Source organism: Felis catus, chromosome F2 (genome assembly GCF_018350175.1).
Source record: "Felis catus isolate Fca126 chromosome F2, F.catus_Fca126_mat1.0, whole genome shotgun sequence".
Classification (NCBI taxonomy): domain Eukaryota; kingdom Metazoa; phylum Chordata; class Mammalia; order Carnivora; family Felidae; genus Felis; species Felis catus.
Window position 1 is genome coordinate 12,537,424 of NC_058385.1, and position 424,516 is coordinate 12,961,939.

The 424,516-nt window shown below is 41.3% G+C and overlaps 2 protein-coding genes across 11 annotated transcripts; one reads left to right on the forward strand and one right to left on the reverse strand.

Moving 5' to 3' along the window:
- Positions 1–22,656: 22,656 nt before the first annotated feature.
- CLVS1 (clavesin 1) lies at positions 22,657–196,224 on the forward strand. Its single transcript, XM_006943226.5, has 6 exons — positions 22,657–22,840; positions 34,619–35,246; positions 107,625–107,799; positions 160,588–160,698; positions 164,667–164,902; positions 194,087–196,224. Exons 2-6 carry the CDS (start codon positions 34,792–34,794, stop codon positions 194,172–194,174), a joined length of 1,065 nt encoding a protein of 354 aa, XP_006943288.1. The 5' UTR covers positions 22,657–22,840; positions 34,619–34,791; the 3' UTR covers positions 194,175–196,224.
- On the reverse strand, positions 195,824–419,946 carry ASPH (aspartate beta-hydroxylase). 10 transcript variants are annotated; one of them, XM_045049886.1, is made up of 26 exons: positions 419,069–419,946; positions 379,495–379,644; positions 377,726–377,770; positions 375,794–375,862; positions 348,794–348,886; positions 345,672–345,746; positions 341,395–341,520; positions 337,441–337,473; positions 336,341–336,397; positions 335,813–335,863; positions 335,326–335,358; positions 330,446–330,484; positions 329,787–329,822; positions 325,504–325,548; positions 312,237–312,278; positions 270,935–271,020; positions 263,455–263,541; positions 256,938–257,088; positions 254,398–254,534; positions 246,984–247,082; positions 244,771–244,860; positions 238,921–239,058; positions 216,149–216,284; positions 210,641–210,732; positions 210,120–210,253; positions 195,824–198,031 (listed from the first exon to the last, which is right to left on the reverse strand). In XM_045049886.1, exons 1-26 carry the CDS (start codon positions 419,208–419,210, stop codon positions 197,881–197,883), a joined length of 2,337 nt encoding a protein of 778 aa, XP_044905821.1. In that variant the 5' UTR covers positions 419,211–419,946; the 3' UTR covers positions 195,824–197,880. The 10 variants fall into 10 exon arrangements, with proteins under 10 accessions (XP_044905821.1, XP_044905826.1, XP_023103984.2 ...); XM_045049891.1 differs by lacking the exon at positions 419,069–419,946 and adding an exon at positions 385,492–385,655; XM_023248216.2 differs by lacking the exon at positions 377,726–377,770.
- Positions 419,947–424,516: the final 4,570 nt, after the last annotated feature.

The following is a 424,516-nucleotide window of genomic DNA, read 5'->3' on the forward strand; positions in this document are numbered from 1 at the left end:
CCTATTTCCTTATAACAAGGCCAGACTTAGACCCTCCAAATTCCCATCCTTTTCTTCCCAAGTGATTAGCTGCACTGCTTATTCTCCAGTCGGAATAAAATGCTTGTTAACCAAAATTTGGTTAATATCCTCTCTATCCCACATGCCACTGAACTTTGACCTACTCTCAGCATGAGCCAGCAGATGCATAAGAAGAGGTTGGCCACAGGGTGAAACATTCTCTGATCTGCTCCCTGATCAGGCCACTGCCCAACACCTACTCCTGTGTAGTTTTTTGGCTTCTTTCTATAAAAGAAAAACTCTTTTTGCCTAACCCTTGGGGTGCTTACAGAGCTTATGGACATAGTATTCTTCTTGTGGCAACAATTCCTTTCCCCCTTTGGAATAATTCTTAAAGTCTCCCTGATAAATCTGATAAATCTCCCCCTGATAAATCTCCCTGATAAATCTCCCTGATAAATCTAGTGTCTAAAATGTGCCTGGCACGTGATGAGGACCTAACAGATATCCATTATGGATTTAAAAATGCATTGCTATTTGGGAGTCTAGTCAAAATATTGTAGCATTAGTATGGGAACCCTATGCACAGTGAATCCCAATGCCCATTGCTGAAAATCCCCATGGCAGAGCCCACTTTGGGCTGATTTCTGGACACAGAGTTAGAAAGAATCTTAGGAGAGACTGAGCACTCAGGCCAGGAGTGAGTAGCCGATGGTAGGGACGGGATTGCCATTCACTCATCAACTCATCTCATTCTTTTTCACTTGCAGGAAAAAATTGCGTACTCTGGTCCTCTTGTGATTTTAGTTCCCTTGTTCCTCACCCAGTCGTTCACTGCATAGGACCTGGGTGGTACACTGAATAAAGACGAGAGTATTACGGTGTGTGTGTGTGTGTGTGTGTGTGTGTGTGTGTGTGTGTGTGTCTTGTTATCTGCAAGAGGCTAAATATCCATGTAATCAAGAGTATTATTAGAAATAAAATCTCCCATGTTTCAAGCAGATGCTTACCAACTTATAAACCTTGTATCTAAACTTGTGCTGTATTCCTGGCTGTGTTTAAAAATTAAAACCAACAGAAACAGAGTAGAATAAAATAAAATAAGCCGTAAATACTCTGCCCGAAGCAAACATACACATAACCTATTTTTAAGACATTTTCTTTGTTTTAGACCACCCCTGCCTAATGTCTCACCCTTTTGCCCAGAGTAGGTAGCTCACTATTATTATATAGAAAGAATTACCTTCAGCCTTGAAAGACAGACCAACTGCTACATTTTCCATATACTGCCTAAAGAGCTGTGATTAAAACAAACAACTTTCCATACCAGTTTAGTTTTTTCCTTTTCTTCTGACTAATCTAAGCATCCATCTTAATTGCAAATATATTAAATGATAATCACGACTGAGGTACATAGCTAATTTGGGTTTATTGCCTTTTTATATGTATAACAAATATGAGCTTTCCAAGTTAGTATAATTATATTTCAAGACCCATAAAATATGCTTCATTTTATTGTAACTATATTGCCATTTTGAGTTAATTTATTTATGAAAATTCTGCTCACTGCTATTAAGAAATCTATTTCAGGGCTGGGCATGAAAAAGGCCATTAATTAACTCTTTATTGATGGATTGATCGGGAAAGGAGACTCCCATTCACGGATCCTGATGGTTACTCAGCACAATATAAGTCCTGATGCCAGCTGTTTGGTGATGGGAGAATAATTTTGAACTTGGAAGAATTAGAAATGGCTAATTATTCCAGATAAAAATTTATAAGCACAACATACAGTTTACTATAAATGTTTCACATGATGTCAGGGAATTGACAGTAATTTGTGGGGTATTTTCCTTGTACCCAGGATTGTGCTAAGAGCCAATGGAAGATTAAAACGGTATAAGAGCTATTCTTTCAATGTTATTTTAGAGAATCTATTTTGCCGCCATTTGCTTAGATCAGATTAAACATTCTTTGACTTTATTTTCCCTGCATGACTGCCAGATGTACTCACTTATTCCAGCTGAAATTAGCTCTATTTCCGAGTTTAAATCTTCTGGACAGTTATTGATAATGCCATTTCTCTAGCCCAATGAATCACTTAACCAAGAACATACTTAATTCCTTCAAGTTTTTCTTTGTTGCTTTCTTCTCTTCCTTCATTTTAACCACATTCTGATTAGTGAGCTCATTACTGTTTGTATTTGGGTGTCTTTTAACATGTGGCGAATTTGAGATGTTTTCATCGAAGCAGGGAAATTGCTACTTCCCTCTTTCCTCATACTGCAATTGATTTTCAGGCCCCAAGAATTTATCTCCATTTTGAAGATACATTGTGGCAAAGGAGTACACAATCACTGGTTATTTTTAAGTTTGGGTGGCTTAAAATGGACTTAAAACACATCCTTTTTCTCCAGATGAAGTTGCTAAAAATTTGGTGCTACTTTCTTAAATTGATTAACACTTGTAGTCTCTGATGTCTTCATAATTCATATTAAAAGCTTTGTTCATTTCTCCAAGTACAAATAAGGTTGTCAGACAGCTTTAAAGGCTGCAATCATTGAGTAATACATAAAGAGTGCAACCAAATAAGTAATTTATGGAAGGGCTCTCTGGTGGTGCAAAGAATTAATGAAGTTTTCAAAGGTTCCCTATTTGCAGTCTGGGGATAGCTCAGATGCTGAGAGATTTTGACTTGAAGCCAAAGAAACAAAGACTACAGACTTAGGGGAGGGAGAGAAATATTGTCTAACCCAGAGATTGCAAACAGGGGAACTGCAGGATCCTTCTGGCTTGCAGATTGCTGTTATTTCTTCAACTTTGGTTTTGAATACCTTTAGGAGAGGGAAACTGATCTTCTCCCCACCATGTTGCCCATCATTATCACTGTCTGACCTGTGTGAGCCCAGTCACACACTTAACATTACCTGCCTGGCACCTAAATGCACTTCGATCTGTGACCCAGTCCTTACAGATGAGGAAACGAGAAAACTGCGAGCTGAGTGACATATTCCAGGTAACTGATGAGCAACAGGTCTCATGTGTGGATTACCTCACAAGTAAGTATCTGGAGTCCCATCCAGTGTTCTTTCTACTCCATGCATGGTCATACTTGTTTGAGAGATTAAAATCAGAACCAATGAAGAGTTGTGTTCATTAATATAACATTTCATACTTTTATGGAGTCACAAAAGTATTTTAGAAGAAAGAGTTATAAAAAGGACATTCAGGAAATTGAGTAATTTGGGGGCACCTGGGTGGCTCAATTGGTTGAGCGCCAGACTTTGGCTCAGGTCATGATCTCACGATTTGTGAGTTCGAGCCCTGCATCAGGCTCTGTGCTGACAAGTCAGAGCCTGGAGCCTGCTTCAGAATCTGTGTCTTCCTCTTTCTCCGCCCCTCCCCAACCACCTCTCAAAAGTAAACATTAAAAAAAAAAAAGAAGTTGAGTAATTTGGCCAAGTTGAGGGAGAAACCTGGGTTTGGAGTCTTGTATTCAAACCCCACCTCCCACACCCCATAGGTGGGATTTATTGCTTATTTTGCACAATGAAGGAAGTAACCAGTAAAAGGTGATTGAATTATGGCATTTCTATCAGCTTCAAGTCACAATTTCCAAATAACCCTCTCATAGTCCTTGCCTTTAAAATACCACTGACCCCTCAGAAGACCAAACCACTGGACTAAAAGAAATAAAGCAAAACCTATGGCATGTATGCTCAGAAATTATTTTCTCTTAACCATCATGTTACTCATGCAAGATTTCTGTAAGTCTGACTTCATTTCAAAAAGATCATTTGGGTTGCCATAAGAAGCCATAGTATTTCTTAATTTAAGGTGCCTTTAATGGGATAACCAACAATCACAACTGCATCATAGAAGCCTAAAAGGCAACAAAGAAAGGTTTAACTTGAGAAATGCTGGCTTCCTTGCACATTCTGACTCTGAACTAATCATTCACTAAAAGAACGATAATTCTTGCAGTTTTCTAAGATATTTGGAATAGGCCATTAACAATCATCAGGGAAGATGCCCACAGAACGAAGGACAAATTCCAGACTGGTAATTAGAAATCTACTCTTCCATCATTCTTGGTCCAAATGGTGCCTTCAACATGCACCTACATTTGTTTACAATATTTTCCGTTCCTCCCATTCTTATTTCGTAATCATCATGGGTTTGGAATACCCTCTCTTTTCTTGGTTTACTCTTGTTTTTCTTTCACAGGCTAATCCCAGACAGTTCCCTGCAGGAGATCTACCTGAGTTAGGAAGATTGCTTGAGAAGCCCTTGCATTTATGCATCAGAAAAGTTGTAGTTTGGCTATTGCCAAAACAAAATTGTGTTTGTTTTTAGACCTTCATGTAACTAGACTCTTAGTTTTTTAACCTCCTCTGTGCTCCACAGCAGTTCTTCATATCTGTACCTAGCACTTATCAGATTGCACTATAATTATTTGCTCTCATATGCAGCAACCTTATTTAACACTGTGCAACTCAAAGACAAGGGAGTATATATTAATCAGTTTTGTATTCCTGCCACCTAACATAGTACATGTGATATTATTCAAGGAAAAAAATGAATGAATAAAACCACACAGATAATAGGTCGGCTGTGAAGGGTTTGGCTTTAAAAGAAAATCCAGGTTTTATAGAGAACAGACAAGAGACAACGGTTGAATTGGAAAAATCAGGCAGGACAATTTATGTAGGGGATGGTGCCATCAAGTGAGGGGAAGCTGGCTTTAGTCCAATATCCCAAATGGATCATAGGACTGGCTGAATGGCTACCATTGACCTCAGATGTTCTCCCTGTCCCATGTCAAGTTCTGTCCTTCCTCCGATGTCTTCTTCCTTACCTCTGCCACCTCACTGATGCTTGGATGAGCTGTGCCAAACTTGTCTTTCAGATTCTGGTTTTTCTAAACCACCATCACATACTCAACTCCTCTTTATCCATATCTTTTTATTTCATGTCTTTCGATCTGTTCAATCCGATTGGAGTCAGGTCTTGTTGGCTCAGAAGCCTCTCTCTGTCTCTTTTCCTCCCACCACTGATACAGCACTTAGTAGGTACCAGGCAAGTCTTAGGTACCAGCACTTCCTGTAGAGCTGGGTAACGGAGCTTTTGTCCTGGCCATGTTCATATTATCACCATGCAATGAGGGGCTCGTGGCACCCAGAAACATGTCCAGCCAGAGTCTGCACCACCCTCCCATATTCCAAGTACCCAGAACGCAAGAATAGCCTGTCCAAATGGCCCCCAAACCTGCATCCGGGCCTCATACGGACCTCTTCCAAAGGTTCTGCTTTCTGAGAGCGCCTGTTGTCTTGTTTGGGAGCAAAGTTGGATGAGCTTTGCTGTGTGGAATGTCTGCACAAATATCCATGAGCCCCCCCCCCCCCCCCCCCCCCCCCCCCCCCCCCCCCCGCCATATAGTACAGGACAGAGACAAGGGTAATTGTAGGAGGGAGTGGTCTATGGGTTCGGGTGGGAAGGTATCTCCTTTTACTCGATTACTACTTTTAGCTCCCATAAATTTTAGAGCCTGCTAAACGCTTTACATTTTTCCCCTTATTTGTTCTTTATAGCAACTCCACGTAGGAGAAATCAAGGTCTTATGGGGAAAACAGAATTGAGGGAATTACTAACATCTCAGGTAAACTCATCCTCTCAACGAGTATTTATCGATAGATACAGTGGTGAGCAAAAACAGATGGTCTCTTCCCTCATGAAACTTTTTACATCCACTAAACATAGCAATAAAGGCAGTGCAGTAAGCAGAGGAAACACTCTGTCATTGTACACTGCTTTAAATAGCAATCACATGTACTGTAACACTAATTTCTGTTTACCAGTCTTGGATGACAAGGAAACATTTAGCTTCTACAGTTGCAAGAGGGTCCTTGTGAATGTTTCCTTTTTGTGAGCATTTTTTTCCTATGGCTTGTCTTCAAAGAAGATGTTAAAAATGTCTCTGATTTTATAACTTGGAGAGGTGGGACACAACCTCCCAAGTGCTCTGGCACTGCTAGTGACACAAACGAATTTGGTTATGTGTGTTGTTGGATGTCATCAGAGATTAAATGTATATATATATATAATATATATAATGTATATAAATATTTATTATTTATAAATATATAAATATTTATTTATTCATAAATAATAAATAAATATAAAAACAATAAATATTATTTATATAAATATATATTTTAATTATATTATATATTATTATATATTATTGATATATATTATTTATATATTATATAATCAAATATTATATTCATATATAATAATAAATAAATATAAAAACAATAAATATTATTTATATATAAATATATATTTATTTTATTTATATTTTATTATATATATTATTTATTTATTATATATTATATATTTACATATTATTTATATGTTATATAAATACAAATATTATATTTATATATAAACAATAAAATATAAACACAATAAATATATAATAATATACAAATATATATTTATAATGTATATAAATATTTATTATTTATAAATATATAAATATTTATTTATTCATAAAAATAAATATAAAAACAATAAATATTATTTATATATAAATATATTTTTAATTGCATTATATATTATTATATATTATTTATATAGTATATATTATTTATATGTTATATAAATAATACAAATATTAAATTCATATATAAATAATAAATAAATATAAATATAATAATATATAAATATATATTTATAATGTATATAAATATTATCGATAAATATATATTTATTTATAAATAATAAATAAATATAGAAACAATAAATATTATTTATATATAAATATATTTGTTTTAATTATATTTTATTATATATTATATATTTATATATTATATATTTATATATTATTTATGTTATATAAATAATACAAATATTATATTTATATATAAATAAATATAATAAATATATAATAATATATAAAATATATATATATGTTTCCCCTTGTCTTCTTCAGTGAAATAGGAGCCTTGATATCACTGAAGGCAACTTCTCTCCTCCAATAACCCCCTTCCCGCCAGTCCAGGACCAGAACCCTTGGAGTGACCAGGTGGGTCTCCTTCAAGAAAGGAAATCATCTTGGGATCACTAAGGGTGGCTTTTCCCTGCATCCCAAGGATAGTTGTCATCTTCCTAATCCCGTGCCCCTAGAGCCTCTGGGTCAGGCTTGAGAACCTTGACAGCCTGAGCTGGAGACAGAGGATGCAGTAATGAGTCAGGTATCCCTGATGGGACCGGCGCCCTGCGTGTAGGAATAGGTTGCTGGCCCGAGTGACCAATCAAACTGTCCTCTCGGTCCCGTGGGGAGGTGGGCAGCGCTCCCCTTCCGACTGAGTTAGCTTCTGGGGCTCCTGGACAATGCAGGAGAGATGGAGACTTCCTGCTGACAAGGCTTGGGGAGAGGTATTTTAGGAACTGTTTTTGCAACATAGGGGACTGGTGGTCCTGCTGCAGTGAGAATGTGCGATGCAAGTCATACAGGTTACACTTGGCATTGTAAACACTTGAGGCTTGAAAAACACAGTGATTACCTCTGGCTCCTGCCTCCGAACCACCCCGCCCTGCCTGCGGTGTCTTCATGCCAAGGTGCTTGCTCCGAGCCAGCTCTTCTTTGTGTCCCAGCTCCTGCTCCCCATTGGGCAGGGGCAACCGTGCCCACACGGGCCCAAGTCTCCAGGCAAAAATTCTGCTCCTTTCTACCTATTCTCAAGAATGAATTCTTTTTCTTTTTTTATTCTAGAAGTTTCCCAGAGGAATGGCTTATGAGCTGCAAATTCAGCAACTGAACTCTTGTGGTTGCTGAGGAGATGTACAGAAATAATTCCACGTGTGTTCCACTTTTGCAGAAAGAAGAACTGACCGTGGCGGAAATCCATTTAGAGCCTACTTACCGCACTGATTCTCCAAATCATGATTCTCCTCTGATCCCCTATTACAATACTCCCAGAAAGTTTTAGGGAATTGGGAGGATACAAACTTTAACTGTACAACAAGAATATAAATTTGAATTATTAGTCCAATAAGATATACAAGTAAGGTGGAGGTTTGATTATCTATTTATGAAATATTTGTATATAACATATATGTCAAACATACCGAATATAAGACCTAGTAGATATTTCACTTAGTTTTTGGGGTCTCAATAACATTTTTGGTAAGATTGGTGTGAATTTTGGAAGTAATACTAATAACTTTGAAATTGATTAATTTCATTAGAAGACATGAGACTTCACAAAACTTGCCGCCCATGAGAAACAGACCGACCTCAAACTCGTGCTCTTCTCCACTGAACTTTTGTTTAAAACTCCCTCCCAGGTTTCCTCCTAAAACTTAATATAAGCTGATCTTTCCTTTGTGTCTCCAGACTTGCCTCTGGTTCACCATAGCTTGCACGGCCAGTACTGCGATTCCTCTGCTATTTCCCAAATAAATTCATTTTGCTGGAAAAAAAAGAAAGAAATGAGGCTTCATTTAACATGATAGGGTTTGTCGTAAAGGCATAGAACTATATGAATAGAAGACAAAAGTAACTGTTAAACATCTTATTTTAAATAAGATAAAAAACCCAGTGCACTTTAATATTTTCTGAACACACTATTAATCATATTGTTCAAAGTATGGTACAAAAGGATTAATTTTTAAATTAAATGGATGTTTAAATATGTTAAATAAAGAACCTAATTAAATACACATTTGCTGAAGTATATCCCTTGTATTAGTCAGAATTTTTCCTTTGGAATTCAAAATGATGTCCAATTTCTAAGAAGTCCAATTCTTAAAATCATAGTGTTGACATTTGGTATTGAAGAGCTATTTTATCATGGCTTTTTTTAAATAAAATATTGTTTTAAATTGAAATGGAAACGAAAAATAAATGAACATAGTAAGACTATTAAATATCTACACTAATAAATATCACATATTTTATTTTCTTTCCAGTTCTTTTTTTTTTCCTTGTTTTATTTTTTATTTTTTTAACTTTACATCCAAATTAGTTAGCACATCGTGCAACAATGATTTCAGGAGTAGATTCCTTAGTGCCCCTTACCCATTTAGCCCATCCCCCCCTCCCACAACCCCTCCAGTAACCCTCAGTTTGTTCTTCATATTTATGAGTCTCTTCTGTTTTGTCCCCCTCCCTGTTTTTATATTATTTTTATTTCCCTTCCTTTATGTTCATCTGTTTTGTCTCTTAAAGTCCTCATATGAGTGAAGTCATATGATTTTTGTCTTTCTCTTACTAATTTCACTTAGCATAATACCCTCCAGTTCCATCCATGTAGTTGCAAATGGCAAGATTTCATTCTTTTCGATTGCCAAGTAATACTCCATTGCATATATATACCACATCTTCTTTATCCATTCATCCATTGATGGACATTCGGGCTCTTTCCATATTTTGGCTATTGTTGATAGTGCTGCTATAAACATGGGGGTGCATGTGTCCCTTCGAAACAGCACACCTGTATCCCTTGGATAAATGCCTAGTAGTGTAATTGCTGGGTCGTAGGGTAGTTCTATTTTTAGTTTTTTGAGGAACCTCCATACTGTTTTCCAGAGTGGCTGCACCAGCTTGCATTCCCACCAACAATGCAAAAGAGATCCTCTTTCTCCACATGCTTGCCAACATCTGTTGTGGCCTGAGTTGTTAATGTTAGCCATTCTGACAGGTGTAAGGTGGTATCTCACTGTGGTGAGATTTGTTTTGATTTGTATTTTCCTGATGATGAGTGATATTGAGCATTTTTTCATGTGTCGGTTGGCCATCTGGATGTCTTCTTTGGAGAAGTGTCTATTCATGTTTTTTTGCCCATTTCTTCACTGGATTATTTGTTTTTTTGGGTGTTGAGTTTGATAAGTTCTTTATAGATTTTGGATACTAACCCTTTATCTGATATGTCATTTGCAAATATCTTCTCCTATTCTGTTGGTTGCCTTTTAGTTTTGCTGATTGTTTTCTTTGCTGTGCAGAAGCTTTTTATTTTGATGAGGTCCCAGTAGTTCATTTTTGCTTTTGTTTCCCTTTGTGTTGCCGGATTACAGAGGCTAAGACTTCCAATACTATGTTGAATAACAGTGGTGAGAGTGGACATCCCTGTCTTGTTCCTGACCTTAGGGGGAAAGCTCTCAGCTTTTACCCATTGAGGATGATATTAGCATTGGGGTGTTCATATGTGGCTTTTATGATCCCGAGGTATGCTCCTTCTATCCCTACTTTCTTGAGGGTTTTTATCAAGAAAGGATGCTGTATTTTGTCAAATGCTTTCTCTGAATCTATTGAGAGGATCATATGGTTCTTGTCCTTTCTTTTATTGATGTGATGAATCATGTTAATTGATTTCTGGATACTGAACCAGCCCTGCATCCCAGGTATAAATCCCACTAGGTCATGGTGAATAATTTTTTTAATGTATTGTTGGATCCGGTTGGCTAATATCTTGTTGAGGATTTTTGCGTCCATGTTCATCAGGGAAATTGGTCTATAGTTTTCTTTTTTACTGGGGTCTCTGTCTGGTTTTGGAATCAAGGTAATGCTGGCTTCATAGAGTTTGGAAGTTTTCCTTCCATTCCTGTTTTTTGGAACACCTTCAAAAGAATAGGTGTTAAGTCTTCCTTAAATGTTTGGTAGAATTCCCCTGGAAAGCCATCTGGCCCTGGACTCTTGTTTTTTGGCAGATTTTTGATTACTAATTCGATTTCCTTACTGGTTATGGGTCTGTTCAAATTTTCTATTTCTTCCTGTTTCAGTTTTGGTAGTGTATATGTTACTAGGAATGTGTCCATTTCTTCCAGATTGCCCATTTTATTGGCATATAATTGCTCATAATATTCTCTTATTATTATTTTTATTTCTGCTGCGTTGGTTGTGATCTCTCCTCTTTCATTCTTGATTTTATTTATTTGGGTCGTTTCCTTTTTCTTTTTGATCAAACTGACTAGTGGTTTATCAATTTTGTTAATTCTTGCAAAGAACCAGCTTCTGGTTTCATTGATCTATTCTACTATTTTGTTTTTTTGGGTTTTTTTTTTTGTTTGTTTCGATAGCAGTAATTTCTACTCTAATCTTTATTATTTCCTGTCTTCTGCTGGTTTGGGGTTTTATTTGCTGTTCTTTTCCCAGCTCCTTAAGGCGTAAGATTAGGTTGTGTCTCTGAGATCTTTCTTCCTTCTTTAGGAAGGCCTGGATTGCTATATACTTTCCTCTTAGAACTGTCTTTGCTGTGTCCCAGAGGTTTTGGGTTGTGGTGTTATCATTTTCATTGACTTCCATATAGTTTTTAATTTCCTCTTTAACTGCTTGGTTAGCCCATTCATTCTTTAGTAGGATGTTCTTCAGTCTCCAAGTATTTGTTTTCTTTCCAAATTTTTTCTTGTGGTTGATTTCGAGTTTCATAGTGTTGTGGTCTGAAAATATGCACAGTATGATCTCAATCTTTTTGTATTTACTTAGGACTGATTTGTGTCCCAGTATATGGTCTATTCTGGAGAATGTTCCATGTGCACTGGAGAAGAATGTATGTCCTGCTGCTTTAGGATGAAATGTTCTGAATATGTCTGTTAAGTCCATCTGGTCCAGTATGTCATTCAAAGCCATTGTTTCCTTGCTGATTTTTTGATTAGATGATCTGTCCATTGCTGTGAGTGGGGAGGTGAAGTCTCCTACTATTATGGTATTACTGTCAATGAGTTTCTTTATGTTTGTGATTGATTTATATATTTGGGTTCTTCCACATTTGGCACATAAATGTTTATAATTATTAGGTCTTCTTGGTGGATAGACCCCTTGATTATGATATAATGCCCTTCTGCATCTCTTGATACAGTCTTTATTTTAAAGTCTAGATTGTCTGATATAAGTATGGCTACTCTGGCTTTCTTTTGTTGACCATTAGCATGATAGATGGTTCTCTATCCCTTACTTTCAATCTGAAGGTGTCTTTAGGTCTAAAGTGGGTTTCTTGTAAACAGCATATAGATGGATCTTGTTTTCTTATCCATTCTGTTACCCTATGTCTTTTGATTGGAGCATTGAGTCCATTGACGTATAGAGTGAATACTGAAAGATATGAATTTATTGCCATTATGATGCTTGTAGAGTTGGAGTTTCTGGTGGTGTTCTCTGGTCCTTTCTAATCTTTGTTGATTTTGGTATTTATATATATTTTTTCATCTTTTCTCCCCTCAGAGAGTCCACCTTAAAATTTCTTGCAGGGCTGGTTTAGTGGTCACAAACTAGTTTTGTTTCTCTGGGAAACTTTTTTTTATCTCTGCTTCTATTTTGAATGACAGCTTTGCTGGATAAAGAATTCTTGGCTGCATATTTTTCTGATTCAGCATATTGAATATATCCTGCCACTCCTTTCTGGCCTGCCAAGTTTCTGTGCATAAGTCTGCTGCAAACCTGATCTGTCTTCCCTTGTAGGTTAGGGACTTTTTTCCCTTGCTGTTTTCATGATTCTCTCCTTGCCTGAATGTTTTGTGAATTTGACTATGATATGCCTTGTTGATGGTTGATTTTTGTTGAATCTAATGGGGGGTCCTCTGTGCTTCCTAGATTTTGATGTCTGTGTCTTTTCCCGGGTTAGGAAAGTTTTCTGTTGTGATTTGCTCACATAACCCTTCTACCCTTATTTCTCTATCTTCCTCTTCTGGGACCCCTATGATTCTGATGTTGTTCCTTTTTAATGAGTCACTGATTTCTCTAATTCTTAAATCGTGCTCTTTTGCCTTAATCTCCCTCTTTTTTTCTGCTTCATTATTCTCTATAAGTTTGCCCTCTGTATTGCTGATTCTTTGTTCTGCCTCATCCATCCTTGCTGCCACGGCATCCATCCGTGATTCCAGCTCAGTTATAACATTTTCAATTTAATTCTGACTACTTTTTTACATCTTTTATCTCTGCAGAAAGGGATTCTAATCTATTTCAACTCCAGCTAGTATTCTTATTATCGTGATTCTAAATTCTGGTTCAGACATCTTGCTTGTATCTGTGTTGGTTAAATCCCTGGCTGTCGTTTCTTTGTGCTCCTTATTTTGAGGTGAATTCCTTCACTTCGTCATTTTGAAGGGAGAAAAGGAATTAATGAGGCAGAAAAATTGAAATTAAAAAAATTAAAATTAAAAAATTAAACACACACACAAAATCTAATAAAAGATGCTAGATCCCAGGTGTGTTTTGGTCTAGGTGTTGAAAATGGTGTGACAGATTAGAGAAAAAAGGGGGGGAAGGAAATCGTTTGAGAATTTGAAAAAAATGAATATACTGAGGTAGACTAAAATGAGATGATGGGAATAAAATACAATTTGAAAAAAATTACACAAAAGTAAAAAATATAGTAGAAAAAAATAAAGAAAAATATTTGTAATAAAAATTAAAAATAAAAATGAATTTTTTCTCTTTCTGTATTCAAGAAAAAGAAATGAAAAAGAAAAAAGAGGACAGAAAAGAAATTGTTTGAAAATTTGAAAAAGTGAATACACTGTAGTAGACTAAAATAAAATGATGGAAGTAAAATAGAATTTGAAGAAATTTACATAAAAGCAAAAAATATAGTAAAAAAGTAAAGAAAAATATTTTTAATAGAGATTTAAAGTAAAAATGAAGGTTTTTTTCTGCATTCAAGAAAAAGGAAAGAAATGAAGAGAGAAAAGAAAGAGGAAAAAAGGAAATCGTTTGAAAATTTGAAAAGGTGAATACACTGAAGTAGATTAAAATAAAATGATGGAAGTAAGATAGAATTTGAAAAAAATTTACACAAATGTAAAAAATATAGTAAAAAATTAAAGAAAAATATTTTTAATAAAAATTGAAAATAAAAATGAATTTTTTCTCTTTCTGTATTTAAGAAAAAGTAGTGTAAAAGAGAAAAAAGAAAGAAAATTAAACAGATGGACCTGCTAACAGATTGATATAGAACTGAAATTATTTCATTTTCCCCCAGAAGTCAGATCCTGAAGCGCTTTATAGTCCATAAACTAAGCAGGTGGTGAGACTTGTGTTCTTGAAAAGCGAGGTGGGTCCAGTTGGGCGGGGCTCTGTGTAACAGCTCCGCTGTCCATCAGAAGGCGCTGCTAGCCTCCTGGGGTGGATGGTTGCGGCGCTGGTAAGTATGCGCGTGCGTGGGAGCGTGAAAATGGCGTCCTCCAGCCACCCTGTCTGTTCTCCCCATCAGCAATCGCCCACCTGTCCTCTGTCTTCAGCTTCTGTCCACTCCCCGCTTCACTCTCCATGACCAGGCCCCAGGCAGTACCTCTCTCCCAAGTTTTGTCTCAGATGCGGCTGTTTTCCCCGCCCCTTACTTCCGAAGGACTGCGGCCTTGACCCGTTCCGCCCCTCTGCGGGAGGGTCTCTCCGAGCACTGGCCGATTGAGCAACGGCCGAATGTCGGCTGCAGCCAGGAACGCCCGCTGGACCCTGCTGCTGCCGGAGCTCTGAGACTGCGGCCAGGTGCCAGCCCGCCCCAGGAAAAGGTCGCGAGATGGTGTAGCAGCAGCATCTCAGGGATTATGGAAAATCACAACACACGCCTGGCAGCGGGCTTCACCCTCGAAGACCTTGTTCCAGCACCAGCGAGTGTGGCCGTTTTCCGGGGTCTGCCAGGACCAGGTGGCTTCAACCATCTCTACCAAATGTCCTTCCAGCAGTGGAACTGCTTCTTCCCGTGTGGCCGGAGCACCTCCCGGACCCCACTCTGCTCCTGGGGATTCGCCCTTCCCACCAGAGCACCGCCAGGTAGGGAGCTGCGGAGTTGCAGTCTCTGTGCCCCCCTTGTTTATAGTCTTAATGTAATTTAAACCGTCTCCTTTCTCCTTTCTCCCTTTTTAGTTCAGTCCCTGCGGCTGTTTCCAATTTTCCACTTTCTCTCCAGCTGCTTTTGGGGAGGGATGCTTTTCCCGTATTCTCCGCCCCCCCCAGGCTCTGTCCTCTCTCCGCCTGCAAAAGCGGCTCCCTGCCTGCCGCCGGCTTCGCTCTCCCCAAGTTCACCTCTCCGCGCCGCGTACCTGCTGAATTCTGTGGTTCAGGTTGTGCAGATTGTTGTGTTAATCCTCCAATCAGTTTTCTAGGTGTGGAGGATGGTTTAGTGTTGGTCTGGCTGAATTTCATGGACGCGAGACACATAAAAATCTTGCATGCTGTTCCGCCATCTTGGCTCCTCCCTAAATAGTACATATTTTAAAGTAAAATTATTTATTTATTTTTATTTTATTTTGGAGAGACAGAAAGAGCACACGCGCATGAGCAGGGGTGAGGGACAGAGGGAGAGAATCCCATGACCCTGGGATCATGATCTGAGCTGAAATCAAGAGTTGGAAGCTCAATCAACTGAGCCACTCAGGCGCCTCAGTAACATTATTTTTTAAAAGAAACTAGATATGAATTTCCCTGGGACTTTGCTTAATTAGTTGTAATAAAAACCCCATTTGTAAATAAAACAGCTCAAAAAATAAATGAAAGTTCTAGAGTATATTTTATCATATACTTTAAAATACATTAGCCCTTATAAGCAGTTATTTACTTATTAATATGCATATGCAGATTTTATAGTTTTCTCCTTTAAATGGCATTAACCCTCGCTTGAGAAATGCATGTGTTTTGCAGTCTCAGAGACAATGATAGAGATTTCCCAAAACTACCCAGAGACTTGTACTTGTGTATTGATTCTGCAGTTTCCTTCTCTTGAGCAGAATCAACAGCATCATTACAAAAATTTCCAGAAAGTACCAATGAAATGTGGATTTTCCTGTATGCTGAAAGTCAGCATTAATTTTTGAACTGTGTGACAATGAGAAGGATAATTACAGAGCTATTCGTGACCCAGAGGGCAAGAAAAGGAGTTTGGGGGTATTATAAACTGAATTGTGTCCCTGCCCCCCAAATACATTTGTTGAAGCTCTGCTCCCCAGTGTGACTGTCTTTGAAGATATAACCCTTAAGGAGATAATTAAAGCCAACTTAGATGGGTCCCTAGTCCAATATGACTGGTGTCCTTATAAGAGTCAAAGACACCAGGAGTGTGCAAGGACAGAGAGAAAGCCATGTGAGGACTCAGTGATAAGGCACTGTCTGGGAGCTAAGGAGAAAGATCTCATGAGAAACCAACCCTGCCAGCATCTTAATCTTGGGCTTCTAGCCTTCAGAATTGTGGGAAAATAAATTTCTGTTGTTTAAGCCATCCATTCTGTGATACTGTGTTATCAGCCCTAGCAGGCGAATATGGAGAATGCCTTTCCACTCACCAGTCCATTCCTTTCCATGTTTCTGCCATACTTTCTTTGTTATGTTAAAATTATGTCATCCTATCATCACCCCTGGACATAACCAGTTAGAACAGAGCTTGTCTTGAGCAAAAGGCAACTAGCAATGGGACAGCCATTTTACCTGAGAGGACACTCCTCACCTGATAATGACTAAGTGAGCCAATCATATTGTGGTCCTAAGACAGTTTGAATGCAATACTCAGAACCTCAGTAAGTCATGTGGGGTAAGACACAGAGAGAGGGGGTCGTAGACATAAGGCACAAGTAGCAGAAGTCATGAAGTAGAAAGAAGAAGAAAGAAGCATCTGTAGAAACAGCAGAAGTACAGGGAGAAATCAGTAGAGACACTGATTATAGGAGCACAGGAGCAACACTGAAATATATCTTTTAGTTCCCCCAGAGGCCTGATCATCCAACTCTTTTGGGATTCATACGGTACAGTAAAATGGTGGTTAAGAGCACTGACCTTGGGAACAGACATGGCTTATGCTCCCAGTCACCCAAATAATTCAGGCACTTAACCTCTTTATAATTCAGTTTCCCCGGTAAAATGGGGGCAATAAATGTGCTTCCCTCATGGGATTGCTGTAAGGAGTCAATGACATATTGCTTGTAAAGTTCTTACTGTATTGTGTACCTATACAAAAAGCTTTGTAAATTTTAGCTATTGCTTTTATTACTGTTATTATAAACTGTGTATACTCAAGCTCCCATCTGATAAAGTAAATGACATGTAGATCTGTTCTTTGCAATCTGAAAGATGCTAGAATGGTTATTATGATGTAATGAATAACCATCCCCAAAATGTACTTACATCTTAGAGAGGTTTGTTGGGAATGAAAGTATTTGGTTTTTAGTACTTAACTGTCTCTTTTTGCCCTAACAAAGGGGGAGATTCCTGTAGAAAAGATTAGAATTCTCCAAAGTCATCTGGCCACATGGTAAGAAGTCTCATAGGCAAATCCTACTATGGGTAATGCCAGTTAAACTCACTACTTCTCATTTCCTTCCCCCAAGATTGGGTATTCACCAAGGGCTCCTATTTTCTGGGAGGTAGACTTTCCTCATGGGACTAGGTCTCATAGGGAAATTATGGTCTGACGAGTAAGATCTCCTCAAACGATTTTAGAGAAGTCAGTAGAATTAAATAGAATCATTTAATAGTAATGATGTAAACCTACTTCAAATGAATTTGATGGACTGGTTCTTGTGGCTCAGATGATTGAAGGAAGAGATGTAGGAACCAAGACCCTGGGACAAGAAATGGGACCTGTAAGACTCAATCTCCATACGTGTCCAAACTCTCACTGGCTCCACCCCTTCCTCCTTTATCCACAGTGACGCTCTGCAGCAGTGATTGACCAGGGTCAAGTGCCTTCCCACGACCTGGTCTGGACAGAACTATTAGGTAGCAGTAAAGGGAGCTCCTACAAAGGAGTATTGGCCAGTCAGAAAACACGTGTTTACTATAGTAATTCGCCTGAGATCCCACAGCCAGTAAGAGGCAGAGACCGAAACCAAACTTCTATTTCCAGATCTCGTGCTCTTTCTTCAATCATGTGGATGTTGATTACTGAGCTCTTTTGTTTTCAAGTTATAGAAATAATAATCCTGATAGCAGTGGCTCTGCTTCCTTTTTAAAACATAGTAGACATTCATTACAGGTTGAATTACTTTACTCTTCCTTTCTGTCAAGAGCTCCTAACCTTGTGCACTGCCTGCTGTTTGGTCCCGCACAGTGATTCGCTGGGATGAGTATCAGTACATAATAATGCATCGTCAGTTCTTTGTGTTTAGTCTCTCAGGTATGGAAGTGAGATTGTTTGCATTTTCCTATTAAATTTTACTGCACATCAAATACTGCCCCTACTGTTCCCAGCTCTGTGCAGTCAATTAAGACCAAAGATGTATTCTGGTCAATGAGTTATGAGTAGAAATGATATATGTCACTTCCAGGTTCCAACAATAGGATTAAGTGTGAGTTCTCATGTATCTGTTCTCCCTATCGTGACAGATTTGCAAATGATGCATCTTTCCAAAGCCTAACTTTGTGTAGCAGAGCCCTTCTAGATCCCCTAAACCCTATCTCTCTGCCAACTAGCACTGAACCTCCAGTATGAGAAATCAAACTTTGTTGTATTAAACCTCTGAGATCTTTGGGTTTATTTATTATCACTATCACCTCCTGGAAGTGGAGTTCTGTATTAAAGAATGAATTGTGTAGTGTTGACTTAAGAGTTGGCAACACATGATTAGGAGGCTGACATTGAAGGTAGGAAAGATAACAATCCATGTTACGCAGTGGTAAACCATTTGGTAAAACTGTCACCTGTAGTAACTTAGGGGTAAGACTGTATTCTTAACAAATTCCCATCCTAGGAGAAAGTGTGTGAAAAACTAAGTGTTAGTAATATGTCCTGGTTATTATTTGCTGCACTTAGCAACATAGTAAAGTAAGAAGTGACTGATTTTATAAGTAGAAATTAAAAAAAAAAAAAAAAGGAGTGATGCCCAGAAATCCAAGAACTTGCCATGCTGGAAAAGCCAATTAATTTTTGCTCCCCAAGAAAAAGATAAGATTAATAAAGCATTTGGGAAAAGTCAATGAAAACCAAATATTTTTAGCAAGAACCTGATTCAGGATGTCACCTTCATGCTTACTTAAAACCTCAATGGTTTAGGACTTCTCAAGGAAAAGATCAGATACAGCATTTGGCTTTATCACTTACTACTCCAAAAGGGCTCAAATACATTAAGAGAGGTTTGGAGCTGAAAAAGCAAATAAATATAGCAGATCTGAGATATATGTCTCCAAAGAACCATGATGTGTATACTGGAACATAGCACTGATGAAATCAGACAGACAATATACCTCTAAAGTCTTCAGGGAATTATACTTCCATGGAAACTATGAACTTGCAGTGTGAGCCTTAGAGAATTGAAATAACCCTTTGGCCCCCAATCTCCAATGGGAAGGGAGTTGGTTGAAAAACTGTATCCTCTAAAGAAGTTGAGGTATGTATGTTTCAAAGCATGCCTCATCCCATTTGTAACCACCTTACACGTGAAATTGGCTAGATGTGAACTTAATTTGACCTTAAACTTTTTAAATGTCACCCCAAAGGAAACACTGCTTTGATAACCATATGGCCACAGTGCTCTGGACAGGTTAGAATATTGCAATATAGGAACATTCCAGTTTAATGATGTAACTCTGAATGTTGTCACTTTGGACCAGTTAGAATGTAAGCTCTATCAATGCCATACAGGTCCCGGCTGGAAGAAACCAGCGGCCTGCTTGTTTTGGAGCAACCCATGATTCTGGCTTCTTGAATGGCTCCAAGAAATATTGAAATGTCCATGAGCAGAAAACATCTGATAGTGGTCAAGCCCAAGAAAGGCTGACCAATTCAGAGATTTATCTTGTATATCGCTTTCCCACCTTTTAGAGCTTGCTTACGCATTTAGACTTGTAGGAAAGAAATACTGGAATTTATAAATGTTTCATTATGTGGTTGTGTGGGGTTCTTTTGAGTGCATATTGCTACTCAAGGAACTTGGTGTGTGCTGTAACCCAAATAAAACAGAAATTGAACCTAAATTAGAAACTCAATTTCAACTGAGGGCATATTCTGTAATTCCTATTTTGGATGTGGCCAAGGAGTATAATGGAAAAACACACACACACTCAAAAGCCTCTTAAACTTTGATGCCAGAGGTCATGGAGAACAAAGGAGTAGGAAGCTTTTCCAGAGACCAGTGTAAGGCCCTAATGAAAAACCTTTTCACGCCTGCTTAGGAGGTCTTTGCCACGTGTCCAGTGTGATTTCAGAATTGCTGGGCTCAGTGACTGCCAGGTATCACCCTTGTCTTTCTGACTGGGCATGTTTTTTGTGGTTATCCAGTCTCTCTTCTAACGTTGTCTCTTAGGGGTGTTGGGGGGAGGCACCACAAATAGTTTACATTTTTATTTATACATCTCCAGAACAAGAGAAGCACATCTGGATATGTAGTAGAGATAAAACAATGGCATAAAATTAAGAGGTCTGGAACTTGGAGCCAGATGAAGAGAGTAAAGGACTCTTTGTAGATGGGTTGAGTGTTAGGAAGGGAGCTAAGATATTTTTAGTAACCACAGGGGTAGACTGTTGGAGAAACATTGATATTCACCAAATAGTCCTGTGTTTGCCCACACTTCCCAGCTCCCTTGCCTTTCACAGAGCCCTGTGCCTTGTTCTGGCCAATGGGCTATGAGCAGAAAAGATGTGTGCTACTTCCAGCTGAAGCGTAAGAGCAGCCCCAAGTTCTCTGTGCATCCTACTTCTCTGCTGTGGCAATTCCTCACCTGGCCCCTGGGTAACTATTTCTGTAAGTGGTTATAGAAAGGAGAAAAGGAGGAAGAGGCACAGCATAATTAACATTAACATCTCAGGAGGAAAAAAGTTTACAAAGTTTTTAAAAGGATTGAGCTCAAGAAGAAAAGAATATTAGAGTGGGAATGAGAGAAAACTTTCTTTAAAAAAAAATTCACAGTTGATGCCACTTTGTAAGTCATGTCCATGATTAGATATATATTAGAAGATGCACCTTTAATTGAGCTCATTTATCTGTAATCAAAACTCAGCAGCAACCTCAGATCATTTTGGGGTGGTATACCTTTTTGAATAACTTTCTATATGAAATTCATAACTTTATAAAATATTTAAAAATACATCTATATGTGGGAGGGTTTATCATTCATTTATTCATTCAGTCATCATTTATTCATCTATTCAACAAATATTTATTGACTCCTCTGATGTTTCAGGCACACTTCTAGATGCTTGAGAAGCAGTAGTAGTAAACAAAACAAAAATTTCTAACACATGGTGTTAACATTCTATTGAAGAGAGATACAGTAAACAGATACATAAATAAATATATGATGCTACATCATAGTTGGAAGAATTCTGATAACTTCAAACCTTCCATGAGATATATAGTAAAAGATTGCTTTCGGATATTTCATAAGTTTTCTTCTTTTAGTAAATATAGAAACTTTAGATAACCACAAGGAAGAAAAGCAACTTGTCCAACTTGACAAAAAGCAAATTTACCTATAATCTCACTGTGCTATCCTATGAGCTCACCAACTTGATATTTGGGGCAGGAGGAGAGTACTGTATTTGGTATTTTGCTTTTCGTTATTTTCTGAGCATTTTTCTGTGTTGCTAATAGTTTTCAAAAATAAGTTTTTAGTAGCCACGAATATAACAGGCTATATACAAACAATGTTAATGTTTTTATTATTTTTGACAAACTTTATGATTATAAATTGAATTTATATGCATAAATCTTTATGTAAATTTATGTACATAAATTTTTATCTGCATATCTGATTATATCATTAGGAGAAGTTACATAAAGTGGAATTACTTGGTGTATATGTGTGTATATTTTATGATACTGGATGTATGTTGCAAAATAGGCCTATACAAATGTTACATTTTCTTACTATTATTATAGTATTGTTACTGTTGTAACAGTATGGGACATTAAGTAGACTTACAACCTCAGCCCAAACTGCACTTTGGTGTTATTTTAAATTACATATCTGTATACTGGTAAGGTCGATGTTTTAAAATAGGTTTAGTGTACACTTACCTTTCCTTAGTGAATTCTTTGTCATTTGCTCTTTCTCCTTGTTTCCTCTTAAGCCATAAGAACTTTTCTTTTGATATATGAGATATTTTCTGTATGAAACATGTATCTGTTGCAGTTTTTCCAAATGGTCATTTATACTTATGCTTTTATGATAATTTACATTTGAGTGTATTCTTATGCATTCAATCTTATTGATATTTTGGGGGTGGTGATTGCTTCTATTCCTCTTATTCTTAAAAAAACTTCTTCATCAGTAAAATATTTCTTATATTCTTCTAGTTTATTTTTTTAAATAATTTTATTTTTTATTTAGTTCTTTAATCTCTGTGTAGCTAATTCTGGTGCGGTGAGGGTTAATTTGAGCCTTTTCCAAGTTGTTTATTTTCTCACTACCATTTGTTAATAAAATAATCTGTGCTTTTCCATATAGGTTTGTGATACTTTTTCATTTGTTAAATTTACACACACACACACACACACACACACACACACACACACACACACGGGTCCGTTTCAGAGGTTGCATTAATCTGAAAGATTCTGTTCTTAAGATTGGTGGTAGTTGGGGTCGGGGGTGATGGTTCCTGTACTTTTTGTCCCAGGTGTTACAAAATTACAGTAATTCTTGGTATTATTGTCTTGATGGAACGGGGAAAGCGGCGGTGCGGAGGCACTTAGGACCCAGGGGAAAGCCAGGCTTGGTATAGAAGGACAGAGTCTCCGGCGCACACGCCTCCTACCAAAATCACAGCCCCGTGGAGCCGGGGCTCTCATTCACAGCTTTCTAGAGAAATCTGAGCCCGAACCTGCCAGAATAGGGGATCTCACCCACTCAGCTCAGCAGCGAGGACACCTGCAGAAACACATTCCTAAAGCAAGGCTGAGCGGCTGTGTGAAGGTATTTGTTGCCTTTTTTCTCCCTTCTGTATTTGCAGCGCCTCCCCGCCTTTCCCCCCAGCTCTTGCGATGCCATGGCTGCGGCGTTTCAGCACTTCGGTGCGTGGACAGCTCCCATCTGCAATCCCTCCGCACTCCATCCCTCCCGCACCCCACTTTCCACGCCTTCGCGGTCCATCCTCCTCCTCCCGGCGCCCGCTCAGCCTGCGCTCCCTTACACCATCAGCACCCCCATCTCTCCACCATCACCGTCATGATCTCCACCATCACCAGCGCCGTAACTACAGTCCACACAACTGTGTCTTGTCACTTAGACAAAGCCCGAGGTCCTCAGGGTAGAGCAAAAGAACCCAAGTTTTCAGGCGCAGGAAGGAAAGTTCAGGTGTACGACACCCTTGAAAACAAAGAGACGCCTGCTTGAGAGAAAGGGAAAGTGAAGCCAGGACAGAGAGAGACCCTGAACAGGGGGACAGATGGGGCACTTGCCAGACACCAGCAGTTAGCCAGCTGCCTTTCAGCAGATTAGGGGCTGTTTTAGTTAGTTCAGCAAATTAACATGGCCTGGGGTATAGTGTTATTCCAGCAAAACAGATATGTAAGCTCAATCTGTGTTTCTGGTTTTCCAATGGAGAATCACCAGGAAGCAGGGTGGGGGTGACTGATGACTCATATTCACCCACACGCCAATTTGCCTTCCTAAGCGTTTATTACAGAAACTCTGGAATTAAGTTTTTTACGGAAATGTTTTGTAAAATGGAGACCCCCAAAGATGAACTCTGTGGCCAGAGTAAAAATTAAAATGTTGATGATGATAACCTAACAAATGTGGCTCTCATTGGAAAGTGCTATTTGTTCCAGGGTCTCTTCCTGTCTAGTTATTTCATTTCGGTTTTCCAACCTTAAACCTCTCTTTGAGGCAGAGAAGATAGATCCCTTGGCCAAAAGGCCAAAGTAGTAATGATATTCAGAGCAGATGGCCTGTCTTTGTTCATCACTAGTCAAGGACTGACTCGGATTTGGAAGGCGAGATTTTTGTGTGCTTTCTCAGTAATCAGGCGATAACACCATTTTCCCATAATAGTAAAGGGTAATAGAGTGCAAAAATTGAAAAGGCATTTTATGTAACTATGTTCTGCTGGGCTCTGCTTTTAGAGTGCTATCATTTTCTATCTCAGCTGAAGGGAAGTTGGAACATCTTTCAAATATCCGGAAGGTCCAAACCCAAGTCATAGCACCTCTTTAATTTATCCAGGATCATCTCTTTTATAAGAGTTAACAAACATCAGAAAATAAGAACTTGAGCCTGTCAGAAATGAAAATCTTTCAATGAATACCCATTTAATCAATTATTACTGAAGAGCAAAGTATTGGGTGGGTTTTTTTGTTTGCAAATTATTTTTCATAAAAATAACAACATCTTAATTAAAAATGAAATGGATCGTGTTTTCATATGAAAATAATGTCTTAATTAAACAATTAAGTTTAAACCAGAGCACAGAGAAGGCTTATTTAAAAATCACTCTTGTACATTTATTCTGCTTTCCTTAAAAAAAAAAAAAAAGTGTCAATAAAGCAAGTTTTGTCTAAACTGGCTTGCTCATTTTGTCAAAAATAAAGCTAGTCAAAAACAAGTATCTTCTGGAAGAAGTTTTGAGGAAAAATTCACACCAAATACTCTTCTGGAATGAAGAAGAGTAGATTTTGTCAAAAGGTACTTGCCGCTATTAATTACATAAATACTGGCATAATTCTATTTGCCTCTAAAATTCACTCACTTTTGAACTCAAACTAAAAAAACTAGTGAAAATATTTGGTGAAATATTTGCTCATTTATATACTGTCTTTAGATTGGTAATATCCACAGTAAAAAAAGACCCCTCACATCCCAAAGAAACAAGATTCTTAATATACCCTTATCTGTTTGCAAAGAATGGTTCATCCCAGATAATTTTTTAAAGTGTACATATTGCCTGTTCTAGCTGCTTCAAAACAGAAACTCAGGCCAGGAATCCAGTGCCTCTAATGCTGCTGCCTTCCTGTGCTTAATACAATTTCCTGAGGTTGGGGAAAATTCAAAACAATGCTGCTTTGGTGAGATTTACAGGCATCTGTCTCAGAAGTGATGCCTTTCTCTGATGAAATATTATGCTAGGCTTATTAATTTTTATAGGGTGCTCCTATCCTGGCTGCTTCTTTTATTCTTTCTTCTATTAAGGGCTATTTCACTTTTTTCGTATTTTCAGTAACATAACATTCTCATTTTTATAATGGATTTAAAGGTGAACAGAAGACATATTTTCCATCACAGTGGCATCATACATTTTTGTAGACATGTTCACAAAGGGCACATCCTTTTGGAATCATGGAGTGCAAAGCTGGTAAATTTTTATTTCCCAAACGGGGCACTCAGGAACTCTTCAGAGCTAGTGGTGTCTTCTCACTTTTGCAAGCTTTACAAAAAGACACCTTATTAACCCTGAGAAGTCTATTCATGACTTTACACACACTTCCTCAAAGCAGAGTCATCCTTAGTAAATGGATTCAGACTTATTTGGATCTTCTCTCCTTTCCTGTTACATAGTTACTGAGACAGGAGGTAACATAGCAAAACGAATATAAAAACTACGAAGTTTGGTCCCATGTAGTCAGCCCAGAAATACCCCTCAACATTGCCAAGAGAGATCTTTTCCTACATTACACCCTTCTCCCAAATTTCGATAATTTTGATCATGGTTCATTTTATCCAGATTTCAGTGGAATAAATTTGTTTCAGGAGAAGATCCACAATGTGAATTGCTGCAAGTCCGTAACCCCCTAACATCAATCCCAAGTGTTGTATCTCTCTAGATAGAACCATGCTTACCTTTCTATCCAAGTTTGTCTTAGCTAAAGCGAAGTTTGTCTTTGGTTTGATTCTTCATGGATGTGGAAATCAACTGGACACTCACCTTCCCTCAAACACCTTTCATTTATTCAGTTAATAAGTTCATTATTGTTCACTACCTCTGCTCCCCTTCACAGCCCTTTATCATCTCTTCTCTGGCCAGGTGCTCTCCCTTTTCATGGACATGTTTCGGTATGAGAAAGTTTTCTGTGTAGGCAGCTAACTTTCTATGAGCCTTTCTTCTTCCTGATTTCTGAGCCAGCAGGAATTTTCCCCATATGCGTTTTAAGATGATTGCTCTTGTCTTCTGGACCCTTTTAACCACATCTCCAATTTATTGATATTATGTAAGCCAACTTTCTCCACCTCTTCTCCTTAAAATCACATCATGTCAATTCAGCTTCTGTTATTGGTCAAATGTCTTGCCTAAAGCTCCATACCTTTATATGTCTTAAGTTACATAGTGTATTCAGTGTTCATTATGTTGTAGTTTGGGAGGAAGGGAAGTCCTGGGCCTGGGAATGGCGGAAGGGCTCCCATCATAGGTTTTATGAGAAAGAGAACTCTAGTCTGATGTGTGATCAAAATAGCACAAAATAAAACGTGAGATTCTCCTCTTTTTCTCTCTCTTCCTTCTTTTTCTTCCTTCCTTTCTCTTAGCATTTCTTGCTTACCCCACTCCTTCCTTTCTTCATTGTTTTCTGTTTACATATAGAGCACACAAGCACATGTACAATTAATGGAGTGAGTGATCTGACAAACTTTTATGAGCATTGGTATTCCAAAAGGAGTGAGACACTGGATGTGCTTTTAGTCTCCTGTTGGACACAGTAGCACTGTTTTTCACAGACAGGGTGAGCTTGACCTCACAGGTAATTAACCTACCTTCTCAATCCTTTTGATTCACTGCAAATCCTCTTGAGCAGTGCTTCCCAAACAAGGTACATACAAATTGCCTGGGAATTCTGGTACCCGTTCAGCAGGTCTAGGTGGGTACTGACATCCTGTATTCCCAATAAGCTCCTGGGTCCTGCTGATGCTGCTGATCCATGGACCACACTTTGAGAAGTAAAGACAACAAACAATTTCCTTCTTTTTAAACATTTCCACCTTAATATCTGATTAACAAATAATGGCACTCATACTAAAACAAAACAAGAACCATCCTGGGATCTAAGACAATAACAGCTTAGAAATTATAACTGTAGTTGAGGAGAAAGTTATACAAATAACCCCTTTCTTCCCACCTCACCCTTATGCTCCTTGTTGTGTTCTATGTTGACCTCGAAGTTTTCTTAACTTTGATTCCTGTGGCCAACATCATCTGCCTAATCACATCTAGAAGGGTCCCAGTCACATAGAATGCTGGGGAAAACAGAGAGGAAAAGAAAGCAAGTGGCTTTAGTGGCCATCTTTGGGTGAACCCTGCCTTTCTTACATTTTTCCAGATCCTCTTCCTCTAAAGAGTCTATTCTTAGAGAAATACCCTCTTCCCTTGATGAGAGAAGAGTCACATGTTTGTTTGTTTTTTCCTTTCCCTCCTGCTGATACTCCTAAGAAGCACAACTAAAATTAAATTTTAAATTGGGGCATTGACTGCCAGTGACTTCTTATGGGGATAGTTTAATAGCATAGAAAAAGTTCTAGTCTAATTTTCTACATCTTAATACATTTTTCCCTGTAGATTGTCTTTATTTAACATACAGTGAGGTGTAAGGTAAACACTACTTCAACTAAATACCCTTCTACAGTGAAGAGGCAGAAAAACCCCATGCCTTCTTTACAAGTTGTCTTTTCCATCAACTCCTTGAATTATTTTTCCCAAAGCAAACTAAAAGAATAAAAGTCGTATAGCTTGTTCTAGAACAAAGGTCACAATCGTCTGTCAAAAGGTCCATCTTCAGCGTCCCAGACTACTCTAATTCTGACCTGGCATTTATTTTGGGTACAAGTTCCCAGTGTCTCTACTCTGATGGAACTCATTCCAATTTACTCTTAATCTTTCTTGTGGGCAAGAGCAAATGGGAGAAGATGACTGTGTGCTTAGTTGCTATTTTAAAGGTGCCAATGGAGTCAACACAATGAATATTTATATGGCAAGGGTAAGCCCTGGGCTAAGATTGAGCTAAAGGTGATGGACATTTGACCGTGAGCCAGGGGCTAAATTCTGGTCACACTGTACTTTCAGATGATTAAAGGTCTCCCTTTTATCCTTCTAGACTTCTCTCCCTGCCCCTGGTATAAGTAGTTCATAACTGCAAGTTGGGTAATGTTTGAGAGAACATTGATGGACTAGGAACCATTCTGTTACTCCCAGGATTTATGTTCTTTTGCCAGTACTTATGCAGAGAAGTCATACAAGCCCTAATGGTCAGTTTCAAATTCATCATTTGGAAAAAAGACTCTTTTCTATTTAGCACCAAAGAATATTATAATCAGCCAGCCTCTAAGATTAAATGTAGGTGCCACTGGCAGTAAGGGAGCTTATCATCTTTCGGAAAAGATTTCAAATACAGTTGTACTTAAAAAAAAAAGATTTTTGCTCACTGTGATTTTCAATTTTTGTCTAGATGTATCAGCAGCATCTATTTTTATTTCATTCAGTATAAAAATTCCTTTCAGCATTCCTAGGGGAAAAACATAGTTAAAAATTTTGAAGTGAGATTTTAGAAAGGTGAAGAGTCATTGGGGTTAACTTAATTCAATATTCATTTAAAATCTGGAAACATAATTTTCACACCTACTAATGAATGAGGTAGTTGATTAGATTTTCATGTGGAAAGTTTTATCTCTGAGATTCATTTTTCATTTTTTTCTCATAAAAACAAATGTGGGTATAGTTTCTCACTTATATTTATATTAATTTAAATTTATGTGTACTTAGAAGGATTCTTTGTATTACCAAGAACATCCCAATGCAATAAATATTTGAAGTATTTTCATTATTTATTGATGTTCTTATATTTCCAACAGTATCTAGGCTTCATAGATTTTATCTTTCTGGTCATGACAACAATATACTCTTTCCTCCCCAGATCTGGCCAACTTTACAACATCCTTTAAATGATCTTCCTTAGGACTGGTGGGGTGTGGGTGTGTGCCTGTTGTGTGAGTGAGTCATTGTGAGGGCACAAGTGGTGTAGAGAAATCACCTACACTGAGTGGCAGGGCAAGGTCATTGATAGAACATGGGCTTTATGTCAGGTGGACTGAGGTGTGAATCTTCATTCTTCTAGCTATAATTAATCTATCTAAACCTCAGATTTATCCTCTCATATAATAATTAACAAACCGGCTTTAAAAGTTGGTGTGGAGATGAGATCATAGAACATCAAAGCTGTAGGCACATAATAAGTACTCAACAAATATTTGTTTCCTCACGCCCCGAGTTTTTAACATTAGTTTATTATCTGACTTAAGACCAGTGCTTAGTTGTTCTAAGACTCAGTATCTTTTTATTTACCTGGAAACAACAAAATTATGGTATCAACAAGATTACAGTAAGTGTAAAATGGAGCTTTTTATTTCCAAAGCACTTTTACCTAACATCAGTTCACATGGTCCTCAGCATCTCCTAAAGAATTCTTTTTCTTCTACTTCTTGCAGTATCACTGTAACAATGAAGAAAGACAATTGGTGTAAAATGCTTTGAGATAATACATACACATGTACATAGTCTGTAGACAAGATCTGGTTATTGGCTTATATTTAATGTGTGTTTCTGAAGATAATGAAATAAATGAAAGTAATAAATTATAAAATAACCAAAATCAATTTTATTTGAATTATTTTGCTTTCTGAAATGACTTTTCCACCTGGATTCTTTAGTTCATAAATACTAGGATATATGTTTATAGGTGTGTGTGTGTGTGTGTGTGTGTGTGTGTGTGTGTGCGCGCGCGCGCGCGCTGAATTTGGCATAAGGGAATACACAAATAGATCTTTTCTAATGGAAACTTGAGAGGAAGTGAGAATCTTAAATCTATGGATGCCATGATTTCAAATATCACGATACAAAGATTCTTCTTTTCTCTCTCTCATACAAAATACTACTACTTAAATGTGTAGTTTATTAGAAAAAACATGTGTTAGAAGTGGAAGTTAGCTCCTATGTTGGGCTCCCTAGGGCACATGGTGAATTACTCTCCATGTATCTGTAACAGTGTCTAAAAAAAGAATCATTTGGGACCCAAACAGCAATGGGAAAGATGGTTTCTGAGGCCCACATGCATCTATCTCAAGTACCCTTTTTGATTATCAAGCACATTTCAGTCCCCGGATCATGTTTCGCACTCTGCTAGGCATGGCAAAATATCAACCCTTCAAATAGAATGGTAAGATCTTTGATCTGGCATTTTAGCCAAAGGAAAATACATAAAGGAAGAGCAAAAGTTTGCGACAGCTGGAAAAGGCATCGACAGCTAGATTTTTTAAACAGCTTTAGTCATCTTCTGGCGAAGAAACAAGGACAACACTAGACTTCTGTAAGGTATGGTAGTAGGCTACCAAAGAATGTCTGTCAACTCCTTCAGCACATTTAAGCTTATAGAGTGGTAAATCTAGAAGGAATTTTAGTAAAGGACAGTAGGGTTCTGAGAGGGAAGGTGACTCACTGAAGGTCACACAGCTCTTAAGTAGTAAATATTAGAACCTCTTTGCTACACATAAGAGGCAGAACAGCACAGTAGAAAAGAGCATGGGACTGGAGAAAGATTACTTGGTCTTGAATCCAATATCTGCCAGCTAGTAGCTGTGTAACCTTGGGAAACTCATTTTACCTCTCTATGCCTCAGTTCCCTCACCTGAAAAATGCAGACAATAATATACTCTTCTCATACAGTTCTAAAGATTAAAGAATGTAATATATAAATAGAGAGTATTAAGTGCCTGGGACATAATAACTACAGTTATAATAAATTGGAAATTAGGGGCGCCTGGGTGGCGCAGTTGGTTAAGCGTCCGACTTCAGCCAGGTCACGATCTTGCGGTCCGTGAGTTGGAGCCCCGCGTCGGGCTCTGGGCTGATGGCTCGGAGCCTGGAGCCTGTTTCCGATTCTGTGTCTCCCTCTCTCTCTGCCCCTCCCCCGTTCATGCTCTGTCTCTCTCTGTCCCAAAAATAAATAAAAACATTGAAAAAAAATTTAAAAAAATAAATAAATAAATAAATAAATTGGAAATTAAAGCTCTTGTTAGTATTCATACCCCTAGGACAGAAAACGACTCCTACTTCATGTGATACCAAGTCCAATGTATCCCTTTATACTTGTTTGACAAATTTAGAAAAGTTGAATGAGAACCAAGTCCTTCACGTGAACAGAAGATGACAGTCAAGTGAAATGCTATGTCCTGGAGAACGTTCTTGAACGGCATAGCATTTTTAACCTTAAATATTATCAATTGCAGTTGTTCTTTAAGTAGCAGTTTATTCAGAGATCTGAAGTGAAGGATTTGCCTTTAATGGAAAATATCTGTTTCATCCTGAGTATGAAACCCAGCGACCCTATCTTGGGTTCTCTCCCCAGAAGCTTCTACTGTATGCTGAGGACAGAATAAAGATGTAGATTGAAGCAAATTTATTTCAGTTATTATAGATTGGAGGCATAGCTATGTGTGGAAGCAGGCCATGAAAAATGCAACCTCTGCTCTCTCCTTGAACCCATAGTAATTTATTTCAGAAACATTGTAGAGTTCCCTGAACTATAAGGTGTTTAACTTGCTCCCAGAACCTTTAAATCTTCTGAAGGGGACAAGCTATTGCTATGACTTGTCTAAACGTCCTGTGCCATGGCTTGGAACAGGGACCATCACCAAGCGTGCTTCAAGGAGGCAGTAATCTGAAGTACAACGTGCCTAGGCTAAATTCTCCTAGGAAATTAAGTTAGCTGCAACACTGTCATTTAAGGAAAATGATTCCAGAGGCATCCAACAGAATGGGAAGCAACTCACTCATTGAAACAATGTTTTGACTACCTTCTTTATGCATTTACTCTCTATATTTTTCGGGCACCTATGCCCCAGTAGACACTGTGTTAGGTGCTGAGGACAGATGGTGAGCGTAACAAAGGCGCTCCACCCATGGAGCTGACACTCTTTGTGCCAGGCCCTGTACTGGGGATACACAGATGAGCGGGATCCAGCTCTTCTCCACAAAGAGTTCAGAGGAAAAAGGGAGGGAGGAAAATGGCAGTGAAATGATGCGGTCAGGGCTGTGAGGCTACCAGTGACCTGTGAAGGTCAGGGAGGCTTCCTGGAGAAAGTGACGTCCAAGATGACTCCTGAAGGGCAAAGAGGAGTTCGTCAGTGGTTATTCTTTGTCAAGGTCCTGAGAGGTGAGGAGAAATGTCAAGTGACTCGGTGTGGCTACTTGGCCAGATGGTGAATCTGGAGAGAGATAGGCACCACACGGCGAAGGGTCTTAAAAACCTTATTACATAGTTTTATACTTTATCCTAGGACAGTTGGACAATTCAAGGAATGACATGAGCAGATTTCAATTACAATACAGAGAATGGACGAGAGAAGGGCAAGTTTGGCAGCAAAGGTGCCATAGGGAGAATGTTGCAGGGCTAAATAGACAGTGTGAGATTGGATGGAAAAAATGGGCAGATTTAAGAAATATTATGGAAGTAATTGTCTGGAAGTGGGCAATAAGGGAGAGAGTGGAATGATAGTGGACTCCCAGGTTTTTAGAATGGAAGCTGCACAGAAGGTGACATTAGTCACTAAAGGATGGAGGTGGAAGGACAAATTCAAGATGAGGAACGATGGTTAGTTCAGGTTTAAGCATATGGTGTGGTGTGTAGAAGATGTGTCTGTGAGGTTGCTGAAAAGGCAGTTGGATATGTAGCCTGGAGACCGAGAAAGAGCTATAGACTGAAGTTATATTACACGTAGGCGGTCACATCTTGGGGCAAGATCCTGGAAACACCCAGTAAAGTGTTCACAGAAAGAGAAGAGGGAGCAGGGATCAACACGGCTAAAAGAAAAATCACGGTGTCTGGAGTTAGAGAAAGAGTGGGAGAATGGGGGAGAGAGTTTTAAGAAGGATGAAGTCAGCAATATAAAATATTGATAGGGGTCACCCATAAAGAGAACTGAAATTTGTCTATTGGATATAGGAACAAAAATATCATCACTAGTAGGGTGACCATCTTTCTGGGTTTGCTTAGAATTGTCCCAGTTTATAGCTATTGTGCTAGCATAATTATTATTATTATTATTAGCACGCCCTCATGTCTAAATTTGGATAATAAATTATATGATCTTCCTGGTCAGTTCGTTGGTGGGAATAGTAAGGACATATTGCTGTGACTGTAGGGATGAACTAGAAAAGGAGACATCAAACAAGGGAATTTTCTGAACGGCTTTTGTAAGGCTACTAGACAGGGAATTTTAACATCAGATGGGTGTTGAACGAGATGGGTTTGGCAGTTTCTTCCAATCCTGGGAATAGTTCGTAGCATTATTTTCCATTTACAATTCTAAGTCCTTAAAATTAGTGAAGCTCAAGACTTTATTCTATTTCTTGTTTTTGCATATTGCAGAGCTAAATGCCGTTTTCTTACAAACTATTTTACAAAGCCAACATTTTACACATCGAATTTCTATTATTCCCTCATCTTGACAATGAATACCAGTTACTTTAACTATTCTTCATCTCCCCTATACCACAATATAAAACAGAAATGTGTGAGTTGACTGTCTCCCTTAAGAGCTAACTGGTCATTCTAAATTAAGCAGAAGAATAATTTTGTCTTTTACATTATTTTGTATGATAAAGCATTACCAATAATAACTAAGTTGGGAATAAATATTCTTCCTCTGATTGCAGATACTGTCGACCTAGGAAAGCTAGGAAAAAATATGCCTTCAAGTTCATTTACACCTAGTATGTCTTCTGATTTTTAGAACTTCCAGATCATACCAAACAAATATCTGAAGGCATTAAAATATGAATTTATATTTAAAATGAGGAAGATGTAAATAATATAGATGTCCTTCTGTATACCGTTTAGGTGTAGACATCTTAAGAGATACGTATGAGGAGATTAAAACAATCATCATAAGTAAAATAACATCTCCGAACAACAGGAAAGTTATGTAAATGGGAGGATTTTTAAGCCTGTGTGGATATTGGGTCAGCAGGAAAGCAATCAGGAGTTTCAAATCCCTTTGCCTTTCCTGCAGAAGACTAACAAAGGCAAATAATAAAGCCGCTTGTAAGACACGTGAGCATCCTTTCTCATTGCTGTTGAATTTGATTATTGAAGGTCAGGCTTCCAGCCAGGAGGCTGCCCCCCTCCCCCTCCCCCCAGCTGTTGTCAGCTCAGTTTTGAGTAATTAGGTACCTGTGGGGTTGGGATAGAGTGACCTTTAACAGTCCCTTTTTATTGTTAAGATGCAAATAACTGCCTTTGAAAAAGGTGGGGGAGGGGGCATTTCTGTGAAAGGTACCTCTCTTTGACAAAAGAGGCTAATGGGGAGGCTAATAAATTGTACAGCAGCCCTAATTTCTCTGCCACATCTAGGCCTGTGAACAGCCCCATAAAGCATGCTGTAACAGAGAAGGATCTTTCTTCTTAGTGTTTCTTAAAGTACTTAATAAAAGAGCGATCTATTACTAATCGGACCATACACTATTATGGTAACTAGTCAGTGTGACTAGAAAGTTCCAAATATTTGCATATTATGCATTCAGGAGGTCGACAATAAAATTATCCCAATTACACCATTTTAACGATAATTTAGCCTTTATTCTTTGGATACCTAATCTAATCAAACCCACAGCACAATACTGCCTTTTTTTTTTTTTTTTTATCTAAGTTCCAATTAATTTGCCCAGATTTTCTTTGTATCATCACTGTTTTGTCTCTCTTGTGTGCATTTGTTTTGCAGTAAGAAATGGTCTCGTTTTTGCCTCCTTTCTGGATGGCCACCACCACATAGGACCTGAATGTCCTACTGCTTTCTAAGAACAGAAAGAAGGCCTTCGATTTGTCTGTTTCAGTGGCAGCTTGGTAGCAGAAAAACTGTTGAATGGGCCCCGATTTCAGCAGACCATCGGGTGAATGGGACCAGTCTCCCTTCTTCCAAAATATCAGCAATTAAGCACTTGGAAAGGAGATTTGGCCAAGATGACCCATTTACAGGCCGGACTCAGTCCAGAGACTATAGAGAAAGCTCGCCTGGAACTGAATGAAAACCCAGATGTTTTACATCAGGATATCCAGCAAGTCAGGGACATGATCATCACCAGGCCTGACATTGGATTTTTGCGTACAGATGATGCCTTCATCCTGAGATTTCTCCGAGCCAGGAAGTTTCACCAAGCAGATGCCTTTAGACTCCTGGCCCAGTACTTTCAGTACCGCCAGCTACACCTGGACATGTTCAAAAACTTCAAGGCTGATGATCCTGGCATTAAGAGGGCTCTCATCGATGGGTTCCCCGGAGTGCTGGAAAGCCGAGATCACTACGGCAGGAAGATTCTTCTGCTGTTTGCGGCCAATTGGGACCAGAGTAGGTAAATGTAGATAGTGTCTTTCCTTGGTTTTTCCTTTTTATAAGCATACGTACTGCATGTTTAGGGTCGTATGGCTTTCATTTAAAAAAAAATGAAAAAAAATGTGTGACTAACGAGCTTTTCTTTAAAAAAAAATATGTATATATAGTTTCCCCTCCCCGACCCCAAAGGAAGTTTTAAGGCCACAGGATTACTGTCATCAAATGCAATTCCAGATTCACAGCAGTGTTTTGGAACAATAGAATCTTAGTGTTAGAATGGCAAGACGCCTTAGAAATCAGTATAATGTTCATCAGAGTGGGTCATTTATTTTAATAAAATTGAAAGCTGGTCTTCTAGAAGAACCATATATTCTGCCTTTAGTGTTCTCATCTTTAACAGCAAAAACAACAAAAATGGATTCAGTAGATGGCTTTAAATCAAGTGTTTTCATCACGTAAATAATTTCTTGGATCCTCTCCATGACTTTAATATCCTGTATTTCTTTGGAGTGCCAGACCTCTCTACCCAAGTGCATCTCTCCCTGAAAATCCTGTAAAGAGCCGCAAACTCAGCATGGCTCAAATCGAACGCACCATCTTTCCCACTATACCTGCTCTTCCAGCCTTCCAGTCTCCCCACCCAGAAATCCGGGTGTCGTCCGTGACTGCTTCTTGCCTTTGCTCCTCACATCCGATTAATTGCCAAGGCCCACGCCTTTCTTCTCAAAAGTCTCAAATCTCGTCACTTCTCTTTGCTCCCCTTGTCACTGCCTTGGCTTAGGTTCGCTTCGTTTGTCCCTTGAATTTCTGCAACAGACTTGTCACGGGCACCCCTGCCTCAGATCTAATCTTTCTCGAGCCATTCTAGTCCATACTGTAGCTGGAGTGACCCTTCCAAAATTCTGTGATGTCGCTCTGCTGATGAAAATCCTTCCATGACCTGCGAAGACTTCAAGGTAAAGTCAGGTCCTTTGCAATCCATCTTGTACATCTCCTATCTCCTGCTGTACTTCATCCTCTGGCCTTCGCGTTCTCTGGTCCAGCTGGAAGGAAGTATAAGCCTTGCTTTGAATGGCTGAGGTTTTACCATGCCTCCAAGCCTTTGGACTTGCCTCCACAAGCACCTAAAGGAGAGAACCACCACTTCTTATCCCAGTTCCAACCACCCTGGACCCAATCTGCCCTACCATTTATACTCATCTTCCTGCTTCTTCACTCTATAGTCTTCATCTACTGCCAGCCCCAACCCTTTTTAGTTAAGTGCCCTTCTTTTGTTCATATTTCCATTAACCTATTTGCAAGAGGAGTGTAAGAACCACTGTTAGTACAGCTATTATTTTGGAATACTTACCTCATACTCTGTTAAGCATTTATGTATATTGTCTCATTTAACCCAATGAGAACTTTCCACAAAAGGTATTATTATTATCCCTAGTTCACATTTGGTGACACAAGACTTTGAGAAATTAAGTAGCTCGCTCAATGTCACAGAACTAGTGAAATATGGAGTGGGAGTGGACCCCCCAGCAGTCTGACTGGAGAACGAGTTGTCTCAACCCGGCGTTACTACAATCGTATGTTTACTTGTATACCCTTTCTTACCTCTCCACCCAAGTCTGCAAGTTCCACGAGGTCAGGAAACTGCCTGTTTCGTGTCTTTCATATCTTTTTGGCACAGGGCACACTATCCAACAAATGTTGAATGAGAAAGAATGCATGTATCACTCTCTAAAAATTCACCTGTGGCTTTAGTTTTCACAGAGGTATAATCGTTGAAATTTTTATGGTAGCTGGGGAGACGCAGGTTTGACTTTCAAAATAAACCAAATAATTCCTGCCCAGTATAATTAAAAGGAATTTGTAGGGTGGCCCTTTATTACTTCCTATCATTCCTCCTCCTCTTAAAAATGATAATATTGTAAACTAAGTAATCACTGGCTATTTTCTGGTTGATAAATTGTGATAGCACAACTTAATCCTGAAAAGGTATTTCAGTGTCTTAACTCTATGAGTCTAGAGTTTGGTCAGCTCTGCATCTGGGCGAGAATGCCTCTCCACGTTTCTGCTCTGTTAACACAAGGTCCCTGCCAGAAAAGAGTCCACTGTGCAATCCAGTGTCCTTCAGTGTGCAAGCATACGAACAGCTAACTCCCATCTGCCATCAGAGAATTCCTTCTGAGACACACAAACCATCAACACAGGGCATCCGTCTTATACCAGAGAAAACAGCCGTCCTTTTGAGAATGGCATGTTAACATGTTGAATTTTGGAACAGGACAATTTTGATGATTCTGGAGAATAATCGTGCTGACTTCATTTGTTCTTAGTTGTTGTAAGTATTCTAGAACTTCCATCTGTTTAGATGCTAAGTAGTGATTTACCCGTAAAAATACATCAGAGCAAAATATCTTATTTTGTATTAGCATTCGGCCCATGTATATCACAAAATGTGTTAAGAAATAATAACAAATAATAATAGTAAAAAGAAACGAGTCTCCAAGAGAATAATCCAAGTGTTTATGACTACAATAACCTTGAACAAGTTACTTCACTTCTCTGTTCCTCAGTTTCCTCAAGTGTAAAATAAGAAGCTCAAGTTAGGTAATCCCTGAGACACCTTCAGCTCTAATGGCTCATGAACGTGGAGTTCATTCAGCCTGATCCTGTGGATGGATGGATAGGGATTTTAAAATTCACTTTATAGCTTCCTAATTCACTAGGCTTTTTGAAGTAACCTCTCTCTCTTTTTTCCCCTCCCACCCTCGCCCCTAGCCTACAAAGGCGGAGTCTACTTGAGACGATTTTTTTTTCCAAACTCTACAATACCATTTGTTCCAAATATTTTGGTTTCAACAGGAAGGTAAATGATCAGGCTATCCCAGTGACAACCAAAGATCATTAGAAACAAACAAACCTCTGTTGGAACCCGGCAAGTGACGTGTGCTTTATTGGTTATATGACCTGGGACAAACAACCTCTCTGAGACTGTTTTCTCATCTGTAAGGTGGGGATGTCAGGCTAATAATATAGTTGGGACGACCAGATGAAAGATGCACTTAAGGAACACAGCTCGTTGTTTGGCACATGGTAAGCACTCAACAAATATGAGCTTCTGGTATTATTGTTAATATTATCAAACATCCCACTACAAAAAGAACGGAGCACAGAGAGTAGATAAATAAAGATAGAGACAGGAGTACAACACTCGAAAATGAAAGTGGGCCGGTGGGTGCGGTCTGCCTGTATGGCCATCCTAAGTACTTCTTTGTTTTCTCCCCGGACACATTCCCTGTCACACAGACCCAGATTAAATGAGGCCCAAAAGGCCCGGAAGGGTTGGCACAGCTTTGCAAAATGATTACTTCACTCTCATTGGGCCCCTAAGATGACTGGGAAGTGATTTGAATATCTCCTGTGAAAGGTTTGCTGAGATTAAGATGGTTATTAATATTTATTAAAACCGTGTAAATCTCATTCATCTAAACCCAGATGCCACGAACAAAAGCGCAGAAAGGTGACCGGTAGGAAGCGCTGTCCTCCAGAGGCGGGGCTCCCCGGGCCTGGGTGAGGGTGCCAGCTGGAGTGCGGGGGCGCTGGGCTCCTGGAACACACACTGGCCTCCTCCAAAAATCAGGCCTCAGCAGAGAGCTTTGTGGTTTCTGTATTTTCTGAGGCTACCAGGCTGAAGTGAGATGAATTAGATGAAATCAGCACTCACATATTTATTCATAAAATGAAGCTGGCCCTTTCTGGGTCATCAGAGGTCACCTTTCAGCCCACCTGCTTGGTAGTAATGGAGACCTGGGGGGGCACCACTGCTCAATGAGCTTTTTGGTCTGTCTCACCTAGAGTCCGTTTGCCCCTTAAGATCTGATAAAAAGGAAATCCATTTCTTGTTTCTTCCTGGGCTGCATACTCGTACCTGGTCATACAGCCTGCTTTGCCCGTGAATGCCCTTCCCACAGAGGGAAATGTGATCATAAAGGAGCATGTCTGGTTTTCTTGGATTTTACTCAGCTACAAAGGAGTTAAGTTTGGTCAAGTTATTTTACTTTCTGGAGTCTCCATTCATCAAGTGGAAATGGGTATAATATCTGGCATGTGGAGCTGTTGCAAGGATTAACCCCAATTGCCCTGCTTGATGGTGTCCAAGATGCGGAATAGAACAGTGATTAAATGCACTCAGAAACTCCGAAGCCAGACAGCTGGCTTCATATCCCAACTGTCTCCTAATCAGCCATGTGATTCTGAGCAAGTTGCTTAAATTCTTATTACACTGTTTCTCACCTATAAAGTGGGGCTGATGATGATCATAGATTAACATTAGTTGGTGTTCCACAAATGGCAGTTGTTTCTTAAGAAAAAAAGAAAAATTCCAGTCCAGCAAATATCTAGGCTACTGGGTCACAAGATGTACTTTCCAAATCCAAATAGCAGGATTTGAACCATTACCAACTTTCCTCCACCTGGAAAGGTATAAAGGATGCAGTTGAGTCCCCAAGCCACCATGCTCCAAAGTGCTTTAGGGAAGCTCAGTCATGACTGGGAGGCTCTGAGAAATGACCTGGTCTTAGTGCCCCCTCCCTACTGTTGTTTATTACATTCTCAGGCTATGAGAAAGAAATTTGGGAAGGAAGGTCCAGATAATAAAAGCCCCATGATAAACTACCATAATATCCATGTGTAAACCAGCTGGTCCCCAGGGAAAAACAATTGGAAATGCAAGGCCAATCATAATATATAAATGACACTTGACCTTCTTTTGTCAGTGTATTGTTTATTTCTCAAAATTAAGAACACTCAGAAATCCGCAAACAGGTTGAAAATTAGTTGGTCCTTTCAGGAAGCTGGGGCACCTGAAGGAAGAGCTAAGTTAGGGTAATTGAGTAGAGCAAAAAGGGGGCTAATGGACCATTTCATTACTACCTTCATGCTTATAGAGTTATTGTAAGAAGGCAATGAATCTTGTAGACTGTCTTTCCCCACCGTACATAACAAGGGCTGAAGGTTTGGATCAAAGCACAACCAACTGGATGGAAGATTAGGGAATCTGAGCTGAGACCTCAGACCCAGGGCCAGCATGAGGGTGAGGGATGGGGCCATTTGCCTGGGGTGTAAAATTTAAGGGGGGCACTAAAGCACTCAGTGATCAAAATAAATAATTTTGTCATAAAATATTTTTATAGTTCTAATTTCTAATTAATTAATTAATTAATTAATTTAGAGAAAAAGAGAGCATGAACTGGGGAGGGGCAGAAGGAGAGGGAGAGAAAATGTTAAGCAGGCTCCATTCCAGCACGGAGCCCAACGCAGGGCTTGATCTCACTGCTGTGAGATCATGACCTGAGCAGAAATCAACAGTTGGACGCTTAACTGACTGAGCCACCCAGGTGCCCCTGTCAGAAAATATTTTAAAATCAAAATTAATGCCAGAAAATCCATGATGAACAAAATGGCAAAATTTAAAAGAAGGCAGGATAAGATCATTAATTTTTCCTTGTGCCTCAGGCTCCCAATATGTCTTGGCAAAGCACTGCTCAGGCCAATCAGATTTCACAAGAGAAAAGCCTTAAGTTGGCTCCTAGTCAATTGTATTACAGCACATAATACTGAATATCTGTATACTATACAGCTGCACAGAACCTTATGATTCCCAAGCGTTTCTGTGTATGTTTTCTGATTTAATGCTCATTAACCATTTGGGGAGTTTTAGTACCACTAAGGGACAGATGACAAGAGATCGGAGGAGGAGAAGATCCTTTCTAACCAAGGAACTGAATGATTCATCAATGGAAAAACTTAGACTCAAAGCTTGTAATTCCAAGCTCCAGAGACATCTGGAGCCAATTGTTCAGCCCCTGAGTGACTAGTTATTCCAAAACATGCACGGAGCTTCTGAAAGTCTGTAAGTGGATTTCCTGGAGGTGGGTACGTGTGTAGATGTGTGCAGTGAGTCACAGTGGACAGGATCAGCAGGTTAGTGGCAGTGATTCTCAAAAGGAGCACAATGGCTATTCAGAGCTGCTCAGTTCTTAACGCATAGGGCTGTCGAGCATTGTGGAATGTTTTGTATCCCCTCTCCCAGGCACTGTGGCAACTGAAAAGGTCACCTTCATGTTTCTAAAGCCCTTAGGGGAGCTGGTGTCCACTTTGAGAACCCCTGATGGAGAGTGTCTAGAAATGTCCTAACACCAATGTCAATAACTACCATTTGTTAAGCACCTTTATGCCAAGTTATTATTTATACCAAGTTATACAGTAAGTATATGTGTGTATATATATATATATATATATATATATACTATGTGTCTGTATATATATATATATATATATATATATATACTTATGTGTATATATATATATATATATATATATACACTATGTGTCTGTATATATATATATATATATATATATATACTTATGTGTATATATATATATATATATATATACACATTTTTTCCCCTAATCCTTTCCACAGACCCACAAGGATCTATATGGTGTATAGATAATATATAACAGAGACAGAATTCTTCCCTGTTTTGTCTGAACATAAAGGCTATGCTTTTCTGCTAAGCCTTAGCTGTGGCCTCATTTCTACTCTGACCTCAAAAGTTTCCAGAGCCTCTTACAATCAAAATCTGAATCACTCGTATGTTATTAAGTGTTACTCGTATGTTACTACAGTGTGGCTCCAGGGCCCAAATTCAAGGTGTTTCACAACTTCTCCTCAGTTCCCTCTTCTAGCCAAGAGACACTGGGAGGTTCAGGGTAAACAATAAAGCCATTCCTTGTGCATGCGTTCTAATGGGGCTCCAAAGGTGAGGAACGTGCTTTAGAGGCTGGGAGCACCAGAAGTCGAGATGATTCTGGAGGCTCAATGTCAAGGGCCTGCCTAGTCCCTAATAGGGAAAGGAAGTGGAGAAGGACTTACCGCTTCAGACTGAGCAAATACAAAAGCAGTTGGGGTGCTGACCAATAGACAAGGGTTGTCATTCTTCCATGGGATGAATCCAAGGCTCGTTCATTCCTTCATGTACTCGGTAAACATCCTGAACTACTGCAGTGGTCCAGCCCTGTGCGGGTTCCTGAGGGCCCACAGGAAGCACTCCTGTTCTGAGCGTCCGCTCCCAGAATGGCTCCTCACACCAGTTTCCCCTGAGTCCCTCTAAGCATTAAATGACAGGAAGATGAATGTTAGTACGGTGCTTGACCTTCTCGCCTTCCCAAGTCTGAAAGCAAGGACGCTGTCATATTTCCTTTATCATGTAGAAAACAACCTGGCATCTGTCTGTTCTTAGGGACAGGTGCTTTTCCACTCACTGTTTTGTTCTGGGAAGGTGTTCAGCTGCTCCTCGTCCCCTCATGCCAGGCAGTAATTTATTTGATGGATATGCTGGAGATAGAAGCTCCTTCAAACGTCACTGCTTATTGCTGACCTGTGGCAACCTCCAAAGGGCTGACGTGGCAAATGTCCTACAGCTCTGTGGTGTGATTTGGCAGTGGGAGATGAACAGTAAGTAGGTTCTTTCTTCTGATTAAAACCCTGAGGCAGTAGGAGGGATATAACTCTTCAAACTATAAATAAGCCAGTTGATTGAGGTTCACCTTTAGCTTTTGGAAGAGCATAAAAGAGCTTTTTATAAGTAGCAGGGGGTCTACGCCTCTTTCAGTTTGACTGTGCTCAGTATAAGAACTTGTGGCACAAAAGGGGACAAATTTCTAATGTATCCATGCCGAGTATTGGTGAGGTGAGAGGAGATGGGGCAGGCCAAGTGGGTTTTATGTTTCTCACCAGGGCCAGGAAGTCACCCTCCTCCCCAGATCCCAAAGCCTCTTGAGAGCAGCTCAAGAAAAATATTCACTGTCTGTTCTTCCTACAGATACGTTCCTGGAATTGCTCTGGTTGTGATCAGCTTTTGAATTGCTATGAGCTTGGAAATGAGCAAAAATGAACAGAGGGGAGTTATTACAGCCACAAAATCAAACTTGCTTACCAAGTGTTTACCATGTGGCAGACAGTCGTGCTGTTACGTAGGCACTATTAATATCCATATTTCGCAGATGATGAAATTAAGGATCAGCGAGGTTAGGTAACCTATCCCAGGTCACACAGCTTAGGTGGTAAGTGGCGAAAACAAGCAGGATCTCAAACCTCATTCATTTGCCATACTTGGGGGCCACTAAGTCAGACATTCGGGGGGCGGTTCCCAGTGAGGTCTCAGTAGGCAAGCAAGCTAACACCAGTCACTTCAAGGTCTCAGACAACTTGAAAAGGATGGCATAGCTCAATAGGCAAATCCTGTTGCCACAGATTCCAATCTCACGAAATCTAGGCAAATTAAGTGTTGAAAATCCTATCCACTAATTATTTAGCCCTAATTATTTGACAATGGTAACAGTGATGACAACTTTGATTATCTTTTTTTTTTTAATTCCAGCTCCCCAAAGGAATCTGGTTATTCCTTGGAATATGTTACCAAAAGGGGTGTCAATATGAGCCTGACTTAAGATAGTGATTGGAGGCCCTCCCCATACCTTGCATTAAAACAAGTGTCCACATGGACTTTCAGTTGGCTCACAGAACCCCAGCTCTGCAGCCTGCTAGTGACCCTGGCGCCATATGTAATTCTTCTAACGCGTAGTTTCCTCTTTGTCTGGTAATGATCATATGTACTTTGCAGGGCTCTGAGGATTACGTAAGTTGCTAGAACAGTAAGGGGTCTGGCACATAGGGAGCCATTTATTTCCTTTCTTAATGTAATCCAAGTGGTTTTTCCACTTTTATCTCTCTATCTAATCCAGAGTCTAAAATGCCCAAGATATGATTCCTTATTCTGTTAAAAGCTGTTATAAAATAGACTGTATCTCTGTTATGTGCTCCTAAAAAGCTGGTGATTGATGAGAGGATGGAGTTGGGAGAGTTTATGTTGCTTCCTCGCCCTGCTGGACGAGTATATGGCTTGTCATGTGGGTCAGCCAAACGGTTCTTCAAATATTTCTTTTAAATCCCCTTCGTCCTCCACAAAACTCCTTATCAGACATTCTCCAGCATTTCCATGATCATTCCACTTGGTCCAGGGCTCAGCTGCTTTCTGCCCGCAGTCTCCATCCCCTTTCGATTGCGTTCAGGCCCTTGGAAGCTTGCCTGTTAGAAGCCATCTCCCACGGGGCTTGAACAGGGTCTTTGTTCTGAGATAACGTAGCAGCGTACGCCCCTGCCTAACTGGGTGGCTGGCCCTCCGAGACATGGCAGATGTCTTATGGCTCCTGCAACATGTTAGAAAAGCAGGCCAGCTTTGCAGTGAGAAGGGGCTACAGGGACCAGGAAAGCAAGCTTTTATTGACAGCATATCTTTCCAGGCCAGCCGTTCTTCCCAAACTCACACTTAAAAGCCCAGGAGTTTCAAAGACACGACCCTCATTACCTTGTGGATAAAAAACTGTCCTCCAATGGCTAGAAATCTAAGGGCCTAAGAATAACTTCCTGCTCCTCAGCGCATGGCCTGGATAAAGCAGCCAGCACCGTGAGCTTGCTCTCAATTACTTGACTTGAAATCATGCTGCTATGGGGGCATGCCCTGCGTCTGTTCTTGTAAAGGCCAGTGTCAGTAAAGGAGGGCACGGAGAAAGGGCAAGTTTTAAGCATGATGTTGCCTCTATGCTGTGTTCACTGTTGATTTTCTCATGAGCATAGCTGACTTCTTGAAAGAGTATATCGCAAGAGATGGGACCTTTCCTGTACAACGCGAAGCTCTTCTGGGTGACTAACTGCTTTCCCCAGTTCTCAATAAACCAGGAAGCATCTTCTGATCCCTTTTACAAGGAGGATACTGTAGAAGGAAGCCCCTTGGCATCTGCCCGGACTTCAACCCCCCAATCCCTGAGCCCCGAAACTCAGCTCTTTAGGAAGCCACCGGCTCTCCTGCCCTTTAAATATGGTTCCTAGATAATCGCTCCTGAGCGGTGATATACAGATCCTTAAGCAGCTGCTGGAATGATTAAATGCCTGCGCTTCCCTGAGGTTGTAAATCAGGCTCAGAAGCCATTTATTGTGAGTGTACTATAAAGCAGTAGAAGTTATTGCTACTATACTGCAAAATGTAACATTGGACAGGAAAATAAAGAGAGGGTAAATTTTGTTGTGAAGGCTTTAAAGTGATGTGTTGTTTTTTCTTTGCACATTCTCTTTCTGTTCCTCGTCATTTTTCTCTTCTCCTTGCCTCTAATTCTTCCCTATCTCCAGTTGTCCCTGCTGGATTAATTTCGAATATGGCACTCCCACAGATAGCACCCAGTGCCTTTCTGGAATAGACAATGTTCATATTAGTAACGCTCCCAGGCTTCGAGCACCTCCTTACGCTGCACTATTAATTTAATCCTCACAACAATTTATGAAGGAGATATTATTATTCTTATTTTAAAAATATTTTTTTATGTTTATTTGTGTGTGTGTGTGTGTGTGAGAGAGAGAGAGGGAGAGAGAGAGAGAGAGAGAGAGAGAGAGAGAGAATCTGAAGCAGGCTTCAGGCTCTGAGCTGTCATCACAGAGCCGAACGCAGGGCTTGAACTCTCAAACCATGAGATCACGACCTGAGCTGAAGTCGGGCGCGTAACCGACTGAGCCACCCAGGCACCCCAATTATTCTTATTTTAAACAGAAGGTATTTAATCTGGACAAAATCACAAGGCTGGCTAATGGTTCGATCCCAAATATTTCTCTTTCCCCTTCTTCATGATGCCTGATTATATTTGGGGTCTGCTCTTGGGGAATGTGTCACTGAATCTCTGCTCACAATTTGTTGTAAAATCCCTGCTTGGAGTCTTTAATGGCTCCTTAATAAAGTTGATTCGGTCCCTTTGCCACACATTGTGCCAAAGAAAACCTTAAGAATTTGGCATCACTTTCCATATCCAAAGAATATCCTCTGCTTGAGTCAAACGGATCTCCCTCCCCTCCCCTCCTCCTCTCTATTCCTCTAATGAGGGGAGCATGGGCCCTCCAGGAGCACAGAGAAGAGGCATTGCAGAGGCATTATCTGAGTCGAAGGAGAAGTAAGATTAAACAGGTCGAAGGAAGGGAACCTGAGGGAGGCTGTTTGAGACAAAAAGAACGCACTCTGCAGGGATCCAGGGTGAGAGAGCCTGCCCCACTGGGAGAGCTTCAGATGGTTGCATTGAGCATAGAATGTAAGGGTTCACATGAGGAGAAATGAGGCTGAGGAGGTAGGCTGAGGCCAGGAATTATCCTTGCTTGCCGTAAGGAACTTGGGCTTTAAGTTTAAGAACAAACCAAGTCCTACTCATCTTTCAAAGCTCATATTCATGCTAAGAAGCTTTGTCCCTGGCTGGGGCAGCACTGATCTTTCCTTTGTTCTTCCCTGAATGCCTGTCACACTAATCTTTGCTGCACACTTTTTCATGCTTTGGGGAAGCTCCTGGAGGCACAATGCTGGTTTTTTGTTTTTTGGTTTTTTTTTGTTTTTTGTTTTTTTTTTTTGGTTTTTTGGTTTTATTTTTTTCCTTTTTTGTAGCCATAGGTAGAGAGTAGGGCTCAATGGAGTCCCCTCAACTGACTTTTGGGGAGAAATTTGGAACAATGGAAAGCCCAGACACAGAGGCTCTTTCTAGACTCTTCCCAATGACAATAATCTTGGTGAGGGACTGGAGTTGGGTGCAGCTGAGCTTGAGAAGGAGGGAGGAAAAGACTCGGGTGCTCTGTCTACCCCTTGCCCAGGGATTCTCAGCATGACATAAGGGAGACTGTGTGTTTTAAAAGCATCAGGGGCAACCCAGGCCCAGAATCGGAGCCAATATTGTGGATTCCACAGTGGCTCCATCCACTGTGTGACTTGAGCTCAGGTACCAACTGTCTAATAATGACGTGGAGTACACGACGACCATCATTTTCTCTCATCTCTCAAATTCTATATTCTATCTGTGTCATCGTGCCTAAGACAAAATTAAGAAAATACTTTACATATGGAAACCTTCACTGTCCAGGGCGCTACCTTCGGTATAGAGGTCAGGGAGCGGAACCTGATTCCCTGCCTCCTTCTCAGTGAACGACTCTTTATTTCTACTCAGGGTCTCCTCATGCTAACGGGTTTGTGTGGAGTTTGTTCTTCACTCATTTTCTCCTGAGTTTCTGATGAGTTAATCCATCCGATAATTTTATAGCATGCATATTAATTAGTGAATTGCACCACCATGGGTGGAACATTTCAGTCTGCTATTACTCATCTCCCAGAATAATACTGCAATGCCTCATTTACCTTATATCTTTGCAAGGGAAGAGGGTATCCCAGTGACGTTAAGTCTTCAAATAGTTGAGGGCTGCTTTTTAAGGGCCAATTTTAAAGTTTTATTTTATTCAGTTCTGGCTAAAAAAACCAACCAACCAACCTTAGAATGCATTGTATACTCCCTATCTTGTTAAATATAACTTAACACTTCATGACAAATGGTAACTACGAGGCATATGGATTATTGTACCCTGGGCTAGGAAATAGCTAGCAGAATGGGGATTCTGGATGCATACGGGCTTTGCCTTCCTGCTCTGTGCCATGCTCTGTGCACTTCCTTTTTTTCTTTCTTTTTTTTTTTTTTTTGGTACTTCTTTCTCCTCTTAGCTCTTTGCTGATTACTATTAGTAGGCTTACTCTCCTACGTTTCCGTGGGCTTGGAAGCTAGAAAACTGAGCTTGTTGAATTATATGCTTTGGGTGAGGATCTATGGGGAGTCCCAAGGAATCAGGCAAATGAGCTGTAGCAGGGCATGAATTTTATAACATCTCATTTGTGTGCTCAGAAATACAGTTCTGCCTAATGCACCAGCAGGCAGGGCATGAAGCATCTTCCATTGCAGCATCTCTCTGGAACTGTGCAAAATTGAAAACCTGAGCAATTTTTCTTCCAAGGTTTCTCTAACCTTGGATTCACATACAACATGCCTCCCTGACTTATGTATCCTTCTTCTCTATAATACTTCCCTCAGCTTAGGCTGGAAAGGACCTATATCTTCATTTATTCTTGTACTAAGGCCCATTTTTACCAAAGTGGGCACTATCCTTTGTATTTGCTTTCTTCTTTAGCCTTTGTATTTTCATTTTTCGACTTTTCTCGCTATTAAATATAAGACTTTGTCTCTCATCAAGAAGATAGTGGGAAAAATAAAGTAGCTTATCTTTCTGCTTATATCTTGTTATATGCCTTGTCTTCTCTCCATACCTACTCTAAGCCGGTGGTGATCCACACAGCACTGTCATGGAGCCCATACCCTTCAGCCCCTCATCTGAGCTACTATTCCCTTCTTATACGTCATAAGACCCTGGCCCCATCACCATGGCCATAATTTTTAGATGGATATATTTGAATCTCTACTGTTTTTGTCCCTTAAGTACCCAGTCACCCAGGTGTAGGGACAGGGGTAGGGACATTGGCAATGATCATCAGGTCAAAAACACCTTAGTCAGGGATAGAAACGTGGGAGATCCTTTCTTTCTTGTTCTTTGCAGTGGGCTAGGTAGGTAAAGCTGCTGATAAGTGAAGCACCTTAACTCGGGTCACTTTTTTTTTTTTTCACTTAAGTTTATATCATGGTTACTTTATTAGTTTACTAAATCTGCATTGGGCACAAAATAATGACTGAATAGTTTAACACTCAATGAATGACTCAATTAATGCCATTTAGATCTTTCAATTTCAATTTTTGGCAAGTATAAATAACAGTATAATGAATATCTCTCTATATAAATATTTTTCCACATCTTTACTTTCTTTCCCTTAGGATAAATTCCAGGAAGTTGAATTAATAAACAATGAACACTTTTATGGCTCTTGGTACATACAGTTAAATTGCTTTCTAGAAACCATGTTCAAGTCTCCACCCATCAGCTGTCCATGAGAACCCCACATCCCCTTGCCTCACAGTGCAATGCCTTCTTAGCCCACTATCGCTGAGCAATGCTTTATGTTGGATCTAATCAAGTTTTAGTGTTTCATGCTTTTCCTCATTTTTGCCCTTTGGGTTTGGAAGTTATCTGTTTCTATTATGTTACACATTATTTTCTAAGTTTTACTATGGACGTTTTACTAGTAGATTTTGCTAAAAAGTCCAAAGTCAGTCAATCTCTCCGTTTCTCACTCAGAATAAGAGAAGAAAGAACAATTTCTTTCTGAACTTCTCCATTTTTAAAAACACTGCTGTTTATTGTTTCGGTCCTCCCATGTATTCAACCGCATTGTTATTGTCACTGTTATTACTTGTAATTAATACCTATTGAAATCTACCAAACGGTTTTAACAATTTCTTTATTCACTTTTGAATCTTACACCCTGTTTTTCTTTGTGAATTGTTTCCTTCTTGCTGAAGTGAGGGGACTGTGGCTAGTAAACTTTCTTAATAACCTTTGTATGTTTGAAATGTTATTTCTTCGTTATTCTCCAATAATAATTTAGCTGGACATATAGCTCTAGATTAAAAATTATTTTCCCTCAATACTTTGAAGGTATTAATTAATTGCATTCTGATTGTTTAAAAAAAAAGTGTGTTGTCAGTCTAATTGACATTCCTTCACAGGTAATCTGTTTTTCCTTTCTGATGGCTTTAACATTTCTCTTGGTCTATGATGTTCTACAGTTGTGTCTAGGTGTTTTTATCTGTATATTTTTTTAATGATTATTTATTTTTGAGAGAGAGAGAGAGAGAGAGAGAGAGATGCAAAGGGAGAGGGAGACAGAAATCCCGAGTGCGCTCTGCACTGATGGTGGGGCTTGAACCCACGAATGGTGAGACTATGACATGAGCCCAAACTGAGAGTCAGACATTTAATCGACTTAGCCACCCAGGCACCCCTTATCTGCATATTTTTAAATCCTGCTTGGGATTTGATATATATATTTTTTATTTCACTCATTTTATTCATTCTTTCAATAAATCTTTGTGGTTTTTTTTCAATTTTTTTTTAACGTTTATTTATTTTTGAGACAGAGAGAGACAGAGCATGAATGGGGGAGGGTCAGAGAGAGGGAGACACAGAATCTGAAACAGGCCCCAGGCTCTGAACTGTCAGCACAGAGCCCAACGCGGGGCTCGAACTCACGGACCGCGAGATCATGACCTGAGCGAAGTCGGACGCTTAACCGACTGAGCCACCCAGGCGCCCCCAATAAATCTTTGTTTTTGAGAGGGCTGATGTTTTCTAGATGCCAGGGACACAGAATTGAACAAAGTGCCTACTTTCAGGGAACTTACAGAGAAGCTTATAGTCTTACCTTCAGATTTTCAATCTTACAACTCATAAATTTATTTTTGTTTCTTTTTAAATTCTTTTTTTAATTTGCTTATGTATACATGGTGAAAAGGTTCCCACAAGCGAGTTTATTAACACATCCGTCACCTCAAGTATTTTCCCTTGTTTTGGTGAGAACACTTAAGTTCTGCTCTCTTAGCAAATTTCAGTTATGCAGCACAGTGTTATTAGCTATAGTCACCATGTTATATATCAGATTCTTAGATCTTAGTCATCTTGTAACTGAAAGTTTACACTCTTTACCTACCTTTCCCTATTTGCCCTAACTCCCAGCTCCTGGCAACCACCATTCTACTGTCTGTTTCTATGAGTTTGATTTTGTTTTTGTTTTTGTTTTTGTTTTTCAGATTGCACATAGAAGTGATACCATGCAGTATTTGTCTTTCTCTGACTGGCTTATTTCATTTAGCATAAAGCCCTCCTGGTTCATTCATGTTGTCACAAATGCCAGAATTTCCTTTTTTTAAAAAGCTGAATAATATCTAAATCTACCTATCTATATCTATCTATCATCTATCTATCTAATCTATATATCACATGATCTGTATCCATTCATCTGTTGATGGACACTTAGGTTGTTTCCAACCTTGGCTGTTGTGAATAATGATACAGTGAAATGGAAGCACAGATACCTCTTTAGGATAATGATTTCATTTCTTTTGGACATATACCCGGAAGTGGGCTGGAACATATGGTGGTCCTATTTTTAATCTGCTATGGAATCTCCATACTGTTTTCCATAGTGGCTGCACCCATTTACATTCCCAACAGTCCACAGGGTTCCCTTTTTTCCACGTTGTCAACAGCATTTGTTATATCGTTTCTTTTGATAATAGACATCTTAACAAGTCTGTTGAAATAGCTCATCATGATTTTTGTTTACATTTCCCTGCTGATTAGTGATATTGAGCGTCTTTGTGTACCTGTTGGTTATTTGCATATCTTCTTTGGAAAAATATCTATTCAAGTTCTTTGCCCATTTTAATTGGATTATTTGTTTTTATTTTCTTCTATTGAATTGTATGAGTTCCTTGTATATTTTTGGATAACAGTCCCTTGTTGTGTATGTGGTTTGCAAATATTTTCTTTCATTTTGTAGGTTGCCTTTACATTTTGTTGGTGGTTTCCTTTGCTATGCAGAAGCCTTTTAGATTTATGTCATCCCCCTGTTATGTTTGCTTTTTTGCCCTGCTTTGGTGTCAGATCCCCCAAACATTGTTGAAACCATTGTCAAGAAGCTCACCTATCCTTTCTTCTAGAGTTTTACGTCTTCAAGTCTTATGTTCAAGCTTTTAATCCATTTTGAGATGATTTTTGTCTGCAGCATAAGTAAGATAGGGGTCCATTTTCACCCTTTTGCATGTAGCTGTCCAATTTTCCCAGCACCATTTACTGAAAAGAAGTCCTTTCCCCATTGTAAATTTTTAGTATGTTGTCTAAGATTAATTTTTAGTAATATAAGCATGAGTGTGTTCCTGGGCTCTCTATTTTGCCCCACTGATGCAAGTATCTGTTTTTGATTGCCATACCTTTGTAATATAGTTTGAAATCAGGAATTATGATTCCTCCAGGTTTGTTCTTCTTTCTCAAGATCGCTTTGGCTATTCATAGTCTTTTGTAGTTTCATACAAATTTTAGGATTGTTTTCTCTATTTCTATAGAAAATGTCATTGGAATTTCATAGGGATTGCAATGAATCTGTATATTGCTTTGTGTAGTGTGGATGTTTTAACAATATTGATTACACTAATCCATGAATATAGACTATCTTTCCAATTATTCAAGTCTTCTTTAATTTTTTTCATCAGTGTTTCATAGTTTTCAGTTACAAATATTTTACCTCCATAGTTAAACTTATTCCTAAATATTTTATTCTTTTTGATACTATTATAAATGGGATTGTTTTCTTTTTTTTTTTTTTTTTTTAAATTTTTTTTTTCAACGTTTTTTTATTTATTTTTTTTGGGACAGAGAGCGACAGAGCATGAACGGGGGAGGGGCAGAGAAAGAGAGGGAGACACAGAATCGGAAACAGGCTCCAGGCTCTGAGCCATCAGCCCAGAGCCCGACACGGGGCTCGAACTCACGGACCGCGAGATCGTGACCTGGCTGAAGTCGGACGCTTAACCGACTGCGCCACCCAGGCGCCCCTGGGATTGTTTTCTTAATTTCTCTTTCTGATAGTTTGTTGGCGTGTAGAAATGCAACTGGGTTTTGTATTCTGCAAATTTACTGAATTTATTTATTAGTTCTAACATTTTTTTGGTGGAGTTTTCAATATATATAATATCATATCATCTGAAAACAGAGACTGCCCTCCCCCTGCCCACCCCCCATGAACTGATAAAGTCCCATTCTCTGTTATACTCAAAGATAAGCAGGTAGAATTTCCTTTATTCCTGTTACAGTTGAGATTCTCCACTTCCCAGCTGTTTGTTTTATGCAGGGAGACATTTCTAGTTTTAGTCTCAAGGCCTCATCATCATCATGGAAGCATTAAAACCCTAGGCCCTGAGAGACAGATCTGGTTAGTTGCTTCGTAAGGCTTCAACCACTCATCCCTTTGATGATTCCTGATTCATTTGGGACCCTTGGAGATTTCCCTTTCTTACTTTTGATTTCAGCTATGAGTTAACATTTTATTTATTTATTTATTTTTATTTATTTTTTTTAAACGTTTATTTATTTTTGGGACAGAGAGAGACAGAGCATGAACGGGGGAGGGTCAGAGAGAGAGGGAGACACAGAATCGGCGGCAGGCTCCAGGCTCTGAGCCATCAGCCCAGAGCCCGACGCGGGGCTCGAACTCACGGACCGCGAGATCGTGACCTGGCTGAAGTCGGACGCTTAACCGACTGCGCCACCCAGGCGCCCCATGAGTTAACATTTTAAAATTATACTTCTCCCACATTGCTGTCTGGTTAGGAGAGGTTTGCTGCTTTCTGGCAGCAACCTGTTCTACCACGTTAAGCAGAATTTTTAATGTATAATAATAATAAATATAATAAACAATAATATATTTGTATATTTATCTATTATTTATTAACCTTACTTAAGTTTTGAATCTCTTGGGTCTCAAGCATATTCTAAAAGGATTGATAAATTTATTCTCTATTTTATCAACCACTTTCATATCTTTATTTTTACTTAGGTATTCTGTCATAAATTGATAGCAGTGGGTCAAATTCTTCCAATGTATTTTTTTTTAATCAGTCTCTCTATAGATTTGCTTCCTATAAGTACTATGTTATTCACTGTATCTTCAGCATTGATTATAGCTTTTATCCATATAAAATAATGCTCTTTTTTAAAAAAATTATTTTTACTTATCAGATATTAAAATGCTTTTCTATAGCTCTTCCTTTGTGTGATCTGCTCTGCCTTTGGCTACCTCAGTTGTTTTTCTATGTTTCTTTGTTTCAGCCATGGTTCTTTTTTTTTTTAATGTTTATTTTTGAGAGAGAGAGAGAGAGAGAGAGAGCGAGCATGTCCGTGTGAGCCAGGGAGGGACAGAAAGATGGGGGGACAAAGGGCCTGAAGCTGGCTCCATGCTGATAGCAGACAGCCCTATGCTGGCTCAAACCCATGATATGAGATGGTGACTTGAGCCAAAGTCAGTGCTTAGCCGACTGAGCCACCCAGGTGCTCCTCAGCTGTGTTTCTTATAAGTTATTATTGTGGTGTTGTTACTATTATGGTGTTGCTACTGTTTAATGCTTTTTATTTTTGCTGTTTATTTGTGTTTGTTTCTGGTTTGTTCATTTTTGCTGTATAAAATTTATTTTTATTTGCATTTTGGGGCAATAATTTAGAAGATAAGCATTGTGCTTTTGATTTTAATAACGGTTAACGTAGAGTTTTTCAAAGATAATGCTAGCCCTGTGTTAAATTAACTCTTACAGTAAATAATGAATTTGTTATTTTAAAAAGTATCTGTTATGGAAGATAAGATACGGAATACTGTTTCCCTTTACTCTCCACCATTCTAATCCTAGTGTTTTGTTTTGTTTTTTTCATAACTCTGTAGTTATGGATGCCATCATTTGGCTTCTATTATCTTACAAATAAAAGTGATCGTTTAATTCACTTAAAGGTACCTTTTAGTAATCAATTTTATAACCATTTAAAACACATTTAAAACGAACATTTAAATTCATCTCTGCATCTTACGCATTTTTCTGCTCAATGCCTGTCCCACACCAAGATTGCTCCGTTATGGACTTGTTTTTATATTTGCTCCATTGTTCTGGCATAGATTTTTCAATGGCTTATTCAACAAGACTGCCTTGGATAGTAGACTTCTGCGTGCTCAAGTAGCCAAGGACATGCTTTTGTTGTTTTCACATGTGAGGGACAGCCCGACTGGGTATAGGCTCAGAGGCCTCATTCTGTTAGCTTGCCTTCTAGCACTTTGACTTAGGTAGTCTGATAACCTAATTTTGCTGTGGATTTTTTTTTTTTTTTCTGGGTGACTTAGTTTTTTTCTTTCAGATTTCTGGAAGAGTCTCTCCTATTCTCTCTTTTCCTCATTCTCCTTTCAGATACTGAAAAATTCCTCCATGTTATGCTTAGGAGCAGTTCTTATCATGACATTTTGTTTTCTTGGAACATTCCGTGTGCTATAAATTTTCTAACTAGCGTCTTTCTTTGTCTTATGAAACATTCCCCATATCGCTACGGTTGCTTATCCTGCTGCTGTTTCTTATTAAGCAGTCGTGTTGTGTCCATGCAATTCCTTTTACCAAAGTGACCGCTTTCATAGCAACTTCTATAGGTTTCATAGATGCAATATTCTCTGGGATTGTTTTTTAATGGATAAATGAGAAATTTAAAAATATTTTCTCTTGTTTTAGAGAGGGAAATATTTCTGACAGTTTCTCTCCTTTCCTATTCTCAGCAAAGGCTATCCTGACCAGCCAGTTCAGCACTGTTATCCCTCCCCAACCCTTGAGACCAGATTCCCCTGTTTCTGTTCAATTTTCCTTTGTCCGTACACTTATCACTTTCTATTTTCTAGTTTGTTTCATATACCTTTTAATTGTTGTCCTTCTTTCAATCCTCCTCCAGCTTCATTAGAATATAAACTCTTAGAGTGAGAATAGGGATCTTTTTATATTTTGTTCTCTGGTGTATCCCAAGCACCTAAAACAGTCCCTGGCACATACTAGGTCTTATTAAATATGTATTTAATGAATGATCAAATTCTTCAGTGTACCTAAATATCTGGTGATTCTTTTTTTCTGCTTGCTCATATTTCTAGAAACAGATATGTTCTTCTCTAATATTCATTTAAAGTCATGGCCAATTGAAATGCAGTAGATCCCTTTGGAGCCTCATGTGGATCCTTGAAAGATCTTTCAACAAAAACAAGAAATGCACATTTACTGTAAATTTGCGTCCGCATTTCAAGGACCGTCAGCCTGAAGTGGGGGGTGAGAGATGGAGTGATCAGTATCAGAGGGTCATATCTCTCTCCTGCAGAGCATCTCTGTGTGTCTGATGTCAGTGCCTAGGAGCAAGTCTGCTTAAGGAATACGTTTTAGGGACTCCCAATGCCACTGGTGGTACCAAATTCTGCCAGCCTGCCCAAAGAGGAATTTACTCACCTTGTCTTATCAAATAGCAAACATAAAGTAAACTAGTTATTGACTGAAATACAAAGTAGAGTAGCTCTTATTTTCTCCTGGAAACAGAGGAAAGGGCTATTGAGAAGTCAGAATAATTGTTCCCATCTTCCCTGGCCCACTCCTGTTCCTTTGGGAAGCACTACTCTTCTCAGCTCAATAAATCAGCAAAGGAAATTAGGGAGCCTCTTTTCCAAGAAAACCTCTAAGATTTCTGTTTATGCTTCTCCTAAACTAAAATATTCTTCAAGATTCAGTTCAAAAATTATCTTTTCAATAGATACCCATCCTTCCAAACAAAATTGAGTCTCCCATACTTTGAACTCCCAAATTTTATTTTTTCAAGTTTTTATTTTAATCACTCTGTGCTTGGGGCACCTGGGTGGCTCAGTCGGTTGGGCGTCCGACTTCGGCTCAGGTCATGATCTCACGGTTTGTGGGTTCGAGCACCGCATCGGGCTCTGTGCTGACATTTCAGAGCCTGGAGCCTGCTGCAGATTCTGTGTCTCCTCCTCTCTCTGCCCCTCCCATGCTCATGCCTTGTCTCTCTCTATCAAAAAATGAATAAACGTAAAAAAAAAAATTAATCGCCCTGTGCTCATCATGACACGTGCACTCCTTAATTTCCATCACCTATTTCACCATCCCCCTACCTACCTCCCCTCTGGTAACCATCAGTTTGTTCTCTATAGTTAAGAGTCTGTTTCTTCGTTTGTTTCTCTTTCTATTGTTCCCTTTGCTTGCTTGTTTTGTTTCTTTAAATTCCACATATGAGTGAAATCATACTTGTCTTTCTCTGACTGACTTACTCCACTTAGCATTATACTCTCTATCTCCATCCACGTCATTGCAAATGGCAAGATTCCATTCTTTTTTATGGCTGAATCGTATTCCAAAGTATGTATATACCGCATCTTCTTTATCCATTCATCAATTGATGGACATTCTGGCTGCTTCCGTAATTTGACCACTATAAATAATGCTGCTATAAACATAAGGGTGCGTATATCCCTTTGAATTAGTGTTTTTGTATTTTGGGGGTAAGTACCCAGGAGTGTGATTACTGGATCATAAGGTAGTTCTGTCTTTAACTTTTTGAGGAAACTCCATACTGTTTTCCAGAGTGGCTGTACCAGTCTGCATTCCCACCAACAATGCACGAGGGTCCTTTTTCACCACATCCTTGCCAACACCTGTTTGAACATTCAGATTTTAGTATTGCATCTCTTATAATACCTAGCACAATCATTCTTACATGCATCCTTAATTAAGTGTGCACATCTCCTCTTTTCTAATATTTTATAAGCACTGAAAGAACAGGAATGAATGTTCAGCTCTCTTTTGCCACATAAAATTTAGTGGCTTAAGAGACAATTTATTATTTTTTACAGTTCTGTGCACCAAATGGGTGCTTATTCCTGTTTTTTTCTGCCCACTCATAAGGTAGCATTTAATGGAGGGAGGATGGTGTCATTGGGCACTGGGCTCAGCTGGAGTAGGTGGGATGGTTAGGCTTCTCTTTCATCCTTGGTTTCTCCAAGACATGGTGTTCTCAGAGCAGTTCTTCCAGAGGGGAAGTGCAGAAGCTACAAAGTCCGTTGGAGCTGAGGCTTCCACAGTGTCACTTCCACCACATCCTACTGAAGTATCAAAGCAACTCATGGGCTAGTCCAAACCCAAGAGATGAGGAAGTTTCTTTTATTTTTTTGAAGTTTATTTATTTATCTTGAGAGAGAGAGTGAGTGAGGGCCGAGGAGGGGCAAAGAGGGAGGGAAAGAGAGAATCCCAAGCTGTCTCCATGCTTTCAGCCCGAGGCGGGGCCCCATGTCGGGAACTATGAGATCAAGACCTGAGCAGAAATCAAGAGTCAAACTGACTGAGCCACCCAGGGACCCCCCCCGCCCCAAGAGATGAGGAAGTTGACTCCACCTATTTATGGGAAGAAGGGTAAAGTGAGGTTGCACAGGAATATGCAGGCTGGAAGAAATTGTTGAGGCTTTGAACGTTTGCAAAGTTGTGTCATCTGGCCAAAATAATTTGCATCCCTTCCAAATGCAGATATACTCACACCCTCCCCTAAAAGTCCCACTTCAATTTTCAGCATCAAACTCTGAGGCCATGATCCCATGGTTTTCATCAAATCCAGACATGAGACAAGGCTTCTCTGGTGCCGTGCCTTGGGAGGAGCAGCTCTTGATCTGGACATCTATGAATTAAATGTCAAGTTATCTGCCCCAATACAACCCACATACCACGGCATGAATAATTGCAATACGCTCACCTATTCAAGAGCGGGAAGAACATGGGGAAGACAAGCACATAGCAGTCACTGGCACAGAGCAGTTTTGAAATCTGGCTGGGTCATCTTAACAGTTCCCTCTACTTCAGGTATAGAGAATGTTCCTTAATTAGAGCTTGTTTCTGCTCCTTTGAAGTGTTTTCCTGGTTTATTATTCTCCTAGACTCTTAGCTGTGCCCTGTGGGCTGTTGGTTCTCGCCTCTGAAGCATCTTTCCTTTTCCTTAAGAAATGACCAATGTTTGCTGCTGAGTAGTTTTCTGAGCCTACTTCTTTTGGCTGAGCATTGAAGACCAAGAATAGGAAATAGTTGTATTTTCCGTATGACACGTTCTGGGCCTTTTACCTCTCCCCTGAGTTTTGCTTGCTGAGTTGAGTTCATCTGTCCCTTGACGTAATTTATCATACATAGCCGAAGTGTGCCAATTGACACTCGGAACCTACTGCCCTAGCTACAAGTTCCTTAGGTACGTTTTCTGTGCTCTGCCTTACCTCAGAAAACGTCTTACGAATGTTCCATCCCTCCATAACACGAATTGCCATCCCCCAGCCTTTAATAGCAATTCCTTTCTGCGCTCCGAGCCTTTACTAACAGCCTTTTCACTGCCTTTCAGTCTTCACCTGCAACCTAGAACTAAAACCAGTGCCACATGGTGATATTGCGATTTATAAGAAGGAATATATATTTGGTCTTTGTCTGCGTGTCTGGCACAGAGCTTTCAAAACCCTTGGAATTTCCTAAATGATGAGCGCATAAGGGTGTCTTTGTTATGTTAATGAGGTGACTTTTGGACCATGCCTAAAGGTGGGGGCTGGTTGCCAGGAGCACCATCCCTGGGAGTAGAAAGTTAGAACTTCCAGTCCCACCCTCCTGACTTCAGGGAAGAAGTGTTAGTTTGAAACTTGGAGGGCTTCCTGGGTGAAATCTGAAACCAGCAGGATGTGCAGAGGGCAGAGAGAGACCACTACAGATTGGTAGGTGGCAAGTTTCAAAAACTAGGAAACTTACACAGGAGGCTTGTCCTGGGTGGCCACAGGATGAGTAGATCTCCGTACCTGCCTGCCACATCTTAAGAGTTTATAGAGAGGTTTTAACTCGATTTGATCATGTATACCATTTAGATGGTCTCAACACCGCATCAATATCTCAAGGCTGTGTCCTTGGGGCAGCTTCTGGGAGCCAAGACGGCAAGCAAAATGTACATTCCAAGGATGGGGAGGGGGTGAGGATCCTCTGATCACATGGGTCCAGCTCAAGGGTCATCTGGCAGTCATGTCCTCTGGATGATCTTTCCGAAGAGGGAGAGGGACTGGAGGTCAAATCAATCACCAAAGGTCAATGATTTAATCAACCGTGCCTATGTAATGAAGCTTCCATAAAAATCCAAAAGGAAGGGGTTTGGAGAGCTTCCTGGTTGGTGAACATGTGGACATTTGGGGAGAGGGACATCCTCCAAGAGAGCATGGAAGCTCCATGCCTTGCCCCCATACCTCACCCGGGGCATCTCTTCCATGCGGCTGTGCCTCTGTTGTATCTTCCTATACTAAACTAGTTATCCAGTAACTAAAGTGTTTCTCTGCATTCTGCGAGCTGCTGTAGCAAATTAATCCATTCCAAGGAGAGAGTCACTGGAACCCCCAACCTATAAAGCTGGTTACTCAAAAGCACAGATGCCACCTGGGCTTGGGACTGGCATCTGAAGGGCAAGGGCGGGCAGTCCTGGGAAACTGAGCTCTTCCCCCATGGGATCTGCCACCAGCTCCAGATAGACAGTGTTGAACTGAGTTGAATTCTAGGACACCGGGCTTGTGGTGGAGAATTGCTTGATGGTGAGGACCTCTCCAGCCCTTGTGACACGAGCTGGAACAGGATGCAGAAGCTTACATGTTTCCAGTGTTTGTTACAGCAGAGCTCCGCTTCCAGGTATCGATTTGGGTCTGCCATCTATTATCCGGTAGGAAACTGTACCGAAATTTAGTTCCTTAAACCAATAGTGATTTATTATTTCTCATGATTCTTTGGCCTGAGTGGATGATTCTTTGCTGGTTTTGCCTGAGTTCACTCATGTGGTTGCATTTGGTTGTAGGGTCAGCTGTGACTTAGGCTCTGCTGGAACAGTTGGGGAGCTGGGCCCCTGTCTCCAAGTAGTTAGCCTTTAACCTTGGGCTTCCCTACAGTATGGTGGTCACAGGATCCCAAGGCACAAAGCGCCAAAGCTGTAAGGTGTCCTCCTGGACACTGGAAGTCATGTTATTCATCAAAGTAAGTCACATGACCAGCCTGGTTTGAAGAGGGGCAGAAAGAAACTCCATCTCTGGATGAAGGGTCAGCATAGTCACGTTACAGAGAGAAACGTCTCCTAAAATGGGAGGAATTTGTGACCATTTAACAATGTACCACAGAAGCCAAGTCCTGTTAATTTTTATATTCCTTACAGCACCAAGCACATCATATAACATAAATAAATGCTATAATAGATATTTGTGGAAGTGAAGGAGGAAGAATTTAGGTCAGTAATTCCAAATCTGATGTTCTATTTAAAATAGACTTGGCATTCAGATACCTTCAAAGGCATTTTCTTCTGTTGATTTGGGAGGATTTCAGTCCACATAATAAATGGTGGCCAGGAAGATGCTGATTTTATCTTATAATCCTTGAAACCCTAAAAACATTGTTCAGTTAAAAGATTTTAGATTTGACAGCTCTCATGAATACAGTATTCAGGTTATTGTTAAAAGTGAGCTGAAATAGATCTCCATATATTAAAGGCAAGAAAAACTCACACACATAAGTATATCTCACTGTATTTGGCTGTATAAATGAAACTGTTAAGAAATGTAGAGAACATGAGAGAATTCAGAATGAGCATTTTAAGGAGTATAGCCAATTTTTTCTCTTTAGTTAAAAAAAAACAGGGGGGTGGGGAAAGCTTTGTTTTTATATATTGCAGGAAATTTTATCTTGAAATAATCTAAGTAGCTTTAAAATTTCAACAATTTGAAATATGGTCAGTATGAGTATAAACCTGTAGATATCAGTACAGTTAGCATTCTGGTTGTCCCAATAACATTCTATTATTTAAAATCCTGAAGTTCATTTTATATTTCTACTTATTAATGGATAGAACAGTGAACAGAGAATCACTAACTATTTTTAGCACTCTTATTTGTATGTAAATATTTTTTTTCCTCCTAAATAAGCTCTTTATAGTCAAAGACCATATATTATTCACTTTCTCATGTCTGGCTCCAAGCGTTTCATTCAGTCTGCCTACAATATTTGCTGAATTAAATCAAATTGGACTTGTAGTTCCAATTCCAACAATGACGTAATTGTTTCAACTTTTCTGCATGATTTTATAGCTATATGCACATTGGAAGTAAATATTTTTCAGGTACTTTCAAAGGCATTTTTCTCTTTCTCATCATTTAAAGTGGTGTCACAACACACTGGGACCATTGACTCATACCTGAGGATCCTCGCTCCTGTGTCTGGATACTATTCAGTGGTCTCCCCCCAGCTATTAGCACTTAGAACCACTTTAATTAGTGGCATGGGATTCTCCATCTTTAAGCAACACACTGTGCAGTAGCTAACCAGCCCTGTCTCGAGCCGTCTGCACGGATTCAGTCGTGTCCACCATGTGCCTGGCACTATGATCCTGAGGAGGGAAAAGGACAAAGTCGCTGAGGTCGAGATATGCATTGTTTAGCTGAGAAAAGAATATTTACGTAAACAACGATAATCTTGGTAATAATAATAGCAGCTACCGTGTCTTGCACACCTACTCTTTGACAAGTACTTCACATGCATTGTCTCTATTCTTCCAAGAACATTGCGAGTTGGACAATTATTATGCCCAATTTGTAGGGAAACAGGCTCAGGGAGTTTTGTAAACCTGCCCGATACCACAGCTGTGGTAAGTGGTAAAACAGAAATTCCAACTCAAATTCAACTCAAATTCAACGCTCTTGTGTTGCCTTGTGGTCCAGGGAAGACTGGATCAAGACACATGCAGAACAACCTGTAAGTGCCTCAAATGAGGGTGTGGGACCCCAGCTAAGGGCAAAGAAGAGAGAGACATTACTGTTGTCTTTCCTAATAGGGCACGTTTTGTGGCTGAGGCAGAGGTGAAGCTTGAATTGGAAGGTGAGGGTTCTCTTAGACACCCAGGATGGGCGGGATTAGCAGGCTAGATCTGGTCAAGGTGGGCAGGGGGGCTCTATCTCTTCAGCATTACTTGTTTGCTATCCTGTTTGACTTTGTCCTGGCCAATCTTAACTCTTTTTATCACCTCCCTTATCTTCATCCAAGAACTGTCTGTTCTTTCTTCATTCAATGCATCACACAAATCTGTTACTTCCATAAAGCCTCCTTCCCCTTCCGACTGCAAATTCCCTGAAAACTCAGAAGTTCTCCAGCATGTGTCATTTCTACTCTGCCCTGGATGGGATTTCTATGTGTTTCTCATTTGTGTATTCATGTTTTCCCACTTATGCTGGTTGTCTCTCAGCAGGAGGTAAATCTCCTGGAAACCAAGATTTATTTGTCTTTTGTTCTTAACTCCCTCCTTGGTCTGCAGTCTGCTTATGCTGGACATTTGTAAATGTTACAGACTGAATAACTCAGAGGCACATTGTGAGGAATAAATTAAGGCAATAAAATTAATGAATGACTATCCACGAAGGTTCTGCAGAATGGTGCACTGGGTCTAAAATGAAATTTTTAAATTTTTTTTTTCAACGTTTATTTATTTTTTTTTTGGGGGGGGGGGACAGAGAGAGACAGAGCATGAACGGGGGAGGGGCAGAGAGAGAGGGAGACACAGAATCGGAAACAGGCTCCAGGCTCTGAGCCATCAGCCCAGAGCCTGACGCGGGCTCGAACTCACAGACCGCGAGATCGTGACCTGGCTGAAGTCGGACGCTTAACCGACTCCACCACCCAGGTGCCCCTAAAATGAAATTTTTATTATTAAGTCTGCAAGTTGGACCTATGGATTCTTCGCCTTTTTATTTGTCTTTATTTTTATCAAAACAATTTTTGTCCCTTCCTTTTAATGTTTCTATACTCACATTTATTTTTCCCCAGTATTTCCTTTTAAGGATCTCCTTTGTTTTAATTCAATTTTTTATCAGACAATGCAAATAGTTTCAAAAGTCAAGTTATAGTAGCCTTTGGACAGTAGGTATCATCTTTCTACCTTTCTATCTCTCCCTCTAATTCCCACACGTAAATTTTAGTTTTGGCTACTATTTAGTAATTCTACTGTGGAACTTTAACCCCACCTCACACAGAAATTTCCCCTCTTCCAAACATCCCAAAATAGTTCAAACACAATTTGGGGCTAAATCAATATTTAATATCTATATTACTATAACTATATAAATATTATTCATAGCTGGACACATAAAAAGCTGATTAATATTTAAAATGTTTTTTTAGTAAAAATCTTTGATGACATTTCCTTCCTTATATAGCATTTCCTATCCCTTAGGTTAGTAATTGCTTTCAATCTTTTTTAACATTTCTTTATTTTTGAGAGAAAGAGAGAGACAGACAGACCACCAGTGGGGGAGGGGCAGAGAGAGACACACACACAGAATCCAAAGCAGGCTTCAGGCTCCATGTGGTCAGCACAGAGCCCGACGTGGGGCTCGATCCCACGAACTGTGAGATCATGACCTGAGCTGAAGTCGGCCACTCAACCTACCGAGCCAGCCAGGTGCTCCTAGTAATTGCTTTTATAAGAGTTTACTTGACATACTATGCATCTGGTACTACCCTTAGACCCAGGCCAAAGGGCCCTTTGCCCTGGGCCATGACCTTTAGACTCTGGCCTTCCCCCATCCTCACCCTTCCGTGGCAAGGGATCCACAGAAGCTGAGGGAATGGGGACATGCCCACCTAGAGCCTGGGCCACTCTGTCCTCCTAGACTTTGCTTCTGAGACTCAGACTCCAGGAGTTCCTGCCCAGATGGTCCCAGTGCCCTTTTCAGGTCCTTTTTGGTAAGGACAGGAAGTGCTGCTGTGTGCACACTCCAAGGCCAAGGACTGCTTCTAAGGGTCAGCTCTTATAAGCAATGTCCACAGGCTTGTGCAAAACCCCTCATGGTGGAGGAAGGAGCCAGGGCAGGAGGCAGCAGGTGGGCTGTGGGCGGGAGGCCTGCAAATGTGAGGGGCCAGTGCATGTGCACCCGTCAGTAGCTCACCCCCAGCAGGTGATGGGACTGAATCTCTCGGTTCCTCCCAACACAACCGCTAATATCTCTGTTCTGTTTTGTTAGAGGAGTCCCTCCCTTCACAGTTGTCCAAGCCCACCGGCCTGCTGGGCTGCAGCCGCCCATCCCCTCCCTTCTCCATCCTTTCTAAAACCCTTTTGCTTCTCCTTTGTCATGTCCCTGCTGTTTTCTGGACCCCATGTCTTTTTCTCTCTTGGATTTATTTCAAAGCTTTTTGAGGATGCACGGAAGATACACTGTCGATCGAAAAATATTTTACTTCATCCTTATGCTAAGCTTGGTATCGAATTTGTAGGCTGGATATTGTTTTCCTTCAGAATTTGGAAGGTATTGCTTTATTGTCTTCAAGCTTCCGGTATTGCTGTGAAATCCAATGATAATTAAATCCTGGGTCTTTCCATTGCTTGTCTCCTGGAGTCTATCTCAGGAAACTTGTCCTGGTGTTCCATGATTCTGTACTGATGCGTGTGGCCCGGTCTTTTTCATTTATGCAGCTGAATACTCTGTGAGCTCATTCAGGCTGAGAATTTGTGTGTTTCAATCCACGGAAAGTTTCTTACCCTATTATTGTTTTTTGTGGCTGAATCCCCTCCTTCATCTCCCCTGATTTTTATTTCTGTAATTCCTGTTCATTGAATATTTGCTTTGTAGGAGTTAACTTAGAATTATTTTTTTTTTTTTACTCTTTTCTTCCACTCTTTGAGTTTGTCTTTTTGTTCAATTTTCATTTTTATTTTTCGGGTTCCCTTGCTGTGACCTTCTCTTCCTTTTCTGCATTTTCCACGCAGGGGTGTCATACTTTCCTACGAGTACTTGGTTGTTGTTGTTAATGGCATCTTATGCTTTTTCTCCCCCCCAGAGATGTGATGTTTTTATTATCTCTCTGAGGATGTTAATTATAATTCTCCTTTTTGCATTTTCTCATTTTCTCCAAGTTAATCATTTCTTCATTTATCCTTGATTCTTGGCCAAGTTATCCTTCTAAGTGGGAGCGCTAAGGACCCATTTGGAAGTTCTGCACGCATGGGAGGGGCCTGCACCTTAGATGAGCTCCGCGGTGGCAGGACAGAGTGGCAAGCTGTCTTTTTCTGTGGAGGACCCCCAAATGTCAGTGTCTGTAGGTCTTTCTTCCTTAGCAGATCTGTCCTCTCAGTCTCCTGCCCAAGGCTGAGGGGGGCTGCCAGCTCTCAGGAAGCTGAGAGGGGAAGGAGAGCTGGTGGTTTTGCAGCCTCAGAAATAGACTTTTGCTTCCCCTCCTATTTGGCCCTTGACCTAGGCCTCTCTCTGTTCCAACCCCATGACAGTAAACGGTCCCTCTTACACTGAGTGGGCATCTAGGTATCTAACTGTGCCTTTAAATGCATTCTGCGGACTCCCCTGGTTTTAGCCACCTGTCCCTGCCTTTAGAGACTATATCTCCTGAGCACTTCAGGAGTTTGTGGTGCATGTTGACTTGCTTCTTACTGGCTTCCTTTCTCTGGTCTATTAGGTCAATAGCTACTTGTCCATCTTCTTTCCGACTTCCAAAATTTGACATTTCTCCATACGTTCTTTTTGTTCCCTAGGTTTATGCATTAAAAAAAAATTCCTTTACTTTTATGTAAATGGAGTTTTAAATGGAGAAGAAATAAACTATGTCCAATCTGCCATGTTTAACTGGAAGCTCTACAACATGTTGGCTTTGTTCATTTTTTTTATGCTCTCCCGTGAATCTATTATGAACGATGTGAGTTAGCATGTAAAAGACCTATGAATTGTCTTTAATGTCATTAAAGTTGTTGAGTGCTTTCTTTTCTTTTCTTTTCTTTCTTTCTTTCTTTCTTTCTTTCTTTCTTTCTTTCTTTTTAATATAATTTATTGCCATTGAGTGCTTTATTTTCATATGCATTTACTGATTATGGGGTTTTTTTTGTTACATTGCTTAGGAAGCAGGAAGAGTTTCAAAATACCCTTTAAATTAGGGCAGGAATAATGTATGGGAAAATTTGGAAGTTTAATAAAGAATCTACATATCCCATGATACGTAGGTAAACATCATAGTAAGAAGTAATTATAATCAGAAAATTTATTTAAAAATCGAAGCCCCATCATCTAATTGTGACACCTGACAGAATCCTGTAAAGATCTCAAGGGTAAGAGAGGATACTGACTTAAGGGTTCATGGCTAACTGAAGCCTGCCAGAAAAATAACATAGAAAGGAAACTTAGGGATCAATTATTAATTAGAAACGCTGAGTTTCAAAACTGACAAAACCAACAACAGTTGAAAATTTTTCCAAGACCCACTGCGCAAGAGCATATTGTCGAATAAAAAACAAATCTGGACTTAGGAAGGAGTGACTTTATTCAAAAAGATCGTTGCAAGGGGAGAAAAAAATTTTTTTTTTTTTACAATTCAAGATTTATATGAGTTTAAGCTACTTATCTGACATTGCCAAATGCTGAAGCCAGTCCAAAGGAATTCAAACACATGCCACTGCAAGGCGATTCAGTGAGTTGCTTTTTAAAAACAAATTTGTACAGCAAAAATAATCAATCACCCAATCAACTAATTAATTTTAAAATGCCAACTCACAATGTAGACCATGCAATCACCCCGTCCAGTATGCAGGAAGCCATGGGCACTCGGGGCAAGAGCTGGGATGGGTGGCTTTCCTCTGCAGGAGTACCCTTCCCTTACAGATGACATGGGGTGTGGAACAATCTTGAGTCTCCTGTTGCAGGAGGGGGAAGGGAACTAGCTCAATAAGAACACTCTGAACATAAATCTGCAAGCGTCTCAAGGGTTAGGCAAAAAGGGGTTTTCTTTCATAAGGAAGAGCATGCAAGGCCAGGAAGAACAAGGTGTGGGGAAGTAGGATTAAAGTCCGCCAGATCAATAATAGATCAGAGACGGTTTACCCTGAGACCAGGTGAGGATGCCCCAAAGTTCAAAGCCTAGGGGAAGGAAGGAATCATAACCAAATTAGGTTAGCAAGCATTTTGTTCCATTGATCACTGGGGACGAGTGGTTCAACTCATTTATGAGGCAAAGAATGGGAAGCTGGCGGGTCAGTGCCTGCCTTGTCACAGGTAAACAGGGGGTGAGCATCTGTGTGAATCCCACCTAAGTCTTAAGGGAAGGGTGGTTCTTTGCCGTCTGCCCGTGTTTCCTGGATCACAAAGGATGGGAAGATTCCATAACCTTTGCTGTTTCCCAGGATCACAGAAAGTGGGTAAATTTTAACGTTGTCAACATGAATAAGCAAGATGGCTACCCCTGAAAAACGAAGTGGCTACTGAAGGTGATATCTGAGCAAAGGATTTCCACACACAATGTAGTAAGTGCTGTGATAAATAAATATGCAGGTTGCCATGGCAACGCAGTGGCGCTGCACCTCACATCGGGGGAGGGGCAGGCGTTGAGAGCTACACAGGGTCTTAATGGATGGCCAGAATCTCTCCATGGGGACAGGTGAGCATCAGCCCTACACCAGGGCATATCGGCCAAGACCATGAAGGTGACTGCTTTGTAAACTCTATGCAGCAGAGCCTGTGTTCAAGTGGACCAGCGGAAAAGAGTCTTTTTCGGCTGAGAGATTTTTCTACTCCTTAGGGCTGTTATACCAATTTTCTTCAGAGTAGGAGTCTATTTGTAAATGTGTAATAGAAAGCTAGGCAATACATGTGAATTTATCTAGAGTTTATTTTCTAATTTGAGGCTTTTGTTGTGTTTTGGCATCAAACATCACATTCTAAAAAGTGTCAAACTCCGACTTTACTCCTTTTGAGAAACAGACTGCAGCAAAACAGATTCCTTCTCTTGCACTCCAGACACAGAGCAGAGCCTTTAGGGGGCAGGTAGCAAAGGGTCCAGGGACAGCATATCTCTCCCTTGACTTTGTATTTATGTCTGACTGACTCGCTGGAAGGAGATCCGTCTGGGTGTCAGAACTCAACCAGAAGGCACACCAAGTACGGAGGATGAGGGACTCTTCTGGGGGGCTAAGGGGTGAAGGACCAGGGTCAGAGCACAGATGGACACTCTCTGAGAGGAGAGGCACGGTGTCCCTCAGCGGGGTTCAATGAGCAGGATTCACTGAGGAAATCAAGAGGTGGGCTCGGGCTTGTGTACACCCGCTGGACCCTCCTTCCCACAGTGAGCTGCCAGCCTGGGCTGGGGACTTGCAGCAGACCCAGAGCTTCCCCCAGCAGTTGTTATGACATCTGTCAAGCTTCCCTTCAGAGCATAAAGTCTCGCCATACATCCATCCTGGAGAATTTCCAGGATTTACCCCAATTGGAGACTCACATTTCCCTCTAGGAGTGATAAAGATCTGTTTTGTTATTTTTTTATCTCTGTAGCCCCTTCTGTAAGTTCCAAAATGGTAGGGCATTTGTAACAAGAGGAAAACAAATAAGGTTTTACAAACACCAGGAGAGTAAAACACAACGTGTCCTAAATTTAGAGGCAGTGGCTAGGCATGAATGTTTCATTGGCTTCAGGTCTGGCATCATGACTTTCTGCAGGAGGGAGGGGTCCTCACCACTCTGGGTCAGGTGGCCTGGAAGTAACCACAATTCTTTTTTTTTTTTTCAACGTTTATTTATTTTTGGGACAGAGAGAGACAGAGCATGAACGGGGGAGGGGCAGAGAGAGAGAGGGAGACACAGAATCGGAAGCAGGCTCCAGGCTCCGAGCCATCAGCCCAGAGCCCGACGCGGGGCTCGAACTCACGGACCGCGAGATCGTGACCTGGCTGAAGTCGGACGCTTAACCAACTGCGCCACCCAGGCGCCCCTGAAGTAACCACAATTCTCACTGTCCTGGCACGTTGGTCTCCGTGGGAGGAAAGGTGTGTAGCAAAGGAGGGGGCGAACAAAACAGAAAAAGGAGATTTAGGGGAGTGAAAAGTTAATAATAATAGTGATAATCCTGATCCAATAGAATGAGAAAGGAGCTAAACACCTAAAAATCAATAACAGCGCCTAGAAAAAAATAAGGTGGGAAATAGGATGGCAGATCCATGAACCTGAAGTTCATAAAGACTGACAGACGTAGGTAGTGCAACATGCAGGCATCTAAGGAAGGGTAAAAATGCATGTGATCTACTGGTAATGAATAAAAAAGGAAATGTAAACCAAAAATGAAATAAACTTCTCTAACCAAAAATACAGAAGGATAGATCAATTGGCAGGAAGAACTAACCGGGAAACACAAGGTGGATTCAGCATTGGGCTTAGTTGGTAATTAATCCAATGTTCCAGGGTAAAGATCATGTGGCTTTCTTAGCTTCCATTTCTCGAACTGTGAACTCAGTTCGTAATTCAAATTTTTTTTTTCAACGTTTTATTTATTTTTGGGACAGAGAGACACAGAGCATGAACAGGGGAGGGGCAGAGAGAGAGGGAGACACAGAATCGGAAACAGGCTCCAGGCTCTGAGCCATCAGCCCAGAGCCTGACGCGGGGCTCGAACTCACGGACCGCGAGATCGTGACCTGGCTGAAGTCGGACGCTTAACCGACTGCGCCACCCAGGTGCCCCTCAGTTCGTAATTCAGATGTGGGTACCTGACTACAATAACTACTGAAGGTGATTATCTACGTCACCCAGATGTCCATGTTGACTACAAGGAAACCAGGGGATCAGAACTAGTGGCTCTTAATCCTTGTCTACTCCCCAAACTGTTTCCAGCCCAAGGCAGTGAGCACTTTTAAACAGCAGATTTGGCTTTACCTGTGTCCTAGGGCAATCCCAAGCAAGTCTGTGTATTTCAGGAATCTCACGCCACAAGTGGGTGAGTTATGGAATGTTTCCCCTTGTGATGGGACCCTTGCCCTACAACTAGTTATTTGCCCTACAACTGCTAGCTAGTCTTGGAGTCTGGGTCCTGGTTGGGGCTCTCATGCTGCCGAGTCCTGGCCAGCCCCTCCTCCTCTGACCGGAGCGATTGCCGGATGGCCTACTTCAAATGTGCTGCCCTCTTCACACTCCCTGCCATTCCAGAAACACAACCAAGACACCTGCCATAGTTTAGAGATTTCTGTCGCTGTGGCCTGCCTTGCAGATGGGCCCCCATCCATGTGACCAATTGTGATATTGTGATCTGCGATGTGGGCTGCTACCTAAGTGTTTTTACCTACAGCCATTTAATCTGCAAAACAGATGCGTGAAGTGGGCTGCCGTAGATTTTATTTTCAAGATGAAGCAACTCAAGTCCAGAGTCGTTATATAACTTGTCCAAGCTCATACAGCTAAGGACGGGGCAGGCTGGGATCTAGATCCTGGTCTGGGTGACATCGAGAGCTTGCATGTTCTTCTTTGTTTGTTTGTCTTTTAATGGATATTTATTTATTTTTGAGACAGAGAGTGTGAGAGTGTGAGAAGCAAAGAGTGAGCGAGACAGAGAATCCCAAGCAGGCTCCACACTGTCAGCACCGAGCCTGATGCGGGGCTTGAACTAACCAGTTGTGAGATCATGACCTGAGCGGAAACCAAGAGTGGGACGCTTAACTAACTGAGCCCCCCAGGCACCCTAGAGCTCACTTGTTCTGTCACCATACAGATGACTAGAGAATATTTACCCTAGCAGTCTCATTTTAAAAATGATGAGGAAAGCAAAGAACGTCAAAATTGATTTGCCTCGTGTTGCACAAGTGGTTAATGGCAGAAGTGGCTTTAAAAAAAGTCTCCCTTGGGGCACCTGGGTGGCTCAGTCAGTTGAGCATCCGACTTTGGCTCAGCTCATGATCTCACGGCTCTTGGATTTGAGCCCCGTGTCGGGCTCTGTGCTGACAGCTGGGAGCCTGGAGCCTGCTTCAGATTCTGTGTCTCCCTCTCTCTCTGCCCCTCCCCTGCTCACACTCTGTTTCTCTCTCTCTCTCAAGAATAAATGAACATTGAAAAAATTTAAAAGAAACAAAATCTCCTCCCTCCCAGACAGGTAACCAACCTACAGCAAGAGACCTTGAGACGTGGCACTATAAAATGGGCAGTTTCCATGATTTTCAGTCTCTCTGTGTTTCTTCAGGAAAAAGTCCAGACCACTAGTTAGCGTGAGCATGCAACTCACCTTCTGTCACTTCACTTTGTGTCCCTGCAACGCCAGGCACAGAGCCTCCACTGTGCAAATATTTCAATTGAATTGATTTGTTAGGACCGTATATGTCTTCATTTCTGGACGGGGAAATGGAAATTTAAGGTTATTATTTGCTAAGTATTTACCATTCCAGACACTGTAATAGGCACTTTAAAAATTTTTTTAAACGTTTATTTTTGTGAGAGACACAGAACATGAGCAGGGGAGGGGCAGAGAGAGGGAGACACAGAATCCCAAGCAGGTTCCAGGCCCTGAGCTATCAGCACAGAGCCTGACAAGGGCCCTGAACCCACAACTGTGAGATCATGACCTGAGCCGAAGTTGGATGCTTAACCGACTGAGCCACCCAGGCGTCCTGTAATAGGCACTTCTAAATCGATCAGTGGTTCTCAAACTTGGGGGTACATCAGGATCACCCGGATGGCTTGCAAAAAACAAAGATTGCTGGTCCCCCCCTCCCTTTCCCCCTTAGCGTTTCCGGCTCAGTAGGCCTAGGGTCCGGTGTGAAATTTTGCATTTCTTTTTTTAAAGTTTATTTATTTGAGAGAGAGAGAGAGAGAGAGAGAGAGAGAGAGAGGGAGAATGCAGGGGAGGGGCAGAGAGAGAGGGAGAGAGAGAATCCCAAGCAGGCTCCACACTGTCAGCAGAGACTGTTGTGGGGCTCAATCCCACGAACCATGAAAAACTGAGAGGAAATCAAGAGTTGGACACTTAACTGACTGAGCCCCCAGGCACCTGAAAATTTGCACTTCTAATAAATTTCTAGATGGTGCTGATTCTGCTGGTCCAGGGACAACACTTTGAGGATCACTGGTATAGTGTTATATGTATCTCAGTCCTCTCAACTCACTAGGATGCTATTATCTTATTCCTTTTATAAAAGAGGAAAGTGTGGCTCAGAAATGTTAGGTAAATTCCTAAGATTACCCAGCTAAATAAGGATGAAGCATCCTAGCACAGAACTTTCTGGTTCCCAAACTGGGTCTTCGTTCTTCCAAAAGTCATCTCCCTCCCTAACATGCAGCAGAATTTCCAAGAAGCAGCTGAATTGATGCCTCTCCTTCCTGGTGTAGGAGCTGTGCACGAATCTCCTGAGCTGAGCCCCGGGTGTGGGGAACTCGCACAGGGACCTCTGCTCTGGTTTGATGCTCAGCGGCAAAGCACAGATCAGTCAGGTGTAGTGTAGAGCCGGCTCACCCTTCCTGGTTTCCCAGGTCAGCGGGCATGGTAATAAAGGGGGTGTTTTGTTCATGTATGTGGATTTATTTTGAGGGCCTGAGGATGCTTTGAAGATGAGGGAAAAGAGAGGGATGGAGAGGCCCCCTCAGGCATGACCCTTAGAGGACCTCCTCTACTATCCCCTCGGGAGCCATGGTGATGCAGGGAAAATGCGCACCAGAGTTCTCTCCCCGGTAGCAATCTGAGCAGTTTGCAGAGTGAACACAGCCGAATAGACAGAACAGAAAGGACCCTAAGGCATTAGGAATTTTGCTTAGGATGCAAGAGATCTTTATTTTCGGGCAGTTAAGCAACAGGAGAGCGCCTGACCACCTATGGGCATTTATGAGCCCTGAGTGAGATATTGAAGGGTCCCAGTCAGAGCCAGACCTGTGACCTTGTCCTGTGTCCCAGGAAGGTCACTGTGCCTGTGAGAACAGGGTTTCAACTAAGAGACCCAGAACCCCCAGATATATGAGAGGTATCACACCAAACTGAAATATTTGACTTGTATCTAATCAGCAAACATGTATTCAGGGGAGTTATACCTCAGGCAAGCTGATGGACTATTTAAAAGGAAAAAAAAAGAAAGGGAAGAGGGGGGAGGAGAGGAGAGGAGAGGAGAATAGAGGAGAGGAGAGGAGAGGAGAGGAAGGGAAGGGAAGGGAAGGGAAGGGAAGGGAAGGGAAGGGAAGGGAAGGGAAGAGAAGGGAAGGGAAGGGAAGGGAAGTGTAGGGAAGGGAAGGGAGGAAGGAAGGAAGGGAGGAAAGGAGGCAAGAAGAAAAAAAGAGAAGGAAAGAAAGAACAAATGTCTTTTGCTGGGTACATTTCTAATTTGAATCAATTTCAATATCATATTGTTGAAAGAAGGCAGAAATCCTATTTATGAATCTCTTTTTAAAAAATGATTCAATAATTTTAAAATGCTGGGATAGAATTTCAGGTTGGAAGCTTGGAGAATGTGTATTTCCTGGTTTCTGCTTTGTTTTGTTTGGTAAACGAGGTGTCCACATGCCAACTCAGCTCAGGCAGGACATAGGCACTGATGATAACACTCCTCTCTTAAAAGTGTTGTTGATAAAAACATATACCTTTCAAATGCACTGAAAAGAATAAATTATGCCTAGTCGGTAAATGATAGAAAACATTTCCTTTTCAGCTTCTTGATGGTTTCAGTGTTTGTCGTTTCTACTCACCACAATGAATGAATTCTGTTCCACATGTTGATAAGTCCATCATTCTGTTTAGAGGGAATCGGGTCTGAAAATTGCACTGGGACTGAAATTGGATGGAAGCGCAAAGCTGTTAAAGATAATAGATCTGTGTTGAAACCCGAAAATGAAGGAGCAGTCCTCTGGCCCCGCACTCATTGTCCTCAGTGCGCCATTTTCCACACATACAATGTGTTCACAGCTGGCTGTCCATTTGGGGCATTCGTGAATATGCATGCCCCAAATCAGCGGCCTGGCTCCCAGGCTGGGAACTCACGTTCATGCCCATTTCCTCCCGCATCTATCTGGAGGACCCCTAGCCAATTGTGCACCCACCATCTGGGGTGATTGTTGGGGCCCGGCTCTTCCAGGGACCGCACGCCGGCACCAATGGCAATCCAGGCTCATCTGGTTTGAGCGTCACTAAGAGCGACTCTTCCCCAGGGTTCAGAATTTTGTCCCAGGGGGAAGAAAAATGTATCCACAGGAGATAGTCTGGCAGTATTTTCTACCTTTTAAGGCTGTAGTTGTGCTAGCACATTGGGATAGAGCTACCAGACTCTTACCCAGTGGCTTTGAAGGGGGTTTGCAGAAGCCTAGGGTGTGAACATCCCTGAGTGAAAACAGCTGCTGTCTCTTCTCTTTGAATGGATGCCGAACTCCCTGCCACTTCCTGGAGGGCTTTGAGGGCTTTTAGTGCTTGGTATCTTGAGTGGCAGAATCAAAAAGCCATGAGAAGCTGCCAGTTGGCTGTCCAATAGAAACCGGTAGAATTTCCAACCTTCAGTCTCTGAGCACCCCACATTCCTGAGAGGTGTTTGCAAGGAACACGCCAGCTAGGGGTGGTTTGCCCCAAATCTCCAGTAGCCCCAAGTGTGGTGAACCGGCTTTGCTTCCTCTCTCTCCATGGAGCATTCAGCCTAGGGTCCCATCTGCCCCTTGCCCAGGTCCCACCCTGCCTCCGTTCTGCCCCCTGCAGGAGGGAAAGAATTCTCTGCCCCAACCACAGGGGGCTTAGGGCCCTTCTGATTGCATCACTGGTCTGGTGGAAGGCGAGAGAAAAGAGAGCTGAGCCCTGCTAAGAACAAAGGGGTGATGGGTGGGGAGATCTCCTACCCCATGGGGAGGTCTTAGTAGCTCGGTGGCTTTGCCAGTGAAGTCGGATGTGAGCATTTATTGCCTATATCCATTCTGCATGTAACTCTCGGAGGAGAACTGCCTGGGCTGCCTTGTTGGTCGCTCTGTTCGCTGTTGCATTGATCCCATGGGCTGGACTGCTGGGTTTTCTTCGCCGTCTCCCCCTGAAGGGTAAGCTTGGGAACAGAAGCTGTGCTTCCTTTGCTTCTGTGTTGCCTGCATGTGGCGCAGCGCATGGCACAGAGCTCAGTTAACCCTTGCAGCAACGCTGAGTGATATTTATTACATCTTGTCAAAGTTCAATTATAACAAGTTCTATTTACGTGGTGGTTTAGGAAAGCAGTCCATGTATCAAATGGAGCCAGTTAGGAAGGTACTCTGGTGTCCCCGAGCAGCAGATACTGACAAGGGACTTCCTGAGGCTTCCAGGAGATCAGTGTGTATACCCAGCAGATTTTTCAAACCACTACCCCATTGTAATATGTTATTATTAACCTTTGAAAAGATAAAACAAAGTCCAAAAAAAGCAATGTGTTGGGCACAGAAATGATCAAAGGAAATCATGGTTGGGAGAAGAATGAAAAGTAGCGGGAAAATGTACAGGCACAATATTTTTAAAATCCCGTTTTTTTAAATGTCCATCTGCTTTCAGGTATTGACACCTTAGGTTCTCTATACTGGAGCAAGGCAGAGACCTCACTGTTCCACCCAATTTACTAATTGAAAGTATCTACTAATTGAAAGTATCTTTGGTTATATTTTATTTGGCATTACCTGGTACAACGCAATTCCCTCAAAATACATAAAGTGCTTTCTTCAGATTTGCTGATGATCTTTGGATTTACAGCAAAGCATGTTTTTCCCAAGAGATGAACATACATGGGGATGTTTTATTGGCTGCAGTTGCAACTAACTTTTAGAATGCAGATTTTACTGTAGCTCCTGGTGGCTAGTCTTAAGGTAGACCCATTTAAAAACCGTTTTTTTTTTTTTTTTTTACATTTATTTGTTTTTGAGAGACAGAGAGAAACAGAGCACAAGTGTGGGAGGGGCAGAGAGAGAGGGAGACACAGAATCGGAAGCAGGCTCCAGGCTCCGAGCTGTCAGCACAGAGCCCGACGCGGGGCTCAACCCCACTGACCGCAAGATCATGACCTGAGCCGAAGTCGGACGCTTAACCAACTGAGCCACCCCGGAGTCCCATGGTAGACCCATTTTTAGGATGAGTGTAAAATAGGGAGAGGAGATCATTGCACGTTGACAGGACAGCTATTTAAGACCTGATAGAGACACTGCTCTGTGTGCTGATACTGCCCGACTCTTAGCGTTGTGGTTGCCCAGCATTTTCAAAGCAGCGTTTCTATAATTAAAGACAACGCACCTGGAGTGCCTGGGTGGCTCAGTCACTTGAGCATCCGATTCTTGGTTTTGGCTCAGGTCACGATCTCGAAGTTTGTGCGTTCAAGCCCCACGTTAAGCTCTGCACTGGTGGCGTGGAACCTGCTTGGGATTCTCTTTCTCTCTGCTCCCCCGCTGCCTGTGCTCTCTCTCTGCCTCTTTGTCTCTCTCTCTCTCTCTCTCAAAAAATAAACAAGTAAACATTTAAAGACAATGCACCTGGACTAAATACTTCAGATCAGTATCAAGTTTTCGTTGTTTTTGTTTTAGTAAGTCTGAGTAATAATAAGTAGCATCCACAAATGAAGAGGAGGATTACAAACCTAAGACCCCGAAATGTGGACCTAAACAGTCTGAGCAAACTGTAAGCAAACTGGGGCAACACGGGGTCTCAGGGCCAGTTGCAAAATTTATGTCAAATAAAGAGTCTCTCAACTCCTTCTGAATTCAATTCCGCTCTGATTCTCCCAAGCAAAATCCTGGGGATATCTCTTACAGATACAATTTTTCAATTGGGTGATAGGTTTGAAAAATATGATATTGTCCTAGAAAGAAACTGCTGTATAAAATAAAATTAAGCTTTCTGTAATTATCAGCCTCAATTCACTTCAAACCTTAATGCTAGGAGCTGGGAAGTGTAAAGAAAGCTCGGACCCATTTCCTCTCTTGAGAGGGATTATTCAACATGATATATACACACGCACACACATACATATTAATATAAATCAATAAAATAATATGACAAGGGATCAGTATGTGCATAGTAGTTGCCAATGTTCATTGTTCACTTACTTCTAAGCCCTGTTTTCAGTTCTTTAAATGTATTAATTCTTTCATAAAAATCCTTTGGGTTTGGTACTATCATTTTGATTATACAGATGAGGAACTTTGATTGTACGGGGAAATTAAAAACAACAAGCTTGATCAAAAAGTGATAGATTCAGATGCAACATTCGACCTCGTTGTCTGGCTACAGCGTGTTCACCCTTAACCACTGTGCCACATGGCCCAAGGACTGTCAAGAGAACAGCACAAGGTTAATCTCTCCTTAATTCAGTAGGACAAGGCCAGGCTTGGTGCTCAGCACATTATTATAGGGTTAGATATCCCCAGGAAATGGAGCGATCTAGTTGGGCTGGATAACCTCCACCTCCTCCATGACCCCACAGCAATCTGCCCACCTCTCGATTTTGGCATCTTGCGGCATAAACTGGAATTTGTGCAGCTGTCCTTCTATCTGAGCTGTTCCAGCATGGAGCATATGGCTGGTACATCACGAGCACTTCATAAATAAATGAATGAATGAATATCCAACTAGGATCTGATCTGAGATACTTTTTCCCTTGTTGAAGGAACCAGCTCTGGGTTGTTATTGGTTTGTTTTTTGGTTTTTGGTTTTGTTTGCTTGTTTGTTTGTTTTTGTTCTTTCCCCATTGGTTCTAACACTTACCTTGACTTTTTAGCCATGAGATACGACTTTTGGTAAGCACTGGTTTTCCACCCTTCTTAAATCGAGGTTTTGCAAAAGGTATACTATTTGGGGACTGAGCTACCCAGGAAAAAAACACTATTTCAGAAAGAATAAAAAGTACCATATAGAATGGATGATATGAAAAATTGTATCCATGTGACCCACTGTGTTACCAAAAAGCAAAGGTATTTTGTTTGCTCAGATTGGCTTATCTGTTGTTTCTCCTCTCTCCTAGTGTCATTTTAGTGGTAGTTTTCTAAACTATCCTCATTTGCAAAGTTTTTAATAAAAATAAATCCTTGTGTTAACCTATTAAAGAGTGCATGGCTACTCTTTAATAGCAATGTCACCTAACAACATATGTGTGAGAGCCGAGATAAAGCAAGGTCAACTTTCTTTCTCATGGCTATGTGCCCCAAACACTTGCCAACCACATTTTCTTTATTATAATTCTTTTAATTATATTTTTCCATTATTGACCATAATCCTTATGACTATTAGTTTCAAAATCACATTTTCATTTAAAAATTTTTTATTTTCAGAACATAGTAGGCTGGTGTTTGAAATATTCCTTCATGTGAGTGCATCACATGGCACATCACATTAGCTGGGGGCGGGGGACAGATGGTGGCAACAGGTGTCTGAGCAGGTGAGAAATTGGGCCTGGAGGTTGGCAGTGTCACTTTGAGGGGGCCAGGGAGCCCCCCACCCCCAGCTTGGGTTGTAGGGCAGGCATTTCAGGAAACTCAGTCAAAATCAGCTCAAATGACTCCACTACTCTGAGGCCATATCCATTCTCGGTTATTTTAGACAATGAAGAGAGAGCACATTTAACTCCATGGTGAAATATTTTTTAAGGAAGTGTGTTGCTTCAATGGCCTAAGGTAAGATTGTGTCCATCACATCCTAAAGAAAATTTATTAAAAAATGAAGGAACTTCTAATTTCCCTACAATAAGGCATTACACTGAAGAGGTATTCACGTCTGGTATGGGGTCTCATCATATTTCTTATCCCAGGTTGCCGTGACTTGCCCCAAAATGATTACATCAGAATCTCTGAGAGTGGGGCAAGGCTGTCAGTATTTTGGAAGAACTCTTGGGATGTGAAGCCAGAGCTAAAACCCTGCCCTAAGCAGCCTTCACATAGAAAAGTAGAGGTCATGGATGAGGAAAGTAAAGAAAAATTGAAGGATGGGAGTTTTTCAGAGACCCTTAGCCTTTGTATATGTTTGTGCTCACTAAAAAGATAATAAGGACTCCTACCAAACACGAATGATAACTTCTTACGTGCCTCCAATGTAGTTAAAAGGCACCATGCAATTGATTTCCATCTGTCATCACTTTCTCACCAGCAGACCCTCAAGATTGTGCCCCCCTGAGGTTTCTTTGTGAACTGTTTCTGACTTCTTTTTCCCCCAGATAATTTATTCATCTGACAAAATCTTGAGCTCCTATAAGACGCAGAGCCAGGAGCATGGCAGATGGCAGTCCCACACTCATGGGGCCTCTCTTCTCATGGCAGAGACAGTTGTAAAACAATTCACCACACAAATAATGTCTCAGTTAATTTTTAAAGCACAAGTGTGATAGAAGTTCAGAGGGAGAAGAACAGGATGGTCAGGAGTAGAAAGCAAGATCCCCAGTCTTCTCTGGGGCAGACATCTAAGAGGAGACCTGAGAGAGCCAGAGTTAGCATCCCAGGCAATGGAACAGTCTGTGCAAATGTCCTCCGGGGGTAAAAGTATATTCAGGAAACTTAAGGAGGCTAATGAGGCTGAAGAGTTAGAGTTTGAGTAGTTAGAGTTTGGTGCCCCCCACTCTTGTTAAATGTACGCACAGTTGAGGCTGCTAAATAGCCAAGTCCAGGGCGGCATAGATCACAAGAGAGGGCTATGGCAGCACCAAGAATGCACACTGAGTTGCGTGAAAAGGCATTGAGAAGGAATGAGACAAAGCCATGCAGAGCCTGGTGGCCATCCGAAGAAAGGGCAGGAGGAGGCCATTGAAGGTTGTAAGGAAAGGAACAATAGAATCAGTTTTGTCTCTTGAAAACTTACCTCTGCCTGTTGGGCTGAGATGGATTAGGGGATTGTCAGAGTGCACACAGCAGAGACCAGTCCCAAGTCTACTTCCTACGGAGACGGAGAGGAAGGTGACAGTAGGAGCGGGGCAGTGGTGGGGTAACGTAACCTGGGCAGATGGAACAGCTCTCAGGAGATAAAACCAGCAGGGCTTGGTGGCTGACTGGATGAAGTCAGAGGAAGGGGATAGGGAAGGAGGACGAGGATACCTTTCAGATTTCTTCAGGAGAACCCATGTTTGGGGGAGTGCCATCCCTTGAGATGGGGAGCCAGGGGAGGACCAGATTTGGGTTGTCAGATGGCTCAGCGTGCATAGCAAGTAGAGTTTTGTTTTTGTTCTTTTTGATCCCCCATCTGAATGCTCAGAACCTTCTTGATTTACCACCCGGAGTCAGTAGGAAACTATTTGAAATGATTTGCAATTCTAGTGTACTTGATTCCAAATTCCCAAACTCTCCAGGTTTAAAAATTCCAAAGAGAAAAAAATACAAATTCCAAAGAAGCCTACATAAATTAAAGTTTCATAAGGAAGGGGTCACCAATTGGTGACGAACCACTCTAAGCAGTCACGTCAGGCACGTCTGGGCTCTCTAGCATTTTCCAAACATGACATAGGTGTGCACTATACTATGTGCATCTTTCAAACCCTGTCTGAAAAATCTCAACTGCATCACCGAGGCACGTGCTCTCTTTGCCTTGTCATAATTTTTTTCAGAAAGCTTTAATTTTTTCTCCTGCATAGGCTAATAAGTCTGTGGGGGTGTTGTAGTAACTAAACCACATTGAACTGTGGCTCCTTTCTACTCAGCCTCCTGCGGAGTGTTTTTGACCACTGAAGAAAATCCAGTGTCCCATATGGGTCGTTGTTTACTTCGCTTACCAGAGGTCTAGTTAGCATCTCTCACTCAATACATTTTCTTCACTTCTATTTCCCAAGTGAGCTATTTCTCTTGCAAGTCTGTGTATTTGGCATTATCTTATGTTGTATTGGAACGTACTTTTCTCTTTATCGTCAAGTGCGGTGATAATACGTTGCAAGAGGGAACCATTTCAATAAACCGCTAGAAGATTTTTGGTTCCTGAATGGTAGTTTTTATTACTCTGAAGATAAGCTAGTGGCATAATCTGCCATCTTGTTAAATGTACATACACATTTAAACAATTGGCAGACTCCAGGCGGCTTAGAAAATGCATGTTCTCTTTTACCCTTCTTATATCATTATGTTTTTGTTCATGTTCACTGAAATCAAAGGTAAAGCAAAAATGAGCAAAGCAATTACCATGTTGAGTAGAGGGAATGCAGCTGAATGGAAGCCTTTAGTTACCTGTGTGATTCCCAATCATCCATGTGGTGGTGATGGTAGCAGAGAGCTGCAGGGGTGTCTGGCCCATTTCTGTGAAGCCTTACTCACCTCTCTCTTGCTGTAGAGTTGAGTGGAAATGGCATACTGCCTGCCTTGTGGGCATGGTGTGCTGATGGAAATTTCTAGAAAAGTTTAGGTTGCATGAGGGGGTTGGTGGGGAATGGAGGCATGGCTTCATCTGTTCCAGAAAGATGTGTTTGGCACTATAGTTAGTCCTTGTAAGCTATTTTGTGTAGTACACCCTGCATCTGGTCCTTCCTCTCTACTTGCTCAGGTCTGGACTCCTCTGAGGAATCCCACGTTGTCAGGAGTACTCCAGGAATAGTGTCTTCTCCATGAGGCCTTCGCTCCATTTTGAGGAATCTCTCTTCCCCATGAGGGGTTATGGTGAACTATTCTAGGCTCGTAAAGAAGTTCTGGGGCTATAGGGTGTGCTCAGGCTACTTTAGGTCTAGTCCAACTATTTTATTCACACAGATGTTTATTGAGTGGCTTCTCTATGCCACACACAGATGCTGCCCCTGTAGAACTTCTATTCAAGCAGCTACTAAGTTCAGGGTTCTAACAAATCCACAACCCCCGAGGCTGTGGTTTTCATGGGTGGGAAGGATCAAGAGAAGCCAGGAGCCCTGCTGAGCCTTTCTGAGTCTGGGCGTAGCTGGTGTGGCTGTGCAGCAGACTGCAGAGATGAGGCCACTCTGAGAGCAGGGCTTGGCTCTTTTTATCACGGTCTCCTTTGATACACATATGAAAGCTCCAGGATACAGAGAAAAGCAAATGCGCACAAAGGCACAAAATCCAACCTCAGATTATGAACCCCTGCTCTGGAAACAGAAAGCCTTAAAAAACAGTCTCTTCTGACTTCCTCTCCAGACAAGACAACATAGATGGGCTTTTCTTTGCTCCTCCACACTAACCACACTGTCATGTCTGGAAATAGCTCCAGAGACAACCAAAGGAGGACCCGGAAAAGTGACAAGAGGAAGGTAAACTGATTAAGACTCCAGGACCGGAAAATGGCACAGCGACAAAGCCTCTTATATCCTCACCCATGGGAGAAAGGGACCCAGGCCTGTTGTTTCCTGACACCTGCCCTGGCCACAGAAAAAAAATCCCAGGTGGGCTCATTCCTCTCCATGGGATCTGACAGTAATCTCCCCAGCAACATGAGGAGAGCCATGCACCATGAAAAAATAGAAAATCTCCATAAAGGAATAGAAGTTATAAAAAAGAACCAAGTGGAAATTATGGAAGTGAAAAAGAAAAGAAAAGAAAAACCTTGCTGGATAGTCTCAATAGTAGAATGAAGAAAAAAGATAGTAAACTTGAGGACAGATCAATAGAATTTACCCAAACTCAATAAATAGAAAACAGACTGAAAAAAAAAAAAATTGAACAGGGACTCAGGGATCTGTGAGGCAATAGTATAAGATTGTATATTCGGGAGCACCTGGGTGGTTCAGTCGGTTGAGGTCTGACTTCGGCTCAGGTCATGATCTCACATCTCATGAGTTTGAGCTCCACATCAGGCCCTGTGCTGACAACTCAGAGCCTGGAGCCTGCTTCAGATTCTGTCTCCCTCTCTCTCTCTCTGCCCCTCCCCCACTCATGCTTTGTCTCTCAAAGATAAACATGGAAAAAAATTTAAAAATAGAGTGTATATTCACATGATTGGATTTCCAGAGGGAGAGAAGAAAGCGTGCTGATAGAGTACCCGCACACCCCTGTTTTATCGCGTCTCACTTTATTGCACTTCACAGATCCTGCGTTTTTTACAAATTGTAGATCTAAGACTCAGTGGAAGAAGTAACTGCAGATGTGGTGAAAATAGCAAGAGAACCAGAATTAGAAGTGGAGCCTGAAGACGTGACTGAATTGCTTCAGTCTCATGATGAAACTTTAACGGATGAGGAGTTACTTTTTATGGATGAGCAAACAAAGCGGTTTCTTGAGATGGAATCTATTCCTGGTGAAGATTGTTGAAATGACAACAAAGGATTTAGAATATCACATAAACTTAGTTGCGATACGGTGGTGAGGTTTGAAAAGATTGACTCCAATTTTGAAAGAAGTTCTACTGTGGGTAAAATGTTATGAGACAACATCTCCTAGAGAAATCGTGCAAGGAAGAGTCAATCGGTGCAGCAAGCTTCATTGTTGTCTGATTTTAAGAAATAGCCACAGTCATCCCGTCCTTTGAGAACTACCCTCTCATTGGTCCGCAGCCAGCAACATGGAGGCAAGGCCCTCCACCAGCAAAAAGACTATGACCCACTGAAAACTCAGATGATGATTAGCATTTTTTGGCAATAAAGCATCTTAAAATTAATGTATGTATGTTGGGTTTTAGACGATGTCATTGAACACTTAATAGACTACAGTGTTGTTTAGTCATAACTTTAAAAAAAATTTTTTTTTCAATGTTTTTTATTTATTTTTGGGACAGAGAGAGACAGAGCATGAACGGGGGAGGGGCAGAGAGAGAGGGAGACACAGAATCGGAAACAGGCTCCAGGCTCCGAGCCATCAGCCCAGAGCCTGACGCAGGGCTCGAACTCGCGGACCGCGAGATCGTGACCTGGCTGAAGTCGGACGCTTAACCGACTGCGCCACCCAGGCGCCCCGTTTAGTCATAACTTTTATATGCATTGGGAATTTTAAAAAATTATTTGACTCACTTAATTGCAATATTCACTTTAACTGAACCCATAAGATCTCTGAGGCATGTTTGAATTTGAAGAAATGGTGCCTGAAAACTTCCCAAATTTGGTGAAAACTACAAATCTACAGACCTAACAAGCTGAATAAATTCTAAACAGGATAAAGCAAATTAAGACAACATAATTAAACAAAATTAAGACAAAAATCTTGAAAGTAACCAGAAACATCAATTCAAATGATGGTGGGCTTTTTATCTGAAACCATGTAGGCTGAAGGAATAAACACATTTTTCCAGTGGCAAAAGAAAAGACTTGTTAACTGTGAATGTCACATCTAGTGAAACTACTCTTCAGTAATGCAGAAGAAATAAAAATATTCTCAAAGAAAAGCTAAAAGAGTTTGTCCCTAGGAGAGCTATCAGGAAAAACTAGCTATCGACATTTCTACAGACAGAAAGTCAAAGATAAAAGAATCTTGGAGCATCAGGAAGAAGGAACATGAAGAAGAGCAAAAACATCAGTACATGTAACAGACTATTCTTTTCCTCAGGAGTTTTAGAAATCATATGTGATAATTGAAGCATCAACTCCGACATCTGATACTGAAGGCAACGATATTTAAAAAGTGAAGTAAGTAAAGGGAGCTAAATAGAAGAGAGGTTGTCATACTTTGTTGGAAATAGTACAATGTTAATACCGTAATTGTTCGTTGCATATGCACATTGTAATACCTACAGCAACTACTCTGAAAACTCTATAAAGAAATATACTAAAGACACTATGAATAAAGATGGAATTACAAAAAATTATTAAAGCAACCCACAGGAAGATAAGAAAAGAGAAACAGAAGAATGATAATCAGAGAAAAGAAAAAGAAAGCAATCAATAAATGGTAGACTTAAGCACTAACATTAATAATTATGTTCAATGTAAGTGGTGTACATACACCAATTAAAAGACAGGGATTGGCACTAGATTTTAAAAAACAAAAAAACAAAAAACAAAAACTCGGGGCACCCGGTGGCTCAGTCAATTAAACGTCCAACTTCGGCACTTGTCATGATCTCACAGTCCATGAGTTCGAGCCCCGCGTCCGGCTCTGTGCTGACCGCTCAGAGCCTGGAGCCCGCTTCGGATTCTGTGTCTCCCTCTCTCTCTCTTCCCCTCCCCTACTTGTGCTGTGTCTGTCTCTCCAAAAACAAATAAATGTTTAAAAAAAAAAAAGCTCCAGCAATATTTTCTTTACAAGAAAATCACTTCAAATTCAGTAACACGGGTAGGTTGAAAGATATATGTATATATATATAATATATATTATCACACATGTGCAAAGTTGAACATAGGAAATAGACATAGCAATACTAAGATAAGACAGACTTCAGGGGAAAGGCTATTACTAAGATTATTATCATTATATAATGAAAAAAGGATCAACCCACCAGGAGACATAAAGATACTAAGTGCATGGAGTCTTAAAATGCATGAAGAAAAGACCAAAAGAGCTGAAAGGAGAAATAGATAAATCTACAATTATCATTGGGGACTTCAATACTCCCTCTCACCAACTGATAGAACTAGTAGGCAAAAAATCAGCAAGAACATAGAAACTCTGAACAAGACAGTCAACCAACAGAATCTAACTAATATTTAGAGAACACTCTACACAACAACAGCAGAATACATATTTTTTGAAATACCCTTGGAACATCGATCAAGATAGATAGTAAAGTAAACCACAACAAATTAAAATGTAAAATAATATAGGGTGTTCTCTGACAATAATGGAATCAAACGAAAAGTCAAAAACAGAAATGCAATAGGAACATCTTCAAAGATACAGAAATTAAGCAACACACTTCTAAATCATCTATGGGTCAAAGAAGACTTTAAAACATTTTTTTTTAATGTTTATTTATTTTTGAGACAAGGCGAGAGACAGAGTGCAAGCAGCGGAGGGGCAGACAGAGGGAGACACAGAATCTGAAGCGGGCTCCAGGCTCTGAGCTGTCAGCCCAGAGCCCGACACGGGACTCAAACACACGAACCGTGAGATCATGACCTGAGCTGAAGTCGGACCCTTGACCGACTGAGCCACTCAGGCGCCCCTCAAAGAGAAAGTTTTTTTGTTTTTTTTTTTTTTTTCAACGTTTATTTATTTTTGGGACAGAGAGAGACAGAGCATGAATGGGGGAGGGGCAGAGAGAGAGGGAGACACAGAATTGGAAACAGGCTCCAGGCTCCCAGCCATCAGCCCAGAGCCTGACGCGGGGCTCGAACTCACGGACCGCGAGATCGTGACCTGGCTGAAGTCGGACGCTTAACCGACTGCGCCACCCAGGCGCCCCTCAAAGAGAAAGTTTTAAAGGAAATTTTTAAAATTACATGCAACCAGGGGCACCTGGTGGCTCAGTTGGTTAAGCAGCCGGCTTTTGGTTTCAGCTCAGATCATTATTTCATGGTTCATGGTTTCAAGCCCCGCATTGGGCTCTGCGCTGACAGTGCGGAGTCTACTTGGAATTCTCTCTCTCCCTCTCCCCTTCTCTTTCTGCCCCTCCTGCTCGCTCACTCTCTCTAAATAAATGATGTCATTTTCATTTAAAAATAATAAAAATTACATGCAACTAAATGAAAATATAAAGAAAAAACATCGATACATGTGGAATGTAGATAAAATAGTGCTGAGAAGTTTAACTTAGAGCATGGGAAGTTGCTATTAGAAATTATTGGGAAAGATCTCAAATCAAAAACCTAAACTCCAACCTCAACAAACAAGAAAAGAGAAAGTCAAAATAAACCCACAGCAACTAGAAGAAGGCAATAGTAAATAAAATAAATCAATGAAGTTGAAAGTAGGGAAACAAAGAAAATCAATGCGAAAAAAGCTGATTCTTCAAAAAAATCAAGAAGAATGATAAACCTGTAGCAAGACTGACAAAATAAAAAGAGAAGACACAAATCACCAATATCAGCAATGAAATGGTGGTATCACTACAGATTCTACAGCCATGAAAAAGAAAATGAAGGAATACTTCTATAATTTTACCCTTATAAATTCAACAACTTAGAAAAAAATGGAACAATTCCTCAAAACCCACAAAGTAACAAAACTCAGTCAATATGAAATAGATAATCTGAATAGCCCTATAACCGTTAAAGTAATTGAACTAATAATTTAAAAGCTCCTGAAAAAGAATCTCCCAGGTCCAGTTGGTTCCACCGGAGAATTTTACCAAACATTTAAAGAATTAACACCAAGTTTATATAATCACTTCCCAGAAAAAAGAAAAGAAGGGAACATTCCCCAATTAATTTTAGGAGGTCCATATCATCCTGAGGAAAAACCAGACAGTAGAGAAAAAAAAAACTACTCACAAATGCCTTTTATGAACTTAGACTAAAAAAACCATCAAAGAGTATTAGCACATGGAAACCCATGAGTAAAGAAAGAATTATATGTAATGACCAAATGGGATTTATTCTGAATATGCAAGGCTAGTTCAGCATTCAAAATTCAAGCAACATAATTCACCACATCAACAAGCTAAAGCAGAAAACTCATATGATTATATCAATTGACACAGAAAAAGCTATGACTAGATTCAATACTGTTTATGATTAGAAAACAAGGTCAGCAAGTTAAGAATAGAGGGGAATCACCTCAACTTGCTAAAGGGAATCTACAGAAAACCTACAGCTAATTATACTTAAGGGTAAAAGACTGAATGTTTTCTCCCTCAGATTGGAAATAAGGCAATAAATACTGTTCATTCTCACTCTTTTTATTTAACATAGTACTGGAAGTTCTAGCCACTACAGTAAGTCAAGAAAAAGAAATAAAAGGAATACAAATTGGAAAGGAAGAAATAAAACTGCCGCTATTTGTAGATTACATGATGTTTCAGGTTGAAAATTTCAAAGAACTTACAAATACTCTTATAATTAATAAGTGAGTTCAGCAAGCTTATAGGATAGAAGATCAACACATAAAATTGAATTGTATATGACCAATGAGTTCTCGGAAACCAAAATTAAAAATACAGTATCCATTTACAATAGCTCCAAAGAAAATATGGTATGTAGGTATATATTTCACAAAACATGTACAGGATCTGAATCCTGAAAACTGCAAAATGTTGATGTAATAAACCGAAAAAATCCAAAACAAATGGAGAAGTATTCCACATTTTTGGATTAGGAGATTCAACCTGGTAAAGTTCTCAACTTAACATACACACCTCATGTACGACCTATCAAAATTTCAGTAAGTTTTTCTGTAGACATATACAAGCTTACTCTAAAATTTGCATAGAAAGGCACAAAATCTAGAATAGTTAAGACAATTTTGACAAACAGGAATAAAGTGAGGAATCAGTCAGCACCCAATATGAAGTGTTACTACATAGCTACAGTGTGGCATTGATGGAGGGACAGACACGTAAATCAATGGAACAAAAAAGAGAACTCAGAAATAGACCCATACAAATATGCGAAAAGATTTTGGGCAAAGGCGCAAAAGCAATTCAGTGGGAGAAGGACAGCCTTTTTAACAAATAATGCAGATATAACTGGACATAGGTTTTTTAAAAAGTCAATTTAAACCTCACATCTTGCATAAAAGTTAATGCAAAATAGATCATAATTTCAAATGTAAAACAAAAAACTATAAAATTCTTTGAGAAAAAAATAGGAGAAAATCTCTAGGATAGGCAAAGTGTTCTCAGAGTTGCATCAGAGTCACGAGCCATAAAAGGGACAGCAATGGTATACAGGGCATCATCAAGATTAAAAACTTTTTTTCTGCAAAAGCCTAGGTGAAAGGGCTGAGAATACAAGATACAGACTGGGAGAAAACATTCATAAACCAATTTAAGAAGAACAAATTAAATGGCATAAAAAGAAAACAAAAGTGTAGAACATTCTACAGGATGGTAACATGTAAATCATAAAAAAATTATATGAAAATTTTAATTTTCCAGGACATCTTCTTTTTTTTTTAATTTTTTAAATGTTTATTTATTTTTGAGAGAGAGAGACAGAGCGTGAGTGTGGGAGGAGCAGAGAAAGGGGGAGACACAGAATCTGAAGCAGGCTCCAGGCTCTGAGCTGTCAGCACAGAGCCCGACGCAGGGCTTGAAATCACAGACCGTGAGATCATGACTTGAGCTGAAGCTGGACGCTTACCCGACTAAGCCACCCAGGCACCCTGTGCCAGGACATTTTCTTAACGAAAAGTTGGTGGAAAACAAACCCTGCTGGCTGTCTAGGGATTGGATGATCTTTAGGTCCCTTCCCTCTGTGATATTCAGACACTGAAGTTCAAATGTTGGCTCCGATATTTATTAACTGTATCCTGCAGGCCTCATTTCTTCCTCATGTATAAAGATGAAGGCTTTGGAACAGATCTAAAATTCTATAATGTCTTAAGGTCACTAGAAATTGATTGTAAATCTCTCAGTAATCTGTTCACATCGTGAGCAATCGTCACTGCCAGCACATTTTTCTTCCAACCTGAATCTTCCAAACAGTAATCTAAGAACTTTCTTTTTCTAGATGCAATAAATAGAGAAGGAAGAAGAGAAAGTCATCTCCAAACATTTGAAAAATGTTCTTTGCCCCTTATTTATGTCCTTTCCTAACCAGCCATTTCCAGCAAGTCAAATCAATATATAATTATATTGTATACTGTGTGCAGGCCTCTTTCGCCTTTCCAGTATCAATATTTAGTCATTTTTTACTTTCTTTTATACCTTTCCCAAGGCCTGTCAGTCCAAAGTCTAACTAATTTGCTCAGATCTCTCCGAACTGCCTGACCAGTATGTCTGATTCAAGGATAGGTTCCAAATTTGGTCAGAATTCCGGACATGGCACCATCGTTCCTCTTCTAAGGTATAAAGCTGAACGTGATTGCAAAGATTTATGTCAACAGTGTGTTTCCTGTTAATGCAAAGCCCAGCTTTGGGAGCAGAGAACTGAAAACCTATCTCCACCATTAAGGTCTGAGTATCCTCAGGACAGAGGCTGCCCAAGTAGATTACTGGAGTAAGAACAGGGTAGAAGTGATCACAAATCTATGAAGCTAGGGTACATCAGACACATTGAGGATTTTAAGTTTTTCATCATAACAAGTAGAAGACCTTATGAGGCCTTTCTCTTTTGTGGTTGTGCTCAATAAAATATACATTTTAATTTTTTAAACACTTTTTTTACAGTAGTGTTAGGTTCACAGCAAAGTCGAGAGGAAGGTACAGAGATTTTCCCATATACTCCCTGCCCCCTCACATGAATAGTCTCCCCACTTGTCACATCCCCAACGAGAGAGGTACACTTGTAATAACTGATGAACCTTCACTGACACACCGTAATCACTCAAAGTCCACAGTTTACATTCCAGTTCACTCTTGTACATTCTGTGGGTTTGGAAAAATGCATTATGGCCAATATCTGTCATGATTGTATCGTAGAATATTTTCACTGCCCTAAAATTCCTCTGTATTCCACCTACTCCTCCCTCTCCCAATGACCACCACTAGCAGCCATCACTCTTTTTACTGTTTCCATTGTTTTCCTTTTTTTCAGAATGTCTTATAGTTGGAATCATACAATATGTAGCCTTTTCAGATTGGCTTCTTTCACTCAGCGATAAGCGAACACATAAAAATAAGTGAAACATTCTGCTGTCTTGAAGTTCAACAGTTTAGCCATTCACCTACTGAAGGGCATCTTGGCTGATTGCATGTTTTGGCAATTATAAATGAAGCTGCTTTCAATATCTGTCTGTAGATTTTTGGGTAGGCATCCATTTTCAACTCCTTTGGGCCAACACCAAGAACGATTGCTGGATCATACGAGAGTATGTTTAGTTTTGTACGCGACCACCAAACTGTCTTCCAAAGTAGCTGCACCACTTTGCATTCCCACCAACAATGAATGCAAGTTCCTTCTGTTCCACATCCTCACCAGCATTTGGAGGTGCCAGTATTTCAGATTTTGGCCATTGTAATGCATATGCTTTTTATTTTATTATTATTATTATTATTATTATTATTATTATTATTTTAGTTATGTGTATGTTATCTAAGTATTTCCCCAAGCAATCTTGAATATTTATAGTATTATTATTTAAAAGTTTACAGGGCACCTGGGTGGGTGGCTCAGTTGGTTGAGCATCCAACTTTGGCTCAGGTTCATGGGTTTGAGGCCTGAGTCAGGTTCTGTGCTGACAGCTCAGAGCCTGGAGTCTGCTTCGGATTCTGTCTCCCTCTCTCTCTGCTCCTCCCCCATTCATGCTCTGTCTCTCTCTGTCTCTCAAAAATAAATAAAAGTTAAAAAAATTTTTTTAAGTTGTTATTTATATTCTTTACTATAGACATATTTTCAACAGTTTTCTTTTTGCCCCAAGTTGTCTTGTTGATATAAAGGAAATGGCTCTTAAGCTTTGGTTTAAGAAACATTTTCAGTTGCTTATAATGGTTTATGATGACTGTTATTCCAAAATCAAGTCCTCGTCATTTAAAGGACTAAATTACCAACCACTGTACCACAGAGAGAATATTAGGTCCTTGTAACTTTATTATGTCTGTAGCATATGACCAAGTTTATAGACCCTGTAAAGTTGGTATGTGTTAAAAAATTGAAGAGGGAGAGATCGCTTATTTCTATGATATAAATATAAAGGTGTATCTCTGTTTAATGATGCTAAAAAATACTGCTATAATCAATTTAGATGTAAGAACTCTGGATCCACTGTGCAAGGCACTTCATTTTACTAGTGGTCAACTTGAACCTTGAAGAAATAACGTAATTTATTTCAGTATATATACTTAGCCAATGGCAACACCTGGTTTCCTTATTTCCAACTCAGTGTTTGGAAAACATGGGCACAGCCTAGACCAGTGGTAACAAACTGGTGGTCAACAAGCATTTGCATGGCCCACTCAATGTTTTTCAAATTTTTGAGTAAGCTGGCCATGGTACTGTCCTTAGAACTTGGCAGCAATGGGCTCCTGGATCTCACATTTTAGGGGAACTTCCTCTGTTCCTAAAGTTGTGCTCCTTTTCAAGAAGGTTAGAAGCTTGTAGGACCAGGAGAAGTGCCCAACTGGAGTCCATACCGTCTCCTTCTAGACTGTGCTCTGGAATCTACAAGCCCAGAGTTCTCTGCCCAAATGATCCCAAACCCACTTCCAAGGTCTGTTTGGATCTCTTCTCCAGATGTGACTTCCCCCAGAGTGTGCAAATGTGCATCTCCAGGCTTGAGACATAACCAAAGAATACTGACTGTACAAAATATGTCTGGAGCTTAGATACATGAACTGGGCTGTCGATCTCCCTGCATGCGAGGCCCAGCCTACATCAGATGGAGCCAGGGGTGAAAAGAGCAGTGGGCGGGTGCACTCAGGCACAGGGGCTGGCTTTCTCAGTAGTACTACAGTTGGGCATGGAATTCAAAAGATCCCCCAAATTCTAAATTAGAACCTGGCCTTCTGGGTCATCATGCAGGTATATCTGTTAGATGAGGGGTTAGCACATATTTTATTTAACAATCTGTTTACTTAGTTTCTAATCTTGAAATATTTAGACAGATGGTATATGGACCCCCATTTGTACTCTTTTCCCGGGCTGCCCAAATGGTAGAAGCAGACCTGTTGGTCAATGAGATTCACATTAGAAATCTCAATTTCTAACTGCTCTTGGTGCCGACTGGTGGCTTCCCCGTGGTCACATCCTGCCGGTGGGGCTGCATCCCCCAACCTGCTTCCTTCATTCACAAGCCCTGCCTGGCCATCACAGGCATCTGGGCTGTGAGCTGCTGTACCCTATCTCTAGAGCTGAATTTGAATCTCCCTTATTCTTCTAGCTTACATAGTACTAGTTATGAGCACCGTCCTGTACTGAACCCTGGAGATGATACACATCTCAGCCCCCAAAACCCCTTGCAATTTTGGAAAGCCATTCTAGGCAGGCTGGATGGGAGTTCGGGAAGGAGTAGATTTGTGCAGAGATGGACAGGGATCTGTGTGTTGAGATCTGGAGGGAAAGTCTGGGAAGGGACCACTTAATCATGGTTTTTAGCCAGAAGGAGTAGCTTTCTTGTTGCTTTAATAGGCCTTCCTAGTTTCTGCGTAGGAATGGAGAGAAGATGTTTTTTAATTACCTTTAAAAAAACTTAAATAGAGTTTTATTTGGGGTGTAGGTGATTCTGGAACCCTTCTTTCTCCATTCCTACCCTGAAAATTCTTTAACTGTAGGAAGCATCCCACAGTCAGAGACACAAATCTTTAAAAAAACCTGGCTGAACAAGCATTTTGCATGTGTGCTTTTAAAGCAGAATTACCAGTCAGTCAATCACAGAACGTAACCAACTCTCAATCCTTTGCAGTCTGCATTGCAGCGGAGGAAGGACAGGACAGAGGATTTGAACTCAACTCCAAATACAACAGGGGCAAGTGGGAACCTGGAGAATTGGGAGGTTTGGGAGCCACGGGGACGCCAAAAGTATGGCCTGGGTGGATGTTGTTCACTCCCAGACATTTGGGGCTAAGGGAAGCTTCTAGAACAGGCATTTCTCCAGGCAGCTGCAAACAGGTTTTTCTCTTTACCTTATTTATGAAGATATTTTGAGCGTCAAGACCTATTTTTGAAGGGAATGTTTGGGTCAGATCCACATACCTTGCTCATGGTTCCCTGAGAACAAACTGTGGACTATGCCGTTGGACACCTGGGTTCTAACCTCTGCTCATCATTTTGCTGTGTGGCTATCAGTGACCTCAGCAAGCCACAGTTTTTGCACCTGTGTGCACTACTAATGCCCGCTTCATAGGATTGTTGTGAGGGTACTGAGCTTGTGTATGTGGAATTGTGGCGCACGACACGTGGCGCTTGGTACTTGTTGGTGACCCTTAAATGTCAGCTCCACTCCTTTCTTCTGAGATTAGCCCAAATGAAAATCAGCCAGACCAAAACTGTGTCTTTGGCTTAGTGAACCTCACAGTAAGCGCTACGCCCCTCTGAGATGACTCTGTCCAAATTGCCAGAGTCAGATAAATGGAGAAGTTACTCTTTATGAAGTTTCAAGATTAGTATGGAGGGGGAAAAAAAAAAAAGGTAAACTTTGTTTTCCTTGACAACTTCACATTAGGCTAATTAAAGAATATGTGAGTTGTCATTGCACAGTATCTGGGGCGGAATAACAAACAGATGCTCTCCTACTGATTCTTGAGGAATTTGTGTCTTCTTGCTTAAATAATAAGTAACAAATACCAGAGTGGACTTTTCTAATGGATTTCTTCAGTCTCTCAACAATGACAAATGTGTCCATGAAGAATGCGTGAATCAGTAAAAAGAATGTGTCCATTCACTATGGAATAATAACCAGAAAGGTCTGTTCTACTTGAGAGTATCCTAGCCCTTCATTTTGTCCATGTAACCCCCCAGGTACCAGATTGTCTCTTTTGCAAATTGAATACCCCCAAGGATATTCTCCAAGCCTCAAAGTGTTCTACCTTTTCCTGGCCCGTGGATTGGCACAACCGGCTGCCTTGGCTGCAGAGAAGGCTTGTTCGCACAAATGGACTGAATGGTTGTCCCAGCACCCGTCCCTGGGAGCACAGGAGAGCTCTTCAGGGTCAGATTCTTCATTGCAGTCATTCTGGGTTCCTTTAGCTCATCCACCGGGCTTTTTTTTTTCCCCATGTGGGGACATCTATCTAGATAGCGTCTATCAGGAATTCATCCATTTGGTATGTATGTATTGACACTACAAGAGAAAGATTATTCACTGGAACTTGTTAATAATAACAAGTAATATTTTTTTCAAGAGTATTAAAAAAGGGGTCAAGACTATTGTAATAGGAAAGAGACTTTGAACTCAACTCGGAAAACAACAGGGGCAAGTGGGGATTTACAGCCAACAGGCAGGGCAAGGTAGTGGATGGAACATTACCAAGAGAAACTTGGTTACGTGTCAGGGATGGGTGGTGCAGAGAGGAGTTTGACTAGATCTCAAGGCTGGAGAGATTCTCAGTTAACTGGCTTAGCAGGGTTATTTACTGTAACTGGGTTCTGTAGGCCAAGGATGTGGACCAAGCATGAGGCCCAGGTAAAAAGGGCTGAGAGGAGCCTGACTAAAGTTTGGTCAAGGTGGGACTTTGACAATACTTGTCAATCCTTGTCAATACTTTGCTACTTCCTGTGGTAGGAAAGTCGCTCGGAGAAAGTAACATTTGACTTAGGGCTTAAAGAATGAGAAAGAGTTGGCCTGGTGAAGGGAAGGGAAAGAACAGTCTAGGCACAGAGGAAGAAAGTGCAATAGAGAAACAGCAGGAGATATTCTTGGTTCCATACACTGCCCAGCTTCCCATTCGAGTTAGTATTTCTTCCTTTGAATGTTCTGTGAGTCTCAGGGATATAGCAGGCACACTGGACCCAAGAGTCAGGAACCTAGTTATTACTGTGCAACTAACTGCTGATGTAGTTTCTCTGATCTTCTCTGGCTCTGAACCTCATTATTTAAGATAAAAAAAAAATGCAGGCATTTGGGATGGGCTCTAATTCTGGGGCTTGTACTGCACATTGCAGGATATTTAGCATCATTGGCCTTGGCCCAATAAATGCTGGTGGCAGTATCCAAATAATGTGGAAATCATCGATTCCTCCCACACACACATTACCAGACATCCCCCAAGTGGGAGGAAGTGATCTTACCTTTAAATGAGGATCACCGCGTAATCACAAAGATCGCTACTCACGGCCAGTTGCCTTATTCTATTTGAAGTGTAAATCCATTCTGGAAGAACCAGTCTCCATCTTAATCCACTCTCCTTCCAAGCTTTCCCAGTACTCTGGCCTGCTGCGGTCAGCAATTACTGGTACATAGCAAGTGCATGTAAGCAGTGCTGACGTGTTGCTTCAGGATCTAGAGAATTATGTAGGTGCGTTAAGTACCATCACCAATTCCTGAATGTGGGTCAAGCAGACAGGAAGTTTCAGTTCCTTCTGGGAACGTTATGAACCAGAATGAGGAAAACCCTCCTTGTGCCTTGTTTAATAAATAGAATAGGGATGGATAATAGCCCATCAATTTATAGCAGGCAAGGATTAAAGCCGGAGAATAAACTTGAGATAGAACCTTCCAGAGCCTGAGCATTTGAATTTTTTCCTCTTTTCCTCTTTGGAAATTAAACTGCTAATCTTTCCAAGTAGTCCCTTACAGTCTCTGAGATTTTGTTAGAATAAATATAGGCACTGAAATCCTCCTACAATAAAGAGGAACAAAATCCCAAGTCCCAAAATGTTGTATTTTCTCTTTGTGTGAATATTTAAATATATAAGTTATGTGTCTGTATACATATGTAACACATTTTCCAAATTCTGTTCTGCTATTCACAGTAGGCTATTTTGGACCTATGTTGAAGAGAAATGTATGTTGATGTTTTACAGTATCTCCTGCAGTGTAGCTCCTAAGTGGTAGCAATAAATAATAACCGCTGGCTCTAATTGCTTAGAGAATTGCCAAGTGATAATCTGTGATGTAATTAAGTAAAAGAAACTAATGTTGTCTTTAACCAGCTCCATAAAATAATTCCCCAGAGTTTCCCTGTGCCAAGTCACCTTGTAGGGCAAAATCCTCTCCAAGCACAGTCTACCTCAGGTAGGAAAAGTCAGGCAATTCTTTGGGGGGTTTTTGTTTTGTTTTGTTTTGTTTTGTTTTGTATTGTATTTGTTTAATGTTTATTTATTTTTGAGAGAGAGAATGAGCAGGGGAGGGGCAGAGAGAGAGGGAGACACAGAATCCAAAGGAGGCTTCAGGCTCTGAGCCGTCAGCACAGAGCCCGACACGGGGCTCAAACTCATGGCCTGTGAGATCATGCCCTGAGCCGAAGTCGGATGCTTAACCAACTGAGCCACCCAGGCGCCCTGTACTTTGTATTGTATTGTGACATCAGCTATGATGAGCCTATGTTTATTCTTTTATAAACATATTACATGTTACCTTTTGTTTCACTTCCGATTCCTAGAATTAAGCAGAGTGGAAATAAGGAGTTCTGGCTGGGGCCCCGTAAGTGCGTCCATCAGAGCTCCCAGCTCACTGGTTTACAGAGTCCAGGGAGAAGGATTACCACCCTTCAGTGTCCATTACGTGCCTGATTCGGGCTGGGTGGAGTGTGTGTGGGCGCATGTGGATCTTTCTCAAGGAGAATTCTAGAAACTCCCATATCTCTATTCTGACACGTCTTGTCTTGCCAATTCTCTATTATAAAGTCACAGGACTCTAGGCTCCAGCTGTCATCTGAAACGTCCAAAAGGTTGTTTTTTGTTTTTCTGCTGAAGTTAACCACATGTCCGGTTGCAGAAGCAGTATAGGGGGTGTTTGCAAAAAGCTTTTTCTCTCCAGGCCATGGGAATATATTTATCCTGGTTTCAGAAGCATGTTCAATCCTCTTATCATTATTATGATTTGTGAACCATCACTAAGCATTTTAGGAGTTGATCAAGACCCAAATTCTCCTCGTGAGGCTTGCCGTACTGGTGTTCAAACTCAGAAACAGCATAGATGGTGTTAAGGGTCTCTCTGAACCTGATAGCTTTGAAGGCACAGCCACCTTCTATCCTTCTCTCTCCAAGAATCCAATAACCTTAAAGTGTCTTAAGGAAGATAAAATAGTTGAAGGCTGATAGCCAGGTAGAAGAATGTCTACCCAAAAATGAGCCAACAAGTTACATTTCTGTCAGGGTGGATAATAAATATATAAAAATACACCATCTCCGAAAATAAGATTTTTCTTTCTATTACATAATGATTTCCTGTGGCTCTCTCCTTTTCATCTTTCGTGAATTTGATTGCTTGCTGCTGTTTCAGTAGCTTATGATTAAGAGGGCTAGAATTTTTAAAAGGGGAAAGGATAAACCAACTTTGAAAACTTCAATCAGACTGCAGACTCTCCAAATCCAGACTCTATTAAATATTCCGATGTGAATTATCCATATTTTTCAGGGTTGAGACTCCTACTTACAGACAACTAATTTTAGAGCCTTGGGACTTCTTGGTTTTAAGATATTGTTAACCTCTTTATTAAGCACAGAGATTTGGAATTTTCATCGGAGTAGGCAATTTTCTGAATTAATTAAAATTATAAGATGTTGTGTACTTCCAACTCAAGTCACAGGTGTGCTTTCCATGAAATGCAACATCTATAGGGTTGTTTTGCTAATGTACTATTTAATTCAAGTTGTCTTGCACACTATTATCAAGTTTGTAATTTGGGAAAGGATACTCTTGATTGCAAGAGTGACAGCAGCATACGAAAGGGAAGATGCTCAGGAGGCAAAATCATTCAAAGCAATGCACTGTTATGGGATGGTTGTTTTTCTAAAATACCTTCTCACCTTACTGTCCAGTGTATTATCCTGAAAGCAATTTTGTTGTAATAAGAGCCAGACAGACTCATAGGAAAGAATATTCTAGTTCACATGGTGACTAGTCCATAACCATGAACCCTGTGCAAAATCTGTAAATGTCACTTGAACTCCATTGGAAGTAAGAGTAATGTGACCATCCACCTTAACTCCCTCACATCAAGGGGGATCTTGCTCTTTGTGACCTCAGTTAGGCTGATATGATCCTAGCTCTGTGCATAGTATTAAATACGCGGTACTAATTATTTGCAATCTTGAGACTCTTCCTAGTTTTTACTCTTCTGCAGCTTCTCAGCCAGGGGAGTTAGCAGAAGAGAGAAGCATGAAATTAATTTTTCATAGTCATTTAGTAATGGATGGAATGCTCATAATTCATTTCCATTATAGGGTGGTTTTTTAATTCTTCTTCTGTGGCTCCCTATAGACTTTGGATCAATCCCTATCTGGAGAGCTGGATGAAATAAACCTTTTCCTCACTTGCATGTCAGGCTGTCTTTAAGTGGTATTTGGGGATGAGTTTTTTCCCAGTGGGCTAAGAATCTTATGGTATACCAGACTTCCTATCTAGAAACATCCCCATCTAGCATTGATTATTAACTCTTCTAGACTGTCATTTTCTTGGTCTTAATTAATGCCATTACTAACCTTATGTGAAAGCATGCATGGTCTTTTCCTAAGTCAAATCTAATCATAAAGCCTAGTTTCCTTTCCCCCTCTTGGATACATGGTGCTTAGTAGCACATTGTTCTATAAATGCGAGCCATAATGGCGAAAGTGCTTAAGGACACACATCTGACACCACTACCTCTAGCAATGAGCATAAGAGACATTGACGCGGAGGAAAATTTACCCACTGGTGTTCTCAAAGTGGCTTTTGTGTATTTTCACTGTTTCGAAGCAGCTAACAGGTTGGTTTAGCCTACCTGCCTTTCTTCCTTCACCGAGCATCATTTGTTCAGTATCCACTATGTGTAGGTACTGGTGATTGCCAGGGATTCAAAGACAAATAATATACTCCCAGCTCTGGCGAGCTCATAGTCTAGGCTATAGAGGCAAGTGGTCTTTTATAAATAGAACAGGAAATATTCTTGTCTGCAGACATGGCATCTACTTAAAGTGGTATTTCATCACCTGTGTGGCAGGAATTCAGACTCCAAACAACCATGTACTTCCAGGCACCCTCTTGACAGCTTTGGTGTCAAATCATATTAATACGAATATCAACACTGTATGCTGTCCTGGGTGCTGATTATTGCTATGTCAGAACCTCTGTAAGATACAACTGCAGCGCCTGCGACTCACTTCTTACCTGACATTTGTCCTATTAAGTAGCCCTGTCTTTCCTCTCTTCACACCTACATCTAATCTGTAACTAAGTCCTAAGTACTGTCTTTCCCAATTCTTCTCACATCTCTACAATTTCCATTCAGTTCTCACCTAATGTATTGCTGTCACCGCCTCCTAATTGGGCTGTGTGACTCCAGTCTCCTGACTCCAATTTACAGTCCCTGTTGCCAGTCCAAATCTTCCTAAAACATGACTACCGCTGCTTCCCCCTACTGCACAAACACTCCGTAGTTCTCCCATTGAGCGGAATGAAGAAGCCACAACCCCTTTTCTAACCATATTTCTACATTCTATTCTCTTTGTTCCATGGCATAGGCAAGCATGCCCTGGCTCCCAGTACTTGGTCTCTGTGCTCTCAACTCTTACTGGTGTTTGTATGGCTCCTTCTTCCCTTTCCCTTCTCTGTCCAGTGTCCAAACCTTCCCATTCTTCACAGCCCAGCTGAAGATGTCCCAAGTCCCCCAGCCATAAGTGATCTTTTCTCAGGACTGTGGGCGAGTTGCTATGATCCTTCTTCTGCAGATGAGAAAACGAAACCACAGAGAGATAAATAACTTACGAAGCTCACATGGCCAGGAATGGCCAGGATTTGAATCAGAGTCTGCCCAACTCCAAATCTCATTGCTTTTAATGATTCTGCTTCATTTCCCTCCCATATACATATTTTTAAATGTCTCCTACCGGTTCCCATGTACTTGCAGAAAAGGAAAAAAAAAATCCTCTTATCTTACGTGTTTTCCATAAAGTTGAACTTTTGTTAAATCTTTGAATGAATGCCTCCTGACTCCTTATCCAGTTCCAGGTACTTCAGAAATTTAAAAGAAGACATTAATTGATGAGAAATTATATTATCTCTTTAAGTGAGCAGATAGATACCCTTGGTGTTAATTTAATTATTTTTAATTTGGGGGAGACTTTAGAAGCATTTGGATCAAATGTGATGAAAACATAGGTTTTATTTATTCAAACTATTTCTTGATTTAAACAAAAAAATAACTGCATGGGATGGAAGACAAGTTCTAGGAGAATTAACTCTAAACGGTGAGTTATTGTAGGTGCACACGCACAGGCACATGATTTGTACCCTTATTTGCCACAGAAACACAAAAAAGGAAGGACGCTGGCCGACCGGAACTGTGAGCTTTAGTTCCAGTACCATTTTGAATATTGGGTATGAATACTTGACATTCTTGTGTCTGTATCTCGAGATGTAGGCCTGTCGGGATTGGTCTACAGAAACACGGCCTCCTATCTTCAAGCTTTACGTGAGTGACAAAACACTGTTTTCACCATTTTTATCTCTGTTTTCTCTACATGAGTTCTAAGTGAGGGTCCCGTTCTTAGACAAGATTATTACCCTTTTGTGCTCTGTCCTCTGTAAGCAAATGGTTGGGGAAGAGGTGAGCTTGGACCAGAGATGACAGCCCCATCCTCTTTCCATGGATTGTTGCCATACTTGGTAGAGCTAGACAAACATCTGAAAGGGTTGTACTTGTTTGTATAAACTACACTCCATTTAACTTGAGAATCTGTCACCCGGACTGCACTAAAAATTCCGAAAGCAGATGATATGCTATAGCTCGCCCCCTTATCTAAAACTCCACACACAGGAAGGGCCGCATATGTTATGTTTGAATGGTATCGAATACATTATTCCTTTTATCTGATGCAGAGGCTTTGAGAACCAGATATTCTCATACTGCAACTAATCATAAATCAATAGGCAACTCATTATTCTGGTGTTACAAGGAATTGTATTCTTATGTTAACATAAATCCTATTCACTGACCAGAATAGGATGAAATTAATAGATGATAAGTTAATTGCAAGATGTTCCCTCTTCCTTTTTTTCACTCATTCTTTCTCTTTTCTTCCCTCATCTTTTTTTCCCTTTCTCCCTTTCTCTCTCCTCTTGAGAGCATGAGCCTCATCAAATCATGTGAGGCAGAATTAAATCCAGGCTTCTGTTCCCTCAGTGATCATCCCTGCTGAGAAAAGTAATTGTCTAATTTACTTTCCAGCTAACATTTAGGAAAATAAATTGAATAGTAAGCGCCTGCAAATATTAAGTCTACTACAGCAAAGCTAAACGTGTTTGTTAGTATCTTCCTTGCACCTAATGTTTTCAAAACACATTTTTTTTCACTTTTCCTTGATTACCTCATTGAGAAATATGGGTTCATTTTCCTCAATGCACAATGACACACACACACCGTTCAGCTAAGCCTTGATTCATGTAGGAATTATTAGAAGTCATTTAGGAAAATATATCACCAGAATTCCCATCTCAGACCATGTTTTGAAAACCCTCAGTTTTAGAAGAGGAGAAAATATGTTCCTCTGGATAGAACACGATTCAATTTGTACATTTCTTATTGTCCTGTTATCATCACCTCCATGAAATCAGTGGGACCAAAAAGGTTATCCCTGTAATTCATGCAGGTACCAATACTGCCTCCTATTGGGATGTGCTTCACAAAGCTTCTTCACATATCATTTTGCATAATTCTTGCAACAACCCTCTCATGGAGGAGCAGGAAATTACCCCTTACTGAACTCCAGACTCCTATCAGTGTGGTCGCATATTTGGTGTGTGGCACAGCCGGGATGTCAAGCCTTGAAGTACAAGTCCTTTGGTCCCTTTACTAAAATAGAGTTCTTCCCCTGTCCAGAGACGAAAATGCACCAGAGGAGCAATGGATGGAGCACGTGTTCCTCTCCACCTCGGCCAGGGCATCCTTACCAGATAAGGGGCAAAGTGTAGTCAGTAACTGTGAAAGCCATGCCATGGTTATTTTGATAATTAACATTGAAAGAAGCTTCAAAGGGGTGAAGACATAAAGAAGCATGCTCAGCTACACCATTTCTGCATCTGTGAATAGAACATAGATATTTGGTAGCCATTTGCTTAGCTACCATTAGCCATTAGCCATTAGCCATTTGCAAAAGCATTTTGTGGTTTAAGGAGGACTTTAAAAACTTCCCAAGAAAAAAACTAAGCACTTGATGACATTGAGTGTGAAGTTATGAGATTTTGAGATAGAACTGGCCAAAAAGCTTTAACTACAAATATTAAGAGACTTCTTGCTGAAGTAGGAAAGTTAGAATAGGAATATACACTGTGGCTTCAGAATGATTAAGAGGCTTCTCACTGCTCTTCCTAAGAACTGGTGTCACTGGCAACCCTATCATATCTTTACATGGTTATTTGATCACATGTAACAGGGTTTTTTTTCCTTATGGGAGTCTAGGATCTAGGTTCTAAGTTCTAGAATCTCCACTGAAATTTCAAAGCACAAAAGAATCACTTCTTGAGGCTTAAGTGTCTTCTCATTGATAAAAGGCTTATGATCTCCACTATTTTGCGTCCCATTTGTAGTATGCTCTTGCTAAATTGTAAAGCCTCGGGTAACAATACTGGGTGCTCAGCTCATAAAAACAATAGGATCTAAAAATGAGTCACTACTTGTAATCTCTAAGTGCTCATAGTATAATAATAAAAACTCTTAGATAAACCATGACTATGTCCTAATCAATATAGATATTAATATAAATATATTATCCTTTTTGGGGGGAGGTTTCTATTGGTTAGTAATATAGTTCTTTACATTCCATTGGCAATTTGTAGTTCATATAGTGCTTTCACATATATTATCACATTTGTGCTTTTAATTGTCAATTGAAAACTGATACAATCCACAACTGACTTCTGTTCTCATTTCTACAATTTACTTAAAGTAGCTGAATTGTTCATGACCATTTTGGTTTGCTTAGAAACCTTGTTAGAAGATTCATGGAAACTTACCACAACAGATTATAAACTCTAATAAAAACTTTAAAAAAACAAACTTCTTGTTTAGAGCAATTTTAGATTTACACAATTTTTATGAAGAGAGCACAGTTTCCCCTGTGCCCTGCCTTCAGTTACCCCTATTAACATCTTACATTAGTATAGTGTATTTATTATGTCTAATAAACTGATAAGACACATTTTTATTTACTAAGTCCATAATTTATTCAGATTTCCTTAGTTTCTACCTGGTATTTTTTTTCTGTCGCAGGATCCCATCCAAGATACCACATTACATTCAGTCTTCATGTCTTCTTAGGCTCCTCTTGGTTGTGACAGTTTCTCAGACTTTCCTTGCCTTTTAATGAACTTGACAATTTTGAGGCATGCTGGTCAAGCATTTTGTAGAATGTCCCTCAATTGGAATTTGTCTAATGTTTTCCTCTTGATTTACTTGGAATTATGGCTTTTTTGGAAGAAGATCACAGGGGTAAAGTACCTTTTTCATCACCATATCAAAGGATAATACTATCAACATGAGTTGTCTCTGTGCCACAAATGTGAGCAATAATAAATGATTACGTTCTTCAGCCACTGAGTTTGGGGACCCTAGTCACCTGGCCAAGGTAGGGCTTGGAGGTTTCTCCAGCTTATACTTGTTTCCCTTTCCATACTGTACTCTTTGGAAGGAAGTCACCACACTCAGCCCACACTTAGGGAGTGGGGATTTATGCCGCACCTCCTTGAGGGCAGAGTGTCTGCATAAAGTATTTGGTCTGAGAGGTATTTTTAAATTATAAAAACCTGGGAGGATTTCACAAGTCAACAGTGTTGTAAGGAGGAATGAGGAAAAAGATGAGGAACTCCATAGGAGGAAGGCAAGAAGTAAGGAATTCAAGATGATCATCACAACTAAGACATGAGGTGAGGTTGTATGCCTCACCGGGGGTTAAACGTTATGACCTGAAACATAATCCATTCAACTTTTTCCTGCTCATCCAGTTCCTCTGTTAAAGTGAAGCATTTGAACATTGGGGAACTATAATGAAGTCCAGAATCCCTTCACTTTTCTCCTGAGATCATCCCATGGATATAATACTTCATGCATTGACAATGCCTATCCTTCAGTAAGGTTCTGGTGTTGAAAATGCGTGAAATGGTTTCCCCATTTCCAGAGTTCGATACCTTTTCTTGAGAGTGGATTCAAGTGGATACGTGATGAGAAGAGGTGTTATCTCTCAAATTATACTGTTGCATTTGACTTAGTTAACTACTGATATTGGACAGCGGTTGCTGTATAACAAACCATCCCCAAACTCAGTGGCTAAAGAAAGTAATCATTTATTATTGCTCACATTTGTACAACAGCTAGAGTTTATCTAGCCTGGGTTCAGCTGGGTAGTTCTGGTTCTCATGAGGATCTGTTAGTTGGCTGGGGAGTCACTGATCTGTGTTCCTCACCCTTTTCTTCAATTCAGCATGCTAGCTGTAGCATGTTTTAATCATAGCAACGTCAAAAGGCAAAGGAAGAAGTAGTAATATTTGCAATCTATCATACCCTTATTTCTCGAAACACTCTTTTTTTTTTTCTTGTAACTCAGGACTATCTCCATCCTCTTATCTTTTATTTCCTTAATTCTTCTTCCTTCAACTCAGTACTGTAAATAGGCTCTACCTAAGGTTTTGCCTTTTAGTCCTAACTTTCTCCATGTGTGTGCTCTTCTTAAGAAAGCTTATCCAGGGTCAGATTTTCTAATTCCCTAGTGGTAGTTTCCGGTTTACTATTAGGCACTTCCGTATTTTCATAATCTTTAGTCCCATGCTCCCCTTAAAGCAATGTTTTTCCCGAATACAAAGCTGTATGGTTTTTTTTAAGATTTTATTTTTAACTACTCTCTACACCCAACATGGGGCTCAAACTCACGACCCCAAGATCAAGAGGCACGTGCTCTACTGACTGAACCAACCACATGTCCCTAAAGCTGTATGCCTGAAAAGGACTTTGGTCTTCATTTAATGTTTGATGTGGATGCAAAAACAAAAAGTCCTGATGAAAACCTATCCTACATTGATAGGAATCTGACAGCTCTTAACGTTAAAAGAGAACACATCTGAAAGAAAAAAATAATGATGAGGGGAGTATTAAACACCCTTTCCTATGAGAAACGGTTAAAGTTACTAATATTTTTTTTAATCTAGAGATTACATGGGGCATCATGATCATCATGTTTGCAGAGTTGAAGGTATACAATATGGAAGACCTGAGGTGTTTTCTACACCCAATAGGTAGATTTGGGGAAGAAAAATTTTAGCTTGATGTAAGAAAGAAATTTTTAGCAAAAGAACTATATGGAAACAGAATGGGCTATATGTATATCTTCATTTTTCAATTATTGTCACCCATCTTTCCTGAAATATCTCGCTTCCCTTTCTCTCGATCATCATCAAAATCCTATCCATCCTTTAAGATTAACCCCAAGCCTTCATCTCTCCACAAACTCTTCCCTGACGACTCAAATTTTATTGATCCTTTCAACTCATGTCCATAATTTCCTAGCCCACCCCAGCTAAATTAAGTGCTCTTTGAAAATAGAAATACAACATATAACTTTATAATCTTAAGTATGAAACACAATGTTGAGCTTCTAATAGACATTCAGTAAATTCTCACTGACGTACTGTTAGAAATCTTCCCGATTTCTCATCCGGAATCATTAGGCTTGGTTAGAATTTGAACCAGGTTGAAATGCCCAAGAGTCTGATCATTTCATACTTCTTTCACAAAAGGAGATGCCTTCTGATCTTAATAGTAGCCTGAAATACGGAATGTTGCCATCACTTGCCATCCAAGCTTGCATTTTCCTACTTATCAAAAAAGGCACTGAATTCACAGGTTCTCTAAGATTTTTGATTTATAGCTCAGATAATTTGTTGGAAGAATTAGCAGAAGGAAATTGCCATCAACTTCCTCATGTCTGCAAATCATCTCACACAAAAATCATCTGGTGAATGGGAATATATGGCGTGGAGGAACACATACAACACTGGAGAACGTCTCTCTCGTTGGCATTCCGGTCTGCCTGTTGTCATAGTTACCGATGTACTCCGAGCGGTTTCCCTCCTGAATCATACTCTGCAAACCCTCAATGAAAATAAGCTATGCTTCCTGCTTTATTTTTCTCTAACCAAGAACTGAAGCTAGAAAATAGCCTCAATTGCATGGGTGTTTTTATACTTTCAGCAAGATTTTAAGCATACAAAAACAATGAGGAATTTAATCAAAATAAGTGCCTCTGATTGCAGTTTTTACCTTATTTGTTCAGCGATGATTCACTGAGGAGCTAGGTGTCGAGGACACAACTAAGATTATGGCCCAGTCCTCGCCCTAGAAGCTGACAGAGCTCTGCGAGGGAGAGAGACGGGTACGGGATGCATTTCGGGGAAATGCAATCAGTTTTGTGCCAGAAACAGAGTATGGAAACCAATGGAAACGCTAAAGAGAAATAACTTTAAAGTTCGGGGTGCTGATGCAGTTGTATCAGAGGGAGGCTCCCATCCTGTGACTCTTGCCGCGTTGTTCCTGTGAAGTTTAGCAAACGTATTTTTGGTCACTTTGGATACAGGATGCCTGCATCACCCTGCAGGTTGGGCTTACGGAGCAGCGGCATGAGGCGACCAGCCCTCTACTCACAAGGTGCTCTCGCCTGCTGATACTCACACACAGTCTCCCCTTTGTGCTTTGGCTCCAGGAACTCCTTCACAGACATCCTCCGTGCCATCCTGCTGTCCCTGGAAGTCCTTATCGAAGATCCAGAGCTGCAGATAAATGGCTTCATTTTAATCATAGACTGGAGTAATTTTTCCTTCAAACAAGCCTCCAAACTGACACCTTCAATCCTCAAACTGGCTATCGAAGGGCTGCAGGTATGTTCACCCAACGTACAGTACGGGACTGTGTGACAGTGTACTTTTTTCTTATTCCAACCCAAGTAATATTTGTCCTTTGGAATAGGAAAGGAAAACTTAGATGCAGTTCACCTGTGACTCCTCCATATTTTCACTCCAGCCTAAGTTAGACTTTTTTTTTAAAGTCAGTCTTCGTTTTCATTAACAACTCTAAAGTACTGTTGCCACAGGCACAAATTACCTACCGTAGCAATTATGAATAAAGCTCAGAGATGTTTTAGCCTCATCCATCTGAGAGTTCACAAAAATTAAAACTAGAGAACATCTGCTCTATGAGCATGCCCTATGTAGAGGTGGCATGGGGGCCTTCCACTCTTTCTAAAAATAGTGTTGCACTATGGAAATGCACCCCGTGGACCCTCATTTCCCAGAATGCACTGTGCTTGAGTGTCTGTACTAAAGTAAACCACGTCAGTGCAGACAAAGGAAGCAGACAAAACTCTACTTACTGTTTGTGTGACCAGTTGTCAGGACTTTGGGGAAGGGGGTTTTGTGCTGCACGGAGGTCGGGATAGTCAGTCTTGGGGTTCCTTCTACTTTTAAAAGCCAGTGATTCCGTGAAAAGTAACAAACTCAAAGGGCACTGCTGGGTAGCTTTCTGGTGACAACACTATTACAGTACAAAGTAAAGGCACAGTTCGGGAAGGTTCAGAATCAGCACAGATAAAACCCATGTCCCTTCTTAATTTTGAAGGAAGAATGACTCAATGCGGTGACCCTCCCCAAAGATGGCAGTGACATGAAGCTATGTAGAAAAATAAATATTTGCTAATTCTCAGATCAGCAGCCATTACCCTTGCTCTTCAAAGTGCAAAAGTAGGAGACCCGTTTCCACCACTCATCATCGTCTAGTGTGATGGGTGGTTGATGGGTCTGTTTCTTGAACTGTGACTTATTCGTATCGGGCCTTCTACAGATCTCTAGCACCTCGTAGGTCTCTGATAAACAGGTTTGTTGAATGGATCTTATTTTATTGAAATGGTTTCCTATTTCAAGGGTAGGAGAGAGAGAACGGGCATTTCAGAAGAGGAGGAGCAAATACACCCTCTTCCACTAGTGCCACGTTATCCTGGGGGGCTGTATCATGCAGTGTACTGGGGACACATTTTGGAAGTTGCTTTCGCATTTCTAGACTACAGGCAGTGTCCTGCCTTACCTTAACCAACCCGATCACGGACTGGTCTGCCCTATACTATCGATCACTTCCTCTCAGCTTTAACTCCTTTTCTGCAGACTCCTCTTATCCAAATCACTGAACCTCTGATCTCTCTCTCCTTACAGCTTTTATCAAAAAGAGTTTGAAAGGAAGCTGCAAAGTTTATTTCATGCTCTATAATTATGCTGACCATATTTCCAGGGTTTTCTGTGGTAGTACAAGCTTCATTTAATTTTATCCATTTTAAAAAAGATAATCCAATACATGTGTAAGTAGCTGTGATTCTAGCTCTATGTATTTATAAGATTTTTTTTTTCATAGATCAGGAAAGAAATGTCCTTTATCCAACCTTGTATTCCAGTTTTTCTTTCTTAAAACGTGTGAACTATATAATATGTCCCTTGCCAACTCCACTGGGCTGATGTGGGTCTTACTGAGTTAATGCACGTGATGTGTTTTAAAAGGTAAGGCTACACATAAGCTTGTAAGATGTTTTTGTGAGAAATAGTAGGTGAACTTTTGTGGGCAAGGTGAGTCCCATCTGGGCCTTTACTTGTACCAGGGCCTGGGATGAATTTCACAACATCCTTCCTATAGCTCTGGTTAAGGAGTAACTTCTACTGAGAGAAGGGAGTTGCATGAGGTCAAGGTCAGAGTGGAGTAAAAGCACTTCCTCCCATCATCTCACAGAACAATGACCTGAATCCCTTTACTCCTCTCCCTTTATGTAAAGCAAGGTAAACTCCTTTGACGGTGGGTAAGTATCAGGCCAGTCTGGAGTCAGGCAATCTGGATTGGAATGCAGACTTTTTCTGGGAGTTCTGCCTGCCCAGGCCCTGAATCCCTGGGAACGCTTAGGAAGGTGCAGTCTCTCCTGCTAGGAGAAGGAAGCCAATGGTCCCAGGGGAAGCTAAGCATGGGTGTAGCTCCTCCATTTTGGATACAGGCTCCCTGGACCATCTAGCTGTTGTCTGGGCCACTGTGAAAACTCCCTCAGGGCCACTGCAGGTAGGTGCTGCTTTTGTTCCACAGAGGGCAGTCAGATATGGCCATTCACTGGCAACTTCTCACTCCAGGCGATTATCTCTGAGGCTCATTCCAGGCTTTTCTCTGAGGGGACATTCAGACACCATGGTCACCCCTCTACTGGCTCTCTCAGTGATCTTTCTTCATTGCAGGGATGGTTTTTATCCACAATGTAGCCATTAGCTCCTTTGACATTTCAAAAAAGTCAGAACTTGTACTGAGCAGAATTCATGCCTTTGGTATTATGCTAAGTGAAATAAGTCAGTCAGAGAAAGACAGATATCATATGATTTCACTCGTGTGTGGAATTTGAGGAACTTAACAGAAGACCATGGGGGAAGGGAAAGAAAAGTAAGATGCAAACAGAGAAGGATGCAAACCATAAGAGACTCACAAATACAAAGAACAAACTGAGGGATAATGGGGTGGGGAAAATGGGTGATGGGCACTGACAAGGGCACTTGTTGGGATGAGCACTGGGTGTTGTATGTAAGTGAGGAATCACGGGAAACTATTCCTGAAGCCAAGACTACACTGTATGTTAGCTGACTTGACCAAAAACAGAGAAAAGCATTCATACCCATGTGGTCACCCTTGTTGTAAAAGGAGCATCTCATACAGGTCTCCATTCGCCAGCCACGAAGATTCGAGATTAATTCTACAATACTGCCGACATGGGCAAAGGCATAGACTGTTGTGGAGAAAGGGAACTCGAGGTCAGGCCAGTCAGCGAGAGAAGAGAAGCCCCTGTTCTTCTTCCCGTGCACCCTCCGAGAGGCCTGAAGAGGTCAGAGTATCTGCTAGACATGCGGGAAATTGCAGGGGACGGAGATCCTGTGTTCCAGTGAGGAGACCTTGCTCTGTCTGCCATTCTGCCTTTGTTGGGTAGATGTGAGACAGCAGCCTTGTCAGAAGGAATCATCAGACCACTTTCGTGCTAGGCCATCTGGTTTAGGGTTTTAGCTATTTATAGGAACTGTCTCAGATTACCTGCTGCTCAAACCCTAGATAATTTGGGGCCCTGGGGCATTACCACACATAGGTAATACAACACCTACCGCAGGGAGGAGGGAGGCGGGGGTGGGGGCTCACTGCTCAGGCAGTGAGAATTTAGAATCGTTTTTTGGTCATCCCACACCTTGCGTAACACACTAGTCCCCAAACCCTGAGTTTTAGCCCTATTACCTCCATTCTTAGTTCTCTGTAAAGACAGTTGTTCAGCGCAACCTTCGGTTACTAATTGTTGTGCATTGAGTTCCTTGAGGAGCAGACTCTGCCAGAGATTAGCATGAGGTTCATCAGGGAGTGCTCTTGGGATCAACTCCTGTAGAAGGGAAGCTATGGAAGAATGTTTGCCAGCAGAAGTCAAGCTAGGATTCTGGCATTTCCCGTGAAAGCCTCGGGTGTTGCGACTGAGATGACCCTTCAGATTTCTCCCTGACTGGGGCCAAGGGGTTGGACTTTGATATTCCCACACTGTTCAGTCATTGGGTACAGGCTGCTCTGGGAAATGGTTGTGAGTTTGGGCGAAGTGACTCTCTTCAGCCGAAGCCCCAGAGAGCACTGTTATCTGCCAGCTTTCGGCTAGCAACATCCCCGAGCAACTGGGGAATAACTCCGTAGTCCTGAATGAGGCCTGGCAGTATATCAGAATTTCTACCATAATACGAAGCAAAAGATATTTGGAATATTCTGTAATGGAATGTCAAGGAGCTTCCTTTATTTGGAATCTAGGTGTTGAACCGCTTTTTTTTCTTGGTTACATATAGTCCTCAATTCTACCCAAAGTGGAAGAAATACCCAGTAATACTGAGGTGATGGGCACTGGGCAGGGAAATCAGTGGCCTACCAGTTGTATTTCTGTGCCTCAAAAGGCAATTATATATATTCAACTGATCCTTGATAAAGGAGAAAAGGCAGCCCAATGGAACTGAGATAGTCTTTTCAACAAATTGTGCTAGAACGGGACATGTCATGTGCAAAAAACTGAATCTAGATAGAGACGTTACACTCTTCACAAAAACTAACTCAGAATGGATCACAGACTTAAGTGTAAAATTGAAAGCTATATAAATCTAATAAGATAACATAGGAGAAAACTTTTGTGACCTTGGTTATGGCAATGACTTTTTAGATAAACCACCAAAGGCACAATCCATGAAAGAAATAATTGATAAGCTGGACTTCATTAAAATTAAAGACTTCTGCTCTGCAAAAGACCGTGTCAAGAGGATAAGAAGAAAAGTCAGACTGGGAGAAAATATTTGCAAAGATACATGTGATAAAGAACTGTTATCCAAAATATACAAAGAACACTTCAAACTCAACGATAAGAAAGTGAACAATCCAATTAAAAAATTGGCCAGAGACCTGAATAAACACGTCACCAAAGAAAACATATAGATGCAAATAAAATAAAAAAGAATGCTCCACATCACATCCATCAGAGAAATGCAAACTAAAACAGCAATGAGATACCACTGTCCACCTAAGTAGAAAGGCTAATATCTGGAACACCAATAACACTAAAGCCTGTCAAGGATGTGGAGCCACAGAAACTCTCATTCAATCCTGGTAGGAGTGCAAAATGGTGCAGCCACTTTGGAAGACAGTTTGGTCGCTTCTTACAAAATTAGACATATTCTTAACCATACGATTCAGTAATCAAGCTCCTTGGTATTTACCAAAGGAATCAAAAACTTATATGTACACAGATGTTTTCAGCAATTTTATTCATAATTGCCCAAACTTGGAAGCCACCAAGATATTCACTAGGTGAATGGATAAATAAACTGTGATACAAGACAATGAAATATTATTTAGTGCTAAAAAGAATTGAGCTATCAAACCATGAAAAGACATGGAGGAAACTTAAATGCATATTATGAGGTGGAAGAAGTCAATCTGAAAAGGCTACGTACTGCATGATTCCAACTATACGACATTCTGGAAAAGGCAAAGCTATAGAGACAGTAAAAAGATCAGTTGTACCCAGGAGTTGTGGGTGGGGGTGGGGGGTGGGGTCAGATGAACAGGCTGGGCACAAAGGCTGTGTGATGCTATAATGATGGACACTTGTCATACATCTGTCCAAATTCATAGAACAGACAATACCAAGAGTGAACTGTAATGTAAACTATGGACTTTGGATTATAATGATACGTCACTGTAGGTTCATCAATTGTAATAAATGCACCACTCTGGGGGGCCGGTGCTGATAGTGGGGGAAGCTACATATGTGTGTGAGCAGGGGATATATGGGATTTCCCATATCTGTGCCTTTCCTTCAGTTTTGCTATGAACTTAAAACTGCTCTAAAAAGTAAAACCTTAATGAAAAAAAAAAAGATAATTATATTGCCTCTAACAACAATTATCCAAAGAATTGTCTGTGCATAGAACTTTGGTTATGTGCTTCATAGGCTGAATTAGTGAGTTATAATACTAATTCTATAGAAGACTGCTCTTTAAGGGATCATCAGATTTCTAGATCAAAAGTTACGCTGTATCAGCCAGTCATGAAATTCTAATAGTGTATGTATTATACATTCCTCCTTTCACAGCAATGCTTTGAGGAAATGTCATTGTTTAGAATGTTAAGTTGTCCCAGTTACATAAATATTCTATGAATATTAGTTCAAAGAACTTCAGTTAAAATACTAATTTTGAGAATGCCTGGGAGTCATTTTCTCTCACTCAGTTGTTTGATCTCTTAAATGCGGTCAATAATGTCTAAAAGAGCCATGTATCTGTTCATTACAACTTGTTTAAATTTTAATCAAACTTAAAGTAATATTTATGCCACCACTTTAATACAGCTCAGTGTTACTCTCAATTCTGCTGGGGAGTTCTGGCAGAATGAGCAACACGCTGAAATCCTGTTCTTGAGTTTTGTGAGGTCTCCAAAATCAATTTTTGGAAGTATTTCTTGTAAATCATTGTGGCCCAGCCATTACAATCAACACACGGCATTTATCAATGTTCAGCCAACCCAGATACTTATAAAGAGCTTACTGGGCTGAAGTGTTTTACTTGGGAAGAGCTGTAGCCTTGTGTCCCGCAGGCTATTTACAAAATGGTTGATTCCCTTAAAGACCCAGGCATTTGTTAAGGGTTTAAAGAAGCTTACTTTTCATTCACTGGAGGAGAGCCAGGCATCGTTCATTCTTTTTTCTCTTTTCCCCTCATTTCTGGGCTTAGGTCGTTTTCCTCTGGCCAATCAGACACTTTTTCTATTCATTCACTCTTCATTCAAGGCTTACTGTGTGACTGTTTTGTTGTGGTTAAGGATGGTATTGTAATATTTATATGATAAATACTATAAATATTTGACTTATACTGTTATAAATATTTGATTTACACTGACTTTGCCCCAGGCACTTTTCACATACCATTTAATTTCTACCATAAACCTATGAGGTAATACTGTTAGGACACCACATTTTGCAGGTGACAAAACTAAAATCTAGAGAGATCAATGGCTTGCCTGAGGTCTTTAAATGGCAGAACCAGGATCCAAGCCTGAATAGTTGGACTCTGCTCTCACCTACATCAAAGCGTGGTTGTACCGCAGCAGCTACAACGCCTGGGAACATTTTTGAACGTTCAGAATGTTCAAATGTTTTCGATAGAGTTATCTTCCTTCCTCCACCTCCCTCCTCAAACTCCCAAAGCTTTGAGCCAGTGTACTGCAAAAGGAGGTCCGCTGCCTTTCAAACTCTTAGCCCAAAAGTGAGAATGGATTTGGAGCAATGCTCAGAGGCTCGGCCAGCTGCAAATCATCTCTCTCCTGGGTGTCCCTTTTTGTTACACTGCTTCCCACCTTTGTCCAGTCTCTCTACCCGCTTCCCACATCCTACTTTTTCACCCCTTTTCTAAAACATATGACACGCTCACTTGCCTTTAGAGTATCCCAAGGGCCCTATTCGCCTAAAAGACTAGAACAGTAAAAAGTCTGTCCAGTCAATGGGCAACCTGAAAGTTCTCTGGGGCAAATGAATGGATAGTGTGGTTAGAAATTTGGAAAGGCAGGTTGGGCAAGTGCACTTCAAGTTAGCAGTAGATTCGCACCGTATCAAGCATCAGTGACGCAGACATGCAGATACAGTGACTCCCGGTGTATTCATTCCACATAGAATGTGGGTCAGGTACTCTCTAACTAAACAGGATTTACAGCAGAGAACTGAGCTGGCCAGGCTTACTGAAGCTTACTTGCTAGGGCTTTATTATGCAAAGTGTAGTCCACAAGTCACCCGGCAATATCAGAATCACCAGGAGCTGGTTAAAAATGCAGAAACTCAGGCCACTGAATCAGAATCTGCATTTCAAGTTCTTTAATGTGTAAGTGGTCTGCATGCACATTAAAGTTGGAGAAACACTACTGTAACAGATGGCATTACAGTATAATAGGATCTCTGCGTCAAGTGCGTCAGACTTCCCTGGGGGGCTCGGTACAAACCCCATCGACTGTATCTCATCCGCAGTGTTTCTGAGTCCATAGATCTGGAGCAGAGTTCACGAACTGACCTTTCAAAAACATTCCCAGGGATGCTGTTGCTGGTACAATCACACTTTGATGTAGGTGGGCATCGACTCTAACTATTTGGGCTTCAGTCCTGGTTCTGCCACCTAAAGACCTCAGGCATGTCATTGATCATTCTGGATTTTAATTTCATCATCTGTAAAATGTGGTGTCATAACAGTACTACCTCAAAGGTTTATGGTAAAAAGTGGATTGTACGTGAAAGGTGCCTGGGACTAAGCATCACAGACAGTGCTCGCTGAATGATAGAGTGTTATGGAAAGAATGAAGAGACCAGCCCTTATCCATGGGCTCCTGTGCCTCTAACGTATGGATTTAAATGAGTATGCTCTCCATTGTCCCAGGTCTGCCAGTGTGGATCCCGGAAAATGCGATCTCATCAACCTGTTCCCTGGCCCTGAACAGGGAGCTCCCTCTCCTCGCTCGCCTTAGTTAATGACTTAGGTCCAGATTGTTGTCACCTGTCCAGGCTGTGGTACTTGAGATGCTGTATCTTTCTATTCATGTGGTGTGATCCTTTTCATTATCAGCAAACAGTCAACTGTGCACGATTTTGCAGTTGGGCGATTAATGGGGTCAAAATCACCTCTTTCATCTGGCAGGACTCTTTAGCGATAGCATTTATGGTGTCTTTTATTGATCCTTGCAGTTGTCATGTATTAAAGAATATTAGATAGAAACAGATTGAAGGAAAAGGATATTTCTACTTTGCCAAGAGGTTTCTTAATTTATGTTTCCTGAACACTCCTGGTATATTTGAAGAACACTTTCCCTCCAAACTATTTTTTACCTTCTCAGCCACAAAGCTGTAATTCTGAATTTGCAATAGTGCAATATGTTACTATGGAAATATTAGAAGAATAAAATATCTCCTTTAATGCACTACCTTGTTAAGTATCAATTAAACTCGGGAAGATAATTAGAGCTAATGAGACTCTGGTGATCCTGATGGCAAACAGCATGGCCTATTTAAAACAGTTCCAACTAAATAGGCGTATCTCTAGCATATTTTTGATAAATAGTTTTTCTGGACTTTCATGCATTATAGATCTAGCCAGTGCTCTGATTCACCCATTTAAGAAACAGGTACTAAGTCTTTACTTTGTGCCAGTCACAAAAGTAAACAGATGCAGTCCCTGCTCTCAAGGTGTCATGGGTCAAAGCAGAGGCAGACCCATGAACAAATGATGAAACAATGAGCACGCGCAGAAAGGGGATATGCACCAGGTTCATAAAATCCCACCCCACGCCAGAGGTGTTAGAAATGGCATCCTGGGAGGGGCACACATCAGCTGATTCTTAGCAGCTGAGTGCAGAATAGCCAAGAGAAGGCAGGGTGGGAGAATTTCAGGCGTGGGTGATAATACAGGCAAAGACATACAGGCAAATATACTCAATAGGAGAGGGAAATGGAATTAATTTTGTATTCCTGGAGTGCACCAAGGACCAGGCAAGGAGCTTGTGTGCCCTGCAGACATTGAGGGCCACTGAATATATTGAAGCAGAATGGCCACACAAATTTATATTCACGTGGGATCAATTTGGTGGGTATGAGCAGGGAAGATTCAAAGGCAGGAGAATAATTAAAAGACAAGTGCAGTAATTCAAATAAGAAATAATACGACTAAGTAGGGGTGGTGGAAGGGATTTGATAACTACACAGGAAGTAAACTAAGGCAGCGTTTGGTGGTTAGATGCTTGAGAATGGGACGCGGTGGAGGAGTCAAGGCAAAAGCTGAGGTGTGCAGCCAGGGTGAAGGATGGCCTGTGGTGCCAACCAATGAGATCATGCAGACAGGAATGGCAGGTGTGGGGAGATAATGAGCATTATTGGAATGTTGGACATGGTGAGTTTAGGATCCCAGGAAATATTTGAAAGGTTTATTTGAAGTCTGAGCTGAGGGGAAAGGTCTAGGGCGGATCTATAGAGTTGGTGGTGTCTGAAATCATGGGAAAGGAAAAGATCATTCAGAGAAAAACTAGAGTGATGAACAATGACCGAGAAAAGAACCCAAGTGATGAGCAATGTAAATGAACAAGTTGGACGAAGAGGAGTCCGCCAAAGAGAAAGGGGAGGTGGAGATGGGGAGGTGTGAGAAGAATCCTGAGCTCATCTCCCGACAGGAACTAAGGGACTGGGGCTTCAAGGAGGGAAACCATGTGAGGGTAATGGTGGGAGGAGCATCTAGAGAGCCCTGGTTTGAGGGCGAGGACGGTGGGAAAATCTCTATCAAGAAACTCTATCAGGAAATACGTCCCGGAGACCACAGCAGGTGGTGGAGAGAGGAAACTGGAGGAGAGGGAGCAAGAAGACGGTAGTGGAAGAAGTTTTGCGTCTTACTCTTCCATTGGACAGGACTTGCAGCAGCAGAATATATTAAGGGCCTTCACACAGCCGTGGCAGATCAGTCTTGACAAAAGATTGACCCTTGTGAATTGTTTAGGTCCAGGTTAATATTTCTCAACGCACCAATGTAGAGATCTCTGCCTTCATTATTATGAAACGAGTAGTGGCATGGCTATCCAGGGACTCTGCTGAATATATTATATATTTGCAAAAATATGGACTACCTATGAGTTTCTAGTCCTGTCAGTGTCCTAGGGGACATAGTGGCACAGAGTTAATCAGTATTCAGCCGTCTTGAAGTCCAGCTGTTGAAAGAACCTGTGTGGAAAACCTTGCCCTGTCATCCACATTCTCTGGTGATTAAACTGTAGGCATTAAAATAATACTACATTTCCAAAAAAAAAAAAAAATCATTCAGAGCCCCTTTGTTTCCTGAAATGAAACAGCAACTCAAATCTGGCTCAAACAAAAGAAAAATGCAGGCGTGGGACACGTACAGAACAGGAAAGTTCCTGGCTACTCTATCTTCCATATTTGGCTAGTCCTGGAGGCAAAGTTGCAACAGTGCTCTAAGAGCTCAGTCTTTCCTTCTCTGACTGTCTCTTAGTTACACTTTTCTCTGTACTGACCTTATTCTCAGACGGGCTTTCTCCTGAGAGTGATAAGGAAGTCTTCAACAGTTCCAGATACAGGTGACCTCTTGTGTCTGGTTGGCCAGACCAGTTTATGAGCCCTCTCAGGATGCTACACGTGAACTGCATAGACTCAGAATGTTGGAGGAGTGGCACCCAAAAGATGCTGAGAAATGACAAAAGTTTTGCTTAGAAATTTAAGGTAGAAGATTAGAAGTTTTATTCAAAGTCTTTACTTGCTATACAACGTAGCTACTAGGAGTTTGTTTCTGTTTGCAACTAATTCCATGGATAACCTTGGGAAAATGGTTTAACATCTGTACACCTAAGGTTCTTTATCAGCAAAAAAAACAATAGGATTGGACTAGAGTAGTGGTTCTTACACTTTATCACCCACAAAAATCACCAGAGGGCTTATTAAGGCTCTGATTACAGAGTCTCGACCTTGGAGTGTCTGATTCAGTAGGTCGGCGGGAGTGGGTGAGTGAGAAAGCATTTCCAACAAGTTCTCAGGTCATCTTGATTTGCTAGTCCAGGAATTACACTTGACAACACTAGACTAGATAATTCCTTACAACCCTTTCTATCACCTAATGCTACAAACCTATAATTTTACCTCCATGGAATAGCTTTAAAGCTGATGTTAGGGAAGAGAAATAGGCTTTCCCCCCATAACAAATCTAAATACAGTTGACCCTTGAACAACACAAGTTTTGAACTGTGCGGGTCCACTTATACGTGGATTTTTTTTCCCAATAAATACAGTACAGTACTATAAATGTATTTTCTCTCCCTTATGAGCTTCTTTTTTTAAAAAGTTTATTTAATTATTTTGAGAGAAAGAGAGAGAGAGAGGACAGAGTGGACGAGTGGGGGAGGGGCAGAGAAAAATGGGAGAGAATTCCAAGCAGGCTCCTTGTGGGCAGTGCAGAGGCTGATGCAGGGCACAACGCCGTGAATCCTGAGATCATGACCTGAGCAGAAACCAAGCACCAGACACTTAGACTGAGCCACCCAGGCACCCCCTTATGAGCTTCTAGATAACATTTTCTTCTCTCCAGCTTACTTTATTGTAAGAATACGGTGCATAATCCATATAACACACAAAATATGTATTTATCGACTCCACGTTATCAGCAAGGCTTCCGGTCAACAGTAGGCTATTAGTAGTTACATTTGGGGGAAGCTGAAAGTTATATGCAGATTTTCACCTGTGCCCCTAACCCCCGTGTTGTTCAAGGGTCAAGTGTAATTAGGTTGCAGTGCAAAGAAGAATTTTGAGGCAAGCTCCATGAATGCTAGCATTTATTTGAGACGCCTGCCTTCATTAGAGATAATAAAGGGGCAAGCCTGCCATATACACTGACTCAAATATTCTCACTAACCTGTTCAGGGGACAGTCCAGTGTTCATGGTACAAGAAATAAGGAGCATAACCATAGGGGGAGACAAACATCTCAAGAAGCTCATATTTTCTAGTCTAGGTTGGAAATAAGCACACTTGATGATGCTGATGCAGGTAATAGTGATGGTGGTGGTGATGGTACCCATTCTTCGTCTGGCGCTTAATGTACTTTCACCCCGGGGCGCCTGGGTGGCTCAGTCGGTTAAGTGTCCAACCTGATTTCAGCTCAGGTCACGATCTCACAGTTCATGAGTTCAAGCCCCACATCAGGCTCTGTGCTGACAGCGTGGAGCCTGCTTGGGATTCTTTCTCTCCCTTTCTCTTTGCCCTCCACTGCTCGCTCTCTCTCTCTCTCTCTCTCTCAATACATTAAAAAAAAAAAACAATAAAAATAAAGTACTCTCACACAATGTCTTATTTGATTTTCCCAACAGTCCTGTGTAATAAGCAGAGCAAGAGAATAACAAATCATCACTTCAAAATAAAACCATGAAAAAGACTGATTGGAACAATCAGTGAAATATCAATTCTGCATAAGGTCATAGTTGCCTTGGAGGCCAACTAAAGACCCCAGACGTTGTGTCATGTCCCACCATGAGAGAAGCTGGACTTTGTGAGGATAAATAGGTGATAACTTTCGCCAAAGGAAAGCATTTGTTGCTAAGAAACCATTAAGGATTGTTAACCCCTTTTAGCCCAAAGAGAAAATTTCGAAGTGCAGTTTCTTATTGTTATATTTAGAAGGACCTAATTTTTGTGTAATAGAATATTGGTGTGCAGTAGTACACAGAGAAGTACTGAAATTGTAAGTGAATGCTGAGAAATGACAAAAAATTTTGCTTAGAAATTTTAGATGGAGCGCCTGGGTGGTGCAGTCGGTTAAGCGTCTGCCTCTTGATCTCAGCTGGGGTCATGATCTCACGGTTTGTGAGTTCTAGCCCCACATCAGGCTCTGTGCTGACGGCGTGGAGGCTGCTTAGGATTCTGTCTCTCCCTCTCTCTGCCCCTCCCCCACTTGTGCCCCCCCCCAAAATAAATAAATAAACTTAAAAAAAAAAGAAATTTAAGGTAGAAAGTGAATTTTTCAGAAAACGAGAGCATTTAAATGACTCAACACAGATCAGGAAAAAGACCACTAACACTTACCCTGAGGTCCCTCTTTTCTCCTCCCAGTAACAGACTCCCAAAGGTAGCTACTTCCCGACAGTCGACATGGTAGTTTTACCAGAGTAGAGTCTGATTTCCAGAAAGAAATGACACCTCCTGTGTCCAGGTGTTCCTGAGATCAATCATTCTTTTGTGTTACAACCATCATTGTGTACTACCTGTTTGTACTTTTTTCGTCAAACATCTCAAACTATAGACGGAATTTAAAAATAAAATTATTCTTGAAAAATATTAAGGCTTAAGAAATGCAGTAGCACATTTTCTTTGTGGAATTTAATCAGACAGCAACCACATCTCATAGAATATAGAATATGCAGCAACAAATAAATGTCACAAGAAATGGCTGTATTTAATGCATACACTTCATTTTTAAGAGATTCTCTCAAACTTTCCCCCTCGAGCCTATTTATTCTCATTTTACACGTGATTCTCGTTGATTTGGTTGTGTTGTTTCCAACCTCACCGTGTGTTAAAAGCCTCTAATAAAAATTTGGTTGAGGGGGTTAATCCACATTAGCATATAGACTATATCAGGAAACAGCAGCTGTCAGCCGGGGAAGAAACACAAATAACACAAAATTTTACTAATGAAACTAGAAACACCACGACTGAGGCCATTTAGCATAGAAGTTCATGCACCCTGGAGGGCATCAGCATACCAGAGAGACGTATATGATGTACACATCCGTGATCCTGAGTTGTCTGGAATAGTCCCACTCGCATTCAGTAAGCTTTACTGAAGACACTGAAGATGTGTAAAATTGTAGAGAGATTTCATCCAAGATATTTACGTGATATAGAAAATGTTATAGCGTAAGAGACAGATTCTTAGCCCCTTATATAACTATACAGTCACTTACAGTGACTAGTGTATGTCACTTAGTCACTTATATAACTTAGGAATCCCAGAAATTATTCATTTTTCTAGAGTTCTAGAAAAGTTTCATTATATAGTGAAAACAGTTGCCCCGTTGCCAAGACACATCCCTTTGAAGGTGTGTCTTTTAAATTCCCCGAAACGGAAGAACAGTGCTATTAGCTGTTGAAATCTGCAACATTCTCTAAGCTAAACTTCCACTCCCCAAACTCCCAAACCCCACTGTTGTGGGTTCATTATACACGGTCAGATACAGAATTTTTTTTAATACTGGCAATATTGGTCAATAAAAATAAGAAAATGCAAATTGCACACAACTTTACTCATCTTAAACCCAGGCATAGTATACAGTGAACAGTATTCTTGTTCTTTAAATATTGTACCTCAACATCATTTATAATGATGACATAGTATTTTATTATTTAATTATACGATAATGTATTAACCAATTCCCAGCTTTTGAATGTCTAGATTGTTCTCATTTTTTTCAGCAGTATGTTACAATGCTGACCTGAATGTCTCTTTAGCTAAATTTTTGACCACATAAATTACTTCCTTAGAATTAATGTCTAGAGGTAAAATGTATCTTGAAGATGCTCTGGAGAAGGGTTTTTTAGTATTCACCAGTAACGTATGAGAAGGTCTGCTTCTGAACCCAAACCCTCGTTGTTAAAAATAAATCTTGGTGTATTTGTAACCTTCCCATGATGGCTGCACCATAAGGCCCCTTTTTGTTTTAATTTGCTTTGATTACTTTGATTACTTGTGAGACAGAACATTTCTCTGTATGTTTATTAGACATTATACTCTCTTTTCTGTGTACTGCCTGTTAATGTATTTCATCCATTTTTCAGTTGATGTTTTTAAATCTTGTTTTACTGCCAAATTGTAAGAGATTTTTATTACTTAAGGAAATATGCCTTTTATCATACTGAACATTTTTTTCACAATTTTCATCTAGAATGAATACTATTTATTTTTGCTATTCTTATCTAAAGCAGTTTAAAAAGTTTATATGATCATGTCTGTTAAGGTGCCTTTCATAGGACTCAGAAGGTCTCTTTTTTCCCCCCCAAAATTGTAGCAAAGTCACTAGTATTTCCTTCTAGACTTAGATTTTTTAATTTAGCCTTTTTTATCTATCAGAATTTGCATTTGAAAGATGTGAGGAAGAGATCTACCTTCATTTTTTTTCTCCATGTATTGTGCTTAGTCCTAATACTAGTTATTGGACAATGCATCCTGAAATGCATTTTAGAAGGTGGATAAATCAATGCTTAGGGAATATTGACAAGGAGAGGAATGAGAGAGGTGGTTATTCATTGCATGCTCTCTGTAAGAAATTTGAGGCAATTTTTCATAAGTATGAGTAATGTGAATTGACAAAGAATGGAGAGATGAGACTCACTTCACTTTAGCAACTATTTACTCAACTTACTATGCCAGAATTCCAAGCAGGCATAGATGGAGGGACCAGCTGGTCACGCCCCCAGGACGGAGCAAAGATTAGCTTGGTGTTTCTCTGGAGCCATACGGGAGAAAAGGAAAAGCGAGATGGCTTAGCCAGGTAGAGGGCAGTCATTGTTGGGCCCAAAAGCTGGAGAACTTGGAAAATATCTTTCACTGCTAAGGAATAAATACTCATAATGAAGATCTCTCCTGTTTCAGTAGTATCGGAGTGGAGTTTAGTAAGTTAAAGATGTTTAATGGAGAGTATTAACACTGTGAAAAATCTTAAAAGATTAAGCTAATGCCAGCTCAATTGGAATGTCATTAATTGAGAGGAGTAATCCCTAATGCCTTAATCTGTAGACTCATTAAGGATTTGAAAGAAATTATGAATAACTTGTTCCATTAACTGAATGAAGTTTTAATTAAGATATTCTTGGAAAAATAAGAGTACAGGGCAACACTAAAGAGGATTTTTATGACTTTGGAAGGGGAGAACTCAGTTCTAAAAGAGGTCTAGAGATCTAGGTCTCCATCTCTCCCTCCGTCCCTCCCCTGCTTGTGCTCTCTCTCTGTCTTTCTCAAAATAAATAAATAAACTTAAAAATTAACTGAAAAAGATTGCTGAACTCATCCTCAGCGTTTCTGATTTCCATAGGCCTAAGCGACCCAAGAGACCATCTACATCACTCAGAATAGCTCACAAGGGTTGTTCCCCAAAGGCTAAGTGGTTGGTAGAAAACTCCAGAGAATATTTGGTTGGCCCTAACATATGAAGAATACCCAGCACCATGTCTAGAACATGTCTAGACATGCAATAGATATTTATCCCTCGTTCTAAAACCTGACTTATTATCTGTAATTTCACCTCATTAATAAAGGACGTATGTTTGAGAAGGAAATGCATTTTCTAACAAAAGATTTAAGTCTCATTAAAAAGCACAGATATTATTTGTAGTCTTAAATATAACTAATAATGTCTGTAGGATGATTAATATTAATATTGTAAATGTAGCCTTATGCTTAGGACTGACTAAACCAACATATCAGTAAACTCTAGTTGTTTACGCAACTTAAAAATCTATTTTTACAGTTATAAAAATGATATTTGAAACTGGAATAAAGTACTTAAAGAAATACTGCATTGCTCATGACAAAGAATTTTGTGCAATTTATTTTCAAATCAGTTATGAGAGGAAAAATGATTCAGTTTAATATGAGTACCATTGATTCTCAAGAAAGAAATTATATGTATAACAGATAGGTCTGATAGTCAAATAGCCTTTTAAATTAAATAAGTCTTTTAATGCATAGTAGGCCTTTCCTAACAAATACTAAAATTATAAAAGAAAGTTGGGGTTTTTTATTCAAAATTTCAGAAATCTCAGTAATTATTTTAAGTAATTATTTTAAGTATGATAAAAGAGTGATCACTGAATAAGTGTCAAGCCAGAGTCTTTTCTTTGCCAGACTGAGTGTTGTAAAAGGCAATGTCCATGTCTAATGGACAGTTTGCTTGAATTTATTCATTCACTGAATGAGTTTTGTTAAATGTTTTTCATATGCTAGGTTTTGTGGGCCCGATCAGACATGGACCTTAATTCCCATTTATTCATACAACAAATATTTTTTGAGGTCTTCTAATGGGCCAGACACCGATCTAGGCACCGGGAATACATGGGAGGGTAAGACAGACCAGGTCCCTGCTCTTCTGTAGTCTGTAATCTATTGGGTGGTAGAGAGAAGAGGGATAATAAATGATAAATAAGTAAAATACGCCAACTAGCAAGTTCGTACATGCATCATTTTTGTACAATTGTGCAATTATAACTTCAAGATATATTCCCAGAAGTAGGATTTTCTAAAATTAGAAATTATCCATTTGTAATTTGGGTAAATATTCAGAAGTAGCTCTCCACGCACTACTACAATATCCACCATCAGTAATATATGAGAACACATATTGTTCAAGGCCTTGCTCAAACTTTTAGATTTTGACAGCCTGATAGAATGAAAAATGTTGTGTCTGTGAATTTTTAGTTTGCATTTCCCTAATTATAATTGAGATGGAGCATCTTTTCCTATGTTTATGTGGAATTTGTATCTTCCTTTTTTTTTAATTTCCTGTTCTCATGTTTCCCCCATCTTCTTTATTGCATTATTGGTCTTATCAATTCATGGTAAGAAAATTAGCTTTTTGATATGAATTGCAAATATTTCTCACAGTTTTCTTTCAGTTTTCTTTTTATTTTCCTTACAGGATTTTTTTGGGGGTGGGGGGGGGGGGCTCTGTTTTGTTTTTGCTAGCTAAGAGGATTTTTTACTATAGTGTTTGCCAATTTTGTATGGCTTCTGGAATGTCTTCTAAAGTTTTATGGTTTCTTTTTATTTTATGTTTAACTTTTTCATCTGTTTGTAGTTTATGCTAGTGTACAGTGTGAGGGTTTTGGCTTTTGTGTTTCCTAGAAGGCTGCCTGGTTGCTCCAACACAATTTATGGAAACTTTTATTTCCCCACTTCTGACTATACTTGCTGTCTTTATCAAGTGCCATAGATACTTGGGTCTCTTTATGCAAAGATACCCATACTGTTCTAACTATTGAGGCTGAAAAAGAAGTTTTAATATCCAGTGCATCCTCCTTTGAATAATTCTACGCAATAGAAATTCATTGGCTGTGAAAATAAACAGAATAATAGAATAATGTATGACAGTAATAAAATAAAATAAAAAATGAGAGGCAAAGAAAATAAATAAATCTGGGTTCCAGCCCCAAAGTGGTTCACACTTTGTGAAAGTGGCAGACATATAAACTACAGGTCGCAGAGAAAAAGGAGAAGTATGAAAACAAACGCGTGCCCAAGATGCTATGAGGTTCTGAGAAAGAAATGCATCACACTGGGAGTTATGCCATCAGCCCCGTGGCTAAGATCAGATCTGCAGGGAACTTTAAACAATTCATCGGTTATAAAAGTCTCAGAGGAAAGACAGGGCACTCAAGCTTCATTTGGAATTTACCAGAAACTCCCCCCCTCCTCCCACATATTTTCCATTCTTGTTTTCTCTCTACTAACAGTGGGGCTGGGATAGTTTTATGACACAACATGGGGACAGAATGAGGTGTCTTTAATGGAAACATGACCTTGACTTGCCAGGTCGCACACTTGTTTTCCCAGAGACAGAAAAATGGCCTCGTCCTTAGCTGGAACTGCGGGTGGGGTCTGAGGCTTCCGGACTGGTACAAGGAGTCTGCTCTGACCTTCTTCACTATTTCCAGCATGTAATACACTGAGGGAAGCTGTGGGGGAAAGAGAAATCTACAGAGAAAGAGAAACACCTCCTCGGACCTGAGAGATATCATGACTAAAACAAACCCTCTATGTGAGGAAAACTCTGGCTGACCCTGTCAGGCAGGCCACTTCCCCCCAGGCCAGTCAGATGAGGTGTCAAATACAGCTTGTCCTCACAGCACCTGCCTCTGCTTTAGGTCTCCAGCTGGGAAAATCCACCTGCTTATCAAGCAATTTATTAACATATGTTATAGATTCACAAGGCTTCACTTACTCTCTGCACCCCCTTGTCAGCCACAGAGGGAGGCAGCGATCAGGCGCCATCTGGGGATTGGTAAATGAAAAGAGTCAACCAAAGTTCCCCACTCCAATCAAACAGGAGATGGGAGTGAGTGCTTCCCTGGGTGAGGGCCCAAGGCTTGGCCTTAATTATCCTCCCTGGCTCCTGCCTCATCTGCATTCAAGGCCTTTCCCCCACAACCACTTCTCTGCACTTCTCTGTTCTCATAGGCTTTGTCACTTTACATCAGGCCAATTTTTTACATGATTCAGTTTGGCCTGTTAACACTTTCCTGAGGGTGGGAACAAAAGAAGTGGCCTCCCAAGTGGAGGTGCACACCGGAAACCAGGACACCTGGCCCTGGACGCTCATCGTTAGGGCTGCACTGCCATCAGCCTCCTGATCTCTATTTCACAGTCCTAAACTAGGGCTAGAACATTTTCTAGTTAAAAAAAAAAAAAAGGTAAAATCTATAATAAGAAAAAAATGGTCTCTAGGGGGTTCTTAATTGTCTTTCAAACGGTGATGGCTAAGGTCAGCTCAAGATATAGAACTTTACTCAAAACATCAAAATAATCAGCAGTCCAATAGATTCCCCCCACCCCCGCCCCATTCATCCAAAATACCTGGGCAACAATTAATGGGAGGGCTGCAGAGCTTCTGGAATGGCAGCAGAACTGTGGGAATCAAGGGACTTTAAAGGAACACTGGCTCTCACAGTAGCTCTCAAGAGGGTCAACGCATGCTCCCCGCTGTTTGTCCAGACGTGTAAAGAATTCCCCATGCGTGGCCACCTACTCTTTCCTTGAGGAGATGAATCCCACATATTGTAATTAAGTACGTGATGGACTAGTGGTCCCCAGACGGTACACAAGATGATCTATAGGAAGAAAATTTTCTGTTTTCTATTTTCAATGATTTTATCCATGCATTCAATTTATACATAAGTATACACTATTGAAAAGTTTGGAAACCCCTGAGCTTGACCCTGACCAGCAGGAAACAAAGCCTGGTGAATTACTTGCACCATGTGGATTCAGTGGATGTTCTTAGACAACACTTGCACAAGAGCTAAGCGGAACCCTGCAATTCTGAAGATATGGAGATGTGCCCTTGGATAACAAGATTATGGAAATCATGACGAGAGAAAATAAGAAATAACAATCTTCTAATTTTGCGTAATTTCTGGGATTAACAATTATTATTCTGGAGCTACCTTCAGATATGGAATTTGAGAATTCTACATTTATTTAAAATGGTGACACAAATCAAAACCACAATGAGATACCACCTCACACCTGTCAGAATGGCTAACATTAACAACTCAGGCAACAACAGATGTTGGCAAGGATGCGGAGAAAGAGGATCCCTTTTGCATTGTTGGTGGGAATGCAAGCTGGTGCAGCCACTCTGGAAAACAGTGTGGAGGTTCCTCAAAAAATTAAAAATAGAACTATCCTATGACCTAGCAATTGCACTACTACGTATTTATCCAAGGGATACAGGTGTGCTGTTTCAAAGGGACACATGCACCCCAATGTTTATAGCAGCACTGTTGACAATAGTCAAAGTATGGAAAGAGCCCAAATGTCCATTGATGGATGAATGGATAATGAAGATGTGATATGTGTTGTGTATACACACACACACACACACACACACACACACACACACACACACAGGAGTATTACTCGGCAATCAAAAGGAATGAGATCTTACCATCTGCAGCTATGTGGATGGAACTAGAAGGTATTATACTAAGTGAAATTAGTCAGAGAAAGACAAATACTTCACTCATATGAGGACTTCAAGACACAAAACAGATGAACATAAGGGAAGGGAAGCAAAAATAATATAAAAACAGGGAGGGGGACAAAACATAAGAGACTCTGAAACATGGAGAACAAACAGAGGGTTACTGGAGGGGTTGAGGGAGGGGGGATGGGCTACATGGGTAAGGGGCACTAAGGAATCTACTCCTGAAATCGTTGTTGCACTATATGCTAACTACCTTGGATGTAAATTAAAAAGTAAACTATTAAAAAAAAATAAAATGGGGATACTGTCATTTTTCTCTTCTGAATTTCATCCCTGGTTTCCTAAAAAGATCTACTTGAGCAAGATATAGACAGATGATGACCATGATCATGACCAAGATGAAGATAGATAGTGGGGCACCCGGGTGGCTCAGTTAGTTGAACATCTGACCCTTGATTTTGGCTCAGTTCATGATCTCATGATTCGTGAAATCAAGCCCTGTGTGGGGCTTTCCACTGACAATGCTGAGCCTGCTTAAGATTCTCTCTGTCCCTCTTTCTCTGCCCCTTCCGCACTCATGTTTCTCTCTCTCTCTCTCAAAATAAATACATAAACTTAAAAAAAAAAAGATGAAAGTAGATACATACATAAAATGCAGCATGTAGAATAAATATTAGAAACAATAGGTGGAAAAATACTGAATTTCGCGTTGGTTCATCCCAAGATAATCTGTCACTTGTGTTAAAAGTCTTGATTCCTACTTTTGCTATTTCACAAAATATGACATATTGATGTGAAATACACTATGCTGAGCCTTCATCTCTGCATCTACCTCTTTCAAAAGAGTGGACCACAAACAGGAAACCAACGGATACAGCTTCCATCTAAGAACGCAAGAATGGAAAAGCAGCAACTCAGTCATGGGAACCTTCCTTGATGCAGACGCCATTTTTTTTCCATTATTTGCCATGATCTACTAGATTATCATTCCATACATTGGGGGGTAAGGTGAAATTCAGTCTTATGGGGCAGAATGTTCTATCAGCCAGAATTCTGAGGAGTTTGGGATGGGCGGAGGGAGAATCCGAAGAGCAGGATGGGGTTGATTGGTAACAGAATAGCAACTAAAGTGGATGCTCTTCCCCCACTGTGTGGCAGGAAAAGCTATTTGTCAGGAGGCAAGGGAAAGGGGAAATAATCCAGAGGCACGCCTGGTCGAAGGAGATCGGGAATGGGGAGAGAGACTGAAAAGCCAGCACAAGGAGTGAGATGAAGAGTAAGAGTGAAGTCTAAACACAAAACAAAGAAGTGTAATGCTTGTCAGTAAAGTAGCCCCCACTCTGTCTGCCACCCCCCCCGCCCCGCCCCTGTCTTTATGCCTGTGCATGGGTGTTCTAACACTCTCTATATCTGAATTCTTTAGGCCTTGTTTTTCCACCAGACTTTTGTTTCTTTAAATGTGGTGCTAAGCAGAAACTGGACCATACAAAGTTCTTGGTTTTAAGTTTGGCTTTACGTGTTCAACCTTACGGTTTTCTGGCAGCCTGCATCAAAGGCCAGAATTCTGCTGGTTGCTCACTTGCTCATTTCCAGGTGCTCTTAATTTTTTCATCACTACGGGTTATCACCACTATAATATCTCTCCTCTTTTTCAAGACTCTTCCATGGGAGAGGTGAGGGCCTTCTAGTATGTAAATTAATTTTCACCAGCATCGGATGTTAAAAACTATACTCAAAACAGAGAAGCAGGTAGAAAAACATCCTAAGCATTTCCCAACTGTGTACTCACAGCCCACACAATTGTGCATGCCTACGAATTACAGTCAACCTTAACCACTTCCTTAAGAGTGGTTTGTTGATATCTGGAGGCTATAAGAGGGTCTCTGGACTTGGGAGAAGAAGTTATGAAGAACTTGGTGTAGTCAATCCGGTGTCTGACATCACACCCAGAGCCAACTGGTCTACTATTGGTCCCTTTAGTCAAAATGTCTCATCCCCTCATACCAGAGACTTTTCTTTTGCTTTTGTACAATGCCCCAAATCCCCAAATCCTAACAAGTGGTGATGTGTTTGTTCTGTGGAAAAGAAACAGCTGCTGTGGGTAGAAATCCCACTGTCCTCTCAAGCAGAAGGTTTGGAATGAAGCCCTGGCTCTGTTTATTTCTGGCCCTATCATCTGAGGAAGACCTTGCTTTCCCTCAGGTCCAACTTCTTCACTCATAAAAAATGAAGAATTGCTAATCTCAACCTCATAGTATTATTTATTTTTCTGTTTGTTTCTTAAGTGTAAAAATTGTTGATACTTTTCAAACTACAAAACTGATGCATGCTTATTTTCCTTGATGAAACAGGTACTAACAAAACGAAACTGTATAAAAGCAGGATGATTTCTCCTTGTATCCCTCCCCTCCCACCCTCCTGATATTGGCAATGCACATGGCCCAATGTGTATCCTTCCATTGCCTTCTCCTGGTTCATACAAACACATATAAATAATGAGGAATTTTGTTTGTACCTAAATTTATATGTAATATTATATTCTGCAACTAGAGTTTCCCCCATTCAATATATTGTTGTTTTGAGAAGCAAGTGAAATGAGATTCATGACAGAGCTTGGTAAACTATAGTCACCACTCAGCCTCCTGCTTTCTTACGTAAGTGACTGAGTGAAGGCATAGGTGACTTTACTGAACACAAATGAAGTCAGTAACTTTGTTGCATAGAATGCAGAGTTGTCTTAGAACGCAGAGTTGCCAGGCCTAGATAGAGTGGGGGCAATTTAAGGGCCCAGTGGCTGAGCAGGAGGAACACCAGGGCCACCAACTCCACGTTTGTCCCCCAAGACCAAGCCTAGTGCAGAGTAGCTGACCAGTAAATAAGGGAGGAGATGGGAAAGATAATCAGAAGTATTAATGAACAGACCGATGAATTTAAGAAGGAGCTGCAAATGAGGACCATTTGTTTAAGAAGTGTTGCAGTAAAAATAAAGAAGAAAATAATGAGGGGAAATAGGGAATTTTCTCTAAGAGATTTAGGGATTGTATTTGAATGAGCAACGAAAAAAAATTGCTGACACGCTGAAGGCTGATGGCAAGGGACCTGTAATTGTTTCACCAGCCAAGGGAACTCCAAAGCTGAACTGGAGATCAGGCTTCTCTTTTACCCTCTTAAATTAATACAGTTTAACATAATTCTTTGGAACTTCCTCGGGGAATACTGCCTCTGGAAGCAGCTGACTCACAGAACTGGATGCCTTAGTTATACACTTTATCTTTCTTCATGTCTCCATAGGCTCTCAGGCTTTGGGGGCATAATTGCCTGATTCTAGAAGCTTCTAGACTTTGCATGAACTTAACTGCTTAGTGCAAACCACTAGTTAAAGATGTAATGTCCAAAGGGGCTTCTAGAGTTTCTAAGAATAATTGCCTAACCTCTTGATACTTGCTACTTCCCCATTAGTCATGCTAAATAAGTTTGCTAAGGCTGCTGGCTCAGTAAGGTAACAGGCGAGTAACCTATCCATTATTTACTCAGGTCTGGAATCTTTGAATCTGATTATTTCTAATATAACTAATATATTTATTTTTTAATGTTTATTTTGAGAGAGAGAGAGAGAGAGAGAGAGAGAGAGAGAGAGAGAGAGAGAGAATGCAAGCAGGGGAGGGGCAAAGAGAGAGGGAGAGAGAAAATCCCAAGCAGGCTCCGTGCTGTCAGTACAGAGCCCAATACAGAGCTTGATCCTACAAAACGTGAGATCATGAGCTGAACCAAAATCAAGAGTCAGATGCTTAACCAATTGAGCCATCCAGGTACCCCTAATCTATTTCTAATACATATCTAATATATTTCAATAACTTTCCTCCCTTTTATTTCATGGAATTCATATTCAGTATAAGAACTCTGTAGTCAAATTGCCTGGATTCAGATTCTGACTCCAGCGTGTATTAGTGGTAGGTCATGGGGTAAGTTAGTTAACGTCTCTGGACTTTGACTTTCTCATCCCTAAAACGGAACCAATAATATTGTCTTTTATAAGATTATTATGAGATTTAACCGATAAGCTTGCAAAAAGCATGCAGCAGGGAAACTGGTACATGGTAAAAACCCAATAAAGGTCTGGGGAAAAAAAAAACTTTTAAAAATCACTGTTATTAGTGTAGGAATTAGGTGTATCAATCATTTATTTGTCTCAAAGACGAATCCTAAATATCATCTGCAACAGAGTATACAAGCTAAGAAAAAGAGAAGTCAAAACTAGCATCAAATATAGGGTTGGTTTTGCTTTTTTGTTTGAGGTCCTTGGTATTTTGGTGGGGATGCAAATCCCATTCTGAGGCAGACTCTTTGAAATATGAGAAACAGCTGGCAGGACCTCTAAAACCCACCCCCTCGAGAGAGCCAATGGGACGGCCCTGCTGGGTTGTAGCAAAGAACATGAGTATAGCTGTGCCACTGAGAACATCGCTCTCTGTTTAACATCCAGGAAATGGCGGTTTCGGCAAGGTAGGCGTGGGGAGGGCTGGTAGAAAGCGACACTCCATATAACAAAGCCCATCCTATGCCAGAGCTGAGAGTCTGCTTTAGGTTTTCTCAGAGTTAGCAGGAGGTTTTTGGGGCGGTTCTCGCAGGGACAGAGCCATCCTCCAACCCCCAGGAGAGCCCATAGCTGGCTGATTCTGATGACAGCAATTCTCTGCCGAGTTGAAGTGGGGGTGGCTCTGGGTTGAGCTAATTCTTACACCCTTGGACTATCAAAAGGCCTAAGGTTTCTCAACCTCCGATTACCAAGCTGTGACCGCTCCGGGCGCTCAGCAGGTAAGCCCAGCGCTGGTTGGTGGAGTATCCAGTAGAAAAGGCTGCCAAGTGTTCCCACCCATTACAGGACCAGTTCCGCAGTTCTCAGACAGTTTCTGTTTCTTTCTCTGGAAACAAAACAGCGGGAGATGTTATTGCTGGCTCTTCGTGGCAAAAGGACGTGTTTGCAGTTAAATGGGAAGAGACAACCAAATGTTATTTTATTCCTCTGTGGTCACGCTAGGATGCCTTTGTTCTGGAATGAGATGGAAGCGTGCAGCTAAGGTAGACTCCATCATGGGGCGAGGATCTCACAGTGATGCCTCCTGCTGTGAACACACAGATTGAAATACCAGACCCATGAATAAAAATGTTGTGCCTTAGTCAAGAAGCGGGGTTCGAATAATGAAAGAGGATTTTCTTGCTTGGGAAATAGTGTGAACTGGATGATTCTACTCCAGTGCTCAGTGTGTGATTCACTTTCATCAGCTTAATTTTTTGTTTTTCTTCTTCTGAAGAGAATTTCCAGGTAGCCATAGACATAGTGTAGATTATGTTCAAATTTCTGATTTGAAGTAAGGAATAAAAGGCCTCAAGGATTTTTAATCACCTAAGTCAAGTCAATGGAAATACACAGATATATAGAAACTGAAGATTACATATCTGCTACCATACCATCAATTCATTCACTCAGTGGCTACTTACCAAGCCCCTTTCACACGCCAGACGCTGAGTATTGGGTGCTGGCTTTGCAGTGTGCAGAGCAAATGTGGTCACCGAGTCACAGGGACTGAGGTCCTGAGGAGAAGAAAACAGAGGACAAATAAGTATGTAACTAAAGATGACATTCAGTGCTATGAAGAAGAGAAAAACACATAAATGTGATTTGTGTGGTAAAAAAAAATTCTCCTCAGCTAAGCTTTCTTGCTATTTGTCTTAGTGGTTTTGCTAATTGCTTCAACTTTTTCGTGTTTAAAACAAAATATATATCCAGTACCTACTTTTCAAATTGCTGAAGTTCCAATCAGGAACTGTCTTCAACTTGAAGTGGGGGTACCTAGAAGATAGAGGAAAATGAGGGATAGGGTAAAAATAAAACAACAATCATGGTGAATCTTCATAAAGGAAAAGCATCTTTAAAACCCATCATCAGCTATGTGTGCTCTGGAAGACTAAAAGAATAAAAGCTACGGAAATGTGCTTATCAACAGTACTTCTTAGTCTACTCATGAGTTAGTTGAAACAACAGGAGGAATTTAAAGAAGGAAAAGAGGCTTATTTACAGAGGGCAGAGGTCAAAGAAGACAGAGGTAGAGTAGCTGCAACCACCCATCACCCTGTCCTTCAGACCTGTCCCAGGTGGGCCGTCCCCCAGCTGGCAATGGATGCGTGATCAAGAGTGAGCCTTCTTGGATGATGAACTAGCCCCCAGTATTCATTGATTGGTTTTAAGTTTATTTATTTTGAGAGAGACAGAGAGAGTGAGAGCGGGGGAGGGGCAGAGAAAGAGGGAGAATCTCAAGCAGGCTCCGCGCTGCCAGTCTGTCAGTCATGTGGGGCTTGAACTCATGAAACCATGAGACTGTGACCTGAGCCGAAGTCAGGAGTCGGGCGCTTCACCGACTGAGCCACCTAGATGCCCCTCCATTGATTTGTTCTTAATGGAAACTAGGTGGGTCAAAGTGAATCTTAACGGTTTACCAGAGTAAGCAACGTGTGCCCTGCACGGTGGATTTTCCTCCTTCTCTGGCTCTGCCCTGCAGATGAGGCCACCTGCCCTGGTCCACTCCCCTTCGTCCACCTCTCCCAGGCGGTGGCATCAGAACCAGGCACTTATTTCTTCATTAGCTCATGTAATCCTAAAGCTCCTGTGAGTAAATGTGTAACTGTTTAACTTTAGCAGAATTTAGTGATACTAAAAATGAAAATACTCTTGAAGCCAGGCCATATAGAAAACGATCGAATTCACAGAACATGTTAAACTAATGATGCTCATTAGCTTTACTCAAAACAAATGCGTTATGACTTTTACATCGTTTCTAGGGCAGGACAAGCACAGGAAATATACTGTAGGGATTTCTCCCTGCAAGGGGCACCTGTTCTCCTTTCTCACCTAATTATAAATATCCTCCAAAATGTAATCTGTGTGGTGTTATAGAATTGTACCTAAAAACGTTTTTCAATAAGAGAATGACTGGTAGTGAGGAATGTGTCCTAAATCTGACCAAAGATAAGTATACAATTTGTAAACCTGTATAGGAAAAGTTGACAACATATCTATGCTCCCAGTTCTACAGAAGGAGCATATATGTGCTGCCCACAGAGATTTCATACGGGTTCTTAGTGTTCTGTAAAGTCTATTTATTGGCCACTAAAATGCATACACACAAGCAAAACCTCGTATCTAATAATCCAACGGGTAACAGCCAGTTTCCTTGCCTAATTGAATTTAATGGAATTTCCTTTTTGTTGTCCCTCTCTTTTTTCTTTTAAGAATGACTTGTCTTTTCTGGGTTCCCTTAAAATGCTCTTCAGGGAGGTTTCAACTACGCATGCCCTCTCTTACTCTTGCTTCTTACCAGCACCTGGTAGAGGGATTCCAAATAATTGTACACAGCTGCGTCTTCCAAAAATGACCAGAATATTCCCTTCCTACTGTTTAATAGTAAACCACGTTTGACCAAAGTGTCTCTCAAGTAAGAGTGGACTGAACTGAGATGGAAATGTTACTGGAGCAACATCAAAAGATTAGAATGGTTAATTTACAAATATGAGAACACTGATTTTTCCTATGTAGCAAAGGTGTCTAATTTACAAATCAAGAATAATCTTCAGAGACTTGGAAACATTTATCAGTGATTTATAAGATTATTATGTGACACTACAGAATGCAGACCAACACCATCCGTGCTCATCTCTCCTCCTTTGTGTGTGTGTGTGTGTGTGTGTGTGTGTGCGCGCGCACGCGCGTGTGGACACACACACACACACACACACACATACACACACCATAAAGCCTGAACTATATACAAATACTCTATATCACAGCTGTATCACAGAGAACTAATTAGCAAATTCATTAATTAGTTCATGTTTTTCCCCTAAGTTGTCAGCTATAATAACTCATTTGTTTTCCCAAATTGTCTGCCATTATTATCATCATTAGTGCCTCTTAGTGAAAACTTGAACCTCACAAAAGTTTTAGTCTTCCTGCAGAGCAAATCCTCTAGTACACCAAGAGTTGTGGGCAAAGCATACAATGTCCTGAAAAATGGCTGCTTTTTGGCGTAGGGAACTAAAACAAAAGACTCATTCCTAGTTTGTTTGTTCTAAGTCACCAGCAGCAAAGAACCACAGACACAAACATACACCAAAGTAGTATGGACTATAACTTCCATAGCCAAGATAATTAATTAGCAGATCATTCATTTATTGTTGCATAGCAGTAGAAGCTTTGTTAACCAAGTAGTAGTCTATGTAGACTTGTCTTTAATTATTTACAAAAGTGTCCATGTTTTCCTACATCTACTAGTAACCAGATATCACAATATATCTACCATTGCTTGAGTTATTTGTTTCCTTGTGTCTTTCCCCTCCCAAACTGTGTCTCTCTCTCGGAAGGCTACCCAGTCATTTCATCTTTGTATCTCTAATACCTCCACCCTGACACAGTGGATCTCATTACAGAATTGGTGGCTAAAAGCTTGAAGTACATATGAGTTACTCCGCAAAATTTGGGTTCTCTTCCACTGGGACTGTTCACGTAGAGGAAATGCACATAGAACGTGTCCTGAAGAATATACCCCTACATTTTATGCAGTTCAACTGTATTTATTTCTTTCTCCTTGCTGTGAGCTCTTTATCTAGATGGACATTAAAAATATAGTTTGCAAATGACTACTTATATCTGGGTAAAGGGCTCCAGCCGTGTTGATCCTCTCTCTGCATCCAATTCAACTCTCCAAACACCCAATATGCTGGTACGTAACACAGCAGTCAACATTAGCTTCTACATACCGTCTAGCTCTTGATGCCCAGCCACACAAGCTGCTTGTCATCAGCTGGGATTCCCCTTCCCTCCCTTCAGGAGGGAAGTCTTGGTTACAAAATGGCATTAATATTTCAGAATGGTTGAAGGGTTAAACCACCTTTTGGAGTAACCTAATTCTCCTAATTTCTTCCCCAATTATGACAGCAGTTACAAAAAGTTAGCAAGCAGAACTTGCCAGGCCCCTCTTTGCCCCTTTTGATGACATTCTTTGTCACCTTCGCAAGGCTGTGCTCTCTTTAACTGAGTCCCTTGGTTGTTCATCCTCAGGGGAGGAATAGCTATGTGATATATTTTATTTCACCCAATATTTCCAAAATAGTGTCATTTCAACAGGTAACATAGATTTTAAAATATTTAAAAAAAGTAGATTTTAGATTCTTTACATTTGGTGGGTACTTTATGGTGACAGCACATCCCAATTTGGACAAAATACATTTCAAATGTTAATAACCTTGTATGTCTAGGGGTGCCTATACCTGACAGCTCAGGGTTTTGAGAATTGATAACTACAGTCTGTTGAAGCTTACTGTGGATTCCAGATGGAGAACTGATGATAGTTCTGGGCCATAAGTGTTAGAAAAAAGTCACTATATCTAGGAAAGAATTTCCATTTTTGTGTTTATGAGAGCATCAGGACTTGTGGTCAAGATGGACCCAATTCTGTTTGAGCTCTGTCCCAGTTTTCATCTGAGAGAGCCCGGATCCGTACAGCCTAGGATATAGTATAGTCAAGTGGTCTTAGAGAATTTCAAACCTTTCTAGTGTTCAATGATTCAGCCCAGTGATGAGACAGCTCTTTAGAACCTGAGAAAAATATTGCTACTCAGATTTCTTAATAAATGTTTGTTGGATGGAATGGCCAGATGAATCAATAGGCAAGCTACCAATTCTCTGATACACAAACAAAATATTTTGGGCTCCAGGTTAATGAGCCCATGCTCATTTGCATGCTGGTCTTCTATTTAAAGTGGTTTCATATTTCAAATGAATAATTTTTTCTCTATTGTAAGGTCATAATTTCCACTGGGTTATAATGTAAATTTCCTCATTTTCAAGAATAAGACTAATTTATTACACCATGCACAATGAGCTGTATTTGGATTCTAGAATTATAAAGTATCTCATTAAGACTGAATCTCAACTGTGTTTTTAAAAAATCATTTATTGAAATATAATGCACATACCACAAAATTCATCCTTTTAAAATGCATAATTCAGTGAGTTGTATTCAGAGAGTTGTGCAACCATCACCACTATTTAATTTCAGAACATTTTCATCATCCCAAATAGAAACTCAATACCCATTAGCAGTCACTCCCCAGTCCCCCTGCCTGCGGAGCCCATGTAGCTCCATTTGAATGGGGGAAAAATCACCTTAAAGACGGTGTGTAAAGTTTGCATAATCAGAATAGGTAGTGGACTTTTTTTGGTGTGGTAGTTTATGCACCCCTAGCATTCTCTTATTCATTTGGTCTACAAATATTTACTGAATAGTGGCCAGGGTATAACGATGGAAGAGAGTAAATAGGTCAGCCTATTAGAAGTGGTTCTTTTTGAGAGAAGCCCAGAGTGCACAGACTGGATCTTGTTTCTGTGCTTGATTGCTGTAGGGTCAGATACAACGTTATTTTATATGAAGTGAGAATTTTAAGTTGCTGGAATGCCATCATTTGGTATCTCTGGCTCTGCAGGGCTGTGAATACATTTTTACAAGTTTGTTTAGAGTTAGCCCGTGGCTCTGATCCAGAGACCACGTGGTGTGTAAGTGACGAAGTCTGGCTTGCTTCCATCACACACTCTGCTTCTATCCCCTTCTTTCAGGGGAAACCCAGTGAGGGTTAGTCCATAAACTCCAATCTGTCGTTCCTACACATGTGTCATTCTCACACTCGCCTCTTGTACCGGGGGCTCTATGGTGTCACCTTAGTGTACTCAAAACAGTCTCATGGGCATTTACTTCTGTGGCATGGATTCGTTGAAGTAGGAGAAGCTTACCTGACAGACAATTCCCACAATACACAATCACATCTAGCTCATGATCTTATGCTTCATTGTATACGGACGTATTATTTGTTATTTGTATTCTGTATTTGTCTTATCTTCACAAATGGAATAAGGTTGCCTTGAGAATAGAGAGCAGGGTGTCCCTGTCCGACCCTAGCCCTGTGACAGGGTAGTATGTCCTCATGCCATTAATACATGACAATTGATGGAATTGGCTTAGCTATTACATGGAAAGCCATAGATTGAACCACCTTTTCTCCTGGCTCCTATTTTGTAATAGAGAGTCGGACCCCTGCTAACCGGTGTTGCTGGGTCCCTGCATTTGGTTTGCAGACCCGGCAAATTCCATTACTGGGTTTACCTCATATTTGAACACCTGCTATGTGCCTCGCTCTGTGCTAGGTGTTTGAAAGCAACACCCCTCCTCTCTGCTCACCTTGTATCCTCACTCTTATCCTGACGTTTGTTCTGCAGTGTAATGGCTGTTTTGTTTGCTGCCTCTCTCCCTAAACTGTGAGCTCATCAGGGATGGAATGGAGTTTTACACAGACCCTGGTACACCGCAGGCTCTCAATCAATGTTTTTCATGTGAATACACAAATAAAAAGGCAATTGTCAGTAGCATTCTGCCTGTCTGAAAGACAGCACACAGACATGGGAAATGATGGGAGAACAAGGTAGTATCATTTAAGGTGCTAATTATGCACAGCAGACAACACGTAAACCAAATAAACTTCAGCTACCCATGCAGTGTGGAATAAGTAAAACATTCTTTTAAGTACAACCCCTTAACTTCTTTTTTAGAAGTGGGTGGAGATGAGGGGACCGGCAAAGAGGATTTATATGGATGAAGACTAGGAATACTCCAACAGTAATTTTTGTCCTTGTCATGAATGCAATAAGATTATGAAATGGAGAGAACCTGCCAGTGTTGCTAAAGAATCTTCCTGTCCATTTGGGGGCATGCCAGTAGATATTGTGATGCAAACAGCAGCAAGCACACAGAAGTTGTTTGTGACCACTTAACCTGGACTCGATGGGATATCTCATGCCCTCGCCTAACACAGAATAGTAATCACATATCTTAAGAAAAGCGTCCTGTGCTCTCCTCCTTGCTGGGATATGGCATTCCTGGTCACCAAGATTCTTACTGGTCCTTCCTTCAGAAGTTTTGGCTCCCCATTTCAATTCAATCTGTGGCCAAGGTTAACAGGGGTCCTACTGTGTCTTCTGTGCCTATGTGTACAGCTATATTCGCCAGTCTCCTTAAGTCAACTTGGCCCTGTGATGGTCCAAATCCTTTTACCTGATGAATCTGAGGACCCACTGCTTTGAAACTCTGTAGTGTGTTTCCAGCTCAGAGGCTAAAATTTAGTAATGTCGATAACACAGCATCTGTGGACCAGTCAGGGTCCAACCAGGAAGAGAAACCACCATAAGTAGTTAAAACAAGGGTAACTTAATTTAACATAAGGAATTGGCTACCCCATGCAGGAGATGGAAAATCTGAGAAGCCAGAGATGATGAAGCAAGCTAGAGATTAGCAAGAATAGGGAGCAGAGACCTACCTGAGGCTGAGAGTGAAAGGGTTAGCAGAAAGGGACCCTGTCTTGAGGGAGCAGGACCCCTGGGATGGGTCGGGGGGGGGCACCCAAGGTAGAACAACCTGATAGAAATGTCCCGGTTTCTCTCCTTGCTTCACCCACCTCAGAGTTTCTACCAATAGTTCCTATTGACTGAAAAGGAACATGGAACATGAGGCCAGGAGCAGGGTCAGAAGCCTGTATTATAGCCCAGATCAGGGGAGGCATGGTGATGGAGGCACCTTGGGGTAAATCAACCCAGGATGTGCACAATCACGAAAAACATGACTGACAAACCTGGAAAATAGAAGGATATGATTGAAAGACAGATATGGTGGCACAGAAATGGCCTGGCCATGTGGCCAAAAGCACTATCACCGAGAATGGGAACAGTGGGTAAAGGCTCAAAAGAGGGCCAGGCAGGGCACATTCCAGTTGCCAGGTGCTGTGGATTAACATACACTGATCCACTGAAGCCTCACAATTGCTTGCAGAATTTTGCCAGAAGCAGACCGAGCCCAGAGAGATTAAGTAACTTGCCTAAAGGCACACTATAGGTGGCTTTGGAACCTCAAATCACTGACCGCCAAGTTTCCACTGACTGCCAAGTTTCCATTGACTGCATTGCACCTGAAATACAGCATTGCATTCCCAAAGGTGTGCATTCATATGTCCCTTTGGTAAGACCATTAGAGAGACAGAGTTAGTACCGGTGCAGGGACACTTTGCAGTTCATGCTTTTCTATCTTTCATGCCAGGCTCCCTCCTCAGCCCTACAAATATCCTCTTGCCACCAACACTCACATTCCTCCCCCACGACCAGCACAAAATTTGTGCCAATAACTGCTCCGAATCCGCTCCCAGGAAATAATGAGAGAAAAATAACCGAGGTGTTACCCCCACAGTGATGCCTTTAATCGACCAGGAGATTCAGCTGTGGGGCAAAGGGATGATTCTTTCATGATGGATCTGTCAGTTCTAGAAGGGGTGCTGATTTGTTCCAGCCCCTCAGTGAGCACCCCATAAGTCACAGCTGGCTCACCTGCTGAGAAATCCAACTTTTGAGTCATTTTTATTTGTAAATTTGAAGGCGTTGAACCCTAAATTTAAGAGGCCTTGCCAATGAGAAAAGAAGGGGAAAAAAAACCCAAAATAGATATATATCAACTGCGTGCTGGGGTGTGTGGCACATGATGTGTGGGTGTGTGTTGTGAGTGTGTGTGTAAGAGGGGGAGAAAGGAAAGAATAAAATAAAAACTTTTATCCTGAGTGAATGTAGGTAAGGCATAATATGGTAACATAAAATTAAGTAAGAAGGAGGGTAATATTATAATATCCTGAATAAAATCCCTGGAAATCTTAGATACCCTTCGAGAGTCTTTTCCCTCAGGTAGTGGATTTCTCATTGCTTAAGTAAGAACTCCACATAAGACATGTAGCCAGGACAGCAGATCTGAACTGAGCTTATGTAAAAAGACATTCTTCCCCTCGGAGCCGATTGAGATACTCCCTGATCATTACGAATCCCTGATCCTGATCCCTGGTGATGTTACCGTGTGTGTGTGTGTGTGTGTGTGAGATATCATTATATCTAAAAGCATTTTCTTGATGATATAGCTAATTCTGGAAAGTTTTAATCTGAAATCTTTCAATAAGAATAGTGTTTCTTGGTAGTATAAAATAAAATACTTCTAAGAATTTGCGTTAGTAATAAAAAGCAGAAAAATCATTTTTCCCAAGGTATATTATAATGGTGGTGGTACATTTTGTCTAATAGAAAATATCTAATTTTATTAGTAATAATATTCTTTTCCTTGGCTGTTATAGTCTCAGAGTTTCTCACGGCTGAGTTAAAAGTACCAACAGTAGAATTTAAAACTTAACAGGTCTTACTGGTAAGCTGTTATTTTTTCTGGGATCATTTCTATCATTTTTTAAAACTATCAGTGTAAGTGTCTTTCCATGAAAAAATTACTCAAATATTTATAATGGTCAATATTTGTTAAGGAGCCTATTGTGGTTTGTAAGTTGTGCCCTTAAAATAGCACTTATTATTAGACCAATGCAATATATAAATAAGTGTATAAAGAGTGTTGTAAAGTCTGCACATTTGTCAAAACTCTTTTGCAGATGCCATTATGAATCATAAGTATATTAATGCATCAGATCTCTAGAGATGCTTACATCAAACATTAAATTTCACGAAACGATTTGGATAGTTGCGGTGTGATTTAGTGAGAATCTTATTTGAATTGTGGAATTAAGTGGTTACAAGTCAATAGAAGCCCCATTCAGCATATGAGACAGATAATCAAAAAGAAGAGGTATATGAGATAGTTTTTCAATGCAAGAAAAATAAAATTTCCCCTCAAGGTCACTTTCTTGCCCTCTCAGTTTAAATCATGTTTTTATTTTTGTTTTAGTTTTGCACTCAGCAAAGCAGCAAACTCATATTTCAGCGTGAGAGGCAATATTTCCTACATGTGCAAAATGGGTCTTGGACCCAATAGGAGGCTCTGTTCAGGCCCAGCCTGGGTCTTCTCCAGGCTCCCAGGTCATAGTGACCTGCCAGTCCTCTCTATGGCTCTGCTGCCGTCAGTGTCCTGCCCTCAAGATGACACCAAATCTGTGCTCAATATGTTCCCATTTGAAGGAAAGATTACGCTCTATCAGACAGGCTCGATGCCATTTAAACTCTAATGGAGAGTGCAGCTTTTTCCTAAGGCCGGAGATCACAGAATTGGAGTGAACAAATAGCTTCCTCAGGAGAAGATCCCGTTCCCTGGTCTTACTTGGTTAGAGCCAGAAATCAGCGGGTCTCTCTTTCTAAAGGCCGGGGACAAGCTGGGTGAAATAGGAATAACACAGAATTCAAATGACTAAAACACATTTCGAACTTTAAAAAAGAGACAAAATACCTTCTTAAAATCACCTACTTGCTCCCTGTAACTGTATGACTTTCATAATAGATTTGTTTAAAATAGTATCTGACAATATTTAAACTGTCACACTGCTGACTCAAATCTGACAGATGTGATGCCCCAAGTACACGGTTTTCTAACTTACCGAGAGGTTAAGTCCAGAATTTCCCTTGCACATTTTCCAGAATATTAGTTTGGTTAATAAACTCCCCAAGAAAGGTCCTGTGGCTCAAATCCCATGGGAAACAATGAATCAAGGAGAGTTCAGTTGGTTTCTTTGCTACCAGACTTTTTTTAAAGGCTTTAATTAAATAGACAAATGTGTCCTTTAACTTCCAAAGGGAAGGCTGAGTGTGCAGTGTTTAATTTGGAATCCTCTTTTGTACGGAGAGACCCTTCGGGATTAATATTCTGCAGTGCTTTCTTTGGGAAATGCTGGTTTAGTTGATTCCTTTCTTTAGACGTGGTGGAAATGCTCCCACCTCTGGATTTTTACACCGCTTCCCTTTGCCGAAATACCAGCCCTAGGCAACCACACAGCCGGCTTACTCAAAGCAAGGGTTGGTTTCTCAGTAGGCTTTTTCTGACCAGCTATTTATTTATTTATTTATTTATTTACTTACTTATTTATAAATATGAAATTTATTGTCAAATTGGTTTCCATACAACATCCAGTACTCATTCCAACAGGTGCCCTCTTTAACACCCTCCCCTCCCTCCCACACCCCATCAACCCTCAGTTTGTCCTCAGTTTTTAAGAGTCTCATGTTTTGGCTCCCTCCCTCTCTAACCTTGTTTTTTTTTTTTTTTCCTTCCTCTCCCCCATGGTCTTCTCAGGGTCTCTCAAGTTTCTCAGGATCCACCTAAGAGTGAAAACATATGGTATCTGTCTTTCTCTGTATGGCTTATTTCACTTAGCATCACACTCTCCAGTTCCATCCATGTTGCTACAAAGGGCCATATTTCATTCTTTCTCATTGCCACATAGTACTCCATTGTGTATATAAACCACAATTTCTTTATCCATTCATCAGTTGATGGACATTTAGGCTTTTTCCATAATTTGGCTATTGTTGAGAGTGCTGCTATAAACATTGGGGTACACGTGCCCCTGTGCATCAGCACTCTTGTATCCCTTGGCTAAATTCCTAGCAGTGCTACTGCTGGGTCATAGGATAGGTCTATTTTTAATTTTGTGAGGAACCTCCCACTGTTGTCCAGAGTGGCTGCACCAATTTGCATTCCCACCAACAGTGCAAGAGGGTTCCCGTTTCTCCACATTCTCACCAGCATCTCTAGTCTCCTGATTTGTTCATTTTGGCCACTCTGACTGGCGTGAGGTGATATCTGAGTGTGGTTTTGATATGTATTTTCCTGATGAGGAGCGATGTAGAGCATCTTTTCATGTGCCTGTTCGCCATCTGGATTTCTTCGTTAGAGAAGTGTCTATTCATGTTTTCTGCCCATTTTTTCACTGGATTGTTTGTTTTTCGGGTGTGGAGTTTGGTGAGCTCTTTATAGATTTTGGATACTAGCCCTTTGTCCGATATGTCATTTGCAAATATCTCTTCCCATTCCGTTGGTTGCCTTTTAGCTTTGTTGGTTGTTTCCTTTGCTGTGCAGAAGCTTTTTATCTTCATGAGGTCCCAATAGTTCATTTTTGCTTTTAATTTCCTTGCCTTTGGGGATGTGTCAAGTAAGAAATTGCTGCGGCTGAAGTCAGAGAGTTTTTTTCCTGCTTTCTCCTCTAGGGTTTTGGTGGTTTCCTGTCTCACATTCAGGTCCTTTATCCATTTTGAGTTTATTTTTGTGAATGGTGTGAGAAAGTGGTCTAGTTTCAATCTTCTGCATGTTGCTGTCCAGTTCTCCCAGCACCATTTGTTAAAGAGACTGTCTTTTTTCCATTGGGCATTCTTTCCTGCTTTGTCAAAGATTAGTTGGCCATACGTTTGTGGGTCTAGTTCTGGGGTTTCTATTCTATTCCATTGGTCTATGTGTCTATTTTGTGCCAATACCATGCTGTCTTGATGATGACAGCTTTGTAGTAGAGGCTAAAGTCTGGGATTGTGATGCCTCCCGCTTTGGTCTTCTTCTTCAAAATTACTTTGGCTATTTGGGGTCTTTTGTGGTTCCATACAAATTTTGGGATTGCTTGTTCTAGCTTCGAGAAGAATGCTGGTGGAATTTTGATTGGGACTGCATTGAATGTGTAGATAGCTTTGGGTAGTATTGACATTTTAACAATATTTTTTCTTCCAATCCATGAGCATGGAATGTTTTTCCATTTCTTTATATCTTCTTCAATTTCCTTCATAAGCTTTGTATAGTTTTCAGCATACAGACTTTTACATCTTTGGTTAGGTTTATTCCTAGGTATTTTATGCTTCTTGGTGCAATTGTGCTTTTTAAAATTCAGGTACTTTCCTCAACATTCTGCAGCTTTCTCCCCTGTTTACTTTCCAGTGTAGCACCTTCTAGCTTTTATTGTTGTTGTTTATTATCTCTCTTTCCCTCCCAGCTGGAAGGGAAGCCCTTCAAAGGCAGGGACCTTCACCCGGCTACATTCAAGGGCCATTTCTCAGCTTTCATATTTTGTCAGCCTCAGAAGAATTTGACCCCTCTGAATGCTCTCTCGATTAGGAAAATACTGAGATAGTCTGAAAATGCTCCTTGGCCTCCAGGACACGGCCCTCTTTCCTGCCTGACGGGCCACCCTTCCGACATCCATCCTAGATTCTTCTCCTGTTTCTGCCTTTCAAACTTAGCGATGCTGAGGACTCAGTCTCTACTCCGGCTTCATTCACTTCCTGGGTCACCGCACAAAACTCACGGTTTGAAGTATCATCTGCAAGATGGTAACCCCCACGTCGTGTCCATAGCCCAGATGCCCCCTACCATTCACTGTTAATGTCTGCGCACATCAGGACAGGATAAGTTATGTTGTGTTTGACTTTTCTCACTCCCACAAATCCTCTCCTGCTGTTCCTGGTGAGGCAGTTCTATGATCTCCAACAAGTGGCTCATAGTGGCTCCATAGTGGCTCCATAGTGGCTCCCTGCATTCTGGGCCTCCCCTATCTTCTAAGGCCTCCGAGTTGTTCACTTCCAGCCACATGGAGAAGAAAGAGGGAGCATAGAAGAGTCATATCTACTTGATGTTTGGATCTGGATGTGGTGATCTAACTTCTAACCACATTTCATTCTCCAGAACATAGTCCCATGTGTCACTTTGTAATGGGGACAGGGAAATGTAGTTTAGCCATGCTCCCAGGAAGACGAGGCCAAGGTTTTAATGAGTTCTACCAACTCCATTACAAGGAGGAAGAAGCAGTGCTGCTAATACATTTTGTAAGTTGTCTAAGCCTGTCCTGACAGAACCCTCCCTACTATTTGTTTGGGGGATACTTTATTGATAGTTTTTTTTAATTTAGTTTCATTTTACTTTTAATTCCAGTACAGTTAACATACAGTGTTATATTAGTTTCAGGTGTACAATATAGTGATTCGACACTTCCATACGACACCCGGTGCTCATCATGACAAGTGCCCTCCTTAAGCCCCATCACCTATTTCGCCCATCCCCCCACCCACCTCCCCTCTGGTAACTATCAGTTTGTTCTCTATAGTTAAGAGCCTGTTTCTTGGCTTGCCTCTTTCTGTCTCTCTCTCTCTCTTTTTCCCTTTGCTTGTTTGTTTTGTTTCTTAAATTCCACATATGAGTGAAATCGTATGGTACTTATCTTTTTCTGACTGACTTATTTCACTTAGCCATATATCCTCTAGCTCCATCCATATCATTGTAAATGGCAAGATTTCGTTCTTTTATATGGCTGAATAATATTCCATTATATTCCATTATATATATATATATATATATATATATATATATATATATTTTTTTTTTTTTTTACATCTTTTTTATCCATTCATCTATTGATGGATACTTGGGCTGCTTCCATAATTTGACTATCATAAATAATGCTGCTATAAACATAAGGGTGAATATGAATCCTTTTGAAATAGAGCTTTTGTGTTTTTTGGTAAATAGCCAACAGTGTGATTACTGGATCATAGGGTAGTTCTCTTTTTAACTTTTTGAGGAGCCTCCATACTAGTTTCTACAGTTTGTATTCCCACCAGTAGTGCAAGAGGGTTCCTTTTCTCCACATCTTCACCAACACTTGTTGTTTCTTGTGTGGGTTTTTTTTTTAACGCTTATTTATTACTTTTAAGAGACAGAAAGAGAAAGAGCGAGAGCAGGGGAGGGGCAGAGAGAGAGGGAGACAAAATTGGAAGCAGGTTCCAGACTCTGAGCTGTCAGCACAGAGCCCAACGTGGGGCTTGAACCCACGAACCATGCGACTATGGCCTGAGCTAAAGTTGGACACTTAACCGACTGAGGCACTCAGGCGCCCCATCTTGTGTTTTCGATTTTCGCTATTCTGACAGGTGTTATTGGTAGTTTTTCACATGGAGAAATGATGTGTATTTAGAGATTAGAAAATGAAATGTGCTTCAATACAAGAAAATTTTTGGCTGACTTAGATCTCCTGCAAAATAAGGCCATGTTAAAATAAATATATCTATGCTATAAAAAGTACAAAGTTCCCCAATAAGGCACGACCAATATGTGGATATTCAGGTTCACCTTTAAAACTTCTGTAGTCCGTATTAAGAATAGTTGTCCATTCTATTCTAATAATAACAAAATTAATCTTACTGATCTGATTTATCTTACCTGAATTAGTAAGTTTATGCATCCTTAAAACCCACATGAAGATAGTCAACAGTCAAAATTTTGCTGATGTAAAGAGCTTAAATAAGAGGAATAAAAGCTTCAACTATAAGAACAGACAGATCTGGATTAAAATTCATTCAATCTCTTCTTGATGTGTGAATCTGGACAAGTATTTAACTACCCTAAGTAAGACTATGCTTCCTCACTTGTTAAACTGGTATACTTTAATAGGTAATACACTACATATATAATATCTATGTAATATTGTCTTGAGTGTTATATGGATTAACACATATAAAAGCTCCTGCTAGATACTGAATGCCCAATTCTTAGCTATTGAGTTACCTTTACTGATTTTAATATTTTTTCTTAAATTGTATTTATTAAGACTTTACCATTTTAGTATCCTTGCTTGTTACAGCCTTAGTTACAAACCAAAGACATTTGGGTGGTTAAAGGCTTACCATTGGCTGAAAACTTTGCTTTGAGTGATTTCTGTGTCTTTTCCACCATGCTTCTTTCTCTCAGAGACACCATGATTCTGTGAGTTTAAGCACTAAATTGCAGGTTGAATTATATGAATGATACCGCATCTTCTGGCATTGATTTCCTGTGCAAATCAATGATTCAAGCAACCTGGGTTTCTCCATGAATTGGCTTTTAAATAATGAACAACAATCATCTGTTTACTAGTTAGGGACCCCGAGGGAAACCTGAAAATGAAATATTATGTCCTTACCATAATGTATTTGCTATTTAATAGTCAGATATAAGGTCACCGTGGTTAGAGAAGCTGGAAGTGATTTTTATGGCAAATTAAGTTTCCATTGCTTGAGCTCACCTCTGCAGACTCAGAGTGATCATGCTGGATGGGCTTGTATTTTGTTCCTTCTCTCCTGGTAGCAGTCATGGTCACCTTTTTGCTCATCCCACTTGAGCAGCAGTGAGATTGCCAGAGTCAAAGAAGGATGCAATTCTCCTATATGGAGCTCTATTAAGTAGGAAGTTAAAAAGACCATTGGGATTGTCTCGGTTTTCTTGTCACTAAAGCCTTTCCTACCAGACACGAGGTGACACCAGTGTGATCAACATATTCTTTTTTTTTTTAAGTTTTATTTATTTATTTTTGAGAGAGAGAGAGAGAACAAGTGGGGGTGGGGCAGAGGATCCCAAGCAGGCTCCAAGGTGTAAGTGCAGAACCCAAGGTGGGGCTCAAATCCAGGAACCATGAAATCATGGCCTGAGCTGAAGTCGGACGTTTAACTGACTGAGCCACCCACGTGCCCCAAGATATTCTTTAAATTTATAGTCATATTTTCCATTATCTTGGCAAAAATTTGATGTGTATGCACCACAAGATGATTTTTGAGCTATTTCCCTTCCTTCCTTCCTTCCTTCCTTCCTTCCTTCCTTCCTTCCTTCCTTCCTTCTCTTATGTTTTTATGTTTTAAAATAGAGATCATTTGAAACTTATTCTTATAAAATAGTGGTGCTAAGTACTAAACTCTTGAAGCAAAGAGGGGCTAAGCAAATGAACTCTTGAAGACTCTCAAACACAGTCACATACATTTTCTGTTAGCTCTTTATATAAGGCATTTTTATTTGGCCCTGCAGGACATCCAACCTTCCCCTGATCTCTACCTCTGGCTATCTGAGCTGTTTATTGGCTCTGCTTTGAGGAACTACCATAAAACACAGAACTTAAACTCTGAATTCGGTGTCTTCCCCTCAAAGCATCATCATTTCCCTATCTCTCCCACTGGACAATGAACTAGTTGAAGCCAGAGAGTATGTTTCGTAGGTCCGTGCACCCCTGCATTTTCCTCATAACAGGGGCCTGATACCTGCTTGCTGAACTGGTGAACAGAAATGGACACGAAAGAGATGGTCAAGGAATGTCGTTTAGGAATGTTGAAACCGGGGAGGGTTCTGAACTTAATCTGCTGGTCGGGTCAGTTTGACAGAAGGCGAGCTTTGCTTACTATGGTTAGGAGCACTGCCAATCTGTTCCAGGATCTGCAGATAAAACTTTTACTCCCTAGCCTGTCCTGATCTAAAACCTGCATTAAAAAAAACCCCAGCCCTTCCTAACCTCAAGAGAACACCAGGTCAATACAGCTTCTTAGAAGTCAACAATGACTTCTAGGAGCAGGTACTGGAAGAAAATCCATAGCCTGTAATCAGTGGAAGCCATTGACCAGCTGCCTTGCTAATCAGCACGTTCTCTCCTCTTTCATGCTTGCTACTGATATATATATATCGCATTTGGTGTGCAACTGCTATGGCATGAGCTCTCCATTTCCTTGCAAATAGGTGGATATGTGACTTTCACGCTAATGACTACCACGTGGTATAATAAAAACCCATCAGCATGAAATATAGCATTTTTAGAAGGCTCTCTTGCATCAGTGAAGCCCATTTATGCTGCCGAAAATGTTTTTATCTGTCCGCTCTGATGTGGGAAATGGGTGTCATTAGTAGGACACGCATAAACTGAATAAAGCTGGACTCCATGCATGTGTCTTTATGCTGCCTGCAGACCTCCATACGTGCTGTTATGTGAATGAATGGATGCCATCTGCCAAGGCCCTGAAGAAAACTCAGAGCTGCTAAAGGGAAGGAGGCAGAAAGTCTGAGAGACAGCTCTTGTGCTCATCCGTTCCTTTTTCTTCTTTGCATTTGTTTTTCGGAGGAATCTTAATAGGTGGGGTGGGGGGAGGGAGTTCATATATTTGGGGATTTGCCTGGTCCTGTTCTACTTTTCAAATAAGGGCAGTGGAAGAGGTGGGAAAGGCTGGGAGTTGGAGAGGGCAGTTGTGAGCAAAGTTCCCCAGGCTTCACAGGGCAATGCGATTTTGAGGTCAGATGTGTTTCGAGCCCCATTGTGAAATATAATTCGCCTGCAGGCATTACAAATCTTAGCAAATGGTGTTAGTAAGAGCTTCATTAGCCAGCAGGAAACCCAACCAACTGCCACCAGTAACATCTGTATCTGATTGTCAAAGAAAGAGAGAGGAAATAGTTTTGCCTCTGTCACGTTGCTCCTAAATCCCAATCAAACACAAGAAAAAGCAGCCGAGTGATGCTTGAATAGAGCCAGTGTGAAAATGAAGTGCAGACGAAGTGCCTATTAAAAAATAAAGTACATTTCCAATGGATTGCTGGAATCACTGAACACTGGCCAAAACTCACAAAGAAAATACAGAAGAGCACCTTAGAATGCCCTGCGATGTATCTTGTGCCTTATGATTTACTTTGGCATTTTTTTGTCGAACATTCCATGTAAGACAGAAAAGATCATCTGTAGAAATGCTTCCGTTATACTGTAGAGATGGCTGCTTCCACTTTGGAGACTTTTGGAATATTCACAATAGTCATATTCTTTCATTTTTATTTTGAGATAATGTAGATTCACATGCAGTTGTAAGGGATAATGCAGAGACATCCTGTATAGCCTTTGTTTCATTTGCCCCACTGGAAACGTCTTGCAAAACTATAAGCAATATCACAACCAGGATACTGACATTGATACAGTCAAGATACAGAACATTTTCATCGCCACAAGGATTGCTCCTGTACCCTTTTAAAGCCACACCCACTTCCCTCCACCTTCACCCACTCTTTAACCCCTGGTAACCACTAAGCTGTTGTTTCTATAACTTCGTCATTTCAAGAATGTCATATGAATGGAATCATACAGTATGTAACTTTTGGGGATGGGGTTTTTTGACTTAGCACAATTCTCTCTCCAGAGATTTTTCTGGATTGTTGTGTATATCAGTAATTGTTCCTTTTAATTGTTCCTTTTAGTGTTGCACGGTGTGAATGTACCAATATGCTTAACCATTCACTCACTGAAGGACATCTAGGCTATTTCCAGTTTGGGACTATTACAAATAAATCTGCTATAAACACCCTAGCACCAGACTTTGTGTCGACGTAAGTTATTGTTTTTCTGGATGAATGCTCTGGAGTGTAATTCTTAGGTCATATGGTAGTTGGATATTTAGTGTTTCAGAAAACTGCCAAAATGTTTTCCAGAGTGACTGTACTATTTTACGTTCCCACCGGCAATGTAGGAATGATCTAGTTTCTCCATATCTTCACCAGAATTTGGTGTTTTCATTTTTTTAAGACATTCTAATAGGTTTATAGTATAATATCTCATCGAGTTTAATTTGCGTTTCAGTAATGGTTAATGATATGGAACATCTTTTCATGTGCTTATTTGACATCTGTCTACTTCCTTGGGTAAAATGTCTCTTCATGTCTCTTGTCCATGTTCTAACTGGACTGCTTGCCTTTTTGCTGTTGAGATTGAAGTGTATTATGTATCCTACATATTACTCCTTTGTGAGATAAGCGGTTTGCAAATATTTTATCCCACTCTGTATTTTCTTAATGTTGCCAATATCCAATTTATTATTCTTTTCGTTTTATGGATCATGCTTTTGGAGTCAAGTCTAAAAACTGTCTACTCCGAGATCCTAGAGATCGTCTCCAACACTTTTTCTAAGTCTGTATAGTTTTACGTTTAAGTCCATGATCCATTTTGAGTCAATTTTTGTATGAGGTGTGTAGTTGAAGACAGGTTTACATTTATTTATGTATATATTTATTTATGCTTATGGAAGTCCAGCTGCTCCAGTACTATGTGTTGAAAAGCTTTCTTCCTTCAATGAAATGTTTTTTGTACTTTAGTAAAAAATCAGTTGAACATATTTGTGTGGATCTATTTCTGAGTTCTCTCTTCTGCTTCATTGACCCACATATTTCCCCCTCCCCTAATACCACACAGTCTTGATTATTGCAGCTATAATAAGCTTTGGTTTTGGTAAAATAATTTCTTCCACTTTATTCTTTTCAAAATTGTTTTCACTATTCTAGGGTCTATGCTTTCCATATAAATTTTAGAATATCCCTATTGATGTCTACAGAAAAAATCTCACTTGGCTTTTGATAGGTTTGTCTATCAGTTTGAGAGGAATTGACATATTTAGTATGTTCTCTTTTGATTCACAACATAATATGTCTCTTCATTTATTTAAACCTTCTTTGATTTCTTTCATCAGCATTGTGTAGTTTTCAGCATACAAATGCTGGATATGCTTTGTTATGCATTTTTAAATTTTGATGGCTTTGTGTTGATTCTTTGTATGTTTATTTTCCATTCTGCAATGTTAATGAACTCAGTTATAGAAAGCTTGTTTTTTTCTTTTTTGGTGTCTGGGTTTTTTTTTTTTTTAATAGATTCCTTGGGATTTTCTATATAGATAATCATGTTATTCCCAAATAGAGTCCCATTTTTCCAAAAGTTTTTTTTTTTAATCACAAATGGGTGTTGAATTTTGTTAAATTCTTTTTCTACATCACTTGATATGATCGAGTAATTTTTTCCTCTTTGGCCTGTTCAAACAATGGATTACTATTGTAAAGTCACCTGGGTTTTGTTTTAATCAGGTATGGTGAGACACACAGACATGGAAATGACTGTCATGAAGGAAGAAATTTGTTCTTTTTCCAGATCCCTAGAAACTGGGTCAAGGCACGCCATGATGGGAGGGGCACAAGAGGAAGCCCTGCGGTTTGTCAGGAGGCAGAGAGAGCGAGGAGAAAACTTGGGCAAGAGTCTTCCTTGTGATTTAATGGGAAGAAATGAACAAGGCAGGGAAAAGAGGCTAAGCAGGATTAGGATTTAGGCTAGTTGGGATAATTTCAGTGGGCTCCTGGGTATAGGAGCTGCCCCTCGTTCTGGGGGTGATTGGGGCAGAGGAATAGTGGCCCAGAGTGTAAGAGTCCAATAAAGGAGGCAGTTGGGGTATGGGTGCTGGATTGGTTAGTCTGCATATAAAAGGAGTTCTCTCTTGCTCTCTCTAAGAATCAGCTAAGGGACAGTTCCTTCCTCATCAACAAGTCCTCAGATGGCAAGTCATCAAATATAGAAACTAGAAAATATGGTTAATCATTCAGTTAATTGATTTTTAAATATTGAGCCAGCCCTGCATCCCTGGATAAACCCCACTTGAACATAGTGTATAATTCTTTTTGTATATTGCTGAATTCTGCTTGCTAATATTTTAAGGATTTTTACAACCATGTTAATGAAGGATATTGATCTGTAATTTTATTTTGTGGTACTGTTTTTGTTTCACTTTGGTATTTGGGAGATACTAGCTTCATAAATGAATCAGAAAGTGTTTCCTTCTCTTCCACTTTCTGGAAGAAATTATGTAGAATAGATGCTAACTCTTCTTTGAAAGTTTAGTAGAATCTTCCAGTGAAACTGAGCCCAGTTTGGTTAACTTTTAAAATTACAAATGTAATAATGTTCTTAATAGTTAAGGGCTATTTTAAGTACCTATTTCATATTGGGTGAGTAGTGGTACCTTCTTTCTGAGGAATTAGTCCATTTCTTCTCAGCTGTCACATATATGTGTGTATAATTGCTTATAGTATTCCTTGATTATCCTTTGGGTGTCTGCAACGTCTGTAGCAATATCTGCACGTTCGTTCCTGATTTTGGTAATTTGTGACATCTCCCTTTGTTTCTTTGCCAATCTTGCTAAATGTTTATTTTATTGACCTTTTCAAAGAACCAACTCTTAGTTTTATTGAATTTCTTTATTGTTTTTCTATTTTCAATGTCATTATTTCTGCTCTTTATTATTTTCTCTTTTTTTAACGTTTATTTTGAGAGAGAGAGCATGCGTACAAGTGGGAGAGGGGCAGAGAGAGATGGAAAGAGAGAGATTTCCAAGCGGGCTCCATACTGTCAGTTGCAGAGCCAGATAGGGGCTCAAACCCACAGACCATGAGATCATGACCTGTGCAGAAGTCGGACACTTAACCAACTGAACCACCCAGACAACTCTCCCCCTACATTCTTAACGTGGGGACTTTAATTATTGATTCAAGACCTTTCCTCTTTTTGCATATATGTATTTAGTGCTATAAATTTCCCTGTCAGTGCTGCTTTAGCTATGTTTCACAAACTTTGATACATTGTATTTTCATTTCCCTTCAGTTCCGTGTATTTGTTTTCCTTGAGACTTCTTTGATGCATCCATGAATTATTTAAACATATGTTCTTTAGTTTCAAAGTGCTTGGAAATTTTCCTGTTATCTTTCTGTTAAATTTCTGATTTGATTCCATCATGGACAGAGAATATACTCTGTATGATTTCACTTCCTTTAAGATTGTTGAGGTTTTTTTTATGTCCCAGATATGGTTGGTCTGTCTTGGTATATGTTCTATGGGCACTTAATTTTTTTTTAATGTTTATTTATTTTTGAGACAGAGAAAGACACAGCGCTAACAGGGGAGGGAGAGAGAGAGGGAGACACAGAATTTGAAGCAGGCTCCAGGCTCTGAGTTGTCGGCACTGAGCCCGAGGGAAGGCTCAAACCTACGAACCACAAGATCATGACCTGAGCCGATGTCCGACACTTAACTGACTGAACCGCCCAGGCACCCTGTGGGACCTAAAAAGAGAATGTATTTTGCTGCTTTGCATGGAATATTTTACACATATCAAAAGGATACTTGTTTAAAATATGAAACATGAAATAAGAAAGTGAAATATTGTCTTTTTGGGGGTGCCTAGGTGACTCAGTGTTAATGTCCAACTTCAGTTCAAGTCATGATCTCAAGGTTCATGGGTTCGAGACCTGCGTTGGGCTCTGTGCTGACAGCTCAGAACCTGGAGCCTGTTTCAGATTCTGTGTCTTCCTCTCTGTCTCTCTCTCTACCTCTCTGCTGCTTGTGCTCTCTCTCTCTCTCTCTCTCTCTCTCTCAAACATAAATAAATGAACATTAAAAAAATAAAATAAAATGAAAATTATTTTCCCTGTTTGTTCAGACCTATTCCTTACTACCCCATCAGTTTATTGGTCACTGGCTTCTCCTCCATTTATTTTAAGTCAGTGTTATTCTACTTTTCACACTCTGATATCAGATCCTTATCTTAATAACATTGAGATGCTTTAATAGTTATGCCATATGGGAAACCATAGCACATAGATGAGAACAGCCTTATTCTGCATATTCAGAGAGCAAAGGGGGCATCCTGGACATGAGTGATTGGAGCTCAGATCTGTAGGTCAGTTGTTGAGCCAGTATTCCAGGTAGTAGAGATTTAAAGGTAGCACTCTTTGAATGTGGAGTTAGAATGCTTTGAGGACTAGTTTGGAGGATGTGTTTGCCCTCATAAATATGTGCTGAACTGAAGAGGCGCGAGGTATGGACTGATGTTTTAGTGAAGAATTAAAGACGCTAAACAAATCATTACTTGATTGCCATTGTCTGTGTCCCCACTACCCTGTGAGTGCTATATTTGTATTATTCAATACTGTATCACCAACATCAAGCAGGCCATCAATGAATAGTTATTAAGTCCAATTTCAAAAACATAATCCCACTAGGAAAGGAGAGAAGGAAGAAAAGAAGGAATTGAAGGGAAGGGAAAGGAAGGGAAGAAGGAAGCAGAGCTTGGGTAACCTTCGTGCTCTCTACCTGCAATTTTAGTCTTTCCCTTCCTAGGCACATGGTTGCATCCCACTTCCTGACCCCTTGGAAGTCAGGCGCGTATTTGGCTTCTAATGTATGACAGATGAAGCATGTCACTTTCTGGTGGCCAAACCTAAGATCTAAGGTGTGATTCTTTCGGCTCTGGCAAGCAGCACTATTCCAGATGGGGAAGGCAGCATCCGTGGCTGAGAGCAAATCAAGCATGGTTCCCTGCCAGCCCAGCAAGGACATTCTATTCTGCGTGAGCAAAAAATAAATCTTTATAGTTTTAAATGATAAAAAGCAGGGGCTGTGTGTTATTATAATATAACAGAGCCTTTCCTAAATGATAGAAAACAGCAAGAGTATGTCTTCAGCAGTGAGAATATACATGAATTTTCTTTTCTTCTTTCTTGTCTTTCTCTGTTTTCTAGTTTTTCAAAAAATTTTTAAATCTATTTTTGACTTTTCTAGAATGGGTATTATTTTTGTCTTAAGGAAATAAATTCATTTAAAATAAACTGAGGGACAAAATTTATGATTTGTATATGCTTATAATTTGAGATGATGTTATATTTTTACTGAGAGATGCATGAAATGTAGAGAAATTGACACCATTTTCTTGAACCTAGGGTATGTTTTAGCACATATTCACTCTGACAAAGTGTTACACTGTCATTGAATCCTGGCCTGTCATCTTGAGACAGATCTGTTCCAGACCCTAAGAAATGCAACTCAGTATGGATAGTGGACCACTGAGGTCTTTGGAGACATTTTCCCTTTATCTGTGGTTTGCTTCCCTCTATCTGTGGTTTGCTAATGAGACCAGGAAACACCACCAACAAGATAGTCATTGCTTCTAAGAGGGTTGTGTTGGCTAACTTTTCCTTCCCTCATCTTACCCTGGCACCACACACACACACACACACACACACACTCCATTATTAATAACGTGGTCAGGCTCATTTGAGAATACCAGAACATTTGCACATTGTCTTTATTAGGTAAGAGGGAGTTTCATTTGAATCTTTTAGAGAGACCTGAAGCGAAGTGATCCTGTTTCCACTTTGCCCCAAACCTAAGACCTCTGAGGCACAGGATTTTTACGTGCATGTATCTGCACATAGTTGCTGGCTGACCTGGATGAGATCGATAAAATTCCATGCCTTCAAGCTGGCAGACTTGAAGCCAGGGCCAACCTAGAGAGAATTGACTGGGTCTCAGCCCTATGGTTTTTTTTTTCAACTTTCTCTGACACAAACCGAAGAGAGTTTTGATGTCTTTGATGATTGAGTTTCCATGGACTAAAACTAAGAGTCTCTAGATATTTTTAAAAAGTCTAATGTTTTCTTTAAGGTTTTGCCCACTGCCTCTAGAGTATTATTTACAGAGTTTTCTTCCACTTTACTAACGTAAAAATGTGTAACACAATAGATTCTCAATAGAAATAAAAGCCCTGTTGTTGGTCCTCTTAGAAAAAGATGGTAAAGCCCTGGTTTTATAGATAAACCCTTTGTAGTACTCTCCTCATCTTCTATAGTCCTTCAGAACCCATGCTCACTATGGGATAATGAGTTTTATTTCTGAATAACAAGTTCAAAAGGACCAAAAAGAGTAAGGTTAGTATTTAGCACTTTTTGTTAAGGGAAAACTCTGGGGAATGATCTTTTTTGAAGGCACCAAAGAACTTTTAGATCCCAAACTACCCTAACAGAGAAAAGACAGCCTTATTAAAATCTTTTACATATCTAAAATTAGATTTGGAATAATGAGAGATTATGACACATGTACAAATTAATAAAAAAAACAGCCTCGCCACCCTTACTTGGTGGTTTCGTTAAGTTTTTAAAAATAAAATAAATTAAAAAACATATACCGTCCCACACAAAGACTTTTAATCAAATTGTCTGGTTTATCTTCAAAATATGCAATTCCTTTGTACTCTGTAAAACATCTAGATAGAGGCAAAAATTATTTTTAAGTTTTTAAAATGTCAACCCTTCCGTACAGTTCGTGTACTTACATTGGGAACTAGGTCTCGGTGTGGAAGATTCCCAGCGATCTTGCAGACTCACAGGGCTCTGAAGAAAAGTTAATAACCCTCTTGCCTTGTTACTAAAAAAGACTCAGGCAAGGCATTTCATACACCCTCAGGGATCAGCTTGCTGCCTGAACTGTTAGCTCAGGCGGCCAGGCTCCTTCCGCTTTCCTCTCTTCTTGCTTACATTTTACAAAGATGCTTGTTGCGATGAAATTGATTGGCAGCACACTTGGCAATTCAAATTGCTTCAGGTGTTCCTTCTTTTTTTTTTTTTATTCCATTAACCAGGATGAATGCAGTGTAATCTGCAGAAGCTCTGCATCGGGAACTCGGGTCCTGGTGCCGTGGGACTAGCTCAGACTTCATGGTCAAGGCCCCTTATTTTGTGGGTCTAATTAGGATGGAGAATAGCTTCTCGGTTTTTCTAAAAGATGAGGCTGTGCCCTGAGCTGTATTCTAACATTGGAAGCATTTAAAAGATGTTCTCATTTCCTAATGTATACAAAATATATTGATGTGCAGAAGCGGAGGCCCATATTTCCTCAGTTAGGGGAATCAACTAGTCCATCAGTCCACAAGTGTCTTCTCCCTGGGCCCTCCCATGTGGGTCCTGGGACCAAAGAAGAAACTAGCTCTGGAATCTGTGGAATAGTTGCCAGCAAATGCTGTCATACGTTGGTGTGACATTTCTGGAGCATTCCAGAAAGCTCCTTCTCTTCAGCTCCTTTGAAATCCTTTTCCAATCCCTTCCTACTCCCAGGGAGTTCACCTGCTGTCATGATAAGGGCACTGGAAACGGCGGGGGGGGGGGGGCACGAGAATGAGGGTAGAGGAGCGAGTATATACTCAGAGCTCGTCTGACATGTGGAAGAATCCCGACTCCCTCACTACCTGGTTCACACATGCTCCTGTGCCCCGTCAGAGGTCCTATCACTGCGACTTGGGGAAGACAGGGCTGGCACGGAGGCACAGTTTTTAAGTTTTGGAGTCAGAGGGGAGGAAGGAGGCAAGGGGAATAGAGGAGATGTTACCAGCTAGGAAGTGTGTGTGCTTTCTTTCTTTCCTACCACTAGCTGGTGCTTCAGTCAGAGAGAAGTAGGTTGCTCCCGGGGCTGTGGTCCTGCGGGCCCAGTCCAATCTGGAATGTGTGCTAACTGGTGTGCATTTCTCTCTTTCCGCCCCAGGACAGCTTTCCTGCCCGCTTCGGAGGAGTCCATTTCGTCAACCAGCCCTGGTACATTCATGCCCTGTACACGCTCATCAAGCCATTCCTTAAAGACAAGACCAGGAAGCGGGTAATGCAAACAAACACCCAATGGGGGGTGCAGAGGGACAGTGACCGGACCCTCCTTTCGATCTCTCTGCTTCCCTTCTCTCTCTTTCTCTCTCCGTGTCTCCTAAGTTTTCACTGTGGGTCTTCTGCTTTTCTGCACTCCCTGAGCCTTTGAGCCTCAGCTGGAGTTTGCAAATGGCCTGGATTTAATCAATAATTTAGTAGAACTGGGCTATTTTCAGAGTCCCAGCCACCAACCAAAGGAAAGTTTGAAGGCATGCAAATACCAGATGCCCATTTTACTGTAAGTGCTCGAGGGAGATACGGGGTCAAGCAGCTTCCCGTTCATGGAATATTTTAATAGCTAGCATTTTGTCCTGCAAATGTATTATCCTGATGAAGAATGTTTACCATTTGTTTTTCTCCCCCATGGCTCTTGGGTCATAGCTGCCAGCTCCGTCACCTTTGAGGCTGGGAAAGCATTCTTCACGAGAAATAATAATGCTCTGAGGAGGAAGGCTTTTAAAGTCTTAATTGCATCGGCTGATGACATTTGGGAGGCCAGCACCTTCGATCAGGGCTGGGGCTTTTCATGGCATTCTGATTAGCTGAGAGACTGAATATTGTTTCTGCACTCCCTCTGAATCTCAGTTTCCTCATTTATAAGACAGAGAAACAAACACCCATATCACAGAGCTATTGGGTAGTTGGGTAATTTAATGAAGCAGCATATGAAAGCAGGTAGCATAAGGCCACTGATGTGGTAGAGACTCAGTGACTTTCATTGTCTTCATCATTTAGCTCCCGTTCTTTTAAACTTTTTGATTTCAGCTACCTCCTGGGTCAGGTGCACCACCTCTCAAGGGAATCTGGCCAGGGTCAGTCTTATGGCACCTTACGTATGCCCCTATACCCAGGGGACCCGTTCTGGGGAAGAGCCTGAGTATTCAGGGGGAATGATCATGTGAGAAACCCCCCTACATACACACCCACATACACACTCTGTGTTATCCCCAACTCCTAGACCTCAGCTGCTTCCAGATCCTTAGGAAATAGTACAGCAGGGAGGGGTAATTCTCCTGTCCCCAAATAAGTGTGGAACTAAGAACTAGAACTCACCAGCCTAAGGAGACAGGGACGTTTGGAAGCTTTTTGCTAACTAGGGCTCAGGGCATAGAAGGGGGTTTCTGGAACTCTGGGCACAGAACAGAATCTGACAGGTGAAGAATCCAGCCTCCTATCTGCTGAGTTCTTCCATCCCATAGCACTGCAGGAGAGACAGCCAGTTTCCACAGCACTCATTTGTCCTTTCAGAACTGGAGGTGTTGGCTATCGGTGGGAAAGCAAGCTGGTGTGGCCACTCTGGGAAACAGTATGGAGGTTCCTCAAAAAGTTAAGAAGAGAACTATGATATAGCAATTGCACTGCTAGGTATTTACCCAAAGGATACAAAAATACCGATTCGAAGGGACTCGTGCACCCCGAAGTTTATAGCAGCAGTATCGACAATAGCCAAATTATGGGAAGAGCCCAAATGTCCATCGATTAATGAATGGATACAGGAGTTGTGGTATATATATACAATAGAATATTTCTCAGCCGTAAAAAGAATGGAATCTTGCCATTTGCAATGATGTGAATGGAGCTAGAGTGTAAATAACGCTACACTAAATAAGTCAGTCAGGAGAAGGACAAATACCATACGATTTCACTTGGATGTGGAATTTAAGAAATAAAACAGATGAGGATGGGGGAAAGGAGTGAGAGGAAAACTATAAAACAGACTCCTTTTTTAAATGTTTATTTATTTATCTTGAGAGATAGAGTGCACGCGTACACAGGGGAGGGGCAGAGACAGAGGGACAGAGGATCCCAGGCAGGCTTTGCTCTGTCAACACAGAGCCCGACTCAGGGCTCCGTCTCATGAACTGTGAGATCATGACCTGAGCCCAAATCAAGAGTCGGACTCTTAACCAACTGAGCCACCCAGGCACCCCAACAGACTTTTAACTATAGAGAACAAACGCTAGGGTTACTGGAGGGGAGGTGGGTGAGGGATGGGCTAAATGGGTGTGGGTATTAAGGAGGGCGCTTGTGATAAGCTCTGAGGGTTGAATGTAAGTGATGAGTCGCTAAATTCTACTCCTGAAACTAATATTACACTATATGATAACTAACTGGAATTTAATTTTAAAAACTTGAAACAAACAAATGAATATCACAAATAAAATTGAAAGTATAAAGAATTCAAAAACAAACAAACAAAAGAACTGGAGGTGTTAGGTGGGTGGGTACAAATATTTGCTCTAAAAACCGGAGCTAATATTTAGCTCTGCTTTTCCATGCTTCAGATACTTTAGCTCCTCCTGAAAAGTGTTTTGCAAAAGCCAGAACATGGGAATTTCTTCAAAAACCATCATTCTTATTAAAATTGAAATCCACTGTCCGAAAATGTACATTGTTTTCTGAAGTGCTACCATATTCTTCTGAAGAATCTTAGCACTTACCTTCTTGTCCCTTTCCTTTCTAAATGATGCCATTATATCATAAATTGAAATGAATGTAACAGAGCAAGGTAGTAAGTGTATGTGTCCGTTACGTGGTATATTTTAATATAGTATATGGCATAATTGATAATACTTTTATGGTATATTATGCTATATTTAAATATTTAAAAAAAATTTTTAACGTTTATTTATTTTTGAGACAGAGAGAAACAGCATGAATGGGGGAGGGTCAGAGAGAGGGAGACACAGAATCTGAAACAGGCTCCAGGCTCTGAGCCATCAGCACAGAGCCTGACGCGGGGCTCGAACTCACGAACCGCGAGATCATGACCTGAGCCGAAGTCGGCCGCTTAACCGACTGAGCCACCCAGGCGCCCCTATATTTAAATATTTTAAAAGTCACCTTTATATTACAGAAAGGCTAACTGGTATGCATGCATACACCTATGTGAATATAATCAGTGGTCCTACACTTGCCTAACTCAGGTGCATTGAGTTTGCAACACGAAGTGTGGGAACAGAGATCACTCCACAGGTGCGCTTTGAGTAGACTTTCGGGAGTCAATTCCTAAATTGTAGGAAATGGTAATTATCAACTAGTGGCTTATCCACTTTGTGGATTTGTCTGAAAATAATTGTGATCTGGGGATGTTTTCTCCCCTGCTCCACCAGTTTCCATCACCATCCACTATCTGTTCAGAAGATGCAAACTTATGTGCGTGTCAGCCCTCAATCCACACACAAATGGAAGATGGCTGCAAAAATACCCATAAGTTCTCAGGCCACAGTTTTCAGTTCCACTGCCTAAGGATTGGTGAGGCTTTTACCTCGTGTCCACACCACCCTGGGAGCTAGGAACGTATTAATAGAGTAAGAAAACATCACCCCTTTTCCCGAGGATTCTTCTCTTCCTGTGGGGAAGCAAGACATAAATGAACAGGTCAGAGAAAACAGGAGTCAGCAGATACTAGTTAATTGGGGGAAGCGAGGAGGAGAACCAGAGTGTGCGGGTGCCTCTGGGGCAGAATGAAGAAGAGGCTGCCACTTGGTGAAGGTTTGGGAAGGATGGTGAGATGGGGGCGGGGTACAGAGGGCAGAAAGCACTGGGGGGAGTGGAAGGAAGAGAACAACGTGGGGATGCATGTGAAGCATGATTGGGGGTTTGCGTGGTCTACATCAGAGCCTTTTTATCAGCAGGGATAATTAGGAGATTACTGTATGTGTAAATTTGGGCCATGGCCAAATAAGACCCAATTTGTTCATAAACTTCATTTTTTAAGGACTATTAATTCAGCCCCTTTTCTGAGCAATAAATTAACATTTTACGAAGATTAAGCTGCAGACACAAAATTGAATGCCTCTTTAAACACCATGATCACCAGCAGCGCATCCAATTTGTCATCGCTAAATTGTGTTTTAGGCTAAATAGTGGCTCGTAGGTTTGGGGTTTTTTTTTTGTTGATAGTTGTTTTTTCCTTTGCAGATTTTCCTGCATGGAAATAATCTAAACAGCCTTCACCAGCTAATCCACCCTGAATTTTTGCCCTCTGAATTTGGAGGAACCCTTCCTCCTTATGACATGGGAACGTGGGCCCGGACGTTACTTGGTCCAGACTACAGTGATGAAAATGACTATACTCACACTTCCTACAATGCAATGCATGTGAAACACACATCCTCCAATCTGGAGAGAGAATGTTCGCCCAAGCCGATGAAGAGGTAAGACCTGCATTATCAGAGCCTCCAAGTCAGAGGTCAATAAGCATTTTTGATTTGGGCCTATTGTGGGTTAAGTAATTGCAGACCTTTATGGGCACAGAACTTGAATAAAATAAATTGCAATACATTCTCAGCTGATTTCACTAGAATTGAAAGCAAATGGGGCTTGGCTGGCGCAGAAATCTAGTTATCCCTGTTGTATTAAAGAAACAGTTAAAGGCTGGACCTCGCTCATGTCATGTTTGCAGTGTTAGTCTCTAGAGAGTCTGTTAACGCACACAGAATGAAATGCTGTGCCTTTGGGATACCCTGGATTGAAAAAACAACCTGCCAGAAAACATTCCTATCATCTGTGAATTTAGAACCATTTATTGAGCATTTGCCTATAAGCACTGATAGGTGCTGCGAACACACGAATAAGAACAGAGAAGTATAGCTCTGGAAAATCTGATGAGTAAGCCTTTTGTTGACATATTTATAAAGTGGGTGACATTGGAGCTAGGTTCTGAAGGGTGAAAATAAGCCACCCAGGCTTAAAAAGGTAGAGAAGGCATTCTAGGCAGACGGGATAGAAAGAGGCACAGAGGCTTCAGAGGGATGGGATAGTCTGGTGTGGCAAACAGGTGCGCGAGGGGTGGGGGATGGGAGTGGGCATGGAAGGAAGTTCTAAAGACTGTTGCATCTAGGGCGTGAAATATATTGCATACTGTATTTAACGGAGTGCCGTGAAAGAGGGTTTTTTTTTAAACTGATGTACAAATAATATTTGAGTGCTTTCTCATGGTAAAAATTAAAACCTTATTTTTAAGGCTACAATCTTTTTAACCACTACTCCCAATCTCAATCCCAACTTTTCCCAAAGGTAACCATTGTTATCAGAGTAGGGTGGACCCTTTTCCATTCTATTTTCTAGATATTACCCACATCTATCCATACCCATAGAAAATATCTAATATTATGTATTAGTTTGCGAATCCAACTCCTGCAACAACAAACCACAAACTGGGTGGCTTAAGCAATAGAAATGTGTTTTCTCACAATTCTGGAAGCTAGAAATCCAGAATCAAGGTATTGGCAGGGTTGGTGTCTTATGAGACCTCTCTCCTTGTCTTGTAGATGCCTGCATTCTCCCTGTTATCTTCACATGGACTTCCCTCTGTGTGTCTGTGTCTTAATCTCTTTTTACAAGGATACCAGTCATATTGGATTAGGACTTACCCTAAAGACCTTGTTTTACCTTAATTACATCTTTTAAAGGCCCCATCTCCAAATACAGTCACATTCTGAGGTGCTAGCAGTTGGATCTTCAACAGTCCAATTTGGGGGGCAGGGCATGGTTTATCCCATAACATACTGTAACATCTTTCTATACCAGTAAATCTAGAGACATCTCATGTTTTTCATGCTGCATAGTATTCCAGTACATAGTATTCCAGTATTCCAGAATATGTCACAGTTTAGCCATTTCCCTATTGATGAACATTTAGCTCCTCTGAGTTTTTTCTCTATTCCAAAGGACGAGACTCAAGAAAGTCCTTGATATGCCTCCTTCATTCTCACAGGAAGTCCCTCAGGTAAACTTGGAGCCTTGTAGTTGCTGGGTCAGAGAGTATGTGTATTTTCAATAGCCCACACTGCCCAGTGGCCTTCCTAAATGACGGTGCTAATGGATAGTCCCAGCAGCATGTGTGAAAATGTCCTTTCCCCAGACTCTACCTTTCGTACTTGATATTATCAGAATTCAATTCTAATCATTATCCTGATGGCAGGTCAATTCTATGCCATTTTTGTTTTCATCTGTATCTCCTCACCGGACACAGTTGAGCAGAGAAATGACACAATGACAAAGTAAGTCTGGGTTTTATGACGATCGTGGAATTCGCAGGGAAATATGGACTAAAAGTTGTCAGAAGGCTGATGCGGGGACTCAGGTCCAGGGATGAGGGCCATAACTTAACACCGAACCAATGAAGACTGGCTGTAGTCTTGAGGTGTTTGGGGACGGAGGGATGTCACTGTGAGAGTCTTCTTTGGATAACTAGGCTTACACTGAGGCAAGAGAGAATGTCCAGGAGGAGGATCTCCACATTTTCTGCTCCATTGGGAATATTACATGCAAGTGTCTGGTGAAGCCTTTCTGCTGAGACTGGAGGGATCTGGAAATTCATTTACTCCCCAGTTAACAGCTGACATTCTCTGGGAAGTGTTGGTCATGGGAGCTGAGAACCTGGCTTTGTGTCTCCACAGTGAAGAGACTGACCTTACTGGTAGAGGTGAGATTGTCCCGCCCAGATTTTGAGCTGCTCTCAGGCCAGGCTACAGCGCAGTCATCGTAATAATGTAACAACTCACACTGTTGACACTGTTCTGAACGCTTTACCTGCATTAACTCTCTAAATCCTCACCATAACTGTATGAGAAAGGTATTATCACTATTCCCATTTCACAAGTGAGGAAACAGACACAGAAAGGTTAAGCAACTGTCCAAGGTCACACAGCTAGTAAACGGCCAAGCTGGGATTCCGAGCTGGGCAGCTTGGCTCCACACTCTGTGTTCGTGTCCTCTGTAAGATAAAGCACACTGTCTGCCTTTCCTCATACTTTCTACCCACACCTCTAGTGCCAGCCTTCTCTCTCCAATCCCTCCATGGGCAGGGGCAATGACACTTCCTGTGGTTTGTCCTTACCTTATTTCTATAGACTTAGATAAAGTCAGCATACCCTCAGACTTGTTGGAATGTCCGAAGTCAAGTGGAATAAAATAGCAATTTGCCGCTCTTTCTCCAGGTGATCAGTTATAGAGTTACATCTCTTTCGGGTGACCAGCCATGTCCTGATTCCAAGTTCTGCCTCTGAGTTGATGTTGAGGATCAGAGAAGGTGACGGCCTCCGTTATTAGATGGTGGGTTCTAGAGGGTAAAGTCTTTGTATAACATTTGTTCACCTTATGCCCTCCTCAAGAATCCAAGTCAATGTCCAACACACAATCGACACACATCAGACACCCTGTACATACCTGCTGCTTATGAATGAATTGGCGTTGAATGAAAGCTGCTACTTTCAAAACCCATCCTTGGGGCATTGTCCAATTGCTTCAGCCAAACTGTCAGCTCCTAGATGGAGAGAGAGCCAATTTCTTCTGGATTTCGTGGATCCTCGTTATAGGATCCTACGGCCTAGTAGAGGAGATAAGATCTGCCCACAAAAAACTATAATATAATGCAGAGTGGAAGAGGTACTAGACAAGAGATGTAAGAACCTGCTGAAATGTTCTTTTAACCAGGAAGACTCTTAGAGAAGTCTTCATGGACAAAGGCATAGCTGACCCAGGTTTTGGAGAAGGGAAGACATCAGAGTCAAGCTCCAAGACTATGCCAGAGGAGCTAGTAATTGTGTACACATCTCATCACCCCACCATGGCCATCAAGGTGTCCTGCCCACTCCTGCTCTCACAAGTGGTGACATCTTTGATCCTTTGCTTGGGGATTTTAGACAGCAGCAGGATGGGCACTGAGGAGACTGGTACCAGCAGTGATGCAGCGAGAAGGGACCACCTGTGGAACCGTGCCTGGTGTCAGGTGCTTCACTGATGGAGGTCTGTGCTGACTGAGAAAATTATAGGGACAGAACAGCCACCATTCATAACCTCTCTGAGTCCTCAGAGCTCAAAAGGCCATGGGAAAATTGAAAACAGAATCGGAGATCTTAAAGGTCCAGCTTCCCACCTGATACGGTATCTGTTCTCCAGCCCAGGCTGCCAGCCAGCCTCAGTTTGCATTGCCCAGAGATGGGCAGGCAGCTAACGGGGCAGCATACTCCCAGTAGCATAGTTTTAAGAAGTACTTCCTTGGTCCGAGCCAGATGACCTGGGTCTGTTCTGCGGGATAACGTTTCACCTTCTAATGGGTAGACGCTGTGTTCCAATCCCTGCCACCACAGTTCCCATTTGGGGTCAAATGGGCTTCTGTGAACTTTCATTGGAACCTAGTCACTATTTATAATGTGGCCTCTGAGTTCCTAGTGGCTCAGAACAATGCTTTCTGGCATATGTAGGGTAAAATCTAAAATGTGTAAAATTCTCAGTGAATTAGTGGTTCTAACTAGCTCTTTCCTTTTTCCAGATAAGTTTGATTCAACCCTTAAGCAGAAAAACTTAAAAAGAATTGTTGGTTTAGATGGAAATTTTTCCAAGCAGGTTCTTTCAATATTGATCTTTTAAGAAAAGGATGCTTTTATAGGCTTTTGAGTGTGTGGCATTCTCTGCTCTGACACACTTTTGCATTTTTAACTTCTTGTTTCTGCTCTTCATTTTACAATTTAGTCTATTTCCTTGCTTCCAGGCCATCAGCTGTCACTTTCTGTTTTTGGAACCACGTATGTAAGAAGCACTCTGTTTCCTCCTATCTAATTTACTACTGGAATACTTTTTAGGTTTGGAAAGTAGGGAGCCCAGCTTAATAAAACTGTCTAGCACATAACAGTAAATCGGTGTTGTCATACTTATGATTATTTTGGCTGCAAATAAGATACAACTCTGGTTGGACTGCTTTAAAGGGTATGGAAAATTTATTATTTCATATAATGAGAAGTTGCAAAGTGAGGTGACCATAGATCTGTGTGTTCCAGAACCTCGGTGGTGGTACCTATGACCCAGGCTCCTGCCCCTGTGTCCCACGTGATGAAGACTTCCCGGGCGGGAGTGCTCCCTGATTCATGCAGGAGGATAGGCCCCAGCCAGAGGGGCTTTTTTCCCCTTTAGGAAGGAGGAGGGAATGGCTTGTGGTGGGGACCCATGAGCCTTGCTTCAGGTTCGGGATTGCAGGCCTGACGTTTCTGCTTCAGGAAGCAAGTGCGTGGTCTTTTCATCAGTGCATCGATTTTGTGGTATCTCTTTCACTTATTAGGCATTGCTTATTAATTGCTTTCTGGTTGTAGCCTTTATCTCCGATAAAGTAATTAAAATGGTCATAGATATTATTTAAAAGGCACACACACACACACACACACACAAATGCACTGTCTTGAGCTACTGGTGGATGATTAGTCATTTTTGGAGAAGTTATACTTTAAAAAATATATATGTATGAATTATATATGTGTACATATGCTCGGACATACATATACTATATGTTGTGTATGTGTGGACATATAAACCTGTATGCACATGTATGTATTGAAATGTATACAGGTATGTTTTGTTTTTTAACGATTCCTGGTAATAAACCTTATGTAAAGTTTATCCTAAGACCTGGATTCTGAGTAAGGAACTGGGGCCTTTCCCCGGAGCCAGAGCCTGCAGCTAGCGTGGTTCAGAAGAGGGCTGCTCAGACCCATCCCTCAGAAGGCCCCCGTAGGACCCGCCTCCTGAGCCCACTAGGTGTCACAAGTGGCCCAGGATGCCTTGCCTCATTCCTCTGCTGGCTGGTCTCTCCTAAGGCCCTGAGAGCCGCTGTGGACAATGGAGCTGCTGATCTCAAAGAAATACAAACCAGTTTCCTGGCATTTCTGGGCAAAAGTAAAAGCAAGCGCTCTGGAAAGCCAGGTTCTGTGCCTTCTGAAGCCACCACCACGGCCAGCAAAGGGAGCATCTGATTTTCCAGGCCTGGGGTGTGTGCTTTCGCTCTGGTGGAGGGGCCGGGTGCTATTCTGGACCAAACAGGACTGGCACAGAAAGGAGAAGGGAAACGGACCAGATCAGAACTGCTGTGTCCCTGCCAGAGCCGGAAAGCAGGTGGCCTCTTCCGGGGCAGGCAGGGAGAGAAAGCTTATACTTTACACCATCCTCTCTTGCTTTTGAGGAGGCTCCTCTGGGCTGTACCAGTGCAGGCAGCTTCTGTCTGCAGGACAAACAGCCTCCACAAAAATTGTATATAAAATATTACAGTTATATATAAACATACATTCTATTATTCCCCTTATTATCAGGACTTGGGAAATTTTAGAACCAGGGAGATCCTTAGAAGTCACCTAGGGGTCAACAGCCTTTCTGCTACCAAGGACCTCTTCTTTTGCCCCCCGCCCTCCACATGGTATGTATATAGTTTCTTGAGAGAACATCGCATTTATTAGGAAATTACAAGCTCATTTTGCCATAATGTAATTCGTGTTATTTCACAGAATTATCCTAAGATCTTTAATTTTAATAAAAGCAAAGCTACTTACGATTTAACTTAAATTTTAGTCTCATAGATGGTAAGATCTCTTAAGTTTTGTGGCTTCTAAACAATGATGTAAAAATATCTGCCTATCCCCGTGCCCATTCCTGCTTAGGTGACGTAGCAAGCTTCAATAGAGCTCAAGCCTCCAGACTTAGGGGATTAGTCTGGGGATTTTCTGGACAGCCATGTAGCCAGCTTCTTCTGAAAGCAAGATGTCTTGCACAGGGTAGGTGCTCCATACGTATTTGATATTTTGTCGCTTGAAAAGTAGAAGTAAATGGTATACATATGTACCCTTGTTTTCCATTGGTGCTTGGATTTAAAAAATATTTTCCTTCCTCTAATTATTATAGTCAAGGTCCTGAGAAGTCTCACAGGGTAACAGACTGTGTCACCAAAGCTATTTTATCGTAGGAATCTTTCTGGTCCCTTGTCTCCTGGAGACTAGGGTAGGTAAACACTGTGCCAGAGTTTGAAATGGAAAATCGGGAAACTGATTTAAGTTCATGGAGACCCAACTGGTCTGAACCGTGGCTGATGATTTTCATCCTCATTGTTTTCTGGAGGTCCCCTCACATGTGCTCAGATGTACCAATCTGCATTTTGATCTGGGCTCAATCTGCCATTCAAGGAAAAGGAATGTTATCATTTTTAAGGTCTTAAATTCCAGTCTCCTTAAATTGTTTTCAGTTTATTTATTTAAAGAGAGAGAGAGAGAGAGTGCGTGCAGGGGAAGGGCAGAGAGAGAGGGAGAGAGAGAATCCCAAGCAGGATCCACACTGTCAGCCCACACCCCGACACAAGGCTTGAACTCATGAACCGTGAGATCATGACCTGAGCCGAAATCAAGAGTCGGACACTTAACCGACTAAGCCACCCAGGTGCCCCTTGTATTGCAGTCTCCTTGGCTCATTAATTTCCCAAAAGATATTCATGTCTCAGGACTGAAAGAGAAATTCCAAGCCCAATGGTAGTGGAACAATGGCTCCTTCTCAGAAGCTCAGAAGCTGCCATAGCAGAAAAGCACATTGTATTTCCCTTGTGTAGCAGGTGCACTGCATGGAGTTCTCTCTACAGTCAGCCACCTGGAGGAACAGAGTCAGTGTGAGGAAAAGCAGAGCCAGAGTGGCCTTGAAGATACACAGACAGGGGTTCTAACCTGCAGAGTCCAGGGCAGGCAGCAATGGCCACGCCTACCCTGGCCATGTCTATCCAGCAGGTACTTACTGAGTGCCTCCTCTGTGCTGACCACAGGCTTTAATGGAATCCAAAGACCAGGGTCAGCATAGCACCCCAGTGCAAAAAGTAGCAACATTGCAGCGTTCATGCACATGAGCACAATCATAACATTTTGGTTATTAATTCTGTACCAGCGTGCTAAAGTTGGCCTGACATAGCAAAGATTCAGATGCCTTCACTATGTATTTACATTTAAAGATGTTTGTCTCTAGGTTTTTGTTTCAAATATTTATTTATTTATTTTGAAGGGGGGTTGCAGAAAGAGAGACAGAAAATCCCAATCAGGTTTCACCCTCCCAGGGCAGAGCCTGATGTGGGGCCGATCCCACAACAGTGAGATCCTGACCCCAGCCAAAATCAAGCGTCAGATGATCAACAGACTAAGCCACCCAGGGCCCCTCCAGGTTTTTGGTTTTTGTTTTTTAGCTATGTGATAACAGCATTCATAGAGTCAAAACAGTCAATTCTTGAAATTTCCAGGAATGCCTGAGTTCGTATTTGGTACAGCCTGATCATAAACAAGGCTTGGCTGAGTATATGCAATAACTCCCACTTTGTTTATTTATTAAAACCTCAGCATTTCTCGGGGATGCAGACAAGTGTTTATAGAGGAAGAAATCTAGACAACCCAAGCCGCATCTCCACTCATACCAGTGAAGAATGACCCCAACCTTCAGAGAAATGATCCACCCTGGTCTACACTGTATGCTGCACAACTGGAGGGGCCAATGCTTTGGGGTCTTGGCCAGCTGTACTGTATGGTAGAATTATTTCTGATCCTTTTGCCCAAAGGCCTCCATCTTTGTTTCCTAAACACCCTTCCCTCCTGGACGAAGTGAGGAAGATGTGAGCCACCTGATTTGGGAGAAAGGGAGAAGCTGGGAGAATGCCTGGGTCTGGTTCAGATTTCTGAGCCAGAGGGAAATTTTGTCTTCTGCCTGGGTGGTATAAGTCAGTTTAACTGTTTTCAGCTGTCCGTAGAATTGGCCATGACCTTGGCGATCTTCCAGCATGCGGTCCTCTTTTTATAGGGTGAAGGTATGCATTGGCTGGATAACTACTCACTTCCGGCAGAGTAATACATCATCAAGAAATACAACCCATAGGAAAAGAATGAGGGGTGGCAGTATGGAACAGGAGGACCCTTGTCTTCCAAGCAGTCAGGGCAAAAAGGGTGCATTTTACTGTGTGGCCCGGGAACAGATGTTCCATCTGGATGCCACGTTCAATAAAATCACAGAATGCATCATTTCTTAATGAATGACCCACATTCGCTACTGCCCTCTAAGTTGTCTTGTGACTAGTTTCCAATCCAAAAAAATTGAACGTCTTAGTTTCAGGCTGTCACTCACTCCTACTCAGGCAGCTAATGTCTGAGATGTCACCACTTCTAGAAGCAAAGACCTCGCGGGCAAGCCATGAATGCCCAGCATTTGATGTTGGTTATCGGATACTGCTGTGTTTCATGGATACCAACAAGAATTCGTTAACATTTCTTAAGGAACATAGAAAAATGGCTGCAGAGCCTCATCACTATTGTGTGTCTGGCTGAGATGGATTTCCCGCTTTTCTAGGGCTTTCTTTCTGTGGCAGAACTGACGGGGGGGGCGTCTCCTTGCCAGCACATCCTATATAGCCACGTAACATCAGAGAGAAAGAAAATCTATGCAATGGATTTGGTCAATAAGAGAATGAATGGGGCTGGATAAAATGTTGTATGCAGGGGCATGTTTTCTCTTCTTTTTTAAAAGAATGACATGAAAAATTAGGAGATAAAGAGTTCGAAGCTCCTGGCAAAGCAAGGAAGTAGGGTTGATTTCGAGAGAAACCAACACATGCGGCTGAACTGGCCGCGTAGTCTCAAATACAAACTGTTTGATTGCTCTCGAAGTGTGTTCTTGAAACGATTCTTATTTACTGAAGCACCACGGTCAGATGCAACTAGTTGGAAAGGGAGATGTAGTCTGGGCAAGAAAAACAAAGAACACTTCTTTCTTGTGAACATATTGCTATTGGTAAACCAACATTTTGCCTGATTTCATTAAGCCGATGCTGTTTGGGCCCAACAGCTAGCCCACGATTTATCTGGCTTATAAGCCTTAATGATCATATGGATGAAAACAAATATTTGACATAGACGTCATCAAAATCTCTTTGCAGTGTCGTTCTTAAAAATGATGTGCTGCTTGCATACAGAATTACGGTGCCTGTTTAGGAACCTAAGGGGAACTTTGTTGTACATATCATTTGGGCTTCAGGTGTGCAAACTGTAGCACTGGAGGTTTTATGTTGAGGCCGCAGAGGAGCGTTTTTGAGCTTCCAGTATCTCGTTGGAAACTCCGTCAAGGCCCCACTTCAGTCAGATGTGTTCCTGTTGTTATGGGTGATCAGCCCCAGGGAGCCCGCTTCACGCTTGCTTTACGTTGCTCTGCTACTCTCGAGATGGGCCTCAGGGGGCTATGTACTGCATCCTGAGTGTGGCCTCCTTGCTTCAGCTTTGTAACTTTGTGACTTTTGTGGGTTTGCATTTCTTTGTCTATTTGTCTTTTCTTCTCAATCTTCCCTTATCAGAGTAGACATGGGTTCCGATCACATTGTTCCTCTGATTTTTTCTGGTTGTATGACCTTGAGTAAGTCATTTAACTTCACCCAGTCTTGGCTTCCTCAAGTATAAAGTGGCTGTAACCTCAGGGGATCACTGTCAGGGTCAAAAGGCGGCAGGATGAGAAGTCTGCAGAGCACTAAAGGAAAGCAGCACAGTAAATAGCGCTTTCCTTTCTTCCCCAGCCTGTTCATAAGGATTTCCAGGGGCGCCTGGGTGGCTCAGTCGGTTAAGCATCTGACTTCGGCTTAGGTCATGATCTCCCGGTCTGTGGGTTTGAGCCCCTCATTGGGCTCTGTGCTGACAGCTCAGAGCCTGGAGTCTGCTTTGGATTCTGTGTCTCCCTCTCTCTCTGCCCCTCCTCGGCTTGCTCTCTCTCTCTCTCTCTCAAAAATAAATAAACATTAAAAAAATAAAAAATAAAAATTCATAAGGATTTCCATGTTGTTAGAGTTTGGATTTATTTTCCAATGGCAGTTTCTCACTAGCAATGAAAATTCCCAACCCCCTAATAGAGAGGCAAGCAGCAGTTAGTTGTATGGGCTAATGGAGGGGGGAGACCTTGATTGAAAGTCGGACTGACATTGGTTGTTTCCTTCTTCTTTGCCTTAATTTATGCATGAGGCCAGTATCGGGCCCTTCTGTACCCTTGGAGCCCTGCACCCAGAAGATGCCCAGGCCCAGTGAGTGCAGGGCACAGAAGGCAAAACCAAGGAGAGGGGGGAATTAGCAATACAGACACCCCTGCCCCTTCCTCCCTGTCTGCCAAGAGGACCTCACCTTCGTACAGCCCTGATTTCCCACTCTCCACCCCAGGCAATCTCTCTGCCTGCCCCCTCTGTCTTTGTACACCTTTATTGGTCTTTGCTAACGTTCCCCTCCTCTCCGTCCCTCTAATCTTAATTGTTATCCATCCAGTATTGAGTGTAATCTTTAAAAATGGTAATGATGCCACTCTTTTGCCCAAGAGCCTCCCAACACCTCCCCTTGGTCTTCCGCAAGTCATAAAGGCTGCCCTCGCTTGTCACAGGCCTGGCCGCCCTGTCTTCTGTCACCCACTCAGTGTGCCAGGCTGTGTCCTGCTCCTGGGCCTCCCCTGCCCTGGGATACTCTTCCACTCACTTGTGGCTAACTCCTCATTCATCAGGTCTGACTTCTCCAATTACTCCTCTGAAGGGAGTTCTTCACCCTTCCCATCCTGCTATTCTCTATCACCCTGTGATCTTAACAGGGATCACAATTCCATAATCACATATTTACTGGTTTTACTTATGTATGAAATCTCCCTTCTGTACATTGTTTACTCTCTGAGTGCAGGGATGGTGCTGTTCCATTCGCAATATGTATCCTGTGTGCCACATATCCCCTAGTATGTAATAGATGCTCAGTGAATATTTTGTGAGGAAGCAAGGAAGGGGAAAGAGAGAGAGGAAGAAAGAAAATCGAAGAAGGGAAATAGGAAAGAAGGAGGGTAAAAAACACAGGAAGGAAGGCAGGGAGGGAGGGAGGAAGGCAACGAGGGAAGGAGGAAGGAAGAAAGGAAGGGATTCCATGACAGTAAGTGCTGTTAAGAATAGGGTACTTTGGGGGCGCCTGGGTGGCGCAGTCGGTTGGGCGTCCAACTTCAGCCAGGTCACGATCTCGCGGTCCGTGAGTTCGAGCCCCGCATCAGGCTCTGGGCTGATGGCTCGGAGCCTGGAGCCTGTTTCCGATTCTGTGTCTCCCTCTCTCTCTGCCCCTCCCCCGTTCATGCTCTGTCTCTCTCTGTCCCAAAAATAAATAAAAACGTTGAAAAAAAAATTAAAAAAAAAAAAGAATAGGGTACTTTGTAGAGTGGCGAGGAAATTGTTGCCAACCATCCGGATAGAATAAGACGATGCCATGGTCTTTGCGATCCATGTTTGATTAGAATTTGAAATGGTTTCTGAGTTTATCAATAACTGCCTCCTTAGTCTTATTATTTCTCCTCATTTCTAGATTTCCATTAATAATTAATACTTACAATACTTCTTGTCTTTTTTAAGACTTTTTTATTCATTTAACAAATATTTACTGAGTACCTACTAGGCATCAAGATATAGTATAGGATAAAAGTGGTTAAAAGACCAGAATCTGAAATCAGATTCTAGGAGATCAAATTAGTAGTCGTGTGGCCTGAGGAGTGTCTCTCTATGGCCTGTTTTCCTGTCTCTAAGAGGGGTAGTAATAGAAGTGCCTTATTATTGTGCTGTGACGATTACGTGAAGCAAGGATAAATGTTAGCTGCTGACGATAGCATGGTTATCTCCTGGTCTGAGTCCATAATCCGTAAACGGGGGACAGACTTTAAACACATTACTATACAAAAGGCTGTTTCATTAACACCATGACAAGTGTGTTTTGAAAAACTAGAGTGTAGCATGAGGGTGCATAACAGGGTCCCAACCTGTGGTGGGACCATAGTGGGGGTCAGAAAGGGCTTCCCTGAGGAGGTAACACATAAGCTGAGAGTTGAAGGATGAGAGAAAGAGTTTCCTGGCAAAAGAAAGAGTGATGTGGTAGCAAACCCCCCCCCCCCCCCCCGTTTAGAAGGGGCAGGGCCAGTTGCAGGAACGACTGGTTTTTAACAATTGTAAATAAGATTCTTTTTTTTTTAACATTAAAAATTCCCATCGGTACCTGGGTAGCTCAGTTGGTTACGCATCTGACTCTCGATATCGGCTCAGGTCATGATCTCACAGTTGTGAGATTGAGCCCTGCACTGGGCTCTGCGCTGACAGTGTGGAGCCTGCTTGGGATTCTCTCTCCCTCTCTCTCTCTGCCCCTCCCCTCTCTGTCTCTCTGTCTCTCTGTCTCTCAAAATAAATAAACTTTTTTTTTTTAATTCTAGAAATCAGGACATGTTCTATTAATGACCTCTCAGACTCAATGAAATACAGAATTTAAAAAATAAACCAAAGCATCATGGTTGGAGAGCAGAAAGTAAGAAGAAGGATGGCCGGGGACGTGTGCAAGGCCTGCTGTGTAGGGCCGCATAGGTCTTAAAAAGGATATTGGACTTATGAGCAGTGGAGAGGTATAGAAAGATTTTAAGCAGGGAAGAGATATGAATATGTCGAGCGTATTAAAAATCTCACTCTGTTGTGAGAAGATTGAACTGAAGTGGGAGAAAGTAAGAGCCGTCTGGGGCTCCTGAGACAGCGTCGGTAAGAGACAATGGACACTTGGACTACAGTGGTGGGACAGGGACAGAGGGAAGAAGATGGACTCAAAAACATTTGGAGGGTAGAATAAGACCTGACAATCAAGTGGTTATGGGAAATAAATAAAAGAGTTTTCAGGAATGACTGGTGGTCCCTGGCACGTGAACCTCGATGGAGAGCGATTCCATCTGCCAAGATGGGCAACTCTGGAGGAGGGGCTGGGGAGAGCACCTCCCTTCTCTGGGGGAGAAGGTTATGAGTTCAGGTTTGGGTATGGTTGGTGTGAAGAGTTATGTGACACCTGGTTGCAGTGGGTCACGTAGGCAGTTGCACATATGGTTCTAAAGCGAAGAAAAGGATTCTGGAATAAACATAAATTAGGGACTCAAAGGCATAAAGAAAGGAATGCATGTCATGGGAATGGAGAACTCCAGAGTGAGCATCCAAAGTGGTAGGAGTTAAACCAGATGCATGGTGTCCCCGAAGCCAAGGGGACAGAGTGAAGTCTCAAGGACTGTGAAGGGTCAGCTCAATTGACTGCTGCCAGTGACCAAGCAAGATGAAGACTGAAAGGTGTCTGCTGGGCCTCATGACTTGAAGGCCATCGGTAGCCTTAGCAAGCGTGAAGGTGACATTGCAGCGGGCTCAGATGCAGATGGGAGGTGAGGCTCAGAGACAGAGAATAGAAACAATTATCATGGTGGGTTTGTCTGTGAAGGTGGAGGAGATCTTTGTATCTGGAGACGTATGTGAGTGTTTTTACTGTAGCTTTTGTTTTATTTTGCTTTTCTTCATCGTTGTCTTCCTCTGCTCTTTATCCTTTTCTTCATCGTCTTCCTCTTTTATTGGAAAATGGGGAGAGGGGGATCTTTCAAGACTAATGGCACAGATCCAGTAGAGGGCAAATTTGAAGACATAGAAATGGGAATAAATAGTAACCTAATTAGTAACCTAACCAAGCAGGTGCGATGGGTTAGGACCCAGCACCTGAGTGGAGGAGGTTTCTGACTTGCTGAGGAAGCTCCCTCAGCGGTAACCAGACAACTGAATGTGGTTGTGGTGGCCTGGAGCTAGGGGGGCTCGGCTCACATGGGTCTGTGGGCTACCATTTTCCCCAGGAAGCAGGCAAGTCCTACCAATGAGATCAAAGTGGTGTGCAGGGGGTGGTTTGGATAAGGTGACACGGAGGTGTGTGGATTAAAATTTGTGGAAAGTTGGGGAGGGTTTGAAATTGCTTTGGGGGGAAACATAGCAGGTGTAAGACAGTATTGAGAGGAGAGGTAGGAGAGGTGCTAAGGAGTATACAGTGACCTCCATGCTACCGGGTAGCGTGAGCTGCATTTCTCATTAGCTACCAGGCTGACCCAGACGAGCCATATTGTTGGGCCCAACTAAGGCTGGGATTTGTTGGATTTTATTAGGTAGTTCAGGGTATGGCCAAGAGAAAGATTAAGGGCTTAGCCATGTAATCTCAGTCTGTAGGGAGGGAAGTGGAGCTGAGAGGGGCCTCGTGCACAAGGAGGTATGGCTGTCGGCCGGAGACGGCTGTAAGGAGACAAAGACATCCAGTCACTGACCAAAATGCTCAGGAGTCATCGCCCTGAGCCCTTGCCCTGTCATTGGACATAGAAGAAAGAGGATGAATGGTGGCACAACGCCTCGGAGAATGCCAGAAGGAACAGGAACGATACTGCAGGTGGTGGTGTAGCTTTGCAAAGGGGTACTCAGTGGGGCAGGTAGCATGCTTGCGGTTTACGTTCTCAGGGCCTCGCTCAGAGGCAGGCCTGAGATAAATGTCCGGCGCGTACTCCCTGAATGCAGAACGAATGAAAGAACAGGGCTCAAAATTAATGGAAATATTTTCGTAAGAATTCACCTACCTCAGGCGGTTATTCTTCTGGTGAGGCTTTGATGTTTGACTAAAATCATAGTTCTGCCTATTGATCTGGATGCGTTACTGTAAAATCTGACTTTTGTGTTATTTTGAAAGTCAGTCAGGACCTTTCATTTGAACCAAAGTAAAGCAATAATCCACGTGAAAGCACAGTAACTCTTTATGTGGCTTGAACTATAGACAGACATAAAGCATCGTCCAAGTTGAAAAATGAATTCAGGGGCGCCCGGGTGGCTCAGTCGGTTAAGCGTCCGACTTCGGCTCAGGTCATGATCTCACACTCTGTGAGTTTGAGCCCCGCATCGGGGTCTGTGCTGACAGCTCAGAGCCTGGAGCCTGCTTCAGATTCCGTGTCTGCCCCTCCCCTGCTCATGCTCTGTCTCAAAAATAAATAAAAACATCAAAACAAAATTAAAAAAAAAAAAGAAAAGAAAAATGAATTGAATGAATTGCAGTGTTGCAAATGGAGGAGGGGGGGAAGGTGTCTGTGGGTTGGTTCTAGGAAGGGAACACTGCTTTCTTGCAGGTATACTTTAGGATACCCGCTGTGTATTCTACCCTCGTGGAGGGTAGAATGAGGCGGGATAGCTGGTTCCCACCACAGATACACAAAGCTGCTGCAGGAGCATTCTTACTAAGCAGCGCACGTCTCCTTTCCCCGGGGCTTCTTCATCACCTGCTTCCCAGCACTTCTCAGCTTCCAGAGTTTCCCATTTGCTTCTATTTCATTGTCTGTGTCAGCCCCCACCACCTCTGCAATCAAGGATCCTCTGACTGGGTCAGTCCTGTGGCCCAACACCTAGACTGATCCCCAGCTTCGAGAAGGCATAATTCTGACTTGACTACTGAGTCTTGGCATCCCCTCTCCAATGTATGAACAGCTCCAGAGGTGACAGACAGAGGTCGTGATAGTAACTTCCTTCTCTTTCATGTAAGTGCCTTGAAGCCAGAGATTTTTTTCTTTCTCAGCATACAGCGCGCGCTCGAACCTTGTGAAAGAACGTATCGTAGGACATAGACGCTGAAAAATGTGAAGTGGAAAAGCAGGATGGCCTCAGTTCCCCAACTTGGAATTTCTGAAATGTTTTCCTGTCCCCCCCCCCAAATCATTTTTCAGAGACGAAGACAGATATTCCTAAACTGAAAGCTATTCTCTATTAAGCACTATTATTCTCTCATACGTAAGACACTTCATGAACTCTTTTAAACCTTTAAGATATTGAGTGAACTAGGGAACAGAATCAGGAATGTGGTTGGAATGAGCCGCACCTGACAAATGCTTACAGCTCGTCTTGACGTAGACAGAAGCAGGTTTCCGCAGTGTTGGCTTTGGAGCAATGCTTTCTTTCTTAAAAAATAAAATTAATGTTTATTTATTTTTGAGAGAGAGAGAGAGAGACACAGAGACAGAGCTTGAGTGGGGGAGGGGCAGAGAGAGAGGGAGACACAGAATCCAAAGCAGGCTCTAGGCTCTGAGCTGTCAGCACAGAGCCCGATGCGGGTCTTGAACCCACGGACCTCGAGATCGTGACCTGAACCTCCAGATGCCCCTGGAGCAATGCTTTCAAATTTTAACTTGTGCACAAAGCAGCAGGACCTTGTTAAAATGCGGCTTCTGATTCCATAGGTCTGGGGTGAGCCTGAGACTCTGCATTTCTAACCAGCTCTCAGGTGGTGTCCATAGGGCTGGTCTGACGACCCCGCTTTAAATGGCAAGGCCCTGAACTGTAGGATTTTTCCCACAAGCCAGAGCGGGTACGGATGTTTTTGGATTTGTCCCGAGCCTTCTTGAAAACCGAACGTTCCAGGTGTTTGGGATTTAAAAAATATATAGATTTTTAAAAATAGATGCTTTTTAAAAATAGATTTAAAAATAGATCAGAATAGATTATTCTGCCCACGTTATAAATAAAGGGACTCAAGTATGCAGAGATTAAATGACTTAGGCCAGATTACAGAGCTAGTAGGTGGAAAAGTGTTTTAAATCTAGTTCTTTTCTTTCCAAGTTAAATGTTCTGTCTCCTTGATCACGACGGTTCTCATGTTACTTGTGTGTTCATTCCTTCATTCATTCCACAAAGGTTATCAAGCACCTTTTGGGGGGCGGGATTTGCCTTTGCTCGAGCTGCTGCAGCTGTCGTGGATATCTGTCCCCATTTCTGCCAGCCCCGATCTCTACCCTGTCTTTAAGATACAGTGGAAAAGCAACTTACTCCCTCCCGCTTGCCATGCACTGTGCTGTCCCCAAACCCCACTGTGAGTGGGGAAGATACAGACGTTCGGGAATTCAGGCTCATACAGTAATATCAAAGGAGATCCATGAATATACTGTCATTTAGATCCGTGAACATACTGTCACTTGACTCAAAAAATAGACTTTTATGAAGAGGTAGTTTCTATCAAGAACGCTAGCCATCCTTTTCAAACTCAGAGCGAGTGAGTCATCCTCATTGTCTTCGTTCTTGACAGCTTTTGGCATTTCTCTACCTGCTTCAGGACATTATATCCTAGTTCTACCAAAGCAGCTCCTCTGAGGGTGGGCACCACCAATTTCAGAGGGAGGAGAATAATCAGGAACAAGCAGGAATGCTCTGACACTGGCAGCTCTTTGCGCCGGTCTAATTCTAATGAAAGGTGACTCCATCCAAAGCAGGTGATGCACGCACCTGCAGCCATTTGCAGCGATGCTATTTTAAGTTATGATTGGGAGCAGAAGAAAACCTCTCCAGAAATATCTGCATGTGAAGAACATATTTTTTTAACGCTCCTGTGACCATCTCAGAACCCCTGAATCATGCCATTCCTCAAAATTTGGTAAACCGACACACACGGAATCTGGAACGACTGTAGGAACAGCTGACTGGTTCGGGTATAGATTGGGTCCTAAGACATCTCTAGACCTCACTCTGATGCTTGGGGTTCCTATGCAGGACTTGGGCCCAACAACACTACTTATGACCTTGTAGGTGCCCCAGGGTGGCTCTGCTTATAGGGATTCTTTAGTAAATTGCTCGGTAAAGTTAAAATTCTTTTTTCACGTAGACCGTCTGCTCCATATCTATTTTCTAAATTTGCAGTCTTTGGCTTCTTTCAAAGCCCACTCAGGCTCTCTCTGTCATCAGACAAGTCAGAAGATCATACTCAGGGAAGTGTCAGTGAAAAGATAAACCCTTCCAATTTACATCGTCTCTCCTTGAAAGAGCTCTGAGCACTTTATTATATCTCTTATCTCTCATAGCGCTGTGCAGAAAACGGTAATACGATCTCATTTTACAGCTGAGAAACTTGGAGTTACTCTAACAGGAACGCATAGCTTCCTAAAGAGCGATAAGCCCCTTTGTAAATAAACTAAGCAGATGTCCATTCGCAGCCGCCAGTTTCCAGCGCGGGGTTCCTTGGCTCCCTTCTCCTGTCCCTTCCTCCCTACACCCCTTCCTTGGCTCGTCTTTTGGTGGCTGAGCTGTGTTCTCAGTGAAATCTAATCGGCTCCCTTGCTTCACCCTACTGGACTTGCCCTATCGACCAACTGCACGTCTGTATAGGCGTTCCCAGCTATTTGCACAAATGCTGTGCATTTAGAAAAATAATGAAGTATGATTAAATACTCCACTGGTCATTATCGATGAAGATATAACCACATAACCTGTAATTCTTAGAACGCTTTCTTTCCTGAATGAAGTTCTATTTTCTTTTCTGATTTCATTCGCTTGCCTAAAAATCACTTTTTTAAAAAATAAATAACAGAGGATTGGTGATATTTGGGTTCAGATTCTAGTTGCACAGCGAACTAGGAAAATCTTGAGCAAATTAATCAACTTCTCCGAGGCCCAGTTTCTTGATCTGCAAGATGGGATTCATAATACCCACCTCGGAAGGTTATTGTAAGGATTAAACAGAGATAATGCAGGCTGAATACTACTCAGTGCCAAACCTGGCCTGCACGAAGGGTTCGGTCAATGGTTGCGGTGGCGGCCGATGACGGTGACTGTGGTGACAATAATTATAACCAGCTGTGGAGATGGGAGACTCTCCTGTAGGTGATGATCCTAAAAATATCCAAATAAAGCGTGTGTTGAAAACTTCTTCAAAACCTCCTCAGACAGATTTCAGATGTGGCCAACAAGGTTTACTGAACGCCGAGTGGGATTTTTGTGCAAACTCGAACAGCCTTGGTGGCTACAGACTAGGCAGTAGCATCCTCTGCAGCGTGAAACTACTCTCTGAGCACAGATCATGTGCAGCGATAAGACATTTTAAATAAACTAAAACAGCCAACAATGACACAGGAAAATAGTTATTATGTAGCACCTGGCAGATCTGAATGCAACATTTAGAAACTTGCAGAAGTACAGGGGCGCCCGAGTGGCTCAGTGGGTGGAGCATCTGACTTCGGCTCAGGTCATGAACTCATGGATCCTGAGTTCGAGTCCCATGTCAGGCTCTGTGCTGACAGCTCCTAGCCTGGAACCTGCTTTGGATCCTGTGTTTCCTTCTCTCTCTGCACCTCCCCCGCTTGCTTGCTCGCTCTCTCTTTCTCTCTCTCTCAAAAATAAAGATGAAAGGGCGCCTGGGTGGCGCAGTCGGTTAAGCGTCCGACTTCAGCCAGGTCAGGATCTCGTGGTCCGTGAGTTCGAGCCCTGCGTCGGGCTCTGGGCTGATGGCTCAGATCCTGGAGCCTGTTTCCGATTCTGTGTCTCCCTCTCTCTCTGCCCCTCCCCCGTTCATGCTCTGTCTCTCTCTGTCCCCCCAAAAAATAAATAAACGTTGAAAAAAAAAAAATAAATAAATAAAGATGAAAAAATTTTTTAAAAAGAAGAAACTTACAGAAGTATAAAATATTTTCAAAAGATAACTCTTTTTGACTCTCAAGATCTAAAGGTGTTGGTCACATACTAACTTCAGGAAAGGCATTCCATACCTGGCCAGCTGTTGTCATTTGTAGTATTTTTATGCTTTTCTAGAAGGAGGTAAAAACCAATGATGAGGCAGAGAGGGACTTAGACTGTGTGAGTCAATTTAGCTTTACATCTGAATTGGAGAACTGTGAAAAGTGCTTTTCAAGATTTAATGGTTTTTCAGAACAAATGGTGATTGTAACTCAGTCTGGTGGAGTTCATGGAATCTTGGGGCTGAATATATCACGCCATCCAAAATGATTATTTTACAGGTGAATAATGTGAGGCCAGAGAAGCTGAGTGAGGTACTCCATAGCGCCCACCACGAGTCGGTGAGGCAGTGATGAGAAGAAGGACTTAATCCGTAGCCTAGCCTTCTTCCAGCTCACTTCTCCCAGGCCCCTTACAAGGAACGGCAAAAACCATCTGTAGTCATAACGTCAGTATTAACCAAGTTAGTAGTAATTTTGCTCTATGTGCAGAAAGAACTTATTTCTTTTTCATCAGGTAGTTACGATTTCTAAAGTTTTTAAAATATCATTTATTCATTTAGGGACAAAATAAAGGTATATGTTAACCTTCCTCTAAATGATAGCAAATTAATGGAGTCTAAACTAATGAAGTTTCTTTCTAGTTAGGATTCAAGCCACAACAGTGGTACTCAGTAAACAGCTCTCAGGTCACATGGGACCTTGTGTGTGTCAAAGGGAAGATTAAATCAATCAATGCTGGAATGAGCTTAGAACAATGAATATTGGCAATGGCAGACAGTAATGTTGCCGAGGTCCTTTGAGATGGCTATAAATTTTTTTCTTTCTTCCTTTTTTTTCTTCTTACGGTTCATTTATTTATTTTGAGAGAGAGAGAACATGAGTCGGGGAGAGGCAGAGAGAGAGAGAGGGAGAGAGAGAATCCCAAGCAGGCTCCGTGCTGTCAGCATGGGGCTCAATCCCACAAACCATGAGATCATGACCTGAGCTAAAACCAAGAGTTGGACGCTTAACAATCTGAGCCACCCAGGCACCCCTAAGATGGCTGTGATTTTTCAATGAGGATTAGAGTATTATTCTAGGCTCAGCCATAGGCGTGATGGAGTATATGAAGCGCTAGACCAATGTTGCCCAACAGAAATATAATGGGAGCCACATACGTTAAACTGTTTGAGTTGTCTTGTAGCCACATTCCAAAAATAAATAAGTGTAATTAATTTTAGTGATGTTTTTATCTAACCCAATATATACAAAAATTATGATTCCAATATGTAATTTTGAAAAGTATTGAGATACTTTACATTCTTTTTCTAATACTGTCTTCAAAATCCAGCCAATCTCCATTCAGACTGGCCCCATCTCAGGTCCTCAAGAGTCACGTGCGGTTAGGGCTCTGTATTGGACAGTGTTGCTCTACTCCTATTTACTTGTGAGCCTGATTTCACAAAAGCAATGGCCTCCCACCTTTCTGAAGGTGTGTGTAGTTTTTCTTGGCTCTTTCTTCCTTGTTATAAGATCGGTAGTCAGTGCCCAAGCCCATCACAGCAAAATAGAAATACATTATACATTTAAATTGAGTTATAGTACATAAAAGGCAAAAACTAAGCTGAATGTTTAGCTCACTCTAAAAATAGTTCACTTCAAAAGTAATAGAATATTTTTCTTGGATCAGTTTCTTTCTATTTCCAGTTCAGTAAATTGTGGCAAATTGTATTGCCAGAGTAGAGGGAAGTTTATTTGTTATTTCTTCACTTTGATGGGGAAAAGGTTTGCTGCTTTTATGCGAGAAATACTTAGGCTTATCTTTTAAAAAATGATTTATTGATTTATCCTTCGTGATTTGTTTGGTTCAGTAAACAGTAATTGTTCCCAGTGAAAACAACTGTAAATATGTTGCGCTGAAAGCTACCGAAATGATTGCTAATCAGATGGAAATTTGTGTTACTTCTAAAAATACAAGGTAAGGCAGTAAGGTTAGCATTCATGAGCAATAATCTATTTTGAATTTTTTTTTTTAATTTTTTTTTCAACTTTTTTTTTTTTTATTTATTTTTGGGACAGAGAGAGACAGAGCATGAATGGGGGAGGGGCAGAGAGAGAGGGAGACACAGAATCAGAAGCAGGCTCCGGGCCCCGAGCCATCAGCCCAGAGCCTGATGCGGGGCTCGAACTCACGGACCATGAGATCGTGACCTGGCTGAAGTCGGACGCTTAACTGACTGCACCACCCAGGCGCCCCTATTTTGAATTTTTTAAATGTTAGTCTTTCTCAATTTTGAAATGTTGGTTCTTCACAATGCATGAGTATACACAATTCTCTCTGGTAAACTTTACAATGAAGCAATTGGAACTTTGAGTTGCATCCATGCTTTGTGGCTACATTTCTGAAAGAATTCAGTGTTCCCAGACCTTAATTTTCTTATCTGCAAAAGGGGTAGCATAAGAAGAGCTAAAAACGAATGGGCATGTTTAGCTGAACACGTTATGTCTTGTTCATCGAATCCTCTTTATTCCCACCTCGTATGATATCATTTTACATACGAAGAGGTGGAATTTGCCCAAGATCAGAAAGCCAGTGGTGAAGCCATTATTCAAGCCCAGGCTGGAGCTCCCTGGCAAAATGTCCTTGATACTTGCAACTACAGGGAGAAAAGGAGGCTTCATGAAATTACTTAGAAGAATTCTTTAATGATACATTAAAAAAAATATATTCTTTCTGTTTAGAAGTCCTTACATAGGCTCATTAGAATATGAGGCAGTTCCATGCTATTCCACAAAACCAAGCCCATCCTTGACTTTAAGAAGTAAAACCAGGGTAATGGAATACTTCCTGATGGAACGATGAGTTGGTCCCTGGAAAACAGATGGTTAGGACCTGAGTTAAATGAGGGTTTGACTTAATTGCCTCTGAGCCTCCTTCTATCTCTGGCCTCCCGTGATGCCTGGTGAATGCCTACGGTTGAAGGGCAGAGTTCCGGTGTCCTCCTCACTTGGGGTCTGCATAGTCAAAGCCAGGCAATGGCAGTTCATTAGTAAGAACGCTATGTAGTGATGGCTTTTGAGATAAGGTCGCTAAACAAAGTTTTGGAAATAAACTTCTCAGAGCAGAAGTCTCAGTCTGATTATTGGTCAATGCAAAATGGACTGGCTCATGGTGAACATTTCCCACCTTTGTCTTGTTCTTTCTGGAATTCAATTGCTTTCGTAATCAGTAAAATTCAACCATGGCTAAAGATCTTTGGTGGTACGGAGTGGGGAAAGCTCCAAGCGCTAGAGAAGTGAAAGGGAAGGTAGTGGGTAAAAAGAGAGAGGGAAGGGGAGGGAGACAGGGAGAGAATGAATATAATGGCGGGAAAACAAAATGTTGCTATCAAGGCTGGAATGAAGGCTTTGTTAGGGTAGTTGGCTACACCACTGAGATAACCATGGCGGAAATAGCTCAAATCCCTCCCCTGTCTGCCCTTGGGGTCAAGCTGGCTTCAGTGTCGGAAAGCGGACCCCAGAGAAAAGCCTGAAATGTTTATTTCTGTGAAAGTGTCAAGCTTCTTGTGAGGAGGCAAAGCCACTGAATGGAGAGATTACCACCGAGAGTGATCTGGACAAGGAAGTCGCAAGGCGAGAGGCTCCTTAGTGGTTAATGCGCTAAATACACAATTTCTGAGCACTCTGTTTACCCATGGTGGAGACACTTTTATCAGTGAGCACTTGATCGGTCTTCTTAGAGAGTACTTTGACTCTGCTGAGTGTCCAGAGGGAAACATTTAAGGGGGGTGTTTCTCTTGGGTTCTTTATTTATACCAGGTTTGTAAAAAAAAGCAACGTTTGCTTTCTGTTTCCCCAGTGAATTTCAACTACTTCACAATGCAGTGTGTTCCTTATATTGAATGTCCATTGTGCGACCAGGCACATGGGATGATGTCATGCTGAGAGTAAAAAGGCTATGGTCATTGTCTCAATCAGGGGAAAGGCAGATAAAAAAGAAAACATTAAGTTCCGTTCCTCATGCTCGGCTCCTCCAAATTGATCAATTTTACCAAGACACACAGTGTATTGACTGAGGTAAAAAAAAGCCTGCATTGTGTCCCTGCTGTCAGTACAGGTATTGAAAGAAATCACACTGATCTAAATTTGACCCCAAGTGGAAGGAGGAAGAGTCACCCGAATGAGCACCGTGAATGATGTCATCGTGTGAACAATAGCCTTTTCCTTCCTTCTTGTCCTTCTAGAGCTAATGCCTCACCTCCTCCGAACACCCTGTCTTCTGGGTGCCTATCACAGTAATCTCATATCTGGGTGTGAGTCTAGCTTGGGGTAACTGAAGCAGTATTTCCACAAGAAAACTAAGGTTCCTGAACATTTGCTCAGGAGACATCCTCAAACATTTCTCACTATGAGTGTAAATAAGTGATTTTTGTTTGAAAATTCAATATTTGACATGTTGTGGATCTGTTCTTTTCTTTTTTTTAAGGTTACTTATTTATTTTGAGAGAGAGAGAGCGCAAGCAAGGGAGGGGCAGAAAGAGGGGTACAGAGGATCCGAAGCAGGCTTCTCCCGGACAGCAGAGAGCCTGATGCAGGACTCGAACCCACGAACGGATAGATCATGACCTGAGCTGAAGTCAGACGCTTAACTGACTGAGCCACCCAGGCGCCCTGAATTTTTTTCCACAGTGGCTCCCAAAATAGGGAGGGGAAGTTTGGAAACCAATCTAATTCTCTTTAAAATCACAGACAATAATTTGGATGGATAACAAATTTCGAGATCCAAAAAGACAGAGATAGAGATATGAGCCAAATTTCAGAAGAAATTGGATACTGAACCACGCACCTTCAAGATGGAAGAGGAATGGTTTACCAGCAGCCTATGCAAATATAGCTAAATTTTCCCTCAGCTGTGTTGAGTGAGTGCCAGAAAGGCTAATACAATTTTAGGTGCATTGTCTATGCTTCAACAGAAGCATAGAAAAAGAAAAAAAAAAAAAACCGAGAAGCAATAATTTCACTCTATTTTGGGGTGACACCCTGTGGGCAACCAGTTGATGAAGAGATTCAGGAGAACGTCCCAGCAGTAATTTTAGAAACCTTGGCACGAGAGGAATCTGGTTAGCCTTGGTGGTGGCAGGAAGAGAGGGCTGAAGGTGTAACCTGACCAACGGGAGGTGGCTCCTTGGTGAGTCACAGAGAGAAACTACACCAGGTGAACCGTCACACAAAAGAAATTCTATTTGCGGCACATAAGGAGATCACGGGGAAAAACTTCCAAAGTCATGACTTCCCGAGCAAGGGTGGTTAGGTTCCTTTGATTTGGGGTGAAGATAAATATTTAAAAAGAGGCTCCTTGTCACCATATGTCCAGGTGGGCGTAGGGTTGCACATGTGCCTATACATATTTTGTGTGTTATGTAAATGAGGCTTGTGTTCCCCCTGGGGCAGAGATTTTAGTGTTACAATGGGGTGAAGGTAATCGTTGGTAGTTCCAGAGGCCACTCCATGGTCCCGTGTAGGCGCGAGTCAGGGGGTTTATCTCAAGCTGGTCTGGATGGCCTTGTCCGGCACTCGCTATCACCTGAGGGCTGGGGTCGGGTCTCATTTGCCAACCACGTAAGCTGGAAAGGAGAGCTTAAGGAAAGATGGGGGAAAAGTGAGTGCAAGCAGGTGGGCAGTGGCGACAAGGGCACTAGATAAACACTTAGAGGGTGGTCATGTGAGGGCGTCCGGGTGGCTCAGTTGGTTGAGCCTCTGACTCGTGGTGTCGGCTCAGGTCACCATCTCACGGTTTGTGCGTTTGAGCCCCACCTGGAGCTCCGCGCTGGAGGTGCGGAGCCTGCTTGGGATTCTCGCTCTGCCTCTCTGTCCCTCTGCTGCTTGAGCCCATGTGCTCTCTCTCTCTCTCTCGCTCTCAAAATAAATAAATGAGCTTAAAAAAGGGGGGTGGTTATGTGGACCAGGTGGATTACATGTACACGGGTGGCTCTAGCAGACAGAACAAGAAACGGTATCTCGAAGTTGCCAAGACAGGTTTGAGTTCAGTGTAAAGACGTTTCTGGGAGAGTTGCCCCTCTAGAGCGGCATGGAGGGCTGGGGTTCTCAATTTGGACCGATTCAAGAAGAGGCTGCACGGCCCCTTACTGAATACTCCCTGTTGGGTTCATCTCGAGGGGTCACTGCGGTGCCTTGTCACTCTGTGGTTGGGACCTCCCTTGCCGCGTTGTAAACGGGAAGCAACCAGCTCGAAAGTAGGGAAGCGCAGTGCAAGGCCCCCGAAGTGGGACAGCCAGCAGGGTCTCCCGCGCTCACCAGGGCCTGAGGACAAGGCAGTTAGGCAGCTGCCTGAGGGGCCACACTTCGGGAGGTGGCCTGTGCAGGCACTTGTGTCCCTCTGGTTTTCTTCCTGCTTATGGCAATGCTTCTGGGCTCTCAGCTTTGCTATAAACCTATAAATCTATTGCCCCCACCACACACACACACACACACACACACACACACACACACTCTGGACCCCTCATGAAAGCAGAGGGAAATGCATAGCAAATGTGTCAAATAGCTGAGCCACACTGCAAGCGGGGGCTTCCTCCGTCCTGTCCCGGGACCACATGAAGCCATCTCACTTTCAGAGCTTAGGCTTGGCATCCAAAGTGGGACTGTGCCTGGAGTCACAGTAGAGTTAGGGTAAAAATCTATTGTTTTGAGACAATTATACTAATTTGCTTCTTCATTTCTTTAAACTTTCTACGGTACGTGCATATCCTGAATGGACATAAGAATCTGGGGCCGGGCGGGGGGGGGGGGGGCGGGAGTTATTTTTACAGTGAGGTAAAACTAAGGAACACTAAATAGTTCAGATAAACAGCTCTGCAGCCCTAGGTATGCCCGGAAGTGGCATGATGGTGACAACCCTGTCCTCCATTTGTGTTGCCTTTTCTATGTTACTTGTCCCCCCCCCACCCAGCTCTGCCCCTCCCCCTCCCCCGTCTATAAAATGGAGAGAATAGCATCACTCCTCAGGGGTGTGAAAATGAAGTAAGCTAATACATCTAAAGAACTTCCAACAATACCAGGTGCACACAAAACAAGTTGTTAGTGTAATTATATATTGTTCTGGGGGTCATTTCGACCACCCCCGGGTTTAATACGTTTCCAGGACGCACAGGTCCCAGAAAAGCTGTTATACTCAGTTGTGGTTTGTTACAGCAAAAGAAACAGATTAAAATCAGCAAGGGAGAAAGGTGCATTGGGTGAGGTCCAGGTGCACAGGACCAGTCGCTGGCTTCCAGTTGTCCTGCCAGAGTTTCATTCTCCCAGCAACATGTGACAACATGCACCAAGTGTGACCAATCAGGGAAACTCACCCACACCGTGGTGTCCAGGATTTCTCTTTATTTTTTTAAATTTATTTATTTTGAGAGAGAGAAGGAGAGAATCCCCAGCAGGCTCTGCACCGTCAGCACGGAGCCCAACGTGGGGCTCAATCCACGAACCTGTGAGATCGTGACCCCGGCCGAGACCAAGAGTCGGACGCCTAAGCAACTGAGCCGCCCAGGCGCCCCTGGTGTCCAGGATTTCTACTGGCTGACGGGGTCAGTCACACAGACCTGCAGTCTTCAATTCCTCCTTCCCTACCTGCCCCCACAAGAGGTCACACTGATACAGGGTGACTCCAAACCCAGACATACAGAAAAGGGATTCACAAGAAGTCACATTTTTAGCATCAACTATATGGCATGGTGCACAGTCTCAAGCATGCGGAGACATTTTATCAGGCAGGATACCCCAAGGGTTCAGAAGAGCCAGTCCAGGGATAGTCCTGAAGGTTTGGGCAACTCAGGCCTTCTGAGTTCACATTTTATTGCATGTCGTATGTAAATTTTGCTTGTCTGGACAATCAAGTTCAACCATTTTAATGTTTTAAATATTTTTGTAATGTTTTTCTTTATTTTTGAGAGGGGGGGGGAGAGAGAGAGAGAGAGAGAGAGAGAGTGAGGGAATGGCAGAGAGAGGGAGACACAGAATCTGAGATGGGCTCCAGGCTCTGAGCTGTCAGCACACAGCCCGACACGGGGCTCGAACTTGTGAACTGTGAGATCGTGGCCTGAACCAAAGTCAGAAACTTAGCTGACTGAGCCACCCAGGCACCCCCTTTTTTTTTTTAGCATGTGAACATTTATTGAATGTATATTGCACACCTATCTCTTATACCCTGTCTATATACTGGAAAATAACTTCAGTTCACATTGTAAACCCAAAATAGAAACTGTTATCATCTGATATGAGAGGGCTTATCAGAAACTACGGGTTGCTATTACTGCACTATGGTGACAGAATGCCCCTAAATTTTTGATTGAAATTACACATCAAATGCTTTACAAATATGATTAGCTTTAGTCCTTATCAATAGCAGTGGGAAGTAGGTAATAGTTCTGTGTTACAGGTGACGGAATAAAGGTCCAGAGAGTTTTAAGAACCCCTCCAAGGCTCCTCAGCCAGTAAAGGGCAGAGTCTACACTTACCAATCTGATTCCAAACCTTGTGGTCTTAACATCATGCATGATAGTTTCCTATGATCTTGAGAAACATGGGCATTTATTAGTATGACCAGTTGGTGCTCAATGTCAAATAAAAAATATTTTAGTTGATAATGGGCAGAAAAAATATGATTTTATGTTTTAAGTATTTGGGAGAATTAACTAAAAAATTCAAAGAAAGGAGGTGATTCAACTAGCCGTAATCACCCTCCATGGATGTTATTACTAATCGTAACCATTTATTACATCTCTTTCTCAATGAATCTCGTGTTGTAATTTTTCTTTTCTACTGGTAGAGGAGAAGAAGAGAAGTAATTTTTGTATTCCACCCTTGAATACTAAATACTAAAAAGTATTTGGGAACATTAAAAAAATCCAGTATTCATTTGACTTGACGCATCTCAAGATCCGTAGAATGTTTAGACACTGGGGCAGCCTTGTGGCTAGAACGCACATGTTGCTTTGACCACCAGAAAAGATCTTGGCAAAGAGGCTTTCAAGATGCCTCTCCCCATAAATCTGTGGTGTAGAACACAAAAAAGCCAGCAAGAGAGAGATACAAAAAAAGAGGGGGATTATATTGTTATTCTGAGTCTTTGGATTAATAAGGGGAACTTAAAATCTGAATGCCTTCCAAGGTTCCAAAATTGTTGCCACCATGAATGGTCTGTAATTGCTTCTTTCTCCTTCCCCTATTATTAGATCTCAGTCTGTGGTAGAAGCTGGGACCCTGAAACATGAAGAGAAGGGAGAGAACGAGAACACTCAGCCACTCCTGGCTCTGGACTGAACCCCGGCTCACCCCACGCTCCCGCAGATCGCCAGCCTTCAGTGGTTATCAGCCACCCGGGAAGCACAGGCGCAACTGACCCACACAGACATGTGCGTTCCGCTTGACATGAGGCCCTCCACTCTGCCACCTAGTAATGACTGTCACCAGCCATCGGTCTGAGCAGCCAAAGTGAACAGACTTGAGAGATGGTTTTTTGTTGTTTTTTTTCAGTGAGGGGATTGGAGGTGAAGCAAGGCGGCATTCCCCTTTATTTACGGTATTCCCCTTCCCCTTTATTTACGGTATTCAACGAATTGAAAAAGGAGAAACTAAATTGATGCACACACTCCGTTAGGACAAGGATTTTTCTGAGGCACCGCAGATACCCTTTCCAGTTTTTGTGATTTAAGATTAAGCGCACTTCCAAGTAGATACACCAGAATTAAGCTGTGCAGACACAATTGTCAAGCTCAATGTAAGTGCAAAGCCCCAAGACAGTAATCTCTCCAGTGATTTCCATTCTTATTGAATTATTTTCTTTGACCTCATCACCAGCATCGAATTGTTCAGCCTAAGGGCATGTTCTTGTAGGTCCGGCTATTTGCAGAGTTTGCTTATTTGGATATCCTGCAAGAATGATTTTGACGTCACATCTTTCTTTCAGGCCACCAGCTGATTACCATGATCTGACTTTAAAGGAAGACGCACACAACTTGAAATATGATTGTTTCATCTTAATAATGTGACTTGTCACAGGCAACATGTATCTGCGGGGGAGGGGGGTGGGGTCTCACTGAAAACACATGTCAGTGATGAATGAATCCATTCAAATGCCTCACTCGGGTCACTACAGCAAAGAAAAGTGCTACTGAAGCATTTAGCGCCCCCCATCCTCCCGCAACCAGTTCAAGGTGTGGAGAAGGGACCTGGCTGTTGCTGAGAGGGTACATATCAACCATGGAGGAAGACCCTTAAAGATGGCTAAATATGCAAATACTGAAAATAGATTAGGATTGCGGGATAAAATGCCAAAGATCATTTTATTTCTTTGTCTATTCTCCTTAGAAATGGAGTCCCCAACTATCCAGTCAAAGGAAATGAAATAAAAGTGAATAGGATACGATATCCTTACTTGGGCCATGTTTCCCCAGATGAGTTGTATGTTTTTACATATATTTTATGCTCCCAGCCATCTGCATGACATGGGCATTTATTAGTATGACCAGTTGGTGCTCAATGTCAAATAAAAAATATTTGAGTTGATAATGGGCAGAAAAATATGATTTTATGTTTTAAGTGTTTGGGAGAATTAACTAAAAAATTCAAAGACAGGAGGTGATTCACCTGGCCATAATCACCCTCCATGGATATTACTAATCGTAACCATTTATTACATCTCTTTCTCAATGAATCTAGTATTTTAGGTTTTTTTTCTACTGGTAGAGGGGAATAAGAAGTAATTTTTATATTCCACCCTTGAAATAAAATTTAAATAGAATTAAAAATATTTCTCAACCAACTGTATCACAGTACAAGTAAAACCAATTCATTTTATGTAGACATTTCAAATAACAAAATAGTAACACTGAAAATCATTCTACCAATGCAGTGACCAAAATGCTTTCCTTATATTCCATGACAGAGGGAAGAAAGATAAAGAATTAAAGTGAATTAGAAAATCCATTTTATTACTTGTGTTTATAAAATAGTTGAGGGATCCAAGTGTTTAAAATGGTATCGGAGTCGATTATTGCCAACACTTTACAACAGTAAGGATAACTCTGGCTTTTCAATTGGCAACATTTAGAACCTACTGTAGTGACCTGATTTGAAATACCATAATTATTAAGTCAAGAGCTAGTTTTTACTCTAGTCCGTGATTTCATTAAATGAACGTAAGATGATGGTTTAACACTGACAACTCATACTTTAAATTTCTTTATGTGTATGCGGTATACATGTAAGAACCAAATTCAGTAAGTGACATGAATATTCTTACAGGAGCATTGGATTGTGTTGTCCTTTGTCAGTCATTTCTTCCGTTCAATAAATACTGAAGGACACAACACCTTTTTATTTTCAAGAGTTTGCTTTTTCTTCTGGACTTTGGTAATTTCGATACTTTCCTCATGTGCTTCTTCATCTATTTTAGTGGGATTGTTTTGGCAAAACAGACGGGAAAATATCTTGCAAACCCTTCTCACTGGAAGCTCACGTCAAGCCAAAAGGGTCCATTTCAACGTTAAAGAACTCTTTTTAAAAGACATAAAGCATCCCTCTTTGTCCTTAAATGGAAAGGAAGCACAAGTGTTTTTTTCTACCCGTGAATGAGATTTGGTAACTGCTGTGTCATTTCTTCAGCATTTTTGTTCGTATTGGCTTAAAATTCAGGTACATGAATATCATTACATTCACATAGCTATCATTTCTAGTTTGGACTGGAAACATGCAATATTTAATGCATTAATACTCTTCTAAGTTTGATCATCTTTGGAATAAGGAGGCAAAACCATTTTTCAACTGTTATTTCTACGCCGTGCCTAACATTAAAGCTAAACTATGGACAACGATTGCTACTTCAAAGCTATATTTAAATGGCAGAAGTTTCTCAAGCCAGGGAAACACAAGAGTCTTCCAAACTCTGTCAAAGAGGAAGGCGATCTGGACATCCTAAACGCAGGACTAAGATCCTGGCATTCTTGAGGTCTTTCACTCTGCCATCCTTCATATTTTTACAAAATTGTGGTGGGGACCCACCTAAGGACCTCCTCACTCACGTGGATCTACAACAGGCAAGGAGACTCTGGGTTCCAGCCCCTTCTCAGACGGCAAAGAGGCCAAGGAGCCCGATGTCCTAGCAGCCACCTCGCTATTTGATCCTGAGAGAACGTTTTTACTCCGAGAAATGTTACTTTTTCAAGTCCTAATTCTTGGCATTAAAAAAATTTTCATGTGGCACTTTCATACCTCAATATAAAATAATTCCATGTTTTCTTTCAGCGTGAAAAGTTCCTCTCAGAAAGACAGAGTCTCTACCATTTGCATGGTGAGGAGAGAAATTAAGACACCGTCTTTCAATGACGATTTGAAATAGCAAATGGACTCAGTTGGTAGGAAGCAGTACAGTCTGCAGACATCAGCACAATTACATCTTTCTCCTTTGTAGTAGGAAAATATAATTGCTTCTTTTATGAGTGTCTTTCACTAGAAATAATTAAAAGAGGGACGTATGGGTTCACGGGGAAAGTTACCATTGAACAGCATTTACACAGCTCGTTACCAAAATCAACAAAAAAGTAGTGGTACGTGATGACAAAATTGCCTAGCTACCCTAGAAAAATATAATTGCATAGAAAGATTACCAGCTAAAGCGATCCATTCACAGTTTCTACATACCTTCTCATCGTACACTGATTTCGGCCTCTTCTAAGTGGAGAAAGCATCTTTGGCTGACAAGGTAGAAGCTATCCCGTATTCACCTGAAAATGTGGCATCAGATGGGTGCCGTCATGGGAGGAAGTACAGCAGAGTACTTTCTACATGACCTGCCGCAAGGCAAATATTCCTTTTAGTGTCTTCTAATCCTAGGAGGAACCTCAGAATTTTTTGGGCTGCAAGTCAAAGGAATCAAGGGCCTCAGATTTGGAACCTGTGTCCCTATACCCAAGGAGATGGAAGTGGAAAGGCAGCCTCTCTCCAGTGTGTCCCAGGCCTGTACAACACACTAAATCGCAGGAAGGCTCTGTCTCTGCTGGGGGGTCAGCTCTGGGTGCCACACGTCCACGATGAATATCAGCCGGAAAGACGCAGCGTCCTGCCATACCTCGTGCTCAAAAGAGTCATCAAAGATGAGCACCTTGCCTTCTTCCCACGTCCTGGAACAGAAAAACATGGGTTCAGATGTCTGAGAATCAACCCATGGCTATGTGTGCAGATGGGCACTTTCATGATAACCTTTGGGAGATGACCAGATAACTGGAACATGAAGCCAGCATTTATTCTCTCCTTGGCGATTAAGAAAGAATTTAAGGATTCTTACCATGAATACAATTTTCGATGCTGAGCCCTGAACGTGAACACAGGGCAGGGGACTGGTGATAAGAGCATACTGACCTCACCACAGGCTTTGCAATTATTCTCGGAACAAGCCTAGGTGTGGCTTGTAGAGTCAGGCAAGCAGTGAAAGGCGTGCCCCGGTGGCTCAAGCCCACATGACTTCCTGGTCAGTGACTGCATGCTGTCCTCCCTTGGCCTTTCAGAGACTGGTCTAGACCTATGGGCAGCACCTGGGTATCTTCATGCCCCGTAGGATACCTGGAAGGGCGCCAGTGCATCTCCAAATGATTTTCTCAACGCTTTCCGTTGGTTAAAGCTCCATTTCGTGGAAGAAGTCCCAGTTTATGGAAAGGCAGACTGGGAATGGATTTTGTTTATATTTTTAATGTCATTTGCAATGCAAGTGGGCTATCCATGGAGTATTTTAAATCAATGCTGTAAAACATTCTTCAGGGCCTCCAACATTACTTCATAAAATATGTGTATAGAAGCTAAGACCTAAACATAGTACTAGTCTAAATAAAGCAATCAAGACAGAAATATGCAGGGGCAATTACACAATGCCTTTCAAATCCAAAGAAAGTTTATTAGTCATGCTAATGTTCTTCTCTTTTTAAAATAGGTATTTACTGCCAATTTATTACATGCTAAGTTACATTTTTAAAATGAAATTTTTACTAGGAAATTTTCTTTAGTATTAAAGTTCCATGCAAGCATTTGATATTCTATATTGTGGATTAGCAAAAAATTAAAATCATAGGATAGAAAATGCTAGCTTGATTTCAAGATTTCAGATAACTTGGGGGCTGTCCTGTGCTCTGCATATGTTTGACAGCCTCTCTGGCCTCTACCCACTAGATGCCAGTAGCACTCTCCCACCAGTCATGAGATCCAAAAGTATCCCCAGTCATTGCCAAATGTCCCTGTGGAGTGGTGGTCGGGGTGGGGGGGGGGTGTTGGTGAGAGGCACATTCATCCCAGACACATTGTATTAATCAGACAATAACATTTCTACGTTATTTAAAGTAAATGATAAACAAATGAATATTTGCCAGTTGAAAGTTCTTTGAAGTTGAGAATCGACCCCTACTTTCCCACTCATCCCCACCTTCCTACCCCACGTCACACGCTGTCTCACACACCTAGCCTAATAGCTTGCATTCAATAAACGTGGGCTGCTTGACTCTTCACTATGATTCCTCTTATGGTTCAAAGAGTTCTACTGGAGTTCCATCCAAGTGAAATCAACAAGAGAAATATACAGATACCAGAGCACAAGACATAGTATATATTATTAAGTATTATTAGACACATATTAAAACCAAACTTGAAAAGAAAGGCAAAGTTAAGAAAAGGACAAGAAAAAGGAAGTGGAATGGCCCATAGCTTATACAGTTTGGTGGTGATGTTCTAGGTCTTAGTGTTACTGGTGGGGCTATGCAATGTATATGGGGGATCGCTGACAAGCCTAAATATAGGCAGCAGATAAGGGGGGCAGTGCACTGACGGGAGAGCGGCAGTACGCCCGTGTGCACAGCAGCATCGCCCATAGCAGCCAAAAGGCGGAAGCAACACAAGTGTCCACGGACCAATGAGTGGGTACACAAAATGTAGAACATGCGTACAATGGAGTATCATTCAGCCTTCAATGGGAAGGAAATCCGGACCATGCTACAACACGCACATTATGCTCAGTGAAATAAAGCACTCACACAAGAACAAATATGGTGTGAGTCCACTTATAGGCGGTACCTAGAGCAAATTCACAAAGATGGTAAGAACGATGGGGGTGGGGGTTGTTCAGTGTGTTCAGTTTCACAAGATGAGGAGTCCTGTGGATGGACGGATGTTGGCGATGGCAGCACAGTACGAACGTACACAGCGCCACTGAACTGTGTGGATATTTAGAAACGGGATGGTAAATTTTATGTTATGTGTTTCACCACTGTTAGAAAAGGAAAAAAAAAGTGGGGGGAAGGGAAAGGGGAACATGTGGTAGAAGAGAAAGAGGGAGAGAAACAGCACAGCACAATGGGCAGGTTACAGCCCTGAATGGAAGCAGATTTAAAACCAACTGGCCATTTACTACTGTGTGACCTGGGGGGTCACTCAGCATACAGGAGCCTTTGTGTCTTTATCCAATGAAGGGTAGAGAATATAAAAGAGGAGGAAGGAAAATACAGAAAAAAAAATAGGGAAAAGAAAGATAGAGATGATAACATATGTAAGTGGTATAATGTTACCAAAAATAACCTTGGCTTCACGCCCTATGAATTGGCCTTCATTGAGAAGACAAAAATCTTCCAAGGGGGTGAGATACCAAAAATTTCAGAGATCTGCGAAATACACTTTGTGCTATCATGGCAAGGGGTTCTCAAAGTTTTTTTTGAGTGGCAGAGGATCTGGAATCTACTTAAAATACTGGAAGTAATTCGAAGAATGGAACAGAAAATTCTAGGTTGCATATCTAGGTGATATTTTTCACTTGATTCTGATGGGTGTAAGACAGTCAAAGACTTAGGGATGCTTTACGGGAGAAAATTATTGAACATCTCCTTCATTAACTTACATTCCCCATGAATTGGGAAAAGCTTTTAGTGTTGAAACACACTGGTTTATTCGAGGAACACCAGTGCCTTTAAGGGTGGAATTTGAGTGACCACTGTCTGTGGCTTTTCAGATATCTTAAGTCAAGTATGGACCAATGTAAACCATTGATGAAATAATTTTTTTTTTTTAACAAAAATCTGGGAGGTATTCTAAAGAGTTGGATTCCTTTAGGGCCCTAAAACTCACGGGGAAGTGTGTCCCGTTATCTTCTCTTTGCCCTTCCATTTTCTTTTTCTTTTTTTTTTTTTTAATTTTTTTTAACGTTTATTCATTTTTGGGACAGAGAGAGACAGAGCGTGAACGGGGGAGGGGCAGAGAGAGAGGGAGACACAGAATCTGAAACAGGCTCCAGGCTCTGAGCCGTCAGCACAGAGCCCGACGCGGGGCTCGAACTCACGGACCGCGAGATCGTGACCTGAGCCGAAGTCGGACGCTTAACCGACTGAGCCACCCAGGCGCCCCAGCCCTTCCATTTTCTTTCAGACAGTTGTCCAGAAAAACTGCCAAGATACCCAATTATTTAATGTAGATTCCTTGGGCAATACTTCAGAACTGGCATCTTTCAATCCCTCACGAGAGCTAAACTGACAAAAAGCGCAGCCCTCATTAACCTGAAAGGGAAGAACAAAAAAAATCCCATCCAAGCCACGTGCAGGCTGAGGGACTGAGGTTAACTTGAGATAAATGCCTTGCTTGGGAAAGGATGAGGTTTTCCAGAAAAAGCGACAGCTCTAAATCGGTCAAAGGTCTTCAGATCTCTTCTGAATAACAGAGACTCTCACTGCAAGGTGAAGAAACCAGTTTTCAGGCCGCTTGCTTTGTGAGCAAAGCTTCACCAAATATGACTAAGTTATACTCCAAGTATGACCTGAAAAGTCCCCTCTGGAGAAAAGATTTCCGGGGTTGCCCTTGAGTTTCCTGAGGGCGCACCCTGCCTTTCTCTCAGGGCTCAGGAGAGCAGGACCAGAGTGGGGGGCTGCACCCTCTCCCCAGATGGCTACCTCATCTGGCTTTGAGAACGCCTTAGCATCGAGAGAAGCACGCCTCTCCCTGGTTTGCAAAAGATACAAGAATACCTGGTCAAAGACAAAGTAATGTCACATAATTCTTCAGTTTCTCAAATTACTGTAATTATAATTAACGATACTGGTATAATGGTGGCAGTATTGTACCCAACAACCACACTGTGTCACAGAATTATCGTCAACACTACTCATGCTAAACGATGATACTAGGTGCTTATAGAGTCTGCCACCTAAACACTTTATTGATCACATCTCAGTGATCCTTGCTAAAATGGTGACGTAGGCAAGAGACAGGGTTCTAATTTTCCAGCGGAGGAATCCTATGGAAGCAAGTTCAGATGTCTGCAGTGATACTGCGGGTCTGTGGAAAAAGCGCAAAGTCACCAGCCTTGCTTCATTAGAGCCCAGACCTTCAGCTAGAGATCACGGTTCTACTAGGGGACATGCTTAGCGCCTGCGCTGCTGTGGGAGGTGGCCTGGAAGGCATTTAACAGGCTGAGTGGAATACAGAAAAAGGGTCAAAGAGCTCAGCAATAAGGCTACATAACACAGTACTTATTAATCCTGACCTACTGAAGTCCCTCAATTCTGACTGCGTTAGAAATCCTGGCACATACTAGAATCGTAACGTAAAACTCTTCTCTCTCTCTCTCCCTAATACACAAAGACAGAAATACACACGTGCACAAACGCACATTCTTTTTCTATGTATTATGTAGTATCTATCTATCTATCTATCTATCTATCGGGACAAAGCATTTTTCTGGAGGCTAGGACACCTGTGTTCTCGTTCTGACTGCTGCTAACTAGCCATGTGATAAAGCACTTCACCAAGGGGCCTCCATTTCCCCATCGGTACAACGACAGAGATGGAAAGATGGCCTCTAAGGCTCCTTTCCACAGGAAAATTCCCTTAATTCTCTGAGCCGAGTTGCTGGTTAGGACTCCGGTCTTCACACTACATTTCACAGGGCACGCTTAAGCTTCCATCTGAGAAATGGAGAAATAGTATTTGCTGCTTTGTTTCAGGTCAACATATCAATTCCAATGAAAGACGGCTGACTTCACAAAGAAGCTCTCTTCCCGACAGATCGTGTGCATATGCACCCCTAGCACATCTCCCAGCCCCTCACAGAAGAGCCCGGCCCGGCTGCCACAGGGCCTCCCTCCCCTCCACACAGGCCCGGGGACTTCCCCTGTCTCTGTGGAAGCTCTGGACCTCCTCCTCTTGGTCCTGGGTCAACCAGCAGCCGAGAAAGCCAAAAGGGGGCCAAGAAAGAGAAAAGGCAGAGGAAGGCAGACTCATAAGACCCCAGATGGGATGCCGCTGCCCTGTCCCCACAGACCTCCAGTTCCAGGGTGGGGGCTCGGGGAGGAAAAGGGGAAATGTGGGAGCGGAGTGTGGAGCTCTCAGCTGTGCTCCTGCCGGTCCTCCCTTCTCCGGGATCACTCCTGGCCCCACGCCTATCAGATCACAGTCCCCATCTGTATCTGTTCCATCCCTCCACACCCTTGGCCTCCTATCGTGCTCCCCATTCCTAACTCCTTAAAGCCCCGCCTCCTCCAGGTCACAAGAACCATCTCCAGTGGTAGAGGGGTGCTTGGTCTCACTCCCTAGAAGGTAAGAGACAAAGGTCCCCATTTCTACAGCGATCCCACAAGAGGACAGTAAAAGATCAAACACACGGAGTGCTTTTACCACACAGCACTCTGTAAATACAGTCCGGACTGCATCTAGGTGGACTGCTTTCACACTCAAAACCACAGAAAGATACACTTTTGTTCTTCCATCTCACAGGTGAGGAAATCAAGGCTTAGAGAGATTATGCAAGTTGTCTAAAGATGGAGAGAAAAGCCTTGGAGGACTGGCCCAGGAACCTCCACATCATTTAATATTGCCATAGCAAAATGGATCCCAACTCTCCCATTTCTCGACCATCACTTCAACGACTAACCAGAACAGCGGTTCTGTTCCGTTCGGTTCTGTTCGGCTAACCAGAACGGTGGTTAAGAGACTTCACTGGACGTCTTTAATTCACCAAGTTGCTCAAGGAAAGGAAGAAAGGGGACAAAATGCTACTATTTAGTAACAAATACTCAGGGAACACATCCAGGTAAAATGCCATGTTCGACCTGCAATCCCAGGTGCGCAGGCTCGGGCGGTGACTTATGGACGGGTGAGGTCACGTTACGGTTGGGCTGGAAGACGGTTACGTTCTGTGAAAGAGAAGAGCTATGATGTCCAAAGGAAAATTCTCAGACTTTAGCTTCCTGCACACTTTGTGAAAAAAGAAATGCTGTCTATGAACGATTCACGGTGACTTTAAAAAATTAAGTCTTTCTCTCACTGTTAACATGTTAGCAGGCTTTCCACACAATCTTCCTAATTAAAAACTTGAGAGATTAATGGAAAGAGTACGCTACAAAAACACTTGAGGTATGCTGCGGTAGAGGGCCATTATTTCCACAGCAGCAGGAAGAGGCATCACAGGACTTCTTGCCAACTCATGTCTTCGGCGTGCCGCCGACGTGACACCCGTGCACACTTCCCTGACGATCTGGTGGTCCTGTGCGATATTTTTGGCTGGTGCGTTGCAGGCAACAAGCCTGAGTCTCCAGGAGAGCCACACAGTCACTCTTCTTTCCCGCAGCCTGGTTCCAGCACGTCCTGGAGACTCAGTGGGAAGAATTCCCGTGTGGGATCGTCCGGAGCTCAAACAACTCGGCCGCTCCACGAGAGTAACGATGAGTTCTGCTTGCCAGCGGCACATTCATCCGCCGACTCAAGTTCATTCAGCTTTGGGTGGCGATCCTAAACGAGCTCGCTTGACAGACCACAACGCAGGGCTTGTCAGGGATGACACAAATGGCGCGGAAATGGAGATTCTCCAGCTCGCTGCTTGGCCGTGAAGACCAGCCTTCACACTGATTGCCTTTCAAGTCCAAGATGATCTTAATTTTGTAGCCACCACCACCAAAACCCCAAAAGCCCAGAAATGGGTAGTTAGATGCCGTGGGGTTGAGGCTACACAGACTTTCAAGCCAGCCTGCTCGAGACCAAACCTTCGTTCTGATATTGTAGCGGGTTGAGTGGTGGCCTCCCCCAAAAAGTATGTCCACCTGGAACCTGTGAACGTAAGCTTATTTGGAAAAAGAGTCTTTACGGTTGTAATGAAGTGAAAGATCTTGAGATAAGACCCTCCTGGATTAGGCTGGGCCCTAAATCCAATAGTAAGTGTGTTTATAAAGAGAAGGGGAGAAGATATTGGGGGAAGGTGGTGTTGTGTTGGCAGAGGGAGAGATTGGAGCCATGTGTCTACAAGCCGAGAGATACCAAGGAATGCCAGCAGCTACCACAAGCCGGGAGAAAGGCAGGGCACAGACTCTCCCTCAGAGCCTTTAGAAGAAGCCAACCCTCCTGACACCTGACTTTGGACTTCTGGACTCCAGAGCTACAAGACAATGAATTTTCTGTTGTTTAAAGTCATCCGGTTTGTGGTAATTTGTCATGGCAGCCTCGGGAAGCTGACACAAACATCAGCGTTTACTGAGCTGAGTGACCTTGTGGAAGTTACTTGGCATCTTTATACCTCAGTCTCCCCAGTTACAAAAGAGATTTCAATAATCCCTTAGGATTGTTGTGAGGATTAATTAATAATGTAGCGCCTGTGGCATGCTAAGAACTACTTCGTACAGCAAGCACGCTCTCGATCATTACTGTGTTCCTCCTCCTCCTCCTCATGGACACACACATGCGGTATGGAGAAGCATCTGGACAGTATCTTGGGGTATCAAGATCAAACATAATATTGACTTTTTTCTATTGTGCTTCTCTGTGTTTTACAAATTACGTACAAGGAATGTGCATCACGTATCAGTTTTACAGTCAGAGGGCACTTATTAATGTTAAGTGATCATTTTTATTTGTAACGATAAAAGGCCACGTAGCTGTGAGCTCATCGTCAGATAAAAAGAGCGCGGCTGTTCGTCTCCAGCGACGGAATATTTAAACAAGACGCGTGCTAGCAGGACTCACACGGCGCTGGAGGCACAGCAGTGTGATTATTCACACCTGAGAACTACGATGCACGAATTGCTACGAGTAACCTCCTCTTTTGGGAGTCGAGATGCTCTGAAAATTGCTTCCTGTTGCCTAGCGCAAGGGAGCCTGATTTCTTGGTCTATGTGTTTCTCTTTCCACACTAATAGTATTTCTACACTAACAGCATGACACTTCCAGGTTTCATATTTCAGTATTTCTGTCTTCAGAGTCTAGAAACTGCCTGTCTCCCATCCAGATACCCAGCTGTTTTCCCCATAGGCATCACACAGTACTTAAATGGCGCCATTTCCCTTATGAAAAACATGAGTTTTGTAACGAAGTACTTGGCCTGACCCAACCGCTCTTGAGTGAAGGCTTACTGAGGATGAGAATGTAACACAACATAAAACTCAAGAGAAGGGGCGCAGACAAGGCTGTTGACCAGTCATCATGAGGAGGTGGAAAGGCATCGATGCTGTAGGCTCTTCAGGGAGGAGAGAACAGGAAGCACTTCATCCTCTGCAAAATCGCCTCCCTGACCCAACAACAGGTAGGTGGGTGGGAAGCACTCTTAAATTTTTTTTTAAATTTATTTATTATTTTTTGGGGGTGGCGCAGTCGGTTAAGCGTCTGACTTCAGCCAGGTCACAATCTCGCGGTCCGTGAGTTCAAGCCCTGCGTCAGGCTCTGGGCTGATGGCTCAGAGCCGGAGCCTGTTTCCGATTCTGTGTCTCCCTCTCTCTCTGCCCCTCCCCCGTTCATGCTCTGTCTCTCTCTGTCCCAAAAATAAATAAACGTTGAAAAAAAAAGTTTATTTATTATTTTGAGAGAGAGAGAGCGAGAGAGAGAGCGAGATTCCCAAGCAGGTTCCATGCTGACAGCGCAGATCCCGATGTGCAGCTTGAAGTCACAAACCGTGAAATCATGACCTGAGCTGAAATCAAGAGCCGGACGCGAAACTGACTGAACCACCCAGGCGCCCCAAGGAAAGCACTTTTTACTAATCACTGCAAAATACACCATCTGCAAATTACTGTTTTCAACAGGTACTTACAGTCCGTGGAAATTGAGGGGCGGCCAAGTGAACGTTCTTACTCAAGCTTACCGAAGCTGGTGCAGGATGGACGCTACTTCCTGTAGGTGAAGACCGTTAACCTAATCATGCTTTCAGCTTGAGGGGAGGGCCTGGCAGTCCCTTTCTTTGTCAAGCATGCTCACCAGGCGTTTGCTGGGAGCCTGGCGTGGGGAATGCACTGTGGTTGTGCCGCTGGGGCAGCTCTCCCAGTGCTGCTGCTGCAGTTTGAGCCCTGCTGGGCTTCTTGTTCAAGCTTCCGGCACTCTCTACCTGCTCCCCTTCCTCACTGCCTCCCAGCTGGGCTTCTTGCTGCCTCAGGCCTCGGATGACAAGGATCAGTTCATATGTGTCTTTCTCCCTACCTGTTCGTAAGTGGTCTTTTGTTTAGTGATTTTTTTCCCCCAGAGTATCTATAAGCAGGACAGGCAAGAAAATTTAAAAAATAAATAGAAGGCAGGATGGAGGGAGGGAAGTAGATCCAGAGACAGGAATAACAAATGACAAACTTCTAACCACAGGCAGTACTCAGGAAACAGGCCTGGTGCTCTTCCCCGTCTTCACTGACCATGGTTATTTGGTCTCGTTCCCCGGCATTCTCTCCATTTCCCTGCGTCCCCCATCACGTCCTCACCTTGTTTCCCTTTGGTGGAGAGCTTGTGTACACAGAGTCCCCAAAGGCTTGACAAGGTCCATTTCATCTTGGGAGAAACTTCTTCCTGTCCAGCTGTCTCTGATTCTCGTCCTGGCTCTTCCCACCTCTGCCCTTGGCCGCCCCACCTCCCTGGTGGTTCTCTTTCCTCCTTCGGTCTTCTAAATGTGGATGGGTTCATGGAGTCTCAAGTTTTCTCCAGAACCTGCTAAGTCTGCCTCTCCAACCTTTATGGCCAGACATGGCTTCTCTCCCGAGCTCCAGGCATCTCTATCCAGCTGACTCCTGGATGTTTCCATTACTGTCTTCCAGTAGCAACTTAAGTAAAATATATATAAACACTGAACTCATTACCCATTTCCCTGAACTTGCCTCACACCTCCCACGTTCTCAGTATTCGCTAAAGCATCAACAGTCTCCTACTGACCCAAATGGACACAGGCCGAGGCATCTTGGACTCTCCCTCCCTTACACCACACGCTTGAGTCACGGCGCATAAGATCTCCTGTACCTGCCCATTACTCTCCCTTTGCTTCCAGCATCCCGAGTCCAGCTCTTCTTGGGTGGGCCACCATGACAGGGTGCTAACTGTTCTTCCTGCCTTCCCGCATCCTCCCCGCCATGGCTTCCAGAGTAACTTCCTGACAAGAGTCTGATCCCACTATCAAATACTGATCAAAGCCTTCTATAACTGGGCTTCTATTCTTTCATTTTCCAACCATATTCTATGTGTGCTGTTAACATTTTTAGCCAAGAAGGCCGTTAGACGAGATTGGCTTCCACGCCTTGGCAGCCTACGTAAGCAAACTGAAGTCTAAGCCAGAGTCAATGCACCTGAATCTGAGAAAGTGAAGCAAAAGAGCAACTGATCACAAACAGCCAACCGGGTTTTCCGAAGCAGGGCCAACCGCTTACGCGGGATCTAGTCAAATACTTCCTTTGCTTGGCTTCAGCATCTTCTCTCTGGAAACCCTGCCCTCCAGCTCCTGCCCTGGGGCACCCCTACCCACCTTTGCTTTGACACTATGCAGTGTGAATCGATGTATGCCCAAATGAACTCTCGAAAATTTTAATGTGCATCAGTTTACCTATACTGTTGTATACACTCGTGGTTGCTGACATCACTCCATATTCTCCCTATGTGCCCTCTCTCATTTTTGGCTTCTGTGCCTTCGCAGATCCTATTCTTTCAGCCTGAAATGCCTTCCCCCTCCCCCAGCTTCCAATGTCCAAACGCTTTCTGTCTTTAAGAGTCACCACTGTCAAGATTCTCAAAACCCCAGCAGCAAATGAGCTAGGTGCCCATTGTCCCATCTGTAGCATTGTCATCTGTACTGCTCTTATGACTCTGACATTTGAGCCTGTGGTATGTCCCTGACGAAGCACGTGTGGCAGAGGAAAGCCCTATCTGAACCTCCCACAGCACTCCGTGTCACTACGCCACGTGCAGGACAGGCAGGTCTCTGCCAACAACCAGACGAACAACTCAAACTACCTCCCGAATAGGAAGTACCTCCCCGCCCCATCGGACCTCTACTGAGGACCCTGAGAAATGACTAAGAAGATAGCAACCTGGTTTCTGCCCTCCAGGAGCTTCTAGCTCACAGAGATTAGGCTAACATACGCCAACTGATAAAAAGCAATGGGAGATACAGAACAGGATTACTGAGAATCTATACTATACACGCACTCAGAAGTCAGAAGAGGGGCTCCTTTGTATGAAACGACATTGGATCTTAGCAATAGGCTTATTTTGGATGAGTGTAAAAAAGGGCATTCTCGGTGGCTGGAGCAATAGGATTAGGACAGCAAAAGGCACGGGCAGAAGGGCCTAACATTCACCACATCCCACTCATGTTAGGACGTGGGCTCAGTGCCTTGTATGTGTTATTTCATTTGATCCTACAATAATCCTGCAGAGCAGACAGCATCATTGCCAATTTCGTAAGTGAGGAGGCTGAGGTTCGAAGGGATTAAGGAATGGGCCCAGGTTACGCAGGATTAGGTGGCAGAGCTGGGGTTTGAAAAAGGCAGCCTGGGATTTGAAACACACAGCCTGTTTCTGTTGCCCCGTGCTGCCTCCCCTAGAGCAACACACGTAAGTATCACTGGGCATTTTCTTCAGGAAGGGGGACCCTCTGCATCGATGAATAATTCAAGTTGTAGAGCAATAAACACAATGTGTAATCTGTATAGGGCTCAGCACAAGATGGTTGGTCCTGAGTGCAGGTCTGTCCATCTAGAAAGAGAAGCGAGAAGGCTCTTCACTGAGATGACAGTGGTGTGGGGAGAAATGATTAGGGAGGGCGGCCCTAGACCCGAGGAGTCTCTCCAGACTCAGGGAAAGCACAAGGAAGGGACACAGACTAGAGTGTGGATTAGTATCACCCACTCCAGCCTACTTCAGTTACAAAGGAAGAGAAATAACCCAACTGGACACAGACCGGTTGTAAGGAACACCCCTCTTCAGAGGTGACACGAGAGGAAACGACGGCAGGAGACATACTTGCTCTCGTTGGCACATCGGATCTTGCAGCCTTCCTTGGGAATCACCAAGCCCAGGTGCATCCGGAGCCGGCAGTTGGTGGGGCCCGTGTGCGGCCACACGTGGGTTCCCGGGTGCATGACGGAATACTTGATCTGCACAGAAAAAGTAACACACCGGTCATCCATGCATCGAGGGGTGGAGGAAATGCTGCATTAAAGTGACCGCAGAAAATCACTTGGGAAGTAATTACTTCTTCCAAGAAGGAATTACTTGGGAAGACTGAGAATGTATATTCTCGTCTAGTTTCTTTGTGAAGGAACTGAAGATAAGGACTCTCATTTTCCACGAAGCGATAAACACTGAACATCTTCCACCCTCAGCTCTGCCATCGACCACACGGGATGGCGTTCATTAAAGAGAGAAGAAAAAAAGAGGCCTCTGTTTGGCCCAAAGCAATAACTGTCGCTTTATAAACATTAGCATTCCTTTATTCCTAATAACTGTGTTCTTCGGGTCACCAAAGACACGCTAGGTACTACCTGTCCTCTTCGGCATCCTGTTGTCTCGGGGAATTTATCGAGTAGAGAACAGGTTTTAGGAGCTCCTTTACAGGCATTTTCATTTTTTCTTCCTAGAACAAGAAATGGTAAAACCATCATTAGAAACAAATCACAGTAAAATTTTAGCTCACCCTGTTTTGCCCATGGGCAATCTGTATCGTCACCCTCACTGGGAATGAGGAGGCTGAGCAAACACAAGAAGACAAAGCATAAAGTGTCTTCCACCAGCAGACGAGCAGGGCAATGACCAGAAATCTCCACTCAGCGTTGGACGACTTGACTAAGGATGTCTAATGGACAAGGTGAGTCCGAATCCTATTTATCTCCCGGTGACAGGCAGAATAATGCCCCCCTCCCAAGGGTGTCCACGTTGCCAGCAGGAACCTATGAATATGTTATGTTACATGGCAAGGGGAATAAAAGTTGCAGAAGACATTGAGATTTCTAATCAGCCGACCTGAAAATAAAGAGATTGTCCTGGATAAAGTGGGTGGGTGTCATGTCATCAAAGAGTCCTTCAGTCCATCAAAGAGGGAGGCAGGATAGTGTCTGAGTGATACAGAAGGAGAAAGACTTGACCGGCCACTGCTGGCTTTGAGGATGGACAGCAAGCTCAAGTCAAGGAATGTGGGTAGACTCCAGGAGCTGGAGCCTCCAGAGGGAATATGGCCCTGAGGACACTCTGATTTTAGCCCAGGGAGACCACTGTAGACCTCCAGACCTGTGAAGATAATACATTTGTGTCATTTGAAAGCCACTAAATTTGTGGTAATTTGTTACAGCAGTCACAGGAGACTCCCTAAGGAAAAAACCAGCTTATGTTTCTAACCTAAAAATGCATTCCTGGGACTATAGCAAAGAGTTACCTGAACATTTTTCATGGGAATTCAATGTCATTTTCATTGTACACATCATTCTTCATACGTTGATAAAGAAGAGGATGTAAATGAAGAGGGGAAGGCGTCTCTGAGAGATGATGTTTTTCTATAAGTGACAGTGTCAGGAGCACAGATTTTGGGACATAGTCTTAAGCATCCTGAACTATATAAATTTGTTCACCATTGACAAAATAACTGTGTTTTAGAAAAGACGTGCTCAGAAATGTACATGGCATTATTTGCTCTCATGGAGAAAAATGATGGATTTTTTTTTTTTTTTTACAGATAGAAAAACTGTAATTCCCTATTCAAGAGTCCTACAAGGGACTGCTACATCTAAAAGCTGAGTTTAACTTTATTTAATTTTTAGTTGTGTCCCAGGATAATCATATACCAAGAATAAAATGAGTTACAAGGAATGCAACTTAAAGGTATTCTCCTTGGGGTGCCTGGGTGGCTCAGTTGGTTAAACATCTGACTCTTGATTTTTGCTCAGGTCATGATCTTACAGTTCTGTGAGTTCGAGCCCCACATTGGGCTCTGTGCTGACAGTGTGGAGGCTGACTGGGATTCTATCTCCCTCTCTCTGCCCCACCCCTGCTCTCTCTCTCTCAAAAATAAATAAATAAACTTAAGAAAAAAGTGTTTTCTTCAAATGGACCCCAATGTTCTAGAAAACAATGTCTATATGTACAGTAGCTTTTCCTAAGTAATCTTTTTGCCCCTTGAGTAAAGTATTAGTTGTTATTTTTAGTGATTAATGGAGTTGAATGATAAATGGCAGTTTGATCAAACAGATTCCTGTATCATGTCATCATAAAGCATTTTTATATTCTCCATGTAGTAGATGCTTGGCATTCGTGGATTTCCATCGGCAGCTTTAAGTATTCGCACGTGATGGTGAGGATTTAGGAATGCAACCACAGTTCCATGGTGCTCACGGTGGGCCAGGAACCACCTGACATACTTAAAAGGACTCACCTGCTGCCTACAACTCCTGGCGAGGGAGGTGCCGTCAGAGCTGTGTTTTAGAGAAGAGGAACTGAGGCACAGAGAGGTGACCCAGCAGGAATTCAGCCAAACTGGACCCAGAGTCCATGTTCTTAACCATTACCCAAGTAATCATGACCTAAGACCACCCCTCCCTTACTGTTATTATTATATAACATACGGTTATTAGGTAATAAAAAAGTAGTGCCACTCTCACTTAGTGGATAATTGTGTACCAGATCTTTCGAGAGCACTCACTGATTCTAGTAACAACCCCATACTTGAGGCACGGTTCTCATTGTCCTTTTTCGGATGAGGATCTGAGGCTCAGAGATTCAGGAACATGTTTGCATCACGCAACTAACGAATGGTGCAGCCAGGCCTCCAGTTTGGGGTTGCTGGTCTCCAAAACCTCTGCTTTCAGCATAACTTATAACTCGGTCACATCACGGGTTAGAAAGCAGCTGTGAAAAGCAGCTCCCTCCGCTGAGGAGAAGACTGTCCAGTGGAGGGATTCAGTGTGGCCTGACTGCTGTCTGATTATTTCTCACCGAGTTTAAACTAACTCTGAAGAAGCGATGGACTTGGGAGAAGATAGCCCTAGAAGGAGTTTTATCAATGCAGATTTGGAAGAATCAGTTGGATATTTCATTTACATGTGAAAATACTTCATAAGAAATATTCACGGAGGTGGGATGTTTAAAGGTCTTGGGTTTTGTCTTTCTTAAGTTTCAAGGCTCTGCTGGGATAACAACAGGTTCGTCTTGCACGACGAATCTGACCGTCAGCAGCTCCCTAGAACACCGTGTTGAGAAGGACTCTGAGGTTCAGCTCGAGCTTATCCAGAAAGGCTACTGAGACTGGTTAGCACTGTCTCCTATGGGCTCGGGAAGAAAAAGTGCACACATATGGTGTATTTGCCAACTACATATTTTACTGTTCACTGCTGGTGATGATTGATAAGTACGAGCAAAAGAAACATTCCATGACATTCACTTAGCAATTTGAAAACACATTTTTAGGGAAAAAAACCCATTATTTACATTTGTTGATTCTTTTCCTCCAAGTCCAAACAGTTGTCCCTTTAAATTTTTTTTTTTAATGTTTATTATATTTGAGAGAGAGAGACAGAGAGCAAGCAAGGGAGGCGCAGAGAGGGAGGGAGACACAGAATCCGAAGCAGGCTCCAGGTTCCGAACTGTCAGCACAGAGCCCGATGCGGGGCTTGAACCCACAGACCGCGAGATCACAACCTGAGCCAAAGTCGGTCGTTCAATCGACTGAGCCGCCCAGGCGCCCCAACAGTTGTCTCTTTAAAAAGGAATAAATATTCTTCAGCCTTGATGGTGTTACCTGGAGACCACCACAAGACCCAGTACCATTTGGAGAAAAATGGAATTTCCAGCCATAGCTTTATGGCCTTCAACCATCTAGAAGCATCCTCTCCTGACTAGACTAGATGACCACTAAGTCAACTAATTCAGATACTCAGCAGCCTCTTTGTGTGGACCTGAGCTCTCAGTGTGGCTGAGACCGCCCTGCTGCCTCTCTTCCTCATATCTCCCTCCACCGCCCCCCCCCGCTGCCCCCCACCACAGGATTCTCTCTCCAGTTTCTGCGCCACAGGGCCTGAGAGGGCACCTGGCTTCAAGGATTCCACCCTGCGTCCGTGCAAGCTATGGTACTGGTTGTCTTCGAAATTCTTTAAACTGTGAATGTGTTCGCAGAAACTGGCTCCTGGATTCCTCCCAGAATCCTGGAACCACAAACGAAAGGCCACAAAAAAACCTTAACAAAACTTCCTAAAAGAGGAACCACGTGACTTCTATTCTCTTAGGGCGCACACACAAAAAATACAATTAGAAATTAATTTCTGTGTAATTAACTGCAACTAACTGGAAAACACATACTTATGATATCCACCGCCCCCCCCCCAGCCAATACACACACGGGTCAACTATTTGGAGTCAAAATGGAAATCAAGCTAGAAATGCAGTCACTCTCTGGAATTAAACAAGTGAAAAATATCACATATTACAGCTTAAGGAATACATTTTGTCACAAATTTTTTTAAATGCGAAAATTTAAGTCAAAATATTGCCTTCAACCAAATCTTGTCACCATTATTTTTTTCTTGCTTGCCTAAAACATTTATTTATTTATTTATTTATTTATGTATTTATTTATTTATTATTTTTTAAGTAGGCTCCACACCCAACGTGGGGCTTGAACTCACAATCCTGAGACCAAGAGTTGCATGCTCTAGTGACTGAACGAGCCTGGCACCCCGCTTGATAACTTCTATCTGCCTATAATGCCCTGTCGATTTCAACTTTATCAAAGCACCTGTTTATAGCAGAGACTGTGGTTCTGGAAATTACTGCCAGGAGGCCTGCTGTACTGAAGCACTGTTCTAGGAGGGCATAAGGACGCTGGTGCAGAAGCGTATTAATGCCACCGAGGCATCAGATGAACTGGTGAATGCTTAAGGCCAACACAATTCATGCATTCTAGTGAGTTGCCAGCAGACGGATTTAGCATGTTGTTCACATAGTGACCCTGTCACTCCCTTAAAAAAAACCTTGTTGGCAAGAAAGCTGACAGTCTCTAACAATCATGTGATCTCTCTTCTGAGAGACTGTCTTTGAAAATGTTACTGAAGTAGCTCTTCTCTTCTGTGCAAACCATTCCGAGAGCACAAGGGAGGAAAATGTGCTTACTTGTCCTTCAATGTAAGCCCCACCGCCTGTCCTCTCGATTTATTTGGTGCAGTGGACTCTTCACCACGGATCTGTTTCTGGATGGCTGTTAACCCAGGTTGACTTGATTTCTCAAGAAGAGAATTGGAAACAGCCTTACACATAAAATCCAATGCTCCTCATTTACAGGACAGATTGATATATTCACTCACTGAACACACACATATTGGAGTCCCGTGTATGTGCCTGAGCCCGGGTTCAGCCCAAGGAATGTTCGGTGGAATGTGAACCACTTCCTATTCTTGAGGAGCACAGACACTAGTCATTATCTCCTGTCACTCTGTCACACCTGTCACTCTGGACTGTTATCATCTCCGACCCATGGTGACTCCATCTTGGCACGCGACATCATCTCTGTGCTACAGAGCAAATGAGGCTCAGGGTAGGTCCTTTCTAAGATAGTAATTAGCGCGTGGTAGACTTTCAGTTAAGCCTACACAACAGGGCTAGTCTTTGTAACATATCATTTTTTAAAAATGTTTATTGATGTTGGAGAGAGAGAGAGAGAGAGAGATAGTGAGCAGCAGTGGGGCAGAGAGAGAAGGTCTGGGACAGGGGATCTGAAGCAGCCTCTGTGCCGACAGCAGAGAGCCTGATGTGGGGGCTCCAACTCATGAACCATGAGATCATGAGCTGAACCGAAGTCAGAGGCTTGACATACGAAACCACCCAGGTGCCCGTGTAACATGTCATTTAATGGGAAAGACCAGATGAATCAAAATACTATTTATATATTTATCCAAATACACATGTGAACACACACACACACACACACACACCAGTAAATGTTCACATGTAGTTTAAAGAAACAATGATGGGTTTAGCTAACGTATTTTTTCATCTAGAAGTCAGGAGCTCACCTTGCTGCCACAGCGTAAACTGACTCCAGTCGCCTTTCTCCCTCAGGTTTTCATCCTCAGGCAGGAAGAGGCCTTTGGCTTTGTCCATCACTGCAAGGCCCTCATCGCGGATTAACTTCCAGTTTCTTTCTAAGGACTAGAAGGAAGATTCTGGTGTTACTGGACCGAAAACATCCTTGGGAGTCATTGTAATGACTCTCAGCTTTTTGTTTGTTTATCTGATTCACACAGTAACGAAATTTGTGCTCTCAACTACTTGCTTATTTCAATTTCCTCTGGGACTTCCTGTCAAGGGCTTAAAAGAAGCCCTATCATTTTTGAGAACTGAATGCCTTTGCAGCATAAAAATTTCAATAACCCCTCAGACAACAGTCCCCTCCAAAACGTAAGTGTCTTGTTTTGTTTTTTTAAGATCGGAAGCGAACAAGACCATTGCTCTTGCCGATCCTGGCACATGTGACCCTGCATGTCACACCCCGGCGTCCAAAGTGGGTTGCAAATCACAGAGTTCATCTTCCAACAGAGGTCCTCGGGAAGATGCCATTCAACACGGTGAACGTTAATCACATTTTAAAGACATTGGAAACGTGTCCACTGGGACTTTTGATGAATTACAGAGTGAACAGCAAAACAAAGCAAATAAATGCCCTCGTGTTTAGAATTCAGCCAAACAAACCTATTTCTTTGACTTCTTATTTATAAGGGTTGTTAGCCCTGGTCAGAAAGTGGGCTTAGGACCAGCACAGCCTGGAGTGGCCAGGCAGAGGCTGGCAGACCGGCGGAAGGAGCATTCTGGAGCTCTCGCTTCCTGGTAATCCTCACTACCACGCTGCGATGTTGACGAGGGCAGGACAGAGGGCAAAGTAGGCCGGAGTGAGCAGGTGGAGTGGCAAATGAGAACTACCCTCAGAAGAAAGAACAAAACCTGCTTTCCTACTGTACAATGAGACTAATCATACAGCTAAACCAGGATTATGAAATGTTAACAATGCCCAACGTTTCTAGGTTAAAAGGGAGGTGGATGGAATAGTTGAATATATGGGTACATGGATAGAGAGGAACACAGTACCTGATTTCAACAAGGATCAGGGCTCAAGAGCATGGACCCAGAACTAGTAAATTACAAACAAAGAGAAAAATTTTGACACACCAAAAATGGAAACAACAATTAGCGCTCCCCGAAAAGGGATTAAGGTACCTTGTAAAACATGGTTCTCTATCTTTTGAATCAATCAAGCGAAACTGGTTGACCGATTCTTGGACAGAGCAAGGCATGAGATAATGTGTGAAGTGTTTTTACCAACCCGTGCTTTATGAATTCATGATTCAATGTAGGAAGAAAGATAAGGAGTCAGGAAGGCTGCATAGGCAGAGGGCCCTGAGAGACGGGTGCCCTCAGAGATTTGTATGAAAACATGGCGTGAACTTCGGCCAAACACTTGTTATATCACGTGACATTAAGATATTCTAGGGCAAGACCCAGATTTTAAGATTACTGATTTCCTACTTTTTTTTCCCCCTCCATTTCTTTGAGTCTACTGGCTTATTTCTTTTTTAAAAGTCAGCTTTATTGAGGTATGACTGACACATAAAATTGTAGGATACTTAAAAGCGTACATTGTGGTGATCTGATGTAAAAATACATTGTGAAAGGATTTCTTCCACCTGGTTAATCAACACATTCATCACCTCACAAACTTATCTTTTATTTTTTAACTTTTAAATCTTTTGCTGAGAACATTTAAGTTCTACTCTCTTAACACATTTTAATTAGCCAATACAGTGTAATCAACTGCAGTCACCATGTTAATTAGATCCTCAGACCTTATTCATCTTATGGATGAAAGTTGATACCCTTTACCAACCTCTCCCTATTTCCTTAACGCCCCCCCACCCCCCGCCCCACGCCACCCTAGCCCCTGGCAACCACTTTTCTACTCTTCTTGTCTAGGAGTTCGACTTTTTCTTTTTTAAAATTTAGGTCCCACATGCAAGTGATACCTTACATTATTTGTCTTTCTCTGTCTGGCTTATCTCACTTAGCATAATGTCCTCAAGGTCCATCCATGTTGTTGCAAATGGCAGGATTTCCTTCCTTCTTATGCTGAATAATATTCCAGTGTGTGTGTGTACATGTGTGTTATGTGTACATATATCACATCTTCTTTACCCATCCGTTGATGGACACTGTGGTTGTTTCTCTGTTTTGGTTATTGTGGATAATGGTGCAACGAACGTGAGAATGCAAAAATCTCTTCAATATCTCACTTTGGATATATACCCAGAAGTAGGATGGCCAGGTCATATGGTGGTTCTATTTTTAATTTTTTGAGGAACCTCCATATTGTTTTCCACGGTGGCTACACCAATTTACCCATTTTACGCTGCTATCTCTGTGAGACCCACCTATTGATTTGTGTCAAACTCCAAAGCTGTAGCTACCATCACACTGATTCACGCTGGTGCTGTTCATCAGTAATTCCAACGCTACTTCATCCCAAGTAGGTGATTCATAAATAGCAAGTCAAAGACAGAATTCCAATAAAAAGATACTCAAAAGCCCTCACTTTGGCATGATGGTCGTTTTCAAGAATCCCAAGATTATGGAAAAGAAAAAAAATGCTCCCCATATATTCACATCTTCTTAAATGGGCCAATCGCCAACACTCCTTGTGGCTATTGGAATTTGTTCAAGTTGATGGATAATTCGGTTAGACTCGTGTTAAACTAGCACGCATATGAGGGGAGAATGACCTTTCTAACACATGAAATTACTTTTCAGATGAGGTTACGGGAGCCTTACGCAGCAGGCTCTTCCCTTTTTCCCTCCTGGTATTTTAGAAGTTTCCTTCATTTCTTCTGAAAGCTGATGTTAGGGAAATCTTTGCAAACAGCTGATCTTTAGTTACTAAAACAGGGCCCTGAAGCCCTAAGGAGAATGTTAAAGGGAAAGCATCACTACACACAACTATCTTTTATTTATTTTTTACATTTGTACTAAATAAAATTTTTAAAATTTTACTTACAATCTGGCTGCCTTTTACCAAAATAATGAGTGTACTTGTTTTTTTGTTTTTTTCAACTTTGGAAAGATACGGCACGGTCTCTTTTATCGGTGTCAGGGAGAAATTAGGGATGGGACGCGGGAATTTTATTTTTAGGCATAAATCGAGGAACCACATTGTGTAAAACTCACATGATTACAGGGGACTAAACACCAAACCTAATTACGCAGTGTGTGTGTGTGTGTGTGTGTGTGTGTGTGTGTATGACAAAGAGAGAGAGAGAGAAAGGATATGAATTTCTCTATAGCAATACCACTCAGATGTCCAACAGGAACTTGAAGGCTCACACAGACCAGGCCATGCCTACCTTTTTAAAGGACTCATCTAAAATATTACTTCTTTGACCCTAAATACACCCATTTCATAAAACCGAGAAAAGACACTGACAGGGTCGATACTTGCGTTGGTTGCGGAGAAGATAACAGCTTGTAATTCACGTTCCTTCTTGTGGCAACAGAGACCAGAGAGCACAGAGATCGGATTGTTGTTACAACGCTACATGGCTTCATACACCCATCACGGGCACGTGACTGTTGCTAAACCTCACTGACATTTGGCAGTCAAGTCATCTCGACGTGGCGTCCCCAGCTTCGAGCCTCATTAATCCCAGGACACACTACAGTTCTCCTGTTTCTCCTGAATCCAACCCCCACCCCCAAGCAGTTCAGGGCCTGTTCCTCATGTCCCAGACATTCTGCTCATTCACCTGGATGGTATGAATGCCATCAAATTTTCTCCTCAACATCAAATTAGGTTAGGTCCATTTTTCTTTTTATTTATTTTTAAAATTTTATGAAAACATTTTGCTTTAATGTTTATTTATTTTTGAGAGAGAGATAGAGCGTGAGCAGGGGAGAGGCAGGGGGAGGGAGACACAATCTGCACCAGGCTCCAGGCTCTGAGCTGTCAGCACAGACCGAGAGATCATAACCTGAGCTGAAGTTGGATGCTTAACCGACTGAGCCACCCAGGTGCCTCAGATGAAGTCCATTTTTAAAGTCTTTTCCCAAAACAGATTTCTTGTACAACGTCTTTAAAGAAGCAAACTAAAGCCAAACTGATTCTTCTAGTTAAATAGTTAAATTTCTCTCCATATTTTTATTCTTAAAAACACACATTTGCGGGGCACCTGGGTGGCTCAGTTAAATGTCTGAGTTTGGCTCAGGTCATGATCTCATGGCTCGTGGGTTCGAGTTCCACGTGGGGATCTTTGTTGTCAGCATAGGGTCTGCTTCAGATCCTCTGTCCGCCACCCCCCCCCCCCACCTGGTCTTCCCCTACTTGCACTGTCTCTTAAAAATAAATAAACTTTAAAAAAAAATGAAACTTTAAAAAAATAAACTTTAAAAATAAAATTAAACATTTTTAAAAGTCAAATAGTAGTATGGGTCTTACAATAAAAGCAACAGTCTCTCACTCAATTCTTCCCCCATCCTGAGCCCAACCCCAGTTAATTCCTTTGAACACTTCTATTAGGAAAAGTAACAAGTTAACAATCCGATGTCTTCTTTTCCCTCTTCTCCATCTTGCAATACAGTTAATTTCACGAGTCTTTCGTACATCTGCGTAAATTCACCTTAAGGTTTTATACTGTTATCACAATGAGGGATCATTCACCCCTGAGTAGTACTGTAGTGACTACACTTCATTCCACATTTTCCCCCCTTTCCTTTGGCTTCATTCTGTAATGCGCTTAGAGAATTCTATAGCACTAAAAGGGTGATAGAAAATCTCTTGATACCATTCTACCCTTTGCCAAACACATCATATAAGCCACTCTTTTCTTCCTCTCTTTTTCTGAGGATAAGGTGCAGTAGCCATCGGCCTCGCTTTGATCTGGACTGGCTGTTGTCCGGGCCTGCAGGGCAAGCATCAGCAGGGAACTTCGTCTGGCTCCTGCCAGGTACTGGCCTTCCTAATTATTGCATTCTAGCTGTTCCCAAGAACGTAGGGTACGGCGCAGGTAAAACTAAACTTCTGAAAATATCTGAAGCTATATTTACATCTGATTGAAGGCGGGGCAATGTACCGAATTCTAGGCAGTAAATACTTTCTCCTGAGAATTCTGAAAGCAATGCTACATTATATTATAATTTAGTGTTGCTGTTGGGAAATCTGAACTTTTAGGTGCCTTTTTTGGGGGGGGGTCCCTTTTTTTGGGGGGGTCCCTCAGAAAACTTTAAAGGAAGTCAGTACAGAATAGTAGGTATGGAGCTAGACTGCCTGCTTTGGAAATCTGACTCTCCCACTTACCAGCCATGTGATATTGAGCAATTAACTTGTCCACCGTGCCTTGAGAGTGAAATATTCCTACTTCCCTCAAGAGTCTCTAAATTAAATGTGCTGAAAGTATCATTGCCTAAGTACAGCAATGATAATGAGGATTTTAAAATCTTCTCTTTGTTTCCAGCTTCTGGAAATTTCCTGGAACTATGCCTTAGTGTAAGTGCTGGTCATTTACCTGTCCCTTCAATATGGAAACTCACATTTTTCAGTTGTATTTCTTTAATAATTTCTTCTCCATTCCTTCCTTATTCTTTCTGGAACTTCTTTGGTTTGTTAAATTGAGCTTCTAGTTTTCCTAACTTCCCTATTTTCCTTTTTAAAAAAAAAAGTTTTTTTAATGTTTGTTTATTTTTGAGACAGAGACAGAGCACCAGCCGGGGAGGGGCAGGGAGAGAGGGAGAATCTGAAGCAGGCTCCAGGCTCTGAGCTGTCAGCACAGAGCGCGACGCGGGGCTTGAACTCACACGCCGAGAGATCATAACCTGAGCTGAAGTTGGACGCTTACCTGACGGAGCCACGCAGCCGCCCCTAACTTCCCTATTTTCAATTTGTTTTTTGTTTTCCCTGCTGGGAGATTTTCTTGACTTAGCTTCCAGTACTGTTATGAAATTCCTACTTTTGCAAATCATATTCCGTACATTTCTGAGACAGCACTATTTGGGTCTTGTTTCCTTTCCACAGTATCCTACCTATTCTTTTTTCCAGTCCCTCACAGCTCTGAGGGTCTTACAGATATTATTTGTGTTGGCATCTGCTTCCCGCATTTTCCGTTTCACCTGAGCTACAGCACTCCTTCTGTTTGTTCTTTATCTTCTTTCATACTGGGTGTCCTGCAGGAACTGAGACAATGATCGGGAGGTGTGAAAGGGGAGGGTCTAGGGTTGGCAGGCCTCAGGCTGGGTGGGTGGTTGGGGGCATCATCAAGCCAGTTTTTTTCACTGAGCATCTGAAACGAAGGCAGAGAGAGGCCTGTTCTTGGAGGCCATGCAATAGCTGTAGTAGCAGCTACCTTCGATTCCTTCTCTTTGGAAGCCCCTCTGCCATCACTTGGGTTTCACCTTTGTTGGGCTCGCCAAGTCAGATACTTCCCTCTTACATTTTCAAAAGACAAACAAAAAAACATGCTGACGTTGTTCATCTGTTATTATCTCTCTCCTGCTTTTTTTTTAAAGTCATTTTTAAAAAATTATTTTATTATCATTTAAGAGATTTCATGTGGGAAGTATTAAATGTATCGCTCAGTTCTGCATAATCTTTCCTCACTCATATATTCTACAGATCTCTAAATGTGGATTGTTATTTATTTACCTTCTTTTCTCATAGGCTAGAAGGGACTTGTGATACATAATCTGACCTTCCAGTAAAACTCAGAAACAAAATCTTATTAGCTTGCAAAACCCTTTATTAGTCCCCGGAATGCCTCTTCAAAACCTCACCAAACTCAAAGTGATGACGTTTCACAGGACAGAGACAGGCAGTAGAGAGAAGAAAAAAAATTTCTCGACATCATATTTCACATTTTAAATCCAACTCTGCTACTCCACATATTGATTGATTGTCACCCTAATTTCTTTTCACCTCTTGGGTGGTGAACGCCCAATTCCACGATGTGGTCAGATGATGACAGAATCGATTATGATGCTTGAAGTCTGACATAAGATCACTTTAATTTCGTCTTAATCAAGCAGCATTCGCCTAACTGAGCTTTAAATATTTTTTTCTATGTAGGAAAACAGAACTGCTCAGAGAAATGTTTTTGCTAAGGCAGTAAGTAAACACTGCAGATTGCTAAGTAAGGAGACTTTCTTCACTAATGGTATTAGCTTGCGTAGGCTGCCATAGCATATAAATACCGCAGACCGGGTGAGTTAAACAATAGAAAGCTATTGTGTCACAGCTCTGGAGGCTGGAAGTCCAGGGTCAAGGTGTCGCAGGGTTGGTTTCTTTTGCACTCTCTCTCCCTGGCTTGTAGAAGGCCATCTTCTAGCTGTGTCCTTACCTGGTTTTTCATCTATGTGTGCCCACATCCCTCTACATGTCCAAATTTCCCATTCTCGTAAGGACGCTAGGCATACTGGATTACAGCCCACCCCAATGGCTTCATTTTAACTTAGCTACTTCTTTAATGATCCTGTCTCTAAATACAGTCCCATTCTGAAATACTGGGAATCAGGGCTTGAATTTGGGGGAACACCATCAACACAGAACGCGAATGTACATCCAAGTTAGAACTAGTTCCAACTAAGAGAGCAAATAACAGATGGAAGGGGATGAGGAATAAACTCACATCAACATGGAAAACTACATTTATAGGAACGAAATAAAACATAGTCATGAAAAAGGCAGGAAAAGCAATGCTTTCAACATGTGGACAAGACAACACAAGAACTCTTAAAGCTCAGAGTAACATAAAAAAGATTAGGTAAGTAACTGTATGATTAGCTGTTAGGAAAAAGGGAAGTGGCAAACGCAGAGAGAGGCAACTGAGAAGTCCCAGAGATATGTACGTACCTTGTAAGGTTCTGACTCTAAATTCAGAGATGGCATGTGCCCAATGACTATGCTAGGCAGAGTTCGTGCATTGTTAACAACAGGACCTTAGAACAATATGTACCAAATGTTATCTAATTGGCTATGAACATGTTATAGTTAATCATTTGGGGAATTGCATATCTAATTTTTGGGGAGATAAAATTCAGCTTGAGTCCTAGCCCAAACATGTCTATACGTTACACCATGATCATGAAACAATGGGGAACATATCCTAGATAAGACATGAGTAGTGGACTTTGCCTTAGAGAGAACAGCCCAGGGTGGAGGGCATCTCTCTGAGCACTGAGCTGAAGTTACGCAATCGCAGAAAATGGCACAGTGAGTATAATGTTCTCACAGCAAACTGCTTTTACGAGAATTTTAATAAAATCTCTGGGGAAATTAGTAGCGTTTAAAAAAGCAATCTCTTGCCGGAACGAATGCATTTTAATCAGATTTCCTATTTTTCAAGTTTGAACAGAAAGATAACAGGAAGTATCTGACATTTCTTATTGTGGCAATAAATGAGGACCAACTGAATGAGAAAAGCAAAGGCTATTTATTCACAGCATGCCATAGCAAGGGAGTCGGCCACCATCACTTGTTGTGGAAGAGAAGTGGGAAAGCTTAAAGGTAAAAAAAAAAAAAAAAAAGGAAAGGAAAGGTTCCGGGGTACCCTGAGTGTAGGCTGCTGGAAGGTAACTAGAAGTGGGCATCCGATGTGATTGGTTAGGAGGGCATTTCTGGTTTTCTTGGGTTGGTTCTAAGTTGGAGGCAGGGATAAACATTAAGGCGGCTGTCAGTTATTAATCAAGTCCCGGCCACTTGGGGCCAATTGTTACAGAAGGTATTCTTTAGATTCCTGGATTGTCACTAGAGATTGTTATCTGGCTACTCCGGCTTCCTGCGAGTCTGATTTACAGCAGGCTGGCTTCCTGGGTTATTTATGACAGAAAAGGGAGTGGTTTCCTAGGCAGTTTGCTGCAGGTTGTGGGTCAAGGTTCTAGTTTTACGTATGGTCTGGATGCCGTCTGTACATTCAGTCGCTCATTATCCTTACTGAAGAAAAACGGCAAGATGAGGCACCCAGCACGGGGCAAGAGAAGAGTCTTGGAGAATGGGATTTGGCTCTTTCTAGAAAGTGGCTGAGAAAGGGTGTCCACTACTGGGATAAAGGAGAAAAGACAGTCCAGGTTACCAGGGGAAACATTCAGCCTGAGGGCTTCAGGGAGCAAATGAGGTGCATATTCCTCATATCCTAGGCCAGACTGGCAGGCACTGGGCCAACATTTTTAGAGGAAATTCAAAGGGGACACAGGGACCGTCTCCCTTTCCTGTTCCGTCTACAGGCAACAGTGCACTGAGCTATGTCCTAGACAAGCAAACCCCCCCAAGTCCCTAATATCAAGAGACTAAGAGTGTGACTTAGAGATATTTTCCTAAATATCGAGGGGCTAGGATTCTGATGGGGAGGCTTTCTGTGCATATGCACAATAAATCACTTATCTAACAGATAAACAGGTATCTATGATATGTATGTACATACGTATATGTAAGACATTGACCTGTGTGGATGCGTACTAAGACACAGATCATGACCAACAGGATTCAACAATTTGGCACAGCAAATAGAGTGCCATCCTACAGATACAGTTCACAATCTTTCTGAAATATTAAACACTGCACTGGGAGTTCCCAAAGAGAGTCACAGATAAAGACCATTTTTAGACATTTTTTTTCACTGACAAATACTGAAAACATGCCGATTCCATCCGGAGAAGGAAAACCACCTTTCGGTTTGACATAATTGAGAGAATGTAAAATATTTTATTCTTGCGCTGTGTTGCCAAAATCGTCATCATACGCCAATCTAGAAGCTCAGCAGAGTGCTGACTCTTGTTAAGGGCTCCTGTGCAAACACACACAGGCACACCCAGCATGGAGGGTTTTCACTGGACTGTGTTTTGTTTTGTTTCATTTTTTTTTAACGTTTATTTATTATTGAGAGACAGAGAGAGACAGAGCGTGAGCAGGGGAGAGGGAGACCCAGAATCCGAAGCAGGCTCCAGGCTCTGAGCTGTCAGCACAGAGCCCGACGTGGGGCCCGAACTCATGGACCACGAGATCATGACCTGAGCCGAAGTTGGACGCTTAACCGACGGAGCCACCCAGGCACCCCATGTTTTCATTTTTGATCCTCATTAAAACCTTGCAGAAGAGAAACTGATGTAATTATTTTGAATTTAGAGATTAAGAAACTGAGGCTCAGAGAGTGAAATGACCCTCCTGAGGGGTCAGAGCTGAGAAGAAAACTAACGTTTTCAACTGTGGAGCCCCCTTCAGAAGGTTCCCTTTGAGTCCATACCCCCTTCTAACTCTCCAAGTTCTCTGGACCCTACTGACATTGGGTTGTCATTTTTTTGTGTGTGTGAAACCATCACTGGAATCCCCAAAGTTTAAAGTTTGATTGAGAAAAATAGGATTAAACTATTATGTTAATCTTAAGGAACTGCTTTGAGCACTTCTTTATAGGACGATACCTACTTCCATATAAAATTGCTTATCTTCTTAATTTACAGCTTAATGCCACTGTAAATCTGACACTCTTTCTTCTTTCTTAATCCATTTCGTTTCAAAAGCCGTTCAGTGGAAACATTCAAATATTTAATTGCACAGACAGAAATGTTGAATAGACAGAAATGCTGAACCACTAACATATTACTGTATAAGTCGTATTTTTGTCAGGTTGACGTTATTCTTACACAATGGGTTTCTTAATTAAAAGCCACAGTCTGAAGGAAAACAACACGGAGAGTAGCGTTTTAATCAATCATTCTTATGCACTGTGTCATGCCATCAGAAAAATATTACTGGGCACTCCTCCAACTAATATAACTACAATATGAGGAAGGGGAAACTTGTCTGTGATGCTATTTGCTTCAGAGCAGGTGCTCTGAATAACTCAGAAAAAGGATGCAAAACTTTTCCTTTGGCCTGTGATGAATGCAAAGAGGTATCAGGAAACACAAATACAAAAGGTGTATTTTAAACTATAGTTTTCAGTTGCTGTTCGCTGCTGTTGAGTTTTCAATGTTAGGACAGTGATTTCTATATTAGGAACGGAGGAATGTACATCAAAAAGCTAATCTCAAAAGGGAAGAGGAAAACTCTGACAGTATGGTGGCTTTTCTCTGGCCAGAAGAGATATTTTTTCTATTTATAACCTAGCAAAGACTTTAATCCGTTTGTTTCAATTGCTATGTGAAATACCCCTAAAGCATTTATAGCTTTGATATTTGCGATTTGAGCAGCAACCTACATGCTTTTAATGAAAATACACCTAAAAGAGAAAACTCCATTGGGATATTTTTTCTCTAATTTTTTTTTCAATCAGTTGCCATAGCCTCTTACCACCCCCAGTGCACCGAGTTGCCAAATTGCAAACTACAGAAGGAGGGGAAACAATGAACATTCAACAAAAGGAAAACACACAGATAATGCATTGTCCCATGCCTTCAAGAAAACTGTACAGTGAGAATAATTTAAATGGAAATGTGCTATCCATGATAGTTAATTGTCATAGAAGGGCCAAAAGGATCCTAAAAAGATTTTGGCCAAAAATGGGGTGTGTGAGTGGCTCAGTCGGTGAATTAAGCCTCTGCCTTCGGCTCAGGTCATGATCTCAGTTTTTGAGTTCGAGCCCCGCGTTGGGCACTGTGCTGACAGCCCAAAGCCTGGAGCCTGCTTCAGATCCTGTCTCCATCTCTCTCTCCCCCTCCCCTGCCCACGCTCTGTCTCTTTCTCTCTCTGAAAAAATAAACGTTAAAAAAATTTTTTTTAATGTCAGCTACCTGATCTAGAAAGTTTCCACTTTAAGATGTTAATACCCAATCATGGATTGGGCATCTTTGCATGTTATGTAATTTGTACGTTATGAAACTAGACATTTTAGATAATGTGGCAACTCTAGAAATCCAAAATATATATAACTTGAAAGTGGAAGGAATACTGATGTGCAAGTGTTTGTCAACTAAATGGTCACTCGCCCTGGATTTCCTTACACAGCAGGCTCTCTCTTGTCACAGTCATTATTGGCAGATGGTCACCTTGAAATTACTTTCTTATTTGAAAGTCATAACCAGACACAACATTAACATTTTTACAAGGAAAGATAGTTAGCAAGTAATGCACTGAGTTTCAAACACAAGATGTCACACACTCTAAGATTCTGTGCTGCTGGGGACCCTGCGATCGATGCACAGGTCCTACTTTTCTTCTTAAATAAAGAACTTAAAGCAGGCAGGGCTGAAATCAAGAAGTCTAGGTAAATAGGATTTTGAAATACAGGATTGACAAAAAGGAGGACTTGAAACTAAGAGCAGACGCCAGTAACTCTGAGGGCAGAGTGGGCTACAGCGAAGGTATGGACTTTGGGGACAAAGATTTTCCTTCAAATCCCAGCCCTGCCAGCATTAAATATGAAACCATGGACAAACCTCATTTCTCTACTCCCTCCTTTACTCATACATAAGTGGGCACAGACACACCTATCTTGGAGAGTTCTGTAAAGATCAGAAGTACTATATACAAAAGCGCTCGGTGCATTGACTGCAAACACATACACTACAGCTGTTACATTATTATTTTGATAATACGCAATATTACAAAATTGCCTTTCCAAGCATTTTGGAAACTAAGAAGTATTTTCTATGAAAACAAGGTAACTAATTAAAATCACAGGGGCACCTGGGTGGCACAGTCGGTTAAGCGTCCGACTTCAGCCAGGTCACGGTCTCTTGCTCCGTGAGTTCAAGCCCTGCGTCCGGCTCTGGGCTGATGGCTCAGAGCCTGGAGCCTGTTTCCGATTCTGTGTCTCCCTCTCTCTCTGCCCCTCCCCCGTTCATGCTCTGTCTCTCTCTGTCCCAAAAATAAATAAACGTTGAAAAAAAAATTTAAAAAAAATAAAATAAAATAAAATCACAAGTAATAACTAATACTTACTGAGCACTTCCTAGTGACTTGTTAAATCTGAACAGTCAGGGAACAAATCCCATTTCCACAGACACTGCGGATAATGAAATCAAAAGACACAGTGTTGCGCAATGTTACACAGCTAGCAAGGACTGGACCAAAATACCAGAAATAGGCAATGTGGCCACGGAGTCCTATGCTCTAAACTGCTTCACTCTGTGGTCTCACTGATGATTGTTAAGGTAGGTGTTTTTCATCAACCCCCCCAGAAACCTATTTATTTTTATTAAAAAAAAAAATTTTTTTTTTACTTTTTTTAAAAATTTTTTTCTTTAACATTTTATTTATTTTTGAGAGAGGGAGAGACAGAGGATGAACAGGGGAGGGTCAGAGAGAGGGAGACACAGAATCTGAAACAGGCTCCAGGCTCCGAGCTGTCAGCACAGAGCCCGATGTGGGGCTCGAACTCACGGACCACGAGATCATGACCTGAGCCGAAGTTGGCCGCTTAACTGACTGAGCCACCCAGGCGCCCCTTAAAAAATTTTTTTTAATGTTTATTTATTTTTGAGAGAGAGAGAGACAGAGCATGAGTGGGGGAGGGGCAGAGAGAGAGGGAGACACAGAATCCGAAGCAGGCTCTAGGCTCTGAGCTGTCAGCACAGAGCCCGACGGCGGGGTGCAAACTCACAAACCATGAGATCATGACCTGAGCCCAAGTCAGACCCTTAACTGACTGAGCCACCCAGGTGCCCCAGAAACCTATTTATTTTTAACATACTTGAACTACAATATAATATCACGGTTTCCTTTTGTAAAAAACAGATTTATTGAGCTATAACTCACATACCAAAATTCATTTGACTTTTATAATACAGTGGTTTTTAATATATTTACAGAGTTGTGCAACCATCAAGTTTATTTTAGAACCTTTTCATCATGCCAAAAGTAAGTGCTTACCCCTTAGCTGTCACTCCCTCATCCCATCTCCTCAGTCCCTAGCAATCACTAATCTACTTTCTGTCTCCATGCATTTGCCTAATCTGGACAGCTCACCTAAATAGAATCACGCAAAGTAGGTGGTCTTTTGTGACTGTTTTCTTCCACTCGGCGTAATGTTTTTTAGGGTTCATCCATGTTGCATCACGCATCAATACGTCATTTTTTTTTATTGCCATTGTGTAGTTATAACACATTTTGTTTACTCATTCAATCATCATTTAGATTGCTTCTACTTTTTTGCCGTTATGAATAATGCTATTGCGAACATTCACGTACAGATTTTTGGACGAACGTACGTTTTCGTTTCTCTTGGGTATATACCTAGGAGTGGAAGTGCTGGGCCATTATTACCCTGTTTAGCTTTTTGAGGAACTGCCATACTGTTTTCCAAAGTGGCTGTGTTACTTGACATTCCCAGCAGCCATGTTTGAGGGCTCCAATTTCTTCTTGTACTGGCTAACACTTGTTAATGTTCATCTTTTTTGTTACAGCCATCCTAGTGGGTGTTAAGAGGTATCCTGTGGTTTTGATTTGCATTTCCCTAATGATGAATAACATTCAGCATCTTTTTTTGTGCTTCTTGGCCATTCATAGATCCTCTTTGAAGAAATGTCTATTCAAATCTTTTCCCATTTTAAAACCGAGTTGTCTCTATATTTTAGAGTGAAGAGAGTTCTTAATATATTCTAGATACAAGCCAGATAATGACTTGCAAATATCACCTCTCATTCTGTGGATTTTATTTTCACTTTATTGCTTGTGTTCTTTGAAACACAAAAGTGTAAGTTTTAATGAAATCTGATTTCTCTATTTTGACTTCTGTCATTGTGCTTTTGGTGTCATATCTAAAAATAAAAACAACACTGCCTAACTCAATGTCATGAAATTAATTTCTATGTTTTCTTCTGCAAGTTTTATAGTTTTCCTTCTTACATTTAGGTCTATTTCCATTTTTGGTGTAGAGTATGAGGTAGCTTCATTTTTTTGCAGATTGATATTCAGTTGCCCAACCTGTCCTTTTGTGAAAAGACAATTCTTTCCCTGTTGCACTGTCTTGGCACCCTTATCAAAAAAGCAACTGGTCACAAATGTAAGACTCTCAGTTCTATTTTATTGACCTATGTGTGCACCCCATGGCAGTTTTAAAAATCAGATGTAAGAAGAGTGACAAGGGAAAAAAATGTACTCTTTTATGTTTGCCCATGGGGTTATCTTCTGGAATGCTCTTTTTTCTTCATGTGGATTTAAGTCATCATCTAGTGTTTTCATTTCAACTTGAACATTTGCCTTTTGTTGGGGAGCTGGTCCACCAGCACGAAACTCTCCCAGTTTTTATTTCTCTAAGAATGTCTTCATTTCTCCTTCATGTTTGAGATTATTTTGCTAGCTATGGAATTCTTTTTATTTTTCTTTCTGCATTTAAATGTCACCCCACTGCCTTCTGGACTCCGTGGTATCTAATGACCACTTAGCTAGTAATCATATTGAGGATCCCTTTTCCACAGGAGTTCTCTTTCCCTCTGCACTTTCGAGAGACTCGCTGTGTTTTGGCTTCTGACAGCCCGAGAAGCGTCTAAGCATATTTTTTGAGTTTATCGTACCTGAAGCTCACTGAGCTTCTTGGATGTGTCACGTAAGCTCTTTCATCTAACTTGCTAGGCTTTTGGCCACTATTTCTTCCAATAATCTTTCTACCACCTCTCTTTCTTCTCTCCTTCTGAGGATCCCATGACACATATATCATTACACTCGATGGTGCACAAGAGATTGTGTTCTTCATTCTCTTTTCTTTCTGTTCCTTAGTATGAATAATTTTAATCAACCCAACTTCAAGTTTGATGATTATTTCTCCCATTAGCTCAAATCTGCTGCTAAGCCTCTCTGGTCATTTTACACTCAAGGTGTTAGCACTCTAACGCTCCAGATTTCCCATTTGGTTCCTTTCTATATTTCTATGTCTTTATTAATATCCTTTATTAAATGAACTATCGCTGTCATAATTTCCTTTAATTCTTTAGATATGGTTTCTTTCAGTTATTTGGGCACATTTTATAACATTGATTTAAAGTCTTTGTCTAGTAAGTTCAGCATCTAGGCCCCTCACGAACGGTTTCTATGGACTGTATTTTCCTGTAACATATACACTCTTCTGTTTCTTTGTGTGTTATGTAACTTTTGTTGAAACTAGACATTTTAGATAATGTGGCAACTCTAGAAATCAGATCTGCCCTCCTCCAACATTTGTTCTTGCCGATTTCCGTGGCTGTTGCTACTTGTTTGTTTGGTGACTTTCTCGGATTAATTCTGTTAAGTCTGTCACTCTATTGTCATGCATGACCACTAAAGCCTCTTCTGGGTTAGTTTGATGGTCAGCAAATGCATGGTCAGAGATTTCACTGATTGAATTGAACTAGTAACTCTCCCCTCTTTGTGGTGAGAGGCTCTGTGTGTGTTCTGGAGCATGCCTGCAATACCCAGGCAGTTTACAACTCTGCTTTATTCTTCACTTCTTGCCTCCGCGGAGCCTCAGTCAGCCAAAGGCAAAGGACTGTGATCCCCTTGATATTTCCCGGGCATGCACCCTAGAGTGTACATGCATTGGAACATACATCCCCGGCAATACGTCAGAGCTTTTCACAGCCCCTCATGGGCATCTTGTTCATCAGATTTTCTTTGTCAAGCATTTTGCTTTGCCTCAGTTGGTACAACTGCCTTGGGCAGCTGTGGTATTTAAAAAATGGCCACTGATTGTTTTGACTAACATCCTGGGACAAAGCTGTACTTAAGAGCGAGATCAAATGATAACACTGTCCTGAGCAGCACAAGATACGTCAAATAATGGTAGTGCTCTGGATACGAAACTGTGCAAAATGCCCCAAACCTCGTCTGGTGACAGTAATGCCCACAAGCCTGTGGTCTTCACAGCTAGAGTTCTAAGACTGCCAGTTTTCAAGGCTATCTGGCGGGGGGGAGGAATGGATGAGAATAAGTCAAGTTACTACCCCACAAATCCTTCTGTTCTTACTGAGGTTGAGCAGAGTTTCTTGAATAAATGTTCGTCAAATGGCTGCAACTCTTTGGTTAATGCACAGAGCTCTGCAGAAGTTGATTTCGATGTTTTTTCTCAGCGCTTTCATCACAGAGTCACAAAGATATTCCCTCGGTCATTCCAAAATCCTGTCCCATCCCCCAACAGTTTATAAGAGTAATTAAATACTTGAAATTTCAACAGGAACTCTGAACACTCTAAATATCCTTACCTATCATACAGTAAAAATTTCTAGAAAAGAATACCCTTGTCCCTTGTTCCTGAAATGGGGAGAGAAGATCTTTTTCTTCTCCAGGCAGCCCTCTGAGTGCAGTGGCAGCATGAGACAATTTCCCCTACATCCAGAAAGGCCAAAAAGGATGCTGTGCCAATTGCTCATACGTACGAAATAGAAGTGGTAGGACTTTTATATCCCTGGGACTTCCGACACAACTATGAAACAACTTGAGAGAGGAAACTTCATTATAGAAACTTATACAACAAATGTCATTTGTGAGTACCTACCCTGTATCAGATACTGTGCTAATCACGCATGAATATGACAGACACAGCCCTGCCATCTCAGGCATATGATCTCAGGGGGCTACAGGGAATTAAAGAGGCTGTTAGAATCCTGCGTAAGTACTTAAAAAGGATGTATAAGGTGCTTTTGGACACATGCAAGAAGGACCTCTAACTTATCCTCCTAAAAGAAATGACCACTTCTCTAACATCTGAAGGATAAACAAAAATCGGCTGTAAAGGGGATAGAAAAGAAGGAGAAAATGAAGGGAGACAGGGGCGAGAGACTATCACATGGGACGGTCTGGGGGGAGGAGGAATTTTGGCTGAATTGAAAATAGTACAGGGCAGTACTAAGAAATACGGACAGAGCAGTAAACCTGGGATTTTGGGAAAAGCTGAATCCCTGACCAAAACCATATAGTTGGAAAGGAGTATTAACCGTGGGATTACATGGCGAATTAACTTTCACATTGAATGCTAATGTCTCTAGGCAGCTGGAGATAGAACAAAATGAGTGAAAAACTCATTTGCGGAGCACAGCTTTGGTTGTAACAAGAAACTTTCATGGCAGTTGAACCAAAGCGAGGAAGGTTTTTTTTTAAGAAAATGAATGACAAGAAAGAGGAGAAAGCAGAGAACAGTGTTTGAATCTGAGTGCATGTCCACAGTCAGCAAGGGCACTGAACACCGGAGGTCACTGGTCCAAACATTTGATGTGTCTCCTCCTCCTTCCTGACAGAACCCTGATTTAGTTCAGATGAGGGAAACAAAGGCAGAAGGAAATGGTAGGTAAAATTAAATTTCTTTATAACCTGAAGCCCATTGGCAAATATTTGAGGTAAATAGAGAGTGAAACATCCCTCCAGGGACTCCCTACTCTCTTAATGTTAATGCTTTCCTAGAGGGAGAAAGGACTTCAGCTCAGTATCTTGTGAGTCCGCTTTAGCATATGAAAGTCCTTTTGGAAACCTTCCTTTTTCCTTACCCTCTCCCAGCTCCCAGGTATATAATCAGTCACTCCTCACACCCCTGGTGCAGTTCTTCCTACCCACAACTCCTATCACCCTGCTTTAATAAAACCACCTTTTTGAGTCAAAGGTGACTCGAATTCATTCTTGGCCATCAGCTCCGGACCCCCACCACCACTCCAAAATCATTTGGGTGTTCACTTCCTCTCAGAGAATCCATTCAACGTAAGAGAAATCTGACCTCTCCCTGGCTCTAGAAGGAGTTGATCTATTGGTTTAAAGATAATCTCACAGCCCCTTGCCAGTAATTCATCCAGAATGGAAATGTGACTTAACTAGCTCAATCAGACTGAAGGAAAATAGTTTTGTTCCCTGGTTGAGGGAGAGGTACACTCTTTCTCCAGCTGGAAGCTTGCTGTCCCAGCCTGCTGCCAGCTACCTGGTCCCTCAGACTCCTTTGTCACTGTGAATGCCCATGTGACATGGTTATGACCACCAGGACAAGGTCTGCTAGGAGGTTTCTAGAATGCCATTTGGTGGTGTGGTGGTTCAGCAACATTATGAAGCTCTCAAACACTTTCTAACCTTTTGTTTCAGGTGCTGCTGGCAGCCATCTTGACATAAGCCAGCACAAGGACGAAGCTAGCTGGGGAGGAAGCGAAGACACAAGAAAACCTTCTGCCTGGGTGCACAACCTCTAAAGTCTGCCCTACTGCTAGGCTTCCTTCACCGGAGTCCATCAAATTCCTTGTTACATAAGTACATAAGCCAGGTTCCAGTTGCGTTTCTGTTCCTTGAACTTGAAAGCATCCACAAAGCTAGAGTTGGGAAATAAACTCACAAAGAGACCAGGAGATGAAAGATTAGATGGTAGAAAGAGAATCCGAAGAGCTCAGTGTGATACAATCTGAGACAGGATGAAATTTTACAATGGAAGGAACCGCTGACAGTGGTAAATGTGATGGATTTATCCAGGAAGATGTTTGTCCTTTCCTATTTCTGCTGTGGATATAGAACCTCTTTATTTTTTTTATTTTTTTTTTATTTTTTACATTTATTTATTTTTGGGACAGAGAGAGACAGAGCATGAACAGGGGAGGGGCAGAGAGAGAGGGAGACACAGAATTGGAAGCAGGCTCCAGGCTCCGAGCCATCAGCCCAGAGCCCGACGCGGGGCTCGAACTCACGGACCGCGAGATCGTGACCTGAGCTGAAGTCGGACGCTTAACCGACTGAGCCACCCAGGCGCCCCTATAGAACCTCTTTAAATCCAACTGTACTCGCCATCACCATACCAGGGTTTTCTGGCTTATTAAATATTTAAAATCTAACTGATGGTGGCCTCTTTACAATTGGATTATGATGTGTGCTTTTACAAAGAAATTCAGAATAAATATAGTCGAGTAATGCTTATTTAATGTAAGTAAACTGAAACCACCCTGAGCCTTTTTCTCCCCAAGTAGAAAAAACTCAACAGTGAAGACTTAGAAATCTTGCCCATTTTGTTCAAGATGTTCTTTAACAAACAACAACAACAGCAAAATGGAAAAATGTAACACCTAAAAGTAGGGAGAACGGTATAAACTTCCATGTGTCTATGACTCAGGAGTCCAAAGTGACCAATATTTTGTTACTCTTGCTTTTCCTCTCACCTCTCCCGGGAGTAGCTACACTGGCTGGTGGTCAGAACAGCCCTCTAGTTCTCACCTACTTGCTTTCCCCCATCTGCATGGGAGGGGCAGCTGTCTGTCAGACTAGCATCACTGCCTGAAGTCTAGGCCAGCACAATGGTCTAACCTAATGTGCTTTCCAAAAGTGGACGTATTCTGAGTACAAATGAAGAGAAGGAGGAAAAGTAGCTGGGGGTAAGGGAAGGAACACATAGGTTCTGGAATGGAGGGAATGGAGGGAAAGCCAATATTGTATTAACACCTCAAAAGAGGCTCAGGGCAAGAGATGATATTGTCTCTTAGCTCAATTATACCAGATGACTGAAAAGGTGAAGCCATATATTTCTAGGGCCACTCATACTTTTGGAACCTGATGAGATCTAATGGAGGCCTGCCAACTTGAGCAGCCTTGCCCTGGGAGATATTTTCAAATGATATGATGATGAACTAGACTAATTATTAGTGACTGAATGGAACGCTAGTAATGTGCCAGTATCTATTAACTGTTATGATCCTTTGTTATACAGGATGCATGATAAAAACAAAACAAAACAAAACAAAACAAAACAAAACGGGGGGTGACCTGTGGATATATAATAGGATATATATTGGATCTTTGTCTCAGATTCCTGGCACTGAGCTCCTTAAAACCCTTAAGATTTCCTGAATTATAGGAGTGTCTTGTCATTTAAAGGAAGCCTTTTTGAACAAAACTGAGTTTATGTTAATGAGATGACTTAGAATGGGGCCCCCTGATAACCTCAGGATGGTCACCAAAAAGACCAAATGATTGAAGGGTTAGAACTTGTAGCCTCACCCACCAGCCCCCAGGACAGGGTAACAGGTATTGTCAATTAAGCTCTATAAAAACTTGAACAAGATTTGCTGAGCTTCTGTGTTGATGAAAGTGTCCACACACCAAGAGGCAGCAACATCCCAGTTCCATGGGGACACAAGTTCCTGTACTCAGAACCTTCTGGACCTTATCCTAGGTACCTCTTTATCTGGCTGTTCATCTGTATCGTTTATAACATCCCCTTCACAATAAATGGATAAACCCAAGCAACCATTTCTGAGTTCTGTGAGCCACTCTGGCAAAGCAATCCAACCCAAGGAGGGAGTCGTGGGAAACTCCAATTCATGGCCAATCAAAGCACAGGTGGCAGCCTGAACTTGCAACTGGTGTCTGAAATGGGGGCAGTCTTGTGAGACTGAGCCCTTAACCTGTGGAACTTGATGCTCTCTCCAGGCAGACAGTGTCAGAACTGAGTGACATTTGTAGGTCACTCAGTCAGTGTCCCCTGAGAACTGGAGAATTGCTTGACGGTGTTGGAAAACACGTATCGGAGAAGTAAAATCAGCTGACTGAGCAGCAGAATGTTATGTCTCAACGACGTCTATATGGCAGTTAGATTCTCAAGCTGGACGGAAGCCCATCTAACCTATGAGGCAGATGACATCTTCTACATTTTGAGTAGAAAAGAACATTATTAAAACTATGAGTTAATTTACCTCCCACTTTATTAATACAGGTAAGAAGAAGAAAGAGCTTACCAAAGCAACAGTAAACTTCTGACCAGCCTCTACCAAAATCACAGACATTTTTACCGTTTGGATTTAATCTACCAAAACAAAAGCTTCCAATTTCTCTCTCTCTCTCTCTCTCTCTCTCTCTCTCTCTCTCTCTGGCATTAAATTGTTAGAATCACTTAGTGATTCTCTATCCTACAAATCTGCCACAACATTTTCTAAAAATATTGCCTTTTTTTTTAATAGACTCAGAAGTAGTAGTTCTCCAAATATAGCCCAGGGATACCTAGGGTATTCCTTGCCCTTCAAGGGGGTCTGTAAAATCAAAACCATTTCCTTAACAATACAAGGATGTTATTTGCCCTTTTCATACCCAAATCTTTCACAGTGTACAATGGAATTTTCCAGATGCTACCTGACATATGATAATAATACCGCTCTAAATGACATATATGTGAAGTGGATGTGAGAATCCTGTTTTGTATTAAGCCAGACATCAGAGATGTATAAAAATATAAAACAATTCCACTCTTCGTACTGCATATTTTTGTTTAGAAGACAAAGTTACTTTTTAAGTTATTTATATTAGCATGTAATGAAATGTTTTATTATCTTTAAAGAATTCATAAATAGTACATTTCTTTTTAGTGTTAATCTTGAATAGTTAGACTGACAGACACAACCCCCCATATACAGGCTCCTTGGGGTGCTCCGTAAGTTTTAAGAGTGTCAAGGGTTCCTAAAGTCAAAATGTTTGAGAACTGTTCTTCAAGAAAAATTCCTTTCTTCCCCGTCTAAACTGACCTTTTTTGGGTAACGGGAGAAAAGATTCTTTTCCAATCTTTTTTTTTTTTCAAGTTTATTTTTATTTATTTCAAGACAGTGAGATAGAGAGCGAGCAGAGGAGGGGCAGAGAGAGAGGGAGACAGAATCCCAAGCAGGCTCCATACGGTCAGCATACAGCCTGATGAGGGCCTCGAACCTACAAACTGCGAGATCATGACCTGAGCCGAGACCACGAGTCGGACGCTTAACCACCTGAGCCACCCAGGCGCCCGTCTTTCACCAGTCTTTTTGCAAATGTCACTGGGTATAAAATCAATCTCCTCCCTGACATTGCTCTACATGGTAGGCATTCTCTGATTCTGAGTAGGAAACAGACAACGATTCGTGGGCACTCACGTCAAGCACTCACCTTCACCAGTTCTGTGTAGCCCGTTTCTTTTGGGGTCCACCATGGCTGGGCTTTCAGTCCATGCACGTTGTAGAGGGAGCGCTGCCATACAGATGCAAAATGTCCCCTCTTGTGCCCAAGCTCGTACCACTTATAGGCCTGAAAGGACAAAGAGGCTGAACTACAAATGAAGCATTTTTATTAATTTAAAACTACAGTGTCATTTTTAAAAAATTTTTTTTATCATTTTTTATTTATTTTTGAGACAGAGAGAGACAGAGCATGAACAGGGGAGGGTCAGAGGGAGGGAGACACAGAATCTGAAACAGGCTCCGGGCTCTGAGCCATCAGCCTAGAGCCCGACGCAGGGCTCGAACTCACAGACTGAGAGATCGAGACCTGAGCTGAAGTCGGACGCTTAACTGACTGAGCCACCCAGGCGCCCCTAAAGTGTCGTTTTTGTAACATTTAAATAAACAGCTGCTAGTCAGGTGCCCAAATCTGTTAACACTGGCGAGAATACGATCATTTGAGTGGGTTTCTGCTCATGACCCACGATGACAAATGCATGTATGCATTTTAGTTTCACTCTGAGGCTGCATGCTCTTGCAACGCAGGGTTCATGCTGCGATAACTGTGGTCTTCCTTGGAGTGTCCAGCACAGAGTCTAGGACATATTTGTCAAGCGGATAAATAACATAAGAAACCATAGCGGATTGTATCTTTTGGCTTTCATTTCTCAAGTTCTAAGTTTCCCTTAAAAGGAAAGGGCTAGGGCTAGGATTTTAATAATTTCTTCAAAGACGTTTGCATTTACTGAATCGGATTGCTAAAAAGAAATGTTACGTCTTTTCCCACGCACTTTCTTTCCAAGTCCCCATTCCAGAAGCCGGCCCCGAGGTGGCGGAGCACAAACCCTCCATTAAACTAAGCAGACAGAAAGGAAATATCATTCTGAGCCGGCCATAAATATGGCGGTAGCCCACAGCGGACTTTTTTAAGGGGGAAGTTTTGTTCCTTTTTCGGGTTTTCTGCCGCCATGAGGAATAACATTTGTGGCTTTCATCTAGTTGTAACATGAGGCAACTTGCCTCCAAGAAGACTAGCCTTTTCAGGGACAGCTGGCTGCAGGGTATGCTGCTCCATATGTCTCCTTCGAGTGACACCCTCACCATATGCTCCCCAGGGGCCCTCCCCACGGGACTGCTGCACCGCGCGGTCTCCACTGTCTTCGGGGTGGAAGGCCCCCCGAGGGCTGTACTTACTAGTACTGCCTTCATGACTGCAAGTCTGCACTAACGGTTGCTCTGGAAGAGGGCGTTCGAATACAAATTCTGATCACTTAAACAGAGGCATTTAATATCAGGTGGATGAAGAAGCTATGCAGAGAGAGTATCTTCATAAAACTCCAGATAGACTTAATTAAAAAATATTTTTAAGCTTTATTGTTTTTAATTCCCTTTGGAGAGCAAGAGAGAGAGAGAGAGTGCATGGGAGGGGTAGAGAAAGGGGGAGAGAGTCCCAAGCAGGCTCCACGCTGTCAATGTGGAGCCCGACGTGGGGCTTGAACTGAGATCATGACCTAAGACGAGATCAAGAGTCGGACGCTCAACCGACTGAGCCATCCAGGCGCTCCAATTCCAGATATACTTTAATGTAAAGACTAGTACCTTTTAAAGGTCTTAAAATTCTTAGGTCAAAATTTCCTTCACTAGAAAAATCAAGCGTGGTAACAGTACCACGTCATATGTTCAGTAACACTTTTCAGGTTATTGCTCACTTTTACATGTGTAATTGCATCTGATCTCTTTAATAACCTCAAATATCTCCATTTTACAAATGTTGAAGCTAGTATTGAAAAAGGCTAAATATGTTGGGGCACCCGGGTGGCTCAGGTGGTGATCCCAGGGTTGTGGGACTGAGCCCTGTATCGGGCTCTGCACTGAGGGTGGAGCCTGCTTAAGACTTTCTCTCTCTCTCTCTCTCTCTGCCCATCCCCCACTTGCACGCATGCTCTCTCTCTCTAAAATACAAAAAGGAATTAAAAGAAATTTTTAAGAAATCACTAAGTATTTTGAAGTATAACCCAAGGCTCTAGCAACTTCATCCATTCTCCTTCTATCTTCCCATCATTAAAAAAGAAAAAAAAAACTATCAGAAGTGATATTGTTATTTATCTTTCTCCATAATACCTCAAGTTAAGAATATATATACTCATCATTCTTATATGTCTTCCTTGAAACACATGTTAAGTTGTAGCCATAAAGTAGTTTCTTTAAAAGCCGAAACTTAAAGTGGCTAGTCATTGCGTGAATTTTGTTTTTGAATTTTGAGTGGAATTTTGAATTTTGTGTTTTACTTTTGAAATCACTTTGACTATTTTAGTTATTTCTGTCCATTTTAAATTTAGGATCTCATTTCCTACACCGTTCAGTGTTAAAGTGAACAACAATATGAATTACCAGAGTTGATTTTTTTTTTTTGAAATGCTTATTTTTGAATCAGGCAGTAATTCACTTTATGGGCCAGGCACAATGTCAGAAGGGAGAAAAAAAAATCTTCTAGAGAAACCAAAACAGCAAAGCTCACAGCTCTAGTTCAGGAGTTAAAAGTCACAACGTAGTCCCAGACCTAACATTCACCCTGCCGGATGCCTGGGCAAGTCCCTTCACCCACGGTGTCAGGTTACCGCTATCGCCAAGGTCTCTTCTCACACTCAAAGCCAGTCCTGCTGGACCCTTTTTTTGTACCCCTCTGCTACTTAACTTTTCAAGAAACGAAACTGTGACAGTGATGCGTCAGGAATTTTAAAAAATCATCTTCAATGAAGGTAAAATCATCTTCAATTATGTAGAGGACCCAATGAATTCAGTTAGGCTGCTTTCTTACAATACAAATTGCTAGGAAATCAATGATCAAGTTAGAATCCTCTGAAAATTCTCTCTTTACTCTTTCCCTTTTATACCTCTAATCGAGGATATGAAAATAAACAGATCACCTGTGGGTACCTTCTTACATGTGTTTTATATTAATGTCTCCTATACTTCAAATTCTTGCCAGGTATGGTTTACACACACACACACACACACACACACACACACACACACACAACACCTAAACAGTATATCAAAAGATCCCCACTCTGAAAAGCCCAGGCCCCGTCTGGGGCACAGGCCTGTCAGGTGTGACCCCAGCTGGAGCCTGTGCCCCTGGAGCTCTGTGCACAGTGGGACACATGAGCCACACTTGTGGTGAGGACGGCTGGCTGCGGCTGGACCGTGAAGGACTACGAATGCCATCACTTGGACATAGGACTTTATTTGTAATTTTGCACCGTACGGTTTTTGAGCACACGATGTCCTGGAAGAAAGTAAGACAAAAGCAATAAACAACAGCCAGGCTCGTCCAGCCCTCTCCGAGGCTGACAACACTGACCGAGCAAGCGGGAAGGTGAGATGGGTGCCAGAGGCTGGGGAAGTGAACTTCCCCAAACGTGGCCCCGACTGCACAGGAGAGAAGTTGGCAGTATCATCAAATGAGAGATGGAGCCCAGGAAGAAAAACGGTTTAGAAGAAGACACGTGAGCCGTCTCTGTGACCTTGCATGGTGACACCACACAGGCAGCAGACACAGGAATCCTGACTTTGAGTAGGAGACCAGCTAAAATGTGGATTTGTGCATTAATGGAAATACTGAGAACAGCTGCAGGTGAGCTGCTCTAAGACGATCATGGTTTAGGGGCGCCTGGGTGGCTCAGCTGGTTAAGTGTCCGACCCCTGATTTTGGCTCAGGTCATGATCTCATAGTCTGTGAGTTAGAAACAACCCTGTTAGAAAAACCTTCTTCAAAAGCAATTTTATTGTCAGCCTCTGCAGCACAGAAGCTGTGAGTCTGCTCCTCTTCTGGTGCCTGAGCAGAGCCCCATGCATCGGAACATGAAGCATGGTTGCTTCCCAATTTGTAAACTCAGGGCATGACAGTCAATTCACAATACCTGATATCGAGAATATACTAACGTGGGTTTCCTATAGGCTTATTTTTGTTCTCCTGTAAGGATGAATCCCAGTGAATTTTTTAAATTCAAGAACTGTGGTGTTCTTTGCATCTTGATGGTAATTAAGCTGATAGAACAGTCCCATAGGTTCAAATCCCAAGCCCTCGACAAATGTTTAGTAGTGAATTCTTTGCCCTTGAAGTAAGGGCTGTTTTCATCTAAGATGAGAGAAAAAAATCACAGACTTCTTTTATCTGTCTTTGCCCTGGACCCTAAGAAGTTCAAAGATAAATTAATTAGTGACAATTACATTTATAGCAATCAGACATGAACATTTATCCAGTGTTAGATATTATAGCAAAATCTTCTTTATCCTTCTCATTCAAAAGAGTACCAGGGATTTATATCTAAAACAAGGAACACAAATACGGGAACTGATCAGCGAGTTATTTTCCTTTCTTCACGTCTAATGTCTCATTTTATTCCAGTTGACTGACTGGTAGGTTAGAGGAGAAAGGGACAGATGCATAGAAATGTATAAAGCAAACTGACAATCATCCAAATCTCTCTTACCGCAAATCAGTTCATGTCTCTAGCTGGCAATTACCCCATCACAAAACCCCCTGCTCTTATGAACCCTCAAGTGTCAAGATGCTTCCACGTTCTTATTAATTTTAGAAGCCTGAAGCTCTGTTATCTTTGATTTTTATCCTTTAAGCCGACTGCATTTTACTACGTATATGGAAGGCACTGGTTACAACGATTCAGTGTCTCGCTTCGCCCTTTTGCCCCTGACTGTAAGGAGAGCCCACTCTAGAGCCTTGTGATGATGTAAGACGGAAAAGGTAGGCTTCACTCTCCACCAACAGCCTGTAAATCATGGTGATTGTTGACAATTTGGTAACTTCAGTATATGAAGTCATGATTAATAATCTAAAGTTATGTTTAAAGAACATACTGACACGGTACTCAGAAAAAAGCAGTAATCACAAAGAAAACACGTAATTTGGTTTAGCTACTACCTTTTGTGTATCAGTACCTGTCATTACTCTAGCTATAGGTATTCATCTCAAACTTGGCATTAAATACCAGAAGGTAATTTACATAATTAACCACTGAGTTCAGTTGCTTAGGGATCAGTTGAATAAAGACTTCATTCTAAAAATAACTACTTTTTAAATACCCCAAATAAAATAAAAACAAATCTAGACATATTGTTAAAAGATATTTAAGCAATTTCAGATATCTCTTCGTTTCATAATTTAAAAAAATATTTTTTCAGGACAATGCTTATGCTTTATGCACACAGACACACACATGTGCACACACACACACACACACACATACACACATATACAGGTACTAAATGAGAGGCTGGTCTCATGATTACTCAGCTAGTTTCTTAAAAGAAACTATAAGAGTCAAAAATCCCCAAAATTCTTTCTAGGCTTGCAGGAGTTGTTGGGTTGCTTTTTAAGAAAAGTTTAAATAGCTAAATAGTTTTGGCATGCCTGGGTGGCTCAGTCAGTTAAGCATCCTACTCTTGACTTTGGCTCAGGTCACGATCTTGCAGTTTGTGAGTTCAAGCCCTGAGGCCAGCTCTGCACTGACAGTGTGGAGCCTGCTTCAGGTTCTGTCTCCTCTCTCCCTGCCCCGCCCACACTCATGCTCAGGCGCTCTCTCTCTCTCTCTGTCTCTCTCTGTCTCTCTCTCTCAAAGATAAATAAACTTAAAAAAATAGCTAAATTGTTTCAATCACCACCTTCAAAAATCCGCTCTAAATATGTTTTCAGTTGTTAATTTCTCCTAGAATTACCCTCCCCGCCCCACCTAGTCTACCCTCTGCTAAGAGAACAAAAACTTCACAAACTCATTACCTCTTTGTCCCCAACCCTCTGCATGGCATCCCCCAGGTGGAAGTAAAACCTGCCATCGTCAGTGCCGGGGTCCCCAGATTCTATTCCTTCCTATAAAAAGGACAGTGTTAGCATTTAATGAAAAAATTAAATACCAGCTTTTAGTTCATTGATTTACTTAATCTTTATATACCATATAAAAACCTAAGGAGCAGAAAAATTCATCTCAATATTAAAGTTTGGCAATTAGGTTACTGGTCAACATTTACAGTGCAAACCCAAAAAGAGGTCATAAAGCGTAATTTAACAATGCATTTGCCATAAATTAACAATCTCCTAGCCCATAAAATTAATATATGAATCATCTCTGTGGAAACTATCATATTTCAATATCCCAAAGAATTTCTTGACTGGGTATCTATCCCATTTATTTTGCTCTCCAAATCTGACCATATGTCATCTGGAGGCTTCTTATTCCTAAACCAAAATGTTTAGTTGCTCATAAAATGTTTCAAGTGATAGAGACCTAAATGCAAAATAGTGTTTCATTCTACTCAAAACAAATGCGTCCTCACCTTTTAATGAAATCTTTTACAAAACTTACAGTTAGGATTAAAGCCAGCTGGAATCTTCGACAATGTAGCTGTTATTAAACAAATCCTGTGCTAAAACATTTAGCTGATTTCTGCCCTGTCTCCCGCATAAGGACTGAATTGAGATGTGTATACACAACAATAACAATAACAAAAAAAAGAGAGCGAGAGAAAAAACATTAAAATAAGAGAGTAAATTTAGAAAGGCAAAAGAAGGACAGAAGTAAAAAAATATTTAAATATCAAGAAATTTTTTCTAAAAATCTGCATTTTCAGGTCTCTTCATGAGAAACCCATTATCTTCACTAGGAAGAAATCTGATTTGCATAATGTTGGAAGGTAGCAGCGAGGAACAGAAGAATCACTCAGGAGAGGAGGAGAGCTGTGATCGGGGCTCTTGACTGGCAGGCTAACTAACAGACCCCACGCTCTGTTTCCCCATCTCTGAAGCAAGGAGGGTACTAATAGCCCCTTATTATGTCAAAGGAAATGTAAGGGGAACACTTTCAATCACAGAAACCCACATGCCCAGAGGGTCCTGGCAGAGAATGTAAAGGTTTGCAGAGGCCTGGTGACGGCCAAGGCAGACTGGGGGGTGCGGGCCACCTCAAGGGGACAACATTGCTCTTCCCCAATGTGGGATGTGGGCCAGATGTGATCTTTCAAGAGAAATCAGAAATGTGCATGATTATATAAAACGCTCAGATTCTTAACTAAAGCAAGCAATTTAAAATTGTTTTTAATAGAACTGTGCTGGCCAAATAAAATATGCAAGTTATTTGCAATCAGTGGATTGCTATTTGAGAGCTCTGATTTAAGTCATGTGAAAAAGAGAGATCATGGAAGTGTGATATATACTGCTACTTAAAAAAAAAAAAAGTTCATAGGTATTCCACCAGCTACCTGTCTAATATGGTAGCTGCTAGCTACATGTTACTATTTAAATTAAAACGGAAGTTAAAAATTCAGTTCCTCAGTCACATCAGCCACATTTCAGTTGCCCAATAGCCACATGAGGCCAATGGCTACCATACTGGAACATACAAACAAAGAACATTCCCACTGTGACAGAAAGTTCTACTGAATAGCCCTTAGCTAGACCAAATGTGATTCTGGTGCATCTGCAAGGATTCAATTAGATATACAAGGAAAAAAAAATGACAACATATTTTAATCTGAGTATTAAACCTGAGCTCAGGTATTAAATCAGGTTTTTTAGGGTTTGACCTATTCAGGTGCCATTTGTTACCATACTTTATGTAGGTTGCCATGAGGCCTTGTTCAACCTAGACTGAATGTATAATTAAATTGGAAAAGGAACATTTAATGCATTGCCCATATTCCAAAGTATTACATTAGTAATTTTGATCTACCTTTCCCATTTAAATAAAAACTAGTAACTACAGTTTTAGGAATTTCTTCATAACGTCTTTTCCAAATAATCTCTGCTCGTATGGTTGGCATTTCTACATCCAACACTCTCAATCACTGCCCATGAATGTCATGGTCAGAGGGTGTACATTCTGAAGATGAAAGTACTCCGCGGTGCATGCCAATTAGTCGACAATGCATAATCAAGGGAATCCAAATGACTCAAAGGAATCAGAAGATGAAAAAAAGAGGAAAGGCAGGGATAGTTACCTTTAAGTAGGGAATGCTCTCAGCAATTTTGTTCTGCGCCTTCAGGATAAAGCCATAATGCACTTTAGCAAAGCCATCATTAGGTGTCACATTCAGAACCTAAACTCAAAGAAAATGGAAAGCTATTGTGACTGATACACATTCTACAAATGACTGTCAAAAGAAACTTTAATTAGCTTTGCTGTGCTTGGGTCCACATTATGATGTTACAGCTTAAAACACTACAGTGTTTTGTCTCATTGCGATATTCGGCTTCAATACCCCCATTTCTTGTCAACTCAAAAAGTTTGCATATCTATCCATCAATTCTTCATGAATGAAGAAATCTGGGCGCCTGGGTGGCTCAGTTGATTAAAAGTCCAACTTTGGTTCAGGTCATGATCTCACAGTTCATGGGTTTGAGCCCCGCATCAGGCTCTGTGCTGACAGTTCTGTGTGCTTCAGATTCTGTGTCTCCCTCTCTCTCTCTCTCTCTCTCTCTCTCTCTGCCCCTCTCCCTCTCGCACTCTGTCTCTCTCTCAAAAATAAACATTAAAAAATTTTTTTTAAAGGAATGAAGACTACAGTGAAAAGGCAATGACCATTAAAGCATCAATTGAACAATGCAAATCAGCAAAGTCTGTGTCAACTGATATGACTTGAATATTTTTTTTAGGGATCAGGGAAAAACTGCTTTAAATTTGCTGTATTTAAAGTCAACTCTGAGTGGTTATTATACCTTTCTTTATGTACGTGCTTTACACGTTGCCTTAAATAAGAGACAATTTAGATTTTTACAATCTAAATTTCACAATCCATTTATTTAACACAAATTTCTTGAATGCCCAGACCGTTTTAAGAACTGAGGACAAAGTGACAAGCAAATCCAATATTCTGTGATAAAACCTAAGTAAATATTTAATATACGTCGAATCACTAATATCATATGCATTTATTATGATTAAAGATAAATTATGCAGCATGCCTCCAAGTTAAATATTAGCAGGGAGAAAGCAAGACAACAACATTCCCCTTTGAGGCTGCCCAGCCAAACTAATTCATGGAACAAAAGCGAAAGCCGACGGTTTGAGTTGAGTGCGCGTAAGACGAATGTCCTGAATATCCCGTAGCTTGTCTTCATCCTTCAGCCTGAGTGGGGAAAGGGAGCAGCAGCCAGCCTGGGCTCTGTACCCAGGACCAAGTGAGTAAGGGAGAGGGGACGCCCTGCCCTTCAAGAGTCCACAGTGCATACTGCTGATACTTCATACATTTTCGGTTCCTGTCTGGTCCTGCACCTCCTCCACGCACAAATCAGGTCAGCACCACCTTCCCCATATATTCAGAATCATGCCCCTGCCACTTCCTTCACCACTGCCACCCTGCTCTACGCCTTGTCACCTCTCCCCTGTGTCCTCACACAAGACTCCTAACTGCTGACCTTCTGCACCACCAGCCTGCTCTCCTATAGCCCGTTCTCCACAGGGGCCCTGAAGGAGCTCACTAACTGCTATGTCAGACCTCATTCTTTTTCTGTTCAGAACCCAGATGGGTTCCATGCCACTCAGAGTAAAAGACTAAGTTCTAGGGATGGTCTCCTGGGCCTCCCTTGAGCTGGGCCTCTCTACCTCTCTGGCTTCCTCTCCTAAGCCCCTCCCACCAGCCAACCTAAGGCACCTTGGACTCCTTGCTGCTGCACAGCAAGCCAAAGGCACCCCTGGATCAGGACCTTTGCATGTGCAGTACTTCTTTGCCTCAAAAAGTCTTCTCCCAAACATGGAAATGGCTCACTCTTCACCTTGATGAAATCTGTGCTCAGAGGTCACCATCTTGGTGAAGCCAACCCCCAACCACCCCATATAAAACAGAACCAACCTCCCATTTGCTAGTCACTCTCTTGACTTTTATTACGCTGATTCTTTTCTTTACAGTGCTCGTCACCATTTGACTTATTATTCTTTTATTTTTCCCGCTAAGGCCTCAGCTGTACAGGGATTTTGTCTGCTGCACTCACTGCTGATCCCCGCGGCTTACAACGGTGCCCGGCACATGGCAGGTCATCAAGAAAGCTGTGCTAACTGAACGGATGAGTGAGTGCCAGGCTTTCCTCCTAACCAGATTTCTGAAAGCACAGACTCTGTTTCTTCTTCACCTTCCAAGCACCTGTTACCAAGCAAGAGTACAATAAATGTTGCTGGAACTTAACTGAGTTGAGGCCACTCATGTTTCTGCCAGCATAAGGGGACTGTTACATGAGGGGACTGTTATAACGATTGCAACCACACAGATGACATTTCTATCTATTCAGACCCACAGTCATCCTCTCAGGTAATTAACAAATGTATTCATTTGCCAGATATTTTAGAATATACAGAGTTCTTCTGGGCTCTGGACACATAAGCATAAATGAGATACACTCGTTTCTCAAGGGAAGTCTCAGTCAAGGGAGGAAGACAGATTCACAAGCAGACAGTGATGATCGACATGGTGATAGACACGAGGCATGCAGGGGGGTAAAGAGGAGGAGTACCTTGCTCGCTCTAGGATTGGTGTGGCAAAAGTAAGGTCTGAAAGGTGCTCAGGAGTTCACCAGGCAAAGGGAAGACGGCGGATGGTGGGGGAGGAGGCACTCAAGGCATAGGAGAAAGTGAGTGGAAAAGAATAATGGACCAGGAACAGCAAAAGGGAATGAGACTGGAAAAAAGGGGGCAGAAGGCAAATCACAAAAGGTCCTGTCCCTATTGTAGTTTACATGTAGATGGAGAATGAACGTGTGGCTTATATTATCTAATGGCAATCAACAAAGCCTCATGATATGACAAGTGGCTTTATAAAGTTTCTGAGAAAATAAAATTGAGATTAATATTAATAATACTATATAGATTCTGTCTCTTTTTCTTTATACACACACACAACAGAGATAGTGACAAAAAACAAGTATAGTTGATATTTCTGCTTCCAGTATAAACTCTGCATGGCACAGTGCCAAGAAAAAAAACCCCAAATCCTATAATTACAAATAGTATTGCATATACATATCATTAAAATATCAATTTGTTCTTTAGCACACAATCCAGTGATTTCACTACGGGGTACTACTGGGTATTTAACCCAAAGAAAACAGAAACACTAATTCAAAAAGATATAGGCACTCCTATGTTGATTGCAGCATTATTTACAATAGTCAAACTATGAAAGCAGCCCAGGTATCCATCGATAGAAGAATGGATAAAGAAGATGTGGTATATATACACAATGGAACATTACTCAGCCATAAAAAAGAATGAGAAAGAATGAGATCTTGTCATTTGTAACAACACGGTTGGACCTAGAGGGTATAAGGCTGAGTGAAATTAGTCAGATTAAAAGACAAATACCGTATGATTTCACTTCTCTGTTGAGTCTGAAAAATAAAACAAACAAAAAAAGCAGAGACGCACCTGGGTGGCTCAGTTGGTCAAGTGACCAACTTCTGCTCAGGTCATGATCTTGCGGTTTGTGACTTTGAGCCCCGCGTCAGGCTCTGCGCTGCTGGTGCGGAGCCTACTTGGGATTCTCTCTCTCTGCCCTCCCCTACTCTCTTTCTCTCTCTCTCTCTCAAAAATAAATAAAATTCAAAAAAAGAAAGCAGAAACCGACCCATAAATACAGAGAACAAAGTGGTGGTGGCTAGAGGGGACGGGGCTGTGGGGATGGGCAAAATGGGTGAAGGGGAGCGGGAGGTACGGCTTCTAGTTATAGAATAAATCACAAGGATGAAAGGGCAGCACAGGGAATAGAGTCAATGGTACTGTAATAGTGTTGTGCGGTGATAGATGGCAGTTACACTTGTGATGAGCCTAGCATAACATATGAAGTTGTTGAATCACTATGTTGTACATCTGAAACTAATGTAACATTGTGTGTCAACTATACTCCAATAAAAAAAATACATAAAGATATATGTACCAATATGTTCACTGCAGCATTGTTTATTACAACAAAATAATTATAAATAACCTATCCAGGTTAAGAAACAATCTGTCAATCAGTTAAGCATCTGTCTTCAGCTCAGATCATGATCTCACGGTTCGTGGGTGTGAGCCCCGCGTCAGGCTCTATGCTGACAGCTCAGAGACTGGAGCCTGCTTCAGATTCTTTGTCTCTCTCTCTCTCTCTGCCCTTCACCCATTCAGGCTCTGTCTCTGTCTCTCAAAAATGAAAAGATGTTAAAAAAAAATTAGAAATAACCTATCCAGCCAAGGCAGTTTAGTTAATGATGATATATCCCTAAGAGGGAACACTTGGTAGCTACTAAAAATGAGGTTCTAGAAGAATATTTATTCACTTATAAAAATTCTGGTGATAGTATGGTTAATATAAACCAATTTAATTAAAAAAGACAAGTGTATGTTCTGTGTATGGAAAAGAGACTAGAAGGACACATACCACACGTTTTCATGGTGGTCTGCATGTGACAATGAGGCTGGAAATGATTTCTGCCTTTTGTGCTTATCTGTTTCCCTTGTTGGTTGCATTAGGCTTCTCTTAAATTTTATCATTAGAAAAGAGAGTAAAAAATTTTAAATAAAAGAAAATTTTCAGTGACTAGATTTTTTTTTTTTTTTTTTTTTGCAATTTAATGAAATTTAAGAGTATTTAGAAGACTTCGTCTCATCTTAAAACTTATTTGGGGGCATGCACCTTTCATGATGTACATTACTACCTAACATGTATCTTGTATTATTAAATAAACACTATACATAAATACTTAAGCATACATATCGCACGTTTTTGCTTGAGCCTGTTTCACTGGAAGGCTATGCAACCAGGCATGTGGGAAGACCACTGCTGGGGGCAGTGTGAACCAATGAGGAGTTGAAGCCAAGGGAGGGATGGTCTGATTTGTGTTTTGTGTTGATGAAGGCTGGAGGACGGCAAGCCTGGACAGGATAAATGTGCCTTAGTTTAGGCAAGAGGGGATGAGACCTTGGGTTAAAAAGAGAGTGGATTTGAAAGATATTCAGAGGGTAAATTAACGGAAGCTTAGGATTTGATATCAGGTTGAAAGTCCATGAACTCACACCATATTTTGTTTCCTTAACAAAAGGAAACATTTCCCAAGCTGGCGTGTGTGAGTTTCAATCAACACGTGTGGGCTAAGTGAATGGAGGGAAAAATCGGGAAAATGCTAGACTCTAGAACACGGGTGGCTTGATTAATTGTTAATGCCAAGGTGAAAGAGGGTCATCTCTAAACTACAGCTGTCAGCAATCTACATCAAACCATTGTAAAGCAAAGTCTTGTTGAAACTGAAAAGCAGCAAAGAAAAAGAAAAGAAAAGAAAAGAAAAAGAACATCCCAGAAAGGAAACCAACAATGACTTGATTTTTATAAATTTACTTAAAGACAAAAATCAACATGAAGAAAAGTAGAAAATTTCTTCTGAAAATGACATATCAGGATCAACTTTGGGTAGGGAAAGAGCATGCCTTAGACATAGCTTATTAACTTAGAAGTGAGGGGAGGGAAGAAAAGGCAAACCTCACATATATTTTCAGTCTATTAATGCTTCTTTAAGAAGAAACCCACTCAATTGTGTAATATGGCCCTGTTTTAGACTTTCTGCATCTTGTTATGATTACTCAGATGAGATTATGATTTCAAACATATAAATGACAATAGAAAAACATTATTTTTCAAGATGAATTAAAATGTTTCACATATCTGTCATCTACTAACAGGTAAAAACAATGAATATATTCAAGGAAGGTTCTGAAAAGAAATCCATAGTGAGTGGGAGAATCTAGTATGCTTTCAGATCCTGCCCTAACCTCAAATCTACTTGGTATGCAGTCAATATTTGCTCATGATTTTTGGAAGGAAGGAAGGAAGGAAGGAAGGAAGGAAGGAAGGAAGGAAGGAAAGGAGGAGAGAAAGAAGGAAATCTACAATTCCATCTCTAAGGCTTCTAGGATAGGCAGGATAATGGGTATATCTAGGTATTCTGATATAGGTGGAAAATTCTTATATTCATAAGGTCCTGAATTGTGAAATACATGATATGTCTCTTAAATAAAACTAAGCATTAGGTTTTGGTCACTAGCAACTACAAACCCACATGGACTTCTTGTATGCCCTGGACCAGGTATTTTAGTGAATGGCACATATTTTCAATGCTGTAGGATCAATCTACTTTATGCAGATATTACACATATTATAAAATGTGTAATATTATATTACAAATTCAAATATTACATATTGTAAATTCAGCAGCCTTCAGAAAATATAAAAACTATGAGAAGGAAGAAGAGAAAATTGTTCTGAAATTCAATGATTTTTAATTAAGCCTCAACACCAATAAAAGGGAGAAAGCATCCCTTTGTGAATAGATCCAGTCCCTAGCCTGAGTATGAAATCACCATATTTTGATAGCATTTTTAAAACAGAAGGAATTGGGGTGCCTGGGTGGCTCAGTTGGTTGAGCACCCAACTCTTGATTTTGGCTCAGGTCAATCTCACAGTTCGTGAGTTTGAGCCCTGAGTCTGTCTCCATGTGGACAGCATGGAGCCTGCTTGGGATTTTCTCCTTCCCTCTCTCTGCTCTCCCCCTCTTGCTCATGCATGTACTCTCTCTTTTTTGTCTCTCTCTCTCTCTCTCAAAATAAATAAACTTAAAAAAAAAAAAAACAACCAGGAGGAATCATATTGGATCACTGAGTAGTAGCACTTTGATGTAAAGCACACGAGCTTAAAAACCATGGACCAAAACACCTAAATTAAAGAATAACAGGTAAATGTGTTCCTTTTCTTTTATAGATGCATTAACTTTCTCCAGTGTCAAAGTTCATTTGGTATCCTATTTATACCAAATGAATTCCTTATTGCTTGAAGGAGTCACAGCTTCCTAGATTTATAGTTACTTGTGACTTGGAGGTTATCTATTAAAATAACCACTATAAGGTAAAAATCCCTTCAAAGGCATCCCTGCTGGAGGATCAAAGAGTCACTGCCCTCCAAGAGGTGAGTAATTTACTCCACATGCCTGAAAGGCTCCTGGTCTGTAGTCTCTCTGTAGATCGGACTTTTTGTGAAAAAAGGAAAAGGCTATGTATTTTAACGTTCATGGAAAAATGGAGTTTCACTTCCTGTCATGAAGCACACTGTTAGAAAGGATGTCTGTGGACTGATAAATACAGTTTTAAAACAATCGCAATTATAAGTTGAAGGTTTTGCTGTACCAAGTATGAATTAAAATTTACATTTTTCTGATTAAGGGAAAAAAGGGATGAAAACAAAGTTTCGAATATGTCAACATAATAATGCTTACATTCCACTTAACCTAATTTAAAACAAAGAAAACAGGAGATTGGGTGCAATAAATGCGATTTACAATAATATTAAAACTTCTTGCTCAAAACAATCTGATGTAGTTAACAGGAGACTGCTGTTTGCTTACCTCTTCATAAACCTTCTTGGCATTGTTATTATCTCCTATCAAGAGGTACCCCACTCCAAGGTCATTCTTTAAAGAAGTATCATCAGGAAATAGTTGAACTAACTTCTGTAGGGTAATCAGGGAACCCCTCATATGACCTGATTTGGTAGGAAGAAACAAACAAACCAACCAACATCAATAATATATCTTTGTATTGAGAGTGTGAATCACAAGAGACTACTCAATAGAGCCCTTAGACCAGCTTAAATCTGACTATACAGTTTTAATGATGGCCTCTTCGGCTTTCATCATGCAATTGCGAGGATTATCAACAACTTCTATAAGTAGATAGTAAATGTAATACTGATCATAAACATTTTAAAGACATTCTCATTTTCTAAATCCGTCAACATTTTTCTTACGTCGAATTTCCTCTTTGAAAAGTTTTATCAATTCCTTGTAAAAAAATGTCTCACTGGTGTATCTTTGGTTTATCATGACTAACTTCAAGATTATGAATAGAGAACGAATAAAAAGTCTAACAGATTTCGAGTCTAGCACCTCGTATGGAACTTGAAAAGGCACTGAGGTACACCTCTGTAGCTGTTTCCAAATAAGACTGTCCTCATCTCTAGGTAACGAATAACCTAGTCATGGAGCGAAGGAGACATCATCTGGTATTATGGGACCCTCTGGTGGACGATAGGATACTATGCACAACAGGAATCATGAAAACCCTAGTTCTGGTCGATTTTTAAGGCTATCGGATGGAAATTTAAAATTTCTGGGGCCAACTGTCACTACTCCTCCACACAGAAATAAACTGAATATGGGAAAATGTGCAAAATATGGCTAGTATACATGACAAAATTAATTCCCTAAAGGGCTCAGTTGCCCACAAACGAAGTATTAGCCAAGAGTATGATGGGATATCAGGCTAATGCAGTTGTACGTCCTGCTAACAGTTAACCTGTTCGGCCTAAAACATCACCAGTTTATCCCATGGCCTTCCCCCTCTACTGGCCAATCTTGAATGGATTTGCTGAGCTATTCATTCCCTCACTAACAAATCTGACTCCACTCTTCCCTTCCTCCCTACCTGCCCAATTTAGATTCGTATGTTTCTTCTGGTCCGACAGTTCCCGTTAACCACTGCAAAGGCCCAGATGGAAAATCCCTTTGGCTACTATCTCTGTTCCTTCCACGCTGCATCACCCAACTGTGTTCTACTGTGAGTAAACTTCACCACCTTGTCACCTTCAACAACATCTTCTCCCTATAATCCTCTCCTCACAGAGCCTCCTCTCATGAACTTGCCTTATTCTCATTTGGGGAAAAAGACTATATTCAAGTATTGAAGGATGGCTGCAGAAGGGGGTTAGATTTATTTATAGTCAGTCTTTTTCCACTGGGCCAGAAACAAGGTGAGGCAAGTGAGATACTCAAAGCAAAGTTGAAGAGGCTGCCAAAAATTCAGTAATCAAGATGAGCGATACTTTTATGCATTCTTTCTAAAAAAATCCACAATGAAAGAAATATCAACATTTTCAGGGCAGACTAAGTGAATAGTGCCTAACAGAGCCATATTGGAGACTGAGGCAAGAAAAACACTCAGTAATACTGATTGTATGCCTAAGGCAAGTGCCTCCAGTGAGTGGCACCCTTGCCTTTTCCATCCTGTGTGGGTGCCATATGCTTTTCTTCTTCTGGACTGGCTCTTCTGAATAGAAGTCTAATGGGCCTTCTAGTTTCTAATCATAACTTGGGTTCTGTTCCTATCTGATAACAGGGTCAGCTGGCTTCCAATATTACTTATATGAGCCTCTCCTAGTGACATCAGTAATTATTCATGTAACTTACCCAGCCACTAGCACCCACCTGAGCAGTTACACTTGGCCTAGATTCCTCCATCTGGTTTACTGATGACAAGTTAGGTGCGAGAGAATCACAAGGCTGGTTATAATGAAGTTAGGTTAGAGCTAGTCTTATCTGCCTTTGGCATGGGAACCTGGGTCAGAGAGGATGCTTTATGCTGCTCTTTTCAAAGCATTTGCAAATTTACCTAGTGGTTTTAAGAAGTTTTTTTTTTTTTCCTATCATTTTCCTTGGGATGGAGTCAAACTTTGCAGGCAAAATTTTTAGTGCTTGGAACTCCTAATATTCCCTCTATAAAAACTGTTGCACTTATACCTTCAACCTCCAGGAATCAATTTGTTATGGTTAAGAGAGAAAAGAGTCTGGCATCGCAGGAAGTTTTTGATTCCAGACCTATTAGTTTATTAGCTATGATTCTTTAGGCAAATTATCCAACCTCCGAGCATCCCATCTGCCTAGCTTTAAAATGGGGTGGGGGGTGGGGGGTGGGGGTGGGGAAAAGGTGGTAAAATACTGTCTGCATCTTTCTAAGTATTAAGGTTAGGACTGCCATTTCCGTCTGGGACACTTTCAGGTAAATTACGCGAAATCAGTTATGAAAGTCAGGTTCCCTTCCAGGTAACTACACTCTTCTAAGAATATACAGCATGGCATTTGCTGTTGAATTAACTCTTACTCCATCTTACCCAGAAATTGCTGTCGGTCTGAGCGCCGCTTCAAGGTCAGCTTCAGCAAGTCTGTGGGGACATCGGGCAGACTGGCCACCTCCTGGTAGGTTTCGATGGCCCCACGAAGCACCTCATTGCTCCTTCTTTTCTCGGCCAGATCGTCTTCACACTAGAGGAAGTCCCCACACTGGATAAATGTTCCATGACAAGATATATTTGTAATCACCCAAAATATGCACGCAAACTTAATTTCTGGACATGCATCAAAAGCAATCTGAGGCACATTAAAATTTTCTCCTTTTCAAGTGATTCAAAAGCAAACCAAAAAAAGCAAGACAACATGCTATCTAAGTAACACGAAGACCGGTTAGCTATCAAGCTGCAGAGGAGGAAAAATGCCATAAAAGCAAGAGGAATTAATATATGCTGGGCTGATGGAGATCTGTATCATGTTATATATTAACATTACACAGACAGAGCTCCAGTCCGTACTTCCTATTCTCTCAGTAGTTTGTGTGTTCACCCATTCATTCAACAGCTATTACCCGAGAGCCACTTGGCGGGCAAAATAAACGACACAAAGCCCTTTTCTCATTCTGCTTCATTACAAAGAAAAAGACAACACACAAATCAAAGTACCATGTGCCTGGCAGCCATAAATGCCGTGGGTCAAAAATGCAGCCGGCTCAGGAGTGCTGGCCCCGGTGTGGTTGGGAGAAGTTAGTTTAGGCAGGGTGAGCAGGGATGGCCTGACAGAAGTGAGGGAGTGAGGCATGAGGATATCCGGAGGAAGAACATTCCAAGGCAGAGAAAACAGCAAAAGCAAGGCCCCGAGGGAGAAGTGACGGGTAGAGGAAAGGCGGGTGCAGGCGCGGGGCAAGGAGGAGACTAGTGGAAGGGTGATGGTCAGGCAGCGAAGAAAATTGCCAGGCAATACCTGGCAAGCTATTGCCAATTCCACTACGGTACCTCCATGTGAGATGGAAAGGCACCAGGTTTTTTTTTTTTTTAATGTTTATTTATTTTAAGAGAGAGAGAGAGAGAGCATGCACACATGAACAGCGGGAGAGGTAGAGAGAGAGAGAGAGAGAGAGAATCAATCTCAAGCCAGGCTCCACCCTGTCAGCACAGCCCAATGCAGGACTTGATCTCACGAACTGTGAGATCATGACCTGAGCCGCAATCAAGAGTTGGACGCTTAACCAACTGGGCCACCTAGGCGCCCCCACAACAGGGGTTTTTGACATGAGCGAAAGGACCACACTGGCAGTGGTATGGAGAACAGACCGAAAGAGTGGCAGAGAAGCACAGAGGCCAGTGAGGATGCTCCAGTAGGAACCCAGACAAGGAGCGATGATGACGGTTTGGATGAAGGTGGTAGGAGATAGCTGGATTACAGATACGTTTTGAAGGTCAGAGCCAAAAGATGTGCAGATGGTCTGAATGCGGCAGAAAGGGAGGGAGAGAAGTCAAGGATGAACTCCAGGGTGTTGGCTGGAGCGATTACCAGACAGAACTGCCGTCCTCTGAAAACGGGAGGAGAGGGCAGGAACAAGTTGGTAGGCATTCGGAATCAGGAGTTCTGTTTTGGACCTATTGAACTCAACACTGATTAGACACCCAAGTGGAGATACTGGATAGAAAGGTACATATAGGAGTCTGGGGTTCAGGAGAGAGGTTGGAAAGACAGGGAGGACCAGCAAAAAGCACAGAGAAAGAAAGGTAAGGAGAAAATAACAACAAAGAAGTGACAAAGGGATACAAGGTAACAAGAGGGAGCGATCAATCATGTTCGAAGTGGCCATCAGCTTGGGCATCTTGGTCATGATGCTGGATTGGGCACTGTGGCACTTCTGATGAGCCTGGTAAAAGCATTTTTTATGGGACAACTGGGGACCCGTAACAGAATGGAGCAGGATCAGAGGAAACCAGGAGGGAAGGAGGTGCACACAACCCTTACAGGGAAGCAGAGAAATGGGCTAGTAAGTGGAGAGGAATGTGGAGACCAGGGAGAGATTTTTTTTTTAATAATGGCAAATATTACAGCATGTTTCTAAGCTGATGCAAAAGAGTTGGTAGAGAGGGAAAGTGTGATGATGCAGGAAATGCAAAAATCAGAATGATGTCCTTCAGCAGGTGCAGAGGCTGGGAAAGGGGACCAGAACAATTCATCCATGCGAACAGGAGAGAAGGCGGAGCATATGGCAGGAGGGGAAGGGAGGCTGTTAGTGCTGTAGTGGGATCATGCAGAAGTTCTCTTTGGATACTTCCATTTTCTTAGTGAAATAAGCAAGAGTCTTCGCTGGAGATTGAGAGTGGGGAATGAAATATGAGAGGGATAAAGAGGAGAATGTGTAAAATGGTAGTTAAAATCCCATCAGATTTAGTACACTATAATTCAAAGATTACCATTGGAGGAAAAATGATACCAGTTAGAGGCTAAAAGTGGCGTATAAAGGGTTTTCTCAGAATATCCTATTTAACATGTTTACCTTTTCTAAATAAAGTGTGGGCTGCAGTCAATATATAGGTGTCTGAAGAACCAAAATGAAGCACAACTCCATCATTTGAGGGCGTGATAAGAAAACGGCCCACCCTCCCCTGTTCCAAACCAGAACTAGTAAGAATCGGCACAAATTGATGAAATATCTGTGGAGAACTTTTCAGAAAATATCACATCAAAGAATAACTTGTTCTGTGTACTGATTAGGTAAGTGTCCCAAGATGATGAGGACTAGAACTGAAGCAGTAGAGAGAGAGAGAGAGAAGTGGACAGATTTATGATTTTTCTAGATGAAAATTTCCCGATGAAAAAGGGGCAGTTCATCCTAAATTGATAGAAAGAGCTTCAGAATATACTGCTATCTACCCGTTCATATCTGTAAGTGGTCTGTCTCCATTATAGACTTATCTACCAGGTGAGCAAGTCCAATGTCAATGACCCACACTGGTCATCCTGCCCCTATGGCCTTCGGTATATTCACATACTGGCTTTTCTGTTTAGGCATCAGTTTCCTCTGAGTTTGGCTATGGTGAGTTAACTCCCCAAAACATGATTATTCATAGATAACTTCCAGAATGACAGAGTCCTGGAGCTGAGAGAGCCCTTTTGAGACCATGCAGCTCAGTCTCTTCAAGCTACCAAACAGATCCTGGATCCGGAGGGTCTCTTCGAGGTTGGCGGAAGGAGAAATGTCTACCAAGATAATCCTTCTTTAGAGAAATTGAAATAAATATCTAACTAAAACTCAATCTGAAAAGACAGAAAGATGATAAAGTTTATATACCTTGTTCCCTCTCCTCCGCCTATCCCAAGTTCCTTCATTTTAATGAGGTAAAAACTTCTTACAACTTCCAGAATTGGGAAAATATCAGTATTAAAATGGCATATACTTCTTAAAATCTCTTGAATGAAACTAATAGACTGCTTTGAAAATCAAAATTGTACAGATTTATTGCTATCAGCTTAGCATCTGTACGTAAAATGGTTTGGGCAGGTACAGAACATTTGTTCTAGGATGTTAACATCACAAAGCCTTTTGTTGACTTGAAATAATTCAACCATCCAAACTTCCTAGGAAACATGTCATTTTCTGCCTCAGAGGCATTAATGGCTTGTGTAAGATAATAAAGTGAACTGAATTTATAATTTAACATTTTGTACTGATGTTCAGGGAACTTGGTCAAAATTGATTTTCATGGTGATCCAAAGAATAACATAGTATCAGTGCTGCTTCAGAAATGATGGATATTATAGTTTGTACTTAACGTTGCTGAATTAAAAAAAAATTGTTGGGATATTCCCACAAAATTGTTTAATTTGCTAACAAAGAATGAAAAATTCATCATTTATTCCTCCCTATGGAATCCATCCTCTTTCAAATTCTTATTTTTAAAACTCCTAGGCATTTAAAATTTCTTTTAAATTACTCGATTAAAATTTAATTTACCATGCCTAAGTTTTGCTTAACACCATATTAACATTAGTATCAATAACACCTTGTAGCAGAATAGTTTAGGGACAAAAAATTATCGCCTGAGGCCAAAATCTCAAATTCCTACTGTTAAATAAAGATACGAATCCAACAATCACATGTGTGAAAGTACTGAGTTTATTTAGACTCTGGCACCCACAATCACCGTCACGTAAAAAGAAAAATTCTAAACAAAGAATTTTTGCCACAATTAAATTACCATGTGTATCCATCATTATTCTCTCTAGTTAATATGCTTTCTTAATCAAATGACTGTCAATACTGGTAACAAAGCCCATCACTTATTTGAACAGGCATCATCTTTTGGTAATGAACACATTCTGTCTTGCTTAACACCAATGAATTTAGCAATTTTGGAGGATGACTGACCAAATTAATTTACGAAAATGATATAATTGCTGTCTACTACCCCTGGTCTGTACCGTGGACAGGGGGAACTTCTTTGCATTAATTTTTCACAAACTTAATTTATTAAAATTTAATAAGTGAGTGCTTAATAGAAAGATAAGAATTTGAGCACCTGGGTCTCAAATGGTGGCCGCCTTTAGTTCAAAGCAAAACCTGTTTGTTTTATCCACAGATGTGTCAGTTTCCATGTGAGTGCCATATACAAGTCAAGGCACTGACCCCCTCCAAAGGGGTGATGTCAGGTTCTCCTTGGTCTGGAAAGTTTTGGTATTGTGTCCCAGTAGGGCTGAGAATCTCATCCCACCAGGCGGGACTGTGGGAGTTTTGCTGCTCGACACATTGTGTATCAGCCCTGGCTTTTATTCTGAACTCCAGACATCATAAATTCAATGTCTCCTTGCCACGTCCAGTTGAATGTCCGACAGGCATCACAAAGATTACAGGATGAAAAGTGAATTCTTGACTTCATTCCTACCTCCCCAATCTGTTCCTCTCCCAGTTTTCCCTGTGAGTAACCAGCACTCTCTTTCCTCACCTGGCTGAACCAAAAATCCAGGACTCAAGTCCTGTCTCCCTCTGACCTGTACACCTAAGCCAACATTAAGCCCTCCCCAGCCATTTCCCTATCTCCACGCCACTGTCCCTTGAGTATACCTGGAATACTGTCCTATGCTTCTTGCTCCTACTTTTGTTCCCTTAATCTATTCCCCAACCGGGAACCAAAACAATCTTTACGAAAAAACAAGATGCCCAAGTCCACGCATAGAGCTGGGGCACGGAAAATACCATCCGTGAGGCCCCGGCCTCACCTGTGCCGCCTCACCGTCTCTCAGCTTGCCCTTCCTGCCGTCCTGGAGCTTGTTCTGCCAACATCGCTTCCCTGTATCACAGCCTTTGGCCTAGCTGTTCCCTCGGCCTGCACAGCTCCCTCAGTAACCTCGTCACATTTCAGCCACTCGCCACCTTGCTAGAGTGGCCTTTTCTGATCAACTTATCTAAAGTGCTATCTGCCCTGTCGTCCTCAAATCACACCACCTGCAGCCAAAAAATCTTAATAGGTATGCTTTTCTTTTCTTTATGATATGTATTATATAAGATGATCTAATATAGTTATGCTTAGTGCCTTATAATATGCTTAAATATATGTTTATTTATATATTTACTCATGGCCTTGCTCAACTGTCACCTCCCGGGTAGACTTTTCCCTGACACCCTATCCAACATATCAACTCCCTCCCACATCGTATGCTGTGCGGTTTTGGGGGGTTTTTGTTGTTGTTGTTGTTGTTTAGGTTTTCCTTAGCCCTTACCACTAACAAGCATTATATCTTATCTTGTCCCAGGCTTCGCCATCACAATGACAACTCTGTATGTTTTGCCGAGGGGTTCATCTGCAGGGCCTAGAACAGGGCCTGGCATAGAGTGGGCTTTCTCTAAGCAATTTGTGACTAGGTAGCCTTCAAAATACCTTCCACGGGAATACAAGATCCACAAGGACAGAGACCTCTAGAGTGTTCATTATGATAATCCCAGGGTCTAAAAAGAGCATGTGAGATCTGGTGGGTATATGCAATTACAGATGAATGTGGACACGCTTCACAAAACAAAGAGCTGGAAGATGGGGAAAGTCAGAGAAGAAAGAGACGAGGGAATGGAGGTAGGTAGGGAGAAGGGAGCTGGTGACAAAGGAGTCAGCGGAAAGAAACCACAGCGAAAACAAAGTACATTCCACTTTATATTTTCACGTCTTTCCTAAGCACACTTGCAGCCTCTAGTTACAAAACAGGTTCTTAAAGCTCCGAGGAGCCTTCAGTGAGCACTTTGAGGAATGGGGCACGACAGTGACGGGAAATCGAGGACAATAGCATTCTTCTTGATCTTCTTTTGAAAACCAGAGAGAAGTCCGATGGAGGGAGGACAGGAAAATGTTGTTGGATTCACCAGGCCACAATAGCAAGTTAATTGTCTCCTTTACAACAGTATTTTTTGCTTGACTTTACACACATGCATGAGAAATGGATTCTATACATAAGTTACAAGAGAAAAGAGAAGTGCAAAATAGTGGGCAGTGAAAGAATGACACAGAATACAAACACCAAAAACATTTTCTACAGAGGAGGGTTTTCGAATACCTGTGCCTTTCCGTATCTCGCCCGTGGACTCTGAGGGTATTTGCGAACCAGTTCTTGGAATGCACTCAATGCTTCCTCAATTTTTCCCTGTTAGGAAGAGGCAGTTACGTAAAGACGGCAAGTTCAGATGCATAATGTTATTCAGTATGTGTGTGTGTGTGTGTGTGTGTGTGTGTTTTAAGTAGGCTCCACGCGCAGTGTGGGGCTTGAACTCATGACCCTGAGATCAAGGGTCAGATGCTCTACCGACTGAGTCACCCAATATGTTTTTTTTTTAATATTCACCAGCTAATGTTGTCAAAACTGCCTGGACTCCGTTTTGAGTCTAAAGACAGTTTTACCAAAGATTTTTAAAACATTAACAAGTATGGCAACCGTACAAGTAAAAATGAACATAAATGCACTTTACTTCTTTTAAAAACAGAAACCTGGCAAATGATGTACTATAAGTCTTTGTTTAAAAAGTTGCACCTTCCCTTTAGATGCACAGTTCCTGTGGGCATTAGTTCTTCATTTTCTTTTCAACAGAAGCATAGTTGACACCCAGTCTGCCATTGGCTTCAGATGTACAACACAGTGATTCAACAACTCTACGTTACGCTACGCTCAGCACAACTGTAGCTACCATCTGTCACCAACCACTACAAAATCCCTGACTATGCTCTTGAAGACAATATTTAGGTTTTAAGTTGGGGGAAGAATACTGCTGGCAGCTGGAATGTCCTGGGGTCTGCAAGGAGAAGTCTGAAGCACCTGTTGGGGCGGGGGTGAGGCCTGCAGGTTGAGAAGGCCACCTGGCATGGTACCTGTCACCCACTGGACATCAGGATTGATTTGGCTCCTCTCCAATCAATTTTGAGGGTTTTGACTGGGAAAACTCACTGACTGTGGGTCATGTGACCCCTCCCCGGAGCGCATGTGGGCCCTTAAGAAGATGGCCCAAGCACCTGTGATAAGTCTCTGACCACCACCACAGGAAAAGGAATAGAGGGTGAGGAACCCTCCCCCCACCACACTCCATCCACGGCCATTCCAGGGGGTAACACACGTCTCCTGGTTTCCAATGGACGGATGCAGGTCGAGGATGTTGGGAGCCATGGGATAGAGACAGATTTTTTGAGATGAACTTTGGGAGGCACTTCAGCTCCCTATACACTGGTAAACCCACTCATTCCTCATCTAAACGGAAGGGTGCTGTGGTTTGTATGTTTTGACGTTCACCGAGTGAGTTTTCACACAACAAAGTGTACCTCTCCAACGTGGCTGTGCACAGCAAACGGCACCTCCTACCCCGCTGTTATTTACACCCACTTCGGACAGACTTGACTAGAGAAAGGTCGGGCAGTGTTCATATTAAAGGTACGTAAGATCAGTTCTCTAGGCAGACGTTCTCGAAGAAAGAGGTTTTCACTTCCTCTCACGTGCCCGTAAGTGGTGCTGAGGGGCCGGTGGGAAATACATGCACAGTGGAGCGGCTACGAGGGCCGGTTCCGGAGCCAGACCGACTGATGGGAGTCTGCTCTCCACCACTTGGAAGGCGCATGACGTATGGCAAGTTACTTACGACTCTGCCTCAGGTGCCTGGCCTGTAAAATGGAGATGAGGGTACTCGGCTCGGCTGTGGGGGTGCTGTTTCGGTTAACTCTCCTAACAGTGACGAAGCTCTGGCAGACACTGCACGGAGCATGTGCTGTGTGGGGGATGTGTGTGCAGCACAAGATACCGGGGCCCAGCCCAGGGAGGCCTCAGACCCGAGACGCAGGTTCATGCTGACAACGGGGACTTGGCTGTAGAGATCAATCGGGCCGGGACCACAGACTCCACATCACATTTAGTGTCAGAAAAGTCTGTATAGCTTTTTAAAATATGCTGCCCTCTCATGGTATTAATTTCTTTAAAGATTTTATTTCTTAAGAGCAGTTTTAGACTCATGGCACAATTGAGAGAAAGTATAGGTTTCTCATATACCTGCTACCTCCCCCATGATTAACATCCTGCACCACAGTGGTACATTTGTTACAATTGATGAACCTGCCATATCGAAATCGCCCAAAGTCTGTAGTTTATCTTAGGGTTCATATTGTATATTCTGTTGTATATTCTGTGCGTTTGGACAAATGTATACGGACTGTATCCACCATTATAGTATTATACAGACGAGTTTCACCACCCTAAAAATCCTCATCCCTCCCCCCACCCACTTTTAAGGGATGAAGGATTCATGTTAAATATCTTTTTCTGTGTGACTTTCTTGTAACTGCCCTGTGTTATTATTTATTATTATTATTATTATAAGAAGAAGAATAAGGAGAAATAAAAGGAAGGAAGGAAGGAAGGAAGGAAGGAAGGAAGGAAGGAAGGAAAGGAGGGAGGGAGGGAGGGAGGGAGGAAGGAAGGAAGGAGAAAGAAAGGGAGGGAGGGGAGGAAGGAAGGGAGGGAGGAAGGAGGAAGGAAGAAAGGAGGAAGAAGGGAAGGGAGGAAGCAAGGAAGGAAAGGAGGGAGGGAGGGGGGAAGGAAGGAAGGAAGGAGGGAAGGAAGGAAAGGAGGGAGGGAGGGAGGGGGGAAGGAAGGAAGGAGGAAGGAAGGGAAGAAGGAAAGAAGGAAAGGAGGGAGGGAGAGAAGGAAGGAGGGAAGGAATGAAAGGAGGAAGGAAGGAGGGAAGGGAGGAAGCAAGGAAGGAAAGGAGGGAGGGAGAGAGGGAGAGGGGGGGAAGAAAGGAAGGAGGGAAGAAAGGAAAGAAGGGAGGGGGGGAGGAAGGAAGGAGGGAAGGAAGGAAGGAAGGAAGGAAGGAAGGAAGGAAGGAAGGAAGAAGAAAGGGAGGGAGGGGAGGAAGGGAGGGAGGAAGGAGGAAGGAAGAAAGGAGGAAGAAGGGAAGGGAGGAAGGAAGGAAGGAAAGGAGGGAGAGAGGGGGGAAGGAAGGAAGGAGGAAGGAAGGGAAGAAGGAAAGGAGGGAGGCAGGGAGAGAAGGAAGGAAGGAGGGAAGGAAGGAAAGGAGGAAGGAAGGAAGGAAGGAAGGAAGGAAGGAAGGAAGGAAGGAAGGAAGGAAGGAAGGAGAGAGGGAGACAGGGGGGAAGGAAGGAGAGAAGGAAGGAAAGAATGGAGGGGGAGGAAGGAAGGAGGGAAAGAAGGAAGGAAGGAAGGAAGGAAGGAAGGAAGGAAGGGGAGGAATAGGAGGTGGAAGATAGAAGAAGAGAGGAAAGGAATCACTGATTCCAAGTAGCTTCAAAATGCAGGCAGGTAAATTCTTAGGTCTGAAGGTTTGGAGCTTGAGGCCCTGCCTTCTGAGTCCTTGGCTCTGGCTTCAGAGCCCTTGTCTCTGGCCTCTGGGTCCAAGACTCTGCCCTTGGAGTTATCTTTCCTTTCTATCCAAAGGGTGGTTAGTGTTATCAGCCTGGTTCTTGCCTGTAGAATTTCAGGACTCTGCCAGCCTTCTTTCAGTTTGTCCTCTGTCCCTTTCAGGTCGAGGTGGTCCTCCTGGTATAAGATTGTCAAAAACCTTGTGGATCTTCTGTGTATGTCACAGGGATTCACACCATTAGACAAGAGTCATGGCCACAGACCTCTCCAGGATAATCCCATCTCTATTCCTGGCTTCTGCTGGATGGCTGAGTAGATCTAAGAGCCACACATCCACTCTCTTCAGGAAAAGGAGCCCTCGGCCTTCTCTCCAGACTACCCTTTCTTAACAATGAACTTCCTACTTGTAGCATCTTCTGCAATCTGGACAGACTAAGAAATCTCCCCGAACTGTCATGTCCTGGCTCTTTTTTCTCTAATGGTTTCTTCCTTAATTATCACTTTCCTCTCTTATTTTACGAGAAGCAGCAAAAAAAGAAATCAAGCCACATCCTCAACACTTGGCTTGGAAATCTCCTCAGCTAAATATCCAAGGTCATCGCTTACAAGTTTTGCTTTGCCCAGGCCAGTAAGATGTAATTCAGTTAAGCTTCCTGCTACTCTCTAGCAAGGACTGCCTTTCCTCCAGTTTCAGGGACCTGTTCCTCATTTCCTTCTGGGCTCTGGCCAGAAGTGCCTTTAACATCTCTGTCAACATGCTGTTTGCAACGATAATGTGCATTCTCAAAGATTATCAATAAACCTTTCTCTAAGGCGCTCCTCACTTCCTCTGAGAGCCCTGGCCAGAAGCAGCTTTCGCATGCATATTTCTACCAACAGTCTGCTTCAGGCAATCCAGGCTTTTGCTCTCGTGCCTCTCGAAATTCTTTCAGCCTCTACTCCTAACCCAATTCTCCAAAGCCACTTACACATTTTTAAGTATCTGCGACAGGAGCAACCCACTGTCCAGCACCAAAATCTGGATTAGTTCTCTATAGCTGCTGTAACAAATTACCAGAAACTTGATGACTGAAACAACAGAAATTTATTCCTCAGTGCTGTGGGGAACAGAAGTCCAAAATTAGTTTCACTGGGTTGAAATTGAGATGTTGTTAGAGCCACGTTTCCTCCGGAGGCTCTGGGGGAGAATCTGTCCTTTGCCTCCCGACAGCCTTTCTTGACTGTGGATGCATACTCCAGTCTTTACTTCGGTTTTCACATTGCCTTCTCCTTTCTGTCTCCTATGTCGTCTGTATTCAATTTCCCTCTGCCTCTCTCTTATAAAGACACATGTGGTTGCATTTGGGGCCCAACTGGATAACCCAGAATAATCTCCCCAGTTCAAGATCCTTAACTTACTCATATCTGCAAAGACCCTTTCTCTAAATACAAGATCCAGGGATTAGGACGTGGGTATCTTTTGGGGGGACTATTTTTAGCTTTACCACATGCATTATGTAACTCAAATTGCAAATGTTGAGGCTATTTTTGTGAAAATCATGCTAAATGCACCATTACGCTTTAAAACAGAAATAACAATGGAAATAACAATCTTCGTAACAAATTTGCTAAAGTATTTTGTTCCTTCTAGACACTCCCTTAGTTGGTCATCAAGGTTATAAAAATAATGGAATATTTGGCTTGACCTAGGCATCCTTGCGATCCCCTTAAGACAGAGACCGTGTTGCTTTGCTAAGGGCTGACAAAGTAAATGTGTTTGCTTTTGGTCTGAAAGAATTTCCCTTCCCCAGAATCTCCTAACGCTATTATGCATTTCTTATTTAAAAACTCAAAAGCAAGATACAATGCTTGTGAAGAACTGCCTAAAAATCATCTCTTTCAACATAGCTTACATTTTCTCCCAGGACCAAAGCCAGTTCATTGGAGAGACACGTACTTGGGCCCCGCTGTGCTGGCATAAGGCCAATGGGCCATGCTGAAGGACATTAAGACACCCCCCCCCCCCACACACACACAGATGTGTTGTAGAATCCGCTGGTGTGATGTTAGGGGGGAAGCTGTGCCATCCATCAGTGCACCCTTTAGGAAGATCCACAGCAGAACGTTTCTCTCCGGACTTGGTAGAGGACAGCTACTCTGATGAACACCATTAATCTTACAGGACGATGCTATTCCCCGTGTCTTCTGCCTACAGTGTACTTCATTCATCCCAAGCACCATTTAGAGCCTGGGATGTAAGCTTTCATGTGCTGGCCTTACTTACTCCGGCCTTATTACGTTTTCCATTTTCCCTCTCTTTTTTCACTTAAAATACAGTAACAGTAAGTGACTCCAGCAAATAAAAGAATCTTTCAGTATAGCACTTCAAATTCTTTTTTTCTAGGGATAAGGAAGAGTTTCAAGCAATACGTACTTCTGAAAAATAGAGGTATTTTAAGCAATACTTTTGAAAAATAGATGATTGAAATATGATCTGATCTATGCACTTTGGATGGAAAAATAAAGTGACCTCATACTTTCATGTAGCACAGTACTCAAAGCTAGACTGGACCTCCTCCGTCTAGGACATACCTCAGCATGGGCTACTCCAGCACGTCCAGTCGCATCATTTGAAATATCAGCCATAAAAATAACCTTAAAAAATTACGTTGATAATGCAGCCAATAATATGGATCCCTGCTATTTCAGAAGCAAGAACTGTAGCTATTTCTTCCTCCTTTATTTAGTCTGTTAGAAATTCAGGGTGCTTCTGGAGGAATGAATGATAATTTCTCCAAATAAGCAAGAACCAGAGAATACCCCATGGACTGTTCCAGCACTTTTATGTCCCATTGATGTATCTGCCCCTTGGTAACTGAGCTCTTTACCATTCATTAGAATTACATAAAAACCCTTCTCTAAAGTTGCTCCTTTGTCCTTTATCCCAAAAGTCACCTGTGAAATAGACACCCCACGTTTTCACACCTGGCATTTAGCAAAGAGCAAGTGGAGAATGCCAAAGAAAGTGACAGAAAAAGAAGATTTCCACTTCATTTCTATTAAGAAATGCAAATTTCCTACAAATAGTAGAGGGCTTCCTCTTATAAAAGCCACACAAGACAGACTCAGAAATCATTCCAGCCGTTAAACTTAAGGGCAGTGAACAACAACTTGGCCGCGATATTCTTTGACGTGACTACATGTTTATCAGCTGCTAAGGAGGGTAAGCCCTCCTTGGCTTGGGAACCTTGTCTAATACTGGTTACAGAAGTCTCCGTGCTTACTGGTATGGTTCCGATAAACATGTGGGAAGCACATTCTTGTCCCACTTCAGTTCCTAACTTGGGTGCTTTTGTCGTTGCTTATTGACTTACAATCCCCCGGTCCTATCTTTGCTGCCAATGTCTACTTGATAAAAAAAGCATTTACAGGAAAACTAATGATCATTACGCAAAGTCTAATTCATGTACAGAGTAGAGAAAGAGCAATTTCCACGGCAAACAAGTAGATGATTAAGTGAAGGTGTTATTAAATGCATTATTATAAGTGTTTGACATGATAATTAGATGAAGAATATGACTAAGAGAACACGTAACTTCAATCTAGTGTCAACTTCTTTTTTTAACCGCAATATCCAGAAACAAATGCAAGTAGTATTTCAAATTAACAGGTAACAACACAAACCACATAATCGTCTCCCTGAAAACTGCAGGTGCATGGGATTAACCCCAAGTGAGAAGAATGTTAAACCCAGTGTCATTTCACTTAACAGTAACTACCCTAAGAGTACTGGACTAACTTACTTTCTCTTTGCATTGAGATGCTACCCAATCAAAAACTTTTAGAAAGAGTACTTACTGTTCTCATTTTTTTAAATAAGGAAACTGAGGCTCAGAATGGCCAAGTGTTCTGTCCAAAGCCACACAACTAGCAAGTGGTGGAGGGAGGCTGACCTCAGGTTAGCCGACCTCAATGTTAGTTCTACTTCTGTTTGGTCATACAGCCATGATTCTTCCTTCTACTTGACTCATTTCACATGGAATGCTGATGTTCTTGGGGAAAAATCCACTCTATTCAAGGGCTGTTTCTATTGTTGTTGTTGTTGTTATTATTATTATTATTATTATTATTTTAACAATGCAAGAGTAATGCCTGAATTTATCTTCATTGCACATTTCTCCACCAGACAAAAACATCAACATACCCTTTTACGAAGTTTTTCTGCAGCGTCAAGTTCAGCTTTAATAGTCTTATCAAATTTATTTAATAGTTTAGGCTTCTTTTTCTTAACTGAAAGAAAAAAGAGGTTTTATTTTGTATTTTTTTTTGTCTAGAAATAATTATTAAGAATAGTGATTTACAAGTAATGAGAAACCTATAGCTGCAGGAGCAAACCCACTCCCGGCTCACCTCTTCCCACCCCCATCCCTAGCACGACACCGTCAGTAGCTGCCAAGGGAGGTACCGCCGCCCTTACTTCGACGGTCACAGGTGTTCCTGGGAGACTGGGTGGGTACTGGCATCCTGAAACTCACGAGGGATACTGGCCTAGTTTCCAGAATAAAAATGGGAGGTGTGAGTTATGAACTCTTATTGTCAACTTTTGGGCTAAGTGCAAAAGACTGCTTAAAATAGCTTTTGAATATTTCTGCAATGTTTCTGATCAGATAAAGATAAAAATGGGAAAGTCAGTGGGAAATCTCAAGGGAGCCAACGCTAACAGAATTTCATAGTCTAGTGCTCAAGCTTCTTCCATTGCATCATGGATACCACTCCAGCCATATTCCATACTTCAGCCAAACAGGACCACCCTGTGTTCCCCAAATAAGCTCTGTGCCATTTCGGATACTACTTTCTCTAAGTAAAATGGCCCATTTTTTACCTTTGTCAGTTGAAAATACGCTCATCCTGCAACAATTAGCTCTAAACTACACTCTTCATAAGGCTTCTCCAGGTGTCACTCACATAAGCGCTCAGTTCTGCCTCCCTCATGTCATTTCCCCTCTGGCTTAGAGTCCACAGCACCCTGCATCTCTCTCTTTCGTGGCCCTTCTCCTATATGACTTGTACTATTTTAAGATTTTTTTTTAAACTTTGTGCCCAGCGTGGAGCCCAATGCAGGCTTGAACTCACAACCCTGAGATCAAGACAAGGCACCATGTCTTAGATGCAGACTGAATTGATTCATGCTCACTTAGCATAAAGTCACATCCAGCAGGAGGGGGACGAGTCCTGCTGGGGCACACCTGGCAGTGCCTGTGGGGTGGATGGAGGCCGCATGGTCCCTGGAAGCCTACGGCAGTCCCTCCTGTGGGCTCAGGAGAGTGACGAGGGCAGGACCTTGAAGGGTAAATGGGATGTTCCAGATAGAGAAGGGGGTTGGTAGTGGGATAGGGGGAGGAGACAGAATGAGGAAATGAGGACAAAAGAGAACTTCTCTAATGTTCTGACACTGAACCTACACATCCAATTGCCTCTCTCCTGTCACAGAGGAGGAGGGGCTCTCCTTTTTAAGATCCCGCCCCTCCGCGCACACACACCTGTCCTCGGCCTTCTGCACCTTCTAGTTGTCTCCTCACTCGCTGGCTCTATTCCAAGTATCTCTTGTCACTTAATAATGCTGAAGTCTTCATCGTCTTAAAGCAAACCAACACCAGCCAGGACAAACGTCGGGCTACCCTCGTCTACTTGCCATCCTTTCTTCCTCACCCCTCACTCATGGCCCCTCAACTCACAGTGCTCTGGTTTCGCCAACGAACACAGGGCAAAAGCAAGTCTTCTGGAAGGAAGGGGAGCTCAGCGGTTAAGAGTCAGAAGGCAGGGGGTCTGAGTCCCAACTCTGTGATTTCCGTGCTCTGTGACCTAAGCCAAGCTGGTAGCAAAACTTTTCTGGCTCTTACTTCCCTAATCTGTAAAATGTGGATATTGTTTTTGAGAATTAAGTCAAAATTGCACACGAACATACAGCACAGAGCCTGGCATACACTAAGGTGCTCCATATCTGACAGCCAGTAATGCCTACGACCTTCTCTGCCAATCCCTTTGTTCCTTTTTCTCCTGACTTCTTTCAGCACCTGGCACGGCTGACTCTTCCCTCCTTCCCGAAACGATCCCTCTCCTTGACTTTGTTCTGTGTTGTCCGCCTTCCTAGTTTTCTTCGTGCTTCTCTGGACTCTGCATTTCCCCCCCAGCTCCTCTCTGGCTCCTGCCCCCTGCTGGTCCCTGGGATGCTGTCTTCAGGGTCAGTCTTCAGCCCTGTACTGGGCTTTCTTTAACAGTTTAATTTCCAAATGGAACTACAAATTAACTAGTTAAGTTTCTTTTTTTTTTTTGAATTTTTTTCATGTTTATTTATTTATGTTGAGAGAGAGAGTGAGAGAGAGAGCATGAGCAGGGGAAGGGCAGAGAGAGAGAGAGAGGGAGAGAGAGAACCCCAAGCAAGCTCCGCACCATCAGCGCAGACCTGACCTGGGGCTCGATCTCATGAACTGCGAGATCACGACCTGAGCTGAAATCAAGAGCCAGACGCTCAGCTGCCTAAGCCACCCAGGCGCCCCTCTTTGGCAGTACAAAAATCACAAATCCACGTGCCTGTGATTTGTGACACTGATGTCTCAAGCTCAGCACATAAGAAATCGAAGGCACTGTTGCTCACTAATCTGTTCTTGTCATGTCTGCCCTCTTTCAGAGGATAGCGCCGTATCCATCTATCTGGTTGTCCAAACCACAAAACCGGCTAGAGATGGCAAATAAAACGGCAAAGGAGGAGCGTGTAGATTTGTCCAAAGAAAGACTGAATGGAATCGCTACTATTTTGTTTTTAGCATTCACTCTGGGCTAGCCTCCACACTGGGTGCTTTACGTATATCTCCTTTTATCCTCTCGACCTCCCACCCATAGGGAATTTAACTTCACAGGCATGTCACTGAGGTCCCAAAAGGGTTAGTCCCTTGACACCTCCCCTCGCTCATCCACATGGGAAGGATGGTTTCCACTCAAATGGTTTCCAAAGGGAAGGACACTTCCTAAAGCCTCTTAGCCTCTTGCCTCTCCCCACAGGGGAGATGGTGTGACTTATCTGCTCACTGGGTTGGGGGATATGACAAACTCGGGTGACTCAGTCCCATCCCTTCTCTTCCTCCCAAGGGCACATCTGAGCCGACCACGTGGGGGAACCAGGCCTGTTCCCTGCTGCCGGAAGTGGGCAGTTACGTCTGATTCTGGGGTTTATTACTAATAAACCCATTGCTCCTGCTCATCCTTCCCATCCTTCAATTCACGCTTCATCAGTAAAAAAGCTGACACTCTGATCATCTTTCCTTTATTTCATTCCTTATGCATTAAAAAAAAATGTTATGCTCTTTTATTTGTTTATTCCATCTTTCTCTTCCCCCTCCCTGAACCCTCAGGACCCCTATTGGTTTTTTTAAATAATTTTTTAAAACATTTATTTTATTTTTGAGAGAGAGAGAGAGAAAGAGAGAGTGTGAGTGGGAGAGGGACAGAGAGAGACAGGGAGACACAGAATCTGAAACAGGCTCCAGGCTCCGAGCTGTCAGCACAGAGCCCGATGCGGGGCTCGAACTCACAAATGGTGAGATCATGACCTGAGCCAAAGTCGGACGCTTCACCGACTGAGCCACGCAGGCTCCCCGTCAGGACCCCTAGTGTTAAAAAAATAAGCGGCTAAAGCAGAGACGGACAAAATAGGGAATAAAGGGCATTTCCAGCTGTGCGTCACTATACGTTAGCATGTGCGCTAAGGATATGGAAAATAAACTGACGTGTGACCGAGATGAGAATTCACGGTGGTGAGTTACTATCTTGTCGTCTCAGCACTGACTCACGTCTCTCAATTGTTCATTTTGGTTTTGCAGAAGTGTCTGTTGGCAGAACGCCAGTGGGACCAAGAAAGCCCAGGGTGTACCCGACTAGAGTATATTACTGCTGGCGTCACTGGTTTTCCCACCTCTGTCTCCTGTTTTATAAAGTTAACACGAGACTTATCTAGAAGAAGAAAAATAAACTACTGCCAGCTCAGGACATCCAACATAATATGCTTGTTAAACAGCTAAGCTGTAAGTATCTCAATGTCAAAATATTTCAATATTATCACAAAAAAATAGACAAAATATTAAAAACCTTAACATATTTCTTTTCATGTATCTTCAAACGTAACAGTTCCTATTTCGCCTCTCTTTGAAATTCAAGTCTCATCCCATCATGGCTATTTTTATTTTTAAATGTATGAGAAGCCTAAGGCAATTTTCCCGACTCTCAAAAACACAGACAGATCTCAGCCTTCTTGTGATGGGGAGGCACAGAGCCAAGCCACAGAAACGACAAGGAGCACTCATGGTCAGTGATGGAACCAGGCTGTCAGGTGCTTTTGGCCTCAATGTTCTCTCATCTACCAATGAGTCACTTGGGCTGGTTGTGCTCAGGTCTCCTTGAACTTGGAAATCCTGTGCTTTAAAAAAATTTTTTTTTAATGTTTATTTATTTTTGAGACAGAGAGAGAGCATGAATGGGGCAGGGTCAGAGAGAGAGGGAGACACAGAATCCGAAGCAGGCTCCAGGCTCCGAGCTGTCAGCACAGAGCCCGACGCGGGGCTCGAACTCACAGACCATGAGATCATGACCTGAGCTGAAGTCAGACGCTTAATGAACTGAACCACCCAGATGCCCCGGAAATCCCGTGCTTTTAATTTTCAGTTGATTGAAATCAAGGTAATCTTTCAGAGTAGACCTAGAAGGTACTGGAATGAATTGTTAATTTTGTTGAACACGGATTTAAAAACAAATGGTTTGGAAGGAAGCTATTTATGCTATATTAAACTTTGTGTAAAAATAATCACTGCCGTTGCAAGAATTTTATCTTCTTTCAAAACCACTAAGAAGGAAAAAAGTGCATTTCAGTTGCATTTTAAATTCTTAGTTCCCCTGCCATGCCATGGCTGAAATGTTAAGAAAAAAGAAGAAAAAAAGAAGAAAACTAAAAGAATAATAAAGAGTGTGAAAAAGCCCTCAGATTACATAAAAATTACTGTTGATGCCCTTTTCATTTCTACTTGGTCCACAAATGACGATGGTTTTATATTATGGTGCCTGGGTAGAATTTGACCACCAAGGAAAACAGACACAGAACCTTTGTATCAGATTTGTGTTCTAAAACTACTCCATTAAAACAGAGTGATGGAAATGGCAATGTCTCCACATGGTAGGCAGAAAAGCAACAATTTCCTAGCCAGTCTCCCTGTTTCCAGTCCGTCTCCATGCTCTACACTGTCCCAAGGATATTTCTGTCCATGTCTTCCGCTGTTTAAATACACCCATGGATCCCTGAACATACAAAATAAAAAATGAAGTTCCTGAGAATGTCATGTTAGCACTCCTGATCCTGGTTATGTAGCCAGGAGAAATGCAAACATATGTCCACACAAAGCCTTGTATGTGTATGTTCACCGCACCATTGCTCAGAACAGCCGAAGAGTACAGAAAACCAAATGTCCGTCCACCTGGGAGTGGACCATCTGTGGCATAGTGATACAACGGACTACTGCTCCATACTAAGCCATAATATGCATAATGCACCTCAAATGTATCACGTTAAGTAAAAGAGGCCAAATTCAAATGGCTACTGGCTGGACGATTCCCTTTATACAGCATTTTGGAAAAGGGAAAGTTGCGAGGAAAGAAAACAGGTAAGTGATTCCAGAGGCTGGGAAGGGGTAAAAGGGTTGACTGCAAAGGGTACAAGAGAATTTGGGGGTTACAGCATTGTGTATCTTAACTGTGGTGGATGGACTGTATCTAGACGTCTATACATATGTCAAAACTCATCCCTGCACACTTGGATACATATGGTTTGGACCTAACCACGTGTAAGTTATGTCTCAACATGGCCTTCATGAAAACGTTACAAGGAAGAGACAATCTAAGTGATTCTCAGTAAGGATTCTTACTTTATGTACAACAGTATGAAAAGCATTTGGGCATGGAAATATAATACTTGTAAAAGTAAAAATAAAATTGAATCTGATTTTGAGCCCCCTCCTTGCCATGAATCTATTGCGAGGTAATGCAAACTGCAAACTCAACCATAATTCAGAGGCTTCTCCTTGTAAAAAAAAAAAAAAAAAAAAAGAAAAAAAAAGAAAAAAAAAAAAAAGGAAAAGGAAAAGGAGAAGGAAAAAATGCTCCTCCAGACCTAATGAGGCCTTTGGTGACATCTATATATTCTTCCTGTTTAATACCCAGCTACTTTTTTTAATCCTGATTGCTCACCCCTTTCTTAGTGTTCATTCCACCCTCTAAGCATTCTACTCTTTAAAAACAAACAAAACAACACCAAGGAATTTTTGACTACTCTTGAACTACATCAAAATGTAGTTCTTCAGTGTTTGAACACAATGGACAGAGCCCGAGGTCTCTGGATGGAGACCAACTTTCTTCACTGACTGGTTCATTCTTCCAACTATTTGCTAAAATCCCACTGTGTTCCAAGGACTGTTGCTAGGTGCTGGTAATTCAACAGAAATCTTCTCAAGGAGGCCACTGTCGTATTGAGAAGAAGGATGTAAATGGACAATTAACCTTCAGAGGAATGAGTTTAAGGATGGATCGGGAGTGGTGCTAATCTATTTGGGAGGCAAAAGAGAAATTTTCCTGGGGAAACTCAGAATTCAAGTATACCCAGGTAGTGGTAGCATTATTCTGGGCAGAGGAAAGAGGATCTGTTTTGTAATTCATTTACAACTGAGGACTTGGACCTTCATCATGAGTTATTTTTCTTGGAAGCGAAAGGCCAAGCATCTCCTTCTGTTTGGATGGTAGTGTTTGGTACCATCTATGTGAATGCTCTTATTATGGGAAGCTGAAGGCAGAGATATCGTTCAGGAACTCTGGGCACTGACTTGCTCTCTCCCCATATTTGAGGATCTGGCCTTAGGGATGCTAAGCCTGCTTTAAGAACCAGAAGAGGCCCAAAGTGCATGTTTAGGGAGTATAAGTTTTGTTGAGAGAGGATGTACACCCCAACTGTAAAATGGCAGTGGGGGGCGCCTGGGTGGCTCAGTCGGTTAAGCGTCTGACTTCAGCTCAGGTCATGATCTCACTGTCCGTGAGTTTGAGCCCCGCATCGGGCTCTGTGCTGACAGCTCGGAGCCTGGAGCCTGCTTTGGATTCTGTCTCTATTTCTCTGCCCCTCCCCAGCTCGTGCTCTGTCTCTCTCTGTCTCAAAAATAAAATAAAAACACTAAAAAATAAAAAAAAAAATGGCACTGGCACAGCAAAAATTGGGCTTTTGAAAATATGCAAGACACAAAGTATACAACCGTAACTCCCTACCCCGACCTGGACAAGGGATTCCAGATGCCATGTGTCTCACTTGCACTGAAGGCCATGGTATCTGCTCCTGCCCTGGGCTTCCATTTTGCTTTTGATACAATTTTGTATGCTAATTAAGGATTTCAATTAACTGAACTCTGAGACACAGGGAGAAAAAAAAACAAGGATTTCTCCCGCTAAGTCAAAACCCCCCAAATGCTTCATTCGTTCAAGGGATATAATGTCCATCTTGAGCTATTTCACAGTTGTGTTTCCTTGAACCAAGTTTACTGCCTTTTGCAAACTGTCCCCTGGTTTCTGTTTTCCTCTCTTGTTCTGTACTGTAAAGCGTTTTAGGTTTCCTTTATACAGCCTCTCAAATATGGCATGAACTTCGACACTTCTGTGACTCTTCTCATGGTGTTTTCTTTTTCTGGAAAATACTTCCCTCTATTTCTACCAAGGAATACTCTGCACTTCAACCTTTAAGACCTAGTTTAAATGCCATTCCTCTATTTAGTCATCTAAGACTTCATCATGCAAAAAAAAAAAAAATCCTTCTCTTCTGTGCTCTTATAGCATTTTGTTTCTAGAAATAGTAAACTTTTCAGGCTGTGTTTGGTTGGCTGTATATTTAGCTTGTGCACGCTCACCCCCTCTCCCTTCCTACCAAGACTCCCCAACCCTTGCTGGATTGTTAATTCGTGTGAGAAAAGAACTTACTTGCAACTTATTTCCAGCATTTAGCCCATGGCTTGTCCTACAGAGAAAGTCCTTGACAAATGTTCCCAGACATATGTAAGCATGAATGAATCAAGACATTCTGGAAGGGGGTAGGACAATGTCAGTCTGTAACTTAGGCATATCAACTATTAAAAAAAAAATCAGCAAACCATAAGCAACCAAGAAGAGAATGAACTGAGAGTAGCTTGCTTTAAAAAAGAAGGTCTAATCCAAAAAGCATCAATGGACAATAGTGGAGGGGACAGAGGAAAAAGATAAGACAAAGAAAAAGGTATACGCAAGCCAATCCTCCCTGAAAAAGTATAGAGAACACTGATACTTAATTCCCATGTCTCATTCCATCCTTATTTTTCAGTATATTCAGCAATTTAGAACACAAATGGCAGAATACTAGCACAACTGCAGGGGCCAAGGGCAGGCTGCCCCAAGATGGGCCACTTTGGCATGAAGACTTTTTCAAATAAAAAGCCATCAAGCCCAGAAGATTCAGGAAAAGCTCTGTACCTCCCCGACAGCTGCTGTAAAGAATTTGGTTAGAGGACCTGCTCCAGGAAGAGAGCTACCCCCATAGATAACTAACTACGTCATGATACGAAGTAGGCAAGTAGACAGGGAGGAACCTAGCAAGGCCTGTTTGATCCCAGTTCTGTATGTCCCATTGTTTCAAATGGCAAACATTTGTTTACCAAACATTTACTCTTTTTCATCTTCTCCTGAATTGCATTCCTTCCCTTGGAAGTCCCAGATCCCTACCGGCTTCTCCTTAGTTCAAAATGACCTACTGACTGTCCACAATTTCCATGTCTGTATGGATTCCCCATTGGTACAAAATTAAATTTGATTTTTTCCTGTTAATCTGCCTCATGCCAGATTTGATTCTTATTCTGGCTAGAAGGACCTTGAAGGACAGAGAAAATTCTTCCAACCCAACTAATCAGTAAGTTCTTAGACTGCAAAATTCAGCTAATTTTAGTAGAATATAAGTTCACAAGGCATCTTGTTTTTATGTTCTGAGTCATTGCGTAATGCCTTATAAAATTGTTTGCTGATAATAGTTGACATTTACTGAGCACTTACTCTGCTTGACATATGTGACTCACCCAGGCTGTGCAAACTGTAAACAGCAGAAGCCAAGGTTGGATCTTGGGGTTATCTCGGCTGCAATGTCTATGCTTTTGACCATTGTGCTGTATCTCTAGCATCTGGCCCAAAAGTTAAGAAACTAGGGTGTTTCTAAGGGTTTTGAGAGTGATGACAGAGTAGAATTAAATATTAGTGTAAGTATCATGTTGTTGTCAAACAGGAAGAATTCCTGTTCCTTTCAAAGTCCTTCTAGTTGGATGAAGAATCAAATGGCATGAAACAGATTAACAGGAGAAAATCAAATTTAATTTCACACATACAAGGCATCTACACGGATACGGAAATTCCAAAGACAGTGAGGCAAAATGAGATATATATGTCATCCTGAACTAAGAAGAAGTGGGTAGAAGTCTGAGACTTCACAGGATGGAATGCAGTTCACAAGGCAATCATGAGAAGAGCAAATATTTGGTCATTAGATGTTTGACCTGCCATACGGATGGGTCACTCAGATCAAGTTTACCTCTGGTAATACCTCTTATTCTGAGAAAGACCCCCAATTTAGATTCTTCTGTGTAGTTAAAAGCAGAAATATGTCTTGAGTTCATAAGATCTAAACTGTCTTCGGTGCAAAATAATCTTCATGCAAAAGTGGCCCACTTTGGGGCAGCTTGCTCTTGGCCCCTACGTTGTATAAAGGAATAAGTTGACCTTTGTACTACCTGTCTTGAAGGATAAAGGTAAATAACCACAGTAATTTTCCTTTTGTGTCTCGAAGATCCAGGGTTTATACATTATGCACAGACACCATGGCTTGGTAGGGTAATCACAGTGTATAGAGTCTGGGGGCCAGAGTTTGAGCCTCAATTTTGCCTTTCTTCAGTGACTTGCTTAATTTTGCTTCCATGAAATTGGGATAATATCTAACCCTCATCTACCAACCATAAAGGAGCATAAAACATCAATATCAATGTTACTCATGACTCCCATCTATAATAATAACTTATTTTCATGTATCTTAAAATTCTGTTCTTTAATTATATGGGATATGTGCATGAATATATCTTTGTAGGGGCCAAGGGAAGGCCACTCCAAGATGGGCCACTTTGGCAAGAAGATTATTTTGAGTTAAAAGGAATCAAAACCCAGCAGATTCAGGAAAAGGACTTTACCCCTCCCTCAACTGCCCAAATTTACATTGAAAAGGAAAGCCTGAATCAGCAAGAGGGCTATTAAGAGATTCCTTTTTACCTAAGAAAGCTATTTGCATAATAGGGCAGCCTTTGCTTCTCAAACATCTCCTCTTACCTTCTGACAAATGGCCTTCCTCCTCATTGTATCCCCAGACCTCTACCTTGGGGGGGTTATTAGCTCCTTAGCTCCGAATGTCATGTAAGCCTCATGTTGCCAGACTGTCCTCGGGAGTTTTATGTCTGTGTATGCCCTGCATGTGCAACACTAAATGATATTTTCCCCTGTTAATCTTGTCTCACATCAATTTAATTCTTAGTCTAACTGGAAGAACTTTGGAGAGAGGAAAATTTGCTTATCCCCAACACCTTATTAGCAAATGGCTTTAGGAATTATTTTTATTCATTTATTTGTTTTTAAGATACCAGATTTGCTCTAGAGTCTGAAAGGGCGGGACTAAGGCCGACTCCATCTTGTTCTGTGTCCTTCACCTTGACCACGCCTCCTCCCCTTGAGTAACCTCCCGCTCGCTCATCTGCCTAACAGGACTCGGACCCTTCCCCAGCCAATCGGCTGAGGCCACAGCCATTACCTCACCAACTGCCCCTAGGCCCCAATAAAACCTTTGTCCTTTTGAAACTCGCTCTCTCTCCCTGGTATCTCACCGCTGTGTCGGTGCAGGTAGGGGACTGAGCTCGAGCTAGCTCGAATAAAGGCTCTTTTGCTTTTGCATCGGACTCGGCTCCCTGGCGGTATTCGGGGATCACGAATTCTGGGCATAACAGAGTCAACCATTTCCCTGACAGATTTTGGGCAAGTAATAACTTTGCCACACTATATCTGTATCCAGTTTGCATTTTCTGAGTCAACAAAGGACTAAGGACCTATGGGGACACACTATACTTCCCTCGTTCCCTGGACCCTGCCATGCGTCTCCAAGCAGAATCACACAAAATATGAAAAGACTGCTTTTTGTAATAGGTATCCAAAGGTGGAATATGATGAGAAATAATCTAAAAAGCAAAAATATTTTAAGGGACGGAAGAGTAAGACTAAAATAAGACATTGAAGGAAACATGCTCTCTCTCTGAAAAGCAGCCTGAAGCTAAAATAATCATGTAATACACTATTGCAATATTATTCATGTTAATTAACAGTTAACTAAGACATATTTTAATCTTCCTGTATTAGAATTGGAAGTTAATTTTTCTTTTCTTTTTTTTTAAAGCTTATTTATTTTAAGAGAGAGACAGCAGGGAAGGGGCAGAGATAGGGGGAGAGAATCCTAAGCAGGTAAACTGCGCTCACAAAATGGAGCCTGACACGGGGCTCGATCCCACAAACCATGGGACCATGATCTGGGCCAAAATCAAGAGTCAGATGCTTAACCGACTGAGCCACCCAAGTGCCCCAGTTTGCTTTTCTTTTCAAAATCAATGCTAGATTTCAATGTAAGAAAAAAAGTCTCTAAATTTGTCTGACATTATGGCAAATCTATAGATTAAGGCAAATGATGAAAAAGAAGGAAACAGTAGAGCAAAATATTCAAGACTTGGAAGAATCCAGTACTAAGATTTTTGATGGGATTCCTTCTGCTGGGTATAGGGAAGCAAGCCCACATTTGCTCATGTACCAGTGTTCCTCCAAGGCTCAGGCAGGGGAGGACGACAGGGGCACACAGTTCTTTCTCTTTCTTTTAGAAGTGTGAATTGAGCAAGATATTTTAGGGGAGCAAATTTTGCCACCCCCCCACCCCCTGATATGCCTTTTGGCATGTTGTTTATTTTAAGCTGGTTATTTTTAAGAAAGTGGAGACACAAGAGAAGCTCCGAGAATTGAGTAGAAGTTACCCTTTTGTAAGAGACATTCACATTTTAAGGGAGATAGCCATTTTGAAGGGTGTCTCCCTCTCTGTCTTTAAGGGTATCCTTCCCTACCAGGAAGGAGGGATGACTCAATGTACAGAAACTCTTACCAATGGAGAAAGCCCAAAACTTAAGTCTGCATAACAACCTGATACTCATTTATCGGGTTTTCCTGCTAGGCTCCCATGACTGACTCCCCAGCCCCACCACCTTTCACCTTTAGCTGCAGATGGTATTTAAAGTGATGGCTTCAGTCATTTTGGAGACTTACTCAGTTTTCCAGGGTGTAACCCATGGATACAGAAAGTACACGTTACTAAACTTTTTTTCTGTTAGTCTCTCCTATGCCCATTTAATTATTAGACCACACAAAGAACCTAAAAGGGAAGAAGGGAAAACTTTTCCACCCCTACAGTATTCTATTGCTTTGCTTCACAGTGGGGTCTGAAATAAACCTGCTTTCATATCAAGAGAGAGTCATGTTATTTGCTGTTGAGCAGCCCAATCAGCAGACAGCCATGGAAGCGCTTCTGGCAGGAATCATTGTATTATCACTGTGAGAGAGGAACATTAATGTGTTTGATCCAGAAAGGAACCCCCTCTGAGCCTGCTTCCTCTAATACTGTCTACCTTGTAGGTCGATGGTCCTGGGAGAAGAGGCCAACCTGGGCAACAACTCTTACCTGCCGGCCTTCACTGCAGATTGGAGGGAAGAAGAATGGTCCACCCTTCTTTTGCCTCCTACAGCTAAGGAATAACGGACCCCTGTTCTCCTCAGAAGTATCAACTATGTAGCCGCAGGAGTTCAATAGTCAGAGCTTAAACCTAACAGTTAACATAAATATTTTTCAGCTGAGAGACACTAAGTAATACAACACAGTAAACATTATATAAAGGCCAATTGTTTTCGTCTGCCCCCTCTATTGAAATGATGTGGGATTCCGCTGGGAGCATTCAATGGAGCCAGCAAGTATTCCAGTTTATTAAATGTAGTCTGCTATCTCCCCATAGAGTTATTTTAATAAATTATACATCACTCCCTTTCTAGACTAATAATCCTTTAACAGATGTGACCCCATATGTTAGATTAGAAATTTCAGAAACGCTAAGTGATGTGTTTTCTATACATAAAAGAAACCCCTTCGGTGCCAAGGCAGTGCACAGGCTTACCAACAGCTGCTTCAGACATCATGAATTTATCTCCATGTGCACTGTTCCACGAGAGGTCAGCCACCTTCCCCAAATCTTATTTTAGATACAATTCTAGCGATCCTGCTCTTCTGGGTAAGCCCTTAACTCGCTTTTAAGTAATACATTAGAAAGAGTGTTTGAATCAGAGACAGCAGCAGCAGCAAAAAGTAAAAGCTGACAGACTGAAGTAAGAAACAAAAATCAACAGAAATTAGCCCATTTCAACATGGGCCAAACTGTGTAGGGGTAAACAAGTGCCAAAAGGCATCACTTCACAGCAACTGATCTTTATTAAAATGGGCATCATAGTCTCCAATCACCAAAGAAAGTTAAATTAAGTGCAGCACACAATTAAAAATTTTTTTTAACATTTATTCATTTTTTGATAGAGAGACAGAGCATGAGTGGGGGAGGGACAGAGAGAGAGGGAGACACAGAATCCGAAGCAGGCTCCAGGCTCTGAACTGACAGCACAGAGTCCGATGTGGGGCTTGAACTCACAGACTGTGAGATCATGACCTGAGCTGAAGTTGGACGTTTAACTGACTGAGCCACCCAGGCGCCCTGCAGCGCACAATTTTAGAAGGTAGAGATGCATAAAAAGTATTTTAGAAAGGTATCTACCAAATTTTTAAATTTTTGTGTAATGGTTCTTAAAGGTAATTTAAGCCATTTAGTAATGTTTCTATGAAATATTGATTTCCCAGTAATGTTAAATAAAGCAATAATTTCCAAGCCTGGCTGTGCATCAGTATCACCAAAGGAACTTGAAACAAAATAGGCATTCCCAAGTACCATCAAGTAAGAATCTTGGGGAAGTGGGTATTGCAAAGGTGAGGAGATAAGGATCTATACAATAAATAAATAAATAAATAAATAAATAAATAAATAAATAAATAAATAGTTATATGTAATTCTATTCTGTAACATCACAGATATAGCTAAATATTAGTACACATATATGAATGAATAACTTAGGATATTTGGAAGCTAAGTTTCTAATGCTACCTTATTTTTTTGATTATCAGATGTCAACGTATGTTTGCTTGGTGTCTGTCAGCATTAATATTGGCTGGCTATGATTATTATACCTTTTAAGACACTAGTTACACCTGATTCATATTTTTTGACAGTAGGTGAAATGTCACCAAACCCAAGTGGAAATCTTTAAATATCATTTGATCATTGTAATAAAAGAAATCCCAAGAATGCTTTGAGAATTCCTCCCTATGTGAAGAAAATGAAAACCTAATATTAGAGAATTTATTAATCTTGGTTTGTGGGAGTGGGGATAAACATAAGATAGACACAAACTTTCAATAAGCAATCCAACTGTAAAGATCTGGGTCTCCAGGGAATGAGAAATAGTTGAGCTTATTGGGGAATAGCAGAAAAGTAGGGTGACAGATTTATAATTTAAAATTATAAAATTTTAAAAATATTTAAAATATTTAATTTTTAATATATTTAAATATTTAAAATTTAAAAATATTTCTAATATTTTAACAAACAGAAAATACATGTTTAACTGATAGACTTTTCTTTACAGACAAACATGAATATGGATCAGTAACAGAATCATAAACCTATAATTCAATATATTGAAAAATAGAGCCATTGCCTTTCTGAAACAGATGTAGTGGAAATAGCAATAAAGAAGAAGGGGATATTATCTCCAAACTTCAATGCATACATCTCTAACTTCAAATGCATATATTAAAACAAAATCAAGTTCTTAAAAATTTCCTTATCATATATGAAACAAAGGTTTGCAATTACTTTATACTGGACAATGAAGGGTAGTAATTCCTGAGAGAGAGGAATCAAATTCCTCAAAACCAGTGATAAAAAGAAAACCTTTTATGTAGACAGGGGAGGACAGACATACTACATATAAGGAACAAAAAAATAAGGATGATAGCAAACTTCTTATTAGAAAAAAATGGAAGGGAAAAGAGAATTGTACTTTTTAAAGTACAGTTGACCCTTTAACAACATGGGTTTGAATTGTGTGGGTCCACTTATACTTGTTTTTTTTAGAATATAGTGCTGTAAATGTATTTTATCTTCCTTATGATTTTCTTTCTTTTTTTTTTTTTTAACATTTTTTAATGTTTTTGTTTTTGAGAGACAGAGAGAGACAGAGATTGAGCAGGGGAGTGGCAGAGAGAGAGGGAGACACAGAATCCAAAGCAGGCTTCAGGCTCTGAGCTGTTGGCAGAGTGGCAGAGCTTGGTGGAGGGCTCAAACCCAGGGACGTGAGATGGTGACCTGAGCCGAAGCTGGATGCTCAGTTGACTGAGACACCCAGGGTCTCCCTTATGATTTTCTTAATAAAATTTTCTTTTCTTTAGCTTATTTTACTGTAAGAATACCATATGTAATATATATAACATACAAAAGATGTGCTAATCAACTGCTTGCTACCAGTAAGGCTCTGACTAGGCTATTAGTAGTGCAGTTTTCGAGGAGTCAAAAGTTATAGTGCATTTTGACTGTGCAGGGGGCTCAGCGCCCCTAACCCCTGCACTGTTCGAGGGTCAACTGTACTAACAGAAAAAAAAGCCAACTGAGAATTCTATACCCAGCAAAAATATCCCTCAAAACAAGGGTGAAATAAAGGCTTTTCAGACTTACAAAAACTGAAAGAATTCATTACCAACTGGCCTATACTACAACATATGTTAAATGACATCCTTCAAACAGAGGGCAAATGATAATAGATAGGAATGTAGATGTACACACAAAAAGAAAGGACTGAAATGGTAACTGCATGGCTTACACTATGTTTTCTTTCTTGTTACTTGAATCTCTTTAAAAGATAATTGTTTTAAATAAAATAATTGGTTAAGCAAAAACAGTAACAATGTAGGGTAGGTTTAAAAATAAGGGTGAAATGTATGACAACAATAGCACAAATTTAGAAGGGAGAGGTGGAAGCATATATTGTAAAGTTTCTTATAGTATATGTGAAGTAGTATAATATTACTTAAAGGCAGACTGACAAGTTAAGGATGTATGCTATGGACCCTAAAACAAAGATTAAAGAAATAGTTATAGCTAATAACCCAACAAAACAGATAAAATGGAATCATAAAAATTATTCATTTGCTCCAAAAGAAGGTAGAGAAAGAAAAAAATGGCACAAATAGATGTGACAGATAGAAAACATACAGCGAGAAATAGATTTAACCTGATCAAACCAATACATTAAATTAAAATTAAATTAAATATAAATATCCCAATTAAAAGCCAAAGAAGTCCAGCTTGAATGAAAAAGTACAACCCAACTATGTGCTGACTATAAAAAATGCACTTCCAATACAAAAACACAAACAAGTTAAAAGCCAATGGAAGTAAAATGGCACGCCCTTTTAATAATACCAAAAAAAAGCTGGAGTGCCTGTATTAAATCCAAGTAGATTTGAGTTCAAAGAATATTATGACTGACAAATAAGGTTATTCCATAACGATAAAGGAGTCAATTCATTAGAAGAATATAATAATCTTCAAAATCCATGACTCCAAAACAGAACTCTGAAAAGAGTAGAAAAATCTGTTAGTCCATCAGAGATTTTCATAGTGCTCATCCAAAAACTAACAGAACAAGTAGAGAGAATGTCAGCAAGGATATAGATTTCAATAAGAGTATGAAACAACCTGCCTTAACTGATATTTCTAGAACACTTCCCTCCAACAACAGGGAATACACATTTTTGCAAGTGCACATAGAGCATTTTCCAAGCTTCCACCTTAAAGAAACTAGAAAAAGGAGAGCAAATTAAACCTCAAGTATAGAACAAAGGAAACAGTAAAGCTCAGAGCAGATATCAATAGCTTACACAGCAGAAATATAAGAAAGTCAATAAAATTAAAGCTGATTTTGAGAAAAGATAAACTGATTAAACCACAGCCAGACTGATTAAAAAAGACAGCAAAAAAAAAACCCCATAAATAACCAATGAGGAATTGAGGAAATGAGTATCAGGAATGAGTCAGGTGGATCGCTACAGATTCTACAATTATTAAAAGATAATAAGAGAATATTGTGAACAATGTTTTGCCAATTAATTCAACATTTTAGATGAAATACACACAATTCCTGAAAGACACAAACTACTAAAGGTTACTCAAAGAGAAATAAATAACTTGAATATCCTGTATCATTCAAAGAAATTGAATTTGTAATTAAAAATTTTCCCACAGAGAAAACTCTAAGCCCAGTCATTTTCACTGGTAAATTCCACCAAACATTTAAGGAAGAAATAATATATATTACATAATTTCTTGAAAAGGAGGAATTGCTACCCAACTCATTCTACTGAGGTCAGCATTATTATGAAACCCAAATCAGGCAAAGACATTACATGAAAAAACAAACAAACAAACAAACAAACAAACAAACAAAACCTACTGATTTTCCTCATGAGCATGGATGGAAAAGCTTCTAAACAAAATTTCACAAATTAAACCCAAAAACATATTTAAAGGATAATGCATCATGAAATTTATCTCAGGAATATACATATTTGGTTTAATATATGAAAATCAATCAATATAACCTCTATTGTAACAAACAAATAAAACAAAAACAAAAAACCATATGATCATTTCATTAGACACAGAATGTGTCTGAATCCAAAACTCATGCCTGATAAAAACTCTTAACAATGTAGAAATAGATGGAAACTTTCTCAATCTGATAAACAGCCACTATGAAAAATCTACAGCTGACATCTACTTATTGATAAAAGACTAATTTTTTTCCTCCTAAGATCAGGAACAAGATAAAGATATCTACTAACATAACTGTTCAACATTGTACTGGAGATTCTAGCCACCGAATCAAGGAAGAAAAAGCATCCTGTTTGGAAACAAAGCAATAAAATAGTCTTAAATAAAGAAATGACATAAATATCTTTGTAGAAAATCTGATAGAAACTACAAGAAAGCTACTGGAACATCTCAGTCAGTTCAGCCAGACTCCAGGATACAAGATCAATATAGAAAAATCATTTTTTCCCCATAGACTAGTAACACGACAGAAAATTGAAGTTATAAAGTAATACCACTTGTAATCACATCCAAAAATACGATATACTTAAGGATAAATCTGACAAAAGTAGATCTGTACGTGAAAACTGTAAAACAATGCAGAAGGAAATTTTATAAGACTTTAAATGGAGAGACATACCATGTTAACAGATTAGCAAAACTCTACATAGTATAGACATCAGTTTCCCCCAAATAAATATATAGATTCTATGTGAGAGCAAAATCTCAATAGCCTTCTTCATTTGGTAGAAGATGACAAACTAATTCTAAAATTCACATGGAAATACAAAGGACCTCCACCATAACCAAAACACAACTGAGAAAAAGAACAAAGTTTGAAGACTTTATTCCTCCAGTATTTTTTTGACAAATCCTGTGATTTCAAGGTTTATACAGCTATAGTAATCAAGGCAGTGTGGCATTCCTGTAGAGAGAAACAGATCCATGGGACTGAACAGAGTCCAGAAAGAGACCCATACATACATGGACTTTTCAACAAAACCATAAAGAAAATGGAGAGGAAATAAATAATATTTCTAGCGAATTCTGCCAACATAATTAAATAACCATATTTTGAAAATGAACTGGCATTTATGCCTTTACCATAAACAAAAGTTAATTCAATGGAACACAAACCTAAATATAAAACCTAAAACCATAATACTTCTAGGAAAAATGATATGAGAAAATCCTGGTGATCTTGGATTAGGCCAAGATCTCTTAGGCATGACTCCAAGAGCACCATCCAGAAAAGGACAAATTCATAAATTGGACTTCATAAAAATTTTAAATATCTTCAATAGCGACTATTAAGAAAATGAAAAGACAACCCAGAGGTTGGAAGAAAACACCTGCGAGTCATAAATGAGATAAAACTGCTATAAAAATAGTATATAAATAACTATCAACAATCAAGGAATAACAAAACAGACAACACAATACAAAGTTGGGGGTGGGCAAAAGATTGGAGCAAACATTTCACCAAAGAGATAAGAATGAGAATTAAGTTCGTGAAAAGATGCTCCACACCATTTGTTTGTCACTAGGGAAATACACATTAACACTCAACTAAGATATCACTACACACCTATTAGAATGGTTAAAATTAAAAAGACTGACCACACCAAGTGTTGGTAGGTGAGTGGGAGAACTGGAATTCTTACAAGTTGCTGGTGAGCATGTAAAATCAACCGTACATCCACTTGGAAAACAGTTCGAGAATTTCTTAGGTAAACATACAGTTACCAAACCATCCCACCACTCCACTTGTGACCCAAGGGAAATGAAAGCATGTGTCCACAAAATGACTTGTACGTGAATGTTCACAGCGAATTTATTTGTAATAAACAGCTCCAAACTGGAAACAAGCCAAAGGTCCATCAACAGTGAACAGGTAAGAAAATTATTACATCAATAAAATGGATACTGTTACTACACACTACACCATGGATGAATGTCAAAATAACTGTTGAATGAAAGAAGCCAGACACAGAAAAAGGGCACATACTGTATGATTCCATTTATATAAACTTCTAGGAAATGTAAACAGCACGGAGATGAAGGGACCTTAGCGGATGGGGAGGGAAGGGAATAAGGCGAGCATACAGGAGGGATCACAGAAGGGCGAGAGGAAACTTCTGGTACCATTGGATGTGATCTTGAGGGTTTCATGGCTGCATATACGTCGAGACTTATCAAACTGTAGGCTTTAGGTGAATTTTATCTATGTGAACTAAATCACAAGAACGCTATTATAATAAACATACACAAACACAACCACAATAGCATAATCATATCTAAAAAGAAATTAACAATAATTCCTGAATATAATTTCATGGGAGAGTCAGTATTTATATTTTGCTATCTTATGAACTCCTATTATTAGAGTTTATTATTCTGAAAGGGGATCCAAACAAGACCCAAAGACTATAATTGGTTTTGTCTCAAACAAATGAGTCAAACCTTCCCATGAGATCTTATGAGATATTAATGGTCCAATAAGAAACACTGAACAAAAGAGTGCCAAGAATGTTTCTGGACATTCGTAACTATTGTCCAATAGCCACCCAGATTGTGGCATTTTTGTTATAGCAGCTCGAAGGGACTAAGACAAATCTCTAGCCTCAAATAATTTAGATCGTAGAAGGGGTGGGGGAAGGAGGAGTCAATTAATGACTAGAATAGAAGGTTGAAAATTATCAGGCAGGGGCACCTGGGTGGCTCAGTTGGTTAAGCGTCCCACTTCGGCTCACAGAGTACCTCACAAACAGAATAAAAACAGAATAAAAATCCAATCTAGAATCTGACAATCTATTCTGATCTGTTCATCTAAATTTCTCTACTGCATGAATTTGGTTATTCTGGATTGTCTAGAGGAATGTGTACATCAGTTTTCAAATCATTTTGAAAAACATTTATGGAGTACCTGACAAAATATTATGCTGGTCAGCATAGGGGATACAAAGCTGAACAGAACACAGTACTGCTACAGATTAAATATTTTTTCCCTTCAAATTTGTAGGTTGAAACCCTAACCCCCAAGGTGATGGTATTAAGAGGTGTGGCCTTTGGGAGGTGACTAGTTCATGAGGGCAGAGTTCATGAAGGGGATTAGTGCTTTATAGAAAAGAGACCCCACAGAGCTCCCTACTCCCTTCCACCATGTGAGGACTCAGTGAGAAGACACCGTCCATGAACCAGATACCAAATCTGCCAACGCTTTGATCTTAAACACCCCCACCTCTAGAACTGTGAAAAATAAATTTCTGCTAAGCCACCCAGATTGTGGCATTTTTGTTATAGCAGCTCGAAGGGACTAAGACAAATCTCTAGCCTCAAATAATTTAGATCGTAGAAGGGGTGGGGGAAGGAGGAGTCAATTAATGACTAGAATAGAAGGTTGAAAATTATCAGGCAGGGGCACCTGGGTGGCTCAGTTGGTTAAGCGTCCCACTTCGGCTCAGGTCATTACCTCACAGTTTGTGAGTTCGAGCCCCGCGTCAGGCTCTGGGCTGACAGCTCGGAGCCTGGAGCCTGCTTCGGATTCTGTGTCTCCCTCTCTCTATCTCCCCCTCCCCAACTTGAGCTCTGTCTGTCTCTCTCAAAAATAAATAAATGTAAAAAAAGAAAAGAAAATTATCAGGCAAAATGAGAATCATAAACTACTCTGGAAACATAAAGAAGCAAGACATTACTTCTAACTGGAACAATATGGTAAGAATTACCTGGGGTCTGAGCTGAGTTTTAAAGCACAGGTCTAATTTGGGATGAGGCAGAGGCAGGCAAAAACCTTCCAAAGAAAGAGAAAACTGGAAAGATGGGAATGTGGAAGAGGCAAGCCCAGGACTGAAAATTCAGGCAGAATTGCACTGGGTCGTGGATTAGGAATAGTGAAGATGAAGACTGCGTAAGGACCTGGGCACCAGACTATGCAATTTCTTGCACGACATTCTGAGGGATTTAGACTTTGTTCCACAGGCAATGTGGCATTACTGATGGTTTTAAGGAGTGACAGCAAATAACCTGTGTTTTAGGAAGTTCCTCCCGTCAGGAGTATGGGTAAGTAGAAAGGCAAAGAGCAGGAACAGGAGTGATTTCAGGAGAAGAAGATTTCACAGAGCTGAGGGGTTGCCAATGCAGGGAGAGAGTTAAGTTCCCGACTAAATTAAATGGTTAAATTTTAAGTTAGAAAAAAAAAAAAGACTCGAACATACAATTCTGAGAAAGAATTGCATTTGAAGCGATCAAAGAAAAAAATTACCATGTCTTATCAATAAAACTCACATTCAGATAAATCCACTTTCACGAATAATAATATACGTTACATGTTAATTTTTGACAGCTTTCCATTTTCTTTTTAACCCACCGCACTACCGATCCCACTGTCACTTAGAGAGAAGGTGGGGAACATTCTAAAATGGCACAGATTACTGTCAGCCCAAATGACATGTGTTGTGTTGTGATTCTTTTTATGAATAATGTGCACTTTATTTTTATGCCACAGCACACCACATGTTTTGGTTTTTAACAGATGGCAAACTCTTTTTATCAGGGTTTTAAACTTGCACACTGGGAACAAAAACTATTTATACGGTAAACACTTTAGCTGATCCTATCTTTGGACAAGTTTAATTAAAGAATGAGATACCAACAGCACAATCAAGCAGACTCACGGGAGGAAGCAAGAAGTTGCTTCCTTGCTGAATACATTATTTTACCCCTGCAATTTAAAGCATCCATGGAAATAAATGGCACTATGGAGTTTTATAATAAACCCCATAAGCATTTAGCTTTTTTTGTTGTTGTTGCTAGCTGTTTTCAAACCTGGTGTTAATAAAGCTTTCACACCCAAAGAGAAGGAAAGCATAACTTACTTTTTAATGAGATGCCCTGAGTCGACCGCTCACATAGCCCTCCAGTAGCCTCACACCTTATACAGCGTGTAGATGCTGGTTTTCTACATACAAACACTTTCTAAAACATCCCTGAAGAATGAGTATTCTCTTGCCCCAAAGACACTGAATATGTTGGGATATTGGGAGGATCAAGCTTCAAATTCATCAAGAGCCTCTTAGAAACGGAACATAGGCACATAAACAGTATGCAACAGACTCTGGATTTGGGGATCACTTATATTTTTTATGAAATAATAAAGAAAGTAACAATAACAGTTGCTCATAACCATAGAGCAAGATGCCTCCAGCAAAGCGGAATGGTCATCCAAGGACAGGAGGATCCTGTCGCCTCCAGCAAAGCGGAATGGTCATCCAAGGACAGGCAGAATCAGCTCCGTATCTTGCACGTGGAAGGCTTATTCAAGACCAAAGAGCAAATCGGAATTGGTAGGGCTGAGGGTACGCCTCCTGGGAAGGGACTCTTTCATCATATTCCAGTAATTTTCTTTTTTCTTTTTTTTAAATACACTTTTTTTTAATGTTTATTTATTTTTGAGAGAGAGTGTGTGAGCAGGGGAGGGGCAGAGAGAGAGAGGGAGACAGAGGATCCTAAGCGGGCTCTGTGCCGTCAGCAGGGGGCCCAACGCGGGGCTCAAACTCATTAACGGTGAGAGTGAGATCAGGACCTGGGCTGAAGTCAGACGCTCAAGCGAATGAGCCACCCAGGCACCCCAAGAATTCTCTAGTTTTGATCCAGTGACTTTAACCAGTAAGAGGAATTTTGGTGCCTGTGAAGAAAATGTTCATGGAAAGAAAGGAAGAACTGATGACTACTTTAAAGGCTGACGCAGGCTGAACAACACTCATGTTCCCACATTTCCTCTCATGTTATTATGGGCCTCAGTCTCCCAACACCACATTCAGCCACATGCTTTAAAAACAAAACAGATCGAGGGGCGCCTGGGTGGCTCAGTCGGTTGAGCGGCCAACTTCAGCTCAGGTCACGATCTCACCGACTGTGAGTTCGAGCCCCGCGTCAGGCTCTGGGCTGATGGCTCAGAGCCTGGAGCCTGCTTCCGGTTCTGTGTCTCCCTCTCTCTCTCTCCCTCCCCTGTTCATGCTCTGTCTCTCTCTGTCTCAAAAATAAATAAACGTTAAAAAAAAAATTAAAAAAAAAACAAAAACAGATCGAACCAAAAATTCAGTCTACGATGACTGACCAAGGGGGTGGGGGAGAAACCGTGTATTTCCATTACTTCAGTGCCTGTGTACTAAGTATGTCTGACCCTGTTAACCTAAGAGCCAATTTAAAACATTCCTCATTTTTAATTTCTTACTAACGAGTCTCTTCACTCATGTTTTATAATCACAGGGAAATACTCCAGGAAGTGCATGGCTGAGCTATTATCATACTTCTCAGGGGGTAAAAGCCAGTCTGCCTCTGGCCTCCTTCCTCACCCCACACAGAGGTGTGCGGTTAATGGCACAACAACAAATGCCCTGCTGGGTCCTATACCGCTCTGCCTGAGACTGTCTTCAAGTGCCATGGAAAAATAGACTGCAGAGAAATGCACACGGGGTTCATGGCAGCAGTTATAAAGCAAGATGCGGTATGAATCAAAGTGACAAGGCACAGGAATAAAAAGCTCACCCAAGTTCATTGGTTTTATGTTGAAGCTATAATTTGGAATTAATGCTACTTCCCCCCCACGACTAGCTGAATGACATTACTAATGACATCACTAATATGGTGGTATAAATGCACAAAGGAGTCAGTGATCCTTGGGGGAGAGAAGCCAAATTTCAGTGATGCATAAGAATCAAGGTCATTACCTGAAACACACCTTTATCAAACCTTGCCTTTTGCGTAAAGCATATCAATTAAAGAAAGGCATCTTGCTGTATAGATTTCATCCACGGTTATTTCAAGTTTAGTTTTGAGTGTTTCATACAACCTGAAGAGAGTTGGTATTATAATCATGGTAGCTAACCAGCCTTGAAGGCTTCAGATGAGTATATACACACACATAGATACATATATACACATTCCTAGAAGTAGGTCCTAATAAATCTTCACATGGACCAGGAAAGGAACAAATAGGAGAAGGTAGCATTAATGGTATTGACAAATTAAAGGAGAGAAAGTGTAAAAACCAATGGATATTAGAAAAAACAAATCATGACAATTTTCCTAAAAGTGATAGTGTCAAAGGTTTCCAGAAAAGACTCTAACAAATTTAAACTGTTTTACAGACAGCACCCCCATGATACCCTAGCAGAACTGCTCCTGGGGAAAGATGAGTGAACTGTGCACAGAAACACCTAGGAGCTGTTTTCCACATCAACACCTCATGTCTTTCATTCAAAAATAATTAAGTATCTGAATTCACAGGTCTACACAAAGAGAATTCTATGGATATAAGCCTGATTTGCTACTTGAGGACCAGCTCACACATCTTCCCCCCCAGGAAGACTTCAGCTCCCTGCCCACCCCCGCCCCCCTCCTCCCGCCCCCTGGCTGTGAGTTATTCTGTTCTCCGGGCTCCCTCAGCATTTTGCCCATAATCTCTACCTCCTTCTATTCTAGTGGTTTATTTGCTCTGTTTTCAGGGCATTCCACAGAACATGGCAAACAAAGGAAGTGGAAATATTTGTTAACTTAATAAGGCATCCTCTTAGCTAGAAGTTGTTGTCCCTTTACTCAGTTCCCATGTACATTCTTGAAGCAGAGTCAATGCTCAGGGGGACCCGGCAAAAGAGGATACACCTTCACCCGGCACAAATGAACCTCCTGTACAAGAAAAGGGTAGAAATACATACAATTCCTCCTCTCTCTACCCACACATGCGGGCTTCTTAAAAATTAGCACAAAGGCAAAAATCACTGTGTTTTCTGATTCTACCATAGCCAAGTGAACAAATGTACTTGAAATGGGTTTAGAATTTGCAACACAAGTTGCTGCATATTTGCCTTAAGTGATTATTAACCACATCAGTGGTATTTTCGTATCACTTTAATGATAAGAGTTTTTAAAAAGTTCACTCTGGCAACCCAAGAATGAACAGGTACACGATGATCCATTAAATGCTGAGCACCTTTTGTGTGGAAGGTGCTCATTGGGAGACGGCACAGAGGGAACCAATCTAGTCAAATGCACTTGCTTTCTAGTTTTAGGCTCCTATTTTTCTCAAAGCATCTTCGTCCCAGTTAGGAATTTATCTTCAGTCAGTGATTTGTCCTAGGTTCCCAGCTACTTTCTAACCCATACATGATGAGGGTTAAATTAATTGGCTCTAACAGTTAAGCAGCAAAAATGCCAAAGAGAACAGTTTCTGTCCCTGGCTTCTGTAGATGAGCGCAGATAGACAACAGGAGAGACAGGATCATTGATAACAACCATGTTCTTCGATAGGTGAAGTTTGAGCATGCGCAGACGGCAGGTAAGAATTCATTAACATTATTCTCTTGCAATACTGGCTCAAGGTTGTGAGGTTTAGCAAAGGAATGGACTTGTGCGAGATGAGAGGAGTGTGCAGATGAGACAGACCAGGGCCCCAAAGGGCCCACGGCCAGATTCAGAAGCCTCCCCAGCCCAGCTCAGTATCCTACCAACACCACGATAAGGAAGTGGTCCGTTTTTCTCAGATTCACACACAGTTAGGTTTGCTCGCCATTTGTGACTCATATACTTATTGTTTTTTTTTAAATTTTTTTTTCAACGTTTATTTTATTTTTGGGACAGAGAGAGACAGATAATGAACGGGCGAGGGGCAGAGAGGGAGGGAGGCACAGAATCGGAAACAGGCTCCAGGCTCCGAGCCATCAGCCCAGAGCCCGACGCGGGGCTCGAACTCACGGACCGCGAGATCGTGACCTGGCTGAAGTCGGACGCTTAACCGACTGCGCCACCCAGGCGCCCCTCATATACTTATTGTTAAGACAGCCGTTGAATAAACTTACAATGGCCCTTTTCCTAGGACAGGTTCAGCTCACAGTCCAGTGTTGCTGACATCCCTGCACCGGTCCGACGCCCTGTAGCTGTCGTCTGGACCAGCACCTTAGCTGGGCAGGGCTAGCGATGGGGCCCTGGGCTGCGTGCCAGTGCCTCTGGAGGAATCCAATGCTTCCCCTCTACGTGGAAATCCTTCTGTCAGCAAACATGTTCCTGCTCCCGGGACTGGTTGCCTGTTCCTGATGCTTCGACCTGTTTCCGAGATACATCTGCCTGCTGCCTGGCCTCCCGGACGCCACCTGCTGCTTGCACCTAATTTTCTGTCCCGCCCTTGAGTGCCTGTCTGACCTCAGGCTCCAGCCACTCTCCACCCTGCTCTAAGCCACCCGCTGACCACACTCAGTAATAGCAAAGGACCTTAGGACCTAAGTAGACGACGAGTGGGAAGAAGAAGCATTCTGGCACAGGAAAAAAACATGACTGCCGGGCTAAGGTGTTAGGAAGAAGTAAGGAGTCTGGCTTCCTGGGCAGAATGTAATAAAATCGCCTGAACTGAAACAGAGAGGATCTGATTTATTTTCACTGTTATTAATACTTTCTACTGTCCACACATATTTGATTTTGAAATGAAAAACATATAAACACACGGCAAGAATTACTGCCGTAAATGCCGGTACAATCAACCATTACATCAGAAGAATAAAAAAATGCTGTGGAGAAGAGCTCTGTAATCAGACTGAGGTAATTTTCCGTAATGCATTTTCCAAACTAATGCGCTCTCCAATTTGAAGCCTTGTTTAAGTAAATGAATGTATCTGACTACTGACAGCACTTTTTATGACAGCACTGTCTTTTTATGACAGTTCTTGAAAGCTTAATTTTAAGCTAGCCTGAGCATACGTGGCTAATATGTTCATCTTTAATTTGCTTCGGCGTACAAATAGACCATGTGTTAATACACAATAAAGTGGATCACTCTGATTTGAAGACAGGGTCATACTTCCCATCAGTCAAAAGAAAATTTAGACCCAGACGATAATTTTCAAACACACCAATATCCGGGTTTTTTCCTTGATAAACCTATTGTGCTCCCCTGCTCATGTTGTCACAACCGCGGCAGAAATCAGCTTTGTAAGCTGGTGAGTGCTCCACGGAAAGCATGAGATTGGGATTTTACAGATAACGAAGAATTTGCTATTATTGTCCTGCGGTGCATCTGACTGAAGATTCATTCCGGTGCAAACAGGTGCCCTGAATTATCCCTGGTACCACAGTTTGGCTGAAATCATGAAATGAAAAATAAAAACAAAGCACATGTGTATTTCAACACAGCTAAAATCTCTACTGCACTTGCTGAGACTGGTAATATATGCTGAGCTCATTTAAATCACCAAAATTGCTGTAATTAAACTTCTCTCTAAATCAGACTCGTAGAAGAGTCAGAAATCTCCTATAATTAACTTATCTGTGGAAGTAATCAGACAATAACTGCTGGTGTATTTTAGGAACCACTAAAACTACAGTAGCTGTTGAATGTAATGATTATAATAAATCTTTAACAGCAGGTTCCCTCACAACCCCTTCTCACAGCTGCAAGGGTGGGAGGGAGACTTTTCCCCGAGCATTTCCTGGAGTTGGTTTAAGTGTGCTATTGCTACACGGCTCTTCGATGATACGGGAAGATTGCTAAGGCGTCATGGTACGGCCTGAATGGAACCACCAGTCGGCGCTACCCCTAGGTGGGCTGTTGGTACTAACAATAAGAACAGATAGCGTGTTAGGTTCTGCTAAAGACAATGAACCAAAGCACCTCCAAAAAGCAGCTGAAAGACAGAAGACCTAGGGTACCTGGGTGGCTCAGCCAGTTAAGCGTCCAACTCTCGATCTCGGCTCAGGTCATGATCTCATGGTTCGTGAGTTTAAGCCCCACATGGGGCTCTGCCCTGCCAGCGCGAAGCCTGCTTGGGATTCTCTGCCCTTCTCTCTCTCTGCCCCTCCCCCACTCGCACTCTTTCTCTCCCTCTCAAAATAAATAAATGAACTTCAAAGACAGAAGACCTACCTGTAGAAATCACGCAATAATTAAGTTCAAGGTAGTGATGACTTGGTCAAGCCCATGTGAAGGGCTCTCAGAGACCAAAGCCACTGAAGCTTGATGACAGCTGTCTTCCCAGACAGGTACTACCCTTCGTATCCGAAGGAGACAAAAGAATGAATTATTTGAGGGAAGAACAATGCTCCCAAGCCAAAGCCATCTGAATCAAGGCTGTCCAATGTTTTGGTACATATTTTATTACAACAGAAAAGTATATGAAAGCAAGGAGATACTGCTGGAACAAAGTTCTACACAGGTGAGAGAACAACATTCTCATGCATCCATTCACACACTAACTTATTTCAACGATTATGTATCTGTAAAGCACTGTACACGAAACTGATAAAGCACCAACTGGGAAAGTATTTTTGCAATACAAAAACCAACAAGGGTTTAGTATCAATATTAATGAAATCCTAAAAACCGAGAAAAAATATACGTGAATAGGCCGTTCGCAGAATGGACGCATTTAAGATGTTCAGCTTCTCTAGCATTCAAAGAATGTTAATATTCATATTTCATTATATCAATGAGTTACCATGGATTTAAATAAATTAAATCAATGAAATGTCACTGAAACATTAAAGCAGCTATTGGAAGGCACTGGAAAATGACCAAAGATAGGTAGAAACTTATAAACAAAAGAATTTATTCTTGACAGTTCCTACACTGGATAAGAATGGTAAATTGGTGATCTTTTCGGGTGTGGGGGTACTTGCTCCCCAACCACCCCAAGTCAGGCAGTGGAACTGTGTCCTTCCCCGCTGAAGGGGGCAGGTGACAGCATGCAGAGAGCAGAGCTGATAAAAATTTTAAAGAGAAATTTTAGATGCAAGAGAACCACAGAAGGGCTGAGATCCAAAGTTTGAGAATACACTCTGCACAGATCCTGGCTGACTGATAACTTTCTATCTTCATGGACAGCCCCTGCGAGGCTGGTGAAAAATCAGGCAGAATCTCAATGAGGATGGACTGCATCCTTCCCGTATCATCGAAGAGCATATGTAGCTGCAAAAACAATTACCCCCAAACCTAGCAGCTTACAGCAACCATAAACATTTCGTTTCTTCCACAAGAAGAAGACCTATTTTGCTATCTAGACCTATTCAAAGTGCTGCTTATGTATTCTCATGGCAAGGCAGCCAGCTTCCTCTAGAGCAAGCAAGTGATCCAAAGGAGAGCGAGGTAGAGTATACACTGACCTAGACTTGGGATTCACCCTCGGTCAATTCTGCATTGCCCTATTAGTCACATAGGTCAGCCCTATTCAATGGAAAGAGGATCCCACAGAAGCACAAATACCAGGAGGCAAGAATCACTGGGCGCCCTCCTGGATGTTAACTACTACAGAAATCTACCTTTGAAAGACAAAACTACTCTCGTGACATGTGCAAGTGTGTTGTGTTTTGCCCGAGTACATTTCTCAATACACACTCAGTTGGGGTAGCAGAAATTAGAAGTCCTAACGGCTTGAGGTATAAGATAGCAGAACCTCAGGCCGGCAAAGCAACTGGAAATTAAGATGGTGAATATCAGAAAGAAGCCCCCAAATCTGAGTATGAATTCTGCCCACATCTAAACTACACAGGCCCAGAGTACCTCCATTTCTACTCTCCAGAGAGCTGAACTTAAAAAATAGCATCTGGGAACCAAACAACAACGACGACGACGACGACGACGACAAATTGAACAGGGAAAGCAGTCACCTTCTGCAGGGGAGATGGATTTTTCAGTTTGAGTCCAGGCAAGTTAACTGTCTACTAGATAGCAACAATCATTAGAGGGGGAGAAAAGTTCCAGAGTTGCTGTAACAGATTATATACACAGTCCAGCTTTTGCCCACAATTTACTAGACATGCAAAGAAACAGGACTCTCCTGATCCGCACTTAGGGGGAAAAAGTAGTCCGTAGCAACTATCTCCAAGTGTGCCCAGATACTGGGTTTAGTGGAAAAACATTTCAGATTGCTGATTATTAATAAGTATAAACACTTAAAGAAAAGCATGGTATTAATGAATGAACAGATATGGAATCTCAATAGTGAAATGGAAACTATAAAAAAGCAGCAATCAGAGATCTAGAGTTGAAAAGAAAAGTAGCCAGAATGAAAATTTTACTACATGGGCTGAAGAGCAGATTTGAAATAGAAGAAGAAAGACTCACTGACCTTAAAGACAGAACAACAGAAATTATCCAATCCAAGAGGGGAAGATGATAACAAAAACAAAAGTTTCAGAAATCTGGATATTATCATGCAGTCCAACAAGTAATTGGAATACTACATGTAGTGGAGAGGAAAAGAAAAAATAAATAAATAAATAAATATGGCTGAATATGGCTGAAAAACACTTAACTCATAATAAGAAATTTTGGTAAGAATTAAATGAGAACCTATGTGAAAACAACATGAAATACAGTACATTATAGACAGTTTAGGTTAATTCATATATTGATACTTCCGTTTATAAACTCTTCTTGCCCATCACTTGGGCTATTTGCATCTCATAATATCACCATCAGATGAAGAGGTAAATTAAAGGGAAAGGGATTAAGCCACACTTTTCATACCATAACTATTTATTCAACTCCTATGATATTATGGTTCAGTGCTATTAGAGGGACGTGATGGTTTAATTTTGTATGTCAACTTGACTAAGCCATGGCACCCATATATTTGGTCAAATGTGTCTGCATATTGCTGTGAAGATATTTTTTAGAGGACATTAACATTTAAATCAGTCAGCTGGGAGTAAAGTGGATTATCCACCATAATGTAAGTGGGACTCATCCAATCAGTTGAAGGCCTAAAGAAAAAGACTGACACTGACCCCTCCAACCCCCCACCAAGGAGGAGGAAACTCTGCCTTCAGACTGCCTTGGGCCTCGAGCTATAATATCAACTCTCCCTTGGGTTTCCAGTTTGCCTACTTACACTGCAGATTTTGGACTGGCTAATCTCCACAATCATGCGAGTCCATTGCTTAAAATAAATCTCTGTGTCTCTGTCTCCATCTCTCTCTAAACATACACACATACATACACACACACCCCCACACACACACCCCCACACATACCTATTGTATTAGTTCTGTTTCTCTAGAGAACCTTGACTAATACAAGGTGGGGGAGGGTGTCACGGTTCCTACCTTTAAGATGCCTTCTGTCTATACTCAACACATCTCCAGAGACAAGGGGAAACAAAAGCAAAAATGAACTATTGGGACCTTACCAAAATAAAAAGCTTCTGCACAGCAAAGGAAACAATCAGCAAAACTAAAAGGCAACAGACAGAATGGGAGAAGATATTTGCAAATGACATATCAGATACAGGGTTAGTATCCAAAATCTATAAAGAATTTATCAAACTCAACATCGAAAAAACAAATAATCCAGTGAAGAAATGGGCAAAGGACATAAGGAGACACTTCTCCAAAGAAGGCATCCAGATGGCCAACTGACACATGAAAAAATGCTCAACATCACTCATCATCAGGGAAATACAAATCAAAACCCACAATGAGATACCACCTCACACCTGTCAGAAGGGCTAACATTAACAACTCAGGCAACAACAGATGTTGGCGAGGATGCAGAGAAAAAGGATCTCTTTTGCATTGCTGGTGGGAATGCAAGCTGGTGCAGCCACTCTAGAAAACAGTATGGAGGTTCCTCAAAAAACTAAAAATAGAGCTACCCTATGACCCAGCAATTGCACCACTAGGCATTTATCCATGGGATACAGGTGTGCTGTTTCGAAGGGACACAGGCACCCCCATGTTTATAGCAGCACTATCAACAATAGCCAAAGTATGGAAAGAGCCAAATGTCCATCGATAGATGAATGGATAAAGAAAATGTGGTATATATACACAATGGAGTATTACTCGGCAATCGAAAAGAATGAAATCTTGCTATTTGCAAGTATGTGGATGGAACTAGAGGGTATTATGCTAAGTGAAATTAGGGAAAGACAAATATCATATGACTTCACTCGTATGAAGACTTTAAGATACAAAACAGATGAACATAAGGGAAAGGAAGCAAAAATAATGTAAGAACAGGGAGGGGGACAAAACACAAGAGACTCTTAAATATGGAGAACAAACAGAAGGTTCCTGGAGGGGTTGTGGGAGGGGGGATGGGCTAAATGGGTAAGGGGCTTAAGGAATCTACTCCTGAAATCATTGTTGCACTATATGCTAACTAACTTGGATGTAAATTAAAAAAAAAAAATTAAATTTAAAAAAGATGCCTTCTGTCTAAAAATTGAGGGGAAAACTCACAACACATGCTAAAAATCTACAAGCACAGGGTGTCTTGGGAGTAGAAAGGAAAAGCACATCTTCTGGTCTGGAGTGAGAGACAGGGGTGCACTTGGGGGAGGATTCCTAGCAGAGGGAACCTTTAAGCTCATTTCTAAGGAGCAGGAGCTTGTCAGGTGAATGTGAAGAGGAGAGGCAGGAAAGAACATTTTGAACAGGGGAAAGCCATAAACAGGAGCCAGATCCCGAGAAGCTTAGGTGCTATACCAGTAAGTTTAGTTTTCATCCTCAAGACGATGATGAACGACTTTGATCAGATATGTTACATTCAGTTCTAAGAGTCCCAGGAAAAACTTCACTGACAGATGTATGTTTTAATAATGAGAAAACTTCCTAATGAGCCTTGACTATTTGCTCACGTTGGTTCCGTGTTTTCCTTACGATCACAGAAAACCCAGAAGTATTTATACAAGGCAAGCTGTTTTTGCTTTGCTGCAAGCTGATTTACTGGCTATAGCATAACCTTCTCAGCCTTTTAAGCTGCAAAATGTGATTTCTGTTAGTGTAAATGTGACTTGTTTTCTAGTGCCATCTGGTGTTTTATTAGGGCACAGATTACTACTTTTCAAAAGAATGCAAACAGCAAGCAAGACACCGTTAAATGCCTAAAAGACAGTCACAGAATCTACTGTTTACGCATATCCTTAATTGTAATGAATGACAAAATGAGATATTAAATATTAGTCTAAATCAAAGAAAATTTTCAGGAAAAGTCCTCGATTCAAATGCAATTTTAACACACACACACACACACACACACACACACACACACAGAAAAAAACACATTTCCTTTTTGCAGGCATGGGTATTTTGTTAGTTTTTTTCAAATTCCTTTAAAAGACTCACAAATCCTCAATTAAAAACTAACACTTGATAGATGTTCAATCAGCCACCTGTTGCATACTTTTCTGTTCAATGAACTGTTAAAGCCCACATTTTTTCAGGAGCTTCAAGTCATTTTTGGCTCCTGTCTTTCTTTCATACTTCATATCCTATCCATTAGCAAATTCTAGTGACTTTATCTTCAAATACACGGAGAACCCAAATGCCACTCACCTCCACTACCCCACATCCTAATCCCGACCATCACTACCTCTAGGAGTCGCCTAAGTGGTCTCCCTGCTTCCAATCTTGTATCCCCAGAGCTAGAATGAGCCTTTTGTAACGAGCCAACCTTCTGTTCAAAATCTCCCAGGGGCTTCCCACCTCACTCGAGATAATACACAAAATCCTTCTGGCTGGTGGCCTTCATAGCCCTGTGTGATTTGGACCCTGCGAGCCCTCGGAGCTCACCCACTCCTCCCCCTCCCCCTCCCACATGCCCCAGCCGCCACACTGGCCTCCTCTCTGATCCTCAGGCTAAGCACCCTCCCTCGGGGGCTATGGATATGCCCTTCCATCCCTGGACTTCTTCTCCCAGATGCTTCCACAGCTTATTCCCTTGCATCTTCAAATGTCACTGTCCCAGAGGACTCTCTACAGAGCAATACTCCCGCCCGCTGTGAGGCTCTGTAGTTTTTTTCCTATTTTATATTCCTTTTCATACTTATCACTATTATATTCTGATTTTTAAATTACATATCTAACCTTCCCCCTCCACACACATACACATTATAAGTACCATGAGAACTGGGACTTTGTTTTTACGGTGTTAGCCCCAGTGCCTAAAATAGGGCCTGGCACATAGTAGGTACACAACCATGTATTGAATAAATGGATGAATAAAAGTTAGTGTTTGAATGTGACATCTAGTAAGCCATTTTAGCACTGCATTACTTTGTAGTTCGCGCATTTTGCGGTTGTGGAATACAGAATAAGTGGGAAAAGATGACATCCAGTGGGGAGAAACTGATACAGCAACTTTATCTAAAATGGACAGAAGTAATCTGATTCAGTTTAAGAATCTGCCACCTCCAAATAGGGCCTATTTTGGAATAAGCCTTATTTCAAACCCATGACTCCATCAAAATAAACTTAATATGACTCTCTAAAAGGAAGGGGACATAGAATTATTAATTCTTTTTTTTGTAAGTTTTATTTTTACTTATTTTGAGAGAGAGAGAGAGAGAGCACGAGTTGGGGAAGGGCAGAGAGGGCGGGGGGGGGGGGGGGAGAGAAAATCCCAAGCAGACTCTACAAAGTCTGTGCAGAGCCCGAGGTGGGGCTCAAACACTCAAACCACAAGATCGTGACCTGAGCTGAAGTCAGATGTTCAACTGACTGAGCTACCCAGGCGCCTCTAGAATTATTAATTCTAAGTAAAAGCAAAATCTTCCACTCTTACCAGCAGTCCCTCAATGCACTTGAGGAGCAATAACATAAGTAGAAAATCAGGCAACCTAATAATTCATCTTGAGATAAATTCATAATAGCCATAAAAAGGAAACAAAACTCCAGTTCTATTATTCTGAAACTAAGGTCTATTAAAACACATTCCAGGGCGCCTGGGTGGCGCAGTCGGTTAAGCGTCCGACTTCAGCCAGGTCACGATCTCGCGGTCCGTGAGTTCCAGCCCCGCGTCGGGCTCTGGGCTGATGGCTCGGAGCCTGGAGCCTGTTTCCGATTCTGTATCTCCCTCTCTCTCTGCCCCTCCCCCGTTCATGCTCTGTCTCTCTCTGTCCCAAAAATAAATAAACGTTGAAAAAAAAATTAAAAAAAAAAAAAACAAAAAAAACACATTCCACTTTTTCACTACAAGTTCCACAGGTGGATTCTTTCCCCTTCTCCCGTCCCTATAGTTAACAGCACCATATGAATCGGAGTTAAAAAAAAAAAAAAAAAGAAAAGGATAGAATCCCAAAGTGGACAATGAATTCCAATGGATTTTCCATGAATCCAGGGTAATACTGATCACCCTATTTTTAAACTCTAAGACTATTCCACTATTCCAGCATTTCACACTCAGTAAAATACCGTTCGCTACAAACATCTTTCAGTTGGAGCGGATAGTAACTGCCAGTTTTACACAACGGAAGGCGATGAATCAGCCAAGTGAAGCTGTTCCGTGGCTTCTCTCCAGGGATTCCCTGAAGAAACAGCCAAGAGAGGCCGGCACCCACCACACCGGGAAAGTCCCCTTCCCATCAGAAGCAGCCTGGAGGGCAAGGCTGTACAGAGCATGGCGGGCAGTGCAGAGGGAGGCAAGGCCCCCTGAGGAAGAAACGGAGCCTCTGCAGACAGAGCAGCAACACGGCTTCCAGTCATGCTGTGAGCAGCAGAAACAACACCCACGACCTACCCTCTCCGTCTCTACCTTTGTCAGAAGCACTGGGGCAGACCTCCCAAGAACACACAAGTCAACGTGTGAATGGCAAAGGCTCTGATTTGCAGACACGCACAGGGCCTGGGTAGGCCATCCTACTACCTGAAGGAAAATGTCAGCCCCCCTGCCATGGCGTCGCCTCTGATTTTCTGACCGCACGGCATATACTCTCAGCTTGGTCAGAGTGCTCTAGCTTCACAGGCTTGGCTTTCCCGCCACAGGACCTTTGCACAGACTCTTCCTCTGTTCAGTGTGCTCCTGGCTCAGCATTCGCACAGCTGCCTTGATTACATGGCTAACCCCCTCAGAGACCTTCTCCCCTTCCCATTTCCCTCCAGCACACTCTCTTGTTTGGTTTCCTTTAGACCACGATCTCTATTTTAGTTTGTGTATGTGTTGCTGGACTCCTTACTGGGATGTAGGCTCTATGAAAGCAGGGATTTTGTCTGATTCTCACCTGCATCCACTTCCCTACAACAGTATCTGGCATGCGGTAGGCATGCAAATATTTAAGTGGATAAACAAACCAGTGTAGGTTTTCGTGAATGATGAGAAATTGATGTTTTTTTTTTAATACTCCGGTGACTTATTGACTTTTTAGCACAAAGCGGTAGCCATTTCCATAAAATCTGGTGGCAGGGCATACGTTGGTGACAAAACAGTAAAATGCCGCATGCCCAAGACTGCCAATTGCCACTTCCTCTCAATATTCGATGTTCCTTTCTTCTGTAGAACTAGAACCCGGAATTTTAGCTGCAGCAACATGCTATCAGTTAAAGGCAGTTCTCCCAAGAACTACCCTCCTACTCTCCCCACTTCCTTCCTGTTATCTCGATGTGGTGATAAGGGCTTGGGCTTGAATGGCCCCTTTGGAACCTAAGGTTATGGACTAAAGACGGCAGAATGGCAAGAGAGGAGCTAGGTCCCTAAGGAGCCACTAAACAGGCCCTAGTTTATTTATGTGGGTAAGAAATAAACTCTTACCTTGTTTAAGCCACGGCAACTTGAGGTGTGTAAAAATTAGATGTAACTGTATTTGATTGTAATGGGAATGTGGTGATCTGTAGGGAAGGTCTGAATCTAACTCAAATGCTGAAGACACAGGAGGAGGGTAAAAACGGGGGGCTGTTAAAAAAAACCAGGGTTTTCCTTAAAATTGTTTCTTTCCCTAATCAACATATACTTGGGGCCGGTATCTGGGATCACAGAGCGAGACGCTGGCTAACTTGGTCCCAAAGAACAGCCTTGGTGCAGAGGCAGGACAGGAAGTGTTCACTGGTCCAAGGCCAACTGAATGATGTGGATCATTCTGTGAGTTTTTGTACAGCTAAATTTATTCAGTCAAAAAAACAAAAAACAAAAAACAAAAAACCACCCTTTATTCTTTCACTATATGGGTCTTCCTTTGGGAGCTAAAAGTACTTTTGCTTTTGTAGCTGATTATGACAGTACGTACGGATCTTTGAAAAGCACCGCTTGAACAAAATTTAAAAACTGGCTGACCCGCATCAACGGACTGAACTGCTAATCAAAAGCCATCCGAAGTCCAGATATTTGGATGGCAGTAGTGTAGCAGACTGCATTTATCATTTACAAATACTAGTTTCATTTTAACTTCCTGTTTTGAAGTAGGGCCTGTGAGGCATGAGAAACACTATGCTCATTTCTGGATGAAGAAACTGTAAGGGTATGTAACACTTTAACGCCAGTCAGTTCTGCGCTCCAAACAGCAGGGGTACGAGGACACATCCACTGAGCTCAGACATACGAGGTCACGGAGGAGATCACGTAGTCGTCCCAGCATCTTGAGGGATGACAACAGCAGTCTCCTTACCCCGGTGTCGCTGATTCAGGTCTGGGTTCCCCATAGATCTCCATCCTAGGAGTTCTAGCGGGGTGTGCTTCTTACTCCAGAGCTTGGGTTTTAAAGAGCCTATCATGTCTGTTCGTATTAATCCTTAGGAATTAAAACATAATAGAAATTCATTCAAATACTGACTGAACGCCTACTATGTGCCAGGCACAAGAAATGCAGCGGTGAGCAAAACAGACAAAAATGCGTCTCCATGAAAATTTAATTCCGGGGGGAGGTTCGAACAAACACGAAAGAATGAGACAAACTATCAAATATAACCACATGGTGGTAAGCGGTATGGAGAAACCAAAGCAAGGAAACAGGGCAGGGAAAGTAAGGGGGGTCGGGAGAGCGTGCAGAGAGAGCGGTGCTCTGAGGACCCAGTCCCGGGCACTGGGGTGCCGGAGGGTCAGGGAGACGAGCGGCCATCTGAAGAGGCTGAGAACAAGCAAACAAACGGCAGACAGTCGGAGAAAAACCAAGAGGATGTGGCATCAGCAAACCAAGTGAGAGCAGGGTTCTGGAATCGAGGATCTACCCAAAGCCCGGTGACATCCTCCTCCTTGCTTTCTTTTTTTCTCCTCAGTACAGTCATCCCCCCTCATCTGTGGGGGATCCATTCCAAGATTCCTAACGGATGCCGGAAACCACAGACAGTACTGAACCCTATACAGACCAAGTTTTTTCTGATGCACATACACCCATGATAAAGTTTACTTTACAGATCAGGCACTGTAGGAGATCAACAACAATACTAGTAATAAAATAGGACAAATACAGCAATATACTGTAAGAAATGTCATATGAATGTGGTCTCTCTCTCTCTCTGTCTCTCTCTCAAAATACCGTACAGTCCTGGACTCATCCTTCTTATGATAACGCCTACATGACGAGATGAAGTGAGGTGAAGGATGTGGGCATTTCTGACAACACGTCAGAAAGAGGGTTCTGCTTCCTGACCACATCTGACCACGGGTAACTGAAATCGCAGAAAACAAAAGCGAGGATAAGAGGGCTCCTTACTTTCGATCGGAGTATGTCATGGCATCCTGGAAGATTAGGAAGGCAGTGTGGAGAACCTGTGCCATGACTGAGCTAAATCCCAGTCACCTACGTATAAAAACCAACTAACAGGGGTGCCTGGGTGGCGCAGTCGGTTAAGCGTCCGACTTCAGCCAGGTCACGATCTCGTGGTCCGTGAGTTCGAGCCCCGCGTCAGGCTCTGGGCTGATGGCTCGGAGCCTGGAGCCTGTTTCCGATTCTGTGTCTCCCTCTCTCTCTGCCCCTCCCCCGTTCATGCTCTGTCTCTCTCTGTCCCCCAAAAAATAAATAAACGTTGAAAAAAAATTTTTTTTAAACCAACTAACAGTTTCTGATACTGACGAGAAACGTGCAGAATTAGCAAGTTATTTAGAAATGCGCAGGTAAGTACCAGAAGAAACGGCTAAAAGAAAGTCAGCACTGGGACTCACGGACAGGGAGCGGTAGGGGAGAAGACTGCTGTTTCCATGAAAAGTCATATGTTAAAAACTACCCGTATTAATTTGATAAAAAATTAAATACAACTAGTCTGGAAAAAAAAATACGTGACTAAATGCCTAGTTCCCAGCCTAAGGGCTACCGAATTACAGCCAGCGGCTAGCAAGTCCACAAGTTTTATTTGTACACTAAGACTGCGTACATTATGTGTATTATAACATGTTATGTGTAAATATAATATATCTACTCTAATATCTTCTCAAATGTAGACACCGCTTTCATCACTAAAAATTAAAGGCATTTATGAAATTCTAATGCTTAATCATTAAAGATTTTATCAAACGATACTAAAAGCAAACAGAACTACCCTATGATCCAATAATTGCGCTACTGACGATTTACCCCCCCAAAACAAAGAAAAAATAACTAATTCAAAGGGATACATGCACCCGTGTGTTTATCGCAGCATTATTTACAATAGCCAAACTATGGAAGTAGCCCAAGTGTCCATCGACTGGTGAATGGATAAAGAGGATAGGTAGGGTATACACATCTTCAATGCAACGGAATATCATTCAACCATAAAAAAGAATGAAATCTTGTCTTTTGCAACAACAGGGATGGGGCAAGAGAGTATAATGCCAAGTGAAACAAGTCAGCCAGAGAAAGACAAATACCGTAAATTTCACTCATATGTGGAACTCAAGAAACAAAACAAATGAGCGGTTGGGGGGGGGAAGAGAGAGAAAAACCAAGAAAGAGACTCTTCACTATAAGAACAAAATGAAGGTTACCAGAGGGGATGGGGGTAATTAAACAGCGCACGTATCATGATGCAAATAAACAAATAATTAATTAAATAAATAAAATTACTGAAAAGATTTACGAGAGCTAAAATTTGCAGCCTTATTTACTATTTAGAGATTCTTATTGACCGGGCTTGAATTAAATCCTTGAAAATAAACATGTCAAGGACTGGAAAGAATAAAGACAAGTGGAATATGAAAAATAAAGCATAAGCACCATTCTTTTAAAAGCACCACTTTTTAACTTAGTTCCTCACTCTAATAAGAGCTGACTTAAAATTCTACTGGATTCTTAAACTTATTGGAATCCCACTGTAATCAACTCTGGGAAGGCAGACATGATTCATTCTATGTGGATGTAACCTTGTTTGCGTGTCTTTCCAACAATTCAGAGTTCCTTGAATAAAGAGAACATGTTCTAGTAATCTCTGGATCTCTATTCCTGGCACAGATGCTAACATAAGCAATCATATTTGACGTTTCCTAAGTGCTTTCCCTGTGCTGCACACTTCCTTAAGCACTTTGCACATATTTTCACCCAATTACTATTGTAGAAACAGGAGTCGTCTGCTTCCTGAACTTGGTACTGTTTTATTCCCATATCACAGAAGAGGAAACTGAGGCACACCAGGCAAGGGATTCTCAGACACACATAGAGTGAATGGCAAAACGAGGATTAAAAGCCAGGCAACCTCTCTTTAGAGCCTTGGCTCTTAATGTTTATGTAAATATTACTAAATGTTTGATAAAATCATTGGAATGATAAACCCAGAGACAACTTCTTTTAACTGGTAATAAAAAAGAAAATCATCATGCTATTCGTGAATGCTATGCTGATTTTTTTCCTATGCATATTTGAAGGGTTGTTTGTCTGATAATCTCACCTTTTTCTTTTTGTTCTGGATCATCTGTTTTTCTATTTGTTTCTGAAAAGTAAAGACAAAACAAAATGAATATCGTGAACGCCACCATTCAATATCTCAAAATATAGGACCATATTTAAATGAATTCAAACAAATATAATTTAAGAAAAATATTTCTGGGCATAGAGTTTAATTTTCCAAAACCTTAAATTCTTTCCCACATGAAATTGGTTACAAAAACATTAAGATTAGACTCATTTGAATTACTTAGAAAAGTCACCAGGCAGTGGGGCGCCTCGCGTCCCAGTCGGTTAAGGTTCCAACTTTGGCTCAGAGCATGAGTCTCATAGCTCACGAGTTCGAGCCCTGGTTCGAGCCCTGCGTCGGGCTGCGCTGACAGTGTGAAGCCTGCTTCGGATCCTCTGTCTCCCTCTCTCTGCCCCTCCCCCACTCATTTTCTCTCTCTTAAAAAAAAGTCACTGAGCAGTAACCAGGGCTGAGGCATCTGGCTAAGTGTTCCACATCTACAGGACACTGGCCGTGGGTCATCCCCACCAATTCTTTTTTTTTTTTTAATTTTTTTTTAATGTTTATTTTTGAGACAGAGAGAGACACAGCGTGAGCAGGGGAGGGGCAGAGAGAGAGGGAAACATAGAATCTGAAGCAGGCTCCAGGCTCCAAGCTGTCAGCACAGAGCCCAATGTGGCGCTTGAACCCACAAACGGTGAGATCATGAGCTGAGCTGAAGTCGGACATTTAACTGACTGAGCCACCCAGGCGCCCCAATCCCTGCCAATTCTAAGTGCCTCTGTGGGGACAAAGGCAAACTGAAGTGGAGAGAAGCCCTCATCAAAGCTTGTTCAATATCTGCATTGTCTCCTAAAACACTAAGAGTACTTTATAATAGCAATTGTGTACTTTAAAGGAATACAGCGTGTCCCCCTCACTGGGGTGACACCAGTCTCCCTTCCCTAAGGACTTCACATATACACAGGTGGCCTGCTGGGGGTGCTCGCACTGAGCCCAGGTGCTGAGGAGCCCACGGCTTACCTGTGTCAGCCTCTCACTAAGTGAGCCAGAGTCATAGGGTCTGTCCTACAAACGGGGCTGAGTGCAAACCCACCCAGAACCTGGGCCAGTCAAACAACATCCCCCCTACATGGAAAACTATGGTACCTGATCTGACCGTGCACTTATAACCTCATTTCTGCATTATCTCATATCTGGCCTATTGTTTAATATAGGTTGGGGTCTAGTAGACCAGTTGATTATAGTTCCAGCAGGTACTTATCTAGCTTTGGGTATTTCTCGGCACACACGTTTCGGCATGGATGTTGGAGTCGGGATGGGGTAGCATTTGGGGGGCTGATATAAAATCTGACTCAGTTCTTCCCCCATCGTAGCCTGGGCTCTGGGGTGAGATCAGGGATACAACCACAGAACACTAGACTTTCTGCTCCCCAGTTTCCTCCATACGTTCAAGATCACACTTATCATTTTTTAGAAGCGAAAAGTCAATCTGAGGCAGGCTCCCAGACAAAGAAGGAATTTTCATAGGTCAAGTGTTTTTGAGACGCTAGTGGAGAGGAAGGGAGCAGCCTTTCGAAGCTGCAGTGTGCCAGGCTCGGTCTAAGCCCATGGCATCTGTCTCCTGTCTCCTCACACCCGGGAGGGAGGGAGGTCTCATCTCCCTCTGTGCAAGGGAGGAAGCTGAGGCTTAGAAAGTAGAGTGTCTGACGTTATCAAGGTCAGTTTACATCCCTCCAGAGCATATAATCTTCTACAGTGCCCTTCTCTGCAAGAGAAATAAAGGGTAGTGACGTGTAGGTCTCGCCTTCCGCAAAGAGTGGGTTTTATAAAGTTGAGTGCCACACACTTCCTGCCACTGAGGCAGGACATACACAGGGTATTTAAAAACAAAAATGAAAGCACATTCTAGATCTCCGGTGAATGTTCTAGAAGTTCTGATCTCATTAAAGTTAGGCAGTGTAGGGGCGCCTGGGTGGCGCAGTCAGTTAAGCGTCCGACTTCAGCCAGGTCACGATCTCGCACTCCATGAGTTCGAGCCCCGCGTCAGGCTCTGGGCTGATGGCTCAGAGCCTGGAGCCTGTTTCCGATTCTGTGTCTCCCTCTCTCTCTGCCCCTCCCCCGTTCATGCTCTGTCTCTCTCTGTCCCAAAAATAAATAAACGTTGAAAAAAAAAAATTAAAAAAAAAAAAGTTAGGCAGTGTATCATTTAACAGGCAGACGTCAAGGATACAGGATTGAGGGAAATCGTCAACAATTTCAGTCCTCGAGAAGTCCTTCCGCTGGTATCATCAGTGTCTGCAGGAAGGTTGTGACCCTCCACGTCCTCAGTAATCTGTCACCTGGCACACGGCTAGTGTAATTTGAAAAGTCGAGTACAAAATGCAAGTGCCTAACCTGACTAGAGAAAACAGGCGGGTACTGGTCATGAAGAAGAGTTTAGGGTTCTCCACACATCTTCTGCCCCAAGGGAGTTAATAAGGAAGGAGGAGTGGCTTGATCACATTTTAAATAGGTGTGAGAGGGCCCTGGCCAGGCGTGCTCCCAGGAACAAGGGACACCACCCTTCTTGCTCTTCCAACGGAGTATCTATGATGAGGCAATGAGCTTGACCTAAGAAGGCCCAGCCCAAACTCGCCCAGCTCTGGGCAAAAGCTCTCGCTCATGTCCCTTTCTGTACCTCACATCACATCAACATGCTAACATCTACTCATATTTGGATATGGGGAAATGCACAGAGAGCAGGCAGGTTAGCCTCTCTGATTTGCAGTGCTGAAATGTAGCTTAGATAAACGGGTTTTCTAAGAGTTCCAGCTTACTCACTGCTACTCTGCACAGCTAATAGTAAAGTGTTACTCTGCTTTACTTTATTCTCTGCACATACGCGTGTCTGAGACACTTTATGTGGACCTTGCTGTGCCACAGAGGAAAATCGACTTGTTGGATGCTTACTGTGTGCCCAGCATTGTTCTAAGCACAAAATGCAGATGATCCCATCAATTCCATCGACCCAGTCCAATTCCGAAAGTTATCAAAGTACAGTTCACTTGTATCTCATACTTAGTGTTTAAGCACTCATACTGAAGAAGAAAGACATTATGCAATCTCTAACCGTACTTAACTCTTTTTTCCCCTTTCAGAATAAGAAAACTCTTACTAAAATGAATGGGATCTTAAATGTCCAAAAATTATCATGAACCATTAAAGAAAATCACTTTCATGAATTGAAAAATCCTCAACTCTATGATGTTCCAGATACTGTGCTGATCTGCTCTCTGGCCAGCTCTTCTTGGACCCCAGGCACATCCCAAAGCTAATTTCCATCCGGGTCTAGTTGTCCTCCCATGCTCATCACAATGGCATCTGTGACTCCCCAGGACCCAGACCTAGGGCTCTGCTTCCCCTCTGACAGCCCACCCAGCCCAGCCTTCCAGTACAGCTTTCTGTCTTCTTCTGTCTCCCTGCCAGTACTGAGTCAGGTCCTACCGCATCACCCGGACTATTACTGGTTAGTCTCCAACCTGCCTGCCCTCCAGCTGTTTCCACCTTCCCCCTGTTGCCCATTGCTCACTTCAGAATACCATGAATGACCACGGCTGGCAGGTGTTCCCCTCTCTGACCTTCAGTATTCTTGTCCACAAGCAGGGATAACCCCTATCTGCTGGGGAACCTCAACTCCCTAACACACACGAAGCACATAGCAGAGTAAATGAGGTCAATAAAAGTGGGTCTGCTTAGCCCGTGTTCAAAGTCTTTATTTTATTGTTTCCTCTGGGCATGCTGGGGGAGAAAACAACACTTTCTGGAATTTTCTAGTTCTCCTTTTCTGCCCAGAGAATGAAGATCAAAAGAGAACTTCCTGTACTCTTTTCTGCTCTACCACCTGCTCAGACTCTCTTCTTCTCAACTAGGATGAAGTTCATTCATGTCCTCACAGAACAATGATCATGGTGGCGGGGGCGGGGGGGGGGCGGTTAGAAGGGTACAAGGGAGTGGGGCTTGCCAAAACTTCTGGGTGCTGAACAAAAACCCTACAACAGATGGAGGTAATTTTAATCTTGCCCCCGGATGAGTATGCTACTCTTATGTAGCATAAGAGTAAATGGTAAATAAAATAAACGTTACCTATTAGAAATACGTTAAGAAAGAGTTGAAGGTACACTTTCAAGATTTCAGTCATCAAAGATACTGTAACATTCTAGAATACTAGTAAGCGTAAAATGAACTGATTTCGTTATATAACAAAATAATAACAATAAATAATGACAATATAGAGAAGAATTCTGCATTTTATTGCACTCAAATAACATTAAACAGAAGACATTTACATTATTTTTAGAAAATCCATTGATGTTGCCCATCCTTGGCATCTGTTTGTAAAGGCAAGGCTCATTAAGTCAGATATTTGGAATTAAAAAGTATTTGAAGTTGACTACAGCATAATTGATCCTCAATTTCCAGAGTTGTAGAGATGATTATATACAAAACTCCAGCAAAATTTTACTCATTTATCAGTTCTATGTCACTCCTAAGCTTCCCTAAAAAAATATGGCTTTATAAAAAGTAGTGTTCTATAATTCACAATATGAATTAAGAGCTTTATTAGAATTTGAGTAGCAACTCTGTATTACCCATATCACAGCTTCGGAAAATTATTGCTTTTCTTAGTAATTTAATCTTCCGGATTTCGCTACACACTGGGTCAGCATGCATAACTCACTACATTGTAACTATGATCTATAACGATATAAATATAAAATCTCTTTGATTGTAGCCCTAAAAGCAGGAAAAAAAAAAGTCACCTTATCTTAAGACAATGTTAACATAATCAAGCTTTCCCTGACATGGAAATGAAATGACTTCTTATGGCTTTTTTTTTTTTTTTAACAGCTCATGGTCCTTTTAAATGATGTCACTGACTTCTTTTCTAACAAATGAGTATTTTCATCACAGCAACTATTTCTGAGCCAAAATAAAGCACATCAAAAATAGAAGAAACTCTTCAGGATAGAAGAGAAAAAAGGCTCATACATTGCAAACAGCAGCAGGCATGTGGCTCTGTGAGTGGTTTTTCACACATCCTAAATCAACCCATGTAGGGGCGTTATTCTTTAGCAAGATCACCGTGTGGTCTTCAGTGTTGTGAGGGCATTACTTAATTAGCCAAAGGCAAAGCAACCTTTAAGACGTGCACCAGTAACTGATACAGATTTTTCTAATATTTAAACCAATACTGACTGGACTACAGCTATCATATGATGGACCCGAGGTGCCAAACAGCCTTTTTTGCATTATATACCAGGCCATTCCTTTTGCCTACGTCCCAGCAAGGAATTTCAGATGTCCCCCCTCTATCTGAAAAATAAATTAATCATGATAATTTAAGACTTTCACTGAAATATTAAACTTTGCTAATCCATGAGCTAACAGCTATAGGAATCTCAAAATTTGAGTTTTACCCTGAATACTCAAAGCTAATGGTAGAAAAGTCCTACGAGGAGATCAGTGCAGAGATACACAACCCAAATCTTTACAGCGAATGGTGACCTCTAGTAGTGTTTCTCAGAGCACGGGGCACTCTTCATGGCTTGGAAATCACGTGTATGTGGTTACACAGGTCAGCCCAACAGTTAGTGGTAATTACTAGTAATATATATATATATATATATATATATATATATATATATATATACACACATATATATATATTAAAACTGTGCCAAGGCAATTGTTGCTACATCATCAGTACAATTAACTGCGGTCTGAAAAACACACACAAATGTAGGTAAGACTAAAAGCTTTGTCATGAAAAGAAAAGGAAAAGAAATCCAAAGGATCCACTAATGCTATCAAAAATGGACATGCAGGAATGTAACATCACATGTAATTTGTTTCTAAAAAAAAGAATACACTGAAATGCCAGTGGACTATGATCGACTGAAAACATCTTTAGTGTTCATTCATTCCCAAAGATCTTGGTCTGCTCAGTAATTACGTCACAAGATCTATCACAGCCATCTTTTGGAGCGTATGGTTAGGCTGGTCCTCCTGTGGGTAGTGGGGGCAGTCTTTCTGAAGCTTTAAGTATCTGTAAAAATAAGGGGAAATCTAAATTAAAGGACCAACTAGACACAGACTGTGAAACTGCTTCATTTCATTCCACTTAAAAAAAAAAACAAAAAAAAACCCCACCGACAGAAGTAAATGCCTTTTTGCATGTTGTTGTTTTTAAGGGCAACTTGTTAAACGGAGTGATTAACTACCCAGAGAAGTCCCTGGGAATTACTTGCAAAGCTGCTGCTGCAAATTTAAGCTTCTTAGAGCCATCTGAGAATTACAACTGAATTTAAGAATTTCAATCTTTTGAGAAACACAAGCATTAAATCTCTTTCTCCCGCCAGTGTTTTCACTGTATTAAAAAGAAACGTTAGGGGCGCCTGGGTGGCGCAGTCGGTTAAGCGTCCGACTTCAGCCAGGTCACGATCTCGCAGTCCGTGAGTTCGAGCCCCGCATCGGGCTCTGGGCTGATGGCTCAGAGCCTGGAGCCTGTTTCCGATTCTGTGTCTCCCTCTCTCTCTGCCCCTCCCCCGTTCATGCTCTGTCTCTCTCTGTCCCAAAAATAAATAAACGTTGAAAAAAATTTTAAAAAAAAAAAAAAAAAAAAGAAACGTTATAGAGGAAAAAAAAATCTAGCCTATGGTATTTGAAAAACGAATATAGGAGAGATTTTCAAGGAGCAACTGGATATTGTAAGTTGCAGTTAAAATACATTTCTTTAATCATTTTATGTCAGCTTTTAATGTTACAAACAATATGAATGATGGATTTTTAAAAAGTATGCAGTATTTTTAAAAAAGTAAAAGTCATTCTTGTCCAATTTTTTACAAATATTTTCTCATTCCACACTTTAGCATCTGGTTGACTTTATTATCACAGTTTTAGATCTGTTATAATTTGAGTAGAAAAGAAGACAGTGTATATACAGGCCCAGCCAAATTGTGACAGAATTTCTAAATCTGGGTTATGATCCTTCCTTCCTCCCTTCCTATCTACCTACCTACATAGGTGTGTTTACACACGTGCGCATGTGCGTGTGTGTGTGTGTGTGTGTGTATCCAGAAATTTCTACATAAGCAGAATTGTTTGGTGCTAATGTGAAGTAACTAGAAATTATATGTATACGTTCATATATCCAACAGGAATGAGTGTTTATATACAAAACACAAGTACAAGATTATTCATAGAAGCTTTCTTCGTGACAGCCAGAAACTGGAAACATTCACAACAGTCATCAATGTAGAATGAATTTTTTTTTAATGTAGTGTATTTACAGTAGGTAGTAATGGATAAAACCAAATTATTATACATTACAAAGTGGAAGAAACTCATACACGATGCTGAGCCACAAAACAAAGTCACCAAAAAAGTATATACGTATTTGTGTGTGTTTACTAATGTTTTTTATTTAATTAAATTCGAGAGCAAGCAAACCAGTCAATGGTGATACAGATCAGAATAGTTACTGCTGGTGGGGATGTTACTGGGAGGGGGTAGGGAGAGATTTCTGGGGGGCCAGAAGCGTTCAGAGTAGTGGGTACAGGAGGGTATCCCATGTACAAGTGCATCAAACTGTATGCTCAACGAGGGAGCATGTCTCTATGTGTTAATTATACCTCAGCAGAAAATGTTTCTAAAAAGGAGTTTGACTTTAGGGTGTCTCAGAATTTATCAACTAGCTTGATTGTAAGAGGAATAAGCATTTCTGTAGCCTGTGCAATCAAAAAACCTGAGTTTGTGGGAAGCTGTTCAAAGTATAATGATGAGTACTGATAAAAAGGCAAATAAACTGGAGCTCCTGGCTGGCTCAGTGAGGCACCCACGGCCTTTGATCTCGGGGTAGTGAGTTCAAGCCCCACGTTGGGTGTAGAGATTACTTAAACAAATAAAAAAATTTTTTTAAAGGCAAATAAACTAAAAGCCCAGTTACAACAATATCCGGAATGCCCTAATTATATGCTCCTAAATATTTAAAGACAACTCTGCTCAGAAGTGGTTCACTGAACTGCACACCCAGTATGTCTCACACCAGGCCAGTCACCTCCTCTTTCTCTCCGTTTCTCCTTCTCCTATAGGTCCATGAAAGGCTGATCATTCCTTCACTCGGGTTAGGAACACGGGAATCATCCTCGACCCTTCCCCTCAATCAGCCCTCTTTCCTGCAAATTATTTCCAATTCCAATGCTCAGGGGTCGATCCTGCCTCTCCAGCCCTTCTATGATAGGGAAAAGATAGGCAAAATAGGTGGAGAGAGAAAGCATAGGACCTGAGGTCCCAGGGTGGGGAAAAACACGTATTCTGAAACAATGATGGGAGTTTCTGACTGTAGCAAACCTCCTCAAGCGTAAGGTTCCTCTAAGACTGTAACAGACCCCTACTCCCCCTCAGGTTCCCTCAGGAATTGGACAAAAGACCTGACTAAAGATAAGTAGGAGACCATAGAATGTATGACCCACAAGGAATAATGATATGGCCGTAGACCCCTCATACAATGGAAACGAGCCAATCAGGAATGGACAACCCAGCACCCTGAGCTATCAAAAAGCGTAGAAACTGAGAAGGAACAAGGAGGGGAGGAAGAGAGGGCTGGCCGGAACCTTATAAAACAAGGACACTTGCCTATAGCTGCCCGGCGTTCACTTTCAAATCCTGCCTCTCTGTAAAGAGAGCTTTTTCATACTATTCTTCCTTTCTGATCTTACACTCTAATAAACTTTTGCCTGCTGTTCATTCTGTGTCCACCTCTTCATTCTTCGAAGCAGTGAGACAACGAATACCAGGCATTGCGGAAACTCCCGCAACACTTCCACGGTAGCTGAAGCTTCCGGCCTCCAGCCAGTCGGTACACCTGTCCCCTGCCTAGTCTCCCATCTCCTCACTGGACTGCTTTTTTCAAATCTGGATTTGACCATGTGACTCTTCTGCTTAGAATTTTTCAGCGGCCTCCTGCCACTGTTAGGCCCAGATTCTAATTTTTAAACATCATGTATGGGACACTCCAGGAGGTGACACCTGCCCATTTTCCCACTTGTCTTATTACACCTATATATTATGGCGCACTGTCTTCGGGGCAGGCACTGTATTGTTTGAGTACCTTCTTCACCCAGGGCAGGACCTGTACCTTTGTAATTGCTCAATATGCATTTCTTGCATAAATGGTGAAATCTGTAACAATAACATTTATATTAGGTACTTATTTTTTAAGAAATTCTTTAGCGTTTATTTTTGAGAGAGAGAGTGTAAGTGGAGGAGGGACAGAGGATCTGAAACAGGCTCTGTGGTGACAGCAGACGGCCCGATGTGGGGCTCGAACTCACAAACTGAAATCATGACCTGAGCCAAGGTCGGACACTTAACAGACTGAGCCGCCCACGCGCCCCTCATGTTAGGCATTTATGAACATAAGCTAAGACCTCTAGTGCTGCCACGCTAAAGCTGGTTATGTGTCTCACTGATCACGTTAGAAAATGCTGGGTGACCAGAGGAGGCAAGAGTGAAAGTCGGTACAGATGCAGTGGAGTGAAACCATCCCCACTGCTAGGCCAGTCCACACTGGGATGAGTTACAAGTGTTAGGTCCATTTTTGGAGACACAGGAGCAGAAGAAACACCGATGCTCACTCATCTCCATTTTGAATAACATGACTATCATCATAAAACATAATATTAACTTTTTTATTTTTTTTATTTTTTTTTATTTATTTATTATTATTTTTTTAAAAATTTTTTTTCAACGTTTATTTATTTTTGGGACAGAGAGAGACAGAGCATGAACGGGGGAGGGGCAGAGAGAGAGGGAGACACAGAATCGGAAACAGGCTCCAGGTTCTGAGCCATCAGCCCAGAGCCCGACGCGGGGCTCGAACTCACGGACCGCGAGATCGTGACCTGGCTGAAGTCGGACACTTAACCGACTGCGCCACCCAGGCGCCCCTAACTTTTTTTTTTCTTGGCATGGTAGGACAGAAAAAATTGTTAATGGAACCAGTTAGTGAAACAGCCTTCAAGTACTGTTGGGCAGGAAATTGTACTCTGATGAATTTTATAAGCGATTCCTTCATAAATGCATCAAATTGTGCTATGCATATCTATTCTGTCATATTGCTAGAATCATATGCTACATGATTTCAAGTACAAATCTGAGTTTGAAGAGAAAGGTGAAACTTACTGAAGGAGTAAGGGTTACAAAAACAATGTTTTAAAAACATCTGGTATTCAAAATGATGGGCTTCTAGAATCAGAATGATCGATCCTTAGGACTTTTTATATCCTTGTTGATAGCAAAGCACTTATAAACTTATAAATATAAACAAAAAGTGCCAAAATTCAAACTATTGGACAACTGGCTTTTCGACAACAAATCCTAATCTTCAATACTCCCAGGTCCTAACTGAAGTACTAATATATATAAGGAGAAGGATGCTGAAAAATACAGTATCTTTAGTTCTACCACATCACAACAGCTCTCAGAACTCATCAGCTCTCAGGCCTTCCCTTATGTAAAACCCTCTAGGCCACAGCGGCCGAGAGTGTGAACTTGGGAGCCGGCACGCAAGGAGCAGCCTCAGCTCTACAGGTACCACCTGTCAGCTCTCGGATCTCGACCTGCCTTGCTGTGTCTCAGTTTTCTCATCTGTAAAATGGAAATAATAGTATGTCTATATTTAGGCTACGGAAGGTATTAAATGAGTTAATTAATGTAATTAGAGCATCCAATTTCGGCTTAGGTCATGATCTCACAGTTCATGGGTTCAAGCCCCGCGTCAGGCTCTGTGCTGACAGCTCAGAGCCTGGAGCCTGCTTCGGATTCTGTGTCTCCCTCTCTCTCTGCCCCTCCCCTGCTTGTGCCCTGTCTCTCTCTGTTTCTTGAAAATAAATAAATGTTTAAAAAATTTTAAATAAATAAATATGTGATTGTGAATTTTTAACAAGCAATATTAAGACAGTAGAACTTAGAATTATCAGGGAAGGCAAAGGAATCATCAGCCTGAGTCTAAGGGCCAGGAAAAAGTGAACAAATTGCTAGCATGTTGCAGAGGGTCCTGAATTAAAGTTCCCACTGAATAACAGATTTTAAAGACTAGAAGGTAAGGAGAATTGAAAAGTAAGGAGACAGGCCCTATGATCAGTGTTCCTGCAGTTTCTGTAATCACACAGATAATTAAACCCTTACAAAAGCAGTCAGCTTATTCTATAAAAAGATCATGAATATAGAGTTTTAACTATTATTTCTTTTGTAAGATTGAATAAAAGAAGTTGTAATATAAAATAAGGCTATGAAAATAATGGGAAACAGGCAAACCAAGTGCAATCATTAAAAATCACTCTTGTTAACTCTTGGCCTCACAGTTTCTTTTGGCAAGGTCAAACTATAACTGGGCAGCGGGTCAATCAAGTTTTTATGACACCAAATTACAGGTTACAACCTCTTGACTGGGTCTTTCCGGACTTTACTTCTCTTGATCCACCTCGAAGATCAGGCTAATTCATTACTAAACAAAAATAGCCAAGGTCACCATTTATTGGGAGCTTACTGTAGGTCAGAAAGTGTGCATATTAATCAAATCTTCATTTTTATGTGCTTCCGTTGTTAAATGTTAAATATCTCCATTGTTAAATGTTAAATATCTCATCTAAAAAAGCACCTGATTCCTGCACCCCAACCACGTGGATTTTATATGTATTTTCCAAGGAAATTCTTGGGCTTAGCTTATAAAACATGGAAATAAAAGCACAGACATTTCTGGCCCTAAAATGGTATTACCTTTTATATCTTTGCTAGAGACAGGTCAATATTAAAAAAATATGAAGTGTAACTAGGAAAAAAGCCACTGTTGTAAAAACTCACTATTTTTAAAAATACTTACAAAACAATTTTCTTTCAAGGCATGGACAGTAATCATAATGCTAATTCGGTAACCCTGCTCTGCCTCATCAAGACAGAAACAAGGCACTCCGTGAGGCATCACTCAACAATAAGGAGGAAATCACAAAAGTGGATAGAAACATCAACTCTCCCTGCTCTGTGCACCTTTCCTAAACACAAAATACGCACACCTGCCCAGTAGTCATCACGCAAAAGGCCGACTTCTCTGTGAATTTCTATTCTCATTCACATTATAATACCAACAACTCAATTCCCTTCAGCATTTGCAAATATTATTATAAATACACGTGGTATGACAACTGTCCAAACCCAAAACATCCCAGTCATTAAATAAGCAAAGATGAGGTGGGGTATTAACTAAATATATTCTTTGATTAGAAAAGTTCTTTTTTTTTCCTTGAAATTTACAATTCCATAGATTCTGGCAGTTATAATTACTTCTACCAAAATCAATAATGGTAATACACACCATTGCTATAAAATTCACATTAAGCCTAATGTAAAAAATAGGAGCAAAAATTCAACCAATAAATGACACAAAAAGAAAGAAAATGGAAATAAAACACAGAAACAAGAAGACAGACCCTTGGGAAAGAGGTCCTGGAAATTCCGTCTCTTAAGCAAACACGTTTTTCCCACTCTGAGAACAGGAGGCTTGTACATTAATTTCCCATTGCAGGTAGAGATAATGTCATCTCTAACATGCATTTGAAAGCACAGGCCTTGGTTGAAATGCTGTTCCCATTCTCTAAATTCACTGCTGACGAGAGGGGCATGTGGCAGAAGGGAGGGGAGACTACAGAAATGGGTTAACACAGTTGGCTGTAAAAGAGGACTTTGGGAACTGACACGGCCTGGGCAGCCGGGATTGCCCCGGGGACACCGAGATGCTCTCAAGGAAATGGGGAAACAAGAGGAAAGTCACAAGGTTATGCGCTATTAAACTTTCATCTTAAAGGCAATTCTGATTCCATATCCTCCATCAATTAGCCTGTCAATGAAAAAAAAAACAAAAAACCAACAACAACAACTCCACCCCACCTATTACTATGACTACTACCGACTACAATGGCAGATCATTAATACTCCTCATATCCCAGCTCAAGAAACATGAACTAGACTGAATCTAACATGTATTTCCCTTACTTTGGCTCAACTGATCAAAACACAGACAATTTCAAATTTGGGATAATTAGACCTTCGTTCAGGAGTTTTACTCTTCACACAGACTGGTTTCATGCAGCTACTGTGAATATCAACAGTCCATTTTAAATTAAACAGAAAAGGAAAAGGCAACACATCTAACAAAATGTCCTACCTGGTGGTACTTCCTGTTGTTCTTCTGCAGGGGGCACATGTGCTTCTACAATAAATAATGAGATCACAATCCATTACATATTGCTGACCAGTGTTAAGTTACAGTGATTATTTTTACAGACATTTTTGTGATTCGATTGCAATTATCACAAAAAACATCAGGTTTTCAGACTGTTACAACAAAGAAGCATTAGCTATCACTTTGCCAAACGTCGTATACTCTGCCAGTGTTCTGCGAGGCAGGCTCTACATTATCTGCCCAACTGACGAACCTCAAAACTCACTGCCTGGGCAAAGGAGATATGAACTCAAACCTAGGTTTTTGTCACAATTTTGCATCAGACTTGAAAAGAAAGCTGAGGAAAGACGTTCAGAGCCTCTTGTTAAAAGGTTTTTAATACATAACCCTAATTGTAATGTGAATGAAACAACATGAAGGAGTTGAAACAGAAACCTAAAAGTCAATCACTAGCTTTAATAAAGGTTTTGAAAAAGAATATTCAAGTTAACATATTCTAAGACTAGCCAAAAATGTGGATATGGCTTTTTTTTTAACATCTTGCCTTTTTCCTGGCTGCTTCAACGCACTTGCAACTAAAGAGACTGTAGCCCTTATCATCTAACGGTACAATCATACATTGATCTGCTTCATTCTATAAAATGACATCATGTACTAAGATCTTCATATCTAACAACTCACCGATCATTACCTTAATCTAGAGATAAGATTATATCAGCTTTCCTTTTGCTGCTGAAGACTTGTAACAGACTTGGGTCAAAAGGAAGAATTTTTAATAGCTTTTTCTAAAACTCATGTATTTATGCATCTATTTTAATCATTTTTCTTCTTATATTATTTATCTTCTAATTTTAAGAAGAATGCATGACCAAATGGCAGATTTGGAAATACTTTACATAAAAGGAAAAAAGGGAAAAAAATTTCACCTATTCCCCCTAATCACTGTTAATATTCTGGCATATTTCTTTGTTTCAGTGGCAGTACTAGCTTTTCATGTCGTGACTAGCTTGTTAAGGTTTGCCTACTGATTTCGTTCTTAGTAAGTTAGAGATATATTAGCACTTTATCAACTGTTAATATTCTTTCTCTCTCTGAATTTCTTTTACTTGTCATTTTAGGTTTAAAAAAATTGTAAGTATTAAGAGCTTCCACTATTTCCATCACTGATGTTATACTATGAAAGCCTTATTATTGCAAGATAAATTAAATTTTCAACCAATTTTATTCTGAAAAAAATGTACATTTAACAAATGTACAAATTACAAACAAATGACCTGAAATCTATTTGGGTAATGATGTAAAGAGAGGATTTTGAAAAAGGAAATACCTAACTAATTACACCAGCATAACCTGATTTTCTTTCCTTATTCCAGGACTTTTTAAACCCACTCCAGTATGGCTTTCAACTCCCATCCATTTACTCAAATAGCTTTATCTATAATCACCAATAATCTCTATATTCCCAAATGCAATTGATACTTGTCAGTCCCCAAATTCCAATGGCAATAGCATGAAACATATTCCCTTTCTTTCTGCTCTTTAACATTCTTTTCTAATGATTTTCCTCATGTCTCGCTGGTTGTTCATGCTCCATCAAACCTCAAAATGTTGGGATTCCCTGGAACTCAGTCCTGGGATTGCTTGTCTACTCTCTCTATACTCACAAAATTTTATCCATTTTCATGGAGTTAGTACCATCTTCATGATGATGGCTCCCAAACACCTACATCATCAGTCTCACGTCTCGCCCATCCAGTTCAGATTGGCATATCCAACCCCCTCCTTGATATCTCCATCTGGGAATCTTACAGCATTCCTCAACTTAAAATGTCCACTATGAAGCCTTGATTTCCTCTCCTACACCAATTTCTTCTATATCCTAGTTTTCTTCTCAGTAGATGGCCCCATCATCCAACAGTTTTTCAAACCAAACCAAAGGCTCCCTTTATTCCTCTTTCCTTCACAATCATCAGAAAGTTCCATCAGTTGTGATTCAAAAATACGTCTCAAATTCTCCACTTTCCCTTCCATTTCCACTGCTGGGACATTACTCCAGGCCACCATGATCACCTCCCAGATTGGTACCCAATCATTTCCTAACACAGTGGTTCCTGCTCCGGTGCTTGCTCCATCCATTCAATTAACTAGGAGTGGAAGTAATTCTTTAAAACATAAGTCACATTATGTCATACCTCATTTAAGTATTTCCCCAGATTCCTACTGTACTTGGAATATAATCCAAATTCCTCACTACGTTCTCCAAGTTCACAACTGACCTGTCACCTGTCTCTTTAATGCTTAAGCCAATTCAAGTTTAGTTTTCTGTTACCTGTAACAGGAAGTACCCTCACTGACACAGATGGGGAAGAAAAGAGGGTTTAGGCACAGGATTGATACAGCCAAACCTGTACTTTTGAGTAGATCACCCTAATGGCATCATGACAGAGAGATCTGAAGGGGACAAATGTGGAAGTGAGAAGATGGGCTAGAAGGGCTACCACTTATTGTCCAGGAAGGTGATGAGGGCTCAACTACATCACTAAAGCCACAGAGAAAAGAATGGATTTGAGAAGCCCATTCAACAGGACTTGGGATTAGCTACAGAAATGGAGGGAGTGTCAATGATGACACTCACATTTCTGGTTTGGGAATGCAAGTATATACTGATGCATTCAGCCAAGTCGGGGAAGAGGAGTAAAGAGAAGGTTGGTGGGTGTGTGAAGATGATGAGTTCATTCTTTTTTTTTTTTTTTAATGTTTATTTACTTTTGAGAGAGAGACAGAGCATGAGCAGGAGAGGGGCAGAGAGAGAGGGAGAAACAGAATCCGAAGCAGGCTCCAGGCTGTGAGCTGTCAGCACAGAGCCCAGCACAGGACTTGAACCCATAAACTGTGAGATCATGACCTGGGCTGAAGTCAGACGTTTAACCGACTGAGCCACCCAGGAGTTCCAAGATGATGGGTACATTCTCTGTCCATTCAGGTTCCACAGGAGCACAGAAACTACAGGATGGGGTAAAGGTGCACAGTCCAGAGCCCCACTACCCCCAGAAGGAACTCCCTTAGCAGTCCCTGCCATGTCCTCTCCTGGTTTATCAAAATGCCTGAAACGTCTCTGGAAAGACTGTACTTCTAATACAGGAACGGCAGGGCCAAGATGCATATTGTGATGTTTTGTCTCCTATATAAAACAATATATGTGGGGTGGGATGGATAAAGTTCTCCTAGGGATGTGGGGTTTCCATTTGCTGATTCTAACTGAATAAAAACCAGACTCGGCTATGTCCTTCCGAGGAAACAGAGTAATCAGAGGGAGGAGCAAATCTGAAGGCAACCCAGCCTGGCACGTGGAGACGAATTTGCGTGTACGCAGTGCCTCCACAGCAGGTGGGTGAACAACGAGGGCAATTCTCGTATCTCCACGTTGCCTCCACCCCTCCCTATCTTCTCCCATTTCAGTCAACTGTACTATTAGAGATGCTGCCTAACCAAGCTCAAGTGCCGTAACATTTCATCTGAAAACTGACAATCAGTGGCTCACGAATGAATTCTAAGAGTAACTTGTAAAAATTCCCCATTACATGTTCCCGGTGGCAACTTCCTGCCGTTCAAGCCCATGGACTCCAGAGTCTACTACAGGCCCCAGGCCTAGGTCAAACACCAGCTTAGCGACTTCCAGCCTGACGTGGAGCCAGCCACTGACCTCCCTCCCATGTCAGCCCTTCACTTATTAAAAAAGCACGAAGATATTTATCCCACCTCCTCCTCAGTGTCCACTGTAAGGAACTGAAATAACATACGTGAAAGAACTTTGCGAACTGTTGGAATCTCTGTGACTCTAGCTGGTGTCAAGGCACCACCGTGTAATATATGCATCAATTCTACTTTTTCAGAAACAATCCCTTCACTTTCAGAAAGAGTCTGTCCAGCTGTACAGCAACATAAAGGACCCAACTTTCAACCCATCCCTGCCCAAGGCTAACCCCTTCTGAACAAATCACCTCCCCTATTTAGACTAACCCTCCTCATTTTCTATTGTGCTATCCTGTTTTTTATCTCTGTTGTTGCACTTTCCATAACCTTTGCCTACTTTATCACGTTTGACCACCAGAATGCCAACCCCAGAAAATAGAAATTCTGTCCATTTTCAGGCTGGTCCTCCTAGCCCCGAGCACCATATAGACAGCCAAGTGTTCAAGGCACACTTGTTGAATACATGAATGTAATTTTAATACAAAAAGTAAAGCGATCTCTGTAAAACTTACCTTCTAAAATTACGTTTGAATCTTCCACAGCGTTATCTTAAAAAAAAACACAAACACACGTTTTACATTAACTCACATTACATCCCTAAATAGCTTATCTCTACTCAGATACCTAAATTTGGCTAATTTTAGAATGGGGCTTCTTATATAGAGAGACTCACAAGTATTTATATTAGCATATCAACTTTAATCCCTAAATTACATTAGAAGAATATACCAAATAGGCTAATATCATTCCTGATGACATAAAACTTGCCATAAATAGGAAACAAATATATTGGCAATATCCAATTACTCCCTTGGAGACTTGAAAATATATTTCTTTTTAAAAATTTTTAAAGGTTTATTTATTTTTGAGAGAGAGAGAGACAGACAGAGCATGAGCGGGGGAGGGGCAGAGAAAGAGGGAGACACAGAATCCGAAGCAGCCTCCAGGGTCTGAGCTGTCAGCCTAGAGCCTGACACAGGGCTCAAACCCATGAGCTGTGAGATCATGACCTGAGCTGAAGTCGGACGCTTAACCGACTGAGCCACCCAGTTGCCCCAAAAATGTATTTCTTACTACATCTGTCTTTGTTCTACAAGTTATCTGAGATTTGATAAATATAAGGGGGGTGGGGCTGACTTGTAGGACACACCTGTTTAGAGAAAAAGCTTACCTGAACTTTCTATCCCTTCATTTTCTGACGGCTCGTATACTAGAAAATACACAGAAAAAATAATCCTTTAGGACTACATAACTCTCACTATAAGACAACAGTCATTGTATGGTATCGAGAGCAGAGACAATGTCTAACTCATCCTTGAGCCCCTAGGGCTTAGTCACTGGGAAGCGGCAGGCTGCAGAGGAGGGTAGGGAAGGGTTTGTAGCCAGAGGAGACGGGCAATTACATAAGCTTTCTTCACATAAAATGGGGGACATTAAGGTTCTTCCCAATCACTGGTGGTATCACCAAGATCCAAAAGGCGTTTCCTTCCTGACGGCCCTCTCTTTTCCATTTTTTTCATGTCTTTTCCCTTTGTTTGGGGAACAACTCTCAGACCTTCCATGGGGGCGGAGGGCAAACACTCCCGGTGCCAGCCCCTCCGAGCGAGGGTTCAGCTGGCAGGCCCTGAACTCACTGCCTCCCTCCTCCTCCTGTTCACCTGCATGGGGCTCAGTGGCTCTCAGCTCTGCTGCAAAGGAGGCTCGGCCTCTTCTCTCGGGCTCAGCTGGGTCACAGCCTTTTCAGTCAAGCTTTTTCCAGCCTTTTCCTTTCTCCAAAATGCCTCAAATTTTTTGGTTCACTGAGAATGAGCTTCCTTATTTTCTACCATTTTCTACTATTTTCTTTATTCCTTTTGACCATCTACTATAGAAAAATTTCTGAGTACCTACTATCTTTCAGATAGTACTCTCAGTGCTGGGGTAGAGTAAGGGATGCCAATTTTTAATACATCACCTCCTGTCCTCCCGGTGGTATTTGTAGGGCAAAGGAGCCGTGAACGTTCGCTTGCTTTGTCACTTTGAACTGTGTTGATATTTAACCATGCTCCAGTCTCTACCAACTTAGGAAAAAAGCGCTTACTTGAGCCCCTTCCCCTCCGTTCCCTCTCTTCCCTCCATTTCACCATCGAATTTCTTCAAAGAATCATTTACATTTGCTGTCTCATCCCTCACTTCCTTCCTCAACCAGGTCTTGGGCCCTGCCTCACCCCTGAAAGGCTCTTCCAAGACCACCAGTGAGCACCTTATTCCATCTGATGGACGCGTTCTACCCTCTCCAGGTTAGATCTCTCAGCAGCTCCTTCCTTCTCAAACATTACTGCCCTTGGACTTCAGTGTGACCATGTTCTCCTTTCATTCTTTCCTTTCTCCTTCTCAATCTTTTTCATCAATTATCTTTGTCCTACTCGGCATTCAATGCTGGCTTTCATCAAAGGTCAGCCACAGAACCTCCCATCTCCCCACACCGTCCTCCCTCCATAAGTGACCTCAGCCTTCGGCTTTGATGACCTTTTATAGACTCATGATTCCCAAACTCACAACTACAAATTAGAGGTCTCTGCTGAGATCAAAGCACCATCAATAGGCTTATTAGATATTCCCCCAGATATCTTGACATATACTATCAACACATACAGACTGGACTCGTGGCCTCTTGGTCCGTTCCTGTTTTCCAGTCTCACCTGTCTTAGGAAGACAGCACCGCCATCCATCAAGGGCACAAGCCAGAATGGTGGATGGGGCTCCTGACACCTTGCTCTCTTCCCCCAGCTATACCCACACAACATTCCTTGTCAATTTTATCTCCTTACATGTCTCAGCTTGTCCACTTCCCTTCACTGCCATCACCCTGGTTAAAACTTCACTGCCATCACCCTGGTTTCTGTCTATGTTCACCTGTGTCCATGGAAAATGGCTCCTGCCAAGGTCACTGGGAGGCTGCTGCAGTACTAGGTCCGATGCATGTTTTCTCAGTGCTCACCTCGTGTGGGTCTCCAGCAGCACGAGACGCTGCTGACCATCCCTTCCCTATAACTCATCTCTTCTGACTCCTCTTTTGGCAGAGATGTGACTCAGGGCAAGATCAGGTTGGGATAATTGCACACTAAACTAACCGGTCCCCCCATATCCACTCTGGTCTCTCTCCAGTCTATTTGCTGCATGTCAGACTGATCAATCTTTACAAAATGTGTATCCGACTCTATAGTGCCTTGAACAATGCCCTACGGGAAGGTGACCATCCCTGATTACTGATAGGCACTCTCTGCAGCCGGGACACATTGCAATCTCAGCCCGTGTCCCTTACTGCCAGCACTCCAGACACCTTGGATGCTTCCTATGGCACTCTAGTCACCCGCCCCTTGCCTTGTCAAAGGCTCTAATCTTCACCTCAAACTTCAAGGAAGCCTTCCCTGGTCCGCTAACGAGGTAGGTCTCTTCGCTATATGCTCTTGTTACACACTATACTTGTTCTTAGCAGCACTTAGCACAATTGCAACAAAATACTAAATTGAAGTTATTTGTGTAATTTCTACTCCCCGCTAAAATATAGGGTCCACGGTTATATGGAGCATGGGTGTGTTCTTCACCAGAACTGCTCCAGTGTCCTATGTTTTAGACATAAGGCAGTTAATACATATGGAGGATGAGAATCAATCAATCAGATGGTAAGATGTCATTTCTTAGGTACATCCAATGTAGGCTTGATGCTTTCTAAATGTTTTTATGTGTACAGCTGGGTCCCTCCCCAGCTTTCATAAGCCACAGGGTCTAGACGTGGGGAGTTTAATACACAATATATTCTGGGTTCCCAATGAAAAATGATTTTGTTTTTACCCTACTTACAGCTTCAGTTACACATGTTTACTTGGTTTCCCTAGTCTGGTTCCTGAATTTGACAAAGGTATCTTTTTAGAACAGCGAATAATCTTCTATTCTATTAAATCCATTGTTTGAAAACTTTAAATTTTTTTTTTCAACGTTTATTTATTTTTGGGACAGAGAGAGGCAGAGCATGAACGGGGGAGGGGCAGAGAGAGAGGGAGACACAGAATCGGAAACAGGCTCCAGGCTCTGAGCCATCAGCCCAGAGCCCAACGCGGGGCTCGAACTCCTGGACCGCCAGATCGTGACCTGGCTGAAGTCGGACGCTTAACCGACTGCGCCGCCCAGGCGCCCCGAAAAGTTTAGGTTCTATAGCCAGGTAATCCAAAGTATCTCACCAAATCTTGATGACCCCTTAGGTCATATTTATTACTCTTTCTTACCATTTTAAATTATACTCATTCTGATATTCTGCCTAAGAAAATACATTTATTGTTACAGCATTCTCATCAGCATGATATCTAATATTACACTTCTTTCAAGTTTGATTTTAAGGGTCTCTGGATCTAGTCTGCAAAATGCCTTCCAAACATGTTCCTTCTACCATATTTAGAAAAACACTATAATGAGTGGCAGAAATTAGAAAAGTATCTCAAGTCACATCTCTACATGTAACTTTTAATTTCCAAATTCCTATTTTCTCCTTCAAATTCAAAACCGAAAAGAAAATATAAATGCCATCATAGCAGCCAAGTTATTTAATTTCTTACAAAAATATGAGTTCTTAAAGACAGAACCCAGCATTCTTCCAGTGGCATCATCCATATCCCATTAGAAATAGGGGATGTGAATGGTCATCTTAGTAGGACCTCAAACCTTTAATACATATGCTTAATAAATTATCCTATCAGGTTTATACACAGCCGTTCCTAATTTTCTTCAACTGAGAATCACCAATTATCATGAGACCACAAATTTCTTGAGAGTAGGACTCTCTGTTGATCATATTTAAATGTTAAGCCCCCAAACTGTCCAGCACATGGAAAGTCCTCCATGTTTCGAGCACTGTACATTTCTTTATCGTCTTGGTTATACTCAACTGACTTCTTTCCTTTGATAGAGCCATCCTTGAAGGTGGTGGAATAAAAACGGTCCGCCCCTGGTTTTATCATTTCTTATTCACCATGAACTTAGGCAAATCATTTACATTCTCTGACCCTTATTTCTTTCATCTGGGAAGTAGCAAAAATAATAGAGTCTACTTCATGGAGTTTAATGAAACAGCATGGGAAGTGTGGGGGCAACAAAAGCAGCTACAACGGCCTAAATCTGACTCTAGTGCCACTCGCACCACAAACGTGCCCGGACTCTTCTCTTCATACCACTGCTAAGCCTGCAATGAAATTTTTTTGTACCTTTCTCATGCTAGCAGATCCGTCACTCTAAGAATGGGATCACTTGGTAGAGGCAGCCAGAGGAGTTAAACTCTGACTAGTTTTCCATGCACAAGACGTATTTTAGTCAAAAGACAGCTATGACTATAAAGTAATGAGGCAAGTTTTCGTGCATAATTTTTAACTGCTTCCTAGAGCGACTTTGCAAGGGGTTTAAGAAATTATTTAGTCAATGGCAGAATTACTGGAGGGGGTAAATGGTCTCCCCAAGTAAATTCTTTGAAAACTACCATTCATTTGGGTATTTTAAGTTGTGGTATTTGCAGCTTAAAACATTATTCTCCACACTCTACAGTCAAGCTTGGAGTATATTTTAAAACAAGAAGATGGCTTAAGGTTAAGAAGTGTTTTCACGAATCTGAGGACAAAGAATGAAGTATGGCCCTTTGTAGCAACGTGGATGGAACTGGAGAGTGTTATGCTAAGTGAAATAAGTCATACAGAGAAAGACAGATACCATATGTTTTCACTCTTACGTGGATCCTGAGAAACTTGACAGAAGACCATGGCAGTGGGGGGCGGGGAGGGGGAAAAAAAAAGAGAGGGAAGGAAGCAAACCATAAGAGACTCTTAAAGACTGAGAATAAACTGACGGTCGATGAGGGGGTGGGAGGGAGGGGAAAGTAGGCGATGGGCATCTAGGAGGTCACCTGTTGGGATGAGCACTGGGTGTTGTATGGAAACCAACTTGACAATAAATTTCATATTAAAAAAAATAAAATAAACACTCAGCCAGAGGAAAAAAAAATTAAAAAAAAAAGGAGTGTTTTCAAACCTGGTTCATCATAGTCTTGGTATGTAATGTCATCTGCAAAAAAAGAGAATAAAATCAAAGTAAGTATTAAATGAGTCATTCAGTGTCATTGCTTAGCTAAAAAACACAACTTAATCTCAAACACAGAATTCTATTCCTTGCAGTATTAATGTCTGCAGTCAGTGATCAGTGCCTCTGCCCCAAAACGAGACAAAATGACAAGTACATTATTTTCATAAAAATCCGACAAACCGGCAGAAAGCACAATACGCAAAAAGGAGCATTAATGATTAACATCCTATTTTGCGGTGCCAGTGTGGGTGAGGCAAAATATGAAGGCCTGATATATTTTTAATCATCTAATCTCATTACAAAGCAAACAGACTTGTATTAGGTGTGAAAATTACTCCTCTGACACCTTTGGAAGAAAAATCACCGTGCTACCACAGCACCGCAACTGTAAAGCCTGAAGAGATGTTTACCGTTAACGAAAATATTCGTCTGATACCTGCATCATGGTATGTTCTCTCCTCGCCGCCTGCTACTGGTTCCGTGGGATCTAAAAGGAAAAAACACACACCTCTGCCAAACATGAAAAAACCGAACACGTTACCAGACACCATTCTAAGGTATTTACAGATTAATTCTCATCTTCACAACTGTGTAAGGTAGGTATTCTCATTATCCTTCAACGAAGTTTAAGCCGAATAAAGCTCCATAATTTGCCTCATCACAAGTGGGAAGGAGCAGAACCAGTCAGGCTCTACCACACTGCCTCGTTAACGTCCCAGTATCCTTTCCAGTGTCCTGTCTACAAAGAGCAGAATCCCAACGGTGGTTTGAAACACGCATCTCCTTGTTTCCTCATTCGTGCAGGTAATATTAAACTATGTTCAGAAATTTCCATAAATGTCTGGGCAATCAAGAATGGTTATGAGTATTATAAAGAGCACTCGGAGTTGAATCAGAGTGAATCATAAAGCCTGGGGGAAAATGGCCTTGGCCAGTGCTTCGCACAGAAACATGTATCACAAACCTGGATTGTCCTGTTCGTACATCATCTCCTCCATATCCTGGTTATAGACCTGTGAAGCTATAAATTAAGAAATGATGAGGAAACTTCAAATGTGTCTAAAGAAGGATTACCCTTGATATTCAAAATAGGAAAAGCACAGTATCTAGTAGTGACAGAAGTATAAAATCACATTATAACGATGCTCCCATTTATATTCACTCATGGAACACCCAGGTACTACCTTTGCTAGATGCCTAATAGAAAGCTGAATAAGACAGGACCCATCATCAATGGGTTTCTAATCGAACCAAAATGGTGAAGCTAATATTCTCACTTAAATTATGCATATCAACTGTATTCAGCAAAAGACTAATGAGGCAGAGACAGACAGACAGACAGACAGAGACCACAGACCTAGCAGTACAGGTGAGCCTTCCTCCCATCCACTCAGCAAGCACCTGCCGCAGAGTGTGCCTGAATAGGGATACAAACATTTCCTAGACCCTTACACTTGAACTTAAGACCTGAGTACTCCCAGACTGCAATATAATTCTAGTATTTACAGATTTATATTGTTCAGCAATATAGGTCCTAAGTGACAGCCAACAATATGATGTGGTCCTCGAGCACAGAAAGAGGGATCTACTTCAACACTGGAAGAAAAACTGGCCAACACAGGCTTACCAAAAGATGCCCATCTCCAATACGGCCATATCTTCTGGGCACGTGTGACCAGTGACATTACACAATTCTGACCTTTCATGGACTTTGTAACTTAAGATTACAAAACATGTACTTCTATTGTATCTTCTGACCTAGTAATCCCACTACTGGGAATGTATCCTCAGGAAACAGACTTCAAGAGCACAAAAACTAGATTCACAAAGAAACATATATATGAAATTATGATACAATACATATATGCTATATATAACAATTAGCTATATATATTGCACATTTTATGATATATTACAAAATACAACAATAAATAATTATAGATAATTACAAAATACAATAATAAATAATTATAGATAATACATTTTCTCTCTCATGATGTTCTTTTACAGGAAAAGACTCATTCTAATAAAAAAAAAAAGAATAGTATTCAGTTTAAATCTCACCTGTCTCTTCTACATGGTAACTATCTTCAATTTCTGGAAAGAAGAACATCAAATCAATAGTGCTACTTTCATAAAACTGTACGTATATATTCCGCAGATGTATATTCTGAATCTATGCTTATCATTGATTTTATTTTGAAAGTAAATATTAAAATAGAACACGAAAATACCTATTAACTGTCTGCTAAACACTTTATCTTTCACAAGAACTACACTTAGAAACGCCTACATTTTCTCTTCAATCCACTCAATACCACCATAATCTGGACTAACGAGGAGACAGAATAACACAGGGACAAGGATGGACCCAGGAAAGGGGTGAATTCCTAGTCTACTTCACATTCCACTGCGGTGTCCTATTTTCTAGAGCAAAAGCACACTGTCTACAGATGGGAACATAAGGAAGAACGCAGGAGACTTTCTAAGACGGGGAGCTGAAGGGCAACTGTGTTCCTAACTGAACCCGCACACCCCCAATAGCAAAGTGCTACCAACACAGGGTCCTCACTACTCCTGTGACCCTTGTTAATGCGACAACTACACAAGGTATATTTTTAATTTTGGAAGACTTTTTTTTTTTTTCAACGTTTATTTATTTTTGGGACAGAGAGAGACGGAGCATGAACGGGGGAGGGGCAGAGAGAGAGGGAGACACAGAATCGGAAACAGGCTCCAGGCTCTGAGCCATCAGCCCAGAGCCTGACGCGGGGCTCAAACTCCCGGACCACAAGATCGTGACCTGGCTGAAGTCGGACGCTTAACCGACTGCGCCACCCAGGCGCCCCTAGGAAGACTTTTAATAAACAACTTTTAAGTTCACACTGAATCTATGTTCCAAATTACGATAAAGTCAGAAAGTAAGGTTTTCTCAATTTATAAACTTTTTAGAAGTATTTCCTTCTACCCCCAATCTATAACTCCTAACCTCAAAAATCTCAAGTTCCTTATGTTTCAGATTATTTGAGTGTCTTAACTGAAATCTGTTATATAAGCAGCATCTAAGACAAGGACAAATTCCGAGGACCTGTTAATCTTCCTGAGTCATCGTGGCCAAAGACAGGAGGGAGCAACAGATACCAGGGAAATGTGGAAATCATTTTATCAGCATCCCTACTCAGCAGTTAGAAACACTGTTTGTTCCCAGAGAAATTTTAACAGACGTGACAACTAAAGGTCCAAAGTTCTAAAGCTGGTCTATAAATGCCTATTCTTGATGCACAGTGTGGCTGAATTCAAATACAAGCTCAAAAGCATTTTGAGTGTACATTTTTCACAGAAAATTATGTGTTATATACAATTTTGCAGGTTGGTATGGAAACCAAACCATCACTGGTAACATTACTTCTACGGAAAAGTGTATTTCCAACCTTGACAACAGGCACGAATGTTAAGTTTCTGGAAATACATTGATTCATAAATCAAGAACTTCTTGCTTCTAAAGTAGTTTCCCAATACATTGAATATTGTGAAAAGTAGATATACTTTACTTTTATGCTTTAAAAAAGTCCTAGGAACCATTTACCAATTGTATCGTGACCAGGCTATCCCTCCACTCAATTTTCAGCCTGGACAAGGGCTATGGCCCCACCTGGTTCCCACTGGCTATGAGCACAGGTGTGCAAGGCTGAGCTTGTTCATACCCAGCAGAGCAGGATGTGAAAAAATAAACAGCCTGGCCACACTTTCACTCGCTCCCGGCTGTACTTTCATATGATCTGGCGACCTTTTACAATTATCCATTTTTGGGGCCCCATACCCCAAACACTACAATTCACTTTGTGTAGAGTGTGTCACAAGTATTCTTTTTAAAAGCTCTCTAGGTGATCTGAATTGCATCTAAGATTGAACACCATGGGTAGGCATATCAGTCAACCTTATGTAGACCATATTCGCATTCTCTCTTTGAATCCATGGCTCTATGGCTATGGTTCTAGACCTTCCTACCTTGATTGCTGCTATGGATTTCATTTATTACTTGTTTCTCACAGTCTGCCTACCTGTTAAGACTCGATTTAGGCTTGGCTAATCCCTGAACCCTGCCAGACACCTCTGATCCAGATCCTCTGTGGCTTGTGGTCGTGTGTTGTTGCCTGGGTCCTAAAGCAACTCAACCACGGACTCTGATGGTTATTATATGGAGAGACATGATGTGCTCTATGGTTGACTGGGGGCGGGTGCTGTCGCCCTTTTTCTTCAGTTTGACTCTTCAGAAATGAAACATGCATCTTAAACGATGTTTCAGGGGATTCCTTTTAAGTATAAAATTATATACATGCCATTATATCATTTGTATGTTCACATATGCTAAGTAAAACAACATCAATCAATCAGAGTACAACACTTATGGATTAAAATCTTTTGGGGCACTGGCTGGCTCAGTTGGTAGAGCATGTGACTCTTCATCTCAGGGTCATGAGTTCAAGCCCCACATTGGGCATAGAGCTTAGTTGAAAAAAAAAAAAAAGTAAAAATGTTAAAAAATCTTTCATGAACTCATTAAAGTCTTAAAGGGCTACTTTAAGAAAAAAGAACAGAAAATAGATACCGTGAGAACAAAACGTGTACTTGTTTAACAAGGCTTCAAATAATTGCAGTAGGGTCACATTAAGGCATAACAGAGCACAAAATCTATGAAGAAACGTTTTCACCATCACAGAAATGATTTCTCTCTATAGGGCAACAGTGAATGACGACAGTCTAATTTGCCTTCTGCAAATGATCCAAGGTGAACTACACAACTGGTATTTAGCCAGCATTTAACTTAAGATACTGGTACAGGACAGATGTCACCAAATCATGGTCTGTAGCTCAGAGCAAGCCTGACTCCTGACTTTGCAAATAACGTTTTGCTGGAACACAGCCATACTTACCCATTTAGATACTGTTCAGGGCTACGTTGCACTACGACTGCAGGGCTGAATAGTTGCAATAAAGCCTACATGGTCTGCAAAGGCTAAAGTATTGATCCTCTAGCTGTTTACAAAGAAAGGTTGTCAATGCCTGGTTTAGAGGCTAAGAACTGTGTTCTATAAACTGTGATTATGGAGTTTATGTTAGAATAAGAGCCTGTGATAGACAGCCAAGTAAAATATTTCATCAATTTTCTGAATTTCTTCTAATACACGACACTCCAGGAAGAAGTATACAGTAAAAGTAACATGCTGAAGTATTTCACTTACTTTCTATAAAGAATTCGTATATCTTGGCAGTTTCCTTAAAAGTGCTTTGACTCAAAGTTGGGATATATATTTATTTTAGGGGAAAAATTAGTTGTTTTTTTGGGGGGGAGAGGATTAGTTTTCATTGAACTTTTCAGCTTCAACTTAAAAATAAACCATAAAGGGGCTCCTGGGTGGCCCCGTCGGTGAAGCGTCTGACTTTGGCTCAGGTCATATCCCGGTCATAGTTTGAGCCCCGCGTCGGGCTCTGTGCTGACATCTCGGAGCCTGGACCCTGCTTCAGATCCTTCTTCTCTTTCTCTCTCTCTGCTCCCCTCCACCCCACTCTCAAAAATAACGTTAAAATATATATGTGCTTGTATGTGTATGTGTATGTGTATGTGTATGTGTATGTGTATGTGTATGTGTATGTATGTGTATATATACAAACCAGATCAAAATTAAGTATTTGTTTTAAAGATATTCGTGAAGGGGTGCCTGGGTGGCTCAGTCGGTTGAGTGTCCGACCCTAGCTCAGGTCATGACCTCTCAGTCTGTGGTTTGAGACCCACATCAGGCTCTGTGCTGACAGCTCAGAGCCCGGAGCCTGCGTCGGATTCTGTGTCTCCCTCTCGCTCTGCCCCTCCCCGACTCATGCTCTGTCTCTGTCTCTCAATAATAAATAAATGTTAAAAAAAATCATAATAAAAAACTGAAGATACTCATGAAAACTTCAATCATCGTAACGAAAATTGCCTGTCGTGTTTTGCTCTGAAACCAGAGACATGTGTTCTACCTTCATGAAATGCTCCAGCGTCCAGAGGCTCACATCTATCATCTGCGTCACTTCCTGTAAGGAAATCGTCATCTTCCAGCGGTGGTTTTCTGGCTGGTCCCTCCTCTTCTTGCTGCACATCGTCTCCTTGAACAATGATAATGAACAACGTGTCACGGGTCCGCCACGAGGGTCCACAGGCAGCAGCTGACACAGGCACATGCCCCCTCCTGCTGCCGGGCACTCCCTAGCCCCCGTCTGGTCCACGGCACATGCCGTTGCCCACTCTGAAGCTCTGTCCTCATTCCGGTCAAGTGCTCGTCCACCTGAGCGGGGGACAGACCTTGCTCTCACTGGAACATGAGCTCACCAAGCACAGAGACCTCCTCTATTTTATTTACTATGTATGCCCAGCATCCAGGGCCTATGCCTAGCCATGGGAAATGCTCAGTAAATATTTAATGCCTGAATAAATGAATTCACAATTATTAATATATCTGCCTCTTCATTTATCACTAGGTTACAGAAAAGGTCACCCTGTGACCTCCCTCATTGAGAAATGGCATAAAACTCCATGTAACAATCTTAACTAACTATATACAAATATTCTATTGCAAAGAACAGCTAGACACCTCTCTAAACCGTATGCCAGGTCATCCGCGTTAGGTCACCTGTATTATACTTTGCATCTAAAGATTACTATGTTTAGCCTGTAAGTTATGCAGAAATGCCCATTCTTCTCTTCTGAGACTTTGATGACATACTGAACTGTTCTGCTTCTTTTGTGTAGATATTGGATATGCTACATTATCCTGCTGCAATGTGGTTTAGCTTGTCAGTATGGTGTAAGAAATTGCCCCAACGGTAACTTGACAGGGCTTCAAGCACAGAACGTCCTGTACATAACGCTCTAAGCAAACAACTCAAGCGACTTAGCTGGGCAGGGCAGTACAGTGGTTAGGAGTGTGAGGTCCGGAATATATGAGTCCAGATTTAGTTTTGCCACACCAGCTGTGCGACCCCGGAGAAGTTCCTTACCTACTCTGTGCCTCAGGGTTTGTTTCTATGAAAAGGAAATGAGAATACCTACATATAACACCGTCGTGAGGACTCAAGCACTTAGAAAACTGCCCAGCCCATAATAAGCATTTAGGTGTTATTGTTCTTGTTGCGTCATTATTTTTATCATCATCATTGTAATAATATTGCTATTTCTGCTGCCACTGAGGTCTCCTCAAACACTGCAGGAAGGAGGGCTTCCTTCCTTCACTTTCAGTATGACCCGGCGATGCTCTCAAGCGTCACTGAACTATGTGGGCCCATGTATGTCCACGCTACGTGTTTTCTGCATTTCCATCCCAGCCTGCTACATTGTTCTCCTCATTTCAATTTTCTGCCGCACACCAATCACCCATTCCAATTCCTGTCACTGACTTTACCATATTCCTTTCTCCGTATTCTGTCTGAGCACATTGTTTTTTCCTCACTCTTATGTCACCCAGTGCAACTGCATGGTTTTTACGTGAGCAGGATTTAGCTCTCTCAGTCACCGCTGCTTAATGGAAAGTCCCCATTTTCAGTAGGGAAACCCAGTAAACAGCACACAGTGACAGCCTGGTATGAGGAAAACAGTTCCCTGAAGGCTGGCTACAGCTGAGGCACTGCCCTCTGCAGCCGTTAGGTACTAATATCCCACTTTGAAGGACGAGAAACTTGGCTACAGCCACACAGCTAGTACATGGCAGCTGTAGGATCTGAAACACAACAATGAAATACAGAATATTGTGGACAGAGAGTCCACTGCAAAGAAGGTGGTCAGGGAGGCCACGTTTGGTCGGACACGATGGGAAGACTGGAACACACGCGCGCCAGTAAAAGATGTAAGTACCAAGGCTCCGAAGCAGGGATAGACTTGGGGATGCCAAGGAAAGGAGGGAAGGTCGTCTGGGCTCAAGAAAAGCAACTGAGGGGAGAAAAAGACCAGGCCACATAAGGCACATCACACACACACCAAACACAGCCCCAACTGGATGCTACCCAGCAGTCACGCAGGAGGGGACGGTGACGCTGACACATTGCAGTCCAGATACGTGCCGGAGGCAAAGCCTGCAGGACCTGCCCGGGGCTTACACAGGAGGCGAGAAGAGGAGACAGAGAACAAGGAAACACCCCGGTTTTTAGCTGAAGCTACTAAGGGGGAGGGGAGACCATTACCTAAAATACAAAAGAGTGGAAGAAAAGCGAAATCTGGGGGGGAGTGAGGGGAGAACTATGAAATGTAAAGGAACCGAGAATTCTGTCTTAGGTACGTTTTGAGTCTGAGACACCCATAAAACATGCAAATGGATATGATAAACCGGGAGCTCAGAGGAGAGACAGGGCTGCACACAAAGGCTCAGAAACAACACAAAAAACATGTACGGCCATGGCCTCTGTGAATTCCTAAATAAAGAAGAGAATAAGTCCAAGAGGAAGGCTTGGGGCCAGAAACCCAGGCATGGGAGACTTGACTGCTCCCCTTCTGTCTGGCTTCCTACACCCACCTGCCTAAATGTCTACTGTGTCTGCCCACAACTTCTCTCTCCCCAGCTGTGGCTAAATTTGGTTTGAGTGACCATCTTGAGCCCCTTGGATCCCCAGTGGAGCCTGCCATCTCATCACCCCCCCACCCCCACCCCGGCACACTCCCCCCACGTGTGCTCACGCTGCAGACAGAAGCATGACACCCTCCAATGTTCACTTACTCTCCGAATCAAGTGCAAACACCCTTTCTCAGTCGCTCTCCACCTATGGAACTCCGTGTGCCAGCCACCCTGAACTACTCTGGGGTCCTCTTTTCCTCTGGACTTTCATACATGCCACGCCCATCGCTTAGCCCCACACACCCGCCTGGCGAAGCGGCTACCAAGTCAGAATGTCACTTCTTCTAAGAAGCCTTTGCTAACCCCAAAGTCTAGGCAAGGTGCACAGAGCCACTTACATTTCACCATTACAGCACTTACCTCATCAGACGGAAGTCACTTATTTATTTAGACTGCATCAACCTTAGGTTAGGTTAAAATTAAAAAAAAAAAAAAAAGACATAGGAAGGGAAAGCTTGTGTGTGCTGATAGAGGCAGGTGCGTGCTCGGGTAAAGCAACCCTCCGAGCCGAGGAGAACCTCCTAATGAAAGGACACAGGCTCCTAGACCTCGAACAGCCAAGGGGCAAAAACCTACACAACTCAGCCAAAGCTGGTCTCCCCAGCAGAGCACAGACGGAACCGGATGGGCTGCTTTACATGGAACCCCAAACACCTAAGACTGACTAAGACAGTTTAGCAGACCCGCTAAAGCAGAGTTTCAATGATAGAGGACCCCATCTGTTTTCAAGAAACATAGTTTTTTCCTTCAGGACTCTCTTCAGCTCACACCAAACCATTAGCCGTATCCGGATACCATGTGTTCTGCCTTCTTGGAAACCCCTTCGTGAGTTACATCTTGGGGTTATCCTCTCTGCTTTTATCAAGGGATGTTTCAAGAAACGGTCTCATAAAATCTTAAAACGTGGGTTTCGAGAGTATCATTTACTATTCTCTGTACAGGACTGCACCTAAGAAATGTCTGAGATGTAAGAGCTAGGAAACCGCTTGGTATCCTCTAAGTAGATGGCGTGTTCGTTTCCTCTCTGGAAATATGACGCATATAATTAAAAAGTTTCTCCTTTTGCTTTGGCGACCACCCAAGCGTGCAGCAGGGTTATTAGGCTGACGACAGCACCCAGATAGCCCGTTACCGCCTGCGTGGTTCTCTTCCACTTTCCTCCTCCCCGTTCCTGCCATCTGTTCTTGATGTCTCACTGGTCTGGACTTGTTTAGTCTCATTTATCCCTACCATTTCCTTACTGAAATTTATGCAGTACGTTTCTTAACAGTAAGGCGAGGTAAAATAAAATGAGTCTAGTGCTCTTTCAGAAATACCTGCCCTTGGGGCGGGTGGGTGGCTCAGTCAGTTAAGCATCCGACTTCTGCTCAGGTCGTGATCTCAGGGTTCCGGAGTTCGAGCCCCACACTGGGCTCTGTGGTAACAACCCAGAGCTGGAGCCTGCTTCGGATTCCGTGTCCCCCTCGCTCTCTGCCCCTCCCCACTCACAGTGTCCCTCTCTCTCTCAAAAATAAATAAAACATTTAAAAACAACTTGCCCTCTAATAATTAAAAAAAAAAACACTCATTCACATTTAAAACTAAAGTCCAAGTCACCTATGGGATTAACCATTATGTCAGCAAGCAATTCATGAGAAAACAGATTTTAATTCATACCATGTTCTGTATACACTGCCTCATGGTGAAGGGACTGAATTTGTTCTTGTACTTCATCGTCAATATTCTGAGGTCCTGAAATGATTACAAAACATAACTCAGGAGAAAAACTCTAGACATGAATGAAGAACGTGAAACATGACATCCATGTAGACACGTGCAGTTGAAGATATTTGGTTAATCAACTATGCTGCCTTTTTGTATCAGTTTACCACTTTTTTCTCCATGTTGGCAAACGTGGTAAATATGTAAGATTGGTTTCATTTTGGCAGCAGATATAAATGTTAAACAAAAACCTCCCCACGCAGAATTCCTTCAGTTTCTAACTAACAAAATTCACAGTAACGATAAAATGAAGAAAATGGGATGGGCAAAGCTTTCAGAAAGGGGGGGGGAACGTTCTGGGAAATAAAGATGAAAATGTGGAAGGCGAGGTCACCACGCATTGAAGTACATGGTCGGCCACCGTCTGCCCTGACAAGTGAGGCCCCAGGCTGGTATGAGGGCGGGGAGGGGCAGGGTTGGCTGACCACTCCCCAAAGCTGAAGGAAGCCCCAACGTTGTAACTGATAATCCTTGCAGCTCTGGAGAAGCCCATCTGACAGTCAGATCCACAGATGCAAACAGACAGAAATTACAAAAATGAACAGTATCAGTAACGACGTTCTGACAATACCACGGCACGTACTGGATTATCAGGTTTATTACAACATCACACACAAGAAGCCATAACGACACTGACACTATTATAAGTTTTCTGTGTAACAAACATCCATGTTCAGAAAACTGAAGTTGGCGAGACGTGGCATCACAAACTCTGTCACGTGAAATAATGCCAACCACAGCGGTTATACTGACAAGTTAATCCTCAATGACAAAAACAGAGTAAGCTCATTTGAACGTCAGGTAGGAAAAAAGTTTAACAACCTACTATGCTAATCACACTGGTTTTGTAAACCATTCCTGAAGCACAAGAAGTACCTCCTACTTTTATAGACGTTTGTATGTCACAAAGCATTTATATACACATTGGCATAGAATTACAGAAGGGCCTGCCAATCTCTATTTTTCCCCCCTCACCTCTCACAGTACCCATGACAGCTTCCTAACCAATTCCCGGTTTTATAAATGCTGACAGCAGCATCCACATAGAATATAATATTAGTAACAGAAGTGGACTATGGTGCCCTGTTCCTTCACTTAACCCTTTAGCGGCTTCCTCTGCCCAAACAGATGAAAATCTAACTCCTGGGAACAGAATACAAGATCTCCGCAATTCAGCTCTCACATGCCTCCCCAGAATCGCCAGCTACCAGCACTGGCTTTGAACTTGGTGAGTGCACCAGGCTATTTCATCTTTCCATGATTCCGTGAGGCTCCTGCTTTCCTCTGGGAGGATTAGTAGAGGCGGAAGCTAGATTACAGTGAACTAAAAACTGAGTGGAAAGTAAGGCAAAGAAAGCAACTGTAGACTCCTTTTCCAAAAATCTGGCTAGTACGGCAAGAACACAGACCAGAGGCCAGATAGAAAGTACTGTAGAGATCGAGAGGGGGTTTATTTTATTGTGTTTTAATGAGAAGCATGTACTTATATCTGTAGAATAGGTAGACAGAGAAGAGAAAGAAGCCAAAAACCTAGATAAGAGAAAGGTTGAGAAGGCAACATTTAAACTAAACCAAACACTGCCAAGAAGTTGAAAGGATTATGAGCTGAAAACTGATGGATTTAGGACAAGTGGTCAGATAATATATATTTATACATGCATGTACACACACACACACACACACACACACACACACACACACAGTCTCTCTCTCTCTCTCCATATAGAGTAACGTTAACAAAAATTTTAAAAGGAGGGGCATCTGGGCGGCTCAGTTGGTTAAGCGTCTGACTCTTGGTTTCGGCTCAGGTCATGATCTCCCAGGTCGTGAGTTCCAGCCCCACATCGGGCTCTGTGCTGACAGTGCAGAGCCTGCTTGGGATTTTCTCTCCCTCTCTCTCTATGCCCCTTCCCCACTCACGTTCCCTTTCCCAATAAATAAATAAACTTTAAAGGAAAGGAGAAAGCAGAAAGAAATAGCACAACATTTCAGAGTAGATATTATCTTTAAGAAGCATGATTTTTAAAGTATAACTTTATTGAGTACAAAGTAATGTTTGAGATGCTAAATCCAAAGACACATTTAAATTAGCACTTTTGCTCCAGAGCTAGGGTAGGATTGCAGTACTTCTAAAGAAATGGGAGGGAGGCAGCAAATTCTCCTGGAATTATGATTTGAACAAATTAAAAAAAATCAGAAAAGCATACTGATCTTAAAAGGGAGAAGAGAAAATCACACGTTATTCATCCGCGGTGATAAAATCAGCCACAGCATTTCAGTTGCCAGTAAACATGGAGTGTCATACCGAGCACTTCCAGTAGGTGGCGAAATGAAACCAAATTTTGGAGAATTATTAGGTAAACAGAAAATGCGCAGAAATTAAATAGTACTTTGTAATCAATATCACAGCATAAACAGGAAATGCTAGTAATGGATTCAAATTTCATTTGCCAATTGATTCACAGATTTTAGGAGTTTTCATTCTGTGGGTCATAGGTGCTTGGGTGACTTAAGGAGGTATTTAAATTAATCTGTGAGTTCATGTGGATGTAAAACAGGCCTCACACACCATCGTATGGAGGTCTGGGAAGTCTCTGATGTAGAAAGGAGACTCCCGTATTACAAAGAATGGAGCCCATAGGCCTCTTCTACTAGACCATGTGACAAACGACAAAACTCGTGTAACACTACACATCTAATGGTACTTTCATTGTAAAAAGTTCTGGAACTGGAATCAAGAAACCTAGCATTTAGTTCAGGATGTTCTGAACTGTGCCATCTCAGGCAAAAAGCACCCATCTGGGCCTTGGATTCTTGATCTCAAAAATTAAAATTGTCCTGAGTATTTTAGTAGGAAACATTAAGTTTACTACAAAATCTCAGAAGAGAAGGAGAAAAAGTACTTCATTATTCCATAAACACTGTGACACAAATTATGGGTAAAACGATTCTGGAAACTGCACGCTGGACACCTGGCAGGCCGAGGCCCATCGGGTCAGATGTAGAGGTGAGCTTACCTGAACCCTCGGAAACCTGCTCCCCCAGCCAAGGGTATGGCTCAGCTTCTTCCGGTGGGACTGTTGGCTTTGAAGCAGATCTTTCTTTAAGGCCTGCATTTTTAGTCACAAAGTTAACTTAAGTTTTTTATTTTTTCGTTTGACATATTAAACCAGGAAAAACAATATTCTCAAACACTTCATCCATAGTACAAATAACTCAGTTTCCAAGACTTTACATACTACATGAAAATGCAGAAATGCTTAAAAACTCAAGTAGGAAAACAGTGTGCTCTTTAACCTCGCATGGGCCTTCAACATCTCTTTACCTAAGTTAACCTTTCATTTAAAAATAACAAAACAAAAAATCATTGCTTCAATGTTCACGAATCTCTTAAACAGTCACGTCTGAACTTGCCAAAAGCAGTTCAATAGTTCAAGCTCCTTGTGTTCAGAAATGATTAATGAATTGCTGCTTGAGCTCTGAATCCAGCAGTTAAGACAACTAAGCTACACTTGAACTTTGTTGTTGGTTTGGATGCCATATTTTGATTTAGGTATAATTTCTTGAAACCTATAGTTAAAAATGAGAACAAATCAGACATAACTGTTTACAACCTTCTAAAGGTACCATTTACAATCATACTATGCTATAAGGAGCTAAAAGATATGAAAACAGAGTTTTTTAATGTCTTAAGGAAAATAAAACATCAGGGTAAATTAACATGAGAGCTGATTTCAAAGTCAACACCAGTCTAAAATCTACCAGACCAAATTAACTCTTTGACATTTATATGTGGAACATTAAAATAAGTCCTCAACTGAATAGAACTCTTTAGAAAGCTAAACAGGGTTCAAGAGTCTGTCGATTCCACTTCCCAAATCCTGGCTCTTCACGACCCCCAGTGAGACTCTTGTACCAACAACTGTTACTGGAGGAAGTGTGTTGTGAGTCTAGAGTGAAAAGGTCAGTACAGAATCGAGAGGCACTTTGCCAACGTTGAGCACTTCATACCACGTCTAATATACATCCACTACTGTAGTCTGCTAAATTCTCAGTGTCTTTTACTTGCTTTTTGATTACACTTTTCCTTACTGTTCCCTTTTTATGTCTTTATTTTTCTCTCATGGACAAAAACACGATTCCCACCTTCTTCTCCCCAATCGTAAAGAGAATAAGACAGAGATACACAGGACTCTACCTCACCATTTATATTTGTTTTAGGTACTTATTTCCCACACTATTTACACGAAAAGCCTAAGGCTATTACAGCAAACACCAACGGACACAGTTGTGTTCCACTTCTAACTATATAGTGACTTCTAACAAAGGGATAATACACAAGTAACCACGGATCCTAAACGTTCCACTTCGGGGCGTGGCGGGTAGAGATGAAGGCCTTGTTAGTAAAACACATCACGTTTCAAATTCCAAGTTCAGGACTGAAAAATCCCATGCTCTTTCGCCTTTAAATAATCCATTCTTGCATCTCCCAACAGTAAATGGAACAGGTATGGAACTATTACTCATTGCTAAGTTCTGCTGAATGAACAGGGTAAACCTTCAGAATCCTGTAACTTACCTTGGAACCCTGAGCACCTCAGAACATACCTGGCACGTAACAGGTGCCTGGTAAACAGCTCAGGGGCTGAACACACCCCACAGTGGGGCTGCTCTGCCGGTACCGATGACTGCAGACATCCTCTGTGGGACCAGGGCTCCTCAGCTACACCAGACAAGCGAAAGGTGGGAAAGGGGATCCGAAACAATTTCCTACTACTACCAGCAAGGAGATTCCTATCTGGGCTCTAGAACCCACTGCTGCAGAACCAGGGGCCTAATTTGCCCGGGACAGTCCCAGGTTAGTCTGTTGTGCTAGTGTAAGTATCTCGCCCTCAAGAGCATCTCACTTTGGATGGGAAATCACGGGTCATTCTTCACTGATCCTCTAGGTAGCAGGGTTTCAAATCGCGCTCCATGGGTTCGATAAGCAGGGGAATATTTCCCCACCAAACAACAGAGACTTAAACTGCCTGAAAGCCCCATTCTTATTGGATTTTGAGAAGTTTCATTTGAAAACAACTTATGATGTGAGAAGTGTTTGAAAACTACTAGCATTGCCAGTATTTTGCCATGATGTTCTCCTCATTGTCAGCCTTCTCCACATCAACTGGAGTTATTTGTCTCTAAAATTGAAATGGTAAAACCACAGGAGAAAGCAAAAGCACATAACAAGAGAAAATACTGTGCAGTTTCCTTTTCTGCCCCAAGTGGCAGTTGAGTTCTAAATTTACCGATACCTGGTCACAGCTATTTTCCCAGAGGTGAAAGCAGTGCAAAAATAAACAATATTGTAAACTTCAAAAAAGCTGAGGATCAAATTAACACATACCCTTCCCCAGGCCCCTAAAAAACTTTCTAGAAACAACACCACCACCACACATTCTAGACTAATTATTACTTTGATAACTCATATGGAAGAATTAGCCATACAAGCTTTCATTTTGGTGTTTCCAGAAATTATACTGCCACCCAAATGCATTTGAGTCCACGAATGAGTGGCAGATACAGGTCTCATATAAGATTTTAAGGCAGAAAGTAAACAAAATATTAAACAAGAAAAAAAATACACATATGGTCAATTCAGAATCAAAGGAAAGGTATTCAAACTGGGTTTATTGTGAGGTACAAACGGCAAGGAGATCGCACCGAAATAAGTACTCAAAGTTACATTATGAAATGGCTGTCATCAGTGTTGACGCTCCTGGGGCTGCAGACAACAAAACACGACTCACACTGGCTCGGGGCAGGAGGAAATTCACTGTGTACTCTCAGGAGGAGCGCGGGGGTGAGCGGGCTTGCTCTGGGCGCTGGCTGGCTTCACCCCCCCACCGCCAGCCGGGGCTTCCCCCGCGGCAAGCTTCTCTCTCGGACCCCAGGGTGTCCAGAAGCAGAGACCCACCTCTTGCTCTGCCTCTCTGGGGCTTGAGGAAATCTTTCCCAGAAGCTGAAGCTTCCGGCAGTCTTCTCCTTCCACTTAACAGTCAAACCAGAACCCACGTCCATTCCCACGCTGGCAAGAGTGACAGGACGGCGGTGGCACCCGCGAGTAACTATCTAGTTGCAAGTAACCACACCAGCCCCTGCGCAATTTGAAAAAGCAACTGTTTCCCTTAAAAGACACCTCGTTTTCAGTTCTTCGGGCACATCAGAAAAATTAGGAAATAAAAAAGTGCCTGCATTTAATAAACATAAAATTTTCCTACAATTGTCATTCACAATGGAAGCTATAAAAGGTGACGTGAGCGCTTTAAACCAAGCATTCACAGCAAATTTGATTATGTGACACAGTTACCTTAGCCCAACATTCACTTACTTCATTCCCTGCTACCCCAGTACACCTGACAGCAATGGGAAATAAGTGTATTTTCTTCCCATAAATACGCTAACAGTTTAAAACTTACTAAGTTGCATATGGCATTCGTTCATTCATTCAACAATTATTTGGCACCTACTGATGCAAGGCACTGTTCTACAGAAAATGAGAACTGAAAAGCCCCACCTCTTACAGGGAGGGAACGATTTAAAAAATAAGAAACATGAAATATTTAGAACATATTAGATGGGGGAAGGCAGGGGGCAGGGAGTGCCAGGCCATCAGGGAGAGGAGGAAGGCTATCTCCAGCGAACTGATGAGGAAAGGACTCGTTGACAAAATGTGAACAGATTCCTGAAGGCAGCCAGGGATGTGGCCCTGTGACTCACACTGGGGGAGAGTACTCCAGATGAGGCTCCGGAGCAGCGAGTACAAATTCCTCGGCTGGGGGTGAGGGGTGTGTGCGCAAGATGCTGGCAGTGGGGAAGAGCCACGGGGCCCATGCAGCTAGAGAGGAGTGAGGGTGTGCGAATCCGAAAGGCCCTGGGGCCACCGGATCTTGGAGCTACTCACACTGACTGAAAACGAAGGATTCGTTTTTCGTGAAGAATTCTCCACAAACCACTTCCTCGGCAAAATGTGGGAAAGAAAGAACCACAAATAGTGCTGTACTTCATAGGACTTCAGGCACTTAGCCCATAAAAGCTAAGAGATTTTAAAAAACTGGTTTATCGGGGTGCCTGGGTGGCTTAGTCGGTTGAGCGTCGGACTTCGGCTGAGGTCATGATCTCGCAGTTTGTGAGTTCGAGCCCCGCGTCGGGCTCTGTGCTGACAGCTCAGAGCCTGGAGCCTGCTTCTGATTCTGTGTCTCCCTCTCTCTCTGCCTCTCCCCTGCTCATGCTCTGTCTCTCTCTGTCTCAAAAATAAAAATAAAAATAAAATTTTTTTTAAATAAAAAAAAACTGGTTTATCAATCTCTGGCGTATGATTCGGTAGTGCACAGACTGAAGGAAATTTTGGTCTCACCGACCCAGGTTACACCAGCTGCCGTTATTCCAGGGGAAGAGCTCAGAACTGCTGCTTCTTTAAACACGAGTAGTCTAATAGTATAAATCAATATATCCCAGGAATAATCCTAACAGGTACAGGAACGTGAGAAATACTCAGGAAAATCAACAAGCCAGAAAGATGCACATACTGATTGACCGTGCTAATTGTCGCTGTTGCTCCTGGCTTCTGTAATCAGCAAACACGGATCTTAGCAGGCATCCCAACCTCAGCCCCGTCGAAATTCTGACACTGCCAGAAACCAGAAGAGGTGCCCCACCATATACAGTAAGAGCCATTCCAGATTCAGCGCATCTTCACACGACTCAAGATAGAGACAAGATCGCAGGGAGAGGATGACCTACACCTCGAAAGAATAAAACTGCCGAAGGGTTGCTAAGAGCCTGGGTTTCGGGGCCACCGAAGGGTCTCCACAAAGGCTGGAACGGGGTGGACTCACGTTAACACCTGCCACGCGAGATGGCCCCAGGAGCTCGGGTTTGTGAATCAAGAGGGCTGTCGCTTGTTTCCACTGGAATCCCATCCTGGGCACATTCCCACCGACAGGACTGGGTTTCCACAAGTGTGTAAAGGGAACACAACTACCTCCTTAGAAGGGTTTTAAGAATTAAGAGAGATGATTTAAAACCAGCAAATAGACACACATTTTTTTCCCCACAAATTAATTTCTCCCTTCATTTCTTCTAAAAAAGTAAATTTACCAGGGTATCTGGGGGGCTCAGCCTGATAAGCATCTGACTCTCGATTCTGGCTTAGGTCTATGATCCCACGGTTTGTGGGTCAAGCTGCGCATCAGGTTCTGTGCTATCAGCAGAGAGCCTACTTGGGAGTCCCCCCCCCCCCGCCCCTCCTTTACACTCTCTCAAAAAATAAATAAACACACACACAAAAACAAGATAGCATATTTACCATCTTCCCTGCATACACGCACACAACATGAACACAGCTACCAGCAATTTCCAAGGTGGCTAAAGCATACTGCAATTACTGCAGAAATGCCTAAGTTTTTCTTAAAACAATTTTTTTTAATATTAGTCAACAGTATATACAGATCTGAAATATTTTTAAATGATCTGTGTTTTAGATGTTCATCATCCAATAAACACACATTGAATGCCTGTTATTCTCAGCCACTACTATGCTAGGTACTGGGCATAAATCAGGCTGGTAGAAAGCAAAATCCAGGAATGAAGTAAAGTAAGGAGCATGGCAAAGGGAAGACACACAGTCCCACCGCCTGGGAGGATCGCAGAAGGAGTCAGTGTAGACGTGATGACTCAGCTGGATCCTGCAGCAGAGCTGGAAGGTGGCCCGCCACCGGAGCGGGAACACATTCTAGGCGAGGCGAAGAGCGGGGTGGTGGCAACAGCTGGCTCCGGCTGCACTATTTTCTTTCTCGGCCCCTTGTTTATTTCACCACGTTTCACCGCAGGGATGGCAGTCCCCTCGTCACCTGTATCCCTGGTGCCCAGCACGGCCTGCCATGCTGCAGGCACTCAGATTATTTGTTGAACGAATCGATAAATGCAAAAGAGAGATGACAGAGCACATGGCTATTTATACCATTGCCACAAGGGACGCAAAAGCGTTATATGTCTTCCCCTAACCTCTTGGGAAACAAGAGAAGTAATGCTGGAGGCCAAGGAAGAAGTAAATGACAGAACTCTAGGAGGTACGGATGCTAACACAGAGTGATAAATACTCACAACGTGAAATCAAATGAGGTATGAAATGAGAACAAAGAAAAGGAAAGTAGGTAACTTCATGCTGTGCAGGGCTTACAAGATTGAAGCTTTGGTGACAACTGGTTTCTCTATGTAAAAATGATGTCCAAACCGGTAATAAACATCTAGGTCACGTGGTTTTATCTTCAGGCAAACAGAGGAGGAAGGACAAGAGGCTGGAGGCTGTCACTGGGTATTTTTTCAGATTACCCCAAACAAGATTTCCATGAGCAAAACGCTTACAGATCTGCTACACAACACCCCTCCCTTCAGTTTCCTAAGAACAAAAACTTTCTCTTCAGCTAGAACCTGGGGGAAATGAAATGCACAACGAGCCAGCTCTTTATGCACATGCAATACCAGCTAGTTCTCACAGCCACCTGAAGGAAAGGTTTTATCTTCAGTTCACAAATGAGGAAACCCAGTATTTCCAAGGTGCATTTTATAGTGAAAACAATCCAAGTTATCGATTTGGAGAATTGTCACCAATGGAGAATTATTCCAGGAGAGGGGAATAGTGGAGGACAGAGGAGAAAGGAACCAAAGCCAGGAGATGTAGTCCAAGCCATCAGACCCATTTCACAGAAAATGACTCTACAGTTAAAACAGTTAAAATTGAAAATCATACTTGTGTATGACCTTTATCTGTTCTTTTAGTGGAAGTGCATATAGGGAGTCCTTATTATTCACATGATCACTATGAGACCCTGAAGGGACGGAGTTGTATGACTAAGGAGGTCATAACACTGTAAAATATTTTCTACGAATCAGTTACTTACTTACTGAATGAACTCAATCATTCATGCTCACACCAATTTCTTTATCAATCTCTCCCTGACTGTGCAATGTTGAGGAAGACAGTACATACACAACGCAAATCACCCACAAAGTAAAGCTGAAAATCTTGTAAAAAAAAACTAGTCAGATTTCAAAAAGTTGGTTACAAATGATGTTAGCAAAAATGAAAATTCACACACAAAGTCCTTAACAAATGAGGCAGACATTATTGTGATGTCACAATACATGAAGAAAAAAATCAATGATGATAAAGTGTTTCAAAAAAAGGAATCTGAGTATTAAAGACTAAAAAAGATCCTTGGAATACTGATAGGCTCTCAAATATTTCTGTAAAACTGGTCATCTTTACCTTTACAGTGATTGTGACACTCACACGTGAAATACGATCATACGACGTTTGGAAAAATGTGCCAGTAATGTCATTTTTTGAAATTTGAAGTATCGTCTCATAGTGTAATTTAAACAGAAATTTTGTTTGTGATATGACAAAATAAACTTACTTTCTTAGTATCTCATTTTCACTCTTCAGGGGTCCTTCCGGCTCCCAGGTACTTTGCATTAGGAAATTTCTGTCCCTACGTTTAGGCGGCTTTTTAAAAAGGACAACCTTTCTAGTTTTGATTACCCTTAGATAATATGAAGCAGAAAATACTACACACCAAATTTTAAGATGAGTGAAACTGAGAGTGCAAGCACCGTTTTAAGCCCATTAAAAGCTTCTCCCACATGAAAGTTTCAGGTGAATGGTGAGGGCCAATGCAGCTGGGTGAAGTGTGACCTCAGCTTCAGAAAATTCAGTTGCAGCCTTTATTTGCTGAAGAAAAGGGAAGGAAAGAAAAAATAAATCCATCCCCAGCTCACAAAAGCTCTCGAAATATACTGAAATGCGTTCAGTAGAGACATTTCCATTTAATTCTTGAGCTGATATGCAAAGGAAAGCTATGGCAGAAGCAAGGTATTTTTTTTATTAAAAAAATGTTTTTAAGTTTATTTATTTTTGACAGAGACAGGGTGCGAGCACGAGCTGGGAGGGGCAGAGAGAGAGAGGGAGGCACAAAATCCGAAGCAGGCTCCAGGCTCCAAGCCGTCAGCACAGAGCCTGCCGCAAAGGCTTGAACTCATGAACCGTGAGATCATGACCTGGGCCAAAGTCAGACACTTAACCGACTGAGCCACCCAGGCGCCCCAGACACAAGGTATTTCTAAGTGCTTTACTGAAGAGCAACAGGTAACGTGAACACACTCATGTTGATTAGGTTATTCTAAGACTTTTTTCCCCACTCACTTTCTTAGACTTCAGCATTTATATACTTTATCCTGTATCACTTTTGTCCTTCAAAACCCAAGGTAGAAATTATTAGAATGCTCTCAGTAAATACAAATGTAATGACCAGCCCTTCTCCAAGGAAGGGGGAAAAAAAAACAAAACACCAATCTGTAGAAAAATTAACACTTAAAATTTGGGACATAAATTTAAAAAATCAATCCATTTATCTTAGCAGCATGATCTAACATCAAGATATGTTTTTAAGATGGTGTAACCTTTATGTGTGTGATGAGTATCTGTTTTGCTTCTTGTTCTGCCCAGTGCGCAGTTGGAGTGTCCCTCTTCTCCTCCCAGACACCCTCTATCCTGGGGGAAACATTTCATAGGGTTTCAGCAGGACCCAACCCAACCGCCAGCCACAGCTTTGTGCACAGAAGCCAGCCTGGGAGGACTAATCCCCGACTACAGGAATGGTCACAAACGGTCACCAGGTCTAACCAGGCCTGGCTGCAATTCTTCTGGACTTTCCTCCCAAGCCATTTCAGAAAACTTGCTCTCTGCACTAGGACTGCGCAACTAGAAAGATGCGTCTGGAGCTTTCTGAGGGCTGTCTTCTTCATCAAATTGTAGCTACTCTATATAGAATAAAGTCCAGGGGGGCGCCTGTATGGTTCAGTCGGTTAAGCGTCCAACTTCAGCTCAGGTCATGATCTCTCAGTTTGTGAGTCTGAACCCCGCGTCGGGCTCTGTGCTGACAGCTCAGAGCCTAGAGCCTGGTTCTGACTCTGTGTCTCCCTCTCTCTCTGCCCCTCCACCTCTCTCTCTCTATCTCTCTCAAAAATAAATCAACATTAAAAAAAAAATTAGAATAAAGTCCAGGAAAAGCATCAGCAGAGCTAAGACTCAAGACAAAAGCTAGGAAGCAACAGGTCTGATGATAGGTTCGTATTTGGGATCTATTTCACCTGAAGCCAGCCCCTGTATCCACCAACCAGATGAGTCATAAAATGCCCTGTGTGGCTTACAACGTTCCGGGAATCTATAAAAACAACGAAACCCTCACTACCATTTCTTTGGGCCGTAGTCCTTGAACAAGAAAATAATAGGACTGGATTAGCTACAGCAGGTATTCTCTAGGATTTGCCCCTCGCTGTGTAATTCTGTCAGTGGGAATTTCTGTCAACTAAATGTCCAAGTGCTTGATTTTAAGCAGGAAAGGTGCAAGTATACAAGAAAAAAGGTGCACAGTATTTTTGGAAACACCTGCACTGATGCTTATTCATTTTTTATTTGAAATGTCTTCCATTAGGTCAAATTCTCTGGTTTTCAGCTCTTCATAGACAAAGTTGAAGAATTATTTAAAAAAAAATAAAACCTTTGTGGCAGCACTTTTGATTCTGTTACAACAAATCAGGTTGCTCTTCTCTAATTCATAACTGAATCTCACCAGGGGTTACAATTAAAGATTTAAGACTTCATGCACAGGACAGCACAAACCATTTGTAGAAATGTACTCTTACTAAAATTTCATTTTATTAAATACTTTCTGATTAACAAAGTTCTGACCTCTAGTTAGATCTCAAATTTGCAGCGCCTTACAAACGGTAAACAATGATACAATCAAACATGGAAAATGTATGTCGTGTTCCACCAAAATAACTATAAAACCGTGTGATATAAAATGGAAGTATATCCTAATTTGAAACACACAGTCTTTTCATAACTCTTCTGGGTCTGTAAAGATACCATAAATAAAAGCGCTCTAAAATTGGTCTTCTAAATCAAGTTCTTTCGTTTATTCACAAGTGTATCCAGAGTTCTTAGAGCAGTGTATGGGGCACACCGGAAACACTAAGTATTGACTGGGTGACAAAAGAAGGCGGGCAGGACTGGCAGGAAGAGAAGCGGTTGAGGAGTGAGGAGGCACGGAGGGATGAGGGAGGCAGGAAAAGAGCCAAAAAAGACTGAGGAGGAGAGACCCGAAAGGAGGGAAAGGGGAGGAGAAGGGAAAGGAGAATCCAGGGACGAGCCTGAGGAGGGGGCAGCCCCCCCAAAAACAGGGGGTGGGGGGGTGGGGGCGGCGCCTGGGAAGAGGACTCCGGGGGTTGCCACGGGAGCCTGAGGGGAGGGGCGGAGAGGTCGGGAAGGAGAAAGGAAGTGGAGAAGGAGAAGGGCAGGTGAAGAAGGGAAAACAGGGAAGCCAGAAGGGAAACGAGGAAAGAAGACAAAGAAGGAAGGGAGAAAAGATGCTCCTGCCTGAGCATCTGTCATAACCGAAGGCCACTTGGCATGTATGTACTATGCAAAATCTTAACGTTCTTACTCAACTCCCATGAAAGTATTCAGTCGATTAATAAATTCACTACAATTCATATTATATACATTTATCTGGATACATGATCAATAAATTAATAAAAACAGAAGCTATTACATCACATTTTTATTACACGGTTTTTACAAGCTTCATCTTTTAAATTGAGAAGCATGAGACAGTGTCTCTCAATTTCAAACAACTTCCTTACTGAGCACCAACAAATAAACTCAACGGCGATGGGACACATCTTCCCCAACCGGTGCAATACTAAGTTTTCCAGGCCCTTTAGCAGCAAGTGACGATGAGATTACCATTTCCTGGGATGACGACATTACAGCTCTTAGTTCTTCCTTTTCTGGTTATTTCCCTTTGCCAAGTGTGCGTGTTTGCTAGAACTCCTACCTTCCTTCACGTCATCTTTGTCTCTGGATGCCATTTTACTAGAAGTATCCTTTATATTTGTTGATTTTTTCCTACTTTCCTTGGCTTTAGCACTTTTGTCTAGGCCCACATTCTCCTTCTCTCTGGGCTTTTTACCCTTAGGAGACTCTTTCCTGGATATATCTGCATCGGTAATTTTCGTAGCCTTCCGGTCATCCTCCTTTTCTTTCTTCCCCTTTTTTCTCTCTTCGCTCTTACTCTCCTTCCTTGACCCGGGTTTCTCTTTTTCCTTCTTGGGCTCTTCCTTAGTGAGTTCTTTAACTTTCAGGTTTTCCAATCAAAGGAAAGAAAGTTTATTGAACGCATCTCTTAATTCACAAAACAGTAACTTAGTGCAAACGTATGCTCTTTATCTCTCCACACACATGAAATGTTCATTCAGAAAGTGCTTTAATCCTCTAGTTTTCAATCGGCTAAAAACAGATGCAAACCTCTACAAAGTATCCACTATCAAAAAAATGCCAGAAACTTGCCATCCTATTTTTCCAGTGGGAAGTTATGACTTAAGATAAGACTAACATGCAAGATTATTAAAATTGAGTCCATCCATAAAGGCAGTACTTTGCACAAAGGGTTAGCAACTCCCACTTCACAACTGTAATGACATAATTAAAGGAACACGGCAGCATTACAAAAAAAATGTCCGTAACGTGCAAGTATTCGTACGAAGAGAATTTTAAAACTTTTAGTTCTAACAAAAAGTGATGCCCTTAAAATATTTGTGCTTACGAGCCTTGAAAATATAATGCACAAATGGAAAAAGTAAATGCCATTTAATTTTCTTAGCTAAGGAAAAAAAAACCCATATTCATGAGTATGAAATTTTAAGTTCATCACTTACAGTGCTTAAAATGACAAGTAGAATTTTTCGCCTGCTTATATTCAACATTATGAGATCAGTATTCCTTTAAATATGTTTTCTTGTTAATCTATGTAAAGCTGCTCAAGCCAACATGTTGTCCATCCATGCTCATAGGCGAGAGAGCAAATAAATGGAACATACAGGTAATTCCAAATTTCATCTAAAACCAACCCGCTTTCACCCTGTTTTACATGAAGTGTAACAGAACTGCTAGCAAAAGCTTTGAATTTTAGCTTCTCACTCTCTCATTAGGAAATCTTCAGAGAAGCAAGGTGCTTACTGAATTATACAGCATTTAAACAGAAACAAAGAAAATGAAAGATTTCCTTTAATAAGCTGTGGAGATGTTTTTGCCCATCAAAATTCACATAGCACAAAATGTTACTCAATTCTTCCTCAAAATCTTGTCAAAACCTTCTAAAAATACAGAATAACATTCATAAAGAATCAACTGTCCAAATCCTCACCTACTTCAACGCTGTTTGTAGAGTAACAGACATAATGTCACTGCACGAACACACGTGCCCTGCTCTCAGATCTGGTGCTGCAGTTTTTACAGCATTAAATCCTTACTGCTGGATTTGCCTCTTCAGTTTGAGAAGTACAAACTATACTTTATTGGGTACTTATTTCCTAATTACTGACATAAGAATAAAATGGTAATAATTTTTCTCTTCCTGGGAATTATTCAGGTGGAATACGAAGTGAAAAACGTTTCAAATTCCCTGATCTTAAAATTAAAATACAAACCACAAAACCCTGCAAGTCACATAGTCAAAGTCTCACCTGTTAATGTTTTACCAAAAAACAGAAAAACAAACTAAAAACACGAGAGGCCAAGCACTTGAACATGAAAGAATATTGCAAGTTTGTAAAGGAAACCATGCACTGCTCCCATGCCCCGTCCTTAAAGGACATATATATCCTATATTTATATTTACTTTTATGTTTATATTTATATTTACATTTATTATTTATATTCATATATATTTATATGTGAACAAGAGAAACCACAGGGATATAAATAAAATCAGGCTGTAATAATAAGCTGTTAGCCTACATATAATGGTTGGCAAGTCTAGTAATTTTTAAAGAATTAAAATACGAAAAGACAACAAATTTTACAGCAATGAAATACAGACCTCCAGATTATAAATCTATGTTTTCATTTCACTGAAAACTAGAAGTTTGCTCACACTCTCTCTGATTATGCTCTAAGACACAACGTCATCAGAGCTTTTGAAGAAGTGAAATCCATCAGTGGAGAATTCACCTTTTTTCCCAGGTCATTAAAAAATTCAAACTAACAAAGGTTTTAGATTACACGATAGCAAGTACAGAAGTAAGTTTATATGTAAGAGAACAATATGATATCGTCATGTTTTTAATATCAAGTCTGTTACAAAAGTCTTGATAAAGTAATGAAGGAAATTACTTAAAATTATAGGCTTGAGGCAAAAAAATTCTTTAATGATGCCTTAATAAAACTACTTATGACCAGAGGTGCAATGCAAACCAAAAAGCATTAGTAGCCGCAGTAACACATCTAGAAAATGTCATGCATCTTCAAGCATTAAACTTGATTCACTCAAGGCTAACTTGAAAAACAGAAAATACCTTTAGCCTTAGTTTTTCTCTTGGCTACCCCACCAGGTCCTTCTGTCGGTATTTACAAGATGAAAATAGGTTATAAACAGAAAATATTAAGGGAATTAAAAATTAAGTATCTTTAAAAACTAAGCAAATAAATATAGTCAAAATCAATGCCTCTATTAAACAAATTAAGTTAAACTTACCATTCAAAAAACATACTCCTTCAACATATGTGTGTGTGTGTGTGTGTATATATATATATATATATATATATACACACACACATACATTTCATACATAAAACCTTACTTTCACTATAGCAAAAATGCATTATAATCAGCCTGTAATTCAGTCAACTTCATGACTTATCTTGGACATGAAAGGATTTGGGGCTTCAGAAATACTTAATTTCCTCTGGAAATGGCATTTCCCTTTCTGGTGTGGCTGCACAGCCAGGGCCTTGTGCTTAGCATGACACACGAACAGACCAGGGAACTTTACTCTCCTACTCAATCATCACTGCCATCCAAAAAAAGGACAGCATATTTTGACAGGACTCTAATCATTGCTTTTTTTCCTCCAAAGTTTCAAACTTCCTTTATAAGAAATTACACAAGCAAGAATTACACTGTCATACTGGTGTATCCTTCTACTCTTCATTTTAAAATTTGCAATGCCTTTCTATTTCTTATCTTGGCAAATAAAAGCTCTGATAATAGGTTTACCCTCTAACAAACATCAATACTACATACCTCTCAGTACACTGTCATTCTAACCAGCCTGTATTCGGCATCCTGGGCAACTGATGTTCTCAGTTCTATCCCCCCATCACATAAATGCTATTTTACACTCATGTATCAGCAAACTTTCCAAGGTGGCATTCCAAGTTGCCAACACACTTCCTAGGCTTAGAGTGGGAGGTGTGGTGATTACCGGTAACCGCCGGTGGGGGCGGCACCATGCACGAACCGTCACTCAGCAGTGAAGGGCTACGGTTGTATAAGAAAAGCCCCCAAGCAGAACCTACTCTCTGTTTCTCAAAACCCTAATCACACCCCCATTTTCAGTATGAGATGTTTTCACTCCTATTCTGTTATACTGTTCAAATCACCCTCCATGCCTAAATTCCTTTCCTCTTTCTCTACCCATCACCATTTGCTTCCATCAAATGAAACAGTCCATTTGAGAATGGCAATTTATTTTTGGTTGAAATATTATTATCAACAGATGATAGCTATACTTGTGGTGAGCACAGCATAACATGCAGATTTGTCAAAACACTATGTTGTACATGTGATATCAATGAAATATTGTGTGTCAACTATGCTTCAGTTAAAATAAAAAAAATATCATCATCATTATTCTGGGGGGAAAAGTATTAGTGTATGCCTTACTATTGACTACACATAAAAAGAAATGTAAATTAACTGTTCCATATGGCTATCTATATCTGTCCAATTACTTATACACATACAGAACCATAACTAATGTGTGTGTGTGTGTGTGTGTGTGTGTGTGTGAGAGAGAGAGAGAGCGCGCGCGAGAGAAAGAGAGGGAGAGGGAGAGGGAGAGGGAGAGGGAGAGGGAGAGGGAGACGGAGACGGAGACGGAGACGGAGACAGAGGGAGGGAGGAGGCGGGGAGGCAATCATTTTTCACAGATAAAAGTTGACTCTTTCCTAAACTCTATTAAAAACAGCACACGACCCTGTAATACTGAATGCCATCTTGGACCACTCCCCACTAAAGTTTATTTCAGAATGAAATAACAAACTTATACTTGTAATACCAACTTTTAAATGAGCATCATCCAATGTGCAAAATAAATGAACATAAAACATCAAAATGCATGTTTAATGCTGTTCATGTCCCTCTCCTGACTCTTGCATGTTCTCTCAATGCATGCCCAGATTTTCCTGTTAAAAAGCTGAGAGGGTTAAGAAGCAGACTCCCCAACTGCCCAACCCCACTGTTAATGATACAGTCAAAAGAGCTATATGGATTAAAAAAACTAGAGTTAATGTCTGACATTAATAAAATATTAGATTAGCATTAGATTCGTGAAACAGGAAAAAGTAATGGGTGCTTTATTTAAAACTTTTCCCGTTTGGGCACAAATCCTTAAAGTGATATATACAATGTGCAATGCACTATACAAAATGCCAAAGCATCAACTCTAGCTACCTTCTCTGAACTTAAAGTATAGTCGATAATTTTTCAATTATTTTTGACATGATAACGACTGAGCTAAGAATTTAAACCACAATTATCATATTCAGTCTCAGAAAGCAAGGGTTTAGGCATGAGAGAAAGCACAGCACCAAGAAAATACGATGTTAACAGAGGAGCCCTTACAAAAAGAAGAAATGAGAGAAGAGTCAAGAAAATGCAGGGTTCTTCAAGTCGAATGTGCAGTTTTAGGAAGGAAGGTACACACAAAGGTTTAGGATGAGGACATAACTTAACTATATTAGTTATTAAATGTTCCATAAGGTTCTTCAGATTACAGTTTTACAAGCAGAAGAGGTGATCACATTATAATGAGAAAACGTAGGTGGAAAAAAGGTGACCAAAAACCCAAGGTGCTTATCCCCCCAACCCCTCCACCCCCCTGCCGACCACCTTCTTCTCAGAAGAAAAATGATCATATGTGGACTTTCCCAAGGTTCCTAGGGAGCAGAAAGGATCAAGTATTTGTAAGATTTCAGTGTGTTTGAATGTTTGATGGCTAGTCCTCTAGTGTAAGGGAAAGGCATGCCTATAGGAAAGAGAAACGGACCTAGCAAGAGGGAAGAAATTATAATGAGGCCAGAAGATGCAGGGGTTGCTACAGGGAAAGAGTCAACTCTGGGAACCAGAAGACGCAACACCTGCAAAAATGACCAATGAGAAGAAACGATGAAGAAAATTGTGAGAATAAAGAAATGCTGTAACATGTAGAGACATGAAGACAATAGAAGGCAAGACAAAGATGACCGTCTTGGTAAAGGGAAAGCAAATTCATCTTTACGGAAGAAAAACAGTGACTCCAGAAGATGGAAGAGCATGTGGGAGGTTCTGGATACCTACTAAAAGAGGAACTGTTAATGACAGTGAGCACCTCACATAGGCTCAGTTCAGGGAAATTTAGATAGACCTTTTTCCATAAATGACACGAAGCTCAGTGGTAAAGGGGTTAGTGGTGATCCAGGACGAGCATATAGAGTGGGGAAAAAAAAAAAAAAAAACAAAACACCTTTGGAAACATTACAGAGGTGGCTCCAGAGAAAACCACAGGCAAGTACATAAGACTTTGTTTTTAAATAATTCCTAAGTCTAGACAGAATTAACATTCTTATTTGTAACTGTGGTTGATGTGGACTCCCTTTAGCATCAAAAAATCAACAAGCATGCCCTACTTTTCTCCTTTTCTCTCCTTACTACCATAGCCAATAACCAAGGACAAAAAAAAAAAAAAAAAAAAAAAAAAAGGAACAATTTTATCAGTCAATCAAATTCATGACAATATAACTCCTTTAAAAAAGTTTCCAAGTAGTATAAAGAAAATTCTATCAATTGGAGCCTGAAAAGGAAGCATTCTGGTATTCTGTAACTCATTTGGATGAAAATTTGTTTTGTTGATAGAATACATTCCAAATGAAAGCAGTCATCAAAAAAGCATCAGGATGTGGTTGTAGTCAAAGAAAATGGCAAAGAATAAATAATCACCATGTTCTTTACTTCCTTTTGCCTTTACGGTTACTGTGATGTTTTCTTTTTAATCTTTTTTAACGTTTATTTATTTTTGAGAGAGAGAGAGACAGAGCACAAGCGGGGGAGGGGCAGAGAGAGAAGGAGACACAGAATCTGAAGTAGGCTCCAGGCTCTGAGCTGTCAGCACAGAACCTGATGCGGGGCTCGAACTCAGAGACCGCGAGATCATGCCCTGAACTGAAGTCAGACACTTAACCGACTGAGCTACCCAGGCGCCCCTAAAAGTCTGACGGTTTTCAAGGTAATTACTGTAAATAGCTCTGTTAACTATTTGAGAATTTTTGAACAGCAAGTTTTAAAAAGCAGGTCTTATGTTCTTTCCTTAGAACATGAGTTGCCTAAAAGTAATTAATGTTATTTTGGCAACTGCCTCAGAGCCACTATCCCACACACATTTTCAAGATGAAATGTTCTGTATCAAATTAACATGCTGAATCATTAAGCCAATGGTTGGTTCCACCACATGCAACAGACATAATTTTAGAAGACTGGCTCCATTACAGAAACCCAAGTAGCTACTACAGGTTTTCGGAGACATGACCATACACTTGGTAAGCTGGGAATCGCTTTGTACTTGGGTCTCTTCAGCCACTCCCATGGCCCCTGGTGAGACCTGTGAGTCACCCTGAGCTTTAGTTTTTCATCTTCCTCCTCCCCATACCAAAACATCACAATTTATTTCAATGCTGACCACAGAGAGAGAGAGAAAAAAAAAGGCCCAAATGCCTAAGTTCTCTGAGCTATGCAGAACTGTTGCTCTAGAATGGATGCCTACCTAGTTCAGCTAATGCCAGGACACTACACCAATTTCTTTTCTATTTTCAAATAGATGTCGTAACAGTATTATCACAGGCATTTTTGAAAAAAGCAAGCTACAAACCTTCCAATGCTCTGTGGTAAGCGGGGAAGGGAAGATCAGAACAGAAGAGAACGGAATGACTAAAAGTTTAGGAAGGGATTATATCCAGAGACGGAAAGTCTGAATGAAGATGCAAACTCAAAACCAAACCTATGAGACATGGGAAAGCTCACCTTAGACCTCAGTTAGCACAGGTTTACTGTATGGAATTCATAATGGCACTTCTCTTGGGGAAAAAAAGGAGTCCAATAATCTTTTCACTTATTTAAGCTGGTTTCGAAAAAAGAAAAAAAAAAAACACCTCAGTATTTCGTTATGCAATGAGTAACTCTTGAGGTTATCACTCATCAAGACTAATAACCCCAGTAAATATTTAATAAATGTCATATGTTGGCTTCAGCTTTGAAGAGGGATTCAAATGAAGCCTACGACCTGATTCCTAACTTTAAGGAGCTCACAATCTAGTTAATATCTATTCCTATGTATTACTTGGTTATGCAACTAACAACAAGTATCAGAGGCACAGAATTTGGCATACAATTCTATCAGTCGACTTGTATAATAAAGTCTGAGTCAGTGAATTTCATGAAAATGCTCCAAATATGCGTTGTAATCAAAGAAAATTCCACAGCCCAAATCACAGAGAACTATTTATTTCACAGACCAGGATCTCATTTAGAAAGGATCATGAATATCAATCACCAAAAGGTGCAGCTACCAAGTGATCACTCAAATTAAGAATAACTGCCAATGCCTTTAGCTGCTTTTGAGAATTCTCCAAAGCTTTATCAGGGTAGAAAGGAAACATTGTATTCAAACTGTAAGTAAGTACGTACACACCAGAATTCAAGCAGAGAAGTTGTGCTTACATGTCTGGATACAGCTCTATGAGGCAGGTGGGTAATTCCTAGAATAAAGAATCGAGTACAAGATGAAAAAGCACCATCACCCAGCATTCCATTGTGTCTGGGGCATCTACCTGATTCTCCCAGGCAGGCAGCTGGCAGCTAGGCTTTAGGGATTTAACAAGACAGCACCCACAAGATAGTTCTCCAACTGCCTTACGCCCCACCACTCATGTCCCAGAGAAAACTGGGACTAAAAGAAGCTACAATGCAGAAAAGAAATCCCCAGAGTGCCACTGCTTGGTTTTTAAGCCAAACACCAGCGAACCCGACTCCGCAGTTCTAAGGTCACAAGGCTACATCTGAACACAGAGCACATTCCGCGACGTTCCTCTGGTTGTTCGAACCGAGAAAAGCAGAGTAAATACGATACAACTTAAAATTGCATGACTACAAATAAAGATTCCAATGTACAGAATACAATTTTGCCTTTTTAAGTAAGTTCCTAAGCTTAAAACACATAAAGCTAGGAAAATATTTATACTATGAAACAAAAAAATTATACAATAAATCCTTAGAAAAATTAAAATTTATAACAAATACAATACAAAAAATTTAAGTGAAGTAATTTTGATCAGCTTCAAAATACGCTACACTTGTTTTGCAAACAACTTTATTTTTTCTCACCAAAACAAGACTTAGCCACAAGTTGAAGGAAGTCACAGAAGTCAGGGGTTCACCAGCTCCCTGTTTAACCTTGATCAGAGACTTTTCAAAAGGGGTGACTAGACAGGGTACTGGAAAAATAGAAAATTATTACCTCACTTATTTTTCACTTACAAAAATAAAGCATAATTAATTTCTGTACATAAAACGTGCATTAGTATCATTATCACGGCACAAAAAAAAAAAAGATCCTGATGAGAAATTAATGATTCCAAACATTTTTAACACACAAATTTAATTAATTTACTTCTCAAACTAATCACACATCTTCTAGAGTTAGTAGTAATGAACACTGAAACATGACTGCTTTAAAGCATGACTGCTTTAAAAAATACATCTTAGATGTCTGGCTACATGAATTTCATTAAGCATGAGGCATAAGATTATTTCGAATTTAAACCTAATGAATTTTGACATTTCACCGTACTCAAATCCAAAGCGGAAGACACAATCAAAATGGACAAAGACTGCATAAACTTTCAAAAAGAACATTATTAAAATCACACTCATGTGTTCCAGGATATTAACATTTCAAAATCAGAAAATTTCCACTGTCAGAATCATTAACAAAATCATATTCCCTGAATAATTAGGGAAGGACAGACTAGAGTTTTAATAGCCACGTAAGCTTCAGGAGATCACTGTCCCATGTACAACATGCGCATCCACATGCAAAAGTAGCTTTAAAATAATGCTTTTTAAGATTAACAAGTTGCAGGTTTTTTCTGACACATGTGAGCGGTGGGTAAAGGGGAAGCTGATGTGCTTCCTGTGTTCTGATTTCAAACTTTTACCTTCCGGCTATTGCTGAGCTGAGCTGCATACTTATAAATACCTAAATAGCCTCCAACTGTGATTTCCAGCTGAGAAACCAAATTTGTCAAGTTCCCCTCTGGAAAAAAAAAATGGGTGACTTATCTACCTTACCGAAAGCAATTTGGTTAAATACAAAAAAAAAAAAAAGGAATGAATATTTGAAAAGGAGAAATTACTATAGCTACATAAATGTTCAAAAATAGAAACCTATTCAAATTTTAAGCTCAATGAGTAATCAAAGCTAAGTTTCACAGAGAGCTAAGCTAAGCTCAAAGAGATTTAAACACATGAAACACCACTCCCTAAAAGGTAACAGAAACCAGAGGTCCTAATCGCTTTCAAGCAGTAAGGATACACATAAAGTCTCATTTTATGAAATGCATGTCATATACAGTTAATACAATTGCTTTTACTATTACTGAAGCAAATTCATTTTAAATAAACTGATTAAAAATGTTTTCAAGGTTTTCTAATGGCAAAAAAAATCATTCTCCTGAAAAGAATTACTTTAGTAAATTTAATTTATAAATCTAAAAACCATATTTTACCTAAGCTGAAGTTGATAGTCACTTAATAAGGAAATACAGGGAAAAAAATGGAAAAAGACTTATTTAGGATGAATAGTTTTAATATGTACAACATTATTTAAGATACATATTCACATTTTCCCTCTTGTGTAGTAATATGCCTACTTAAAAAAAATACAAATTTCTTCCTCTGGATGTAACTTGGAAATAAAATTAAAAATAAATTTTGCTTTTGTACAGAAATATTCAGACATACGGCTATCTGAATACAGTAATTTCACTACCCTAAGGCAAAAACATGGGCTTATTTTCAAATTATTTTAAAAGCACCGTTAATACAGAATTTTACACTGAAATTTGTATTATCCTATCTGACAAATCAGTTAACCTAAACAAATTACAATAAAGAAAATCAGCTTTTTAAAGAACCATCACTTTGCACACCAGTCATATTAATTACAGAGAAGCATTTAATGTATGAATCATGCCAGAAACATTTTTATAATCAAGTGAATTATAACCATCTCCATTAATAGTGTGTTAGAAAGACAAGCATCAAGGGTTAATCACAAAACAATTTGCCATTAAGCCTTCTCAATTTAGTTCAGTGAATACATAAGTTGCAACAAAACGATACAGAAACCAATTATACCACCAAGAACAACATCGTGGATGCACTTTGTAGACTACTACAAGAATGAGGGGTGCCACTTTCTTCTCTAGAGGTGGGGGAGCCGAGCAAGGGACTAGCTAGGAGCTGTACTGGGGAGAGAGATCACGTGGTTGCCTTTTACTGTTTGATCACAGCTGCCCCACTGCGCGTTAAGCCCTGGGTGAGCAAAGGAAAGAAAGAAACAGGAGACTGCTTCGGGTTTTCATAAGCCAATGACTTCAGTCCCTGAATCAAAGTTACTGGTTATGTAAATCCAAAATGACACAAGTCTTGCCCTGAACCCCTTCGTTCTGTGACGTACCATCAACACCATCTGCGGTTTCACTTTCTTCTTCTTCTTCTTCTAGCATTTCAAAAGGAGTCATTATATCATAGAGAAATGAGAGGAAACCATAAAACCAATCTGAACTCTCCTCTGCTAAAATATTAAGGACTTCCTCAAGAGAATCAATATTTTCATTACTGCCATCTTTGGTCAGGCCTACATAAGAATAAAGGAAGAGAGAAAGAGAAAATAAGGAGAGCAGTTAGGTGGAAAAAAGAAGTTGAGGAAGAGCGATCTCAAAAAGGATGTGCATCATGGTCACAGAAGTTTATGGAAAAGGTATTTTGGAAAATAAAGAGGCTGATTAAGATGCACACCTTACAATCAACTCTCAATCATATGTACCACAGGAAAGGTCCAATTCGACCAATCCTCGCCATTCCTACCAGCCCCTAACCAGGTTTGCCTTTGTCTCAGTAGAGAATCTAGAGCCCCGAAACACAAAATTGCCTCAGCCAAAATCAATTGATTAATGTCAGTGGAAGAACAAATGAAAGAACTATGAGGGTAAAAAGATAGATACTTCTGACCAACCTCCACGTTTGCGGAGTTACCAACCAGATATTATCGAGAGTTGATTATACAAGCATTTACATATATCAGTACATATTCATTGCAAGAAAATAAAAAGGTTCATTTCCTCACACTTTTCCCCTTGGACCCAGAGTTAACTTTAGAAACTCTGGAATTACATGACTCCCAAGATTACTGTCGATAGCATCCACGGATAGACATGTACATGTATTCAAATTATATCAGATAATCAACTTGAAGTTTAACACAGTAAGATGTTAGCTGTGATTTACAGTGTTCTGGCTACTGACTCATGGTCCTGTAATTCTGACCAAGGGTAAGAGTCAGTTATTAATCATAATTCACTCTGCTTACCAATATTAAATTTGATCCAGGTCCCAGTCAGTCATTTGCTAAGAGGAATATTCCAAGGTTCTCTTTCCATACGCCTAAGAAATAAGCTTCTACTGCAAAGGCCCTGGCTCCTGTTTTTGTTGTTGTTGTTTTGTTTCGTTTAAGTATTAGTCCCAAAACAGGCCATCGAAATGGAAAGAAAGCAAAGTATATATCATAGGTTTTTCCTGTGAAGAACTGGCTTTGGGTAAGAAACATCTCTGGACCCAGTAAATATAAAAATCCACCAATACTGCCAAGCCATATATAACAAAACCCATAATTGTGAAGAAGAAAAAAAAAAAAAAACAAACCACAGGGTAAAGGGCTTCGGCTGTAAAGAATGTGAACATCCATGACTTTAGAGCTTTTCAGATTATAACCACCTCACTGAGTAGGTCAGGCTTGGACAAGTCAAACTTTCTCCATGTGGCATAACCGCCAGCAATCAATACTGGCAGCTAAGCTACGACAATAAGACACCTGGTATAAATATTAAAGTATACAGTGTATTTCCCCCACTCTGGTCCACAGAAGAGCTACATCATATCATTCTTTGCGTATGGGGGGTAGGAGAAAACAAATTGCAGTATTCTGGTATTTAAACTACTTGTTGGTACAACTAGAATGTTTTCCGCTGAACTTAACAGTTGACAAGGGCTATGAACCGAGGAGGTCTGTATTTCCCATTCAAATCTCTGTGGGAGTAACATTGTTTCTTCTTCTTGCCTTAAAATACTACAGCTGTATATTCACATAATCATGTTTCTTTTTCTCCATTTTCAAATACTAGTACTTCCAAGTATCAAATATAAATTATAAAACTTATAAATTATAAAACTTCAGTATGACAGGCTGAAGTGTTCAACAAATATGCAGAAGTATCTGGACAAAACTATGACTCAAGTATGCAACCTTCCTGTGGTTCTTAAGACAAAAATACTACTTCAAGGAGAAAAAGGGAAATATTCTGGGGATATAATTCCTCAGCCTCTGAGAGCAGGCCTGAACCCAAGGGCGGAGGCGAATGCCTTTGAGTGGACAAGATCCAGTTCACTCACGGATGCATCCGGTCTACAAAAGCTTATCAAGGCTCTAGGAATTGTGGACGGTGTTCCTTTTTGTTCCCCAGCCATGCCTGATGTGGTGCCAGCTAGGTGCTAGTCACGGACAAAAGGACAATCGCGTAATCCTTAGATAGTGTTACTCTACGATGATGCTACTCTAGGCATTTAGTCCTTGGATCATTTTCCTGTTAATTTTATTCAGGAAACAAGTTTTCAGAGAATACAATGTCCAACAATGTAGTCTTCAATAATCCAAACCATTATCAAAGATACGTTATTTTAAGTAATTTGGCCACAGAAGTAGGAAGTATGTAAACAGGCTGAATATGTTCGAAGTATATCATAAGGGCCATGGCCAGAAACAATGAAGTGAGATTAATGATGGCTGTCCAGAATATCTTGATTTACCCACACATATTTCATTCTCTCTTTATATTCCACAAGAAAAACCAAATCTTAAAATGTGAAATGTAAATATGAATGGGTACATTTCCTCAAATTGATAACATTTAGATACACGCAGATTTAAGAGTGCAGAAAGAAATACTTATGAAAGAAAGGCCAACCCTACGAAAGTTCAGCATATCTCAACTGTTACTATATCTACAAGCCAAGCTCTCCCTTATCTCCAGCTTCCTACCTACGTCTGTCCCTCTGGTTTCCCTGTGCCTTAATCCAAAGCCCATACCTTGAGCAGTCTCTCCAGTGAGAATGTACCCAACAAGTCTGGTTTATTTTGGGATACACACTCACTGAATTTGCTCCCCCCACCCCAATACCTTTCCCTGAACATACAGAGCCCATTAATGACTCCGTAACCAAAGAATTCACCAGGCTCTCGTTTTCAAACGACCTGCCAGTAACAGAGGTACAACTAAGCTACGATAACCTCACCAACTAAAAAAGAACTTCAGTTACAAAATTCAATTCCAGTCAAGCTTGTATTTCATGCAGAGAATTCAATCACTACAGAAATAGGGTCCGAGGACATAAGTGAGCCAGACTGCTCACTTCTGGTTTGTTTCAGCTAACTGTGAAGCCACAGGCTAACTGTGAATTAGGACATTTATATGGTAAGATAGTTTATCTTAGCCTTTGTGCATTTAATAGTCAAATGACCAAAATGAACGCTGAGATTCACCAAATTTGGTTCTACCTCCAAATATACAATTTTTATAAAAGGAACAAGTTATAATTTGCCCATACCACATATATGTCTACTGTAAATGGCAATGTTCTAAGTTACAATGAATTAACCTCTTAATGGTTGCTTAAAAACATTACAGGACATAAACTCTTGCAAACTAAAATACTAAAAATCAAGTTATTAATGTATTTGCTATAGGAATCAGTGTGTTCTATAGGCGAAATAATATATTTTAATATTTAATAGTTGATATTCCCTGACAAACCACATAGCTGATTTCCAGCCCTCCCCCCAAAAAACCCAACAAAATGTAGCAGATGGAAGTAATATTATCTCTAAAAATGAGGAAACATGGCCCACATGAAGTTATCTTTAAAATGAAAAAGCTTCACTACTCAGAACCCATCGTTTAAAGTAATATAATGGAATAATAAACCATTTATAGGCAAGCAAATTAGCATCATTCCATATGTTAAATTCAATATATTTTACTTCTTTTACATGTCCTGGATTATAGTCTTCTGAGGATTTACCATATTCATAGAAAAATTTAGATAGGTAATAACAAAATAATAGAAAATTCCATTAAGGTTAAGACAGAGAAAAAACTTCATGGATAGTAAGCTTCCACTGGCAAGCAGCAAACCTAATTCTCACTGAGCGGTAATAAGCAAACATAAACTAAGGTCAAAATTAGGAAGCTAAATTACACTTAGTCACAACTATACCTTTCTTTTTCATATTTAGAAGTTACTGTTTTATAAGGAAGTTAAGATTGACCATTGGTTACAAATGTGATATCCTCTCATTTTTTTTCATATCCACAAAATAGACACAAAACTGTGTGTCTAAGATGAATTTCTTTGCACTAATACTCTGGCAAACATAGTGTACAATACCATGTCTTATCTGAAATTTTTCTAAATAATTGAGTATATAAAATTTTAATACATGTAACACTACATAGTAAAGCAAAGGAGGCAATGCTGTTTCACAAGCAGAAACACACATCTCACCAGGCCAGATTATATAAAATATTAAAATTAGCACCTTCCTTTCTAGGAAGGCAGCATTTTAAAACAAATGAGGGGGGGCGCCTGGGTGGCTCAGTCGGTTAAGCGTCCGATTTCAGCCAGGTCACGATCTCGCGGTCCGTGAGTTCGAGCCCCGCGTCGGGCTCTGGGCTGATGGCCCAGAGCCTGGAGCCTGCTTCGGATTCTGTGTCTCCCTCTCTCTCTGCCCCTCCCCCGTTCATGCTCTCTCTCTCTCTCTCTCTCTCTCTGTCTCAAAAATAAATAAACGTTAAAAAAAATTTTTTTTTAAATAAAACAAATGAGGGAATATCACATATTTATATATTACAAGAAATATCTCAATGATAAAAGACAGGTAATTCTAGAGATAGAAAGAGAAAGTTTCAAGATTTCTAAAATAAAGAAACCCAGCCAAAAACTACTGGTTCATATTTTAATGTTACCTTTAAAATATGCATAGGACACTTTAAAATGTTTAGTACCACTATTTTATTTCAAAATGAATTTATGTAAGTCTTTAGAAACTTACATTTTCAAATGGAAGTGAATTATGTCAACTGATGATAATGAATGGCTATAATTACCATATCTGAAAACAGGCTAGGACGTTTACTATATGCTCAAATATTAAGTTCAGAATATGAAGTGATTTAAATCTGAAAACAGATATGAAATTATTATGCTTATAAAAATATTACGTGCGAGAGCTATACCTTATCCACCTATAAAAGTAAATTGAAACGTAAGTCCATGGAAAAACAAGCCATCAACACATCAGTAAGAATGAAATATACAATTAAATTGGGAAAATATCTTCCATAAAATGTGTACGACTGACATAGATATTATTAAGGCAAACATATTGTTTTGTTTCCAGCAGAAAGTAAAGAATCTACTTGCCTAATAAAACTTTGGCATCATCCACATCAAAATCTCCATCACCATCAGCATCATAGACTCCCAGTTTTCCTGCAAAGGGGAGGAAAAGATGGACGGGAAGAAAGGAGAAACGTTTGATAAGGCATTACCACTTACTGCAGGCCTGAACATTAGCCATAAATGTTACCGATCAATGCAATTCTTTGCTCTCTGAATCCTGAAAATCCTGAAGATCCTAACTGAATACCTTACCTACAAGTAAGTGACAGGCAATTCTCTTAAAGATTCAGGAACTGTCTGGCTAACAATCTAAGAAATATAACTGAGATAAAATATTTTCTTTAAAGTTTTAATAGTGTCTGCTTTAATCCTTTCAGAAGAATTTTATTACGCTACTAAAAAAGATTTTAGGCAAAATTTTCAACATATATAAGAAACATTCTTGAGGTGTTTCTAACATGAAATTTAATGCATCTAAAGTAGGAAAGTTCCGGGGCACCTGGGTGGCGCAGTCGGTTAGGCGTCCGACTTCAGCCAGGTCACGATCTCACGGTCCGTGAGTTCGAGCCCCGCGTCAGGCTCTGGGCTGATGGCTCGAAGCCTGGAGCCTGTTTCCGATTCTGTGTCTCCCTCTCTCTCTGCCCCTCCCCCGTTCATGCTCTGTCTCTCTCTGTCCCAAAAATAAATAAAAACGTTGAAAAAAAAGAAAAGAAAAAAAATAAAGTAGGAAAGTTCCCACCACCATCAATATTCAAAACAAAAGGAACACCCGCCAAACGTCAAATAAAGACTAAATATAATTAATATTTATTAATATCAAGTATAAATACTGAAAATAAGAGGGCAATTAATTTTATATTTTATAAAATAATGATTTACAACAGAAATATCATGACTCAACCTTAAACACTTCTGGAAATAAAGTATGTAAAACCGGCTTTCTGAAATCAAAGGAAAACTTAATTATCTCACCTAAAACTTAACTAGCACTAGCTATCTATTAAAGAAAAAAAAAAAAAAAAAGGATTAAACCACAACTTGAGAAGACAACAGAACCAGAGCCTTTCCTGTTCAAGCAGAATAAATATGTATCTTAAGGCTTCATTATCTAGGAGCACTGCTACGCTTAGCACTTCAAATATGAGTCGGATACATTCAACCCTAAAAAACGTCCTAAAATCAACATGATTTATAACTCATTATAGGATAATGGCTGTGAAGAGACATAACGTATGGAAATATTTTAAACAACAACCACAAATACAGCATTAGTACTAAAACATCAGTTTGTAGTACTGTTATCTCTTTAATAAAAAGTAAATTAAAACATTGCCTAAGAGCAGGCAGAACTTTTGGAGGAAAGTGGCTGTGATCAATCTTTACCCTCCCAGAGCCTTCGTTCTACTTAGGGAACTAGTTAACTTGCCATGTAGAAGTCTGGTTTAGAAAACACATTAGAAATGATGGTGATAATAATAATAATAGTAATAGTAGTGATGGACAGATAAGGCAGTATCGTTTCCATTACTAAGAAAATAGAAACCACCGGTCTGCACGTTGAGGCAATCTATAGCACAGAGCTCAAGTAACATTAAAAAGACAAAATATCAGGGCGCCTGGGTGGCTCAGTCGGTTGGGCGTCCGACTTCAGCTCGGGTCATGATCTCATGGTCTGTGGGTTCGAGCGATCTGTGCTGACAGCTCAGAGACTGGAGCCTGCTTCGGATTCTGTGTTTCCCTCTCTCTCTTCTCCTCCCCCCTTGTGTTCTATCAAAAATAAATAAACATTAAAAAAAAAAAGATAGAAAATACCATACTTTCTGACAAAGTTAAAGGGGGAAATTGGTCCTACCACTTATATTCTCTGATGCATGTGACAACTAAGTTAATAAAATAAGGATGACGTTTTAGAGATATCACAAGTAGACTTAAAATGCATCTCCAAAGGCCTACCTTGAAGTACCTCTGATAAGTTATAACGGAAGTCCTTTGCTTTGGCTGCATGCATGTAAAAACATGAAAATTGTTACTTGCTCTTAAACGTATAATAATTTTAAATCTCTTCGCTTGTTTAATAGATGTTCCCTAGCAATATACCATAGTACGTCAACAAAAGCACAGATGTACTCAGCAGTTTGTCTCCAAACTAAACTTCTTCCTCTATTACTCTCACAGTCTATCCAGAGACACTCTGCTTTAATCACAATGAAAAGCTTCAACCAAAGGGAAATTACACATAAGCATGTTTTGCCTTTTTTCCCCCAGAAAGATGACTATAATCTCACATCTAAAGCAGAAGGCTTTATGGAAGAGAGGGGATTTTCTATGCAACCTGCTACATATAGAACAGCACGGGATTTGTTTTCAGTGACAGGGTCCACATTTTTCACTGGATTATTAAAGAGGAAGACCACTTACAATAACCAAAAAGTGGAAACAACCCAAAGGTGCATCACTGATGACTGGATAAGCAAAATGTGGTGTGTTTCCATACAATGGAATATTATTCAGCCATAAAATGGAGTAAGTAGTGAACCTTGAAAACAGTATGCTGAATGCAAAATGTAGGATTGTATACGAAATATCGAGAATAAGCAAATCACAGATGCAGAAAGTATACTAGTAACCTGTACACTGCCAGTAAACTGTACATTTTCACATATCAACAATATTGAATTTTATGTTATGTAAATTTTATTTCAATTTAAAAAAAGACTTCATGAGGCAGAAAAAAAAACAAGGAGTATGACTCTACAAATGGTAATGAATCATTAATGTAAAAAGTCATGAACTGCAGTGATTATTGGGAGAGAAAAGGAAAAATCAGGAGAAAGGAAGACAACTATCTGAAATAACATGACAACTACAACAGCAGACAGTACCTAACACATGCACACCTACACACACATGCACACCCCTATCCCAACACCTACACGCACATGCACACACACCAATCTCAGCACTTACACACACACACGCATCCCTATCCCGGCACCTATACAGCACAGACACACCTTTATGGCAACACCTACACATACAGACACACCCCACCTCACCACCTACAACACACACGCACCCTTATCCCAACACTTACACAGACACACCCCCATCCCAACACCTACACACATACCTCTATCCCCTATCCCAATACCTACACATACATACCTTTATCCCAATACCTACATACATATACACACTCCTATCCCAACACCTACACACACATACAACCCATCCCAGCACCAATACATACACACGTGCGCGCACACACACACGCGCGCGCACACACACACACACACACACATTCATTCCAAAAAGAAGAAGGGGTATGCTTCAAAATGCTTTCTAAGGAAGGGTCTTGCAAATTGGGTCCTGAAATAAATTCAGTGGCTCATGAATACTTAAAACTCCTAACATGATGAATAAAAATGAGAATACTCCATTTCCTAAGAGTTAAGTGCTATTTGATAAAACTTTTCTGTGGGATATACATACAGTATAAAGCCTTTTTTTTTTAACTGCAGCTCATGTTCAAAGAAGCTGAAAAGTCATTACTCCCAGGTAACCCTGCTAACATCCCCTTGTATTCCCACCCTGTTGAGAACAAGTGAAAGCCTACAGAAATTAAGAGTATGCCCCCAAATAATGACAAATCTTTAAGATTACTAAAGAATGTCTTTTATGCTTTTACAAATTCACAAAAGAAATGATACCAAAATTCTTACCTAAAACTTCCTCATAATCAACAAGATCAAACCAGACGACAGCTACTGATGTCCAGACTCCCAGCAATGCAATGACCATAAACCATGTGAAAAATGAACTTCCAGAAAGTCCTCCTTTCCTCCCATTTTTATGTCCTCCATGCTTTGTATCTGTTTAAAAATAAAACAGATGAACAATGTCATTATACAAGATGACACTTTATTAAACACCTCTTTTTCCTGAATTATTTCTCCAGTAATTTGAAAGTGTTTACATTGGTAAATCATTTCAAAAACAGTTTTCACTCAAATTCTCAGAACATGTTATGTAAAATGAAGATTTTGAAACAGAAAAGATTCTGTTTAGACCCAACACCACATATGTAAAACTCTGACTTAGAAGTAATGAAAGAAATAAACTACTCGTTGGCTGACAATTTTTTAAAAATAAAATGTGATATAACATGTGTATTATATTATGTGCAATACATATAATATGTATACCTTCCTTCAAGTTCTTTACCCAAACCACCTAAATATAACCTCCCCTAAAGTTCAGTGCCTATCAACAATTTCATGAAATCCTATAGAAATGTAGCCAAATCCTTTTCTCTGACCCACTTGGTGTCTGTAGAATCTTAAAACGCCTCTTAATGGTCACAGAAAATATCTCCCCCCACAATGGCTCCATATTCTTATCCAGAAAAGGACAGAAGAAGAAACAAGACTTAGAGCAAAGAGAGGTCAAGGAAGAAGGGAAGCAAAATAGTACAATTAGTCCCCCTCTGTGACAAGATCCACTGGGGTCTAAGGAAGCAGGAAAAGGCTCATCATGCACAATCCAATCGGTCTCAATGCAGGAAACAGCTTTGTCAACTCTGTCCGTTGAGTGTCATGTATCACATCTTGTGTGTTAAATACACCTTCTCTTTTGGAAATATTCTTACAGCCCAAAGTAAACAAACAAACAAAACATGACAGTCAAGTGACACTGAGAGAAAATGGACAACACTGTCCTTGAAAGAAAGGACCACGGTATTCAAATTTCTCTGACAAAGGAACATAGTAAATACTATGAAAAGGATAGGTCGTATTCCCATATGCCCTTGAGAAAAGGAAAAGTTCAACCAGGTAGTAGAGCAGGACACTGTCTTCTCTTTGTGGCACGCGGGTCATACATTTTAAAGGGCTTCCACGCGCACAACTGCATGTGACTCTCACAGAGGTCTTGTCAGTGTATCTCGAGAGGGCATTTCTGGATGTCTGTAAAGAGCAATTCTTTATCCTGTGCAATTGTGCCTCACACTGCTGGGCAGCTGGCATCCCTGGTTTCCTTGGGTCCCAAAGGTAAGGAGCTCCCAGTGATTATGACAAACAAAAGCACCGCCAACGACCCTACAAGGGTGATGCCTGGTTCAGAACCACGGGGGGTAAGGACCGGAATAATCAACGCTGTTTTATAGAAAAAAGTTCAAATGATTCACCAGGACAAGTTGGGTAGAGCTAGGAATTAAATCTGACTTCCACGGTCCTGAGTTCCTTGATCCATACGGGTGAACCAAATTACAGGATTTCAAAAAAAACCAAAAAACAAAACAAAAAAACCACACTAGCTCTAATCTAGAACCTGCTTCCTGATTCCTAAATCCAACTCTCATTAAAGAATGCTGGTAGTAGTTTTCCAATGGCTCAAATCAAGAATATACTGCCAAATCTTCTAGAAGAAAAAAAATGAAATGAAAATCTTATTAAAAGGATAATTTTTTTTAAATAAACCACTAGATCAACTTTTCAAAAGGGGCCACAAAAACTAAATCAGTCTGAGAAAGTGAGAGTGTATGTGTGTATACACACTCAAATACATATATTTTTTCTAGATATCCATATTTAATTATGTAAAATTATGACTAAATAAGACAAATGCCATTCTTAAAAAAAAAGTCAATTTTCTTTTCTTATGTTCTTTAACATTAGGACCAGATTTATAATCATATGGTGAATTCACAAAAGAATACTTACCAAATAACATATGACCATCTACTATTTCTTATATGATTATTAGAAGTCTCCTAAAAGCTGGCTATCTAAAAACATAATGTATACTTTTTCAAATTCTCTCCGGGCATAGATTATAATGCTACATATTAAATGCACTTAAAACAGGCTTTCCTGTTTCATTACCTGAACACAGCCATGGGAGGGGGAGACTGTGTGAAAACTTCAGAAATGTTGGTGGGTGAAAATGGTGATTTCTGATATTACTGAACAATATAGAGCATCACTAAAATTTTAAAAAATAAGAGAAAAAAGTGAGGACAGAGGAGTACCATAGATACACCAGCAGTGTTGTGTGTTTATTAAACTTCTATACATATGAAGACTTTTCAAAAAAAAAATAATGTTTATATTTGAGAAAGAGAGAGAGAGAGAGAGAGAGAGAGAGAGAGACAGACAGACAGACCATGAACAGGGAAGGGGCAGAGAGAGGGAGACACAGAATCCAAAGCAGGTTCCAGCCTCTAAGCTGTCATCAGCACAGAGCCCAATGTGGGGTTTGAACTCACAAACCATGAGATCATGACCTGAGCAGAAGTCAGACGCTTAACCAACTGAGCCGCCCAAGAGCCCCATGAAGACATTTTTAATGCTGTATAGGGGTACCTGGATGGCTCAGTTGGTTGGGCGTCCAGCTTTGGCTCAAGTCATGATTTCATGGTTCATGGGTTGGAGCCCCATGTCGGGCTCTGTGCTGGCAGCTCAGAACCTGGAACCTGCTTCAGATTCTGTGTCTCCCTTTCTCTGCCCTATACCCACTCATACTCTGTCTCTCTCTCTTCCTCTCTCTCTCAAAAGTAAATAAACATTAAAAAAAATTTTTTTAATGCTGTATAAAAAAACTTTTTATTTCTATATTCATACAAATATATGCACATATACTCTCATTTATATAGAATACTAATTATAATAAGAAAAATGCCTTCTGAAATACCCATTTACTGCCAAATACAGATTTATAATTTAAAATGAGTTTGTAATGAAATTGTTAATGAAATAAAATAATTACTTGAATTCAAAGATCAATTCTATGTCCATTTCTCTTTCTTAAAGCAGAAATGAAGGAAAATTTCTAAGATTCTCAAAACTAAAGTATCACTTAACCAAGTTAATTCAGCAAATACTCATCTAAGTTACTGACCTGCAACACTAAATATAAGTAAAAGTGCAAAAAGTGTTTTTAAAAAAATCATATAAATGCGTGCACCACAGCAGAGCTAAGGGATGGGGGGGAGGGGGAGCCAAACACAGTAAAGAACATACTTTATCTACAGACCGTTTACATTTGTTTTAGAAATGAGGCTAACAACTTCGATCACGTTTCCTAACTTACTGCAAAAAACTAAAGAATATACTTTACAGACAACCTCACCGGAGTCAAAGCAACAAAGTGCTCAAAGAAATTAGAAACCAACAGTGCTGATGGAAGGCAGGCCTGTAGGAGGTATGAAAACCAGCAGCAAGATAAAGAATTTGAGAAGAATACATGGCAGGGGGCTATTCCCCTTGAACTGTCCTTAAAACAATCTTACGAACAAGGGAATAATGACCATCAAATTGAGTCTGTCATTAAAATAATATTTCGAACTGTTTAAGAATGCAAAAAATGGGGGTGCCTGGGCGGCTCAGTCAGTTAAGCGTCCGACTTTGGCTGAGGTCATGATCTCACAGTTTGTGGGTTGGATCCCCGTGTCGGGCTCCATGCTGACAGCTCAGAGCCTGAAGCCTGCTTCTCTCTCTCTGCCCCTCTGCTCACACTCTGTCTCTCTCTCTCTCAAAAATAAATAAATGTTGGGAAAAAAAAGAATGCAAAAAATGTACAATAAATCTTAGATTTTTCATTTAAGATACTGTTTATCAAGCAGATTAATCACTTTAAAAGAGATAAATGTGAAAAAAAGGGTAAATGTTACTTAGCTAGAATATGAAATTATTAGCAATATTTTATCCATCCTTCATAATGTCAAATAAATTGTTACTATTACGGTTAATATTTACTAATTCCATAAAGGAACAAACAGCAAATTATAAAAAGGAGTCTTTCCCAGGACATCTTCGTTAGGAGAATGTTTTAACTGACACCAAGTAATACTCCCTTGATATGTCACTTTGGAAATATGGCGTACCTAGTCCCAAAGGGCAGATTAGTTTCTGTCCAATGAACTGAAATAAACACAGTAAGATAAACACTTCAAGAGAAACACCTTAAAGAGACCTGAAATCAGCACTCTGTCCCAAAGCTATTTCTAGTAGTCAACCCTATTTTCTAAGATCAGAATAAATCTGAGAGTGTTCATTTCATTTTCTGACTCATGATTCCACCTGTAGTCCCAGGGATTAGTCAAGATTTTGTTAATGGAGGTTAAGAATATGGCAAGAACTGTGGGATTCATTTTCTTCCACACTGACCCACCAAAAGTAATGACCTCCAAATCAGAACACTGTTCTTACTACCAAACACAGAAAATTACCACAGCGAGCAATGAAATGTGTGTCTACAAAACGTGGGCTAGGGACCATACGTAAATTTTATTGTTCATTTGAGGAAAAAGAAAATAAGACATGCCCCAGCACCTGAACAGGGGTCAGTCAGTCACTTAACTGGATTACAACAAACTGGATTACAAATCAACCATGTCCAAGTTTTGCTTAGCATTATGCTGATGATTTCATAAATTTATACATAAGCCCCACACATTTAAAGTTTAAAAAAAAAAACATAAAACCTGTCAAGCAACTCATCAAACTGATTATTTTTTTTATGTTACAAAGCATCACCTTTTGGAAGCCAAGAACTGGTAAATGTGGGTCAGAAGTACCAGCTGATTTTACCTAACCATGCAGATTATGTAATCACCACAGAAACAGGGAGAAATGTCTTCTAAAAGAACTAAAGATACATATTTCATATTCTTCTTCATGGCTGGATGAGGTACTTCATCAGAATAGTCAGGTGACCCATTCTAACCATTTATTTAAAACAGTGTTCAAAGTAAAGATATCCATATTCTCCATACTAATAATAGACTCCTTCCAGTGGCCACTTAGGCAGCTGAGAGTTGGGAGCTGTCTTGGTGTCTTAATATGTCTTTTTTTTTTTTCCATAAATAAAATTTTGACATAATGAGCTGGGACGGGAAGGTTACAGAAATCTGGGGTCTTGAGATGGGGTTCTGTTTGTGAATGTATGTGCCACAGCAGGACTGCGGTGGCTCTTACCACTCTGCTAGGGTTACCTAATGTGACAAATGAACATATATAAATAAAAAGTCCAAATCAATTTGAAAAACAAAAACATAACGAGCTAATGTAGCTTGCTTTCAACTAAATGGAAAGACATTCTTAACTCACAAACTAAAGTAAAAACAAATATACAAAAATGTAAATTCAACACATTATTTAAGAACCCTTGAAGCTAATGATTCAGTTTAAATACAAAATAAAACACTAGCATCTCTACTTTGCATTTATCACCCGCTTCACAAAAATTAGGTCAGTTTCCACACATGGTAAAGCCTGAGTCAAGCTCTGCCTGCACCAACTAAGTGTGCTCACTAATACAAGACTTACACATGCCTTAGATTTCCTATAATGTCATATGAGATCTAAATCTAACTACACACAATTCTTTGAATTTACTGTAATTATAAGACCAAAGAAGACTGCTTGTACATTTTTCTGAAGTTTTTAAAATGTGGTTTCTGCTTTTACAAATATATAATCTAATATACTAAAAGGTATTCTAAGACACCAAAACATATTCAGATCAAGGACAGATTACTCCAGGCAAAATTAAACTACCATGAAAAGGTGATGTCTCCAGGAGTTCTAAATAGAAAAGATGTAGAAAACGCAGTCGAACAGTCAAAACTATTTTAAAGGTGCACAACTGAAAATAAAGCTAAAAGCTGTCAGCTAGATCCCAAACCACTTTTAACCCAAACAATAAAAATGTACCTTTACCTTCAGCCATTTTGGTTTCTTCAATCCATGAAGAGTATATATGGAAGACAAAAATCAGAGCTATCAGCAGGTATCACGCACGCCAAGTGCCCTTCCCTACAGAGCTTCAGACTGGCCAACTGTTCCACGGGCAAGGCCTCTAGAACTGAAATTGGACCTGACTGCAAACTCTGCTCAGCAGTTATTTTTAGAGGCCCCTTCCTCATGGCCAAATACCGCTAATCACTCAGGCTGAAATGCTCTCCTAACAATGCGACAGCCTTTCTCCCACTTACGGGATTCCTTTCTCGGCTGGTGCTGTCTCCCAACTCCAAACCTTAAAAAAATTATGCATGCTGGACAAAATGCAATGGAACAGAGTGTGTTGCCAGTTCTGTTTTCTTGGAGTCAGTCTCAAATGGTTTTAGCCCAAGGACTAAATCATTCAAAACTGAAACAGGCCTTGCTGGCCCATGTGGCCCCATGCCGAAACCAGCTTGATCTGGCCCTTCAGGGTCTCATCAAATGCCTACATGGAAAGACCATTACTTAGTTTGTTTGAATGAAACAGAAAACTAGACGGTAAGAAATTAATTAATGCTCTAGAATTCTGATTCACAGGTATGATCATTCCAAGTCTAATTCCTAATGCAGCAAAAGTAAAAAAACAAAACAAAACAAACAAACAACAAAAAAAACCGTATTTCCCCAGAGAAGAAGGGAGAAGGAGCTGGGAATGAAAGCATGGAGGGAAGATAGGCAGGGGAGGAATGGTGGAGAGGGAGGGCCAATAGGCTGGAAGGGAGCAGGCAGGGAAAGAAGGAACCCTGAAGCGTGGCAACAGTGATCCAGGAAACAGGACCTCAGAGAAAATACTGGAAAGAGAGTGTGCAACTGTCTTCCGATTTTTTCCACTTCTTTCCAATCCCAACTCCACATAGTCCCTTCTGGGAAGTAAAACCAGCCCAAAGTTGCTACCATCTATTCACTGATTTAAAATTAGCGGTTCACAGAATTCATCAGAACTCTGATTAGTACATTAAATTAATTTAGCACAAATAGCATCGAGAGCAAGGCGGCAACCTTTATTTATGAGGGTTTAATTTTTTTTTTCCAGCCAAACTGAATGCTTCACAAGCAAATTAAACATTTAAATGTTCTAAAGAGGAGTCAGTCGCCTAGGGTACCAATATTTGATGGCCAAGAGCTGAAAAGAGTGAACAAGGCATCAGGGCAACTGAACAAAACTGCTGAGCGTCCCAGGTGTCCTCTGACCAAGAGCCATTTCCTCAAAGATCCGTCCTGCTAAAGTGAGTGAGTGCTAAAATGTTACATGATAGTGAATCAGTTGTTGACAGGGAATTAAGAAGACCCGCCACCATACAAATTTATTTGACAAATATTTCGGAGGTTTTCTTTTGTTGTTTTCAGAGAGAGGAAGAGTGACAAGAGACCTGTCCTGGGGCCACAGGAAACCAAGCCACTATACTCACATGGTAGGTAGCCCATTTCAGACTTAAGAAACCCGGATTCGATTCCTGGCTTCCTCACTGACTTTGACTTGGGGAAAACATCAAACTTGGGGGCCTCAATTTCCTTGCCTTTAGAATGCGTCTTGGCATTAAACCAGGCATGCAAGTGTTTGTTGAATTCATCCACGCGACACGTTTCCAATGAATCAGTTGGGACACATGCACAAGCCCCCAGCCCTCCAATCCCAATTCTGTTTCACGACACCAGCCTGCCACCACGGCTGCCCAAGCTGCCGGAGTTCCTTCTCTCCCTTTATGGGCCTGCACCAAGGCAGCCGCATTCTGAATTACAGGTCTGTGGCCAACGTTGAATTGAGATGAGAATCACGCCTACTAAATTCGGGGGTACCTCACCCCTGAGGCTTCTCCAACACAGCTCCCAATCATCCCCCTCGAAAATGTTCATCACACACATTGACACAATCTTCTCCTTCACCTTTTACAAGTTTTACAGGTTTTTAAGAAAAGGTCTTCCCTCCCTAGTGGCACAGTAATGGCACACCTGCTACTTGAGATAGGGTGAACAGGCTAAGTCTGCGAAGTAACATGTAACCTGTCTTCTTCCTTAAGGAAAAAGAAATTCTGAATTCCAAGTTACTCTCACTTATAATAAGCACAACTTATTTTTATGACAGGAAATATTTATGAAAAGTTTAAAAATAAATTCATGTGCATATAGAAAATCACGGTTTTAAAACCCTGGCAATGACAACTAAAGTCAAACTAAAGTCATAAATTATTCCTCGTAATCAATCGCTGCTGGGGCTAATAGCAAATTCCTACATCCAGACAAAGATCAAACTCCTAACATGTGCTCTGAGACTATTATTATCAGCCTGACGCCACTGGAGACCACAAAAGCCCAGTCTCATGTCCACGGATGCCAGGCTCTACCTGCTTCCAAAACATGCCAGGGGAAATCCATGAGACTGTTCACGGGTCCCAAGGACTACTTCCCTCCCCTCACCCAATCAGCTTTCATTCGCAGCAGTGGCTCTCGGGAGCACATCACAGTCACCTGGAGGGCTTGTCAAAACACAGACTGCTGGGCCCACTCCCAGAGTTTCTGAGCCTCTGGGGTCCGAGAACGTGCATTTCTAATAGGTTCCCACCCGGGTGACTGGAGGCAGCTGGTGCCGGGACCACACATGAAGAGAACCATTGCACGGCTTCCCGTGCTAGCCAGCTCTGATTCTCAGGCTCTGGAGGAGGAGGAAAGCAGGGCTTGCTTTTACCAGTTTGCAGAGCATCATTTCCTCACCCCCTAAAAAAGAAGTAACAACAAAACCCTCTTCCTCTGAGGCCCATGCCGTCCAGTTATACTGCCCTCCAACCTGCCTCCTCACTGCCATCGACCACCTGCGGTGCTCTCTCCCCTCAGTGACTACTCACCTGGAAACCAGCCAGTACCGTGTGATGTCAATGTCCACCTGTGTGGCAAATGTGACCAGTTCTCTTTCCTTCATTTCTTCACCCCCAGTGACCTTGCTCCCCCCCCATCCTATAGCCAACATTTGTTCATTCATTCTTATTTATTTATTTATTTATTTATTTACTTACTTATTTAAGGCGGAGAAGGGGCAGAGAGAAAGGGAGAGAGAAAATCCCAAGGAGGCCCCACACTGTCAGCGCAGAGCTCCATTCACGGCTCAAACTCACCCACTGTGAGATCAGGACCTGATCCGAAACCAAGAGTCGGATGCTTAACCAACTGAACTACCCAGGCACCCCCCCCCCCAACATTTATTATCATATCCCTACCGGGGCTCTTGTGATAAACCCACCCTAATTCACCTGTCTAATGGCATCTTCATCCTTGTTGAGGTATCTCCGTAGCTTCCCTGGCACAACCATCTTGACAGATTCTGTAACCTTGCTAAGAAAGCTCTGTTGGCTTGAGTCTATCATGAGAACTGCAGGATAGCCAAAGATACCAAAGATACCAAAAATCTATTTCTTCAAACACACACACACACACACCTCATCTACATATAGTCTCCACAGCAAACATGAGCAACTTTTTTGAAATCTAATTATTAAATAGCCAGTATTACAGACAGAACTCCTCAGACACTGAGTGAAATCTACTTGCACACACCCTCCTGAGCTAGGGAGCACCACTTCTAAATGCGAAGGTTTAGGCTGTCCCCAGTATGTGATGCACAGAATAAAAACATCCACTCGGATCACACACCCTCCTATTTTTCCAGCTCGTTTACTCAACAACTTCTTCTTGGATCCCATAGTTCTCTTGCTTCTACTTTCTTCTGAACTCCTCCTCGCCTGCTGCCTTCACATCTTTCCATGTTGAGAGTCCACAGTTCATCAGTTAAGTCACTCCCTGACTCACTAAAGCCTTTGCTCCTCAATCCATTCGTTGCATCAATCCGCCATAACTGTCTCCCTGGATGAACACAATCACTCACCCTTATCCACGACTGTTAAGGGCAGCAAGGGACACCAAAAGAAATCACACACCAGGACACAGTGGAGCGAATCCCAACGGGCCCTCAGGGCTGCCTGTCAATCCTGCACACATCTCTGGAACACTCCCTTTCCTGTTCTCCAGAAGGACTATTTCAAACATCTCTGCCCCTCAAGAATCCTATTTTCTCATACTCAGAAAACGCCATAGCCTCTTATAGCACAGAAGACAGAAGCATCAGCAGGAAACCGTCAGGACTGCACTGCCACCCATCACAAACCTACATTCACCAGCATCCATTCTGTTTTCCTCCCAATTCCTCAGCTACCTCACCCTCCTTATCCTTTCACTCTCCGGTACTGTCAGCCTTTCTGCCTTTACTACATCTTCCCTCAAGCCCAGAGTGAGCCCCTGCTCTTTCTCCTTCCCATCATAGATGAAATTCTCAACAGAGCTATGATTTCACTGCTTTCATTTTGTGATGGCCCACTCACTCCTTACCCCCTGTACATAGGCTGCGATGTAGCTTCTGCACAGGGCAGTCACTCTAATGTGACACCAATGACTTCCATGTTGCTGAATCCAATGGAGTATTTTCAGTCCTCATCTAACTTGCCCTCTCAAAGGAATTCTTCCTCCTAAAACATTCTCTTTCCTTGCTTGACTTTTTCTGATTCTTCATCTCGTATTTCTTCTACCTTTCTGAACTTTCTACTTCTCAATCTCCTTTGCTACTTCATTCTCCTCTAGTTGACTTTCAAATGTGGAAATTCCATATGCCTTGCTCCTATGCCGTCTCCCTAGTTGACTAATGCATCCATAGGCTTAAACTTTCCTCTCCTCTTAGGTCCAAACGTATCTGTCTACTCAATATCCATTTGAATCCGTATGGAAAACCCAAACTCTGCATACACACAACTGAACCCATGATCTTTCTCCTCTCCTCTCTGTCCAAATCTCAGGAACCCTTCCATCAAAAGCCAGCTGCTTAAACCAAAAACTTGGCATTCATCCTTGACTTCATCCTCTTCCTTTTCCCAAATACCCATCTCTCAAGTCAGAGTCTCTCTAGCAGGCTGTTGCAAATGGCTTACACCTATGCCAAGACGTGAATTCCCCTCAGCCCCTGGGTCATCCTTGCCTATTTACCCTGGCATGATATTTTAAAAAACCATGTATATGTGCCATGACATAAAAGAAGTGGAAAATTGTGTCTCAAACCACCCATAGTTCTGCCCCTCTACTGAGACCACCCAAATCCATGTTACCATCATCTCATAGGCTACTATAATATTTTAACATACTTTTTCCTGCTCTATACAGCAGCCACAATAATTTTTTCAACCCGATTATATCATTACCCTTTTTTAAAAAAACCCTATTTTTCTTAGGGGTTCACACTGTTCTTAAGATAAAATAAAAATCTTTGATGTGGCCTATAAGCCTCTATTTGACATGGCCCCAGCCAACCACTCTGGCTTTCATTTTGTGTCACTTCCTATGGCTGTGTATGTTCCAGATACAAAACACTCACCCTGCTCTGGTCCTGCATAGGCCATGCCCTCTTCCTGAATGAACGTCAACACTGGGTTACCACCACATAGTTGCCCCCAGCCCAGCTATCTACTGCTTGTTCTTCTTAAATCCCACCTCTTCAAGGAGGCTTTCCCAGAACACTGTGACGGCATTTTCTTTTTCTTTCTGTTTCTCTTTGTTATTATGATTATTATTTTCTCTTTCCTCATGAGAAGTGTACTCTTTAATCTCCATCCCCTATTTCACTCACTGCCCCACCTACCTCCCCTCTGGTAACCATCAGTTTGTTCTCTATAGTTAAGAGTCTGTTTCTTGGGGGTGGCTAGGTGGCTGAGTCAGTTAAGTGTCCAACTCTTGATTTCGGCTCAGATCATGACCTCACAGTTCATGATATCGAGCTCCACTTTGGGCTCTGTGCTGATAGCCCAGAGCCTGCCTGGGATTCTCTCTCTGCGCCCCTACCCACCCCGTGCACGCAAGTTCTCTCTCTCTGTCTCAAAATAAATGAATATACATTTTTTAAACGAAGACTTTTTCTTGGTTTGTCTTTTTCCCTTTGCTCATTTGTTCTGTTTCTTAAATTCCACACATGAGTGAAATGTTTATCTTTCTCTGACTTATTTTGCTTAGCATTATACTCTCTAGCTTCATCCATATTGTTGCAAATGGCAAGATCTAATGCTTTGTTATGGAGGAAGAATATTCCACTATATACACATACCACTTCTTTATCCATTCACCTATCAATGGACAGTTGAGCTGCATCCATAGTTAGGCTGTTGTAAATAATGGTGCAATAGACACAGGGGTGCACGTATCCCTTTGAATTTGTGTTTTTGCATTTTTGGAGTAAATACGATTACTGGATCATCGAGTAGTTCTATTATTAATTTTCTGAGGAACCTCCATACTGTTTTCAGAGTGGCTGCACCAGTTTGCCTTCCCACCAACAGAACAAGAGGGCTCCTTTTTCTCTACATCCTCCCCAACATTTGTTATTCCTTGTGTTTTTATTTTAGCCATTCTGACAGGTATATTTGACAGATGTATCTGACAGGTGTCTCTTTCATTGAAGTTTTGATTTACATTTCCATGAGTGATGTTGAGCACCTTTTCATGTGTCTGTTGACCATCTGTCTGTCTTCTTTGGAGAAATGCCTGTTCATCTCTTCTGCCCATTTTTAACTGGAGTATTTGTTTTTTGGGTGTTGAGTGGTATCAGTTCTTTATATATTTTAGGTACTAACCCTTTATCAGCTTTGTCATTTGCAGATATCTTCTCCCATTCAGTAGGTTGCTTTTTAGTTTTGTTGATTGTTTCCTTCACTGGGCAGAAATTTTTTATTTTGATGTAGTCCCAACAGTATATTTTTACTTTTATTTCCCTTTCCTCGGGAGACATAGCTAGAAAAACACTGCTATGGTGGCCAATGTCAGACAAATTATTGACTATTCTCTCTTCAAGGATTTTTATGGTTTCAGGTCTCACATTTTGAATTTATTTTTATGTAAGGTGAAAGAAAGTGGTTGAGTTTCATTCTTTTGCATGTACCTATCCAGTTTTGCCAAAACCATTTGTTCAAGAGACTGCCTTTTTCCCACTGTATATTTATTCCTGTGAGAGCATTTTCTAATACACTCTCACAGTAGTATGTACTTCTTCACAGCATTATTTCATTGGTAATTTAGTTCTTAACCTCCTTCTTCCTTCAGAATGCATGTTTCATCTGCCTTGTTCATTCCTCTACATTTGCCTTGCACCTAGTAGGAACTCAACAAACATTTGTTAAATGCATAAAATCCTTCTCAAATTCTTGATATGATATGAGTAATCACACTTCTTCCTGCTCATACTTGACAAAAAAGGGCACAAAATCTAGTCCAACAAATGTCACACCACTTCAAGTTTCTTCCATTTTCACAAGTTATCCTAAAATTAATTCACACTAGGAAAAGACCTCTAAATAGTGAAGGGAAATATTAAGAAAGAAGCCCAGTGTTTCCCAAACACTGGTTATGAAGCCAAGCTGGTCTACGAGCAAGTTTTCACTGCTTCTGTGCCAGATAATTTCCTCACTGATCTATCTTTGGTGACTGCCACCTATATTGGACATAAGTAGGCCCACGCTGGAAGGATGCTGCAGCCCCCGTGCATGTGGCCCCACAGTCAGATGCCTGACACTGCTCTCCTGACTGACCCTGTATAGAAAAGGCACAGGGGGCTGAAGGAGTGACAAGGGCTATTAGAATTTAGTGAGACAAAACTGAGAACTCGTCTCCATTTTCATCAGTGTAAATAGTAAAGGAAAGTGAAATATTAGCCGTGACTATCTATATCAGCTTCCCTTTATTTTTAGGAACCTTCACTGCTCTTTGGAACCCCAGGTTGAGGAACCACTGTCCCAACGTCCCCCTGTTTGTGTCCTGGATTCAGCTGTTCTCTTCTGCAGTGATGAACACAGGTCCATCAACCTCCACCTATGAATCTGCAAGGGACTGAAGTGCCATTGGTAAGATGCTAAAACCATACTATAAATGGTAGTTAACTCCAAAAATTCATTTCCTCACGCCAGGCCTAACAAGTTAGTGTTTTAGGCTTAATTAGTTCCCCCTACAGAGCACTCAATAAAGAGAAAACAGTCTCAGAGGAAAAAGCACTTCCTGGCAAATCAATCATCAATGTGGGTAACAGTTATTAGTGGTGTTTAGAGATTATGGAGTTCAAAATCAGACAGTCTCCTGCTGAGGGTCTAAAGAAAACTGAGTTGTGGTGTCCATTCAGAAACTCTGAGGTGGTAAAAAGTTGTTAGAAGAAATATGAAACAAACAATAAGTTTCTTTTTTCAAAACTAAAAACAGTAACAATAAAAAAAATTGTAAAAAAAAAAAAAACCAAAAAACAAAAAACCAGTAAAACAAAAGCCTAGCCCCACTCATCTAACTCTAAGGCAACGAGACTAGGTCATAAAACCAACAGGTATGACCACAGTTGATTTGCAGCTGTGTTCCCAAATGCCTTTGACCTTAACCCCTTTAGACAGCAGAAGATCCATAGCTATCCTTCCTCACCAGTTCCCACTTTCTAGGGCAATGGAATTCATCATTTACAAAAAGTATCCTCAGAGGCAAATGGGGAGAGATGGGAGGGGGACAGAAAAGCACTAGCACAAAGTGTGCAGGGGATTCACGTGTAAATGGCAAAGCATATGGGTCTCAGAGTTAACTTACTAGAAAATCATAGGCCAAAAGCATAGTTGATGCAATTATACATCACAATGTATTTTGAGGACAGCCTACAAGAGGCAAGGAAGGCACTGCCCCAAAGAGGGCCACGTAGAGCCCTTCCCCTCCTTCGTGCCCTCCAGTCTTGCTGCTAATAGGAGATAAGAAAAAAATTCTACGCTGAAGAGGAGACCTGATTTAAAGCAAACAGACCAGAAATGGAGAGTGACTGGTACGTTAGGGAATCTGTCCCAAAGACGGTCAAGAGCCTTGCCAACCACACATTAATCCAGTCCAGCTAAGCACAATGACTGGAAGAAAATGAGGCTTTGTATCAACGCCTTGTCAGACAAAGACTGCTAAATAAAACAGCTACAAAATGTGGCCACATGTATTAGAACAGCCCATGAAAAACTGCCAGTATTTAACCATTTTTCATATGACCGAAAAAACAATATGAGTATTTTCCCAAGGTTTTATTATGAAACTTTTCAAACACACAACAAAGCTGAACAAATTTCACAAAGAATACCCATGTGTTATCACTTAGATTCTACTATGAACACTTTATTATAATGTTTCTGGCATGTCAATTCATCCCTCTATATCCATCTACTAACCTATTTTATATGTAATACATTTCAAGATAACTTGTAGACACTGGTTCACCTCCTCTAAGTACTTCAGCTTCTATCATAACCTACAGTTTTATATTTCTTTACCATTTTTTAAAATTTTTTTAAGCTTTATTTATTTTTGAGAGAGAGAGAGAGAGAGAGAGAGAGAGAGAGAAAGAGAGAGAGAGAGAGCGATGAGCATGAGTGAGGGAGGAGCGGAGAGAGGGAGACACAGAATCCCAAGCAGGCTCCAGGCTCCGAGCCGTCAGCACAGAGCCCGACGGGAGCTTGAACTCACAAACCATGAGATCGTAACCTGAGCCGAAGTCAGACGCTTAACCGAATGAGCCACCCAGGCGCCCCATTCTTTACCATTTTTTATGTAAAATTTACATGAAATGAAACGCTCTCATTTTAAGTGTACACTCTGAGTTTTCACAAAAATACACACTGTGTGACCCAAAGCCCTGTCAGGACACTGAAGATTAACACCACCCATAAGTTCTCTCGTGGCCCTTTCCAATCACCTTCCACCCCAACCCCAACCCCAACCCCAGAGGCAGACCCTTTGTTCTTCCTTCTTTTTCCCCCTGGTTTTGCCTATGTGTGCACACAATATGTGCTTGTTTGTGTAAGGCTTCCCTCCCTTGGCGTTACGTTCCAGAGAGCCAAGTACGTTCTGCGTAGAAGCAGTTCATTCTTTTCTGTTGCTCAGTAGTACTCCACTGTATAAACATACCAGAGTATATTAGAATGTAGCCACTCTACTATTGGTAGAAACCTGTTCCCCATTTGGACTATTACAAGCAAAGTTATTAGGAATACTCTTGTACAAGACTATTGCTCGCATATAGGAAATAACATGCTTGCATTTCTCTTGCGCTAAATCAATTGGAATTACTGGATCAGGGGCCACATGTATATTCAGAATTATAAGCAACTGCCAGACCTTTGGCCAAAGTGGTTCTACCATTTTATAAACCTACTAAGAACGTATGAGGGGTCTTTTCTAGGATCTTGCCAACATTTGGTATTGTCAGTCTTTTCAACGCTGGCCATTCTGACTACTATCAGTTGTGTCTCACTGTGGTTTAATCTGCATTCTCCTGAGACCAATGTTTGAGCACATTCTTCATGTGCTTACTGACCATTTATCATCTTTTGTGAACTGTCTGTTCAAGTCTTTTGCACACTTGTCTATTTTTTCTAACACTCTTAAACTGAATTGCAGGAGTTCCTTATATTTCCTAAACACCTGTCCTTTAATAGATCTATGTGTTACAAAATTTTCTGCCAGATTACAACTTTCCTATTCATTTTCTTAAAGCATCTTTTGATGGGTAAAAGCTTTTAATTTTGATGCCGTCTCATGTATTATTTACTCATTCTTTATATATCACCGAATTGGAAAATGTTATTTAAACTTTAACAGGTTTCCATGCTTCGCATTCTGAAATGTGACATCCATTCCAGTGCTCACACTTAATTACTGGATCTGTGACATACTGTCCCTGACAGAAGCTCTGTCACTGGCTCAAACACTGTGCCCAGGAAAGAAAGGTCCGAAAGTCAAAGGCCAGGTCAGAGATACGTCGACTAAATGTCGTTTAGTGGCAGGTATCACAGAGAGTAAAAGCAAGAGAAATTTTGAGAGTTTTAAGGAATATTTTGTTAGATATGATGAGTCACAAAAGTGTTTCTAAGCCAGTTATTTTCCCCTCAAATTCATGGGGATGGAATAAACCTAATTCCTCTGCCACCCAACAGCCCCACCAACACTTGAACCCTTAGCTTTTTTTCAAAAACAAGTTTACCTGTGCAATTATTTGTATGTTTCCCCCCAACTTTTCATGACTCACAAATTTAAATTACCAGAATACTGAGGAAACCAGAAGGTTTCTTTACTGTAATCTTCACCTTGTACACCCAGTAAAATCTTTAGAAAATCACAAAAACAACACGTTTTAGCGAGAAGGCATATAGTTTACCTGTGAGACTTTGGGGGGGGAGGGGGAAACATAATTTTAAAAATCTTTATGTGAAATAGACATCAAGAATTGAAAGGTGGGCTGGAGGGTCAGCTTAAAGGATATTATTGGAATAAATTAGGAAAACTTGAGTATGGACTTTATATTAGATAACAATACTACAGCAGTGTTAAATTTCCTAAGCATTATAATTACATGGTGGTTATGCTGGAGCATATCCTTGTTCTTAGGAAGAACACGCTGAAGAATGTTATTATGACTTAAAGTATTACGAGGTGAAGCATTATGATTTAACTTTCAAATGGTTCAGCAGCAAAATGCATAAATACATAAAACAGTATCTTTGTGTGTGTCTAGAGAAACAGAGAATGCAAACACATCAAAATACTAACAACGAGTGAATCTAAATGAACTTTTCTTGTAACAGTCTTAAAGGATTGAATGTTTTCATATTAAAAAGTTGGGAAAATATAGATTTCCAGGCCCTTTCTAGTCCTAAAGAATCCAGTGCTCCAGATGCTTAAGGCTAGGAGCCTGAAATGTTAAAAGCTAGCTCCCAAGTTAATTCCTGATTGGATTCTGGGTAAGTAACCAATTAAAAAAAAAAAAAAAAGCTTCAAGTTTTAAAGATGCTTCCAGAAACAACTAAAAAAAATCTGAAGACGGAGTGCATTTAGATAATTTCTTGAGTTGGAGAATTCTACAGTGGTTATGTATGAGAATGTCCTTGTCCTTAGGAGAAACATGGGGAATTAGTTAAGTGAGTTAAATTGTTAAGATGACTACAGCTTACTCTCAAAGAGTTCCAAAGAACGAGAGAGAGGAAAAGGAAGACAGATAAACACACACCCGGAGCAAATGTGGCAAAGAGCTAACGGTTGGTAAATCCAAGCAAACAGTATGCAAGTCTTTCAATGTACAAAATCTTTTTGTTGTTGTATAGGTTTAAAGTTTCAAAACAAAGTTGGAAAAATATAAAAATAAAAACAAAATTAGACTGGTTTTAGAAAAGAAGATCAAAGAAGTTCAGGATCAAGTCCTCAACAAAGTAGTAATGCGAAGGATCCCAATTCAGCCACTGGTCTCAAAGTTAGTAAGAAGTGGGGAAGCTGTCTCCACCTGGACGTCTCCTACAGGCAAGTTCTACTCACAAGCCTCCATGTGCTTGCTGGACATCTTCCACCAGATGCCCCACCTGGGCCTCAAATTCACCTGGGACAGTAAGCCTACCTCCTCCGCCCCCAGGAGCTGCTCAAACCCTTGGAAATGGTGATGTCCCCCAGGAGGACTCTGTAGTCCAGACCAGCCATCCCTCGCGTTTTCACCCATTCCTCGCATTAGTGTCAACACGCCCTCAGCCAAGGACCTCACCGAAAGCTCCTCCTCCTCCAAGAAGTCCTCCTTCACTGTCTCCTTAACAGCAGCCCCCTCATCTGAAGCCACAATTCCAGAGGCAGCCCACCCAACACAATGGGCTTTTCACCTCCCTCACTCTGGTCACCAAGAACGCAAATACTGAAGGGGACTCTTCCTCAGTCACATGATGCAGGCAACTCCCTCTGAGACTAAAAGCAATGAAAACAACCACACCCAAACAAAATACTAGACCTTAAAAAAAAAAAAATTCCTCCTACTTCAAGCTTCTCCCAGTTTGTCCTCAATGGTGAGTTTATTTTGCAAATACCATGCTAACCCTGGTAAAGTCCACCTTCCCAGCCAGGCTGTTCTTTTGCAGTGTGTTCTTCCCTCCTGGCATTAGGTTTCCCTCAGAACTTAGTGTCACCCACAAATTTAACAAGCATTATGTGGGTGGGGCTCCCTTGAAGTTGACATGTGCTCATTAAATCAGTGCTCCGTGGGTACAGTCCCCCATGTTTTGCCATCTTTGGCACAGGTGGATTTTCAGAGATGGTGTTAAATACCTTGGTGAAGTCAGGAAAAGTATCAAGATTGTGTCCTGACCACTTATTTGGAAAGCTTATCAAAATGCACAAGCAGTTCTGGTTTTCTTAGTAACTTGTAGTTACTTGGTAACTTAGTAACCTTGATAAACCTGTAGTGTCTCCCAGTCTTCAAGGCTTTCTTTTCTGGGTGCTTAAAAATAATTTTTAATCCCAGAATTTGCCTACGGGTGCCGTGAGACTTCAGCTTAGTTACCCTAAACCCGGCTTCCTTTAATAAGAACGGGCCGTCTGTCCTCTGGGGGTCTTTGCCACGTCTTCTACTTGTCCTGATTCCCCAAAAGTTAACTACCCAGAAAACATTAGTTGGAGTCTGGGGTCTGGGGTCTGGGGTCTGGGGTCTTCAAAAGCCTCAGATCATTCTCAGTTTAGTCTTCCTTTCCCTACTCCTTGCTCAGGCACAGCTCATTGATTCAACCAGTATTTATAGCCCGGCCGCCCACAGGTCAGCAACATCCCCAGAGGCGTGGTGCTAGACTGGCCTGCTGTGTTCTCTCCCCACCGAGCATGGGGCCTGGAGGACAGCAAGCCCTCGGTGACTTCACTGGACAAGTGCCACGGGATTCCCACAAGAATCTAAAAATAGGAATAGGAATTACTTTCGTCCCATCTACACGTACAGCAAATGTAACATACACGAGTACTTTAAAAACCAAACCAGACCAGACAGCGGTGCTGGGGGAGGGACAGAAATGGCTGGGGCAGCTCCAGCCAGAACCCCGTCAGCTTCATCAGCTTCATCGACAGCCCGCACCCTGCTGCACGCTCCAAGTCTGCCCCTCTCCTCCTGATCCCTCCCCAGTTCGAAACCGAAGCAACGGTCAATGGCATCCCCCGTTGGCAGATGTCACGTGAGTCTACTCTGGCTGACCCATTTTGCTCTAAACTCCCTCCACAAACACTTCCTCAGCTCCAGCTTTGCCAGATGCACCCCCCTTCCCCTGCCTGAATAAAAGTCACCAAGCGCCCCACTGTCCTGAGCTCAGGTGGCACTGCAGAGGACACTGTTCCAATGCTGGTCTCTCGGCGACACTCCAGAGAAACCGGTCTGCCGCTGAAGGTCCACGGGAGTACGACCCCAGTAAGATCTGACTCGCTAAAAAGGCTGAAGCCCCAAAGCCCACGCAAGTTACAGAGACGCTAATGTTCAGGCAGAAGGCACAGGTACGCTATACAGGTGCTGTCCTTCTGAACGGGTGAGGCCTCTCCTGTGGCAGTGGGCAAGTAGTTTTAACATCGTCCTGGATAAAAATACTGCCCTCAATGCAACATCTCCAGTCTACGTCATACAGATCAGCAAAACAAAGACATTTCAGCTCTATAAACTAATACGGATTTTAAGACACAAAGCAATAAAAATCCCAGGATGGTATATTTTAAAAAGGTTTTCTCCATACATCTGAATATTCATTCATTCAACAAATACTCTTGAAAACCCTACCCTATGCTACAGCAATGAACAAGAGAGGCCACTTAGCCTACAGCCCCAGTGAAGGAGAAAATCAAATAAAAATAAACTAAAAATTCATTTTGCTAAGTACTATGTTAGGGTATATATCCCATATGGATAAAAATAATCATTTGGGAAGAATCACAGTCTTGAATTTTAAAGATACAGCATTCTAAGGTACAATCTGTTCCAAATTCTTCTATTTTATTTTATTAATTTATTTCACTTTATTTGAGAGAGCGCACACAAGTCGGGGAGAGGGGCAGAGGGAGAGAAAGAGAGAGAGAGAGAGAGAGAGAGAGAGAGAGAGAGAGAGAGAGAGAGAGAGAGATTCCCAAGCAGGCTCCACGCTCCATGTGAAGCCCCACATGGGGCTTAATCCCACAGCCCTGGGATCATGACCTGAGCGGAAATCAAGAGTCAGATGCTCAATGAACTGAGCGACCCAGGCGCCCCCCCCGCCCCAAAGTTTTCTTTATAAATGTTAGCTCTGTTCACTTCATATTTTTTTAACCTTTAATCAAAACTGACAAAACATTACCTTGAGTCAAAGAGGAAATATTCATAATTCTTATAAAGGAATTTTAAAAGCCAAAACAAACAAACAAAAAAAAAGTGAGCAGAATTTCATTATTCAGTAAATAATTCTGGCCTGTCTTTGAGTCACATCTAAAAGTAAAGTGATGGGAAAATCAGCATCTTCCAAAGTAAGCGAGCTTTTCTAATTTCACAAAATGCAGAACAAATAAAATAGCTGTGGAACCTTCTTCCCCATCAGAATGCAAACTGCAAAATGAGAATACGAGGAATGGGGATGGCTTCCGTGGGTGTAGCTACTACCTTGGGGGAACTATTAGTGTGGTGCCGGTGCCTAAACAGAACCTATTAAAAGACCTGACTTATTTAAACAATCCTCCACATCAGCGAAGAACGCACACCCCTAATAATTGTTCTTTTTCTTCAGCTCCAACACTTACAACTTCACTAGGAATTTTTTATCTGCTCTCTTGCCCATAACATCAACCTGGAAAAAAAAAAATCCATCCATGCAATGCATGGTATGTGCACACTTATTACATTCACGGCAATGTAGAATACACAAAAACACAGCCCCTGTCCACAGGACCCTTCCCTGGTCCACTGGAAGGAAGGCTTTTACCTGTATTTGTTCATTCCAATATTAATTACCTACTACATACAGGCAATCATTTAAGCACTAGAGTTAAAAAGAAAACAAAACATGCTGTTTGCCTACATAAACATTAAGAGTAGCTCTCTCAACCCTCCCGATTACTCTAGACCAGGATGAGCAAATGACAGCCGACCTCCCTCTTCGGTATGAACCATGAGCTTATGAATGTTTTTCACTTTCTAGACCAAGGGAAAAGAAGTCAAAGACAAAAACTTACTAACATGAGAAAATGGTACGCAATTCAAATGTCCACGCCCATAAACAAAATTTTGCTGGAACCCAGCTGTTATTTGTCTGCTTACATTGTTGTCTGTGGCGGTTTTGTGCTCCAACAGCACAGCTGAGAAGCTGCAAGGGCGACTGTATGATGGGCACTGCTGACCCTGATCTAAACAATCCTGGTAATCACTCCACAGCCAGTGACTTAGGCAGGCCTAAGCCAGTATGAAGCAATGCACGCAAGGACTCTCAGTCTGAGCAAAAGAGAAAAAGGAGCTTCTTTCCTTCCACCGAACAGAAACAAGGAAGCATGCAACCTCCACTGCCGCCAGCTACCTTCCTACCTCCGGGCGAGGGGCCAGCCTCAAGATGAAAGTAGGCTGAGAATCAGAATGGAGAAGCAGAAGGAATGCGAGTCCCTGAAGCCATCTCAAGCCACTGATCGTACCACATCTGGTGTGATCATATCACATCTTTTGAAATGAAATAAATTCCTACTTGTTTATGGAAGTTTCAGTCTGGTATCTGTCCCTACCACAGATGTTGCCCTTACAATCAAGCCAAGAATAGAAGACCACAGATCATTACAAATATTGAAACAAAATATCTGTTTTGTTCACGGGGAATATCACTATCACCATATTTAACAACCATATCAATGAAGCACTTACTACGTGACCCTTTGTCATCAATCCTTTTAACTATGATGCAAGTACTGTTATCTTTATTTTAAAATGGGAGAGAGAGTTAAAGATACTAAAAGAGGTCTGAAGACCTACTAAAAGTCAACCATGAGTGGCAGAGCCGGTGCTTGGGTCCAGTCCAGTCTGATGCCTGATTGGGTCACACTTTCCTCTGCTGAAGGAACCGATAAGTGAACGAAGATGCTAAAATAGTGATACGTAGGGTGCTACAGAACCTTGTGCTTGGGGGTGTGGGGTCAACAAAGCCCGGGTTATGGGAAGACAATGGACTGGAAGGACTATGAAGGAGCTAAATTGTGAAGAATATTTAGGAGTCGCGCAGGGAGAGGCAAAGTGAGGAGCTATCCCAGAAGAAACAGTACGTGTAGATACAGAGACTACAGAAAGTGACTGAATATGGCTTAATTAGTGTAAACACAGACAGTGAGGCTGAGAATGGCTACAGAGGGTAAGAGGGGCAAGATCACGAAGTGCTCCCTAGATCAAGCTAAGGAATTTAAGCTGCATCTTGACTACTTGGGGAAGTACTCAGAGCTTTCAAATAAGGAAGGGGTATGACCTAGCTTCCACTTTACAAAGTAGGTATGCCAGGGATGAGATAGGGCCAGTTATAAGTAATCTAAGCCACCACTAAAGGATCTAAAATGTTCAACGAAAGAAGCTTTAGACTCGGAATTGGGATCGCAACTCCAGTTCCAAGTGTTAATGGCTCCATGATATTTGACAAATTAATCTAAGCTTCCATTTCTTTGCCTACAAAAAGAAGAGTCAGAGAATTACTATGAGGATTAAATGCCAAGTTACAGAAGCACACAATGTCTGACATAGTGAGCACTCAGGAAGGGGCAGTTAGGTTCTTCATCTGTCGTTATTGTTAGTACTTAAGTTGACAGCTCAGGAGCAGCAAGCATTGGAAAGCATCAATAGACAGTAGTTAAAGCTACAGAGAGTGTGCAGCATAGGATTAGAACAAGGCCAAGCAAAGAATCCTGGGAAGACACCCTTCAGCGAGCAGCTACAGAAAAGGAACAAGATCTTGCCCAGGGGATCTGGGGTTAATGGAGCCTCTGTTGACCCCGGCAAGGCCTGAAGGAAAGGAGAAGAAAAGGAACCCAGGTTACTGTTTGTGGTATCTGGCTGGGTACGGGAGGCAGACCAGAAGGAGGCTTTTGTGTTTTGTTTTGGTTTTCATTAAATGAGAGAAACTAAAGAAAGGGGGAAAAGCTGCGAGAAGGTGCAGAAAAGGAGAGCTCTCAGGGGGAGATAAGTGATGGCTCAGTGGTGTGGACACACCTTTATAATGAAGCGAAGGTTCCCTCAGTGGGGGCCCAGGGCTCCTGCCCCAGTCTTTGCTCTTCTCTTAAACAGGTGGGAACCCAGAGGTCTATAAAGGTTGCGACTACCAAGATTTTAAATTCTTTTTTTTTTTTTAAATTTTTTTTTCAACGTTTATTTTATTTTTGGGACAGAGAGAGACAGAGCATGAACGGGGGAGGGGCAGAGAGAGAGGGAGACACAGAATCGGAAACAGGCTCCAGGCTCTGAGCCATCAGCCCAGAGCCCGACGCGGGGCTCGAACTCACTGACCGTGAGATCGTGACCTGGCTGAAGTCGGACGCTTAACCGACCGCGCCACCCAGGCGCCCCCCAAGATTTTAAATTCTATCTGTGGTACTGCTCATCTCCCCTCACCCTCCACCCTACTGGGCCTCTTCCTAAGTCTAAAGAAAGAATAGGGACTATACTAAACTACACATTAAAGATACACCTCATGAGCTTAGTCTTTGCATACTCTCATGTGCAAAATTAAAGCAATATCTTGCCAAGAGCCTCAACTGAACAGGCTTTTGCAGCCGTCTTAGATGAGGTCCCAGACTCCTGTCTCCTCACTCGGGAGGTGGAGGGATATAAATCAGCCTCGTGTTCAGTCTGCTCCCAAAGTCTAGCACCTCAGAGGCCAAGCCCCACCCATCATGCCAGAGATAAGAGACTCTTGAGGATGTCCCTGAGTTCTCTACACAATGGGAGGAAGTCATCTGTCAAAATGCAATGGGAAGTAGTCAGGTATGAAGCTCAAGTTGTTGAAGATTTAAATAGCTATTACTGAAAACACGGGTAAATGTCAACTACGAACACACAGATGGACTGCAAGACATTGCCGAGGGGCCAGCTGAGGAGGAAGGTCTCAAATGCACATCATTTATTCCAAATCAGTACTTATCTGAGCTACTGAACAGTTCTTTACCTTACTCAGTCTTACTCAACCTTACTCTGTCCTAGTTCAGTCATCTTAAATGCCCCATTGATCACAACAGAATTCTGAAAAAGTAGCCTAATGCAAATTTGCAGTACTGATACAAATACTGTACTACCTCTAGAAGAAAAAAAAATCCAAGTTGTTTCATGAGCTTTGTACCTTCACATACATTAATTTCACCTTAAAAACATCCTACCTTTATAATCTCACAGAATAAAAGGGAAATGGAAACACAGGGCACATAAATCTACTGGTACCTTCATATGAGATACAGAGCCCATCAGTAACTGTATCTCAGATCTGCATCAGGTACCCTAGACCTCCGGGTGTATGGACTGTTTACAACTAAATAGACTGAGTAGTTAAAACCCATAAAATAATCAAGTTAAGCTGAACGTTCCCCAAATAAGCATTATGTTCTACTCACAAAGAAATTTCAGTTCTGAACAAAGTAACGTATCCAGTGCCAGTCTTGAATTACCATTTAAGCAGGAAAATGGGCACCAGAGCAAGTCAATCCAACCAAATTACCAGTATCGAATGGTTTACCTTCTCACAGGTATTAGAGTATCCCGTTTATTTTATAAAGACTTTTCACTTCAATAAGCTCAGAAAAAATTCTGTCTAAAAAGTAACTCGAATTTACAGACAGTTAATATTTAGTGACCTTTCTAAATAACTTTATTTCACTGCAAAGTAATAGCAGGCACGCAATAGTGGTATTCTGTTTACAAGGTAAAGCTAAAACCATAAACAATTTGATGCCCTAAGTTTGAAAACTCAGACAGAAAACTTTTTAATAAAGGTAATATGTCTAAGAAGAAACAAAATGTACCCTAGGCAACCTGACTCAAGAAACAGAAACTAAAATGGTCATTCAAACATTTAAAAAGTGAAACCTACCCCAAACCGTCTCTAATTGTGGGTAAATGACAAAAAAGTTCAAATGAACTCTACTAATCCCCTAAGACTATTCCAAAGAATAGAAGAAATTCCAAAGAAATTCCAAAGAATATGCCAAAGAATAGAAGAAGAGGAAATACTCCTAAATTCATTTATGTGGTAGAATAACCCGGACAACATCACCAACAAAGGAAATTACAGGTCAATTTTATTTATAGATAAACCTAGATATAGATATAGATATAGATATAGATATATAGATATAGATATATAGATATACAGATACAGATACAGATTTTTTTTTTAAGTAGGCTTCAAGCCCAGCATGGAGGCCAATGTGGGGCTTGAACTCATGACCCTGAAATCAAGACCTGAGCTGAGATCAAGAGTCAGATGCTTAACCAACTGAGCCACCCAGGCACCCCTATTTATGGATATAGTAACAAAACTAATCCAATAATATGAAAAATATGTACTATTACAAGGCTGAATTTTTCACTGAAATGTAAGACTGGTTTTAAATTAGAATGTCTATTGCTATAATTTACCAGTTAAAATATGGAAGAACAATTATATAAATTTTATAAATTAAATATTAAACCACTGATGCAGAGAAAATTTAGTACTAATCATAATTCCTAGTAAGGGGAAGAGGGCAAGCCAGGGAAGGCAGGGAGAAAGGGGAAAGGAGGAGAAGGAGAGAAGAGAAGGCAGGAGGAAACTATAAACCCATATGCCTCATGAATGTGGACGCTACTTTTAGGCAACAGGCTTGAACAATGGAATGTGGAAAGGATCCGCAGCGACCACTGAGCAGAATACCAGACAGGCCCATTAGGTGACCCACCTCAAAATATCCACAGGCCCTACTAACCAATGGACTACTTACAACCAGGCATGGTTACCAAAAAAGGGAAAATTCCATACATCCCTATAACTCCTCACCTCCCCCCTTTAAATACAGCTCCCACCCAGGGCGCCTGGGTGGCTCAGTCAGCTAAGCATCAGATTCTCGATCTCGGCTCAGGTCATGAACTCATGGTTTGTGGGTTCGAGCCCCAAGCCTGGCTCTGCGCAGACAGCACGGAGCCTGCTTGGAATTCTCTCTCCTTCTGTCTCTGCTCTTAACGCCCCCCCCCCCCCAAATAAATAAATAAACTTAAAAAATAAAATGAAATAAATACAGCCCCTACCCACTGCTATGTTGCAGTCTCTCCTTAGCTGGCCTGCTTGCTGCTTCCTTGTTCTGCCTCAGGTGAATCATTTCACCACCCGGGCCACAAGCTTCCAGCCTGTAGGGTGACCCAATATTTGGGGAGTCCCATCCAATTGGGAGAGACACCACAATGAACACAGATACAAGACTGTTAACAAAAGATTAGGAAAGAAAGCACAATATACACAAGATATCACATCCAAGTGAGGCTTATTCCAGGAATGCAAGGGTGATTTCTCATTCAAAACATCAATAAAGGGGCGCCTGGGTGGCTCAGTTGGTTGAGCATCACACTCTTGATTTGATTTTGGCTCAAGTCACGATCCCAGGGTCATGAGATAAAGCTGTGCATCAGGCTCTGCACTGAGCATGGAGATTCTCTCTCTCTCTCTCTCTCTCTCTCTCTCCCTCTGCCCCTGTCTCCTGCTTGCATTCTCTCTCACTAAATTAAATAAATAAATACACCAATAAATATAATTTACCACATTAACAATAAGGGAAAAAAACCATAGGATCATTTCGATTAGAGAAAAATTATCTGACAAAATTCTCAGCCTAGAAATACAAAGGAATACCCCAACCCAATACAAAGCATCTATAAAACACCTAGAAATAATATTATATACTTAATGGTGAAAAGCCAAACACTTTTGCCACTAAAATCATAATAAACAAAGGCAGAATGTCTACATCATTTCTATTCAACATTGTATTGTAGGTCCTAGATAGCATAGTCAGCCAAGAAAATAAATAAAAGATTCACAGATTAGAAAAAAATATATAAAACTCTATTCGTACACGACATGGTACTTACAGAGAAAAATCCTAAGGAATCACTTTTTTGATAAAATAAATGAATTTTTGCAAAGTCACATGGGTACAAATATAAGTTCTATGTCTATATGCTAGGAAGAAATAACAGGAAAATAAAAAATTTAAATACAATATAAAAGCATCAAAAGCATAAAATATTTAGAAAAATATTTAACAAAAAATGTGTAAGATCTTAACACCAAAAGCTACAAAAGAAAGCAGAAACAAATTATAGGCCTCAATAAATGAATCTATTCCACTGCCAGGGATTAGAAAACTCAGTATCACTAAGATGTCATTTCAACTGAACTGGGTCTATACGTTCAATGAATTCTTTTTTTTTTTTTTTTAGTTTTTTAAATTTATTTTTGAGAAACAGAGAGAGAAAGAGAGAGAGAGACAGAGCATGAGCAGGGGAGGGGCAGAGAGAGAGGGAGACACAGAATCCGAAGCAGGCTCCAGGCTCTGAGCTGTCAGCACAGAGCCCGACGTGGGGCTCGAACTCAAGAGTTGTGAGATCATGACCTGAGCTGAAGTCGGACACTTAACCGACTGAGCCACCCGGGAGCCCCCCATGAATTCTAATTCCAAACCGTAGCATGCTTTAGTCTGTAGAAATTGATCAGTTGATTCTAAAATATACATGGGTATACAAAGGACCTAGAATATCCAGAGCCAGCTCATAAAGAACAACAAAGTTGGAAGATCTACACTACCTGGTTTTAAGACTTACAATATAGCTAGACTAATCAAGGGTGTGTGATAAAGGCATGGTACAGACAGAAAACAAAAAGACAGAATAGAGTGCCCAGAGACAGATCTACAATTATACTGTCATTTGCTTTCTGACCAAGGCACCAAAAGCGATCTAATGATGAAAGCAAAGTCTTTTCAACAAATGATGCCACAACAACTGAATATCCAAATGGAAAAACATAACACTCATCCAAAATTTATCTGAAGTGGATCACAAACCTGAACCTTGAAACTAAAACTACAAAACTTCTAAAAGAAAATATAACAGGATAGCTTTGTAACTTGAAAATAGGGAGAAAAAGGCAAAAAGAGGAAAAAGAAAATAAGAAAAGTTTCTTAGGTAAGATACAGAAAGCAAAACCCATTAAGAACTAAACATCAATATAAAAATAGTTGCTTTTCAAAATATGCTAGTAAGGAAAAGGTAAGCTCCAGCCTGGGAGAAATGATTTGCAATACACATAACTGAAAAGAACTTCTATCCAGAATATGTAAAAATTACGACTCAATAACAAAATTTTTTTTAAAAAAAAGCAATAATAGGCAAAAGAAAAAAAACAGGCAAAAGAGGTAAACGGAAACTTTGCAAAAGAAGATAATGTAGATGACCAATGAGCACAAGGGAAAGCACATGATGTCACCAGTCCTCAGGGAAATCGGCAAAAAGCAATTTTAAACGACAACGAGAAGCCACTGACACCCACCAGAATGGCTAAAATTAAGAAGACTGACAACACCAGATGCTGGTGCAGACGTAGAAGAAGCAGAAATCCCACACACTGTTGGTGGGAGTGTAAGATATATTGTACAACCACTCTGGAAAATAATCTGGCAGTTTTTTTATAAAACTAAACAAACACCTACCTTATAATCCCAGTAATTCCTCTCCTAGGTATTTACTCTGAGAAATGAAGACATACTAAAAAACAAAACACAAAAAACAAAACCAAAAACCCTCCAATATTGTAATATTCACAGAATGCTCTTCCTAATAGTCCAAACTAGGAATAACCCACGTGTCCACCAGTGAAAGAAAAGGTCAGCATGCTGTGCTACGGTCACACAATGGACTAGTTGGCAATAAACACAACGAGATACTCATACATGCAACATGGGTAAACCTCAAAACTGTGCCGACTCAAAGAACACTTAAAAAGTACTTACAAAATAAAGTTCTAGAACAGAGAACACCCGCCTCTGGTGAAAAAATACAGTGTGATGATTGCCTCTGAAGGCAGAGGTGGTGGCTAGCAAGGGACTTGAGAGAATCTTCTGGGGTGACAGACATATTCTGTCTTAACAGGTTGGGTCATGCAGATGTAAACATTTATAAAGACTATTTGAGGATATTACACTAAGATTTGTGTGATTCCCTATAGGCAAACATTCCCTCAGGGGGTGAAAAAAACCCATAAACAAATGTTAAGCCCCAGTTAATGTCAGACACGTGTAAACATTTAGGATGAGGTGTACTGGTGACTAGCACTTACTCTGAAAAGCATAAAAAGACAGACAAATTGATCAGTACAATGTAAAGCAGATATATTAAACGCTAAGCACTGTAAAATCTAGGTGGTAGAGTCATTGTACAATTCTCGTAACTTGGGTGCACAGTCTAAAGGTTTGATGATAAAATACTGGTTTAAAAAATAGAAATATATGAAGTACCCAGGCTAAATGTAAAGATGTATATAAGTTTTGGATAAGATCATAAAAGTGAATTATAAGGCTTAAATAAATAGGAAATTATACCATGTTCATGCAGAGAAAGACCTGGTATTCTAAATGTATATTTGCCTCAAATTGTTTTTTTTTCAAATTTTTTTTAATGTTTATTTATTTTTGAGAGAAACAGAGAGAGAGAGAGAGAGAGAGAGAGAGAGAGAGAGAGACAGAGCATGAGCAGGGGAGGGGCAGAGAAAGAGGGAGACAGAATCTGAAGCAGGTTCCAGGCTCTGAGCTGTCAGCACAGAGCCCCACGCAGGGCTCGAACCCAGGAAACACGAGATCATTATCTGAGCCGCAGTCAGATGCTTAACTGACTGAGTTACCCAGGCGCCCTGCCTCAAATTGTGCTATAAATTCAATACAATTCCAGTCAAAATCCTGAAGCATTTCTCATGAAACTTACTTAATAAGCCGATGCTAAAAGGTATTGTCATGGTCACGGAAAGGTCCCAATAAAAAGCAAGGACAATGGTATAAAGACGAGGCAGAGCACGTGCCTGATACACTACAGAGTGACTCAGTGACGTACTGCTCCTACACACTGGGAATAAAACGGAGCCACACAGATTTATACACAAAACGGGATACTGCAGATTAGCGTAGAAGACACTTCAACTGATGGTGCAGAAAATTTTCATCATCCGTTTTTTTAAAAATATTGAATCAGGGGCGCCTGGGTGGCGCAGTCGGTTAAGCGTCCGACTTCAGCCAGGTCACGATCTCGCGGTCCATGAGTTCGAGCCCCGCGTCAGGCTCTGGGCTGATGGCTTGGAGCCTGGAGCCTGTTTCCGATTCTGTGTCTCCCTCTCTCTCTGCCCCTCCCCCGTTCATGCTCTGTCTCTCTCTGTCCCAAAAATAAATAAACGTTGAAAAAAAAATTAAAAAAAAAATATTGAATCAGATCTCTACCTCACAATATACACAATAAATCTACACTTCGTAGTTTAGAGATCTAAATGTGAAAAGACAAAACTTAAGACATTTTAGAATAAGAGAATGTTTTATGATCCCTGTGTTACAAAGGATGTTTTAAAGCACAAAGGTACAAACCATAAAGTAAAAATGATATTCTTAATACATTAAAGTCTTAAAATTCTGTTTGACAAAATATACTATAGAAAATGACAAGACAATCAGATTGGGAGAAGTAATCAAAAGGTTCGGGATACAGAAAAGAAATTCTACAAATCGAAATAAAAAATGCAAAACAAAACAAACAAAAACAACACCAACAAAACACCAGAAAAATAGACAAATTATATGAACAGGAATTCACAGAAAAGGAAACACAAATCGCCGTTCTCTGGAGCAATCTCACTGTGGATCAAGTAAATGCACAAAATAACTGCACAAAGTAAATGCACAAAGTAAAACCGCAAAATAACTACTTTGTACCCACTAAACGTACAAATATTAAACCTCACCCAGTGTTGGTAACGTGGTTGCAGCAAAAAGGAACTGTATCCTCGGCGAGTGGGAGTGTGAACAGATACTACCACTTAGATGGCAGGAGCTAGTTGAGTTTAATATACTCATTTTTATGACCAAAGATCCCAATCTAGAAAAACACTCAGACATATACACATATACACAAGGGGATGGGTAGCTACAAGAATGTTCAGAGCAGTAGTGTTTGAAAAAAGAAAACTATAGAAAAGATGGAAAGTGGTCTTTGACAGCAGGATGAATAAAAACCAGCACATTCATACAGGGAGGAGCTATATACACGAAACAAAGGGCCAGATTTGGTAGAATTCCAAACAAATGGTGCCAATCTAGTATGCCAAGTAGGAGCCTATTCACAAAACTTTTCACATGTGCTAAACAAATTTACATTTGTACATGCTATATATGTGTGTGTATACACACACACACACACACACACACATATATATATATATATATATATATATATATACTTCTTAAGCAGTTTTTATGTACGGCTTTTAACGATAGGTATATCTACACAAATGGATGCATAGTATATAATGTCCAACATGACCTTATATCACACATTTATCTGCATGCCTATATATTATACATTATAAAGAGATACAGGAAAATAATTGTCACAAAATGTGTAAGAGTGGCTGGGAAGGGATAACACAGGAGAGGAGAAACTGAGAACTTGGTAACATTTTATTTCTTCACCTGGATAGTGGATATATCCCACTGCATTACTCTTTATACCTATTTATAGGTCTTAAAACATGCAATATTTCAGAGAGAGAGTTTTAAAGAACAGTACATAGAAATATGTGAATTCTAGAAGTTAGCGAGATGGCTCACTGACAAAAAGGATGAATTAATTTATAGAACTCAGTAAGTGACGATCATTCGAAGCAACTTGATTCAAAGAATGGAAAAGTGAAGTTACATGCTAGATACACTTTCAACAAATATTTACAACACAGATTTTTATTAACTGCTCCTAGATAAAATTTACATGTGAACCTAAGGCCAAAAGGCTTTCCAGTATAAGTTTTCAGGAAAAGTGAAATATAAGACAGCATGAAAAATGAGGAGGAGGGGAGGGAATTATGTATATCAGTGACATGCTAAACAAGAAATAGAAGTTAGGGGCACCTAGGTGGCTCAGTCAAGCGTCTGACTCTTGATCGCAGCTCAGGTCATGATCTCATGGCTTGTGAGTTTGAGCCTTATGTTGGGCTCTGCACTGACAGTGTGGAACCTGCTTGGGATTCTCTCTCTCCCTTCTCCCTCTGCCCCTCCCTCACTCACACTCTCTCCTTCTCTCTCTCAAAAGAAACAAATAAATTCATTTTTTTCCCTTCAGAAACAAGTGAGAAAGCATAACATCAAAACAACACCGAGTTTACACCATACTGGTTATTTATCAAACAATATTCTCTCACTTTAAAATGAAGGCTGGCTTCCGTACAGAATGAGTCACTGGGTTAAATGTGCAGGCACATTTGTGGGAGAGAAGTGCTGGCATTTCTCCAAGTACTGCAATAGTGCTTTCCACTCTGCTTTAACTGGACACCCCTCCTCCACCACCCTAGCCCCACTTGACTCACCACCCCCATCCGCTTTAGAGCACAGAGAGCATCTATGGCAGATGATGACAGTTCTACAACAGCCAGAATGACTAGGCAAAGCCACCTGGATCTCACAGGGAGCCAAAGACCAGCCCAAATCCTTCAAAAGTTCTGATACGCTATTTTTTTTAAAGATTTATTTCACCAAGTAAATTCAAAACTTCCTGAGTCTAACAGCTTAAGTGTAGCAAATGTGTCCTCAAGTGTCATCAATCTGATGAGAACTAAACTGCATTCAGTGATTTCCCAGTAAAAGATAACATCAGCCAAAGGTAACTAAGACACATCCCTGAAAAACAAATACAAAATGCAGACCAAATGCCTGAAGCTCCCTCACTGCAGGAGAATCAAACTTAAGAAAAATAAATAAGTAATGAATGAATGACAAGAAAATACCATCTTGGCTCCCAGCACTACTAGAAGAACGAGAAAGGTTAAAGCATGGACTCCAGAATATATGCCTACAGTTGACACACAGAGAACAAAGAAATGAACATCGAGTCTTGTAGCAGACATGGCCAGAACGGTAGGACCGGGGCCGAACCAGACACGAATCCACCCAGACAGACTCACACTCCTGCGGGAGAGCTGAGCAGATACTGGGGCAGCAGATACTGAAACATGACAGTGAACCCAAGCACCCCCATATCTCCCGACAGGTGATGCTTTTTCCCCAGAGACTGGAGTAAATTGTAGAGGGGCTCTAAATACATTCCAGTTTTATTAAAGGGAAGTTAACTAAAAACTTTTTTTTCTGTATCTTAGTACAAAAGATACTTAGTACAAGATACAAGATCTTAGTACTAAGATACTTAGTACAAAATGAAATCAAACTACTTAGGAGATGCAGAAGTCTCTAAGACACAAAGTTGCATATTTTCATATTAAAAATAGTGTGCTGGAGTAGCGTCAAAAGACTAAAATGTATCCGAGCTCCAGTATAATAAAAGAATGTAACACATCTCCACGGATTGGAGAGTCAATCAGCAAGTCGAAGGTTGCTGTGCAAAGAGCATACTTTCACCCTCAGAGACAGAAAACAATGTGTCAGGTGATACTCCAAGCCACAGCATAAACACTATTGCTAGGACAGCCATCCTACCTAAATGTGCTAACAGAACATATTAGAAAATGATTTCTTTTTCAATCATAAAAAAATGCAAGCATGCAATGACCTGCTTAGCTCTGCAGCCTTATATTGACCACCCTTACCACTAGAGACACTTTAATGAATGCATCTGAGAAACACAAAGGCACAGAAGATTGGTTTGAGGGCTTTTACAACTATGAAATGAAAGAAGAATTCTTCCCATCTGGGGAGACCGAGATAAGAGATTCTGAGAGAGACTAGCTATACAGGTCTTAAATGGACATAAATCCAGGTTAATAGACTCCCAACGTACATTCCTTTCTAGAGAAAAAAGAAAAAAAAAAAAAGTTAGTTATTCTACTGGGACCAGCGAGCTCAGGGGTTAAACTTCTGTACTAACTAAAAATAAGATAGACAAACCACTTGAGCCTTTTTCCAAGTTACTTTGTTGCTAATTAGCAGAAAATGAAAACTTCTTTTCTAGCAATCTCTCTGCCACAAGGGATTTTAAAGAAGACTAAAATAGAGATCTCTCCTTTTACTTCCTACAGGTTAATATGTTTGTTCTTTTAAAATTGTGTTCAAGAATTCCCTCAGAACATCTGTTAGTCCTTGGTTTCATATGATCTGACCAGGCTGAACAGAATGCCGTGCAACTGAACACAAACTAGCACCCAGTTCTTGCAGTAGAAGAGTTACGGCCTTGCTATCTTTTCATCCCAGAATGACTAAGGGAGGGTTAAGCAACTGGCCCTAACTGATAACATTTGGATAAAGAAAGGGAATTTCATGAAGGCCTCTGAATTCAAGGGAACCAGAATGCAATCAGCAATGTGTCTATGTTAACTGAGTAGTCCAAGAGGTACAGAAAGAAAGAACGAAAGAAACAATGAAAGAACGAAAGAAAGAAAGCAAATTTCTAAATGATTAGTATCCATCAAATGAATCTGTGAATGCATACATTTTACAGATAATACATGAATGCACTTAATTCTAAGTAAGATAAGCTAAATAAATACTGCTACTAGAAGCCAACTCTAACTACTGAATTTCAAAATCTGTTAGAGACCTTGAGTTCAATGGCTACTAGTCTTTAAGTTGCTGTCCATCAATACTTCCGAATATGTACAGAACTGACTAAATGAAAAAACTAAGCGGTGTTATATAATCTGAAACTTCAAACTGAAAGAGCAAAACATATTCTACAGTGACACCTACCGGTAAAGGGTAATGTACTAGCCTGACACAACTAGACAAACAGATGTTTACATCCCTCTAGCATGTTACAAGAAGCTACAGGGAAAGACTTAATGATCCTCAAAAAGGAAAAGCTAACCAAACAAAAACACTACACATACCAGTGTCTGTAAGCTACAAACAAAGCCCCAAAGGCCATCGTGATCCTTCCTAACCAAAAATGTTCCAATCAATAAATCTGAAATAGGTTTCCCCTGGCCCCAACTGAAAAGTTAAAGTTTTATACGCTAGTTAAAGGCAGTATGTCCACTTTGCTCATGTTTATTTTATATTTTAAAGAGTAAAACTGAAAAGGTAAAATTGAGCTCTGTATGAAACTAGACATTTTATTAGTTTTCAATTTAAGTCGAAGATGTAAATGAAAAGCAGACAGTTGCTTTAAAAAATCTGCTCTATAAACCCCTACATCCTAAACGTTGCTTGTCAATAAAATCTGCTCTATAAACCCCCTACGTCTAAATGTCACTGGTCAATAAAAAATCTGCTCTGTAAACCCCTACGTCCTAAACATCACTTGTCAACAAAATGATCACAAAGAAAGAAGGCCAGAGAATCACTTTTTCCCTCAAGTGCATGTTTTGAAGTCCTCCTCCCATACTTTTATACAAAAATTGAAGAAACAATGTTTAATGTGACCAATGTCATCAACTTAGGACTGTCAATGCAAAACATCTCAAAAAACTTACTATTTGAGCCCATGTACTCCTTCTCAAATTAAGATTTTAAATGAACTATTTCAAATACAATTTTAGTCAAAATCAATTGTTGGTGTGAAAAAAAACAGCATTTATTAGATAAACTATTGTAGTATGCCACAGACACAGCCAGAAAGGAAGAGATGATCTGCAGAAGGAAATGGATGGTCTATTTCAACTCTAAAATTCCCATAAAATCTCCCAAATTAGAGGACCCACAATTCGAGTACCATGGTCTAGTGAACGAATGACAGAAAACTTGAGTTCTAGCCTTGGATCTTCCATTAACTAGCTGGGTTTCCAAGACCCATGCAACCTTTAATAAATTATACAACTTTTATGGAAATTAATTTCCTCATCTATAAAGTTAGAGAAGGGAACTGAATGGGCTTTAGGGTAATGCCACTGCTAAAGTTTCTTCAGCTTCTATGATTTCCCCAGCAGATGAGAACAGTTTGAGAATCCACGTCTATACCTCAGTGACTCAATAAACAACAAAAAGGAAGTGGGCTTAATGTTTCAGGTATAACCTGCTGTAAGCAAACAATATAAACAGGATCACACTTTCACACTGTAGTGTAACTGCTTAAGGCTGAAAGAATCCTTGTTTCCATCTCCGGTGGTTGTACCTGGCCCACAGTCAGAAGTCTGTATTTACTACAAAATATGATTACAGAAAAAGAATACTCCTCACGTAACATGCAAGACCCCCAATATCAACTTTTTAAATGTTTTGTGTTTTGTTTCTGTAATATAGTTACTTTTCTCTTTTACATATTCTTTTTTACATACCAGGTCTTTCCATGACAATTATGAAATCAGTGTGAACAATGCTTAAAAGGCTACATATCCTCAAATATGGACAGGGCTGGCTCTTAAATATTTGAATATGAAAGTCAGAATATATTAACTTAGGTCGTAACATTTCCTAAACTTATTATCTGCCTGTTAAAACTCACTCAGTGGGGTGCCTGGGTGGCTCAGTCGGTTAAGCGTCTTGGTTTCAGCTCAGGTCAGGATCTCGGGGTTCGTGAGTTCGAGCCCCACATCAGGCTCTGTGCTGACAGTGCAGAGCCTCCTTGGGATTCTCTCTCTCTCTCTCTCTCTCTCTCTCTCTCTCAAAATAAATAAATTAAAAAAAATAAAACTGGTTCAGTTATTGAACCAGTAGAGGTGGGAACACAATATACATTCCCCAGTACTAATTCTAACCAAGTAATAGTCTATCTACAGTCACTTCCTCAGATGCAATCAGCCCTCTCATGAGTCTGAAGGGTAAAATGGAACAAAGATGTGCTTCGTTTGTAAACAGCTACAGAAAACTTCTGACAACAGTTAACATCAACAATTAACAACTAACAGTCTTGTTCATCAGTGCTACTGCTTGGTGTTTAGGCTCTTCTCATTTGGAAATTTTTTCATGGGTAGCCAAAGCCACCCGGGACCGTTCATCTACTCTTCTGCCCATCTAAGCACTGGCCGGCATTTAAGGACAAGTGACAATGGAACACAAACTTATGTCAAAAGTGAATTAATATGCTTTCTTTTTAATTTTTTTTATTTGAGAGAGAGAGAGAGAGAGAGCGCACACAGGAGCAGGGGACAGGCAGAGGGAGACAGGCAGAGAGAGAGAGAAAGAGGAGAGAGGTTGAGAGAGGGAGAGGGAGACAATCTTAAATAGTTTCTACAACCCTGGGATCATGACCTGAGCTAAAATCAAGAGTCTGACTCAACCAACGGAGCCACCCAGGTCCCCCTAATATGCTTTCTTTGAACTTCAAATTGTGTGTATCTTTTTCCATTTACAATACAAGCATTAGCTTTTAGAGTCTAAGTTTGTGCAATGACTTTAACTGCATTACGTTCACCATTTAAATTTATTCATTCACTCATTAATTATTTATTGAGCATCTATTACGGTCCGGGACTATTCTAGGAGTTGGGAATAGGAATGAACAAGAGGAGGCGGTAAGACAGGAAGACAATACACAGGAAAATAAGATACTTTCACAAAGTGGTAAGTGCTATTTAAAAAATAATTCTTTGAAGCATGACTATAGTCATCTGATTTATTTTCTTTACGTATGAAACGATTATGTGTAGACCTCAGAAACAAAAAGTCTAAATCATTTCAAAACGGTCATCTGCTCGCAGTCGTACACATGTGTATTGCAGTTTCAATATCCTAAGTGAGTCAAGGAAGTATAAAAGAAACTGAGAACCACTGAAATATGAGATGAAACAGATTTAAAACATCTGCACTGTTCTCTTTGCTGGGTAAGCACATGGAGGAAAAAAGGTGAATACCCAACATATTTTTTAAAAAAAGAGAAGACAAAGTGAACAAATAGCAAAGTTCACCCGGTATTCTACGATACGTTAAAGGCAACTACAACGCATGTTAAGAAAGCTACATAAAGGCAAAAATATTGAAAATAATTTGCAAGTACATTCAAATCATTCCCTCCCCCCCACCCCCCGCCTACACACACACACACACACACACACACACACACACACACACACACACGAGTATTATTCTTTGAGCTGCTCTTAAAAGCTGCTGGTTTGGCAGGAACTTATTTTCTCCGACTCTGGCTCGTGTCCAAACTCTCCAAAATGTGCAAGGCAAAAAGGTAGACTGGCTCCCTCACTCCCATCTTTCATTCCACGCAAAGCCAAGCAAGAGCAGATCAATCACCTCCCTCCCGGCGGCGCCCTGCAGGTGAGGGGTCAGCCGGGAAGGGGCTCCCCGGCGCGACCAACCCAAGGCCGCGGACCCAGCTCCGCCCGGCCCCTCGGGTCCGCCCGCCTGCCCACGGAGCGCGGCCTCCGCCCCGCGCCAAAAGGAGGAGCGACGCGGAGGATGGAGGAGATGCACGGCGGGATCCGGGGAACTGGAACCGCAGCTCCCGCCGCCCGGGCCCCTCCTCCCAGGGGGCCCCACTCGCCCTCCCCGGCACGCCTCCTCTGACCTCTCCGGGCCCCCGGGCTGCTACTGCTGCCGCCGCTGGTGCCTGCGCCCGGGCTGCCGCTGCCGGAGCCACTGCTGCTGCTGCTGCTGCCGCTGCTGCTGTTGCCGCCGCCGCCGCCCTTGGCATTCTTGCGCGGGGCCATTGCGCGCACTACTGAGACGGGTGAGGGGTGGGGGGCTCCCTCAGTGGGCCGGGACACCAGAGGCGCGGGGGCCGCTGACGGCGGCCGGCGCTGCAGCGGGTGCGGGCCGCCGCTCCTGCAGCTGCGCCTGGGTCTCGGCACCGCCCGCCGCGCCTCCGAGGACTTTCGCCCGCGTGCCGGCTGCGCGCGCCCAGCACTCGCGTGCGCCGAACCTGTGACTCCTTCCCCAGGCGAGAGCGCGCGGCTCACAGGCCCACCTCGGTCACGCCCCTTCCCGCCCGAGCCCCGCCTCCTCCCCGCCTCGGGGAGGCTGAGTGACGGGGGTGACAGCCAATCACAACGGCTCCTGCGAAAGGGTGGAACCCTGCCGTGCTTCCCCGCCCCCTGCAGACTTGGGGCTGTTCTGGAGCGTCGCAGCCGCCTGTGAGCGCGAGCCGCCTTCGACTTTCCAGGCTGTCTGGGTCCTTTGGAACGTGGCAAACGTGGAAGCCAAGAGGGCTCTCGCGAGCGTTGGCGGACCCTGTAAGATCGGGATGGATGGGGCGGGGCGAGGAGGCGGGGACGGCGGACACGTGTGCTGCGTTCACACCCAGCGCGCGGCCTCCAGGCCCTTCTCTGCGAATTTTGTTCACGTCCCACTTGACTGTACGCACGGACACCCAGGAATGCAGTCCCGCTTCTTGCGAAAGAGTTGTTTCCTGTCAGTGGTAGTATTAAGCCATTTTTGAAACGGTGATGTTAGGAGTGAGTAGTTCGATGCCTAGGTCACAGGTGACTGATCGGTTGGGTTTTAAAGCAGGACTTCAATTTGTGCCATCAGTATTTTCAGAGACTCTTAGTTAAAGGCGCAAGTGTAGATGTAAAACAAAAAGTTCATTTTCTTGCCCTTGGAGAGCGCCCTCTGTCTGAAATCTCCGTCTGCTGGGCTCACGCCTACAGTCATCTTTCCTTGGTGTCCCCAACCGTGGGTCCCCTCGTGTACAGTCGCAGAGTGCCTGGGCCTGAGCTGCCTCTGAGCTCTTAAAAATCTGGATCCATGGATGATCCAGGCAGGAACTTGAGTAACTTGACGTCACCATCATCTTTGTGTCGCCAATTCCAGCACAATGCCTGGTGCGTAACAGATGTGCGAGAAACGTTTCGTGATTTGATACATTTCTGACAACTTCTTAAAATCTTCCCCCCAATTCTTGGCCACGTTGCGGAGACCCTGCCCCTGGATGTGTCTCCAGAGGGCTCTGAACCAGAAAGCTTTTTTTGCAGTGCAGCATCTGGTTTCCTCCCCCTTCTCCAACATCACTCTCCTCCATTGGCAGGTTCCCCGGGGCCCACTTGACTCTTAACATGAATGGCTGGATACTGTTTGGGCACTGCCCACATAGTGGAAAGAAGTCCTTTCTCTCCTTTTTGTGAAATAATGTTAGATAGTTATCAAGAGGTAACAGGCGCAGGGGAGCTCACAGTTTTTACTGAAACAGGTCTTTGTTTTTCTTATCCCATCTCTTTCTGCCTCTACACATCCTTTCTCCCATCCAGGTCCCCTTACATTATTCCAATGGGGAGGTGAGGAGCTGGACTAAGACACAAATCCAAGTGAGAGTACTTAATATAAAATAATAATGAGAGCTTTAGTGAGAAAAACAATACTGTAGATATTTGAACTCTTAAATTCTCACCAAGTCCTGCTACTGTGTCCATATTTTTAGGGATGAGGTCACTAAGGCCCAGAGAGGTTAAGCAAAGTAACTGAGGTCACAGATCTAGTGATAGAACAGGGATACGAACTCAGTCCATCTGGCTCCAGAGTCTCTGGTCCAAATTTTCTTTTCAAGACAAGGCTTGGTTTTGAGCAGAGATTGTCTCAACCTGGCTCCCTCTTCTCTTAGCAGATATGTCCCTGAAACCTCCTTGGTCCTATCTGCAAAGATAAGTCTGAAGGCTGACGGTGAATGCTTATCAATATGCACCTCTTTGAGGGAATCAAATCTTTGATAACTGACTCCAGAATGTCATGAACTGATGCTTTGCTCCTGCATTTCTGAAACCAAATCTGGTACTATTGATAAGGTCCATTGCCATGTACTAAGGCAACACCAGGACAAAATAGAGGCTTAGGGTGCCTTGGTGGCTCAGTCGGTTAAGCATCCGACTTCGACTCAGGTCATGATCTCGCAGTTTGTGAGTTCGAGCCCCGAGTCGGGCTCTGTGTTGACAGCTCACGACCTGGAGCCTTCTTCAGATTCTGTGTCTCCCTCTGTCTCTGCCCCTCCCCTGTTCACGCTCTGTTTCTCTCTCTCAAAAAATAAAAATAAAAATAAAAATAACCATTGAAAAAATTTCTAAAACAGAGGCTCTGTAAATGCAGATCACAAGAAGTTAGAGGTTACCTGTTACCTGACTTCCTCCTTGTATCACAAGGGAATAGTTACAATGACATTTAAATACTCAATATTATAAAGTAAAATTTATAACAAGAGTTGTAACATCAGATATTGTCAGCTATATATACAGTTTCATTTCAGGGACTAAATTCTTCCAAGCTAACCATCATTATTAAACATTTTACATCTGTTTATACTTCCCACTGTGTGAGCATTACAAAACCACAAAGCTTGCCTTGGACCTATGAATTTCTTCATATAGGTTCTTTTCTTGTCTTTGGGATGTGAGGGGCTAGGGAGTCAAAGTATCTCAGAAGTTGAGTAAAAGGTCAAATATCCTGTTAGCCTATCCTCATTTCTGTGATTTCTGAGTAAGCTATGGATGAACCCTGGCTAAAGCAGTGTTAAAAGGACCATAAAGACAAGACTTAACTAGGACAATGTATTAAAATACTAATTTAATAGAGCTTCTGAACTAGGCCAAATGTGCCTTTCAGATATCTCCATAAACTTTCCATTGGCTTCACTGGGATTTGCAAGTACAAACCTGAGGACAAGATTTGTCCTAGATTTTTTTTTCTTTTGTTGACCTTTCACAACCTCCAGTCAAATGCTTTCCAAATTAAGCATTTCTGGACTTACTTATACCTACTAGAACACTGTTTTAAAGTTGCATTTCAACTTGCTTCCTAGAAAGCGCCTCTCACTGATATGCAGTTCTCCTAATGTGAAATAAATTTTATTATTGCCCACTAAAAATGAGTATTTCCTCATCTTTATTTACCATAGTAAATTCTGCCATAATGGAAAAAATTGAATTTCAACTGGTCATGACTCAGTTGTATGCTTTCATTTTATATTAGTAGAGTTCGTTGCAGTGAAGGCTATGCAAGTACTTTTAGGCACTTTTAAGGCATTCTGTACTCAAAAATGTTCTCATAGCAATTTTTCTCACATTGGTTAGATCTCAGCAAGTAAACGAACTGTGTTTTTCATCAAACAGCCTGACTTTATATTACTGCAGAAAAAATAAGCCTGGCTAGTATCTATTTTATAAAAATACGAAATGAACTTACAGGAGAAGTAATTTGAAACCTTGTCAAAAATAGATTTGAATTAGAAATACTGTGTGGTGATATGGAAAAACAATCTGTAAACATATTATCTAAGCAATCTGTCATTTTTTTTTTCATTTCACTGCTTTACATTTTCTGTCAGGATTAGTCCTTCTTAATGCCAAATTCCCTTCCTAATAAACAGCATTTATGCAATGCTTATTGCTAGTTCTTAAGGACAGGGAACTCATAAAATTAATTGATTCTTCTTAAGTCTCAGACTTAATGCCGGAAAGGATCTTAAACCTGGAGAGAAAGACAAATAATGAGAGAGTAACAACTGATTATAGGCATGGCAATTTTGCAGTATATAAAAGGAAATATTAACATGATTTGGTAGTCCTTAGAAAGTATCAGAGCAATCAAATAAAGAAACAAAAGATGTGGAAGCATCTCAAGGATTCAATTGTTTGCAAGATAATTTTTCTTAAACTGTATTTGTTTCAAGGATCTCAGGGGTGTGTGTGTGGGGGGGTGAGTAATGTAGTTATTTCTTTGTCCTTCATGAAAGCTACCATTCTCTTCAGGTGTAAACAGTTCCCTAAATCAAAAGAAAAGTATCCTGAAACCAGTTTCTAGGATCCTCCAATTTTACCAAATCTAAATACACAATGCAGATGTACTTGCCTTAATACATCTTAATGTATTTGCCTATAATAACACTAAGGAATGGTGTTATTACAATATGCAAAATTGAATCAATTAGTCAACTCAAATCATTGGTTAAGTGGTGGGCAATCATGCATACATCAAATTAGTATTGACTTGACCCTTTTTACACTGTCATCATTCTGACTCAAAACTATTCTACATTTTCATAAGCACATGACAAGCACTGCTGAGCCTGTACCAAAAAAAAAAAAAAATCCTAAGAGATTGTCATAGAACTTCCTTAGATGGAAAACAGAGTCTCCTTGTATCATTGCAACAAGATTTTATTAACCTAAAGACCACTGCTAATATATTTGAAATTCTACAGTATGTATTTAAGGAGTACAATACCCATTACACTTGAAAATTGTTAGCATTATATTGTGGCTACAAACGAATTGTCCTGAATATTTTGTAATTCTTCATGGAACTGCTACAGTATTGACTTCATCGCTTGATGAACTCATTTCTCTGTTGCAGATCCCTCTGAGTTAGAGACAGACATCAATACCCTACATGTTTACTAAAGCTACTCTTCCTAGTGCCTGAAGCATATGAATCTAGTAAAACTTCACAGAAATCATCTCCAAGCATCTGTCTCACCAATTCTATGATTCTATTTTCCCTGCTTCTTTATTATATCCATATTGCACATAGTTTTTCTAGCTATAACAAAAAAAGAATTGAGGGATGCAGCTACCAAATTGGTATCCTTAGAAAAGCATTTGTATAGGGGCATCTGGGTGGCTCAGTCAGTTGAGTGTCCGACTTCGGCTCAGGTCATGATCTCACAGTTGGTGGGTTCAAGCCCTATATCGGGCTCTGTGCTGACAGCTCAGAGCCTGGAATCTGTTTCATATTCTCAATCTCTCTCTCTCTCTCTCTCTCTCTCTCTCTCTCTCTCTCTCTCTCTCTCTTCCCCCCTCCTCTGCTCATGCTCTGTCTCCCTCTGTCTCTCAAAAATAAATAAATGTTAAAAAAAATTTAGAAAAGCAGTTGTATAAAAACCCAAGCGCAGATGTTTTGACCACTTAGACATTCCCCAAGAAGTTATTTCTAAAGAAAAATTGTCTTTCCCAAATTTGAAAGAATGGAAAGCAAACGTGAGCAGCATGATACAGTGCCTAGGCTTCTACAAAAATAACCAAGTCACGAACAA

What these genes read in the sequence shown, in the direction of transcription:
- CLVS1 (XM_006943226.5), top strand. Translation starts at nt 34,792, where the DNA reads ATGGGACCAGTCTCCCTTCTTCCAAAATATCAGCAATTAAGCACTTGG. An exon ending in AAGACAAGACCAGGAAGCGG is followed by an intron (nt 160,699 to 164,666) that starts GTAATGCAAACA and finishes TTTCCTTTGCAG; the next exon opens with ATTTTCCTGCATGGAAATAA. An exon ending in TCGCCCAAGCCGATGAAGAG is followed by an intron (nt 164,903 to 194,086) that starts GTAAGACCTGCA and finishes CCCTATTATTAG; the next exon opens with ATCTCAGTCTGTGGTAGAAG.
- ASPH (XM_045049886.1), bottom strand. Translation starts at nt 419,210, where the DNA reads ATGGCCCCGCGCAAGAATGCCAAGGGCGGCGGCGGCGGCAACAGCAGC. An exon ending in CAGCCCGGGGGCCCGGAGAG is followed by an intron (nt 379,645 to 419,068) that starts GTCAGAGGAGGC and finishes ATTTTTAAACAG; the next exon opens with ATACAAAGCATGGAGGACAT. An exon ending in CCAAGAAGGTTTATGAAGAG is followed by an intron (nt 247,083 to 254,397) that starts GTAAGCAAACAG and finishes CTTTGAGTTTAG; the next exon opens with GTTCTGAATGTGACACCTAA.